At 46.6% G+C, this 494,336-nt stretch overlaps 1 protein-coding gene across 1 annotated transcript; it reads right to left on the bottom strand.

Moving 5' to 3' along the window:
- Positions 1–29,722: 29,722 nt before the first annotated feature.
- MPHOSPH8 (M-phase phosphoprotein 8) lies at positions 29,723–333,651 on the bottom strand. Its single transcript, XM_078657070.1, has 15 exons — positions 333,512–333,651; positions 271,522–271,822; positions 241,461–241,616; positions 200,630–201,451; positions 180,335–180,434; positions 139,906–140,160; positions 108,493–108,618; positions 108,320–108,408; positions 77,680–77,820; positions 66,279–66,365; positions 48,138–48,292; positions 45,000–45,154; positions 43,207–43,334; positions 40,527–40,610; positions 29,723–30,754 (listed from the first exon to the last, which is right to left on the bottom strand). Exons 2-15 carry the CDS (start codon positions 271,753–271,755, stop codon positions 30,713–30,715), a joined length of 2,574 nt encoding a protein of 857 aa, XP_078513196.1. The 5' UTR covers positions 271,756–271,822; positions 333,512–333,651; the 3' UTR covers positions 29,723–30,712.
- Between the last annotated feature and the right edge of the window lie 160,685 nt (positions 333,652–494,336).

Genomic DNA, 494,336 nt, shown 5'->3' with positions numbered 1-494,336 from the left:
CGTCTTTTGTTTTCACACGACTCTAGAGATACACTCTTGATTAGGGGAGAGCAAAGTTGTCATGTTCTATGGTTGTCAGAAACTAAATCCCTTCTTGTCTATCCAGGGAGGTTCAACTCCTCCTTGCCTATTCGAGAAAGTTTCTAGTGAACTCTGAGCTAGCTGGCAAACCCAAAACTTTAAGTCTAATATCGACAGTAGTAGACCTAGTTAACGTCTGGTCTAGGCCTATACTATTGAAGGTATTATTCCAATGCGCAGAGCCTATTGGGATAATAGGAACTACACTACATGGCGCCCAACGCGTTTGGAAGGGCGATAAAACTAACGTAAGACATTTAGAGTAACTCAGTCGTGCTTTTTCACTCAGACCCCTTTTCCCATAATACTCCAAAGACGTCTGGAGTGGGTAAAAGGTAATATCCGCCAGACCTCGCAGGAGGAAACTCCTATGTATGGTTCTTGGTTTAGTCAACGTTGAAGGATACACTGTTCCAAAATATTGTGCATCTAATCTTTGTTTCCATAAGAAACCTGATCTGCAAACAAACTAAATAACGTTCCTGTCGGTAAAATGGGAGACAGTGATGACGAAAGAGAGACAGTTAGGATAGCAACTGAACTCGCAGCTGCTGATAATGCACTGCTAGACACAGACCCGGATATAATACTCATCCCGGTCATCAAGAGGAAATCTATAACTTTAAAACTTATAGAAAATGGACTGACACCTAGAGGTGGCACAGTCATATTCGTGATTGAGGCACACGAATATCGGCAGACAGAGGTATATTATTCATGGATACACTTTCCAGCAGCAAATGCTGTAACAAAGTACTTCCACTATTACAAAACAGAGGACCCTCCTAATGAGTACACTCCTTTCGAGGAGGTGGAAGTACCACTTAAATTTCAAGAGCATCTGCTCTTATTTAATGGCGCCCTAAAACATAATAATCACATCACCAGGCTCGGTCCATTAGGTAGACCAGGAGCAACGTGGCCGGTCCTAGCCGGATACACACCACATCCAGACATCAATGGGATGTCTCAAGCAGAGCTTCTAACACAACTAAAACAATTAATAAAATTACATAGACAATTAGTCCAATATGTGATGCGGACTTCAACAATTCAACCAGCAATTAAAATTCCACAGCTGACCCCTCACCAGGGGAACACAAATAAAATTACACCACAGAACATACAATCCTGCCTAGGTAAAGTACCAGCTAAACGGGAACAAATACCATTCTGGTTAGCACAAAAAATCACCCAAATAGAGGCGGTGTTTCCAGACACCACCCCGTTAGAAAAACACAGGATTCTGACTATCTGTCTTCCAATGGGAATCGCACCACACGTGGAGGACTGTGACACTTGGGGTACAGTCTTTGCTTCCATTTACACAAAAACGCACGGTGTTCCATCCATTTCGGTAATACCAGATGTGCTAAAACAAATTCAAGACGAATACGGTCCAGAACCCGCTTTAACTCTTGGTATGAAATTACTAAAAGACTTCAAGCAGGTCTCGGCTATATTATTAGCCAACATAAAGGGAGAAGCAGCAAACGTGGCGATCCGCCAGAGGTTAAAGGAGACAGATATAGCAGACCAACCAGCTGAAATTGCCAGAATTATAGAAAAATCCTATGAGGAACTAGGTAGAGATAGTTTAGGTGGAATACCAGTAAAACCACAACTGATTGAAAGTCCTGAAAAAATATTTTTTAATAATAATTCAACATCACAAAAAAAGAGCTGGGATGGAAACAAACAATCCAATCCTAAAGAAAAGAAATTCCAGTCCAGAGGAAGGTCTCCTCGGCGGAGAGAAAAATCTCCGAACCAAAGACACAGGTCACCCCAAAGTGACCCCTCTGGGAAAAGATATAACCTTAGAAATAGGGATAATATAAAGAAGCCTGATAGATATCAAGACATTGATACACGTCCCTCTCAATCTTTTCAGACTTCCTCGCAGAAATCGGAAAGAAGAGGACGATCAGAACAAAGAGAAGAGCACGCCAAGTCCAAAGACAAGGAACCTGCTCATCTAAAAAATAAATTACAATTTCCAAAAAAGAAGGTAGCCAGTATCAAGGTAGTTAACAATGCCGAGAATACTGAGGACACAACTGAAAAACGGAGAATGGGCTCAGACAATGCTAGACAGCGCAGCAGAAGTGAGCATAGCTCGCAAAGTCCTTATGAATCATCTGGAGACAGTGGACACGAATGAATATCTTCAAGTGGAAACTGCAGACACCAGAGTTAGCAAACCTCACAAAATATATGAAATAACTTTACGTATAGAAGGGGATAAGACTAGAAAAATAAGGGGACTATTTTGGGAAAATCTCTCCAAGGGCTATGACATCCTTCTAGCTGAAAAAGACTGGCCACCAGAGTTTGTCAGGGAGTGCCCTCATGGCGAAGAAATAATTATGCCTGCCTTCTCAAACCATATCCCAATTCATAAAAAATACACACTTGCCAGAAAGTGGGCAGTAGCTCAAGCTCCTGCTTTATATAAAAATCATGTAGGATGGGATGAGGACTCCCCTCCTCACAAAATCCAGTTAAAATCACAACCTACTGCACAAAGACAGTACCCAATTAAGCAAGAAGCTAAAAAACAGGTAAAAGAAATCCTAGATCAATTAGAATACCAGGGGGTGATTGAAACTTGCACCTCACAAATGAACAACCCTTTGTTTCCGGTCTCCAAACCAGACAATTCATATCGTCTAGATTTGGATTACCGACACCTTAACTCATGTTGCTAAACTTTTGCAGTGCAAAACTCGCATAGTGCTGCACTAATGAATAACATAGTGCGCAAAAAATACAAAACAACATTAGACATCTCTAATGGATTCATTTGTCAAAACATAGCACCAGAGAGCAGATATTTGTCTGCATTCTCAATAAATGGCACTCAAAAACAATTCTGTCGGTTAGCCCAGGGGTACAAGAATAGCCCAGGGGTATTCTCAGCGAGAGTAACAGAATTACTACAAACATATGATGACGAAGCATTATCTTATGTCGACGACATATACTTAACAGATGATGACTTGGATACTCACTTGAAGAGAGTGAACACCATAATACTTGGGTTAGCAGCAGAGGGTTACAAATTCAACTTTAAAAAATCCAGAATTGCCCATCTAACAGTCCTGTTCTTAGGATACGAATTATCAAATGAAGGCAAAAGCCTGGCTGACAATTTCCTAGAGAAATGTGCCGTACTCCAAGCACCTAGAACACTAAAAAACCTACAGTCAATTCTAGGCTTCCTAAATTTCGGAAGAACATACATTGCAAATTACGCAGAAAGGGTCAAACCCCTTTATGATCTAATAAAACCAGATTTTAAAAGAACCAATTGGACTCAAATACTCACAGAAATTTTGAGATCCTTACAAACAGACATGTTAATTAAAACAAAATTAGAAACACATGATAACACACGCAATCTTGTGATTCGAGTCATCCCAGGAAGATGCGGATTCACATACCTGACCTCTAATGAGGGAGAAAAGGTACCGATTGCATTCAAATCACACTTGTACACTAAAGCTGAAATGAAATTTAGCCCAACGGAAAAAATTCTTACTGCAATACAGACAGCTATAGCAAAAAAACGAGCCCTGGCACAAGGTAAACGAATAATAATCGTGACACCAATACCAGCCCTAGAGGCTGTAACAAAAGCAAGCATTCCAAATGCTAAAGCGCTCCATCCGAGATGGATACAATGGGCTAATTCTCTTGCTGCAACAGACGTGGCATACGAATTTGATCCTAACTTAAAAACACAAGAATTTCTCCAATATGAATTTGAATGTCCTCCGCCGACCGAAATTCTGCCTCTAGAACATTACGGCTGTATAATATATACAGACGGATCAGCACAACCCGCAGTAGGGGGTAAACAAGCTTACAGTGCTGCGTGCGCGATTGTTAAAGGTCGCTGGCACGAAGGAAAATTCAAACCGGCTATCACTAAGACACAATCTCTAGGAGATTGTACAGCTCAGCGAGCTGAACTACTGGCGTTTAAGATGGCGCTTGAAAATACCGATCGAGAATTCCCCACACTCATAGTGTGCGATTCGTATTACTGCGTTCAGTCTTACAATGAATACTTGCAGATCTGGCTTCAGAATGGCTTTAAGGATGCAAAAGGAGGCACAATCAAGCATAAGATGCTCGGGGAACAAGTAGTTCTATTACAAAAAGAACTACCAAAGACTCACGTGATACATACGCTGAGTCATCAACGTGATGGCGTTCACGTTGAAGGGAATTCATTGGCTGATGAGGCCGCGAAGGCAGCTGTGCAAACGGCTTCCGTAGCTGCCATCACACGGTCAAAAACAAAAATAGACAGCGAAATATTACAGGCTGTCAGCGCTACAGAAAAGGATTCGATAGAAACACTCCCGAAAGGCTTTCCAGTAAAATACTCATACATAACTGATGCAAACAATGTTCCTTTTGCTCGAATCCCTGGAGTGGGGGATAGGGCAATTCCAAACATGGAACATAGGTTAGGACTGATAATAGCGGCACACGAAGGGCTTGCTTCTATACATGCTGGCGTCTCAGCCACAGTATCATTATTAAAACAGAGATACTGGTGGCCACAAATGAGAAGACAAACAAGGAACTATGTTTTAGAATGTGAAATATGTCAAAGAATGAAAGTATCAACGGTGAGACGTCCAGCGCAGACGCCCCTTCTAATCTCGGATAAACCATTAGCCTGTGTTTACCTAGACCACTGTGGTCCCTTACAAAGGGATGGTAACTATAAATACATCTTGGTTGCAGTGGACTCATGCACGAGATTCATATGGATGTGGCCCCAGCGAACGGCTGACGCCAGAACTGTTATAAAAGATTTGCGAGTCTTTATCGGCACATACGCAATTGGCATGCTGCATTCGGACCATGGTCCTGCTTTTAGCTCTAGGGCTTATAAGGAGGCCATGGTCAGCATGGGCGTAACATTGCGGTACTCTTGTCCATTTCACCCTGAGGGGAACGGAATTGTTGAAAGAAAAAACCGTGACATAAAGCAATCTATAACGGCAAAGGTATTAGGTTCGGGAGCTGGGTGGGTCAAACATCTAATAAGTGTCCAACGTAGTCTAAATAACTTGCCAAGAAATTCTCTGAAGGGATTCAGTCCGTACGAATTATTATTTGGAACTAGGATGTTAGTCTTAGATCTCGACAGTCAGACTTCAGTGGTGAAGGAAAAATGCTTTGATATCAAAGATCGTTTGGCTGTTTTGCAGGACTTAAACGAAACAAGAAAAGACCTGAGCAACATAAAGTTGAAACAGCAGCCAACAACCACTGAAGAACCACCACCTGTCCCAGCAAGACCTGTCTGGATTCCAAAAATCGGGGATCTAGTCAGAGAAAAGATCGCGGTAAAGAAGGAATTTGGGCCTTCTTACAGAAAAGCAGTTCCTGTCTTGTCTGTCAACGGGACAAGATCAGTTGTACTACCGCCGCTTGCTGGTAAAAAGGAGAACCGAGTTGTATCCATCGACCTGGTAAAACCACAACATGTGGCCGATAACAAATAGTAGGCCAAGTGGACTCCCGAGAAGTAGTAGAACACCAAGATTTGCTACTAACACAGAGGTTCAATCTAAGAGGCTAATCACATTCGAAACGCCTACAGAACTACAACAAGGACTATGCAACAATGCAATGGAACTTAGACCTCTGAAAACCCAAATAAAAACATTTAGCAGAGACACACCAATCTATAATGAAGTAACAAACGACTATGCAAGAAACAGTAATCCTGAAGCAATTGGAACAATTGACAGAACTGCATCCGGCTACTTCATAAACTTCGATGATTCCTCTGAAGGCTTCACTGAATCAAAAACACAGCCATCAACAAAAACCTTTAAAGATAAAGTTAAAGTACTTTTGAAACAACTGAAAGAAACATATCTAATTTCTCCATGGATTGAATTTTGGGTGGGTTTTGGTGCATTTATCCTCATACTTTGGCTCATCATGGTACTAACTTTGGGACGCTTCATTGAGGGAAAATATGCTAAAATGGACACAGCAAGTCAGAAAATCAACTTGATCCTCAAACCACACACATCTTCACACGTCGAGAAAAGAGAACTTTCTTCAGTCAACTTCACAGCCAATCCTATACCGGGTGGGGTAGCATGGGACAAAACTGACTACGAAATTTATGGTCCTGTTGAAATCCTGAAATATCCACACCAAATTAAGATCTCATTGAGTGACTTTGTAAAACCAAGCTCATTTGCTGATGATTGGGACTTTGAAAGTATAAATAATATGATGTCTGACTTAGTAATGTCTGCTAAATTTACCAAACATGATTATTTGCAGGGTTCGACAAATTATGATAGTATGTACTGTTATAACCACTATGGTAACCATTTTCTACATAGATCTGCACAACCTAGAAATGTTTTAAATTATAATCAATGGGAACATTGTGCAACCCCTCAAAAAGGAAGCTCAAGAACCGTTTATGACAAATATTCATACTTTTCAGGTTTTAACACAAGTAATGCCGAAACATTTTATTTCAAATTGTCAAATAAGACAGGGACAAAGACCATGATAACAAACACGAAATTGATATATTCAGACTCATTCTTTGAACAAATGAATACTTTTGGTTTTGAATATTGGGACAAAAATGTTGAAGTAAAAAGTGTTTGGGGTACAAAAGAATGGCAAGTACAGGGTATAGAATCCTTGTTTAGAGCCTGCATGATCCCAGAACAAATGATATTTTTAAATGACACTGTTCAACAAACTACCTGTCTTGGCTTAGCCAAAATCAAAGACTTAAATAAACCGTCTATTCCAAAACCAACAATGAACAGCTATAGCTCCACAGATGAAGAGATAGACGTAAATTATGTATTAAACCAAAACAGAACACATCCTGATTGGAAACAGTGGTTGATCTGGCCCACAGATACTAATAACTGTCAAAACAGATTCCTGAACAAAACACAGGGGTTCAAAATGACCAGGCCAGACCCTAGATATTCCCAAAGACAACACCCAGGAATAACAACCACCTACAGTGTGGGCAAATTATGCCTTCAATGGCTACAGACTTCCACACTGGCAGAAATTAAGCAACACCTAACTTTACTTACTGATGGTGCTGACTTGCGTGATTTCATTATGGGACCGCGCAAACAGCGTCAGAAACGTTTCATAGCAGCCTCTGTATATGCAGCATACAACGAGGCCTGGAAGGTGACTCAAATTGAGACAGCAGAAAGAATACGGGAAATTGACCGTATTAATTTGGAAAAATCACTTTCTGTAGTGGACAATGGGTTAATGACTCTGTCCTCCAGAATATTTTCTCTGGACAGCATTGTGTCTTCAGCAATCGACATAATATCGCAAGACTTACTGTTGTTACAACACGGTCAGTCTCAATTGCGTTCTATTGTACAGCTTGGCTGGACGTTACAAAACCTGCGTTCAGGCTATGTGCCTTGGCGTTTAATCAACACAACGTCACTATTCAATATCTTTAACCTTACTGATAAACAAATCAGTATGGCCCAGAAGGGTGCTGATTATACAATCCTAAGCATTGAGAAACTCGAGAGATTACCAGTGACAATGTCAGAACGACCTGTCAGTGAATGGATAATACATGGGATAATTAATATTCCAATATCAACCTTCAGGTTTCAATACTGCCAAAAATATATACAGGCTGGCATGTACGAAAAATTGGGAAAGGGGTACATTAAAACAACATGGAACTTGCCCTATTCACATGCATGTGTCAGTAATAAAGGCCAGAAAGTGTTTCTTAGTGGCAATAATTGTGCAATGTCACTGAGCGGTACACTTCTGTGTAATGGAATTAGTTTGCATGGAGCCTGTGAAGGGAACTCAAATAACCTTTCATGTCACCAGCTAGGCGCACCTGCAACAGAGATAGAACCATTCTTTCAAAGACTCTATAATGGGAGTTACATTCTAATTGTAGATCGCAGATGCTGTAGTCTTATGCCCGGGACTCCTTATCTCGTAACTACGACTGCGAAGGTCAAGTGCTGTGGACGCTTATTGTTCCCCAGCTCCCTTCCAGACAGGGAGGCAAGGGCATGGCCCAACTTGAAAATTACTTCTATTCGAATAGATACTTTAAGCAGAATGAAAACAGTGCTTCTTCAGACGCCGACCAGACTCACGTCATCAAAAGAAACGTATGATCTCCTAGTCGCAAGGACGACTGCAGAGATTCACTCCTTATTATCAACTAATTCCCCCATACATTTCGCAGAAATCCTGAATGAAATCTTAAATATTTCTGATACCAGTGGAGTCTCAAAAGTATTTAAGACAGTATTTTCGATGGCATTAACACCATTCAAAGCCATACTGGGTATTTTTCCAGATTTCGTCCATTCGATTTTTGGCGGACTTCCCCTCATTTTGGGACTAATTGCAGGAATCCTATTCTTAGTCCTTATATTTCGTTATGGCAAACCATGTCACAGACAAAACACCTGCGACAAGGGAAGAAACAATCCTAGCCATTGGATACCGGGACCGGATATCAAAAATCCTGGGACTATCCCGGCTTAGAGACCTGAACATGACTTGGTTTCTTTCATTTCGACCAATGTGGAATCGATGTGTTTTACCTGTATTAAGGTGCTTGCTATGCGGAGAAGAATGCGTGTTAGACACTTGTCTGACTCTACAATCAGATGCGCCAATGGATGCAGAAACATTGTTGAGTCCAATAAAGGCTCATGCTTTGTGCTGCCCTCAACGGCTACCAATCCTGATGACGGCATTCGTGGAAGCTTCACCACTACGATTAAGGGGTAGTGAAGTTCAAGATGAAAGCAGCATTGATCAGGTACGACCTTCTGTCAGCAATACTAATCAAAACGTCAATGGAGACAATCATGCGCACGAATGCATGGTTACATCTTTTTCCGAGTTAGTGGAACTCTCCCAGGAAGCTGTTGACAACTTTTTCGAGAGTCTAAATGATATGATGTTCTCACCAGAGCAGAAATAGAGACTTTTGAGCAAGCTCACACACGGCGTTCCCTGAATTTGGCCTTCAACTAGAATAGCATAATACCATGAACAATTTTCCCTCCAGTTCACGGACAGCAATTTTTTTTTCAGCAGCCCCAAAATATTTTTACGAATTTTTCGGGACACTTATTTTCTGCTTAAAGTAAGAACTATTCTTAGAGAACTAAGATTTCTATTTTTAGATACTTTATAGACATTAGCTGCCCGCTGGTATGTTCATAATTATTTTATTCTGTGATGGAATGGTCTCGAAACTTTTTTCTGTATTAAGAGCCATTTCATGTGTAAATTCTCATATACAAATTAGTGATAATGTATAGATATGCGTGATTACTTTAGCATTATTGTACAGCTTGAGTGCATATATTACTTGTGACTGTTTTTTCCGTATATATGATAATTTCAAAATGCATTTATGTATTTTGGGGTGGTAAGGTATACACGATACTCTACAGTATGTTTTACTATGCATAGATTCGTAAATATGTCCATAGTTAGCGTGGAGTGGGTGTGATGTATTCCTATAGGTTCTGTATCGATCCCCCTATTCCTGACCCTATTCTGGTTAACAAGTTAACTAGCAGCCATCCCATGAGGCAGAAAACCCCCATGATGCAGGAACTGTTATCTGATAAAGCCACACTACGGCACAGGAACGCGTTATCTGATTAGGTCATAACGCTTGCCATCTAATTAGACAAGCGATATTCCTCCAGCCCCTGATAAGGCATACAGAGTTCTCAAAACAAATCAAACCTATGACAGACCTGGGAAAAACCCTGCGGCCATTGTTTTGATTTCACCGAGAACTTCAGCAAAAGAATGTGCTAACGACCAGGTCGTATGACATCCTTATTGACGTATCTATGTCCATCCTTACGTCAATCTCGGCACCTTAAAGGTATAAATATTACCGATATTGCCCTATGCAAACACACGCGGTGGTGACGAGATCGGAGCAGCCAGACTTGCCGAAGCCCAGAGCAGACCCCGCTGGCGCAGCCCCGCCTTCCTGACGCGCTGAGAACGAGACGCTGCTTTCTCCTGCCGAGAAATCCAGCTCCGGCGCTTCCGGGTAGCCCTCGCAGGCAGCCTGGAATATCGAGACCAGAGACGAGAGATACCATCCCTCATTCATCCTAGATTCCAGGTACGGAACTGAATAACCCCTTGCAGAGAATTCTTTAGTCAGTCACTTGGCAAAACAAACTTAACTTAAACTGTAACTTTCTATTCCCGCCCACGTATTAGGCTTAGGTCAGGTACACGGGGTAGGCGTAGTTAGAAACACCAGTTGAGTACGATTAGTCAAATGTAAATGTGTATGTATTCATTTTATTCATTTTAAACCTTCATATGGCTTAGAAACCATATCAATGTTTTTACAGTATTATTTTATACTTCTGCTTTTATTGTATGCACTTTACTTAACCATAAGTATTGCAATAATATCGATCCATTTCTCTTGTATGAGAAGAGACTGATCAATAAATAACATATTTTATTGAACACGCCCGTCTCTTCCTTTTCTCTACAATCTGGTGAGACTAAGAATGCACGCACTGACTGAGTAAAATAAGTCGTCTTTTGTTTTCACACGACTCTAGAGATACACTCTTGATTAGGGGAGAGCAAAGTTGTCATGTTCTATGGTTGTCAGAAACTAAATCCCTTCTTGTCTATCCAGGGAGGTTCAACTCCTCCTTGCCTATTCGAGAAAGTTTCTAGTGAACTCTGAGCTAGCTGGCAAACCCAAAACTTTAAGTCTAATATCGACAGTAGTAGACCTAGTTAACGTCTGGTCTAGGCCTATACTATTGAAGGTATTATTCCAATGCGCAGAGCCTATTGGGATAATAGGAACTACACTACAACAACCGGTATGTGACAATAGTGGTAAAATCCCCTGGCATAATAGTTTCTCAGTAATACATCTTTTCAATGTCTCAATGTGGCTTCTTTCATCTGATGTGAGCCCGCAAAAGCTGACCTCAGTAGCTCCACAGTTTTTTTTATTTCCATTACATCGCTCAGTTTCTTGCCATATAGATTATTCTGATATTCGATTTTATTCATTTGATTGATTTGGGAAACAAGATGGAAATGTACCAACGGAGAACGAATCTCATATTTTCAGCCTGTTTCCGATTTTTTTTTAGGCTATTCAAGGAGTATTTTCTAAAATATATCTTGGTTTCATATTCCCAGGTGTGACAACACGTGTACAACGGGCACACGCAGAATTTCTCCCTAGTGGAAGAATTCTCTGCCAGAGTATAAATCGTGTAACTTCTCCTGTGCTTTTTTCCTCCATGGGGAAAACATTAGAAATTCCCTTTCCTTAATCTCGATCGAGCAGGTTGCATGGCAAGGGGGCGAATGTAGCCGCAAAGTATTTAACGCTAATGTCTTTGTCGTGCCAGAACCTGTAAAATTGACTCGATTATCATAGAGAGACGCGAGTCAGGAAATAAATGAGATGTTTGACTAGCTAATGGGGCACATAGGTTACCACTCAGATCTATAGGTGTATGCGCCTATATAGCTATATATACTCGGTGTAAGTCTCAGCCTCCCCTCTCTGTATGTCTGAATAATCCATACATATATTGAGATTTGAATACTTGCTGCAGAAGTTACATCCATGCCATGTCATTTCCAGTTGCACACAACGCGACAGACACAACATATCTGCAGATGGGCTGGCTGTCTTTGCGCCAACGGCATACTAAAGTTTCAAACTATTTCAAAGTTTATTCTCCCAGTACGTCCTGTCTGGTAGCTTAGATCTGCTACACAATTACAACGGCTTTGTTTGTTTTATTTATACAAAAGCAAACCGTTCTTGACTGGATAAAATGCGTACCACAACCGTCCGCGATAATAACGCTTGTCATTTACAGCGCTGTTGTGTTATAGAACTCGTCTGCAAGTAATTGCTGCCTGCTGAGCTCGTCCAGTAGGGTACCATAGGTCTCACATTTGCGAGAGATTAAGCTATTGCCAATGTAAGTGACAATGCCATTTATTTATCTGTATTCAAAACCAACACATAAATCAAAATTTTGTCATTTACAATGCCAATAGCTCTAACTTTTCAAGAGGCGAAACCGTTGCATTGTAAATGCTTGTTCTCAACAGCTGCTCTTCGCTCCCTCTCGGGCTGCCTCCTCCTCCCTCCTGCTTATTGGGCTCTTTTCCCCCCTGAAGCCTGTGTGGCGCTGCCAATTCCTCTACCCTTGTTTACAAGCGAACAATTACAGCTTCTAGTGTGTTAGTGGATGAATTGTTTCCATTTGCAAGCGCTTTTTTGTGTGCAGGATTTTTATAGCAGGAACTCAACCTGATGGTATTGGAATGCTTTAGAGGAGTACGATGTTGAGCCGAGGCTTGAACCTGGCTCCCAGCTCTAAAGTTGGCATCTCTGGCCATTACACCACATCCTCTGCTGCTTTCCCTTTTAATTTACAGAGCCCTAGAGCGACAGGGGTGAGCACTGTTTTGCAAGCACTTTCACTTTAAAATGTTCAGCCTGCGCAGCTGTCTGGGCATAATAAAGTCCATTTCAATCTGGTTCCGCCACAATATGAGGCTTGGTGAGCCCCTTTTGAGTTAGTGCACTGCAAGAGATAAGAAAGAGAGAGAGAAAGAAAAATACACTACAGAGAAGGGAACACACAGAGTCTCTTTTAGCGGCAATTATTCCCCAACTTTGCAGAGCTGAAAATAAATGTTATCTCTGCTTCATAAAATAAGAATGAAAGACTGGCTTCATCTTCGTCTGCCAGTGTCTGTTGTTCCTTGCAAGGAGGCGTGAAGGCCGGCAGTTCCAGGAGGGAATATTTGTACATTTATAGAAATAAAAGTGCCCCCTACCTTTCCGATAGACCAACCAGCCATGCTTCCTATGGAAAATGGCTCAGTGACCCCTCTGACTCCGGATGCATTTCTTTTCCAAAGTAGTCCTTGTCCACACACAGCACGAGTGACAGGGAAAGAAAAACATGCTTCAAAATTATCTCGCATGTTAGTTTCCAGATGCTTTCATTATATGTCATGCTCCCAAGTATGATTATGTAGCTAAGATGCTGGTTCTTCTTTTTCATTAGCAACATGTTTTCCTTACATTTCTGAGTGTAAATAAAATACAGATTCTGACTTATGGAGGACTGGCATTGTTCCCCCCCCCTCCCCTCCCTTGAATACTATGCCACTTCATCTCATGATTCATGGCTGCGTCTTCATGAGTGTCTTGTCGTGAAGAGATGTCACCAGAAGTCATCCAATCAGAGGGCGTACAAGATAACGTCATTTGGTGAAGGCTCGAGGGTCCCTGGTCAGCCTTATTAAATGTATTTTTAAGGATACATGTGTGAGAAAAAGAAATGCAACAGACACAGAAAACAACGTTTATTAAGTCAAACTGCTTACATTATAGATAGCATTCAGAAATTAGTTAATGCAATAAACATACCTCTTGTATTTGCAACAAGGGTAGCTAGGACACAGGACAAGGTGGAGCAGGCCTGCCCTTCAGTGTTTACTTAATGTCCAAAGCTCAGCAGCTTAATGGTAAGATATGTGAGAGGCCTACAGGTTCAAGTCCCCGTCTGAAATTGATGAAATGCATAACATTGAAGTGGGTCATCACAAGGCCCTGTATTTACAGTGCTATGAAGTGGCCAAAAAAGGTAGCAAGTGGTCTATAAAAATCAGGTTCCTGCAAACTTTAATTCTGCTGTAAGAATCTGAGTTACACACGGGCTCCAGTGTACATTGTGGTAGTTTTGTTGGTTAAAATATGGTATTCAAGGAAGCCGAAAGCCCTTTAAAGTATTTTAAACAACCAGGCATAAGTGTGCCGCGCTTTACGTTTGAGGTGCAGCTTCAGAGCTGCATCTCCCTGTGCTTTTCCATCACCAGCGACACATCACAGCAGTCTGCGAGCCCCACAGTAACCATGTTGTTCCTGCTTACAATTCACATGCTTTACTTGATCTGAAATACCCTATTAGTGTTTGCTTCTTCCAGGATGTTGTTACTTTTTCTTCCAGGCAGTATATTACACTTATCTCCCCTCCCTCATAACGTAATTTCCATTGACTCGTTCTCCAGCCCTGCAAGGTCCCACCAATGGCAATAGCGCTATGCAACTATGATCACTCCACCGCAAATAAAAAAAGTAGAAAACATTATTTTAAACGCCAACAGCTCTAATTTTAACAAATGCGAGACCTATTGCATTGCAAATGCTTGTATATACTTCTACCCTCCCAACTTAACCTGTGGGTCATAAGCTCATTAAAGAGTCGTTTCTTCACACCGGTTTTCTGCCTGAATCTATGGACACAACTTTTCGTAAGATTCTCCCTGCACACCGACTGATTGGGTTCTAGGGATGGAACATTTTTAAAGAGAATAACACTAGGCATAGCCCCAGGTGGATAATCTAAATTAACATGATGACTAGTGAAAGACTGCTTAACTTGAGGGGAATTTAATGAGTGGGTAGGTTTAGGCCCAGAAGTCAGATTGGTTCTAATAAGTTTGACACTCCTAGTGAGTCGCTCCCCACCTTCAACTAACACTAACATACCAATATTAGGCCCCTCCTAAGATACTGGTGGACAACCCCTGGCTAAAACAAACATTTGGGCAATAGAGTTAATGACCGTCTGATCGGACATCAAATATTTCTTGCATGATACAATCGGCGGCAAACGTTTCCTCCAAATGTAGTCTAGATAGCAATGAGTCCTGTGATCATTTCACACCCTTTAAGGCAGTCACTAGATAATTTATATCCAAGGCAGTTACTTTGACGGTTTTTAGAGATCTTTCTATAAGATCTAGGGCAGTGCTTCCCAAACTTTTGACTTCTCGCTACCCCCACTTAATCAGTACTGGAACCAGTTCTTATTGGAATCCGGGGGAGGGGGGGGGAAAGTGGGGCAGGTGGGGAACCCCCACATGTGTCATTACTGGAAGCCGGGGACCCCGGCCTTTGCACTGTCGAGGATTTGAACTGCAAAACAATACACATAAAATACTGAAAAAAGCATTCAAACAAATAGTGACACATTGTATTTAATTTGCAAACATATATAGTTTTGAGGCCACTCATCGTCCATACTATATCCTGTTTGATGCACCTGCACTGCTCCCATGATTCAATCTGATACTAATTTAATTGATAGCCTCCAATTTCAAATTACTTTATATTTAGTCATTTTTAAAATTTTGAATGTACATTTAGTTTCTTTATTTATATACACTCTATTAATCTGTTAATATTATGTAATTATCTAAGTAGTCGTTGACCCCTCCCCCCCACCCCCCGAGTAAGCTTTGTGGACCCCCAGGGGTCCCCGGACGACAGTTTGGGAACCAGTGATCTAGGGGGCTGTGGAGACTCCTCTCCCCCTGGTATATCAGATTTGTTGCTTAAAATGTTAGCCGTTGTTTTCCTCTTTTTCTTGGGTGGTGGGGATGTCTCAGGGGCAAGAGAAGAAAGAACATCAATTGATGGGACACATAAGGATTTAACCCCTTCGCCGCAGGGCTAATTACCCCGCGACACGGGGGAGGGGGGCCGCGCGCGCCGCCGCGGTGCTTGTGACAAGCTCAGCTCGTCACGCTGCACGGTGGCGCTGTGCTCATGACGAGCTAAGCTCGTCATGACCACGCCCATTTTCGTGGAACGTTCAGCACAGCAGGGGAATTATCCCCGCGTGGGCGTTACGCGGCGTACATGACGAGTTCAGCTCGTCATGAGCACAGCGCCACTGTGCCTCATGACGAGCTGAGCCCGTCATTAGCACTGAAGGTGTTAAGATGAAGTTTGCAGAGTTCCCCTTCTCTCTTCTGCGTAATTTTGCTGTTGAATTTGGGGAAAGACTAGATGCTCCTCTCATTAATTGTTGCACGAATGGCAGGCTTTCCTCTGCATTACAAGTTTCCTTTTCAATAGTGCCCATGGTCAGGGGAGTCTGCGGGGGGGGGGCAAGGAGGGGCGCTTGCCCCGCCCTCCCGGAGCGCCACTCCTTGCCCCACCTGCACAAGCCCATGTGCACAAATGCATCCCGGAGGGAGGCCTGACGCCGGGGCTCATCCTCAGGCAGGACATCATTCAACCGTCCGCCTTAATTTTAGGCATTGCAGGGAACAGAACTGTTCCCTGCAAAAGGCCTCAGCTACCTGATGGAGCCACCGCACACTCCCCTGTGCACAAGAGCAGCCCCACCCCGCCCATTATCATTCTGTGTGATACATCAAACACCCTTTTGGAGAGACCCCCCTAGTTTTTTCATCCCACTTAACGCTCTGGAAACAACACCATGTCAGTCGCCCCACGTCAAAGCACTGTGCATCAGGCATGCCCACTGACTCATGCCTTCCACTTTTTCAGACTGCCTATGTGCAGGGGCATAGTGAACCCTGCTCCACCCCACCCCTTGCTTTAGGAACTACAGCAAGGGTGGAGTTCTTGATAGGTCTCATAATTAATGTGAAAAGGTGAGTAAGTAAGTGAAGGGAGGGGTGGATGGATGGCTGGCTGGATAGATGAGTGAAATAATGGATGGATGAGTGGAAGAGTGGATGATGGGCGAGTGAATGGGTGGATGGAGGAGTGAAATGATTGATGGATTGATGAATTGATAAGTGAAAGGGTGGATAGATGAATTGATAAGTGAAAGGGTGGATGGACGGATGAGTGAAAGGGTGGATGGACGGATGAGTAAGTGACAGGGTGGGTAGATGGACAAGGATGCATCAATGAGTGAAGGAGTGAAAGGGTGGGATGGATGATTGAAAGGATGAATGATAGGTTCAATGGATGGATTCATGAGTGGATGAGTAGATGGATGGATGGAAGGCTAAGTGAAAGGGGAATTGAAAGAGGAAGAGGGATGGGTAAATGGATGACTGAACGGGTGAATGGCTGGATGGATGAGTTAATGGATGGATGGGTGGAAGAGTGAATAAATAAGTGTATGGATGAATAGGGTGAAAGGGTAGATGGATGGATGATGGATGAGTAAAAGGGTGGATTGAGGGATAGATAAGTGAAATGATGGATGGAAGGAAACGTGATGGATAGGTTTGTAAATGGATGAATATGGACATTGTTGGGCACACAGATGGAAGGACAGAATGAATGGAGAAAGACTGAATGATGGATGAAAATATGATTACACATTGTAACACACTCCAAAACTCTGCCCCACATACTTGGGATGAGTAGCACTATAGAAGAAATTAAATACACGAGAGAGGGTCTATTTGAAGATGAGGGGCGCCATTGGAGGTTGATATCAAGGCCATACTGGCCGGACCGGGCATCAGGTGTTTTCTCTGGGAGCTGGAAAGGTGGGGGAGGTTTTGGTACCACAAAAAGACCTGCACATTTGCTTAAAGCTGCGCGTATACTGAAGTATGAAGTGCAAAATTGTCTCAACCTATTATAAACTTATTTTCACTTGTACTTTAGTGGTTGTCTATTGACTTACATCAGAGAAGGTTGCCCAATAGTATGTCTGTAAACCTTACCTTTTGTCCTGAATTTTGGCCCGCTGTCCTGAATTTTTGTCACAAATTTTGACCCTCTGTCCTGAATTTTTACACTCGCTGTCCTGAATTTACACCCATGACAGTAGGGTTGTAAATCTGCCCCGTAGCGTTCAGTTTTTGGGATGCCAGTGGGGTAATTTTAGGGTTCAGGGTGGGTATGGGTTTTGGGGTGGCAGTGATCATTTTAGGGTTCAAGGTGGGTATAAGTTTTGGGGTGCCAGGGGTAATTTTAGGGTTCAGGGAAGGTATGGGTTTGGGGTGCCAGGGGAAATGTTAGGGTTCAGGGTAGATATGGGTTTGGGGTGCAAGGGGGCTAATTTTAGGGATCAGGGAATGTATGAGTTTTAAGGGGCCAGGAGGGTAATATTAGGGTTCATAAGTGTGCTCTAATTGTTGTCCAGTTTCAAATGCAGAATTCACCACTTTTTTTTCTCAGCTTGGCCTGAGCATTACCCAATCCTGATTGTCTGCCATTTTAGCCCCGCCCCTATTGATTAACATTAGCCACGCCCCTTCGTTTGCCAGGTTAGCCCCCCCCCCCCCTTTGGAAAAATGTCTTCGGATACCCATGCCGTTCGTAAAATAGGTAGTAATAGGGTTTGTTATTTTACCTGGGGTGCTGTCAGGATATGTGCTCAGCTTCCACTTCACCATTTTGAAAATAGAATGAGAATGTCACAATACCGGGACCAAGAAGGGTGTCCTAGTCTAGCCTCCTCCAGGGGCAGGCTCGATCGGTCTTCGCCCAGGCACATCCTGCAGACAGCTTTTTAAAAAACCCCGCTCAAAGTCGCTGGGTGTCCCTCCGCCTCCTGGCACGCAGGTTAGTATACTAGATGATGCCCTGGTCCCGTTGAGCCATCCAGAGAACAGTTAATAGATGGTACTTCCCATGATATCATTGTCTATGTCGCATTGGAAGCAAATTAAAGGGGTCTCGCACACTCCCCATTAGCTCCAGAACCGGCCCTGGCGATCCCACTTTCCAGTTCCATGAACACATGCATGACAAAGTGACACATTGGAGACAGGATGCTTTACACAAGCACAGCAGGTTTGCTTTGCTTCTTTTCTTTTGGGATTTTGCATTTCTGCATTCGGATCCGGTCTGCATGCCTGTTTTCAGCATCGCCTGACAGGAACTTCCATGCTGTTTGAGGGTGTAAAGGCTCGTTACCTGAACCCCGAGTTCCTTTTGAATAGTAGCATTGTGGGTTCAGACCTCGAAAATATATTTCACCACCATGGACCTTTCACCTTACAGACCACACACCAGACGCAGCACAGTTTAATATGTCTCCACCTACCAGAGGTGCTTCTTGTTCAAGCTGCAATCTTGGAAGTCTCTTGAGCAGTGTCGTAAAAAGAGGACAAGTGTCTCTTCTGTGACCTTCCAATGGATGCTCACAGCAATTCTGCACTGCAGAAACGAGTCAAACGGTGCGGCAGTCACATGCCATGCTATGGCATATTGTTCTCAACTATGAATGTTTAGCTAAAGAAATGTGAAATACAAGGCACTTCTGATATTTAGACTAGGATTAGATCATGGTGGAATGACCAGAAGGGCCACTTTAGCAACGTGGTCCAGCCTGTTCTCAGCGATAGTGTACACTCCTCACTCCCCTAGCTCTCCAACAAAGAGTCACCGGAACTGTGTGTTTATGCTCCACGACTGGGACATACACTCGGGCAGGTTTACCAACATTTGAAGCAGTGCAACACAGCAAGACAACTTGCTGAGCTGCGTCAAATGGGGAGGGCAGTAATGTGCTATATCTACTAAGATATGGCGCATTCCTTCACTCCCTCTGCGTGCATTAGTGATGGCCAATGCAGGCATCCTTGCATCATGGTGCCAGGGTAGGATTAGTTTTGTGCAGGGACACCTTCCTGCACAAAAACAATCCTCTAAGGCTTTGTCCTCTTTTAATGCTTGGTGCAGAATGTATCACACACAGAAAGAGGCAGTAAAGAAGAGGAAAAACATATTTTTGCTCATTAACGCCTCCCCTGGGAAGGTATAACATTTTGAGGCATTCCCAGGTTTACGAGTGTTAGTCTATCTGGGTATTGGCCAAAAACCATTCGTGGATGCGTGTGAACAACCACCATCCACCCATGCAACGCCTTCCCAGAGCAGAGTAACGCAAGGTAGCAACTTGTGCTGATTTAAATTACTCCAGAAATACTACACCACGCAGAGCCCCACAAGGGCAGCACACACCTTTGATAAATATGGCCCTCAGTACTCTTGACTCTCCTGCAGAAGACAACCATGCAAACATTTCCCAGATCTGCCACAGAAATAGCAGACACAAACAAACTCTGCTGGCCATACGTCTCTACAGATATTTTTTTCCATTCAAGGAGGTACATGCAGTCATGGTCACTGTGTGTCAGAGGACTGTAGTATAAGAATTCTCAGACGCTGCTTCATGTGTAGAAATTTGAGGCGACCCCACCTTCCCAAACACACTGAACATGAAAACAAAAACTAGCAGACACAGCAGCCGTATGCCAGAACTCACCCATGGTCACAGGATAGTGCCAGCAGGTATGCCAATCTCAGCAGTGATGCACCAAAACCAATACAGCCAGCCATTTACTAAAACATTTAGAAATAACAGGGAAGAGGACTAATCGTTGTTGAATATTGCTAACGTTGTGGCTTTCAACCTATAAAAATTCTCCTTTTTACTCTCAAATTACAAAAAGTAGCTTGAAGAGCTGTAAAAGTTGTAGGAAAAGCAGATGCAAAGTAGTGTTGAAGGAAGTAGGAGAGCGTTTAACCCATCCCATCCTTGAACATGGAGGATGTCAGTCAGCGTACAAAGAATGCATTTTACCACATGGGGCTAAAGGTGGACTGTGCTAACAATTCTGTAGGTAGGGATGCTATGTCCCACATTCCTCAGGCTACTTAGAAACTGTATAATGTTTTTTGTAAACAATCCAACATGTGCTTGGCTTGGCCATACAAAACATCCACTTCACAAAGTCTCAGTAGAGTACCATCATATGGATGGACGCCAATCAAATTACAGCTAGAACTGCATGCGGGGTGGAAGTGCGTGTTTACGAGAAAAGAACTCCTACAAATAGAGGGAATTTTTATATCACATATCAGGTCCTAGACATGTATTTACAGTTGTACAAGAAGAACCAAGTTAAACACCATTGACAAGTAGCAAACCCAGGTTATCAATCTCAAACATTTGTGGCTGATATTTCACAGATGGGGCTTGTTGACTTGTCCTGTCTCAGTAGAGTAAGTTACTTTGGCAGAGGTGCAACTGCTTATCAGAGGAACCTCCTCTCCTAGTTTCATGTTCTCTTCCAGGGGATCCTCATCAATAGTCATAAGCACCGAATATTCCCGCCCACGTGCGGGGCAACCGGAAATAATATAAAAATATATATGGAAATTACATATATCTAGCTCCACATATATGTATGTGCATATATCATCTTTTCTCACACCAATGCAACCCCAAAACTGAGGCTAAACAATGTAAATACTCATACATAGACTGTATTAGCAAGTATATAAAAAACACATTAGGTCAAATAGCACTTGAACTCTGTGTTTTAATGAGCAAAATACTCATAAATCCTGAAAATTGCTAATAAATAGACATTGTTAGCCCACAGGCTGCATTGTAAAGCAACAGCATAGAAAATAAAAGCATTTTCAACAAAAACTGGCACCGTGCCTTTAAGGCAGCCATGACCCCTGGCTTCCCATCATGCCTCATGGGTGACAGCTAGGTCAGTTGTTCTTTCCAGCTCCTTCAGTCAGGACCCTGGTTTAACAGCTCCGAACTTTTTTGACGTTTGGTCAAAAATACTTTGTAATTTTCCTCAATTTTCGCTTTCACTCGAAGTCTTTTAGGCTTAGAGTGTTAGTGCTGCCTTTTTTGACTTTAAAAAAGGAATATTTTTGTCAGAATGCCTTCTCTTTTTGACACCTGCCCTTACTGTGGGAAGAAGGTGGTCAGGACTGATACACATCCTGTGTGTATCCTCTGTCTCCCTGAGACACACTCTGCAGACACCTGTGAACACTGCAAGACTCTATCTAGGAAAACCCTCAAGGACAGAGAGAGGATAAGGATCTATGGCCTCTCTGAAAGAGGTAGGTCTCCTAAGAGACAGAAAAAATGAAGGACGCGATCGATGTCGAGAGAAGTCCCAACTTGTTCTCCTTCGGCGTCGAATCTTCCAATGGCGACGAAGCCTATGTCGAAGACGAGTCATCTTCCTTCAAAGGCGAAGACTTCAGCGTCGAGATCCAAGGTACCTCCGCGGGCGTCAACTAGACGATGCTCAGCGTCGAGGGAGAGGTCTCAGTTGACGCACAGGAGCTCAACGTTGAGACAGCCGTCGTCGACACCGCATTACCAGCTTTCGACGTCGAAGTCTCCTCCGGCGGCGCCTAATCAACAGCGTTCGGCGTCAAGGCACACTCCGTCGACGCCTCGTCAACGGCGTTCGACGTCGAGGCACACTCAGTCGACGCCTCATCACAGGCGCTCGACGTCGAGAAACACTCCGTCGACGCATCATCACCGGCGCTCGACTTCGAGGCACTCTCCGTCGATGCCGCACCGCAGACGTTCGACGTCAAAGCATCCTTTGTCGAAGTACCGACTCTCGACGTCAAAGCACCGACTCTCGACGTCGAAGCACAGACTCTCGACGGCGAGTCATATGTCGTCAGCTTCTCAACACCGAAGTCCGACGTCGAAACAGGTCTCTCCATCATAATCCCAGAGGCGTTCGTCGTCGAGCCATAGATCTCCGCAAGGGGAGGGTCACCTATCTTCGGCGCAGCTTCCATCATCGGTGTCGAGGCCGGTACTGCCCAGGTCCACGTCGATCCAGAAAACTACAACGCCGAGTTTGCCAACTCCGTCGATAGGTCGCAGGCCGCCGTCGCAACAGAGATTGCCACAGTCGGTGTCGGCTGCAGGGAGACGGTCTAGGTCTAGTGAACATTCTCCTGGGTGCAGGAGTCCTTCTGCTAAACGGAAGTGGGGTCCAGCGGATCAGACATTACGGAGTCGCTCCAGATCCCGCTCTAGGGGTCCTTCTAGAGAGAACACACCTCCACCTTGTCATCTTCTTCAGGCTCTCGCTCTTCTCACCGTAATAGGTCTCCGGATGTGGTGATCTATTCCTCCGACAGTGAAAGATCAAGGCACTCTCCTGCTCGTTCGCTGCATGAACAGAGGAGTTTACCTCCTCCAACACGTTCGCCTGCGAGGAGAGACACTCAGAAGTCACCTTCCGTCAGGTTGTCTCCAAGATGGTACAGGCCTCTTCATCACTGGGCGCCAAACAAGGAATCCGCGGCCAGGCTGGCAGCATATTGAGGCAGGCCAGCATCCAGGCCCAGGGAAAGATTGCCCACCCCGGTGTGCTCCAGCAGACGAGGTCCAGGTCTAGGAGCAGAAGACGGGAACGCAGATCTCCGACATCTTCCTCTTCCCCATCTCATAAGGATTATTCTCCGACCTTAACGGACAGTCCTTCATCGAGAATATCTCCAGTGGACGACATCTTTACTTTTCAAGACATCTTGGGCAGAGGGGCTCTTAAGCTGGAGCTCCCATGACAGCTCATCAGACCAAAACCTCAGTCATTTTCGAGACTTTGCATCACAGGTCTGCTCCCAAACCTCTACTACCCTTGGTTCCGGGGATTATAGAACCGGTTATGGAGGTCTTCCTCACGCCTGCGACAAAGGCCGCCCCAGCGAGGATTCTCAAGAAGTATCGCTCGCCAGAGGAGCATCCACTATTCCTCAGAGCCGATCTGCCACCAGATTCGGTCATCATCGCAGCGGCGAGAAAATCCCATGCTGTAGCTTCCTCCTCCGCCGTGCCTCCTGATAAGGAAAGCAAGTCGCAGGATTCATGGGGAAGAAGAGTCTGGAACACCTCAGCCTCACTTCTGAAGGTATCCAATGCGGAAGCGCTTTTGGGCTGCTATGATAGGTCCCTGTGGGATTCTCTGCAGCGGTTCATTGAAAAACTCCCGCAAGAGGATCGAAAAGACTTTGAGGAGATTCTCTTGGAGGGCAGCCAGGTCTCCAACCAGTTCATCCGCGCTGCAGTGGACGGAGTGACCCTTTCAGCGCATGGCTATGCTCACGGGTATGTGCAAGGAGGTCTTCCTGGTTATGTCTAACTGCCTTAAAACCAGAAGCTCAGTCCCAGATCTTGAACTTGCCTTTTATTTGGGGCAAGTACCGATGAAGAGATGCAGCGCATGAAGGCAGAATTAGACACTCTTAAAGCCGTGGGGCTTGAAAAAGAAGAAAGTTTTGAAAAAGGTTTCGCCCCTACAATAAGGGCTCTTCCAAGCAGAGGGTTCAAACCCCTCAGTGGCAGAAGGGCCAGGACCAGCAGGGGCAGCAGAAGTCTCAATAAAGAGGCAGGCCTAATTCCAGAGGCGATGGAAATCAGTGCCAGGGCAACAATTCCAACAAAGCCCAAGCCATGAGTTCTTCCTTCCCTCAGCGCCATTAACCACTCCAGTGGGGGAAACATCGTACATCATATGGAAGAGTGGCATACCATTACAAAAGATCGCTGGGTGTTAGCTACACTTTAGAATGGATACGGTCTTCGTTTCCAACATCTGCCTCCACCCGTTCCTCCAATGCCAACATCAAGTAATCAGGTGAACATTTCTGAAAAAAGAGGTAGCTATCCTTCTCGAAAAGTCAGCCACCGAGAGGGCGCCAAACTCTCAAAGGGGGAAAGGAGTGTATTTCACGATATTTTCTAGTCAGAAAAAAGGGCCAAAAGGCAGAATACAGACCCATTCTGGACTTGAGAACACTCAATCTGTATGTCAAGAAGGAAAGGTTTCGCATGTTGGCGCTTCATCAAATATATCCACATGTCAGGAAAGGAGATTTGATGTGTATGCTGGACCTTCAAGATGCATACTTTCATGTACCGATCACACACAATCACAGAAGATTCCTTTGGTTCCGGGTGGGGACCTCCCACTACCAGTTCAAAGTCCTCCCGCTCGGGTTGAAGTCAGCCCCCGGGTGTTCACGAAGTGTTTCGCAGTGGTATCGGCCGCTCTACGCTGCAGGGGTGTCTTTGTGTACCCATACCTTGACGACTGGCTGTTGAAAGGTTCTTCCCCAGACAGTGTAAGAAATCAATTCCTGAGCTGCATTAACTTCTGCCACCGGTTGGGACTGCATGTGAACTTCAACAAGTCAATCTCACAGCCTACGCAGAAGATACATTTCATAGGAGCGCTGCTAGACTCCGAGGTAAGAAAAGTGTTTCCTTCGGAGGAGAGACAGTGTTCCATAGCTCAAAAGTGTCAACTGGTGCTTCGCAACAAGGACCTAAAGGTGCGAAGGGTGGCCTCCCTGCTAGGGTCGATGGCATCCTGCATTTTCCTGGTTCCGTATGCCAGGCTACGAATGCGTCCTCTTCAGCAGGATCTGGAGGACAAGTAGGACCAACAGTCAGCTCGCTGGGACGACAGGATTGCACTGTCAGACGCAGCGCGAGCAACCATTCCTTGGTGGACAAAACAGAAAAATATGCAGGTCGGAGTTCTGTTCCATCAACCTTCTCCTGCCCAGACGTTAATCACAGATGCATCTCTACAAGGATGGGGAGCACACATGGGCATCTCCAGATGCAAGGTCTGTGGTCTTCCAAAGAGCGTACTTACCACATCAACATGTTGGAGTTGAGGGCAGTCCACCTAGCCCTCAAAGCATTCCTGCCCTCGATTCAGGAGTTGTCGTTGTTAGTACAAACGGACAACACTACCACAATGTACTACTTGAACAAGCAGGGAGGAACACTCTCACGGACTCTTTCGCTGGAAGCCCAACACATTCGGCATTGGCTCCTGGCTCGCAATTTGTCAGTCACAGCAGTCCACCTCCCAGGAGAACAGAATGTGAGGGTAGATGCTCTAAGCCGGCATTTCGAGGACAGAGAGGACTGGGTTCTCAACGACGAAGTAGTCGAAGGCATCTTCCAGTCTTGGGGTCGTCCCACCATAGATCTCTACGCGGACGACGAAAACACCAAATGCCGAGACTTCGCCTCAAGATTCTACCGACCAGGATCGAAAGGGAATGCCCTTTTGATAGATTGGTCAGGGGAATTTGTGTACGCCTTTCCACCCCTTCCACTGATCCCGAAGGTGGTGAGCAAGCTGACGAACTCGTGCATAATGATGATGCTCATTGCACCCGACTGGCCGAGACAATGGTGGTACACGGACCTTCTCCATCTGTCAGTGGCTCCGCACAGGAAGCTGCCGTGCAGGCCGGACCTGCTCTCCAAGATGAACGGGAGGATTCATCATCCCAACCTTCCATCACTGAACTTGGCAGCATGGCTCCTGAGGTCATACAATACGGACACCTAGGTCTGCCGCAGGACTGTATGTCCATTTTGAAAGAGGCGAGACAGCCTTCCACAAGGCATTCATATGCATGCAAGTGGAAACATTTCTACATGTGGTGTATACAGAACAATTGTCATCCAATTAAGGGTCAGGAGGAGGTCCTCCTCCCTTACCTTTTATATCTGGCTAAAGCAGGGTTGAAATATAATTCCATTAAGGTGCATTTGGCTGCTGTAACAGCTTATAGGCGCTCACCTTCATAACCTTCTTTTTTCCAGTTGCAAGCTGTGAAAGATTTTCTACAGGGTTTGAAGAAGGTCTACCCTTCTGTACGTCCTCCTTCACCCCCCTGGGAGTTGAACCTGGTGCTATCGAAATTGATGGGTCCTCCTTTTGAACCCATTCATAAAGCGACCTTGCAGCATATTTCCTGGAAGGCTACTTTTTTGGTAGCAATCACGTCAGCCCGCAGGGTGAGCGATATTCAAGCTCTCTGTTCCAAAGAGCCTTATACAGTGTTCCATCTGAATAGGGTGGTGTTGAGGACGCATCCCTCTTTTCTACCTAAGGTGGTGTCAGATTTCCATGTAAACCAGACCATCTCTCTACCCACTTTTTTTCCCCAATCCCTCCACTCCAGGTGAGAGGGCATTGCATTCTTTGGACCTGAAAAGGGTTTTAAAATTCTATCTGGATAGGTCCAAATCTATACGTAAGTCTGATCAACTGTTTGTCAACTATGGATCGATCAGACCAGGTTGTGCAGCCTCAAAACTTTCTATTTCAAGGTGGATAGTTTTGTGTATCAAGCTTACCTATCAATTGGCGCAGAAGACCCTAGGGTTTTCTCCCAAGGCACATTCCACCAGAGGGAAAGCGGCTACAACAGCTTTTCTTCATAATGTGCCCATGTCTGAGATTTGTAAGGCGTCAACCTGGAGGTCCGTCCATACATTTACCAGGCATTACTGTCTAGATTCAGCCACTAGAGCAGTACCCAGGTGGGCCAGGCCTCCTTGAGGAATCTGTTTAACGGTTGATTTTTCGGCTGTTACAATCTTTGGTTGGGTCATGTGTTTCTCATTTACCTGCAGGTGGTTGTTGGGCTTGCTATTCTATTCAGTGCTTATGACTATTGAAGAGGATCCCCTGGAAGAGAAGGATAAGTTACTTACCTGTAATCCTAGTTCTCTTCCAGGGGTATCCTAATCAAAGTCATAAGCAACCCACCCGCCTCCCTAGGTAAATGAGATATGGTCAATATGTCTACAGTTTATTGTTGAACTCTAACGTCAGGGGTGACAGTTAGGTCAGTTGTTCTTTGCATAACCCTGAGGCATGATGGGAAGCCAGGGGTTTTGGCTGCCTTAAAGGCACAGTGCCAGTTTTTGTTGAAAATGCTTTCATTTTCTATGCTGTTGCTTTACAATGCAGCCTGTGGGCTAACAATGTCTATTTATTTGCAATTTTCAGGATTTATGAGTGTTTTGCTCATTAAAACAGAGTTCAAGTGCTATTTCACCTAATGTGTTTTTATATACTTGCTAATACAGTCTATGTATGAGTATTTACATTGTCTAGCCTCAGTTTTGGGGCTGCATTGGTGTGAGAAACAATGATATATGTACATACATATATGTGGAGCTGGATATATGTAATTTCCATATATATTTTTATATTATTTCCGGGGTCCCCGCACGTGGGCGGGAATATTCAGTGCTTATGACTTTGATGGGGATACCCCTGGAAGAGAACTAGGATTACAGGTAAGTAACTTATCCTTAAACATCACACTTTTCGACATAGTGGGAAAATATGGTACCGCAAAGTGCGTGCCTGAGGTGGCCAATATTTCCAAATGGGGTGGGAAGAGAAACATTTTCAACTCCTTATTATGTTCTAGGCACATATGCAGTTCTATCAGAATCCCACGTGAAAGACCTTTGATAAGTAGCCAAACAAAGGTTTGCAAACCTCAATCTTCAATTTTCTGTGAGGAAAAATGGTGGCGGTGATGCACTGCTGTTTTTGTGGCACGGGATTGGTGGATACTTCCTGACACAGTGGAAGAAGTCCTTTTGGCAAATCTACAGTTGCTTTTCAGGAGCATAATGACTGAAAAGTCCCTTTTTGAAGCCCTATGTCAGTATTTGCAGACTAACCCAAGCCCAAATGAGGCTTGTGGGAAAACAACATAAGTTGCTTTAATTATTATGACTTAATAGAGATATGCTTTTTTGGGGGGTGCTTTGCACCGTTACATCATAAAGAACCCATACAAACACTATAAAAAGAAACAGCATACCACAGATGCACAAATAGTGCACAGCAAATTGGCCATTTTTGCTTTTTTTCTTTTTATTTCCAGTTGCTTTTGTGTTCCATCTATATATCTATCTATCTATCTATCTATCTATCTATCTATCTATCTATCTATCTATCTATCTATCTATCTATCTATCTGTGTGTGTGAGTGTGTGCTCACGATGTATGTGTATATATATATACAGAGAGAGAGAAAGAAAAACTCAACATAAGTAAATCCCCACTCTAAGAAGAACTTTGCTGCAGAAGCTTGTTAAAGGAAGCAAAGGAGACACTGCTAGAAATGATTACAATAGTGGCAAAAACATGTATGGACTGCAAAACATCGTGATATGCAGCATTGAAAAGAAAAACAAGATAAGAAGTAGTTGCCTGCGGTCTGCAAAAGGTGAATAGAAACTTTAGCTGCAATTAATAAAAAGCATAAAAAAACACAGAGTGCATCTTCCTCTTAAATACCTGCATGGATTTAAGCCAACTGCCCTAGTGAAATTTCTATAACTTCTTACGTTTCACAACCACAGTTTTATTCCCTGCAATCTATGTTGTGTCTATAGATCCTGCCTGATATGTCTTCTAATGTGAGCAGCTGTGTGCCACACAGACTATCAGTTTCTTCAAGGCTATTCCTTTATGTGCCTTTCTGAGACTGACATTTGAAACCAAAAGCTCATTTAAAGCTCCATTTGTAGTTAACTGACAACCATCGAAATTAGAAAAAAAGATTGTGAAAGAATGAAATAAAAACAATGTTTATATAGGGCCTACCTCTGTGTCGATCCTGATTGTAAGCTCTTGCAAAGTCTTTTGGGGTCCCTGATCCCCCAGTTTCATACCCCCTTTATACTCATGAGAAGACAGCCTGTTTTCCCCCTCCAAAATCTGTAACATTGTAGTGCAACAGACACTTTGGTAATCATTGTGCAGTGCATGTTGCCCCATATCTTAAAAGAGAACAATGTTTCCAATGTGGAAAAATCTATATTTTAACCGCTGCAGCAATTCCGCCATGGTGCGGCGGTTTAGAGCAGTGGGCGGGGCTGCGTCGGCCAACAGATGTGCGCAGCACTACGAAGGTAGTGCGCGCGACGGCGTTGGCCATCGCAAGCAGCGAAGGGGTTAAGGGCCAAAGTTTGAAACCTTCCACAACACCATGTGCCTTACAGTAATAGTAGATTTGATTCCATCATCGTCTTCTTAACATCTTCACGAGTCAACTTTCCATTTTCAAATTGGACCAAAAATGTGATAGAACTCAGTACTTCCTGAATCATTAGGCAACAAAAATGCAACATTTTGCTAATAAAAACTACACTCTTAAATATATTTCAACCTAGTACTCTTACAACAAAGAAGCATACAGAAGTGCTTATTACATATTCAGTCTAAAAATGTATTTACAAAAAATCTTTACAATGTATCACAGCTCTTAAAGAGCACACATGCCACCATTTTAATGGTGAACTCTCTATACAATATGTATTGAATTTACAAGTTCTGAGAGCACAGATACATAGCTTCCTTCAAATTAATCATAGTAAACAGGTTAATCAACATACATTACAGATCGTAACCTTATACATCACTGTTCAATTTATAAGGAAAAATGTTGGAATGGTATGATCCAAGTTTTAATTCACATTAGAGTCTTAGCATGCATCCCATTAACGAATGGCTGTCAACTGATGCACACTGTAAAAGTCAATGGTGATTCACGTTCAAGGCGCAGGAATGGAAATGTAATGAGAATTATCTCAGAATGTGAAACCTCATATACATTTCGTATTGTATTGTTTTACTGCTGTCAATTCTCTGTTTTCTTAGTTTGTCAGAAATGTTGTAATTATATTAAAATTATAAAGCAAATCTTTAAATTAAAAAAAAACTGAAGTCTGCTAAAATTGAATTTCGCTAGTTATCACTTCAAAACAAATACAACTTAGTATGGGCAACCCTCCCGAAATCAGCATTTGAGTGTGGTGAAGTCCACCAAGTAACAATTAACAAGCAACCTATATGTACATGAATCTGTAGTATGGTCTAACCAATATAAATATCACGTAGACAATCCCAACCAGCACCCCATTCCAGAGACAAACAACAAGCATGTACTGGTCTCCCAATGGATGAGTGATCATTGGACAAACCACATATAAATAAAAGGAATCTGAAAAGTTTCCTCATCGGATGAAAAGTCAAACATTTCTCCACTTGAAATAAAAAGAGACATAAGGTGGACATTCAAGGTATCTGATTAGATCATAAATAAGTGTCCTCTGGTCATTCACTGCAGCTGAATTCTGTAGGCACATATTAACAGCTTCACCTATTTAAAATAAAAAAAAGTTATTTCAATTATTTCAAACAAATGCTATCTTCATACAAGTAGATTAGATAACGTGAATTACAACTGATGAATTACTTCACATTCAGTCAAATACGATTCTCAAATGCCCTATGCTGCTTTTAAGGTTTCGCTTGCGCTGTGCTTGTGAAATCGCTAGTAATTATAAAAAAAAAATCTTAAAGCAGGCTTACAGTCCGATCGTACTTTCCATTTGTTTGTCTGCTTGCCACTCTGTCTTCCTTGCTTTCTGTTGGTTATAGCATGTTATTTCCTGTTGGGGTAGAATTTCTTTGTGCATGTTTAGCTGATCAGTGGCGCCTGGACCAAATACTCCTTCCTTTGAACAGTTCATCCACATTTTTTCTCTTGTGGATCTACTTTTCTCTTTGAGATCAAGCGTGCTTGGCCACGGCTTGTCATTTATGCAGCTGTGCTCACGATTTGGATTCTTTAGACCATCCAGCTTCGATGTTAATTAAAGCTGTGAACTTGAAGGTTTGTTGTTGCAAACACACTCCCAAATTTCCAGATTTAACGTTACTATTTCCCAGTCTCCAACTTTATCCGTTCCCACTCTTTGCTACTTGGGTAGAAAATGGAATACAGCCTAAAATGTGTGAACAGAGGAGCACAGCCGATTTATTTATTGTTTTATATGGGCAACTTCACCCAACCAGATTTCAGAGCGCGGTTTCTAAGGAGGGCATGAAAGCACCAGTGGTCTGTTCTGTTATTCTCGTCACTTTGTACTAATTTGCTGATCAAGCCTGTATCACTTATCCTGGACGGCTGATCCCTGCATTTACCATCCTTCAAGGAACAGATGGGGCTCTAATGTTTTCTTTCTTTATAAACTTTTTATTGGAATTTGTTAGAATGACATAAACAACACGACCATACATCACATTAGAGCATGAACAATTGATTACATTCCACCATGCAACCTCTTCGTGTAACCCCTCCCTCTCCCTCTCTCGTCTAAGGGACATCAATTAATTTGATGTTCCATTTGTTGTTCTTGTAGCGAAGGGGAAGTGCAGATATTACCTTAATGTACATTCCATTTCCCCATACCTTGTCCCACTTTTTGGGGCACCTCTATATACATAGACCGCTCGTTTAGCCAACATGCACCAGTCAACATCTCGTTCTCATTCAATTATGGTTGGTGGCTCGGAGAACCCCCATCTGCAGGCAATGTTATGCTTGGCCAGCATAAAGTCGGTGGCAGCCCGGAGCTGCTCCATGCGATTAAGATATGTGGCGTCCCATATATTCAGTAAGCATGTTTTGGAAGATAGTGCTGTTGCAGTCCCATATACTTCTCCAACCACGCCATTAACCACCTCTCAATACATCTGGATCAGGGGATACTCCCAAAGTATGTGATAAAACATGCCCGTCTCTCCACACTGCCACCGACAGTCCGTTGAGCCTCCCCGACCCATCTTAATGAGTGTGGTGCATGTGATATAGGATTAATGAAGCACTTTCAGTTGGACTAAGCGTAATCGGGACGGCCACTTCCCTAGGAGAGGCTAGTGCCTCCCGCCAGTCCTCCTCCTCTAACTCGTCAACAGATGGGGCTCTAATGTTAAACCCCCCTCAAACCCACGCCCTCCCGCTGCCAAGCACTCTTTAACAGCCCCTCTCGTTAGCAGTCCACTGTCCCTGAGGCAAGCACCCCTCTAGGAGTGTGACTGCCTTTTACACACTCCCCTTCGACCAAGGCACAGGACAGGAAACAACAACCTGGAATTTGGAACGCCAGTACTTTAAATAAAATATAGTTCAGTCTGTGTGTGTGTATTCCATGCAACCTTGGCAACGCTGGCTTGACTTGCAATGCCAATAAACTGCATGGTATCATATGGTACAGATGTTCTGGGTCCGTCTGGGGGTTGGGGAGATGGGGCGGATGAGGTAAAACTTTTCAGTACTAGTTAAAAAGTCTCAACCCTATGGAAAATAAACTATTTTTGCACAACGTTTGCAGGCATTTCATTCGTGAACCTCATGTATCTTTCTCTTTTTAGTAACGTCCTTTCTGTTGTTTGTAAGTTGTGAATCCGTTATTTGGACCACAGTGAATAACATGTTATTGGAGCAAGTTAATGTGCTTTTTAATGGACTTCGTTAGAATAAAAAGCTACGCTGGGTGCTCCAGTATTCAAAGCTATGTTACCTGTTTTATGAAAGCAAATCTCAGACGAAGGAATATTAGTTTGCTAAGCTACCATATGAAGATTTGCCACATGACTCCCAGTTTACACACAGATCGCAGCACTAGTGGCATTATCCCAGTGATCTACCTTACTCCAATGCAAGCATGTGACCTGCCGGTTACTCTTTTCTCTACAGCAGAAACCTTAAATCAATGTACTATATTCACAGATCTCCTTCAGGAGAGGATGCTACTCAGTTGCTCTCAATGCTGAGCGCAGCCCCTCTCTCCCCATTAGAAGGGAGCAAGCATTCACCGGTTCCCTACAGGGAACTGATAGAGTTGCCTCCTGCTCTAAAACAAGCATTGGCAACGCCAACAGGTTTTGCCTATGCAAAATCTATTGGATTTGTCAATGTTTTTTAACATGTTGCTCCACAGTTGAGGGTGTAACATTGCTTAAAGTTTAAAAAACAAAAAAAAACTATGATGCGGCCAGCATCGTCAGCGCCATAGCGCTTTTTTTTCTTTCCTTTTCAACTTTAAGTTTTGTTGCACAGCCGCTCAACCAGGGTAGGCTCCTCCTAAATAGCCATTTTATTTTGCCACCAGCTCGCGCTGTGTACTGAATCTTGCTATTCAGTACACAGCTGAATCCTGCTACTGCAGGATTGCTGCTGCCCCTTACAGTGCACATGTCGGGTAGGCCGGCAGGGCACCTACCTCCAGCCCAACAAGCGTACTGTACACCCAGCAATCCCATGGCTGTGAAACAGTCGGGGCATTGCTTGCACAGGCACCCACCCTCAAAATGAGCAATGGGTTAGCCTGCTCCCATCAATCCTGGAGCTGCTCTTAAGCTGAGGGCAGCTCCAGGATTAGTCATAAGTCAAGTTCCACTGGGAAGGATGGGAAGTCCTTCCCTGTTCTGCTCGTGGACATTACACCACAATCACCGGGAGTGCCACACCGGGCTAAACATCATATAGGTGAGTTTGGCGCATGGTGCCTCCCCATAGTTTTGCATTGCCAGCTACCACTGAGCTCAACTGCTGAGTACCATGATTTTGTTTTTTAACAAAGTCAATAGAATTTTCATGGGTGAAACCTATTGGCTTTGCCAATGCTTGCTTTTATCTCGTATTAATTTAGTGCAAACATGTTCTGGGTATCTAAGGCGTAAACACTCTCAGTTGCTTTGGGGCATCTCAGACACCTGTGGCGTGACCTCTAAAGGCCATACATGCCTCTGCTATTTTTGGTGTCTTTGGTTTCTACTGCTGCTGGACTCTATCATTGCTATTAGCAGGGATGATGACTGCCAACAGGGGAATGTAATATTTATTAGGCGTTATTGAATCACAGAGGACCCAATAAACAATGCTGGTTGTCCCCCTGCTACTTGGTTAGATGTTTAAGATCAAAGCTCTTCCAAACAATGCCAGGAGCAGCGGCATGCCACATGATACTTTATGTCTTCAGCTGGCTACCAAAAAAGTGGACCAATTTTCCTCAAAAGATAAATACACAGCCAAATAGCTGCTTTTTACAGTCAATATTCCAAATACATTTAACAAAGCAAAATATACATTCAATTCTGTACGTTCTTAATTATTGTATGCCACTTATTTTCACTTTGGAAAAACTCCTCTTTTACAAATTCAGTTATACCCTGATATCTACTGCAGGCAGATATCGAGACTAATTTACTAAGAAAGAGTCTACCTGACTAAGAATATATGTCTACGTCAATGGAAAGGACTCAAATGGCCCATTATACCTAGCACCTAGATGTACCAAGGTTTCTCAGGTACTGCAATTTGCTTCAATTGAGTTTTCTACCTTCTGTGGCCTAATCACAAGCGGCACATTGCAAACAATTTCTCACCACATCTTCAACTTTACTATCCATACAGTTGGTTACCAGTACAACAGTAATGCTTCATTTTCCTTTCTCAGGCTTCTACCCATGTGACATTCATGAGCTAGATTTATCATTTTTTTCCCCCAAGTATTTGAAGGAACAGCTTTTATTTCTCTCTACAATGTCTCTTCTACTTGGCAGAATCTCACAAAAGCCTATCCAATTTTTTTAATCTATCAGGCCATCCTTTGACTACAATTAAATTGTCTGTTTCCATTCTTCTCCGTCAACTGCTTCTTCATCCACACACATCATTGGCACATTGAAATCGTACCAGTTTCACCCTTTTCAACCGCTGGCAAATGCAATAACCCATCTTCAAGCTTATCTTCCAAGTCAGGCCAATATTTCATTTCAAAATTTAAATCACTCATATCTTCTAATTGCCCCAAAATCCTGGTTGTAGCCCTCTTGGAATAAGTACAGGAAAACAACAATTTTATGACTTTTGATCTATCCTTCTCTAATGTGGAATAGCCCTTTACAATAATGAAGTGTCATCACCCAATTTCTCTATCAATAACAGAATATTATTTTTCACTCAGCCACTTGCCACCACAAAACTGTGACCACAAATTCCGACCTCTTAATGCTTCCTTGAGTAACTTTCACTTTTATTCATCATGCTCCTCAAAGGATACACCATCTTGGTTAAATAGTTTATGAACTTGCAATAATATTCTGTAATCCCCAAAAAACGATTGAACCTCACCCATGTTTTGGACTTGATAATTTCCCTGAAATTACATGGTTTGGCATTTCTCCAAATCCACTCCAATGGACACGTATCTCTTAACCAAATCCTTAAATTTCAAGCTGTTTAGCAATTCCTCAAATGGTTCTACACATCCAAGCATAAGTTCCAACCACACACTTGCAGCATTTGGAGATTCTGGTGTAATAGTTGAAATTAGTTGAACTGCGTACCTTGCTTTCCTATATTTGTAGCATTGCACATTGTTTACACTAATTACTTTTTTTATTGTCCATCACAACTTTCTCTTTTTCGCTATTTTCTTATATCACTTTTAGATTTAACATGTTAAAACAGTACATACCCGTAAAGAACACACAAAACGAGAAAAAAAAGTAAAATTAACAAACTGTTGTCAATCGTCGCATTCTCAACACGGACTCCTTTGCTAATTACTGTTTTTTGAGTTACTGATGTCAAGTTCTGAATGTATTATTGATGTAAACTTTATGATTTTAGTGTCGGACAATGAATTGATTTTCAACCCGCTCCCTAATATTTATTTTAGTTTGCTACATTTCCAGATATGTTTAACCACATGTGCCTTCGTTTAGGTAACGCACATTATATTGCTTCACAATAGTTGTGCCCTGATCACATACAACATCCTTTCGAGTCAACAAGGATCCCAATGCACTTCTATTATCGAGGAACCAATGTTTCAATGTTTGTACTATAACACCAAATGTAATGGTCCCCAGTTTATAACATCATTCAGGGGGGCAGTGAGTGTTGGAAGCACTGCTGTCTATCCAGTGAAGTCCTGTATAATAATTTTCTTGTCTTTCTTATATAGCACGAACTAGACTCGAGACATCGGGTATCAGAGCGCTTTACATGAGCCCCAGTTTTGTTACAGAATATCACATTCATTTTTGTATGGCACTGGGAGATTAAGTGATTTGCCCAGAATCACAGGATGTTGAGTGTCGTTTGCAGAGACTCGAACCCGGTTACCAGGTCCAAGGTTGCCCGCTCTAGCCGCAAGGCAGAGCCTTTCATTTGTCCCTCTCCCGCTGCTGACCGGTCTAATAAAGCTTGGCCAATTTTAGATAAACACTTTTTTTCACTTCTACTCACGACACACATGCTCCCTCATAACATCTAGCTTCCCGAAGGCAACCAGAAAAGTACTCTGGCAAAGAGACCCCTGCTGGGTCAGTTGGGCATTGCAGCGCAAGCCCAACAAGGAGCTGCCCTATGATTAAGCATGACACCCCTTGGGGTGTGTGAGGGCCCTTGCTCCTTATTGGAGCACTCCCAGTGCTACTAGGCACTCTCTATCTAGCACCTGGACTTCAAACCCATCTCCTTTCCCTCCTTTTCCTTTCCTCCCTCTTAGGAACAGCTTACTCCTATGTTTTGCAATAAATGTCTTACGCTCCTCTGATAGGCCTATGGCTGCTCGACCACACTACCACTAGTAGAGCATCTTAGGTTTGCATCGAGCCCTGTACACTTTTGGGGAATCTCTGGACTCTATGCACGGTATACCCACCCATATACCGAGCCAGCTTCCTACAGATACTAATATCTACATGCCGGTTCCTCACCGATCCCACCCACCTCTTTTTTCTGAAGCATGGTCATAGATCAGAATAATTAATAAAGTTCTGACTTCGTTTGTTGCACTACACATTCAGATTGATGCTACCATGGTCTCTGCCTCTAAGGACTCCGAAATATGGTCAAGAAACTAACATCAGTGCGCTAAAGAGGTACTCTCTGGTTCCAGAGATGTCATACCTGCAACCCTTCCAGTGCTAAGATAGAGCCAACAATACCTACCAAAGGAAGAGATCTATGACACACGTTTCCAGGTCCATTAGATGCCTGGGAATGTTTAAATGACGTGGAATCAGCAGGTACACTGAGTATCCACCAGAACGCTCTTTATAGAATGTAAGTTACTTTATCATTTAAGCCAGGTGGTTTCCACAGGAATTTAGGATCACAAGAGGTGGGTGTGGGCGCTGAGCATTTCTTTTTCATCTGGAATTCATCCAATTCACCACCAGGAGTGGGCAAGAGCCATCAGCCTCAGCAGGGATAGCTAGACTGCAGATTCACCATCTTATCTTTGCTGGCTGCACGTTGATGCCATATCAAAGCTGGTGGGTGCTAGGGTATTGCTCTAAGCTTGCTTCACATCTCGAGCCAAGTTGTCTTTCAAACCAAAAATAGGAAATGGTTTTCCATCACTTGTCGTCTCTGACCAGGCATCTCTTAGTATCAGAGGATTGCTTTCGGGCTGCCATTTCAGCAATTTAGGGTATCAGTCATGAGGGTTTGCCAGAATGAATGTTTCCCATGTTAGCTGATCAGCCAAAACTATCACAGGCAAACATTTTCAACATCTGCACACTAAATGAATCAGGTAACAGACCTCTATTGGCCCGATTGGCTGATTTGGAGATTGTGCTGAAAACATTTAGACATACGTGCCCCCACACGATGTGTGCAGTTTGCGAAGGTCAACACAAATATTTTTTCCGTAGGTGAGCACCAGGTGCAAAAAGAAAGGGCTAAGGCTCCAGTTGCTCATAATTTGTAACCCTTCCTTAGATATAGTTCAACTTGAGGTTTTAGAGAAAAAAGGCAAATCCTATTTTGGATTCTACACTCCATAATATATTAGGTGATGGGTGGCCATGTTACTCTCAATTAACTGGTCAGATTACAACGCTAAAAAAGCAACTCCTGGGTTTATCTATGCAATTTCCATGAATCAGGAATTTCTGTCTAGACGTCTCATTTATAACAAGCATTTGCAATGCAATAGGTCTCGCATTTAAGCAAGTCCTTTTATTTTTGTTTTAAAAACATAAATAAAAGGCATCATCATTTACAATGCCAATAGCTTAAACTCGTGTAACTGCGAGACCGGTGGGTGCTGCCAGTCGCTCTCCCTGCAGGAGGGCAGGTGGGTGCTGCGGCTCACTCAGCCTGCAGGAGGGCAGGTGGGTGCTGCTGATCACACATCTCTGCAGGAGGGCAGGTGGGTGCTGCGGCTCACCCACCCTGCAGGAGGGCAGATGGGTGCTGCTACTCACACTCTCTGCAGGAGGACAGGTGGGTGTTGCGGCTCACCCACCCTGCAGGAGGGCAGGTGGGTGCTCCTGCTCACACTCTCTGCAAGAGGGCAGGTGGGTGCTGCCAGTCACTCTCCCTGCAGCATGCAGGTGGGTGCTGCGGCGGGGGCCCCTCCTCACCCCTACAATAGGCAGGTTAGGGTCTTCCACTGGGCTGCAGCTTATCACCGCCTCCCCAGCCGGCCTGCGCCGGGAGTCCGCCGCAGCCCTCTCTCCTCTCCGAGCCCAGGAGTGCGTCGGTTTCTGATCAATATCCGATTTAGGTGCTAATTCTTGGCTTTTCTATAGCTGTCACTGGGTGATGTATGAGGCTTCACCCGGGGATCGCCTGGAAAAAAAAAATCAAACAAGATACAACTTTTCAGTTAACAATAGGCTAGATTGAATATTATTTGTGGGTCCAAATTTCACAGGTTGCAGGGGGTGGGGGAGGGGCAGACAAAGTGCTGCTGTCCGAGAAGGGCGCGTGCATCAGCTCATTTAACTAACTAAACGGGGACGGGTTGATTGGGGGGGAGGGGGGCTTGCAGACACCCTGAATCTGTTCGATGGAGGATACGGTGACATATGTATCGGGTGGAATATTAAGACATTGGACAGAAGACTCCTGTCAGGCAACTCACTGTAGGAAAGGGGGGGGGCTTCTACAAATCTGAAGGGGGGCCGTGGATGGATGCTTCTAGAACACAACTTAATGGGGCAGAAAGAAGAAGGGAGTTGGGGGTCTCCAAGGGCGGAGGCTACAAATGCAGAAGGTGAGGTTATGGGGGTCAAAAGAGGGGGCTGTAGACAGAGCAGCGGGGTACCCGGGGGATTCTCAGAGAGCACATGCTAATAGTGAGGGAGTGAGGGGTTCGAAGGACGGTGGCTAGAGAAGGGAACGGTGGCGAGCATGGGTGAGTGGGTGGCCAAAGAGAAGCTTAAACAAGCGTGTATCTGCCTTGTATAGTTGCAGCGCGCAGTGAAACTAAAAGCTGAATCAAGCGCGCGGTGGGAGTGTGTGAGCGCGGTGTGAGCGTTTGAGGCAGAGTGTGCGCGCGCACATGGTTTGTCTCCCTTCACGCACCAAACCGACAACAATAGTCTCGCCAAGGCGAAGTAGCGCATGCACTGCATTCACTAGCCTAGACCTAAAAATGGTAAATGGATCGGTAGTAGAAGAGTGGTGCTTTGTGCGAGGTTAGGCAAATATGTTTTGTGCCAAGGTCTTCCGACTATGGGCACATAAGACAAGCATAAATGTACACTAGGGCTCACTGCCTTTAGCTCTAGATAATCTTTAAATGACCAAACCTGAAGCATTCTTTTGTACACTATGTAGGCCCTGTTGAAGGATTTTGCTGATCTTAAGGAGGCTATAATGATACCAAAAGGCAACAAGAAAAATCACAAATGCTGTACTTAGTCTTTACTCTATCTCCACCACAACTGATGTGGAATTGCTTTGACCAGAATTTTTCGAAAATAAATGCTCACTGTAAAAATGTTTCGACTTATCCCTGCAGGAACCCCCATGTTGTGCTCTCAACTGTACTTTAGTAATCGTTCCAACTCAGTTCAAAGAATTTTTTTCCAGACATGCAGGGTTCTAGGATAGCATATGGCCTGAAAGCACAGCTCAGCGGGCGTTATGAAGGAAGCACCTCAGTAATAATCAGAAGAAAAGATTCTTCTATTAAGTGTTCATAATAATAAAGAAATACTTTTTTGTAGGATTTTGTGAGATGAAAAGAAAATTGCTCATTTGGAACAGCACAGCATCATAATAGATACTCTGATTATTAAGCTGCTTTAGTATTAACCTGTATTAAGCTTACCTTTGCTTTAGGGGAGTCAGTCAATCGAATGAAAAGTTTATTCATGCCGATCACAGGGTTAAAAGAATAGACAAAGAGACTATCCTGAAACAAAGAAATAAGAAAAAATAAATTAATGCACATTTTTACTTTAATGATCTAAAATTGCTAATTTAATACTGAATAAACCAAAACAACCACAAACAAAACAGTGTCACTTATGTTCAAATGCTGAAGGAGCCGGGTTTCAGCCTACACACGGTTTTGTGCCGTCTTACCCCCATTGAGTCTTTTTCTATTCTGCACACGCGACCCCCTGAGGAAGCGCACTGCTGTGCGAAATGCATTGGGGACTTTAAACCATGTGATCTTTCAACATGTTGTTTATTGATGACTAATTTTGGAAAAAACTTCGTGATTATCCTATCATATGAGTGAAATATGAAGATAAATGAATAAATAATGGAAATCATTGCAAACATCATGGAGTAAAAAATGTTTATTGTTTTGCTTCAACTACCTTGGTACATAAATATTTAGCATATTGATGCACAAGAGTACTTCAGGTTATTCTTACTCCCCGTAAGATTTTCAGTACCAAATGCTGAAGTAATCATCATAGAAAAAAGCTTTTTAATGTTAGTTTAAAGAGTACCATACTTACTATTATCCAGATCATCTACTTTGGGGTCCTATCTGCCCCCTATCAGCAAAGCACGAACACCCCATCCTCGATGCCTCCATCCACTGAGCTATATTCCCAGGAACCTGGAAACATGCCATAGTAGCACCCTTGCTCAAGAAACCAACCACTGACCCAGCCACGCTCTTCAACTACAGGCCCATCATCTCCTTCTGGCCATACCAGATACGTTCTTGGAGAAACTAATCAACTGATGCCTCAGCAACCACCAGCTCTTCCACGCTACACAAACTGGATTCAGGCCCATTCACAGTACAGAAACAGAACACATTGCGCCATGGACGACATCTGCATGATCCTTGACAGAGAACACACAGAAGCCCTCACTCTCCTGAACCTCTCTGCGGCACCTGACATGGTCTCAGACCCCATCCTCATCAGGTACACCCACAGGATTGGCATCACAGTCCCTGCGTTCCACTGGATCTGCTCCTTCTTAAAGCAGAGAGCACAAGGTATCGGCTTACGCCTTACTTCTCGGAATCCGTCAAACTCATCTGAGGGGTGCCTGAAGGTTTATCTATCAGCCCCACCCTCTTCACTGCATACATGAGCCCTCTGGCCAGTGTCATTGGCGCACCCAACAAACATTCTCTCCTATGCGGATGACACGCAACTCATACTCTCCCTCTCTGGCAGCACCCCCAACGTAAGAAACAAGTTCACTACCAGCAGGACTGATGCCGCTAATTGGTTGACCGCCAATTGTCTCAAGGTCAACACTGACAAGAAATAAGTATTGATCTTTGGTAAGACCTTGCCATGGGACTCCAATTGGTGGCCAGCCGAACTTGGATCCACCACAACCTCCAAACACCCATGCCAGGAACATCAGAAACATCAACAGCAAACTGGACATGACCATACAAGACATGTTACCATTAAGTAGGGGTGCATGTACCTCCACCGGGGGTATTGTGCACTCAGCTAGATGGGGGCCTTACCTATACCTCAGGAAGTGGGTTGTAGGTATGCATGTCAACTCTTCACATTTTTCTGCACCAAAACACGTAGCCTGCAAGGGCAGTGTGTGTGCGTTAAGGCACAGGAAATTTAAGGGTGGCACAATATGTGCTGCAGTCCTTAGAGGCTTTCCCTGTAAAGTGCCTTTGGTACCCATGGCACCTTTTACAAGGGACTTGCATGTGGCCAGAGAGGTGCAAAATGGGAGTGCAAAGGTAACGTTTTTGGGAAAGAATACAGGTCCTGGTTAGCAGGAACCCAGGGCACACTTAGTCAAAGAGCATCAACATCAAGCAAAAAGTTGGGGGCAACCATGCAAAAAGGGGCACTTTCTGAATATATCACACTGTAAAGCCTCAGAAGTGGAGTTTACAGTACTAATGATCAAATTGGAACCAAGCCCCTACCTTCCTCCTAGAGTAAGTTTTAACAACTAAAATACAACTACATTTGGAGAATTAAATCCCAAGGAAATACTTGGCTAACCAATTTCAAGCAAACACTATCCAAGTGTGTGAATCAGAGGAGTAAACAGTACTACTTACTGGTATCATGCAATTGTGATAAATAGCACATGGAATGATGCAATAAAATAGCCTTTGGCCTGAAGAGAACATTCGAGTTGAAAGGGGGGAGGGTTCATGACTACCAGCTGTTGCAAGCATTGACAATTGGTTGGCTGAGGAGGGATGCCTGGAGCTCTGTCAGTAGTTATGTATGTTACTATTAACTACCTACTAGTGCTATGTATGTCAATTGACTGTAACCAGGATTATGAGACCTTGAGCATACCCTGCATTAAGATGTGTAGCTGGCGGTACTGCATACTATGATATGAAAACGCAATAAATTGAATTTACAAAAAAAAAAACTGTAATAAATTAATTTGACAATGCATGTTTGTGGTCTAAGTTAAACATCTGAAAACAAATCTAAGGTTTAACCTATTTGCAAGGTCAATCTTGAACACTAGATTCATGCAAATTAACAAGGCAGATAAATCACTGAATACAGCAATATAATTTTATTTTTTACCAGAAACACAGGGAGCTGAAATTTATCGTTTAAAACCACAGCTTGAACACTGCAAGGTCCACAGAGTCGAGCGACAACATCTTTTCCAAAAAAGTTTGCATGAAACACAAACAGAAGGATCCCAGATCCTAAAAATAAAACAATTTAGCAACGTAAGTACTTGTTAATACTCAATGATTAACAGAAAGATATAAAGGCATGCTTAGATTACTTTTGCAAGCACATTTTATTGGATTTTGAACAGGTTACAATATCATTTCCATTCCAATGACACTTTTAATGCATATATTTAGTTTAAAATCACAAAGACTGCCCAACATCAATTAGTTTATTTCTCAATTTTTCCTTTTTAGATTGTTGCCACAACTGGGTGGGATATACATGACAACATGTCTCAAGGTTATTTCTGCCCATTCTTTAATTTCCTTTAACATTATCACTTTGTTATAAACCCTCAGAAATCAACAAGTGCTTGCACAGATGGCCAATACTGTAGATTCTGTGTGAGGATGTAGCCCTTCACATGCTCCCAGCTTAGTCAGAATTCTTAATGCATGTTGAAGCTACTTGCATACTAGGCAAAAATGACTTAATTGTAATCATAGCTATCAAGCATGAGAATTCTCGCCTAGTTAACATGGAACATCTGTACCCCTGTGCAGAACCCCAAAACACTTATAAGGGTAAGTTTTTTGAATTTCTGGTTTGTTTCTTAAACTCAACAATCGCCATCAGAGTGTTGGTACTTTTTTTTTCTAACTTTTAGTTTTTCTTTAACCCCTTCCATACAATGGCCGACAGCAGCACTACCTGCCCAGTGCTGCCGTTGGCCAATGGCCGAGGCGGCCCGGCCCGTTTTGTGGAAGTGACGCACTTCCGCAAATTCACGGGCGCATGAAACGGGCTAAACAACCTTGCGATTAAAAAAAAAAACTCGCTGTTGTGAGCAGTTATACGGTGCCTTTGTAAGCAGGGAGAATGAAAGACACATCAGTAAATAGGCATTATAGCCTACAGACCTGTTAATGGTAAAATGCTGCATTGTGGCTTTATGGCTGCCCTAGCTACTCCAGAAGGCTCAACCTGGACACTCAAAACAGTTAAGACAGTTCATCTTCCATGCTATACTACTGTGAGAATCCCCAGACTCTAGACTCTCCCCTTCTTACCTTTCACAACAGAAAAACATTTCAAATAAAAACACCAAGATATGGCTCAATATGCACATTTAGAAACACATTGTACAGCATGAGCTGTCTGCCATTCAGATACTTCACTTGTCGTTGGAATCAAGAGCAGTCACAAATTATTGTCCATGTTGGACGGGCCAAGGTTCCCAGCTGGGGAAACAATGTGAGCTAAGTCAGCCAACCGGACAAGTCTCCAGACTGAATTATCTTACTTCTTCACTGAGGTAATGTTACACAATTCCCAGTGCTCTCAGGTGCTCTGTGACTCTGGTGGACACTCACAGGGAGCATCAAGCTCTGCTCTAGGGTAAAGGTAGCCACACTGAGACCCCTAGCCTCCTCGCTACTCTGTTTACCTGGCTTCCATCACCCCACTTATGGACTATTCGATGTAAAACTCACTGTATACATTGCTCTGCATCAAGGTTTGTCCTAATTCAAATACAAACATGCACCACTTTATTCATTTCACAGATACTTTCAATACGTTTTTTCTTTAACAAACATTTAATGCATATGCAAACCTGAATAGTAGAGGCGAGTTATGCAGATTATTATATAATGCATCACATAAACGCCATTTTAGGACAAAAAATGTATTACCTTCGGGTATCACATGTGGTGGCCTATAATTGAAATCCAGAGCAAAATCAGGCCCTTCACAGAGTCTGTAACAGGCTATTGGAAAAACTAATTCATGCAGGATGAGACGTGACTCAAAGTAATCTCTGATGGTTTCTTCTGCAACTCTCGAGACGCTGAAAAATATTAGGACACATTTACATTTCAAAAAATAAAATCTTTACTAAAAAAAGTGCTTAATAGATGTAAGCAATTAACTTTTGTACCAGTGTGCTAGACAACGAAGTACTTGCCAGTAATCAATGTTTTCCATCATGGGTATATTTTCATAACTGCTAATTTCGAAGATAAACAAAGGAGAACAATGTTCTCTGTGTTTTCTTGATTTTTTCTTCTTCAGTCAGCGGTAAAATAAAATACAATGCATTTTGTGGGTTAAAAAACAACAACATTTAATCCGGTCCTGTATACAAAATATCAGCAGTAGGGTGAGATTGGAAAAAGGCTTATTATAGGTGGAGCATCACAGAATACAGAGAAGTGGCAGAGTAATTTAATTTAAAGTTCTATTCTCTGTTTGTATAAACCAGGCTTCTCTTACGAGTAGCTCATGAGCTACTGGTAACTCTCCAGCTACTTGTCAGTAGTTCTCCCGTGTCCAGCCAAGCATATTAAATTAGATGGAGATTTGCTTGGCTGAATTAATATATGTAGACCAAAATCTAGAATGTGTATTCTAGACAAAATATGTATTCTCATAATCTGATGTTCAAAGGTTGATATGTGACTGATAAACAATGTGGTGTTTGGGAGACTTCTTAGTAATATTATAACATTGGTGTCAGGGGCTTTGCAACTATCTCGGTTATGCATTACCTATGCAGAGGCATTCCAAATTGACAAAACATGATTTACATTAATGCTGATAATTCTGCCTAATGCAATGTGGAGATCACAGCTTGCATATGGGAGCCACTATTGCAATCTTTTCTGATGTGGCCATTGTTAATATTTGTAGCATAGGATGATTTTCATTGAACAAAAGTAGCTCTTATTACAAAACAGGTTGGATACACATTTATAAACAGTAAAAGGTGCCAATCGTCCAGTGTGATTAATGCGTCCCCCTCCCACCATTGCAACAGACTTTCAGATCTAAGGTGGTTCTTCGTGATCAACTGCCAACCCCAACAAATAAACTGCCAACCAAAAGGAGCATAACAACTTTACTCAAGCAGTCTCTCAAACCACTCAATATCATGCCCTGACCAGCGACGGCTCCCCCACTGGAGCGTCACCCCACTTACGTGCCCCCCCAAAGCCCCAGAGATAAAAAAATAAAATGGTAATTGACTACCATTTTATTTTGTATTGTCCCGTCCTGAACCAAGCGCCAGGAAGGGGTGGGTCTACTGACTGAGCAGGGTGGAGTGGTGGACAGAAGGCTGCCTTTGTACTTGTTTAAAGTGCACATGTGTCTCTAGCCAGACGTTTTGAGAAGGCCAACCACACATGCGCTTTTTAAACCTCTTAAGACAGCTAGGTTGAGAGCAAGGGCAGGCATCAAGTGCCCTTGGGAGTGCAGAGAGAGGCCGCTCCCATCAATCAGGGCACTGCTCACATGCTGGTTAACAGCATGTGTGCAAGCCTGGATTGGTGGAGGGAGTTTGCTGGGGGCTGCATTGCAGTCACAGCAGACCAAGTTGGACTGAGGTGGAGGTTGTCAGAATCCGGCAAGTGCTTTTCTTTTTATCATGTTTAAAATACTAGATGCCAGCTGCCACTGGCCCTGAATTCTCTCCAGATCTGTTAAATCTATCCAGAAACCACTCCCTCCCATTCTTCGGTAAAGATATTAGGGCCACACACAATATTTCGAAGAATCAACCTTAAGGACTTTGCGGTACTTCAAGAACGTAATACCTTCCTCCCTACAATAAGCAGCAATATAACTTTTTGCAGGGACCAATTATGGTGCTTTCAGGGTCATGCCTCCATAATCCACACACTAAAACAGACCCATGTAACCAACCTCAGAGTTAGTTCATTTTGTCTAATGAACAAGAGATAATATCCCCATCAACATTCATAATATCCTCTCCAGGTTAGACTGGGGAGGGGTGTAGACTGTTTAGGAATATAATAACATAACTTTTGAATTATAATTACAGGTAAAAGTTTTTCCTTATCATTGTGAGTCTTTATTAATATTTTGAAAGAGAGAGAACACTTAGTTAATCCCAACATCAGAAATGGAGCAATTTAAAAGTGTATACATTTCGAACATGAGCTAACCTACATTTATCAAAACACTTCAAGATAACCAGTTCTATGGAGGTCTCTCCAATTTGGGTCTTTGAATGGCACGGAATCAATAAAGCCAGTATAAACAATCCGAGCTAAACGGAGTCAGAAATAAAGTCAAAATAAATTATGGAGTAATCGAAACAGAGTTGCAGAAAATCAAAACTTGTAGACTTGTAAGACACTTGTAGGGTGGTAAAGGGATATTCTGGGCAAAGTTAAAGCTGATTTAAAACCAGTCAACCTAGGGGCACTTTTTTTAGGTACGGTCATAATCAACTGACACAATTATTACTCTTGGAATCTTATTAGGTTATGCAGATTTGTAGAGTGCACTATTACCCGCTGAACAGCACCATCTCAGAAGATGAGGGGAAGGATGAGGAGGAACATTGGATAGCCAACATGAATATTGTTACCAAAGGTAGACTTTCTCTTACGAAGGATGCGTCTTCCCAAAAGATTTCTCAAAGTATGAATGAGGCCCACTGTGAGGCCAGCCTAATTAAGTAAATCACGTACTAAAGGCCTTGCATATTATTCATCTCTCTATGCCACAACTACTAGACTCTAATATTTGCAATACAAAACAATGGAGCCTAGACATATGAAAGCCACAATGATACCAATCAAATGGTTATTTATTCCACACAATAATCAAGAAAATCTTTCTTCATAAAAACACTGCTCAACAGCGCAGTGGATGTGAGTAAAAAACATGCCCAGTGTTCGTTCATCGGTACTACACACAAATGAAAATCTTGATCAAGTGCTAGACCTCAACAGATCGTTGCAGTATCAATCAGAATTGCATCCACAAGAAGAAAGGATGTCTAACAGCAACAAGTCACTTACGTTTCCAGGTGAGTTTTAAGAAGTTCATACACAAGTACATTATTGCTCAGTTTGGCAAAGTGCAGTGCACTATTCTGGTGTTTTGACAATGTGTTGCAGTCTGCTCCAGCTTCAATAATCAGTCGCACAACGTCAAAATTACCTCTCTTACAAGCCTAAATGATGAACAAAAAGTAGGATGAAATTAAAAGAAAGGAAACATTGCCATTCCTGCACAAAACCTAGAAAAAAGAAAATTTACACAATATGCATTTGTTGTTTAACTTGCCTTGATAACACTAACATTTAATAATTCTCAAAAAGTATATTTAACTACTATCCAATGGAAAAAATGAAATTAACTTCATGGTTATGTCAAATAGGTATTAAAACTGACCATTTCCCACCTGGTACTACTTATTAGAGAACAAACCTTCCACTTTTGACGGCATCATATGAAAACTAAATAGTTACTATTAGTTGCAGCAGAAATGTTAAGATTTTTCTGGATTCACATGCTGGGCATTATTCCACCATCTAGTGGTTGGGTCTGAAATGGTCTCTTATAGTACCATATCCCAACCCCCAGGTGGCGAGGACCATTTTGTCTTGTCCATCCCCATATGACATTGGGCGGGGACGGACGGACAGACAGACAGACAGACAGACAGACAGACAGACAGACAGACAAAATATTCCCTATGAATTCAAGTGCTGCTCCTTTCCTCCTTATCGAGTTAGCTCCTGGGTTTTGATCCCACTGCTACCCCCACTGTATAGTAACATGTCTGGACAATTTGGACTATCTGCCTTACAAAACTCCGTTTTGTTGTCTGTTGAATCCTTGCTTGCCAGTGCACAGGAGACTAAAAACTGGTTTATCTTCCTGATTTGTCTTGCTTCCTGCAAGAAATGCATAACTGCTCTTTTGACATTCAGAGCAAGAACAGCTCTGTCTGCTTGTGATCTTGGTATTTGGAAGAATCAGTATCTGTATAGGTGGTTAACTTGAAAATGTGCAACTGGAACCAAGCTGCACCCAACTGAAGAGGCCCAAACAAGATAAAATCAATTTTGTGTTGCTGGTCTTTCAGTTAAGAGAGGGCCTGCCTTCGGTGTTTGGGATGGACCACTCCTATATTGCAGGAGGACCAAAGCTGATTTACATATGGCTGGGTCAAGCATTCATTACTTTTTTAATACTTTATTGTGAAATTACATTTAGCAGAAATTGTGGGCTTGTTCTCATTACCACGCTATCCGAATGTGTCTTTAAGGAATGTTCTTTTGTCTTGTTTGCAACTCACTAACTCTTCGCAAAGGTGTCATGGCAATCAGAAAGGCTGCCTTGTGTTAAAAGCCTCAGTCCTGCCTTATGCATAGGCTTGAAAGGTAGCATAAGCAATAGGTTTAAGTTCCACAATGGGGTGGATATAGACCCTGTTTAAGCTATCCTCCCCTCTTCTACAAATCTCTTTTTCCCCAGCATGTAGAATGTTCTTCCCATATTGCCTCCAGTGTGAATCACCATGGCTGAGGTGTACCTTACGTCAGGCGTATGAAAGGCCCTTATCTAGAAGGTAAGTAAGACATGCAAAAAAAGTAGCGTCCTGTGTCCAACTGTCCTTAGGGTTTATTTAATTAAATGAAACAATGGCACCCCAAATAAACAATTTCATACATTTAGTATGAATACAGTGAACAGTGTTTAAAAATCTCGCACAAGAGTTAGATATACCTTTTTGTTGATATGGTATCACAAATGGATGGCTTTAATTGTTTTTATTGTAAATCAAGTTTTTTTGTGTATATTTTTATAGTCCCTGATTAAGTCCCATCGTGGGGACTAAACACAAAATGGGCCATCATTGCACACATTGACCTTTTAAAAGAAGGATGGAATAAAATCGTATGTTTTGGATACTAAAGAAGAATCTGGAATAAAGTGCTTGAAAAAAAGTTCCTTGATTTAGCTGCTCCTTTTCCATTGATGAACTGTGTGGGAATACACCTGACCATTCACCAAAAGATTTTTAGTGAAATTATTGGTTATTTGGGGTGCCATCCTTTCTTTTGATTAAATATTATTGTGTTGTATGGGATCTGGGGGCAGTCTGACCTCTAGAAGTGGGCACCCACTTTTGAATTAAGGGACAGACCTGTTTAGCTAAGTGAAGCCACAACTTCTGCCTTTTTCATTAAATGGCCCCAGGCTCTACCCTGTTGCAACAGGGTATAAACTAACCGTTTTGAGGTGTAGCATTTTTGCATGGTGGTCCATCTCCCTTAGGACTTCCATGGCTCTCATTGGAAGAAACATGTGTCCAAAGTCTAGGCCCTCAGGAACAATGCTGCTAGGCTAAGGATTGCTCGTTTCGGGTAATATTTATGGCCACCTAGGATTGTTAACACATCCTGATGTGTTGGTAGTCTCATTATTACTTGGTCTTGTGCCATTTTCACCAGATCTAATAACCAGGCTTGTCTGGAACAGTGACGTGTGGTCAAGATTTACAAATCATGGTTACTGCTCTGCACCCTCACCTGTCTAACACCAGTATAAAAGAGATTGTGGGAAAAGCATAAGCAAACATTTCTCTGACCATAAAAGTTACAAGGGATTCAACAACTGATGGTGCAAGTACCTCGATGCGAAGATTTGAGATTCTACCTTCTGCTGTGCTGCAGAGACATCTATCTATGGCTTGCACTATTTCGAGCAAGCATCTCTCCGCTAATTGCTGTTTTAGTTTCCACTCGTGTGAGGTGCTCGATTGCCTGCTTAGCCTCTACGCCACTGTATTTTGAACTCTTGGTAGGAGCACGGCTACTAGTGTAATTTGTTTCTTAATAGCTCACTTTCATATCACCTGAGGTAGCTGGGAAAGTGCGTGCAACTTTGTTCCCTCATTTGTTGAGAGAAAGTGAAGAAGTTGCTTACCTTCGGTAACGATATATAAGTAAGAGACATATATTAGTTATAGATTCCTTACCTTAGAATTACCCGCAGGCGTCAGACTGGATCCACAGATTTTTTCATTAGCAGTACCCCTGCATGTCGGTAGGTGGCGTTGGTCATCTCCACGTCGGTCGCTGGCATCGTGTTCGCCGGGATGATATCACGGTATCTACGCCACCCCTGCGCGCTGACGTCAGTTCTTTACACAACATTCCATGCCAGAAGTGCAGAGCCAAGCAATACACTGACCACTGGTGCATAAAACTAGAGCCCTGAAAGGGAGTCCCTTACACTAAAAGTCAGAACGAGGAGGATGGGTGGGGCGGTAAGGAATCTATAACTAATATATGTCTCTTACAGATATATCGTTACCAAAGGTAAGTAACTTGTTCATCTGGAAGAGACTATTAGTTATAGATTCCTTACCTTAGAATAGATACTCCTGCAATAACAAAGGAGGTGAGTCTTCGAACTAAGTTCACAGCATTAAGTCCTGGAGAACAGAACGGCCAAGAAGCCGTCCCTCCGGACTTGGCTGTCCAGGCAGTAGTGTTTTCTGAACGTGTGCAGGGATGCCCACGTGGCCGCCTAGCAGATATCATTTAGGGGGACTCCACGTCCCAAAGCAGTAGTAGCTGCCGTTGCCCTCGTGCAGTGGGCGCGCAGCCCACTGGAGGTTCCTTTTTCACCAAAGAATAGCATATTTTGATGCAAAGGGGGACTCATCGAAAGATGGTCCGTTCTTGCACGGCCCGACCTTTCTTGGCGCTCACATAGCCAACAAAGAGTTGATCATCCATCTGGAATGGTTTTGTGCGATCCAGGTCAAATGATAGCGCACGTTTTGGATCCAGACGGTGGAGTCTCTCCTCCTCCTTGGAAGGATGTGGGGGCGGGAAGAAGGTGGGCAAAGAGATGGTCTGTCCTATGTGGAAAGAGGTAACTATTTTGGGAAGAAAAGAAGGCCTATTTCTAAGGACACCTTTTATCCTGATGAACAGCCAGGAAGGGAGGTTTAGAAGGAAGAGCCTGCAGCTTACTGACCCTGCGAGCAAAGGTGATGGCAACCAGAAAAGCAGGCTTGAGAGCCAAGAGTCAGAGAGAACAATTATGTAATGGCTCAAAAGGAGCACACATAAGTTACGTTAGAACCAGATTCAAGTCCCACTGGGGCATTACGAAGGGAATAGGAGGAAAGAGGTGAGTGATGCCCCTAAGAAATCTATTTACAATAGGGGACTTGAAAAGAGAAGGCTGATCAGGAAGCCAAAGAAAGACTGAAATGACCAAAAGATAGCCTTTCAGGGTGTCCAGAGCAGAGCCCTACTGGGCTAAAGAAAGAACGAAGAGGAGAACCTCTGAAAGAGAGGCAGAAAGGGGATCCAGAGCCTTTGCTGTGCACCATGCCACAAATTTGTTCCATCTACAGGCGTATATTGTTTTAGTGGAGGTACGCCTGACTGCCCAATTTACATTACAGACTTCGGGAGAAAGGTCGAAAGCGGTCAACTGTTGCCGCTCAATCTCCACGCACGGAGGTGGAGGTTGGACACGTTCGGGTGGAGGACCGTCCCCTGCTGCGGAAACAGAAGATCCTCCAGAAGAGGCAGTCTGATCGGAGGATCGATGGCCATGTGCAATAGCTCGGGATACCAGACTCTTAGTGCCCAATCTGGAGCCACAAGTATGACTTGGGCCCGGTTGCGCTTGCTCTTCTTCAGCACTCTGGGCAGAAGTGGTACAGGCGGAAAGGCGTATAGAAGACCACAACTCTACTCACAACGAAAAGCGTCGCCAAGTGAGTGCCACCTTGGAAATTCCAACGTGCTGAGCTGCTGACATTGCACGTTCTCTTCGGTGGCAAACAGATCTAACCAAGGCTCTCCCCACTGCTGAAAGAGACCTTGCACTACCTCTGAGTAAAGACGGCATTTGGGATTCATCATGCACCTGCAGCTGAGTTCGTCCACCTTGGCGTTCAGGTAACCTGCCAGGTGTTGAACCACCAGACATGCCCTGATGTTCCAGCCATGTCCAAAGGCTTCTTGACATAGGGTCCACGACCCCACACCGCCCTGTTTGTTGCAGTACCACATGGCGGTGGTGTTGTCCGTGAACACCTGCACTACTCTTCGACAAACAAAGGGAAGGAATGCCTTCAGTGCAAGACGAATCGCCAGGAGCTCTAGAAGGTTGATGTGGAGCCTGGACTTCGCCAGAGACCAGAGGGCTCTGATCTCTGCCTCCCCCATGTGGCCGCCCCATCTCAGTAGTGATGCATCAGTCACCACCGTGAACTCTGGTTGGGGAAGGTAGAGGGATCTCCTGTTGACCCAATCCTGGTTCATTAGCCACCACTGCAATTGGTGTGCAGTGCCCTACGATATCTGGACACAATCGGAAAGATTCCTCTGATGCTGTGCCCACTGGAACTTCAGGTTCCCACTAAAGAGCCCGCATATGCCATCTAGCATAATCCACCAGCAGATGCAGGAGGCCATAAGGCCCAGCAGCCTCAAGGTCAGTCTGACCGAAACCCAGGATAGAGGCTGAAAGATCGAAATCATACCCCGAATATACCGGACTCGCTGCTCGGGAGGATAAGCCCGAAACTGCGCTGTATCCAGAACCGCCCGATGAAAAGGAGCTTCTGAGAGGGAATCAGGTGTGACTTCGGCACGTTGATAGTGAACCCCAGCGAATGCAGGTCTGCCGTAGTCTGGAGGTGGGAGACGACAGCCTTGGGCGAACTCGCCTTCAACAGCCAGTCGTCGAGATAGGGGAAGACTGCGACTGCAGCTGGTAAGGCCAAAGGGGAGCACGGTGGACTGAAAATGTTTGTGGCCTACTGTGAACCATAGGTAACGCCGGTGGGCAGGCAGGACGGGGATGTGAAAATAGGCGTCCTGCAAGTCCAACGCTACCATCCAGTCTCCAGGGTTGAGGGCAGACAGGACCTGAGCCAATGTCAGCATTTTTTACTTCTCCTTCCGGAGGAAGGTTGACGTCCCTGAGATCCAAGATAGGATGCAGGCCTTTGTCCTTCTTGGTTACCAGGAAGTAATGGGAATAACAGCCACAACCTACTTCTGGCACAGGAACATGCTTGATAGCTCCCTTGGCCAAGAGAGCCTTAACATCCTGACGGAGAAGGGCCAAATGATCCTCCCACATGCGATGGAATGTGGGTGGCATGGAGGGATGGGTAGTCTCAAAGGGGAGGGAGTTGCCCCTTCAGACTATCTGCAAAATCCACCTGTTTGATGTGATGCTACGCCAGTGGGGGAGGTAATACTAATCCTGCCAGCTACTGGTGGCCCTGAAACGTCGGACTAGTAAGGTTTGGAGGCTGCAGCAGAGGGAGTGCTGGTGGACTGGCTGGCCCGCCCGCTGGCCCCCAGACCCACGAGGCTGGGTCCCATGTCCCCAGTCGCACAGAGGCTGGGTAGCTTGCACAAGCCTGAGGCTCTGGGTGGAACGTGGTGGGGCACCCCTTCCGTAGCCACGAAAGGGGCGAAAAGCAGATTGCGCGGGGTGAGAGGTGGTAGTGAGGCCCAAGGATCTGGCTGTAGCCCTAGAATCCTTACAACGATCGAGCTAGTTGTCCGCTTTGTCGCCAAACAAGTGACGGACATCAAAAGGAATGTCCAAAAACATTGATTGGACATCACCCGAGATGCCAGTAGACCTCAGCCAGGCGTAGCGTCTCAGGGCTACTGACGTTGAAATCGTCCTGCCTAGCGAGTTGATGATGTCCAGCCCACTTCGTATGGCGAACTTCGCTGCATCTCTACCCTCAGCCACTGCACAGGAGAGAACGGCCCGGGCCTCCTCTGGGCACTGTGGCAGCACCTGCGCGACCATATCCCACACAGTGGGGTGTAACGGGCCAATAGACATGCAGTGTTCACTGACCGCAGTCCTACGCTGGCGGAAGAAAACATCATCTACCCAAGATGATCCAGCTTTTTGGATTCCCTATTTGATGGAGCAGTAGGGAATGCGCCTTTGGAAGTGGAGGCTTGGACCACCAATCTTTCGGGGGTAAGATGTTAAGAGGAAAATGGTGTCGCCCATGGCTGGGCGTTGGGCAATCATCCTATCCACAGGGGCCCCTGTGCTAGGCTTGAACCAAGTGGCCAGAAGGACGTCCGTGAGGGCCTCATTGAGCGTCAGAAGGGGGTCCGAAGAGGCTGCTGCCGGTTGAAGCACCTTGGTCAGGAGGTTAGTCCTGACCGCCACCGTAGGAAGCTCAAGGTTCAAGGCCCCAGCCGCCCTACACAACACCACTGCTTAAGAGGCTCCCTCCTCCGTAGCCACGGTGGGGGTAGAAAGCATGCCAAGGTCTGGAGAGGTGTCCAGACCACTGGCCTCACCCAATTCCTCTCTCCAGTCTGGTTCGTCCAACGGGTCTGCCAAAGAGTCAACAGACCTCTCCCAGTCCTCCTCACCCTCCTCTGGCTGCAACCTAGGGTGATCAGGAACAACAGGGTAGAACACTGGTACAAAAGTACCAGCTGGCGCCACACTGGTGTCCGTCGAAGCCGGTCCGGCTCAGTGTCCAAGTCGAGGAGGAGGCCGGGGTCGATGGCTGCTGGGGACACAATCGGCGCCGGAGGAGGTGTTGTAAGGTCGACCTGAGCCAATCCGGATCCAGGCCTGGATCCCTTAGGGCCCTGCAGCGCCGGGGCCGAAGCCGCCGCCATCGAAGGCATAGAACCCCCAGCCGAGTCTACTGGGCCTGAAGGCGCGTCGGCAGAGTTGGGCTGCCCAAAGATGGAATGCAGGGCTTCGTAAAAACTACAGAATTGGGCAGGGGTCGCTCTGGCTCCCGGGAAGAAACGGAAGGTCTGAGAAGGCCCAGTAGGCCTCGAGGATGGAGCCAATGAGCGACTACCTTCCGCATCCCGCGTCCCGCCGGCCGACAAACGGGGAGAACCCGAAGAGCGACGGTTCTTCTTAGCCCTCTTTTTGTGCTTCGACTTACCTAGAAAAGAAGCTGATCCGTACCCGCTGGCACGGACACCTACTCACGAAATATCTCAAAGAGAACATTATTCCCATTGGCCTACAGATAAAGATCGAACCAGCTATCTTTGTGGAGGTGCCCAAATTCAGGGAAGGGTTCAGCCATATATCCAACAACTGCTCCCGCCACTGGATGGTGCTTGGGGTAGAGACGGCTGCCCACCAAATCCAGCTACTGACCAGTGAGATCAAGTCGCTTAGAGCCGAAATCGCAGCAGATGCGAACCTGGCAGGCGCCAAAGAAACCCTCAATAATTTGGAAGCTACCTTAAAAGACTTCGACCTCACCACACAGAATAAGAAATTAGAGAAACTTGCGAGAGATATTAGACTCTATGATAAAAAGAAAACCTACCCATATCTTCAAGACGATTATTACAAGCAAGACCAACAGGGCAGATTTACCAACAGGGGCAGAGGAAACTTTCGTGGTAGGAGAAACTACACTACCTTCTCCGATTCCTCCTATAGCTCCGAAGGTGAGCAGGATTTTGCCGGCCCAAGTCGCCCATATAACTATCCGGATTACAGCTACGATCAGCAACAATACGCTCCTTTTTTAGGACCGCGCCCTACACGATGGCGCCCCCCGAGAGGGAGAGGGAACTATTTCAACAGAGGCCAAACACGTGGGCAGAACCAGAACACCACCAACTGGGACACCGGACGGGGCCAAACACCCAAACAGGTTCACTTCCAAGAGGAACAACACGGGGAACGAACCACCCGGAACAAGACCTACCGGTGGTAAGGGATTCAACCACCACCAACCCTATTGTAAATATCTCGCAGTATACCCTTAATGAAGATGAAATACGTGCTTTAAGTAAAGGGCTATCATATGTACCCACCAGCAAACCAGACCCTTTCACTGTACGGACGGAACTTTTCAAATTCTTTAGAAAAGTCAGACTCAAATATTTCTTCAGAAACACTGGACCCTATAGAAACCCTTCACTTACGGGGCTCAGGATTCCCTCCACCTTTGTGCCCCCTTCATGTACGATGACCAGCAAAATCCTAGCTTATGAAGCGGTTGTGTGGCGAGATGTCAACTCTACTCTGCTCAAACACACATATACTAAATACAATACTAGCAAAATTGAAAAAAACGCCCTTCAGTCATTGGCGAATAACACAGAGGTTGTGATTAAACCTGCCGATAAGGGCGGAGCAATCGTCATCCAAGACATCAAGAAATATGAGTCTGAAATCCAACGTCAATTAACAGATGGCATCAGCTATAAGAAATTGCGGTCCGACCCCACTCAAACAATAGCACGTGAGATTTTGGAAATAACCAAACTAGGACTTGACCAGGGTTTTCTCTCCAAAACTGAGTATGAATTTCTTAATCAACAGCACCCACGTCTGGCAACCATTTATACTCTGCCTAAAATACATAAAGACATGACAGATCCACCTGGACGTCCGATTGTGTCTGGGTGTGGTTCTATTCTAGAACCACTCGGACGTTATGTTGACTTTTTCCTAAAACCGTTGGCAGAGTCAACACAAACGTACTTGAGGGACACTCTACAAACTATTAACTTGGTTGAAAACTCACCTTTTGATCCGTCAACTCAACTGTTGGCCACCTGTGATGTGGTGTCTCTGTACACGTCCATCCCACAAGAAGAAGCAATAGCAGTCATTACTAGATATTTAGACTCACGCCCGATGCCCACGCAAGTTCCCACCGAATTTATCATAGCATTATTGCGCATTGCGATGACTATGAACTTTTTCACATTCAAGAATGAATTCTTCTTACAAATCAAAGGCGTGGCGATGGGGGCTCCCTTCGCCCCGGACGTAGCCATCCTGTATATGTCTGCCTTTGAAGATACTAATGTACTCAATATTCTCAACCCGTTTCGAGACCATCTGAACGTGTGGGTTCGGTATATAGACGACATCCTAATAATCTGGACCGGCGACCTGACCACATTCACTGAGTTTCACGCCTGGCTCAACCAACAATCACCCCATTTACAATTCACTGTTAAATCTGACAATCTAAATATTGACTTTCTTGACATTACCATCTACCACCAACAGGGTCTACTTCAAACAACTCTTTATCGTAAACCATCTGAGAGGAACTCCTTACTTCAATACAGCAGCCATCACCCCCGCGCACTGCGGGATAATTTGCCCTTTGGACAGTTCCTGCGCATCCGCAGGAACTGTTCAACCAAAGAACACTATTTCCAACAATCAGAAGAACTATCTGACCGCCTGAGAATACGTGGTTACCCCAAACGACTGGTGACCAAGGCTCGCAAGAGAGCGTGGTTCTACCCAAGAGAAGAACTTCTGAAAGGCAAAGACTCTATTACGGGCCCGTTGGACCACATTGTATGCGTCACCACGTTTACTACGAAAAGCAACCAAATCAAAAAGATTGTGAATCATCATTGGCAACTGGTCGCAGATGATATTGGCCAACCCACTAACCCTCTCCATGCGTTCAAAAAATCCAAAAGTGTTAGAGACTATGTGATACGTTCCCTCCTACCCACCAAGCCGGAACCCACCGTAAGAACACTCTGGAATCTTCAACCAGTGACAGGACACTTTAAATGTGGCCACTGCAAAGCCTGCGACAGCACGACGCAAACCAAGGAGTTTCAATACAAACAGAAGAAGATCCAACTCAAAACTCTTACAAACTGTAACACCGCTACGGTGATATATGCCATTGTGTGCCCATGCAACATGATCTATATTGGCCAAACCCAACAGAAGATCAAACAACGTATCTTACAACACATGAGCAGAATAAGATGCGAGGTGGCTGGTGCCCCGCTAGTAGATCACTTCAGATCAGCTGCACATCCACCTGAGAGTCTAAAATGGATTATAATTGAAAAAGCCACTCTAGGCCCCAGGGGTGGGAATATTGCAACTATATTAAACATCAGGGAACTAAAATGGATGTTCTTTTTTAATTCCATCCAGTCAGGTTTAAACGAACATGATAGCTCCTTCTCTCAACTTGCAACACTACCCTGAATATCATTGACTTTATGTTCTGAACCGTAACAGCAATTAATCATCCCCTCGGGACTGATATTGCTTTACCATCATGTGTGAGGTACGCATTGGCAAAAGTTTTGTGTGTTTACCTAGTAATTACCTTGCACCGGTACTATACATTGCAGTTAATTAACGCGTTGATACATGCATGTTTGTCGTTTTTCCACTGTGAGTAACATCGTGTTTCTAATGTAATTTTATTTAATTGTGATGTACACCTTGAGATGTTTTTCACAGTCACTGCCTTAACCATCATGTGATAGGTTCGCAGTACTACCACACTGACTGGATAAACTCACCACGTATACATTGTTTAATCCTTGACGACACCATAGGTGTCTAGGCGCCCAGAGCTCTCACCTCTGCTTGTTAATAATCGGTTGGCCACTCACTATGAACTGGATCCCTCATTATGGACTTATGACCCCGATTTCCTTTAATTGATTTATTGACTTATCTGGCTGTTTTATTCAGTTTTATTCAGTCTTGCCATTCAATTGATCATTTCTCCCGCAGGCGTCACTATGACTACTAGTGACGCCTCCAGTCTTTCTTCAAAGGCCACTAACACGTGACCTCCCCCCGTTGCCATGTCAACGATGACAACAGGAAGACCGGCGTTCTCCTCGAGGCAGCCGAGAGAGACGCCTTCATTACCGTCGTACCAGCAGACCGGTAAGCCTCCCTGCTCCCAAAATCGGCTCGCTTTACTTGTTGTAAACTTTCAATCCAGACAAAGCATGGGATTGACACCATCTCCTCCTGTCCCTCCCATTAGGAATCTGATCTGATTTAGTCGGATGGCTTCTTTTTACCTGAGACGGCGGGGACAGAGCACACAATTTACGCTAGTCGGTGAGTTGTACCGGTTACTGCTTTTGAGCAGTTCCATTGATACTGTTACCCGGGACATATCGATCTAATTACTGTTCCCTTTGATTAGATATACTGAGTGGCCCCCCCCGCCCACCATCCGGTTGCCAGCGATTGGATCACTTCGCCATACCCCATTGGGATATTGGGCTTTAATTCCCAAGTAAGTCGTTGACTTTTTTCGCTCAGCCTTTCAGGTACATGTATATATCAACCACCATCCTGATTGGCCTCATTTTGATTTTGTCCTTGTAGGATTGACTATCCACTATTAAACTCTTCATAAGTTATCAATGACGAGCACTGACCTAACCAGGTATGTGTTTTGTGACAATGCGAATATCCTACTATGCACTATGATTTAGCCTATTACAATTTAGATATACTTACTTTATTTATTTATTTAAATTCAGGTTGTCTGCCCCACCCCTGTTCTCGTCCTGATGAAGACCCACTAGCAAGGACTTTTAAATCATTCCTGCGCTTCCTGGGTCGAAACGTCGACTTCCTCACCCTGAAACACAGCCTTCTCCAACCCATAATTTATGCTCAGTATGGACATTGGGGCATGTGTACTATGAACTCTTTTGTTGATTTGTGGTTCTACTAATGTCTGTTTGACATTGAATTGATATTACTGTTTGAATTATACGTGTTTTTTAATATCACTATCCTTTCCACACTATCCCCACACTTGCACGTTCCCTCCTCACCCAACAGGGGCACCAATACAACTGTAATTTGTGCAATTGCTTTGCTCTTTTCCCTATAATGTGAATTAAACATTATAGATGTATTTACGTTTCAACTGTTTTATTTAATTTTGCTTAGACATCTACCTTACTGGGACCCCTTCTCTTTAATGCTAGATACCCAGGTCCCAGTGACTTGTTTGGGTTAACCCTTCTTTGTGTACATCGACTTACCCAAAGACAAAGACTTCAAAGAGGAGTATTGATGGTGACTCCGCAACCAGTCCCGCGACCTCCCTCTCGACCGGGACCTCGAGCGGTATGGAGCCGACTGCCGGGCCTCGAAAAGCTTTTGGGACTGCTCCCGCAAAGACTTCGGGTTCATGGCCCGACAGTCAGAGCACGACTTCAGGTCGTGGTCGCGCTCCAAGCACCACAGGCACACAAGGTGCGGCTCCGTAACTGACATCAATTTGTGACAAGAGTCACAAGGTTTGAAGTTGGTCCGCCGATGTGACATCCCTGTGCACCAAGAGTTGAACGAATCGAAAAAGAGGTCGACAAAAAGTTGAAAAATGACAGTCAAAAAGTGACAAGAAGTACCGCTCTTTCCGGATCTGCGCTGGCTGGCGCGGAAAAAGAAAGAACTGATGTCATTAAACAGGGGCGGCGTCTAAGTAGATACCGCGACATCATCACGACGCCAACGACAGACGCCACCTACCGACACGCAGAAGTACTGCTAAAGAAAAAAATATCCGGATCCAGTCTGACGCCTGGGGGTAATTCTAAGGTAAGGAATCTATAACTAATAGTCTCTTTCAGATATTGGGATTGTGTTGGCTGGCTGTATTTCATTCTTCCCAATTTGTGTCTGGAAAGCCTTTATGTCGAAGAAGACTGGTTCAATACCAACACTTATGTTTTGCTGCTTCTTCTGGGCTCCTTAGTCTCTTGATGATTAGTTTTTACGAATGCACCCACACCCTTTGTTTCATGAATCTGTTGTGATGGTTACAGAGAGAGATGGTTGTTTGTAAGATCTGCCTACTGTGATGTGTTTTGTATTTCATCACTATATGACTATTTGTAGCTTCTCTATGACAACAACTAGATCCTCCCCATTACCTGTAACCGATGACTGTGGCCTGGTGTAACCGGGCATTAGGGGTACACAAGATGCCATTATGCCCAATAGTTTCCCACTGTCAGAGGTTGCTCCTCCTGGCAAAGGCAAGTTTGCTCTATCAGTGGCAAGATTCTCTTGGAAACAAAGAATGCCTTCACTTTTTATTAGCCTTACTCCCAAAAACAAAAGCCAAATCTGTGGAGTGTCTACATATCAATATTTGTGCTCCTGGCATTGCGTTAATGAGTGTACTTTCCAAGCCTGGTGTCTAGGGTAGACATGGTTCCCCTGCCTCCTCAAATGTGCTGCAACAGCAGCAAGGCACGTTGTGAAAACCATTGGCACAAATTTATCGTAAAAAGGCAGGACCATGAACTGGTAATGTATTTTATCCACAACGAACATCAGGAACCTCTTGTATCCGGTGTTCATCGCCCTATTCAGGCAGGCTTACTTGAGCTCTTTGGTTGGCATGCAGTCTTCCTTTCAGCTTAGGTGGGATGGCCTCCTGCAGCAAGACCATTTTGGACTTTTGTGTCAGGATGTGCTCATTCAAAAAAATGGGGCCCGAGTGTCTTCACTGGCACCAGGAACTAAGACCCCATGATGCATCTCTTCCGTTGGGACCAACTCTAGTTATGTTTACTTAGATGGTCCCTGACCTCTTGCAGCAGATGCAAGTCTTTGGTTGTGGCCTGATGTCTGGAGGTGCTTTCAGAACAGTTCTATAAAATAATCATATAGAATCCTTTTTAGAGTTCATTTGTTGGAGGCAATTGTCCTCCATTCCTTAAGGAACCCTCCTATCCTGCCCTCTCCCTCTGCTGGAGCTGCGTTGAGGATTTGCACTAGTAGCAGGTCACTATCATTACTGTCCTGCCACCTCCGGCTCTTCCTCAAAAGGGTTACCTTGGAGTAATGAGATATTGCCACTGTAATGGTGCACTTTGGGAGCTGAATTGTGGTGTGCAGATGGCATGGGTAGGATGACCGTCTGCAATCCCCTCTTGTGGGTAACCTTTTTATTGGAGATGCTACTCTTCAAAATGGACCTCTGAACTGCAAAGTACTCATAGCCTTTTCTGCTTCACTGCCTTTTCTCATTCTTTTCCAGTGCTGGGCTGAAGAGATTCTTGACAGATAAAGGATATTCACTACAGTTGCTTGCACCTCCAGCTTGAACCCCAAAACCTAAGCATGCATGCCTTCTTAGGGTGTTGCCTCCAAACTGCTGTATGCTGGCTGCATCCACCACATTCAGTACAGATTTTAATGAAGTGTTGGAAATGGTCTTGCCCTTCTGAATGACCACATCTGCCTCCTTCATGTACAGCTCTAGGAGATGGTGCATTAACTCTTCCACCTCCTTATATTGTTAGTGCCTGTGCTTAATGAGCAGCTTATTACATTTGGCAATGCACCATTGGGCAGCAACCCCCTTCTCCATTTCACGCCCTATCATTTTCATTTTCTTGCTCTACTTGTCTGGTGAAGGCCCTGTGAGTGTGAGGCTGTTGGCTCTTTTGCATACCAACATGATGATGATGGAATCTGCCCCTACGTTGGCCTTGATGTAGATAGGGACCTGGGAAGAATGTCTATACTTCTTCTCCAACCTGGCTGTTAGGACCTTGGCTCAAGCTGGCTCCCTAAAGGCCTCTTGCCACTGGTCCAAGATGCTGGGGTGCATTGGAAAGAACAGTTTCGGCCTGTTCCTCCTTCAACTGCAGTGCACTGATTTCTACTGGCCTTTTACCAAGGGTATTGTACACAGTGTTGTAATCAGGGTGAAGATTTTGAGGTGTACGCATCTACCCCTTCTTCAGGAGGGTCTTTCTCTATGTCATGCCACCCCTCCTTTGCTGATGCCAGTGTGGGATTTATTGTACCCATGTACCCAGAGGGCACCTCAGAGGTGCCCCCTGAATCCCTACCAACCCAAGCCTGATCTCGGAACAGCTGTAGGCAGCCAGCCACCACCAGACATGTTTCTGGACCACTGGGGAAAGAACCACTGCTCTCTGGAACCGGAAACAATGCACATCCCGGGCAGAGGTGTCATGCCTCCCCTCTAGGATGGGCCAGTGCTTGAGGAGGGAAGCTTCAAAGACCTGCCGCCTTTGTAATGCAAGCCCCACACTCTGCTGCTAGCAGCAGTTGGCAGCCCCTGGTGTACACTCCCACCTTGGGCAGAAAAACCAGTGGGAAAATTAAAAAAGATAGGTGTGCCCACCTCTGCCAACCCCACCTCTAAGGAGGGCGAGAGAGAGGCGAAGGATACTTTTCAGCCCCCGCCATCTTGAGAATAGGAGGACCCCTCCAATCAGGACTATGTCTATACGCCCTCACACAGGAGGGTGGCATAATAGAGGGTGTAGCCACTCCATGTAAGGTGCCCACTGGCCCTACTTGCTACTCTCATACAACTCCTACTAAATTTAGTATTTAGGTGGCTTCCCTAGACCTGGCCCTCAGATCTGCGACGAACTAGGAAGCAAGACGACACCCTGCAGCAGACGCTAGAAGACGACAACCGCTTTGGGCCCAGCCCTACCGGCCTGTCTCCAGTTTCGACGAAACCTGTGACCTGTCTTGCAGCACAACCTCCAAAAGACCTGGGAGGGCGGTTGCCTTCAATTAAGACTCCAATCTCCGAAGTTCAGAAGAAACGGACTCTAAAGACCCTGTATCCACGACGCCAGCCCACCATGCACCCAACACCCACAGCCCACGTCTGAGTGGTTCACACGTGCAGTAAAATCTCCCTGGCGACTCTGACCTCGTGTTGAGCATTGGCTGACCTCTCCTGCCCTCCATGACAGCACCTGGTGTGTGAATCCAGAGGCTCCCCCCGGCCGTGACCAGCTCCGACTCCCAAAGACACCCCTGCACCAGACACCCACAGGCCTTGGTGAGCTGAACCGACAGTGCCCCTACTGCCCTCTACATCCCAACTTATCTCTGCTGTCATTGATCTTGCCTCTGCAATATCCGGTGTCACGCCTGCTGCCTCTTTGCCATCAGGAAAATCTTCATTGAAAAGAGCGCCAAACTTTAAATCTGCACCCTGCACCCGGCTGCCCTGTGCCTCTGGTGGTGTATGTTTGGTGCTGCTTTGTGCCCCCCGTGCTTATGCTGACCCTAAAGCTTAGCCCCTGCAACCAATTTACCTACCTGCAAGCATTGTGGTTCCAGACACCCTCTGTCTCCAATGGAAAGCATTGGGTCAAACTCAGATTTCGACCTTTTCACCCGGCCGCCCCTGTGCTGCTGGTGATGCTGTTTTGATACCTACCCGACGCCTGGCCCTTGCTGACTTTTTTTGGCTCCCAAGACTGAAATTGTTAGTTCGATACTCATCTGGTTAACAGCAATATTGTTTTCCTCATAGGATAACATTGGACAGTGTGAAAACTTTTTAAGTGTCATTTTTTAAAGTGAAAAGTATTTTTAATTAAAAACGTACTTACCTAATAACGGAAGACCTGGGTCTTAAAATAAGGTACAAACAAAGTATATTTTTATAAAATTGGTCTGGATCTCCTTCTTAACCCATTCGCTGTGACGCGAATTTCACCGCGGTGCGGGGGAGGGAGGAGGGGGCTCCTGGCTGTCATAATTCATGGTGGGCGTGTGCTCATGACGGCCGGGAGCAGTCGGAACTCCGCCCACTGATTACTTCTCCTGCCCAGGCAAGAAATTAACAGCACGTGGGAGGAGCGGCAACGTTCGGACAGCTCCCGCCCGTCATGCGCACACACCTACCGTGACTCATGACAGCCGGGAGCCGCCATGAGCAACGAAAAGTTTAAGTCGTGTGTCTTAAGGATCATGTGTGTGCAATAAAGGTCTTACACTCCTCTGTGTTAGGCCTAAGGCTGCTCACCCACACTACTACTAATAGAGCACTTTGGCTTTTGCATTGAGTCCTTTGTACATTTGGGGAACCCCTGGACTCTGGGCACGGTATTACGACCTAGTGATAATATCATATACAGAGCCAGGTTCCTACAAGATATAATTCCGAACTGATGCACAGGATGTCAATCAAGAAAAAATGTATACTGCAAAAATGGGCTCTCTTCTGTGTCAATGGCCAAACCTGATAGTCATCCCCATAAACAAACTACTCACTGAAAAATCACACCCATTGAAGAAGCATCAACTAATTTCATTTACACCCAGAGACATTTTTATTGGTTAAAATGACTGTAACACTATCACTTTTTTTAAAACTGAAGGATAACTTGAAGCCCTACTGGTAATGTAATTTCCAGTAATGAATTAAAACACATTAACATTTGTCCAGCAATCTACTTCTAGATTTCATAAAATAATTCAGCTGAGGAACATTAAAAAACATAAAATGTATTTGAATACATGTACTAAATATGTGCAAAAATTATTGAATGCATATTCAGTGGAGAGAAGGAATTTACCTTCATTAACGCAGTTTCTCCATTTGTCTGTTGGATGTTTACGTATGCACCAGCATCCAAAAGAATTGCCGCTGATGTCAGAAAATTCTAAGTAAAAAAAAAAGAAATGTTGGGAGAAACTTTAACCATAAGAAAGCATCACCTACTGAAACGTCCGTGAAGCAAAACTGGATGCAAGGGTAAGCTTGTGTCTGTGATGAAAAGCTCTTGGTGGTAAAGGAAAATGCAACTTACTCAGTATGCATCTGTTCTTGGCATGTAGAGCTGTAGATTCACACGCTTAGCATAAGTCTGCCATCATGTTTTGGGTCCGGATGTTTGCACTTTGGTTTTCTTCGAAGAAGTCTTTTCCAGTCACAAGGTAGTCGACTCCTCCTTTCGGTGATAGTGCACAAGGGCATGAACTCCATTGTTAGATTGTTAGATTGTTTTCCCGCACAATGTGAGAATGGAGTTAGTAAGTGTAGAATAGAGATGTCCATGTATATGTATCTAAGTAAGATATTGCTGCAACAGGTATAGGTGCCCGGAGAGGCAGGCGGGTGCATGCGAATCTACAGCTCTACATGCCAAGAACAGATGCATACTGAGTAAGTAGCATTTTCCATTCGAGGCATGCAAGCTGTAGCTCACATGCTTTGCATAGACTATACAGCAGTAATCTCCCAAAGCGGTGGCTAACCTGTAGCTGTTGCAGTGCTTTGAAAGAGTGTAAGAAGATCTGTCTGGCCTACATTAGCTTGTTGTCTTGCTAACACATCTACACAATAGTGTTTTTTGAATGTGTGAGGTGTAGACCATGTTTCAGCTTTATAGAGGTCAGCTATGGGAATATTTCCTAAGAAAGCCATAGAAACCCTCCCCAGTTTGTGAGTGGAATGCGCTCTCAGGGGAATTGTTAAAGTCCTTTTTGCTTTTGTATAGCATGTCTGAATACATTTGACTATCTACCGTGCAATACCAGATTTAGAAATCGGATTGCCTTCGCGAGGTGGAGCAAAAGCAACAAAGAGTTGTTTCGTTTTACGAAAAGGCATTGCCCTTTCTATGTAATAGGGTATTGCTCGTTTAACATCTAAGGTATGTAAAGCACTTTCTGCCACAGAATCTGGTTGAGGAAAGAACACAGGCGACTCAACAGATTGCTTGAAGTAGAAGGCAGAAATGGGTAGAAATGTAGGGTCAGTATGAAAAACCACTTTGTTATGGTGTACTTGTTAAAATGGTTCATCTATGGTTAGTGCCGGATGCTCACCCTCTCTCCCCAGTGATGTGTTAGCAATGAGGAATGCAACTTTCCAAGTGAAAAATTGCAGTTCACATTTATGCAGTGGCTCAAAGGGTGGACCCATTAGTCTGGTAAGAACAATATGAAGATTCCACACTGGGGCAGGTGGAAGTCTTGGGGGAATAACTCCTTTGAGTCCTTCCATAAAGGCGTTAATAACAGGCAATCTGAATAGAGACGGATGTTGTCTATTCTGAAAGTATGTGGCTATTGCTGCGAGATGTAAGCTTATAGATTTACACGCAAAATTCGACCGTTGTAAATGTAGTAAATAGCAAATGAAATTTTGAACTGAAGCATCAAGCGGGTTGTTATTGCAATAAATAACAAAACGCTTCCATTTTTGCTGCATAGCAAGCTCTTGTAGTAGGTCGTCTAGCTTCTTTAATAATGTTCATACAGTCTGGCGGAAGATTGAGATAGCCAAACTCTATGACTTCAGGTGCCCGGTCGCTAGGTTGAGATGTCTGGGATCTGGGGGTCTTATCTCTCCATGGCTCTGCGTGAGGAGAATGGATGCGAGATGCAGTTTCTGATGAGGAACTACTGATAGCTCCAACAGGGTGGTGAACCAAGATTGACGGGTGCATGTGGGAGCTACTGGGATTAGTGTGAGGGAAGTTTGTCTGAGCTTCTGAACCACTAGCGGAATGAGTGGGAGAGGCGGAAAAGCGTAGGCAAATATCCCTGACCAGTTCATCCATAGTGCATTGCCTTTGAACAATGGGTGTGGATATCTGGAGGCGAAGCTTGGGCATTTTGCGTTTCGGTGTCTGGCAAACAGATCTATGTCTGGGAAGCCCCACATCTGAAAGAACAGGAGGCGAACTTGAGGGTGGAGTTCCCACTCATGAATCTGTTGTCTCTGGCTGCTGAGCAGATCTGCGATCTGATGGTCTACTCTTGGAAGGTGATCTGCTAGGAGATAGATTTTGTGATGTATGGCCCACGTCCAAATGGCCTGTGTAAGGTGTGACAGTTGGAGAGAGTGTGTCCCTCCCCGTTTCTGTATATAATAAATGGCTGTCATGTTGTCTGTGCGTATCAGGACAGTTTTGCCTACAAGACGAGTTTGAAAGGCTTTGAGCACTAGAAATACTGCTAAGAGCTCTAGATTATTTATGTGAAGTTGCTTTTGCTGCGGACTCCACATGCCCTGAATTGTGCGAGTTTGGAGATGAGCTCCCCAACCAGTGAGCAATATGTCTGCTGTTACCACTGTCTGTGGATCTGGGTCGATGAAGGGCCACCCTTTGGAATGGTTTTGTGGATTGCACCACTGCAGAGAGCGATAAGTGCGGCCGTCCGCCAACACTAGATCTGATAACTGACCCCGACGTGCTAGGCATTCCTGAAGGTGACACATTTGAAGTCTTGGATAGGGGACTATTAAGATGCAAGACGCCATCATTCCTAGTAACTGCATGAATACCCGAGCTGGCAATGAGTGGTGGGGCTGGAACTGGGAAATTAGAGACTGAATGTTGCGGATTCTGGCTGGACAGGGACAGGCTAAAGCTTTTTGTTACAATTGGGGGTGGGGTCGCACACTACTCTCACACCAGCGGGATCGCCCCTAAGGACTGTGGTAAGTGTAGTTCGTGTTCCGCGATGCATCTTCTTTCGATTCTTTGATATCTTCGCTATTTTCGCTATCCCTGGACACGTGTTTCGGGGTATTTACCCCTCATCAGCAGGGATTAGGCCGTGTTCTGGGGTTGCCGGTGGCTGCCAAATATTGCCAGGTTTAGTACCACTCAGGCGCGGGGTCCCAGGCTCGTCAGCCAACTGCTCAAGGGAGCTTTAACATTACAATTGGGGGTGGGGTCGCACACTACTCACACACCAGCGGGATCGCCCCTAAGGACTGTGGTAAGTGTAGTTCGTGTTCTGCGATGCATCTTCTTTCGATTTTCTGCTATCTTCGCTATCTTTGCCATCCCTGGACACGTGTTTCGGGGTATTTACCCCTCATCAGCAGGGATTAGGCCGTGTTCTGGGGTTGCGAAGATTTGAAGATACGCGAGAATTCGAAAGAAGATGCATCGCAGAGAACGGTACTACAATTACCATGGTCCTTAGGGGCGATCCCGCTGGTGTATTAGCAGTGTGCAACCCCATTTTGGCTAAAGCTTTTTGTGTATCAAGAGTGGCTCCCAAGTACGTCTGCGTGCTGGAGGGTTGGAGATGGGACTTGGACAGATTCACTATGAATAAAGTGGACAGAAAGTCGCCTTGCTCAAGGAGTGGGAGCACTTGTTGAAGTGTTACAGTGTGAAAATGTTCCAATTGGATACACAGATTTAGGTCTCTGAGGTCTAGTATGGGCCTGAGAGAGCCATCCTTTTTGGGTATGAGAAAGTAAAGGTAGTATACGCCGGCCCCTTGATATTGTATTGGGACTGGCTCTATAGCTTCTTGTTCTAATAGAGAGAGAACTTCTTGTTTTAAAAGGTTTAGATGCTCTTGAGTTAATTTGTGTGATCTTGAAGGAATATTTGGGGGATTGTCTGTAAGCTCCAGGCAATAACCAGATCGGATAATTTGTAGAACCCATTTGTTTAAAGTTATTGTACTCCACAGGGGTAGAAATTGAGAAAAAACGTCCCCCGACAGGTGTGGAATGATGGGGGATGTGGGGGGGGGGGGGAGGGAGGTGGAGGAGGGAAGTCATTGTTTGTTGGCTGCAGGGGAAGTACGTGTTGAGTTACCTCTACCTCTCCCCCTTGCCATTGTTGCCTTGATATCCACCTCTAAAGTAGCCAGTCGATTGTTACCCCAGTAGAAGGTGGAGGCATTGTCTGAGGATATGTTTTTTGAGCCCCCCCGAAAAAGGAGCGGCGAAAGTATCCATGATTGAAGGGAGCTGCATAGCCCCTATGGATTTTGCAACCTCTGTATCCTTCTTCATTTTTTCTAAAGAAGTATCCACTATAGGTCCAAAGAGGTGTTCTTTATCAAAGGGTAGATTTAAAATAGAAGTATGGACTTCAGGTTGAAAGCCTGAAATTCTGAGCCAGACAAGTCTCCTTCAAAGAACGCTAGTGTTAAATGTGCGAGCTGCAGTGTCAGTGTCAGCTGCATCTAAAGCCCATCTAATGGCTGAATTTGAAATGAGCTGTCCTTCCTGAATGAAATCATTTGCTTTTTTTTATGTTCGTCTGGAAATAATTGGACCAATTTTTGCAGCTCTTCGTAATGTGCCCTGTCATAACCTGTTATAAGAGCCTGAGTGTTGTCAATATACCAGTGATTGGCTGCCTGAGAAGTAACTTTCTTGTCGGAGGCATCTAAAAGTTTGGATTCTTTATCAGGAGGAGGGGCCTCTCCTGTAATTTGAAAATGTGCTCTTTTGCGAGCTTTAGAGACCACTAAGGAGTCTAATGGAACTTGACCCTTGATATAGATTGGGTCTGTACGTGCTGGCTTATACTTCTTGTCTACTCTGGGTGTGACAATCTTCGCATGCAAAGGGTCTTTAAAAGGTTTGTCTGCATGTTTGATCATCCCTTTGAGCATGGGCAGTGTGAGTGTTGCTCTTAGAGAAGAACTTAAGGCCTCAAAGAGAAAATCCTAATCAAGGGCCTCTTTGTGAAGTTGGACCCCATGGTATTCTGCAGCCCTATTGAGTAACTCTATGTACCCTACGTTGTCATCTGGTGGAGAGGGTTTTAAAGGGTACAGATCTGAATCATTGTCTGTATTAGGATATGTATTTAAGTCAGTCCATGGATCAAAACTTATGTTCCCTGGTACCTCCCCATCCCCATACTCGTCATCTTGGTAGTCAGGTGACTGTGATTATGGTGAATTGACAACAGGATGTGGGAGCACACCGCTCGAAGGCTAGGTTCGCACCTGGCATTCTGGGAAATGCAGTCTCTTGTAGCTCGCTCTGATATTTTCGAGTATTTCGCCAAGGTTGAAGCAGATAGTGCTGATCTCTAGACACGTGCTTCTGGTTTATTAACCGTCATCAGTAGAGAATACAGTCTTGTATTTTGGGGTTTGCTCAGTAGGCTGCCAAACATTATATCGGGTCCGTAACGCTCACTGGCGCGCAGGTGCTTCATCCACGAGCTCATCAGCTCAATGACTCACAGGAGTACTTAAAATAGACAACAGGATGTGGGAGCACACGGCTGACCGCTCAGGCTAGGAGTAATTAACAAATTCGGGTCAAGTGGGGAAGAAGGTAAAAAAGGAGGAGGAGAAGGATTAGTACCAACATTTTTCTTTTTAAGTGGAATGTGGCAAGCTTCCCCCATCTCTGGTTTTCGTTTAAGTGGCAGTTTTACGTGAATATGGGCATTCTGGGAAATGCAGTCTCTTGTAGCTCGCTCTGATATTTTCGAGTATTTCGCCAAGGTTGACGCAGATAGTGCTGATCTCTAGACACGTGCTTCTGGTTTATTAACCGTCATCAGTAGAGAATACAGTCTTGTATTTTGGGGTTTGCTCAGTAGGCTGCCAAACATTATATCGGGTCCGTACCGCTAACTGGCGCGCAGGTGCTTCATCCACGAGCTCATCAGCTCAATGACTCACAGGAGTACTTTAAATAGACAACAGAATGTGGGAGCACACGGCTGACCTCTCAGGCTAGGAGTAATTAACAAATTCGGGTCAAGTGGGGAAGAAGGTAAAAAAGGAGAAGGATTAGTACCAACATTTTTCTTTTTAAGTGGAATGTGGCAAGCTTCCCCCATCTCTGGTTTTCGTTTAAGTGGCAGTTTTACGTGAATATGTCCAGTTTTTGGATTAATCACTTTTTGTTTTGGGTCCGTATTAGTAGGCGGAACGTCGAAAAGAGGCTCCTTGGATGGGGAGGATCAGTTTTGTCTTTCGTTGCCAGAATTTTCGGTGCAAAAGTTTTGGCTCCGAGTCTTACAGATCCGAAGATTTAGGTTTCGGTGTCTGAGTGATGGTCACAATGATATGCTTTGAATTCTGTGCCGAAGGTTTCGGTTTGGTGCCCGAATGAGGCCGACTCGATCCCGAGCGGGAAGGCTTTGATGTATGTTTCAGTGCAGAGCCTGAAGGCGGGGCGTTCAAATCCATATCTCGGTGACAACCTTATCCCGAAGGCAGAGGAAGGCCCGGAGCTGTTTTCTTTGGCATATTTTGGGGCAGAGGAGTATCAGTACTCACTGTACGCTGACCCATCGGAACGTCTTCTTCCATGTCGGAGTAGCCTTCGGACACGGAAATGTGTTCCTCTTCTTTCTCGGCTCCTTGTGCGTCAAAGACTTCATGGTTGGAATCTTCTCCAAAGATGTCCGATGCGGAGCCGCTTTGTTGGTGCATTCTGTGACGTCTAGCCTGGCAATCACGGAGCGTCTTCTTGGATCAAAAAGATCAGCACGCGTCGCAGTCCTGCTCGTTGTGTTCGGGCGATAAACACAAGTCTGCCCACTTCATGCAAGTCAGTGCTGGAAACATAGCGCGACACCCGGGACTGAATTTGGACGGAGTATGTTCCATTTACTGCGAGCTGACCTGACGCGGTTAGGCCGAACAGCCTTCCACGAATCTCCCAATCGAAGACTTTGAACCGATATGATACGCGGAGAATGGGAAACACGGTTGAGAAACAATACCGTCGAGGATAGTGGATTGCGAATCGAGGGGAACCCGAAAAACAGTGTCGAACCGGAGCACAGTAATTCACGTCCGAACCCGATGGCGTAAAGAAACAATCTAACAAGTAGATGCCCATGCGGACTATCACCGAAAGAAGGAGTCACCTACCTCGTGACTGGAAAAGACTTCTTTGAAGAAAAACAAAGTGCAAACATCCGGACCCAATACTAGATGGCAGACTTATGCAAAGCATGCGATCTACAGCTCACATGCCTCGAACATTAAATTCGGATTCATTGTTGCAATAATTACTAAATACACAAGCAATTACTGGTGTAAAAATATACCCACTTATGCTCTCCATTTTGTCATCTGTATTAATATTGAAAAATACTAGAATGTTGAAAACTATGAGAGATCATTGATCGGTTTTTATGAGACATTCCCATGAACTGAATTACAATTAAAACCCGCTTAAAAAGAAACTATGCACTTTAAGTCCCATTTAAATTCTTCTCCTAAAAAAGGAAAAAAGAATTGGAGTGCAACCCGTAACAGACTTTACTTAAAGTTTCTAACAGAGATTTTACAGAACCTTCAAAGTTGGACAGTTTGTGACTCAAAAGTGCACATGACTAAGGTCAATAGCTCTGTATTCAGAAAGGACATTTTTTGGCAATTAAGGGTTGAGATTGGTTTTTAATCCTGGGGGACATTCTGATGCATGCCTAGATGGACCAAGGAGATCTTCGAGGTTCACTTGGGGCCTTCTTTAAGCTTTGGGTCTGGCTAACAAGTAAGAAAGTGGTTGCTGAACATCTACAACAGCAGGTTCAAGGGATCCCCAAGTGTGAAACAGGGCTACTTCTTCCATCATCCACACCACGCATGGGGGTGCCTGGAATTTGCTTGATTCCATAGCAGAAGGATAGTAGGGAGCAGAGACAGCAAGGTTGGGGCTGGAGGGGTGGGTGCAGTAGGAATCTGCAATTTCGAAAATGTGCAGATATTGGCTCACGGGAAGAGTGCTAAGCAAACAATGCTGTCACTCTGCACCTGTAGTGTGATCTATAGAAGCTCTCTTCCAATTTCTGGGTAGGGCTAGAGAGGGCTTCAGAGCTCTGTGACTCAGAGGCAGACTCCTTAGACTGGAAGAGAGCTTCTACACAGAAAAGGCCAGCAGCATCACTAACTGGCTTAATTCGGTCTTTGAGTAAATGGGCAGGCTACTATTCACACTTAGAAAGGCACCAGGGCGGGGACAACACACTTCTATCAAGGTGAGAGTTGTCAAATAAGCTGGGGGAGCCTTCAGCTTACACTGCTATCTAATAGTTAATTCTTGACACCACCCAGGCAAGACCGGGTGGCCGTGAATCTGGCCAAGAAAAGCCTTGTTCTAGTAGCTGCTTGCAGCAACAGACAGGCGAATTCAAGGGAGGGCTTCACTGATGATACACTTGTGCATTTCCTCTGACCAAACCCCAGGAAAGAGTACGAGAAGGACAACCCTTGTAGTTTCTGTACTCCAAATCCATTCTTAACTTGGAGCTCTCCAATTTACACAAACAGATGCATGTGATCGACTAAAGGCAAACATCAAGAGAGGTGACCTGGAGGGAGGAGCCTAGCTCGCGACCGAGATGGCCGCGTTTTAGCTCGGCTCCGTTCAACCGCCTGTTTTCTTCGTTTATCCTGTATTTCTCCTGCCCCGGGAAGCCCTCCTTGCTGTGTTTCGGTATTGCAGACACTTTGCGGACACTTACCCGTTGCTCCGGTGATCCTGGGTGCTGTCGATCCTGTGCGTTGGTCCCGCTCGGAGCCTCCGGGGCGGACTGGCCTGGACCTCCTTGCTGCGCCGGGACGTGACGGAGCGCGATGGTCGGCCCTTGCTGGCGCTGTGGATCTGGTTGCGGAGGCTGATGTGCGAATAGGCCGGCTGTGCCCGTTGGCGGACCCGACTGGCCTGGGCCTTGGGTTGCGGACGCTGCCTCCTGCGGGAGAGCCTCCTCATTTATCCGGCTTGGTCCCCCCTTTGTTCCCCGGCCCGGCCATTTTGGATTTTCCGCCCGGGCTCGGAGAACGGGGCCGGCGGCACGAGGGGGCCGACGAACATCCTTCTTCTGGTGGGTCTCCTTCCTGCCTTGGGGCGCCCTCCCGCAGTTCGGCTGACCTCCTTTTGCTTTGGTGTTGCCCCGGCCGGGGCCCCCGACGACCGAGGGCTTGCTGGGCTCCTAAGATGGCGGCCGACCCTGGGAGTCTCTGCCGGGCCTGGGCGAGCACTGGGGGCCCGCCACACGGCCCGGATGTCGGATCTTGTGGAGGGTTTCCTGCACTTCAAGCTGTCCTGGATGCACTATACTCCTGGCGGACTTCCGTGGCTGCGCCTGTTTCCCCTGTGGAGGCGGACCCACTTTTCGAATTGTACGGGCCCCCGTCGTCGGATTTGGCTTCCTCGTTGCAGGGTACGGCTGGTGTGCTCCTGGTCTCTGTGCCTCCGGCGGAGACCGCATCCTTGGGTTGGAGACTCTCCGACGCCCTTCGTCGTCCTGCTTTGTTGCCTCGGCCGCTGGTCTGCGGTCCGTTTGCATCCTGTCCAGGCCTCGATGATCCTTTCTGTTTCTCATCGCGTCGGCTCCCCGGCCGGGGCGCCTGTGCCGACTCAGCTGGGCTTGCCTCGTTGGACCTGTCCTTAGAACTGTGCCTGCGGTGCGAAGATTGTACCGTAACTTTTTTGTATCCTCTGTATTTTCTTACACGTTTCTTCTCAGAACTGCCGCTGGATTTACTCCTGAACCCTGTGTCCCTCGTCGTTTGGACTTTGTTTGTTTGGATGATTACAACTTTGGACAAAAGCGGACAGGGCTGAAATGACTTATTATATGCGGTAGTCTCGTTTCTGATCTATGACCGACATGTGCTGTTGTGATGTTGCGTAACTTCATGGGACTCCTGACACTTATCCTAATATCGTTAACTTCCCGTGGGCTCTGCCTCTCCCCTTTTCACAGGTGGTTGGATGGTTGCAGATAATACTGTTTTTTCGCCCTCTCCCGTGTGTAATGTTCCCTCCTTTCCCTGGCCCTTCTCTTTTGCCTTTGTTTCTACCTTGTTTCTTTCTTCTATATTTCGGGTTCTATTTAGGGCGACAGGCACGCTGCTGGGGGGTTGGCCGTAGCCTTCTGCAGGGGTGTAGGGTGGGCTTGTGGGGTGGGTGGGGGGGTCTGTTGCTGTTTTTGGGGGGTCTTTTTCCTCCTTTTTTCTCCCTTTTTGGTTCTATGGCCCTTGTGTATCCCCTCTTTCGGGGCTCTGTCTCGTCGTCTGTCCCCCTGGTGTCTTTCTGGGGTATTTTTCCGGTATCACGATGATTGTGATTTGCTGGGTGTGTCTTCTTTATTTTTAATGTCTATTTTGTACCGGGTTTTTGTTTTCCTGTTTCGTCGCCCGGGGGCGGGTGTTTGGGTAGGAGTCCCTTCCTTTTCCTTCTTTCCCTTTCCCTTCCCCCCCCCCCCTTTTGTGGGGTTCTCTTCTTTTATTGGGGGTACGTCTCGTATTGTTTTTGTATTGGGGTTTTTTTTTTTCTGTGCTGTTCGGTGGGACGGGTGGTGGCTGCGGTGAGCGGGCATTGGACGATGTGTGCAGTGGCCTTTCCTCATGTCCGTTGTTTTGACCGGTGCTTATTGGTGTGCCTATTTCGTAATTGTTTCTCCTGTTTATTTACGATCGCTGTGTTGCTGCCCGCCGCGGCCCCACCCCTCTGGTTTGTCTCTCGGCCCGCCATACTCCTGAACTCCCTAACCCGTCCTTTAAAAAATAAGAAAACTACCTTTCTAATTCTTTTCTCCTGTGACTGCTCTAGGATGCTTGTTATTTCTCCTGTTTCTTTGCCTTTGTATACTGTGATACTCTGTGCATTGCTCCTGAAATTCTGCTCTGTGGTGGCCAGCCCGGTGGGTTGTAGGCCCGTATTTGTGAGCTCTCTCTGTACAATAAAGGTTTTCAAAAAAAAAAAAAAAAAAAAACAAAAAAAAAAAAAAAAGAGAGGTGACCTGGAGACTCATCATTCAAATGTTCACCATCTTTAAGGTGAACACAACCCATACATATAATAATCGCAAATATTAACTTTTATTTAACAAAACATACACATAATGGGAACCCTACCAACAGAGGTGACTAGACTTCACTTATACATGGCCCAGGAGGCTTCACCAGTGGTTACAGCTGCAGAACTTGAAAACTATGAATTATGCTGCCCTCAAGCATTACCTAAAGTAGAGGTTCAGTGTTGATACTTTCTTAAGATTATGGGGTGCGGAGACCAAGAGGCTTTCTTATCTCAGGAGTTTCGCACCAAGGGTGATGCGGAGGACAACTGTTTTTTTCAGTTTAGGATGGTGCCTTAGATTAGGGACCCTAACACAGATTCTAAAATGAAGCATAGTGAGGAATGTCAGCAGACAGAATATTTATTTTAACCTGCACCCAAAACAGAAAGTGTTAATTAATAAGATAAGTAGCGTTAGTTACTTTCTCAGCTGCATGTATCAGAGCAGTGGTTCCATTCTTCTGTCTACTGTTGACTTTTGCTCCTTTCTTAACAAGAAGTCGAAGGATGTCATCGTGACCTCCAGCTGCAGCAAACATGACTAAAGTCATTCCACTTGAGTCCTGCAGCGAAGGAATAGAATAGCAAGTTAAATACAATACCAGTTTTTATTTATATTTAAATAATTTTTTATTAAACAAAAAGAAAACAGCATTTCATGTTACAGAGGACAGATAATATCTCCGGTATACATATACATTATTGCAGTTGTTAAATCGAAACAACAGGGCCGGGAAATAGGAGCTCATGGGGTAAGGGGTTCCTCCAGAGGAGGGGGAGTGGGTGGAACACAAATATTTCCTCTGTACGCATTCCTTTTGTCCCAGATTGCGATCCACTTTTTGGGGCATCCTCGTGCAACATACACAGTTTTTTTACTAAGCATGCACCAGTCCATGTCTGCTTTCCAGGAAGACAGTGTGGGCGACTCTCCAGACCCACATAACTTGGCAGTATTCCTCGTGGCCATCATCAGGCCCAATGTGAGCCAGGCTTTCGCCCTAATGTTCAAATCCGTATGCTCCCAGACGTTTAACAGACATAGTTTGGCTTCAGGCTGGAGTTCCACCTCAAACACCTCATTTGTACATTTGTGTACTGTGAGAAAGTGCCATCTTTCTTGCCTTGGTATGCCCCCCACTTTTTTCTGAACTGCTGATGTACTTAGACTGAGTGTGCCCTGGGTCCCTGTCAATTAGGTACCCAGGGCCTGTGTTCCTTTCCTACAAAGAAAAGCTATGCTGAAACAAAATACCCAATTGGCATCTCTGGCCCCTGTCAGCCCCTAGTAAATGGTACCCTCAGTACCCAGGGCATGGTGACCAGAGAATACCCCTGAGGGCTGCAGCACTTATTGTGCCACCCTCAGGGGCCCTGTACCCTGGCTCCCACAGACTGCCTTTGCAGGCTGAGTGCCTAAGTACAGAACTAAAGCAAGAGTCGACATGGCACACATCCGTGTGTGCCATGCCCACAGAACCCACAGCCCTGGCATACTTCAGTCACCCCTCCAGCTGGGTGCCCTATGCCAGAGGTGAGGGCCCAGGTGCATGAGCCCTGTGCCCCCACAGTACCCAGGGCCATTCCTGGGCACTGTAAGTGCAGTGTTGCCATTTAAGAGTATATGGTGCTGGGACGTTGTCATTCACAAACTCCACAGCACCATAATGGCTTCACTGAAGACTGACAAGTTTGGTACCAAACTTCTCAGCACATTAAACCCGCACTGATGCCAGTGTGGGATTTAATGTAACATGCACGAGAGGGCATCTTAGAGATGCCCTCCAAAAACCCGAACCTACAATCCACGCCTGGGCTGAGTGGCTGCAGAGGCTGCCACCCAGCAGACATGTTGCTGGACCCCTGGGTGGAGAGCCCCTCGCTCCCATGGGTCTGCAACAAAGCACATCCTGGGCGAGGTGCTATGTCTCCTCCCCCAGGATGGACAGGGGGAAGCTTCAAAAGCATACCGCCTCTGAGTGCTTCCCCAGACCATTTGCTGTACCCAGCAACCAGCCCCCCACCAGTCCTACCCCCACTCTGGCGGGAAAAACTACATCAGGAAGGGGGGTGTGCCAACCTGTGCCAACTCCACCCCTCAGGTGGAGGAGGCGAGGTGAAGCACGACCCCGGGCTCCGGCCATCTTGTAGATGGGGAGTCCTGCCCAATCCCAGCTAGGCTCCTGCCCCCCTCCAACAGGAGAAGAGCAGGCTAGGGGGGGTACTCACCCCAGGACAGGTACCCATAGGTCCCTGCCCTTGCCCTACCGGTAATGCCCCTAAATTTAGTATTTAGGGGCTCCCTGAACTTTCCTTCCTCAGATTCCGATATCAAAAAAAAGAAAGAAGATCAAGAAGAAGATGACCCGCCGCGCAGCTGCTAACAACAGGACAACAACAACTGACTTGGCCCCAGCCCTACCGGCCTGTTGATCCTGGAACCTGCTCCTGCCTAAACCCGGCGACCTCTGCGGACAGCAACCTTGGGACACCCAGAGGAACTGCCTGCCTTGACCCTCTCGACGATTGTGACTCCCATCAGCAGAGGCTCTGCTGCAACAACCCACCTGGTGCCCACCAGGAAGCTCCGGACCAGCCCACTCTGCACCAGCCGAGCCCGGGCCGGGCCAACCCCAACCAAGACCACGAGGACGTCCCCCCGGCAACTGGGACCCGAAGTCCAATGCCCAAAGACCCTCCTCGACGAACCAGCCGACGCTTGCAGACTCAGAACCAGGGGCCACCCCAACCGCGACCAGCCGAAGGTAAGCTTTTCATACACCCAAAGACACCCCTGCACCCGGCGCCCTACAGCCCCCTGTGTCTCCCTTTGGGGTACCTACCAGTGCTCCAACATCCCAACGTACCTCTCGAAGTGCTGGTCGCCCCTGGAGAGTCACCGTCACCGAGCCTGCAGCCTTTGTTCCTTTTTCAAGATCCTCATTGGATAACATTGAGCGGCCGACGGCTCAAAAGCACCCTGCACCCAGCTGCCCGAGTGCCACTGGCTATGACCTCTTTGCCCTATCCTACTTCCCCCCCCTTGCCCAGAGCAAGTGACCAGGAGCCCAGCTCCCAGAGCCGCATGGCCTGCTAGCCAGCAGCCACCAACCGAAGGCCCCCTTTCCCTCATTAAATAACATTGGGCCTACCTACCTCTGCACCCGGCCACCCCTGCGCAGCTGGGACTGAACCAACTGTACTCACCTGACCCTGGGGGACCCCTGAGTCTATGCCCAGAGCCCTAACTTCACCAACCAAGTACTCACCTGGAAACCGGTAATCCACTTACCTGCCATTGGATAACATTGACCCATTTTTTACTCTAAAAATTTTTAAGTGTTACATTTTGAAAACTGAAAATATTCCTATAAAATCAGCCAAAGTCCGAATTCGAAAATACTCACCTGTGATCAGGAGAGAAACCAGTACTGTACCTTTCAGCCCAGTACTGAACCGCGTAAGTAATCCCTAGCGGGTTTACTAGTAACCTGTATTTTCTCCATAGGAACCCATTGTCTGCTTTTCTATGAAAATTCTTTTAAGTGTCTACTTTTGAAAACTGTATATATTCTTTAAAAATCGTATGAAATACTGAAACGCAATTACCTACCTGTTTTGAGTTAAGCCCCCAGTGCTGGCCCTAGGAGACTAGTGCTGGGTTACAAAAGTAACGCAATCGTACTTTACCTGTAACCTGAATTTCCTCCCATTGAATACCATTGTGAGAATCACCTCGAAAAGTTTCTAAGTGTGAACTTTTAAAACAGCTTTATATTCAGGAAAAATCATCACTGTGACTAAAACGTTTTTGCTAATCTGGTTTCAGCTTAGACCCCAGGACTGAATCCAAGATCTAGTCCTGGGACTACCAAAGTAATCTATAAAGTAATCAACTGTACTTTCAAATGAAAACCCATTGAGCTCAATGCTAGAGTGTGTTTTAGAACTGTATTGCTCATTAGCTAACCTGTGATTAATGTGTATAAAAACTTATTGCTCCTCTGCAAAGTATTTACATGAGAGTACTCGTAATGTGAAAAGTATATTTTTTTATAACTGTTGGTTCTAAAAATAAAACAACCATATCTCTGGATATACAAACAAATGGCCTGGAGTTCAGTCCTTGCGTGTGTGAAACCTTTTGCTGACTGAGTGTGTACATCAAATGCTTTACACTGTCCTCTGGTACTGCCTTACTGCTCGACCAAGCTACCACTTTGGAGAGTAAGGTCAGTTCTGACTTTAACCTCTGTTATAACTCTGGGGTTGGTGGACTCTATACACACTGTACTTCCTTCTAGTCCAGTATATATAGAGCCACTTTCTCACATTGGTGGAGCAGCGGTGGGATACAATCTTGCATTTGTTGGACTACTTGGTTACCTTCTGATCACACGACAGAACTCAAATTACCTTTAGAGTTCTGAAATTGGTCTTTTCCAAAAATACGCAACCTCTGGCAGGACCTTGCTTAAGTCCCATTAGAAGTTCTGAAAAATAAAAGTCACTACAAGCTAGGGTAGAGGGTTAGAACCATCAGGTTATAATGACTCAAAGGGCCCCAGCTGTTAGTGAAGATAACACAGACCTGGTGGAGGAGCTCGACCTCACACCTTACTTGCACTTGGACTTCAAGGAATTGAGGGCCCTATGCAAAGTTAAACAAATAACTGTAGGTCTGCATCCAACCAAACAAGGGCTCCAGGAGCTCCTGGCTGAGTATCCAAAAGAACACCCCTCTGAGCAGGGTGACACCCACACAGAGGAAGAAGTGAGGGAAGAGGGGAGGATAATGGTTCCCCTCCCCATCCTTAGGGAAGAAAGGGTCCCTGTACCCTTGATTCCAATAGTCAACCTTTGGGAGCCTGGGAACCACACAGGTGGACTGGGCCCCAAGGAACCCATTGGGGGAAACCCCAGTGCAGAGGACGACTTTCTAGCAAAGTTGGCCAAGAGATTAGACCTAGAGACCAGGCTCCTGGCTCTAGAAAAAGAAAGAAAAGAGATGGGCCGAACCCCCATCTCTGGTGGCAGCAATACCAATAACAAGGACACAGAGCAATCTTATGATCCTAAAATCCCCAAAGGGATTGCCCCTAAATTTGAGGAAGGTGATGACATCACCAAATGGTTCACAGCCTTTGAGTGGCCTTGTGATATCAGACAGCTAAAGAAACCTCTCTGGGGGGCACTCCTGTGGGAACTGTTCTCAGGTAACTGCAGAGATAGGCGTCTGACCCTCTCTGGGCCAGATGCAGGGTCCTATGACCTCATGAAGAAGACTCTGTTTGAGGGATTTGGACTCACTACTGAGAAGTACAGAATTAGGTTCAGTGGGGCTCACAAAACCTAGACCCAATCCTGGATAGATTTTGTAGACTTCTCAGTAACACACTGGATGGTTGGTTAACTGGACACAATGTGCATGACTTTACTGGATTGTATAATTTGTTTATGAAGGAACTAATTTTGAGTAATTGCACAAATGAAAAGTTACATCAGCATTTGGTAGACCTAGGTCTAATTTCTCCCCAAGAATTGGGAAAGAAGGCAGACCACTGGGTCAAGACTAGGGTGACAAGGACAGCCACTGGGGGTGACCAAAAGAAAGTGGTCACAAACCCCCCCCCTGGGGAAAGGTGGTGCGAATCCCCCAGATAAAAAGTCTGAGTCTTCCAAAGGGCCCCAAAAACCTGTACTCCCTATGTGCCTCAGCCCTATAGGGGAAGAAGCTTTGATCCTAACAAGGCCTATTGTGGAGTGGAGTGGCTCACTGGTTAGAGGCGGCAGACCCGGAAGCAGAGAACGGCCCGGGACCAGGGTTCAATTCCCGACGCGGCAGGGTCGTGGACCAGGGTCAGCGGACTCGACAATTCTCGCCTCGGTGCCTACTCTAACCAGGGATCACACTCGGCAACTCTGGGCATTAAGCTTGCCTCATCTCTACAACGGCCCCCCACAGACGCCGGGGATGCCTGGTTTCACCTAGGAGATACCCAGAAGGGACCATCTCACAGGGAAAGCCAGGACGGGTTCCCCAGCGGTCTTCAGCGCCGGGACGCTTACGGGAAGCTGTGTGCTTTACAAGTCCCACACATTTACATTTACATTTGTAACAACTGTAAGAAGTTGGGACATTTAACTGTAGACAAGAACTGCCCCTACAACAAAGCCCCTAAGGCACCCATTCCAGCTACTCCAGGGACAGTAAATCTACAGATGGGATCAGAGGAGTGCCCAGAGCAAATCTGGGAATACACTCAGGCTAGTCTAGTCTGCTTGGGGAATATGGAGGTTGCCAGTGTGGCTGGGTGGCCAACCAACTGTAACAAATATATGCAATAACCCTCCATAAACGGAAAAAGAGTAGAAGCCCTGAGGGATACAGGTGCCAGCATCACTATGGTAAGGGAAAAGCTGGTTTCTCCAGAGCAATACCTGGTTGGGAAAACTTACCCAGTCACCAATGCTGACAGCATTACCACCCAACGCCTCCTAGCTATGGTAACATTAGGATGGGGGGAGGTTTCTGGCCTGAAACTGGTAGTGGTCTCACCACAGTTGCCAGCTGACTGTCTGCTTGGAAATGACCTGGAGACCTCAGCCTGGGCTGAAGTTGAGCAAGTAACCCATGCAGCCATGCTGGGTATCCCTAGACTGGTGTGTGTCCAAACCAGAGCACAGAGCAAAAAGAAGGGTGAACAAGTGGGGTTGGAGCCTGAAAGTATGTCCCAACCAACCAAGAGAAAAAGCAAGGAGACTGGGGAACCAGCTTCTACATAGCCAGCCTCTCAGGACCCCTCTCCTCAGGGAGAGGACTTGGAAACCCTAGAGGGAACTGAGCCTTGGGAGCATGAGCCTTACCAGGCTGGCCCCACATGGGAAGAGCTGTGCCAGGGCCAGCGAGACTGCCCCACTCTTGAAAGCCTGAGGCAGCAAGTAGCTGCAGAAGCAAAGGGAGATGTCAGTGGTACCCACAGAGCTTAATGGGAAGAGGGATTATTGTATGCTGAGGCAAGAAACCCCAATCCTGGAGCCACCAGGAGAGTGGTAGTGCCACAGAAGTACAGGGAGTTCCTTCTAACTTTGGCTCATGACATCCCCCTAGCTGGACACCTGGGGCAAACCAAAACTTGGGAAAGGTTGGTTAGCTACTTTTACTGGCCCCAGATGAACCAAAAAGTGAAGGAGTTTGTGAGCTCCTGTGCTACCTGTCAGGCCAGTGGCAAGACAGGTGGCAAGCCAAAGGGCCCCCTGATACCACTGCTAGTGGTGGGGGTGCCCTTTGAAAGGTTAGGTGTGGACATTGTGGGTCCACTAGAACCTCCCACAGCCTCAGGGAACAAATCCATTCTAGTAGTAGTGGATCATGCTACTAGGTACCCTGAGGCAATTCCCCCTTAGGGTGACTACAGCTCCTGCTGTAGCCAAGGCCCTCCTAGGTGTCTTCACCAGGGTAGGGTTTCCTAAGGAGGTGGTTTCAGACAGAGGTACCAACCCCATGTCTGCTTACCTGAAACACATGTGGAAGGTGTGTGGGGTGCAGTAAAAGTTCACTACCCCATACCACCCACAAACCAATGGTCTTGTAGAAAGGTTCAACAAGACATTGAAAGGTATGATCATGGGGCTCCCTAAAAAACTCAAAAGGAGATGGGGTGTCCTGTTGCCATGCCTGCTCTTCGCTTATAGGGAAGTGCCACAGAAGGGAGTGGGGTTTTCACCCTTTGAACTTCTGTTTGGTCATCCTGTAAGGAGACCACTTCGTCTTGTGAAGGAGGGTTGGGAGAGGCCTCTCCAAGAACCCAAACAGGACATTGTGGACTATGTGCTTGGCCTAAGGTCCAGAATGGCTGAGTACATGGATAAGGCATCCAAAAATCTTGAGGCCAGCCAGGTGCTGCAGAAGCACTGGTATGACCAAAAAGCTGCCATGGTTGAATTTCAACCTGGGCAACAGGTGTGGGTTTTGGAGCCAGTGGCACCAAGGGCTCTCCAAGACAGATGGAGTGGCCCTTACCGTATCCTGGAGAAAAAGAGCGAGGTCACTTACTTAGTGGACCTGGGCGCCAGCAGGACACCCAAAAGGGTTATCCATGTGAACCGCCTAAAGCTCTACCATGACAGGGCTGACCTCACCATGCTGATGGTGACTGATGAGGAACAGGAAGCAGGGAGTGAACCTCTCCCTGATCTCCTCTCTACCAGCCCAAAAGATGGGTCAGTGGATGGAGTAGTCTTTTCAGACACCCTCACCCCCCCAACAGCAGGCTGACTGCAAGTAGGTCTTGCAGCAGTTTGCTAGCATCTTTTCTTTGAACCCTGGTCTGACCAGCTGGTGTACCCATGACGTGGACACTGGTGACAGTAACCCTGTCAAAAACAAAATCTATCGACAATCAGACCAAGTCAAGGAAAGCATCAAAGCTGAAGTCAGAAGGATGCTGGAGCTAGGGGTAATTGAGCCCTCTGAGAGCCCCTGGGCCAGCCCAGTGGTTCTAGTCCCCAAACCTCATCAACAGGGTGGAAAGAGAGAGATGAGGTTCTGTGTGGACTATAGAGGGCTCAACCCTGTCACCAAGACAGACGCTCACCCCATTCCAATAGCAGATGAGTTGATAGACAAACTAGGTGCAGCCAAATTACTAAGCACCTTTGACTTGACTGCAGGGTACTGGCAAAATGGCATGGCCCCAGGAGCCAAAGAGAAAACAGCATTCTCCACCCCTGATGGGCACTATCAGTTTACTGTGATGCCTTTTGGGTTAAAGAATGCCCCTGCCACCTTCCAGAGGGTGGCGAACCAAGTCCTGACTGGGTTGGAATCCTTCAGTGCAGCCTATCTTGATGATATTGCTGTCTTTAGCTCCATCTGGCAGGATCACCTGATCCACCTTGGGTAGGTTCTGCAAGCCCTGCAATATGCAGGACTGACTACCAAGGCAACCAAATGCGAGATAGGGCAGGGCACTGTGGTGTACTCGGGCCTCCTTGTTGGTGGAGGCCAGGTCCAACCCTTACAGGCCAAGATCCAGAGCATCCTGGACTGGGCAGCTCCAACCACCCAGACTCAAGTCAGGGCATTCCTTGGCTTGACTGGATATTACAGAAAGTTTGTGAAGGGATATGGGTCTATTGTGACTCCCCTCACAGAACTCACCTCCAATAAACTGCCCAAGAAAGTGAACTGGACTGTTTGCTTCTTTCAGGGTGTCAAAGGCCTTTTGGCAGCTATGTGCTCAGCACCCATTCTAAAAGCACCAGACTACTCCAAGCAGTTCATAGTGCAGACTGATGCCTCAGAGCTGGGGATAGGAGCAGTCCTCTCCCAAATCAATGAGGAAGGCCAAGACCAACCTGTTGCTTTTATAAGCAGGAGGCTACTCCCCAGAGAGCAGCGTTGGAGTGCCATAGAGAGGGAGGCCTTTGCTGTGGTTTGGTCCCTGAAGAAGTTGAGGCCCTACCTGTTTGGGACTCACTTCCTGGTTCAAATTGACCACAGACCTCTCTGGTGGCTAATGCAGATGAAAGGGGAAAATCTAAAACTACTGAGATGGTCCATCTCCCTACAGGGTATGGACTTTGAAGTGGAACACCGACCGGGGACTGCCCCTGCCAATGCAGATGGACTTTCCAGGTTCTTCCACTTAGACAATGAAGACTCCCCAGTCTCATCACCGTTCGGGGGGGGGGGGGGAGGGAGGTGGTAATAAAGTGCCATCTTTCTTGCCTTGGTATGCCCCCACTTTTTTCTGAACTGCTGATGTACTTTGACTGAGTGTGCCCTGGGTCCCTGCCAATCAAGTACCCAGGGCCTGTTTTCCTTCCCTACAGAGAAAAGCTATGATGAAACAAAATACCCAATTGGCATCTCTGGCCCATGTCAGCCCCTAGTAAATGGTATCCTAGGTACCCAGGGCAAGGTGACCAGAGAAGACCCCTGAGGGCTGCAGCACATATTGTGCCACCCTCAGGGGCCCTGCACCCTGGCTCCCACACACTGCCTTTGCAGGCTGAGTGCCTAAGTATAGAACTAAAGCAAGAGTCGACATGGCACACATCCCTGTGTGCCATGCCCACAGAACCCACTGACCTGGCATACTTCAGTCACCCCTATAGCTGGGTGCCCTATGCCAGAGGTGAGGGCCCAGGTGCATGAGCCCTGTGCCCCTACAGTACCCAGGGCCATTCCTGGGCACTGTAAGTGCAGTGTTGCCATTTAAGAGTATATGGTGCTGGGAGGTTGTCATTCACGAACTCCACAGCACCATAATGGCTTCACTGAATACTGACAAGTTTGGTATCAAACTTCTCAGCACATTAAACCCGCACCGATGTCAGTGTGGGATTTAATGTAACATGCACCAGAGGGCATCTTAGAGATGCCCTCCAAAAACACAAACCTACAATCCACGTCTGGGCTGAGTGGCTGCAGAGGCTGCCACCCAGCAGACATGTTGCTGGACCACTGGGTGGAGAGCCCCTCGCTCTCCTGGGTCAGCAACAAAGCACATCCTGGGCGAGGTGCTATGTCTCCTCCCCCAGGATGGACAGGGGGAAGCTTCAAAGGCATACCGCCTCTGAGAGCTTCCCCAGACCATTTGCTGTACCCAGCAACCAGCCCCCCACCAGTCCTACCCCCACTATGGCGGGAAGACTGGCGGAAAAAACTACGTCAGGAAGGGGGGGGGAGGTTGCCAACCTGTGCCAACTCCACCCCTCAGGTGGAGGCGAGGTGAAGCACGACCCTGGTCTCCGGCCATCTTGTAGATGGGGAGTCCTGCACAATCCAAGCTAGGCTCCTGCCCCCCTCCCACAGGAGAGGAGCAGGCTAGGGGTGTACTCACCACCAGGACAGAGACCCATTGGTCCCTGTCCTGGTGGTGTCCTGGTACCTTTAACGTCCCTGAATTTAGTATTTAGCGGCTCCCTGAACCTTCCTTTCTCAGATCCAGATATCAAAAAGAAGAAAGAAGATCAAGAAGAAGATGACCCGCCGCGCAGCTGCTAACAGGACAACAACAACTGACTTGGCCCCAGCCCTACCGGCCTGTTGATCCTGGAACCTGCTCCTGCCTAAACCAGGCGACCTCCGCGGACAGCAACCTTGGGACACTCAGAGGACCTGCCTCCCATCAGCAGAGGCTCTGCTGCAACAATCCATCTGGTGCCCAATAGGAAGCTCCGGACCAGCCCACTCTGCACCAACCGAGCCCGGGCAGGCCCAACCCGAACCAAGACCACGAGGACGTCCCCCCGGCGACTGTTACCCGAAGTTCAGTGCTCAAACACCCTCCTCGACGAACCAGCCGACGCCTGCAGACTCAGAACCAGGGGCCACCCCAACCGCGACCAGCCGAGGGTAAGCTTTTCCGACACCCAAAGACACTCCTGCACCAGGCGCCCTACAGCCCCCTGTGCCTCCCTTTGGGGTACCTACCTGTGCCCCAACATCCCAACTTACCTCTGGAAGTGCTGGTCGCCCCTGGAGAGTCACCGTCCCCGAGCCTGCAGCCTTTGATCCTTTTTCAAGATCCTCATTGGATAACATTGAGCGGCCGACGGCTCAAAAGCACCCAGCACCCAGCCGCCCGAGTGCCGCTGGCTGTGACCTCTTTGCCCTATCATACCCCCCCCCCCCGCCCAGAGCAAGTGACCAGGAGCCCAGCTCCCAGAGCCGCGTGGCCTGCTAGCCAGTAGCCACCAACCGAATGCCCCCTTTTCCTTATTGAGTAACATTGGGCCTGCCTACGTACCTCTGCACCCGGCCGCCCCTGCGCCGCTGGGACTGAACCAACTGTACTCACCTGACCCTGGGGGACCCCCCAGGTCTATTCCCAGAGCCCTAATTTCACCAACCAAGTACTCACCTGGAAACCGGTAATCCACTTACCTGCCATTGGATAACATTGACCCATTTTTTACTCTAAAATTTTCTAAGTGTGAAGTTTTGAAAACTGAAAATATTCCTATAAAATCAGCCAAAGTCCGAATTCGAAAATACTCACCTGTGATCAGGAGAGAAGCCAGTACTGTACCTTTCAGCCCAGTACTGAACCGCAAAAGTAATCCCTAGAGGGTTTACTAGTAACCTGTATTTTCTCCATCGGAACCCATTGTCTGCTTTTATATGACAAGCATTTGCAATGCAATAGGTCTCGCATTTCTGAGAGTTTAAGGTATTAGCATTGTAAATGACAATGCCTTTATTTATGTTTTAAAAACCAAAACATAAATAAAAGGCATTGTCATTTACAATGCCAATAGCTCACCCTCACGTAAATGCGAGACCTATTGCATTGTCAAAGCTTATTTTAAACTTGGTTTACCTTTCTCTCATGCTGGTGAGATTGGCCCGTGGGGAACGCAGCCTGTTGAGCTCGGACTACAACCTCCATGGCAGAGACGGGTGCCATACCACAGGGCTGGTTCAGCTGTTCATACCTCCAAGGAGGATACTTCAATTGTTACTACATTAAGCAATGGTGCCCGGTCTGAGAGGCGAGAAAGCATGCGCTCCGTAAAGCCCCACTGAAAGCCTATGATGTATTAAATGAGCGTCATCAGCTTCGTACGGACAGCTGTCATTGGTTTAGAATGCTTTTAACATTTCATCTGCAGCGCTAACACAGGAGATACGGAGGCATTAATAATGTGTAAAAGTCAACAACTATCCTGATGTGGCAGGAAAAAAAACAATGCCTACAGATAGATCGGCATATGTACAGCTGATAGATGAAAAGGAATGCAAGTGTACAACAGCTGGGACACACACTGTGTAAGAATATATTTATAAAAGACCTTTGCAAAACCAGGAGGAGGAGCAGATGCATACTAGTGATGACAAAATAAGCCACAATTTATACTCTATGATTAAATATTTGTGTTGTTTTGTTAGAAATACAATTAAGTACAGTTACAAGAGGAGCAAACAAAATAAAAACGCGGCCACACTGCCATAAAAGTTAAAGCAACCACGAATTGGAAACATGATCCTCCATAACCAACAGCACCCTGCGCACTGCTGCTCGCTCCTGCAAGGTGGATGCCTGGTGTGCACGAGCTGCTGAAAAGTGCAGACCGATTCCTAAAGGTCTTATGCATTTTGAGATGGGCAGCATGGTACACTGTTGGGAGTGTGTGGCTGGCAGTGGCGGCTGCCTCAGAAGTGGGATGGTGTGGGGGGATGGATTACAACAAAATAATAAGAAATAAATGAACTTATCTTTTCCTTCGCCGCCTCACTGCCGCACGTCTCTCCTCCATCCTCTTCCTCACGATCTGCAAGAACCACCAGAAGAACTCAGGCTTCCGTACTCTCCCAGCCAATCATGACGCTGCAGGAGCAGCGTTGTGATTGGTCTGAGTGTCCTATTTGGATGCTCAAGCAGTGCCTGGGGAGGCTGGGCATGTTCTACACTCGGCTGTGCAACACAGCCCAGTGGAGAACATGCCAAGATCACATGACCATTTGGCCGGCCCAAGAGGGCCGGCCAAACCGTCATGCTCAGTTAGAGGAGTGCACACCACTCCTCACTCTGCTGGGCATCACAGAACCCAGCTCTGCCCCTACCTGGCTACGAGCTCCGACTGAAAAATAAAACGATGATGTTATATTATTAGCATTTGCTTTTTCTTTTGTGCACTGCAGAATTTTAGCAGTGGGGCAACGCTCCATCGCCGAAGCGGAGGAGCCGCCACTGATGGCTGGCAGTATTACATTTGTTGTGATCTTGTGTGGAAAGATTTAGTGATGAGTGCGATTGACCAGCGAGGTGCTCCTATCTTCTCTTGGGGCACAGCACCTAGCAGTGTAATGAAGGAGGAAGTGTGAGAGAAAATTATAGTTGTGACTAAAACATATAATCACCTGACAGCCAGAGATGCAGCGGGTGCGGTGTGCCTGTACACCAAACAAAAGGGGGTCATCAGAGAAGGCCCAGTAATCAATGTTACTAGGGGTGGGCAAAATATTCCGTTCCACGAGCGGAATTGGCAGAATTTTGACAACCCAGAGGTATTCTTGTAAAGTGGAACTCCGGTCAAATTCTGCCAATTGCTGCATTGCAGTATTTTTTCTCACGTGCCACAACAGTAAGTTAGTGAGTGTGATTTGGTAGCCTCTAGCGCAATTTTTGGTCGCTGGGAGCCCATCCGGTAAGATTTTTCCAATGCGGGCTGGTGGTCACGACCTTTTATGGTCAGAAGGCTGCAGCTCGAGTAGAAAATCTACTTGAGTGGCAGCAAAATCATCTAAAGTAGCTGTGCCTCTGGTGCACAGCATGGTGCCGTTCACACAGATTTTCATGCATAGAACGTGTTCCCAGCGTTTATTCACAGCACGGGCACCACGACAGGCTTATTTCCCCCTGCTGACGGAACTCCGTGGAATCTTGTGGAGTGTTTTTGTTGGTCCGCAGAATTCTGCGGAGTCAAATTCCACGAGTTCAGCCCACCCCTACATGTGGTAAGGTAACATGTGCAAAGCAGAGACGATGATAAATGATTCAAATGGTGCCAATGGGCAAGTAAGGAAGTCAAGGGCAAGAGTAGTTGTGATGCACCTTCTATGAAGCCAGGAATATCGGCTCTTCCTGTAAAAATACATTCCATGAATGAGAAAAGAAGTGGAATCAAGCTTGGCAACATAATCAAACTACATAATCTTTATCAGCTCCTCCTGATAGGCCGAAGAGGCCAAAGTTTTGAGCAAGGTTTCATGCCTCAAGCCCTTCTCATGCTTACCAAGACGCCAGAACAGGAGGGGCACCAGTGCGGCAAGCCATAGTCAGCTCATGACTCTCACCCTAGCCAGCACTGCACCCTGCACACGCGAAGGTCACAGACGGAGTGCCTGGCCGGTCACTGGCCTAACAGGACAAGACAAATCATCCTGTCCCATGTTTACTTTCAAATCGGTCTTTACCCCTCCAGGTGAGTCCAAAACCTTTCCCAGCCTTTCAATTTTTACATGAGGCAAACTCCTGCCCTTCTACAATTTTTGCCCAGACAACTACCAGCTTCATTATTAGTAGGAAATTAAATTTCAGGGTAAAAAGAGACAAATGTGGTCAAGCTAGACTTACCCTACTTCCGCTGTTGTGTCTATTTGTGGTTTTATTGTTAGAGTAAATGAAACGTTTTTTCCGGCACTGAATTGCTCCTCTAAAATCGACCTGAGGGCTGCTCGGTGCCCGTGAATTCAGAATACATGATCGAGGCATAGTAGATACCGTTTATTTTGTATTTTTCTTTTGTAGTTTTTATATATCAGCAGGTATCGGAACGCTTTACATGGCCATCAGTTACATTACAAAAGGCACAGGGAGATTAAGTGATTTGCCCAGGATCACATGATATTCAGCCTACACCGAGACTCGAACACGGTTCCCTTTTTGTAAAGTCGGCATCTCTAGCTTTAACAACCTCATCCTGTCCACAAGGCAGCGAATGCACAAAAAACACACACGTGAAGCTATGGAGAAAAAAAAAGGAAGTCACCAGATCTAGAAGCCCTTATGCTGTCGCTCCTCCGGAGTGAATGGCAAACACGAGATCAGAGACCCCAGCCCAACAGACACTGAGGGGATTGATGGGGCGGAGGGGAAGCAGTGATGGACTGCTTTGAAATTGAAACGAGATGGCAGCGAGCCCTGTTTGCTTTTTGCTCATACATTTAGCACCTGCTGGTGTAAAACACTAATGAAATCAGGCCGAACAAGCAGTGTGTGTAGAATGACATTACCTCCACACCCCGGTCCAGTAATGATGGGACGGGACCCAGCTTCCAGTACATCCGCTGCGGTGAGCGTGGAGCAAGAGCCGAACAAAGCCCCGCCCACCCCCAGCTGCGTACATTACAACCCGCTATACCGCAAGGAATCGTAAAATGCATCCCATCTCTCAGTCAGGTATCTAAAAGCTGTTACTGTTCGCAAGTTGAGCTTAAATTAGGCCATTAATTCGCCCTGGAAGAGAGTGGTTGAGGAAGTGGGTTCGGGTGCGGAGGGAAATTTAGGCAGCAGGTGCCACCAGCTCCCCCCCTCCCCCCCCCTCCAAGCATTTATTTTGCAAATCGTTGTTATCATGTGTGAGCTTCATGGGAGCAAAACATGCTCACAAGTGCTGCAAGGCATTAGGTTGTCAAATGAGAATCAAAAACAGGAACTCTACTGTCCTGAGTGAGGCTAGGTACTAGTGAGAGCGCCCCCTGTCGGACGGCAGAAGCGTGAGCAGGAAGAGGGAGGCAGGCTACAGGTAAGCGGTCTGTGTTACCTAAACCACCATTTGTCTCCTCAATAGACAAGCCAGCAAAAAAGAAAAAAAAAAAAAAAAAAAGACAGCCTACCTGACGTCGCTCTGGAGCCTGCAGTGGAGCCCGTCGGTCTGGAGCGCGCCTCGGAAGGACGCCGGAGGGCGGGAGCGTGACGCCGTGAGCGTGCACGTTGGCGTTCACAGACCTGAGTTGGCTCGTGCTCAGGTCTGTAGCGGCTCGTGCACAGCTCTGACTCCCTTGGGGCCTAGCAAGGCGGCTATAAGTCTCGTTGGCTGCAACGCCAGCGAGACCTAAAAATTATTCTAAGTGTCTACTTTTGAAAACTGTACATATTCTTTAAAAATCGTACAAAATACTGAAACACAATTACCTACCTGTTTTGAGTTAAGAGCCCAGTGCTGGCCCTAGGAGACTAGTGCTGGGTTACAAAAGTAACACGATCATACTTTACCTGTAACCTGAATTTCCTCCCATTGAATAACATTGTGAGAATCACCTCGAAAAGTGTGAACTTTTAAAACAGCTTTATGTAAAGGAAAAATCATCACTGTGACTAAAACGTTTTTGCTAATCTGGTTTCAGCTTAGACCCCAGGACTGAATCCAAGATCTAGTCCTGGGACTACCAAAGTAATCTATAAAGTAATCAACTGTACTTTCCTATGAAAACCCATTGAGCTCAATACCAGTGCGTTTTAGAACTGTATTGCGTATTAGCTAACCTGTGATTAATGTGTATACAAACTTATTGCTCCTCTGGAAAGTATTTACGAGAATACTCATAATGTGAAAAGTATATTTTTATAACTGTTGGTTCTAAAAATAAAACAACCATATCTCTGGATATACAAACAATTGGCCTGGAGTTCAGTCCTTGAGTGTGTGAAACCTTTTGCTGACTGAGTGTGTACATCAAATTCTTTACACTGTCCTCTGGTATTGCCTTACTGCTCAACCAAGCTACCACTTTGGAGAGTAAGGTCAGTTCAGACTTTAACCTCTGTTATACCTCTGGGGTTGGTGGACTCTATACACACTGTACTTCCTTCTAGTCCAGTATATATAGAGCCACTTTCTCACATGTACTCCCTTCCAGTATCACTGGATAGTTGCGCAATTCCATATTATGTGCATAAAAGTACCCTCTTGGCCACATTCCCTCCTACACAACCCATCAGACTCTCTTCCCATGCTAACGAGCCTGGCTACCGAAACAAAGATCCTATGCAGAATTTTCAATTGAACCAGGCGGAGTCTGGAAGAGATAGCAACCTCTCTCTGTGATGCCATTGCCTCCTGCCATTCCTCCTTGTCAAGTTCTAATTGTCTCTCTCCCCCCGCCCCTTGGACTGAATGAGTGGATCGGGGGTGTTATTTATTAGTTTTTTGTATGTAAGGGAGATCGCTTTCGTGGGTATGTAGCCATCCAACAACCTGTCCTCCAGCGGCGACGACTCTGGGGGAGATTCCCCTTTGGGCAGGTTCGATAGTAGTGCATGCCACACCTGCAGATAACGGAAGTATTCTGAATTGGCTAATTCGTATTCTTTCTGCAGGGCGGCAAAGGACACCATCGTCCCCTTCTGCTACAAAGCTCCTATCCTTGAGATCCTGATCAGATCCCAATTTCCAAACCCCTTGGAGGTCCACAGAGTTCCTAGCTGTTTGGCGTCCCACAATGGTGTGGCCAGTGTGAGCCTCCGGCCCCATCCCAAACGTTTGTTCACCACCTTCCAGACGTGTACTGCATGTGGGTAGGCCCAGTGAATGGGAACTTTTTTAGAGGGCCCTATTAAAGTCACCCTCGAGAAGTTGCCATTTGTCCATCCTATACCCCGGGTCGTCGCACCGATACGTGCAATGATTAATTGCAGCCAGGTGAGCAGCCCAGTAATATTTTTTTATATCAAGGAGAGCAATCCCTCCATCATACCATGATCGCCCCAGCTTCTGTAAGGCTATACGAGGTCTGCCCTCCCAGAGCAACTCTCGCTGGAGGATTTCGATGTCTTCCAAGTAACATGCTGGGACTGGGTCCGGGTCCGGCTGGTTCTGTAGTGCATACAAGAAACTGGGCAGAGCCATCATTTTTAAAAATTCTGCACGTCCCAGCAGTGACAGCCGGAGCATCCTCCAGTGTGCGACGTCTCATTTCAATCGTTGGACAGGAGGCAGCAGATTCCTTTGGGTCTGCTGAAATGTAAACGCCCAGGTACCGGAAGCCGTCTCGTGCCACCTGAATCAGACAGTCTCTTGGGGGGGGGGGGGATCACAGTCGAGGACGTAGATTATTGACTTGGCCCAGTTTATCCTGTAACCAGAGTTCTTCCTGAAATTCGTAAATATGTTAAAGGCGTTGAGGAGCGAAACTCTCGGGGAGGCAAGATATAGCAGAATGTCGTCCGCATAGAGGGAGATACGATCTTCCCATGTGTCTGCCCACTTGAGGCCCCGGATTGTTGGGTCTCGACTGATACATGTCGCTAGTGGCTCGAGGGAGAGCGCAAATAATAATGGGGACAGCGGGCAACCCTGACGTGTCCTACGGCTCAGCTCAAACACTTCTGACTGTTTGTTGTCGACTACTACTTGAGCCAAGGGCTCTGTGTACATCAGCCACACCCACCCAATGAGTTTGGGTCAGAAACCTAGCTTTTTCAGGACCGCAAAGAGATAATCCCATTCGATGGTGTCAAATGCCATTGTGGCATCCAGAGACACCACCACCGCCGATTCTTGGATCGTGTTGATCCTGCCCAGCACCCCATGGAGCTGTCGCAAGTTCAGGGTTGTGTTGCGAAGGGGTATGAAGCCCGATTGATCAGGGTGTACCAGCTTACTAAGAACTGAGGTTAATTGGGTCGCCAACAGTTTGGCCAAGATCTTGGGATCTGCATTTAGTTAAGAGATAGGTCTATACGATGAGCACCTGACCCTTGGCTTACCTTTTTTATAGATGGTCACCAGGGTAGATACCCGCTGATCGTACGAATGTCCCCACTTATCACTGCTTTCCTCGAACATTGCACGCAGGTGGTGGGATATGGAGTCAGGTTTTAGTTTGTAAAGTTCTATTGGTTAACCATTTGGAACTAACGCCTTACCAGATTGCAGGTTTCTTATTGCCTAGGCAAGCTCATCATTCGTAAAAGTGCCGTCTAGTGATTCCCGCTCGTCGAACGACAAAGCAGGAAGTTGTATGTCCGTGAGCATTGTTTCAGAGTCCTCTTCCGGCAGTTCCGTGCTAGAACAGTATACTCGGTGGTAATGATTGACAAACTGATTTGCAATCACCTGTTCGTCTACAAGCTCAGGAACCAAGCGGTTCACCAGGTCTCTCCTATCAAGCCAGGCAAGATGCTTGCCGGCTTTGTCACCCAGAGAGTAGATACTGACCTCCTTTTCTCTCCCTAAAGTTTTGGCCATGTCTGTGGCGATGGCCCTCTATTCCTCCCTTTTGAGCTTGAGTTCGTGTTGCGTTTCTTCTGTGGCCTCTCTGTCCCACTCTTCCTCCAGCCGGATAATATCTGTTTCCACTTGGACCAGGTCCTTCGCCTTTTCTTTCCGGACACCTGCCATAAGTGAGTAAGCCTGACCTCTTAGCACCTTCTTAAAGGCCTCCCAGAGAGTCTGTTCCGATGTGACTACCCTATATTTTCAGAGTAGTAACAGTCTATGGCCCGAAGGAGAGCCCCTCGGACCATCGGATTTTACAGATACTAGTGGTTGATGGGCGCGACCTTGCCCACCCATTTTTCATTCAAGACCAATTCAACCTATGTGGGGGAGTGATCCGATGAACCCCTCGCTAATTGTCGCACCTCCCGAACACAGCTGATCTGGGGAGTCGGCACAAGACGGTAGTCGAGACAGGAGAGACTATTATGTAAAGTGTATTGGCGAGTGGTGGGGTGAAATGACCTCCATATATCCCCCAGGCGCATCACGCCAATAAAATCTGGGAGTCACATTTGCGAGGGACCAATGTCGCGAGGAGGATGGCAGTCTTCCATTCCTGATACAACTGCGTTGAAATCCCGCCCCCCCCCGTTATGAGGTGACCTTCTGGGAGTGACAAAAGTTTTGCCCCCAAGTCTTTATAGGTATGGGCTTGTAGGCCTGTAGGGACATATACTGTCATCAGTGTTAGTGTTTTGCCCTCCCACCGCCCGGAGGTCGATACATATCCGCCTAGGTCGTCCGTCCAAGTGCGCTGTATTGAAAGTCGAAAAGACTTCTTGAGCAGGATGCCTACCCCCCTGGAACCTGACGTGAACCCAGAGTGTACCATCAGTTTGTACCCCCACCTGTTCATGGCCTGGCAGGAAACGCCCACAAGATGTGACTCTTGGAGGAACACGATGTCCGGGGAGTGCCTTTTAATGTGTTGTAAGACAATACAGTGCTTCACTTTATCCCCCAGACCATTAACATTCCAGCTTAGGAGCCTAAGGCTCTTATCCCAGTGTGTGGGCGGTTGCATACTTGTGAATCAGTAGTTCTCTACCCTGTCTTCTCAAGTTCAATGCTGTCATCTTTGAACTCTAAAAAACCAACACCCCCACCCAAGAACCCCGCTTCCTGCTCCCCTGCACTCTGGGCCCTAAATCGCCCAGCAAAACAACTATTCAGAGTGGCTGTCGCCCATGCATTCAACTAAAAGATGTAAACTGTGGGGGTAAAGGCTCCGCCACCTCAATCCCCTTGTAATCAGTCATTCGTACTCTCCCAGTGAGGGAAGACGCAATAGAAACAGGACACGAACGGATAACATGTGTCTCAGCTAGAAGTCTGCATGGGAAAGAACTCCTCCCCACACACCCCCCAGCCATGATATACATACAGTTCAATCTGGCTTGGCTGTCAAGACACAGTCCTGGACATCGTTCAGCGGGCATTGTGTTCCTTCGCACCTCTCCAGCCCTCCAGCCAGTCCGCCGCCGCCTCAGGACATTAAAAAAACCACGCCTTACCCTCTGCCTCCACTCTCAAGCATGGCATACTTCACCCCTCTGTCGTGTAGTTCAAGTGTCACCTCACTGAATAACCTCCGTTGCTTTTGAACTCGCAGGGTGAAGTCCTGAAAGAGAGGGATCTCTGCATTCTGATAGGGGAGAGGAGGAGCCACTCTGGCAGTTTTAAGTATGATGTCTCGGTCTCTAAAGTTAAGCAATCTGGCCTGGATGTGGTGCAGTGGTGCACCTGGCCGCGGCCGATCGCCCGGCACTCTGTGCCCTTTCCACCGCAACAAATTTGGAGAGGCCCTTGGGTTGCATGTGGTTGAGAACAAAGTCCTCTACAAAGAGGTCTGCCGCTGGCCCTTCCGCCTTCTCGGGAACCCCAACTATGCAAATGTTATTCCTTCTGGTGCGGCCTTCGTAGTCATCGAGTTTGCCTTTGGACTATTTACGAAACTCATGGAGTCCCTTGACCTCCTGCTGCAGTTGCACAGTGTCCCCCTGGAGGCTAGAAGTGACCATCTCCATTTGCTTTACTTTCTTGCAGATTTTTGACATATCCGCTCTGATAAGTTACATCAGTGGAGATGGTGTCCATTCGTTGCTCAAGAGATGTACGGACTCCCGAGACAGCCTCCATTACATCCTGTAGGGTCAGTTCGGTGCGTTCAGTTTCAGGACCGTAGGCCACACCGCCTCTTGGGTGGGATTCAGTGCCCGCAGGTTTTGGCAGGGTGAATTTGTCCAATTGGGTCTGCTGGGTTACCCTCAAACCTTCAGGGCCCGACATGGTCGCAGTTCGTGGTGTCTGGCTTGTCCGCACACTGATTCACCGGTCTCTGGCAGCGGAGCCACAAGGCCAGGGCACCGCTCCCTGGGCCAGAGGGCACGACGCAGCAATTATCAGTTAAGTCCCAGGCACTCTCACCAACTCCAGCGGTGCCCCTGACAAACGTCACTCTCACCACACCCACCGCGGCCACCGCTCTCAGTTCTCCGGGTCTTCAGACCTCACCAGTAGTCCAGCAAAGCAGCAGCGTGGGCAGGTTGCTCGCTTAGGATATTGGGGTGCTAGGCAATAGCGGGCAAAATAGGTATCAGAGTTGCCGTCTACAGTTCTCGACTGGTCCTACCAGCTTGGTCCGGGGAGTCGCTAGGCACGGCTATGGTGTCCCCAACTCCGTCGTTGTTCCCAATCTCAACCAGCGCTTCGAGTCACAATAAGTGGTCAGGCCCCACTCCCAGTGCACCGATTTGGTCCGCCCGAGTAGTGCTGCACAGTCAGACCCAACAAACGGCAGGCAGACAAGACACGGTCCTGGCGGCCCTGCCAGATGGTGCCACAGGTGAGGACTTCTTGGGCAATCCCAGGGCAGGTCCCAAGGCTTTCACAGGATGTCCGGAGCAGATCCCTGGTATTCCCCACCGGTGAAGGCAGGACTCCGCCTCTCGCGCTGATGCACCAGTCGGGTCAGGTTCCCCCATGCGCCACTCCATTGGCACAGAGTCAGTGCACTAGCACAGGCCTCCAGCCGCGGTCTCGCGTCCGTCAGATGCAGTTGTCAGCGCGCCGCTGCACCGCCCCCTCCACTGCGGCAAGTCCTGGCCAGAGACACCTCACAGGCCCAGCGGCAAAGTAGATAGCGCTACGCCTTAGGGGGCCCCTCAACACCGGATCTTGAAGCCACTGGCTTGTTGAAGACCTCCAATGCCTTCTCCGCACATGGGAATCGGATAAGAGTGTCGGATTTACGGGGAAAATCAAGGATTTAGCGGAGCTCTTTCACTACGCGGCCATCATAAAGGGGAGTGGTAGAGTGCTAGGAACTCAATGTGTAGCGACACAGGTGGCTCTGTGTGTCTGATGTAGATTCTGCAATGAAGGTGAGAGCCAGGAGGGCAAAAAGTGTGGCAGAGCTTGGGAGTGCATAGCAAAGAGGAGGAATAAGTCTCATCAGGCTTTAAAAATGGGGTGCCTATTGAAGATGGTGATCATTACTAGTGTGACTAAAAGAGGACCGCAATGAAGGAGGCCAAAGAACTACAATCAAACAAAATCAGGGTCACAATCGAGTAATTACTGGTACAGAGAGTATAAGGATCCACTTGGAACCTGCAGTTACAGCATGGCAACATTGCCTGTTGGTGGATTTCTCGCTTGCTCCTGAGTTTGTCACCAGGCCTTTACCTTCGGCTTGCACCTTATCCGTTTTCTAGTGATGCTTTGTGTTACCTTTCTCTGCAATCAGTACGAGAGTACTGGTAGCTGAGTTTTGTTGTTTTTCTTATTGATTCCTTTATCTGGGAGTATCACAGTGGCTGCTATTATCTGTGTGTACCTCTTCCAGTTTCCTATGGGCAATCCTTCTTTAATATGGAAAAGGAAAGCGGCCAGGTCTTGAGAGTTAGAGATGGAGTCTCTCTTGCCTTACCCTGTGTCATTACCCCTTTCACTCGTGACTAGCCATTCAGGTACTTTAGTTAGACAGGCATGGAGTAACCCAGAACTCTAAGGAAGATTGGGAACTGTTGGGTGGGCTTGTATTTAGTCATGCTCAGGCACAAGGTGAGAGACCACATCTTTTCTGCTAAGGCAACAGATCTCTATGAAATGGAAGGCTAGAACTTGAAGATTAGAGAACCATAATAAACTGAGAAAAACGTTTGTCAACAAATTATGTAGCAGCCCAGTCTCTTTCTCAAATTGTGCAGCATCTTCGGTAAAAAAATGAGGTCAAGCAGCAGTGAAAACCTTGAAGGGAATGAGTGGATAGGATTTCCTCGCAGTGCCTTTAGTTTTCCTGGCTCGCCGTGCATTCCCAGAAGACAAAGTTCTCATTGTTGAGGTAATTCTTTTTTGAAGATCTTGTACTGATGAAAAAATAAATCTACCTCCAAGTTTCAAGGAGAGGAGTGGGATAGTTTACTGTTGGTTATCAATTAATCCACCCAATAATGGACAAATTGAATTACAAGTAACTTTTCCTTCTTCATCGATTGGTCTTTATTTATATTAAAAATCGCTCATTAGACCAGGAAGCTCATTATTTTCTTTAGTGAGACATGAAGATGTCAGATGCTGGAGTAGTAGGTGAACAAATCGATTAAAACTAAAATTCAGTCAAAAATAATATGGTAGACACAAGCTCTATTCTTTTTCTGAACAAGACAGATTTGTTTTCTGATAATAAAGAAAGAATGACAAGACATTCCTATAAGCTTTGATCTGTACTGATTTCACTAATGGGACAGTGCCAAAAGTAATAAATGACGGATTAAAATGTTCAGGTCATTATTGTTTGTTGATATAGCATTTCAGACCTCACTTTAAATGTAGGGTGTAGGGCGTGGCCAAGATGGCGGCGGAGTGAGATGTGTTTCTCGGTCCCTCCGTCGCCGCTTTCGTTAAAAGCTTTGATTTTAGCCCTGCAGAGTTCCCTGCCCAGGGCCCGCGGCCGCTGCCCGGTATCCAGACACTGCCCGGGAGGTCTCGGCGAAGCGAGCTGCCGTTTAGAGGTGGCGGAGCTGACTGGCCGGGCGCGGCCTCTCACCGATGTGTGACCAGGGAGTTGCGCCCTGTGCTGCCGGAGCCTGCTTCCGGCGCGCGGCTACGGGAGTCCCCGGCGCTGAAAGCCGGAATTGACGGGGCCCTCGTAGGGGGTCTGAGGACGCCGCGACGAGACAGTGAGGGCTGGCGGTCCACTGCCGGAGGGCCCGACGAAGCATTCGCAGCTGCCCGGACTGCGGGAGGTGAGACCAGGCGGTGCCGAGTGGACTCGCGCTGGTCGACAGCGACCGGGCCCAGAGGGGCCTGTGGCGGAGATCACCGCGCAGGGAGTGACGACGAGCCTACAAGAGCCAGCACTGCATGCCCACCGCCCCGTGAACTTGTCGGTGGAAGCTGCGTTCCAGCAGACGCATCTCCCCCGCGACGAGGAACGGCCCTGGAGCTCTGCTTTGAAAGCGCGTTTAGTGCCAATAGTGCCGGCGAGGCGGCCGGCGTGGTCGGCCCCACGGTGAGTGACTTTGCGGCCATAGTGCGCCTTGCCCTTGGCGGTCCCCCGGACAGTGGGCCAGCTCGGGCCCTGAATAAGCGGGAAGGCCCTGAGTCCGCGTTCGCCACGTCCTACAAGAGGAAGACCTCCGAGAGATTCAGTTGGACAGAGTTCATAGGGTCGGCCTCCCGCGTGGAGCCAGTGCACCTCCTCCTGATATCCTGGTATGCGTCCACGATTTTCAGCTTAAAGAACGGATTCTGAGGAAGGCTCGCGAGCACAATCCCCTCGTGTTTCGTGACCATCGCCCGGTGCTGTACCAGGACTTGGCGGCCTTCACTCTGGCCAAACGGAGAGACTTTCGGCCAATCACCACTTTCCTACGTGAGCAGGGGGTCCCCTATTCCTGGGGGCATCTTTTCAGACTGGTCTTCGGGTGGAAAGGCAAGTTGATCCAGGTGCGGTCCTTGGAGGCAGCTCGTGAACTGTTGGGGCTGGATGGACCCGATGCCCGGTCGGACGCCTTGCCCTCCCCATCGAGGCGACATCGTCGCTCCGCAGAGTGGCAAACAGTGGGAAAACCAACGAAACCTGCAGGTCCGGATTTATCCATTAGCCTAAAGGAGAGGGGGGGCGGCCGTGGCTTCTGTGGTGAAGGTGACGGAGACCCCGGAGGGATCCTGATTCCTGCCTTTGCAAGCTTGACCTCTGCAGGATGACGGCTGGCGTCGGAGGGACCTATCATCTGGACTCTGATGGGTAATGTACTGTCGTGCCCGCCAGGAGTGATGTCCTGCATCAGGACCTGGGTGGTTGGTGAGGTAAAGTCCATGCCCCCAGCCCTTTGGACTTTTGTGACAGACTATCGTTCCCTCCTTTTGCCTATTGCGCAGGGGTGTTCTGTCATGTTGTTGGGGGTTTTGTTTTTTGGGGGGGTGCCTTTGGGGGGGGATGGTGGGGAGTTGGGAGGAGGGGTTCGGGGGGAAGGGGGGGTCTTCGCATCAGCCGTTAATTGCCTCCATTTCAACGCTGCATGACTTACTGCCTATAGGTGGTGTGCCTTGCCCTAGTAGAGCTATCTGTGTTCTGCCTTTATGATGGGGAAAGATTTGAAAGTTGTTAGTCTGAATGTGCGGGGCCTTAACAGCCCGGTAAAGCGGGCGGCTATTCTGTCATTGTTGGAGGGGGCGGGGCGATATCTGCTTGCTGCAGGAGACGCACCTCCTCTCCAAGGACACTAAGAGAATGAGGGATATACGCTTCACCATTCAAATGTGGTCCTCTTGCGCTACGAAGAAACAGGGGGTAGCGATATTGATCAGTGCTAACGCGCATTGCAAAATATTGTCTCAGGGGGTTGACATCAAAGGCCGATTTCTAGCTGTCAGGATCCAATGGGGCGACACCCACCTTACAGTAGGCTCTCTCTATGCTCCTAATGTTCAGCAGGAACCCTTCCTGACCTCAGCGCTTGCGGACGCTCTGGCGTCTCCAGACCCCTGGGTACTGGTGGGGGGTGATCTGAATGTGGTTATGGACCCGTCCCTGGATAGGTCAGAAGCGCGCTCGCACCAAACTGGGGCCTTATCCAAAGGGGGGCTATTGTGGTTACAGGAAGGGGGACTCCACGATGTTTGGCATACACTGCACCCGCTAGAGCGCGATTACACCTATTACTCGGGGGCCCACAAAACCTACGCACGCCTAGACCACTTCCTTGCTTCTACCCCCCTCATGCCCCAGCTCTCCTCGGAGGAGATTGCCCCGCGCTCCCTATCCGATCATGCCCTCATCTCCGTGCGGGTGGCCGGGGGCGGGTGCACGCGATCGTCCGGGGGCTGGCGCCTACGCGACTCTCTCCTCAACTCTGCCTCGGTAGTGGAGCGCCTACATGACTCGATCACACATTACCTCGCGGCCAATGACGTGGACGACATGCCGCTGAGCTCAGAGTGGGAAGCGCTTAAGTTGGTGGTGAGAGGCGACTGCATAGCGGTCTCGGCGTCGCTGGCTAAATTGCGCAGGGAGAAACGGGAAGAGCTTCAGAGGGAGGTGCGGGGGCTAGAGGCGATCCATAAGCGAACCGGAGCGCAGCTGGTTTGGAGAGAACTGGAGACGAAGAGGCGCATGCTTAAACACCTAGATCTTGACCGCGCCGAATACGTACTCTTGCGCTTACGACACAAGTTCTATCTTAGCGGCGATAAAGGGGTCAGGATGCTGGCTCACCGCTTGAGGGCACGCACGCAACAGGCGACTATTCCGGTCATCCGTGACACGAACGCCGTAGAGCAGACGGCAGACGACCGCATGGCGGCGGCCTTTCAGCGCTTCTATCACACGCTGTACACATGTGAGCCACCCGAGCCCGCTCATGTCCAGGCCTACTTGGCGACCTGCGGGATACGCATTGAAGAGGTTATCTCCGCGATTGCACGCCTGAAGGCGGCCAAGTCCCCGGGGCCGGATGGCTTTTCGACCACCTTCTACAAGAAGTTCTGCAGGGAGTTGGCACCCTTCCTAACGCTCCTCTTTAACTCCTTCAGGGAGACGGGGGGGGGGGTTGTGACTCCGTCCATGGCCGAGGCAGTCATCACGGTTATCCCCAAGACAGGGAAGGATGCCAAGGAGTGCAGCTCGTACCGCCCCATCTCACTCCTCAATGTGGACATGAAACTATTCTCGGGTATCTTGGCTGCACGCCTGCTTCCCCGAAAGCGGCGGTGAGTCAATGGCTGTCGGTCGGAGCATTTTCCCCATCACGCACGGGACGTGACAGGGTTGCCCCCTTTCGCCCTTGATCTTCGCGCTCTACATGGAGCCATTCGCTCAACGCCTCCGAGACAATGCAGCCATACATGGAATTCGCTTTGGAGCCGGAGATCACAAGGTGAGTCTTTACGCCGATGATGTGATCCTTTCGCTCACTCAACCTCATTCTTCACTACGGCACCTCTCCCACGAGCTCCGGGAGTTCGGGTCGGTGGCTGGCTTCAAGGTCAACTTTCTTAAATCCCAAATCCTCAACGTCTCAGTGCCGGCGGAGGAAGTCCACGATCTTCAGAAGGACTTCGACTTCCAGTGGGCCCTTACGGACATCCCTTACCTCGGAATTCGTTTGGCGCCCACAATCCCTCAGACTGTTGCCCTTAATTACAGGCTTCTGATCGAACAGTCAGCCAAATCGGTCTCGGATTGGTCCCGGTTGCAGTTGGCCTGGTTCGGTCGACTGGCGGCGATAAAGATGACGATCCTCCCACGCATCCTCTACCTCTTTCAGATGTTGCCCTTGCGCCCCTCCCGCCGGGGGCACTGATGAAACTGCAGAGGCTGCTTACCACATTTCTGTGGAATCACAAGCGCCCACGGGTGGCGTTCGCCCGAGTTACGACTCCCCGTGCCGAGGGCGGTCTGGGCTTCCCTTGCATAGAGGCTTACTATCAAGCGACATGCCTGCGTTACATCCTTGAGTGGAACAGGCCGCTGTCCAGCAAGCATTGGCTCTTTATGGACCAGACGGTGGCAGGCCGCAATATTTGGCGCGAACTGTGGCTCCCGCGTAAACACAGGGCTTGGGGCTTGTACTCGTCGCCGGTCACCTCCCCAACAATGGACGCCTGGGATCGGCTGGCGCGCAGGCGGGGTTAGACCACCTTCCCGTCACCTTTGACGCCTATTGTGGACAATCCGGAGTTCCCTCCGGGATGCGCTTCGCCGGTGTTTCAACGCTGGAGAGTACAAGGCTGTAAGAGGGTGGGCCACCTCTTCAATTTGGAGGGGCTGATCCCGTTCTCTTCTCTCCGTCGAGAGTACTTTGATCTGCTCGAGTCGGATACCTTCCCTTATTCGCAGGTCGCTCACTGGGTCACGCTACCCTCTAACGTGGCTAATATGTCCCGCCCCATGACGAAGCTAGAGCGCTGGGTTGTCTGTAAGAAGGACGACCGCAGACTCATCTCTGAACTTTACGCATTGATTCTTGCGCGTCCACATACACAGCGCACTAAAGCGCAGGTTCGGTGGGAGACGGAGTTGGGCCGCCCGCTGACTCACAAGGAATGGGATAAGGTGCACTATCCGCTACCGCTACTAATGTGGCCGGAGCCGAATCGGCCTATAAAATGGTATCCTACTGGTATCACACCCCGGCCAGGATCCACGCGTGGGATCCCAAATGCCCGAGTCTCTGTTGGCAGGGCTGCGGTGCGACGGGCACCCTTACGCATCTGCTCTGGCACTGCCCCAAACGGGTGCGTTATTGGCAGGCGGTCCTAGATGACGTGGACAACGCATTCGGCATTACATTTCCCAGGGCCCCGGAGCATGTTCTGCTAGGCTTACCACACCCTAAAGCGTTCCCCTTGCGTTCCCTGCGAGGTAGGCAGATAGCCCTAGCTTTATTGGCCGCGCGCCTAGTCATCATTGCGCAGTGGCGTTCCCCTGATGCCCCTGACCCGAGAGATTGGATTAGACGCCTGTGGCTACTGCTGGGTATGGAGAGGCTTTCGCTTTGTGTGGATGGTAAGGGAGAGACCTATGCGGAGCTGTGGGAACCATTCTTACACTAGCTATCGCGAGATCTGCGAGCGGTAACATGCCCCAAGTTCTTGCAAATCCTGCAGCTTATTCCGCTGGAACCGGTGAGGGCGAGCTCCTAGGGAGAGTGGGATGGTTTTGTGTGGGCTGGGAAGCAGGTGTGGGCAGAGACGGAGGCACAGGCAAGGCTGATGCGGAGTGGGGTGGCGGGGGGTTTGTGGTGGTGGGGGTTGGAGGGGGTGGGTGGGCTTCTGTTTTCATGTTAGTGTTTGTTTTTTCTCTTCTATAAAATGCAGTTTCAGTATGAGACTTGGCCGCCCCATCGGGCCACTAGTTTATCCTCGCCGGGTCGCCCCCTGGGATGTAGACCCTATGGCTGTGTTTATGTGTTGTCGGATTATGCTCTGCCGGCCGATGGATGTAGGCAGCCCAGCTGTGTTGAATGCTATGTCACTGCTCAATAAAAAACGTTTGATTCTAAATGTAGGGTGTAAAAACATTTCTTTGCTGGCATGAACAGGATTGGCTACAAATATGGTCTGATTAAATGGATATCTAAAGTTACTTTGGTAAGGAAAGTTTTTTCAAATTTTTCTTTTATCTTTAATTATGTCTCTCAACAGAAAAGATTACAGATTCAAAATTAAAGTATATTTCCACCAATTAGCCACCTCAAGAGTGAAGACTGCATTTGTTCTTATAAACCTGCAGTTTGCATTATCAATATCCCTCCAATAGGATCCATGAGTGTAGGTGTAATCAGCAACATAATACCAAACAAAGGTCACTACTGTCTGCTTCCTTCTTGAGACAGGGAAAGTGGAGGTGTATAACAATGCAGGGGCTTCAAGGGTTGGAGGTCTCCAAAGTGAGTGAAGCATTACAAAGAAAATAGGACATCCTTTGTAGAAAAATAGGAGGATATAGTTTATGGGTTCAATTAAAAAATGGACATGTCAGAGAAAGTTGCAGGAGATCGAAGGCCAGTGGCTCTACGACTGATGAGAATTGTTAAGGCTCCCTTTGACAAGTTTGGAAAAGTGGGTATGGGAGGTGAAAGGGGAGAGGTAGAAAGGCAGTGAAATAACCACCAAATAGACTTCAGGTCTGCAAATTACCATGCAGAGAGAACAACGAACTATCTTCTACAGCGAGGAACACTGTGTGTTACCTTATCCTCTTGCAACTTTAAATGTTCCACTTCATCCTCTAAGCGATTGGCACTCTTGTCATATTCAACTGCCGGTAAAAATACATTCACTAAATCAGAACACAGGAGCACTTCTCACTCTCACCTCTTGTTCTAAGTCATATTGTTCCTTTGAGTTAAGTGCAAGTTTTACAGCCGTGTAGTCACCATTCCGGACTGCATCTCTCAGTTGTGCTGAAGGAGAAAAAAATGAGGAATTTTGAAAACCTTTTCATAAATACTGTCCCACACGTAACCTAAACAATCACCATCACTCACTGTTTGATATTGGCTGAGTTGCTGAAATGATCTCGTCCACGCCATCAAGGTGCTTTTGAAAGTCCTCCAGTGTCATCCATTCCAGCTGTAAATCCAGGCCCAAACTGAGAACTTGCTGCTTGGCTTCTAAGGTATATTTTGAGAAAGGACATCCAAATTAGGGGACTTTCTCAGATCCTGTTACGAGGCCAGTACAACACATCTGGCGTATCGAGACTTTTTGGGCAAATAGAAATGGTCACAAATCCTAACAATTGAACCACTTGGTAGGCAACCCAGAACATAATTCAAAAAGTTCAGTCTTATGAAAATGAATACAAAATTAAATATCCATACAACTTAAGAGTTATTGATTATTCAGCTGGACAGAATTTGATTCAAACAAATTTCCCAGATCAATACAAACAAATGCAAGCACCACAGAGCTTCAACAGTAGATTTTTTACTGTTTACTAAATCAACAAGTGAGAGCCTACCTTAACTTATCAAGCACCAAGGTCTCTATGTCCAACAGTATTATTTACATTCAGTATGGAAAACAACTTTTCCTCAGACATTGTTCAAAATCATGATTATCTGGTCTTGTGTTGGTGATCATAATAAACCGTTAACAGCTCAGAGGGAGCATACGTTAATTTTAAAAGTATTTTCCGGACCTTGTGCAAGAAGTAGCTCCTGGGCCTCAACCGTGGAGGGTTGAGTATTTGTGTTGCCTCTGATGCCTCAGGGTCCGTCCTACTATGTCTCTGCAAACTGAACCAAGGACCAAGCCCCTCAGTGCTTGACTCTCCGTGGCAGCGATGTCAAGAAATCACAGGGTTCTCAGGGAGGCATTGTAGGGGTGCTCAAGCTCAGGACTCAACAAGACACAGGAAGGAAATAACAGACCATAGATTTCTCCCCTTGTGAATGTTCTATAGGCATCAGACTGGATCTGGAAATCTTTCAGCAGTACCCCTACACATTGGTAGTGGCGCCATGAGGCTCCGAGTCGATGTCATCCTTCTCCCTTCTAGGACGTCAGTTGCTTTCTAGGCACCCAGACACAGAGCAATTCAGCAGATTGGTTTGACCAGTGTGCAGATCTCTAGACGAGGTACTTTTTAAAAACAAATTTGATGGAAAAGAGTCCAGATCACAGAGCAGGGAGGTGGGAAGGTTGGTGAGGAATCTGTGGTTAGACTGAATATCTACAATAAGGAGCGTTACCAAAGGTAAGGAACTTGTTCTTCTGAGGCAGACAACTGCAGAAACCGAACCTTGTGAATAGATACCAAAGCAATACTTCCCAGGTGGTAGGACTGTGAAACAAACGAGCTTCAAAAAGTACTGCAAGACCAAGCTGGCAAAAGTGGCCATCTCGATTGACCTTTTTGTCCAGAGAGCAGCACTTCGTGAACATATGACCTGATGCCGAAGTAGCAGCGTTATTTACAACAAGGGGTGGTGATGGACAGAGTCTCTGAATTAAGCAGAGTACTCTCACCCAGTCAAGAGATCAGGGCTAGATCCAACACCGTTTTTTAGCTCATTGCACCATCCCAGTTTCAGAACCTGGCTGTATGCAAATTAGTCTGTCCCTGGCCCAGTGCATCATGGGAACAGGGCAGACCAGACTACAAAAGCCAATTCTTACACTGGGAAGGAAACAAGCTTCCGGGGACCGGTTTCTGCCATTTCAGGCGTCTTCGGCCCGGCTTGCTTGAATACCGTTTTTTAGCTCATTGCACCATCCCAGTTTCAGAACCTGGCTGTATGCAAACTACTATGCGAAGTAGCAGCGTGGCAAAAGACTACGACACGCACTCCACATGCCAACGCAGAAGTAGCAGCCTTGTTTCTGGTGGAACAAGCTTGCAGGTCTCCAGAGGGCTGCTTCTTAGTCAGTGCAAAGCCGATTTTGATTCAGGGAATTATCCAATGGGAGATTGCCCTTTTCTGCACTGCCTTGCCCTTCTTCACCTCAGAGAATCCTTCAACAAGCTCATTGTCCACATGATGTTCCTCATTACAATCAATGTATAAACTTGCCAATGGAGTCTATCTTTTTCTAAGAAGGGTAAGGTGGGGCGAAGCATATCGGGAGGGTGATCATTTGTCTGATATGAAAAGGAGTGACCACTTTAGGAAGAAAATTAGCTTGCAGCCTTAACACCAGTTAGTCTGTAAAGAATTGTGTATGGTGGGTTGCCAGACAGGGATTGTAGCTCACTCACTCACTCACAGTGCCAATGTTATGGTGATGAGGAAAACAGTCTTGAGAGTGAAGAGCCACAATGGACAGCTGTGCAGCGACTTGAAAAGAGTACAGGAATGTGAGGACTTAATTGGAGTCCTAGTGAGGCCTGGTGAAAGGTGTAGGTGGGAACAAATGCTGCAAACCTTTAAAAAAAATCGTATCACAACAGGTGATTTAAATAAGGAAGGCTGATCTGATAACTGTAAAAAACAGCTGAAAGAGCAGATAACTAACCCTCAACAATGCCCAAAGCAAATCTTTGCTGTGCTAAGGACAATACAAAAATCTATCATTTGGTTATTTTCGCTTGCGGTGGGTCGATTTACTGAACCAAACCACAAACTGGCCCCATTGGCAGGTGTATAGTAATTTCGGGTCGGGACGCTTTGCAGCCATTATGACAGCATGAGGAGGATGGTTGAATGCAGTCTTCTGTTGCTGCTCAATCTCAAAACATGGAGGGAAGACTGCACAAGCCCTGGTGCAAGACTCTGCACTGCTGCGGTCACAGAAGATCCTCTCAAAGCAGCAGCCTAATCGGAGGACAGATGCTCATGCCCAGGAGTTCTGGATATCACACACACTTTGCCTAATCCACTACTACCAGGATGACTAAGGCACTGTTGCTCCTGATCTTCAGAACTCAGTGTAGGAGAGGTAGCAGCAGGAAGGAATAGAGGAGTCCAGAGTTCCTGCCAAGGCGAAATGTGTCTTAAAGGGAGAGCAGTCTTGAGACCACCTACAAGTAAAATTGCTGACATTGCACATGCCTGGAGGATGCGAAGCGAAATACTGAGTGTTCTCCTCATTCACAGATGAAGCCCTGTGTCCCCTCTGAGATTAAGTGCCATTTGTGATCCATTTGATTTGGCAACTCAGTTCTTTCTCCCAGGCGTTTAATGATTCTAACAGATGGTGAGCCACCAAGAAAATAACCTGGTGATCCACCAACTTTAAGAGGAGTAGCGCCTCCTGACACAGAGCCCACAACCCTACTCAACCTACTTGTTGGAGTACCACATAGGGTGGTGTTGCCCGTGAGTAGATTTGAATTTACGGAGACAGCATAAGTGAAGAAAGACGGACTGAATTCCTGTGAATAATCTATCCAGCAAATATAACCTTCTTAAACACAAGATAAGGGGGTTACCAAAGCATATTGGGAAATCATCAGTCTCTCTAAAAAATAGATGGAGTTAAAATACCCTCAAAAATAAGGAGGACATATAACGACCGCAATATATCATCAGACCGGATTGCAACTAAACCAAAGAATTTCCTTCACGTATAAGAATATACTAATTAGGGAACTACTCCCAAAACAGAATATCCGATTGATGACAGCGATCTGGACTATATAGTACTTCTTTGAATCAGAGACACTTCCATGTCTTAAGACGCATATAGACCCCCAGACCACTATACTGATGCAAAGCATTTTTCTCTTGGTCCTGAAGAAGGTGATATAAAACTGTTGTTTTCACCGAAACATGTGTAGACCAGTGATCACACACCTGGGAGTCCTACCTAAGAACCAAATTAAAGAAGAATCAACCAGAAATAAGTTTAATGGTTTTTTGAATGCCTAATCCTGATTTTGATAACTGTGACGGATAGGAACAGCGAGCAGGACTCCATCACAGATGTGTTTTTAATTGCCGTTTTGTTGTGTGGTATGATTGATGATATGTGGGATGAGAATGAAAGGTGAGAATGGAAGGATGATGGTGTTATTTGGGGGATACTATAACTTGTATCAAAACTGAGAGAACCTAACTCTGGTTTTTCTTTCAATTGAAATGTTGATATGAATTTGTCTTTTCTGCATATGATTCTAATATAATTTAAACAAAAGTATATAAAAATATAGAAATAAACGTTTTGATAAATAAATAAATAAAACTAGAAAGAAAGTAGTTTTTGTGCTGAGACTTTGTTTCATGGGGAAGTGTCCATTTTGAGTAATTACCACTTTTGAAACTAGATAGGTCAGATAAGAGGTTGTTCTTATTGTAGATGTCCTTGGGGTGACCACCTGTACCAGCCTCCTTGTAACTGTGGGCAGGAAGGCTACAACCCTGCCAAGTGCCACGCATCTCGTGTTAGACTAACCCAGATTAATAATGTCTCTGCGTCCCACGAAAGATTGTACATTATAACGCAAATGTATGGAACATGGCAGGGTTTCTGGAGGCTCAGCTGCAGCATTGGAATATAAAGCGGACTATCATCGGCCAGGCAGAAGTGCTGGTGAATGAAGGCGAGGCCCTTTTAGTTACAGCCTGATACCATGCAGGTCTCGATCCCTATCTGCTGTTTCTTGGAGACTGGGCTAGTTGCCCTCCTCTTCCTATGCAGCAGTGGTTCAGGTAACAGCCCATGTGTATGCATCTGCCTGCTCACTGCAGTACAGTGAGTGTCCTGAAGGAGCCCAGTTAACAGCTTTTCTGCCACCTATTAAGATTGTGGATCAACCATACCAAGTAAAGTCAAGCCACTGCCCAGGCAGACTAAAGAAAATCAACTGCAGATATTACATTCCCAGCATGGAAAATGAACTCCTCTTCCTCCGAGGGTCGGCACTACTCCAGCGGACATCCCAGCAGCAGCGCCAAGCACCTTCCGAGCAGACACTGAGGGCACTCAAGCCTTGGGTCAGGAGCTATTTTACTGCTGAGGCATAATGGTGGGTTGATCTTGGGGATAATGACGGGGGAAGGCTGCTAAAAGATTTTAATGAAAGTATTTCCTTAGAAGGCATTAATCGTAATAACCGCCTGGGGCAATACAACTGGGGTTTGTGATCCTGAGTTCTCACATTTCCTAGGTCCATGCATACGAAGTTTACTGAGTCCAGGTTTTTGATTTGCATTCTGGCACTTAAAGCCCCTTTGTAGACCTTTATAAAATCAGAACTACAAGTATCATAATGCAATTAAAAACCTGGACTGGATAACCTATACACACATGGATGTCGGGAACTTGAAAGATCACTTATGATCATAACTCCTAGGACCCTCAACACATATGTTATTTTAGTTTCAGAAGCTGCTAGAATGCACACCAGAGCGAATGATGAGACTACATACATTTTGAACAGACAGAAGTTGTACTGTTTAACACATTTGAACAACGCTCACTGATTTACAAAGCAAATAAAACAAGGCTATAAATTAATCGGACTAGTCTAATATTTAGAAGAGGGAAATAGAAATAAAAAACATTTCAAAACTTCCCAATCATTTTTTATCAGAATAGGAGTGGACATAACAGCAAGTGATTTAAGAATTTTTCACCCAAACTACTGCATTGCAAAACAATGAGTCAATTCAGAAATATGACTAGTTACATGCGGGTAACTGCTTTGTTCCACTTCCAGTGAAGTGCCACACGTAACCGATTAGAATGTCACATATAAAAAACGAAAAATATGAAATTGTTACACATAAACAAACGTAAAACTTGGCAGCTATGAGGCTATCAAAGTCAAGCGAATGGCCCGCACTCCAGCTGGTTGATTTGGAGATGGTCCTCTGCAAAAGACCAGATGCCTCTGATCTCTATTCCTACCAGATGGCCTTCGATTCCCAGAAGTGATGTATCTGTCACACACTATCGGGCTTTTGGACCCAATCGCAATCCAGAAGCTACAACTGCAAGTCTTTTGCACTCTCCTTCGACATGTAGACCTGATTGGAGACATCCCTGGTGCTACAACCACTGGGACTTCAGATCCTACTGCAGGGACCGCATATGCCATCTGGATGGGGTGGAGCCTCACAGACAGCAGAATAATGGACAAATAATGCATTTAGGATGTCATGTTGCCAGTATAGGGATTGCTGGCAGAGGAAGTTATTTTCAGTATGGGGCAGTAGCAAGCGTCTTGTGGTGTTAGCCAGGCGAGCGAGCATCCTGAATGGTCTCCCTCACAGTGCATTTTAGTAGTACAGGAGATGAGGTTGAGGCATCACAATCACTCCAGTAGTGTAGCGGGCTGCAAATTAGCATCTGCTAGGGCCTGTCTCTGGGGGCAGTTACGTTCAGCCTCCATCTCGTGACAACCTTGAAGGCGTCCCATTGGACTACCCTCGAGAAGGACGAGGCATGGTTTTCAGCAAGTATTGACGGACGTGAGAATCCTGAGAGGCGCAGAATGCTGGTTTCTCCAGGCGATCCTTAGGGAGGCGCAACATGGGTGTCGGGGGAAATGGGGTGTTCCACTGCACATCCAACATGTACTCATCGTGGTTAGAGACCCACCACCCAAGGTAACCAGTGCAGTGGACCAGGCCTAGTACTGAACTAGGTGGGAGGCAAGGACAATGACTGAGTATTCTACATTTGCGGCCAGTCTCAGTCATGAGTCACCTCCAGCCAACGGAGATGAGGGTTAGAGCAGATTGTCCTCCATCTCGAGGGGAAGAGACTGGGGATCTCTGGGACTGCTGACTGAATGTCGTCCGAGACGTCCAAGTGGTTAAGCTGTGTGGGGCCCCCCTCCCCATCCATCATGCTGTGGTCCTTCCCCGAGGGAATGCCGCTGCCTGGAGGGCATGGTGCCAGTCCTTAATGATCTGTTCCAGGTCTGGGGCCTTTGTGGGCAGAAAGGTCGGAGGAGGGACCCGTTTAAGACGGTGTCACTTCTTGCACCATGGCCAGAGTGCCCATGGGAGGGAGGGGGTGGTCTCCCCGCAGGCACAGCATGGATTTCCATTTGATAGATGCCAGCCCAATTCCAGGCATCCCTGAGGTCAGTAAAGAATAGTTCCATCCAGTATAAATTTGAGGGGGGCCAGAAATAACAGGAAGTATTAGACCCACAGCTTTCTGAGTAGCACCTTGACTTCCAGAAAGTAGGCTTGCTGTCACCGTATCACCTGTGAGTAGTCCGAAAAGAGCATGATGATATTATTTTTCAGTTTCAGGGGTCCTATCTCTCGAGCTGCCCTTAAGATGATGTACCGATCCTTAAAGTGGAGAAGTTCAGCCAGCATCAGCCACGGTGACGCCCCCAAGGGGCTCGGGGGGGGAGCATGGGCACCCAGTGCGCTCTTTTAGGTAGTAGAAGGGGTGAAATTCAATGGTTTAAGAAAGGAACAAAACCAGTTCTCCAAGAATGACAACGGATCACAGCCCTCAATCCCCTAAGGGAAGCCCAATATGTGGATGTTGCTCATCCGGGATCTTCCCTCTGCATCCGCCACCCTATCCTCTAGGATGCGGACGCGTTTCTACAGGTCAAGGATGTTGCGTTGGCTTTATTACAGCAATTTTTTTCTCCCCATCGGACACTATGGCAGACAGTTTGCGGTAGTCATCCTGCAAGAATTCCAGTTCAGCAACAAGGGAACCCAGCTTAGTCTCCAATGAGATTCGGGAACTCTGAATGGCTGCCAAAACTGCTTCTAGTTTGTCCACCAAGGTGGTGTGAGGGGCTGACGCACGGTCTCCAGCACTGTTGTGTCCGGTACTAAAGTAGGTGTAACAGCGTCCAATGACGCCTGTATAGGCGTGGTAGAGAGTAGCCTGCCCATGACTGCACACCCAAGGGCCACAGGTAACGGGTTAATCGCAATTGTATAGGCACCGGGTACTTGCCACATGGGAGGTAGGGGAGTCTACTTATCCATGCAGGTGGGTCCAAGAAGGTCTAGGCATTGCAGACCCCGCAATACTGCTCCTGGACCATGCAGCCTGTTGTCTCCGCCACCGAATCACAATGGGTAGTGAGGTGAGAGGGCAAGCCCCTCCCAACTCCTCCCAGCTCGGTCCTGGTGGCCCCTTGTTGTGGGGGAGTATTGCTGTGAGGCTGGGCATAAGAAAGCGCTAAGAGCGCAGGTCTTGATCGCCGCTGAGGCTGCATGGAGGCAGAAGGATGGTAGGCCCTTCTGGAGTCAGCAACCATCACTCTCAGGGCCCTCCAAAGTGCTGCAGGTGATCCAGCCCTTGTGGACCACCAGGCCAGTTGCAGCTCCCTCTGATCCCCCCTCGCCCCGAGGACCACCGGTCGCGTTGAGGCTCTCTCAGATGCACCAGCTTGGTGGGGGTGGTCGTCACATGGCTCTCCGGACCAGGCCCCAGTTGGCATTCTCCGTGCTCTGGGTTCGGCGGAATGGCCAGGCCAATTCAGAAAGGAACCACAATCATGCAACCCCCCGAGTCGGTCTCTTGAATCTGAGCCTTCCGGGTAGCTGGGGCAAGATCCATACAGTAAAGGGGCCGAAGAAGCAGAGCATTACATTCCAGTGGCCGCCATCGTGGCCTGCCAAGCCACACCCCAACCATTTTTAGGGCTCGCCTGTTATATCCCACAGGGATATAATAGGCGAGCCCTATTGGGGTGAAACGAAGAGCTAAACTAAGCTCTCAAAAGCAAAGCGGATTTCCAGAAGTGCACGTCCTCGTGCACAAGCGTGCCCAAGCCTTCCAGCAGCATTTCTCCTCCCCTTACCATTTGCTCCTGCCTCCGAGAGCTTCGAAGGTATCTGCTTCCCCGCCCACTGCTTCACACTTCACGGCCGCCAGGCCGTGACTCGCATTTCTCCTTCCTTCTTGCCCAGCCCCCCTCCCAGCCCTGCCTTGTTCTAAAGTCCATCTGTGGCTCCTCTTAATCTCGTCCATCTTCCCTTTTTATCCCTTGCCTTCGATCCCTTCATGCCCTCTCTCTTCTTCCCGCCACTTTGCCTCCCCTCTTCTCTCCTCTCTCCTCCTTTCTCGCCTCCTTTTACACCCCTGCCGTTCAGCTTGTTTGAAATTTTTTTCTATCCTGTGTTATTTTGGAGGCGTTGTGAATATGCTGTGGTTTGGTTAATTTGAGGGCAGCGCAGAAACAAATAGTCACTGTTTACCCAAAAGAAAACAAACAAACCGTGCCCTAGTGACCTTTACACGCAGGCCAAGCGAGAAACTCCGACTCCTTCCCACCAAGGTTTGGTCAATGTTGTTATAATCCTTCCAACTCGAAATACGTGTACCTGCATAGCGCCTTGAATGGCCCACTGAATCCAATAAGAAACAGTGCACAGAATTTACATTGCACGCAAGACAGTCTTTATAACTTGAGTTTTAGAATGGGCATCCCTTCCCCCACAAAATCCATTGTACCCTGGTTTCCTTCACAGAATGCTGGTTAAATTGAATGCGCGCGCAGATGTGGGCACACAGAAAGGCCTCTTTGTTGAGGCCACAGCGTTAGATGGCTGCCATGATACAGTTTCATTGCCTCAGGTGCTGGCCTTGTGCTGACAAAGTGTGACCACGGCTAAGGCTCACTGTGCCGTATGTTCGCCTCTCTAATTGGATTACTGGTGATGGTTTTAGCGAAGTACAGTCTGGATTATTCTGACGAAGCTTTTTCGCTCGCAATAGCTGCAGGTCAGGTGATCCACATTAGCCAACCGCGATTAGACATTGAAGGCCAATCAATAAACTACAAGTACCAGAATGCACAATATTTGACAAGAAGTTCAGACCTGTTGAACATGTCCAACATGTATTGTGCGCTCAGCAGCTTTGACCTCTTCTTTGAGTTGAGAAGGCGAAGCTGTGGTTAGCTAGCAGCGGGGCAACATGTACAGGCATAGCTTACCAGGGTAGGAGGGTACCCCAATTGCTGTTTTTTTAAGATCCATACAGGGGTGTGGCTGGGGCGTTTGCTCTGCTTGCGTTAGGGACCATGGCAGCCGTGCCACTCCACTGAGTAGAATGTAGTGATACCTAGAGCTGAATATGCTATTTCAGAGGGGGTATTAAAAATTGCCCAATTCAGAACCGATATATAAAGCATTGTTAGAAGGACTATATATAGCACATAATGCAAAGGAAACACATTCAATTTGTATGCCAGCAAAAGGACAGCCTCGATCTGACACACTCAAAAAAAGCTGCCAAATAAAAAACACACCAGGCGCCCCTCCCCCGCCCTCACTGGAAGAATAATAGCACCCAGCTTTCAAATCACCCGTGTGGTGTGTGACACCAACAACTGGTCCGGCATTGTCAGTTATTACAGCTCAGCTCTTTGTGATTTTTTAGTGCCCCTTTTAGTTTTGTAGTCTCCCGCAGATTCCAGCATGCAGCGTGTTTGCCTGAATATACCAACCTTGCATGGGGCCCACTGGCAACCTTGTTAGACCTTCAAGCATGCTACAGGCCCGCTTGAACGTTCGCTCTTCATTGTAAATTTGTATTTGTTCCTGTACATTCCTCACCCCTGCGTGCTGTGTTGGATTTTGTATATGTGTACCCTTCATTTTTAGTCTTTGTAATGTTCTATTGTGTACCACTTTTCTCTTGTAACGTAACTAGCTCTATTGTACAGCGCTCTGACACCTTCAGGTAATGTCCGACTTGCAGGTTTGTCTTAGGATGCAAAACATGTCTATCTCCTGTGGTACACACACACACAACAGATTACACCTACAAGCACACAATATATTACGAATACAGTATATTCAGACGTCTCTCCGATCGCACAACGTGTAGATCTTCTACGGAGATTACACTATGTGCAGCAGTCCCATGGGAGTACGCAATGTGCGGGCTTCTCCCAGGTATACACACAAAACTTATGAGGCGAAGGTATCCACAACATGATGCACGGCACACAATACACATTTCTTTATAGGGGCACACAATGAGCAGGTTTCTGAAGATACACAGCATAGGTGCAGAAGTTCGTTCTGCAAGAATAGGTCTCTCCCGGGGGCTCACCCTCACACCCACTCACCCTCACACCCCCTCACCCTCACACCACCATCTCACCCTCACACCCCCTCACCCTCACACCCCCTCCCTCACCCTCACACCCTCACCCCCTCACACCTTCACCCTCACCCCCCTCACACCTTCACCCTCACACCCCCTTACTCTCACACACTCACCCTCCTCACCCTCAAACACCCCTCACCCTAACACACCCTCACACCCTGTCACCCTCACACACCCTCACACCCCCTCACCCTCACACACCCTCACACCCCCTCACACCCTCAAACCCCCTCACGCTCACACACCCTCCCCCTTACACCCCCTCACCCTCACACACCCTCACCCTCACACACCCTCACCCTCCCTCAATCACCGTTTCTCACAAAAAAGCATAGGATAGCAAAACATAGCATAGCATAACAAAACAAAGCATAGGCAAGCCAAAACATAGCACAACAAAACAAAACATAGCATAGCATGACAAAACACAACAAAACATAGCATAGCAAAACATAGCATAGCATAACAAAACATAGCATAGCATAACAAAACAGCATAGCATAACAAAACATAGCATAGCATAAAAAATCAAAGCATAGGATAGCAAAACCTAGCATAGCATAACAAAACAAAACATAGGATGGCAAAACATAGCATAGCATACAGCATCACTCAGGGGCACCACAACATCACTATGTGCTACCACAGCATCACTGAACGCCACAGCATCACTCGTTCGCCATCACAACATCACTCAGCGCCACCACAGCATCAATCTGTGCAACCATTCAACAACAACTGGTTCAAATATGTTCTCTCAATGTTTCAAGCTTTATTACAAATGTAACAAAAATATGTTAATATTTCACTTCTGTTCTTGGATTTTCGTACCAATAAAATACACTGAACATAATCTTCACAAAAGTTATTTACAAAAGTTTAAGCTATTGCCATTATAAATTACAATAACTTTTTTAAAGTATTCATTATTAAAAAAAATGACAAAGCTATTACTTTTGTCATTTTCAAAAACAAAACATCAATACAAGATTTGTCATTTACAATACCAATAGCTCAAACTTTCCTAATGCGAGACCTATTGCATTGCAAATGCTTGTTTTTAATTATGTTCTGTTCTTAAAAATTAGAAGGAAAAAAGAACAAACTTGTATCTATTGCAATTGTTTATGTCAATGATTGTTCTTTTAAATAGCATTTTCCTTTTTAGGTCTCGCCTAGCGAACGCAGCGCACACGCTGCTTCGCCTTGGCGAGCCTCTATTTTTGTCGGTTTTTGTAGCGAAGGGAGACAAAACATGTGGGCGCCCGGACAGCCGATGTTCACGCTCACAGCCTTTGCATCAGCTTGGGCCCGGACAGCATATCGGCACGAGCACAGCGTGTCTTTCGGCTTGCAAACATGTGCGCGCCCGGACAGCCGTTGTGCAAGCTCACGGCGTCTGCATCAGCTTGTGCCCGGACAGCACATGGGCAAGCGCAGGGCGTGACTTTCAGCTTGCATCTGGACAGCCAATGTGCACGCTCGCACAATCACAGCGTCTCTTTCAGCTTGTTTCATCTTATAACAAGCAAAGTTTTTTTGCCGGCATCTTGCTGGTGTAGTATTGTGCTATTGTTCCTTCTGCGGCCTTCCATGTGGGATTTTGTGTCTGATTGCATTTAAATGGCTCCGTTATTTCTCTTCAAGCTGTCCATGTTTCTCGCCTCCATCCCCGTTCTCAGTTGCGGGAGGTGCAGTGGTCGGGTTGTGAATGAAGAGGCAACCACCTGGCAGCATGCAAAAGATGCCATTGTGCGGCTGCAGTTGTATTACTGCAAGGTCACTGGGAAAAGCCAGGGAGGGAGCAGTGAAACATGGAGGCGGGGACACTCGAGCCCCTTTGTTGGTGCCTAACGAGCATTACATGAGGGCAGCTGACAGCAGAAGCAGGTGGACAGAGCCTGCCAGTAATTACAGGCGACAACAAAGTCCACAAAACAAGCACTACCAAACTGAGAACACGCCGATTAGCATATTTCTGCTTTTAAGGCTCCTGTGATGTTGCCTCTGACGTGTGCTCGAATGCACATAAACGCATGAACCCACACATCTGCTATACGTCTGTCAGAAACCAAAAGACCTAATTATTGGCATCTCGGGGCGAGTAACTTTATTAGCACACAACAGGCGCTGGGCCTCGGTGTGCTCCTTGGAGGCAGTGTAGGCAACACAACTGAAAGAGTGACATTGTTCTCAAGCTATGGAGCGCGTGCGAGCCCTTGCAGGCTATAAATGTCATTGTCAGGGGACTGATACGTTCTTAAGGGAAGTGACGTTGGGGCTGATGTTACATACTTTAGCTGAATGTTAGTAAGTGCGCGCTTCGGCTCGTGTTTTTGGTTGTCTTATTCGGCTCGATCGGCATCAACAATCACCTGTAACGTAAATCTTTTGAAGGCTATGTTTTAAAGCATATGTGCAAAAGCACGGAGTGTAATGATCTGTTTATTACATCTGTTGAAAGTAGGAATGAAAATAGAACTACATGTAATAAGAGAAGCCTGAAGTGGTTCGCATTGCCTGCCTCCTCTCCTTCCTTCACAGGGATAATAAATGGCATATTACTCTTTATGGACCTGCAACTGTGGCTTTTGCTGTGCCATTTCTCATGTTTTGTAATTAGACAAGGCCGTTTTGGCTGAACTGATAAAGGGTGAAATCCGTGCAGCGAGATACAGTTGCACTGAAACTGTACATTAGCAGAGTTGTTTGCTCTGTAAAGTCATTGCAACATGCAATTTGCAGGCTAGTAATAACCTGGGGCCTTGAAATGATTGTACTCACTCTTGCGGGGCAGAGCACCGTCTACAGTACATACATTAACTTGGAATTTCTAGCTGGTGCGTGGGCTGATCACAGCACAGCTTGGAAACACTTCCTGGCAACCACAGGTCACTGCTTCCGAGCTGTGTTTAGCTCACACACTAACTTGGTGAAATCTAGACCGCGTAATCGCATAAGAGCAGGGACACAACTCAGTTGTGTAAAACTTGAGGGGGGAGGGAGGCTACAGGGACCCTCCGGACCCAGTCAGGAGCTCCTGAGGCCAGGGCCAGAGGGGAGCCTGGAGCTCAGGGCCGCCCGCACCGCGTGGGCTGTTACCCCACCGACTTGTTCATAGCAACGGCCCCTGAAGTTTGATCTTTGCTCTGTCGCAGTTTATCGCAATACTTGTTCCAATTAACATACTACAATGATGCCCCCTCATTTCCACTGGCATGGTATTAACATGCTTATTTCTGCAGTGTCCTTTCATTCACTAGAATCTCTTTGAGCGAGTTGTTCCCCTTTGTAGATTCACATGTATTGACATAGATTGGACATTATTTCCTCTGGTGTGCAGCAAGGTCTTTCCTCTTGCACCCCCCTTTTCACAAATTGTGCCCAGTCTTGCAATAGGAGGCCTTCCTGCACAGAATGTAAAACTAGCACTGTATGAGCCCTTTTCATTAGTTGCCGTTCTTCGCCTGCACCTCGTTTTTTTTTTACTGGGCTTGATTAGCTGTCCTTGATTTCTCTTCGGAAATGATTGGCATCTGGCGCTGATCCAATTAATAAGAAATGCGTTACTTACCTGTAATTGCAGTTATCCAGTATTGGTGTCTTTCATAGATTCACACGCCTGGATCATTCCCCGTCGTCGGGATGGGAGTCCCCGGTACATAAAGTGAGTTCCTACTCATCTCACCCCCGGCGAAAATTTCCACCACCCAAACCTGGCTCAATAACCTAACAGCACTCAATGTCCAACCTACCATCGTGGATTCGGCGAAATCCCTTGGCATCACACTCGACGCCAAGCTCAACATGCAGCAGCACGTAAGCAAAGCCACAAAAGGAGCTAATTTCCAAATCAATACACTGAGGAAACTTAAACCCTTCCTCCCTGCCAAAGACTTCCAAACTGCTGTACAAGCTTTAGTCATCCCTCGAATAGACTACGGAATTGTGGCCCTCAGCGGACTCCCGCTATCCACAACAGCACCCCTAAGAGCCTCCTTGAACGCTGCCGCGAGACTCATTACTGGCTCAAGAAAACATTCGCATATATCCCCAGACTTAAAGTCTCTAAAATGGCTGCCTTTTGAAGCCAGAATACAGCTAAAAATTGCAGTTATGACACACGCAGCCGTGCACCACAATGCACCCAACTACCTCGCTCAAAAGTTGTCTATATCAGGAGGTTCGAGATCCAATAGAAGTACAAAAAATCTACTCCTGAAACCCCGTAGATTCCGGAAAGAGAAAACATACAAGCGCTCCTTCTCGGGAATGGCACCCAGGATCTGGAATGCGCTCCCTCCTGAAACCAGGCTTATCTCCTCCACTGCACTCTTCAAGAAAGAGGTGAAAACCATCCTTCTGGCCAAGATCTCCTGAACTTTATAGGTGCTGGATCAGAGACTCTGCATAGCTTTGTATCACTGTTCACTTGTCCTTTGGCACTATACTCCTACTTGATGGTGACACTACTACGCTACTCTCTTACTACCGACCAATATATGATACACTTTGGTTGATTGAATCACCCTCCCGATGCCCCCACCCAGTGTTCTCTCTATCCTAAGAAATTGGTATAAGCCATCCACACATCCAAGGTTTACCTGAACCCTTCTGTAGTGGGATCAATGACTTGTGCCGTCTTATATTACTTGTTTACCTGATTGTATATTGATATGTTTTCTGTACGTTATTATCCTACTATGTTAGTGACTATTATATTGCTCCCATTATCTCTGTTCATTCCTGCTGCCCCTACCCCTGTCTCTGTGAAGCGCTCTGATATCTGTAAGGATCTTGTTCGCGCAATATAAAACTTTGAATAAATAAATAAATAAATAAATAAAGTAATGTCCTATAGACATATAGAGAATAGTAGGCCTAAAGGCCTCACATTAGTAACATATCCATGTCCTTTTGTAAAAAGGACCAAACTCTAGAAAAGAGCCAATCAGCTGTCACCTCCCTCTAGAACCCTCCTGGCAGGAGTCTCAGTCCCTCAGATTTTCGTACGCACTAAGCTAAGTAGGCGTGTTACTGAGAGAATTAGGTGAGTCGTTCCAGGGGAGGCGGGAGGGTTGCATGTGAATCTATGAAAGACACCAATACTGGATAATTGCAGTAACAGGTAAGTAACACATTTCTTATCCGGTATTATGGGTGTCTTTCATAGATTCACATGCCTGAATCAGAGTAGCAAGCACTGCAGAGAGCACATTTCGGATGGTACAGTATATACAAGTCATTAGATAACATATCAAGCGACTAGTAACAGCCAATAGACGCCAACCACAAGTATCAGTAAAGAAATGTGCATACAAGAGAAGGATGGAGGGATGAAAGAAGGCTCACCTCAGTGAAATAGATGGCGTAGTACTGCTTGTCCCACCGCTGCATCTTTCATAAGCTCCGTGTCCAGGAAGTAATGCCTAGTGAAGGTATGTGGCGACTTCCATGTTGCCGCTCTGCAAATGTCAATGACCGGCACCCCTGCAAAGAGTGCCATAGAAGTGGACATAGCTCTCGTGGAGTGAGCACCCACCTTAGAGCATAGTGGCTGTCCTGCTTGTTCATGACAGAAAGAGATGGCTGCAGAAATCCAGCGTGTGATGCTCTGTTTAGTAAGTGGGAGACCCTTCCTAGGTCTGCTGTAAGCTACAAATAGCTGATTTGATTTCCTAAACGCTTTTGTTTTGTCGATGTAAAATTTTAAGCATCGCTTGAGATCCAAGGAATGCAATGATCTCTCCGCTGCTGTACTGGGATTTGGGAAGAAGGAACGCAAAACCACAGGATCATTAAGGTGGAAATCCGACTGAACTTTTGGGATAAACTTCGGATTGGTCCTCAGGATCACCCTGTCATTTTTAAATTGCAGAAAAGGATCCTGAATTGAAAATGCCTGCAGTTCACTCACCCTTCTTGCAGAGGTGAGCGCAGTCTTCCAAGAGATGTATTTCAGGTCAGCTCTGTGCACTGGCTCGAATGGATGCTTCATGAGCTGATTAAGAACTACATTCAGATGCCAGGTAGAGGGCAACATCCTTACTGGAGGGAAAGACATGTGTAATCCCTTCAAAAATCGTTTGATCAATCTGTTTGACCAGAGGGATGGACCCGCTGAAGTTCTCTTATAACGGGATATTGCAGCCAAGTGGACTTTAATGGAAGAGTGGGCTAGACCCGACTTTGCCAGATGTAACAGGTAAGGTAAAACTTGTTCCGGTGAGGAAGAGAGAGGGTGTATCCCTTGATCTGTACACCAAACACAAAACCTCTTCCATTTCAGGGAATACGTTTTGGTGGTGCTACCCGCTCGTGCCCTGGCAAGGATGTATCTACAGTCCTGCGGAATATTCAAATTTCGAAACTCTCGGAACTCAGGAGCCAGGCAGCTAACTTGAAAGATTTCAGATCCGGATGTTGAACTTGCCGGTTGTTCATTGTGAGCAGAGATGGACACTGCTTCAGACGGATCGGCGCTTTCAGGGATAGACGGTAGAGTTCTGTGAACAAATGCTGTCTTGGCCAAGTTGGGGCTATTAGAATGAGAGAACAAGGCTCCACTTTCATCTTCCTGAGGACTCTGGGAAGCATCGGGAATGGCGGAAAGGCGTACGCAAAGACGTTGCACCATGCGATGGAAAATGCATTCCCTAGAGACCCTGACTGGGGATGCCAACTTGCGAAGTGTGGGCATTTGGCGTTGATCCTTGTAGCGAAGAGATCGATCTGTGGCGTGCCCCATCTGGAGAAGATTTGGTTGAGGATCTTCCGATCTAGCTCCCACTCGTGAGATGATGTTTTCTACCTGCTCAACGAGTCGGCCAGTACATTGTCCATGCCTGGGACATATTCCGCCCGTTGGGCTATATTGCTCGATATTAGCCAGTTTCAGATTTTCTGCAACTCGCGAGAGTGTGTCAGCGAGCGCGTCCCTCCCCGCTTGTTGAGGTAGTGCATCGTCGTAGTGTTGTCTGTCCTGACGAGCACCAGGGAGTTTTTGATTCTTGGTAGGAAAGACTGCAGGGCCAGGAAGACCGCTCTCAGCTCGAGCAGATTGATATGGAGTTTTTTCTCCAGCTGACCATTTTCCGCTTATCTGCAGCTCCTGTAGGAAGGCTCCCCAACCTTCTAAGGAGGCGTATGTTGTGATGACATGAGGAGCCGCTGGAAGCAGGAATGTCAATCCTTGAGACAGGTTTCGTGATGACATCCACCATCGCAAAGCTTTGACCATCTGAGAAGTCACCTTTATGCGGTCGTCGAATGACCCTGTGCATTGGACCCACTGCCTCGAAAGTGCCTCCTGCAGAGGACGCATCCGTAGACGGCAGTGAGGGATCAAAAGGATGCATAATGACATCATCCCCAAAAGGGATTTGAAGAGGCGGACCGTCAACACTCTTTTCGAGGCTACTCCAGACGATAGTGCTAAGAGTTTGTTTTTCCTCTCCTGAGATGGGAACGCTTTTGCAGAACGTGTGTCCAAGGTTGCACCCAGCAAGTCGATGGTTTGAGAAGGTCGTACGGTCGATTTCTCCTGGTTGAGCGTGAGACCCAGGCAATTGAAGAGACTTAGACAGGCGTTGGAAGACCTGGACACGTCTTCGAAGGATGGTGCCTTGATCAGCCAGTCGTCCAGATATGGAAAGACTTGATGACGGCGCTGTCTGAGATATGCCACCACTGGGGAAAGACATTTTGTGAAGATGCGGGGCGCCGACTTTGAGTCCAAAGGGCAGGACGCAGAACCGGAAATGCCTGCCCCCTACTGCAAATCTCAAGTACTTTTTGTGATTCTTGTGAATTGGTATATGGAAGTAAGCGTCCTGTAAGTCTAGTGACGCCATGAAATCCCCTTCTTCCAGAAGATGTAAGACCTCCTGGATCGTTACCATGCGAAACGACTGCTTCTTCAGGATTTTTTTGAGGGCCCGGAGGTCTAGGATTGGCCTCCATTTTCTTTCTTTTTTCTGGATCAAAAAGAAACAGGGATAAAATCCTTTTCCCCTTTGGGATGGTGGTACATTCTCTATTGCTCCTTTCTGCAGCATAACAGAGATTTCTCGTAGAAGCAGCCGTAGGTTTTTGTGATGCATTGAGCGAGGCGGAGTTTGTGGAGGGGCGCTTATGAATTCCATAGAATGGCTAAATTGTATTAATTGAAGGACCCAACGGTCCGTAGTTATTATCTTCCAATTTTGCAGAAAATGGCCAATTTTTCCTCCAATTTTCAATAAGTGAGATGAGGTCTGGACTGGCTGAATAAACAAGTCATTGTCTGCGTCCGTTGTTTCTCCTTTGTTCTCTACCCCGAAAGGACGACTTCCCATACGAGGATTGTTGGCCTTGTTGCTGCTGGTGTTGCTGGTACTGTGGCCTACTCTGGTTGGAAGAGTAAGAGGACCTGTATTGAAAACCACCTTTGTAGGAAGATTGACCTCTTCCTCCGTTTCCCCGAAAGGAATGATTTTTATATTGGAGTGTGCCCAAGGCTCTTGCAGTGTCTGTGTACTTTTTTATATTTTGTAGAGCCTCATCAATTTTGGGGCCAAATAATAGTGGGCCGTCATATGGCATATCCAAAATCTTTGTATGCACCTCAGGACGGAATGAGGTTGCTTTTAGCCATCCTTGGCGCCTCAAAACCGCTGCCCCGGCCAGTTGGCGGAATCCTGTCACAGCGACGTCCACTGCACAGTCTATACCTCCAGTAGTATTTTCTTTACCTCCTCTTTGGACGCGTCAGGTAATTCGGACAGGTATGGGGCTATATCTGCCCACAATTGCCTATTATAACGCCCAAGTAGCGCTAGGGCATTTGCTGACTTGACGGTCATTGCCGACATTGAGGAAAACCTTTTCCCAATGTTGTCCAACTTTCTTCCGTCTTTATCAGGCGAAGCCGATGAAGGATTTCTGGAGCTCTTTTGGGCCGCCTGCGTCACCACCGAATCCGGTTTAGGATGACCTGTCAGACAGGCCGGTGCCGTATTTGAAGCTTTGTACTTTTTGTCCAATCGAGGGATCACTGGCGAAACAGAGGTGGGATTCTGCATAACCTGAACCCCCTGTGTCCAAAGATATTCAATAATAGGAATTGACCGCGTTGATTTTTTGAGAGGTTCCTTGAAATCGTACAGGAAACAGTCCTGATCCTGGGAATCCATAGTAATTTGGAACCGCTTAGAGGCCCTTTCCACCACATTATGGAAACCGCCGATGTCAACCCGTGGAGAATCTGAGGTTCCGGGCACTGGAGATGCTGGCGAAGGTATGACGTAATCCTCCCAGTCCTCATGGACTGATTGATCGTCCTGCAATTCACCTTCTTCTTGCTGTTCCTCCTCTTCTTCTTCATCAGAAGATTGAGGACCTGGCAAATCCACCCGTTCCTTTTGAATGGTTAAGGGCTTGGTGATGGAGCTGCTGTGGAAGTTGGAGTAGCTGGAGATTCTGGGCACCTCTGCTTGTAATCTTGGATGAGGTATCGCAGATCTGTAACTAGGGTTGCTGGAAGACAGACCATAGGTGTAGGTGGTGGATGAACTACCTCTTCCTGAGCATCCTCCTCATCTGAGCTCTGGCATTTGACATGCAGTTCTGAGGGGCTAGTTGCCAACTGGAACATATCCCCGTCATCAGAATCCTCATCTTGAAGGAGACATGCTAGTGGCAATAGTTGCACACAGCTAGGAGAAGTTAACTCCGGCGTCAGCGTCTTTCTCGTGATCTTTAGACGCACAGAAGCTGTTTGGAAGCCAGAATCAATCACCGTCGACGGTGAGATCGTCGACGGAGTAGTGTTGACAGTTGCCATAGCCGGTGAAGCGGTCGTCGAAGGGGCCGTCGTCGCTGGTATAGATGTTCCTGTTGTCGGCGGTGCCTTCGTCGGCGGTGCCTTCGTCGGCGGTGCCTTCGTCGGCGGTGCCTTCGTCGATGGTGCCTTCGACGACGAGGCCTTTGTCGACGGGGCCTTCGTCGACGGTGATGATCTCGTTGTCGACGCTGTCGTCGGCGAGGCTATCGTCGACGGGATCTTAGGCGTCGACGATGATCTCTTGATTACTATTGTAGACGATAAAGCTTTACCCGCCGTCGACGATGGGGTCGCCGTCGTCTATGATGATAATGACGACGATGCCGCCATCGTCGAGACTGTCGTCGACGTAGACACATAAGCAGGAGACACTGCTTTCTTCGTCGCTGAAGATGTCGTCAACGATATTGTCATCGTCGACGGTGCAGGCTTCTTGAAGGTGTGAACCTCTTTCTCAGAAGCTGTTTTTGACATAGCCTCTGAAGACTTTTTTGATGTCTTCTTTTGAGGAGTGTCCAAGGGGCTAAGGGAAGCTACCCTTGGCCTTTTCAGAGATAATTTTGAGGAGACTGAAGAACCTCCTCAGAGGAATCCAAGTTATCTCTATCTTTAAGCCTTTGGAGCCAGATTAAAAGGCGTCCTTCTCGATCTTTGAGGGTCTTAGTTGAAAAGTTTCGACATACCTTGCAGTCCTTAGCAGATTGATCTGGGTATAGGCATTACAGACAGTCCTTATGTTGGTCATCCATGTGTAGCCTTTTCTTACCACAAGAGCCACAGGCTCTAAAGCAGAGGTCTTCAAACTTTTTGATGCCGAGACCCCCCTGTCAAAAAATATTAGGCATAAGGACCCCCTCCGACAAAAAATTCTAGAACTAGGTACTCATCATCATCCACAACCAAAAGCTGCCCCAATTACCACGGCAAATCATTTTACAGTGGGGAAAAAGTATTGAACAGTATTTAGCAAATCAAAGGTTTGGTGATGTCAGTGCCCCTAGAAGCACCCTTCTATGCAGGCCAGACATTCAGTACAGTGGGAGGCTTAGTGTCTGGAAGGAGAATGGCACCCATTGTGAACACGTGTTCCCATTCATTTGGTACAGGTGGAGGACAACATGTTGCACTGGCTAAACTGAGCCTTCGCCTTGGAAAGACCTTTGCAGGGTGAGGGTCAGAAAAGAGGCTGTGAAAGGTTGCAAAACACACTCGTCTAGAGATGGAAGCCAAAAGACACACGTTGTTTCTTTTTTGTGAGTGAAGTTCATTGTACCCAGAGACCGGTAATCGAAGGTAAACGAGATCATTCAAGATCACACAGGCAGTCGGCGAGGAGCTGAGTGGCCTCCAAATTAGCACACACAGCGATCCTGTGAGAGCCTGGCCTTGACATGAGACAGACAGCTGTTTACCGCACGCCATTGTCTCCTCCTTCTCCCCTCCCCGGTACCTGGGTGATTTATGACATTTTATTGCTGACAAACTTATAGACCAGTCATGGAAAATGATAGAACAGTTTTGGCACACATTGGTATTCAATACCACAATGGCAACAGCATATATGCGGAGGAGCCATTCAGCGTTGAGTCACATGTGCTTAGTTTAGGACACAAAATCTCATTGCAAACAAAATGGCGGGAAGTGTTCTATATGCACTGAAGACCCACAAATTATTCACTGCTGCAGCATGTCAAAGGTATTGTAATTGCATTTTATATAGCGCTAATTACCCCTGAAGATGTGTTGAAGCGCTTTTTCAGCAAGTAGCACGCTTCTCCAGAACCCATTAATAATTATTGGTGAATTAGTATAGTGAAAAAGGAAAGTAATTTGGAGTGGTGGATATGGTATATTATTTGGATTGAGAAGGATAGTGGAGAGATGTTTTGGAGCTCATAGCAGTAGTAGGAGGCTTGGGATGAGTAAAAAGGAGACGGAGGGGGAAGAGTCAGAGGGCAGGGTTTAGCAAGGCTTGTTTGGGTGGAGGGATCAGAATAGCAGAAGAGGTATGAAAAAGTTAAGAATTAACTAAATGGACATTTCGAGAGTTAGTGCTTGGCCACGTTTGCAGAGTAAGGCTTTGATTTTACTCACGAGAAGATACTTATGCATTGAAGCTGTAGTTGTATCTACATGGTTGACCAAATGTTCTGGCATATTCTTATGTTTTGCTGTATTACCACAAATATTACTTCGATTGCTTGTCATTTATAGAATCTTTATTAATACATTTGAAGTGCACAATTTAAATTACTCCATGTTTGGAATCTTGTTTCTTTGCAAAAAGTGTAATTACAAATGTCATAATTTTTCTAATGTGTGTAGCACCAATATCTTTAAAATACATTTATTTTCAGGACATAATGATCTGTTTCTAACCACAGCTGAAATTCAGAAGGCTATTTAGGTTTCCATGAGCCCATATGCACCAATCTAGTGATTAGCGCAGTTATAAACCACAACCAATGCCCTCCTTTTGGTGGAATCTATAAGTGAGTGGAACAGCCTATGAACATTCTGACTGCATCAGGTGTTAGATCAAAACCTAGACAGTTGGTCCTGTGTATACAAGAACCTGCTGCTAATAGATTAGAACTGGGAACGTACATAGAATGTGGATCCAGTCTACACAGCCTTGACATCAGGGACATGAATTTGTGATCTCCTGTTTACATTTATGAAGATATGCAAGGAAATTATAGATCAGTCATTGGCCGCAGGTTTCTGCAATTTGCATCATGCACTGTTTTAAGAGTGTGAACACAAGCTTCAATCCAAATTGCGGAGTTAATTTCAAGGACTGCTTCCTTTTCCTGTGCCTTTAGAATTCTCTCTTGTCACTGCAACATTTGCACTATTTCATTGCACATCCTATTGAATTTAATATACATTATTTTTCCTATTTAAAAAACACCGCTCCATGTAATAAAAAACACATGAGACGCTATTGTGGCTACCAGTCTCATATATTGCGATTTTGTGAATATTTTCTATCTAGAACTTTTTGACAAAAAATGATGTCCGCAGATGAACTCTCCCAGCCCCGTTCTAAATTATTCCACCACGTGATAACATTTTTTGTACTACATCAAGTAAGGTGCAATCATGGATGCTTTACACAAGAACAAATAACCATCACTTTTTCTGGGAAAGTGTGGCAAACTGTACTTTGCCAGAAGCATTATATTATTCTGCTGCTACAAGAATAAAAGCGGAAAGAACGCGGAAAATAACCATTTAAATGTCACAAAAATGAATATGTAACTGCAGCTACAAAAACAGAAAGTATACCAAAAATAAACACCATTCCACCGTTATAAAAATGAACCGGAGCCTTTTTCCTGTTCGTTCAATCAAGGAAACAGATAAGAATTAAGGGTGGGCGTAGTTCGCGAAGTAGCGCTACGCGAAGTGCACTTCGCGAACTTCACGTAGCACCACGCGAGCTGCGTAGTAGCATGTTCGCACTGTGCAAGATGCGTTTTCAATGATTGCACAGTGCGGACAAGCATCCGGCACTGTGCAAGCATTGAAAACGGCATCTTGCACAGTGCGAGCTGTAATTTTCTGCTGCTCGAGTAGATTATTACTCGAGCGGCAGCTTTCTCAACGCGAACAGGTAGTTTCTCATTGAGAGCGGTCGCGAGCATGCGCAACCACTCACAATGAGAAACCTAACCTCCTCGCGTTGACAATCTCGCCGGGATGTCATTTTGCTTGCTCGCGGTCGCGAACATGACGTTCAGGACCGCGAACAAGCAAAAAATGACCGCTGCACTACGCTACGCTGCACTACGCATGTTCGCACTGTGCTACGTGCCGCTCGCGTAGTGCGAAGTTGCGAAAACTTCGCAAACTCCGCGAGCGTAGCGTAGTGCTTCGCCCAGGGTTAATAAGAATCTGGGTGTGTGTTTTTGCGTGCATTCTAGATAGTTTCAGTGAATGTCTGCAGCTGAAAAGCCAGGGCATGGAGGATGAGAAGGGGGTTTCCTAATTATTCCTGGAAGCTTCGGGTTGCCATGAAAACCAGCCTGGACGGAGATCCTAATGCAGAGGCAGCAATGAGCCACGGAAATGAGTTGAAAAAAAGAACTCGAGGTGAAAGCAGCACCCGCCAAGAAAGACAACTGGATCCAGTGAAAGGCAGCAGTGACTTCGCAGAACTCCGTGGAAATCCAGCCTGCATTACGAAGGCGCTGGTCCATCTACAATGTTCGCGGGCATTTCCTGGTGTGCATGCTGTGCAGTCTCCCTGATTGGAGGACAGGCATTGATGATGTAGCCACAATATGATTGGCTTATTTTGCCCTGTCCTCCAATCTGAGAGGCTCCTGGGATGTAATTATTTCGAATCCAAAACGAAACGAAAACGTTTTGGATTCGAGGCAGCAGTGAGGCAGGTGAATGCGCGACCCCCTGCCAATGACTCTACACCCCTCCTGGGGTTCGTGCCCCATAGATTGAAGATCTATGCTCTAAAGAGACCCTTCTTTGGAGTATCAGCCATAGTGTATAGCTTTCGCTTGAGGAAAAACAGGAAAATATTCCAAAATACTGAAGAAAAAGAAAGCTGTGAAGAAACAAACCTGAGCAGAGCTGAGGGGAGACTCCCTTAGCACAATGTGCGTTAGAAAGTCTGAGGGACTGAGGCTCCTGCCAGGAGGGTTCTAGAGGGAGGTGAAAGCTGATTGGCTCTTTTCTAGAGTTTGGTCCTTTTTACAAAAGGACATGGATATGTTATTAATGTGAGGCCTTTAGGCCTACTATTCTCTATAGGTCTATAGGACATTACTTTATTTATGTACCGGGGACTCCCATCCCGACGACGGTGAATGATTCAGGCATGTGAATCTATGAAATACACCCATAATACTGGATAAAAGGATGCGCGTTCACAAGTCTAGCCCTCTGGAAGAAAGTTGCACAGAGCCCACGAGGGCACGGGGTTAACAAGCTGCGAGTGGCCCACGCCATCAGGCTCATCATTACCTCTTTCAAATGCTTAAAGACACTGAACTGACCCTAAACTTGCCGACACACAAGCGATATGGACCATAACCCCTTCTATTATAAATTAGTACAGTTAACTGTCCAATAAGTTGAAAAACACTACATTTGTTTTTTACGCAACGAGGGAGGTCCACAAAGACATTAATTTATTGCATGTTTAAAAGAGTTGTTGATCTTTGAACACTGGAGAAATGCTTGCACTGAAAAAATGCTCCGAAAATGTGTTACACTGTACATTTTTGGCAAGGTTTATTGGCAAAAAATGGCGTTTATGACCACCAAGATATGCGGCGGTGTCATTTCACCCAAATCAAAGGGGGGACCAGAGAAATGACACGAAACTCTGTGAAGTCCTGGTTGACATCAATGGAACTGAACTTTGACCTCTTGAAAAGAGTTGTTGGGGGGGGTCACAAAGTACTGGATAATTCTTTTGCTCCTTTGGGAGTCCACCCTAATCTAGATACAAAATCAATCCATTAATCGTACCTCACCAGAGCCATCCTAAAGAAAGAATGTTTCTATGTGGCAAATGTAACCAGCATTTGCAATACAATAGGTCTCGTGTTTATGTGAGTTTAAGCTATTGGTACTGTAAATAACAATAAGTTTTATTAATGTTTCAAAAACCAAAACATGAATAAAAGGCATTGTCGCACAAGTTACTACTTGTGTAACGATATATCTGTAAGAGACATTAGTTAGTGATAGATTCCTTAGCTTAGAATATCCCCAGGCGTCAGACTGGATCCGGAATTGTTTTGCGTAGCAATACCCCTGCGCGGTGGCAGGCGTCGTCCTTGCTCCGCTTCCGTCGTCCGCGTCGTTAGCGCCGGAATGATGTCGTCGGAGTACTTAGACGACGCCCATGCGCGCTGACGTCAGTTCTGATACACAGCTTTTCCGCGCCAGATACGCAGAGCCATGATAGAACCAACACTGGTGCCATGAAACTAGGGCCCTGAAAGGGGATGACCTTATCCCTAGATATTGGGTCGCAGAACGGGGAGGATGAGTGGGTCGGTAAGGAATCTATCACTGACTAATGTTTCTTACAGATATATCGTTACACAAGTAGTAACTTGTGCATCTGAAAGAGACATGTTAGCGATAGATTCCTTACCTTAGAATAGATACCCCAGCAATGCCAACCCCGGTGGTTGGTCTGCGAACCAATAATCACACCAGAAAGTCCTGGAGGACGGAACGGCCAAAGAAGCCATCCCTCTGCACTTGGCTGTCCAGGCAATAGTGCCTTGCAAACGTGTGCAGCGAAGCCCACGTAGCTGCCTGGCAAATGTCCTGCAAGGGCACTCCTCGGCCCAGGGCAGTGGTAGTCACCGTGGCCAGAGTGGAATGAGCCCTTAGTCCAACAGGGGGCTCCTTCTTAGGCAAGGAGTAACACACCTGGATACACAAGATGATCCACCACGAGATGGTCCGCTTGTGCACCGCCTTTCCCTTCTTAGCGCCTACGTAACCAACAAAGAGTTGGTCATCCACCCGGAACTGGCGTGTGCGATCTAGATAGTAAGAGAGCACACGTTTTGGGTCCATATGGGGGAGCCTCTCTTCCTCTTTCGAGGGATGCGGAGGCGGAAAGAAGGTGGGCAAGGTAATGGACTGCCCGATGTGGAAGGCCGTAACAACCTTGGGCAGGAAAGAGGGTCTCGTCCGCAACACAACCTTGTCCGGATGGACAGAGAGGAAAGGAGGTGTAGAAGAAAGCCTGGAGCTCACTCACTCTCCTGGCAGAGGTGATGGCAACCAGGAAAGCAGTCTTCAAAGTAAGAAGACAGAGGACAGTTATGGAGCGGCTCAAAGGGAGCACACATTAGGTAAGTAAGTACAAGAGTCAAGTCCCACTGGGGCATCACGAAAGTAACAAGAGGGAACATGTGTGTGATGCCCTTCAAAAACCTATTTACAATGGGGGACTTGAACAAGGAAGGCTGATCAGGTAGCCTTAAGAAGGCGGAAAGGGCAGAAAGGTACCCCTTGATAGTGCCCAGAGCAGAGCCCTGCTGGGCGAGAGAAAGAAGAAAGAGGAGAACCTCAGAAAGGGGTGCAGAGATTGGGTCCACAGCCTTTGCTGTGCCCCATGCCACAAATCTGTTCCACCTGCAGGCATATACCAACTTTGTGGAGGGACGCCTGGCTGCCAGAATGACATTACAGACTTCGGGAGGCAAGTCAAATGGCCTCAACTGTCGCCGCTCAATCTCCAAGCTTGTAGATGGAGACTGGACAGGTTCGGGTAGAGGATTGTCCCCTGCTGCTGCGACAGAAGGTCCTCCCGAAGAGGCAGACGAATCGGGAGATCGACTGGCATGCTGAGTAGCTCGGGATACCAGTATCTTCGTGCCGAGTCCGGAGCCACAAGGATAACCTGGGCCCGGTCGCGCCTGATCTTCTTCAGCACTCTGGGCAGAAGTGGTATAGGCGGAAAGGCGTACAATAGACCGCAACTCCACTCGCGACGAAAAGCGTCTCCGAGCGAGTGCCGCCTTGGAAACTCCAACGCGCAGAACTGATGACATTGCACGTTTTCTTCTGTGGCGAATAGATCTAATCAAGGCTCTCCCCACTGCTGAAAGAGACCTTGCGCGATGTCCGAGTGCAGACGCCATTCGTGATCCATCATGCACCGACGGCTGAGTTCGTCCACCCTGGCATTCAGAGAACCTGCCAGGTGTTGAACCACCAGGGTCACGCCCTGATGTTCCAGCCACTGCCAGAGGCACAGAGCCTCGTGGCATAGGGTCCACGACCCCACCCCGCCCTGTTTATTGCAGTACCACATGGCGGTGGTGTTGTCCGTGAACACCTGCACTACACTCCCCCGGACAGAGGGGAGGAATGCCTTCAGTGCAAGTCGGATCGCCCGCAGCTCCAGAAGGTTGATATGGAGCCGGGACTCCGCCGGAGACCAGAGGCCTCTGATCTCCGCCTCTCCCATGTGGCCTCCCCAACCCTGGAGGGACGAGTCTGTCACAACCACGTGCTCCGGGTGAGGTAGGGAGAGGGATCTGCCACTGACCCAATCGCGGTCCGTGAGCCACCACTGCAACTGTCTTGCAGTGCCCTCTGAGATCAAGACATATTCGGACAAGTTGCCCTGATGCTGGGCCCACAAACTTCAGGTCCCACTGCAAAGCCCGCATCCGCCACCGGGCGTGATGCACCAGAAGGATGCAGGAGGCCATCAGCCCCAGCGTCAACCTGACCGAGACTTGGGATAAAGGCTGAAAGATCTGAATCAGAGCCTGAATATCCCGAACCCGCTGTTCGGGAGGATAAACCGGAAACTGCGTCCAGAACCGCTCCAATGAAGAGGAGCTTCTGAGAGGGACACAGCTGCGACTTCGGCACGTTGATGGAGAACCCCAGCAAGTGCAGAAGGTCGGCCGTAGTCTGGAGGTGGCTGACGACTGTCTGGGGCGAGCCCGCCTTCAACAACCAGTCGTCGAGGTCGGGGAAGATGAGCTGCGACCACCGCCATCACCTTCGTGAACACCCGTGGGGCGCTGGTAAGGCCGAAGGGGAGCACGGTAAACTGAAAGTGCTCGTGGCCTACCGTGAACCGCAGGTAACGCCGGTGGGCCGGCAGGACGGGGATGTGAAAATAAGCGTCCTGCAAGTCCAAACCTACCATCCAGTCTCCAGGGTCCAGGTCAGCTAAGACCTGAGCCAAAGTCAGCATCTTGATCTTCTCCTTCCGGAGGAAGCCGTTGACGTTCTGTAGGTCCAAGATAGGGCGTAGGCCCCCTTTGCCCTTCTTGGGTACTAGAAAATAGTTGGAGTAACAACCACACCCTACTTCTGGCCCAGGAACGCGCTCGATGGCCCCCTTGGCCAAGAGGGCCGTGACTTCCTCTTGCAGAAGTTGCAAGTGATCCCCCGACACGCGGTGGAATAGCGGTGGCATGGCTGGAGGGGTCGCCTCGAAGGGGAGGGAGTAGCCCCTTCGGACGATTTGCAGCACCCACCTGTCCGACGAGACAGTGCACCAGAGGCGCCACGGGACCCGACTGAGAAGGGAGGGACCTCATGGCCATGAGATACCGCTCGACCTCCCCATGCGACGCGTCATGCCCAGGGACCCGAAGGTGTGGGGTAGGCGGCGACGCCTGCGACTCCGTCGGAGCCGCGTGGGTGGTGTCACCCGAACCCCCGGCCGCATCATGCGAGCGTCGGGGTGGGTCGGAGGAACGATGACGTCTCTCCGACCTCTCATGCCTCTTACCTGAGGACTTTGATCCTGACACCGATGTCCACTCCCGGAGCTGCGAGGACTCCGACCCCGCGACCGGTCCCTCGACCTCCTGTGGTACCGGGACCTGGAGCGGCGCGGGGCCGACTGCCAGAGCTCGAGTCACTTGCGGGACCGCTCCTGCCTAGCTTTCAACGTCAGGGCCCGGCAGTCGGAGCAGGTGCGGTCGTGGTGGTCGAGGATAAACACTTCAAGCACCGGCGATGGGGGTCGGTAACCGACATCAGTCGGTCGCACTTGGAACAGGGTTTGAACCCGGGCATCCCTACCAGCACCGTCGGAGTCGAAGACTCGAGTAGAGAAATGATCAAAAAGATCAAAAAGTTTAGTCAAAAAAGACTAAGGGGTAGAGTTTCTCCGGATCTGCGCTAGCTGGCGCGGAAAAAAGAAGAACTGACGTCAGCGCGCATGGGCGGCGTCTAAGTACTCCGACGACGTCATTCCGGCGCTAACTACGCCGACGACAAACACGGAGCTGCGGACGACGCCTGTCGGCGCGTAGGGGTATTGCTACGCAAAAAATTTCCGGATCCAGTCTGACGCCTGGGGATATTCTAAGGTAAGGAATCTATCACTAACATGTCTCTTTCAGATATTTATAATGCCAATAGCTCAAACTTGCGTAAATGCGAGACCTGTTGCATTGCAAATGCTTGTTTACCATATACCTGCTATCTCCAGACAATAGGAACAACAAGCAAGATCTTGAGACCACCGCATTGAGCCTCTTGCATGGGACTAGAGACTTCCAATATTTGTTTCTAGACTTGAGCTTACACATTTCATGTTTCCTTGATGTTTTTTAAATGGAAAGAAAACAGCCTAAAAAGTCTAGCTTTAATTCAATTATAAAATGTGCAGACCAAATGTATCAACTTCCGAAGCGGAGTGAAACTTTTGGATATCATACAAACAGATCAACTTATTCATGCCCAAAGAAAAGATCAAGCATTTACGTTTTAAAGTAGAAAAAAACATTCAAGATTTTATTTTGATTCATATGTAATAGAAAGAAAAACTACAAACCACTCTTTGCTTCTTTCAATAATGCATGCACAAAGTTCTAATTAATAAAAAAAGAGTCAAGGGAAATTCATGGCAATTAATGCACCCATTGGAGTGCGCAAGATCACATTTATATAAGGTAATGCTCACCATCTAATCGGCACAAGACAACAAACATATGACCATGTCCCAAGTATTGGTCTATTCTAAAAGCAACGTATGTTTCCTCAAAAAAGCATTAATGGTGCAGCACATAATAACAATTTAGTTACACGTAAACGTCTTACTTACCAGCATTCTCTTGTATGTGAGACACTGTGCCTGTTATCTCTTGCTCCCCTTCACCAGCAATGAAAGACCAGGTATCTGTTTCATCTCTAGTACTTCTCCTTTCATTCAAAGCTTGTCTATAGTCTCTTGCTTTGCCCTCATCTGTAGCCTTTTCAAATGAAATATCATCTTTTTTTCTGTAATTTTCATTGCATTCTGCTCGGTCTTCTGCAGTTACTTTAAACATATCAAGCGGGCTTTTCGTTTCCTTAAGATCTGAAATAATTTTAAACAGATTGCAAATGGAGTCAATGACCAAGGAAAGAATGGCTTTGCATATTTGTGAAAAAGTGTCATTAGGGCCTTGGTGATAGCGGTGCCCAGACTTTAAATAATCACCAAAAGGAAATGCACAGTCAATCAGTTATAAAAGTAGTGGAGTATTATAAGAACAAAAAGGTGAGAATTACGTTTGACAGGATCACGAACAGTAAAGTCCTTGTAGTTACTTAACAATGTTACACACATAGTATTTAGAGTACCATTCTTTTCAATCTTTCTTCAACAGTGGGGAGGAAGGACACCTGAAATTCTAGGAATGGATAACAGTGTACAAAATCCACATCTCACACATCTCCACATTAATTAGTAACAATAACCCCAGCCATGAGAAGGAAATTTTTACTTCACCAGCAGGCATATGTGTGTGGCATGTAGTGCTGTAGTGCTTAGTATACGCCCGCCATGTAGTGTTAGGCTCGGTAATGTGCAAGTTGTTCTTCTTTGAAGTCTTTTGAATCATGAGGTATAGTGACTCCTCCTCTTGCTTGCAATGCGCATGGTCCTCGACTCCACTGTTAGATTGTTTTCTGCTTGGCAGGCGAGTATGGAGTGCAAAGGATGATGTATCTTAGTGAGGTGACCAAGCAAAAATAGTGGACTTTGTACATAAATATACATGCAGTCCACATAGGTATCCGGAGAGGAAGGTGGGCGCATGTGAATCTATAGCACTACATGTGAGAAGTTGGCCTGGTATATGATGTTCACTTTTCTACTGAGCACCTTGCACCAATCCAAACAACCCTTATGGTGATGGTTGTAAAGTCAACCTTATAGACCAGCTATCCTAGGGGTAGCATGGACAAAAGCAGTCTTAGGCTAAACTCAAGAGGGCATGTGAAGCCAGCTGTTTTACCATATGAAATCCTTTTAATACCAAATGAAAGGATACCACACAGGTTATATATTCAAAATATATATATGTATTTATTTCTTAAATCAATCCCCTGAACTCTTTATGAGCACAGAGGCACAAGCGCATAACAAGTAACTCAATATAACATACAATAAGTTGTACAATATGGATAGGCCCTGGTGGCCCGCTAAACCATATACTAAAATAGTGGTATAAGAGCCACGTCACGAACAATGGAAAGGCCTAGGGCCTTGGGAATCGCTTGGAGTACACTGGACTAACAGTAGTTAGGAGGCAGGAGGCCCACGGGATGCGGGTGCAGTGTCTAAATGCACAAGCGTGCACACATAGAAGTCAATGGGTGCGTAAAGTTAGAGAGTTAAAGGTTTAGGAGTCTTCCGACTGGACTAGAAGCTAACCACTTGAAAATAGGACACTAGGAGAGTTAATCTTCACAGGAGCACCACAGGACTCGCATTACCTCACCCAGAGGAAGCGGGTGCATAGGTCCCAAAGTGTGTCGGGTTTCGTTGTTGAGTTCTATGGAGCCTTGGAGAAAAGATGCTGCAGGCGACCATGAGAGAAGAGTCCGGTCGGATCCAATGCCGGATCGAGGATGAAGAGTACCTAAAAGCAGAGGGGACAGAGTCTGGGTCACTAGCCAGTGACCAGGAAGGAACCAGGCGATGTCGGGGAGCAATCAGGTGATGTCGCGAAGCTTGTGTCTGCTGCCACGTGGACCAGGAGGTGTCGACGACGACCAGGAGCTGGGCACGGACTGTCCCACGAAGGCTCTCGCTGTCGGCGGTGTCGGCTTCCGGATTGGAGTCAACAAGCCTTGGCAAAGGCAACCCACGCAGAATTCGAAGAGGGCTTCTTACTCAGACCAGCAAGGACTGAAGGGCTTCTCCTTCGCAGGGAAGCAAGGGCCAGTCTGGAGCAACCAGACCAGCAGTGTAGATTTCACCGTCACAGAGGCCACTAGCCAACGGGCACGTGACCGGACAGACGCGTCGAGTAGGAAAATGCAAAAGGGCCCCACGCAGCACTCGGTGAGTGTGGAGAGGTGATCTTTGGTGCAGTGGATGATCGGGGCTGGGGCTTCTCAATCCCCAATGCACAACTTCGAGGGTGCCTCAGAAGCTGCACGGAAAGCGTTTTGCTGGCTTTCCAAGATGGCCGGTCCCACGTCGCCTCCACGGGTCTCAGCTTTGCTGTGGCTGTGGATCGGGCTGAAGGAAGTCTGGAAGTCCGGGTCTTGTCAGGCTCTGTGTTCGGGCTCCGGCGGGAGCAACGACAAAGCAAACCGTTGAGCGCTTGAAGGTGCCTGCTTGCACAGGGTAGTCACTCCTTGACCACAAGGGAGATTCTTCAGTCTTCTACGTCGAGTAGGATGTCGAAGTACCAGAGTTTCGTATCAGAGTTTCAGTCTGGATAAATCTAAAGTCTTGGGACTCAGCTCCTATCTATATACCAAATCTAGGGGCTGGATTACCTGCAAGGTCCCTCCTATGGGTGGGACCCAGGAAGGGGGTGGTTACACCCTTTCCCTTTGTCCATTTTCGCGCCAGAGCTGGGGCTGGAGTGCCCCAGCACCGGTTTGAACTGGCCTATGCATGGGACACCTTGTGTGCTCCAGGCAGTGTCTCATTTCATTCAGCCCTCCCTGCCCCAATACACTATAGCCTGTCTGGGGTGGTGCTAGCACCTCCCTGAGACAGGAAACCTATTGTCCAAGCCTCCCTCGCTGGAAGGCCTCCCAGCAGCAGGAGGTCAGACTTGTGTATGTGGCAGCAGCATCCATTTTGTGATGCTGAGGCTCTGGTTAACTTTAACCGGGATTAATGGAAGTAACATGTCGTCTCCCTCTAGAAGGGTGGAATGCTACCCCCGTCGCCAGAATTGGCAAGGGGGTAGTATTCCAAAGCGTATGACACCTTACACGACATGTTTTGATAAAGCCAAACCAAAGTTAGCATCTGACTGCGAGGTTCATTATGCACTTAAGAGTATATGGTATGGCAATATCCTAGAACAGCTATAAGGACATGGTCACGAAAGCTGTAGACAGGCTCAGCTCATGCAAGAGCACCATCTCACATAAAACCAAGCACTCTGCCTTCAGGATTGTTAAGGCCTGCCATAGGAGTGACTTATAGGTGTACATGTGTCTAGATAGAAGGTTAGACATAGGAATACTATATCTAAGCAAGGGGTGATTACACGACCTTGCACCAGCTGAGTGATCAGCCAGTTGTGTCAGTTTGGATGGCCAGCCAGGTGTGGCAAAAGATATGCTGCAGCCCCTGGTAGGCCTTGGGTGCACCTATGCCCTGGGTACCTATAGTACACTGTACAGGGACTCATAAAAGTGACCCAAATCCCAATTGGTGATGTACCTAAAGTACATGGTGTGAATTTAGAGAGAGAACAGCAGGGCTGTGGGTCTGATTAGCAGGCCCACAGCCACATTAAGTCTAAGACCAGTGAAGCAAAAAGCAAAAAATGGGGTGACCATAGGAAAGCAGACCCTACTCTCCTACACTACATGCCACAAACAGATGCTTACTAGGTAAATAACATTTTCCGTTTGTGGCATTTGGGGCTGTAGATATACACGCTTAGCACAGACTATAAAGCAGCTTTCCTCCATAAGAGGTGGTTAACCTGTGTGGGTTGTAGTTATTTGAAATAAAGTTCTTAGAACCGCCTGGCCCAATTTTGCTTGTTGATGGGCCACGACATCTACGCAGTAATGTTTTGTAAATGTGCGTAGCGTGGTCCATGTAGCTGCCATACATATGTCAGCCATGGGTATATTTCCTAAGAAGGCCCTAGAAGCTCCCTTCTTGGTAATAGAATGAGACTTTAGAGGGCTATGTACAGCTTGCTCAGCTTTAGCATAGCAGATTTGGATACATTTTACAATTCAACGTGAAATACCCGATTTAGAAATGACTCGTCCTTTATGTGGTTTCGAGAAGGAAACAAAAAGTTGTTGTGTTTTTCAAAATGATTGATTTCTGTCAATATAAGAGCTCCTTTTATATCTAGTGTGTGTAACGCTCTTTCCGCAACTGAATCAGGTTGGGGATAAAAAAAAAGGTAACTCAATAGATTGATTTAAATGGAATTGGGAGGCCACTTATGAAAGGAATGTAGGAATGGTACATAGTACCATTTTGTCTTCATAAAGTTTAAAGAATTGTTCGTCAAGAATTAATTCCTGAACCTCACTGACACGTCTGAGTGATGTGATTGCACAGTAACCAGGGTGGTACAGAAGCTTCATGGCTTTCCTGCTGTTCTTGACCCCAGACCGGTAATTTGGGAGCCGCTGAGAGTCGCGGGGAGAGCAATTACTGAGACCGCGGAAGACCTGTAGGGCGGGGCGCAGCAAGTGCAATCGCTGATCGCTGAACGCCGAATGCTGGCTTCTTAACGGTCGTCATGGATTACCTGACTTAAGCCTACGGACACAATCTTGGGGAGAATACACTGCGACAGCGCCTGCAGAAAAGACTGGGGAAAAGTTACCGGGTTTCCTGCGCCGTGCTATCTGGAGGTCGATGGAGCCGCCTGGATTTTTTTTTGGAACATGCAGTAAGGTTTGGAGGAGCACTTACAGCTCATAGCTTAAAGCTTAAACACGTAGTAACTTCCTGTAGCTTTAAATTTTGATTTTCATAGAACTGAACTGACCAGCGGGAGTGGCTGCTTTTAGTTAAAAGTAGTAGAGAGACGGACTATTAGTATTTTTCTGTTTGAGCTCTCTTGTGCATTTGTTTTTCTTTGACTGTTTGCTGGCGGCTGAGCTACCTTGCGAACATACTTGAATCCATCGAATATTGTACCACTGCGCTCCACCAATACACTGCTGCCAAATTGTGGACGCTACACTGCATGAGGGTTGCTCAACCAGCATTAACTTTTATTTTCCTTCACCTGGACAAACCGGCTCTTTAGCCTGTTTGCTGTTCCTGCTGCCGTTTCCCCCCGCCGCCGCTGCCACCAGAAATCAGGTGCGGCCGCCGAGAGGGGTTAACTGCAAACTACATCCCCCAGAGACCTTTGCATGCCCACAACGCGCCCTGAGGCGCTTAAAAAGAGGTAACATCTCCCGCTTCGCGGGACGTGCGCGGGACAAGCCGTGCTAAGCCCGGGCAAAGGGCGGGCCATCTGTGGCCATTCGGGGCCAGAGGAGGCCGGGTCGGGCCACCGCTATATCGTTTTTTGATCCCTGCACAGACCATATTTTCTGCGTGCTGCCCGGTGAGATCTTACGCGATTCCCAGGGAGACAAGGACTGTACGGTCATTGATTACAACTGACTTGGTTAACGGAAAGGTATTGTTTTGAGATCGTACCTGAGCTTCAGAATCAACCCTGCAACAAGTCTGATTAGTGAGACTTTTGATTTACTAACATAGTCCCTTTGATATTTTTTGACTGATTGTCAAGGTACGGGCAAGCGAAAATCGATGGAGGGGGGGAGGGGCGAATGAGCCCGCTAGACAACCAAAACAGAGTAAAAGAAAGAAAGTAAAAAGGGTATCTAAACATGCAGCCATGAATTGCGTTCTTGATAGGATTGATACTATTGCTGAAGATTGCTACGATATTTCAACTAATGATATTGGGATCCATAAGGTGGTGACTACTGCGCTTGTGATGGGTGGGGAGGTGGGAGTTGAAAATGAGCCTGTGGGTCCTCCATTTATTACCATCCCTGAAATGTTTCGAGCAAAGAAAAAACCTGTGGATGAAAGCCAAATGTGTCACGGGGAGAAAGGGTCTCCCCTATGTGGCAGTAGGGATGATACAATTAAAGATAAAGGCCCTGATCAAACTAGTGAAGCCCTTAGTCAAACTATAATTGATGACGATTCCATACCATGCTCCAATAGATATATGGTACTAGCGGACATACAGCATGAAGAGTTCAATGCCAATATAAACCAACATCCCAGTTGTGTAGCTATACCATTGCAAAGCCCTGAAGTTAGAAATGTCCCTGACCATAGAACTCGGGAAGATAGTGCTGTTCCAGAGACTGTTAACGACTTAGTCAAACTAGTGTCCCTATTGAGAGATGAGATTGAGGTTATGAAACATTTAATTCTCAATCTAACATCAACAGTAAAATCTATAACTGGTGGGGACTCCAGGGGTCAATCTGGGGCCTCTCAAAATAAAGCCATCTCTTATCCAATTAAAACAAATCAAGGCAATCAAGGAAAAGCCGTAGCTTTGGGGGAATGTAGCTCAACAGGTAACAAGGTGTCTGCTTCCCGTCCCGCAGAAGGTGGAGAAAAAAGGTGTTCAAATTACCCAAGTGCTACAACAACTAGGGCTCCACGCCCCCCGATGAAAAGTAGATTTGAGAAATTAAACAAGAACATTAAGCAGAGAACCCTGATGAGTCCTTCTGGGGGTAGTGGTCCATTGGGGCTGGTCCAACGAATGGTAACAAGACCAGACACAGACCCGGGAAGGGAGGGGATATCACAAAGTAGCTATTTTAATTTTTCCTAACAAGGGGAAATTAAAAAATATTATAGAACCTACCTGGGGGGATGTTCGCAACAATGGAGAACTTGCTACAAATAAAATGTATATGACTAATGTCCCGAAACAGGACAGGAGGAGTAACGGTAAAAGAGAGGGGGTGGACTCTCTAACGAACAAAGCCATACATTGGCTGCGCTACGTTAGAGGCTGTCGATCGGTCATAAGAGAAGACATCTTAAAAGCGGCAAGGTTGAGTTTCCCAGGGGAGAGCCATGATGCCATCAAACTCACGTTGTGCTCAGAGGTATTAGCTGAGAACTTATTCCAATTAGAGTTTAGATCAAGCCCGCCAGCCTATTCAAGCATACAGCTGAGGAAGGTGCCCCCTTTTTCTTTCTTGCATGCCTCCCCAATCCCTACACAAAGAAATAGGTCTAGTACGAGTGGCTCTGGGCTGGAGAGCTAAGATTGACTGCCAAAAACCGCAAAGGAAAAGGTGTACAATGTAATACTGGGGACTGGTGAAAGGGATGATAGTGATCCAGTTGCTGTCTACCAGGAGGGAGAGGGGACTGATAATGAGGAGTGGGCAGGGGCTTACTCTGCAAGTGGTCATGTATCCAGTGACATCATGGGAGTAGAATTTCATCTTCCAAAGGTAGATCCAAGCATGAGTAACAGATCTATAAGTCTGACTGGTCTAAGTACACCCACTGGAGCAACTTCTGGGCTTTTGAGGGGTTATAGTGGGGGGGGGGGGGGGTGGCGAGAGAGTTAATCTTGTGGAACATTGCTGGGTTGCGTACTAGAATCTAATCGCCAGAATGGCTTACCTTCATAAATGATTTTGACTTGTGTCTCTTTCAAGAGACTTGGGCATGTGAGCCCCAGTTCTCCCAGGGCTTTTTGAATTTCTTTGTGCCTGCTCTGAAAGGATCTAAAGGGTGCCCAAAAGGGGGGCTAACTATTTGGCTACGACAAGAACTCTTTGATAGAGTCAAAGAGCTACCTACCAACAATAGTGATATCCAGTTGATTAGAATAACTAGGGGCCCCATGGGTACCCTGGATATCTATAACCTGTATGCCAGAGGTTCAAGAGGAGGGAAATTGCAGGTTTTAGCGGCCCTGGACTCCCTAATTGGCCAGTACTCAAACGAGAATAACATAATAATTGCTGGTGACTTAAATATGACCTTTGAACCCCTTACAATAGGTGATTGGTATTCAGGGGAAGAAGAGGATTGTCAGTGAGGATACCGAAACTGGACCTCAAACCAATTAAAAGGTGGACAGATAGTATAATTCAGATCAATACGATATGTTGTGAAAGAGGGATTAGAGCATTGAATGGTAGAACCCAGAGTGATGGACATGGGGAAAATACTTTTGACAATGGCCGTTCTAAAAGCAGGATTGATTATGTTTTTTGCAATACGGCACTCTGGCATTATTTGGAGGATATGAAGGTAGTTGTCAGGCTGGAGAGTGACCACAACCCCCTGTGCATAGACCATCATTGGTGGTGGGGGGGGGGGGGGAGAGACAGTGGGGATAGAAAGGGCTGAGCAAGCTTTTTCCGAATTTGTTCTTTCAAATGACATGAGGCGGATCAAGTGGCCACAAGTCATGACGAACAAAAGGGTGTTGGATAATATCAATAAGGAGCTGGATAAAGCTACTTTTGATACAGGCACTATAGTTGGTGCAAAGAAAGAACTGGGGGAAGTTACCAAACTCCATGAGAATTTTTTTGTCAATATAAGGGGCTATTTTTTCAAGCCAGTAAAGAGGCCAAGGGGAGAAACAATACCCATGAATAGAGTGGAGTGGTACAATGATGCCTGTAGTTCTGCGAGAAAATCCCTAGGTACTGCCATCAAAAGAAGAGATCCTAAGGCTGTTAGAATAGCTAGACAGGATTATAAGAAAAGTATATATGTGGCAAAGAAATTTTGGGATGAACAACACTGGCAGGACCTCAAAACAGCTAGTACTGCCAAGGATTCAAGACTCTTTTGAAATATTGTCAAGTGGGGGAGAGGAGGTCAACCAGAACCCCCATCAAATTATGTGACCCAGAGTGGTTGGGCAGACCATTTTAGACCCCAATATGCATGCCGCCCTGATGATAAAATCAGGGAATCTCCAAATATTACATTGTGTATAGATCCACCCTTTAACATCAACGATGTAATAGTGGCCCTTAATTCTGTGACCAGGGGAAGAGCGCCGGGTCCGGATGGGGTGCCAGCTGATGTTTTTCTTCACGATAAAATGCGCTGGGGTCAGTATATCATGAAACTTGCAAATGCGGTGGCTCGGGGTGCTTCAGTACCGACGTCATGGAAAGGGGCAGTAATAATCCCCGTATATAAGAAGGGCGACAGAACGCAGCCTGGGAACTACAGACCAATCAGTTTGATTGATACTGTACAAAAGGTGATTGGGAAAATGACGTTGGGCAAAATATTAGATTGGGTAGAAGGTGAAAATATTTTGTCCTCTTTCCAGGCTGGTTTTCGTAAACTAACCAGCACCATTGACCAGATCTTCAGTTTTAACCTACTGCATTGGAAGACGGTTGTACTTGGTAAAGGCAGCATCTATGCTGCTTTTATCGATTTACGTGCCGCTTTTGATTTAGTACCACGTCTCCAGCTATGGGATGTGTTAAACAAGTTGGGTATGCCACCAGAAATCCTGGTGATGAGGCTGCACGAGTCGAATTATGCAAGAATCCAATGGGGTGGGTATGGAAAAGTAACCACAGAATTTCCGGTAGAACATGGTGTGCGCCAAGGCTGCGCCCCCACGCTCTTTTCAATATACATTAATGGTGTAGTAGAGCACATGGCCTTGGAAAGCGTAGATGCACCAATTTTGGCTGGTCTTAAAACCCCAATTTTATTGTTTGCGGACGACACGCTCATTTTATCTAAAACTCCTAGTGGCCTACAGCGAGCCTTAAAGATTTTCGAGGAGTTTTGTGTCGATCATGGGCTGGAAGTTAATGTAGCGAAAATGAAGCTCATGGCATTTAATCCGCATTCTAGTTTTAAAGGAAAGTTTTTTATGAATGGGCAATGTGTGGAAATGATGACGGATTTTATTTATTTAGGCATCCATGTGGCAAAAGACAATAAGTGGGGAAAACACATAGAAATGGCGGCCCTAAAACACCGCCAAAATGCATGAGCAATAAACTTAGAACATAAGAAATCACAGACAAAGCTGATAAAACCAGCTCTCCAAGTGTATGAGGCAAAAGCCCTGAGCTCAGCACTCTACGGTGCCGAGATATGGGGCTATGAAAAACTAACAGCATTAACGCTTGCAGAGAACAAGTTTCTGCGTAATCTTACTGGTCTTCCAAAGAGTACCCCGATGAAGCCATTGAGATATGACTTGGGCAGAAAAGCAATAGCAGATATGGCCAGATTGCGTCCTATTTTATATTGGCGCCGACTATGGGTAACCCCTGAGCTTGCTCATTATGCCCAAGGATTCTTGGATGTCATTAAAATTGATGAATTCCACAAGATAATGTGGTTAAAGGAACTCTCCAAGACTCTGGTGGGAATGGGTATGCGGGGGCTATGGGATAATCCAGGGGCAACTTCATTTCCAAACAAAGACACTTGAAAAGAAAAGTATTGGGAATTGGTTGCGCATCGCACCTGGAATAGCATTGATCCCTCTACCATGGAAGGTCGCTTCATGGAGGCTAAACCTACACCCAGTCTAGAGTTATATTGGGATGTCATTACAAAACCCGGGGACAGAAAACTCTATATTCAGCTCAGAACGCTGACCGGCAGGTGGGCTAGAGGTAATAGCAACATTTGTCCGGCATGTTCAACTGAAAAGGAGACCATTGCCCACTTTCTTTTTGTCTGTCCTACTTATACAATCCCTAGACGAGTCTGGCTAAAAGCTATGTGCATAACGCTAGGCACTAGAGATAGTGCGGTGGCATTACAATTAATTTGCGCCTAGCACTTTACCGGTTATCTCAGTAGTGGTTGCCAAATATCTGGGGTGGGCTTGGCCCATTAGGATTTTTTTTGCTGTGATTAATTGGTTTATCCTTGTTGCATATATGAAATTATAAATTGAAAGTGTATTTAGGTGTTGAGAAAGATAGAGATCCCACCGATGGGACTTTGCCAGCATTAACTGTGATAATATGAAATTGATGTCCGTCTTTCTAATTGTGCAACATTACCGATCGTCGCCTATTTCACTAAATTTTCGGTATAGTGCTGTCAAAATGCTTTTTTATCCGCTTTCTACTTTTTTTAAAAACTTTTATATGATGATAACTCATTTTTTAATTGTAACAGAAAGTGTTTTAGTCATTGTTAATGTTAATGTACTCATAATAATGGAACGCTCATTTTTTATTTTGCTTTTATGAGTTTTTGCTCGAATAAAGCTAATTTGACTGACTGACTGATGTGAGTGCATGAGTGTAGAGGCTCAAAAGGGAGACTCATCAACCTTAAGACAATGCTCAGATTCTACGCAGGGGTTGGAGGTACCCTATGAGGCCATCTAAAAAAGCTTTGATAGGAATTCTGAATATAGAGGTTTGTTCCCTATTTCGCAGAACTGTGGCGACTGCTGCTACGCTAGGTGTAGCCTTATAGAGGTAAAAGCTAACCCAGATGTATGTAAATGTAGTAGGTAACATACAATGTTTTGAGCATTTGCTGTTAGGGAGTCAATTACCTTTGAATTGCAATAGTGAACAAAACGTTTCCATTTTGCTGCATACCAGGCTATAATAGTAGGTCTTCTTGCCTCTTTAAGATTGTCCATACACTGTTAAGGAATGTAAGTATCCAAATTCTGTGATCTCAGGAGCCAGATAGCAAGATTGAGAGATCTGGGTTTTGGATGACTTACTGCTCCTTGGTGTTGGGTTAGAATGTCTTACGAGTTGGGAAGTACCTGGAGTTAGAGTACTTAGAGTTTCAGTAGCGTGATGAGCCACGGTTGTATTGCCTTTGTGGGAGCCACCGGGATGAAGGTCTGAAACTTCTGCCAGAGCTTGTGAATCACAAACTGAATTAGCAGAGCGGTGGAAAAGTGTAAGCAAATATTCCTGACCAACTCATTCGTAGGGCGTTGCCCTTGGACTGTGGGTGTGGGAACCGAGAGGCGAAGTTTGGGTATTTGGTGTGTTCTGCTGTGGCGAAGAGGTTTATGTATGATGACCCCACTGTTGGAAGAATGGGAGCAGAACATGTGGGATAAACTCCCACTCGTGGACTTGTTGGCACCTCCTGAGATGATTCGCAAAGTCATTATCCATTCCAAGTATGAACACCGCTAAGAGGTGAATGTTGGGCCGGAGAGTCCACATTCAGATGGTCTGGGCTAGAGGAGATAGCGGAGATGACCTGGTGCCCCCCTGTTTTTGCAGGTAATACATGGTAATCATGTTGTCATTCTGGATGAGGAATACCTTGCTTTCGAGGTGAGAAAGGAATGCTTTCAGCACTAGATGAACAGCTAGCAGGTCTAGGGGATTGATATGGAGAGGAGATTGACTGGGTATGTGGTTCCCAAAATCCGGACCCTGTGGTTTTCCCGATATCGAGGTCCAATACCCGTGTCACGAAACCTCAACGTACCGAGACGATTTTGGTGTCTACGAACCGATAATGATTAGGACATCATTCCTATGTATTTGCGTTACAATCGAGGGTTGCCAACACCCCTAAATCACAGTTTCCGTCCCATCCCTTAAACTCCATTTTGTGAACGGCATCCATCTTGCATCTTGCCCTCATGATAAGTCAATTAAAGGTCGAGCTTGATCCAAATAGACACGTCCACCTTTCGTGACTTTCCCCTGACCTGTCCCAACTGACTCCACTGTCTTCGGCCAAACCTGTTTAGGCAGCTCCTCGCCCAGTGGCCGAATACGATAGCATCTACACATAACATTCCACGAACCATTCACTGCATACAGCCCATGTTTCCTTCAAACACGCACCTGTCCCCGTATCTTGTTTATGGCCCTTTTATGGCTGGGTTGTACCTTCCTTTATTGGTGGTTCATCTATATCGGATGGGAGTTCCCGATCCAACTGGGTAATCTATCAGCAAACTGGACATCTAAAATATGGGCTTGCTTACATGACTTCGCTCTTTGTATTGTTGTAGAAATATGTGTGTTGCCATACCATAAACTCAAGAATTCTTGCTTGAAGCCATATATTTGATATATAAGGAGACGGCTGGTTCTGTAAAAACGAACAGTCTCCCAAGAACCTACTCTCTGTGTGGTGTACTTCTGGGACACGTGTTACTTGGTAGCTACCAATAAAACTTGATCTTTGACTGCGACTAGAAGACTACGTGTTTCTGTGGTCCGGAACAAGGGAACTCAGAGGTCTTCGGGTGTTATCCCCTGACACCAGCGGGTTCCTAAAAACCCGTTAACTCAGTTGGCGCCCAACTCGGGGCGATATCAAGCGGTGACGGTCCAAGCCAGATGTTCGTGAGGAGCTTCGTGTGAAAATTCCGGAGGACGGCCAGCCACTTCAGCGACCCCTGTATGTCGACGTGGTTCCGAAGGTCTTTGCTGCGAGGTTCCCCGCGTCCCGACGGCTACGAAGGACTGCTGCCCTGACTATCGCCTTGTTTTGGACCCAGTGATCCTTGGTAGAGCGAAACGATAGACGAGTCTTCTAGCGACGTCATCGATCTTCAAATACTTCAGTTAAGTATAAGTGGAGCGTCTCCTAGTCCTTAGTTTGTTCTTAGTTTTTGGTATCCTTGAGATACGACTTGATTTGGAACTTGCAAGCCCCAAAGCCGAAGGACTCGTGTATTCACGAGAAATATCGTAACAGATAATCCTTTGAAGTTTGAAGCTAGACCAGTGAGCGAAGATGCCTGGTTTTAGCAAACTTGGAAACTTGTTTTGTCTTGGTTGTAGTAAGGACTCCCAATTGGAAGATTCTTGTCCGGTTCCTCCAATTGGAACTCCAATGTATGAACTCTATGTGAAGCACGGCGTAGGTCCTATCACATATAACGAAGTATGGATAAAATACACCCGCAAGGATGGTGTTTTAAAATGGCCCCAATGTGGTAGTTTCGACCAAGAAATATTAGATAACTTAGAGGTCAAATTGTTCAAGAAGAAAGCCCGGCCGGCAATGTTTGACTCTTTCCGCTTATGGCGCAAGGAAGCCAAACAGAAAGAAATAAGATTAGCAAAAAAGAATAAAAGAGGTATGTCAATGGTGCAAGCTGCCGTTGCATACAGAGATAACGAGGAAGAGCAGGAGAGCGAACAGATGCTTAGGAGCAAGAAACTAGCGATAGATAAATGTTACCCAATCCATTGATGTCCCACCTATTAAATTCTCCGCCACCCTATGCACAAAATGCCACAGCACCTCCGCAACCTTTCGTTGCACCTTTGGTAGCTGTAATACAGGCTCCTTTACCGCACTCACCAGCTACTCTTCAGCTGGCTCCTGTTTCTTTGGCACAGCCTCCTCAAGGCTCACCGATCACATCTATTTCTCCTACCGTTCCTTCTAAAACTTCGCCTAGCGCACCTTCTAGTCTCTCTGATACTCGTTCTACGAACACTTCTGTTTCTGCTTTGCGTGACTCTGTTCTACTACCAGCTATTCCTCCACTTTCACCTTTCGTCTGGCATAAAACGGCCAGCATTGTTACTAACTTTCCTTCACCACTTTTTCGGTCGCCTAAAACGACCCCTAACACGGAACGAAGACAATTACGAAGCCAAATGCCTGATTATCAGGAAAGGGAAACATTGAATAAGTTAGCACGAAATTGGGCTATGGATACAGCGAGATATGATGTAGAGTCTGTCATGAACGTTTTCCGTCAATGGGATGAACCAACGCAAAGATACGTCTTTGAGCAGATGTGTGTTTTCCTGTGTGAGGATTTGGAAGATAATGGTCAGAAGAGCAACCTGCAGGAGTTGTGTAGGTTACGATTTAAATTTGGGGAGGGTATGATAGTTGGTCCCGACGTTGAAAGAGCAGTAGAGATATTATTATCACATCGAAGTACAGGTGGAACTCCTGGGTCATCCTCTGACAGTGGTACGTATAGTAGGAAAAGAGCGAGACAGTACCCTATGAGAGAGGTTCCTCCGGTTTGGAGGGAAGGTGATGCAAACGCAGTTCCACCGGTTCTGCCTCATTTCCAGCGTGTATGGGTACATGTCCCCTGGAAAAGATCCGAAGTTCTAGCACTCAAGCAGACACTACCCGATCCCCGTAAAAACCCGACTGGGTATTATAAGGAGTTGTCCCAAACTGCAAGCTCATGTATAATGAATTTAGCGGATATAGACATGTTGTTTGGGAACATTGTTCCACATTCTTTATGGAGTAAGATACGTCATACGGATCATGACCAAGAATTAGGTGACTCATGGGCAAACATTGCGACTACAGATGCTAGACAAATCGGTGGTTTCAAGCCTGAGCCGTTAATAGCTGAACTTCCTGGTAGAATTATCGCATACATGAAGACAATTATGCCTGAAGTACGTGTAAACTGGGACAAGCTATCCGCGTGCAAGCAGAAGAAAGACGAGAATGTGTCTGACTTCTTCACGAGATTTGAGGAAACCTTCACTGACCATAGTGGTCAGGATATGGCTACCGAGGGTGGCCAAAGACTGTTTGTAGAGAAGTTTGTACACAATTTGCTTCCTGAATTGTGTGCTAAACTAAAAGACTCAGAAAGTGCTTGGGCTGTCTCTACGTCAGCGCAGATTCTAGCAACAGCCCAGTACTATGAAAATAGGCGTAAAGACGAGTTAGACAAGGCAGACAAAAAGACGAAAGATTTGAAAACTAAAGTTCTTCTCCAACAGGCCTATCAGCCTCGTAGGGCTAGCCAGCCTAATTATCAACAGAATCAGCAGTACTCTAGAGACGCGCAAGGAAACGAGCTTTCCCATCAGCGTCCTACGTATGGCCCGAATCAATGTGCGTATTGCAAAGAAGAGGGCCATTTTAGGAATAATTGTCCGGCTCTTGCACGACGTTTAAACGGTGCACAAGGTGTAAGGGAAAGAGGTGTTCAGCATGCCTCTAGAGGTAGAGGCCGTGGAAATTTCACTCAGAATATAACTTCTTTTCCACCTCAGAAATCAATGAATAGCTTTGATCAACAGGGTAATTCATCGTCCAAGTCAGCTCAGTACTATGCTGACGACTATTACACCGAACACGACAATGAGGGTAACGATCGCTAGGACAGCCATGGACAAAGAGAGGGAGTTGTTTCAGTTCCAGTAGATCAGGATGGATCTTATGTCGAGGTAATTACCTCAGGAGTGTCAGAACCATTTCTGCTGGATACTGGTGCTACAAAGAGTTCTATCATGCACTCAAAACTTCCTGGCGCACCTTTGTCTGGCGAAATGAATATCTCAGTAGGCTTCTCTGGCGCCCCTGTTAGAAACCCGATCTCTAGTCCTGTTTCCGTTTCTGTTGGCCCCTGTGAATTAGAAGCACCCCTCATTCTTACAACAGGTTGCGGTGAAAATTTGTTAGGATTGGATTTGCTAAAGAGGTTGTACGCGACTTTGTACTGTTCTCCCTCGGGAGTACAGCTTACTTTAGGGAGAAAAGTCATTTCTCCAATGTACTTGTCAAAAGAAGGTATCCCAACAGAATTGTCATCACTTCCAGATATACTATGGGCTAATGGTTCCAACGATGTAGGTCGTTTAGAGATAGCACCGTATGTCATAACTTTGAAAGCAAACGTCAGATTGCCACGTATTCCCCAATACAAAATTTCTAACGACTGCGAACAGGCATTGTTAACGATCGTTTATGATTTGGTCGATAAAGATGTTATCGAGGAAACAACAGGAAACATTTGTAACAGTCCAGTTTTACCGGTCTTGAAACGTACTGATCCTTCACAGCCCCCTGTGTATAGGTTTGTGATTGACCTCCGAGAAGTAAACAAGGTAGTTATACCGCAGTTTTCAGTCGTCCCCGACATTACTGCTTTATTGACAATGGTTCCAGCTTCAGCAGCTTGGTTCTCGGTGATTGACCTGAAGAACGCTTTCTTCAGCATCCCGATCGCCGAAGAGAGTAGAGACCTTTTCGGCTTCAATTTAGGAGGACGAAGCTTCCGCTTCAAATGCGCTCCTCAAGGCTACTGCGAAAGTCCATCAATATTCAGTCAGGCTCTGAAAACACAACTAGACACAATTGTACTGCCAGATGGGTCAACATTGATTCAGTACGTAGACGATCTACTGATCGCTGCAGACACTGAAGAGATTTGCAAGGAAGCTACGTTGTCGCTATTACGTCACCTATGTGACATGAAGCACAAAGTCTCCCTTTCAAAACTGCAATTTTGTCGACAAGAAGTAACCTACCTAGGTCACATCTTATCGAAGGGGGGAAGGAGACTGACACCAGAAAGAATACAGGCAATCACAGAACTAAGTGCCCCAAGGACACTGAGAGGTGTCCGAGCTTTTTTGGGCATTACATCGTACTGTAGACAATGGATACCGAATTTCTCACTACTAGCCAAACCCTTACTGTCACTACTCCGCAAAGACACGCCTAAACCTATGCCTTGGTCTGAAGATTGTCAGACGAGTTTCCGCGAGTTGCGCGATGCATTGTGTTCGGCTCCTGTGTTGGGAAACCCCAACTACAGTAAGCCTTTTACATTGTATGTCCACGAAAAAGAAGGTTGTGCATCATCAGTCTTAATGCAACTCTTTGGGGACAAACAGCACCCATGCGCGTATTTTTCGGCAACTCTGGATCCAGTGGCTAAGGCACTGCCAAGTTGTCTAAGAGCAACAGCCGCAGCAGCTGTCTGCATTCGACAGTCTGCTGGATTAGTCATGAATAACACTCTGATCGTTATGGTTCCGCATGCAGTAGACATTTTACTAAATAGAACAAAGACACAACACCTTACTAGCGCTCGACTATCCAGTTACGAACTTACCCTGCTAGCAAGTCACATCCATATAAAGAGGTGTGATACACTCAATCCCGCTACGTTATTACCCATCCCGACAGAGACAGACAAGATTGACAAGCATGACTGCTGTTTCAGGACAGAGGAAGAGACAAAAGGGAGAGTAGACTTACAGGACACTCCCCTTCCCGAATGCAATGATACTCTATGGGTTGATGGTTCGTGTTTCAAGTTGCCGAATGGTGATACGACTACAGCATATGCCGTAACGACGTTACACACCATTGTAGAGACTGCACGCATTTCCCACAGTTCTGCACAAGCTGCAGAGTTGATAGCGCTTACTAGAGCATGTGTGCTGGCGAAAGGAAAGCGAGTGAATGTGTACACTGACAGCCAATATGCCTTTGGTGTGGCTCACAGTTTTGGGAGATTATGGCGTGAACGTGGGTTCCTTACGTCCCATGGTGCAAAGATACAACATGGCCAGCTAGTTAATGAGCTCCTTGAGTCACTCACCTTGCCCCTACAAGTCGCCATTATAAAATGTAGTGCACACAGAAAGATTCAGGATGATGTTGGCCGCGGAAATGCATTTGCAGATGAGGTTGCGAAAGGAACTGCAAGGAACACAATGAATCGGATGTATGTCATGGGTCCCGCTAGATGGATTGCTGATGTAGGAATGTGTGAGGACACCATTGAAAGCGTAAAATCAATACAAGCCGAGGCCACTGAGAACGAGATGAATGAATGGAGAGAAAGCACAGGTAGATTGGATGCGAATGGTTGTTGGGTCGAACTATCGGAACACCAGCGATGGTTACTACCTAATGCATACGTACTTGCAGTGGTAACGATGGCTCACGGAATGGCACACATCAATTCGAGGGGAATATGTAAACTATTGGCCCCAGTATGGCAGAATAGCAATATCCCAAAGTACGCAGAAAACGTGGTCAGAAAGTGTATGGTATGTTTGAAGTACAATCCCGGTAGGGGAACGCCAACTCCAGCTGGTCATTTTGCGCCTCCAACTTACCCGTTCGAGGTTTTGCAGCTAGATTTCATCCACATGGAGAGGTGCAACAACCTGAAATACGTTCTTGTTGTTGTTTGCGCCTTTTCAAGGTGGGTGGAAGCGTACCCCCTTAAGGACAACACCGCCTTATCGACTGCCAAAGCCCTTGTCAAAGAGTTCTTCCCTAGATTCGGTATGCCTAGAATTGTCTGGAGTGATAACGGAAGTGAATTCGTAGGATGCGTGATGAAGAGAGTGTGCGAGTGTCTAGGCATACACCAAAAATTCCACTCTGCGAATCACCCCCAATCGGCTGGATTAGTAGAATGCTACAATGGCACTCTGAAACTCAAACTAGCCAAAATCCAAGCCAGTACAGGTCTTAAATGGCCTGATGCCTTGCCTCTAGCACTTTTGTCAACCAGGACGACTGTCCACTCCAGGTTAGGACTTAGCCCCCATGAAATCGTGTTTGGCCGCCCAGCCAACGTCTGGGGCGTGCCAAGACCCAAGAAACTGAGCGAGATAGAGCACCCCGTACTGCTTGACTATTTGTGCGAATTGACAACTAAATTGCGTGTTTTACACCAACAGGTTCACAGTTCTTCTCCACCAGCCTCTGACGATCCAGGTCACCTCATCGAACCCGGTTCGTGGGTTTTGTTGCGGAATTTTCAGCGCACCAACAACGGACAACCGAGGTGGACCGGACCGCACCTGGTACTACTTTCAACAAGATCTGCTGTTCGGGTTGAAGGCAAGAAGAACTGGGTACATGGGACCCACTGCAAACGGGTCCCTCTACCCCTTCCATACGACCGGTGGGTCAACAAAGGACTTGCTGACTCTGAGACAGAATCCGTACCGCGCTTCATCCCTTTCAGCGATGCCCGTTTGAAAGAAACTAGCACCGAAAAGAAGAGTGATCGTATTTTGCAAGGACTTGTGTCACCATCCATGCAATTGGACACTACTGAACCTGAAACGCTGTTTGAAGATCACACCGTACCTGGGAAACGACGATACAACCTGCGGTCTAGACAAAAGAACTAATAAAAGCCTGATCTAATGTAATTTCCTTTTCTCCCCTAAGAACTATTTTTGAATTTTCCGCTCTCTCGTCCCAAGGGAACTAGCTCATTTTTGATTTTTCGAACCGCCATCCGGTTCTGCTGCTAGGGTCGCGGTTGAAGTCTGGGGAGTGCAACTGGGAAGTTCTAGGTCCACGGTTCTGATTGGTCCACGGGAGTTACCCCGGACTGAGCAGAGCGCGCTCCCTGGGAGAATCAATCAACCACCGCGGGCAGCAACTAGAGGATGGAGTTTCTAAGGGTAGAGAGACCTGTCAGACTCACGAACTTCGAAAAACAGTTATGCACGATACTGTCCAGAAGAAGATTCCTGATATTATGTGTTTTAATGTTATGTAGCATACTTGTGTTTTTTATTGGTTATACCTTGTTCGTATTTAAAGTTACCTTTTCGAATGACACCCAGACACCACCTCCTCCCACTATTTCTCCACACTACTTTCACCCTTTACCTGAACACGAGTCTGCCCGAAGACTCGAATTTGTAAACAACTCTTTCATCCAGCTTCTACACCAACACCAATCCATAATGAACACGTCAAACTGTTGGATATGCGGACTTATGCCACACACAACCGATAAGGGTATCCCATACTTCGTTTTGCCATTTAGCTACTATGGTTCTCTGTGGGCTTTCCAGACCATGTTCCTATTCGCCCTAGAACCATACCCGACCCGTTCCGCTGCGAGCGACTCCAGTAACAAGGCACTAATTGCAGGGATAAGGAACATGAGTAGGGATATCGACACCTATCTGACAATCCCCAAAGATGAACTGAGTCCCTACACCCGTTGGAACGTGACCAAACATGGGGTTTACCTGGTCAAGAGCCAGGCAGCACAGAAATCTCGCCCAGTTTGGATAGTTCCCCACCGAGGTCACTTATGCCTACAGGGTATTGGTAGGAACCCCACAGCACAGTTAGGAAAGAGCATTTGCACGGAAACATATGTATTTGCTTCCCGAACTTCCCCGATACTCTTGGTGGCTAAAGGCACGTATTTCGTTTGCCACGACCAAGCCTACACGTGGTTGCCCCCTGATTTCTCAGGTATATGTTTTATTTCATTTCTGCTGCCTCCTACCTACACGGCCCGAGCAGATTACCACCGGACAAGGACAGCTAGAGGTGTCGTGAGTAAAGACGACACCGCGGGTCAGGAATTCGCTGACTTCGCAAAGGGTTTTCTGCCATTTTGGGGGCCTATGGTGAACAGCAGGAATATTCGCCAGTTAGCGAGGATAGTTGAATCCGCCGTGACCACAACGGCCGGAGCACTTGGCAATTTGACAACAGAGCTTCAGTCGGATCGACTTATGACCCTTCAGAACCGAATTGCCTTAGACATTATACTCGCCGATCGTGGTGGTGTGTGTAGAGTCATCCAATCCAGTTGCTGCATTTTCATCCCTGATAACGCACCAACAGTATACCAGGCCATCTCCAAACTACACGAAATATCTGGTTCCCTTCACATTGAGAAAGGGGATTGGTCCCTGCTGGGGTGGTTCTGGGAACTGATCACTGCCTGGGGATGGAAAACTTTGATTTTCATCGGGATGATCTTGGCACTTCTGTTCATGTTTTGCTTGTGTATACAGTGTGCTCCTGCACTATGTGGCCTCTGTGCTACCTCGTGTGTACGGAAGCCTGTGTCACAGGACGAGCGGAGTAACAGAATGATGCTCCAGCAACATCTCCACGAATTTCTTCATATCGATTTGGACTCAGATTAGCATGAGTTATTGCCTTATATGAGGGCAAAAGGAGGGTCTGTGGTTCCCAAAATCCGGACCCTGTGGTTTTCCCGATATCGAGGTCCAATACCCGTGTCACGAAACCTCAACGTACCGAGACGATTTTGGTGTCTACGAACCGATAATGATTAGGACATCATTCCTATGTATTTGCGTTACAATCGAGGGTTGCCAACACCCCTAAATCACAGTTTCCGTCCCATCCCTTAAACTCCATTTTGTGAACGGCATCCATCTTGCATCTTGCCCTCATGATAAGTCAATTAAAGGTCGAGCTTGATCCAAATAGACACGTCCACCTTTCGAGACTTTCCCCTGACCTGTCCCAACTGACTCCACTGTCTTCGGCCAAACCTGTTTAGGCAGCTCCTCGCCCAGTGGCCGAATACGATAGCATCTACACATAACATACCACGAACCATTCACTACATACAGCCCATGTTTCCTTCAAACACGCACCTGTCCCCGTATCTTGTTTATGGCCCTTTTATGGCTGGGTTGTACCTTCCTTTATTGGTGGTTCATCTATATCTGATGGGAGTTCCCGATCCAACTGGGTAATCTATCAGCAAACTGGACATCTAAAATATGGGCTTGCTTACATGACTTCGCTCTTTGTATTGTTGTAGAAATATGTGTGTTGCCATACCATAAACTCAAGAATTCTTGCTTGAAGCCATATATTTGATATATAAGGAGACGGCTGGTTCTGTAAAAACGAACAGTCTCCCAAGAACCTACTCTCTGTGTGGTGTACTTCTGGGACACGTGTTACTTGGTAGCTACCAATAAAACTTGATCTTTGACTGCGACTAGAAGACTACGTGTTTCTGTGGTCCGGAACAAGGGAACTCAGAGGTCTTCGGGTGTTATCCCCTGACACCAGCGGGTTCCTAAAAACCCGTTACCTCAGGTATCCAGGGACCCTGCACAGTCAATTCCTGTGAGTGTGCTCCCCAAACCGTGAGTGAAGCGTCTGTGGTTATGGTTCTTTGCGGGAAAGTGTCTATGAAAGGCCGCCTGTGGGAAAGTGGGTTTCTGTTGCAGTATATATATATATTTTCTTTATTCGGAATTTCACAAGGAAAACCATAAAAGGAACATTAAAAATGCAGGTTACATAATTACACAAAAATGCAAATTATATATAGGTTCCAAAGAAATTCATACAAGAACAATATGTGATAAAAATAGAAGGAAATGTTAAAATACTGGAATTCATCATTATTGCATTCACGCGAAGGTGTTTTACAGATTTTTCCTGTGGTTCACAATACATTTTAGAAAATTAAGAGCTGCATAACAAACATCTTCGGATTCTAACAGTTGCAGTCGAAGGAATGCTGGTCGGTGTTGTCTAAGACCCCAGCACTTGAATGAGGGGAATAGCCAGATTTTTCTGTGTGGGTGATAAAATTTACAGAACATGATCACATGTATATTAGTCTGAGTAGATTTCCCATCACAGGGACAAAGGGGCAGAGTTGAATCCCAACCGTTGTTCAAAGGAAAAACAACCAGTCTAAAGAAGGTATCCAGTCTGAATCTAGTCAACAGCATTCTGTCGTATGTTGTAATCTGCAAAGTTAGATGCGGTTTAATACCATATGTTGCCTGCACCAGATTCGCATGGATAACTGATGGTTTTTGTGACTCAGATGCCAATCTCAATGCCTCTAAATGATGGAGGGCTTGTTGCTTTAGGGCCTTCCTTGACAGGTCAGCTATAGACTCTGGTTCGAAATAGTAGTTCTCGGCACCAAGGTCTTGAAAAAAATTCCTGATATAGCAGAGCCACTTTACTTTTGTTGCAGTACCCCCCCTTTTGCCTGGCTTTTGATGCAATTTTGATGATAGAATAATGAGTCCCTGCTGTTCAGGTTTCCAGTACAAGTGTTCTTTCCCTAAAACTGTACCACAATTGGCAGCTTATCTCCCTCTGTAAGTCCCTAGTAAATGGTACCCTGGTACCTAGGGCATGAGGACTGAAGAGGGTCCCTAGGGGACTGAAGAGGGTCCCCTAGGGACCCCTCACCAGGGCCTTGCTGACTGCCACTGCAGCCTGCATGCCTTAGTGCAGACAAAAACGACAAAAGTCGACATGGCAAACTACCTATGTGCCATGTCCAAGCAGCACTGCCCAAGGTATAGGTAAGTCACCCCTCTAGAAGCCTAACAAGCCCTAAGGTAGGGTCCTCTATACCTCATGTTTGGGCATATCTTCATGAGCAGATAAGCCCCTACAATATCTAAGTTTATTCTAAAATATTGAAAGTGTCAGTGAAGCTATAGAGTACATGGGTTGGAAACTCCACAACTCTAGTTCTGCAGCACCATGATGGCTCACTGAACACAGGAGTGTTTGGTCCCAAACAACTCCGCTCAACAAACCTAGTGTTGGATTTATTGAAACCTGTACCCAGCTGACACCTCAGAGGTGCCCCCTCAAAACCTACCAACCCCGGTGTGGTCTCTGACTGGCTTTAGGCAGCGTGGCACCACAAGACGTGTTTCTGGACCCCTGGGTCGAGAACCCCTGCTCTCAGAGGCCAGACACAAGGGACATCCTGTTTGGAGGTGTCGCCTCCTCCCCCAAGGTTAAGCACAGTGCTCGAGAGGGGAGCTTCAAAGTCCTAGCCACCTTTGTAATGCGACCCCAGCCTCTGCTGCTAGCAGCAGATGGCAGCCCACGGTTCAAACTCCCACCTTTGGTGGGAGAATCAGTGGGAAAGCCAAGACAGAAGAGGAGGTGTGCCCCCCTTCGCCAACTCAGGAGCTGGAGACAAAGTTAAACACACTTTTCAGAGCCCACCATCTTGAAGATGGTGGGCGTTATCCAATAAGGGCTAGGACTTAGCTCCCCTCCCACAGGAGGATGGCCTAATAGTGGGTGTAGACACCCCAGGTAGGGAACCCACTGGTCCATACCTGTTAATCCCCCGTAACACCCCTAAATCTAGTATTTAGGTGGCACCCCAGACTCCAAAATCAGAATCCTGATTACCTAAAAAGACCTGGAAATTACAGCATCACACCAGCAGAGAAGACTAAGACACCAAGGGTGGATTTGTGGATAATGTGATTCATTGGGCCCCTCGCTGCATCCATTTCACCTTCAAAACACCCAGCCTCCACAGAACCCAGCACCTGCTCCCACCCAGATATTGGACTAAAATCACAGATGAACAGCTCACCACCTCACTCGGCAACTCCACCCCACCATCGCGGACGACGACCCCAGCACCGCAGCCCGAACCTTGCACAGACGGATCTCCAACACATAGCCCCCTAAAGAAGAACAACAACACACACAACAGGAAAGCCAGCTGGTTCACAACCAAACGCACCGTCCAGACGCCGCCTTGAATAGGCCTGAAGGAACTCCAAATTTAAAGAAGCCCACAACAACTTCAAAGACGCCACCAACGCCCACCACCAACTCATCAGAAATACAAGAAAAGAAAGCGATCAAAGTCAGAATCTCTAAGCACGCACACAACAGCAAAGAACTTTTCAGCATCATCAAGGAGTTCGCCCAACCCATCAGCGAGTCCACATCCTTTCCTCAAAAAACCTCTGCGACAAACTCAGCACCTTCTTCCACCACAAAATCAAGAACATTTATGACAATTTCAACGAAGACAGCCAACACACAGAACCCCCACCAACTATCCCCAACACCTTGAAGCCAACGATCGACAGCTGGATAGCCCTCACCACCAAAGACACTCTGAAGACGATGAAGTCAATCAACTCCCGGGCCCCCACAGACACCTGCCCCACCACATCTTCACCAGAGATGCCGACACCATCGCCCCCAAGCTTTGCCACACCATCAACCGCTCCCTCACAAATGTCTCCTTCCCCTACGACTGGAAGCACGCTGAGATCGACCCCCCTCATGAAAAAACCCTCAGCGGACCCCTCCGACCTAAAAAACTATAGACCCATCTCCCTGCTTCTGTTCCCAGCGAAAGTCATTGTGAAAGCCATCAACAGCCAACTCGCCACCTTCATCGAAGAGCACAACATCCTTGACTCCTCCCAATCCGGCATCAGAAAGAACCACAGCAAGGAAACCGCCCTCCTCGCTGCAACAGACGACATCAGCTCCCTCCTGCACAGAGAAGAGACAGTAGCCCTCATCCTTCCCGACCTTTCAGCAGCCTTCGACACCCTAACACACAGACTTCACGACATAGGGATTCAGGACAAGGCCTTCAACTGGATCCACCCATTCCTCTCCGGCAGAACGCAGCGGGTCAGACTCCCTCCCTTCCTCTCGGACCCCACACGGACCACCTGCGGAGTTCCCCAAGGATCCTCCCTCAGCCCCACGTTGTTCAACATCTACATGGCTCTGCTTACCCCATCATCAGAGCCCAAGGACTCAACATTGTTTCATACGCAGAAGACACCCAACTCATCCTCTCCTTATCCAACGAACCAAACGCATCCAAACACAACTTTCAAGAAGGCATAGAAGCAGTCGCCAAATGGATGAAAAGCAGCTGTCTACAACTCAACACAGACAAAACAGAAGTACTCCTCGTGTACCCACACCCGATGCCTGGAACAACACCTGGTGGCCCACTGCTCTCGGAAGCCCGCCAACCCCCACAGACCACGCACGCAACCTCGGAATCATCCTGGACTCCGAATTCAAAGTGGACTCCGTCACATCCTCCTGCTTCCACATCCTCCGCCTCCTACGCAATACCTTCAAATGGATCCCCCCCCTCAACCACAGAAAGGTCGTCACACATGCCCTGGTCACCAGCAGACTTGACTACGGCAACGCACTCGACGCCAGAATCAATAAAACCCTCACCCGCAAACTTCAAAACATCCAGACTAATCCTCAACCTGCCACCACACTGCCACATCACCCAGCACCTGCGTACACTCCACTGGCTTCCCAGCGAGGCAAGAATCACCTTCAAGATTCTCACCCACGCACACAAAGCCCTCCACAACACCGGACCAGCATACCTAAATAGTCGACATTCCACGCACCCCAAAGGACCCTACGATCAGCCCATCTCTCCTATGTCGTGGTCCCTCGCACCACGAAGTCCAGGTCGGGAGGCCGCTCCTTCTCCTTCCTCGCGGCCAGAGCCTGGAACTCCCTCCCACTCCACCTCAGACAGACGACATCACTCCCCAACTTCACGAGGGACCGCAAAACATGGATCTTCGATAGATGGTGTGTACAACAGCAATATGCTACAGTATGTATGCCTGCTGAAGATTCATTACATGAGAGATGCAGTACAGCACATGCATAATGGAGGCAAGTGCTGGATGTATGTGTGCTTGTGTGAAGTATAATACATGAAGGACGAAATCCTGTGCAGCGCACACTTAGTGAGTGTGTGTGTGCAGGCAGAGAATGTTTGTAAATAGCACATCCTTGTACAAGATAGAAAAGCTTCAGTGATGAACAGAGCGTGCAGACTGAATCGGTTTGCTGAATGTATATGTACTTGCAATGGTACAATGCATGGAGATAACAGTGCTGGGAAATATGTGTGATGTGAATGTACACTGAGTAAGTGTGCCTGCATTGGTACGTTACATAGAGGACCAAGAGTTCCATTTTGGGAAACCCAGGCTCGCCCAGTGTAGACATGAGGGATAGAGGAATCCCCTCCAGACAGATGTGTGTATTGGTGCATTCCTGTGAGCAAGGTGGGACACGCTTCAAAAAGTTGCTCCTTGATTCAGTCATAGATCACAAGGAAGGGGTCTTTACACACTTCAGTAAGGGGAGTTGGGGCTGACAAGGAAATCGTAAAGACTCTAGACCATCCGCCATTCCAGCGCCAGACTCATCCTGGATCTCCCCCAAGTACCAACATTATTACCCACATAAGACATCTGCACTTGTTACAAGTCATCAAATGCTAGCAGTTCAAGCACCTCACAAACACATTAAGGCTCTGCAGAATACTCCTATCTCAACCACCGGCGCCACTTTCATTGACTCAGACTCCTTCACTCTGCCTCTCTCTAGCCCAAGTATCCCACATACACAGAAGAGCCGGAGGCCAATCCTTCTCGCACCTCACTGTAAAGTCCTGGAACAACCTCCTTCTCCACATCAGGACCTCCATGTTGATGATGGAGTCCCGAAAGAAACTGAAGACGTGGCTCTTCGAATAGCACTCTGTTCCCTCCACTGACCACAGATAGACTCAGTTATCACCTACCTAGCATCTGGATACCATCATGAGTAATAAACTGCACTCTAGAATTCCACTAACATAACATATGGTAGGGCTGGGACCCTGGGATTACCCTTTCGGTACACATACCACTGTGGCGGACAGTCAGGTGTGAACTCCCACTTTCAGAGTCTTGCCTATTGTGACACACCTCCTTTCATGAGGAAAGAAGAAAAAGAGAAGTATCCACTTCAAAAGATTCAGAACTCCAGCATAAAACTTCAAAGACTCTAAATTACATTTCAGTGTCTGAAATGGATAAAAGAAGGAGGGGTGAGACCCCATAACTTGGTCATCTTCCAGGCAGCTGTGTGAGAAAGGGAAGCAATGCAAGACTTCTGCCTATGACTAGGATTGGAAGCAAAGGCCTGCGAGTCTCCCAGATGGGTGAGGGGACATCACCCAGGAAACCAAGATCACCTGCCCTGGAGTCTGTATGTAACAGCGCCTGCCTGCTTGCCAAGACCAGAGTGGTTTGTGAGGAAGAATAGTGTTTTGGAGGGAGTGAGGGTCCAGTGGGGAGCCCGGATAAGAGTAATCGCTGAGCGAGGTATGAGGGAAAGGCTGTGAACCGATCGGCTCAGTGCCCATGTGCAAGTATCAGTTTGGAGACTCCCGTATGCCAGGAGAGGGCTGCCGTGGATTGAGCATGAGTTAAGTGCCGTGCAGGGCTGGACGAGCTTGTAACGCGTCTCTGCGGTGACCCCGTATGCCAGAGCGGGCCACTGGTAAAGTTGCTACGGTGAAGAGCACCAAGACTCACAACTATCTTGGTGAGGCGCTTGTACCAGAGGAGCTTGATCTTGTACTGACCAGTACTACTTCAACCACAGATGCCAAGAGGGGCAAGCTGGTACCAACGTTGCGGTGGGGCCATTCCGCGACCGGACCGGACGCAATTTATTCATTCCACCAAGTTGCCCTTGAGAAATGGCCACACAGGTATGGGTTACCTCTCAGCACGCCACAAGCAGCAGGTAGTCAGCGAGCTGCAATCCCTTTGCAGCCATACGCGTTTCGAGCTATGGAAATGCTCTTGTTCACTGGCAAATGACGAAGGAAGCAGGTGAGTGTTTGAACATCTACTTTATTTAGATAGAAGTCCCGCCCCAGTGGGCGTTACCACAAAGGCATTCTGGTCTTGTTAGTTCCTGGGTAAAAGACTCCGTAGTTCATGTACGCAAGTGCATTGCTGCCTTCATCATTGAATGTTCATCCCGATTGGGAAAAGGTGTTGTCAGCTTTGCTAGCCGCCTGCCAATATCTCCTCGTGGCTCAGGCCCTCCACCTTCCCACTAGTGTCCAAATAACGAACACCCAGGATCCGCACTTCCGCGGTGGGGCCATTCCGCGACCGGACGCAATTTATTCTTTCCACCAAGTTGATATATATATATCTATATATATATATAGGTATGTATATATATATCTATATATTACCTACTGGCGGTCGCCAGTAGGTATATATAGTTAGGATTTTTTCTCTATGGGTTTTTTGAAAATTCTATGTCTAATAACTTTGGCGTTTGTGGACGGAATCGGCTGAAATTTTCAGGAAAATGGCACATTTTGTTTCTGAGCAGCCCTTGAAAATTTGGGGGGGGTTCGTCCAGTGGGGGCCGAGAAAAAAGGGGGGTCCCAAAACGTGTTTTTAACATTGAGTTTTCCATAGGGCGGTTGGCCTCACTTTTAGCCCGAACGGCTGAATGGATTTGCACGAAACTTGGCAAAATTGTAGGGACTGGTAGCCCGATGTGCCTTTTGTAGGTCTCAATATATGTGCTCCAGTGGATTTTGAGAAATTAACGTTTAAAAAAAGATATATATCTGTAACAGCGGACCGGTTAGCACTCTGGTTCGCGGACTTTTCGCGCAACGGAGCTTTGTGAAGCGAAGCTGATTGGTTCTCCGGCGTCTGTCAACATTCCAAACAGTCCGTAGCGGCCGCCATCTTGTCTCTCGGTAGGATCGAGAGACAAGAGGAGGTCAAAACAAAGGGGGAAATAACTATAAGGGGGCATAGTAGATCCTCGCTGACCCCCTAGGTTTGATGTGGAGGTTTTAAAAGGGCCCCGCGGGGCAAAAAAAAAACAAAATAATAATAATCGAACGGCTGAATGGATTTGCACGAAACTTGGCAAAATATTAGGGACTGGTAGCCCGATGTGCCTTTGCTAGGTCTCAATATATGTGCTCCAGTGGATTTTGAGAAATTAACGTTGAAAAAAAGATATATATCTGTAACAGCGCTCCGCTTCGCGTACTTTTCGCGTTACGGAGCTTTGCGAAGCTGATTGGTTCGTCCCGGCGTCTGTCAACATTCCAAACATTCCGTAGCGGCCGCCATCTTGTCCCTCGGTAGGATTGAGAGACAAGAGGAGGCCAAAGCGAAGGGGGAAATGACCATAAGGGGGCATAGTAGATCCTTCCTGACCTCTTAGGTTTGATGTACCATTTTGCCAAGTTTGGTGTAATTCCGTTCAGCCATTCAGGCTGTAGACGTATGTAAATTTCCTATGGAAAATTGCATGGGGAAAACACATTTGAAAGTGTTGAAATTTAGAACCAATTAAAATGTTACTTTGGTTTTGTATTTGTGTGTGATGAAAGTTAATTGGTTATGTATATATGTCAAATGAGAGGAAACCACAGCCATTTTGTGATACTACTGTCTGAGGTACATTTGTGAGGAATTTTTGGTGGTGAATTTCTGGTGTTTGATTTACACAGTACTAACACTTCTGCTACTTTTAAAAAGGTGAGTTGTTAATTTGTATGGGGAACTATGTTGTACACTTGAAGATAATTTGAAAAATGTTTTCTGTTATTTATTTGCAGTCCTTCTGTTATACTAAATACTTGATAAAGTTAGTTTTATATTATGTATTACTAAAGACGATAAATGAAAGTGATTATTTTTTTCTGCAATTTACAGCAAGCAATTTCAAAATAAAATGGCTCACAATGAAGAGACCGTGGCAATTTCTTTTGAATTGTCCAACACATTGATTGAAATTGAGAGCACCAATAATGAAATATTGTCACAAGGAGGACATGACTTGTATGATTCCATTAGATTGATTGAAATGGACAGCACCAAGAATGAAATATTGTCACAAGGAGATGACTTGAATGATTCCACTACATTGATTGAAATTGAGAGCACCAATAATGAAATATTGTCACAAGGAGGAGATGGCTTGTATGATTCCATTAGATTGATTGAAATGGACAGCACCAATAATGAAATATTGTCACAAGGAGGAGATGACTTGAATGATTCCACTACATTGATTGAAATTGAGAGCACCAATAATGAAATATTGTCATGAGGAGATGACTTGAATGATTCCACTACATTGATTGAAATTGACAGCACCAATAATGAAATATTGTCAGAAGGAGGAGATGACTTGAATGATTTTTTTGATCAATCTCTTGATGGCGAATTTATCGAGTGTTTGGAGACCATAGAGTTACAAGAATCATCATTGCAGACTTTTAATGAGGAGATTCCAGATGAGATGATTGAAGAGGAAATTACTGATGAGGACATGTTACTAGTTCTTTCAAATTTAGAAAATTCTGAAGAATAAATTTATATTTAGAAATCAAAAATTGTTTGAGACATTATTCATTTTTATTTTTAATTTATGAGGTTGTAGCGAAGTGATTGTAGTATAAAATGAGACTTATAGTATAGAGTGCAACATTTTTATGTTACATGGTAAGTTTACTCATATTTACTTCCCTTCTGCCACTATATTATCTCCAATGTGTATTTGACATGTCTTCTTCATCTCCGGCCTCCTTTCTCTCACTGTGTGTCTCCGATGCATCTTATCGCTGGTATTTTGTGTAATTACAGAAGAGAGTAAAATAAAATAGTTCGGAACGTGAAAAGGGGGCAAAGTAGAGTACTCCTCACCCCCTAGGCCTTTTTAGGCGGTCCCAAAAGGATCAGTTTCTGCTTTCCTGAGAGATTATGGTATGAGTTCCATATACCACAATAACTTGCATTACAACATGCAAGATATCTATCTCCTATTACCAACTTTTGGAGATATTCGCGCTAAGCGCGAATATCTCCAAAAAGTAACACCTGCCCTGAGCAGTTCTTAGCCATGTTATCCAATGGGAGGTGGATAACATGGCTAAGAGTATTAGCTCGGTAATGCATGAATATCGCTGAGTTTTTAGCGATATTCATGCATTGCGGCCGTTTATTATCGCATTTGCGATAAACCTTGATAATAGTAAGGTTTATCTTCGATAATTTCTGACGATGCTTAGTGGTAAAAAATTGGTTGGTAAGCATCGTTAGCGATAAATATCGCTTAACTTTGGTAATATGCCCCAACGTCTGTTAACGTTCGATTCGAAGGAAATGAGGAAGTGTTGAAAAACATTGTCTGCGCCATCTTGCCTTTTTTGAAATGCCACACTTTTGTCGTGCACGGCAGCCATTTTAGATGTCTTGACCAGACCCACTCTCTGCACGCTGTCGATTCGTAGCATGGCTCCTCACCCTCGTAAGCATCTCCCCCAGGCACTGGTCACCACCGCTCTCTGTCTTATGCATGGGCAATAAACCTTCCCCCATCTGCGCTGCTCTTCCCTGAGAATCACACTCTGTGCCCGCCCGACACCTCCCTTTCGCCCTATTCACTACCGCACCCTCTGACACTCCTCTTCCTCTGTGTCCGAATGTCCAGGCCGGTCCTAGGCTATCAGCTAGCCCTGCAGATGTAGTTTATGGCCCCAGCTGTAAAGAATCACCCCTCTTCAAAGGAGTTATAGTAGATCAAGGCCCACACCCGATGTGATCCGTCACAGCACACGCGTTCCTACTATCTGAAAACCATCCTGTATTGTGATTGGGGAGGGGACCGAGCCTGAAGCGGAAGATTCCAGGAATGACTCTTTGTACATCAAAGTTTTTACAATTATGTGTCACATTAAAAATATATAGCACTCCAACAAAGTAGTAGGAATATAAAACTTTAATAACATATAAATATATACAACAAAACAAAAACAGTAAAAACATTTAAACAACGAAGAGACCGTGGCAATTTCTTTTTAATTATCCAATAGATTTATTGAAATTGACAGCACCAATAATGAAATATTCTTGTCAGTAGCGGTCTGTTGTGCGAATAGTTCCAAGGCAGCAGAACGCGCTGAAATCTAGATGGCACGAAAGTGATGTCTAGTAAGTTGCCGCCCAGCAAAAAACGGCGTGGGGCGCCGCGGGGGTGAGTGAGTCCAGTAGGCACCACAGCTATTCTTACCGGCATTGTTGAATTACTGCTGGGGACAATGCCTGTGCTGTAGCAGGGTCACAGCAGAAACAAAAAGGATTCTGTTGAAGATGTTGTTGGTTTTCAATTTGAAAACAGTTCTGGTGTCAACTGCTATGCTAATGTAGTGGTTAATGTTTTGTTTTCTCTAGAAAATGTAAAAGAGGGGGAGGCAGTCCAAAGTTCCGTTAAAAGGGCAAAGGAAAGGATCGGTGGTTTGAACTATCAGTCAAAAAGGGGAGGGGGTGCAATAATTTTTCCTACCGGGTCACACTGTGCTTTCACCGGAAGTGAGGTCTGCAGGATTGTAGTAATTCAAAGTGAGGCTGGCGCCAGCATGGGAGCGCCGACGTCCCGCGGATACAGTTTCGTCACTCCACGGGCGATCATGGCAGTCATTCCCCATCGGGGGTCGGAGACTCCCGCGGCTCCTCTAGAATCTTCAAGGTCGTGGAGGACTACGGTGGTGGAGTCAACCAGTGACCGGGCCATTTCTTTATGTTGGGCCCGCTCTTGCCAGGTCGACCGCCATTTTGAGAGTTCGGCAGCTACCGGCGATCGCGGGGTCACATGAGCGGACGGGCTCCACCCTGCCGGGCGAGACGTTGCAGCATGGCCACAGTGGAAGAACCGTTATCTAGGTCGTTCCGAAACTGTGCAGCACTGTAGTTGTTAGGATGCCACCGCCTGGAGCGCTGAGGGTGCAGCTGGGAAGCCTCCACCTGGGGAGGCGGGAGAGGCCTGTTCGCACCGTCTCTCCCTCCCAGTGCACCCCACGGCGTCTCGCTTGAGATTTGTTATGGCCGGACCAGGCGATGAGGACGAGGGGGGGGTCGGAGGCATGTGCAAGACATCCCCCTCCAGTGTTGTCGCAGCCATTATAAAAGAAAGAAGTGTCCCGTCCGTCTTCGGGCCGGGCTTCCGGTGGATGTCGGCCGGACGCCCCTGGCTGTGGCCCCATGAACGGGTTTCTTGGTTTATCGGCTGCAGCCGGATCCCGTCGGCCTCGGCCCCCCGACCGTTGGTGGTCGGACCGGAAGAGCATGTGGCGGGACTACCTGCAACTCTCAAGGGCCACCGCGGCCGGACTGGGAGAGAGAGGGGAGGGTCGAGGAGACATTCCCCCCCCCTGCAACTGTTCAGCGTTGTAAAGGCAATCCCCTGGCCGGGTCCCGCTGGTCTCGGCCTCTCCTCCGGCTACACCCTACGTTAGGATCTCCTGGCCGAGGCGTGGCAGCAGGACCTGCCTTATATGGGCTGCTCCCGGCTGGGCGTAGCCGGAACCCTGCCCCACCTTGGAAGTTTCCAGAGTGGGGGTGGATGTTCTACTGACTTGCATTTTCCCTAGTCTATCGATTTTTTTGGCGTGGCAGGCGGTGGGACAGCGAGGGGTGATTTGGTTTCTCTTACTGTTTTTCTGGTCTCTCACCACTGGCATATTTTAACGTTTTCTTGTTTCTAGGACATTAATAGGTTTTATCATTACGTTATGTTATCGTTTCTTTGTTCGTTGTTTAATAAAAGTTCATGTTCATCAGTGGCCTACTGATTTTCGTTTTCCTATTTTTTTCTTTCCAGGTTGTTTCATGGTAAAGTTTCTGTTAACAGGATACAGTGATCACTTCGTTATTATTGCATATGTCCTTTTCACTAGGGGTGCTCTCTGGTCGGGCCAGATGACGTATCTCTAGTAAATGGTCCGGGTGAAAAAGGTGCATCAATCAGTGGGGAGTAGATAGGCATGACAGATTACAACGGGGGAGAACGGTCCGCATTACGTACCCTTTCACTACTTGCAAAGATTTTCCTACGTTTATTTGCAAACAGGGAATACCTCCAAAAAGAACTAATTCCCAAACAGTCAATGTTCGGACAATCAATCAATCAATGAGGAATGAAATAGGTACAACGTGTTAAAGGCTTGCGTTACCTACCCTTCACTATCTGCAAAGGGAGATAGAATATTCCTATTCTTCCTCGTTTGCAGGTAGAGAAGATCGTTAAGAGAATTAACTTCGAACAATTCAATGCTCGATTGAAACAATCAACAAGGGGTACTGTGAACACAAATGAACGCCGCTTATATACATACGCATTGCTATTTTCAACAGGTTGTTCCTAATGTTTCTATTTTAGCGAGGTCAAAAGAGATCCCATTAGTGGCCTACTGATTTTGCTCGATTCCTTTTGTTTTTTTACACGATTTTTCGCTATCTGCAAAGACTAAACAGAGTATTGCGACTCTGTGCTTGTTTGTAAATAGAGAATGAACCAAAGAGAACAATCAATCAAATGGAGAGAGAAGCAGGCACGACGGATTACAAAGGGGGAAAGGGCTGCGTTAACTACCCTTCACTATCTGCAAAGAGAGAGTACTCCTAATAGAAATGAGGGGTGGGGGGCAGCAATCAAAGCAGATCAGTGTGCATAAACACGAAAAAAAAAATTCTTACCACGTACTTGACATTCGACAGCTTATGATATTTGCTATTAAAAAACCATTGAAATTCACTGAAAAAACCATAGGTTATAGACCATATATAGTTAGGAATTAGCATTTACAAAACCTTGAAAATTCACTGAAAAAACCATAGGTTATAGACCATATATAGTTAGGAATTAGCATTTAAAAAACCTTATTTTACTCACACAAAACCATTGAAATTCCATATATAGTTAGTTGCACTAACTATATATTGCGCACCCGCAATCCACTGCTGATGATGTCACATATTACATCATTCATGACATGGTCAGTGACATCACTGATGACATCACTGATGACATCTCAAATGACATCACTGATGACATCACTGATGACATCTCATTTGACATCAATGACCACATCACTGATGATATCATTCATGTGACAATACAATGCATCTCCTCACATTTTAATATAACCTCTGTTTCACCCAGTGTTAAAAACAGAGTATAATTTTTGAAACCATTGACACACCAATACTAGTTACTACATACGTACTCACTGATTCCTACGTCTACACACACATTCACTCATTCACCCATACAATCATTCATACATACAATCACTCATGTTTACAACACAATCATATGCACTCATACACCTATACAGACACTCACACTCTGCCACTCATCCATGGAGTTACTCACACACCTAGTCAGTCCTGTAAAGAATCAATCACACTTCCATTTTCTACTCTATACAGTTAAACATAGAGCACCTTACGTTTTCAACCATATACTAACACATACTTACTCTCTTATACAATCATTGATACAAGTACACATTGATCTGTACAGAGTCACACACCTCCCATCCAGCCACACACACACTCAGTCTCCCATGCAAATACTTGGGCAATCAATCAATAACCCATATAGTTACTCATATAGCTACTGATCAACACATGCAGCAGTTTACAGAACAACAGACATAATGATGCACAAATTAAGACAGTTTAGTCACTAACCCATGCACTCAGTGAGACACATTTAATCACTCACTCATACATTCAGTCATGCACCTACTAAATCCTTCGTCCAGACACTTATACATCCACTCATTCTTCAATATGTAAGACATATTTTAACTTTACAGAAACATAGTCACTGGATGTTGTCATCAGTGATGTCATCAGTGATGTCATTTGAGATGTCATCAGTGATGTCATCAGTGATGTCACTGACCATGTCATGAATGATGTAATATGTGACATCATCAGCAGTGGATTGCGGGTGCGCAATATATAGTTAGTGCAACTAACTATATATGGAATTTCAATGGTTTTGTGTGAGTAAAATAAGGTTTTGTAAATGCTAATTCCTAACTATATATGGTCTATAACCTATGGTTTTTTCAGTGAATTTTCAAGGTTTTGTAAATGCTAATTCCTAACTATATATGGTCTATAACCTATGGTTTTTTCAGTGAATATATATATATATAGATATATATATATCTATATATATAGATATATATATATAGATATATAGATATATATATCTATATATATATCTATATATATATATATATATATAGATCTATATATATAGATCTATATATATATATAGATCTATATATATATATATATATATATATATATATATATATATATATATATATATATATATATAGATCTATATATATATAGATACCCAAGAGGTTGCAGTAAGGTCAGCTTGCATCCATAACGCTGGTGGTGCACGTAAATGTGCTACCACTAGCGTGAACAAAATCCACCACTGACTTTCCCATTCAGAGAAAGAAATGGCACTCTGGGATGGAAGAATATCACCACAGTTTATTCCATCAAAACAATCCGGATAAGACTTTGACACCTAAAGAGCGCCATTTTCAACACACTATGTATACTTTTTTCATTCAGACATAAACAAAATACTATTCAGTTCACTGCATGCAACTCTATAACAATTATCGAACAATCTGGGTTAAACCCCAATTACATATGGAGCTGAAATAGCTAGATACTGCCATACGCATCACTTTTCATGTATATGTTGTCATTACTTTCAGCAGTTCAAGCATAACTTTCATAAACTCTCTTCATTTGATGTAAGCACATTTAGCCACAACAGTATATGCACACTGATAAAGCAGTTCTTTATAGTCCGCTAAAATTCAAGGTAAGGACAAGGAAGTCGGAATCTCAACAGTGATGGACATTACTATGATGGTAGATTCCTCCATAGCTTCCAATTCCTTAGGATACAAAGACATCCAATTCACACCTTCACAATACAGAGCCAAAGAGTATTAATTGTAATACTTGATTTTAAACTCTATATCTGACAGTTATTAGTGTGGAAACAAAAGAGAGGTCAAAGATTGATCCATCTGCTTACGATATAATAATGTGTAAGAAATTTACCCAATGGCAATGTACCCTGCACCCCTGAAGACTAGTACAAGTCTTGATTTCATCATCAAGATGAGACTGCAAGTGGCACACCTGCAAAAGACCGGTCTATTGAAGTGTAAAAGACTGCTCATTGTGTGAATGAAGGTGCACAAGAAACTAGTTAATGAGGAAGCCCAAGTCGTGGCAATCCCATCCAGACCGCGATCATGTTAGCAAGAGTTTCTTTAAGGACTGCACAAAGCAGAACTGAAATAGGGCTAATGGAGAACTTTATAGTCCTGTAACAGGAACCAATTATTGTGGCACCAACGTTACAACACTGCACAATAACTTAAAACATGAAGTTGGAATATACAGTTGAAAGATTAGAAAACGTAAAGCTAAATTCAAACATAAGATTGGTGGTTTGGTCAGCTCAGTGAGATGGAAAAGGCCTGTAGGAATCTAGTAAATATTTTATCAATAGAGAAGTGAATGAAGGTAATAAAGGCCTGTCCATAAAAACACAAAACGGAACTGAGAGTTCCTCTTAGAGATAATACAATTTGTGAGTCTTGTGAATTGCACATCGGTTCATAGAACATGAGGCCATTCGAGAGAGGACAAAATGCGAAAAGTGAGGCTGCCTTTCAAAAACTGACCACAATTGACTTAGCAAATGTTAGCTGCACCACAGTTTAGTAAGGAAAGTGATTGAGGAAACTGAGAAAGGCCCTTATCGGACAGAGGTACCAGTACTTTTTCTTCCCAATGGGGGAGACGGATGGGCATGAATAATAAAATTTAGATATTCACTCAGGTGAAAGCAGCTGAGCTTTGCTGTAGTGTGGTTATTACTCGAATTACTTATTGAAGGAGTTAACTGCATTGCCTCGCTAAGTTTAGCTTCATAAAAGAAATCACATTTTAGGATTTAGAGTTCTATACTTTGAGGGATAACAATCCTCTAACTGCAGTTTCATAATATAGCAAGTGAATAAGTGGTCACTAACCCTATAACAGTTCTATGTAAATGACAATAAAAAGCTTAAAAATGTTACTTTCACAGCATGACTTGGCCAGGCATCCTGAAGAACAACATGCCACCATAACACAGAAAGCTCACAGAAATAATTGCTGAAATAAGTCCATACTTTTGATTTCACCTTTAAATTTAATTTAAGATGAAAAGCATCCTTGTGGTCTTAAGGTAAGAAGTGATTGCAAACTCATACTTTATCTGAGGGAACCAGCTCTTGGACCCGTGGCAAAATCTAAAAGTAGTCTGGGGAGGAGAGGAGAGCCAAGCAAGATGGCCGTCTTTCAGGCTGTGGTCAGGGACATTGGCAAGCAGGCAGCAGTGGAGGTCTATTTCAAAGTCCCACCTGAGGGTGCTTTGCAGCACTAGTGATTGAAAGCAACAAGCATCAGACTTGTATGGAGGCAGGAAAGCTCCTCTAGCTCAATTAAGTATAAGATGGTGAGCGGACAGCTCACCTGGCACCAGCAATGAGAAGGAGCGTGCCGGACACCGTACACAATTGAAAGTTAAGTGGGAGCTCCAACAGAGGTATCGAGTCAGCGGCCAGATTGATGGAATCCTGATCTGTCAGGCTCCAGGGATGTGGATCAAGTATCCAGTAAGGGATCAGTTGTGAAAAACAAACCTAAATACCTTACCTGCAATACAAGAGTAAACAATGATTAACTCTTGTAAAAAATGCTTTCATAAACTGAGCAAATATGACATCTTCCAGGTAGAATCTGAAATATCAGAACACCTCAAAGATGTGTAACAAATAAAGAGTACTTTATGCCACTCATGAAACAAAAATGAGGTGTTGGGAGGACCTCTACAAAAACAAATTCTGAGCGGAGGATGGTCCACTGAGCACTACATTCAAAGAAAGCTAATCCTGCAAGTAAAGAATGCCAACGGTGAAGATGGAAGGTGACTGCGACTATTACAGTCTTCTGGTGCAAATGGGGAACCCGGGAATCGTACTGTAAAAGCTTTCATTCTTATAGGAAATCCGAAGGAAAAGTGTGCATCGAACTTTGAGAAGGACAGGGCATGACCCAACATGGTATCTGTTAAATGGAAAATAGCTGACAATACCCAGAACCTAGCATCTGAATGATTCGGTGCAATTAATCTAGTAATCCACATCTGTTGTATCCTGTATCTTGGGTGGGAAGCCCCACTGATTTCGGTGAGATCCAATTAAAAAACATCAAAGGTAAGTCCAAAACCTAAAGATAGAGTTTCTGCTACAACAGAGATTGGTACTCTCTTAAACTACAATTAGAAACAATGTCCAACATTTACATGGAGTAGGTAGAGCACAGTCAAAGAGCACAGACAAGTGAAGGGTAATTTACTCTGCCAATGGAGGTTATCAAAATATATACAAGAAAACGTGTTAAAACTTAGAACTTAAAATTTCAGACAATCTAGCTTGACCACAAAGTATTTTATTGCTTTTCATGTTCCAAATTGTTTGTAAACTTACTTTTGATTGCTTTGTGCTCTTTCCTTACATCTTTTTCTAGGTCATGTCTTTTCCTGGGTTTCTCTTTGATTGGTTCGATTTTCTTCGATTCCTTATCATGCTATGGAACAGAAAAATAGTCATGTTAAGATCAGCTTTTATGCAGTCTCCCAAAAAGAAAAAAAATAACGCACTATTTCGATAGTGATTCTACAAAGTTATGCTTACAAAACTTTCAATAGAAGAATACAAATTAGAACGATATGGAATTCTACTTTGTTACAGATTTTTGGCCAAAAATCTGCTTTTAAAGATTAAGGGCCCCATTAACAATGATTGTGCTGTCACTTAATCTCAGAATACTTCTGGAGTACTCCCGAATTCCAGGAGTAAGCCAAGAGGCCTTCTGATTTACTCTTGAAATTCAGTACTACAAGAGTAAATCACACCTATTCACAGCAAAACCGGTGTGAATCAGGCCCTACATTTTCTTCACAAGTCTTGTCATTTATGCATCACAAATTAAGTACATTCTGTTTTGATCGGCTCTGCACTGCAGCTCCAAAATTGTGCATCAGTCTTATGGTAAAAGTTGTAAGGGATGTGGTTTCAGCAGAGTGTATATCTGAACAGCTAGAAAGATTGAGCTTGGTTAGCCAGAGACAGCGAGAGCTGGAGGTAGAGGTAGATGGATAGCAAGAGAGAGAGAGGTAGCAAGACAGAGCTAGCAAGAGAAATCGGGGGACATAGACATCGGAATATAGAGAGAGATACATAGAGAAGGCTATAGAGAGATACAGAGCGAGACAGAGGATGGAGATAAATAGAGAAAGTGAGCCAAAGACATTAGAGAAGACAGAAACAGAGAGATAACAAGCATTTACAATGCAATGGTTTCGCCTTTGGAAAAGTTAGAGCTATTGGCATTGTAAATGACAAAATTTGTATTTATGTGTTGGTTTTGAAAACAGATAAATAAATGGCATTGTCATTTACATTGCCATTAGCTTAATCTCTCGCAAATGTGAGACCTATTGTACCCTACGGACGAGCTCAGCAGACAGCAATTACTACCACACACACACACCCAGAGCCAGCCACACACACACCCAGAGCCAGCCACACACACCCAGAGCCAGCCACACACACCCAGAGCCACACACACACACACACACCCAGAGCCACACACACACCCAGAGCCACACACACACACACACACACACACACCCCCCCCCCGAGCCACACACACACCCAGAGCCACACACACACCCAGAGCCATACACACACCCACCCAGAGCCACACACACCCACCCAGAGCCACACACACACGCAGGGGGCAGGGAAGCAAGCACAGCGAGGGGGCAGGGAAGCAAGCACAGCGAGGGGGCAGGGAAGCAAGCACAGCGAGGGAGCAGGGAAGCAAGCACAGCGAGGGGGCAGGGAAGCAAGCACAGCGAGGGGGCAGGGAAGCAAGCACAGCGAGGGGGCAGGGAAGCAAGCACAGCGAGGGGGCAGGGAAGCAAGCACAGCGAGGGGGCAGGGAAGCAAGCACAGCGAGGGGGCAGGGAAGCAAGCACAGCGAGGGGGTAGGGAAGCAAGCACAGCGAGGGGGCAGGGAAGCAAGCACAGCGAGGGGGCAGGGAAGCAAGCACAGCGAGGGGGCAGGGAAGCAAGCACAGCGAGGGGGCAGGGAAGCAAGCACAGCGAGGGGGCAGGGAAGCAAGCACAGCGAGGGGGCAGGGAAGCAAGCACAGCGAGGGGGCAGGGAAGCAAGCACAGCAAGGGGGCAGGGAAGCAAGCACAGCAAGGGGGCAGGGAAGCAAGCACAGCAAGGGGGCAGGGAAGCAAGCACAGCAAGGGGGCAGGGAAGAAAGCACAGCAAGGGGGCAGGGAAGCAAGCACAGCAAGGGTGCAGGGAAGCAAGCACAGCCAGGTGGCAGGGAAGCAAGCACAGCCAGGTGGCAGGGAAGCAAGCACAGCCAGGTGGCAGGGAAGCAAGCACAGCCAGGTGGCAGGGAAGCAAGCACAGCCAGGTGGCAGGGAAGCAAGCACAGCCAGGTTGCAGGGGAGCAAGCACAGCCAGGGGAAGGGGAACCAGGGGGCGGGGGAGCAAGCACAGCCAGGGGTCGGGGAGCAAGCACAGCCAGGGGTCGGGGAAGCAAGCACAGCCAGGGGTCGGGGAAGCAAGCACAGCCAGGGGCAGGGAAGCAAGCACAGCCAGGGGGCAGGGAAGCAAGCACAGCCAGGGGGCAGGGAAGCAAGCACAGCCAGGGGGCAGGGAAGCAAGCACAGCCAGGGGGCAGGGAAGCAAGCACAGCCAGGGGGCAGGGAAGCAAGCACAGCCAGGGGGCAGGGAAGCAAGCACAGCCAGGGGGCAGGGAAGCAAGCACAGCCAGGGGGCAGGGAAGCAAGCATAGCCATGTTTCCAGTGCTTGGCTATTCTGAACAAACCATTGGTATCCGGCCTGCCACTCAAACGAAAACAACTCCCAGAATACCTTAAATAGCTTAATGAAACCTCAGAAGTAGAAACATTATGACCTGACTACACGAGAAAGGCTGCAATTGTAACTGCGAGGGACAAATACCACCTGAACCACACAGCGCGGATCCCCTACAAAACGACAAAGTTAAATTGCCCCTGTCCAACTACCTTGCCAAGTAGCGATATTTGCTTAAAATGTTGAAAGTGACTTTGCATGTCAGTGTATTGCTAAATATCTAAATATAAAAACATACAAGCACACAGATGTAAGCACATAGACTCTGGGCAATAGCTCGCTTAATCTTCGTGATGGCGCCTTGACAGCGCAACAGACCTCCATGGCTACTACTTACACACAGGTACTACTCACAGGACACGTGGTCCCAGTACCTGTGCCTCACAGCGCAACAGCACATACACGGCGACTACTTACTCACGGGCACTACTCACAGGACACGTGGTCCCAGTACCTGTAGCTCACAGCACGGGCGCTCTCAGCTCTTACTCACGGTGCGTGCATTTGCACAACCACTGCAGAGAGCCGACAGCACCGGCCACAGTACGCGCTGCACCCACACAGACACTTCTTACAGCCCCGACACTGGCCTCAGCACGCAAGCACAGCTGCCGCTCCCAGCTAAAAAGTGCAGATACTCAGTACAGGTCCATTTAAAGCATTGGTTGTAGTCTTAGTTAAGTTTAATTGAATTGTACGAACACACCTGAACTGCTGCATAAGTAAACTGAAAACTTGGTAGGTATGAAAGCGGAGTTGAGCAAGAGTTAAAAAAAAAAGTCCCCTATGTCATATGCCCTATTCAGACTGCCCGGGCTTTATGTTGGTATTTTACAGCGCTCAAAATACAAGTCCCAGAATGCAAAATACTGATAACTTAAAGAACAGCGCAGTCGCTGACGGGGTCACACACGTCAATGGAGTGCATGCACGCATCATATATTCAAAAATAGTAAGTCAGTCAGTAAGTCAGAACAATGTATTCTAATTACACTTCTTCTAATAAAGGCGCATGCCGTAAATTAACACGGAACCTTTAGCCACTGCAACATTAACATCTAAATATTTTTTTTAAATCACACAGACCAAAATATGGCATTAAGCATTTGCACTTAATTTCCTTATTATGCCAAAGACTGCGCCGAGGCTGCCACCATGCTTCGAGCAGTAGTCTGTCTACTCACCTGCCGGCCGCTCCCTCCCCTGCTGCGGCTGTACAGCGGTACTCCGCAACTAGCCGTCAAGCATATCAGCGACAGCCCGACGGCTCCGCTTTCCTCCATTCTATCAATGGGTTCTCCTGCAAAACCTCGCTGCCATCTTGCAAACGCAGAGCTTGCCGGGAAGGGCGGGACGCCGTGTCTAAGCAACGCAGAGCAGCCAGCCGGGAGCGGCTCTGGGGCTGTTGGAACTCGAAGACAAATCCTCGAGACCGACCTCAAAATGAATTAAAACGTAACCAACTCCCACTCAGCCAGCCAGCTTTGTGCTACTGTACGCACTTAGCAGTATGCGGTATGCTTCCTAGCGTAGAGGTTGAAAATGAGGGTAATTAAGAAATATTTATTTTGTTGAGGAAATTGGACGGGAGGCCGCGTGGGTGGGTAGTAGGTGCGTGAGCTACAAAGGCAAAACGAGACACGCAAAGACGTAAAACAAACAGGGAGACGACATAAGACGGGGTACAGACACGCAAAGACGTTAAACAAACATGGAGACGACATAAGACGGGGTACACGTACAAACAGGGAGACGACATGAGACGGGGTAAACGTACAAAGGGAAAAGAAAATTATAAACAGAATGCTGCTTACCTGATCGCATCCTGGCAACTTAAATCTCGCAGCCCACTCCTGCAAAAGCCACTATGAAATGAACAAAACATGGCGTCCCCAAAAAAACCAAAAAAACATCCGCCCACCGCCGCATGACGTTATAAAAAGGGGCGGAGAGGGAAAAAAAAAATCGCCGGAACGCCCACGAATCGCCTCGCACAATGACGGACGCATCTCTCTTCCAATGGCTAGCCTCCATTTATGGAGCTAGCCAATGGAAGACAGAGGCGGAACAAAGCCACATACTATTCTCAAAAGATTTCGCCTGCGCGAACGCTGCTGCGCAGCGGATTGCCAGGCGAAACCTAAAAAGACAGACCGTGATGGACATACAGAGAATGTGGGATAGAGAAAGATGGGGAGATAAAGATCTGCTGGGATTTGGATGTAGAGGAAAGATGGGTATGGGTACCTGTAATAAATGTTTGTAACGGACAGTCAACCAGACTGCTTGGATCTGCACTAATCTATGGAAAAAAATATTGTCCCGTATTCAATAGGATTTACACAGCCAATTAGTTTTAGAAAATGTTATGCTTTTGCTCTTTGGATTAAAGTATAATTCATGGATTAATGGATCTAAATATACAGGAGTAAACATTATAAGGTCTGCTGTTTTGTAAAGTAAACAGCTTGGAAACTACTGAATGGATTTAAAGTCACTATATAAATGGTCTAGTTTATAGCTTCATACCAAGTTTCTGTTTATCAGTTGTTTACTGCAGTGGACAGCAAAAAATTCATATGGGACTTTAAATGGGAAATATACTTTAAGCTCACCCTATCACTTTGCACATTCTTTTTTTAATAAATATTTTTATTTTTCTGTCAATACAGGTATACAATACAATTCCAAACACCCGATACACAAGCACCGCTACATTAGCTTCCAAATGCATGTACATGTGGCACATTGATACATAGTTTGGTATTACATATTTCTCAGCTTTCTAGGCTCTCAGCCCCTCCTTTTTACTATCCTGCATTGTCCTGTTGTTCAAGTTGGGGCTCATCTGGCAAATTCTCCTCTAGGAGCCCATAGTATTGCATACATGGGTTTCAGATTTTCCCACTTTTTTGGGACATAATCAGGTTATATATGCGTTTTTCCCCCCTACATTTATAGGTCCATTCCCTTCTCCCATTCATCCAGTGTAGGTAGCTGCACTGCGCCCCACTTGCGTGCCAGGACTCGCTTGGCAACCAATAGGCCCAGATTGGTCAGTATTAACTTTTTTCTGGGGAGGTCTACATCTGTGGATATACCCTACAGCACAAATTTAGCGTCCATAGGTATATTATCCCCCTAATCTCTGTTAATTCTGCCGTTATGAGACCCCAAAATCCCTGTACCTTTTGACATTCCCTGATCGTGTGAATGAACATGCCGGTATCAAGGGTACCCTTGAGACAGTTACAAGTTTCAGCCCTTCCTATTTTGTGTGAGCAAAATCTATCATAATAGATCTTATGCAAGATTTTAAACTGAATGAGGCGGAATCGCGACTTTATAGCTACTTCGCGTGGGTGCATCAATGCAGCCTCCCAGTCTAGGTTGTCCATGGCTCCCAATTCTGATTCCCACCTTGCCTGTAGTTTCGGGAGTGTATCTTGCTTATTATTAATTACAGTTCGAAACGTCCAAGAAACTGCCTTCCCGTTGAATTCCCCCATGAGGAGTCTTCCCTCTAATGGGGCATATTCAGGCAGTGTTCCCATATCTATTTTCTGCCCCCTCCATGCATGTGCCAACTGCATGTATTTGTACTGTTGTGTCTGATGTAGTTCATATTCTTTTTGGAGATGCGAAAAGGTAGCCAGTTCCTTACGATTTAGTACGTCCTTTATTTTGGAGATGCCCAACAAATCCCATCTCTTAAAACCTTTTTATTTTGTTAATTCTCAGTCGACCCCCACCCACCCAGAGTGGGGTCTCCCTTGTGACTGGATTGCTCCTTTTCATATGCCTTTTTCCTCTTTTCCACGGATGTATCACTACCTGTGTGGCTGCTAATACATGTTTTACTCCCTTCCCTCCATAGAGATAGTGAGTGTGAGGACGCGTCTTGAATTGTGTTCGTTCTAATGCGTATGTGGGAGATATACCACCGTTGCATTGGTTTTGTTGCAGAGTGGCAAGCACAACTCTTTGGGTCTAGCCCTCCCAAAAAAATATCCGGAGCGCCTTGTCTATCTTGACGAAGACATCTTCTGGGAATGCAGAATATGTGTTCTGCAGTATGTACGGAAATTTGGGTAGTGTTATCATTTTGTATAGCGCCGCCTTCCCTAGAATTGTCTGGGGAAATGTTTTTGACCTTTCAATGTCTGTGTTAAATTCTGCAATGACTCTATAGAGGTTTTGGTTCAAAGCTTCGAGCTCATTTACTGAGACATATATACCTAGGTATTTTATCCTGTCCCTTTCTATTTTGAGCTGTCCCATGTTCTTCAGCGGTTCGAGGCCTTGGGTTGCTGGATATATGCAGGATTTCTCCCAGTTAATTTTATATCCTGCGTGCTTTCCGTACCATTCTAAAGCGTCCAGAACGTTTGGGAAGGTGACCCTGGGATTGGTAATATAAAGAAGGATATCATCCGCATATAGGTATATGCGTTCATCCGTGGTGCCGTTCTCATCCCCTCGAAAGCCAAACATATCTCCGTGTACCCTGACTATACACACGATGTCCTCTAGCACTAGGGTAAAGAGGAGTGGGGAAAGTGGGCACCCCAGTCTTGTACCACATCCTATTGTGAACTCCCTGGAAGTTGTTCCGTTGACTCTCACACAAGACAATGGCTTTTCATAGAGAATAGTTATCCAGTGTCTGAACTTGGCCAAATCCGAATTTTTTAAGGACCAGTATCAGAAATGGCCAGTGGACTGTGCCAAATGCTTTTTCTGCATCTAATGATAGTATTAAATGTGGGTCAGACCTGGTACTCGCGGTTTCAAGCCAATTATGGAGTTTTCACAGGTTTAGTCTAGTTGACCTTTTCGTCATGAAACCAGATTGATCTCGATGTATAAGGTTTGAGATGACTTGTGAGCCTACTAGTTAGTACAGGAGCTAAGATCTTTTTCTCGGTGTTTAGGAGTGAGATGGGTCAATAGGAGCTGCACCTCTCTGGTGGTCTGCCTTTCTTATATAGTACCACTATTGTGGCTGTCCGGAGGTCTTGTGGGAGAATGCCCACTTTTTGTGTTTCTAAAAACAGTTTCAGGTAGAGCTCTGATGGTAGTCCATTTGGCCCTTGGGCTTTCCCGGGCTTCAGGGAGCTAATGGCTTCTCTGACCTCCGTGAGTGTCAATTTGTCTTCTAGTGTTTGGGCTTCACTTTTCTCCAATATGGGGACATTAATTTCAGCCAGATACTGCTCTATTTGTGCTATGTCTGCCAGGGGGCGTTTCACATAGAAGGCTTTGTAATAATGAGCGAAAGCAGTCGCTATCTCTGTGGGTGTAGTACAGGTCCGACCATCTTTGGATTCTATCTTGCTTCTAGCTCCTTTTTGCTAAGCCATGCGAGCAGCCTACGGCCTTATTGCCGGCATCGTATCGGCTCTGGTGCATGGCTTGAATCCTGTTTTGCGCATCTCTCTGGGTTAGGGCCAAATATTTCTGGCGGAGAACTTATAGCCTCCTTATTAACTTGGGGTCCTCTTCGGCTAGTGCTTGGTTTTCTAATAGAAGAAGTTTTGATTAGATTTCGGCTATCTGTTCTATTTCTCTAGATTTTTTATGCGCTATGATACTTTGGGCTCTGTCTCTGAGGACCATTTTGTAGGCCTCCCAGAGTGTTGTGGTAGACTCCACAGAACCAACGTTTTCTTTAAAATAAAGCTCAGTATCTGTTTTAATTTTCTTAGCAACTTGGGGATCCTTTAATTCCCACGCATTGAGTTTCCACCCATTAGTAGTGCGTTGTCTATTTGTTCTCCCCACTGTGAGCCAGAGGCTGTGGGCGAGTGGTCCGAGAGGCCTCTTGCCAGATACTCTGCTTTCTGAATCTCTGCTACTTCTCCCGCCGGGGCAAAGATATAGTCTAATCTGGAAAAGACTTTATGGGTGCCTGAATAAAAGGAGACTGTCTTTTTATGCTGATGCAGTCTACGCCACAAGTCGGTCAGCGCCACTGTATTTATGAAGCGTTTGAGTAGGATTGGAAACTTTTGGACACAGTGCAGAAGCACTACAGAGCGCAGCACGCTCACAGGAGCTCGGAAAACGAAATTTTAAAAATTGTGGAATTTTATGTTTGTTTAATTGCGAATAGCTGCCGTTTTGCTGGCTTTTAACTACTACCCACTCACCTGCACTATAATCGTTATTCACCGCGTTTGGAGCGGGTCCTTCTCCCCGAAGCAGCACTGCGGCGGCCATCTTGGGTTGGGGGGGGCTGCTCAGAGAAGCTGCACACGGTCTAGTCGTCGCAAGGACGCTAGACCGGTATTTAAACGGGGCAAACTAGGTGGCCTGTGATTGGAAACTTTTGGACACAGTGCAGAAGCACTACAGAGCGCAGCACGCTCACAGGAGCTCGGAAAACGAAATTTTAAAAATTGTGGAATTTTATGTTTGTTTAATTGCGAATAGCTGCCGTTTTGCTGCCGTTTGCTGGCTTTTAACTACTATCCACTCACCTGCACTATAATCGTTATTCACCGCGTTTGGAGCGGGTCCTTCTCCCCGAAGCAGCACTGCGGCGGCCATCTTGGGTTGGGGGGGGCTGCTCAGAGAAGCTGCACACGGTCTAGTCGTCGCAAGAACGCTAGACCGGTATTTAAAACGGGCCATGTTGACGCGCAGCGGGCACGCGCTGCGGGCTCGCCGGAGCACCGCCGGAGTCACGCCAGAGTCCAGCCCGTCTGCGCCCGTCCGCGCACGAACGGGCGCAGGGGCTGGGACGGCTGGGCAACGTCGTACGTACCCCCCCCGAGGAGCTTAAATCCTTGAATAGAGGTGAGTCCATGGTGGACCAGGCGGTTTTAATGCTGCTTAAAAACCATGGTATATCCCGGAACGGTAGGTTTACACCTGCCGTGGGTAAACATCCCACCTTAAAAATAGCTAGTCTTAATACCCGCTCGCTTCATTGCCACCATCTGGAGGTATATAACATGCTTCAGGACAGTGAGATCGATGTCCTGACTCTCTCGGAGACCTGGACGGATGAGAACTCGCTGCCGGACATCATTGCCGCTGTTCCAAGCGGATATGATGTAATGTGGCACAACCGCCCAGGGGGCTCACGGGGGGGCGGGGTAGCTATCCTCTACAGGAAGACCATGACAGTGGAAAAGCTAGTAACAGAGACGATTGACCTAGCCGATTTGATCGGGGTAAAGGTCACTGTACACAATGTGTGTTGGGTGATTTTGTCTGTCTATCGCTCGCCCAAGGCAACCCCAACCTTCTTTGACCTATTTTGTCCTATTATATCTGACTTTAGGTCAAGATATACAAAAATCCTGGTAACAGGGGATTTTAATTTACACTGGGACAAGCCCAACTGGGACTCACCCACGCGTCAGTTAGACACTTTAATGTCTGCACTGGGTTTTAAACAGGTGGTGGGTGTTCCAACGCATGTGAAAGGCCACACTCTCGACCTCATGTGGACTACAGATGCTGCCCTAATATTCAGGGAGGCAGCGCCCTGTGTTTGGTCGGATCACTATTTGATCTCGTGTGAGGTCCCCCTTAACAGTGGGGTTGTTTGCAGCCGACATGGGTCTAGAAAATCGCGGAAATGGGCTGAAGTCAACCTGTTGTCTTTGACCAAGGCTCATCTGGCACCTCCCCAGGCCTCTGAGTCGGACTGTAACCTGGACCGAGAATACTCCGATTTAACGAGATGTATGACTCGGGCGATCGATCAGATAGCGCCAGTGAGAACACAGCAAGTAAAGGGATCAGGGAAAGCTCCCTGGTTTACACCACTCTTAAGGGAAACCAAAACAAAGCTAAGGAGACTAGAAAGGTTGTGGAGGAAATCTAAGCAGGACGTAGATAGGAATATCTATAAGGCCTCCCTCCACCAATATAAAAAACTTATGATCCAAGCTAAAGCGGACTACCTTGAGTCGCGCCTAAGCAAGGCCACTAACATCCAGAAAGAAACCTTTAAAGTATTGGCCGAGCTGAGTAAAAAGCCGGACAATGCTAAGGCCCCTTTTGACTGCAACACCTTCCAGACCTACTTCCTGGAGAAGGTGAAGATCATTGTCCAAGAGATAGAGAGTGTGGCGGCAACAGGGACTGCGATTAGCCTAACATCTAAAAATGCGAGTGACTGCTCTCTTGATGTGTTCCCAGAGATGGATGCACTAATTTTGGAACAGCTGATGGGCAAAATCAAATCTGGCTCCCCAGCTGATCCGTGTCCACCTGAGATATTTCGCATCGCGCGTCCCTTATTAGAGGAGTATATCATCTCTTTCCTCAACAGATCGCTAGACATGGGATATCTGCCGAGTGAACTTAAGGAGGCGCGGGTAAGACCCTTATTGAAAAAATTGGGGTCGGATCCTGCTGTGTTAAAGAACTACAGACCCATTTCCCAGCTCCCCTTTCTCTCAAAAATCCTTGAGCAGCATGTTCTTCAGTCCCTGTCCTGCTATCTGGAATCTCACCATCTACTCCATGATAGACAGGCAGGGTTTCGAGCCCACCACAGCACCGAGTTGGTGATGCTCTCGGTGCTGGACGATCTAAGAGGTAGAGCTGACTGTAAGAAAGCGAGCGCCCTGATATTATTAGATCTATCAGCGGCGTTCGACACTGTCAGCCATGCCTTGCTCTTGGATAGACTGAAGAACTTTGGGATTAAGGGCTTGGCTTTTCAGTGGTTGGAATCCTTCCTTATAGGAAGGACCCAAAAGATACAACTGGGGGATGAAACATCTGAGGTGGAGATCTTGGAGTGTGGGGTACCGCAGGGGTCTGCCCTGTCCCCGCTTCTATTTAACCTATACCTGCAACCACTGATTGCTTCGCTAGCTGCGATGGACTGTAAAGTCTTTAACTACGCTGATGATACGCAGCTGCTGCTAAGTATAAATGACACCACGGATGCGCAACTCCAATCCCAGAACATCTTGAGGCTCACGGTGCAATGGATGACGGATAACCTTTTAAAAGTCAATCCTGACAAAACTGAGATCTTGGTTATCCCATCCATTTCTTCACCTTGGAGTGACCTCTACTGGCCCATGGAGTTGGGCCCTGCCCCAAAACCAAGCCTGGCTGTGAAAAGCTTAGGGATTAAACTGGACGCCGACCTGTCGATGGCTCCTCAGATCTCATCGGTGGTAGGCAGCTGTATTAATATCATTCGGCAACTGCGGAAGCTATCCCCTATCCTCTCAGAGCCCATGATGCGATCAATAGTGGCTGCCACCATCATTTCCAGAATCGATTATGGAAATGCTCTCTATCTTGGCCTACCGAAAACCCTTACCAACAGGCTCCAGGTTTTGATGAACGATGCTGCCCGATTGATCTTTAGACTCCCCAGGAGGTCTAAAGCCACTCCCCTATTAGAAAGCCTACATTGGCTTCCAATTAAAGAGAGAGTGGAATTTAAGAGTCTGTGTACAGCTCATAAGGCAATTTACGGTAAGGCTCCGGCCTATATCAAGGAGCGCCTACAACTGTACTGTCCGGTGAGATCACTTCGGTCCTCGGACTCGCAGCTGTTGACCTGCTCTCGCTACAGGCTAGCGACGAAGGGAGGGAGAGCCTTCTCAGTACTGGTTCCCCAGTTGTGGAACAGTTTGCCTGGAGGGCTGCGCGAGGAAGGAAACCTCCTAAGATTTCGAAAGAGCTTAAAAACGCTATTGTTTAGGAGAAGCCTGAGCATAGCATAACCTAAATGCTGCTCTTTGCTCTGACTTTGTTATGTTGTTGTCCTGTACCATCTTTTCCTGGCGCTTAGAGACCTGCAGGTGATTAGGCGCGGTATAAAATTAAAATAACAAATAACAAATAACAAATAGTGTATCTTTGGGGCGGCTTGTGGGCGCTGTGGTATGATCTAGCTGGGAGTCTATAATGGTGTTGAAGTCTTCCCCTATCAGATGGGCCTGTGAGTTTTCCCAACGTTTGTTTCTGCAATCTCAGGGTGCGTAAACGCTTATCAGGGTGATATTATTTCTGTTCCATATTCCCTTTACCGCCATGTATGTCCCATTTGGGTCCACCCATGTATGTTTGATTCAAAAAGGTGGGGATTTTCTAGTTAGAATTGCCACTCCTCTCGCGCCACTGGAGAAACCTGCATGCGCTAACATCTAGTATGCCCCTCTGCCCAGGAAGCCACATTGTTTTTCCTTCAGATGCATCCCCTGGAAGAATACTATGTCATGCTTTAGCCTCTTAATGTATGCCAATACTAGGCCCCTCCACTTTGCACATTCTTAACCAATCTGCAAAAATTTAGAATGAAACCCGGAACTGAATGGGTAAAGTGGCTGTCTAATTAATAAAATGTTGCCAAAGTTATTAGTATTTCATCAAAGTCTCAGTACACACGCGTGCTCGAACACAGCAGCCCTCTAAGAGTATTGAACCCAATAATGCTGGTTTGGCACTCCCATCTAGACCCTATTAATTGGAAAGGGGGCTTGTTCTTTGACACTGGCTCATCGATGGTGCTGCAAGACTCTGGAAGAAATACCTTGCCATGAAAAGTGCGGCTTAACCAGGGCGTGCTAAACTTTCTGACAATCACCTGGAGGGTGACTGCCTGGTGGAGGGCGCCAGAGACCCCCTGCATTGGTGCGCCATAAGGCAGTACAAATTCCGCAACACATGGCTTTAAGGATTGAAGTGTATTGTCCAGAGGGCAGATACCTACTACTGGTAGTGAGTAATGTTTGGAGACGGTGTTGAGACTGGATGTGCTACAAACTGAGCTACAACTACAGTGCAATATGGGGGAGAAGAAAAACAGAGAAAACTGCTTTAATCTTAGACGCACTGCAAGTAAAATCAACACAACTCAGAACGCACACCTGGAGAACATGCCCAACCGCGCTCCACACCCATTTGGAGAAGATAACGAAGATCGCAACAGTTTGAGGCAGCTTTGGGTAGAGGCTGTTGGGTATAGGCTGTTGGCTACTGAGCAAGGCTTGGAGCTGGCTGAGAACAAGGTAAGAGCATGAAAGCTATATTAACTGAAATGAATGGCCCAGGGGATGTGGTGGCCACAGTCAAGACATGTGCAGTGGATAGCATATGCAAGCTGCATGCCTGCACACAATTCTTGGGTAACCATTGGGGCCGGGGGGTAGGGAGAGGTGGGGGTGGGTCGAGGGACAGCCCTCAGAGGTAGCAAAGGACTCTTTAGTGCATTAGATGGGGAGTCTTTGCTGGGCCTCCTGAAGCTACAGACAGCTGACAAGTACCTACTCTGTTTAAAGCAGGGAGGAAACAATAACGCAGAAGGGGCTGCAGATGGGGCACTGTGATGGTGGTTCTTTGTTCCTTGGAATGGAAGGAAAGGGCCCTGTGCATGGCTATTTGAAAGAAATCGGTAATGTTTGAGGATAACTTCATTATTTGCAGAACAGTCATATTTAAACTATTAAATGAAGCCTTGGATGATTTAGCAACAGCACTGACGAACACTGCAATTATTCTTAGCCTTCGTTTGTTTATTTACCTTTCTGAAGTTACCCATGCTCCTTTTACTTTGTCACAAGGTGGGATGGGATTAGAGGTCTTAACTGGCTCCACCCCACTCTGTGACAAAACTGGAAGCAGTGAGGGAAGGTGGTTGGGAGACCTGCACTCTTGGTGTCACTCACAAACTGATCTCTGTGACTGATTTCAGAGATATGCGTTAACAAGCTCACATCTCAGGATTGCATTAGGAGTGGTACAAAGGAAGACAAAATTGAAAGTAACAGTCCCCAGTAGCGTCACAATCCACCATACAGTCCAATATTTAAAGTAAACAAGGCAGGGACTCTTTATTCATGATAGTCTGTAAATGTTTGAGCTGTGGTAAGTTCAACAGAAAATCCATATTCACACCCTTTAATGACAACTGTCCAGAGGTACTGCAACGTGTTTCTGTTCATGTAGTAAGGATTTTGGGGTGTAGGGGGGGGGGGGGGGGGTTGTGAATGAAACCAAGTATAAGGCATTTTACTGCACATAAAGACTTCTGATGAAGCAAAACTTCTCTATATTTAGTCTTGGTCCCATTGCCTACAGTTGTGCCCTGCAGCAAACTGAGTTATCAATATTTTGCTTCTTGCATAACAAGGAATTAAACAACTTCATTTTGTTTCACCTTCCAACTATGTGGGAAACCTTTGAGGCAAATTAATATTATTAAATACATAGCTACAATAGAATAGAATCCTTTTACTCTATTTCCTTGAAACATGTGCCTATCCTCTCAGCACATATATTCTATTCTTAAATACAAACGGAGTTGGCTCTGTTTTTGACGTTGCGCAAATGTTAAGCTAAATGGCCCATAGTACTGTGCCAATTACATGTATTCACTGCTCTAACAGTGAGAGGAGTTGGCCTAACGGCTAGGGCGCTCGACCTCGGACCTGGGGATCTGGGTTCGAGTATCGGTAACGACGCCAAAAAAAAACCCTCCTGTGATTCTGGGCAAATTACTTAATCTCCCCGTGCCTAAAATGAATGTGTGTCCTCATGTAACGTAACTGGTGCTATGTAAAGCGCTCTGATACCTGATTCAGTTCGGGTCTAGTTTGCGCTATATAAAACTCTGCCAAAAAAACAACAAAAAAAAACACAGCCAGGAATACTGAATGTGCATGCACAGGAAAACGAATACTATAATACTCAGCCAATCATCTGTAGAAACTGCAGTAGCAATTCCAAGCATACCGAGTGTGTATGCAAAGTACAACTAGTCACTGTGTGCATAATAAAACAGTGGAGAGAGAGAGAGAATGAAGGCAAGAGAGAGCACGAAAAGAGACATTGCTCGACACTGGTAACTGGAAAAGGCTCCTTCCATAAGAGAAGGGATGTAAGGCAAAGGCTGTTGTGCAAAGGCTGAAGAGCATGTTTATAATTCTAGGGGGTATCGCAGAAAACTGCAAAGTATGGGGTCTAGCACCCGGGAGGAATGTTAAAAAAAAAAAATCGTATCTACTGTTGTCAAGCTCAAGGAATATTGACTATTCATCAAGAGTAGGTTGCGTGATTGCTATTTTCATCGAAAATCAATAAAAAGTATTATAAAATAAGAGAGTGCAAACGTACAAGCTGTTAAGAAAATCAAACCAAATACTCTTCACCCACACCCCTCATCACTATAACATTTACCACCCCCTAAACATCCTTGAAGCACAGGAATCTCTCATTAGAAATGCCTATATATGGATATAAATTTTTGCACAAAAAAAATGTTAAAGGTTACTTATGGTTCAGTGAATGCAAACCTAAAAAGCAACATAAATGTGGCAGTTATAATATGCAATGCACACTATAACAGTTGGGACAGGAATATCCCCCTGCACAATAAACACAGGTGTTCTCCTGCAACGAGTCCTGACTCGTTGCATAGCTGGTATCCCAACTCTTATTTGGTCCAGTGCATACCCCTCGGTGATCTTACATACTTATACCAGGATACCGAAGGGTGTGCAGGGCACTCCAGAACAGTGCATACCCCTCGGTACCCTCACATATTTATGTAAGGGCACCAAGGTGTGTGTAGTGCAGTACATACTCCTCAGTGCCCTTACATACTTAAGTTAGGGAACCGAGGAGTATCCATTCCAGTGCATACCCCTCGGTGCCCTCACATATTTATGTAAGGGCACCGAGGTGTATTTACTCCAGTGCATACCACTCAGTGCCATTACATACTTATGTAAGTGTAAAGACACAGAGGGGTATACACTGGTGTGGATACCCCTTGGTGCCCTTACATACAATGTAAGGGCAAAGAGGAGTTGCACCGCATTACAGTGCAGCGCATACCCCTCAGCGCCCTTACATAAGAATGTAATGACACAGAGTGGTATGCACTGGAATGGATACTCCTCGGTGCCCTAACTTAAGTATGTAAGGGCACTGAGGAGTATGTACTGCACTGCATACACCTTGCTGCCCTTACACAAGTATGTAAGGGCACCGAGGCATATGCACTGGAGTGGATAGGCCTACACAGGTATGTAAGAGCAACGAGGGGTATGCAGTGCTTACTATGCCCCTTCGAAATTCCACAAAATGTGAATGTAAATCTGCAGAGTTCCGTGGAAAGAAACTCCATCCACTCCTAGTTTTGAGACCATTTTATCTGACAGTCAGTCAGAGAATGCCCTACTGTCCTCTCATTTAAAGTTCTGCTGTTTTGTGCATACCCAGAAACTTGTGCTGACATCCTGTGTGCATGTTGAGTGTATGTAAGTGTGCGTGTGGAACATGTGCAGTAGTTGGACTCTGTCGATACATAATTTTGATTACTGAAGTCATTGGGATTCATTTCAGATGACCCTTGTTTAGCATAGCACAAGTAGGACGATGAAGGCAGCTTCCCCAGACAGTGGAAGTGTATTGCCTGTATTCCTGTCGCTGGATGATGGAGATCTAGAAACGGTGAAGTGAAGAAGATGGAGAAGTGTAGCCTTTAAAGAATCAAAGACTATGTTAGCAAGGGACTGCTTGAGTACAGCCATTTAGTTGCTAGTAAGGATGAAGGAGTGAAGGGTGGTACTGAAGTTCCCACTGCTTAAAGTAAGGTTTCTGGGTCAGATTTGCTCTTTTACGTATGCCAGATTACTGCTTTAGAGAAGCTGATCACAGCAGGTGCGTAAACCTCACACTTCATTGTGCCCACATTGTAGGTTCTCCGGTTTAGAGACAGCCCCAGTGATACTAGCTGTGAGAAGTATCACTTTACACAGAGGCTGTGTCTGGAGCACCTTGAGAAGGACACTTAAAGGAGAGCAAGCCCAAACTTTTAAGTTGGAGACAGAGGATTCACATCCCCAGTCTAGAAAGGTTTATAAAAGTGGGACCAAATCATCCCAATTTGTTCCAGTTCCAAACACTTTTGACAGCCTCCCAAAGGGAAGAGAACCTCACCTGAAGTCTGCACTTTATGAACGGGTAGCTGAGGGTCTGCATAGGAGCCTGTCTGGCTGCTGAGAAAGAGTAGTCTGTCTGACCCTGCAGGACAGACTGGTCAGGAGGAGAAGCCCAGCATATTCCTTATCTGACGAACACATAGATAAAGCGGACTGGAAGAGAGCGAAGCCAGGAGTGGCCCTGTACTGCAGAGGGTCTCCTGATCTCTCCATGGTTCCAGGCAAGAACAACAAAACAACTATGTTTTTTTCTGCAGTTTTATATAGAGCGAACCCAACCTGCAGGTATTGGAGCGATTTACATTAGCACCAGTAACATTCCACAAGACTGCAATAGTTTATTGAACACACAGGGAGATTAAGTGATTTGCCCAAAATCACAGGATGTTGAGGCGAGGCTGAGACTCAAACATGGTTCCCTAGTTCCAAAGTGGGCAGCTCTGGCCGTTACGCCACAGCCTCATTGGCACTTTAGCCCAGTGGGGGTCACAACTGCCTTGGTGACTGCAATGGTCCAGTCAGGGCTACAACTGCTTTGGTGATGACATGGGCCTTGTTTCGGCATATACCAGCATAGTTCATAGGTGCAGTCAGGGTTGCATTGGCTTTACTGGCCGGATGGGACCACAGCAACCAAACCTGCACGGTGGTTCTAGGGCTGACAATCTACACTGGTCCAGTCTGGGCAGACTCGTATGTAGAGACACACACACACTGTTTGTTGCCTTCTTGAATGCTTTCATCTGATTACCACATGCCTCAGCCTGCGCTGGAATCAAGTTATTGAACACTGGCTAGTCAAGTGTGACGGAAGGAGACTGGTTCCTACAACAGTTACTTGAATGTAGAGTTCTGAGCTGGTGCCTCCTGAACTACCTCCCGGAGATGCCTATGACTTCTTACCGTTGCTATCCTAAATGTAGCATCGCAGAAAAGGTCGTACTTGACCCAGTCTGGATGGACCCCAGGACATCAGTGACGAGCAACCTCAGCTACCAAGGTTGGAATTCAATAGCCCCTGTATGCCCTGTGGCCCCCTTGACAGGGTTTTGACAATAACATAATCCGCTTGCCATGTTTTTCTGTTGTTAGTAAGCTCCTTTTTCCTGCACCATTGGCAAAGTGGCATATCTAGCATAGTGGTTGTCATGAGTTATGTTGTGTGTTGCATTCCGTAACTGCCATTTTTCACAGATTTTCGGGGTTAGCATTAGCTGTACCAGCACTAACCTCTCGCTGCAGGAGTTGGCGAAATGACCTGGGCAGGCTCTGCGCCTAATCCACTGTGAGAGACAAACTCCTGCTGTACATGTCCTTCAGCTGTGCACTCAGGAGTTAGCCGCAGTGCCTGACTTTTCGCGAGCCCCGTAGCACCTGGCTGTGAATCTTACAAAAGTCTTTTCGCAAACATAGCTTATTTGCTTTGCACAAATTGAGATGTGTATGAAAGTCATAATTTCATTACATAATGGTGTTGTTTGTATACAATAATGTGATGATTTTACCACACTAAACATTCTTTTTACCAGTATTTGAACCATTTGTCCCCATTTCAAGCCTGACTGCCCTTTCGCCAAATTCAGCTCTGGATTGTTTTTCCACAGCACAAAAAAATCATGATTTTGTACAATAATGTGATTTTAAAGATGGCAATTCTTTTTTATCTAGTACCACAATGTTGACCCCAGTATATTTGGGGGTTATGGGGAATGAGAGAGAAGAGATGCCTAGCTATGTCTGCATTCTTCCAAAATGACAAATATCACACAAAACAAACATAGTGTTAAGGAACCCCGATATCGGAGTCCATATGTTCCTGATTTCTGGACTAAACCTGTATTTCTATTGTTACAGTACAGATGTTTCTTGTGTCAACCAACGCAGGACCATTAGAATGTTCTTAATTTGTACAGGATGACCTCACACACTCCACTGGGTGTAATGCTTCATCATCGGTCATCCCGTGTTTGCCAAAGAATACTCTTTTGGTGGGGGGCCCAAAGTTGTACTGAGGGTACACGCAGGGATATGGGGTGAAGGACCCAGACAAGGAATCAAATATAAAAATCCTAATCACATACTCAAAGATATTTCTCCAGCATCAGTCGACACAAGGGACATCTGTGTTGTAATAAGAATACAGGTTAAGTCCAGAAATCAGGACCATAAAGGCTCCAATATTGGGCCTCCATAATGCTACATCTGTTTTGTGTGGTAATCAAAAAAGATGATCTTTTTATCAACCAATCACATTTGTCAAGATAATTGAATGTGATTTTGAAAATCATAGTTTCAAAAGGTTTGCCATTTTGCAGCTAAAATGTAAGCACAGGTACTACCCAGAGTTCCTAGCTGTGATTTGTATAATTTATGGAGCACTCTAAATTTGTGTTTGTACTTATTTATATACAGACAATTTAAAAGACAATCAAAATGCAGATCATGTATTTCCAGAGTTTGATAACTGCTCTACATCTAAAAAAAATATAAAAGACATTAATAATTATTATAAATTGGTGTATACTATCAAAGTGGTCTGTCACATGAAATTCTATACTCTGAAAAAGTTTCTGGAGAGGAGTAAACAGAAAAGGCATACACCTGTATCTTCTGAATAAAGGACTGCAAGCATAAACTGAGATATGCTGCTACTGATGCTGACCAAGCAGTTAGTTATGTAGTGGTTTGTTGCACTGGAGAATAGTTTGTGCTTGAAGTGTCACAAAGCAGGTGTTTTCAAGGTAATATTAGTATCAAACACTAATAAAAAGATGTATACAAAAACAGCTAATCGTATATTATTATTTTCTTTCAGAAACCATTTGTGAACTGTCAATGCTAAGTTATTACTGGCTAAAAACTCAAAATATTTCTTAACTCACCTCTTGAACTGACTCTCCAGGCTTGTGAAACTTCTCTTCTGTGCTCGGTCTAGAATTTTTTTGTAGTACAGCAGAGGGTTTGTTCATCTCAGTAACTGCTTTTATCTTTTCCAGAATCCGTTGCTTTTTGTGAGCACTTTTCTTTTCAACATTTATCTCTTTTACTTCTATGGTTTTTGCTTCCTCTTTCTGCTTTTCCTGTTTTCTTATTTTTTCTTTCTTCTTCTTCTTTTTCGCTTTGACTTGAACTTCATCCTCATCCGAGATTACCATGCCATCTGGCTGCTCATCTTCAGGTTTTGTTGAAGTGGTTTCTTGTTCAGCACCGTCAGATTTTGATTTTGGTGCAACTTCTGGAGTATTACTAGGTTGTAGTTCCATGCTTTCAGTTTCATCTGTCTGCAAATCCTGGGCATTGGACTCAGTTTCCATGGGCTGTTCACTAGGTTTTTCTTTCTTCTGTTTTTTCAGATCCTTCGATTCTTCTTTCATTTTAACCTTCAAGTCTTTTGATTCTACTTTCTTTTTCTTTTGCTCCTTGGACTCGTCTTTTTTAGATTTTTTAACTTCACTGGAGTCTTCCTTTCCATCAGACTGCCTCTTTTTTGATCTTGAATCCAATAGTGAATCATCTGTGGTCTCATCCTCCGTTTTGTGTTTCTCTTTCGTTTTTCCAGATTTACCTTTTTTCTTTTTGCTCTCTTCTTGGGCTTCATCTTTGGTTTTTTTCTTTTTCTTCTTCTGAGAGACATCTTCCTTTGCATCACTCTGCCAATCGCTGTCAGATTCTGCTTCAAAAAGATCATCATGTAAAGGTAGCTTCTACAATTGTAATAAGAAAACGAAAGGTAATCAGTTTCAGAAATATTTTAAAAGATGATCAAGCCGTCCACTCCATTCCCTCCTAAATTATTACTCTACCTATCAATTTTGACAGTCTGCATAACTGAGAAGATAGTTGGGAGAGGTTTAGGTAGATATTCCGTTACTTTACCTGTAACTGACTATCTCAAATAAGTGTTCAATTTATGCCATTTCTTCACAGGCCATGTGTATAAATGGGAAGAGACTAGAAACATGTCAAGTTAAACCAGGTCTTGCCTGTATTAACATGTTACATCTAGTTAAAGTTAACAGCTACCTACTATTCCCACTAGGAAAAACAATAGTTCCTAAACAGCAACTACAAAATAATGGCCCAGACAATGCAGATTAAGTGTGTGGGACAGGACAATATAAAGATGTATAATTAATGTTCATTTCACTTTCCTGGTAACACCAGAAACTTAAGAATAACTTTTGCTTCCATGCCAAACTCACAAGTCAATCTCATGAAAAAGCCCTGTATGACTGGAAAGAAAGTAGCACATTCTCCCTGCATGTTAACCTACTCAGGACCACAACAATGTATTGTACTGCAGGCACAAGACATCTGAATATGGAACCCTAAGGTATGGCTGTAAACCATTAGCCCGCATTACATGTCAGAATATATATATATATATATATATATATATATATATATATATATATATATATATATATATATATATATATATATATATATATATATATATATATATATATATATATATATATATATATATATATATATATATATATCTATCACTCCTTCACACTACTCACCTGGATTGGCCGAGACTGTGCATTCTGGGAATTGCGGTCCCTTCATTCAAACCGGACTGCAGAGTATGACGACATCATAAGGGGGAGGAGATTCAGGTGTTGCCAAGCATTTTAGCAGGGAGGGTTTACCTGGTGAGGCCATGTCTCGGTGATTGGGCGCTGAGGAAGGCTTTGAGAGCCGAAATGCATTCGCCGCCACTGGGGTCCTAAGAAAATAAACGAGCTGGTTTCCTGAACTCCCTCTGGCCTCTGAGTTCTTTCTTTGGGAGGTAACTTGTACGTGATATCTATATATATCTATATATCTATATATCTATATATCTATATATCTATATATCTATATATCTATATATCTATATATATATATATATATATATATATATATATATAATGAACTTCAAAAGCAAACATGTATTTGAACTACTTCATACCAAACAGGATGATCTCAAATCCTTATACATTACAGACATTTTCTTATTTAGTTTGAGGATGATGCACAAGTTACTTACCTTTGGTAAGGCCTTATCTCGTAGCGACTATATCTAGCCACAGATTCTCCACCTGTGAATTCCCCCCAGGTGTCAGACTGGATGCGGAATTTTTTTCGTGAGCAGTACCCATGCACGCCGGTATGTGGCATTGATCGGCTCCGCGTCTGTCATCAGCCGTGCCAGAAGTTACATCATGGTACCTATATAGGCGGCATCAGGCATCCTGATGTCAGTTTCTTTTCACAACTTTCCACACCAGAAAAGGAGAGCCATGAAGAACACGGACCACTGGTGTGTCAAAACTAGGGCCCTGAAAACGGTCTGCCCTGTTCCTAGAAATCAGTTTGCATAGCAGGGAGGTTGGGTAGGCCGGTAAGGAATCTGCGGCTGGATATAGCCTCTACCAGATAAGGCGTTACTGAAGGTAACTGGTTCGTCAGATAGAGACATCGAGCTGCAGATTCCACTCCTGTGAACACATACCCGAGCAATACTGTAGGACAATGCTTTTTTTGGCATGGTCATGCCCACTTTTTGCCCTAGTACTGATGCTTTTCGACTGAAAGAGCACTGGGCTTCAGCTAACCAGGCCCCAGTGCCAGTCCTCTTTCCCTTAAAACAAAAACACATATCTAATTGTACCACAATTGGCAAGGGCTTTAGCACCCTTGTACATCCCTAGTAAATGGTATCCCTGGTGCTCAGGGCATGGGTACTCCATAGGGTCCCTAAGGATTTCAGCATGTATTATGCAACCATCAGGGAACCACACACAAATTGCATGCAGACCGCCACTGCAGGTTGCGTGAAAAGGCGCAAACACTTCTGAAAACACAACATGGCACACTCCCCGTTTGCCATGCCCATACACACTGCATATGAGTGGAGTGGTGTGGCTCACTGGTTAGAGGCGGCAGACCCGGGAGCAGAAGTAGGCCCGGGACCAGGGTTCAATTCCCGACGCGGCAGGGTCCTGGACCAGGGTCAGCAGACTCGACAATTCTCGCCTCGGTGCCTACTCTAACCTGGGGTCCCACTCAGCAACTCTGGGCATTAGCTTGCCTAATCTCCACAACGGCCCCATCAACGCCGGGGATGCCTGGCTTCACCTTGGGGATTCCCAGTAGGGACCATCCCACAGGGAAAGCCAGGACGGGTTCCCCAGCGGTATACAGCGCTGGGACGCCCCTTTGCTGGGGCAGCTGTGCGCTTTACAAGTGTACGACATTTAACATTTATTTTATATACTATATGTAAGTCACCCCTACAGTAGGCCTTAGAGTCCAAAGGCAGGGTGCATTATATTATATGTGAGAACATATCTGCATGAGCAGATATGCCCCTGTGATGTCTGGTTTCTTTGCCAAGACATTGCAAGTGTTCAGGAAGCCATCTTTAGTATATGTACTGGGGACTGGTCATTACGAGTTACCCAGCTACATAATGGCTTGACTGAAACTAATGGTGTTTGGCAACAAACACCTTGTCTTGAAAAATCCATTCTGATGCCAGTACTGGATTTGCCCTCTCATGCACAGAGAGGGTACTTTAGAGGTGCCCCCTGAATCCTACTAGGCTCTTAGTGTGCTTGGTGACTGGTATCATCCACCCTGCAGGTGAGAGATCATGCCCCCTTGAGGACAGAAACAATGTCTCTGAGGACAGAAACAATGCCTGCTCCGGAGGAAGGTGTTCATCACACCTCCTCCAGCAGGATGGCTAGTGTGTTAGTATATTAAGGCCAGAGGCTTCAAACCTTCTACTGCCTTTGATACGCAACCCCGGCTTCCCCCAGACCTGGGAGATGCCACCTCCTGTCCTGAGGCCCATTTGGCACCAGGACCAGTGAGAAAATGAGCTTGTCAGAAGGAGTGTTCACTCTCAGTCTAATCATACCCCTAAAGTGGGCTACCTGGAGTGAACAACAAAAGAAGGGTTCCACCATCTTGCTTTTAGTAGCACTATGAACTATGGGTCAGATTGATGGCCACTCTCCCCAGGAAGTCGTCATATAGGGGTGTAGACACCTCAGGGGTAGATAGTCCATTGGCTACTAACTTACATTCCCCTGAACACACCTAAATTCTGTATTTTAGTGCCCCCTGTCACCAGGAACTCTGATTCATCTACTGGGAACAGAAGAAGGACCAATAAGAGCCAAAAATGCAAGAACTGTCAACCAGCTCCAGATCAGGCGCAAAACCCTGCCAACCTGCTGTTGTCTCAACAAATGCAAATACCCGGCCAGATAAGCAGCTGTGCATCCTCCTAAAGCCTTGGAGAGCTCCCAGCACTTTGCCAACCAGTCAGCATCTCCCTTGAAGTGGAGGGGCAACTTCCCCACAGTCTGCAGCCACTGACCGCATCTGCCCGGTACACTATTCTGCTGACCACCCCGGGTCCAGCAAGGAAGCAGCACCCCAGGAGAAACGCTTTGTGGCTCCAAGAGGTCAGCCCCGTCTTCCCAGCGAGGTCCGAGTCCCTAGACCCTCGAGGAACACCCCCAGCACCAATACCCTTGGTACCAGAACCCTTGCAGTAGCCAGAGCTTGTTCAGTGTCCAGTCAGGACACAAACTCAGCCAAGACCGACCTACCGATGAGGGACGTGGGCACCACGGAGGCTAGCACAGAGAGTGGCCCTGTTGTTCTGTTTGCCCCCCCATCACCAGGTCAACCCCAAGAAGTGAGAGGCTCCAATGCAAGCAACCCGCCATAGGAAACACATATGCACCCGAGCCCCACAGCCACAGTCCGAGCCAACCAACAGTGCTCCCTTGCTTCAGAGACCCTAAAGAGCCAAGCCCCACTTTGGGTTCTGCTGGACTTGTACCCAAGTCCCCACTTGCAGCCTTTTCTGTTACAGGTTTCTCCATAGACTTTAACGGGTGGCGTTTGAAGCTACCATGGTGACCAGCAACTCTGCACCCGGACGCACCGGGGCAGGTAAATCCTAAATGCTGGTGATTCTTTGTACCTTGGCCACTAAACACCTCAAGTTTACAACAGTAACCCTGAAAATCGTTTGTAAGTGTGCCTATGTAGTGATTTTTTCTTCGAAAGGATAAAAATTACCGCGGGAGAGGCTCACGACTCAAATCTGACAGCTGTGATTCTCTACTGTCTTACCTGCAAAAATGTATCACGTCTAAAAGACTTACATCATTCTGATCTTGGTGTCTAAAATTATATGAAAATCTGCGTTATTTTTCCAAATTGGTCTAGAGTTTCTTCTTGATTGGGAGTCTCATTTATTGACTGAGTAAAACAAATGCTTAACACTACGCTCTGATAAGCTTAAACTGCTCGCCCACACTACCACTAACAGAGCACGTGGGATTATTAGTTTAAGCCCTCTAAAACAATAAGGGTTGTCTGGACTTTCTACATAGTGTACCTCATTTTGGTGCACTACATAAAAAGCCAGCTTCCTACAAATACCATCCCCGGAGGAGGGTCTGCAAACTAATTTCAAATAAGAAAAACCTGCAGGACCGAACGGGCACAGAGCCCATCCCTGCGGACCAGACTGTCCAGACAGTAGTGTTTGGTGAACGTGTGCAGGAAAGCCCACATTGTTGCCTGGTAGATATCCAGGAAGGGAACTTCAAGTGCTAACGCATTGCTCGCAGCTTTAACTCAGGTGGAATGAGCCCGCAAACCTTCAGGAAGTTGCTTCTTTGCCAGTGCATAGAATATTTGCATGCAGAGCACAACCCATCTGGAAATGGTTTGCTTCTGCACCGCGCAACCTTTCTTCGCACCAACATACCCCAAGAATAGTTGGTCGCCCACCCACCCAGAACTCTTGTGGGTGGTCAAGGTAGAATGACAATGTTCTTTTGGGGTCTAGACGGTGGGGTTGCGACTCTTTTTGAGGGACATGGAGGAGCATAAAAAGGTAGGCATGGTGATATATTTAGAACATTTTCTGAAAGATTCTTAATGTTCATTAAAGATATTCTTATTAATTCGAGAGTGTGTACTCTGATATTTTTATTTTATATGAATTCTTTGTCACTCAAAACATATTCGTTCGTATCAAATTCTAATGTAATTTTCATCATTACAATTAGCTTTGATACTTTAGTTTATACACATCTCAAAAAACATTTATTCGGCGATAGTTGTGAATGTTGGCCCAATGCATTTCGAGACGGGTGTCTCCTCTTCAGGGGCCTCTGTGAAAGGATAGGTGAACATATATAATTGATACATAATATTTACATTCATAATACATCAATAATCATTTGCCACTGTCTCACTTTTGAGTATGCCACCATTCTTAGGCTTATACTGTTTTACCTTCTATATACAATTTCAAACACCTAAGGGTGTATGCACGTTATGCTGAAGAAGCACTGTGTGAATACTCTTGACATTTTGTGGCATGCACCATGCATACTAGTGAATACAATCTCTGATCGATGCCTGGGTGTTCCTACTGTGATGCATGCAACTTATTTACACTTTAATATACCTCCAATAGAAATCAGTGATTGACCCTGTATTTAAAAATTGACGCGGGTGCTTATTTTAAAAGCCTATAGAGCATGCTGCTGGTGGTTTAAAACGGACTGCTAATGATAAAGACCGAGACACTCACATGTTACGGGTTTCCAGATTCTTCAAAGTTCACAACTGCTTTAATATTCGAACGCACACTAGGGAGTATAAATCGAGTGTACTATCAGAATAATCACTGAGTTTCTAAGTCGGGTTAGTCCCAGGATTTTTGATATCCGGTCCCGGTATCCAATGGCTCGGATTACTTCTTCCCTTGTCGCGGGTGTTTTGTCTGTGACATGGTTTGCCATAACGAAATATAAGGACTAAGAATAGGATTCCTGCAATTAGTCCCAAAATTAGGGGAACTCCTCCAAAAATCGAATGGATGAAGTCTGGCAAAATACCCAGTGGGACTTTGAAAGTATCAATGACATGATGTCTGACCTAGTGATGTCTGCTAAATTTACCAAACATGATTATTTGCAGGGTTCATCTAATTATGATAGTATGTACTGCTACAACCACTATGGTAACCATTTTTTACATAAATCAGCACAACCTAGAAATGTTTTAAATTATAATCAATGGGAACATTGTGCAACCCCTCCAAAAGGAAGCTCAAGAACCTTTTATGACAAATATTCATACTTTTCAGGGTTCAACACAAGTAATGCTGAAACATTTTATTTCATATTGTCAAATAAGACAGGAACAAAAACCATGCTTACAAACACGAAATTGATATATTCGGACTCATTTTTTTAACAAATGAATACATTTGGTTTTGATTATTGGGACAAAAATGTTGAAGTAAAAAGTGTTTGGGGTACAAAAGAATGGCAAGTACAAGGTATAGAATCTCCAATACGAATTCGAATGTCCACCGCCGACCGAAATTCTGCCTCTAGAACATTACGGCTGTATAATATATACAGACGGATCAGCACAACCCGCAGTAGGAGGTAAACAAGCTTACAGTGCTGCGTGTGCGATTGTAAAAGGTCGCTGGCACGATGGGAAATTCAAACCAGCGGTCACTAAAACACAATCTCTAGGAGATTGTACAGCTCAGCGAGCAGAACTACTAGCATTTAAGATGGCGCTTGAAAATACAGATCGGGAATTCCCCACACTCATAGTGTGTGATTCGTATTATTGCGTTCAGTCTTACAATGAATACTTACAGATCTGGCTTCAGAATGGTTTTAAGGATGCAAAAGGAGGCACAATCAAGCATAAAATGCTTTGGGAACAAGTAGTTCTTTTACAAAAGGAACTACCAAAGACTCACGTGATACATACACTGAGTCATCAGCGTGATGGCGTTCACGTTGCAGGGAATTCATTGGCTGAGACAGCCACAGCGGTAGCAACTAAATCGGCTTCCGTAGCTAGAAAAAAGCGTGCAGTAAAATACATTGACGGTGAAACAATGCTGGCGGTGAAAACGTCATCAAAAGGCGACTGCTCAGCGTTACCGATCAGTTACCCACTCAAATATACATACATAATCGATGCGAACTCCGTTCCTTTTGCTCGAATCCCTGGAGTGGGGGATAGAGTAATTCCAAACAAGGACAGGAGAACTTTGTTAATAGCAGACGCACATATGGGCGAGGGTCTCAGACACCTCAAACTAAAAGATTCTCTGGAAGAACTACAATCAGTGTACTGGTGGCCAGGCATGAGCCTGCATCATCACACCTTTGTAAAAAAATGCCCGGGCTGCAACAGAGATCGCAGCGGCGAGAGGAACGGGGTAATACCATGGCGTTTCACTCAATAAGGGCTAAACAATAATCAGTGAAACAAGTGTAAATAATGCGTCCCATTAACAAATAAAGACTAGTTTCCACTTATAAATGTAGACCCCAGCACTCGGCTGACGTCGGGACTGTTATACAAAGATTTGCGAGTCTAAATGGCATATACGCTAGGAGCATGCTACGTTTGACCAATGTTTTCACTTTAGCCCTCAAGCTTGTGGGAAAGCACGGCCAAATGAGCATAGCGAAGCGGGATTCTTCTCACTTCCTTCCTGAGGGATACGGGATGGTGTAAAGAAAAAACCGTGACATAAAGCAATCTATAACAGCAAAGGTATTAGGTTCGGGAGCTGGGTGGGTCAAACATCTAATAAGTGTTCAACGTAGTCTAAACAACTTGCCAAGAAATTCTCTGAGGGGATTCAGTCCGTACGAATTACTGTTTGGGACTAGGATGCTAGTCTTAGATCTTGACAGTCAGACTTCAGTGGTGAAAGAAAAAAGCTTTTATATCAAAGACGGTTTGACTATTTTACAGGACTTAAACGAAACAAGAAAAGACCTGAGCAACATAAAGTTGAAACAACAACCACTGAAGAACCACCACCTGTCCCAGCAAGACCTGTCTGGATTCCAAAAATCGGGGATCTAGTTAGAGAAAAGATCGCGGTAAAGAAGGAATTTGGGCCTTCTTACAGAAAAGCAGTTCCTGTCTTGTCCATCAACGGGACGAGATCAGTTGTACTACCGCCACTTGCTGGTAAAAAGGAGAACCGAGTTATATCCATCGACCTGGTAAAACCACAATCATGTGGCCGATAACAAACAGTAGGCCAAGTGGACTCCCGATAAGTAGTAGAACACCGAGGTTTGCTAAAAGTTCAGAGGTGCTAACTAAAAGGCTAATCACATTCGAAACGCCTACAGAACAACAACAAGGACTATGCAACAATGCAATGGAACTCACACCTCTGAAAACCCAAATAAAAACATTTAGTAGAGACACACCAACCTACAATGAAGTAACAAATGAATATGCTGAAGCTGCAAGAAACAGTAATCCTGAAGCAATTGGAACAATAGACAGAACGGCATCCGGCTACTTCATCAACTTTGATGATTCTTCTGAAGATCTAAGTGAATCAAAGACACAGCCATCAACAAAAACTTTTAAAGATAAAGCTAGGGAACTTTTGAAACCGCTGAAAGAAACCTATCTGATTTCTCCATGGATTGAATTTTGGGTGTCCTTTGGTGTATTTATCCTGATACTTTGGCTCATCATGATACTATGTTTGGGACGCTTCATTGAGGGAAAATATGCTAAAATGGACACAGCAAGCCAGAAAATCAACTTGATCCTCAAGCCACACACGTCTTCACACGTCAAGAAAAGAGAACTTTCTTCAGTCAATTTCACAGCCAATCCTATACCGGGTGGGGTAGCATGGGACAATACTGACTATGAAATTTATGGTCCGGTCGAAATCCTCAAATATCCGCACCAAATCAAGATCTCGTTGAGTGACTTTGTAAAACCAAACTCATTTGCTGATGATTGGGACTTTGAAAGTATCAATGACATGATGTCTGACCTAGTGATGTCTGCTAAATTTACCAAACATGATTATTTGCAGGGTTCATCTAATTATGATAGTATGTACTGCTACAACCACTATGGTAACCATTTTTTACATAAATCAGCACAACCTAGAAATGTTTTAAATTATAATCAATGGGAACATTGTGCAACCCCTCCAAAAGGAAGCTCAAGAACCTTTTATGACAAATATTCATACTTTTCAGGGTTCAACACAAGTAATGCTGAAACATTTTATTTCAAATTGTCAAACAAGACAGGAACAAAAACCATGCTTAAAAACACGAAATTGATATATTCGGACTCATTTTTTGAACAAATGAATACATTTGGTTTTGATTATTGGGACAAAAATGTTGAAGTAAAAAGTGTTTGGGGTACAAAAGAATGGCAAGTACAAGGTATAGAATCATTGTTTAGAGCCTGCATGATCCCAGAACAAATTATATTCTTGAATGAAACTATTCAACAAACTACCTGTCTTGGATTAGCCAAAATCAAAGACTTAAATAAACCGTCTATTCCAAAACCAACAATGAACAGCAATAACTCTGCAGATGAAGAGATAGACGTAAACTATGTATTAAACCAAAACAGAACAAATCCTGATTGGAAACAATGGTTAATCTGGCCCACAGATACTAATAACTGTTAAGACAGATTCCTGAACAAAACACAGGGGTTCAAATTGACCAGGCCAGACCCTAGATATTCCCAAAGACAACACCCAGGGATAATCACCACCTACAGTGTGGGCAAACTCTGCCTTCAATGGCTAAAAACTTCCACACTGACAGAAATTAAGCAACACCTAACTTTACTTACTGATGGTGCTGACTTGCGCGATTTCATTATGGGACCACGCAAACAGCGTCAAAAACGCTTCATAGCAGCCTCTATATATGCAGCTTACAACGAGGCCTGGAAGATAACTCAAATTGAGACAGCAGAAAGTATACGGGAAATTGACCGTATTAATTTGGAAAAATCGCTTTCTGTAGTGGACAATGGGTTAATGACTGTCCTCCAGAACCTTTTCATTGGACAGCATTGTGTCATCAGCAATCGACATAATATCGCAAGACTTACTGTTGTTACAACACGGTCAGTCTCAATTGCGTTCCATTGTACAGCTTGGCTGGACGTTACAAAACCTGCGTTCAGGCTATGTGCCTTGGCGTTTAATCAACACAACGTCACTATTCAATATCTTTAACCTTACTGATAAACAAATCAGTATGGCACAAAAGGGTGCTGATTATACAATCCTGAGCATTGAGAAACTCGAGAGATTACCATTGACAATGTCAGAACGACCTGTCATTGAATGGATAATACATGGGATAATTAATATTCCAATATCGACTTTCAGGTTTCAATACTGCCAAAAATATATACAGGCTGGCATGTACGAAAAATTGGGAAAAGGGTACATTAAGACAACATGGAACTTGCCCTATTCACATGCATGTGTCAGTAATAAAGGATAGAAAGTGTTTCTTAGTGGCAATAATTGTGCGATGTCACTAAGCGGTACACTTCTGTGTAATGGAATTAGTTTGCATGGAGCCTGTGAAGGGAACTCAAATAACCTTTCATGTCACCAGCTAGGCACACCTGCAACAGAGATAGAACCATTCTTTAAAAGACTCTATAACGGGAGTTACATTCTAATTGTGGATCGCAGATGTTGTAGTCTACTGCCCGGGGTTCCTTATCTCGTTAGTACGACTGCGAAGGTCATGTGCTGTGGACGCTTATTGTTCCCCAGCTCCTTTCCAGACAGGGAGGCAAGGGCATGGCCTAACTTGAAAATTACTTCTATTCGAGTTGATACTTTAAGCAGAATGAAAACAGTGCTTCTTCAGACGCCGACCAGGCTCACGTCATCAAAAGAAACGTATGATCTCCTAGTCGCAAGGACGACTGCAGAGATTCACTCATTGTTATCAACTAATTCCCCCATACATTTCGCAGAAATCCTGAATGAAATCTTAAATATTTCTGATACCAGTGGAGTCTCAAATGTATTTAAGACAGTATTTTCGATGGCATTAACACCATTCAAAGCCATACTGGGTATTTTGCCAGACTTCGTCAATTCGATTTTTGGAGGAGTTCCCCTCATTTTGGGACTAATTGCAGGAATCCTATTCTTAGTCCTTATATTTCGTTATGGCAAACCATGTCACAGACAAAACACCCGCGACAAGGGAAGAAACAATCCGAGCCATTGGATACCGGGACCGGATATCAAAAATCCTGGGACTAACCCGGCTTAGAGAACTGAACATGACTTGGTTTCTTTCATTTCGGCCGATATGGCAAAGATGTGTTTTACCTGTATTAAGGTGCATGCTGTGCGGAGAAGAATGCGTGTTGGACACCTGTCTGACGCTGCAATCGGATGCGCCAATGGATGCAGAAACATTGTTGGGTCCGGTAACGGCTCATGCATTGTGCTGCCCTCAACGGCTGCCAATCCTGATGACGGCATTCGTGGAAACTTCACCACTATGATTAAGGGGTAGTGAAGATCAAGATGAAAGCAGCATCGATCAGGTACGACCTTCTGTCAGCAATACTAATCAAAACGTCAATGGAGACAATCATGCACATGAATGCATGGTTACATCTTTTTCCGAGTTAGTGGAACTCTCACAGGAAGCTGTTGACAGCTTTTTCAGCAGTCTCAATGATATGATGTTCTCACCAGAGCAGAAATAATGACTCTTGAACAAGCTAGCACACGGCGTTCCCGACACCTTGAATTTGGCCTTCAACTTTAATAATAAAGTAGCAAGATCAACTTTTCCTCCAGTCCACGGACAGCAATTTTTTTAGCAGCCCCAAAATATATTTTTTTTAAAATTTTACGGGACACTTTTCTTCTGCTTAAAGTAGGAACTATTCTTAGAGAACTAATTTCTGTTTTTAGAAACTTCATAGACATTAGCTGCAGGCTGGTATGCTCATAAATATTTTTGAACTGTGATGAAGTGGTCTCGAACTTTTCTTCTGTATTAAGAGCCATTTCATGTGTAATTCTCATATTCGATTACTAATAATGTATACATGCGTGATTAATTTAGCATTAGTCTACTGCTTAAGTGCATATAGTACATATGGCTATTTTATTTTCCCGTACATTACACAATTTCGAAATGCATTATATGTATTTTGGGGTGGTAAGGTATACACGATACTCTACAGTATGTTTTACTATGCCTAGATTCGTAAATATGGCCATAGTTAGCGTGGAGTGGGTGTGATGTATTCCTATAGGTTCTGTATCGATCCCCCTATTCCTGACCCTGTTCTGGTTAACAAGTTAACTAGCAGCCATCCCATGATGCAGAAACCGTTATCTGATTACGCCAGACCACGGCACAGGAGCGCGTTATCTGATTAGGTCATAACGCTTGCCATCTAATTAGGCAAAGCAATATTCCTCCAGCCCCTGATAAGGCATACGGAGTTCTCAAAACAAATCAAACCTATGACAACCTGGGAAAAACCCTGCGGCCATTGTTTTGATTTCACCGAGAACTTTAGTAAAAGAATGTGCTAACGACCAGCTCGTATGACATCCTTAATGACTTATCTATGTCCATCCTTACGTTAATCTCGGCACCTTACAGGTATAAATATTACCGATATTGCCTTAAGCAAACACACGCGGTGGTGACGAGATCGGAGCAGCGAGACTTGCCGAAGCCCAGCAGAGAGCGAAGCCCACTGGCGCTGCCCCGCCTTCCTGACGCGCTGAGAACGAGACGCTGCCTTTCTCCTGCCGAGAAATCCAGCTCCGGCGCTTCCGAGCAGCCCTCGCAGGCAGCTTGGAATATCGAGACCTCAGACGAGAGATACCATCCCTCAACCATCCTAGATTCAAGGTACAGAACTGAATAACCCCTTGCAGAGAATTCTTGAGTCAGTCACTTGGCAAAACAAACTTAACTTAAACTGCTACTTTCTATCCCCGCCCACATATTAGGCTTAGGTCAGGTACACTGGGGTAGGCGTAGTTAGAAGCACCAGTTGAGTACTATTAGTCAAATGTATATGTGTATGTATATATTCTGTCCATTTTAAATAGCATATGGCTTAGAAACCATATCAATGTTTTTACAGTATTATTTTATAATTCTGCTTTTATTGTATGCACTTTACTTAACCATAAGTATTGCAATAATATCGATCCATTTCTCTTGTACGAGAAAAGAGACTGATCAATAAATAACATCTTTTATTGAACACGCCCGTCTCTTCCTTTTCTCTACAATCTGGTGAAACTAAGAATGCACGTACTGACTGAGTAAAATAAGTTGTCTTTTGTTTTCACACGACTCTAGAGATACACTCTTGATTAGGGGAGAGCAAAGTTGTCATGTTCTATGGTTGTCAGAAACTAAATCCCTTCTTGTCTATCCAGGGAGGTTCAACTCCTCCTTGCCTATTCGAGAAAGTTTCTAGTGAACTCTGAGCTAGCTGGCAAACCCAAAACTTTAAGTCTAATATCGACAGTAGAAGACCTAGTTAACGTCTGGTCTAGGTCTATACTATTGGAGGTATTATTCCAATGCGCAGAGCCTATTGGGATAATAGGAACTACACTACATGGCGCCCAATGTGGCGCATCCGATTGTAGCGTCAGACAGGTGTCCAACACGCATTCTTCTCCGCACAGCATGCACCTTAATACAGGTAAAACACATCTTTGCCATATCGGCCGAAATTAAAGAAACCAAGTCATGTTCAGGTCTCTAAGCCGGGTTAGTCCCAGGATTTTTGATATCCGGTCCCGGTATCCAATGGCTCGGATTGTTTCTTCCCTTGTCGCGGGTGTTTTGTCTGTGACATGGTTTGCCATAACGAAATATAAGGACTAAGAATAGGATTCCTGCAATTAGTCCCAAACTCCTCCAAAAATCGAATGGACGAAGTCTGGCAAAATACCCAGTATGGCTTTGAATGGTGTTAATGCCATCGAAAATACTGTCTTAAATACATTTGAGACTCCACTGGTATCAGAAAGATTTAAGATTTCATTCAGGATTTCTGCGAAATGTATGGGGGAATTAGTTGATAACAATGAGTGAATCTCTGCAGTCGTCCTTGCGACTAGGAGATCATACGTTTCTTTTGATGACGTGAGCCTGGTCGGCGTCTGAGGAAGCACTGTTTTCATTCTGCTTAAAGTATCAACTCGAATAGAAGTAATTTTCAAGTTAGGCCATGCCCTTGCCTCCCTGTCTGGAAAGGAGCTGGGGAACAATAAGCGTCCACAGCACATGACCTTCGCAGTCGTACTAACGAGATAAGGAACCCCGGGCAGTAGACTACAACATCTGCGATCCACAATTAGAATGTAACTCCCGTTATAGAGTCTTTTAAAGAATGGTTCTATCTCAGTTGCAGGTGTGCCTAGCTGGTGACATGAAAGGTTATTTGAGTTCCCTTCACAGGCTCCATGCAAACTAATTCCATTACACAGAAGTGTACCGCTTAGTGACATCGCACAATTATTGCCACTAAGAAACACTTTCTGTCCTTTATTGTGTGGTATTGTGGTATTGTGGTATACTTCTATAGCGCAAACCTGTCACCACCAAGGGCATCCTGGCGCTTCGACCCAAAATCCAGCAGATTCAGCAGCCTAGCCTGTTCTAGGGAAGAGGTGGGGTTTCAACGCCTTTCTAAAGGCTAAAAGATCCTCAAGGCTTCTCAGGGATAATGGAAGGGAGTTCCAGAGTTTGGCCGCCGCTACTCTAAACGATCGGCCACCCATCCTCACTCTCTGGAAACGTGGAACTACTAATAGCCTGGATGAAGAGGAGCGTAAGGCTCGCGATGGGAGGTACCAGGCAAACATTCTCTGCAAAGGGATTGGGCCCAAGCCGTGGATAGCCCTGAACACAATGCACGCTGCTTTATAGCAAACGCGTGAATGGACCGGCAACCAGTGGAGTTCCTGTAGCGCTGCCGTTGCAGAGCTGTAGTAAGGGCGGGAGAGGGCAAGTTTGGCAGCCATATTTTGCACCCTTTGGAGCTTGCCCAGAAGTGTTACCGGGGCCTCCAGAAGTAGTGCGTTACAGTAGTCGAGTCGACTTAGGATGGTACTTCGCACTACTTCGGGTCTGGCTTGCTCAGGGAGGAGGGGTAAGACCTTGCGCAGCATGCGGATCAACATCATGCACGTTGAGGTGGTTTTATTTACGTGCAGGTCCAACTGCAGGTTGGGCCCAAAAGTAACACCCAGATTACGGGCCGATCGTGCGGCTGACACCGACTCTGAGAATGACAGAGGCCAGAAGTCATCTGGGAGATCTCGGGGAACTCGGTCGTTGGAGCAGTACAGGACCTCTGTCTTAGTTCCATTGAACTGTAATGAGTTCAAACGGAGCCATTCCGCTGTCGCCTGCATGCACCGGTGGAAAGTCTCCAATGGGACTGCACCCTGTCCCTCCAGTGAAAAGACCAGCTGGGTATCATCCGCATAATTAAATGCGGAGATCCCAAAAGATTTAATGAGCTGGACTAGAGGGCGGAGGTAAACATTAAAGAGTATAGGGCTGATGGCTGAGCCCTGAGGTACTCCTTGTCCTACTCTCCGCTCCTCTGAACTGAAGGGGGGGAGCGAGACCCGTTGCTGACGGTTGTCCAGGTAGGAGATTAACCAGTCCCTGGCCTTATCTTTGACCCCGCACTCTTCCAGCCTCGAAATCAAGGTGGGGTGGCTGACCGTGTCGAACGCGGCCGACATGTCGAGCAGCACCAAAAAGGCTGCCCGACCACTGTCGACTCGCGCCCGCAGATTGTCTAACACAGTCACCAACGCGGATTCCGTCCCATGAGCTGGGCGAAAACCGAATTGCGTCTCGTCCAGCCAGGTGTTCCCTTCTAAGAAGCCGGACAGAGTGCGGGTAACCAATTTTTCCATGATTTTAACTGGAAAAGGAAGCAGGGAGATTGGTCGGTAGTTGGAAAGGCAAGCAGGGTCAAGCGTAGGTTTTTTTAGAAGCGGAGATACCACTGCCTTCTTCCAGCAGCCCAGTACCGTCCCTGTTTCAAACGACTGGCAACAGATGGAGTGCAAGGGCTGGAAGAGATCCTCCTGAAACACCTTCCAGAGTTTTGAAGGAAGAGGATCAAGAGGCGAGCCGGATGAGATTGTTAGGGCTAGGCTGCCAAACTCCTCCAAGGAGGGAAGGGGAAAGCTTCTCAGCTGGGGTCGACTGGCCACAATCGCCGGAGCTCCCAGGCTGAGGGCCGGATCCAAGGAGGGAGGGGAGAGGCTACTCAGCTGGGGTCGACTGGCCTCGATCGCCGGAGCTCCCAAGCTGGGGGCCGGGTCCAAGGAGGGAGGGGAGAAGCCACTCAGTTGGGGTCGACTGGCCTCAGGCGCCGGAGCTCCCAGACTGAGAGCCGGGTCCAAGGAGGGAGGGGAGAAGCCACTCAGCTGGGGTCGACTGGCCACAATCGCCGGAGCTCCCAGGCTGAGGGCCAGGCCCGAGGAGGGAAGGAAAAAGCTACTCAGCTGGGGTCGACTGGCCTCGATCGCCGGAGCTCCCAAGCTGGGGGCCGGGTCCAAGGAGGGAGGGGAGAAGCCACTCAGCTGGGGTCGACTGGCCTCAGACGCCGGAGCTCCCAGGCTGAGAGCCGGGTCCAAGGAGGGAGGGGAGAAGCCACTCAGCTGGGGTCGACTGGCCTCAATCGCCGGAGCTCCCAGACTGAGGGCCTGATCCTCTGGTCGGGGTCGACTGGAAGGCGTGGTCGGAGCTTCCAAACAGAGGTGAGCAGCCCTCTGCAGGGGTCGACTGTCCACCTCTTCCGCAGCTCCCAGACCAGTGGTGGACTTGACTGGGTCCTGCAAGCCCTCCAGGATTCTTTATTACTGACACATGCATGTGAATAGGGCAAGTTCCATGTTGTCTTAATGTACCCTTTTCCCAATTTTTCGTACATGCCAGCCTGTATATATTTTTGGCAGTATTGAAACCTGAAAGTCGATATTGGAATATTAATTATCCCATGTATAATCCATTCAATGACAGGTCGTTCTGACATTGTCAATGGTAATCTCTCGAGTTTCTCAATGCTCAGGATTGTATAATCAGCACCCTTTTGTGCCATACTGATTTGTTTATCAGTAAGGTTAAAGATATTGAATAGTGACGTCAATTTCCCGTATACTTTCTGCTGTCTCAATTTGAGTTATCTTCCAGGCCTCGTTGTAAGCTGCATATATAGAGGCTGCTATGAAGCGTTTTTGACGCTGTTTGCGTGGTCCCATAATGAAATCACGCAAGTCATCACCATCAGTAAGTAAAGTTAGGTGTTGCTTCATTTCTGTCAGTGCGGACGTTTTTAGCCATTGAAGGCAGAGTTTGCCCACACTGTAGGTGGTGATTATCCCTGGGTGTTGTCTTTGGGAATATCTAGGGTCTGGCCTGGTCAATTTGAACCCCTGTGTTTTGTTCAGGAATCTGTCTTGACAGTTATTAGTATCTGTGGGCCAGATTAACCATTGTTTCCAATCAGGATTTGTTCTGTTTTGGTTTAATACATAGTTTACGTCTATCTCTTCATCCGCAGAGTTATTGCTGTTCATTGTTGGTTTTGGAATAGACGGTTTATTTAAGTCTTTGATTTTGGCTAATCCAAGACAGGTAGTTTGTTGAATAGTTTCATTCAAGAATATAATTAGTTCTGGGATCATGCAGGCTCTAAACAATGATTCTATACCTTGTACTTGCCATTCTTTTGTACCCCAAACACTTTTTACTTCAACATTTTTGTCCCAATAATCAAAACCAAATGTATTCATTTGTTCAAAAAATGAGTCCGAATATATCAATTTCGTGTTTGTAAGCATGGTTTTTGTTCCTGTCTTATTTGACAATTTGAAATAAAATGTTTCAGCATTACTTGTGTTGAACCCTGAAAAGTATGAATATTTGTCATAAAAGGTTCTTGAGCTTCCTTTTGGAGGGGTTGCACAATGTTCCCATTGATTATAATTTAAAACATTTCTAGGTTGTGCTGATTTATGTAAAAAATGGTTAGCATAGTGGTTGTAGCAGTACATACTATCATAATTAGATGAACCCTGCAAATAATCATGTTTGGTAAATTTAGCAGACATCACTAGGTCAGACATCATGTCATTGATACTTTCAAAGTCCCAATCATCAGCAAATGAGTTTGGTTTTACAAAGTCACTCAACGAGATCTTGATTTGGTGTGGATATTTGAGGATTTCGACCGGACCATAAATTACATAGTCAGTATTGTCCCATGCTACCCCACCCGGTATAGGATTGGCTGTGAAATTGACTGAAGAAAGTTCTCTTTTCTTGACGTGTGAAGACGTGTGTGGCTTGAGGATCAAGTTGATTTTCTGGCTTGCTGTGTCCATTTTAGCATATTTTCCCTCAATGAAGCGTCCCAAACATAGTATCATGATGAGCCAAAGTATCAGGATAAATACACCAAAGGACACCCAAAATTCAATCCATGGAGAAATCAGATAGGTTTCTTTCAGCTGTTTCAAAAGTTCCCTAGCTTTATCTTTAAAGGTTTTTGTTGATGGCTGTGTCTTTGATTCACTTAGATCTTCAGAAGAATCATCAAAGTTGATGAAGTAGCCGGATGCCGTTCTGTCTATTGTTCCAATTGCTTCAGGATTACTGTTTCTTGCAGCTTCAGCATATTCATTTGTTACTTCATTGTAGGTTGGTGTGTCTCTACTAAATGTTTTTATTTGGGTTTTCAGAGGTGTTAGTTCCATTGCATTGTTGCATAGTCCTTGTTGTTGTTCTGTAGGCGTTTCAAATGTGATTAGCCTTTTAGTTAGCACCTCTGTACTTGTAGCAAACCTCGGTGTTCTACTACTTATCGGGAGTCCACTTGGCCTACTGTTTGTTATCGGCCATGATTGTGGTTTTACCAGGTCGATGGATACAACTCGGTTCTCCTTTTTACCAGCAAGTGGCGGTAGTACAACTGATCTCGTCCCGTTGATGGACAAGACAGGAACTGCTTTTCTGTAAGAAGGCCCAAATTCCTTCTTTACCGCGATCTTTTCTCTGACTAGATCCCCGATTTTTGGAATCCAGACAGGTCTTGCTGGGACAGGTGGTGGTTCTTCAGTGGTTGTTGGCTGCTGTTTCAACTTTATGTTGCTCAGGTCTTTTCTTGTTTCGTTTAAGTCCTGTAAAATAGCCAAACGATCTTTGATATCAAAGCTTTTTTCTTTCACCACTGAAGTCTGACTGTCAAGATCTAAGACTAGCATCCTAGTCCCAAACAGTAATTCGTACGGACTGAATCCCCTCAGAGAATTTCTTGGCAAGTTGTTTAGACTACGTTGGACACTTATTAGATGTTTGACCCACCCAGCTCCCGAACCTAATACCTTTGCTGTTATAGATTGCTTTATGCCTTGGTTTTTTCTTTACACCATCCCGTATCCCTCAGGAAGGAAGTGAGAAGAATCCCGCTTCGCTATGCTCATTTGGCCGTGCTTTCCCACAAGCTTGAGGGCTAAAGTGAAAACATTGGTCAAACATAGCATGCTCCTAGCGTATGTCTGGCTGGAACCCGAGCTGTCTCTGAAAACCCAAGCAACCAAAACAGCAGGCACCTGTTTTGGTCTCATGCGCTCCATCCGCAGGATCCTCCCAATACTTCCGCCCCTATCTAGGAAACTCTTGGTCCAAGGCCTGATCCTTGCGCGGCTAGACTACAGTAACACGGTCTATCTAGGAGCTCCTGAAGCCACTATGGCTAAACTTCAGCGTACGCAAAACGCAGCTGCCCGGCTCCTTATGAATCTCCCTTCCAGAGTCTCAGCCAGACCAGCGATCAAGGCCCTCCACTGGCTTCCAATACGACAAAGGGTAGAATTCAAGGCCCTGTGCACCGCACACAAACTTCTCAACGGTCTCGGCCCTGCTATCCTGAGAGACCAGGTTACCCCCTACAAGGCCCCCAGATCCCTACGCTCGAACAATGAGCGTCTGGCCAACGTCCCCAGATACAGGAAGGCACGCACCGGCGGTAGACGCTTTTCTGTAAAAGCATCCTCAGGATGGAACTCACTTCCTCGCCCCCTGAGGCAGGAACCCAGCCATCTCCTTTTCCGGAAAAAATTGAAAACGCTGCTGTTCCCAAAATAAAGTCCCCTCTCCCCTCTGGCCTCCACAAATGCTACAGCGCGGGGATGCCTCCGGGTCACCAGGCGCTCTATAAATCGCTAAATAAATAAATATGCCATTTAGACTCGCAAATCTTTGTATAACAGTCCCGACGTCAGCCGAGTGCTGGGGTCTACATTTATAAGTGGAAACTAGTCTTTATTTGTTAATGGGACGCATTATTTACACTTGTTTCACTGATTATTGTTTAGCCCTTATTGAGTGAAACGCCATGGTATTACCCTGTTCCTCTCGCCGCTGCGATCTCTGTTGCAGCCCGGGCATTTTTTTACAAAGGTGTGATGATGCAGGCTCATGCCTGGCCACCAGTACACTGATTGTAGTTCTTCCAGAGAATCTTTTAGTTTGAGGTGTCTGAGACCCTCGCCCATATGTGCGTCTGCTATTAACAATGTTCTCCTGTCCTTGTTTGGAATTACTCTATCCCCCACTCCAGGGATTAGAGCAAAAGGAACGGAGTTCGCATCGATTATGTATGTATATTTGAGTGGGTAACTGATCGGTAACGCTGAGCAGTCGCCTTTTGATGACGTTTTCACCGCCAGCATTGTTTCACCGTCAATGTATTTTACTGCACGCTTTTTTCTAGCTACGGAAGCCGATTTAGTTGCTACCGCTGTGGCTTTCTCAGCCAATGAATTCCCTGCAACGTGAACGCCATCACGCTGATGACTCTGTGAGTGTATCACGTGAGTCTTTGGTAGTTCTTTTTTTTAACAGAACTATTTGTTCCCAAAGCAGTTTTTGCTTTATTGTTGCACCTGTGTCATCTTTGTAACCGTTTTGAATCCATTTCTGTAAATCGCTGTTATATGATTTGACGCAGTAATACGAATCGGACACTATGAGTGTCGGGAATTCGCGATCTGCATTATCTAGCGCCATTTTCAATGCTATTATTTCAGTTTGTTGTTCTGAATTAGTTTCTACGTGTGTTTTTGTTAATAGAGGTCTTAGTATACCTCCGCGCCACACTTCTTTTGTAATCTCACATGTGGGGTTGTATGCTTGTTCCCCCCAAACAGATGGTTGAGCATGTCCGTCTATATAGATTACACAAGCGTACTGTCGCAATGGCAGAATGTCGATTGGCAGAGGGAATATTCTTTCATATTCTAGATATTTTAGTTCCTCTAGTTCTGGATCAAAGTAGTATTTTACTTTGTCCATTGTAATGGAATTCACCCATTGTATCCATTCCGGATTCAATGCTGTTGTTGGTAAATTACACGGGGTTGTTAATGCCTCAAAGGCTGATTCTGCTGTTCTGACTGTGATGTGTCTACCGTCAGCTTTATCTTTTTCTCTAGCTATTGCGGTTTGAACTGCATGAACAATGTTTTCTTTAATGCTGAATTTCTTTTCAGCTTCTGTGTACAAGTGTGATTTGAATGCAATTGGTACCTTTTCTCCCTCATTAGAGGTCAGGTATGTGAATCCGCATCTTCCTGGGATGACTCGAATCACAAGGTTGCGTGTGTTATCACGTGTTTCTAATTTTGTTTTAATTAACATATCTGTTTGTAAGGATCTCAGAATTTCTGTGTGTTTTTGAGTCCAATTTGTTTTTTTTAAATCTGTTTTTATTAGATCATAAAGGGGTTTGACCCTTTCTGCGTAATTTGCAATGTATGTTCTTCCGAAATTTAGGAAGCCTAGAATTGACTGTAGGTTTTTTAGTGTTCTAGGTGCTTGGAGTACGGCACATTTCTCTAGGAAATTGTCAGCCAGGCTTTTGCCTTCACTTGATAATTCATATCCTAAGAACAGGACTGTTAGATGGGCAATTCTAGATTTTTTAAAGTTGAATTTGTAACCCTCTGCCGCGAACCCAAGTATTATGGTGTTCACTCTCTTCAAGTGAGTATCCAAGTCATCGTCTGTTAGGTATATGTCGTCGACATACGATAATGCTTCGTCATCATATGTTTGTAGTAACTCTGTTACTCTCGCTGAGAATAATCCTGGGCTGTTCTTGTACCCCTGGGGTAACCGACAGAATTCTTTTTGAGCGCCATTTATTGAGAACGCTGATAAGTATCTGCTCTCTGGTGCTATATTTTGACAAAAGAATCCATTAGAGATGTCTAATGTTGTTTTATATTTTTTGCGCACTATGTTATTCATTAGTGCAGCACTATGCGAGTTTTGTACTGCAAAAGTTTTGCAACATGAGTTAAGGTGTCTGTAATCCAAAACTAGACGATATGAATTGTCTGGTTTGGAGACAGGAAACAAAGGGTTGTTCATTTGTGAGGTGCAAGTTTCAATCACCCCCTGGTATTCTAGTTGATCTAGAATGTCTTTTACCTGTTTTTTTGCTTCTTGCTTGATTGGATACTGCCTTTGTGCAGTAGGTTGTGATTTTAACTGGATTTTGTGAGGAGGAGAGTCCTCATCCCATCCTACATGATTTTTATATAAAGCAGGAGCTTGAGCTACTGCCCACTTTCTTGCAAGTGTATATTTTTTATGAATTGGAATATGATTTGAGAAGGCAGGCATAATTATTTCTTCGCCATGTGGGCACTCCCTGACGAACTCTGGTGGCCAATCTTTTCCAGCTAGAAGGATGTCATAGCCCTTGGAGAGATTATCCCAAAAAAGGCCCCTTATTTTCCTAGTCTTATCCCCTTCTATACGTAAAGTTATTTCATATATTTTGTGAGGTTTGCTAACTCTGGTGTCTGCAGTTTCCACCTGAATGTATTCATTCGTGTCCACTGTCTCCAGATGATTCATAAGGACTTTGCGTGCTATGCTCACTTCTGCTGCGCTGTCTAGCATTGTCTGAGCCCACTCTCCGTTTTTCAGCTGTGTCCTCAGTATTCTCGGCATTGTTGAATACTTTAATACTGGCTACCTTCTTCTTTGGAAACTGTAATTTTTTATTTGGATGAGCAGGTTCCTTGTCTTTGGACTTGACGTGCCCTTCCCTGGGTTCCGATCGTCCTCTTCTTTCCGATTTCCGCGAGGAAGTCTGAAAAGATTGAGAGGGACTTGTATCAAAATCTTGATATCTATCCGGTTTCTTTATGTTATCCCTATTTCTAAGGTTGTATTTTTTCACAGAGGGCTCCCTTTGGGGAGACTTGGGTCCTTGGTCCGGAGATCTTTCTCTCTGCCGAGGAGACCTTCCTCTGGACTGGAATCTCTTTTCTTTTGGATTGGATTGTTTGTTTCCATCCCAGTTCTTCTTTTGACTGTTTAGATAATTTTTAATAAATATTTTTCAGGACTTTCAATTAGTTGGGGCTTTACTGGTATTCCACCCAAACTATCTCTACCTAGTTCTTCATAGGATTTTTCTATAATTCTGGCAATTTCAGCTGGTTGGTCAGCTATATCTGTCTCTTTTAACCTCTGGCGGATCGCCACATTCGCTGCTTCTCCTTTTATGTTGGCTAGTAATATTGCCAAGACCTGCTTGAAGTCTTTTAGTAATTTCATACCGAGAGTTAAAGCGGGTTCTGGACCGTATTCGTCTTGAATTTGTTTTAGCACATCTGGTATTACCGACATGGATGGTACACCATGTGTTTTTGTGTAAATGGAAGCAAAGACTGTACCCCAAGTGTCACAGTCCTCCACGTGTGGTGCGATTCCCATTGGAAGACAGATAGTCAGAATCCTGTGTTTATCCACAGGGGTGGTGTCTGGAAACACCGCCTCTATTTGGGTGATTTTTTGTGCTAACCAGAATGGTATTTGTTCCCGTTTAGCTGGTACTTTACCTAGGCAGGACTGTATGTTCTGTGGTGTAATTTTATTTGTGTTCCCCGGATGTGGGGTCAGCTGTGGAATTTTAACTACAGGTTGGATGGTTGAAGTCCGCATTACATATTGGACTAGTTGTCTATATATTTTAATTAGTTGTTTTAGTTGTACTAAAACATCTGCTGCAGACATTCTTTCGATGTCTGGATGTGGTGTGTATCCGGCTAGGACCGGCCATGTTGCTCCTGGTCTACCTAGTGGACCGAGCCTGGTGATGTGATTATTATGTTTTAGGGCGCCATTAAACAAGAGCAGGTGCTCTTGGAATTTGAGTGGTACTTCCACTTCCTCGAAAGGAGTGTAGGTATCCGGTGGTTCCTCTATTTTATAATAGTGGAACTCCTTTGTTACAGCATTTGCTGCTGGAAAGTTTATCCATGAATAGAATACCTCTGTCTGCCGATATTCGTGTGCCTCAATTACGAATATGACTGTACCACCTCTTGGTGTCAGTCCATTGTCTATAAGTTTTAACGTTATAGATCTTCTTATGTTGACCGGGATGAGTTTTATATCCGGGTCCGCTTCTTGCATAGTATTATCAGCTTCTATTAGTTCAGCTGCTAATCTAGCTCTCTCTCTTTCATCATCACTTTCTGGCATTTTACTGTCAGGAAGGTTATTCTGTTTGTTTGCAGATCAGGTTTCTTATGGAAACCAAGATTAGATGCACAATATTTTGGAACAGTGTATCCTTCAACGTTGATTGAACCAAGAACCATACATAGGAGTTCCCTCCTGCGAGGTTTGGCGGATTTTACCTCTCACCCTCTCCAGACGTCTTTGGAGTATTATGGGGAAAAAGGGGTCTGAGTGAAAGAGCACGACTGAGTTACTCTAAAGTCTTGCGTTAGTTTTATCGCCTATCCAAACATGTTGGGCGCCATGTAGTGTAGTTCCTATTATCCCAATAGGCTCTGCGCATTGGAATAATACCTCCAATAGTATAGACCTAGACCAGACGTTAACTAGGTCTTCTACTGTCGATATTAGACTTAAAGTTTTGGGTTTGCCAGCTAGCTCAGAGTTCACTAGAAACTTTCTCGAATAGGCAAGGAGGAGTTGAACCTCCCTGGATAGACAAGAAGGGATTTAGTTTCTGACAACCATAGAACATGACAACTTTGCTCTCCCCTAATCAAGAGTGTATCTCTCGAGTCGTGTGAAAACAAAAGACAACTTATTTTACTCAGTCAGTACGTGCATTCTTAGTTTCACCAGATTGTAGAGAAAAGGAAGAGACGGGCGTGTTCAATAAAAGATGTTATTTATTGATCAGTCTCTTTTCTCGTACAAGAGAAATGGATCGATATTATTGCAATACTTATGGTTAAGTAAAGTGCATACAATAAAAGCAGAATTATAAAATAATACTGTAAAAACATTGATATGGTTTCTAAGCCATATGCTATTTAAAATGGATAGAATATATACATACACATATACATTTGACTAATAGTACTCAACTGGTGCTTCTAACTACGCCTACCCCAGTGTACCTGACCTAAGCCTAATACGTGGGCGGGGATAGAAGGTAGCAGTTTAAGTTAAGTTTGTTTTGCCAAGTGACTGACTCAAGAATTCTCTGCAAGGGGTTATTCAGTTCTGTACCTTGAATCTAGGATGGTATCTCTCGTCTGAGGTCTCGATATTCCAAGCTGCCTGCGAGGGCTGCTCGGAAGCGCCGGAGCTGGATTTCTCGGCAGGAGAAAGGCAGCGTCTCGTTCTCAGCGCGTCAGGAAGGCGGGGCAGCGCCAGTGGGCTTCGCTCTCTGCTGGGCTTCGGCAAGTCTCGCTGCTCCGATCTCGTCACCACCGCGTGTGTTTGCTTAAGGCAATATCGGTAATATTTATACCTGTAAGGTGCCGAGATTGACGTAAGGATGGACATAGATACGTCATTAAGGATGTCATACGAGCTGGTCGTTAGCACATTCTTTTACTGAAGTTCTCGGTGAAATCAAAACAATGGCCGCAGGGTTTTTCCCAGGTTGTCATAGGTTTGATTTGTTTTGAGAACTCCGTATGCCTTATCAGGGGCTGGAGGAATATTGCTTTGCCTAATTAGATGGCAAGCGTTATGACCTAATCAGATAACGCGCTCCTGTGCCGTGGTCTGGCGTAATCAGATAACGGTTTCTGCATCATGGGATGGCTGCTAGTTAACTTGTTAACCAGAACAGGGTCAGGAATAGGGGGATCGATACAGAACCTATAGGAATACATCACACCATAATAATAAACATCTCATCCACTCAATTGACTCACCAACAAATGAAAGTGTTAAACAGAGGAACATCGTTTGTTCCCACATATCATTCCAACCTGGCGGAAACAGAGATTGCAGTGTACAAATTCATCAGGAATATTAGATTGAAACATTTTTTTGCCAACATTGTGGTTGACACAAACCCAGCGGAACCCAAAGAGTATATGGAATTTAGACCCAAAAGCACATTCATCGCTCCTACATCCCATAAAACCATTGATCTTTTCGAAAAACTTGTACTTTTAGATCTACAAAAATTTGATTTTTCAAACGAAAAACAATCGAATTTTTCGAAACAAGAAAGGAAAATATTGCAACAACTAGCCAATAAGAAGGAGTTAACCTTTCAAAGAGCGGATTAAGGGGGAGCCCTGATCATAATGGACACTGATCATTACACCAAAAAGGTTAAAGAACACCTCGCAGACGAAACCACGTACATCCTTCTTGACAAAGATCCCACTCAAGAAATACTGAACACATTACAAGGCATTTTACAACATGCACGAACAATGGATTGGATATCCAGCAAAACAGAAGAATACCTAACAAAACAGAATCCTAAGCGACCACACATATACATGTTACCTAAGGTACATAAGAACGTCTATGATCCCCCTTTTAGACCAATAGTTTCAGGAATTGGATCATTGTTTGAGCCGTTAGGAAAATACATTGATTTGTTTTTGCAACAATTCGTTACAAAATGGAAAACTAATATCAAAGACACCACTGATTTTTTGAATCATATGAATAGTCTAGACTTGAATAACAGCAATCAATGGATAATGTGCACGATAGACGTGACTGCTTTGTATACGTCCATTCCATTAAAAGAAGGCATTGAAGCGACAGAATGGGCTCTGCTGCAGTTGGAGAATTTGGGAGCTAACAAAGTCCTATTATTAGAATTGTTGACATTTTGCTTGCAACATAGCTATTTCAGATTTGAGGAAGAGTTCTACTTACAAATCAGTGGAACAAGCATGGGTTTTGGAGGAGCCCCAACATACGCAAACATCTTTATGGCGCAATTCGAGGAGCAACACATTTTGTCCAACACCAAATGGCAGGAAAATCTCATCATGTTTCGTCGGTTTATCGACGATATCTTTTTGATATGGAAAGGCTCCAGTGAAGATTTGGAACAGAACATCAAGGAACTCAATGAAAAAAATTCTAGAATCAAATTCACACATGCAATAAGCAACGAAGAGATATCGTTCCTCGATGTAAGGATCACAAAAAAGGAATCCACAATGCAAACACAAACATTTGTGAAACCGACGGACCGGAATAACTCTCTATTATATCAAAGTTTCCACTCGCCAAAACTGATAGAAAATTTACCTTTCTCACAAATGCTGAGAAGCAAAAGGATTTGTTCCACAACTGAAACCCATGAAGAAGATCTGATGAGAATCAAAAAACGGTTCAGGGAAAGAGGCTATCCAGCAAAAAGCATAGACAAAGCTGAAGCACGGGTCAAAGACATTAATCGTGAAACACTACTAAAAAGCAAAATGAAACCTACCACAACCACACGAAGTGTATTTGTCTCTAAATTTTCTACCAGAGCTGTTAACATTAGGAAAATCATTTCAAGAAGATGGGAACTACTTCAAAATGATGAAGATTTCAACAACATCTTTCAAAATAAACCTATTTTTGCTTACACTAGAAGCCGCAACCTACAGGAATATCTAAAACAAACATCACCACAAGACCATGTTCAACACAAAGGAATGCAGAAATGCCAAAATTGCACTCACTGCAATAATGTAATGCAACAGAACTTTGTAACTCACCCCAGGACTGGTGACAAATATACTTTGAAATTCACAGCAGATTGCAACACCAACTTTGTTATTTACTGTATAAAATGTCCGTGCGGTCTTATGTATATAGGCAAAACAGAAAGGAAACTAAAAATTCGAATAGGAGAACACAAAAGCATGATCCGAAATTTGAACACCAAGTCGAATCTGGCCGCACACTGGATCAAACAAAAACACAACATCTCTCAAATGAGATTCATGGTGATTGAAAAAATAGAAATGAGAGAAGGGACAGATAATCGCAAGACCTTATCCCAAAGGGAAGTTTTGTTCATTAAGAAATTTCAAACAATGGAACCCCTAGGTCTAAATGATAAATTAGATTTAGGATGTTTTCTGTAAACCTCCGTCTTTGATGTTATTATGTGATCATGTTAAGCTTATTGAACAACAGAATGAACCATAACTGTATATATGTATAATCCAGTTGGTCATTGTACAGCTCAACACAGTGGCATTAGATACATATCAGGCAAACAATCAACTGCTATCTTTGAAATCAGTGCGTCTAAAAACACACTTAGGACATGACACCCCAACAGTTAGTTTCTAGAATATTCTTCACGCCTTACCAATTACGTCTACCCATTAGGATAATCCGCATAGTAGGCATTTCAGAGACATAAGCAGCCTCATTAAATATACTTTTAGAGCTTATCTCTATATATTCCTGTGTAGACAAATATAGCGTTCAGAGGTTCACACACTTTAACGTATCATGGTTTAATCTTGGGAACGCATTCGTTTAATCACCACTTAATAATGGCCGCTCAAACTAACAGCCAGTTCTAGCGTCGCGTTATCAGAAAAAACGGGCATTCGCACTATAAACTCGCGAGAGTTCAGAACCTCTTCTTAGAAACCCGGAAGACAGCTGACTAGCGAGGACAGAACTTTTACGCGCTACAGGTGAGCACCCAAGATAAATCATTTATTACAGTCAGACGCCTTAGGCACCCGGGTCTGCATCCAGTAATTTACAAAAGCATTCTATTATGTTTCAGGTCACGCTGAAACTGCACGTCAATCAGGTACTTCTTTGTTATGTACTGCACGCCTATCAGGCTAGTTACGTTAATTTACCGCTTTCACTAGTATCTTCGACCATTATTCTGATAGTACACTCGATTTATACTCCCTAGTGTGCGTTTGAATATTAAAGCAGTTGTGAACTTTGAAGAATCTGGAAACCCGTAACATGTGAGTGTCTCGGTCTTTATCATTAGCAGTCCGTTTTAAACCACCAGCAGCATGCTCTATAGGCTTTTAAAATAAGCACCCGCGTCAATTTTTAAATACAGGGTCAATCACTGATTTCTATTGGAGGTATATTAAAGTGTAAATAAGTTGCATGCATCACAGTAGGAACACCCAGGCATCGATCAGAGATTGTATTCACTAGTATGCATGGTGCATGCCACAAAATGTCAAGAGTATTCACACAGTGCTTCTTCAGCATAACGTGCATACACCCTTAGGTGTTTGAAATTGTATATAGAAGGTAAAACAGTATAAGCCAAAGAATGGTGGCATACTCAAAAGTGAGACAGTGGCAAATGATTATTGATGTATTATGAATGTAAATATTATGTATCAATTATATATGTTCACCTATCCTTTCACAGAGGCCCCTGAAGAGGAGACACCCGTCTCGAAATGCATTGGGCCAACATTCACAACTATCGCCGAATAAATGTTTTTGGAGATGTGTATAAACTAAAGTATCAAAGCTAATTGTAATGATGAAAATTACATTGGAATTTGATACGAACGAATATGTTTTGAGTGACAAAGAATTCATATAAAATAAAAATATCAGAGTACACACTCTCGAATTAATAAGAATATCTTTAATGAACATTAAGAATCTTTCAGAAATTTTTCTAAATTTAGAACAGGAAGTTAAACAGTATCAGCTGTGCCTCTTGTAAGGTCATGATATTTTATCATGTACCATTGACTCTAATGGTGATATATTTGCCTACATGAAGTGGCAGCTCAATCTCTTTACGGGCAGGTGTAATTGCCACAAGAAAGGCTGTTTTCAGTGTGAGAATAATGAGAGGACAATTGTGGATAGGTTCAAAAGGAGCACAGATTTAAAAAGTCAAACCTAAATTAAGGTCCCACTAAGGCATAATGAATGCTGAAGGAGTGAAGAAGAGATGAGTAAGACCTTTGAGAAACCTAAAGACCTTTGAGAAACCTATGTACAATAGGGGACATGAACAAAGAAGGTTGGTCAGGCAACCGCAAGAAAGCAGAAATGCCAGATAGATAGCCCTTAAGAGTGCCTAGAGCAGAGCCCTGCTGGACTAGGGAAAGAGTGAAGAGTAAGACTTCAGAAAGGGGATCAATAGTTTTTTCTGCACAACATGCCACAAATTCTTTCCAACAGCAGGCATATACCGTCTTGGTGGAGGGATACCTGGCTGTTAAAATGCAATTACAGACTTCAGGAGGAAGGTCGAAAGTTGTCAACTGACGCCGCTCAAACTCCATGCAAGAAGGAATAGAGTGGAAAGGTTCGGGTGAAGAAGCCTCCCCTGTTGCTGAAAAAGAAGATCTTCCAGAAGGGGCAGTCTGATCAGAGGATCGATGACCATGCTCAGTAGCTCAGGATACCAAACTCTCCGTGCCAGGTCCAGAGCCACTTGGGCCGATCCAACTGAGGATCCTACATAAATCCTACTATTCCAGGACGGTCCTCTTTAGGGACGGGAGAGCAGCATTGGCTGCGCAGGTGTGGTCAGGAAGCTACATTTTTCCATATTTTATCGGCATGCCCCCAGATTCAGACATATTGGGCACAGATCACTAAGGCAACTTTTTGCTGTGTTTCACTGGTTTTTCGACTTTAGTATGGCTGTGGCCCTGCTAATCAGGCCCAGAGCCTAGCTGTTCTCTCTCTAAATTGATACCATGTACTTTAGGTACATACAAGATTGGTTACTGGGTCACCCTTGTGAGCCCATGTATATGGTACCTTAGGTACCAAGGGCATAGGCCCCCCAGAGGTCTACCAGGGGCTGAAGCATGTATTGTGCCACCCCTGGTTAGCCTTCTAAATTGACACCACAGGTCTGTACTTACAGCCTGGGTAAGGTGGTGTAAGCACCCCTTACTTAGATATAGTATACCGATATCAACCTTATATAGACACATAGTAACCTATAAGTCACTCCTATGGCAGGCCTCGACAATCCTGAAGGTAGAGTGCTTGGTTTTGTGTGAGAGGGGGCTCTAGCATGAGCGCCTCTGCAGCTTTCGGAACCATCTCCTTAAAGCTGTTCTATGATATGAGGGCTGAGGATGGCTGAAATGCCAGAAACCGGTCCTCGGAAGCTTGTTTCCGGTCCAGGGAAGGCATGGCTTGGCAGTTCGGGCTGGACTGTTCCCATGAGGCACAGGGTCAGACTGATTTGCATATGGCCATGTCTGAACTGGGATGGCAGAGTGGGCTAAAGAACGGTGATGGATTAAGCCCAGATCTGTTGACTGGGTGTGAGTGTTAGATTGGTTCAGATGCTCCGTCCATCACCACCCCCTTTTGTACCACTATGATATAGCCATACCAAATAAAGTGCATTAAAATCCTCGCGGTTAATGCTAACTTTGGTTTGGATTTATCAAAACATGTTGTGTAAGGTGTCAAACACTTTGGAATACTACACCCCCCCCCCCCCCCGCCAGTTCTGGTGGAGGGGGTAGCATTCCACCCTTCTAGAGGGAGAAGACATGTACTTACTGGTAAATCCGGTTAAAGTTAAACAGAGCCCCAGCATCACAAAATGGATGCTGCTGCCACAGACATGAGTCTGCCCTCCTGCTGCTGGACGAAACTCCGGCAGGGGACGCCTGGACAATAGGTTTCCTGTCCAGGGAGGTGCTAGCACCTCCCCAGAAGGCTCTAGTGTATTGGGGCAGGGTGGGTTGCATTCAGTGAATGCTTTTCAGACACTGCCTGGGGCACACAAGGTGCTCCATGCATTTCCCAGTTCAAACCGGTTGCTGGGGCACTCAGCCCCAGCTCTAGCGCGAAACTGGACAAAGGGGAAGGGGTGTAACCACCCCATCCCCAGGTCCACCCATAGGAGGGACCTTAGAGTTAGTCCACCGCTAAACTTACTATAAGTATAGAACCCCAGTCCCTAGGACTTTAGATTACCCTGGACGAAACTCTGCAACATATATCTTGGACCTTCGACATTCCATATCGACTGGAAGACGGAAGAAATCTCCCTTGTGGTCAAGGAGTGACCACCCTGACCAAACAGGCACCAACTGCTTCTTTGCCGGTCTGCATTTTTGAGGCGCCCGCCGGATCCCGAAGAATCTGCGACACAGGACACGGACTTCCAGACATCTCTAAAGCTGACCCAAGCTCCCAGCAAAGCTGAGACCTGTAGCTGACACGAGAGACGTGGGACCGGAACTCCTGGACATCCTGCATTTTTGCAACTGCACCTACTTCACTAGGTATCGCGAAGTTGTGCATTGGGGTATTTGAAGCCCCTGCCCCGAGCTCCTTTTGTACCGAAGTACAGAGGCCAACACTCCACTGGAGACCCGTGAGTCCCCTTTCTTCACCGCAGCTCGAGGCGCACTTGCGGCTCCTAGTCCGTTGGCTAGCGAGCCCCCACGAAGGCCAATCCTTTATTTCCTGAGCTTTCCTGGTTGCTCCAGGCGTGCTCCCACTCATCTCCAAAGGAGGAGTACCTCAGACCTTCCTGGTCTGCACCAAAGCCAATCTTGTCATCTTGCGTGGGTTGCTGTTGTCAAGGCTGGTTGGGTCCAATCCGGATTGCGACACCGCAATCAGCTAGATCCTACGTGGGACAGCTCGAATCCAGCTCCTGGTGGTCGTCGACGCCTCCTGGTCCTCGTGGCTGAATAGTCAAGCTTCACCTCTTTCACCCGACATCGGCTGGCATCTTCTCCTCGCCATCCTGGTCACTGGCTAGTGACCCAGACTCTGTCCCCTCTGCTTTCAGGTTCTTCACATCTCCGATCCACCCTTGGATCCACCTGGACACTTCTCCTCTGGTTGCCTGCAGCAGTCGCCTGCAGCAGTTCTTCGCAGCTCTCCATAGGAATCGACGAAGAAACCTGACACCAAAAGCCCCCGATGCACCGGCTTCCCTGGGTGAGGTAACACGAGTACTCTGGTGCTCCCGTGGGTCTTCACTCTCGAAGTGTCCTAGTCTAAAAGGGTTCCATCGTAGTTCACCTCAAAGTGCCCTTAATCTTTAAAATTGTAACTTGTTCGTTCTCCATAGAAAGTCAATGATGATCCGCGGCTGCGTTTAGACACTGCACGCGTCCCCCTTTGGGCCTCCTGCATCCTTACCTTAGGTGGTTATAGGTAGCCCCAGCGGTTCCACAGGCCCTAGGCCTGCTTTCTAACTCTCACGTGGTTCTTATACCACTATTTTAGTATATGGTTTGTGAGGCCCCTAGGGCATAACGTATACTGTGCAACTTATTGTATGCTAATTAAGTTCCTTGTATTGTACTTTTACCTTTGACCTCATAAAGAGTCTAGAGGGGTTGTGTTTAAAATAAATACATATATATTTGATATATACCTTGTGTGGTGTGCTTTCATTTGATCATTCAAGAGATCATAATTGGTAAAACAACTAGCTTAACTCGCCTCTAAATCTTAGCCTGAAGGCTGCTCTCCACAGCTACCACTAGGATAGCTTTCTATAAAGGTTGACTTTAAACCTACCATCAATAAGGGTCGTTTGGACTGGTGCAAGGTTCCCACTAGATTAGTGGACATCATATGCCAGGCCAACTTCTCACACTAGATATCAAAACAACTGGGTGACACTAGCGGCCAGAGTGGCGAAGCGAAATATAGCCCGGGAATGGGGGAAAAGGGAGCCCCCGACTATGGGGGAGTGGATGCCTGATTTGGATTGGTGTCAGAGAGCCGGGCAGGTGGTGTATCAGGGTAGAGGCTGCCTGAAAATATGGGAAACAAATTGGGGGGTCTGGAGGAAGTTGAGGGGATTTTGAAGCTAGCCAGATATAGGGCTTGGAATGGGTTTACAACAATACATGTATCTGTGCTATTTGAATGATTGGTGCGAGAGGCAACTGATCTATCATAACGCACTGAGAAATGTTACACACATGATTGCCTTAAGAATATCGCAATGCTATGTACTGTATTCAAAATGCATTCCCTACCCGTATAATGCAAAAGTTAATAAAAAGATGGCTCAAAAGAAAAAAACAAGGATGATTTGGACCCAGTAATTACCGACCTTCTTGAGAACTATGGGCAGGAGTGGTATGAGCAGAAGGACGTATAGGAGGCCGGACCCCCACTCAAGACAAACCATCTCCGAGCAAGAGCCGCCTTGGCAACTACAGCATGCAAAACTGTTGACCTTGCGCGTTCTTGGTAGAGGTGAACAGATCTAACCAAGGCCCTTCCCACTGCCGAAAGAGATCAAGTGCCACCTGCAGATGGAGCCGTCATTCATGATCTATTAGACATCTTCAGCTGAGTTCATCAGCTCTGGTGTTCAGAGAGCCCACCAGGTGCTGAACCACCAGGCATATGCCCTGCTGTTCCAACCATGTCCAGAGGCGCAAGGCCTTTTGACCAAAGGTCCACGACCTCATCTTGCCCTATTTGTTGCAGTACCACATGGCAGTGGTGTCGCAGAGAACACCTGCACTAGCCTTCTCTTTATGGAGGGTAGAAAGCCTTTCAGTGCCAATCAGATCACAAGGAGCTCAAGGTTATTGTTGTGGAGTCGGGACTCCGCCGGAGACCAAAGTCCTCTGAACTCCACCTCTCCCAGAAAAGCGCCCCATCTCAGGAGTGACGCATCTGTCACCACTGTCAGATCTGGTTGGGGAAGGGAAAGCAGTCTGCTGCAGACCCAATTGTGGTACATTATCCACTACTGTAGATCTTATGCAGTTCCCTCCGAGATCTGGACCATGTCGCAGAGATTTCCCTGGCGCCAGACCCCTCTCCATGGGTCCCTTGACCAAGAGAGTCGTGACTTCCTCGTGCAGAAGGGACAGGTGATCCTCTGTCAGCCAGTTATGAGAAGGTGGCATGGGGAGAGGGGTTGCCACGAAGGGGAGGCAGTAGCCCTTTTCGAAAATCTGCAAAACCCACCTGTCAGATGTTATTGACTGCCAGTTGGGCAGGTGATGGCGAATCCTGCCACCAAGGAGGTTGTTGCAGTCGGGGTGGCGGACTGACCAGACCGCTGGCCACAAAATCCATGAGGTCTGTGTGTACTGTGCCCTAATTTCTGCAGAGGCTAGGGAGCATTTGCGCAGCTGGGACCCTTTCTGTAGCAGCAAAAGGCAGATTGGGGGGACAGGGGACAGCCACGAGGCCAAAGGACCTGGCTGTAGCCTGAAAGTCCTTGAAGCGTTCTAGCACCGAATCCGCCTTGTCCCTGATGACAGGTGCCATTAAAGGGCATATCAATAAAGGAAGCTTGAATATCCCCCAAAAACCAGTCGTCCTCAGCCAGGCGTGGGGACTAAGGCTCACTGTTGTGGAAACTGCTTTGCCTAGCGAGTCGGTCAGGTCAAGTCAGCATCAAATTGTGAACTTTCCTGTATCTCTCCCATCAATGACAGCTTGGGAGTACAGCTCAGGACTCCTCCGGGACCTGTGGAAGCACTTATGCAATCGTATCCCACAGAATGTCGAATAACGGCCCAAAAAGCATGCGGAATTCATGGACCACAATGCCATGCTGGTGGAAAAAGCATCTTCTTCCCAAATGAATCCATCATCTTGGATTGCTTATGAGGGGGAGCTGCAGGAAAACGCGGGACGTGGTAAGCAGCCCTCACCCTGAGCCCTATTAGGCCCCTGAGACCCCATCCTGCGGGGTAAAAATGTTAATAAAAGGGGAGGGAGGCCTGTAGAGCTATATGCACTCATATGTATTGGGATCATGTGATGACCTTCGACCAGCATTTTAAATGACTGTTTTAACTTACTCTATCTTGAATGTATGACATCTTTTTTGTGCAATTGCATTTTGACTTGCGATTTCATTTCTTGTCTGGGTACAACTTCAGAGTAGGAGTGTTTAGTTTCTCCTCAGCACAGAGCAAAACAGCCTTGTGTGGAGCAGAACGTGTGGGATGTGCGTTTGAAAGCATGAGAGAGAAATGTGTGGAATGTACTTCTATGTCTTAAAGTGTAGTGCTGTAGGGCAGCGGTGCACAAATGTGCATTATGTTATACATTGGGATATTATGTTTTAAGCATTGACTTTAACTTGCTCTAACTCCATCTTGAATTCGGACTCCGTCAGGCCTGGGTTCTGCACACACAAGCAGGCCCCCAGGTTACTCACGGTTATTCAGGTTATTTGAATTTAATTTTGTTTTCCTCTTTGAGAGTGTTTTCTGTACTTTTGAAGATGTTTTCTACTTTCTCCAGCTTCACCAATATAACGGGCTGGAACATGTAGTGTGGGACACGTGAGGAATTCTTAGAGGAGTCTGGCCAGCTCTGGTGAGTTTCCTTGACATAGAAGGTGTCTTCTCGAAACTTCTCACTCATTGTGAATATTATAAAAATTAGGGTTTCTTGGCTCCTAGACGGGATCTCCTGAGAGGTGGACGCATCTGCTCAGTGCTGCATTTCCCAGATTGAGAAGTCTCTTGACCCTAGGACTGTTATCTGGGACCCCAGTATTGGGAGGGTTATGATGAAGAAATTGCAGCCGTTGAGGTATTTTCTCTGATCATTGGTTTTGATATATATAGTTATCTTTATCTGTGTTTTGATCTGTGCACATCTATTTATTATTAGCATGCGTTCCATTATTATTATTACCTGCTTGCGTTTTATTCCCTTGCATTTGACTTGTGACGGTTCCAGTATTATTATTATTTGCTGGTGTTCTATTTTCTTGCATTTCACTTGTGAATGTTCCATTATTATTATCTGCTTAGGTTTTGCTCCCTTGCATTTCACTTGGGAATGTTTCTAATTTGTAAATGTTTATTATTTGCATGTGTTATACCACAATTATCTGCTTGGGTTTTATCCCATGTTTTTGATTATTTTGAGTGTGTTTCATTATTATTTGCCTGCACATACATATAAGTATATTTACAATTGCATGTTGTTTTACCGGATTCATTTGACATATGGGAAAGCCTTTCTGTTAGAGAGTGTTGCACAAATAAAACCGCACGCTTTAATCTGAAAACTGTCTTTTTATATTCCTCATTTCATGAGTGTGGAGCCACCTTTCCAGGTGCTTTCTTGCTTTACCGAGTGCCACTACTGAGGAGTGCTGAATTTCTTTCATTTGGGAGTGAAAAGGAAGATGGGGCTACATGGCCCCCCTCCTTCAGCCTTTATATTTCCTGGGGACACCATCCCCAGGCGGGCTCCATTACAGATGTGAGCCCTGTGACCTTCCACAGCTCCCATCGTGGTGGGGGAGCCCAAAGGCCCCGCAGCCCCAGACAGGTCACCGCATGGTGCGGGAGCCAGTACTGATCCCACATCAGAGGAAACAGCTGCTTTTTGCATGCATCCTCCAGGCAGGAGCGATAGGGGATTTGTTTTGCTGCCAGCATCAGGTGGGCAGGGAAACAGAACACAAGTCTGCTCCCAGTTGGCAGGAGCATTTTTAAATCTCCCACCGGCTGGGAGCAGGCTTAGTGTTTGCTTCGGTTTGGTGGGAGATATAAAAATGCTCCCACATGGCGAGAGCAAACACATTTCCATGGTTCTTTTTGTTTTTTTTATACATTTTGCAGAGAATTCTGCGAGATTTGCAGCAAACTTTAAAAAATAATGTTTAGCTAGATTCTATCTTTAGTTGTAATTCCAGTCAGAAAAATATGGCTTTCCTCATGAAAATGCCCTTTTCTACTGGTGGCTTGCCTACACTCAATTGTTATTCATGGGTTTGAGAGGAGCAGTATTAGGAGAAACAAAGGCCATGTACTAACATTTGTTCTCTTACAGTGCGCTATGCTTCATTCATGTTTTAGAAGAATGGCTTTACCATTTCAGGGAAAGAAATCAAAGCTTATCTACCCCAACGGTTCCTTTGTGGCTACTTGGGAGGCCCTCATTCCCTCAAAACGTCAATCTCCCAGTTGTTCAAAACCACTGATTTGTGAAACAGGACAAGACAGCTGCACAGATGCAATTAGACAGGTAGAGAGAGACTAAAAGTGTAGATAGGTATGGTAAAGAGAGACTAACAAAGTGCACATAGGTACAGGCACAAACTTACACATGCAATTGGCTTATTGTGTGGTCTTAAGCCAGCAAAATTCTGTAGTGATTGGAACCAGTACAAGAACACACAAGCCTCTAAAACCTAATAGATTGATACAAAATTAAAAAAAGATTCAAGTTCAGATGATGCAGTATATTCCACCCAAATGTCTGCATAATGTCCGTGTGTAGAAATAACCTGGGTTACCATCAACGTCCCCAGCACTACTAAAAACCCTGTCATCCACTAGCCCCTCAATTAGAAATTTTGGAGTCTAAATTAAAGGAACAATCACTTAATGATTGTTAAGAAGGCTTCAGTTTACCACAAACGTGCATTGCTAACCTCACTTGGGTGGACGTGGCCTTAATCCTTACAGATGAGCATCGTAGTGCACTTTTGGACAGAGACAGATCCTCTATTGCACTAGAAAAGCAATTGTATTCCAGGATTGTCGGTCTGTTAAAATGTTTGATGATAAAAATTCTTCTTTAGAATCTTAATGTTTGCAGGGTCTCAGATAACGAATGAAAGCAAACAATTTTAAGGGCAAGATAGATGTTGGACAGAGGCAGCTGTGGCGCAGGAAATGTGTGATTCCCAAGAAATAAAATAACTTGTTGTTTAAAATGTTTGCTGTAACAATATTAAAATCTGTATGGTGTATGCAGCTACATTCGAAAATCCAAGTGGAAATCTGGAACCTATGGAGCTGAGCATCAACTGGAAGTTCGACATATGTTTAATGAAAGTGGTTAGGCAAGTCAAAATGTTTCTCATGAACAAATTGTCATCTTAAACCTTTAACTACTAGAAGCCTACTTGCCTTTGCTTTTAATCAAACAGCAATGTATACCTCATCTGTATTGTATTATATGCGGTTCCCGATTGTATTTATAACTTGTGATAATCATGTACTGTAAAGCGCTCTGATACCCCCGTGGGTCATGTCTGCGCTATATACAACTTTATAAATAAATAAATGCCGGAGTCAAGAATTTCCTTCCAGTAACAGCTTCAAGGATGATATAACAAACCATCAAGGTTGTAAAGTTGCTCAGTGTTGCCATGCGCATTCACCTTTGTCCCCTGAACCACACAAGCATGGCATAATCTCATAGATTCAGCTGTTGTACAAATAGAAGTGAAATTTTAATAGCATCATTTAAGGCATACGCGTAATCCTAGTGGCAACATTTGGTCAAAGTGTTTAACTTCTTTATCAGTAAAGTAAGAAAACTCACCTCTATATTATATACAACTATACACACATTAACATCACTGAGCCCATCTCTAAAGAGGGGTCCCTAACACAAGTTAAGGAATGGCAAACAATAGGATTCTCAAAAGTAAATTTAACACTTGAAATACAGATCTCACAGTGACACAGTAATTGTTACCAAGTAACTTGAATGCAAGACTTACACAATAAGCATGTTTTAAAAAGCAGGATTGTATTTTTACCTGTACTTCTTTCTTTGCTGGCTTGGCTTTGGGTTCAATAAACTTTTTCCTAAATGCTAGCAGCACTTCCCTACAATCCTCAAGGTGAGATGCTGGTTCCCAGGTGTCATCATCAGAAGAGTAGCCTTTCCAGCGCACTCTGTATAAGACCTCCCCCTGGAACAACAAATTACATAAGAGGTAAAATATAATATAGCTAACACTCAACGATGCATGATACTTTATAATTTATACTCAAAATGCTTACATCAGAAAATAAGTCTATTTTTCTATGTATTGAGCTGTAAGAAAGTGCCCCTTTTGCTAAGGTTACCCACACTTTTTGCCTGATATCTGGTGCAATTTTGACTAAAAGTGTGTTTTCCCCAAATGGTACCATTGTTCCACAATTGGTAACCATCTAGGATCCATGCAGGCCGATAGTAAATGGTATCCCTGGTACCTAGTGCTTTGGACCTAAAGAAGGTCCCCAAGGGCTGCAGCATGAATTGTACCACCCAAGGGACCATTCACCATGCTCATGCAAACTGTCATTGCAGCTTGGTGCAGAGAAATCCGAAGAGACAGCATGACATACATCCCTGTGTTCCATACCTGCCAGCACCACATGTGGTGTAGGTAAATCACCCCAAAGGCAGGGTGCACTATACTCATGTGAGGGCTTACCTGCGAGAGTGGATATGGCCTGGTGATATCCAAGTTCACCCATAGCTATTACCAGTGCACAACGAATACAAGGGCTGGACACCCAACATTACGTATTCCCCAGCTACATGATGACCTCACTGTACCCCAAGGTGTTGGTTACCAAGCACCTCATCATAATAAACCACATTGATGCCAGTGCTGGATTTATTAATGAATGCGCACAGAGGGCACCTTAGAGGTGCCCCCTGAAAACATACTGACTACTAGTGTGTTGACTAACTGGTCACGACCAGGCAGCCACCATAAGACAGGTTTCTGACCTTCTGAGGTCAGGAACAAAGTCTGTTCTGGGTGCAGGGGTTCACATCTCCTCCAAGCAGAATGGGCATTCCAAGCAGGAAATGTCAAAGGCCTGCCGCCTTTGTTATGCGTCCCAGGCCTTTCCAAAGAGTAGAACTGCCACCCACCTGTCCTGACCCACTTTTTGGCAGCAAGGCAGACAGGAAAATATGTTAAATTTGGAGGTGTGACCAGAGTGAGCCAAGAACACCCGTAGGGCGGGCCAGCTGATATGGACCCTACTTTTCAGATTCCTCCATATTGTGTTGGGCGGAATTAGCAATCTAGGGTCAGGGTAATACCCACTTCCCACAGGAAGGTATCATATCAGGGGTGTAGACACCCTAAAGGTGGGTAGCCAATTGGCTACTACCGGTCACTCCCCATAATGCCCCTATCAGATCAACAGAAGGAAGATGAAGAAGAGTCACTGTCTGGCAAGAACTGCAGGAGAACTTTTTTTTTTTTTGTCCTCATTTGCCTTAACCCCACTGGAAAAAGAAAAGAAACCCTCCATCTTTCTTTTCGTATCCTGCTGAGAAGTGGAGAAGTGTGGCTCAATGGTTAGAGCGGCAGACCCTGATGCAGAGGTCTAGCCCGGGACCAGGGTTCAATTCCCCGCCTCGGCGGGACTTGGGCTCAAAATTCCACGGACCTGATAATTCTCGCCTCGGTGCCTATTCCAATCATGGAGTCCCACTCTGCAACTCTGGGCAATAGCTTGCTTAATCTCCACAACGGCCCCCACAACGCTAAGGATGCCTGGCCTCCACCTTGGGGGTGCCCAGGAGTGGACACCTCACAGGGAAAGCCAGGATGGGTTCCACAGCGGTATTCGCACAAGCGCCTTGAGACCCTTGTGGGTGAGTAGTGCGCTATACAAGTATCAATTTACATTTTTTTACATTTACATATCGTTATTTGCTACCGTCAGCCAAAGACACTTAATTACCGGAAGGAGGATCATGGGGAAGAGGTTTTTGCTCCACCTAGGTCTTTGCAAACCTGTCGGACCATGATACTGGGAGACCCTTTGCGAGGTCCGAGGAGCATCAAAGGCATAATCATAGGACCCGGGGGGAAAAAAAAAAAGAAAAAAACCCGGACTCCTACCTTCACTGCTTCAGTAGATCCCAAAATGCAAGTTTATTCTTGTTACAGGATCTGGCCAAATCAACCTTAGATACTTCATACAACAAGGTCAGCCATTCTGAGTGGGTCGGCGCCTTTGACTCTACCCAATACTTGCATATTTGCCTTCTTGCCAAAAGAATTGCATAGAAAAGAAGAGATCTTGAAGGGCCCACAATGTTGTCAGCGAGGCCAAAGATGATTAACGGTAAACTAATAGTCAATGAGACCTTCAGGATGGATATCATAGATTTTATAACGTAATCCCAGAAATGGCATATGAGGGGACAGTCCTTAAACATATGTACATCCGAAGCTTCTGACAAACCACATTTGTTACATACTTTCCCAGGCTGATATTTTGATAGCTTAAGCGGGGAAAGATACGCTCTATGGACTGTAAAAATACGATTGCGCCGAAGCCAAGCAGGTTTGACTATTCTATACAGAGTGTTAAATGAATCCATCCACATCGAATCACATTGTATATTCATCTGCTCTCCCCATAGTTCATCGGCAAGTTTAAATTCGCCATCTGCTTCCTCCCCAATGGCCCAATACCACAATGAGACCTCCTTTCTACCTCCAGGCTTTGCCACTAGCAGATCTTCTAGGTTACTCTCCCTCCCTAATAATACATCGCGCTTAGACTGTGACTGAACCCAGCTGTTCAATTGAAAATACTTAAACTTAGAGAGACCGGGCCCCACTTTCTCGCGAAGGTATTTCCAAGAAGGCAAAACAGCCCCTTCCAACAAGTCCCCCCACCTTAAGATCCCCGAATCTCTCAGTGGTATGCTCAAACTGTCCTGGAGGCATGCAGGTGTACCCGGAGAATCCCATAAAGGTGCACAATTTGAGAAATAGCCCAGCCCTACTCTCCTTCTTATTGCTGACCAACTTCGGGCTATCGACTGAAGAACTTTCAGTTTAAATGTTTTTTTTTTGATCTCCAAACTTAAACATAAAACCAACTTCCGACAAGTCTGCTCCCCTTAGCATGGCCCGGAACATCTCTCCCACAGTTGTGCTGGTGGGCATTTTCAGCAGCATTCTTGAATGAGATAACTGGAATGCCCACGCATAGTATTGCAAATCGGGCATTGCCAGTCCTCCTTTCTCCCTCTTCCGCCTAAGCTTCTTCCAAGCTAACCTGGTAGCTCTATACTTCCAAATGAATGAGTTTAGTATTAAATCTTTTTTATTCATTGCATAAATACCGACCCATGCTTGTGAAGGCACCGGCCACACAATAACAATGCAAAAGTAACGCCATAGCAGGCGCCAGTGCCATACAAATGAATGAGTTTAGTTCTCTTTGGCATTTCGCTATTTGCTTCATGTCGAACGCAAGTGGAATGGATTTAAAGAGAAAAGTTAGCTAGGGCAGGATAGACATTTTAACTAAATGTATCCTTCCCAAGATCGATATGGGAAGGTGCGCCCAAGATTTCAGCTGTTTTTGGCACTCTTTAAAAATACGGTCAAGATTGAATTAAGGGATCTTTCCAACTTCCTGGGTTATTCTAATACCTAAATATCGCATGGTGGAGGCAATATGGTGATGTGTATTTTCCATATTCCATGCCATCACCTCAGTCTTATTAGCGGTAATTTCATAACCTGATATTTTGCAAAACTCTTCCGCACGTGAGATAACCGTAGAAAAAGCTGTATCGAGGTCAGCTGTAAAGATCAGGCTATCGTCTGCATACAGGGCCACTCTCCTCTCCCACTCTCCAAATTTAAAAGAAACGATGTTATGGTCTTCTCTGAGTACCTGTGCAAAAGGTTCTATATACAGGTTAAACAGGAGAGGGGAGAGGGGGCAGCCTTGTCGTGTACCCCTAGTGATCGTAAAAGGGTCTGTCAATGACCCATTAACAAGTAATCTAGCTGCCGGGCCTTGTACAGCAGTTCTATAGCACAACAGAATGCTCTTCCTCGATTAAACTTCTTCAACACCTCAGAGAGGTATGCCCAATTAACCCTGTCAAAGGCTTTAGTTGCATCCAGCGTTAGGACCGCCAAAGGAAGGGTGAAGGTGGACGCAATATCAATAGCACCTACTAGATCATAAGTAAGGTCGGCTAATTGGCGCCATTTAATAAAACCCTTTTGATCGACATGAATGATGTTATCCACAACTCCCCCCAACCTTTTTGACAGGATGGCGGCAAAGAGTTTATGATCGTTGTTTAGGAGTGTGATTGGGCGATAGGAGCCACAGTCAGTCGGGACTTTGCCAGGTTTTAATATTAAGACGACTGTGGCTTCACTCAATGACCCAGGAGGGTCATCTCCCTTCAAGAGTATACCGCTGAAAAGTTTCACCAACACTGGAATGATAGACTCTTTAAGTAAGCGATATAACTCTCCTGGAAGACCATCTGGCCCTGTTGCCTTTCCAATTTTAGAGCTGTTAATCACCTTTCTGACTTCCTCTTCAGTAATTTCCATATCCAAACCAGATTGTTGTTCGGTCGTGAGACTGGGTAGGCAGATCATATCAAACCATGTTTTCGTTTCTTCAGCATCCTCAATAGTGTCCTTCTTATAGATAGATTGGAAAAACTCGCAAAAGGCCTTCCCTATGTCTGAATTAGATGACCGAGGTGATGGCCCGCCTTCCACCATGATCTGTTTAATATGGTTACGTGCCTGATCTGATTTCACTTTTAACGCGAGTAACTTACCGCCGCTTTCGCCAAATTCAAAATGTGAGATTTTACTCGCTTCCCATCTACGGGCAATTCTCTCCTGGAGAGTACACTCCAGCTGTTTTTTGAGTGAAACCAGATTGTCCAAATCTGCCGTCGGATCGATTCCTGATTGGGTGCTAAGTTGTAATTGTATTCTGTTCATATCGTCTTCCAAACCCTTAATATTGTTCCTGAATTTCTTTTTTCTATAAGAGGCTCTATTAGTAATGCAGCCTCTCCAATAGGCTTTCAAAGTATCCCACACTACTGAGATTTTAGCTGTATTTAAATTTGTCTCAAGAAACTGTTTAGTCTCAAGTGTAAGGAAATTTATCTCATCCTCCACTAATAAGATAGTACGGTCGAAAGACCACGATCTGGACTGTTGTTGTTGGGTACAAGCTAAGCTAAAAGCTAGTGCAGAGTGGTCTGACAAGTGGGATGGCAGGTAATCGATATGTTTGACCAAATCCCTTAAGGTATAACTAAACAATGCATAATCAATTCTAGATGTGTGATTGTATTTTAGGTTAATGAATGAAACCCCCATTTGGTCACCTGCACGATCCCTCCAAATATCTGAGAGACCGATCTGCCTCATTATAGTCAAAAGAGTCTGTTGTGATTTAGAAGGAACTACAGCTCTTGAATTTGGAGAGTTATCTAACCTGGGGTTTAGAACAATATTGAAATCTCCTACCCAAATAATAGGATCAGGGAAGTCAATCAGGTGGTTACAGATAGTATCCAGACCGGAGGGATCATCCTGATTAGGCCCATAGTAGGTCAACAAAGTAATAGGCATATCCCCTAATAGCGTTTTTAATATGAGCCATCTACCGCTAAGATCCTCCCTGCATTCCAAAACTTGCGCCTTAGCTTGTTTTTTAAAAAGAATCATCACCCCTCTAAGGTTTGCTGACTGATATGAACAAACAAAGACATCTACCCATTTCTGTTTTTTTAATATTTCTGTTGTCTCTGTCTTAAGAAGGTGCAATTCCTGGATGGCAATTACCTGCGCCGGAGAGTCTCTTAAATATTGTAAGATTCTAGCTCTTCTGATCTTCGTGCGCAGGCCATTGACATTCCAGGACAGAAACTGCAGCAGAGTCATGTTGGCTCTTTCATCGCCACCTTAGATGCCACCCCGCAGGCACAACCCCAGTCTGAGTCTAAGCGCTTTTTGTGCCTAGCAAACAACTGAACAAACAACAGAGATCCCTGGATTGAATCACAATGGAAGTTACGACATATAAAATGGTAATAGGGTGTCAGCAAATTAGGAAAATGTACTCTTTTATCCCCTGTGTCCCCCCCCCCCCCCCCTTGGGAAACCCATCCCTTATTGCTTTGGCCTGATGAATGGCCAAATTTGCGTCCTACTACTATTGCTAGTCCACCCCCGTCTCCACCTCTTAAACCATACTATTTTGTGCTAAATAAATGTTGAAACTGTGCTAACTCTACAAATAAGATTCCAGCCCACCACCCACTTTTTCAAAAAAAACTTTCGAACCGATTTTTTTTGTTTCTGCCATTTTTATTTTTAATTACATTTAACTTTAAAGAATAGAGTGCTTAAGATTCATATATAAAGTAGAGCTAAAGGGGGGGGGGGGAGAAAAAAAACAAAAAAAACCTAAGTTGGACTAATCCGCTACTGCACTAAATTGGATTCATTCTTTTTCACGAGATGCACTGCTTAGAGATTCCAATAACTCATCTGCCTCGTACGGAGTTCTAATATTATACATTTTATTGCTGTGCATAATCTTGAGAAAAGCAGGGAATCTCATCTGCACTGTGGTCCCCAATGACCTGAACTTGTCCATTCTCTGACCTAATTCCCACTGACGTACCAAGGTCACTTTAGATAGATCTGAACGCACCTCAAATAAAAAGTCTGGTCCCTTTAATGTTTTAGCCTTGAGTGCCAAGTTCAGAATCTTCTCCTTTACAGCGTAAGTGAGGAAATTAATGAGGATCTTCCTCGGTTTAGCCCTGCTAGGATTTAGTCGACCGTCTGAAGGGAGTGGGAGTAAGGGGGACCGCTCTTGCGTGGCTTGAAAGCTTTCTTGAAGGCAGACAACAAGGTGTCAAATTAGGCTCCCATAAATCTGTCTGCAGGAAGCTTACTAAAGGTGTGCCACAGGGCTCATGTTTGAGCCCCACGTTATTCAACGTATATGTGGCCCCTCTAGCTGAGATTATTAGATCCTATGGGTTCTCACCAATTTCCTACGCTGACAATACTCAGCTGCTGTTTCCCTTTCAAACCATCACACCTGCAGTCATGCAATCTTTTCAAAACGGCATGAGAGCGGTGGCTGGTTGGATGGCCCAGAACTTCCTCCAGTGCAATGTGACCAAAACGGAGGTCATGTTGTTTGGAGGGGCCACCTTGCTCTGGTCGCCGGATTGGTGGCCACTTGAGCTAGGACCTGTCCCATCGCCCAAACAGACCATAAAAAATCTGGGGGTACGCCTGGACCAAACTCTGATTATGAAAGATCATGTCAGCCAGGTCGCGGGAACGTGTTTCCGCACAATTGGTCTTCTACGGCGTATCTTCCCTTTCCTACCGAACATCCATAGGAAAACGCTGGTACAGGCTCTAATCCTTGGGCGGGTAGACTATTGTAATAGTCTACTTAGCTCTGCCAACCATGAACAACTACGCAGACTGCAGGTGGTGCAGAACACCGCGGCAAGACTCATCCTGAATGCTCCTCCCCGTACCCCCTCCCGCCCTCTCCTTTCCCACCTTCACTGGCTTCCAGTGCAACAGAGGGTGAGTTTTAAACTCTGCTGCATTATGCATAAGTGCATTTATGGGTCTGGTCCCAAATATCTAAAAGATATTTTTTTCCTCTACTCTCCCGGACGTGCTCTGCGATCTAGCAACACTATGTTGCTACACATACCGAAAGTAACCAGAGCAAGACAGGGAGGCCGAGCACCCTCCCTAAAAGGCCCCTTGTTGTGGAACTCCCTACCACCGCAGCTGAGACAAATCTCCAATCTTTTTTCCTTTAGGAAGAAATTAAAAACTTTCCTGTTCACATCTGGTTAACCTGACCTCTCTCTCTGTTATCCCCTCAATACAATTTGTCCTTCTCATTCAGGAGCCACGCACGGAGATATCCCTTCGGGGCCGATTCAGGCGCGTTATAAGAATATAAATAAATAAATAAATAAATGGGTCCCTATGAATCCTCTGAATATCTTTTTCTAAGAAACCCACTGACTATTCGAGGTTCAGAGAGTCCTTGAGTAATGCCACTATATAGGTTTTTAAGTCACTTCCTTCCTTCCCCTCCAGGATCTACAAGAGGCGTAAATTATTTCTGTGTGAGTTGTTCTCAAGTGACTCCACTCTCTCTCGCAGGGCCTCCCCATCTCTACGTAGTGCTTGAATTTTGTCCTCTGCCGACCCTAGATTGGCTTTAAGGTGCTCAACTGAGCCCTCCAAAGTCTCAGTCCTTCCATTCAAAAAGTCCACTTTCTTCTCCAGGGTGTCGCATACTGCTCTAATCTCGGACTGATTATCTTCAGAGACTGCGAAGCCCTGTTTTATATAATTTTTTAGTGACAAGAAGAGGGCCTCTATCGAATTTCCGACTACATCATCCCCTCCTCCCTTTTCACAAACCACCGATGAAACAGCCTCCGAAGGAGCTACACTAAGTAAGTCGGATCGTGTTAAATTCTCGGAGGTGGTTACCGTGCTTATAGGGGTTAAAGCTGAAGCCCCAAATAGTATCGTGGGGGTTGTAGCAGGTTTGGGCATGATAGGTACAGTCATGGTAGGGGTTATAGAGTTAGGCATCGTGCAAGGGGTAGAAGAGGGGCAGACAGGATTTTTCACAGGGACGGTAAAAGAATACAGCTCAGGAGATGACTTTTGACCCGTAACATTCAAAATCTGGGATTGAACTCTGAATAAGGAGCGTAAAGATGGGGTGACCGTGACAGAGGCAACCTTCGAGAGGGCCTTGGAAGAGCCCTTACTTCAGACTCCCCTAACACTCCTCCCCTTAACTTGGTAGCTCTGGAAGGCGGTATCGTGGCCCACCCGGGACTCTTCCTGCTGCTGTTCCCCCTTCAATCCTGATACTGATGTGTCTTTAGGGTTACCCTGAGCCCCTATATCCTCCACCGAACCACAAACAAGACCATCCGACACCTTCTTTTGTGAGCTCTTTTCGCGCTTTCCTTTCCTTTTACCCCCTCTCTTGTGTGTAGTCTGATTCAATATTGTTTCAGAGCGTTCATGGTCAGATTCACAAACAGAAGTAAATACGCGAGGGCTCCCCGTTAGTGGAGAAAACTCACTCTTACCGCCTTCACCTTCATTGACACCCTTGTCTCGGCTCCTGGTTTTAACCCATTGTTTGTAAGCAGAGCATTCAGCAATCTCAACAATCTCACCGACCTCTATCTTCCTGCTTCCTGCCCCCTCCCGTAGGAAGAAAGCTCCAATGCCGCTTGTTCTGACCCCGCCTGAGTTCCCCCGGAGGAGACCGCGAGCCACCGCTCTGCGACCACGTCTCAACTCCAGGGCGGCTCTATCCCAGCGCGGCAGGAGCGAAGGGCTCGAAAGACGTGGAGGGTTCTGCCCAGTTCCGGGACACATCTGAGGAGCCTCCGCCGCTTTACCGCTGCAATGGGGGTAAGCTCGTACCGTTAGCCCTACATTAGCACACTAGAAAACCCTTGACTGCAGAGAGGAGGGGAACGCAGAACTAGGACGCGCGCCGCCGCTCAACTAGCGGGCGGGGTTCACACCTCCTCCAAGCAGGCTGGGCATTCCAGGCGGGAAGCGTCAAAGGCCTGCCGCCTTTGTTATGCATCCCGGGCCTTTCCAGAGAGTAGAACTGCCACCCACCTGTCCTGACCCAATTTTGGCATCAAGGCAGACAGGAAAATATGTTAGATTTGGAGGTGTGCCCAGAGTGAGCCAACAACACCCCTAGGGCGGGCCAGCTGATATGGACCCTACTTATCAGATTCCTCCATATTGTGTTGGGCGGAATTAGCAATCTAGGGTCTGGGTAATGCCCACTTCCCACAGGAAGGGGTCATATAGACGGTGTAGACACCCTAAAGGTGGGTAGCCAATTGGCTACTACCTGTCACTCCCCATAATGCCCTTATCGGATCAACAGAAGGAAGATGAAGAAGAGTCACTGTCTGGCAAGAACTGCAGCAGAACTTTGGAATTTATCTCGAAACCCTGCCTTTCTCAGCCCTGTCTTGACAATCGTGACAGAGTGACTCATCCTGAGAGCTGGAGAACGACCAAAGTCTTGGGTTGCCTGCCAGCACTTCAACAAACACCGAAAGTCTCCCTTGGAGTAGAGGAGCTACTCCCCTGCAGTCAGCAGGTACCAACAAACAGAAGCCAGTCCACCGCCTTGCAGCTCCCTGGCCCTACCTACACCGCAGACGACCAGGAGATGGTTCTCATGCTCTGGAAGGTCGGATCAGTCTCCCCCAAAGAGTGTTAAGACACCAGGGCCAATTGGAGCCATGCGGTACCAACCACTGGGATACTGGACGCCCTGCAATACACACTGACCCTAAGTGTCCAGTCCAGATCCTCACTGCACTAGAACCAAGAAGCCGTCGAAGGACTCCGCATCGCTGAAACCCACTTCGGGAGTGGCCCAGCTGCAACGATTTTGTCCCTGCCAGCTGTTTATCCCTGACCACGAAGTGATCTTTGCGCACCCAGCCCAGCTGACCTAACCACTCTGCTCCCGAGCGTCCAGGCCTGGGTCACAAATGAACCAGCTGTGCACCCGTGCTCCAAGACCCCTTGCGACCTGAGCTCCCGTTTGGGAGTCCTTGGACTTGCCTGTAAGTCACACTGTACAGTCTCTTAACAGGTGCCCCTCCCCCCTTCTCCGTAGCGCTCCCCTCACTAGCACCATGCTGATCCTGAAGAACTGCTAGTAGTGCTTTGAACCTTGACCCACACTTACTCCGATCCCAGAAGGTGAACCCCTGAAACCGACTGTATCTACCTTTTTGACTTTTCCTCCCATAGGATTGTTTGTGCATTTATGCGCACATTTTTGAAACGTTTACTTATCTGTGTATATTTTTTTTATCAAAAACTGTACTTACATTGAAACGAAGTTTGAAATATATGTAAAATGAAGTGTTCTTTTTCTAAATTAGTCTCCGATTTATTCTTTGAGGGTGGGTCTCATTTATTGCCTCTGTGAGTACAACAAATTCTTAGCACTACTTTCTAGTAACCCTAACTGCTCGTCCACACAATCCCAAAAGATAATATTATTATTATCTACTTAAGCCTCTGTAAACCGATTGAGGACACACTGGACTCTCCACAGTGTACTTCTTTTTAGTACACTATATAGAGAGCCAGTCTCCTAAATGAGCGGTTTCACAAAGGTCAGTTGAGAGGCTATGATAGTATTTGAAAAGAGTTCTGCCATCCAGTGTAATTGCACAATAAAAGTTAGAGTCGAGTCCTCGAATGCAGGCACTTTGTCTTCAATCTTTAAATCTTTGGCAACCCACTGATCCTAGGACTGATGTTAGACCAATACACAACATGCACTCCATCTAGTTTTTTAAGTACCTATGTTAGTTTATGTTAGAGCTGGTGTAGGGGTTGGCTTAATATATGGTGCTCATTTATGTAAGTGTAGCATCCTGTACTAATCCAGACAACCCTTATTGTATTGTAATTGCATTTATATAGGGCTTTCTATCTCTGACGAGGCGTCAAAGTGCTTTTTCGGCAAGTAGCACACTATTCCGGAACTCAAAGGCTTAACAATGAATTAGTATAGTGAAATGTGAAATTAATTTGAGGGATGGACATGTTAGTCTGTTATTTGGATTAAAAAGAACTAATTGAGGGATAGAAGGAAGGGTCTAGATATTTTTATCTTATTTTTTGCAGTTCATAGCAGTAGGAGGGGATTTGGGATGAGTAAAGGGGAGGTGGAGAGGGAAGAGTCAGAGGGAGTGGGTTAGAAAGGCTTGTTTGGGAGATCTGAAAAAAAGAGGTATGAGATGATGCAAGGAGGGGTAGCGGAGGGAAGAGTCTAGAAAGGGTTATTTTGGGGATCATAGTAGTGGTATGGGTTTTGGGATGAATAGAGACAGTGGAGGTAGAGGTTTATTGATAGAGGTATAGTGTGAGAAATAGGGTAGTGCATTGAAAAGAGTAGAATGATAGAATTAAACTTCAAATGCAAGAAATGGGTGTACAATAACAAAAGAGAACTACTATACAACCAGGTTTCGCCAATCACCTACCTTGAGCCCAATCTCATTATCTCTCATGACTAAGAAGAAAACAAAAAACACACAGTCTCCAAACACCAACCGTATGCTGTTATATTGGTCTCGGCTCTTCATTTTATAATGCATCACCTTGACAAACGTAGCTAAGGATACTGAATCCAACATCCTGTTCTGTAGCATGTCACTAAATGTAGAGCTCTGCAGGTCTGTAAGGCTGTCAGTCACCACTGGGATATGCATGAAATGGAGAATGACTTGTACAATACAGTGATGCCTGCATTGCATCCGCACAACCTGGGCACACCGTACGCATGTGAAACCACATATAGCCAAGTAAAAATAAAAAAGGTGCATAACAAATGGAAAACAAATCTTAGTCATGAAAGCCAGTCTTGAACTACATTCCTTTGATCATAACACTCATTCAACTCCTTTAAACATCAATTATCACTGCTTTATCTCATTGCTCATCAAGGAACGTCCATGGTGAAGAAACCCTTGTAAACTTGTGCCATGGGTAAGATTAGGTACACAGAGTAATCAATTTCCCAAGAGGCTACTCACCTTTCAACAGGCTTTTTAGTCAATAGCTTGCTTATCCTTCACCGCAACTAGTTGCGCACCGACAAATGAACTAAAACATCACCGATAAGCACTCGAAAGATGCTAGAGTGAAATTGCCTTGCAAGTCACAAGACCTCTCCAAATTTGATGAGTGGGATTAAAACAATGATATAAAGCCAGAAAATGTACTGTTAAGTCCACATCTCAGAAACAAACAGCTAGACAAAAAGGGTTACAGGGACTACCACAAATTTTAGGGGAATACCTCCCAATGTGATTGGACCATAATCCAGACTTCTACACTCACACATTTAAACAGGCACGCTGAGCTAGTATTCAAAGAATCTTTGAGTCATGAGATGTGCTGTGACTACTTCCTTAGTGCATAGTGCGCATGGGCATCGTCTCCACCTTAGGTAGTTTTTTTTCTGCCTTTGGGTTCAGACGTGTTCAGCACCGGCTTAGAGATTGATAAGTTTCTCGCGGCTATTCTGGCCTAACTCCACTGTTTGAGACAGATGGCTCAGATGACAATCACTGTGCAAGTGACCTCCGTTCGAAGTTCCTCCCGATGAGAACTCAGTTTTTATTCCTATTGGTTGCGACTGCTTCGCTTTGGTGCACCACATGACAAGGTGGTGATGGGACACACACCCTTCTATCTTGTTCACGCTGGAACACACAGCATCTGGAGGTTGATCAGCAGTGCATTTGCAACCTTTCCTCAATCTCAACGAGACCTCCCTCGAGTCCGTTCTTGCTTTCTTTGGTTTAAAAAGACTTGGAGGCACCGAAGGGAAAGGTGTTAGCACACTTGAAAATGCAGTAGCAGTCATCCTCAAATCCCCAATATTTTGGAAGCAGAACCTGCTTAGCCTCTACGAGTCGTCCTGAGTGCCTTGGAGAAAGATGATCAAGACGGTCCTCCTTTGGCATCTACGCCAACAGCGCTTGCACCAAAAAGACACCCAGGGGCATGACTACCACTTCAAAACACATCCCTCTCACTCAAGCGCCCCATTTCTAAGGCAGAGCACCACTCCTGTGGGAGTGAGGCTTTGAGCCCGGTGCAGGGCAGCAAGAACGCCTCAGACTGAACGCTCTGCTCAGTTCTTTACTATGCTCCGTCTCATGCTGAAGCCAGTCCCTGATAACCTTCTTAGCACTGACAGGGTATTAGAAGTTATGAGATGAGTTGAGAAGAAGGTTAAGGGTTCTCCAAACAACCAGTGTTTAATTGGGAAATAAAATAAGTGCAAATGCCCAAAGATTTTCTGAAAAGCCCCCAGCTGGTGCAATTAAATGTCAGCGCACTGAATCCCAAGGTTGCCTAGTCCTAAATCCACCTCATGCCTCTTTTATCGAGTACCAGACACTCATTACGATACCAGCCTAGGTACTACAGTACCGAAATGACCCATGGGAGAAAATGATCTCTGGGCCAAACAGAATATCCCATTATCATTATTATTTTTTTTTTATAAAAGAAGGTCCAACAGGTCAAGCAGTCCACATTTCACTACATTTTGACCCCTTTATTTCCACAGTGCGAACCTCTTTGAATGCAGATTTCACAAACGGCTGAATGGCCAATTTTGGTGCAATTCCGTTTTGATGTTTTTTCTTTAACACTTACCAAAGTTTCCTATGGGAAATAAACATTTTGGGACCTCCCCTTTTATTGGCCCCTTCTGAATGGATCCCACTGAAACTTTCCAGTGTGGATGAACCTTTTTATGGAAAGTTTTGTGAAGATTCGTCAAACAAGGCCAAAGTTATTAGAGAAACAAAAAATGCTCATCTTGTGGGAGCTCTAACCTCACTTTAACCTTTTTAGTTTTTTTTTATATACACACACACGTGTATATCCTCCTGCAAACTCTACCATCGTCTTTACAGCTAGTAAGAGAACTTATGCTCCAACATTTACAGTTCTCACCAGATAAAGAGAATAGAAATGGTGGGAGGAAGAATGAGATCAGCTACCACAAAATGACAAATGTGCCCGGTTGAACAGGTATGGATGTCAGCAGTGGTAGGCGATGCATGAATTGATGTAACTCCTCCCATAACATTGCATTAAAAGGGCAAAGGCTCACTTCCAATAGGTTAAGAAGATGGCTGCACCCAAAGATGCTTTTGGTCAGATGTTGGCTGACACAACCCGCAGGCAGACATGGACCAGTATCGCCCTTAGGAGACGCATCTGGTTATAGGTATCTGAGTTTAAGCAAAAGGTACCGACATCCATAATTAACATGTCTTTCACTGGGGCTATTCCGAAAAGAGTAGCAGTGATTAATTCCCTCCAACAGGGGGGCCTGCCGTTAAGAAGATTCTAGTAGAGAAGAGGAGCTATTCTTAGGCTTCCTCCTTCCTGCTTTTTGTGGGCACCTTAGTTTTAATTGTCAGATTTTAGAAACCCAAAGTACTTTTTGGTTTCTACAGTGAAGCAACGACTAGAAATTAACACATTTGGGTGTTTAAGTATTGTCAAACTGAATCAGAATTTATCAACCTCTTTCCCATCAGAGACAAATCTTTATGCTTTTCCTCATTACCTCAAGAAACTCTAGGAGCAAAAGAGGTCACCCAGAAGCCCAATTGGAGTACATTAGTATTGTAACCCAGGGATACAGTACTAAAACACTACCCACACAGGATATTGCTCTGTAATCACAGTCTGTCCCAGGGCAAACAAAAAAGCCTCACATATATGGTAGCCTACATCTCCAACGGTTTACCCACTTTTGTTCATCATAAATGAATACTTTGAATACAAAGTTGGGAGTAACTTTACTTCTCAGTTTCATCTTTTGATTTAAATGATTGTTTATAAGGTCAATAGCATACATGACTAAAATGAAAAGTTGAAGTAGAGCTAATCTTTGAAAGCATTTGGGAAAATCTGTGTAAATATCAAATGCTGTTTGTTGATCCTTGGATCCCAACCAACATTAACGGACCATTTATGCACTACCTCAGCGCATTTTAAGATGCAAAGACTATATAAATGAGCAAAAATGGTATCAAGTTGACCTATCATTACCAGAATTGTGTGTGTTGGGAACTTCATATATGCCACAAACACTCAGAAATTACCAAATCCAGGTGCCAGAAATAGTGCAGTTGCTATGCGGCTGTTGTGAGGAGATAGTTCTCTATGTTCTCCATAATGGTGTCTTCCTACGTAGCCCCTTCCTTGGTCAAGAGGATGGCTTAGTATATGTTGCTCACTTGTGCAAGTGTAGCATCCTGCACTAATCCAGACAACCCTTAAGGTGATCTTAGACAACCTTAGAACGCTCTCTAAGTTTTAACTGTGGACAGCAGCCTTCAGGCTTAGTCCAGAAGGAGTGTAAAGCAGCTTGTTTTACCAGTACTAATCATATAGTGTAGGTTAAATAAAAATATGCATTTATCATAAATACTCACTGACACACTGTAATACCTCCTACCCAGAGATATAATCACAACACACACAATACTTTAGTAATAGAACATGTAAGTAGCACAAATACACAGTGGTCTCTGGGGGGGTGGGGCGAACAAATTAAGTGGAATGTGAACCACGACCTAAGTCGCAACTAGACCCAGATGGCGTAGAAGAGCCGGGGACCCAAGGAACACCCATGGTAAGTACCCAGGACGGAGGCCGTGTGCAGAGTGGGAACACGACGGCGTGCTCAATACAAGTCAATGGTTAAGTCGCGTTGCAGTTTTTAAGAAGGACCCTATCCAGAGGACCCTGAAGAAACCCGTGGAAGATTGAAGGGTGGAGAGTCACCCCGCGCGTGGATACCCCAGGAACCAGAATATCTACACCAGGGAAGCTGGGTGCAAAGGTGTGAAATGAAATCGGAAACCGCCTCAGACCACAATGGAGGACTTCAGTGAAGATGCCGATGGCAAAGAAGCTGAAAGAGTCCGGTGGAATCCAAAGGTGGATTCAAAATGAGAGGTACCAGCAAGTAGAGGGGACAGAGTCTATGCCACTCAGAAGTGACCAGGAGGCACGGAAGACGAATGCCCACGGATGTCAGAGATGCAGGAGAGTTGACGGTGACCTTGGCACTGCAGCTGTGCGGCCCAGACGATGCTGTGGCAGACCAGGAGCCGTTCATGAGCTATCCCACGTCGGATGTCAAGAGCCGGAGGGTCATTGTCCGGCGGGAGAATCAACAAGCCTTGGCAACGACAAACGTAGTAGACGAAAAAGATGCTGTGTCTGGACGAGCAAGGTCCAAATGACACACAACGAGCAGTTAAGTCAGAACAGGCCCCAAGCAAGTAGGGGAGCTCACTGGAGCCAATGAAGACCATCAAGAGGACCCACAGGTTGGAGGCACAGGACCCTGAGCAGCTCACCAAGGATGAAGGCCCACGGTGCAGTGGATGAAGATCTTGGTAGCATGAGATGCTTGAACTGGAGTATGTAAGGGGAGCATCAACTGTGCCCTTCAAAGCAACATAGTGGCGCTGGCAAGCGCCCCCACCCTGGCCCAATACCCTAAGTCCTGGCTGAGAGGTGGTCACACCTCCCTGTGACAGGAAACCTATTGTTCTGCCTTCCCCTGTTCGAGCATGGCTCAGCAGCAGGAGGGCAAAATTGTGTATCTGGTCAGCAGCAGCCATAGGTTGCTGTCCTGGTCTAGATGACTGGTATCGGGATCATTGAAGGCTTCCTGGAGGAGCTTTACAGTTCATGGAGGTATGATTCCAGCTTGTTTGATACCAAACACGCCAGGGATCGTTACAGCCAGTTTAGAGATAGCCATCGCTCAATGGCACATGACCACTCTATGTATCCTAATGACTGATGCACTTACAACCCAGGAAAATGGACTCCGTAAATTGTAGAGGTGTCCTGCTCATGCAGGGGCACCCTCACACACATAACCAAGCACCCTGCCTTCAGGATTGAAAGGCCTGCATTAGGGGTGACTTACAGGTTTTAAGTGTAGTGACCTCAGATATAAGAAAATGTATATCTGTCGTAAGTGGTGCTAGCACCAGCTTACACGGGCTGCAATGGCAGGCCTGTAGTCACAATTTGAGTGGTTTCCCATGGGTGGCGTAATACATGCTTCAGCCCATGGGGGACCCCTGGTGTACCTATGCCCTGGGTACCTTAGTACCATATACTAGGGATTTACAAGGGTACACCAGTAGCCAATCTGGGGGGTACCTAATTACTCACCATGGTCCAATTTGGGGAAGAAGCACAGAGACTGGGGTCCTGATGAGCACGATCCCAGTCAGACTAGTCAGAAAAACACAATGACACCAGCAAAAAGTGGGGGTAACCATGAAAGCAGATCCCATTTTCCTACACCTTGCATCTTTTGGCGTGGTTTCCCCAGACTTTTTGTTTTCTGATCTCCTATTCTGACTGCGTGCTGAACTTCCTTTTTGTTGGCTTTAAGACTCGGACTTTTTCACTGCTGACCAGTGCTAAAGTGTGTGTGCTCTGTTTCAAGAATGTAAGGGCATTTAGTTTCCCCATGATTGGCATAGTTGATTTGATGATATGTACCTAGTGTAGTGCAGTACATGTGCTCAGGACTAGTAAATCAAATGCTTCTAGTGGGTCTGCAGAACTGATTGTGTCACCCACATTAGTAGCCATTCAAATATGTCTCACGCCTGCCAAAGCACAGCCTGTGTAGGTAATTATAAACTGCCATTTTGACCTGACAAGTTCACCTACTTGTCAAATCTAAACCTTCCTTTTTTATGACACGTAGGTCACCCTCAAAGAAAGCCCTGGATACGCAGGGTGCATTGTACTTAAAAGGTAGGACATGTACCTGCCTTTCAATTTTGCATGTCCTGGTAGTGAAATACTCTTACATTTGTATTTCCCTACTGCAAGGACTATACCCCCCATAGGTTAGTATTGGAGCAGCCTTGTAACAATTTACAAGTGTAACTTCCAATTGGGAAAGATGGGAAGAATACGTTTGGGGTCTCTGGACTCACAATTTAAGAATACATCTTTTAGTGAAGTTGGTTTTTAAATTGCAGGTCGGAAAATGCCACTTTTAGAATGTTGGCATTTTCTTACTTTAACAATTCTGTGCCTTCTGCCCCTCTCTGAAATACACGTTTGGGTTGGGTGACAGCTGGGCTTTGTTCATTCCCTCTAGACAGTCACACACAAAGGGAGTTAAGGTGTGCCACTCACATCCTGATGGCACATCACCAAGCTGATGGGTCTTCCTGAGCTAGAGTGATAGGAGGAGCTAACACTTGCACCTGAATAGGGCTGTGTTTGTCCCCACACAAATGGTTGCATGCATCCCTGTAGTGAGTCTGGAGCCAGGGCAGAGTCTTGTGCACTACAATGACCTTTTGTTAAAGTCTCCCTACTTCAGAGGCTAAAATGGGTATAAGTACTGGACCTCTGATACCATATACTCGGAACACTTCTGGAACTGAGGACATTCTACCAGGAAGACTGTTTTCCTGTTTCTGAAGTTTCAGGGATATCAAAGACTTCGCCTGCCTCTTGCTACCAGCACCTGGCCTCCTCTGCTACGAGTCCTGCTCTGCCAGGTGGTGCCAAACCCATTGCTGGGCCCTTGGAAGTAAATATTTGATGCTGCAACTCAAAAAACCAACACATCGATGCCAATGCGTCACTCGGAACGAGCACCTTTCTCTGCGATAATTAATGCATCACCGCTGCCTGCACCAAAGCGGTGGACACCAGTCGGTGACTGTATGGCGCAGCGACCTCGACTTACAGCACAGCCCGACTTTGCCGCACCATCACTGCTGCACTAGTCTCAGACACCACCAACCGACACCTGCGACGCACCATCCCTGACTCCAATGCATTCTAAGCCCTGGCCAATGTCGTGCCAATGAATCACCTACAGCCCAGCGGTTTGACATCGACACATCGGTCCAACACACAGAGCTCTTGACATCGCTGCATCAATGATATAGCCTGACTTTGGAAAAGACGCATCGCCTTCGACTGCGTCACATTACTTCCTTTGTTCAACGCATCGTCCCGGAGCATCGATGCATCCAAGGTACTATCAGCAGGTCTGCGCGACTCCTGTGTTCGGCACTCACTCCATCGTGGTCAGACTGAACTTTTGGATTTGCCCCAATCAATCGTGACCAGATAGACCCAGTTGGAGCTATTAATTTCTTAGCACAGGTTTTTTTATTTAATCTTACAAAATGCACATCCTGACTTGTGTGTGATGGATTATTTTATCATTTTGGTCGATTTACTCAGATAAATATGGACTACTTTTCTAAACTGGTGTGGAGTACTTTTGTGGTGTTTTTCACTGTGTTACTGTGTGTGTGTTGCTGTGTGTGTAAAAAGTGAATACTTACAAATTGTCTCTTTAATTTAGCTTGATTGCTCTGAGCCAAGCTACCAGAGGGTGAGCACAGGTAAACTTTCAGCGTGCACTACACTTTCCCTGACAAGAATTGCGGTTCCTGCTTGGCCAAGGTGCATGCCTATACCATATATTCAACAAGGAGCATAGAGGGAAAAAAAACTCAGGTCGCCCTCCACTCAAAATTCATATATACACCAAGACCTGGTCTCTGAGCGCCTACCTTCCAATTACTACCTAGGAACGTATGCAAAATACTGTAGTTTTCTACTTTACATTTACTCCTCTCTTCTATTTTTATGAGGTAGCTGCAACATGTTTTCCGCCTCTCATTAAAAACATTTTCCAACTGACAGTCCATGTTTCTTTGCCACAATGATTTTTGGAGGAGACAACATGCTCCATGAGGCCCCGGGTGATTGACGTTACAATTGAATGGTCAATCCATGCTTGACTCCTGAGGCGCAGACACTTCCACTGAGTGTGTGCGGCAGGCAGGAGGAACAGGCCGTTGTGGCTTTGCTTTCGTCACATTCACACACCTCTGGGGCGAGCAGCAAGGCGGCAGACACCGTCAACAAGAGATGCAACTGCCGCTGTCCGTGCAGGTAACAGCAGTGAGGCCGGGTTAGGGGGCATTTCGAGGGACGATGCCGAGGGAAAATTAATTATTTAATTTTGGCTCTGCGTCGTCCCTCGGGACCACTGGAGATCGAATTAGCTACCACTTAGAGAGCTTTCTAAAGGTTGTCTAAGACCAATAAAATCACCTTAAGGGTTGTCTGAATTAGAGGAACGTGCTTCACTCAAATAAGTGTGCACCATATACTAAGCCAGCATCCTACACCTATGCATTTATACTGTATGGAGTATAACTAACTCAGTCTTGCTGTACTGAGAATTAGCTTTACGAGAAGGCAAAGAGTGCAATTAAAGTTCTATTTTTCAATAGAAGCACACAACTCCTGCCCAAGCAAATGCTGTACTCAAAAGTTACCAACATGTAGGCAGAACCCAAGCCCTTGCTCAGTAATTCTGAAAAGCTTTTTTTCTGTGGATCACATAAGGAATGGAGAAAGCTTTACTGTCAGGCCAAACTGAAAAAGGTGGTGTATTGCAGCTACAGGGCAGGGCCTTTAAATCATATGTTTGCACACTCACAATGACACCAATTAACATTTATGTATGCAGGACATACAGTAATGTACACTCAGTCAACCAACAGCCAGGGTAAGCAACCACCAGCTTTCTTCGACAAAGGGTTTCCCCATCCTGCCTAAGTCTACACATTCAAGGCACACAAAACAAAAACTGAAGGTTTTGGAGGCTCCCTTGACCAGACTTAAACACAAAACCTGTCATCACACCTACTCTCATACACAATGTCCCCATGCATCCACATCACTTCAGCACAACAAACTCTCACACGTACTCCTTTATCCACAATAAACACACACATCTCCACAAGGACAACAAACTGCACCATGCACATACAAACAGAAGTACAGCCCAGAGCTCCAACACGCCCCTCACCCAGTCACTCCACCTGGCCAAATAAACCTGGTCAAGTGGCAGGCTGAAAAAAGCACTCCATCTGCGCCCAATGCCACACACTTCTGGAAACTGCACCAAAAGAGTTGGGACATTTTCAAAACACAATGATGGCAGCCTCCACAAGACGCATACTGGAAAATTATTATAATAACCCAACAATTAAACACTAGAGGGGTCCAGCAACATAACTTTTGACATCAGACCACATCACTAGGTAAAAAAGTACTCACCTACAACACACTAGAGCTACTTCAAACACTGCCATTCAAACACAGCAATGACAGACTCCATTAGATGCTAACTGAATAAAACGCACTACAAATCAATCACAAATGTACTCGGCCTCCTGTACCACACACGTTAAATTTTGCTAGTTGTACATAAAGATCACCCAGGTGAAACTTGTAGACATCAGCCACGACACCATGGGGTACTACACTTCCCCACATTTTCACTCCACTGGGATCTTTCCCTGTAACATGTTACTTCCCTCCTCCCATCCCAACTTAGCACGCTATGAGTTCTTCTTAATACAACTTTTCACAATAGGGTACTACTCTTCCCCAACTTAACACACTAAAGGATACTTCCTCATCCAACTTTTCACAACAGGGTGCTATACTCCCTCAGCTTCGCATACCATGGGGAACTCCTTCATACAACCTCTAGCGAAAAAGTACGGCTCTTTTTCTAGTTCACACCAACATGCGCGCACACACACAAGTGTACTACACTTGTATTACTCGAGTCGGGGTACTACTCTTTTCAACATCTACACTTGGACAGATATATATATATATATATATATATATATATATATAGAGATATATATATCCAACAACAGACTTTCCCTTTCCCACACGAAGAAAAGCCACTGAAGACTGATTCCATGCAGTAAAGATACTTTATTGTATGAAATTCCTCGGTAGCCAGCAAACAATACACTGTCCCAACGCGTTTCAGCTCTGGCATTGAGCCTTGGTCACGGGAGAAATTAAAACTGCTTCCAGAAATGACCATGTTATTTAAAGGCACCTTAATTGAGTGATTCACGGAGCCTGAAAGTCATTTGCATCCGCCTGCGCAGTGAATTCAAATCGGCACTTGGTATTTGTGTGTGCAAAATTCGAAATCTTCCATACACAAACTTTGCTACAGTGTCATTAATAAAGGCCAATTCAGTGCGCACATTTCAAATGTCATGTCACACCTTGCTGGCACGCCTATCTTTCTTTGAACCGCAACAGCCTCTGAGGAAGTGGAATACGAAACGCGCCAGGCTGCGGTTTCCTGCTGTAATGGACTGCAAAGAGGGTTGCTCACACCAATAAATACGCTTTTACGGGGGAAAGCGGTTGTGTGCAGTGTGCTGCTTACTTTTGGTCACCCCACGGAGCGTATATTTAAGGCGGCTGTCCAGGCGCCGAGCGGGCACCACCTCGGATCTTTGGAGGGCCACGGAGCACTGATACACGGAGCTCACCTACGTGGAGCATGCATCCTAGGATTGAGAGCAATCTTCTTTCCAGGGGGCTCATCCAGAGCCTTTGAATGTGCAAAGTTAATTTAAGGAGCATCCATCTGTGGATTAAAAACAGACTACATCTCCCAGAAACCCTAACGCAACTCTTATACAGAGCAGCTGATACACAGCGTACAATGTATAATTAAGGAGATGTGGACACGCCTATGTTTCTTTGAACCGCAACAGCCTCTGAGGTAGTGGAATACGAAACGCGTCAGGCTGCGGTTTCCTGCTGTAATGGACTGCAAAGAGGGTTGCTCACACCAATAAAGATGCTTTTACGGGAAAAAGCGGTTGTGTGCAGTGTGCTGCTTACTTTTGGTCACCCCATGGAGCGTATATATTGTTTCAAGAAACTGGTGCACAAATTGTCCATATTGCTGCCACTCAAAATTTCTGTAAGCGCTGTGTCCGGAGCCTGCCAAGCAGGGAGTCATCTCCCTTGGCTCCCTTTCCCATCGTATACTGCAGAAATCACCCGGAAATCCTCAAAGCTTGCAGCAAGACGGGCGGGTCATGTCCCCCAATTAATATTGTTTCAAGAAGGTGCTGTCGTCGGGGACCCCCAACCCATGCAGGGCGGCTCTGACTGAGACGGGGACAGCGCTTCCCGCCATATACATATACAGCAAAACACAAATGGGTTCATTCTCTTCCCCAAACTGCTAATCAGACACCACCAAACATTTATGGTGTACTCTCAGAACAACCTACAGGTGGAGAATTAAACTTTCCAACTGGTCTAACAGCATAAAGCAATCAGCGCAAACATCAAGAACTGAAATCTGGAATACAGAGCTCTACCTCACAACATAACTTTCTAAATCCGACACATGCAACAAAAATATAATTTATATGGAGCATATCAAAACGTAACAACTATAAACAAACATGTTTTCACACCCTAGTGAACCTCCCTGTTAGTGGGAAACGTGGTACCTAACCCCCCTCTCCTTGAGCAGCAGCAATGTGCGTTTTTCGACACCTCCTTTGCCAGGCTAATGTCCTGAGGCTATAATGGGCTGGGGAGGAGCGAGTAAGAGAAGTTGTCTCTATGGCAGCGAGGTGTTGTGATCTCATCCCCAGTGTATATTATGGCTTGTTTGGGGAGGGGGGGGGGTGCATAAAACTGCACTATAGTCAGAGTTGCAGACCTGGAAACTAGGTTCAAGTCCCAGTCCACTTAACATCTTGTAATTCTGGGCCAATCACTTAATCTCTAAACCGAAAATTAATTTGATCTTCTGTAATGGAACTGGTGCTCATATATATTGCTCCAATAACTTTGGACCGAGTTCCCACTATACAAAACTATAACAAACAAGCATTGGAAATGCAATAGGTCTCGCACCATTAGAGTTAGTGCTTTTAGAATTGTTTATGGGTTTTTTTTGTAAATGTTTAGCATTTTTGTTTCCTGTAGCCAATGCTAAAGAATTACAAATAAAAAAAGCCATAAACATTTCTTAAAGCTGTAACTGAAATGGTCTGAGACCTATTGCACTGTGTGAGGGTGAGGGGTTGAGGGGTGAGTGAGGGTGAGGGGTTGAGGGTGAGTGAGGGTGAGTGAGGGTGAGGGGTTGAGTGTGAGTGAGGGTGAGGAGTTGAGGGTGAGTGAGGGTGAGGGAGGGTGAGGGTGAGTGAGGGTGAGGGTGAGTGAGGGTGAGGGTGAGTGAGGGTGAGGGTGAGGGAGGGTGAGGGTGAGGGTGGGTAAGGGTGGGTGAGGGTGAGTGAGGGTGAGTGGTTGAGGGTGAGTGGTTGAGGGTGAGTGGTTGAGGGTGAGTGGTTGAGGGTGAGTGGTTGAGGGTGAGTGGTTGAGGGTGAGTGGTTGAGGGTGAGTGGTTGAGGGTGAGTGGTTGAGGGTGAGTGGTTGAGGGTGAGTGGTTGAGGGTGAGTGGTTGAGTGGTTGAGGGTGAGTGAGGGTGAGGGTGAGTGAGGGTGAGGGTGAGTGAGGGTGAGGGGTTGAGGGTGAGTGAGGGTGAGTGAGGGTGAGGGGTTGAGGGTGAGTGAGGGTGAGTGAGGGTGAGGGGTTGAGGGTGAGTGAGGGTGAGGGGTTGAGGGTGAGTGAGGGTGAGGGGTTGAGGGTGAGTGAGGGTGAGGGGTTGAGGGTGAGTGAGGGTGAGGGAGGGTGAGGGTGAGTGAGGGTGAGGGTGAGTGAGGGTGAGGGTGAGTGAGGGTGAGTGAGGGTGAGGGGTTGAGGTTGAGGGTGAGGTGTTGAGGGTGAGTGAGGTGTTGAGGGTGAGTGAGGGTGAGGGAGAGTGAGGGTGAGGGGTTGAGGGTGAGTGAGGGTGGAGGGTGAGGGGGTGAGGGTGAGGGTGAGGGGGTGAGGGGTTGAGGGTGAGTGAGGGTGAGGGGTTGAGGGTGAGTGAGGATGAGTGAGGGGTTGAGGGTGAGGGGTTGAGGGTGAGTGAGGGTGAGTGAGGGTGAGGGTGAGGGATTGAGGGTGAGGGGTTGAGGGTGAGTGAGGGTGAGTGAGTGTGAGTGGTTGAGGGGGAGTGAGGGTGAGGGTGAGTGAGGATGAGGTGTTGAGGGTGAGTGAGGGTGAGTGAGGGTGAGGGGGTGAGGGGTTGAGGGTGGGTGAGGGTGAGTGAGGGTGAGTGAGGGTGAGGAGTTGAGGGTGAGTGAGGGTGAGTGAGGGTGAGGGTGAGTGAGGGTGAGGGTGAGGGATTGAGGGTGAGGGGTTGAGGGTGAGTGAGGGTGAGTGAGTGTGAGTGGTTGAGGGGGAGTGAGGGTGAGGGTGAGTGAGGATGAGGTGTTGAGGGTGAGTGAGGGTGAGTGAGGGTGAGGGGGTGAGGGGTTGAGGGTGGGTGAGGGTGAGTGAGGGTGAGTGAGGGTGAGGAGTTGAGGGTGAGTGAGGGTGAGTGAGGGTGAGGGTTTGAGGGTGAGTGAGGGTGAGGGGTTGAGGGTGGGTGAGGGTGAGTGAGGGTGAGGGGTTGAGGGTGAGTGAGGATGAGTGAGGGGTTGAGGGTGAGTGAGGGTGAGGGGTTTAAGGTGAGTGAGGGTGAGTGAGGGTGAGGGTGAGTGAGGGTGAGGGGTTTAAGGTGAGTGAGGGTGAGGGTGAGTGAGGGTGGGGGGTTGAGGGTGAGTGAGGGTGAGTGAGGGTGGGTGAGGGTGACTGAGGGTGAGGGTGAGTGAGGGTGAGGGGTTGAGGGTGAGTGGTTGATGGTGAGTGAGGGAGAGGGGTTGAGGGTGAGGGGTTGAGGGTGAGTGAGGGTGAGGGGTTGAGGGTGAGTGAGGGTGAGGGTGAGTGAGGGTGAGGGTGGGTGAGGGGTTGAGGGTGAGGGGTTGAGGGGTTGAGGGTGAGGGGTTGAGGGTGAGTGAGGGTGAGGGTGAGGGGTTGAGGGTGAGTGAGGGTGAGTGAGTGAGTGAGTGAGGGTGAGGGGGTGAGGGTGAGTGAGGGAGGGTGAGGGGTTGAGGGGGAGGGGTCGAGGGGGAGGGGTCGAGGGTGAGTGAGGGTGAGGGGTTGAGGGTGAGGGGTTGAGGGTGAGGGGTTGAGGGTGAGTGAGGGTGAGGGGTTGAGGGTGAGTGAGGGTGAGGGGTTGAGGGTGAGTGAGGATGAGTGAGAGTGAGGGTGAGTGAGGGGTTGAGGGTGAGGGGTTGAGGGTGAGTGAGGGTGAGGTGTTGAGGGTGAGTGAGGGTGAGGGTGAGTGAGGGTGAGGGGTTGAGGGTGTGTGTGTGTGACAGTAACTTGTGTGTGTGAGGGCAGTGTGTGTCAATGCAACGGGGCTCATGTTATCGACCTCAGAAGCATTAAAAGTGTGTCTTGGAACGTCTGAGGGCAGCTCGTGTTACAAGCTTGCTTTGAAGATGGTCATGCAGTGCTGGGAGTGGAGCAGATGGTCCTGTTTATGACCTGCAGAGCGCGTGTGAAGTGGGCGCGGATGAAGTGACTGGGGGGTGAGGGGTGTGCAGCCTGGTGTGCTGAAGCCTGGCAGCAGAGGCGGCGCGCGCCAGCAGAGGCGGCGCCTGCACACAAATTGGCTAAGTGGCTAAGTGGCTGGTGGCAAATGGACGCACATCAAAGGAGCCGCGAAAGTAGCATGCAAGCAGAGGAACCAGAGACTCATCTGATATCAATATTGTTCTCCTTCTGGGAGTGAGAAACTCCAGCTTTTAGAATGGTTTCATCACTCATCAAAAACACAATTCTATCTACAACCAGAGACACTATCATTTCCCATTCTGCGTACAGATCTTCCCATGTGTAGGAGTGGTCCCAGTCACCGGATAAGTCCCAGCTGCGGCATTTTTTGCATAGCCATCTTTTTATTTGCGTACCTAATAATGTTTGATCTATACACCAATGCTATCGGACTCCATTCTGCCCCGCTCTATCATGGGCCGATTGCAGGATGCCCGATAGCTTCTTGCGACCTTTGGCGCCCCTAGACCACCTTCGCTCAGTAGTAAATACAATTATTTATATTGGAATTGAGTAATGTCTTTTCTGACTTGCTTTTCATTTCATGCATCACAGCCTCCCTACAATGTAACTACGAAAGGTTGGTATGGCAGGAAAGCTGCCACTTTAACAAGTGTCTGCTTGCAAAATGTGATTACCGCAGCCAGGTCTAATAGTTTGAAGCACACACTTCCAGCAGAAACAAGGAGAAGGGGGACATACGGAAGGGCAATGCACCCCATAGGTCAGAAACAAATACCCCAAGCATGGCAGTACACACACCACAGGGCAGGAAGAAGGGGCACCGACAGGGCAACACACAGGGCAGGGAGCAGGGATCCCGACAGGACAGCGCACAACACAGGGCAGGGAGAATGGGCAGCGCACACTACAGGGCGGGAGAAAAGGGAACTGACAGATTAGCGCACACCACAAGGCAGGGAGAAGCGTTATTGATAGGGCAGGGAAAAGCGGTACTGACCATGCAGTGCATGCAATGGGGAATCGAAAAGTGGCACTGACAGGGAAGCGCACAGGACAGGGAAAAGCGCCACTGACAGGAAAGCACACACCACAGGCAGGGAGGAGCGCCACTGACAGGGAAGCACACACCACAGGCAGGGAGAAGCGCCACTGACTGGGAAGCACAGGGCAGAGGGAAACTGCGCTGGTAAAGTAGCACACAGACAGAAATGCGAGATGCGCGCAGTGAGAGGGCAGGGAGACCGGCGTGCACTGGCAGAAGCGAGGGAGGCCTATTGTGCGAGTGTAAGATGGAGAATGACCTGTGCTGGGAATGGACCGGAGGATGCGCTCAATCACAGGGAAAGGCAAACGCTGAAACTGAGGGTGAACGGATGCGCAAAGAAGCATGCAGAGCAGCAGCGCTAGAAAAGCGAGCCAGCAACAAAGGATGACTGCCCGGAGGTCGTGATCAGATGTGGGAACAGAGACAGAATATACAGCTTCAGAGTGAGACGACGAGTGTCGACGGGGGATTGGAAAGAAGAGCAGTCAAGGGAACGGATTCTGCCATGATATGGCCGTAGAAGCTGAAGAAAAAGATCCAGTCGATCAGGGAGACTGAACAAGAGACCAAGAACGCTGGGCGCAGTGAGCCCCAAGGCAGCGCTAGATCGCCTTGCGATTCCCATCCAGACCCACATCTACCTCGGGCCAAGTCCCATCAGGAAAAAAAGCAACAATTAAAGAGAGTCCTGGACAGCAGATGACAACCTTGCAGGGTGGGATCTACGTGCTACTCTTCAGAAGCGAGAAAGCTGTCAGTCCCGCTCGCCTCCTACACAGCCCCTGCTGTACCACAATCAGAAGGAACGTGACGAGCGCCGTCAGCCAGACGCCAAGCAGGAAGGCAGCGTTTAACAAGCATCAACAAGGCTAGCGGCAGGCAGGCAGGGGAGGAGAGGAGGAGGGGGGAGGAGAGTAGGGGAGGCACGGCCTAGCGGCCGTGCAATCAAGTAGTGAGGGGGCGGAGCTGGGGGAGGCTGTGGAAGAGAGTAGGCAAGGCGACACGGCGGGAGGGGGCGGAGCGGGTAAACAAAGACGGACATGCACGCGCCCGTGACTTTTAAGGTCAATGCGCATGCGCATAAGCTTAATGCGCATGCGCATTGACCTTAAAAGTCACGGGCACTGCAAGGAATCGCCACGATTCCTTGCAAGTTAGATAAAGTGTGGATGAGCCCCTATAGTCTCGCTTGCTCGATGCGCATGCGCATCGACAGGCGAGACCTAAAAATAACCGTCCAGATTCAAGTGAGACCAAACAGATGGGGATGATCAGGGAATGTGGGCTAATCTCTTGAGAGTGCCCGGTCCTAATTGTGATTCCAATCCGACCCTGACCTCCACTTACCCCATATGATGCTGGGTGACTGTTGTGGTTTCCAAAAGATGAGATGACAATACATGGTCAGGTGTCAGACTATTCATTTACTCCAATAACTCGTTCGTGGCACACACCACCTGGAAGAGGGTGCACCACTTGCAACTGCCACCCACAGCTTTCTATAGCTGCATCCCATGTAAGACATCTCCGGTAGATGACTGGACAGTAAGAGCAGCACACAAGACACAGGTCACCTGCACATCAAGTCAAACTAACACTCGCCCTTCTTGCGGAATTACAGACAACAGGCCACGCAAGCAGAAAGAACAAGACAAACTACAGTCAACAAAACTCAAAAGGGAAAGCAGAGAACACCTTTCAAAGAAACAACTCAAAAACATACTGAAAGACAGTGATCGTGAGCTCCAAAGCATGACTCTTTGCAAAAGCTGTGATCTATTTTTATAACATAACAATTAAGCAAGGATATTATGTTTACGATCGTTAAATACATATCATACACACACACTGCTCTGGTACACAGTAGGTACGTTTACATTTCAAATGCCATAACAGTAGAAAAGGAACATAACGCACATCAGTCCTCTTCCTGTGAATACGACAAAACGTAAAACTTCATGAACAATTAATCACAAAGTAAGGGGTTCCAGTCCCCAAAATCATACTCACGTCCTCGGTCTTGTAATCGATGATCTGCTCGACCTCGTACACGTCCTCCTCCTCGTCACTGTCTCCCGCCTCCCCCTCTGCCTCACTGGCGTCTCCTTTCGCCACCTCTTCCTTCGTCGGGGACACCGGCTCCTTGCCCGCCTCTTCCACCGCTGCAGAAGGGGCTGCTTTTGCCACCGCCGTTTCCTCACCAGGTCCCAAATCACCACTTGTTCCATCACCGGTCGCCGCCATCGTTGTAGTAAGCGCTACTGGAGGTAGCCAATCATTGAGCGATCATGGCCCGGAAGGCAGGGCGACCCTAGTGACGACAGAAACGTTCAGTGCCATTGGAAGAGAAATTACATGAACCAGAGTAAGAGGGGTTTTCCCTCAGTGACTCGCGCTGAAATGCGAACTGCTGCCGCATATTGCGGACCGACTGCGCGGCCATATTGGAACATAGCTTATGTGGAAGTAAGGACTGCACGGAGATGGTTCAAGGCGCCAGCTTCAGCCTAACGGCAAAAGGCTGACTTAGAATGACGAAAAAGAGGGCACCAAAAATAAATGTCTACTGCAGTGTGTTTTTGCATGCAGAGCTATACCTCAAGGCAGCGCATTCGAAAAACATTCAGTGTTCACTATACATATACCTGCGGCCAGATCTGAAATAAACAAGCATTTGCAATGCAACAGGTCTCGCATTTACGCGAGTTTGAGCTACTGGCATTGTAAATGGCAATGCTTTTTAGGCATTGTTAGATTTGGGGTCTCTAGTTGCCACAGGTAGGTACTTGTGACAAATTGGGACCCTTGCCTCTAGTCAGTATAAGGGGATTACACTCCTAAATAACACCTGCTCACACCCTTGGCACGAGCAGGCAGGCTTAGCTCAGAGACAGTTTGTAAATGTTATGTTATGTTAAAAGTGTTTGTAACGCGCGCGTACACCAATTGGTTTCATGGCGCTCAAGACAGGTCAGTGGGGGGAGGGCACTGGGGTGAGAGGCTAGTCATAGGCAAGGCGAAAAAGGTGGGTTTTCAGAAGTTTGCGGAAGGTGGTGTAGTCCGGGGCGAGGCGGATGGGGAGAGGGAAGGAGTTCCAAGTGGAAGGGGCAAGAAAAGAAAAACAGGCACCGCCGTGTTTCTTGCGTTTGAACCTGGGGGTGGTGAGGAGGTTTTGGGCAGATGACCTTAAGAGTTGTGACGGGACATGAGGGTGGAGGCAGAGGGAGATGAAAGCAGGAGCTAGAGTGGACAAAGTTTTGGAGACAGTGCAGCCCATTTTAAAAATGCAACGGTACGCTACCGGGAGCCAGTGAAGTTTTTCCAACAGAGGTGTAACATGTTGGTATTTCGGCTGTTGGAAGACTAGTCTGGCAGCCTGGTTTTGTACTAGTTGGAGCCGATGAAGGTGGTATGCAGGAATCCCCACGTACAGACAGTTGGCATAATCGATACGTGAGGTGACCAGGGCCATAATAACTAGAATGAGAGCCTCCGGGGAGAGATATCTTCGGATTTTCCCAATTCTCCGAAGATGGTAGAAACAGGCCGAGGTGACCGCGTTGATTTGGGGCCTCATTGAGAGGTCGCGGGAGATGATGACACCAAGACTTTTCACTGTATTAGCGGGACAAGGGGCGGGGCCAAGGGCCGAAGGCCAAAAATTGGAGCTCCAAGAATTCAGGGGTCCCTCGATCAATAGCAGCTCACTCTTGCTAGGGTTAAGTTTCAACTGGCTGAAATTCATCCACTCATAAATGGTAAGCATTATGGTTTGAAAATTGAAACAAGAAGAGAGGGAGGAATCGATGGGGAAAATGAGTTGTAGATCATCTGCATAGTTGAAAACAGTAACAGGGGAGTGACGGAGAGAGACAAGAAGAGGCTGCATATATAAGTTGAATAAGAGGGGGGACAGGGCAGACCCTGGGGGACACCGCAGGAAAGTGAAACAGAGGGGGCAGAGAAGGAGGACAGCTGGACTGATTGTGAGCGATGTTGGAGAAAAGATCCAATCCAGGACAGGACAAGCATTGTGACCACATACAGTAACCCAGTGACAGCACTACAAATGGACACCACACAATGTTTATATATCAAAAATAAGTATACTTTATATAGATTTACCACAAGACCATAAACGACAAAATGCACAATACTGTTAACTTTAAGATGGTAGATTTAGCTTAGTTCAGTTCTTAAGATGCGACACTTTGCGTCAATGTACCTTATAATGCGTTGCGCTTCCACAACAAGCAATTTTTATACAAGGACAAGGGAACCCAAAGGTAATTCGGTAGAGACCTTAGGTAGCATCATATTATAGAGAACAGTGGTCCCTATTCTAAAAAAAATAATAAACAAAGGGAGATAATCATACACTAGATAGAAAGTATGACTTTTGTCCAGCCGGAGAAGAATTTATTTTCATAATATATTTCAATAAGTAGCGTTTAAGAAACAATAACAAGTGGGCACAACCGTGACCCACAAAACACAAGACAGAACAACAGAAAGGGATTAGCCAAAAGGCAAGCCAAAATGGGTCTGTATACTTGTACTCAGTTTACACAGACATATATCAACTTTTAAACACCATTGCACACTCTAATACAGCTTAATCTTAGTGCATAAGGTGTCTCGGTGTCGACGACCTTTTGATGCCCCTATTAAATACCAGGCATCATCTTCAGGACAATAGAATTATACATTGTAGTCTTGACAGTTATATACTGCCCCTTTTTATGTTACTTTACATTCTATGGCAGGAGTTATGAACGAGTCTCACGTAATTCTGAGGCGCGCGGGCCTTCACAATTCAGTTAGTAAGGGTTGCTCGGCCAGCAGTCAGGGTATCAGTTCCACTTTTTTAATGTCAGAGCATCTCTGCGCAATCGCGTATGTTGGACGCCAGTCAGTGGGAAATGCACAATCGCATTATTATATAGGGACCACTGTCCACAACAAGCAATGTCGCAGCGAGGGAAATGCGGCAAAGTTCAGGTGCAAAGAAATAAAGACGTGAAGAACTTCCAGATGCGGCACGTTTCTCCGGGGATGCGAGAAGATCTCGGTTCGATGCGTGGACTGCAGCGGCGACACCCATGTTCAGAAGTGCGACGGCAACAGCTTCAGCTGCGGCACTCTTCTCCCACGATTGCGTGAAGCTTCCGCACATTGCGGCAACTACATCGGCAACATCCTTGTTCAGAAATGCGATGGCAGCAGCTCTGACGGCGGCGCGCTTCTCGGGGATGCAAATGTGTAAAAAGAAAAGTACCTGGTCTCGGATTTTGGGGCTACTTTTTAATTTAAGTAGACTGTTTACTTAATTTGTAGGCACTAAGTTAATTAGTACATTTCAACCTCGTTTCTGTTAATTTATGAATATTGCTACATATTCCAAGTTATGACACATCAAAACAATTCGATATTAATAAACCATTAACATTCAAAATAATGAGGCAGGTTAGGTGTGCACCATTCGGGTGTCAATTACACATTTTGATGACATCAATCAAACATAAAAAATAAACATCGCATTGTGACGACGGTACAACAGACTCATTTTGAAAATGTCTGGCTAACTGATCACTGTATATTGGGACTGTGCTCACAGACTCTGGTTTAAATGCTGAGAAATCAATATTTCAAGTTGTCAAAAGATTTTTTCTGTGAGAAGTGTAGCATCTAATGTTACAGAGATGGAAGCCGACGCGTTTCTAAACTCAGGAATTATTAGGCTGAGTTTTCATCAGGGCTGGACTGTGTCTCTGTGGGGGAGAGTGAATAAAAATAATTTGGGGGAATTACCTTCACATTTCTCTACTGTCTCGCTATATATATTTTATTAAAATAAATGAAGTTACCTCCGTTTGAACCACGCTTGTTTCTTATAGTCCTTATTGAACTGACTGTAAATAAAAAGGAGACAAACCATTGGTGGTGTCTCTTTCTAATTGTTTGTAGCTGGATTATTGGATTATAACGCCGATTCCACTTACTAATGTGCAGTGAATGAATGTTGTCCGAGCGTCCTCTTGTTTCTGTGCTTAGTAAGGGACACACTCTGCTGGGCTTAGAACTTGTCCTATTAAGTGAAAATTGTCATGTTAGGCACGATACGCCCATTTGTGTTTAAGTGAGAAATTCAATCAATACAAATGTAAAGTGGTATCTGAATGTCTATGTGACTTACTTGAAAGAAGCCCTGGTCATAAGACGAGTATTTCTGTGTTGTGAGCTTGGGCTTCTTCGCATCCGTACCTTTCTCTATATTTAGACAAAGCAATATATTGGCTGTTAGCTTCTGTTTTAGGGCGCGAATGGGAAGCAGGGTCTGTGAATTAGAGGCTCACCTTCAATTCTGTCAGCAAGACAATGGCGGTTCTGCCCTTGGATAGGAAACCGTTGACATTAGGCGTGCTCGTGTCTGTATAGATAAAATTATATTTCGATGTTTTGCCTGATTTGTTGACGAGCGCGTGTGATGCGCAAGAAATGGTTTAAAGGAGGGCTTACCTTGGATTCAATCACTCGGGGATGCAAGGCGCTTTCCTCAATGTGGTGCAATGCGACAGTTCCAGCGGCGACAACCTTGTTCAGAAGTGCGATGGCAGGCAACAGTGACGGCAACACGCTTCTTCCTCGTTGCAAGACTCTTCTCTCGATGCGGTGCAGTACAACAAATCCAGCGGCGACACCCTTGTTCAGAAGTGCGACGGCGACACGCTTCCTCTTTTTTACGATACGCTTCTCTCGATGCGGTGCAGTGCGACAACTCCAGCGGCGACACCCTTGTTCAGAAGTGCGACGGCAGCAGCAGCAACGGCGACAAGCTTCAATCTTGTTGCGTCGCGCTTCCAGCTCCTTGCGACACGCAGTTCCTCAGAAGGCCCAAAACAGCAGCAGGCACTTCCACAAGAACTCTGAGGAGCTGGGGGGTGACGTCTGTTGTCCCTGAGACTTCAGCAGGAGGCAAGCTCTTTTCCAAGCCCTTGGAGATCCTTCACAAGTTGAAAGCAAAGTACACAAAGTTCATTTCTCCTTACTTTGGCAAGAAGGCAACCACTGCAGGCCAATCCCCCAAGCAGCACTCCAGCTTGGGAATAGTCTCTCCTCAGTTTCTTCAAGTTCCTCTCCTCAGTAAAGGTTTCTTCTGTGAGAAGTTGGCCTGGTATATGATGTCCACTATTCTAGTGGGCACCTTGCACCAGTCCAAATTACCCTTATTGATGGGAGGTTGTAAAGTCAACCTTATAGAAAGCTATCCTAGTGGTAGCTGTGGAGAGCAGCCTTCAGGCTAAGACTTAGAGGAGAGTTAAGCTAGTTGTTTTACCAATTATAATCTCTTTAATGATCAAACGAAAACACACCACATAAGGTATATGTCGAATATGTATGTATTTATTCTAAACACCACCCCTCTGGACTCTTTGGGCCAGATGTAGGTAATTTTGATTTACCGACTCTTAAATACCGACCCATACCGAATCGATATTTAAGAGTCGGTAAATTTGAAGGAGGCAGATGTAGGTAAAAAATTACCGATTCTGTAAGAGTCGGTATTACTGATTCTGTAAATACCGAATCTGAATTTCACATTGATTCCTATGGGCCTTGAAGCCCATAGGAACCAATGGGAAATACAGAATCGGTATTTACAGAATCGGTAAATACCGAATTTTGCAAGGGTGCAGGGGGTGTCACTTTGACACCCTCTAGCACCCCAACTACAGGCTTGTGTGCCATGTGGCACACATACATGCCCTAAGGGCATGTCTGTGTGTCACATTGCACAGGTGTGCATGCACAGATGTGCATGCACACCTGAATTCGGTATTTTACCACCCAATAGGATTGGGTGGTAAAATAACGACTCTTAAGGGCCTGTGGCACTCTCAGGAGTGTCATCTACATATGGATTTACAGAATCGGTATGTTTACCGATTCGGTAAAATACCGAAGTGGTAAATTTACCGAATCGGTAAATATACCGATTCTGTAAATTCCGACCCACCTACATCTCAAAAGCCAAAAACCGGTCGGTAACGGCCGAAATCGGCCGTTACCGACCAGTATTTGGCTACCTACATCTGGCCCTGTACGAGGTCAGAGGTAAAAGTACAATACCGAATCTGTATTTCACATTGATTCCTATGGGCCTTGAAGCCCATAGGAACCAATGGGAAATACAGAATCGGTATTTACAGAATCGGTAAATACCGAATTTTGCAAGGGTGCAGGGGGTGTCACTTTGACACCCTCTAGCACCCCAACTACAGGCTTGTGTGCCATGTGGCACACATACATGCCCTAAGGGCATGTCTGTGTGTCACATTGCACAGGTGTGCATGCACAGATGTGCATGCACACCTGAATTCGGTATTTTACCACCCAATAGGATTGGGTGGTAAAATAACGACTCTTAAGGGCCTGTGGCACTCTCAGGAGTGCCATCTACATATGGATTTACAGAATCGGTATGTTTACCGATTCGGTAAAATACCGAAGTGGTAAATTTACCGAATCGGTAAATATACCGATTCTGTAAATTCCGACCCACCTACATCTCAAAAGCCAAATACCGGTCGGTAACGGCCGAAATCGGCCGTTACCGACCAGTATTTGGCTACCTACATCTGGCCCTGTACGAGGTCAGAGGTAAAAGTACAATACAAGGAACTTAATTAGCACACGATAAGTTGCACAGTATATGTTATGCCCTAGGGGCCTCACAAACCATATACTAAAATAGTGGTATAAGAACCACGTGAGAGTTAGAAAGCAGGCCTAGGGCCTGTAGAACCACTGGGACTACCTATAACCACCTAAGGTTAGAATGCAGGAGGCCCACAGGGGGATGCGTGCAGTGTCTAAACACAGCCGCTAGGACAAAGGTATGTTGTAGCGCTGCGCTGGCCCTAAATGACGCGTTGCCCAGCCTGATTATATCGCGCTAGTATGCGTTTTTAAAATCGTCATTTATTTTTAATAAATTGCAAACTGCCTGATATTATATTAACAAGCACACATAGCGCTTACCCGCATTCTAATCGGTATTCCTCACCGCTGTTTGGCGGGTCACTTACTTCCTCACACTCACGCCTCCAGCCATCTTGGTGGTAGGCAGGGACAAAACGCGGCGCCATTTTGGTGAGCGCCCTAGTCTTCTGCCCGGCTGACCTCGGCCCTATTTAAGACCGTAGTTTACGTCTGCTCGGCCTAGGACAAAGGTATGTTGTAGCGCTGCGCTGGCCCTACATGACGCGCTGCCCAGCCTGATTATATCGCGCTAGTATGCGTTTTTAAAATCGTCGTTTATTTTTAATAAATTGCAAACTGCCTGATATTATATTAACAAGCACACATAGCGCTTACCCGCATTCTAATCGGTATTCCTCACCGCTGTTTGGCGGGTCACTTACTTCCTCACACTCACGCCTCCAGCCATCCTGGTGGTAGGCAGGGACAAAACGCGGCGCCATTTTGGTGAGCGCCCTAGTCTTCTGCCCGGCTGACCTCGGCCCTATTTAAGACGGTAGTTTCCGTCTGCTCGCCTAGGACAAAGGTATGTTGTAGCGCTGCGCTGGCCCTACATGACGCGCTGCCCAGCCTGATTATATCGCGCTAGTATGCGTTTTTAAAATCATCGTTTATTTTTAATAAATTGCAAACTGCCTGATATTATATTAACAAGCACACATAGCGCTTACCCGCATTCTAATCGGTATTCCTCACCGCTGTTTGGCGGGTCACTTACTTCCTCACACTCACGCCTCCAGCCATCTTGGTGGTAGGCAGGGACAAAACGCGGCGCCATTTTGGTGAGCGCCCTAGTCTTCTGCCCGGCTGACCTCAGCCCTATTTAAACCCGCCTTGATGTCGCGCAGCGGGAACGCGCAGCGGGAACGCGCAGCGGGCACGCCAGACTCACGCCGGAGTCCAGCCAGAGTCCTGCCCGTCTGCGCTCGTCCGCGTCGAGGCTGCGGCGGAGGTAAAGGATGCCGTCCCTAGGTTTACACCTGTAGTTAATTCTAGGGAGTGGTTAGGTTCCTTTAATATTCATCTTCCCTCTTGTCACAATTTCTTGTCTCCAGATACATGGGATGATATAGCCTTATGCCAGCACTGTAAGACGAAATTCACTCCTGTATTGAGCCCCCATGTCAACTCTCACTCAACTGTACTCCGGGGGGAGGCTTCTCAACGCCAGGTCACTATGCAAAAATGCTCAGCATATTCATGACTTGATCACGGAAATGTGAGGTTCTGGGATTTTACGAACCCGGTGGTGCCAGGGGGTAGCACCCGAGGACCTCTGAGTTCTCCCTTGTTCCGGACCACAGAAACACGGAGTCTTCTAGTTACCGTCAAAGATCAAGTTTTATTGGTAGCTACCAAGTAACACGTGTCCCAGAAGTACACCGCACGGAGAGTAGGTTCTCGGGAGACTGTTCGTTTTTACAGAACCAGCCGTCTCCTTATATACAAAAATAATAGCTGCAAGCAAGAATTCCTGAGTTTATGATATGGCTATACACATATTTCTACAATAATACAAAGAGCAGAGTCATGTAAGCAAGCCCATATTTTAGATGTCCAGTTTGTTGATAGATTACCCAGTTAGGCCTGGAACTCCCATCAGATATCGATGAAACCTTAATAAAGGAAGGCACAACCCAGTCATAAAACTGGCCATAAACAAGGAATGTGGACAGGTGCATGTTTGCAGAAAGCATGGTCTGTATGTGTGAATGGTTGGTGGAATGTTATGTATTGATGCTATCGTATTCGGCCACTGGGCGAGGAGCTGCCCAAACAGGTTTGGCCTAAGGCCATGGAGTCAGTTGGGACAGGTCAGGGGGAAGTCACGAAAAGGTGGACGTGTCCTTTTTGATCAAGCTCGACCTTTAATTGACTTAACATGAGGGCAAGATGCAAGATGGATGCCGTTCACAAAATGGAGTTTAAGGGATGGGGACGGAAACTACGATTTTGGGGTGTTGGCAACCCTCGATTGTGACGCAAATACATAGGAATGATGTCCTAATTATTATCGGTTCATAGATACCAAAATCGTCTTGGTGCGTCGAGGTTTTGTGACACGGGTATTGGACCTCGATATCGGGAAAACACCAGGGTCCGGATTTTTGAGAACCACAGACCCTCCTTTTGCCCTCATATAAGGCAATAACTCATGCTAATCCGAGTCCAAATCGGTATGAAGAAATTCGTGGAGATGTTGCTGTAGCATCATTCTGTTACTCAGCTCGTCCCGTGACACAGGCTTCCGTACACACGAGGTAGCACAGAGGCCACATAGTGCAGGAGCACACTGTATACATAGGCAAAACATGAACAGAAGTGCCAATGTCATCCCAATGAAGATCAAAATTTTCCATCCCCAGGCAGTGATCAGGTCCCAGAACCACCCCAGCAGGGACCAATCCCCTTTCTCAACGTGAAGGGAACCAGATATTTCGTGTAGTTTGGAGATGGCCTGGTATACTGTCGGTGCGTTATCAGGGATGAATATGCAACAACTGGATTGGATGACTCTACATACACCACCACGATCGGCGAGTATGATGTCTAAGGCAATTCGGTTCTGAAGGGTCATAAGTCGATCCGACTGAAGCTCTGTTGTCAGATTGCCAAGTGCTCCGGCCGTCGTAGTCACGGCGGATTCAACTATCCTCGATAACTGGCGAATATTTCTGCTGTTCACCATAGGCCCCCAAAATGGCAGAAAACCCTTTGCGAAGTCAGCGAATTCCTGACCCGCGGTGTCGTCTTTACTCACGACACCCCTAGCTGTCCTTGTCCGATGGTAATCTGCTCTGGCCGTGTAGGTGGGAGGCAGCAGAAATGAGATAAAACATGTACTTGAGAAATCAGGGGGCAACCACGTGTAGGCTTGGTCATGGCAAACGAAATACGTGCCTTTGGCTGCCAAAAGTATAGGGGAAGTTCGGGAAGTAAATACGTATGTTTCCGTGCAAATGCTCTTTCCTAACTGTGCTGTGGGGTCCCTACCAATACCCTGTAAGCATAAGTGACCTCGGTGGGGCACTATCCAAACTGGGCGGGATTTCTTTGCTGCCTGGCTCTTGACCAGGTAAACCCCATGTTTGGTCACGTTCCAACGGGAGTAGGGACTGAGTTCATCTTTGGGCATTGTCAGATATGTGTCGATATCCCTACTCACATTCCTTATCCCTGCAATTAGTGCCTTGTTATTGGAATCGCTCGCAGTGGAACGGGTCGGGTATGGTTCTAGGGCGAATAGGAACATGGTCTGGAAAGCCCACAGAGAACCATAGTAGCTGAATGGCAAAATGAAGTATGGGATCCCCTTATCGGTTGTGTGTGGCATAAGTCCACATATCCAACAGTTTGATGCGTTCATTACGGACTGGTGTTGGTGTAGGAGCTGAATGAAAGAATTGTTTACAAATTCGAGTCTTCGGACAGACTCGTGTTCAGGTAGAGGGTGAAAGTAGTGTGGAGAAATAGTGGGAGGAGATGGTGGCTGGGTGTCATTCGAAAAGGTAACTTTAAATACGAATAGAGTATAACCAGTAAAAAACACAAGTATGCTACATAACATTAAAACACATAGTATCAGGAATCTTCTTTTGGACAGTATTGTGCATAACTGTTTTCCGAAGTTCGTGAGTCTGATAGGTCTCTCTACCCTTGGAAACTCCATCCTCTAGTTGCTGCCCGCGGTGGTTGATTGATTCTCCCAGGGAGCGCGCTCTGCTCAGTCCGGGGTAACTCCCGTGGACCAATCAGAACCGTGGACCTAGAACTTCCCAGTTGCACTCCCCAGACTTCAACCGCGACCCTAGCAGCAGAACCGGATGGCGGTTCGAAAAATCAAAAATGAGCTAGTTCCCTTGGGACGAGAGAGCTAAAAAAAATCAAAAATAGTTCTTAGGGGAAAAGGGAAATCACATTATGTCAATCGTTTATTAGTCTCTCTGTTTAGACCGCAGGTCGTACCGTCGTTTCCCAGGTATGGTGTGGTCTTCAAACAGCGTCTCAGGTTCGGTAGTGTCCCATTGCATAGACGGCGACACACGTCCTTGTAAAATATGATCACTCTCCTTTTCAGTACTAGTTTCTTTCAAACGTGCATCGCTGAAAGGGATGAAGCGAGGTACGGATTCGGTTTCGGAGTCGGCAAATCCTTTGTTGACCCACCGGTCGTATGGAAGGGGTAGAGGGACCCGTTTGCAGTGGGTCCCATGTACCCAGTTCTTCTTGCCTTCCACCCGAACAGCAGATCTCGTTGAAAGCAGTACTAGGTGCGGTCCGGTCCACCTCGGCTGTCCGTTGTTGGTGCGCTGGAAATTCCGCACCAAAATCCACGAGCCGGGCTCGATGAGGTGACCTGGATCGTCAGAGGCTGGTGGAGAGGAACTGTGAACCTGTTGGTGTAAAACACGCAATTTAGTTGTCAATTCGCACAAATAGTCAAGTAGTACGGGGTGTTCTATCTCACTTAGTTTCTTGGGTCTTGGCACGCCCCAGACGTTGGCTGGGCGGCCAAACACGATCTCATGGGGGCTAAGTCCTAATCTGGAGTGAACAGTCATTCTGGTTGACAAAAGCGCTAGAGGCAGTGCGTCAGGCCATTTAAGACCTGTACTGGCTTGGATCTTGGCCAGTTTGAGTTTTAGAGTGCCATTGTAGCATTCTACTGATCCAGCTGATTGGGGGTGATTTGCAGCGTGGAATTTTTGGTGGATGCCTAAACACTCACACACTCTCTTCATCACGCATCCTACGAATTCACTTCCGTTATCACTCCAGACAATTCTAGGCATACCGAACCTCGGAAAGAACTCTTTGACGAGTGCTTTGGCAGTTGATAAAGCGGTATTGTCCTTAAGGGGGTACGCTTCCACCCATCTTGAAAAGGCGCAGACAACAACGAGCACATACTTTAGGTTGTTGCACCTCTCCATGTGGATGAAGTCGAGCTGTAAAACCTCGAACGGGTACGTTGGAGGCGCAAAATGACCAGTTGGAGTTGGGGTTCCCCTCCCGGGATTGTACTTCAAACACACCATACACTTTTTAACCACATTCTTTGCATATGTTGGGATATTGCTATTCTGCCATACTGGGGCCAATAGTTTACATATTCCTTTCGAACTGATGTGCGCAATTCCGTGAGCCATCGTTACTACTGCAAATACGTATGCATTAGGTAATAGCCATCGCTGGTGTTCTGATAGTTCGACCCAACAACCATTCGCATCCAATCTACCTGTGCTTTCTCTCCATTCATTCACCTCGTTCTCAGTGGCCTCAGCTTGTATCGATTTTACGCTTTCAATGGTGTCCTCGCACATTCCCACATCAGCAGTCCATCTAGCGGGACCCATAACATACATCCGACTCATTGTGTTCCTTGCAGTTTCTTTCGCAACCTCATCTGCCAATGCATTTCCGCGGCCAACATCATCCTGAATCTTTTTGTGTGCACTGCATTTTATAATGGCGACTTGTAGGGGCAAGGTGAGTGACTCAAGGAGCTCATTAACTAGCTGGCCATGTTGTATCTTTGCACCATGGGACGTAAGGAACCCACGTTCACGCCACAATCTCCCAAAACTGTGAGCCACACCAAAGGCATATTGGCTGTCAGTGTACACATTCACTCGCTTTCCTTTCGCCAACACACATGCTCTAGTAAGCGCGATCAGCTCTGCAGCTTGTGCAGAGTTGTGGGAAATGCGTGCAGTCTCTACAATGGTGTATAATGTCGTTACGGCGTATGCGGTGGTCGTATCACCATTCGGCAACTTGAAACATGAACCATCAACCCACAAAGTATCATTGCATTCGGGAAGGGGAGTGTCCTGTAAGTCTACTCTCCCTTTTGTCTCTTCTTCTGTCCTGAAACAGCAGTCATGTTTGTCAATCTTGTCTGTCTCTGTCGGGATGGGTAATAACGTAGCGGGGTTGAGTGTATCACATCTTTTTATGTGGATGTGACTTGCTAGCAGGGTAAGTTCGTAACTGGATAGTCGAGCGCTAGTAAGATGTTGTGTCTTGGTCCTATTTAGCAAAATGTCAACTGCATGCGGAACCATAACGATCAGAGTGTTATTCATGACTAGTCCAGCAGACTGTCGAATGCAGACAGCTGCTGCGGCGGTTGCTCTTAGACAACTTGGCAGTGCCTTAGCCACTGGATCCAGAGTTGCCGAAAAATACGCGCATGGGCGCTGTTTGTCCCCAAAGTGTTGCGTTAAGACTGATAATGCACAACCTTCCTTTTCGTGGACATACAATGTAAAAGGCTTACTGTAGTTGGGGTTTCCCAACACAGGGGCCGACCACAATGCAACACGCAACTCGTGGAAACTCGTCTGACAATCTTCAGACCAAGGCATAGGATTAGGCGTGTCTTTGCGGAGTAGTGCCAGCAAGAGCTTGGCTAGTAGTGAGAAATTCGGTATCCATTGTCTACAGTACGATGTAATGCCCAAGAAGGCTCGAACCTCTCTCTGTGTCCTCGGGGCACTTAGTTCTGTAATTGCCTGTATTCTTTCTGGTATCAGTCTCCTTCCCTCCTTCGATAAGATGTGACCTAGGTAGGTTACTTCTTGTCGGCAAAATTGCAGCTTTGAAAGGGAGACTTTGTGCTTCATGTCACATAAGTGACGCAATAATAACAACGTGGCTTGTTTGCAAATCTCCTCAGTGTCTGCGGCGATCAGTAGATCGTCTACGTACTGGATCAAAGCTGACCCATCTGGCAGCACAATTGTGTCTAGTTGTGTTTTCAGTGCCTGACTGAATATAGATGGGCTTTCGCAGTAGCCTTGAGGAGCGCATTTGAAGCGGAAGCTTCGTCCTCCTAAATTGAAGCCGAAAAGGTCTCTACTCTCTTCGGCGATCGGGATGCTGAAGAAAGCGTTCTTCAGGTCAATCACCGAGAACCAGTCTGCTGAAGCTGGAACCATTGTCAATAAAGCAGTAATGTCGGGGACAGCTGGAAACTGTGGGATAACTACCTTATTTACCTCTCTGAGGTCAATCACAAACCTATACACAGGGGGCTGTGAAGGATCAGTACGTTTTAAGACCGGTAAAACTGGACTGTTACAAACGTTCCCTGTTGTTTCTTCAATAACATCTTTATCGATCAAGTCATAAATGATCGTTAACAACGCCTTCTCGCATTCGTTAGATATTTTGTATTGAGGAATACGTGGTAATCCGACGTTGGCTTTCAAAGTTATGACATACGGTGCTATCTCCAAACGACCTACGTCATTGGAACCATTAGCCCACAGTATATCAGGAAGTGATGATAATTCGGTTGGAATACCTTCTTTTGACAAATACATTGGAGAAATGATTTTTTTTCCTAAGGTAAGTTGTACTCCCGAGGGAGAACAGTACAAAGTCGCATACAACCTTTTTAGCAAATCCAATCCTAACAAATTTTAACCGCAACCTGTTGTAAGAATGAGGGGTGCTTCCAATTCATAGGGGCCAACAGAATGGGATATAGGACTAGAGATCGGGTTTCTAACAGGGGCGCCAGAGAAGCCTACTGAGACATTCATTTCGCCAGACAAAGGTGCGCCAGGAAGTTTTGAGTGCATAATAGAACTTTTTGTAGCACCAGTATCCAGCAGAAATGGCTCTGACACTCCTGAGGTAAGTACCTTGACATAAGGTCCATCTTGGTCTACTGGAACTGAAACAACTCCCTCTCTTTGTCCATGGCTGTCCTAGCAATCGTTACCCTCATTGTCGTGTTCGGTGTAATAGTCGTCAGCATAGTACTGAGCTGACCTAGACGATGCGTTATTCTGTTGGTCAAAGCTATTCATGGAATTCTGAGGCGGAAAAGAAGCTGTGTACTGGGAGAAATTTCCACGGCCCCTACCTCTGGGGGCCTGTTGAACACCTCTCCCTCTTACACCTGAAACACCGTTTAAGCGTCGCGCAAGAGCCGGACAATTGCTCCTAAAATGACCCTCTTCCTTGCAATACGCACATTGATTCGGGCCATACGGAACACGCTGGTGGGAAGACTCGTTTCCTTGCGCGTCTCTAGAATACTGCTTATTCTGTTGATAATTGGGCTGGCTAGCCATACGAGGCGGATAGGCCTGTTGGAGAAGAACTTTAGTTTTTAAATCTTTCGTCTTTTTGTCTGCCTTGTCTAGCTCGTCTTTGCGCCTGTTTTCGTAGTACTGAGCTGTTGCTGGAATCTGCGCTGACGTAGAGACAGCCCAAGCACTCTCTGAATCTTTTAGTTTAGCACACAGTTCGGGAAGCAGATTGTGTACAAATTTGTCTACAAACAATCTTTGGCCACCCTCGGTAGCCATATCCTGACCACTATGGTCAGTGAAAGTTTCCTCAAATCTAGTGAAAAAGTCAGACACATTCTCGTCTTTCTTCTGCTTGCACGCGGATAGCTTGTCCCAGTTTACGCGTACTTCAGGCATAAGTGTCTTCATGTACGCAATAATTCTACCAGGAAGTTCAGCTATTAACGGCTCAGGCTTGAAACCACCGACTTGTCTAGCATCTGTAGTCGCAATGTTCGCCCACGAGTCACCTAATTCTTGGTCATGATCTGCATGACGTATCTTACTCCATAAAGGATGTGGAACAACGTTCCCAAACAACATGTCTATATCCGCTAAATTCATTATACATGAGCTGGCAGTTTGGGACAACTCCTTATAATACCCAGTCGGGTTTTTACGGGGATCGGGTAGTGTCTGCTTGAGTGCTAAAACTTCGGATCTTTTCCAGGGGACATGTACCCATACACGCTGGAAATGAGGCAGAACCGGTGGAACTGCAGTTGCGTCACCTTCCCTCCAGACCGGAGGAACCTCTCTCATGGGGTACTGTCTCGCTCTTTTCCTGCTGGATGTACCACTGTCAGAGGATGACCCAGAATTACCACCCGTACTTCTATGTGATAATAATATCTCAACTGCTTTTTCAACGTCGGGACCTACAATCATACCCTCCCCAAATTTAAATCGTACACTACACAACTCTTGCTCGTTGGTCTTCTGACCATTATCTACCAAATCATCACACAGAAAAACACACATCTGCTCAAAGACGTATCTTTGCGTTGGTTCATCCCATTGACGGAAAACGTTCATGACAGACTCTACATCATATCTCGCTGTGTCCAAAGCCCAATTTCGTGCTAACTTATTCAAACATTCCCTTTCCTGATAATCGGGCATTTGGCTTCGTAATTGTCTTCGTTCCGTGTTAGGGGTCGTTTTAGGCGACCGAAAAAGTGGTGAAGGAAAGTTAGTAACAATGCTGGCCGTTTTATGCCAGACGAAAGGTGAAAGTGGGGGAATAACTGGAGGTAGAACAGAGTCACGCAAAGTAGAAACAGAAATGTTCGTAGAACGAGTATCAGAGAGACTAGAAAGTGTGCTAGGCGAAATTTTAGAAGGAACAGTAGGAGAAGTAGATGTGATCGGTGAGCCTTGAGGAGGCTGCGCCAGAGAAACAGGAGCCAGCTGAAGAGTAGCCGGTGAGTGCGGTAAAGGAGCCTGTATAACAGCTACCAGAGGTGCAACTAAAGGTTGCGGAGGTGCTGTGGCATTTTGTGCATAGGGTGGTGGCGAACTTAGCAAATGAGCCATTAATGGATCTTTTTCATGCTCTTTTACTGTCTCTCACTGAAGAGATGGCAAAACGGGGTAGCATTTATCTATTGGCATTTTACGTTGCCTGTGCAACTGCTCACTTATTTGATCCTCTTCGTTGTCTTTAAATTTTATCGCGGCTTGCATTACTGAAATACCTCTTTCCCTCTTATTCTTCTTTTCTAATTTAATTTCCTTCTGTTTGGCCTCTTTACGCCATAAGCGGAAAGAGTCAAACATCGCCGGTCGGGCTTTCTTCTTGAATAATTTGACTTCTAGGTTATCTAAAACTTCTGAGTCGAAACTACCGTATTGGGGCCATTTTAAAACACCATCCTTGCGGGTGTATTTTATCCATACTTCGTTATATGTTATAGGACCTACGCCGTGCTTTACATAGAGCTCATACGTTGGAGTTCCAATTGGAGGAACCGGACAAGATTCCTCCAATCGGGAGTCCTTACTACAACCAAGACAAAACAAGTTTCCAAGTCTGCTAAAACCAGGCATCTTCGCTCACTAGTCTAGCTTCAAACTTCAAAGGATTATCTGTTACGATATATCTCGTGAATACACGAGTCCTTCGGCTTTGGGGCTTGCAAGTACCAAATCAAAGCGTATCTCAAGGATACCAAAAACTAAGGACAAACTAAGGACTGGGAGACGCTCCACTTATACTTAACTGAAGTATTTGAAGATCTGTGACGTCGCTAGAAGACTCGTCTATCGTTTCGCTCTACCAAAGATCACTGGGTCCAAAGCAAGGCGATAGTCAGGGCAGCAGTCCTTCGTAGCCGTCGGGACGCGGGGAACCTCGCAGCAAAGACCTTCGGAACCACGTCGACATACAGGGGTCGCTGAAGTGGCTGGCCGTCCTCCGGAATTTTCACACGAAGCTCCTCACGAACATCTGGCTTGGACCGTCACCGCTTGATATCGCCCCGAGTTGGGCGCCAACTGAGGTTCCGGGTTTTTACGAACCCGGTGGTGCCAGGGGGTAGCACCCGAGGACCTCTGAGTTCTCCCTTGTTCCGGACCACAGAAACACGGAGTCTTCTAGTTACCGTCAAAGATCAAGTTTTATTGGTAGCTACCAAGTAACACGTGTCCCAGAAGTACACCGCACGGAGAGTAGGTTCTCGGGAGACTGTTCGTTTTTACAGAACCAGCCGTCTCCTTATATACCAAAATAATAGCTGCAAGCAAGAATTCCTGAGTTTATGATATGGCTATACACATATTTCTACAATAATACAAAGAGCAGAGTCATGTAAGCAAGCCCATATTTTAGATGTCCAGTTTGTTGATAGATTACCCAGTTAGGCCTGGAACTCCCATCAGATATCGATGAAACCTTAATAAAGGAAGGCACAACCCAGTCATAAAACTGGCCATAAACAAAGAATGTGGACAGGTGCATGTTTGCAGAAAGCATGGTCTGTATGTGGGAATGGTTGGTGGAATGTTATGTACTGATGCTATCGTATTCGGCCACTGGGCGAGGAGCTGCCCAAACAGGTTTGGCCTAAGGCCATGGAGTCAGTTGGGACAGGTCAGGGGGAAGTCACGAAAAGGTGGACGTGTCCTTTTTGATCAAGCTCGACCTTTAATTGACTTAACATGAGGGCAAGATGCAAGATGGATGCCGTTCACAAAATGGAGTTTAAGGGATGGGGACGGAAACTACGATTTTGGGGTGTTGGCAACCCTCGATTGTGACGCAAATACATAGGAATGATGTCCTAATTATTATCGGTTCATAGATACCAAAATCGTCTTGGTGCGTCGAGGTTTTGTGACACGGGTATTGGACCTCGATATCGGGAAAACACCAGGGTCCGGATTTTTGAGAACCACAAATGGACCTAGATTGGCTGTTTGTTACGGAAACTTGGCTCCGTCCATGGTGCAATCCTGACCTAGCCGTGGCTCTCCCACACGCCTTTTCAATCCAATGACTAGATAGACCACTGCAGAGGGGAGGTGGCCTGGCAATCATCTATCGTACCGCTATCAAATGTACAACCTTTGAGCTGCCTGACATTAAAGGAGCGGAAGCTATGGCCTTCTGTCTTACCATCCATGATTCCTTCTCCTTCTCCGGTGCTTTGATCTATCGTCCACCAGGCCCATCGACAGATTTTTTGGAAAGTTTTGGAGATGCTTTGAGCGAGCTTACTCTCAGGTTCGCACATTGCACAGTGATGGGAGATCTTAACCTCCATTTAGACTCCCCTAAGGAACCAGGCACTAGTGAGTTTATGGATATTATAAATACACTTGGCCTTACCCTGCTGACATTAGAACCTACCCATGCAGCAGGCCATGTTTTGGACTGTATTTGCTCTAATATGGATGGTTTGTCAGTTAAAACTCCATACACTTTCACTTGGTCAGACCACAAACTCATTCCATTTAATCTTTTGGTGAAACAGAAGGTTCCGGTGCCAAATGCAAACCTGAACTCTGTTAGTTGTAAGCCAGACTGGGCCGCTGCCCTAACACGACCTGAACTTTTGGAGAAGTTGAGTGCCAGTAAGCCTGTTTTAACAGGCTGCACTCTAACAGATTACCAGCAATATTGTGAATGGCTAGCAACATTTGGGTCGTCTCTGGCTGTGAGGAAGAAGCATAGAAACGCACGTGGCCCCACAAATAAAAAGAGTGCCCCATGGTTTACATTAGCTTTGAAAATCGAACTGAGTGCAGTAAGATCCTTGGAGCGTAGGTGGCGAAGAAATTATGAGCCAGCTGCCCGCGATTTTTATAAATCGGCACATAAGAACTATCATGCCGCAATTAAGCTGGCAAAAAAACGTACTATTTGGAGGTTATTTCTTCTTCGGACAAGGGAGAGAAGGAGAACTTCAAGATAGTTAAGAGTTGTACTAATCCCACCGCACTCTCCCAGGAGCTTCCGTCTTCTCTTTTGCTCTGTAATGACATAGCTAATTATTTTGAAAAGAAAATCCAGGATATTGTTAGGGATTTTCCATCGGTTCCCACTATCTTGGCAACTCCGGACAAAATGAGGACAGGCGCTATGACACCCAACACCCCTCGCTTGGATTCATTTACGCATATCCCTCTGGAGGACTCGCATCAGGCCATTTCGCCCATAAAATCTGGGTCCCCATTTGATCCTTGCCCGCCTATGGTCCTTCGAACTTTGGTTGCGGAGTTAAACCCAACTATCAATAGTATCATCAACTCCTCGTTGGCCACAGCAGTAATCCCAGGTGACTGGAAATGTGCAGCGGTTATGCCACTGCAGAAAAAAGCCATGCCAGACCCAACCATTCTGTCTAACCTGCGTCCCATTTCCCTACTCCCGGCGGTGTTTAAACTGACGGAGAAATTCGTCAACCATCAGCTTACGAGTTTCTTGGAGGAGAACAACATCCTGCACTCCAACCAATCAGGGTTTCGGTCCAAGCACTCGACTGAGTCCGTTCTCTTGTTCTCAGCCGAGACGTTACGAATGGCATTGGACCAAGGGAAGAAGGCCGTCTTGATTTTACTCGACCTATCGGCGGCCTTCGATACGGTCGCACATTCAATCTTGATTGACCGCTTGGAGAACGCAGGTATAGGGGGAATGGTGCTGGCATGGCTCACTAATTTCCTTTCTCAGAGACGTCAGGTAATAGTACTAGGTGACTATAAATCTGAGGAAAAGAGCATCAGCTCAGGGGTCCCACAGGGCGCTAGTTTGAGTCCTGTTCTTTTTAATCTTGATTGAGCTGATTGCGTCCTATCAGATTGAAGTCATATCGTACGCTGACGATACCCAGCTGATTTTAGTGCTGGATAGGGAGCTGCCTGGGGCGGAAGAAAATCTGATGAACTGTCTAAGGGCTACATTTGAGTGGATGACTAACAATCACCTCAAGTGTAACTCGGGGAAGACAGAAATAATATCTTTTGGACCTCAAAATCTGTTTTCCCCCTCACAATGGTGGCCCTAGGATGCAGAAGCTCCTCCTAATACTATTGCTTCTGCGCGAAATCTTGGGATAAATTCGACGACCAACTTTCATTTAAACAGCAAGCAGTGGGCGTAGCTGGCTCGTGTTTTCAGATCATCAAATCACTGAGGAAGTTTTTTGATCTTCATCCTCTGGCAGCCCGAAAGACTGTGGCAGTAGCCCTTATAACATCCAGATTGGACTACTGCAACAGTCTTTATGCAGGCACTAATAAAGCAGTGCTTCACAGGCTGCAGATGGTCCAACATGCTGCTGCTCGCCTGGTACTCCGCTGGCCGAGAAGGTCATCTGCTTCGGCGGCGCTTAAGGCCCTACACTGGCTGCTCATCCATAAGCGTGTATTATTTAAGATTCTTGTCATCACCTTTAGAGCCTTTCAGTTTCAAGGCCCCAGATATCTTCTGAATGGCTTTAAACGCTATGTGCCAACACGCTGCTTGAGGTCTGCCAATCAAAATCTCTTGGTGATCCCCAGATTTAGACTGGCCACCAAAGGGGGGAAATCTCTTTTTGTGCTAGGATCAAGAGCTTGGAATAAATTGCCAGCTCAGCTTCGCCGTATAGTCAAGGAGAGTGATTTTAGGAAATCCCTGAAGACATGGATCTTCTCACTCTCCGATGCGGCTTGCAGAACATTAGTGTAAAGCGTGTACTGTGTGATACTGCCTCTTGTCCACCAACTTATTCCAGCAGGGTTGGGTGCTGAGCGCCAAGATGCTCCTTGGAGCAATAGTAGCGCTATATAAATGTGTGCTTACATTACATTACATTACCATTGACTTTCTAGGGAGAACGAACAAGTTACAATTTTAAAGATTAAGGGCACTTCTAGGTGAACTACGATGGAACCCTTTTAGACTGGGACACTTCGAGAGTCAAGACCCACGGGAGCACTGGAGTACTTGTATTACCTCACCCAGGGAAGCCGGGTGCATTAACCATCTGAGCGGCCAGTGGTCTGTCTGAACCCGGAGTGTTGTGAATCTATCTAGGACCCTAACTAGATATCCCCGATTCATGCCCTTATGCGGTTATAAAAAAACATACCCTTATAAAGGCATAAGAATCATGTCCATATTCAGGCATAGCCCATGCAGTCCAAATACGGCAAGGCTACTCTCATAGACTCCTAGAAAGCACAACGTATTCTTTAAACAAACCAAGCCTCCAGCAGGCCATGAATTCCCCCTGCTTTTGTTTTGATTTGCACAAGAACTCCTGGAGTCCAGAAAGAACTGTTAGTTCTTAGTGACATCTTATGTCCAACCTTACGTCAAGCACGGCACCTCTCAGGTATAAATATACCAACGTTGCCTTAAGCAAACACACGGTGGTTTGGAGCAGAGCGGCTATCTACTTGCCCGACGCCCAGCTGATGCGAGAGCCGAAGGAAGCCGACCCTCCCTTGATGCACTGAGAGAGACACTGTCTTTTCTCTTGCCGAGAAATCCAGCTCCGGTGTTTCCAGTCACCCTTGCGGGTTGCTGGGAGATCGAGTCCTGAGACACGAGATACAAGACCTCCTTCATTCTAGAAACCAAGGTACGGAGCTGACTAAACCCTTAAGAGAATTCTTGATTCAGATTCTTGGCAAAAAACAACTTAACCTAAACTGCAACTTACTTAGTCCTTCCCACGTATTAGGCTTAGGTCAGGTACACATGGGTAGGCGTATCTTAGAAGCACCAGTTGAGTACGTTATTCAATGTTTTTATGTATGTATATATTTTATCCATTTTAAAATATCATATGGCTAAGAAACCATATCAATGCTTTTACAGTATTATTTCATAATACTCCTTTTACTGCACGCACTTTACTTCATGATAAGTATTGCAACTGTGGCAATTCATTTCTCTTGCATGAGAAAGAAGACTGCTCAATAAATAACACCTTTTATTGAAAACGCCCGTCTCTCTATTTCTCTGCACTCCGGTGAAACTAAGTATGCACCATTGACTGAGTAAAATAGTTGTCTATTGCTTTCACACGACTCTAGAGATACACTCTTTATTCTGAGGGAGCAAAGTTGTCATGTTTATGCGGTTGTCAGAAGCTAATCCCTTCTTGTCTATTCAGGGAAGTTAACACCTCCTTGTTTACTTGAGAAAGTTTCCAATGACCTCTGATCTAGCTGGCAAACCTAATTAAGTCTAACATAGTCAGTAGAGACCTAGATGACCTCAGTCCTACGTCTAAACTGCTGTTTATGTTATTCCAATGCGCAGAGCCTAGAGGGAAAATAGGAACTACACTACATGGCGCCCAACGTTTAGTAAGGCGATAATCTAACGCTAGATACGAGAGTAACTCAGTCGTGCTTTTTCACACAGACCCTTTTTTCCCGTAAATACTCCAAAAGATGTCTGGAGAGGGTAAAAGGTTAATATCCGCCGGAACTTAGTAGGAAGAGATTCCTATGTATTAGTTTTTGGTTTAGTCAACGTTGAAGGATACAGTGTTCCAAAATATTGTGCACCTAATCTTTGTTTCCCTTGAAACTTGATCTGCAACAAAAACATTCTGTCAGTAAAATGGGAGAAAGTGACGACGAAAGAGAGAGAGCTACAATAGCAGCTCAACTCCTAGCGGATGACACAAGTTTCCAAAATGATGACCCGAATGTTATACTCATTCCGGTAAACATAAGAAGAACTATAACTCTTAAACTTATAGAAAATGGACTATCACCAAGAGGTGGTACAGTCATATTTGTGGTAGAGGCCCATGAATATCGGCAGACAGAGGTATTCTATTCATGGATACATTTTCCAGCAGCACACGCTGTTTCCACTATTACAAAATAGAAGAACCTCCGGATGAACACGCTCCTTTCGAGGACGTTGAAATCCCACTAACACACCAAGAGCACCTGCTCTGGTTTAATGGCGCCCTAAAACATCAAAATCACATCACCAGGCTCGGTCCACTAGGTTGACCAGGAGCCACATGGCCGGTTCTAGCCAGCTACACACCACATCCCGACATTGAAAAGATGTCAAGTCAAGAACTTTTAGTTAAACTAAAAGAATTAACAAGGGCATATAGAAAATTAGTTTAATTGGCAATGGACGATATAACATATCCGCCAGAAATTGAAAGCAACAGATATAGCAGAACAACCTTTTGAACTTGCCAGAATCATAGAAAAATCCTATGAAGAACTAGGTAGAGATAGTTTGGGTGGGAAACCAGTAAAACCCCAACTACTTGAAAATCCTGAAAAAACATCTATTAAAAATAATCTCAACACTCCAAAAAAGAGTTGGGAGGGTAATAAACAATCCACTCCCTGAAAAAAACAATTCCAGTCCAGAGGAAGGTCGCCTCAACGGAGAAATAGATCTCCAGAACAAGGAGGCAAGTCTTCCCAGAGGGAGCCCTCTGAAAAAAGATACAACCTTAGAGATAGGGATAAATTAAGAAAACCTGACAGATATCAAGATATTGATACACGTCCCTCTCGATCTTTTCAGACTTCCTCACAGAAATCGGAAAGAAGAGGACGGTCAGAACACAAAGAAGAGCACGTCAAGTCCAAAGACAAGGAACCTGCTCATCAAAGTAAAAAAGTTACAATTTCCAAAGAAGAAGGTAGCTAGTATTAAAATAAAACATGCCAAGGATTCTGAGGACACAACTGAAAAACGCAGAATGGGCCCAGAAAAATGCTAGACAGCGCAGCAGAAGTGACCATAGCTCGCAAGATCCTGATGAATCTTCTGGAGACAGTGGAAACGAATGAATACATTCAAGTGGAAACTGCAGACACCAGAGTTAGCAAACCCCATAAATTATATGAAATAACATTACGTATAGAGGGGGACAAGACTAGGAAAGTAAGGGGTCTCTTTTGGGATAACCTTTTGAAAGGCTATGACATCCTGTTAGCTGAGAAAAACTGGCCACCAGAGTTTGTTAGGCAGTGCCCTCATGGCGAAGAAATGATTATGCCTGCCTTCTCAAATCATATTCCAATTCATAAAAAATACACATTTGCTAGAAAATGGGCAGTGGCCCAAGCTCCTGCATTATATAAAAATCATGTAGGATGGGATGAGGATTCTCCTCACCATAAAATCCAGTTAAAAAATCAACCAACTGCACAAAGGCAGTATCCTATAAAGCAAGAAGCTAAAAAACAAGTCAGGGAGATTTTAGATCAACTTGAATATCAGGGGGTGATTGAAATATGCACCTCACAAATGAACAATCCTTTGTTTCCTGTCTCCAAGCCAGACGATTCATATCGTCTAGTTTTGGACTACAGACACCTAAACTCCTGCTGCCAAACATTTGCAGTACAAAACTCACACAGTGCAGCACAAATGAATAACATTGTGCGCAAAAAATATAAAACGACATTAGATATCTCAAATGGCTTCTTTTGTCAAAATATTGCACCTGAAAGTAGGTACTTGACCACTTTCTCCTGCATGGGGTCGCAAAAACAATTCTGTCGACTCCCACAGTGATTCAAGAATAGCCCAGGATTATTCTCAGCAAGGGTAACAGAGTTACTACAAATGTATGATGATGAGGCATTATCTTATGTCGATGACATCTATCTTACAGACGACGACCTGGAGACACACTTGAAAAGAGTGAACACCATAATACTTGGGTCCGCAGCTGAAGGGTATAAATTCAACTTTAAGAAGTCACGAATTGCCCATCTAACTGTCCTGTTTTTAGGATATGAATTATCAAGTGAAGGCAAAAGCCTAGCAGACAATTTCTTAGAGAAATGTGCACTACTCCAAGCTCCAAAAACGCTGAAGAACTTACAATCAATACTAGGTTTCCAGAATTTCGGAAGAACATACATTCTAAATTATGCAGAGAGGGTTAAACCTCTCTATGAAATAATAAAACCTGATTCAAACCAATTAATTGGACTCAGAAACACACAGAAATTTTAAGATCATTACAAACAGACATGTTAACCAAATCAAAATTGCAAACACGCGAACACATACGCAACCTTGTAATCCGAGTCATCCCAGGAAGATGCGGATTCACGTACCTGACCTCTAATGAGGGAGAAACGGTACCAATAGCTTACAAATCACATTTGTACACACAAGCTGAAATGAAATTCAGTTCAACTGAAAAAATTCTAACTGCGGTTCAAACTGCTGTAGCAAAAGAAAGAGCCCTGACACAAGGTCAACGTATAATAATCGTTACACCAGTACCTGCTCTAGAAGCAGTAACAAGGGCATGCATTCCAAATGCTAAAGCTCTACATCCAAGATGGATACAATGGGTTAATTCTCTTGCTGCATCAGACATAGTATACAAATTCGATCCTAATTTAAAAACACAAGAATTTCTCAAATATGAATATGAATGTCCTCTGCCGACCGAAATCCTACCTCTAGAACATTACGGCTGTATAATATATACAGACGGATCAGCACAACCCGCAGTTGGGGGTAAACAAGCATATAGTGCTGCGTGCGCGATTGTTAAAGGTCGTTGGCACGAAGGAAAATTTAGACCACTGGTCACTAAAACTCAATCTCTAGGAGATTGTACAGCTCAGCATGCTGAACTACTAGCATTTAAGATGGTGCTTGAAAATACCAACCGCGAATTCCCCACACTAATAGTGTGCGATTCGTATTATTGCGTCCATTCTTACAATGGATACTTGCAGAACTGGGTTCAAAACGGCTTCAAAGATTCAAAAGGTGGCACAATCAAGCATAAAATGCTTTGGGAATAAGTAGTTCTTTTACAGAAAGAACTACGAAAGACTCACATGATACATACACTGAGTCATCAACGTGATGGCGTTCACGTTGAGGGGAATTCATTGGCTGATGAGGCCGCGAAGGCAGCTGTGCAAACGGCTTCCGTAGCTGGTATCACCCGGTCAAAAACAAAAATAGACAGCGATATAATGCAAGCTGTCAGTGCTTTAGTAAAAGATGATAGAAAAAAACTCCCGAAAGGCTTTCCAGTAAAGTACTCATACATAACTGATGCGAATAATGTTCCTTTTGCTCGAATCCCTGGAGTGGGGGATAGAGCAATTCCAAACATGGAACACAGGTTAGGACTAATTTTAGCGGCATATGAAGGGCTTGCTTCTGCACATGCTGGTGTTTCCGCCACGGTATCATTATTAAAACAGAGGTATTGGTGGCCACGCATGAGAAAACAAACTAGGAACTATGTTCTAGAATGTGAAATATGCCAAAGAATGAAAGTATCAACAGTGAGACGCCCAGCACAGACGCCCCTTCTAATCTCAGATAAACCATTAGCATGTGTTTACCTGGACCACTGTGGTCCCTTACAAAGGGATGGCAACTATAAATATATCATGGTCGCAGTGGATTCCTGCACGAGATTCATTTGGATGTGGCCCCAGCGCTCGGCTGACGCCAGAACTGTTATAAAAGATTTGCGAGTCTTTATCAGCACATACGCAATTGGCATGCTACATTCTGACCAGGGTCCTGCGTTTAGCTCTCGAGCTTACAAAGAGGCCATGACCAGCATGTGCATTGCATTGCGGTACTCTTCTCCCTTCCATCCTGAGGGAAATGCGGTAGTGGAAAGAAAAAACCGTGACATAAAGCAATCTATAACGGCGAGGGTATTAGGTTCGGGTGATGGGTGGGTCAAACATTTAACAAGTGTCCAACGTAGTCTTAACAATCTGCCAAGAAATTCTCTAAAAGGTATCACTCCATACGAACTATTGTTCGGTACTAGAATGCACATCCAGGACTTAGATTGTCAGACTTCAGTGGTAGAAGAAAAAGCCTTTGATATCAAAGATCGTTTGGCTGTTTTACAGGACTTAAATGAAACAAGAAGAAGTCTGAGTAATACAAAGTTAAAGCCAACAGCCACTGAAGAGAAATCACCTGTCCCAGCAACACCTGTCTGGATTCCAAAGATTGGGGATCTAGTCAGAGAAAAGATCGCGGTGAAGAAGGAATTTGGGCCTTCTTACAGAAAAGCAGTACCTGTCTTAGCTGTCAGCGGAACAAGATCAGTAGTACTACCCACCCTTGCTGGTAAAAAGAAGAACAGAGTTGTATCCATCGACCTGGTAAAACCACAATCATGTGGCCAATAATAAGTAGTAGGCCCAGTGGACTCCCAAGAAATAGCAGAAAACCAAATCCTGCTACAATCCAAGAGGTTCAAACTGAGAGACTAATCACATCTGATAAACCTGCAGTGAATAAAAAAGGACTATGCAACAAAGCCATGGAACTTGTGCCTCTTGAAACCCAAATTGCAACAGTTCATCAAGAAACACCTGTCTACAACGATGTAGCCTCAGACTATGCAAATGAAACAAAGAAAGATGCAAAGACTAATGAGAATCCGGAAGCAATTCCAACAATTGACAGAACTGCATCTGGCTACTTCATCAATTTCGATGCCTTTTCTGATGATCCAAGCGAGCATGAAGAAACCTCAGCAACAAAAACTTTCAAAGACAAAGTAACTGAACTTTTTCATCAACTAAAAGAAACTTATCTGATTTCACCATGGATTGAATTTTGGATTGTGTTAGGTGTACTTTTCCTCCTACTTTGGCTCATCATGGTTCTACGTTTGGGAAAATTCATTGATGGAAAATATAGTACAATGGACACAGCAAGTCAGAACATCAACTTGGTCCTAAAGCCTCACACATCCTCTCACATCAAGAAAAGAGAACTGTCACCAGTGAACATCACAGCCAATCCAATACCCGGTGGGGTAGCATGGGATAAAACGAATTATGAAATCTATGGCCCGATTGAGCTCTTGAAATATCCACATCAATTTAAGGTTTCCTTGAGTGACTTTGTGACACCAAGTACTTTCTCTGATGATTGGGACCTTGAAAATATTATTAATATGATGTCAGATTTAGTAATTTCAGCTAAATTTACAGAACATGATTATTTACAGGGTTCATCGAACTATGAAGAAATGTACTGTTTTAACCACTATGGTCATCATTATTTGCATAAAATCTGCTCAACCTAGAAATGTTTTAACTTATAATCAATGGGAACATTGTCCAACACCGCCAAAAGGCAGTTCAAAAACATTTTATGAGAAATTCACATACTTCTCAGGGTTTAACAACAGTGATCCAGAAACGTTTTATTTTAAAATGTTAAATAAGACAGGAATGAAAACAATGTTGACAAATACTAAATTGATTTATTCTGAAAAATGTTATGATAAAATGTCTACATTTGGTTTTGAATTTTGGAAAAACAACATTGAAACAAAAACCATCTGGGGTTCAAAAGACTGGCAGGTACAAGGTCTAGAAGCATTATTTAGAGCCTGCATGATCCCAGAACAGATAATATTCCTGAATGACACCATTCAACAGACAACCTGTCTTGGTTTAGCCAAGATAAAATATTTAAACAATCCGTCTATTCCAAAGCCCATACCTGATAGTAATAGCACTACAGATGCGGAGATAGACGTATCCCATATTTTACACCAAAACAGAACAAATCCTGATTGGAAAAAATGGTTGATCTGGCCCACAGACACTAATAACTGTCAAGATAGATTCCTGAACAAAACATAGGGGTTTAAACAGACCAGGCCAGACCTGAGATATTGCCAGAGACAACATCCAGGGATAGTTACAACATACTGTGTAGGGAAACTATGCCTCGAATGGCTACAGAAATCCACACTGGCTGAAATTAATCAAAACTTGATTTTACTTAAAGACGGTGCTGACTTGCGTGATTTCATACTGGGACCACGCAAACAGCGTCAAAAACATTTCATATACGCTGCTTACAACGAAGCTTGGAAAGTAACACAAATTGAAACAGCAGAAAAAATAGGAGAAATTGATCGTATAAATTTGGAAAAATCACTTTCTGTAGTGGACAATGGGTTAACGACTCTGTCCTCCAGAATATATTCACTGGACAGCATTGTATCATCTGCTATTGATATAATAGAGCAGGACTTACTAATGTTACAACATGGTCAGTCCCAATTACATTCTATTGTACAGCTAGGCTGGACGTTGCAAAACCTGCGTTCAGGCTACGTGCCATGGCGTCTAATCAACATAACGTCATTATTTTCTATCTTTAACCTTACTGATAAACAAATCAGTTTGGCACAAAAAGGAGCAGACTATACGATTCTGAGCATTGAAAAACTTGAGAGATTACCATTGACAATGTCAGAGAGACCTGTCATTGAATGGATAATACATGGAACAATTACAATCCCAATAACAACTTTCCAGTTTAAGTATTGCCAAAAATATATACCAGCAGGCCTGTATGAAAGGTTGGGTAAAGGATACATCAAGTCAACATGGAAATTACCTTATACACACAAATGTTATAGTGAAGGGAAAAAAGAGGTATTTCTTAGTGGTAACAATTGTAAAAAATCACTAAGCGGTACACTCCTGTGTCAAGGTATTAACTTGCATGGAGTCTGCGAAGGGTCTTCAAATAACCTTTCATGTCACCTGCACGGCACTCCTGCAACACAGATAGAGCCATTTTTCAGACAACTTTCCAACGGCAGTTATGTTCTAATAAGTGACCACAGCTGTTGTGGCATGGTGCCAGGAAAAGCCTATCTCGTGAGCGTTAGTTCCATGGTCACTTGCTGTATGCAAGTATTGTATCCGAACAGCAATCCAGACATGGAGGCGGCAATATGGCCTTCTTTGAATATCTCTTCTATTCGAATTGATACTTTAAGCAGAATAAAGTCCATTCTTTTACAGATAACTGTGCCTTTAACCTCGTCCAAAGAGACGTATGATCTACAAGTTGCAAGGACAGCGGCAGAGATACATTCCCTATTATCAACAAATTGCCCCGTGCATTTCGTAGAAATGTTAGGTCAAATCTTAAACATGTCTGACACCAGTGGCATCGCACATGTATTTAAGACAATTTTTTCGGGACTGTTAGCACCCTTTGAAACAGTTCTGGGCATTTTTTCCGAATTTTGTCCATTCCTTTTTCGGCGGCCTGCCTCTTCTTTTGGGACTCGTAGCAGGAATTTTATTTTTGATCGTTCTGCTCCGATATGGCAAGCCAAGCCACAGACAGAACTCCAGCTACAATGGAAGAAACGATCCTAGCAATACGCTACCGAGACCGCATCACTAAAGTGCTCGGATTGGCCCGGCTAAGAGCTCTTAGTGCAACCTGGTTTCTTTCATTCAGACCAATCTGGCAAGATTGCATCTTACCTGTGCTTCGATGTCTGCTATGCGGAGAAGAATGCGTGTTGGACATCTGTCTTACACTACCATCAGCAGTACCAATGGATATCGATACTTTGCTAGGTCCGGTAACGACTCATGCAACATGTTGTCCCCAGCGGCTACCTATTCTGATGACGGCATTCGTTGAGACTTCACCATTACGATTAGGTGGCGGTGAAGTACGAGAGGAAAGCAGCACCAAACAGGTACAACCTTCTGTGAGCATTGCTGATCCAGACATCGATGATGGCAATTATTCTCACATATGCACAATTTCAGCATTTTCGAACTTGGTCGAACTTTCACCTGATTTTGTAGACCAATTTTTCGCAAGCCTATCTGATATGATGTTCTCCCCTGAACAAAAAGAATAACTTTTAAAACAACGAGCACACAGCTTTCCCTGAACTCTGAATTCGGCCTTCAGTTTTGATAAACAGAACTACTGAAAAACATTTGGAACTATTTTTTCCCCTGAGAGCGAAATTATTTTTTCCAATTCCGAAATATTTACCTTTTTTTTGGCACATACTCTGCTTAAAGTAGAACTATTCTTAGAGAACAGAGCTTCTATTTTTAGAGATACTAGAGACAATATTTTACCTCAGCCTCTAGCATATGTACAGTATTGTATAAATATGTGATGAAATGGTCGCGACCATCTTTTCTGTATTTAGAGCCATTTCATGTGTAATTTTCGCAAATTCATTCAGCGGAGATATATATGCATTTAACTGAATGATATCACTGCTTGAAAGACGTACAGTACCAATACTCATTTTTCGTGTATAAACAATACACCATTTCAAATGCAATTTATGTATTTTGGGGTGGGTTGGAAAACACATGCATCGTTATATGTTTACTATTGCTTAGTATTTAGTAATGATTGACATAATACGTGGATGGGTGTTGTGCATCTATCTAGGACCCTAATTAGATATCCCCGATTCATGCCCTTATGCGGTTATAACAAAACATACCCTTATAAAGGCATAAGAATCATGTCCATATTCAGGCATAGCCCATGCAGACCAAATACGGCAAGGCTACTCCCATAGACTCCTAGAAAGCACAACGTGTTCTTTAAACAAACCAAGCCTCCAGCAGCCCGGGAATTCCCCCTGCTTTTGTTTTGATTTGCACAAGAACTCCTGGAGTCCTGAAAGAACTGTTAGTTCTTAGTGACGTCTTATGTCCAACCTTACGTCAAACACGGCTCCTCTCAGGTATAAATATACCAACGTTGCCTTAAGCAAATACACGGTGGTTTGGAGCAGAGCGGCTATCTACTTGCCCGACGCCCAGCTGATGCGAGAGCTGAAGGAAGCCGACCCTCCCTTGACGCACTGAGAGAGACGCTGTCTTTTCTCTTGTCGAGAAATACAGCTCCGGTGTTTCCAGTCACCCTTGCGGGTTGCTGGGAGATCGAGTCCTGAGACACGAGATACAATACCTCCTTCATTCTAGAAACCAAGGTACGGAGCTGACTAAACCCTTAAGAGAATTCTTGATTCAGATTCTTGGCAAAAACCAACTTAACTTAAACTGCAACTTACTTACTCCTTCCCACGTATTAGGCTTAGGTCAGGTACACAGGGGTAGGCGTATCTTAGAAGCACCAGTTGAGTACGTTAGTCAATGTTTTTATGTATGTATATATTTTATCCATTTTAAAGTATCATATGGCAAAGAAACCATATCAATGCTTTTACAGTATTATTTCATAATACTCCTTTTACTGTACGCACTTTACTTCATGATAAGTATTGCAACTGTGGCAATTCATTTCTCTTGCATGAGAAACAAGACTGCTCAGTAAATAACACCTTTTATTGAAAACGCCCGTCTCTCTATTTCTCTGCACTCCGGTGAAACTAAGTATGCACGATTGACTGAGTAAAATAGCTGTCTATTGTTTTCACGCGACTCTAGAGATACACTCTTTATTCTGAGGGAGCAAAGTTGTCATGTTTATGCGTGTTGTCAAAAGCTAATCCCTTCTTGTCTATTCAGGGAAGTTAACACCTCCTTGTTTACTTGAGAAAGTTTCTAGTGACCTCTGAGCTAGCTGGCAAACCTAATTAAGTCTAACATAGTCAGTAGAGACCTAGATGACCTCAGTCCTACGTCTAAACTGCTGTTTATGTTAGTCCAATGCGCAGAGCCTACAGGGAAAATAGGAACTACACTACAGGAGGTGAGTGCCAAACAGGTATGGTCTCAGCTTCTTCAGTGCCCAGACCACAGCAAATGCCTCACGCTCAATAGCACTCCACCTCTGTTCCCGTGGAAGTAATCTCCTACTAATGAAGGCTACAGGTTGATCTAGGCCCTCCTCATTCATCTGTGACAGAACAGCCCCCACACCATGCTCTGAAGCGTATATTTGAACGATAAACTCTCTTGAGAAAGTTGGGTGCCACGAGCACGGGCAACATGCACATGGCAGCTTGCAGAGACTCAAAAGCTTTCTGACAGGTGTCAGTCCAAATCACTTTCTTGGGCTGCTTCCTGGAAGTCAGCTCTGTCAAGGGTGTAACAATGTTGCCATACCGCTTGCCAAACCTCCTGTAATACCCTGTGAGTCCTAAAAAGGCCCTCACCTCTTTCTGGGTTTTGGGTGGCTCCCAAGCCAGGATGGTTTCAATCTTGGGTTGTAGGGGCGCCACCTGTCCCAAGTACACCACGGAACCCCAGCCCAATCTGGCACTTACTTACCTTGATTGTGAGGCCTGCCTTCCGCAGTGCCAACTACACTTCCCAGAGGTGGCACAGATGTTCCTCCCAAAAGGCACTGAACACTGCGATGTCATCCAGGTAGGCGGCACTGAACTCATCCAGTCCAACCAACACCTGGTTGACCAACCTCTGAAAGGTAGAAGGGGCATTCTTCATCCCAAAGGGCATAATACGGAACTGGAAATTGCCATCTGGTGTGGAGAATGCTGACCTCTCCTTTGCCCCAATAGTCAAGGTGATCTGCCAGTACCCAGACGTCCAGTCAAATGTGCTGAGGTACCGTGCAGCCCCTAGCCGATCAATGAGCTCATCAGCTCTGGGGATGGAGTGCACGTCAGTCTTTTCGTAACTGAATTGAGCCCTCTGTAGTCCACACAGAACCGGAGTTCGGGTGTGGCACCCGGCGCTGCAGCCTTTGGGACCAAGTCCACTGGGCTGGCCCAAGGACTGCTGGAGGACTCAATCACCCCTAGCGCAAGCATCTTTGAGACTTCCTCTTTGATGCAAGCCCTCACCCTGTCAGTTACCCTGTAAGACTTGTGCTTCACAGGTAAGCTGTCTCCTGTGTCCACATCATGTATGTACCAATCTGTGATACCAGGAACCAGAGAGAACAGATCAGAAAACTGTCCCAGCAACTGGCGGTAGTCATTCTGTTGCTTATGGGTCAGAGTGGAAGAGAGATTAACACCATCCACTGACCCATCTTGCTCTGTGGCTGACAGGAGGTCAGGAAGAGGCTCAGTCTCCTCCTCCATTCCACCATCTGTCACCAAGAGCATGCCCACTTCAGACCTCTCTAAGTGGGGCTTAAGGCGGTTGACATGTAGGACCTTCAAGGGGTTCCTAGGAGACCGCAAGTCCACCAAGTAGGTAACTCTTGCGCTCCACAATCTCAAATGGACCCCGGTCCACTTATCCTGAAGCGCGCAGGCTCCACTGGGGCCATGACGCACACTTTCTGGCCAAGTTGAGTGGCATTCTGGTCATACCAGCGCTTCATCTCCTCCTGGCTGGCTTCCAGATTTGCTTCAACGAGTTGCCTGAAACGCCTAGTCAGGTTCCTGAAGGCCAGCATGTAGCTATATACATCCTGGGGAGGTTTCCTGGGAGATTGCTCCCAGCCTTCTTTGACCAGACTCAGAGGTCCTTTAACCGGGCGTCCATAGAGAAGCTCAAAGGGACTGAACCCTAGAGATTTCTGTGGCACCTCCCGGTATGCCAAGAGTAGGCATGGTAAGAGGACGTCCCACTTACGCCTCATGGGTTCCTCAAGACCCATTATCATGCCCTTCAGGGTCCGGTTGAGCCTTTCAACCAACCAGTTTCCTTGGGGGTGGTAAGGAGTGGTAAACTTGTAAGTTACACCACACTCCTGTTACAGGGACTTCATATACTTAGAAATGAAGTTGGTTACCCGGTCAGACACTACCTTGCGAGGGAATCCCACTCGGGAGAAAATTCCCATTAGTGCTCGTCCCACCACGGGGGGCGTCACTGTCCTCTGAGGTATGGCTTCCGGGTACCGGATGGCATGGTCCACCAAGACCAGGATGAACCTGTTGCCCATTGCTGTCTTGGGGTCCAGTGGCCCCATAATGTCAATCCCCACCCGCTCAAAAGGGGTACTGACCACAGGGAATGGCTGGAGAGGAGCCTTGTGCTTCCTCCCACTCTTTCCACTTGCCTGGCAACTCTGACAAGTCCTGCAATGACTGTCTGAACTCTTGCACATTTGGGGGCAATGAAAGTGGGTGACAAACCTTTTTTAAACAGTCTTGTTCTGCCCCAAATGTCCTGCTAATGGCACATCATGAGCTAGCCCCAGTAGGAATGCTCTGAACGTCTGGGGTACCACCAGCACACGGGCTGACCCAGGTTCAGCAACCTTAGGCTCACTATACTGGAGACCATTCTCCCAGTAAATCCAATGTGATCCTGACTGATCACCTGCTGCCTGGCTTACAGTCTGTTGCCGCAAGCCCTCAAGAGAAGGGCATTCTCTCTGCTCCCGGCAGAATTCTTCCCTGGAGGGGTCTCCTTCTTGCTGCCAATGGGTCAGCTCAGGCAGGTCCCCCAGTTCAACTACTTGTTCCCCGGTAGGCTCCAGGGCATCCCCCTCAGGGTCTACCTCCTCCTGAGCTGTGGGAACTTCGGGCTGGTTTCTCGCGCCCCCCACCACTTCTCTCTAAGGCAGGTTCCTGGGCCTCCCTCTCAGGCTCCAGGTCCTCTTAAGCACCACTACTGGCTACCATTGCCCGGGTGGTCATGCACGCCCAGTCAGGCAGACCCACCATATTCAAGTGAGTACTCTTCTCCACCTTTTCCCAAGGGGAGCTCTCGAAATCATTCCCCAACAAACAGTCAACAGGCATGGCGGGCCTCACAGCTACCTGAAGAGTACCAGAGACCCCCCCACTCAAAGGGAACCGGAGCCATTTTTCAATGGCTCTCTGTGTTGTCGGCGGCAACAACTCGGCAAAATGCATGAGGGATAATCTGCTCTTGAGACACCAGGTGACACCTGACAGCTGTCACACTGGCTCCTGTATCTCTAAAAGCCTCCCCCTTTTGACCATTGATGGTCACCCACTGCCCATATTTCTTAGTGTTCCTTGGCAGCTGAGCTTCTGAGACCATCTCACAGTCTCCTAAAGAGACAAGGGTCATCTGTGCGGGACCCCACCCACCTTGGACAGCAATCTCCCCCAAGGCTACACTAGCCATCTGCCGGGGCAGAGCACCAGTGGGTGCAGGTTTTCTAAACAGGCGGCACCTGGTATCATTCGCCTTACTGGTATCATTCGCCTTATGACCCAGTTCGCCACACTTGTAACATTTCAGGGGTCCCTGTGGAACAGGACTACCTGTTGGGACCCCTTGCTTTCTCTCAGGGGGAGGCTGTGAACCTTTCCCTTGGTTCCCTTGGGGACTACTTTGGGGCCCTTTGCGGAACTCCTTTTGTTTACCCTTGTCCCCCCACTCTTCTGCTGGGGACCGAGCCCACCTTTGGCTGAGTCTCCCATGTGACCCTTGTGGACACAGGTGCTCACCCAGGGGTCCACCTCCTCAGCAAGCTTCCTAGGGTTAGTCAGCTTGCTATCTATCAGATGCTGGCACAGCTCTGGAAAATAATTATCAGACAAGTGCTTCCATGCAATCAAATCAAAAAGACCTTGAAAATCATTAACCTTGCTGCCCTTCACCCAACCATAAAAATACTCTGCAAACGAAAGTGGCATATTCAAAACAGGTACTGTTTTCTAACTTTTTGCATTTCCTGAACCTCTGCCTATAGAGTTCAGGGGTTAAACCATATCTAGACATTAATGCTTCTTTCATGTGGCTGTATGAATTGTGGACTTCCGAAGGCAAGTCTAACAGTGTGTCCCCCCTTCACTAAGGAACCTTCCCCACAACCCTGCTCCCCAATCTCTCTCAGGGACCCGGTGGGAAGACATGGCTACCTCATAGGCTCTGAACCACTGACCAATATCATCATTCTTATAAAACTCCTTCACCACATCTTTGGGAATATACACTCTACTTTCCATGGACACTGAAGGTACGCTGCCACCAGAGGGAGTAACCTCTTTTTGGTTTTATACTCCAACTCCCTCAAAACGTTTTCATGCTCAAACTGTATTTTCTTTTCCTATATATCTAATCTCCTATTTTCTTTTTCCAGTTGCCTATTCACCTAGAACTTGATCATTAGCGCTTGGACGCCCTCGGGCAGCAACTGCGCTCTACAAATCCCCAAGTTTACAAGTTTTACATCTCCATTTCATGCCTCCTTGATCTCTCTCTGTCCTCCATCTCCTCTGGAGACAGACTTTTGTTAGAAGCACTGCTACAAGCGGGGGGAGGTACTTTCCTTCCTCCTGAGCCCAATGGCTCTTACCGTTGTACATCTGCATTGTCACCCCCTTCCTCAATTTCAGGGGTTTTCCTTGCTTCTATCTAGGCCCTCAGCTCCTTGTAGAACTCTTCCTTCACTCTGTACCCAGAGGTGGAAACTTTGAACTTTTTGCAGAAGTACTTAAGCTGCCTTACTTTGTCGCTTTCTAGCTTCTCTTCTTCCCATTCACAATCAATAGAAGCTAGGGATTCTGTATCCTCCATTATAACTGAATCAGGCATCCTTCAAAAATAGAAAGTCCAAAAAGGAATCTACCAAAAAGTATGTGGTTGCGTTATGGTCTGCACTCACTAAGTAGTGTTCATCAATCACTGTACATGAGTCACAAATGCAAGTCCAGAATCCTCATCGCTGACCACCAATGTTAGATTTGGGGGTCTCTAGTTGGCACAGGTAGGTACTTGTGACAAATAGGGACCCTTGCCTCAAGTCAGGATAAGGGGATTACACTCCTAAATAACCCCTGCTCACCACCTTGGTAGCTTGGGTCGAGCAGACAGGCTTATCTCAGAGGCAGTGTGTAAACCATTTGTGACCACATACAGTAACTCAGTGACAGCACTACAAATGGACACCACACAAGGTTTATATATAAAAATAAGTATACTTTATATAGATTTACCACAAGACCATAAACGACAAAAATACACAATACTGTTACTTTAAGATGGTACATCTAGCTTAGTTCAGTTCAGTTCTTAAGATGCGACACTTTGCGTCAATGTACCTTATATTGCGTTGCGCTTCCACAACAAGCAATGTCGCAGCGAGGGAAATGCCCTGCAAAGTTCAGGTGCAAAGAAATAAAGACGTGAAGATCTTCCAGATGTGGCACGGTTCTCCGGGGATGTGAGAAGTTCTCGGTTCGATGTGTGGACCGCAGCAGCGACACCCTTGTTCAGAAGTGCGACGGCAACAGCTTCATCTGCGACACTCTTCTCCCACGATTGCGTGAAGCTTCAGCACGATGCGACAACTACAGCGGCGACATCCTTGTTCAGAAATGCGATGGCAGCTGACATTGATCCACATTCTGTCCATCACTGTTGTGTTTTCAATTGCAGCTTCGACGGTGGCACGCTTCTCGGGGATGCGAGGCGCTTTCCTCGATGCGGTGCAATGCGACAGTTCCAGTGCCGACACCCTTGTTCAGAAGTGCGACGGCAGGCAACAGTGACGGCAACACGCTTCTTCTTCATTGCGAGACTCTTCTCTCGATGCGGTGCAGTGCGACAACTCCAGCGGCAACACCCTTGTTCCTAAGTGCGACGGCAGGCAGCAGTGATGGCAACACGCTTTCTTTTCGTTGCGGCACCCTTCTCTTGATGCGGTGCAGTGCGACAACTCCAGCGGCGACGGAAGCAGCTTCCAGCTCCTTGCAACACGCAGTTCCTCAGAAGGCCCAAAACAGCAGCAGGCACTTCCACAAGAACTCTGGGGAGCTGGGGGGTGAAGTCTGTTGTCCCTGAGACTTCAGCAGGAGGTAAGCTCTTTTCCAAGCCCTTGGAGATCCTTCACAAGTTGAAAGAAAAGTACACAAAGTTCCTTGCTCCTTCCTTTGGCAGTAAGTCAACCACTGCAGGCCAATCCCCCAAGCAGCATTTCAGCTTGGGAATAGTCTCTCCTCAGTTTCTTCAGGTTCCTCTCCTCAGTAAAGGTTTCTTCATGTAGTCCAGAGTGATCTAATTTCATGGGATCAGGGTCCCAATATTTATACCCCAAAATCCTTTGTTCTCTGAGGGGAGAGGGGCATTTGCCCAGTCCAAACCAGTTCTGAAGCACTCTGTTTACCAGACTTCTCCTTTCCTTTCACAGTGCAGGGCAGAGTCATCAGACGCCCCACAGGAGGAGGTAAAGCCAGCATTGTGGAAGGCAAGTACAGCCCTGGAGCACTTTGTTGACAGGACTCCTTCTCTTCTTTCAGTGTGCAGGGCAGAGACATCAGCCGCTCCCCAGGAGGTGGAGCCAGCACTGTGGAAGGCAGGCACAGCCCTATTCAAGGTTCAGGTGCAACTCCTCCCTCCCATCTAGATGCAGATCTCTCTATTCACCCTGGGGCTGACTCATCCTGTCTCTAGGAATCCCCCAGCCCTGTCACTCACAAAACCAGACAAAGGAATACACAACCTAGCAGAGGCATGCTTGAAAGGCTATGTAAGCAAATACCTACTTTCTAAAAGTGGTATTTGCAAACACAGAATGTTAAAACCAACTGCACTAAAAGATGTATTTTATCATTCTGAGTTAAGGCATACTAAACTTGAGTTTCTACCATGTTCTCCGAGTCAGTTAGGATTATAAAATGTAATAATTCTAACAGCCCATTCTGGCCTATGGAGAACAGGTAGCCTTGCAATAGTGAAAAACGAAAATGGCTGTAATTCACTATTAGAACATGTCACACACACCAGGGCATGTCCTACCTTATACTTACAATGCACCCTGCCCTTTGGCCTACCATAGGGGTGACTGATATGAAAAAAAGGGAAGGTTTAGGGACTTGCCCAGTACAGTCTGACAAGTACACCAAACAGTCAATCATGGAATCACCAACTAATACATTCATTTACAATAAGGAGCACTTGCACTGTGGCACTGGACAGCAGTGGCACAGTGCCCAAAGCATCTAACACCAGTAAAAACACATGAGGCAACAGAAAAAAATGGAAGGAAGACCCACGCCAATGGTGCCAGGTCTAACACGTATGTCTTGGTTTTTGAAACATAAATAAAACACATTGTCATTTACAATGCCAATAGCTTAAACTCGCGTAAATGCGAGGCCTATTGCATTGCAAATACGTGGGGCAGATTTACAAGCCCCATGCGCCACTTTTGGGTCACTTTTCCCATGTTAAAAGTGACGCAAAAGGGGGGCATGGGGCTTGTAAATCTGCTCCTTGTTTTCTCTGTCTCTTATCCTTCCCATGTTCACATCTTTGACCCAGTCATCACCCTTCACACTCTTCCTCTTTCCCCATTCATCTATATCCTTTCTCAATCCACAGCTCCAGATGGGTGAGCTCATAAGCATTTGTCTGTGCTTGATAACAATGTTATCATCAAGTAATTATTGTTACATTTCCAATCATGAAAAGTGTGTAATTTATTTGATGTTGATCCAGCACGGCTTGCTAACAACCTTTAATACTCATTTCACTTAACCCAGGTGCAATTGTTACTTACTCATCGGTGGGGCCCATAACACCGCGAGTCACACACACACACATTACACCTGAATCAGTGACAAGATTGACGAGCTGCTGGTTAGCGGGGTACCTAGGATTTATGCCTTATACATTATATACATTTTCATTATTCTAAAATGCTAACATGTTACCTGAAAAACCCTACACCAAGGTACTCCACTATTTGGTCAATAGATCATCTAGTAGAAGTTAGTTGATGGAGACTAAGACCAGCTTAATCATAGTAATCCCTATAACTTTAAAGAAATAACAGAGTTGCCCAAGTCTCAATCTGCCTCTCTATTCTCCTCAACGCCTCATTTTCAGAATAAAATCTCCGCAATCGGTCATCTTCATTGCTCCAAAAATTAAAGTCCAAAAATATTTCAAAGTCACTAGCGCCATAAAATAGTTCAAACCGACAGCATGTCATGGTGCAAAATAAATCCAAGGAGCAAGCTTTTTTACCCTTTTTCGAATACAATCTTTTATACCCTTTTTCACTAACTATCTAACTAAAATTTAAACTTTTAGGGTCCACAGTTCATTCTGATTGGTCTGTTAGAGGGGTTGCTATGATCATCTCATCTTATCCTTGACAGAACCGGTTTTCCAAATTGCTCAGTCATTCTCGCATATTCCTATAGATGTCATCTCCGTTTATACTTTGTCATTCAAATTATGGTAACACGGTCTTCCGTTCCCACAGTCTCAGTCTCTTTTGGCATCCTTCTACGTCCTAGGCCAAGCTGACCTTGACATAACTTTGCACTGTGTTTCAGTCATTCCGCTGATTTGGCTCTTTTGTCTCAGCGCATCCGTAGAGGCTCTCTCTCGGGAAGCCGATGTCAACATTGCAGTCAGCAGCCATTTTACAGCACCCAGGCTATGTAGGCCACAATGAGAACTAGTGCGAAAACAAACACAACAAACGTTAGATTTAGAATGATAGTTGTTTCTGTTAACCTCCCACCATTCCAATATTCCCGATTAGTGGTACCCTAGCAAAAGCGTGACAAATAGCTTTGTTTACTTACCAAATTCATTTATTTCTTATTGCCACGATAAGGCATACACACTTTATAGAAGCAAAACAAACATGCTTATTTCTGTATTATAGCACTATTTTAGTATGCCTTATTCCCAATTGGTAATAGATTAATCTTTGCATATAGCAATTAGTTTTCCCACGTGTAATTTTAATGTCTAAGTGCGTTTTGTTGGTTAATTATTCATGCTTCAAATAATTACATTGATTATAGTTATGCGAGTGTAAATTGACAGGGAGTACACAACATTTTTTGTCTCACCCCTGCTCCATCAATGTTTACTGTGTGTAGATTGGGTTGAGATGACTACAGTCATGGTTGGGATGCCAGGACACTGTTCTTGTGGCATAGACAATTTAACGGGCAGTACGCGCGCACCGAGGGGCCGAGGACTGTAAACAACGCAGAGGGGCCGGGGCGCAGGACACGGGCTCCAGAGTACTGTGTCCACCCAGGATACTGAGGTCCGAGTACTGTACAGAAATTCCTCCTGAAGGAAGACCTAACGCTGACAAAGAAGCTCAAAACATACCAAAGCACGTGAAAAAAACACCGGTTGCCAAGATGAACTGAACAAGAGCATACCCACTAACTTTTATCGAGTTCATATTTGTAAACGGTTGGCTCATTTATTATACATTGCATTGAACACGCAGTCGTCAACTAAATAGTTCATGGGCTGGTGCACGGTATAAAGAATTCTATGTCAGAACCCACAGTTGAACCCATTGCTTGATTACATTCTTTTGCAGAATTGTAAGATGAGAAGTGCACATGCAACACCAATTAGTAAAATCAAAAAAGGATTTAAGAGCTGTTTCAGAATTCCGCCACCTATATATTTCCTAGCCATTCCTGTTGCTTAGAAAAACCTCTTCCAATAGACCCAAATACGGAACCTTTGCCTTCCCAGGCACCTGCTCTTCCAGTTCAATTAGTTCATGTATGATATACGTGATGTTAGTGACATAAATATTAAGCTGGTTATCTACTTTTGCGACATAGGCACAACATGAATGACCCTGCAGACTCCGCCTTCCTTAGCGAGAAGCAAATCTAATGCAGGATCATAGCTCTCATGGCAACCAGACAATGTTGCAGCTACTGGATCAAGATTCGCTGAAAAATACCCAATGGCATGCTTAGTCTGTCCATGGACCTTTGTTAACATGATAAAGCACACCCATCTCGCTCATGGCAAAAGACCACACATTCTTCAGTGTAGTCTGGCATTCCAAGAGCGGGTGTACTGCGCAGTTAATTTTTGCGCTCCTGGAAGACTTCCATGCTTTTATCATCCTTTGGTACTAGGCCATTGACATCATTGTGTATCAGCCTCAGTAAAGTCATTGCCACAAAGGAAAAGATTGGGATTCACTGTCGGCAGTTGCCAACCATGCCCAAGAACATTCGCACTTCTTTCTGTGTAGTCATTAACTTCATCTTAAGGAATGTTTCAATGCGTTCATGGGACGCTTGTCTAACTCCCTTCTCTATCTCAAGTACATGTCTTCCTCTTGACAATATTGTAATATTATTGGGGAAATAGAATGGAGTTGCTGTGTACTCTTGAGGAGCACAACATCACTCAAGAGACTTCTCTTTGAACAGGAACGTAAAGAGAAATTGTCTCTCTTGGTGTAGGGGAAGCAAGAAGAACACCTGGGAAAGGTCAATGACCATGAACCAGTCAGCTTCTGGGGGAATTTGGAAGAAAATCACAGCAGTGTTCGGTACCACAGAAAAGCATAGAATGACTATTTGAATTATTGTCCTAAAGTCCTGCACTGTCCTCTTTTTGGGGGGGCTTTTTGTACAGCCATGATCAGAGAGTTACATGAACTCCTGATGACTTCCTTTAGAATTCCTTGTTCTATCATGCTCACAATGACAGGAGTGATTCCTGCAATAGCCTCTGGGGTCATCTTGTAAGGATGCATTTTAGGAAAAACTGCATTTGGCCGAAGGGTGATATCTAGGAGTTTGGCACCTTTAATCAATTCAATCACTTTCCCTGTAAAACCCCAAACATCCTCTCTGACTGTCTCTTTCAGATCAATGGGTTGGTCCCCTTTGGTAATGGCCAGATACAACCGGACAACAGGTTATGGTGTCTGTAGCTTGAACTTTGCATCTGCTACTTGGGTCTCAGTCCCTACGTAATCCTGGGTACAGTAGATCAGCAGTTGAGTTTGCAAAGGCAACAAACTTATCAGGGCTCAAATCACATACCGCGAGCTGGTGTTGTTCTTTCATGTCTCCAATTTTCACTATGACAGGTGCAGTAATCTGATTGGTATGATGCTGATTTGTAATGCTTACAACTGGGACTTGTTTTCCTAAGAGGGGTAGGTTCGGGACCTCAACTGTTCTAACAGTGAAGCAAGTGGCTCTTGTGTCATCAAGAAAGATATGGGAATATTGTTAACCTCTCTATCTACAAACTTTCCATTCTGTTCCACTTTTAGGACTGTGCCAAGTACGCATTTCTTTCCCTCCTCAGGCACTATCATTGGGGCTGATCAAAATCTGTGGAACTCTCCAACATCATAGGAATAGGACCATTCTGGGGCACACATGGATTACGGGTAACCTTATTACTCTGTTGGAATGGGAATTTCCCCCTTCTATCTGCTTTGGGCCGAGTGAACTCCATGACATGCCAGGTTTTGGGATCTCTGCAGCTGGCACAGGGGGTCTGGGTATCGGGGGATGTTCTCCCTGCACTGTGAAATTCACAGCCTAAGCATCAATCAGGGCTCTATCAGGATTGTAGAAAAATTCCTGCTTCCAATGCCCAACCTTGTTACAGATGTGACAAGAGGTAACCTTCTTAGGGGCACTTATGATAGTTCCTGGTGTGCTACCAGTACCTCTTCCTGTTCCCTGGGCACTTGCACCACATTCCACAGAAACTCCCTGTATTATTATCCCAAAACTGGGGTCTATTTCAGGTCCTCAATGGGGTACTTTAAGTCCCTTCATACCTCTACTATGCACTAGTAGGGTCTGGGCAATCTTAAACTTTTCCTTGAGTCCCTTTCTTTTAGCTTCTAACATGGCACTGCAATATTTTACATACTGCATAATCTCTTCAGGGGGTATACTCTGCCAGCAAAGAGCACCTTGAACGATCTGTTTACTGATTTCAGATCGTGGTCCTTGCACAAAAGAGACGAGGAATCCTCTCATGTTATCTCCAAGAAGATCATTTAGTCCACTATGCTCCCTGTACACCTGGATCACCCTCTGAAAGTATGCATGTATAGACTCTTTGAGTTCTTCAGAGGTTTGGAAAATCTTGGGCCAATTTATTTCCCTCTGAACCATAGTTTTTTAGTGTTATTTTATAACCTTCTCGAATGTGGCCTTTAGCAAGAGTGAAGGTGCATTTATTCCTGCTACTCTAGGGGACTCCTGGGTCTGTCACTCCACTGCACTTTTGCATTCTGCTCTTAGGTCCTTTGGGATCGCCACTTCGAAGAACACACCCAAATCCTCCCAAAAGACCTATGAAAAGGTAACAAGCTGGTCCCTCTGTGTGTCCCACTTTTCGAGATTTTCCCTTAATTTAGGAAGAGGCTTTTTAAAGTAGAAGAGATCTGTCAAGGACCATAGGACATGTACAAATGATCCTCCCTGCACTTCACTGTAGGGTATACCCTTACTGCTTCTCCTGCAGCTTCTTCCTCATCTTCCTTGGCTACTTCGTTCTTCCATTTAACCATAACACTTTTCTTCCTGGAACACAGCTGTCTAAACCTCTTGGTCTTGCTCCAATGCCTAATGTTCTCAATAAACTCTCTCACATGTGTTTTCAACCCTCTCAACTTCAGTAGCTTCAAAAGCTTATTGCCCATGATCATCCGAATATTCTACTGCATTTTTTTTGTGTCTGTGTCAAATCGACACCGCATTTATCTGTCACCTTCTCCATTCTCGCATGTGCTTCTTCTGCTACCCTTGCAGCTTTCTTGCTCATGCAGAGCAATTCGCTCTCATTGTAATGTCCGAAGAAATCTATCCCTATGTTACCATTAACAATTTATTTAAAGTCAGCTTTTATCTGGGCAACATTAAGTCTCTGTGGAGTATGTCCAGAACTTGATGGGCTAACCGGTAGAGTTGCAATAATCATTTAACCTGGAACAGTTGTTGAACTTGTCGAAACCTTTCCTTGCGGATTGCCTAGTGCTATTATGATGGGCATTGGTGAGGGGCCGGACTTAGAGGAGTGCTAGCAACTGTCTGGGCAGGGAGAAGTGGTTGAACACCTGACAAAAGTGTGTGCTTGTTGAGGGCTGGGCAGAGGTTGAAATGGAGGTTTATAAATACCCAGGGGGTACGTGAACTTCTCCACGGATTTTGGGGTCTATGCTAGTATCAGTTATCATTGGAGCAGTACCGCTTGGTACAGCTGCCCCGCTATTTGGGGGTAGTCTTCTGCTGAAGAGCGCATCGATAAAGGTGTCCTCCTCACTCTCTGATGCTGACTCGTTTTTAGATTTCCCTTTCTCTCCTGGTTTCTCGTTTGCTGTTTCCTCAGTCTCTTTTCAATGGATAAGCTCCAATTGTCAAACTTACTTCCTCCCTTCATCTCTTCTGCCTCTCGTCTTCTAGCGCATTTATCCACAATTAAGCCATATTGTGGATTTTTAATTCAAACTTCTTCATTTTCTTGTCACTTGCCGGCGGCTCCCAAAGATTTAAAGCCTCAAAATACGTGGGTCTCAGCCGAGGTTTCAAATTGTATATCCTCTGTCTCAAATTTTCATTTCTGGGAATATGGAAAGTCCCACTCAGTGGAAATCATAATTCTCCATATTTGGATGTTTGTTTGCACCATTGGCTAAGCCACATGCACGTGTAACTCTTTCTGCCACCATTCCCTTAGCTGGTGTGCGCCTTCGGATGGAAATTTCTTTTCTTTATTCACGTCTTTCTCTTTTTTCAAGAAAGGATTTCTCATACTGACAAATTCTTAATTTCTCTCTCTCTCAATTCCACACACTCCCTGTAGTATTGTGTTCAAGTTTAGCACACCAATATCAGTGCATCTCTGTCCACCCTATTGCAGTACGGCTATGCCATTCACCAGCCAATCCCTGCGCATCACTAAAAGGCTGATAACTTGATTGGAATGGTCTTAAACGTGAAATAATTTTCTAATAAAGAAGTGACATTTTTCATATACTTTGGCTTCCTGGACTTTGTGAGTTGTGCACCCTCAATTTAGTATAAGCATCACTAAAATGACTCAACACCTGAATACTGGCAAGACTTCCTGATCCACTTTTCACTACAGTTCTTCGTCTGCCTCCTTCGTCTAACCAGAAATCTCCACAACAGCAAAAAGACTAACAACTCTCACACAACAGTAGACCCGCCGGAGTCCCTGTGCTTAGTGCGCTCACTCCTGTGCACTATTGAACCACCACTGAGTGCAATCAATACACTCGCACAATAGAAAAGGTTACATCCCTATCTTGGTTTGACTGATTTTTTTTTTTTTAAACAAATTTTATTGGGTTTTGTTTCACACAACATGCATCATTAATTACATTTTCCATATTGTTCAATTTCCTTTAAAATAATCCTTTACTAAGTGACCATAGGTAGTGGACCTAGGAATAAACAGGATCAGATATAGGAAGTCTCCATAAAGGGTATTCTTATCTTGTCTTGCCCAATTATTCAATAAATGCTAACAGTAAATCTCCCCCTCCCCAACTCCCACCATCGGCGTGCAATAAATATTACAGTCATATGGGTTAGTATGTGCAGGAGTCCACCATCAGTAGGTCGAGCAATGTACCTGTTGTGTCTGAAGGGGTGTGTTCCAGTTATAGTGTTAGTCCTCCGATTCGTGCCGTGTGTCGTAGTCGCGCAGTGCTTGTATAAATGCATCCCACGCTTGCGCCATTTCTAAAGCCATGCCGATTGAAATCTCAACATGCTTTCCCCACCAGCCCATTTAAGAAACTCGTTGAGCCACCTAGTGCCTGTGGGACCCGTCGCTGCCTTCCAGTGTCGTGTCATTTCGCGCTTCTCAAGGATAAGCCCCATGTCTATGAATTTGCTTGTAATTTTATTTTTAGGGGTGTGAGGGAACCAATGCAGAACCCCAGCGGCCATGTCAAACACCAAGCCTCGCTCCGTTATGTCGTTAAGAGTGTCCCCCACCGTCTTCCAGTAAGGAGTTAGCATAGGACATGTCCATAGCATGTGTTCTAATTCTACCCCAGCTGCCCTGCACCTGGGACATCCTGCGGAATCTGCAGCAAAATATCTTTTGATCTTCCCCGGTTAGATATGCCCGGTGAAGGAAATAGAAGTGCACCAGTTGAAATCGCGCATTGCGTGTGCTTTTCCAGGCCCTTCTCATCAGTTGCATCCACACTGTCTCTGGGATCTCTCTTCCTATGTCAGTTTCCCACTTGCCCTTCAGCGTCTCTAGAGGAGGCAATCCCTCAGTAGTCATTCTGGAGTAAAGGCACAAGACCGCTTTAACCGTTCCCGCTGCCATCATAGTAATATTGGCAAGCCATCGTTGTTCTCGGTTCTGTGAGCCCTTCTCTCCAATGCGCTTGTATTGCTCGTATGATTGCTGAATGCAGTAGGAAGTCCCCTCTAGGTAGGTCGTATCGGTCTAAAAGCACCGGAAACGGTAGCAACGTTCCGTTTTCGTAGTGGTCCCCCAGGACTTGGATCCCTGCCTCCTCCCATCTCTGTAACTGCGACCAATCCCCACTGTGTGGCAATGCTGTCAGCATTCCCAGCGGAATTTCTGGGGCGTAAGGGTGCAACACGCCCGCTTTACGCTGTGTCCGGTTCCAGCATAACCTGATCGTTCTTTCCTCTTGCGTGAGGTATCGAAGGGCTAACTTCTGCTGTAATGCTATAAAAGAGAGCACATGCCGAGGTATACCCAGGCCCTGCTTATCCTCCGGCCCTCTAAATTCGCGTGCTATTTCCTGGGTGTAGATCTGCAATTGAGCTGCTAAGTAGTATACTTCAAAGTCGGGAACAGCTAAGCCCCCGTCCTACTTAGGTCTCATTAACGTTGTTAAGGCAACTCTGCGTCGCCCCGTCCCCCAAAGGAAGGACACTATCCTAGATTTCAGGAGTCGGAAGGTGACAGGGGGGGATCCAAGTGGGTAGTGTCCTGAAGTAATATAGAAGTCGTGGGAGCACCACCATTTTGAGTAGCGCTATCCGACCCGCCACTGATAATGGGAGAGTAGCCCAAAAGGACATGCTGCCCTTCAACGCTCTAATACAGCGGGTGATATTTCGCTCTAATAAGTCGGCAGGGGTGTGGTAGATGTAAACCCCTAGATATTTCAGGCAGCTGGGTTCCCATCTGATCGCTCTGGCCGTGGAGGGCTGGGTCACCCCCTTGTGTACTGGGAATAAACATGTCTTGGACCAGTTTACTTTGAGGCCGGAAATTTCGCCAAAATTGGTTAAAAGAGTTTCGGCTCCCATTAAGGCTCCGTCACCATCTTCGAGAAAAAGTAGGAGGTCATCAGCGTACAGTGATATATACTGCTGTCCAGTTTTGCTCCGTAATCCCCTATAATGGGCTCCCGTACGGATTGACATTGCGAGGGGTTCCACTGCCAACGCAAATAGCAGCGGGGACAGTGAACATCCCTGCCTCGTGCCTCTTTCTACTGGGTATTGTGACGATATTAGTGCACCCGTTTTTACTCTAGCCGTCGCCGAGGTGTATAGCACAGCAGTCCACTTCAGGTAATCCTCTTCCACCCCGAAACGCGTAAGCACTTTGTACAGGTATTCCCACTCTAGACTGTCGAACGCCTTTTCCAAGTCTACCGATAATATCATCGGGTGGTGGGCCTCTGAGTGGTCCTCTTCTAGAAGCCGTACCAAGCGGCGTATGTTCATGGTGGTGTTGCTCTTTGGTATGAAACCAGCTTGGTCCTCGTGGAACAGTGTGGTCATGTGCTCTAATAGGCGGGATGCTAAGATGCTACTCAAAATTTTATAATCAGTAGTCAGCATCGATAGTGGCCTGTATGATGTTGTATCGCTACTCTCTCTGCCAGGTTTAGGTAGGGGGATTACCAGCGCTTCTCGCATGGAGTGTGGTAGATAGCCTAATTGTTTCGCCTCTCCATAGACCTCTAGCAGCCGTGGGGCCAGTAGGTCCATGTATTTCACGTAAAACTCAATAAGCAATCCGTCTAGGCCTGGGGTTTTGTTATGTGCCATCTGTTTTATTCACACCGGATTTCTCCTAGTTCAATGTCTTTGCCCAAGTCCTTTGCTTGTTCAGGGTCTAACACTGGGAAGGGGAGCCCCTCTAGAAAATTATCTGTTGTCGGGGTACCAACCATTAACTTGCTTTGATACAGGGTTTCATAATAATTTGCGAAGCTACGTAGGATCTCGGGCTGGGTGTACACCTCGTCGCCCCCGCCGTGCGTATGGACACTATAGGGGAGCTTCTCCTCGTAGGGTCGGCGAGCCAGGCCAGTAAGGCCCCTGATTTGTCGCCCTCTGCATGGGACCTGGCTGTGTATGCCTTGTAGTCGAAGCTGCGCAACCGCTCCGTTTCTACCGCCACTGCTTCCTTCGCCGCGCTAATCTGCTCCTGTAGTTCGGGGTGGCCAGGACGCAAGAGCTCCATTTCTCAGAGTTTCTTGTCTGCTCTATCGAGATCGTCCAAGAGCACCCTCCGTATACCTCTCTTTTTACCTATGCAAAACCCTCTAACGACCACCTTGAAGGCATCCCATTCCGTTGCTCTCGCTTTCGTTGTGCCAGCATTATCTGTGAAGTATTGAGTTATCCTCTTATCTAGTGCCTCATGAAAAAGTGGGTCTTCCAGCCTCTCCGGACATAGCCTCCAGGTGGGAACACAGGAGGTGCTAGGGAACCATTGCATAGCGAGCAATAGAGGATTATGATCTGATATCGTCCTCAACAGATATTCCGTTCTCATAATCATTGGTATTAGAGGTGGAGAACACAGCATCGCATCAAGCCTCACATGGAGCTCGTGCATTCCCGAGTAAAAGGAATAATCTCAGGTCTGTGGGTGTTGAGCGCGCCAAATATCGGTTAGGTCCCAGCGTGTCTGCCATTCCAGTCTGCCCTTGGCAGTACGGTGTGTTGGGGAGTCCGCCAACGGGGGATGTGATCTGTCGAGGGTCACATCTAGTACCGAATTAAAGTCATCTCCTATTAATAGTGGCCCTACTAGAAAGTGAGCAAGGGACCCCGATAGTGTCGTAAGGAAGGACAGCTGGTCCACATTGGGTGCATACACGCTACAGAGGTTAATGTCCCTACCGCCCAACTTTCCAGCTATGGCTACGAACCTCCCCTCAGGGTCTATGATCTGTCTGGTAACCTGAAATGGGACCCCAGCCCGGATCCAAATTAGAACACCCCTGGCGAACGCTGAATATGTGGTATTGTACACTTGGCCCCTCCATCTGCGCTGTAAGGCTATCCCCTCTGTCTTTGTTAAGTGTGTTTCTTGCAATAGCTCAATCTGAACTCCTCTTCGCACTAGATAGGCGTGTATTTTGTGGCGTCTCGTCATAGTGTGGAGTCCCCTGACGTTCCAGGTTATACATTTCAAATTTGGTAAGTCATCGATTGTCCCATAGTGCCCTGCTCCCACTCCCCCATCCAGTATGTAAGTGTTCCAAGTGTGATGTATTATCAGCGCCGATGGTATACCCTCCCTCCAACATTATAGAATTACCCCAACCTTTCCCTCTCCCCAGAACAGGACCTGAAGCTCGCAATCTAGCTCCCATCCAAACACTCCCAAAAGATACTGACAATTAACCCAACAGTAGTCACCGTGGGTATGCTTAAGGGCAATGAAGGGGGTGGGGTACCCGCGGGACGTCACCCCCAACTCAGGCTCCTTGTGAGTGATCGAGCCCAAAGTAACTATGTTCATCAATGCCTTTACTCGTTGCCCCTTTGTGGATAAGCCGCTCCCTTCCTCAATTCACATTAGACAGTACGCCATAGTTCGTGCCCGAACCTCAACAGCTCACCAGAGTTTCTCATTGTTCATCTAATATTCCTTCGGCTGTCGCTGGGGTAATCACAGGCAGCGGCACACTGTTAGTTTCTGAGCCCTCAGTGTCCGTACGGTCATCGCCCTTGCCGGACTCCGCCTCCTCCAGCGATGGGGCATCCTGTGATCCCGAAATGTTAGATATCACCTCCAGGACTCCCTGCCGCCCCGCCGCCCCGCCGCCGCCTCCGATGATGAAGGTCGTCCGGTCCCTCTGCATCAATTACGGATTCGCCGGGATTTCCATCGCGGCAATCCCTCAGATAAAGTTCCAGGTCGTGGACCAAATCCGTCTCTACCGGTTCTGTACAGTTCCAGCCAGGTGCAGACGTCTTCTGGCGTGTCAAAGAATTTGGTGGTGTCATCAACAATTATTCGGAGTCGAGCTGGGAATAGCAAGGAGTATTGGATGCCCTCACTTCTCAGTTCTCTTTTGACCGCTAGGAAGGAGGTGCCTCTGCGCTGCGTCTTGTAAGTATAATCCGGGAAGATGTTGACGTTACTGTTTTCCACCTGAAATGGGCCATTTAGCCGAGCATTGTGAAGCAGCAGGTCCCTGTCTCGGTAGTGTAATAGCCGTGCTACCACCGGGCGCGGAGGTCGGCCCTGCTGCAACGGCCTGGACGGAACTCTATGCACTCGTTCCAGCGTGTAAAAGGTGGACAGACCTTCCGGGGCTACCGTTGTCTGAAGCCAGCCTTCAAGATAGCAAACCATGTCCCCCCCCCCTCCACTTTCTCCAGCAGGCCTACGATTCAGATGTTGTTCCGGCGATTGCATCCTTCCGCTTCCTCAGCTCGTTTCTCCAGTGCATCTATGCGGTCCAGAACATCAGTCATAGTGGTTGAGAGGGCTTTTTGTGCCGGCGCCATGGTATGTATAGTATCTTCCGCCTCTTTGACCCTATCAGATAGCTTGGCGTGGTCTGCTCGGAGCAAACCGAGTCCCGTGGCCACTTGCGCTATATCTTGCTAAAGCGCTGCACGGGTGTCCGTTATCGCCGCCAGGATCTTGTCCAGCTGGAGCTGTAAGTGAGAATCTCGTGACTGACCAGAGTCCAGGTGGTCTCCCTTGTCCGGCATCTCTGCGTCTGATGTAGATTGCATGGCCCCTTTGATTCCTTTGGGTTTCCCCATGTCAGGAGTGTCGTCATGTTTCGCCGTTGATAGGCGAGGGGAAGCGGCCCAGGGACAGGGGGATCTCGGCAGAGCCTATCTCGATTGGTGTTTGCCCCAGTGGTCGTCTGGGATGTCTCCTAGGCGTGCGCTGCTCGGGCCCAAATATATAGCCTCGGGGATCCGGCGAACAGTTCTCATGGGCCCCGCTGCCAGCTGCAGCGGTTTGAGGTGGACCCAGTCGCGGTCTGCTGCACTATAGATCATCCAGGTCAGAGAGGTTACAGTGGGGAAAGTAGATGACCAAGGGTTCCCTTGCAGGACATCCGTCAAGCTAGTGCCAGCCCCAAGGCCCCCCCGGACTGTCTCAGCAAGAGTCTCTCCTAACCCCAGCAGATCAACAGCTGGGATATTCACGCGCCCTCAGCGGTAGTGCCACCTCTTCTTAGTTCAGAGGCGTTCCAGGGATGATTCCAGATCTAGCAGCTCGAGGATCGGCAATGGTGGAAGGCACGCGTGGGGCGTCCAGCGGCAGCTAATGGCAACTAGTGGGCGGTAGCCCAGCACTCTCCGGCCTCGTCGCCAGGCTTCTGTACAGGGTGCCGAGCTGGGCCACCGGTATGAGCCCCCAATTCCAGCAATCAGTCTGGGTTCCAGTGATCCAGGCAATTGTGTGGGTCGCACCCTCAGGAAACGGGCACTCAGCCCGCTGGGTGATCACTGGCAGGTACCCCCCAGTGTCCAACACTCGTCCCCAGCCTCCTCACAGCCAGCTCCTCAGCTTCGCAGCACGTGGTCTCCGGTGCTCGAGTAGCCCCCCCCGCATGCAGCTCCACCGCACTCAGCGCCGGGGTAGCGGGACATCCGGGGAGCCAGCGGCGGCGCCAGCAGCAGACCACCACGCAGGCCCCTCGCCCAAACCAGTGCCGATCGCGGACTCGCTCCCCCCACGCAGGCCGTCAAACCGTCCCGCTGCAGGCAGGGGGGTAGAGAGCCGCGTGCACTCTCCGCCTTCCCGCCGGTTCGGGAAATAATTGGGACTCTCTCCTAGAGTCGGGAGCTCCTCCGCCGCCGCCCCAGGCCTTTCCGCTGGTGAGGAAAGCAGAACCCCGCGGCGACAAGACTGCTGCATCAGCCGCCAGGCGGAAGCTCGTCACCAGTGCCGTAGGTTGTCAGCAGCAAGGTCGTCGGCCAGAAACTCTGGCGGCCAGCCGCGGCGCGCCCCAGCAGCCCCACGACCTGTTCCCGGGCCACAGCCCCTCAGCGGCAGCAGGTAGGCGCACCCGGCACCGCAGCGCCCTCCGCGATCTCCGTCTGTCAGTGGGCGCGATGCAAATCAGCAGCCGCCATTTTGCCTTCGCTCGGCCATGCACCCCGGGCAGTTTGGCAATGAACTCCGCATTAGCCAGGGGGACAATTAGGCTTCGTTCTGCTGGGTCTCGGTGGGGGAGACCCTTCTCCTAGCTGTTGGGATGCTTCGGGGGTGTCCAGAGGCAGTTTTAACAGGATAATCCAAGGCTCGATCACGGAGCCGAGCGGTTAGGCGACCTTCACCATCGGTGCCCAAGCCACACCCCTATCTTGGTTTGACTGATAGCGCCTCAAAGTACACCTCACCATAGCAGACAAGTTCAACAATTCAATAATCTTACTTGAGGTACAGCTCTACACTTTATGCTGTACATATAACAATTCACATGTTTTTCATCAGAAGTTCCTCTGCACATCGGAAGGTGGCATTGGTCAGCTCCGTGTCCGTCTTCAGCGTTCTGGTTGCCGGGATGACATCGCGGCAGCTACTTAGACGCCGCCCTCGCACGCTGTCATGCCCCGAGATCCCCGAGGTGCTGTTCCTTTAAGAAAAGACTCTATAAATGTATGCAGAGCCCTTGGAGCAACGCTTTACGTTCTGGCGTCAAGCTCCGTCATTGCAGTTCCGTCGTGTTCCCGTTTTGCCTGACTTCCTGCTGGTCCTTCCGAGACCGGGTTTTTCCTTCGTCCTAGGTTTCTGAAGTTTCTGGCTCTCTTTGCTGTTCCGTGGCTTACGCCTGTTTTACGGAACCTTCTTTCTTTTCCCCTGCTCCGCCCGACGGCCGGGCTTGCTCTCCGCCGTCCGGCCGGGCAGCTGTTCCCGCGACCACCATTGTTCACCTGCTCCGCCCGACGGCCGGGCTTGTGCTCCGCCGTCTGGCCGGGCATTAGTCCCAGCAATTCCCCATTGCTCACCTGCTCCGCCCGACGGCCGGGCTTTGCTCCGCCGTCCGGCCGGGTATTAATCCCTGCTGTTAGCCCTGACACTTACCTGCTTCCTCTGACGGCCGGGCTTGGTCTCCGCCGTTCAGCAGGGCACACTTTTAGGTATTTAGGTTTGTTACCTTACTCCCCCACCCGGCGGCCGGGCCTGGTCTCCGCCATCCGGTGGGTTCCCTTCCATATTTTGCCTGTTACTTACCGCTTGGCTGTAACCCGATCTATTCCTTCACTTCCTGTATTCCTGGTCATATACCTATTGTGTTTGGGGTTTTCTTGCGTGGACTCGTGTGAGGCGCAGATTTTCCTCTTCACTACACAGAATCACGGTAACAGCGCTATGCGCTACACTTATGTTTTCTTTGTCTTGTGCCTTGATTAATTTTACATTGTGTTTGAATAGACATTGTCTTGTATCATTGACTTTCAGATACACAGAGTTGTTATTATCAGAGTCCTGTCCAGTCCAAGGCATTATAGACGCTGGTTTAGGAGCCTTCTACAGGTTACTATGTAAGAGCTCTACAAATCGGACATATACAAGCTCTCAGATATATTGAATGGTTACTATTGTTTCTTGTTCTTCATATACTAGCTAGAGCTGAACCTTTTCAGGCATTACAGATCTACTCTACAACGTAGCTTACGACTTGTATGGTATGTAAAATATTATGTACAACAAATAGTGACGTTGTTGTGTGTGTGTTAACTGAGGTTAGAAAGTCTGTGTTTTCTTTCAGCCCTCACATCCAACAGAAGTCCTTGCAGTGTTTCTACCACTTACACACAGAGGATTACAGCCACAATCTTTGTCTTCCCCGCCTTTCCTTGTTTTGTCTGCCTGTTTTCCCCTGGCGAGCCTCTCGGTACTCTAGGGTTTGATAGAGTCGGAAGGCCGTAGGGGAAGGCTGTGGATTGTCTTTGGATTCCTGACGCTCCTGCGGAACCTGCCTGGAAACCATTACACACGCTGACGTCAGTTCTATACACACCTTTCCGCGTCAGAAACACAGAGCCATGCAAGACACTGACCATTGGTGCACAAAACTAGACCCTGAAAGGATGTCCTTAACCCTAGAAATCAGTTCGCAGAACAGAGAGGATGGGTGGGGCGGTAAGGAATCTATAACTAACTAATGTTTCTTACAGATATATCGTTACCGAAGGAACTTACATGGGTACACCAGTAGCCAATTGTGGAGGTACCAAAGTACTTACTATGACAAATTTAGGGAGCTTACACAGTGACTCGGTTCCTGATTAGCCAGACTAGTCAAAAAACACAGTGTCAGCAGCAAAAGTGGGGTTAACCATGAAAGCAGATGCTACTGTCCTACATCCACTATACTTTACTCTGCAACACTGCACTCTATGCCACTCCACACTATTGTACTTTGTCACTTTACTAGGCACCACTCTACTCTACACCCCTGAACTCTATAACACTGTACTGCACTCTCTGTCACTCAAATCAAGGCTACTCTACTCTGCACCACTTTACTCTATGCCACTGCACTCAACTGTGCACCATTCAATGCCACTCTACCGCACTCTACACCACTCTAATCTACTGTGCACAACTGCACCCTATGACACTGCACTCTACACCACTACAGTCTAGGCCACTCCACTCTGCACCACTGCCCACCACTTCACTTTGCAATACTGCACTCTACTGCCAATGCACTCTACCCCACTACTCTATATTACTCAACTCAACCCTGCACCACTCCACACGACTTCACTCTACTCTGAAACAATCTACTCCACACCACTGAACTCTTCGCCACTCCACTCTACGCCACTGCAATCAAAGCTATGTCACTCTACTTAACAACACTCTACTCTATGCCACTGGGCTCTACCCTGCGCCATTAAACTCTACCCTGCACCAGTCCACTCTGAAACAATTTACTCTACGCCACTGCACTCTTCACCACTCTACCCCGCTCTATGCCACTGCAGTCTACGCTATGCCACTGTACTCCATGCCAATGTACTCTACATGTCAGAGAACCTGCCAAGCAGTCAGTACTCCCGTAATCTTAAGATTTCACAAGAGCAAATTGATGCCTTTTTCCCAACCCGAGATTCCACTCAGACCCCCTAAGAATGGAGAGGGTCAAAGTGAACCTGGAGGGGGAAAGGGGATGGGGATAGAGAAGAGACTGCCTTAGGTTAGTTGAACTCTGGTTAACCACTACTCTCTTGCTCTGGTATTTCACATGTTGAAATAATGACTCTCTTTCTGATCTCTCAGGTGACCTGCAATTTAAATGATACACAACATTATGTTACAAACATGCTCCTGAATCTACCTTCCTAATCTATTCGGTATTGCTCTCCAATTTAATTCTTAACCTCTAAACTAAGTATTTTGCTGCTGTTCTAAGATTGGTCTTTCTCTTTTCTTTTTGAATAATATATATATATATATATATATATATATATATATATATATATATATATATGGGCTGGATTCTGTTCCATTGAGTGTCAGAGGTGGGGACCGGCAGAGACGGGTCCGTAGATTAGAGTCAAGATACATCATAGACCTATCTACCAAACATCCTAGGGGCTTAAATAGCGGGGAGGAGATGGCGGTTCATCTGGGGAAATGTTATAGAAATAGGAGAACTATTGGATATGCTGATTCATTTGCTGCAATTATGGTGTGATATGTATGTAAAGAATATTGGGAATCTGATCTAAATGTGAAGAAGCAATAAGAGATCAGGATGTGATGAACTAATAGATCAGGGAATGAATTCTCAGAGTGATTATTATTTGAGTGCCGTTTGATGAAGTTTATTGAAAGCAACGGGAACAGAACTGTGTGTGAATTTAACTTGGGTGTTCCATTGTATTTTATGTGATAATTTTAAGTGATCCTTTTTTGATCTTTTGGATAGTTTGAACCTTCTTTTGGCTCTGTTCTGAACAAATAGATTTTTAATAACTTGGGTAGAGTAACGAAGAACATTAGCCGATCCACGGCTCTATAAGTGAAATTTTTAAAACCACAACATTATATACCCTCTCACTACAAAAAAGTAACCCATTTGTAAGGTGAAAGATGACAGCATGCAGGCAATGTAATGAAATAATATATATTCTAAGATGGCGCCTATGTTGTTTTGGAGGGTTGAGTCCTTTGTTTATGTCCATGTATGTTAAGAAACTTTATTAACATGTCAATAGTGTAGTGTCAATGACACTGACGAAGGCAGAACGCCGAAACGCGTTTGTGTGGTCCCTGAATGAAATAAATCTGTGGATCTGATTTATCCCTCTGGAGTGCTGTGGTTTTTGCGAAAAAGCATAATCGGTGAGCAGTATATATATATATATATATATATGTATATATATATATATATATATATATTCACTGAAAAAAAACATAGGTTTCAGGGACGTTATAGTTAGTTGGACATTTCACTCATACAAAGCCATAGAAATCTTGCATGATAGTTAGTACTGCTAACTATAACTTGCACCCAAGCAATGCACTGCTGATGATGTCACATATTACATCATTCATGACATGGTCAGGTACATCACTGATGACATCACTGATGACATCATCCACGTGAAAATCTGATGCACCTCCTCACACTCTAATATAACCTTTGATACACCCACTGTAAAATGCAGACTACCATTTTCGAAACCATTGACACACCAATACCAATTACTACATACATACTCACTGATTCATATCTCTTCCTCTACATCGCTGGCCAATACTTTCACTTTCACGGCCGCGCGGCCCTTGCTTGTCTTGCTGTATAGAGTAAACCGAGCACTGTTTAACTGCGGCTTATCATAAAATCGGTAGTCAGTGAAACTGTCAAATAAAATCTCCTAGAGGTCTGAAAAGCACTTCTTTGTTTACGGTTGTTCTACGGAGACGAGATAAAGAGGACATGTCTCTCGCCGTAATCCGCCTGATGTTGTTGTACCTGTAAATACAGGCCCTCAATCACACGGGGTCCTCTGCCACCCTCTGCCCCCTCACAATCTCTGACGGCAGCACCCTCCTTCCATTCTTCTTACATACTAATGACGGCGGCCACTTAGCCACGGCCTTTGGTCTTGGGCGACTGGCAATGACCATGCAGTGTGGCGTGTGTACGTGTTGTTGGTTGAAACAGTGCGGCAAGCTGGGCCTCGCATGTCAATGCTGTAGTTGCGATCTCCGATGCTCCACCCGCGAGCCGGCTGTAGTTTGTTATTGTAACTGATTCTGTGGGCTGATAAGGCCCGCCATGTCTAGTTTGCAAGGGGCACAGAAGGCGAATGGGGGTGACTGGCAAAGTTCAGGCACATCCTTTAGGCAAGTTTACTGCACATAACCGACCAGTAAAAGAATCTTTAACTTTTTAATTTAAAGGACTGCTTCACCTAGTAAAAATATACAATCCTTACTGTGCCTAGAATCCAATTTTCCATACATTTACTTGCATTGACTGTGCAAATACGAGTGTGTTTGTGTCAAGCATACGGTGCAATGCGGCACTTGTAAATTGTCTACAGTGCGAATACAGCCTGCCGGATGTTGGCGGTTGAATTACGTAGTCTTCTGATAATTTTCTGTCACTTTGCCGTTGTGCCTCAAACAAACATTGGCGGGTGAAAGGATGGCCGTGACTTATAGTAGTAAAAGTATATAGCAAGCGCCTGAGTTTGCTGCCTCAGAACGGGACAGAAAACCTCACCGTCTTCTTTACTTCCGTACAAGAGGAATATCGTTCATTTTAATTAGACGTGCAAGGTTTAGCATATTCAGAATAGCAAAACAAGACTATTGGCCAATGACAACAGGATATAAAGTGCTGTCCAGTCATCAAGCCATTGCATTGCACATCTCAAAACATAAATATTTCAATGCGCTTTCTTTCTCTCACTACCACAGAAGGCCCATTTCCTGTTTATTTAAGGAAACACATACCACCAGGTCATTGTCTATCTTGTACTCTAAGGGCCAGATGTAGGTCATTCTATTTTACCAACTCCTAAATACCGAATTTTACCGATTCGGTATTTATGAATCAGTAAAATAGAAGGAGGGAGAATTAGGTAAAATCGGTAATTGAATTACCGAATCTGTAAAAATCGGTATTTACCGAATCGGTAAATACCGATTCGGTAATGCCCATTGATTCCTATGGGCATTGAAGCCCATAGGAATCAATGGGCATTACTGAATCGGTATTTACCGATTCGGTAAATACCGATTCCAGCAAGGGTGCAGGGGGTGTCACTTTAACACCCTCTAGCACCCCAAATACAGGCATGTGTGCCATGTGGCGCACAGACATGCCCTAAGGGCATGTCTGTCTGTCACATGGCATAGGTGTGCATGCACACATGTGCATGCACACCTGGATTCGGTATTTTACCACCCAATTGAATTGGGTGGTAAAATACCGAATCTGAAAGGCCTTTGGGACTCAGAAGAGTCCCACCTACATCCCGAAGTTACCGAATCGGTAAAAATACCGATTCGGTATTTTACCGATTCTGTAAATTTACCGATTCGGCAAATTTACCGAATCGGTAAAATTGGCCCCCTACATGCCAATTCTTAAATACCGGTCGGTAACGGCCAAAATCGTCCGTTACCGACCGGTATTTTGGCTCCTACATCTGGCCCTAAATCTCTTAGGGCCAGATGTAGGTAAATACTATTTACCTATTCTTAAATACTGAATCATACCGATTCGGTATTTAAGAATAGGTAAATTGTATGTAGGTAATTGTTCGGTAAATTTTACCGAATCTATAAAATTTGGCATTTACCGAATCGGTATTTACCAATTCGGTAACTGCTATTCATTCCTATGTGCCTGGAGGCCCATAGGAATGAATGTCAATTACCGAATCGGTAAATACCGATTCGGTAAAAGGTGGAATTCATTGAAGGGTGGCAGGGTGTCACTTTGACACCCTGTTGCACCCCTCAATTGTGTATGGGTGCACATGTTGCAGACATACGTGCCCTAAGGGCATGTATGTCTGCAACATGGCACTGTTGGAAAAGCACAAAAAAAGCTTTTTCCAAGGTTTTCATTATCTACCACCAACTTGTAGTTGGTGGTAAATTACGAATCATTAACTGAGGAATGCACTAACTTGAGTGCTCCCTACATCCTGGATTCGGTAATTTACCGAATCGGTATGTTAAGAATTCGGTATTTTACTGAATCCTTAAATTACCGATTCGGTAAAATACCGAATCCTACAAAAATGCCACCTACATCTAAAAAGCCCAATAACGGTCGGTAATGGCCGAAATTCGGTAATTTCGCTTGTTACCGACGGGTATTGGGCGACCTACATCTGGCCCTTAGTTCCCCCATCATTAAAAAGACGTTGTTGTGGCAGAAGATATTTTTTTGCTCTGCGGCTACATTATGGTTTCGTGCATCAATTTCAGTTTGAGTAATTGAGAACTGAACCTCTAAAAACAGGTTTGTGATGTCATTGTGATAATTAACACTGCGAGCGTTTGAACATCTTCACGCAGCAAGACTTTTAAACATAATCGTGGGCTAAATGACAGAAACAAAATTGTGGGCTAAATGACAGTGAATTAACTTTCTTCGCTGTTTGGTCTTAACATTTGCTGCCAGCCGTGTGATTTTACGTTTACATTTCAAGACATGCAATCTGATTAAGCGCGAGCATCTGTCATTGTTCCCGTGCTTCTTAATCATATGTAAACAAGCTTTGCGCGCGAGCAGCCTAACAGCCCTACATTACCTGTCATCTCTGATCTATTATCGTCTGGAACACGAGCCCAGCCTTTGATAACACACCAGCAGCGCGTCTACCTTCGCGTGCTCTCTCTCTCTCTGAATATAAACAAACTTGGAGCACGAGTCAGCACGTTATACTTCCTGGCCCACGAGCAAATCATTGAAAGCCTGTCAGCGCGTCATCTCTCTGTTTGTGCAATCAACCTTCAGAACCTGAAGAGCGTGTGCAACCAAGCTTGAAGAGACCTCGCGTCGTGTATTTAGCTTTATAATAAACTTACCGAGTGTCAAGAGTGTCTACAGTCAAGCTTAAAGGAAGCAATTACATGTATTTGGTTATCGCGCATTTGGTCACTGTGCAGCCAAGCTTGAAGGCAACAATCATCACACGCAGCCACATTTGAAAGAAGCATTATCGCGCATTTAAACATTATTACAATTTTTTACATAAAATAAACTTGTGGTTGTTTACTCACATAAAAAAAAAAAAAAAAAAAAAAAGGATTTCTTTCAGCATTGTGTGGGTCCTGTCTTGGATTGGTTCATACTCATTTCCTATGTGCATTTTGATTGGTTGTTATATTTTCTTGTATTTTTTCACAAGTTTATAGTAATTTGTTAGGAAAATGCAAAATGTAACAGCTGCACCTTTTTTTTATCTTCTCCTGGTGAACCTCCAATCAGATGGAAAAAATGGAAAGTAGTTTTTGAACGCTATGCTAAAGTTTGTGGGACTAATCTCAGTGCTGAGAGAAAATGCTCTTTATTACTTCATTGTTTGGGATCTGAAGGCCAGGACGTCTTTGATGATTTGCCTGACCTTCCTCCTTCAGAAGCAAATGGTTTAAATGAATATGAAATTAGTCAGCTCGCGACCGAGATGGCCGCGCTTTAGCTCGGCTCCGTTCGCCCGCCTGTGTTTTCACATTTATCCTGCTGTAATCCTGCCCCGGGAAGCCCTGTTTGCTGTGTGGTAGTGCTACGACGCCTTGCAGGCACTTACCTCTTGTTCCGGTTATCCTGGCTGCTGTGGATCCGGTGCAGTGCCCCCGATTGTATTGGGGTGTCGGAAGCGGACTGGCCTGGATCTTCTTGCCGGCTCCCGGGCCGGACGGATCCTGCGGATCTACCCTCCGGGGTGCGGAGGAGGTGGTCGGAAGGCCGTTGTTCGTGTGGGCCGGAGGTCCTTCCTGGCCGATTCCCGTGGGGAGGAGGCCTATGGTGGAGGCGCTGCCTTCCGTGGTCGGAGCTCCTCGTGTGTCTGGCTTGCTATCCCTTTGTTCTCCGGTCCGGCCATTTTGATTTTGCCGCCCGGACTCGGAGAACGGGACCGGCGGCATTGGGTGGCCGGCGAGTCCCTCTCTTCTGGTGGCCCCCCTTCCTGCCCGGGGTGCTCTGTTGCCGGTTGGCGGGACTTTGTTTGCCTTGCTGCCGCCTCGGCGGAGATTTACAGCCGCGCTGCCTTGTCGGACTCTCAAAATGGCGACTGACCCGGGTGTCTTGACCGGGCCTGGGCGAGCGCTGGAGGCCCGCCGCATGGCCCGGGTGCCGGATACTGTAAAGGTTTTCCTACACTTAAGGAGGTACTGGACACCCTGCTCTCCTGGCGGTTCTGTGTGACCGCGCCTGTCCTAGCTTCGGAGATGGTTCCTCACGGCGGGCCTCCGGAGCCCCCACGGCCGGATGTGATTGTGCCGCCGCGGGGTGCGGCTGGAATTATCCTGGCGGAATTGGCCCCGGCTCCGACCGCGTCTGCTGATGTACGGAATTTGATGGCGCCTCCTCCTCCTGCGCTACCTTCTTTTTCTCAGGCCCGGGAGCTGGATTTTGCTTGGCCTGACCTTCATGACTCTCCCGCTTCCTTTCGGTCGCTGCTGCCCGGCGATGTCTCCTGTGCTGGCCCAGATGGGTCGGTTTTTCTGGACATATCCTTGGACTTGTGCCTGCATCGTTTGCTACACTTCGTGACTTTCCTGGATCTTCCGTGTTCCACTTTACGTGCCTTTTCCGGACTGCCGTTGGATCTTCCTGCTGTCTGTCTCCTGTTCTTCGTAGCCTGGTCCTCGCTGGATCGGACCGTTTCCACTCTGGACAAACAGGGACAGGGCTGATGTATACTGGCATCTGTGTGCGGTAGTCTTGCACTGGTTTGGATGGTCAACCTGTCCCGGTATAGTTCTGTGTGACTGACTGGTGCCCCTGGACTTTAACCCGATGTTCTTTGGCTTCCCGGGGACTTGGCTCCTCGACTCAGGCGGGTGGCTGGGTGCGTTTACTCCTGTCTCCCGGCCCTCCCCCGTGTATGTCTGTGTGTGTTTCCCATCCCTCGTTTCCTTCTCTTCCCTTCCCATTTTTGTCTTTTGTTTCCGACTTAACTTTGCTCCGCTATATTTCGGGTTCTAATTAGGGCGACAGGCACGCTGCGGGGGGGTAGGCCGTAGCCTTCTGCAGGGGTGCAGGGTGGGCTTTAGGGGTGGGTTGGGGGGGTCTGTCCGTATTGGGGGGTCTTTTTCCTCCCTTATTTCCTCTTTTTCTGTTCTATGGCTCTTGTGTGTTTACTTTTTTCGGGACTCCGTCTCCTCCTGTATCCCCCTGGGGAGTTTCTGTGACTTTCGTATTCCGGTGTGTATCTGATTGTGGCTCGCTGGGTAATTCGGTATTGATTTTTGCTACGTCGCTTGCCGGACTCTATTATCCTGCTTTCACTCCTGGGGGTGCGTGGTTTGGTGGGAGTCCCTTCTATCGTTCCCTTTTTCCCTCTCCCCTTTTTCCTCCTTTATGGGGGTCCTTTTATTTTTGTTGGGGTGCGTATCGTATTGTTTTTTATTATGTGGGCCTTTGTGATCATGTCTCCTCAATTTGGGTGGGGGCGGCGACGGGTAGGTGCGGTTTGATTGATGCCATTGTCGTTTCTTTATATTCCGATTATGTTTATACTCTTTGATAGCTATGTCTGTATGGCCTCTTTTGTCATTCTGTGATCATAAGATGGCGGCTTGCCGCGGCCCCTGGTTGTTTTTTGCACGGCCCATGGTTCTTCTGTTTCCCCGCCCCGCATTAGAAAATTAACCTTTTATTGTCCTGTTCTTGCTGATTGCTCGATGCCTTTTGTTGTTTCTCCTGTGCTCCTGGTGACATATCCTGTTGAGAATTTGTTTTTCGTTTATTACGTAATCTACCATGTGGTGGCCAGCCCTCGTGGGTTGTAGGCCCGTATTTGTGAGCTTTCTTTGTACAATAAAGGTTTTCAAAAAAAAAAAAAAGAATATGAAATTAGTATTAGGAAATTGGACTTACACTTCTTACCCAAAGTTAGTACTATTCTTGAAAGGTACCAATTCACCAAATGCATGCAAAATGATGAAGAAACTATTGAATCTTATGTGACTCGTTTGAGAAAACTTGCATCTTCTTGCAAATTTGGGGCTTTGATTGATGAACGCATTCGTGATCAATTTATGTTTGGTTGTGGAATAGAAAAAGTTCGAGATGAGTTGTGGCTAAAAGATGAGCCTACACTTGATGAAGTTTTATCTGTTGCCAAGCGTATAGAGCATTCTCTAAAATGTGTGGCTATAATAAAAAAGAGTACTGAAAAAGAGAATAAAATTCAAATAGTAAGATCTAAAAGTGATAAATATGTTAAGGATCCTGCCAAGCCAGATACTAAAAAGAGTGGATATGAACTTAAATGTTTTAGATGTGGAAAACCTGGTCATCTAGCCAATGATAAAAAATGTCCTGCTCTCAAACAAACCTGTTCTAAATGCAAATTAAAAGGTCATGTCACTGCTTTATGCAAAACAAAAATTAGATCTAAAGTGAAAGAGGTAGAAATTTTTGAGAGGACTTCTTCAGGATCTGATTGTGATATTGAAGTGGTTCAAACCACTGGCGATGGTGGGGAAATCCCGCGTAAAAGACCTGATCCCATTGATGAAATATCAGTTGAGGGCAAAAAGACCAAAGTATTGTTTGACTCTGGTGCAAAAATCACAATTGTTTCTGATGAATTTTTCACTGAGAAATTGAAAGGTAAGGTGTCTCTTTTAAAACCTGACATCATTCCTTTAGGGTATGATAAGAAACCGATAAAGTTGCATGGTTATTTTATAGGCCTTATAGAGTACAAATCTAGACTAATGTCTGGAAAAGTATATGTCTCGAAGAAGGGAGACAGCATTATCAGCTGGATACATCAGGGTGACTTAGGAGTATTTTTAGACCCCAATGCTAGTCCTTGCATTCAATTGGGGGAGAATAATATTCTTAGTGTTTTAGATGGGAAAGAAAAATCAATCGAAAGAAAACCATTGGAAGACAAATTTTCTTGTGAACTAAAAATGAATTTTCCCAATGTGTTTAAAGAAACTCTAGGGTGTCTCAAAGGTTATCAACACAAGATATGAGTAAAGAATGATTCTATCCCAGTGAGTTGTAAAGTCCGGAGTGTACCTTTAGCAGTAAAAGAAGACATGAAAAAAGAAATTGAAAAACTCATTCAAAATGGTATAATTGAGGAAATAGAAGGTTGTGAATGGATGGCTCCAGTCGTCGCAGCGCGAAAACCTAATGGTGATTTGCGTTTATGCATTGACCTCAGGCAACTTAACAAGTGTGTAATTGTTGACAGATACCCTCTACCTAATATCGCTGAATTATTAGTATTGTTAGGAAAAGCCAAAGTTTTTAGTACAATAGATCTTACTTCTGCATATCACCAGATTGAACTAGAAGAATCTTGCAGAGATTTTACGTCTTTTATTACACCTTTTGGTACGTATAGATTCAAGAGGATGCCATTTGGATTAGTATCTGCTTCCTCTGTGTTTCAACGAGTGATGGAAAAAGTTTTAAAAGATATTCCTAGCGTTTGTATATATCAAGATGATGTATTAATTTTTGCAGAAAATGTATCTGATCATGACGTGACTCTGAATATGGTGTTGGAAAGATTCAGCAAACACAATCTCACAATAAAAGCAAACAAATGTAGATTCAGATCCGACTCTATAAACTACTTAGGGCATAATATTTCTGGTGAGGGTGTGAAACCAAAACCCGAATTGGTGGACACTGTAAACAAAATGGTGGCACCAGAGAATAAGACTGAACTCATGAAGCTTTTAGGCATGATTGAATATTATGCAAAATTTATAAAAGGTTTTGCTGAATTAACAGTAAACATGAGGTGTTTGTTGTGGAAAGGTGTGGAATTTCATTGGTCAGATCAGTGTGAGAATGAATTCAGCGAAATTAAGCAAAGGCTAAACAGTGCTCCTGCATTAAAAAGTTTCAACCCTAGGATTAAGTCCATATTAGTTACAGATGCAAGTGAAAAAGGGTTAGGTGCTGTATTGAAACAAAATGGTCCTGATGGCTTGCAAACCATAATGTTTTTATCTAGAAGTTTGAGAGACGCTGAAACTCGTTATTCTGTTGTAGAGAGGGAGGCTTTGGCTGTGTTTTGGGCGGTAAAAAAACTGAAAAAATGTCTTTGGGGTCTAATTTTTGATGTCCACACTGATCATAAACCCTTAGTAGAAATCTTTAGTAAGAAAGGTTTGGATCTGGTGTCTGGGAGAATATCAAAGTGGGTTATTGGCTTGCAAGAATATAGCTTTGGTGTTCAATACATTCCAGGTGTTGATAATGGGATAGCAGATGTTCTTTCACGTCTTGTTTCTAAGAGTGATTTGGATGATGATGATCATTTAGAGTTAGATGATGAATTGGTTTGTTCTGTTGATTACGAATTTCTATCGGAGAAGAAATGGTCTGAGGAATTAGAAAAAGATGGTACATTGTGTGAGGTTATGTCTTTGATAAAAAATGGTTGGGCTAATAGCAAGGATGGTTCTTCTTCAACTAAGCCTTTTTGGACGGTACGCAGTGAATTATCTGTAGATAGCAATTTGTTATTTCGAGGGACAAGATTAATTCCTCCAACTAGTCTTAGGAAAGATTTAATAGATTTAGTTCATGTTGCTCATTCAGGATTATCCAAAAGCAAAGAGAGGCTTCGCATGTCTTATTGGTGGCCAGGCATGGATAAAATGGTTGAAAGAGTAATTAGAGAATGTATGCACTGTAATGTTAGCGATAAGTCTTATAATACACACACACAACCCATGTTTTTAAGGAAAAGACCAAATGGTCCTTGGCAGGATATAGCTCTGGATTTGGTGGGTCCTATACAGCATAAGAATTCTCAGGTATTTATACTGGTGGTCATTGATATGTACTCAAGATGGCCAGAGATTTTTTTTTGTCAGGAATTGATTCAGGTAAGATTATTCAATGCTTGGGGGAGTTATTTTATAAGGAAGGTTTTCCTGCAACCATTTTGTCAGATAATGGGGTGCAATTTGTTTCCAAAGAAATGGCACATTATTTATCTTCTAAGGGCATTACGCATAAAACTTGTTCTCTTTACCACCCTGAGGCCAATGGTATGGTCGAGAGATTCAACAAAGTGATCAAAGAGGAGGAGCTTGGCGGGCATCCGAGATGGCCGCGTGAGCACAGCGCTCCCCGGACCCCCGCCGCTCCCGGCTTAATATCCTGATTTAATCCTGATTTTTGCGAGGATTCATATAGAGGACGTTGGGCTGATCTACCTGGACTTTTCATAAACGAATTTGGACATTGGGTGTCTGAATTATGTTCACTTGAACTTTTGGGCTCCGCCCTCGAAGTGCGCCCGGGACTGGGTGAGGTTCGGTGGCCGTCTTGGAGTTGAACAACAACGGCAGGGGGATTGGACGTGTGAGACCCCCTCTTAAGTTTCGGTTTCATTTCTGCCTCGGACTGGGACATTGGTGAGAGGGCTGGGCCAGAGCTGCGGCCGCTCTCCACGTAGGTTGTTTGGCCCTTGGCTGCACTGTTTCTGGAGTGGGCTGCATCTATCCTGGTGCTACATCTCTTGTGGTCCTTTGGTCCAGGGGCCTCCGTTTCTGGTGCTCGGCCTGTCGACCCTGGTGACATTGCTTGTGACGCATCTTCAAAATGGCGGGCAGAGGGGACCGAGAGACGCGCAAGACGAAGGCACCTCTGCGCGGGGGTCCGGTTCAATCTAATGTCATGGATCGTTATACCCACTCTAAGGGGTCCCCCGGAGCTGCCCTGCCCGGTCCCACTGCGTCGGACCAAGTACTAGATGCGTCGCTGGAGCCCTCCTTGCAAGACATTATGGGCGCCATTTCTGGCATGAGGGAATCCATAGGCCACCAGTATGAAACTTTGGCCCACAAACTGGACACTGTGGCGATTGAGGTCAATTTGATTCGAGCCGATCTCTCCAAGACGAACGAAAAGGTGAAATCGTTGGATATCAAATCTTCCAGCCTCACGACGGACGTCTCTGATATTCAGACGGAGATTGGCGATCTCCGCAGGGTGAACGATTTCATGACCCGGCGCTTGGAGGATTTTGAGAACAGGGCGCGTCGCTGTAATGTTCGCGTGGTTGGTGTGCCGGAGAATCCAGAACCTCACTCGGTTGATCTCCTGGTTGAAGATCTTATCCAGAATCACCTTTCACCGTCTGGCCTTAGTAAATTTTTCGCAGTGGAGCGCGCACATCGTGTTCCGGGGGGCCAGGGCAAGCCTGGCGCCCCGCCGAGACCTATTGTTGCCAAGCTTTTCCACTACAGAGATCGGGACGCTATCCTGCAGGCCTCGCGGGCGAAGGGCCCAGTAGCCTTTGAAAATGCCACGGTGAACTTTTATCCGGACTTTTCCCAACAGGTCCAGAAGCAGCGGATGGGATTTCGTGGAGCCAAGAAACGTCTTAGGGACTTGGGGATGCGTTACGCAATGCTCTTTCCAACCAGGCTGCGGGTGGAGCATGATGATCGAACTTTCTTTTTTGATCGGCCAGAGGCTGTGAATGACTGGCTGGACTCCCTGCCTAATCGACCTCCTGAGACTGAGTCCGAAACCCACCTGGGCGGTGCTGAAGGTGGTGTTGAGAGCTAAACGTTTCGTTTTTGACTTATGCCTTGTTTTGTATGACTTTTTCCAGGGATGTAAGCCTATGTTCCTCTACCTCATATGTGTTTTGATGTATGGTCTTATTCTCGTTCTTTATTGATCGGGGGGCGGGTGGGCCGGAGCCTTTCCTCCTCCGGGGTCTTCGTGTAGAATAGGGGTTCTTGGGCGACAGGCACACTGCAGGTTGGGGTGGCTTTTTAGCTTTTTGCAGGGGTGCAGGGTGGGGGGTGTTTTCCTGTTATTTGGGGGGTGGGTGGTTGGGAAGTTCATTGTTTGTATGTTCTGTGTTCAAGGCGACTTTATTCTGTATTTGAATTGCTTTTTGTGGTCGTGCTCATTGATGGGGGGTTTGGGCTTTGTCGGGTTGGATGGGGGGTAGCGGGTTGAGATTTGTTTCGTGGAACGTTAATGGTCTGGGTGATCGTATCAAACGCAGTGTGGTGTTGAAATGTATACGACGTTTATCTCCTGACGTTGTTTTCCTGCAGGAGACTCATTTGATAGGCAATGTCTGTCATGCAATGAACAGGTGGGGCTATCGCCTCGTAGCACATTCGGGGTTCACCTCGGGTTCCAGGGGTGTGGGTATCCTCATTCGGGCTTCCCTCCCCCTGGCTATTGATGGTGTTATACAGGATGACCGGGGGCGGTATGCTGTCCTTGTGGGTCGGTATGAAGGCCGTGCCCTTTCCTTATTAACTGTTTATGTGCCCCCCGGCTTGCAGACTTCCACCTTTTCAGATTTGGGCCGTGTCTTGTTGGACCTTCCTGATAGTACTCTCTTTCTGGCTGGTGACTTCAATTCGGTAGTCTCTGGCATTCATGATCGCCACCCTCCTAGGGATACCCCGGCGGCTCAGCAGTGGTTGGGTGGCTTTTTGGATACCTTCGGCCTAGTGGACTGCTGGAGGCTTTTGCATCCTACGCAGCTGCAGTACACCTTTCACTCCGGGGCCCATGGGAGTTTGTCTCGGCTGGATTATTTCCTGATGCCTGCGGCTCAGTCCCCGGCTGTGCGTGAGATTGTGCACTTGCCCAGGGGTATCTCTGACCACTCTCCGCTCTGGCTTCGTTTTGAGGTTGGGGTGGAAGCAGCGGGCAGGGTGGCTCCCATTAATCCGTGGTATCTTACCTCCCCTGAGACCCGCACCCTTTTACTTAAGTCCCTCGACTCGTATTTTCTGGATAACGAGGGGTCGGTTTCATCTGCTGTGTCCCTGTGGGAGGCCTTTAAGACTGTGATTCGTGGGCAGGCCCTCTCCCTTATTGCTGAGGCTAAGAGAGCGAGGAATAGAGAAGTGGTTGATCTTGAGGGGGAAATTTCTGTACTGGAGGAGGGCTTGGAATCTGGTGTCACGCCTGAGAAGCTCCATGCCCTGGGTCTGAAACAATTTGATTATAAGTCCTTGGTCACGGATGCCGCCAAAGTGATGTTTCGGGAGCAACAGGGACGTTTGTATGATGTGGGTGATAAAGCGGGTAAATTGCTGGCGTGGCTGGATAAGAAGGAGAGAGCTAATCGTGTGGTACCCGTGATTCAGTCTGCCTGTGGTGTGAGTGTCACGGACCCGATTGGGGTAGTTGACCGGTTTGCCGAGTACTTCCGTGTGGTGTATACCCCTGTGTCTGTGAGGGATGTGGTTGACTCTCGCCTTCTGTTGCGTGATATAGCCCTGCCCATTGTTTCTGATTCGGAGCGTTGGACTCCCCCTTTACGGTTGATGAGATAGCTACTGCCATCCGTTCCCTCCGTTCTGGCAAAGCATTGGGCCCGAACGGGTTGCCAATCGAATTGTACAAATTGCGTCCGGATAGACTTGCTCCGTATCTCCGCGCCATGTTTCTGGAGTCCCGGGAACGGGGTATTCTCCCTTATGATCAGAGACTAGCCACGATAGTTGTCATCCCCAAAGAGGGTAAACCACGTGATCTTTGTTCCTCCTATAGACCCATATCCCTACTAAATGTTGAACCCAAGGTGTTGGCGAAACTCCTGGCCACCCGTCTCTTGACGGTCATTAGTGACTTGGTCCATCCGGATCAATCTGGATTTATCCCACATCGCAATACGGCTCTGAACCTGCGTCGTCTTCATGGCGCGATCGCGAGGGCGGGGCTTCTGACGGAGCCGGCCATTTTGGCATCGTTGGATGCATCCATGGCCTTCGACACGGTGGAGTGGCCCTATCTTTGGGCGGCTCTTGAGAAATTTGGTTTTGGGCCTGATTTTATTGGTTGGGTCAAGTTGCTGTACGCGGCACCTCTGGCGCAAGTGGTGGTGAATGGTAGGGTCTCGGCTCCTTTCACCCTCGGCAGGGGTACCCGTCAGGGGTGCCCCTTGTCTCCATTACTGTTTGCTCTCGCCTTGGAACCGTTGGCTGCCTGGCTCCGGTGGGAACCATCTCTCAAGGGGATTCGCTGGTCTCCGGACTTTGAGGACCGCGTTTCGCTTTACGCGGACGATATCCTTTTATACCTCACCTCCCCGCGTAAATCTCTGTCTGTTCTGTTTGATGTTCTTGCTTCTTTTGGGGCCAACTCGGGCCTCGTTATTAATTGGGCCAAGTCCTGTGTATATGTTCTTTCGGGGGTTTTGCCCCCCTTGCCGAGTAGACTTCCCATTCAAGTGGTCCATTCGGGCTTCAAGTACTTAGGGATTTTTATTACGTTGGACCCGACGCTCCGCTTTGAGCATAATCTCCTCCCACCGTTGCTTAGACTGCGATTGGATGTGGCCCGTTGGCGCAAGCTTCCTCTATCACCGCTGGGCAGGGCGGCCCTGTTTAAAATGATGTCCTTGCCGCGATTCCTTTACGCGCTTCACAACTCTTATGACGCTATCCCTAAGACCTATTTCCAAGAGATTGAGAGTCTTCAACGGCAGTTGATATGGGATGGGCGACCCCGTATCGCACTCGCAAAGCTCACCATCCCCTGGTATGACGGGGGCATGGCGCTCCCCGATATCAAGCGATATTATTGGGCTTCCCAGTTGTCTGCCATTAATCATGTGATGTTTTCCCCGGGTCGTAATCCTGCATTCGAGATGGACAGACTCCAGCTTCCAGGTGGGGACTTTACTAGAGCGCTTTATTCCCGATCGGCCGGGCGCCATCTTGTGGGCCCATCCAGGATTGCAGTAACGGTGTGGCGGGCTGCGAGTGTGAGTTTGGGGTGGGAGGATCGATTGACGTTAGCGACACCGCTTTATGCATCCGAACATTTGGGCGGACTCTGGTCTACCAAGGGTTTCGACCGCTGGGATGTGATTGGGATCTGTAAGGTGGGCGACGTGTACTCGAAGGGTTGTGTGAAGTCGTTCCAGGCCCTCCAGGCGGAATATGGTTTGAGTGGTAGGGAATTTTTTCGCTACCTGCAGGTCCGACATGCCCTCGTCTCAGTCTTGGTTCCTGATGAGGCCTTGCCTGACTCTTCCCCCCTCGAGGACCGTGTCCTTGATGGGCATCTTCCCGATAGTACTATTTCTCTGATTTACAAGAAGTTGATTCATAATCGGGTGGACTTACTGATCCGACTTCGGGAGGCTTGGGTTCGCGATGGGTTGGAACTGGACGACGAGGATTGGCAATCGGCGCTCTCTTCTCCCAAGGAGGTGGCCATTCCTGCCCGTCTCCGTTTGGTTCAGCTTAAGATTCTTCATCGAGTCTATGTCACTGGTCCGCGTCTGGTTACGATGGGCTTTTCTTCGGATGGGCTATGCAAGCGTGGATGTGGCTTGAGTGCGACTTTTTTGCATATCCTTTGGGAGTGCCCGGTTGTAGCTGCTTATTGGACTGCTGTGCTTGAGGTGATGACTGCTGTTACGGAGGTGGCCCTGCGACCGGAGCCTCGCAGATGTCTGTTGAATGTATGGGAACCCACTGACTACTCTGTGGCCCAGACCAGATGGGCTACCCTTGGTTACATGATTGCGAAGCGGGATGTCGCGCAACTCTGGGGCGCTTCCAGGCCCCCTGAGGTCTCGAGGTGGGAGGACAATATGGACTGGTCCATGTTTCGTGAAAAGACGGTTTATGTGGCCAGGGGCAGACCCAGGGCGTGGACGAAGGTTTGGGGCCAGTGGAATGATTATCGTGGGGGTATTTGCACCCCTCCCCTTGAAAACACTGCTGAGATTGTCCTTTCTCCCTAGACTAGAGTTCCCGGAACCTTTCCGTAAGGGTTTTTTTATACTTCCGGTTCTCCCCGCTGCTCCCCTCCCCCCCCTCCCCGACTTGATTGGAGCCTTCGGGCTCTGGGTATGTTCTCCTGATCGTGGAACCGTCCCCTCCGCTCTTTGGGCTGACCTTAATTATCGTCCATTCGCCTTTAGTGTTTATGTTTTCTTTTTGTACAAATAAAAATGCAAATTGTTCTGTGATGTCTATAGAGTAACGCACTGTACTTGAGCTGTACCTATCCACGGGTGTATACTCTCTTACATGCATTTTGCCTTGTTCTTAGCGGCCAGCCCGTGAGGTTGTAGGCCCATTCTTGTACTTTTCTATGCTTACTCCAATAATGGTTTTGGTCAAAAAAAAAAAAAAAAAAAAACAAAGTGATCAAAGATACTATCAGTTTAGCAAAAAATTTGTCATCTGACTGGAAAAAATGTGTCATGGAAAAGATAGAAGAATACCGTTATACTCCTCATGCTACAACCGGAAAGACTCCATTTTTGTTGTTTCGTAGGAGGATTCCTAACACACAGGTGGAACCTTTTTGGGTTAATAAGTATGAAATCTTGATTGGTAAAGAATGTGTGTGCAACAAAGATGACATAGTTAAAAACGAGATGAATAAAGCTGAACGTAGAAAAGCATATTTTGATGTTAAAAATAGTTTTAAGAACACTTGTCTGTGTTGGTGATATGGTCATGGTCAGACGTCCTGGCATAGTGGGTAGCTCAGAAACAAGGTTTATGAAGCCTACTAAAGTGATCAAAATTTTTAACAATGCAGTGCAAACTCAAGATCATCGCATTTGGAATCTAAATAGAATCGTCGTTGTTAGAAGGAAATTGCAAAGTGGTGAAAGCTTGGATTCCAATGAAGAGAATTTGACTAATGGTAAAGCAATTAATTCTGAAAATATAAGGTCTTCCAGACGTGTGTCTAGGAAGCCTTCTTATCTTGCTGATTTTGTATAGTTTATGTATATATATTAATATCGTGTATATTATACAATTTATAATTTTGTTTTTGGAGGGAAGGAGATGTGTGATAATTAACACTGCAGCTTTTATTAACACTGCAGCTTTAATAGAATCTTAGGATGTCACTAGTTATGTCACTTCATATTAACATAGGAATGTTCTGATATGAGTCAGTTGATGTCTGCTGGCATTGTATGTGGATGGGATTTCTATTCCTGGATTAAACTTCATTTAATCTATCTTCCTGTATCCTGAATTTATTTACGAGAATACTTCAGTCATGTTGTAGAGGCTAGGCATTTTGTGCACAACCTACACAAGTACACGGCCAGACTTGCTTTTAAACAACCGAGTTACACAAATGTAGGACAAAGGATATAGAGCCACGCATATTTTAGGGCATACTGTGAATGTGGTTTACCCTTTGGCTTAGAAGAGCAGGGTGTGCCAAATTAAATGGGTCCACAAACCACCTTTTGAATACATCCAACCTGTGACCATCTTCAAGTATACGACAAAAGAAACAACGGATATTAAATTTCCCAATCTTAAATAAGTACCCCACCATATGGTGATGACCCAGTGAAGCCATGTTTCAAACATGATAGCATGAATTTTCTGCTCCCACTGATTTCTTCACAAATGTTTCTAGTTACATCATACCAATGTAAGTATCATTTCAGGCACATTTGCCTCATGGCGAATAAGTTCCGCAAAATGTTGTAAAACGTTGCTTCTAAATCATTTTGGGGCATACAATTCCTGCACTTATCATTACACCATTCAAAGGAGTTCACATCAGTCTATTTAATTGGTCCTAAGTAAGTTAGTATGTTTTACATTGGAAACTGGCATATGGATGTATTGTCTAAAGGGCTATCTGTGAAATAAATAAAAACAATTGCAGTTTTGAGTGTGTGTATAATGTACATATGTATCATATCAAATCATACAAATCTTTTATTTTAATAAGATGCTATTTTTGTGCAGTAATGCAGTCTGCATGACCTCATGCTCAACACTGCCGTTACGTCAACTAAAAGCACAAAACGTAGGTTGCTCTATGGTGGAATATAAAAAGGTCTGTTGTGATTCTATTTCTATTCTGCACGCTGTAGAAGCTCTGGCAGAGGCTCACTTGTGGAAAAGTTCTTGTGAATCTTTCATGCTTTGGCCCATTAGATTATTGGTATCAGTACCTTCTCCAGCACTGAATCTTCATGGGAAATTAAGCACACTTTAGGAAAAGAACAAAACTGTGCAAACTGGAGTGTCATTAGTTTGCATGAGAAATATCACATCAAAATTTGTTTCCAAAGTGATTGCCCAGGGGGCGTGGCTTCGCGGGCGACGATGGCGGTTGCAGCTTGCTAGAGCTCCCGCCGGCCCGTTATTAATCCGGCCGATTATCCTGGTCCCCGAACCCAAACTACACATCACTGGTGGGGCAGGTGTTGCTGAAGGTGTCGTGAGTCCTCCGGTGTAAAAGGCGTGGATCCTGGACTGTTTGATGCGGTTGGATCGCCGGGAGAGACGTGAGGCCTAGAGCGGGGCGGCGAAGCCGGGACCTCGATTTTGGCGCCTCCCGGCCGGAGGGCTTCTAAGAGGGCCGGCCGACCCGCCGATCTTCCTGGTCCTAGATTATCCTGGAGGCTGAGGGGTGATAGGCGTTCCCCCCGTTGCTTCACCGGTGGGGGCAGAGGTGCCTGGAGCAGAGAACGTGCCCAGAGAGACGCAGCGGCCTAAGAGAGCCAGTGCGGCCGGGGCCTCGAGTTTCGTGGTCCCCGCCCATCGAGATCGACGTCGGCTCTTGACCCCGGTCGGCGTCCGGCAGAGCCTGGAAGGCTGAGACCCCTGGGGTGCGGCCCGGACCGGGAGACTGGGCCCCCACTGCTGGACTCCTACGGGCGACGGACCGGAGTGTGGCCGAGCTGACCCGTTACCGACGCTGCCCTGCGGCGAACAACGAACTGTGAGTGCCCCCCCCCCCGGGACCTAGACGGTGGAATTATTGGTGGCGAGTTCAGGGGGTCGGGCTGCTGAAGCTACTAGGGCCCGCGGCACCCAGCGACGAGGGACAGATCGGTCAGAAGCGGGTGGTCTACGCGGCTGCGGGACCGCGGGGCCTGGGGCCTGATCTGGCAGCTACAAGTCCACAGCCTCGCCGGGGATCTACGCCAGTACTGGTGTGAGGGCGACTGTACCCCGTGGTGGAAGGAACGCTGGGTGAGGCTTATATTGGACATTACAGACGAAGTAACGAGCCTGCGTTGGTACCACTATCCTACTCGGCCCATCTGTGGTCTGCAGCCATGACCAGAGGAGGCGGGGTCCCTCCAAGCAGGGGACCATCGATACATTTACAGGGCCCAGTGGGGGTCCCAGGCCCTCGGGAGGAGGACATGGCGCGGGGCCGGATAATGCGGCGCTCATGGCAGCGATCACCCAGTCCAGGGACACGCTCGATGCTAAAATTGGTGCGGTGGGTGCAGATGTCACCTTGTTGCGTCAGGATTTACGAAACGCAGTAGCACGAATTACAGAGGCGGAATCTAGAATTTCGGTGGTGGAGGACGATGTCGGTTCCCTGAAAAAGAAAATGGCGGCAATGGAAAATATTCAGAGGGGCCTGGCACTCCGCGTGGAAGATGCGGAAGGGCGCGCACGCAGAAATAACCTCCGCTTTATTGGCTTTCCGGAGAGGTGTGAGAAGGGGAATATGGAACAGTTTCTCTCACAGTGGCTGGAGAGCTGGCTGCCCCCGGGGGTTCTCTCTGTTTTGTCATTGAGCGTGCTCACCGAGCCCTAACACAGAGGCCACCGGAGGGTGAGCGGCCAAGGGCAGTGATAGCTAGACTTTTCAATTATCATGATCGGGATGCCATTTTGAAAGAAGCGAGGACCAGGGATTCCATTTTGTTTGAAAATCAAAAGATCATGATTTTTCCAGATTATACTAGGCTTGTGCAGCAACAGCGCCATTCCTTCATTGCCGCCAAGGCAAAGCTGCGAGGATTGAAAATCCAGTATTCCCTGCTGTATCCGGCCCGCCTGCGGGTGGTTTTTCAATCGCGAACACTCTTCTTTGACACCCCGGAGGATGTGTTTAAATGGACGGACGAAACTGTGAGACTCAGGCCGAATGCCCAACCGGGACTCAACTCCGGCTCTTCCAGAGGTTCATCGCAGGAACGTGGTGATCAGCCAGCCAGGAGCAGAAGGAACCGGAGGTCCAGATCACGGAAGCGATCTGCTTCTGTCAATGGGACACAAGACAGTGGGACAGTGGACTCGGATCAATCTGGAAAGGGTCATTGAAGGCCTTGGGAGTACTCTGCTTCTCGGTTGCCGATACAAGCTCCTCTTAATGGGAGCTGCATGGCCGGGTCCTATAGTTTGGATGCATGACCAAGGCCTCTGTTGTTGATGGAGAATGACGTATTGTACATGTGTGGGATTGTAGGGGGGGTTCGGGTGGCCGCTTCTTAGGGGCTGCCATTCTCCTACTAGTGTGGGAGTTGTCTGGGGGGGGGGATGTTTCTACTGTTTCCCGGGGAGTTGGGATCCATTGGCATGGTTGGTCTTGGGTCCTCTGTTTTGGGCCCGAGGCTGCCCATGCCGCGACAGGTACTTCAGAGTTCTATGAGGTATAGGGGAGGGGGGTGTGGGGTGAAGATGGAGAAGGAAGGGGTGGTAGAGTTGGGGTTGGGGTGGGACAATGTGGGTGGGGGGTCTGTTGCTGTTGGGGGGACGTGGGGTAGGTGGGGGGGACAACACGTGAGTCTTTCTGATATGTTGATGTCGTTGCTAGGTGTGTGGGTGTGGCGTACAGGGCCTGATTGGGTGGTACCCCTTGATTATGGCTGAAGCGTCCTCAGGGCTCCCTAGTGAGTCCATGCGCGTAGTTACTTGGAATGTCAGGGGGGTGCTCGATAAGATCAAACGTGGAGCGATTTTGCGATGGGGGAAGAGGGAAGCTGTAGATGTGCTATTATTGCAAGAAACGCACATGATGGGGACGAAAGTGCTTAGTTTACAGCGGTTTGGCTACCAACAAGTGTATCATGCCGGATTTGCCAGGGGGTCTAGGGGGGTAGCCGTCTTGGTGCACCGCAGGTTGGCCTATGTACACGAGAAACAATGGGCGGATCCACAGGGTCGTTACATTTTTATAAAAGGTATGGTGGGCACTGAACCGGTGGTCTTTCGCAGTGTATACGCCCCTCCCCCTATGCAGTGGTCCTTGTCTGAGCGGCTGTTTACTGTGTGGGACGATATTCCAGAGTCCATGGCAGTGGTGGGAGGTGATTGGAACGAGGTGATGGATGTAAGCATGGATCGCCTGCGACTGCGAGAGACGATAGTGACTGCCCCCCCTTCCCGATTGACTGCGATGGTGGATGGGATGGGCTGGGTGGATGTGTGGCGCCATATGCATCCTAAGGTGCGAGAATACACGTATGTTTCCGCGGTACATGGCTCCTTCTCGAGGCTTGATTATGTGTTTGTGCCCGGAGTGTACCTGAACAGGGTGCGGGAGGCCGAAATTTTGCCGAGAGGGCTATCTGACCACTCCCCAGTGGGGGTCAGAGTTCATATGCTTAAAAAACGACAGCCTTTCAGGTGGAGGATGTCCTCGTGGCACCTCCAGCAGCAGGACTACGCCCAGCATCTACGTGGTGCGATTGCCCACTATTGGGAAGAAAACCTAGTGAATGACATAGACGCGGTGGTAGTTTGGGAGGCAATGAAGCCCACCCTACGGGGCATTGACATTGCGTGGTGTGCGGCAGCCCGCAGACGACACCGAGAAACCATTGCTGAGGCGGCCACGCTTGTGGGGTCCTTGGAACAGCGGTGCCAGGGAGGGGGTGATGAAATAGCGGTGAGATTGCTCCTGCAGGCACAACAGACTTATGCGTCGGTGCTGTTGGACGAGGCTCGACAGGCATGGCTAGCCACGCGGAGCAGAGTGTATCAATGGGGAGATAAGTCCTGCACGATGCTTCATAGGCTGTGTCAGCGTACCTTCCAGCCACTTGCACTGCCGGGCCTCACTGCTGAAGACGGGACGGCGATAACGGACCCGGGTGAGCTGGCGGCGAGCTTTGCTCACTATTTTGAGGTACAATATGCACCGCAGGATAGTCTGCCTGCGGAGGAGGTCGCCAAATTCATTGATGACTTACCGCCGAGGGCGGTCTCGGATGAGACCAAGGTAGCACTGGATCTTCCCCTTACGGCGGAGGAGCTGGGCGACGCGCTGGGGCAGCTCAACACTGGGAAGGCGCCTGGGCCAAGTGGCTTCCCGAGCGAATTTTATAAGAAATTCCACCTCCAACTAGGGTCCCATTTCCGAAATGAGTTGGAAGCGGCGCGCACACGAGGTAGGCTGCCCACTGACTGGCGTCATGCAGAAGTGGTGGTTTTTCAGAAACCAGGCAGGCCTCCGGACAGTCACGACTCCTATCGTCCGATCTCATTGCTCAACATAGAGGCCAAAATACTTGCCAAGGCGTTGGCGAACCGCCTGCTCCCATATGTGACGGATCTGGTGCACCCCGACCAGGCCGGCTTCATGCCACATAGGGCGACGCGGCATAATATCAGGCGGGCACAGGCGGCGGTTGATGCTATGGGTGCCACGGGTGACCGGGCAGCGTTGCTGCTGGCGGACATTGACAGAGCGTTCGACTCAGTTAGCTGGGCGTATTTATTTGCCCTTCTGCCCCGTCTTAACCTGGGCCCGGTGTTTGTTTCCTACGTCAAATTACTATATACAGATATCACTGCTTCAGTGCGGGTCTCTGGGGCAGTCTCGAAAGAATTTCCAATTGGCCGGGGGACCGGACAAGGGTGTCCACTCTCCCCATACCTCTTTGCTCTAGCTATGGAGCCTCTGGCCTCTTGGGTGCGCATTGACGCCCAGATGCGGGGCTTTGAGTGGGGTGGGAACCTTACTGATAGAATCGCGCTATACGCGGACGACGTCCTATTCTTTCTTACGGATCTCCCCAGGTCGGGACCCCGAGTCTTGGACATCATGCGTATTTTTGGGGAGGTATCGGGCCTTCATTTGAACCCACGCAAGTCTACTCTGTGGGTGTTGGGTGGTGGTGCTGCGGCAGGTCCCTGGGCGTCGGCATTGCAGGTGGCGGCCGGGGGGTTAAAATACCTAGGAGTGTTCCTCTCTGAATCAGTGGATATTGCATGGGAACGGAACATAGTGCCAGTATGGGAAAAGGTCCAGACGGATGTGAAAACATGGTCGCGGATGCCCCTAACCATTTTCGGTAGGTCGGCGATATTCAAGATGGTTGCGCTTCCGCGCCTCCTCTATCAGCTGCAAAGCTACCCACATCCAATTAACCCCCGGTGGTTTCGACAGGTCAACTCAGTTCTGGGCCGCTTCCTCTGGGCTGGAGGGGCGGCCAGGGTAGCGCTGCGAACATGCTTCCTGTCTACGTACTGTGGTGGTTTAGCCACGTCGGACCTCTTATCCTACTATCAGGCCTCCCAGCTGCTGGTACTTAATGACTGGTGGTATGGAGACAGGGGAGACCCGGCGTATGCCCTGGAGCATTTGCTGATGGGGAATAACACCCTCCATACGATCTTATACTCGGCTAGGCTAAGGCGGGCATTGCCGTGTGTTACGCGAGTTGTCTTTGAGGTGTGGCGACAGGCACTGCGTCGCATGGGCTGGTGGAGTCGATTAACGGCGGAGACTCCGTTATGGCACAATGGGCGACTGCCCGCACTGGCTACATTGACGGGCTTTGATGGCTGGGATGCAATCGGGATCTCGTCATTGGGCCACGTCATGACAGGGGTTACCCTCAAGTCGTTTCAGGAGCTCGGTGCAGAGTTCCACATGCCCAAGACCCAATTCTTCCGATACCTTCAATTCCGACATGCGCTGATGCCTAGCCTTACGAACCTGGAGTCACTCCCGGAATTCAGCCCACTCGAAGCGAAGGTATTCATGGGAGACCTTGGAGATAAGAAAGTGTCCCGAATTTATCAAACACTGGTTACTCACTGCTCAACCGACCTCCTCTCACTCAAGGAGGCCTGGGAGGATGATGTTGGTCTCCTGGATGACGATGATTGGAGGGAGGCCCTGGAGTCCCCGCGTGGGGCCGCCATCGCCATACAGCTTCGGCTCATTCAGTTCAAGTACTTACACAGGGCGTACTACACCCGAGAGAGGCTGTGGAAGGCGGGATTGATTGGGTCCCCAGAGTGTCTGCGCTGCGGAGCTGAGAAAGGTACGCTATTGCATACGGTATGGTCGTGTGCTGGATTGGTCAGGTTCTGGAGGGGCGTTTGGAGTTGCCTGTCAGAGGTATTAGGATGGGATCTTCCCCGCACTCCTAGATTAGGGCTGCTCCATGTATTGGAGGGAGTCGGTGGAAATATATATAAACGCCATTTATTGTTGTTGGGGCTGGTGGTTGCCAAATGGGACCTAGCGCGAGCATGGAAGGGAGAGCGAGCCCCCCCCCTGTGTGCGTGGAAGGCTGGATTAGATTACTTCATGGGACTGGAACGCCCGGTGTTTGAGGCGAGAGGGTACCCCCGGAAGCACTTTAAGATCTGGAAGCGATGGGCGGAGTATAGGGGATTGCTACTGGATCCTCCAAGGTAACAAGAAGCCGAAATACAGGTAGAGGATGCGGTACGGGCCTAGGCAGTGCGTCATGCCTATCACAAGGCGACCGAATACAGATTGTCTGGTATACTCACGTGTTAGGGGTTAGGGAGGGATAAGGGGTGGGTAGTAGGGGGGTTGGGTGGTTGGGGTTTGTGGGTGGAGGAGGGGGGGGTGTTCTGTTATTCGGCTTTTCTTGTGTAAAATATGCATTACAAAAAATGTGTCATGATGCTTGGTGGTGATCTCCAGACTGTGGGGAGCCACATATTTCCTTTTTACCTATCTGCTCAATAAATTTTGTTGTGAAAAAAAAAAAAGTGATTGCCCAGATTCGCGAATTGTTAGAAATGGGGGTCTCTAGTTGGCAGAGGTAGGTACCTTTGTCCCAACAGGGACCCTTGCGTCTAGTCAGGATAAGAGGGATACACACTTTAGGTAACCCCTGCTCACCCCCTTGGTAGCTTGGCACAGGCAAACAGGCCTATCCCAAAGGCAATGAGTAAATTATGTGCACTCAAAACAAACAGTAATACAGTGATAACACCACAAAGTTTACGCAACACCAGTTTAGAAAAATAAAATATCTTTTTCAAAACTCAACAAGCCCAAAACAACAGAAATCCAACATACATGTAATAAGAGTATGACTTTAAAAAGGTTTCAAGTAACTGGTTCCACAGAAAACTATGGATGCATGATTTCTCACAAAGTACCTGTAGATGTGTCAAATTTCACAAGGCCAAACAGCTGCAGAGATGGGAAGCGTCCAGAAACAAAGAGATGCGTTAGTTCATGAGACCTTGGGAGGCAATGCAACAGTTCTGCTGCATGCAGAAGATGTGATGTGTTATGTCCAGTCTGTAGGGGGAAGTGATGCGTCAACTCCAAGACGATTCTAGTGCCTGGGTGATGCGTCAGGAAGACTTGCCGCACAGTTACAATGCGTGGAAATCTTGGATAGGTGGGCGATCGATGCGGCGGCATTGAGCAGCACTGTGTCGATTTCTTCAGCCGTGATCTCTCGATGCGTCAGTTCTTGCAGCGTCAATCGGCGCTGCATCTGCTCCCAGCGGTGAGGCGTGGAGATTCTTCCCGCACAGCAGTGCTGCATTGGAAAAACAGCTGCAAGAAATGCAATGCGTCAATTTCTTCAGATCTTTAGGTGTCTTCCAGCTCTCAACAGCAGGAATAACCTGCAGAGGCCCAGAACTGGAACAGGCACCTCTTGGCAGGTCGGAACTCTCACCAGTAGAATTCAGGAGAGCTGGGGAGAAGCATGAAACATGAGTAAAATCTGCGCCTGGCTGCTGGGGTCAGCCTTTTTTCTGAAAACGTTTTAAAATGTTGCTCTCCTCTTTCGTAAGTAAATTGGGATGGAGAGCTACTACGCCGAAAGTCTTATGGTGTGGGGACTGGATTTTGTTTCTTGTGGCTTTTCTTTTTGTTGTTGTTTCATCCTATTTGCTTGCAAGCCTGCTTCTGGATGCAACACCCAGGCCTCTATTATTTTTTTTATATTATTTAAAAAAAACATTGTTTTTAGGCTTGTTGGGTGAATTGTATCAACTGACTCAGAACAATAATGGACTTCACCATTGAAAACATAAGCTCAGAACAATAACTCAGACTTACCCATGGTAAAACCAAGGTTAGCCGCTCGGATTTCTATCGCATTAGTTTATTCTTTTTGTTACAATGATAAAAGGGTCCAGAGGTGGTAGTTTCAAGAAAGTATTTATTGTAATATAAGTTTACAGAGGTATGATGTTGAAGCCAGGATGTAAAGTAAGGCAGTAAGTATCTCTGTAAATACGCCCCACCAGGAGCTGTCCTCCTGGCAGCTCAGCCTTCAGTCACCAACTGAATCAGTTCACCCATCCAACATTCTATGACATGTACAACATTCCACACAGACTGACCAGAGAGCAGGGGAAGTAAGAAGATAGAGAAATAACCATACAACATATCCCCCTTCTTTACACTTGAAACAAAAACAAAAGAAGAATCAACGAATGAATAAAACATGCTAAATGTAATGAACAGTATACAAATGAAAGCAGAGATGTAAACAGAATAGAATAGAAGAATGAGAAGAAAATCGAATGAAATAACTATGAAGCTTGAATATAAGAGAGCACACATCTTCTCCCTTTAATGGTAAAAGAACGAGTAAAACACTTACAAGAAATAGAGAAAAGTAGGAAATGAAGGAAAGTTAGTGAAGAGTTCTCGGACACAACAACAACACACCAGTTGGCCGGACCAGGGTGGAGAGTAACCAACGAACAAAAGCACTAAGAAGAGAAAAAATAAGAGAAGTACTCCCAACAGGAGAATTCAAGAGAAAACTCCATTACAAAGTGAGAAAAGAGAAGAGAATATGTACATTGAACAGGAGTACGACCAAGCAATACAAAAACATGAATTAAATTTGCCAGTAATAAGAAATCAAACGCATAAAGAATGAAAATCTGGCATCAACTTTAAATACAGGGTTCCGTGCACTGAACTACAGAGAATGAAAAACTCAGGAAATGTACAGGAAACTTTTGCGCAAAAGGAAGAGAATAATATCATTAGAGCTCTAAAATAACTATCATAAAACAGTACTGATTTCAAAGAATGACGTAAAAAAATATATATATATCATTTAAACCAGTAAACGTAGACAAATAATGTCCACTCATAAAGCATGCATAAATTTGAATAACTTAAATATCATTTATATCATTTTAAACCGTTAACCGTAGGCAAATAATGTCCACTCATAAAGCATGCATAAGTTTGAATTACTTAAATATCATTTATATCATTTTAAACCGGTAACCGTAGACAAATAATGTCCTCTCATAAAGCATGCATAAATTTGAATTACTTAAATCAACACTATCAATCATAACTGCATCATGCATCGTCAAAAGAAAATTGCACTAAGAATGTGTCATTAAAATTTAGCTAGCATAACATAAGAACTGGTACCATTTATCCCTAGAACACATAGTACTCATGTGGATAATCCTAAAAGGAAGTAATCAGCTCTGTATTATAAATGAAATTGTACTCAGATAATAATAATATTAATAATAATACCTGCTGCAATCTAAAATCACATTGCATTAAAATTGTAAAAGGCATACATGTAATGTACATCATCAACAATTATTATTATAAGCAATAATAAAACAACTAACTAAAATAAGTAAAGTAGTCACCGCTGTCAAATGTAGGAAAATAAAGAACTAAAATAAATAAAGTTGTCACCGTTGTCATTGCAATAAAAGGCAGAAACAGCCGGCTAACAATAATCCAGGACTTGCAGCAGGAATAACACGCCGTTACTGTAAAAAACTGTGACAAAATATGAAGATCTGGAATATCGAAGAATTTTAAGAAAATCCATGTTGTAGAAGAAAACGAAACTTCCATTCTTTAGAAGCTGAAATAAATGGGTACTAGAACGTCTTGATGCAACGTGAAAACTACGTTGAAATAACTTTATTGTCCCGCATAGTAAACAAACATGGTTGGCAAAAGCAGGACTGAATGAAACACGTCTAGAGAAAGCGATGCTCCAATATGGTGGCACGCACTGGTGACGCCGCGCCGGGTGGTTGAAGGCACGGAAATGCACCCAAAGCTACTGCGCAGCAATATTGACGTTGAGTAAGCGTCATTACATACGAAGACATGACAGGGAAACGTCCGGCTACTGAGAGGCTGCACGCGCTTAATGAACGCGCTGGCTGCATGCTCGAGCCGCAGAGTGTTTTACTCGTTCTTTTACCATTAAAGGGAGAAGATGTGTGCTCTCTTATATTCAAGCTTCATAGTTCTTTCATTCGATTTTCTTCTCATTCTTCTCTTCTATTCTATTCTGTTTACATTTCTGCTTTCATTTGTATACTGTTCATTACATTTAACATGTTTTATTTATTCTTTGATTCTTCTTTTGTTTTTGTTTCAAGTGTAAAGAAGGGGGATATGTTGTATGGTTATTCTCTATCTTTTTACTTCCCCTGCTCTCTGGGTGCATACACGCTACAGAGGTTAATGTCCCTACCGCCCAACTTTCCCGCTATGGCTACGAACCTCCCCTCAGGGTCTATGATCTGTCTGGTAACCTGAAATAGGACCCCAGCCCTGATCCAAATTAGAACACCCCTGGCGAACGCTGAATATGTGGTATTGTACACTTGGCCCCTCCATCTGCGCTGTAAGGCTATCCTCTCTGTCTTTGTTAAGTGTGATTCTTGCAATAGCGCAATCTGAACTCCTCTTATTTATTTATTTATTTATTTAAAACATTTATATAGCGCGGCTGTCACCTTGCAGGTATCCTGGCGCTGGAAGAAAATTACTCCTCAGGTGGAAAGTAGTGGGAGACTGAGAGCAGGAAGCCAGAGTAAGTAGATAAGGGAAAAGCCAGGTTTTGATACGCTTTCTAAAAGGAAGGAGTTGCGAAGTTTGGCGAATGTCAAGGGGCAGTCTATTCCATAGTTTTGCAGCTGCAACTCTGAAGGATCTTCCCCCAGTCCTGACCTTGTTGAATCTTGGTACTGTGCAAAAAATACAAAACCTCAAATATGGACCTATATTCCTTTTAACATTGAATAAATCTCTAAGATGTTTAGAAACGGATGCCAAAGAGAGAAACTTCACAGTGTTATGAAAACATATATATTTATTAATTTTTTTTAGAAAGTTATTTCTTTAAGAAAAACATTTATGCATCTGTACATATCATATCATTTTATCGTCAGTAAGAAATTCATAACTTTTACAAACATAATTTTTTTCCCACAAAAAATCTGTGAGATATAATGCTAAAAGTGTGCCCTCTAATAGCAACTATTCTTACCACTCATACATGCATACTTATATGTCAGTCATACCATTCCTATTTGTGAGAAAAGACAACCTATCAACATAAGCACAAGGACTAAATATAACAAAACATGAAACAAACATAAATGGCAGCTCTAAGGTGTACTTAGTGGGAAGCTCAGAGAGCCTGGATGATAAAGTTCTGCTGGTGTAGGTGGAATTAACCAGTTTGTATCCACAACAGGTAGATGTTAGGCCGACGTACGTTTCGGTGAATGTCACCTTCCTCAGGGCCAAAGACAACGTGTGCAAAGATATTACATAAATATTTATAGTATTTAAAAAAAGTTGGAGGGCATAATACAATTTTCTATGGTGTGGGTGCTACAAGTATGAGTTGAACTGAAGGGCAGATGTTGGTCGTTCCTCTAGGGTATGAACTCAGTTTCAAGGTTAGACAGGCCTTTGAAAATATTAGGTGCAGGTCCTATCGGGTGTGAGATTCAGGAGACTGCTGCGTATCAAGGGTGTTATCTGATCGTTAATGTTTTTGAGGCGTTATACACTATGATATTGTTGCTCTGCCAGCTTGATTATCTGTTTCAAATGTGCTGGTGCCGCGACAAGGGGTTCCGGAAATTCGGCCCAAAACGAAGATTCGTGAGAGCGATGCAGAATGTTTAAAAATTGCCTGATTCTCACTACGCTGTTTTCGCGACCGGGGGTTCTAGGGACGTGGCCCAAATGTGGTTCCGCATTTGGGCCACGTCCCTAGAACCCCCGGTCGCGAAAACAGCGTAGTGAGGCCTGTCTAACCTTGAAACTGAGTTCATACCCTAGAGGAACGACCAACATCTGCCCTTCAGTTCAACTCATACTTGTAGCACCCACACCATAGAAAATTGTATTATGCCCTCCAACTTTTTTTAAATACTATAAACATTTATGTAATATCTTTGCACACGTTGTCTTTGGCCCTGAGGAAGGTGACATTCACCGAAACGTATGTCGGCCTAACATCTACCTGTTGTGGATACAAACTGGTTAATTCCACCTACACCAGCAGAACTTTATCATCCAGGCTCTCTGAGCTTCCCACTAAGTACACCTTAGAGCTGCCATTTATGTTTGTTTCATGTTTTGTTATATTTAGTCCTTGTGCTTATGTTGATAGGTTGTCTTTTCTCACAAATAGGAATGGTATGACTGACATATAAGTATGCATGTATGAGTGGTAAGAATAGTTGCTATTAGAGGGCACACTTTTAGCATTATATCTCACAGATTTTTTGTGGGAAAAAAATTATGTTTGTAAAAGTTATGAATTTCTTACTGACGATAAAATGATATGATATGTACAGATGCATAAATGTTTTTCTTAAAGAAATAACTTTCTAAAAAAAATTAATAAATATATATGTTTTCATAACACTGTGAAGTTTCTCTCTTTGGCATCCGTTTCTAAACATCTTAGAGATTTATTCAATGTTAAAAGGAATATAGGTCCATATTTGAGGTTTTGTATTTTTTGCTTGGTTTGTTTCTCCCCCCTCTGGACCTCAAATCAACTGGGAGTACTCTCTCTTACTATGAATCTTGGTACTGTGACCAGGCAGGCTGAGGCTGAGCGGAGAGATCTGGTAGGGATGTACCAGGTGAACATAGCTTGCAAGGATCTGGGCCCGACTCCGTGCAGTGCTTTAAAAACAAGACAGAGTGCTTTGAAAGCCACTCGCTGCTTCAGAGGGAGCCAGTGCAGCTCGGCTAAGGCCGCTGTGGCTGAGGATCTCCTGGTCCAGCCAAGAGCTAATTTGGCGGCGGCCGTCTGAACCCTATGGAGTCGGTCTAACAGTACAGCTGGGGACTCGAGCAGCAGTGCGTTGCAATAGTCAAGGCGACTAAGAATAGTACACCTGACTATTAACGTTCGGGCCTGTGCGGGAAGGACTGGCATGATCTTGCGTAAAGAGCGCAGTAAGGCCGAGCAGGTAGACACTGTTTTCGCAACCTGAGTTTCCATGCTAAGCTTGTTGTCCATCATGACACCCAGGTTGCGGACAGTGGTGACCGGCTGTGGTTTTTCCGGGGCTTCCGGGGGCCAAAATTCGGTTGGGAACAGGCGAGGAATCCGGCTTCCAGCGCAAAACAGAACCTCGGTTTTGGAGGAGTTAAATTGCAGGGAGTTTTTATGCAGCCAACCAGCTGTGTCTCTAAGGCAGTCGTGAAACGATTCTAGAGGGATCGATTCTTCCCCCTCCCAAGAGAGGATGAGCTGGGTGTCATCCGCGTAGTTTATGGCTTTTAGCCTATGGGATTTTATTAACGTGACCAAAGGTTTAAGGTAAACGTTAAAAAGAATGGGGCTGATGGACGAGCCTTGGGGCACCCCATGGGGCACTGAGGAGAAGGCAGATTGAAATGGGGGAAGGGACACAGCCTGCTTCCTATCCCGCAGGTAGGACTGGAACCAGAGCAGGGCGGTGCCATCAACCCCAGCCTCCCTTAGTCTCTTCAGCAGAATCACATGATTGACCGTATCGAATGCGGCAGACAGGTCCAGTAAGATCAGAGCTACTGTCTGGCCCCTGTCTGCACGCATACGAAGATCCTCCATGGCCGTGAGGACAGCTGTTTCAGTGCCATGGGCTGGACGAAAGCCAAATTGAATGTCGTCCAGGATGTGATTCTGCTCCAGATGTTTAGAGAGACAAAAGCTCACCCAGCGCTCGGCAACTTTCGCCGGGAATGGTAAGAGAGAAATAGGCCGATAGTTCAGTAAACACTCGGGGTTCAAGGAGGGTTTCTTCAGCAGTGGGGTGATAAGAGCCTGCTTCCAAGGGGTTGGAACAAATCCGCAACGCACTAGATAGGCGTGTATTTTGTGGCATCTCATCATAGTGTGGAGTCCCCTGACGTTCCAGGTTATACATTTCAAATTTGGTAAGTCATCCATTGTCCCATAGTGCCCTGCTCCTACTTCCCCATCCAGTATGTAAGTGTTCCAAGTGTGATGTATTATCAGCGCCGATGGTATACCCTCCCTCCAACATTATAGAATTACCCCCACCTTTCCCTCTCCCCAGAACAGGACCTGAAGATCGCAATCTAGCTCCCATCCAAACACTCCCAAAAGAAACTGACAATTAACCCAACAGTAGTCACCGTGGGTATGCCTTAAGGGCAATGAAGGGGGTGGGGTACCAGCGGGACGTCACCCCCAACTCAGGCTCCTTGTGAGTGATCGAGCCCAAAGTAACTATGTTCATCAATGCCTTTACCCGTTGCCCCTTTGTGGATAAGCCGCTCCCTCACTCAATTCACATTAAACAGTACGCCATAGTTCGTGCCCGAACCTCAGCAGCTCACCAGAGTTTCTCATTGTTCATCTAATATTCCTTCGGCTGTCGCTGGGGTAAACACAGGCAGCGGCACACTGTCAGTTTCTGAGCCCGCAGTGTCCATATGGTCATCGCCCTTGCCGGACTCCGCCTCCTCCAGCGATGGGGCATCCTGTGATCCCAAAATGTTAGATATCACCTCCAGGACTCCCTGCCGCCCAGCCGCCGCCTCCGATGATGAAGGTCGTCCGGTCCCTCTGCGTCGATTACGGATTCGCCGGGATTTCCGTCGCGGCAATCCCTCAGATAAAGTTCCAGGTCGTGGACCAAATCCGTCTCTACCGGTTCTGTACAGTTCCAGCCAGGTGCAGACGTCTTCTGGCGTGTCAAAGAATTTGGTGGTGTCATCAACAATTATTCGGAGTCGAGATGGGAATAGCAAGAAGTATTGGATGCCCTCACTTCTCAGTTCTCTTTTGACCGCTAGGAAGGAGGTGCGTCTGCGCTGCGTCTCGTAAGTGTAATCCGGGAAGATGTTGACGTTACTGTTTTCCACCTGAAATGGGCCGTTTAGCCGAGCATTGTGAAGCAACAGGTCCCTGTCTCGGTAGTGTTATAGCCGTGCTACCACCGGGTGCGGAGGTCGGCCCTGCTGCAACGGCCTGGACGGAACTCTATGCGCTCGTTCCAGCGTGTAAAAGGTGGACAGACCTTCCGGGGCCACCGTTGTCTGAAGCCAGCTTTCAAGATAGCGAACCATGTCCCCCCCTCCACTTTCTCCGGCAGGCCTACGATTCAGATGTTGTTCCGGCGATTGCACCCTTCCGCTTCCTCAGCTCGTTTCTTCAGTGCATCTATGCGGTCCAGAACATCAGTCATAGTGGTTGAGAGGGCTTTTTGTGCTGGCGCCATAGTATGTATAGTATCTTCCGCCTCTCTGACCCTATCAGATAGCTTGGCGTGGTCTGCTCGGAGCAAACCAAGTCCCGTGGCCACTTGCGCTATATCTTGCTGAAGCGCTGCACGGGTATCCGTTATCGCCACCAGGATCTTGTCCAGCTGGAGCTGTAAGTGAGGATCTCGTGACTGACCAGAGTCCAGGTGATCTCCCTTGTCCGGCATCTCTGCGTCTGATGTAGATTGCCTGGCCCCTTTGATTCCTTTGGGTTTCTCCATGTCAGGAGTGTCGTCGTGTTTCGCCGTTGATAGGCGAGGGGAAGCGGCCCAGGGACAGGGGGATCTCGCCAGAGCCTATCTCGATTGGTGTTTGCCCCAGTGGTCGTCTGGGATGTCTCCTAGGCATGCGCTGCTCGGGCCCAAATATATAGCCTCGGGGATCCCGCGAACAGTTCTCAGGGGTCCAACTGCCAGCTGCAGCGGTTTGAGGTGGAGCCAGTCGCGGTCTGCTGCACTATAGATCATCCAGGTCAGAGAGGTTACAGTGGGGAAAAGTAGATGACCAAGGGTTCCCTTGCAGTATATCCGTCAAGCTAGCGCCAGCCCCAAGGCCCCCCCGGACTGTCTCAGCAAGAGTCTCTCCTAACCCCAGCAGATCAACAGCTGGGATATTCACGCGCCCTCAGCGGTAGTGCCACATCTTCTTAGTTCAGAGGCGTTCCAGGGATGATTCCAGATCTAGCAGCTCGAGGATCGGCAATGGTGAAAGGCACACGTGGGGCGTCCAGCGGCAGCTAATGGCAACTGGTGGGCGGTAGTCCAGCACTGCTCAACAGCACAAACTGAAAATTGCTCTCTGGAAAGCACTGCCCGCGAAGGCCGCCTCTCCGGCCTCGTCGCCAGGCTCCTGTACAGGGTGCCGTGCTGGGCCACCGGTGTGAGCCCCCAATTCCAGCAATCAGATTGGGTTCCGGTGATCCAGGCAATTGTGTGGGTCGCAACCTCAGGAAACGGGCACTCAGCCCGCCGGGCGATCACTGGCAGGTACCCCCCAGTGTCCAACACTCGGCTGCAGCCTCCTCACAGCCAGCTCCTCAGCCTCACAGCACGTGGTCTCCGGTGCTCGAGTAGGCCTCCCCGCATGCAGCTCCACCGCAATCAGCGCCGGGGTAGCGGGACATCCGGGGAGCCAGGGGCGGCGCCAGCAGCAGACCACCACGCAGGCCCCTCGCCCAAACCAGTGCAGATCGCGGACTCGCTCCCCCCACGCAGGCCGTCAAACCGTCCAGCTGCAGGCAGGTGGGGGAGAGGGCCGCGTGCACTCACCGCCTTCCCACCGGTTTGTGAAATAATTGGGACTCTCTCCTAGAGTCGAGAGCTCCTCCACCGCCACCCCAGGCCTTTCCGCTGGTGAGGAAAGCGGAACCCCGCGGCGATAAGACTGCCGCATTGGCCGCCGGGCGGAAGCTCGTCACCAGTGCCGTAGGTTGTCAGCAGCAAGGTCGTCGGCCAGAAACTCCGGCGGCCAGCTGCGGCGCGCCCCAGCAGCCCCACGACCTGTTCCCGGGCCACAGCCCCTCAGCGGCAGCAGGTAGGCGCTCCCGGCACCGCAGCGCACTCCGCGATCTCCGTCCGTCAGTGGGCGTGATGCAAATCAGCAGCCGCCATTTTACCTTCGCTCGGCCGTGCACCCCGGGCAGTTTGGCAAGGAACTCCGCATAAGCCAGGGGGACAATTAGGCTTCGTTCTGCTGGGTCTTGGTGGGGGAGACCCTTCTCCTAGCTGTTGGGATGCTCCGGGGGTGTCCAGAGGCAGTTTTAACAGGATAATCCAAGGCTCGATCACAGAGCCGAGCGGTTAGGCGACCTTCACCATCGGTGCCCAAGCCACGCCCCTATCTTGGTTTGACTGATAGCGCCTCAAAGTACACCTCACCATAGCAGACAAGTTCAACAATTCAATAATCTTACTTGAGGTACCGCTCTATACTTTATGCTATACATATAACAATTCACATGTTTTTCATCAGCAGTTCCTCTGCACATCGGAAGGTGGCATTGGTCAGCTCCGCGTCCGTCTTAAGCGTTCTGGTTGCCGGGATGACATCGTGGCAGCTACTTAGACGCTGCCCTCGCACGCTGACGTCAGTTCTATACACGACTTTCCGCGTCAGAAACACAGAGCCATGCAAGACACTGACCATTGGTGCACAAAACTAGACCCTGAAAGGATGTCCTTAACCCTAGAAATCAGTTCGCAGAACAGAGAGGATGGGTGGGGCGGTAAGGAATCTATAACTAACTAATGTTTCTTACAGATATATCGTTACCGAAGGAACTTACATGGGTACACCAGTAGCCAATTGTGGAGGTACCAAAGTACTTACTATGACAAATTTAGGGAGGTTACACAGTGACTCGGTTCCTGATTAGCCAGACTAGTCAAAAAACACACTGTCAGCAGCAAAAAGTGGGGTTAACCATGAAAGCAGATGCTACTGTCCTACATCCACTATACTTTACTCTGCAACACTGCACTCTATGCCACTCCACACTATTGTACTGTGTTACTTTACTAGGCACCACTCTACTCTACACCACTGAACTCTATAACACTGTACTGCACTATCTGCCACTCAAATCAAGGCTACTCTACTCTGCACCACTTTACTCTATGCCACTGCACTCAACTGTGCACCATTCAATGCCACTCTACCGCACTCTACACCACTCTAATCTACTGTGCACCACTGCACCCTATGACACTGCACTCTACACCACTACAGTCTAGGCCACTTCACTCTGCACCACTCCCCACCACTTCACTTTGCAATACTGCACTCTACTGACAATGCACTCTACCCCCCTACTCTATATTACTCAACTCAACCCTGCACCACTCCACACGACTTCACTCTACTCTGAACAATCTACTCCACGCCACTGAACTCTTCGCCACTCCACTCTACGCCACTGCAATCAAAGCTATGTCACTCTACTTTGCAACACTCTACTCTATGCCACTGGGCTCTACCCTGCGCCATTAAACTCTACCCTGCACCAGTCCACTCTGAAACAATTTACTCTACGCCACTGCACTCTTCTCCACTCTACCCCGCTCTATGCCACTGCAGTCTACGCTATGCCACTGTACTCTATGCCAATGTACTCTACATGTCAGAGAACCTGCCAAGCACTCAGTACTCCCGTAATCTTAAGATTTCACAAGAGCAAATTGATGCCTTTTTCCCAACCCGAGATTCCACTCAGACCCCCTAAGAATGGAGAGGGTCAAAGTGAACCTGGAGGGGGAAAGGGGATGGGGATAGAGAAGAGACTGCCTTAGGTTAGTTGATCTCTGGTTAACCACTACTCTCCTGCTCTGGTATTTCACATGTTGAATTAATGACTCTCTTTCTGATCTCTCAGGTGACCTGCAATTTAAATGATACACAGCATTATGTTACAAACATTCTCCTGAATCTACCTTCCTAATCTTTTCGGTATTGCTCTTCAATTTAATTCCTACCCTCTAAACTAAGTATTTTGCTGCTGTTCTAAGATTGGTCTTTCTCTTTTCCTTTTGAATATACTATATATATATATATATATATATATATATATATATATATATATATATATATATATATATATATATATATATATATATATATATATATATATATATATATATATATATATATATATATATATATATATATATATATATATATATATATATATATATATATATATATATATATATATATATATAGGCTGGATTCTGTTCCATTGAGTGTCAGAGGTGAGGTCCGGCAGAGACGGGTCCGTAGATTAGAGTCAAGATACATCATAGACCTATCTACCAAACATCCTAGGGGCTTAAATAGCGGGGAGGTGATGGCGGTTCATCTGGGGAAATGTTATAGAAATAGGAGAACAATTGGATATGCTGATTCATTTGCTGCAATTATGGTGTGATATGTATGTAAAGAATATTGGGAATCTGATCTAAATGTGAAGAAGCAATAAGAGATCAGGATGTGATGAACTAATAGATCAGGGAATGAATTCTCAGAGTGATTATTATTTGAGTGCCGTTTGATGAAGTTTATTGAAAGCAACGGGAACAGAACTGTGTGTGAATTTAACTTGGGTGTTTCGTTGTATTTTATGTGATAATTTTATGTGATCCTTTTTTGATCTTTTGGATCGTTTGAACCTTCTTTTGGCTCAGTTCTGAACAAATAGATTTTTAATAACTTGGGCAGAGTAACAAAGAATATTAGCCGATCCACGGCTCTATAAGTGACAACTTTAAAACCACAACATTATATACCCTCTCACTACAAAAAAGTAACCTATTTGTAAGGTGAAAGATGACAGCATGCAGCAATGTAATGAAATAATATATATTCTACGATGGCGCCTATGTTGTTTTGGAGGGTTGAGTCCTTTGTTTATGTCCATGTATGTTAAGAAACTTTATTAACATGTCAATAGTGTAGTGTCAATGACACTGACGAAGGCAGAACGCCGAAACGGGTTTGTGTGGTCCCAATGAAATAAATCTGTGGATCTGATTTATCCCTCTGGAGTGCTGTGGTTTTTGCGAAAAAGCAGAATCGGTGAGCAGTATATATATATATATATATATATATATATATATATATATATATATATATATATATATATTCACTGAAAAAAACATAGGTTTCAGGGACGTTATAGTTAGTTGGAAATTTCACTCATACAAAACCATAGAAATCTTGCATGATAGTTAGTTCTGCTAACTATAACTTGCGCCCAAGCAATGCACTGCTGATGATGTCACATATTACATCATTCATGACATGGTCAGTGTCATCACTGATGACATCACTGATGACATCATCCACGTGAAAATCTGATGCACCTCCTCACACTCTAATATAACCTTTGATACACCCACTGTAAAATGCAGACTACCATTTTCGAAACCATTGACACACCAAAACCAGTTACTACATACGTACTCACTGATTCATGTCTCTTCCTCTACATCGCTGGCCAATACTTTCACTTTCACGGCCGCGCGGCCCTTGCTTGTCTTGTTGTATAGAGTAAACCGAGCACTGTTTAACTGCGGCTTATCATAAAATCGGTAGTCAGTGAAACTGTCAAATAAAATCTCCTAGAGGTCTGAAAAGCACTTCTTTGTTTACGGTTGTTCTACGGAGACGAGATAAAGAGGACATGTCTCTCGCCGTAATCCGTCTGATGTTGTTGTACCTGTAAATACAGGCCCTCAATCACACGGGGCCCTCTGCCACCCTCTGCCCCCTTGCAATCTCTGACGGCAGCACACTCCTTCCATTCTTCTTACATACTAATGACGCGGCCACTTAGCCGCGGCCTTTGGTCTTGGGCGACTGGCAATGACCATGAAGTGTGGCGTGTGTACGTGTTGTTGGTTGAAACAGTGCGGCAGGCTGGGCCTCGCATGTCAATGCTGCAGTTGCGATCTCCGATGCTCCACGCGCGAGCCGGCTGTAGTTTGTTATTGTAACTGATTCTGTGGGCTGATAAGGACCGCCATGTCTAGTTTGCAAGGGGCACAGAAGGCGAATGGGGGTGACTGGCAAAGTTCAGGCACATCCTTTAGGCAAGTTTACTGCACATAACCAACCAGTAAAAGAATCTTTAACTTTTTAATTTAAAGGACTGCTTCACCTAGTAAAAATATACAATCCTTACTGTGCCTAGAATCCAATTTTCCATACATTTACTTGGTATTGACTGTGCAAATACGAGTGTGTTTGTGTCAAGCATACGGTGCAATGCAGCACTTGTAAATTGTCTACAGTGCGAATACAGCCTGCCGGATGTTGGCGGTTGAATTACGTAGTCTTCTGATAATTTTCTGTCACTTTGCCGTTGCGCCTCAAACAAACATTGGCGGGTGAAAGGATGGCCGTGACTTATAGTAGTAAAAGTATATAGCAAGCGCCTGAATTTGCTGCCTCAGAACGGGACATAAAACCTCACCGTCTTCTTTACTTCCGGCCAAGAGGAATATCGTTCATTTTAATTAGACGTGCAAGGTTTAGCATATTCAGAATAGCAAAACAAGACTATTGGCCAATGACAACAGGATATAAAGTGCTGTCCAGTCATCAAGCCATTGCATTGCACATCTCAAAACATAAATATTTCAATGCGCTTTTTTTCTCTCACTACCACAGAAGGCCCATTTCCTGTTTATTTAAGGAAACATATACCACCAGGTCATTGTCTATCTTGTACTCTAAGGGCCAGATGTAGGTAGCCAAATACCGGTCGGTAGCGGCCGATTTCGGCCGTTACCGACCGGTATTTGGCTTTTGAGATGTAGGTGGGTCGGAATTTACAGAATCGGTAAATTTACCACTTCGGTATTTTACCGAATCGGTAAACATACCGATTCTGTAAATCCATATGTAGATGACACTCCTGAGAGTGCCACAGCCCCTTAAGAGTCGGTATTTTACCACCCAATCCTATTGGGTGGTAAAATACCGAATTCAGGTGTGCATGCACATCTGTGCATGCACACCTGTGCAATGTGACACACAGACATGCCCTTAGGGCATGTATGTGTGCCACATGGCACACAAGCCTGTAGTAGGGGTGCTAGAGGGTGTCAAAGTGACACCCCCTGCACCCTTGCAGGATTCGGTATTTACCGATTCTGTAAATACCGAATCTGTATTTCCCATTGATTCCTATGGGCTTCAAGGCCCATAGGAATCAATGTGAAATACAGATTCGGTATTTACAGAATCGGTAAATACCGACTCTTACAGAATCGGTAATTTTTTACCTACATCTGCCTCCTTCAAATTTACTGACTCTTAAATACCGATTCGGTATGGGCCGGTATTTAAGAGTCGGTAAATCTAAATTACCTACATCTGGCCCTAAATCTCTTAGGACCAGATGTAGGTAAATAATAATAATAATAATAATAATAATAATAATCCACATTTGTAAAGCGCACAATCACCCGTTAGGGTCTCTAGGCGCTGGGGGCAGTCGGGAAGATTAAGCAAGCTATTGCCCAGAGTCACATGGTGCTGGGCTAACCTGCCGCCGGAGCCGGGGATCGAACCCTGATCCCCAGATTCCAGCGTCAGTCGCCCTGGCCGCGGCACCACACCTCTACTATTTACCTATTCTTAAATACCGAATCATACCGATTCGGTATTTAAGAATAGGTAAATTGTATGTAGGTAATTGTTCGGTAAATTTTACCGAATCTGTAAAATTTGGCATTTACCGAATCGGTATTTACCGATTCGGTAACTGCCATTCATTCCTATGGGCCTGGCGGCCCATTGGAATGAATGTCAATTACCGAATCGGTAAATACCGATTCGGTAAAAGGTGGAATACATTGAAGGGTGGCAGGGTGTCACTTTGACACCCTGTTGCACCCCTCAATTGTGTATGGGTGCACATGTTGCAGACATACGTGCCCTAAGGGCATGTATGTCTGCAACATGGCACTGTTGGAAAAGCAAAAAAAAAAGCTTTTTCAAGGGTTTTCATTATTTACCACCAACTTGTAGTTGGTGGTAAATAAAGAATCATTAACTGAGGAATGCACTAACTTGAGTGCTCCCTACATCCTGGATTCGGTAATTTACCGAATCGGTATGTTAAGAATTCGGTATTTTACTGAATCCTTAAATTACCGATTCGGTAAAATACCGAATCCTACAAAAATGCCACCTACATCTAAAAAGCCCAATACCGGTCGTTAACGGCCGAAATTCGGAAATTTCGCCCGTTACCGACGGGTATTGGGCGACCTACATCTGGCCCTTAGTTCCCCCATCATTAAAAAGACGTTGTTGTGGCAGAAGATATTTTTTTGCTCTGCGGCTACATTATGGTTTCGTGCATCAATTTCAGTTTGAGTAATTGAGAACTGAACCTCTAAAAACAGGTTTGTGATGTCATGTTGTAGAGGCTAGGCATTTTGTGCACAACCTACACAAGTACACGGCCAGACTTGCTTTTAAAGAATAGAGTTACACAAATGTAGGACAAAGGATATAGAGCCACGCATATTTTAGGGCATACTGTGAATGTGGTTTACCCTTTGGCTTAGAAGAGCAGGGTGTGCCATATTAAATGTGTCCACAAACCACCTTTTGAATACATCCAACCTGTGACTATCTTCAAGTATACGACAAAAGAAACAACGGATATTAAATTTCCCAATCTTAAATAAGTACCCCACCATATGGTGATGACCCAGTGAAGCTATGTTTCAAACATAATAGCATGAATTTTCTGCTCCCACTGATTTCTTCACAAATGTTTCTAGTTACATCATACCAATGTAAGTATCTTTTCAGGCACATTTGCCTCATGGCGAATAAGTTCCGCAAAATGTTGTAAAACGTTGCTTCTAAATCATTTTGGGGCATACAATTCCTGCACTTATCATTACACCATTCAGAGGAGTTCACATCAGTCTATTTAATTGGTCCTAAGTCAGTTAGTATGTTTTACATTGGAAACTGGCATATGGATGTATTGTCTAAAGGGCTATCTGTGAAATAAATAAAAACAATTGCAGTTTTGAGTGTGTATAATGTACATATGTATCATATCGAATCATACAAATCTTTTATTTTAATAAGATGCTATTTTTGTGCAGTAACGCAGTCTGCATGACCTCATGCTCAACACTGCCGTTACGTCAACTAAAAGCACAAAACGTAGGTTGCTCTATGGTGGAATATAAAAAGGTCTGTTGTGATTCTATTTCTATTCTGCACGCTGTAGAAGCTCTGACAGAGGCTCACTTGTGGAAAAGTTCTTGTGAATCTTTCCATGCTTTGGCCCATTAGATTATTGGCATCAGTACCTTCTCCAGCACTGAATCTTCATGGGAAATTAAGTACACTTTAGGAAAAGAACAAAACTGTGCAAACTGGAGTGTCATTAGTTTGCATGAGAAATATCACATCAAAATTTGTTTCCAAAGTGATTGCCCAGATTCGCGAATTGTTAGAAATGGGGGTCTCTAGTTGGCAGAGGTAGGTACCTTTGTCCCAACAGGGACCCTTGCGTCTAGTCAGGATAAGGGGGATACACACTTTAGGTAACCCCTGCTCACCCCCTTGGTATCTTGGCACAGGCAAACAGGCCTATCCCAAAGGCAATGAGTAAATTATGTGCACTCAAAACAAACAGTAATACAGTGATAACACCACAAAGTTTACGCAAAACCAGTTTAGAAAAATAAAATATCTTTATCAAAACTCAACAAGCCCAAAACAACAGAAATCCAACATACATGTAATAAGAGTATGACTTTAAAAAGGTTTCAAGTAACTGGTTCCATAGAAAACTATGGATGCATGATTTCTCACAAAGTACCTGTAGATGTGTCAAAATTCACAAGGCCAAACAGCTGCAGAGATGGGAAGCGTCCAGAAACAAAGAGATGCGTCAGTTCATGAGACCTTGGGAGGCAATGCAACAGTTCTGCTGCATGCAGAAGATGTGATGCGTTATGTCCAGTCTGTAGGGGGAAGTGATGCGTCAACTCCAAGACGATTCTAGTGCCTGGGTGCTGCGTCAGGAAGACTTGCCGCACAGTTACAATGCGTGGAAATCTTGGATAGGTGGGCGATCGATGCGGCGGCATTGAGCAGCACTGTGTCGATTTCTTCAGCCGTGATCTCTCGATGCGTCAGTTCTTGCAGCGTCAATCGGCGCTGCATCTGCTCCCAGCGGTGAGGCGTGGAGATTCTTCCCGCACAGCAGTGCTGCATTGGAAAAACAGCTGCAAGAAATGCAATGCGTCAATTTCTTCAGATCTTTAGGTGTCTTCCAGCTCTCAACAGCAGGAATAACCTGCAGAGGCCCAGAACTGGAACAGGCACCTCCTGGCAGGTCGGAACTCTCACCAGTCGAAATCAGGAGAGCTGGGGAGAAGCATGAAACATGAGTAAAATCTGCGCCTGGCTGCTGAGGTCAGACTTTTTTCTGAAAATGTTTTAAAATGTTGCTCTCCTCTTTTGTAAGTAAATTGGGATGGAGAGCTACTACGCCGAAAGTCTTATGGTGTGGGGACTGGATTTTGTTTCTTCTGGCTTTTCCCTTTGTTGTTGTTTCATCCTAATTGCTTGCAAGCCTGCTTCTGGATGCAACACTCAGGCCTCTATTATTTTTTTTATATTATTTAAAAAAAAACATTGTTTTTAGGCTTGTTGGGTCAATTGTATCAACTGACTCAGAACAATAATAGACTTCACCATTGCAAACATAAGCTCAGAACAATAACTCAGACTTACCCAAGGTTAGCCGCTCGGATTTCTATCGCATTAGTTTATTCTTTTTGTTACAATGATAAAAGGGTCCAGAGGTGGTAGTTTCAAGAAAGTATTTATTGTAATATAAGTTTACAGAGGTATGATGTTGAAGCCAGGATGTAAAGTAAGGCAGTAAGTATCTCTGTAAATACGCCCCACCAGGAGCTGTCCTCCTGGCAGCTCAGCCTTCAGTCACCAACTGAATCAGTTCACCCATCCAACATTCTATGACATGTACAACATTCCACACAGACTGACCAGAGAGCAGGGGAAGTTAGAAGATAGAGAAATAACCATAAAACATATCCCCCTTCTTTACACTTGAAACTAAAACAAAAGAAGAATCAAAGAATGAATAAAACATGCTAAATGTAATGAACAGTATACAAATGAAAGCAGAAATGTAAACAGAATAGAATAGAAGAATATCGAATGAAAGAACTATGAAGCTTGAATATAAGAGAGCACACATCTTCTCCCTTTAATGGTAAAAGAACGAGTAAAACACTCTGCGGCTCGAGCGTGCAGCCAGCGCGTTCATCAAGCGCGTGCAGCCTCTCAGTAGCCGGACGTTTCCCTGTCATGTCTTCGTATGTAATGACGCTTACTCAACGTCAATATTGCTGCGCAGTAGCTTTGGGTGCATTTCCGTGCCTTCAACCACACGGCGCGGCGTCACCAGTGCGTGCCACCATATTGGAGCATCGCTTTCTCTGGACGTGTTTCATTCAGTCCTGCTTTTGCCAACCACGTTTGTTTACTATGCGGGACAATAAAGTTATTTCAATGTAGTTTTCACGTTGCATCAAGACATTCTAGTACCCATACACGCTACAGAGGTTAATGTCCCTACCGCCCAACTTTCCCGCTATGGCTATGAACCTCCCCTCAGGGTCTATGATCTGTTTGGTAACCTGAAATGGGACCCCAGCCCTGATCCAAATTAGAACACCCCTGGCAAACGCTGAATATGTGGTATTGTACACTTGGCCCCTCCATCTGCGCTGTAAGGCTATCCCCTCTGTCTTTGTTAAGTGTGTTTCTTGCAATAGCGCCATCTGAACTCCTCTTTGCACTAGATAGGCATGTATTTTGTGGCGTCTCGTCATAGTGTGGAGTCCCCTGACGTTCCAGGTTATACATTTCAAATTTGGTAAGTCATCCATTGTCCCATAGTGCCCTGCTCCCACTTCCCCATCCAGTATGTAAGTGTTCCAAGTGTGAAGTATTATCAGCGCCGATGGTATACCCTCCCTCCAACATTATAGAATTACCCCAACCTTTCCCTCTCCCCAGAACAGGAGCTGAAGATCGCAATCTAGCTCCCATCCCAACACTCCCAAAAGAAACTGACAATTAACCCAACAGTAGTCACCGTGGGTATGCCTTAAGGGCAATAAAGGGGGTGGGGTACCAGCGGGACGTCACCCCCAACTCAGGCTCCTTGTGAGTGATCGAGCCCAAAGTAACTATGTTCATCAATGCCTTTACCCGTTGCCCCTTTGTGGATAAGCCGCTCCCTCCCTCAATTCACATTAGACAGTACGCCATAATTCGTCCCCGAACCTCAGCAGCTCACCAGAGTTTCTCATTGTTCATCTAATATTCCTTCGGCTGTCGCTGGGGTAATCACAGGCAGCAGCACACTGTCAGTTTCTGAGCCCTCAGTGTCCATACGTGTCATGCCTGCCTAGCTTTCCACGGAAGATACAGAGGAACTTCCAAGACCTAGACCATTCCAAGATGGCCGCGCGGCTATGCGCATGCGCGAGGGGTCCGAGCTGGAACTTAAGCTCGCTTCCCCAGGCGCACAGGGCTTCGCGCTCTTAGTTCTTCTGCTCCAAGTTGAGACTTCCGCTGGCCATTTCCTGTGTACTCGCCCTCGGCTCCTTCGGGGCGTTTCATCTTTGATTTGATGCTCGGCTTCCCTTTGCCGTGCACCTTGTTTATTTTGTTGCCTCATCCTGGCTCGAGGTTCCGGTGACTTTAACCATACCTCTTACCCCGGGAATACAAAAGGCAATTCTTGCGTATCGATGCCGCTTCCCTGATTCATTTGGTGAAAGCTCATTCTCCTTCCTGCCGACCACCTGCCGAGAGTCATCATCGTTAGCTTCTCCCAAGGGGTAACACGGAAGGAATCTTAGATATTCCCTGTAGTCCCAAGTGTCCATTACTTAACTTGGGTTCTATTCCTTATTTTTTGCCCCTCCTCGTTATGGGCTGGCTGTCTTAACCTCGGTGTCATTGTAGTGATCCTGGCCCTGTTTTTTTTGCGGACTCGTCATTCGGCCGGACTATGGTCCCGCCGAATGGCCGGTATTTGCAGGGACAGTGGTGAGGAGTGTTGCATGGCATTGTGGGCTTTGTGGTCCGTCTAGCGATATCCCTTCCTCCCATTTTGTTTATATGGTTTGTTTCGTTTACTGGACTTCCTGGATTCTGGCAGTCATCGCAGTACAGGGACACGAAGAACCGGTAAAGCGCTTGTAGCGCACTTTATTTATATTGTGTTCTTACTATAAGATCTATTAGTGTTCATGTATGTACTTCCAATCCTCCAGGCAACTACCTCTGTGATCATGATCTTTCTCCATTACAAGACTTATCGCCTACAGATATGTCTAGTTAGGTAAGGAAAGGAGTACACTCTGACCAGTATATTGGTAGATACCACAGTCATAACCAGGGATAATATCTCACGTCCCTCTAATCTAGGTCATATCAGATGTCCATAGTTCCATGGTCACATATGGTTTCCTAGTTGCAGTCATTGACACACTCTTATGCTCTCAGGTAAAGGGTGATTTATGTATTGATATTCGGGGGATTGTGGGGTGACTGTTGTTGTATTAATTCATTATTCCTTATAGCTTCACCTTTAGACGGAAGTAGAAGAGAGCTGTCCGAAGAGTCCAGTGTTTTGTCTCCCCCTACTTTCCTTGTTTTGTTCCCTCCTTTCCCTCCATATCACCCTTGTGTCCTAGAGTTTGATAGGCACAGGCGGTGTAGGGGGGAAAGGTTGGGGTTATCAACGGCTCCTGGCACTCCCGAGGAAACCACCTTCAGCGTCCTTACAATACGGTCATCGCCCTTGCCGGACTCCGCCTCCTCCAGCGATGGGGCATCCTGTGATCCCGAAATGTTAGATATCACCTCCAGGACTCCGTGCCGCCCCACCGCCGCCTCCGATGATGAAGGTCGTCCGGTCCCTCTGCGTCGATTACGGATTCGCCGGGATTTCCTCTCTCGCGGCAATCCCTGAGATAAAGTTCCAGGTCGTGGACCAAATCCGTCTCTACCGGTTCTGTACAGTTCCAGCCAGGTGCAGACGTCTTCTGGCATGTCAAAGAATTTGGTGGTGTCATCAACAATTATTCGGAGTCGAGCTGGGAATAGCAAGGAGTATTGGATGCCCTCACTTCTCAGTTCTCTTTTGACCTCTAGGAAGGAGGTGCGTCTGCGCTGCGTCTCGTAAGTGTAATCCGGGAAGATGTTGACGTTACTGTTTTCCACCTGAAATGGGCCGTTTAGCCGAGCATTGTGAAGCAGCAGGTCCCTGTCTCGGTAGTGTAATAGCCGTGCTACCACCGGGCGCAGAGGTCAGCCCTGCTGCAACGGACTGGACGGAACTCTATGCGCTCGTTCCAGCGTGTAAAAGGTGGACAGACCTTCCGGGGCCACCGTTGTCTGAAGCCAGCCTTCAAGATAGCGAACCATGCCCCCCCCCTCCACTTTCTCTGGCAGGCCTACGATTCAGATGTTATTCCGGCGATTGCACCCTTCCGCTTCCTCAGCTCGTTTCTCCAGTGCATCTATGCGGTCCAGAACATCAGTCATAGTGGTTGAGAGGGCTTTTTGTGCTGGCGCCATGGTATGTATAGTATCTTCCGCCTCTTTGACCCTATCAGATAGCTTGGCGTGGTCTGCTCGGAGCAAACCGAGTCCCGTGGCCACTTGCGCCATATCTTGCTGAAGCGCTGCACGGGTGTCCGTTATCGCCACCAGGATCTTGTCCAGCTGGAGCTGTAAGTGAGGATCTCGTGACTGATTAGAGTCCAGGTGATCGCCCTTGACCGGCATCTCTGTGTCTGATGTAGATTGCATGGCCCCTTTGATTCCTTTGGGTTTCCCCATGTCAGGAGTGTCGTCGTGTTTCGCCGTTGATAGGCGAGGGGAAGCGGCCCAGGGACAGGGGGATCTCGCCAGAGCCTATCTCGATTGGTGTTTGCCCCAGTGGTCGTCTGGGATGTCTCCTAGGCGTGCGCTGCTCGGGCCCAAATATATAGCCTCGGGGATCCGGCGAACAGTTCTCAGGGGCCCCGCTGCCAGCTGCAGCGGTTTGAGGTGGAGCCAGTCGCGGTCTGCTGCACTCTAGATCATCCAGGTCAGAGAGGTTGCAATGGGGAAAAGTAGATGACCAAGGGTTCCCTTGCAGTATATCCGTCAAGCTAGCGCCAGCCCCAAGGCCCCCCCGGACTGTCTCAGCAAGAGTCTCTCCTAACCCCAGCAGATCAACAGCTGGGATATTCACGCGCCCTCAGCGGTAGTGCCACCTCTTCTTAGTTCAGAGGCGTTCCAGGGATGATTCCAGATCTAGCAGCTCGAGGATCGGCAATGGTGGAAGGCACGCGTGGGGCGTCCAGCGGCAGCTAATGGCAACTGGTGGGCGGTAGTCCAGCACTGCTCGACAGCACAAACTGAAAATTGCTCTCTGGCCAGTACTGCCCGCGAAGGCCGCCTCTCCGGCCTCGTCGCCAGGCTCCTGTACAGGGTGCTGTGCTGGGCCACCGGTGTGAGCCCCCAATTCCAGCAATCAGATTGGGTTCCGGTGATCCAGGCAATTGTGTGGGTCGCACCCTCAGGAAACGGGCACTCAGCCCTCCGGGCGATCACTGGCAGGTACCCCCCAGTGTCCAACACTCGGCCGCAGCCTCCTCACAGCCAGCTCCTCAGCCTCGCAGCACGTGGTCTCCGGTGCTCGAGTAGGCCCCCCGCATGCAGCTCCACCGCAATCAGCGCCAAGGTAGCGGAACATCTGGGGAGCCAGGGGCGGCGCCAGCAGGAGACCACCACGCAGGCCCCTCGCCCAAACCAGTGCCGATCGCGGACTCGCTCCCTCCACGCAGGCCGTCAAACTGTCCAGCTGCAGGCAGGGGGGGGAGAGGGCCGCGTGCACTCACCGCCTTCCCGCCGGTTCGGGAATTAATTGGGACTCTCTCCTAGAGTCGGGAGCTCCTCCGCCGCCGCCCCAGGCCTTTCCGCTGGTGAGGAAAGCGGAACCCCGTGGCGACAAGACTGCCGCATCGGCCGCCGGGCGGAAGCTCGTCACCAGTGCCGTAGGTTGTCAGCAGCAAGGTCGTCGGCCAGAAACTCCGGCGGCCAGCCGCGGCGCGCCCCAGCAGCCCCACGACCTGTTCCCGGGCCACAGCCCCTCAGCGGCAGCAGGTAGGCGCTCCCGGCACCGCAGCGCCCTCCGTGATCTCCGTCCGTCGGCGGGCGCGATGCAAATCAGCAGCCGCCATTTTGCCTTCGCTCGGCCGTGCACCCCGGGCAGTTTGGCAATGAACTCCGCATAAGCCAGGGGGACAATTAGGCTTCGTTCTGCTGGGTCTCGGTGGGGGAGACCCTTCTCCTAGCTGTTGGGATGCTCCGGGGGTGTCCAGAGGCAGTTTTAACAGGATAATCCAAGGCTCGATCACGGAGCCGAGCGGTTAGCGGTTAGGCGACCTTCACCATCGGTGCCCAAGCCACGCCCCTATCTTGGTTTGACTGATAGCGCCTCAAAGTACACCTCACCATAGCAGACAAGTTCAACAATTCAATAATCTTACTTGAGGTACCGCTCTACACTTTATGCTGTACATATATAACAGTTCACATGTTTTTCGTCAGAAGTTCCTCTGCACATCGGAAGGTGGCATTGGTCAGTTCCGCGTCCGTCTTCAGCGTTCTGGTTGCCGGGATGACATCGCGGCAGCTACTTAGACGCCGCCCTCGCACGCTGACGTCAGTTCTATACACGACTTTCCGCGTCAGAAACACAGAGCCATGCAAGACACTGACCATTGGTGCAAAAAACTAGACCCTGAAAGGATGTCCTTAACCCTAGAAATCAGTTCGCAGAACAGAGAGGATGGGTGGGGCGGTAAGGAATCTATAACTAACTAATGTTTCTTACAGATATATTGTTACCAAAGGAACTTACATGGGTACACCAGTAGCCAATTGTGGAGGTACCAAAGTACTTACTATGACAAATTTAGGGAGGTTACACAGTGACTCGGTTCCTGATTAGCCAGACTAGTCAAAAAACACACTGTCAGCAGCAAAAAGTGGGGTTAACCATGAAAGCAGATGCTACTGTCCTACATCCACTATACTTTACTCTGCAACACTGTACTCTATGCCACTCCACACTATTGTACTGTGTCACTTTACTAGGCACCACTCTACTCTACACCCCTGAACTCTATAACACTGTACTGCACTCTCTGTCACTGAAATCAAGGCTACTCTACTCTGCACCACTTTACTCTATGCCACTGCACTCAACTGTGTACCATTCAATGCCACTCTACCGCACTCTACACCACTCTAATCTACCGTGCACCACTGCACCCTATGACACTGCACTCTACACCACTACAGTCTAGGCCACTCCACTCTGCACCACTCCCCACCACTTCACTTTGCAATACTGCACTCTACTGCCAATGCACTCTACCCCACTACTCTATATTACTCAACTCAACCCTGCACCACTCCACACGACTTCACTCTACTGTGAAACAATCTACTCCACGCCACGGAACTCTTCGCCACTCCACTCTACGCCACTGCAATCAAAGCTATGTCACTCTACTTTACAACACTCAACTCTATGCCACTGGGCTCTACCCTGCACCAGTCCACTCTGAAACATTTTACTCTACGCCACTGCACTCTTCACCACTCTACCCCGCTCTATGCCACTGCAGTCTACGCTATGCCACTGTACTCTATGCCAATGTACTCTACATGTCAGAGAACCTGCCAAGCACTCAGTACTCCCGTAATCTTAAGATTTCACAAGAGAAAATTGATGCCTTTTTCCCAACCCGAGATTCCACTCAGACCCCCTAAGAATGGAGAGAGTCAAAGTGAACCTGGAGGGGGAAAGGGGATGGGGATAGAGAAGAGACTGCCTTAGGTTAGTTGATCTATGGTTAACCACTATTCTCTTGCTCTGGTATTTCACATGTTGAATTAATGACTCTCTTTCTGATCTCTCTGGTGACCTGCAATTTAAATGATACACAACATTATGTTACAAACATTCTCCTGAATCTACCTTCCTAATCTATTCGGTATTGCTCTCCAATTTAATTCTTACCCTCTAAACTAAGTATTTTGCTGCTGTTCTAAGATTGGTCTTTCTCTTTTCCTTATACTATATATATATATATATATATATATATATATATATATATATATATATATATATATAGTATCATATATATATATATATATATGGGCTGGATTCTGTTCCATTGAGTGTCAGAGGTGGGGTCCGGCAGAGACGGTCGGTAGATTAGAGTCAAGATACATCATAGACCTATCTACCAAACATCCTAGGGGCTTAAATAGCGGGGAGGAGATGGCGGTTCATCTGGGGAAATGTTATAGAAATAGGAGAACAATTGGATATGCTGATTCATTTGCTGCAATTATGGTGTGATATGTATGTAAAGAATATTGGGAATCTGATCTAAATGTGAAGAAGCAATAAGAGATCAGGATGTGATGTACTAATAGATCAGGGAATGAATTCTCAGAGTGATTATTATTTGAGTGCCGTTTGATGAAGTTTATTGAAAGCAATGGGAACACAACTGTGTGTGAATTTAACTTGGGTGTTCCGTTGTATTTTATGTGATAATTTTATGTGATCCTTTTTTGATCTTTTGAATCGTTTGAACCTTCTTTTGGCTCTATTCTGAACGAATAGATTTTTAATAACTTGGGCAGAGTAACGAAGAACATTAGCCGATCCACGGCTCTATAAGTGACAACTTTAAAACCACAACATTATATACCCTCTCACTACAAAAAAGTAACCTATTTGTAAGGTGAAAGATGACAGCATGCAGGCAATGTAATGAAATAATATATATTCTAAGATGGCGCCTATGTTGTTTTGGAGGGTTGAGTCCTTTGTTTATGTCCATGTATGTTAAGAAACTTTATTAACATGTCAATAGTGTAGTGTCAATGACACTGACGAAGGCAGAACGCGGAAACGCGTTTGTGTGGTCCCTGAATGAAATAAATCTGTGGATCTGATTTATCCCTCTGGAGTGCTGTGGTTTTTGCAAAAAAGCAGAATTGGTGAGCAGTATATATATATATATATATATATTTCCCTCCAAATACCTCGAAAATTTACGAAGCACACCAGGACACACAGAGTTCGTTTGCAGATTTATTAGCAGGTGAAAAAGTGCGACGCGTTTCGCCGATAAGGCTTGCTCACGCGTGAGCAAGCCTTATCGGCGAAACGCGTCGCACTTTTTCACCTGCTAATAAATCTGCAAACGAACTCTGTGTGTCCTGGTGTGCTTCGTAAATTTTCGAGGTATTTGGAGGGAATTATTCGAGGCCTGTCGGTGGCCTGTCCAGGACCGCGCAACGACAGCCTGTGTGCACAAACCGGCATTGGAGGAGTGAATATATATATATATATATATATATATATATATATTCACTGAAAAAAACATAGGTTTCAGGGACGTTATAGTTAGTTGGACATTTCACTCATACAAAACCATAGAAATCTTGCATGATAGTTAGTTCTGCTAACTATAACTTGCGCCCAAGCAATGCACTGCTGATGATGTCACATATTACATCATTCATGACATGGTCAGTGACATCACTGATGACATCATCCACGTGAAAATCTGATGCACCTCCTCACACTCTAATATAACCTTTGATACACCCACTGTAAAATGCAGACTACCATTTTCGAAACCATTCACACACCAATACCAGTTACTACATACGTACTCACTGATTCATGTCTCTTCCTCTACATCGCTGGCCAATACTTTCACTTTCACGGCCGCGCGGCCCTTTCTTGTCTTGTTGCATAGAGTAAACCGAGCACTGTTTAACTGCGGCTTATCATAAAATCGGTAGTCAGTGAAACTGTCAAATAAAACCTCCTAGAGGTCTGTAAAGCACTTCTTTGTTTACGGTTGTTCTACGGAGACGAGATAAAGAGGACATGTCTCCGCCGTAATCCGTCTGATGTTTTTGTACCTGTAAATACAGGCCCTCAATCACACGGGGCCCTCTGCCACCCTCTGCCCCCTTTTAATCTCTGACGGCAGCACACTCCTTCCATTCTTCTTACATACTAATGACGCGGCCACTTAGCCGCGGCCTTTGGTCTTGGGCGACTGGCAATGACCATGAAGTGTGGCGTGTGTACGTGTTGTTGGTTGAAACAGTGCGGCAGGCTGGGCCTCGCATGTCAATGCTGCAGTTGCGATCTCCGGTGCTCCACGCGCGAGCCGGCTGTAGTTTGTTATTGTAACTGATTCTGTGGGCTAATACGGCCCGCCATGTCTAGTTTGCAAGGGGCACAGAAGGCGAATGGGGGTGACTGGCAAAGTTCAGGCACATCCTTTAGGCAAGTTTACTGCACATAACCTACCAGTAAAAGAATCTTTAACTTTTTAATTTAAAGGACTGCTTCACCTAGTAAAAATATACAATCCTTACTGTGCCTAGAATCCAATTTTCCATACATTTACTTGGCATTGACTGTGCAAATACGAGTGTGTTTGTGTCAAGCATATGGTGCAATGCGGCACTTGTAAATTGTCTACAGTGCGAATACAGCCTGCCGGCTGTTGGCGGTTGATTTACGTAGTCTTCTGATAATTTTCTGTCACTTTGCCGTTGCGCCTCAAACAAACATTGGCGGGTGAAAGGATGGCCGTGACTTATAGTAGTAAAAGTATATAGCAAGCGCCTGAGTTTGCTGCCTCAGAACGGGAAAGAAAACCTCACCGTCTTCTTTACTTACGTACAAGAGGAATATCGTTCATTTTAATTAGACGTGCAAGCTTTAGCATATTCAGAATAGCAAAACAAGACTATTGGCCAATGACAACAGGATATAAAGTGCTGTCCAGTCATCAAGCCATTGCATTGCACATCTCAAAACATAAATATTTCAATGCGCTTTCTTTCTCTCACTACCACAGAAGGCCCATTTCCTGTTTATTTAAGGAAACACATACCACCAGGTCATTGTCTATCGTGTACTCTAAATCTCTTAGGGCCAGATGTAGGTAAATACTATTTACCTATTCTTAAATACCGAATCATACCGATTCCGTATTTAAGAATAGGTAAATTGTAGGTAGGAAATTGTTCGGTAAATTTGACCAAATCTGTAAAATTTGGCATTTACCGAATCGGTTTTTACCGATTCGGTAACTGCCATTCATTCCTATGGGCCAGGCGGCCCATAGGAATGAATATCAATTACTAAATCGGTAAATACCGATTCTGTAAAAGGTGGAATACATTGAAGGGTGGCAGGGTGTCACTTTGACACCCTGTTGCACCCCTCAATTGTGTATGGGTGCACATGTTGCAGACATACGTGTCCTAAGGGCATGTATGTCTGCAACATGGCACTGTTGGAAAAGCAAAAAAAAGCTTTTTCAAAGGTTTTCATTATTTACCACCAACTTGGAGTTGGTGGTAAATAACGAATCATTAACTGAGGAATGCACTCTCCGAGCAGACCATAAAAAACTATCCAAGAGGACGACGGCGCTGGAGACCACGGTAACGGACCTGACGCCCAAAATATCCCAGATGGATAAGCACGTACAGAATCTCCTCAACAGGGTGGATTTCCTGGAGGATCGAGCGGAAGACGCGGAAGGGCGGGCAAGACGGAACAACATCTGCATCGTGGGTCTGCCGGAACGGTGGGAGCCCCGGGAGGCGCCGGAACACGTGGAGAGGTGGATCAGGGACATTCTCCCGGAGGGTACCCTCTCGCAACACTTTGTGATAGAGCGCGCTCACCGCGTGCCCTCTAACCCCCCCCCTGAGGGCTCCAATCCTCGGCCCATGCTCATCCGAGTGCTGAACTATAGAGATCGGGACACTGTCCTGCGGGAGGTCAGGAAGTTAGGGGAGGTCAGGGTGGACAACGCCACGATTATGTTCTTCCCGGACTATACAATTCAGGTACAGCGGCAGCGGCACTCTTTTCTGGACGTCAAGCAGCGACTCCGCTGCATGGCACTCAAATACTCCCTATTATTCCCTGCCCGCCTACGAGTTGTAGCACAGGATAAAACGTACTTCTTCAACACCCCGGAGGCTGCTGAGACCTGGCTGGACTCTGGAGTTGTCCCGGATCCGGGTGGCCCACCCATGAGATCCCGTCGTGGAGGAGATGTTCGACGTCGCAGGCGCAGACGACACTCGACGGCGCGCTCGGTGCATCCTGAGGCGAACATTGGCCCTACCCCTGAGCACCGCAACGAGGAGCAGCAGGAAGCTATCCGTAGAGTGGCGGAAATTAGCGGTTCGCAACCGGACGCCCTGGCCGAGGGTGCCAGTCCTAGTGCCGTGGGGAGTGATGATGAATATATATATGGCCTGCCGGACTCACAGGTATCAGTTGAACTCCAGGATGTCACACCACAGACAGCTGATTTACTGAATTAAGACTGTTACAGGCTCACTGACAGCTACAATGAGGAGTACGACGCTTTCCTGCGACTTAAGTGCCCCTGAAATTATTGTAGTCCGGAATGACTCTGATGTTGTCCTGATAGACACAGGGTAGAAGTCTGGCTTCGGACATACTGGCCCTGATTGCTGGGCAGACTGTTGGCCCATGAGTACTGGGGGCCTTGTTTCTTGAGGGTCTCAACGGGGGATGTGGCTGTGCTACCCCACGGTGGTACGTCTTCACATGTGACCTGTCTGCAGCGGCTGCGGGATCATTGCCGCCTTCTTGATGCCTGGACCAGTGCACCTCTACAGACGCTGGGCTGTGTGATATTGGACGCCTGTGGCATGGGTGGAGAGCCCATGACAGTACTGTATGTATCATAAGTGCATTTAAAATTCGTGCTTAGTGAACCCCCCTTCTTTCTTATACAACTCACGAACAGTTAGTGCTCATTAGAGCGTTTGGACGACGGCATGGTTTGCAGTCGACCTTTTGGCATTGTTATTATGTTTTTTGCTGTTACAGGTCTGGTGCAATGTTCCCCTCCCCCTAATGTGTGCAGGAGAGCTGATGCGATTTACTGGGCACAGTGTGTGATGTTCTGTGTCGATCTACAATGGTGGGTCATAGTTTGTGGTGCGGCGGGTGGGTGGGGGCGCTGGGTGGAGGGGAAGAAATGTAGTAATGGCTGTGGTTAAATTTTGCACTTGGAATGTACGCGGTATGCACACCCCCTCACGTCGCTATCAGGTGTACTCGTACCTCAAGCGGCACCAGGTGCAGATAGCGCTATTGCAAGAGACACACCTGACGGGACCGGAGACACATACACTGCGCCGACGCTGGAGGGGGCAAATATATGCTACAGGTTACTCGGCCTTCGCGCGTGGGGATCTCATATGGATTCGCCCGGGGGTCCCTTTTGCCATGAAACATAGCAACATTGATAAGGATGGCAGATATGTTTTCCTTCAGGGCAACCTAGACCGTCAACACATTGCCCTGGCATCTAGTTACGCTCCCAATGTCGACCACGGACGCTTCCTCACACACTTATCGGCGGCGATTGCGGCATGGCCAGGGGTACCGCTTCTACTGGGGGGCGACTATAATTGTGTCCTGGATGTTGGATTAGACAGATCTGCCCCTCCTTTGGCGCATGCGACCATACACGGTACGGCGCGCACGTTTGCTGACTGGGCGACACAATGGGACCTCACTGACGCTTGGCGCAGCCGCAACCCTAACACACGGACTTACTCGTACTACTCGGGCGCTCATGCGTTACATGTTAGGCTCGATAGGTTTATGCTGACCAGCGACCTCTTGCCCTTAGTCACTGACTCCCAATACCTGGGTCGCACTCATTCGGACCACAACCCACACACACTTGACTTTGCCTGGGTGCGCCCGCACCCACCGGTGCCCACGTGGCGCCTCCAGCCGGATATCTTGCTGGATGCTCCCTTTCGGGATCTGCTCTCGAATCGCGTCTTGCAGTACTTTGAAGACAACACTGACACCGTCTCCACCCCGCAGGTTGAATGGGATGCATTCAAGGTGGTGGTGAGGGGGCATTGCCTGGGAGCACAGGCCGGATTGCGACCGTCAGGTGGAAAGGGAACTGACGCATTTGGAGACGTCACTGCTCTCGGGTGAACGGGAGGCAGTGGGAGGGGACGACTCGAACTTGCTGGACGCTCGCGGTAAGCACAAGCAACTCCTTGAGAGACTGAAAAACTTGAATTATGCAGCACACTCTGCGCGCGTGCATCATGCTGGTGATAAAGCTGGCAAGCTTCTGTCCTGGCTGGTCAGGAGAGACGCCCAAGCGTTGCCGGTGATGTTGATCCGCACTACACAGGGCGAGGTAGTCTACACTCAGAGGGCCATCCACGAGGCATTCTCGAGTCACTACAGATCCTTGTATTGTACTCGCCTGAGGGTCACCGCAGTGGAGATTGCTGAGTATTTATCAGGCGTCCTATTGCCGACGGCCACTAATGCGCAGAGTGAGGAATTGGGTGCGCCGTTCACTGCAGAAGAAATCCGAGCTGTGATATACTCCCTTTCGAATGGTAAGTCCCCCGGGCCTGATGGTCTACCGGCGGAGTTTTATAAGGCGTATTCCACCATTCTCATTCCCGAACTGTTGCGTGTGTATGGGGCGGCGGTACGGGATGCAGTACTTCCTTCGTCCCTCAACGAAGCCAATGTGATCTCCCTCTTGAAACCAGGCAAGGATGTATTGCATATGGGGTCGTACAGGCCACTTGCCCTCCTTAACACGGACTATAAAATTCTGGCATCAGCGTTGGCCCAGAGGCTGGCACCACTGGTCCCGACCCTAGTGCACGCGGACCAAAACGGGTTTGTCCCTACCCGCAGCACGTCTTACAATATTAGACGGCTGTTTAGGGTACAGAATCTGGCGGTGACCCAGTGGCCCCATTCGGGGTGCGTGATCCTTGATCTCGAAAAGGCGTTCGATTCCGTGGAGTGGCCCTACCTAGCGCTAGTGCTGGAGAAATTTGGGCTGGGCGCAGCCTACCTCCGCCTGGTGGAACTCCTTTACTTTTCTCAGATCGGATTCGTGTCCGCAGGGGCACGAGACAGGGATGTCCCCTCTCCCCCCTGATTTTTGCGCTCATGATGGAGCCACTGGCGGCGCAATTGCGCACTTCTGGCGAGAATTGGGGGATCCCGTTGATGGATGGGATGCATTCGGTGTCGCTTTATGCCGATGATCTATTACTCTATGTCAGGGACCTGACCTGCTTCCCTCGAGCGCTCACGGACATTTTCAGCAGCTTTGGTGAAATGTCGGGGTTGCGCGTCAATTGGGCAAAGTCGGGGGTGTACTCTTTTGCAGCAGATGTACCGGAGTGCGACGTCATGGTAATGGGCGAGCGGCTCCTCTGGTACCCCACAGTGTTCCGTTATCTAGGAGTCCATGTGTACCGCAACCCCGCGGACCTCCTGGAAGGCAACCTTACGAGAGCGATTTCTTCGATTACGGCGCAGGTTTCCTTCTGGAATACTCTCCCGCTGAGTGTGTCCAGCCGTATTGCCCTGGCGAAAGCGGTTGTTTTGCCTCGGCTACTGTACTATTATGCGAACCTGCCGGTATATGTGCCGGTTCGCACCTTTCGCGAGCTAGAGACTATACACAGGCGACTGATTTGGAACAAAGGTCGCCCCAGGGTAGCTTTAATAACCCTATATGCCGCGGCAGATAGTGGTGGGCTGTCGGTTCCCAATCACGAGTTGTATTACCTGGCTGCACAGCTGCAATGGGTAGCCTACTGGCTGAGTGGACGTAACTTGTGTGATACGGCCACGATGACGACTATCCTGACGGTTCCGAAGGTGCATGCGTTGTTTCACCCTTTGGCTAAGCCGCCTGTTCAAACCCAACTCCACCTTGAGGTGGCGAGAAGATGCTTCTTAAGAAGCCTGAAACTCACTCCTGCGGTGACACCATACGCGCCTAACCTACCATTGCTGGGCACGCCTTGGGGATCTGGGATGCTTGCGGCGCCTCTGCTGGACAGCTGGGGAGCGGCAGACTTGGAGAGCTTGGGCGACCTGTTCGAGGAGGGTGCGTTGCTCCCTTTCGAGGCACTGACATCCAGCACTGGACTGCCGGCAGGACAGTTCCTGACATATGCGAAGCTGCTACACACGCTGACGAATGCCTGGGGACCGCTGACGGAGGAACCGCCAATACACCTACTCATTCAATACTTACACGTGATGGGACATGGCTCTCACCTTGTACATTGGATTGCCCAAGCGTTGCACACGCACACTCAATTCTCCCCTCAGCGCCTACGTGATAAATGGGCGGCTGATAGAGGACGGGACTGGACAGACAAGGAGTGGGCGGGGGTGCTAGCTGGAGCTCTATATGTCCCACGTAATGCGCGCTTCAAGATCATACAGTACTATGTGCTCCATCGAGCGTACCTGTCCCCGGATAAAATTAATCGCTACTTTGGACTCACTACGACAGGATGCCCTAAATGCGGGCTAGTGGACACACAGTTCCTACATGTCCTCTGGTCCTGCAATCTACTACAGCCCTATTGGACCGCAGTGTCGACTGTCTTGGCGGGGGCGACGGGAGGTACCTTACCACACACATGGGAAGCTTGTCTGTTGGGGCTATTTAAAAGGACGAAGCAGACAAGAGTCCAAGCGAGATTTTGGGATCTGGGCCTGATAACGGCGAAACGTCTCATTACCAGGCGTTGGAAACATGGTCTGCCCCCCCAAGCGGTGCAGTGGCGTCGCTCGCTGGATGCTTGGGCGAGAGCTGAGAGCGTGGCATTGCACCGGGAGGAGACGGCGGGTCTCCGGATGTACCCTATTGCGCTGGAGTGGGATGGTGTCCTGGTGGCCTACCACCGAGAGTGCCTGCGGAATGGTATTGAGTGAGTGTTTACGCCATATTTACCTGTGACGCATCCAATGGTCCTCTTGCTCCCAGCCTTCCCCCCCCTCCTCTTTCTCCCTCCTCCCTGCCCCCCCCTCTCCGCGGCGCTTCCCTCGCACCCCGCTGCACGGGTGCAGACTCCTACGAATATTACATTTCTGTTGTTATGACACATTTGAATGACACTCCTCTCCGCACCTCCAGCTCCACACACACACCCATGACTGATGACAGACACCACCTGGTTTATGGTTTCCTATATATCTGGAATTGTTTGGTATAGTTAATAGTTTTCTAATGCAAATTTTGAAATGTGTAATATGTTGCCAATGTCAATACTAGCTCTGTTTCTCCGGTCTTGGTATGCTTTGAGCGCTATACGAAATGAGTCTAAGGTATGCAGACACAATGCAGCAGTTCTTTTACTCCGCTACTGGGCACTGCCATTACTGAACGTAAATGTAATACACAACAGCTATTGCATTCCCACTTTGTTATGCGGTCTACCTGTGCACCGATATAGTTTGCTCCTTCCCGCCATGCTTCTGTGTGGGGGGGATGGTCTACAAACTCTGGGACTTCATGACTTAAGTAACAGCGTCTTTTACTTGCTATGCTTGCATATGTGTACTGTTGTATAATGACAAAATATAATAAACATATTCAAACAAAATTAACTGAGGAATGCACTAACTTGAGTGCTCCCTACATCATGGATTCGGTAATTTACCGAATCGGTATGTTAAGAATTCGGTATTTTACTGAATGCTTAAATTACCGATTCGGTAAAATACCGAATCCTACAAAAATGCCACCTACATCTAAAAAGCCCAATACCGGTCGGTAACGGCCGAAATTCGGTATTTTCGCCCGTTACCGACGGGTATTGGGCGACCTACATCTGGCCCTTAGTTTCCCCATCATTAAAAAGACGTTGTTGTGGCAGAAGATACTTTTTTGCTCTGCGGCTACATTATGGTTTCGTGCATCAATTTCAGTTTGAGTAATTGAGAACTGAACCTCTAAAAACAGGTTTGTGATGTCATGTTGTAGAGGCTAGGCATTTTGTGCACAATCCACACAAGTACACGGCCAGACTAACAGAGTTACACAAATGTAGGACAAAGGATATAGAGCCACGCATATTTTAGGGCATACTGTGAATGTGGTTTACCCTTTGGCTTAGAAGAGCAAGGTGTGCCAAATTAAATGTGTCCACAAACCACCTTTTGAATACATCCAACCTGTGACCATCTTCAAGTATACGACAAAAGAAACAACGGATATTAAATTTCCCAATCTTAAATAAGTACCCCACCATATGGTGATGACCCAGTGAAGCTATGTTTCAAACATAATAGCATGAATTTTCTGCTCCCACTGATTTCTTCACAAATGTTTCTAGTTACATCATACCAATGTAAGTATCATTTCAGGCACATTTGCCACATGGCGAATAAGTTCCGCAAAATGTTGTAAAACGTTGCTTCTAAATCATTTTGGGGCATACAATTCCTGCACTTATCATTACACCATTCAAAGGAGTTCACATCAGTCTATTTAATTGGTCCTAAGTCAGTTAGTATGTTTTACATTGGAAACTGGCATATGGATGTATTGTCTAAAGGGCTATCTGTGAAATAAATAAAAACAATTGCAGTTTTGAGTGTATGTATAATGTTCATATGTATCATATCGAATCATACAAATCTTTTATTTTAATAAGATGCTATTTTTGTGCAGTAACGCAGTCTGCATGACCTCATGCTCAACACTGCCGTTACGTCAACTAAAAGCAAAAAACGTAGGTTGCTCTATGGTGGAATATAAAAAGGTCTGTTGTGATTCTATTTCTATTCTGCACGCTGTAGAAGCTCTAGCAGAGGCTCACTTGTGGAAAAGTTCTTGTGAATCTTTCCATGCTTTGGCCCATTAGATTATTGGCATCAGTACCTTCTCCAGCACTGAATCTTCATGGGAAATTAAGTACACTTTAGGAAAAGAACAAAACTGTGCAAACTGGAGTGTCATTAGTTTGCATGAGAAATATCACATCAAAATTTGTTTCCAAAGTGATTGCCCAGATTCGCGAATTGTTAGAAATGGGGGTCTCTAGTTGGCAGAGGTAGGTACCTTTGTCCCAACAGGGACCCTTGCGGCTAGTCAGGATAAGGGGGGATACACACTTTAGGTAACCCCTGCTCACCCCCTTGGTATCTTGGCACAGGCAAACAGGCCTATCCCAAAGGCAATGAGTAAATTATGTGCACTCAAAACAAACAGTAATACAGTGATAACACCACAAAGTTTACGCAACACCAGTTTAGAAAAATAAAATATCTTTATCAAAACTCAACAAGCCCAAAACAACAGAAATCCAACATACATGTAATAAGAGTATGACTTTAAAAAGGTTTCAAGTAACTGGTTCCATAGAAAACTATGGATGCATGATTTCTCACAAAGTACCTGTAGATGTGTCAAAATTCACAAGGCCAAACAGCTGCAGAGATGGGAAGCGTCCAGAAACAAAGAGATGCGTCAGTTCATGAGACCTTGGGAGGCAATGCAACAGTTCTGCTGCATGCAGAAGATGTGATGCGTTATGTCCAGTCTGTAGGGGGAAGTGATGCGTCAACTCCAAGACGATTCTAGTGCCTGGGTGATGCGTCAGGAAGACTTGCCGCACAGTTACAATGCGTGGAAATCTTGGATAGGTGGGCGATCGATGCGGCGGCATTGAGCAGCACTGTGTCGATTTCTTCAGCCGTGATCTCTCGATGCGTCAGTTCTTGCAGCGTCAATCGGCGCTGCATCTGTTCCCAGCGGTGAGGCGTGGAGATTCTTCCCGCACAGCAGTGCTGCATTGGAAAAACAGCTGCAAGAAATGCAATGCGTCAATTTCTTCAGATCTTTAGGTGTCTTCCAGCTCTCAACAGCAGGAATAACCTGCAGAGGCCCAGAACTGGAACAGGCCCCTCCTGGCAGGTCGGAACTCTCACCAGTAGAATTCAGGAGAGCTGGGGAGAAGCATGAAACATGAGTAAAATCTGCGCCTGGCTGCTGGGGTCAGCCTTTTTTCTGAAAATGTTTTAAAATGTTGCTCTCCTCTTTCGTAAGTAAATTGGGATGGAGAGCTACTACGCCGAAAGTCTTATGGTGTGGGGACTGGATTTTGTTTCTTGTGGCTTTTCCCTTTGTTGTTGTTTCATCCTATTTGCTTGCACCCTGCTTCTGGTTGCAACACCCAGGCCTCTATTATTTTTTTTATATTATTTTAAAAAAACATTGTTTTTAGGCTTGTTGGGTGAATTGTATCAACTGACTCAGAACAATAATGGACTTCACCATTGCAAACATAAGCTCAGAACAATAACTCAGACTTACCCATGGTAAACCCAAGGTTAGCCGCTCGGATTTCTATCGCATTAGTTTATTCTTTTTGTTTCAATGATAAAAGGGTCCAGAGGTGGTAGTTTCAAGAAAGTATTTATTGTAATATAAGTTTACAGAGGTATGATGTTGAAGCCAGGATGTAAAGTAAGGCAGTAAGTATCTCTGTAAATACGCCCCACCAGGAGCTGTCCTCCTGGCAGCTCAGCCTTCAGTCACCAACTGAATCAGTTCACCCATCCAACATTCTATGACATGTACAACATTCCACACAGACTGACCAGAGAGCAGGGGAAGTAAGAAGATAGAGAAATAACCATACAACATATCCCCCTTCTTTACACTTGAAACAAAAACAAAAGAAGAATCAACGAATGAATAAAACATGCTAAATGTAATGAACAGTATACAAATGAAAGCAGAAATGTAAACAGAATAGAATAGAAGAATGAGAAGAAAATCGAATGAAAGAACTATGAAGCTTGAATATAAGAGAGCACACAACTTCTCCCTTTAATGGTAAAAGAACGAGTAAAACACTTACAAGAAATAGAGAAAAATAAGAAAGGAAGGAAAGTTAGTGAAGAGTTCTCGGACACAACAACACACACCAGTTGGCCGGACCAGGGTGGAGAGTAACCAATGAACAAAAGCACTAAGAAGAGAAAAAATAAGAGAAGTACTCCCAACAGGAGAATTCAAGAGAAAACTCCATTACAAAGTGAGAAAAGAGAAGAGAATATGTACATTGAACAGGAGTACGACCAAGCAATACAAAAACATGAATTAAATTTGCCAGTAATAAGAAATCAAACGCATAAAGAATGAAAATCTGGCATCAACTTTAAACACAGGATTCCGTGCACTGAACCACAGAGAATGAAAAACTCAGGAAATGTACAGGAAACTTTTGCGCAAAAGGAAGAGAATAATATCATTAGAGCTCTAAAATAACTATCATAAAACAGTACTGATTTCAAAGAATGACGTAAAAAAAAAATATATCATTTAAACCAGTAAACGTAGACAAATAATGTCCACTCAAAAAGAATGCATAAATTTGAATAACTTAAATATCATTTATATCATTTTAAACCGATAACCGTAGGCAAATAATGTCCACTCATAAAGCATGCATAAGTTTGAATTACTTAAATATAATTTATATCATTTTAAACCGGTAACCGTAGACAAATAATGTCCACTCATAAAGCATGCATACATTTGAATTACTTAAATAAACACTATCAATGATAACTGCATCATGCATCGTCAAAAGAAAATTGCACTAAGAATGTGTCATTAAAATTTAGCTAGCATAACATAAGAACTGGTACCATTTATCCCTAGAACACATAGTACTCCTGTGGATAATCCTAAAAGGAAGTAATCAGCGCTGTATTATAAATGAAATTGTACTCAGATAATAATAATATTAATAATAATACCTGCTGCAATCTAAAATCACATTGCATCAAAATTGTAAAAGGCATACATGTAATGTACATCATCAACAATTATTATTATTATAAGCAATAATAAAACAACTAACTAAAATAAGTAAAGTAGTCACCGCTGTCAAATGTAGGAAAATAAAGAACTAAAATAAATAAAGTTGTCACCGTTGTCATTGCAATAAAAGGCAGAAACAGCCGGCTAACAATAATCCAGGACTTGCAGCAGGAATAACACGCCGTTACTGTAAAAAACTGTGACAAAATATGAAGATCTGGAATATCGAAGCATTTTAAGAAAATCCATGTTGTAGAAGAAAACGAAACTTCCATTCTTTAGAAGCTGAAATAAATGGGTACTAGAACGTCTTGATGCAACGTGAAAACTACGTTGAAATAACTTTATTGTCCCACATAGTAAACAAACGTGGTTGGCAAAAGCAGGACTGAATAAAACACGTCCAGAGAAAGCGATGCTCCAATATGGTGGCACGCACTGGTGACGCCGCGCCGGGTGGTTGAAGGCACGGAAATGCACCCAAAGCTACTGCGCAGCAATATTGACGTTGAGTAAGCGTCATTACATACGAAGACATGACAGGGAAACGTCCGGCTACTGAGAGGCTGCACGCGCTTGATGAACGCGCTGGCTGCACGCTCGAGCTGCAGAGTGTGTTACTCGTTCTTTTACCATTAAAGGGAGAAGACGTGTGCTCTCTTATATTCAAGCTTCATAGTTCTTTCATTCGATTTTCTTCTCATTCTTCTCTTCTATTCTATTCTGTTTACATTTCTGCTTTCATTTATATACTGTTCATTACATTTAGTATGTTTTATTCATTCTTTGATTCTTCTTTTGTTTTTGTTTCAAGTGTAAAGAAGTGGGATATGTTGTATAGTTATTTCTCTATCTTTTTACTTCCCCTGCTCTCTGGTCAGTCTGTGTGGAATGTTGTACATGTCATAGAATGTTGAATGAGTGAACTGATTCAGTTGGTGACTGAAGGCTGAGCTGCCAGGAGGACAGCTCCTGGTGGGGCGTATTGACAGAGATACTTACGGTCCCAAAAGCGAGAGCTATTGGCTATGCCAATGCTTGTTCACTTTGTTTTACTGTTTTCTTGTGACTCGGTTCTAACGAGTGACAAGATGGCTGCCAACACTTCCTGGTTTGGAGTGTTGGCAGCCAATTACAGTGAAGCTTGTGCTTGGGAGGGTGCGCAAACCCACCGCTGCCCTAGATATTGAAACTTTTTCTTTTTCAAATTTCCCAGGAACTACTGAACGGATTTACACCATTTAACAAAAAGGAGAATTCTGCGAGGGGTTTTGAGTATTCAGAAATGTTTTGGCGCACAACAAGTAGCGGTAGGATAAAATAGAAATGACAATATTGGATGGTGCTTCTTGGTCAGAGTAACCCCAAAACCACTGAAAAAGAGTGGGGAAGAACCCGCCCTTTTAATTTAAACAGGCAGAGTCCAGAGCACACAAGAAATCTTTTTGTGAGGGTAATCACAGTATATAAAATACCAGGTAAGGAAGAGGGTCCAAGGGACATTTAGAGACCAGCACGGATAAATCCCCCATCACTACGTAATAACAACAAAAATCCGTGGGTCTAGAAAACTGGGAGTGTGTGTTTATCAAGGTTAGAAACAAGGAATGGATTACACCAGTGTCTTATAGTTACTGCTTATCTATATACTGTGTTAAGTTAGCATGAGCTTATTAAATGTTTAAACGCCATTTTTCCTTTTGCTGCTTCTGCACACGACACTTAATTGTTGATTTAGCTTTCAACCTAGAAGAGCGTTGTGATTTACATGAGAATAATATGTTATTGCTCTGATATCAGCTTTGCTTAGTAAACTATGTCTGTACAGAGAGTGCTGAAGCTTCAAGGATAACTCGACACAGAATTGTTGTGAGGTCTGATCTCTGCACCTTCATAGACATAACATAAGTGCAGCTCCTGCCAAATTCTGGCTGTAGGCTCGTTTTATATTGATTTGCTTAGAGCACACAAACACACTTGATGCGGTTCGCATGCAGAGAGCTGGTGGAAGTTGATGTGATCTCTTCATACTAGGATCTTGAGGTATGGGGCCGCCCTGCTAAAACCCAAAGAGACCTTCTTAGATATTAATATAATATGCTAGTTAGGGAGGGTGAGAATTAGGTGTTGTTAACCCTTATTCATTACAGTATTTTAGCATGCTGTCACCTTTTGCTTTCTATGGACTAGTAACTATGCTGATAACTTTGCTTCTGATAATATGTTTCCTTGTATTATCTAAGATACTGCGTTTGAGAAGACGGCATTAGTAAATAAATATTTCAAATGTGCACGTTTCCTCATTTACTCCACGTTCTGGTTTGAAATGATTGTATAACGAAAGAGTGCTCATGTGTTCCACGTGACCTGAGGTATCGTAAGTTCATGTTCTGGTTTGTCTAAACATTGGGAGTTTGTTATGACCAATGAGACACTGTAGCTAGCCTGGTAAGGGGATTTTGGGTACTGAGGTGAGTTTTGGGCCACCCTAATTCGCCGAAGTTCCAAATCTCTATGCACAGTTCTGTAGGAGAACGGAATTCCCGCTACATGGCGCCCATTCGTTGGTGGTCTTATATCATGACACTCGAGCAGTATATCATTCAAATCTTAACCCCTTCACTGTCGTTTCCGGAAAACGGTGGTGTCGGAAAAACCTACCTATTTTTTAAATAGGTCTTTTCAAGATTGAATCTTTCTAAAACGGTTTCCTTGAATTACTACCCAGTTGTGCTACAAAGTTTGCTTTGTTTTTCTATGCTCCTGTGCAGTCATGGCCCAGCCTGTGGACATTCCGCAGCATAGTCGCATTGCGGTGCGCAATCATTTGCAAACATATAATGTACCCGTTGATGGCTTGGCTGTGATTTTGGTGGTGAGTGCGGAAGCAGCTTACCCGTACGAACTCTTTTATTCGTGGGTGACATTTCCGGCTGTGGACGCTAATTCTGGTGTGTTCCACACTTACACTCCCTCACCTGTGCCGAATGAATATACTCCGTACAGGGCACTGGAAGTTCCCTATTGATCATTGGCAGCATCGCGTTTGGTTTGGTGGCACCCTACCCCATTCTTTAACCGCTCCGAGGTTAGGTCCTTTGTCCATTCCAGGCGCAAATTGGCCTGTTCTGGCTGGCTTTACTCCTCATCCTCAACACGGCAATTGTACCTTGGCGGAGGTTCGTAGACTACATGTGGTTTCTATTGCCGTGATTCATGCATTAGTGCAATACATAGGTCGTCATCTCCCGGGTGGGCCCCCGGGGGGTCCGGCTCTTCCAGCCGGACAGGGCAGTTTGAAGCTCAGTCCTGTGATGGTCAATGCTGTAATGTTATTTACAACAAGGGGTGGTGATGGACAGAGTCTCCGAATTAAGCAGAGTACTCTCACCCAGTCAAGAGATCAGGGCTAGATCCAACACCGTTTTTAGCTCATTGCACCATCCCAGTTTCAGAACCTGGCTGTATGCAAATTAGTCTGTCCCTGGCCCAGTGCATCATGGGAACAGGGCAGACCAGACTACAAAAGCCAATTCTTACACTGGGAAGGAAACAAGCTTCCGGGGACCGGTTTCTGGCATTACAGCCGTCTTCGGCCCGGCTTGCTTGAATCCTGATGGTGCAATGAGCAAGGGACTCACATCTGAGTATACCCTTCCACGCTTAGGGTGGACAAAATTATTTACAACAAGGGGTGGTGATGGACAGAGTCTCCGAATTAAGCAGAGTACTCTCACCCAGTCAAGAGATCAGGGCTAGATCCAACACCGTTTTTTAGCTCATTGCACCATCCCAGTTTCAGAACCTGGCTGTATGCAAATTAGTCTGTCCCTGGCCCAGTGCATCATGGGAACAGGGCAGACCAGACTACAAAAGCCAATTCTTACACTGGGAAGGAAACAAGCTTCCGGGGACCGGTTTCTGGCATTACAGCCGTCTTCGGCCCGGCTTGCTTGAATCCTGATGGTGCAATGAGCAAGGGACTCACATCTGAGTATACCCTTCCACGCTTAGGGTGGACAAAATTATTTACAACAAGGGGTGGTGATGGACAGAGTCTCCGAATTAAGCAGAGTACTCTCACCCAGTCAAGAGATCAGGGCTAGATCCAACACCGTTTTTTAGCTCATTGCACCATCCCAGTTTCAGAACCTGGCTGTATGCAAATTAGTCTGTCCCTGGCCCAGTGCATCATGGGAACAGGGCAGACCAGACTACAAAAGCCAATTCTTACACTGGGAAGGAAACAAGCTTCCGGGGACCGGTTTCTGGCATTACAGCCGTCTTCGGCCCGGCTTGCTTGAATCCTGATGGTGCAATGAGCAAGGGACTCACATCTGAGTATACCCTTCCACGCTTAGGGTGGACAAAATTATTTACAACAAGGGGTGGTGATGGACAGAGTCTCCGAATTAAGCAGAGTACTCTCACCCAGTCAAGAGATCAGGGCTAGATCCAACACCGTTTTTTAGCTCATTGCACCATCCCAGTTTCAGAACCTGGCTGTATGCAAATTAGTCTGTCCCTGGCCCAGTGCATCATGGGAACAGGGCAGACCAGACTACAAAAGCCAATTCTTACACTGGGAAGGAAACAAGCTTCCGGGGACCGGTTTCTGGCATTACAGCCGTCTTCGGCCCGGCTTGCTTGAATCCTGATGGTGCAATGAGCAAGGGACTCACATCTGAGTATACCCTTCCACGCTTAGGGTGGACAAAATTATTTACAACAAGGGGTGGTGATGGACAGAGTCTCCGAATTAAGCAGAGTACTCTCACCCAGTCAAGAGATCAGGGCTGGATCCAACACCGTTTTTTAGCTCATTGCACCATCCCAGTTTCAGAACCTGGCTGTTCATCACCACCCCCTTTTCTGAATCGTTTTTGGCCACTATAGGTGTGGCAGGGTATACTCAGACATGAGTCCCTTTCTCACTGCTCCATCAGGATTCAAGCAAGCCGGGCCGAAGAGGCTGAAATGCCAGAAACCGGTCCCCGGTAGCTTGTCTCCTTTCTGGTGAAGAATTGGCTTCGTAGTTTGGTCTGCCCTGTTCCCATGATGCACTGGGCCAGGGACAGACTAATTTGCATATAGCCAGGTTCTGAGCTGGGATGGGGCAGTGAGATAAATAACGGTGATGGATCAAGCCCTGATCTTTGGACTGGGTAAGAGTGGTCTGCTTAATTCAGACACTCTGTTCATCACCACCCCCTTTTCTGAATCAATGCTGTAATGGGCAAGCGTCCCCAGGAAAAGGATGATTTTCCTTTCTGGCTTGCCGAGAAATTTGACCAGCTGGAAGCAGTATTTCCTAATACAACTCCTGGAGATAAACATAGGATCTTAACGATTAGTTTACCGAAGGATTTGGCCCCCGAACTCGTTGACTGTGAGACCTGGGGAAAAACATTTGCGGCGGTCTATGCGAGTTGTTACGGCACTCCGTCTATGGCTGTCCTGCCTACGATCATTAAACGTGTTCAAGATGATCACGGACCGGAGGCAGCGGTTGAATTGGGTATGCGCCTGTGTGGCTCCTTTGATATAGTTTGCGATCTCATTCTTGCTAATGTCAAGGGGAATGCAGTGAACTTTCAGGTGGCTAATGCTTTGGAGGCGATTCCCGATGCCGATAAACCCAGGCAGTTTGCGAGGATTATTGTGGCTGCTTATAGAAAAGTGGGTCGCAATAGCAAGGGTCTAAAGCCTTTTTCTGTCAAGGAGAAAAAGCAACCCCAAGGGCAGACTTCAGAAACGGAAGTTCAGCCCAAGTCCAAAAAACAAAATTGGCCTAAAAAACAGAAACAGGGTAAGCAACAGCAACAACAGCAAACACAGGAATCTCGTCCTGCTTCTCCGATGCCTGCGCAAACAGAACGTGTTTATGACTTGCGCGATCGCGCGACGATTAAATCACCTGATCGATTTCAGGTTTCTGATCAACGCTCTCCTCGTTCCTTTCAGGACTCATCGGCCCCGAAGACCGGTGGTGGAAAAGGCGGAGCGGTCGGGGTGGTCAGCAAGGACGTGACCAGCCCCGCCAGACAGACGGTACAGGAAAGCAGGACGGCTCAACGCCGAAGAGACCGCAGTTTGCACATCGATATGCCACAGATAGTGAGAACGCGGCTTCGGAATCTGACATGGGCTCTGACTTTGCTGGACAGCGCGGCGGAGATTACCATTGTGAGAGAGGCCCTGCGTCCGCTACTGAAGGTGACAGCGACTGATATTTATGTTGTGATAGAAACAGCTGATACAAGAGTTGCTCCCCCTGATAGACTTTATGAAATTGTCCTGTTAATAGAAGGTGACATACAACGTACCATCAAAGGGGTATTTTGGGAAAATCTTTCATCTACATATGACATTTTGCTTTCGGAGGCTGACTGGCCCCCACCTTTTGTGCTTGCAGCGCCGCGACGGGAGTAGATAATCCTCCCGAGTTTCGCGAACACTGTCTCGAAGGAGCATGCGCAGCATTTTGCAGAAGAGTGGGCTAGGGCTCTAGCACCGGCTCTGTACCGCAACCAATGTGGTTGGGATAAATTGTCCCCATGCCACGAGATTCCTTTACGGTCTCAGCCTCAGCCACAACCTCAATATCCCATACGGCGTGAAGCCAAGGCTTCCGTCGCGGCAATCCTTGAACAATTGGAATATCAGGGAGTTATTGAAACATGTGTGTCACCGATGAATAACCCTCTTTTTACTGTGACCAAGCCAGACGGGTCATATCGTTTGGTATTGGATTACCGGCATTTAAACTCGCATTGCCGTAACTGTGCAGTACAGAATACTCACGGCTCTGCCCTAGTGGATAGTCTACTGCGTTAGCGTTTTAAGACCACGCTTGACATTTCCAACGGTTTTTATGCCCATAGATTGGATAGCTTTAGCTCCCAATGGACCAGCTTTACTTGCGCCGGGGTCCAAAAACAATGTTGGCGTCTCCCAATGGGCTATAAGAATAGTCCTGGTATATTTACCGCCCGCATAGTATCTCTTTTGAAGAGGGTCGACCCAGATAATTGCTCGTATGTGGATGACATATATCTCACGGACGACGAAATTTGGGAGCATCTGTGTCGAGTGAACTCCATAATTTGTACCTTTGCAGACATGGGTTACAAATTTAACTTTGCAAAATCGCACATTGCGGAGTACACAGTGTTGTTCCTGGGCTATGAGCTCAACAATGAAGGTTGAGGTTTGGCTCCTCACTTCTTGGAGAAATGCGCACAGTTGCGCTCTCCTACGACACTGAAAAAATTACAGTCTTTGCTGGGTTTCTTAAATTTCGGGAGGACATACATTCCGGAATATGCCCAGCGTATCAAGCCTTTGAATGCTTTGATACAACCAACTTTTTCCAAATCATGCTGGCTGCCTGAGCACTCAGCCATCTTGCAATCCTTGCAGGCTGATCTGCTCGCTTCTAAATTCTTACTGACTCGTGATAACCACACTAACCTGGTGATAAGAATCATTCCTGGGACGGTGGGTTTCACGTACCTCACTTTTAATGAAGGAGACACAGTACCTATTGCTTACAAGTCACACTTGTACACTTCTGCTGAAATGCGGTTTTCCACTGTGGAGAAGGTTTTAACGGCTGTGCAGATGGCGATTCTTAAGGAACGTGCTCTGTCACAGGGAAAACGCATGTTGGTTGTTACACCCTGTCCTCATTTGGAGGCAGTTACGAAAGCCAGTGTACCAAATTCTAAAGCTTTGCACCCTCGGTGGTTTCAATGGGCTCCTTCCTTGACGTCCACGGATGTCACGTTTATTTTTGATGCCTCATTACGGTCGCAGGAGTACTTGCAGTATGAATTCGTTCATCCTGCTCCTCCGGCTATGCGACCTTTGGAGGACTTCCATTGCATCATTTACACTGATGGTTCGGCGCAGGTTGCGCATGGCTCTAAGCATGCCTACGTTTCCGCATGCGCCATTGTGGTCGGTGCCATGGTGAATGATGAGTTCAAGTCCAGAGTAGTGCACACGCAGACTCTAGGGGACTGCACCGCACAATTGGCAGAGCTTCGTGCTCTCTTACTAGCGTTGGAGTACGCTGATCCTAGTGTGAGTACTCTTATTGTGAGTGATTCTTACTACTGTGTCCAGTCTTACAATGAAAACTTGTTCTTTTGGATTCAGTATGATTTTCGTGATTCCAAGGGTAGCACAATAAAACACAAGATGATCTGGGTTCGAGTGGCTGAGCTTAAGGCTCAGTTGACACTCGTTTTTGTGATTCATACTCTCGGCCATCAGCGTGTGGGAGTTCACGCTGTCGGTAACTCGCTTGCTGATGAAGCGGCGAAATCAGCGGTGTCTACATATTTAGTTGCAGCAGTTACACGGTCCAAAAGTAAGATTGATGATGACATCTTGGCGGCTGTTGCTGCCACTGAGGAGGGTGGTAAACATCCTACGGGGTTCCCTTCGAAGTACACATACCACTTAAGTCCCGAAAAGGTTCCTTTTGTGAAAATACCTGAAGTTGGTGAACGTTTGATTCCCAACTCGGATCGCAGGGCTAGCTTGATTACAGCGGCGCATGAAGGTGTGGCGTCTGCGCATGCGGGCGTCTCGGCCACTGTAGCTCAATTACAACAACGTTTCTGGTGGCGGGGACTGTACAAACAGACGCGAGATTATGTCCTTCTATGTGACATTTGCCAGCAGATTAAACCTTCGACTGCTGCGCGTCCGCCACAGACACAGTTGTACATATCTAATAAACCACTAGGTTGTGTTTATTTAGATCACTGCGGTCCTTTTTCCTCTGATACTGCGTATAAGTACATCTTAGTAGCAGTTGATTCATGCACACGCTTTGTGTGGGTATGGCCCCATCGCAGCGCTGATTCACGAACTGTCATAAGAGATTTGCGTGTCTTTGTAGGGATTTTTGCCTGTGGTACCTTCCATTCGGATCAGGGTCCGGCTTTCGCCTCTAAGGTGTATAAGGATGCCATGACTTCAATGGGGGTCCAAGTCAAGTTTTCGTCTCCCTACAGACCTGAGGGTAATAGTGTAGTGAAGCGAATGAACCGTGACTTAAAGCAATCATTGACAGCTCAAGTTATAGGCACTGGCTGACCCACCTCAATGGCGTGCAGCGTGCACTTAATAATCTCCTTAGAAGGTCTTTGGGTGGGCGGACCCCATACGAAATGCTCTTTGGCATCAAGATGTACGTCCCTGACCTTGATGGTCAAGATTGCGTGGCTCGCGCCACAACCTTTGACGTAGATGAACATTGCAATGTTTTACAGGATCTACAAAAGACCAGAGACAGTCTTGCAAAGGAACATTTGCCCTCCACATCGGATGATGCGCTGCAGATCCCGGTAGTTGGCTGGCTACCCCAAGTTGGAGAATTGGTTCGAGAGAAGATCGATAACAAGAAAGAATTTGGACCTTCCTCTCAAGCTCTGGTTCCAGTCCTTGGAGTGAAGGGCACAAGAACAGTCATTTTACCTCCGCTTCCAGGTCGTGAGGAAAACAGGTTTATCTCAATTGACAATGTCAAGATACACAGAGTGGCCGATTCTTCCTAGTATGACTCCGGCAGTTTCCTGTCCTTCCATTGTGAGAAATTCTATTTTGGCCACTGCTTCTAATCCTGAACCAGAAGTGGCCATCGAGTTGCCTGCAATTTCCAGTCCTTTATTAAGTACTTTGCCTGGTACAGACCATGATGAATTTGACTACACTTACCCAACTGACTTATCTATGCCAGATCTGCAGACACGTTTGGCCACAGAATCCAGATTTTCATTTGACTCTGTTTCCAATGCCTCGAAGAAACCCTCACGGTTTGCAGTTTATGCCAGTTTATTTAAAAAACATTTTTTGATTCCCCCTTGGACATATATTTGGCTGGTGCTTTTTTCAATTTATCTTTGTATGTCAATTGGTTTTGTGTTTTATTTTTTTCGAATTGTCAATGGACACTATGTCGAGGAAAGAACATGCATCCGACATCTCAATGGAACTTTGGCCCCCCTTTCCTCGTTGCATTCTGCACACAGATTGAAAAGAGACTTGACATTTGTTAACATTACTGCTTGGCCTGTCCTTGATGGAATTGTGTGGGATGCAGTTGTAGGAAGGTGGATATCTGACTATGGTTACCCCCAAATTTTTGCCAAGTGTTTTGCTGGTTTTTGACTTAGTTGGCCTGGGATCCTGCTATTCAGGACCCCAGGCTTCCTGCTCTCTGTTAAAATGGACTCCATGTACAGTAGGTACATATCTAATTGGATACTGGGTCACCTTATCAGTCCCTGTACAGTGTACCTTAGGTACCCAGGGCATAGGTGTACCCAGGGCCTATCAGGGGCTGCAGCATGTATTATGCCACCCCTGACTGGCCATCCAAAACTGACACAACTGGCTGCAAGACATCTGGGGCAAGGTGGTGTAATCACCCTTTGCTATAGATATAGTATACCTATATTTAACCCTAAAATGGACACATATATTCCTATCAGTCACTCCTATGGCAGGCCTTATCAATCCTGAAGGCAGAGTGCTTGGAATTATGTGAGATGGTGCTCTGGCATGAGCTGAGCCCATCTGCAGCTTGCGGAACCAAGTCCTAATAGCTGTTCCATGATAACGCTATACCATATACTCTTAAGTACATTATAATCCTCGCGGTTGAATGCTAACTCTGGTATAACATTATAAAAACATGTCGAGTAAGGTGTCATACGAATTGGAATACTACCCCCTCGCCAATTCTGGTGACGGGTGTAGCATTCCACCCTTCTAGAGGGACACGACATGTATGTAACTGTGAACCCCGGTTAAAGTTAACTCGAGCCTTGGCATCACAAAATGGATGCTGCCACCACAGACACAAGTCTGACTTCCTGCTGCTGGGAGTCCTTCCAGCGAGGGAGGCTTGGACAAAGGGTTTCCTGCCTTGGGAGGTGCTAGCACCACCCCAGACAGGATTTTGTGTATTGGGTAGGATAGGCCTGAAAGGAATGAGACATGCCTGGGGCACACAAGGTGTCCTGTGCATACACCGGTTCAAACCAGTTGCTGGGGCATCCCTGCCCCAGCTCTGGTGCGAAACCGGACAAAGGATAGGGGGTGTAACCACCCCCCTTACTGGTCCCACCCAGGGGAGGGACCTAGTCACCAGTACAGCCCCTTTAGCAAGATAAAGGTAGGAGCTGGTCCCATTCCAAATTAGATTAATCCTGAACTACTCTACAAGAAGAAACTCTGGACTTCGACGTTCTGCTCCACAGAAGACTGAAGAAATCTCCCTTGTGGGCAAGGAGTGTCCACCCTGCAACTGCAGGCACCATCAAGCGTCCAGCGGCTTCACTTTGTCGTCTTCCCTTGAGGATCCAGACTTCAGAGCCCGACGAGACCCGGATTCCCAGACCTCTCCGACCTCAACTCACATCTGCAACACAGCTGAGACCCGTGGGTGCGACGAGACACGTGGGACCGGCCATCTTGAAAGAAACTGCACTTCGCTTCCAGCACGACTCCCGAGGTAAACTCGACCAAGTGCTTTGGGGACTGAGAAGCCCCAGCCCCGAGCAGCTCCTGCACCGAAGATCAGCCCTCCAGCTTCCACGAGATCTGCGTGGAGCCCTTCTGCTTGTTTCCTGCTCGATGCGTTGTCTGGTCACCTGCCGGCTGGCTAGTGGCCTTCTAGACGACGAACCTTGAAATCTTCACTGCTGGTCTGGTTGCTCCAGACTGGCCCTGCTCCCTTCCAAAAGAGGGGCACCCCGGTCTTTCCTAGTCCGCACCAGACGCCTTTTCCACTCACCGCGTGGGTTGCCTTTGCCAAGGCCTGTTGACGCCGAATCCGGAATCAACACCGCCGACAGCGAGAGCCTGCGTGGGACAGCTCGTGCCTCCATCCTGGTCGTCGAAGACACCTCCTGGTCCACGTGCTGCAGAGTCAAGCGTCCACTCTTCACCTGATTGCGATGACGACATATGGTTCCTTCCTGGTTCCACTCCAGTCACTGGCTAGTGACTTTGAACATTGTCCCCTCTGCTTTCAGGTATTCAGCATCGCTGATCCACCCTTGGATCACACCGGACATCTTCCTCCTGGTCGCCTGCAGCATCTTTTCCTCCAGGCTCCATAGACTTCAACGCCGGAACCCGACACGACTTTGCACCTATGCACCCACAGCCCGTGGGTGAGGTAACAAGAGCATTTCGGTGCTCAAGGGTAGATTGACTCTCCTAGTGTCCAGTTCCACGGTCGTTTTAGTCCTAACTAGTCAGGATTGTCCGGACTTACCTTCTTCTTGAACTGTACTGTCCATAGACGTTGTTACGCATCTCGCGTGTGAGTTCACACTCTGCACACGCGTTCCGTGGGCCTCCTATTACTTACCTAAAGTTAGGATAGTGTAGTCCCAGCGATCCTACAGCCTCTGGACAGCTCCATACCTTCTATCGATTTCCTTATACCATTTACTTAGTATATGGTTTGCCGTGCCCCTAGGGCACCATTGTAATTTTGTGCAACTTATCGTATGTTTCCTAAGAGATTGTCGTGTGCTTAGCCCTCTGATCTCAAAAAGAGTTCAGAGGTGTTTGTTATTAATAAATATATTGTTTATCTTCATAACAACCTGTGTGGTGTCCGTTCATCTGGTATTCAAGGGGTTGTATTGTGGTAAAACAGCTGGCTTCACATGCCAAAAGAGTTTAGCCTAAGACTGCTTTGTCCATGCTACCATTAGGATAGCTGGTCTATAAGGTTGACTTACAACCAATCACCATAAGGGTTGTTTGGACTGATACAAGGTGATCACTAGAACTAGTGAGCATCATATATCAGGCCAACTTCTCACAGCAGTTAGATTTCAAATTCATGGCCCTACAGAGGTTGTTAATGTCCCTAATGTGCTTAGAGTTAACATGGGGGATGTAGTGAAACAAAACATACGTTTTGATGATTGGGATGTTCAGGCCGTAGAGACTTTGTTTTCTGATCTGAAATACTATGCTGCGCTTGATGCTGAAGATTTGTACTTAGAATCTGCTAATTATGGTGATTTGTTTTGTTTTCAACATTTTGGCAATCACTTCTTACATAAAACTACTTCCAGAAGGAATACTGTAAATTATACACAATGGGAGCATTGCCCACCTCCTAAACAAGGCAGTTCGAGTACTTTTCTGAAAAAGTACATTTATTTTACCGATTTCAATCAGTCTAATCCCGAGTCCTTTTATTTTAGAATGACACAGAAGCCAATGTCCAAGGTTAGACTTACCGATACTAAATTATTGCATTCGAAGTCCTTTCTTGATCAGCTGGCTGTTGGCGGCTATCAATTATGGAAGGAAATAATAGACCTTAAATCAGTTTGGGGTTCTAAAAGCTGGCAGGTGCAAGGCACTGAGGCTTTGCACCGAGCATGCCTCATCCCAAATCACATGTTATTTCTGAATTCTACTATTTCACAAACAACATGCTTTGGATTGGCTACTTCTAAAAAATTAAACACTCCTACCATCCCTGAGTTAGAAGAATATTCTGGCTTGAGTAATTTCACTGAGTTGTCGATTAGGGACTTGCAGACCCTTTTGTTGAATTCATCCTTTAACATATCCAGTATGGATCCAAAAGGTTGGCTGATGTGGCACAGAAGTGCTGATTTATGCCAGCACGTTTTTTTGGGTTTATCTGATGGCTTTAAGCAGGTCAGACCTGATCCACGTTTTGACACTGACCATTCTGTCACGACTTACTCAGTAGGCAAATTATGTCAAAATTGACTTAACCATTCTACCTTGGCTGCGGATAAACTGCATCTATCCAAGCTAAATGAAGATGTAGATTTAAATGATTTCATAAAAGGCCCGGCTAGTGGTAGATCAAAAAGATGGATATATGCTATTTACAATGAAATCTGGAAGACATCACAGATTGAGGCGGCGACACGCCTTAGAGAAATTGATCAAGCTAATCCAGAAAAAGTGCTTGCAGTAGTCGATAATAGTATTAACATGCTTTCTTCCCGCATTTACACGTTAGATAATATTGTGTCCTCTGTCGTGGATATTGTGCAGGATGAGGTATCTGTATTGTACCATGGTCAAAATCAATTGCGTTCGATCATGCAATTTGCGTGGACCCTGCAGACGTTGAAATCTGGCAAGGTGCCATGGACCTACATGAATGTCTCCTCTCTCTTTGCCCCTTTTAATTTAAATGACAAGCAGCGCTTGCTTTCCATGCGCGATGCGTCTTTTTCAATGTTACATATTGAAAGGTTGGAATCCTTGCCTTTCTCTGTGGCAGAAGCCACTGCTGCAACGTGGCTTATCCACGGTTTGATAACATTGCCAGTTGCTTTATATAAATTTACAAATTGTATGCAATATGTTGCTATAGGTCGATATGAACCATTAGGCAATGCATTTCTTCATGAAGTCTGGTCCCTTCCATTTACTTATAGATGTTTAAAAGACGGACAAGAAGTTTATCTGAATGGGGAGGAGTGTACAGAGACACCGGATCACTCCTTAATGTGTAGACACATTCAATTGCACGGTTCTTGTAATCAGGACCGGCCAAATTTAGCCTGTGTTTTGAAAGGCACACCAGTTCCCGCAATCATTCCCACTTTTACTTTACTGGCAAACGGTAGTTATTTGCTTTTAAATAATGAAGATTGTGGGTTAATTAGAGGTGTTGCTTATGTGGTAACTGTATCAGAGCGTGTGGTGTGTTGCAAAAATGTGCTTTACCCACCCCCGCATGGGAAAAGGGATGTTTCCATCTGGCCGCGCATCCCAACCTTGACAGCGGAGTTCAATGGCATGAGTAGAATAAGAGCTCTTTTGTCCCAAAAAGAAGTGGCCTTGAGTTCGGCTCGAGAAACATTTGTGCTTCACATAGCTAACACCCGCACAGAGGTTCAGGCCCTTTTAAATACTGATTTGCCGTTGCATTTCAGCGAACTGGTTCATTCAATCTTTAATGCGTCCTCCACGACTGGGCTGGCGCATTTTTTTAAAATAGTTAGCAGTGGTCTCGTGACTTCATTTGAGAAAATATTTGGGGTCATTCCTGCTTTCTTCCATTCTATTTTTTCAAGTCTGGTTGGTGGATTCCCGGTTTTACTGGCACTGGCGGCAGGCGTTCTGGTGATCTTTTGTTTCATTAAACATGGATGACCTTCCTGTGCAAGAAGCCGCGCAGCCCCTCCTGGCAGTGTTTCGCAACAGGATGCTTGAATATTATGGCACTTTGGCGCTTGCGACTTTAAGCACGGCATATGGATTATCGGTTCGATTTTCCTATTTTACATGTGTCCAGCCTGTGTTTCATTGCCTCAGCTGCGATTTCGACTGGGCCCTTGATTTGTATCTCTGCAAGACGGTTTCTCCTGACGTCGATTTTAATCAGCTAATGGGTCCCGTCGTTACTCACAAGTTGGTTTGTACTGACGAAAGGATTATGGCCTTGGCAGCGATGCATGGACTAATGGGTCATTGGAACATACTCGAAGCAGCGCAAGATTTCTTGGCACATAGCTTTCTTGAGAACCCACCGAGCTGTCCTCTGATGGTGATAGAGGCTCCGGTACTAGAAGAGCATGTATGTTCTTTCTCACTGTTAAATTGGATGGCTGAACTGTTTTCGGAAGAAGATAGTGATTTCATGTTGGAGGCTGTTGCTGCATATTTTGCATATTCGGTCTTGTCCTAAAAACTTTCCAAAGTTGCAGATCACGGCCCCTTGTTTTCTACTGACATTACTTTTTGCAAATTTTGCTTGAATTTTTCACCTCCCAGACCTATTGGCATGAGCAAAAATGAACAATGTATTGACATTTTGGATTTTTTTGAATTGATTCATGAAAAAAAAATTCCCATCGTTTTTTTAAATTATAAATATTGCTCATCGTTCTTGAACTCTGCTTTCATGAGGAGGCCCTTATCTTATCTTATCTTATCCGTGCTCGGATCATGGGGGGTGTCATATAGTTACTGCTTATCTATATACTGTGTTAAGTTAGCATGAGCTTATTAAATGTTTAAACGCCATTTTTCCTTTTGCTGCTTCTGCACACAACACTTAATTGTTGATTTAGCTTTCAACCTAGAAGAGCATTGTGATTTACATGAGAATAATATGTTATTGCTCTGATATCAGCTTTGCTTAGTAAACTATGTCTGTACAGAGAGTGCTGAAGCTTCAAGGATAACTCGACACAGAATTGTTGTGAGGTCTGATCTCCGCACCTTCATAGACATAACATAAGTGCAGCTCCTGCCAAATTCTGGCTTTAGGCGCGTTTTATATTGCTTTGCTTAGAGCACACAAACACACTTGATGCGGTTCGCATGCAGAGAGCTGGTGGAAGTTGATGTGATCTCTTCATACTAGGATCTTGAGGTATGGGGCCGCCCTGCTAAAACCCAAAGAGACCTTCTTAGATATTAATATAATATGCTAGTTAGGGAGGGTGAGAATTAGGTGTTGTTAACCCTTATTCATTACAGTATTTTAGCATGCTGTCACCTTTTGCTTTCTATGGACTAGTAAGTATGCTGATAACTTTGCTTCTGATAATATGTTTCCTTGTATTATCTAAGATACTGCGTTTGAGAAGACAGCATTAGTAAATAAATATCTCAAATGTGCACGTTTCCTCATTTACTCCACGTTCTGATTTGAAATGATTGTATAACGAAAGAGTGCTCATGTGTTCCACGTGACCTGAGGTATCGTAAGTTCATGTTCTGGTTTGTCTAAACATTGGGAGTTTGTTATGACCAATGAGACACTGTAGCTAGCCTGGTAAGGGGATTTTGGGTACTGAGGTGAGTTTTGGGCCACCCTAATTCGCCGAGGTTCCAAATCTCTATGCACAGTTCTGTAAGAGAACGGAATTCCTGCTACACCAGAAAGGAAGCAACACAAGAATAATGAGAATATCTCAAAGAAAAGTAGATTCCCATCAGTCGCCGAAGTGATATTTGTCATCTTTGGGAACCTCATCCGTACCTTCTAGTGGTGAAGAAGAAGGTACTCACAGATCTTGTGATACAGTCTGTGAAAAAAACATGATATAGTGCATGTGATGGTGCAGTGTGGTGATAAAAGTTTAAAATTTGATGTCCAAAAGGAAAATTGTGTTTATTAAGTATCCTTTGGTCTCAAAGATAAAAAAAGTGCATGAACGCCCTTAATAGATATGTGGGCGCACTGTTGCGGTCGACATGTTTCAGCCAGAATAAGGCTTTCTTCAGGACCAGATATTAAAGACTACTGCACGTGTAGTGAAAATAAGTTGAAATAAATACAACCTTAAACCTTTGTACAGCTATAGTTTGTCCTGTCCATCAAAGCCTGACAATAGCCACAACAATTGTAGCAATGCAAACTGTGAACATTCAGACTGATAGAGGGCACTACTGTCAGGACGCTGAATGTGGATTAGGGCAAATGATCACAGTCTAGACCCATCACCTCTGTGTGCCCAACATCCTGCCCCCAACTAAGAACGAAGAGGGCTCTAGCCTCAGTGCCATTTCCATTCAACAGGCATGCAGTACCAGGCGTTCATGCAGACACACTTCTGAGACTGACATCACCAGTCCCACAGCCGAATGTTTCTGACAAAGTAACCAACCCCAGGAGCAAAAAAAGTGAAGTACTATATACTCAGAGGAATGAGTCGCCTTTGTTTTGTTTGGCATTAGTATTTTTATTATTACTTATTTATTCGATCAATTACATGATCATACACAAGACAAAAAAACTCATACATGCATAGTAATTTCATCAATAAAAAATACATACAAAATGTTAAAAAATAAAACATCATTCAAACAGTCATATGTGACATCCAAAAGTAGGATTATGAATTTAGCACATGTTCATGAATTAAAAAGATTTGCATTTTTAAGAATATAATATAAATAAAAATATTTTTTTAAAAGGGGAGCTATAACATTTATCCTACATCATTCTTTGCACTCTGCCCTCAGACTGTGATTTCTCTATGGTCATCCACAACTCCTATAGCACAAGTTACTTACCTTCGGTAGCAATATATCTGTAAGAAACAGTAGTTAGTATTAAATTCCTTACCTTAGAATATCCACAGGCATCAGACTGGATCCGAAAAATTTTGCATAGCAGTACCCCTGGACGTCGGTAGGCGTTGTCTGCGGCTCTGCGTCCGTCGTCGGCGCCGGGATGACTTCGTCCGAGTACTTAGACGCCTCCCTCGCGCGCTGACGTCAGTTCTTATACATAGCTTTTCCGCGCCAGAAAACGCACAGCCATGATAAAAACCAACACTGGTGCCATAAAACTAGGGCCCTGAAAGGGATGACCTTAACCCTAGATATCGGTTCGCAGAACGGGGAGGATGGGTGGGGCGGGAAGGAATCTAATACTAACTACTGTTTCTTACAGATATATCGTTACCGAAGGTAAGTAACTTGTGCATCTGAAAGAAACAGGTTAGTATTAGATTCCTTACCTTAGAATAGATACCCTAGCAATACCAACTCCGGTGGTGGGTCTGCGAACCAATGATCACACCAGAAAGTCCTGGAGAACGGAACAGCCAAAAAAGCCATCTCTCCGGACTTGACTGTCCAGGCAGTAGTGTCTTGTGAACGTGTGCAGCGAGGCCCACGTAGCTGCCTGGCAGATGTCCTGCAAGGGGACTCCACGACCCAGGGCAGTGGTAGCCGCCGTGACCGAGTGGAATGAGCCCTCAGCCCAACAGGAGGCTCCTTCCTTGCTAAAGAGTAGCAAATCTTGATGCACAAGAGGACCCACCGAGAGATGGTTCGTTTGTGCACCGCCCGACCCTTCTTAGAGCCCAAGTAACCAACAAAGAGTTTGTCATCCACCCGGAACTGGCGTGTGCGATCCAGATAGAATGAGAGCGCACGTTTTGGATCCAGACGGTGGAGCCTCTCTTCCTCTTTAGAGGGATGCAGAGGCGGAAAGAAGGTGGGCAAGGTGATGGACTGCCCGATGTGGAAGGCTGTGACTACCTTGGGCAGGAAAGAGAGTCGCGTCCGCAACACAACTTTGTCCGGATGGACAGAAAGGAAAGGAGGTTTAGAAGAAAGAGCCTGGAGATCACTCACTCTCCTGGCAGAGGTGTTGGCAACCAGGAATGCAGTCTTAAGGGTAAGAAGACAAAGAGGACAGTTATGAAGTGGCTCGAAGGGACCGCAAATCAGATTAGTCAGAACAAGGTTCAAGTCCCACTGAGGCATCACGAAAGAAACAGGAGGGAACATATGAGTGATGCCCTTTAAGAACCTATTTACAACTGGGGACTTAAACAAAGAGGGCTGATCAGGTAGCCTTAAGAAGGCGGAAATGGCAGAGAGGTAGCCCTTGATAGTGCCCAGAGCAGAGCCCTGCTGGGCAAGAGAAAGAAGAAAGAGGAGAACTTCTGAAAGAGGGGCAGAGAGTGGATCCACAGCCTTTGCTGTGCACCATGTCACAAATCTGTTCAACCTGCAGGCGTATACCGATTTTGTGGAGGGACGCCTGGCTGCCAGAATAACATCACAGACTTCAGGAGGCAAGTCAAATGGCCTCAACTGTCGCCGCTCAATCTCCACACATGGAGGTGGAGGCTGGACAGGTTTGGGTGGAGGACCGTCCCCTGCTGCTGTGACAGAAGGATTCAGAAAAGGGGGTGGTGATGAACAGAGTGTCTGAATTAAGCAGACCACTCTTACCCAGTCCAAAGATCAGGGCTTGATCCATCACCGTTTTTTAGCTCACTGCACCATCCCAGCTCAGAACCTGGCTACATGCAAATTAGTCTGTTCCTGTCCCAGTGCATGATGGGAACAGGGCAAACCAAACTACCAAGCCAATTCTTATACTGGGAAGGAAACAAGCTTCCGGGGACCGGTTTCTGGCATTTCAGCCGTCGTCGGCCCGGCTTGCTTGAATCCTGACGGTGCAATGAGCAAAAGTAAAGTAAAGTCCACATTTGTAAAGCGCACAATCACCCGTAAGGGTCTCTAGGCGCTGGGGGCCGTCGGGAAGATTAAGCGAGCTATTGCCCAGAGTCACATGGTGCTGGGCTAACCTGCCGCCGGAGCCGGGGATCGAACCGTGGTCCCCAGATTCCAGCGTCAGTCGCCCTGGCCGCGGCGCCACACCTCTTCCACAAGGGACTCACATCTGAGTATACCCTTCCACACTTATGGTGGACAAAATGATTCAGAAAAGGGGGTGGTGATGAACAGAGTGTCGGAATTAAGCAGACCACTCTTACCCAGTCCAAAGATCGGGGCTTGATCCATCACCGTTTTTTAGCTCACTGCACCATCCCAGCTCAGAACCTGGCTACATGCAAATTAGTCTGTTCCTGTCCCAGTGCATGATGGGAACAGAGCAAACCAAACTACCAATCCAATTCTTATACTGGGAAGGAAACAAGCTTCCGGGGACCGGTTTCTGGCATTTCAGCCATCGTCGGCGCGGCTTGCTTGAATCCTGATGGTGCAATGAGCAAGGGACTCACATCTGAGTATACCCTTCCACGCTTATGGTGGACAAAATGATTCAGAAAAGGGGGTGGTGATGAACAGAGTGTCTGAATTAAGCAGACCACTCTTACCCAGTCCAAAGATCAGGGCTTGATCCATCACCGTTTTTTAGCTCACTGCACCATCCCAGCTCAGAACCTGGCTACATGCAAATTAGTCTGTTCCTGTCCCAGTGCATGATGGGAACAGGGCAAACCAAACTACCAAGCCAATTCTTATACTGGGAAGGAAACAAGCTTCCGGGGACCGGTTTCTGGCATTTCAGCCGTCGTCGGCCCGGCTTGCTTGAATCCTGATGGTGCAATGAGCAAGGGACTCACATCTGAGTATACCCTTCCACGCTTATCCATCACGCTTCCATCACCACCCCCTTTTCTGAATAGTTTTTGGCCACTATAGGTGTGGCAGGGTATACTCAGACATGAGTCCCTTGCTTACTGCTCCATCAGGATTCAAGCAAGCAGGGCCGACGACGGCTGTAATGCCAGAAACCGGTCCCCGGAAGCTTGTCTCCTTTCTGGTGAAGAATTGGCTTGGTAGTTTGGTTTGCCCTGTTCCCATGATGCACTGGGCCAGGGACAGACTAATTTGCATATAGCCAGGTTCTGAGCTGGGATGGGGCAGTGAGCTAAATAACGGTGATGGATCAAGCCCTGATCTTTGGACTGGGTAAGAGTGGTCTGCTTAATTCAGACACTCTGTTCATCACCACCCCCTTTTCTGAATCGTTTTTGGCCACTATAGGTGTGGCAGGGTATACTCAGACATGAGTCCCTTGCTCACTGCTCCATCAGGATTCAAGCAAGCCGGGCCGACGACGGCTGTAATGCCAGAAACCGGTCCCCGGAAGCTTGTCTCCTTTCTGGTGAAGAATTGGCTTGGTAGTTTGGTTTGCCCTGTTCCCATGATGCACTGGGCCAGGGACAGACTAATTTGCATATAGCCAGGTTCTGAGCTGGGATGGGGCAGTGAGCTAAATAACGGTGATGGATCAAGCCCTGATCTTTGGACTGGGTAAGAGTGGTCTGCTTAATTCAGACACTCTGTTCATCACCACCCCCTTTTCTGAATCGTTTTTGGCCACTATAGGTGTGGCAGGGTGTGAGAAGTTGGCCTGATGTGCAGTGCTCACTATTCTAGTGATCACTATATATCAGTCCAAACAACCCTTATTGATGATTGGTTGTAAGTCAACCTTATAGACCAGCTATCCTAGTAGCATGGATACGAGCAGTCTAAGGCTAAGACTCTAGAGGGCGTGTTAAGCCAGCTGTTTTACCATCACATTACCCCTTGAACACCCAGTGAAAGGACACCACACAAGTGTTATGAAAATAAACAGTGTATTTATTAGAATCACAACAACCCTGTACTCTTTATGAGGACAGGGTGCTAGGCACACAACAAAACTCTTACGAAAATACTTAAGTTAGCACGTTATACACAAATGCCCGAGGGGCAAGAAAAACCATATATTCTAAAAGTGGAATGCGAAATTACTAGCAGGTAAGTACAGTACTAATAGGCTTTGGAATCGCTAGGACTTGACTATAGAATCGTTAGATTACTTCTAGGAGACCTAGGGGACTCGGGTGCAGAGAGTGCACTCTCACGCGGGATGCGGGACAAAGTCTATGGAGGCTAGTAAAGGCAAAGTTAGTGTTCACGGGCGAACCCGACCTGGTGGGAAGAAAACGACAGTGGATCCTGACCCTAGGATAGTGAGGCTATGCTCGGACACCGAAGTGCCGAAGTTACCTAGCCCAGGGGCTGCAGCTGCATAGGTCTGAAAAGACGTCGGGGATCTCGTGCCGGACCAGGAGCCTGGAAGAAGGAAGTTGCTGGCAGGCGACCAGTGAAGAAAAGTTCGATGGATCCAAGCCTGGATCGAGGAAGAAGAAACCTGAAAGCAGAGGGGACCAAGTTCTTGAATCACTAGCCAGTGATTAAGTGGGCACCAGGATGGCACCGGGCGAAGTCACCGCAGTCAGGTGAGTGGGCGACGCTGGCTCTGCAGATCTCACGGACCAGGAGGCGTTGTCGGCGACCAGGATGGAGAGGCGAGCTGTCCCACGATGGATGAAGCTGTCGGCGTCGAAGTTACCCAGGATTGGGCAACAAGCCTTGGCTAATTCAAGCCCACGTGGTGGACTCAAAATGGCGTCTTGAGTGGACCAGGAGGGTCCGGGGTGCTCCTCTTTTGGAAGGGAGCAAGGGCCAGCCTGGAGCAACCAGACCAGCAGCAGAAATGTCGTCGGGCGTCGTTCAGAAGGCCACAAGCCAGCGGGCTAGTAGCCAAACAACGCGGTGAGCAGCAAAAAGCAGAAGGGCCCCACGCAGATCGTGGAGATGCTGGGAGGCTGCACTTCGGTGCTGGAGCTGCTCAGGGTCGGGGCTTCTCGGACCCCAAAGCACTCACCAGGAAATTACTCGGCGGGCTTGCTGGAAAGAAGTCGTGCAGTCTTGAAGATGGCCGGTCCCTCGAGGTCTCGTCACACCCACGAATCTCAGCGTGACTGATGATGCAGGTAGAGGTCAGAGGTGCCAGGGAAGCCGGTTCTCGTCGAGCTGGGCAGTCTTGATCCGGAGGAGAGACTTGCAGCAGACCGCAGTGTTCTTAAGATGGTGCCTGCGGATGCAGGGTGACTACTCCTTAGTCACAAGGGAGAAATCTTAGGAAGAAGTCTTGAGTTCCTTTCGTGGAAAGTAGTTTCAGGATTCAAAGATGATCTGATTTGGAAGGGGGCCAGTTCCTACCTTTATCCTGTAAAAAGGGGCTGGCACGCGACTAAGTCCTGCCCTATGGGTGGGACTAGGAGGGGGGTGGTTACACCCACTTCCTTGGCGGGCTTTTCCCCAGCACAGGGTCTGGAGTGACCCTGGAACTGGTTCCAGCCAGCCTATGCACAGTGAGCACCGGGGTGCCACGTGCAGTCACCTTCCTCTAAAGCCCTGCCTACCTACAATACACAAAACCCTGTCTGGGACGGTGCTGGCACCGCCCCTGGCAGGAAACCCTTTGTCCTTATCTCCTGCTCTGGGAGGACTCCCAGCAGCAGGAGGGCAGACTTGTGTCTCGGTGGCAGCATCCATTTTGTGGAGCTGAGGCTCTGTTTGACTTTAACCGGGGTTAGGGGTTACATACATGTCGTGTCCCTCTAGAAGGGTGGAATGCTAACCCCGTCGCCAGAATTGGCGAGGGGTTAGTATTCCAATTCGTATGACACCTTACTCGACATGTTTTGATAAAGCGATACCAGAGTTGGCATATAACCGCGAGGATTATAATGCACTTAAGAGTATATGGTATGCGATATCATGGAAACGGCTAAGGGATGGATCCCGAAAGCCGCAGACAGGCTCAGCTCATGCCAGAGCACCATCTCACACGATTCCAAGCACTCTGCCTTCAGGATTGTTAAGGCCTGCCATAGGAGTGACTGATAGGAGATCTGTGTGTCCATTTTTAGGGTTAGATATAGGTATACTATATCTAAAGCAAAGGGTGATTACACCACCTTGCCCCAGCTGTCAAGCAGCCAGTTGTGTCAGATTTGGATGGCCAGCCAGGGGTGGCATAATACATGCTGCAGCCCCTGGTAGGCCCTGGGTACACCTATGCCCTGGGTACCTAAGGTACACTGTACAGGGACTGATAAGGTGACTCAGTATCCAATTTAGATATGTACCTAAGGTACATGGAATCCATTTTACAGAGAGAGCAGTAGGCCTGGGGCCCTGAATAGCAGGGTCCCAGGTCAACTAAGTCAGAAAACCAGCAAAACACCAGGCAAAAAGTTGGGGGCAACCATAGTCAGGGATCTACCTTCCTACACAGGGTATACTCAGACATGAGTCCCTTGCTCACTGCTCCATCAGGATTCAAGCAAGCCGGGCCGACGACGGCTGTAATGCCAGAAACCGGTCCCCGGAAGCTTGTCTCCTTTCTGGTGAAGAATTGGCTTGGTAGTTTGGTTTGCCCTGTTCCCATGATGCACTGGGCCAGGGACAGACTAATTTGCATATAGCCAGGTTCTGAGCTGGGATGGGGCAGTGAGCTAAATAACGGTGATGGATCAAGCCCTGATCTTTGGACTGGGTAAGAGTGGTCTGCTTAATTCAGACACTCTGTTCATCACCACCCACTTTTCTGAATCGTTTTTGGCCACTATAGGTGTGGCAGGGTATACTCAGACATGAGTCCCTTGCTCACTGCTCCATCAGGATTCAAGCAAGCCGGGCCGACGACGGCTGTAATGCCAGAAACCGGTCCCCGGAAGCTTGTCTCCTTTCTGGTGAAGAATTGGCTTGGTAGTTTGGTTTGCCCTGTTCCCATGATGCACTGGGCCAGGGACAGACTAATTTGCATATAGCCAGGTTCTGAGCTGGGATGGGGCAGTGAGCTAAATAACGGTGATTGATCAAGCCCTGATCTTTGGACTGGGTAAGAGTGGTCTGCTTAATTCAGACACTCTGTTCATCACCACCCCCTTTTCTGAATTGCTGTGACAGAAGGTCCTCCTGAAGAGGGAGACGAATTGGGGGATCGATAGACATGCTGAGTAGCTCGGGATACCAGTATCTTCGTGCCCAGTCCGGAGCCACAAGGATGATTTGGGCTCGGTCGAGCCTGATCTTCTTCAGCACTCTGGGCAGAAGTGGTATAGGCGGAAAGGCGTACAACAGACCGCAACTCCAATCGCGACGAAAAGCATCACTGAGCGAGTGCCGCCTGGGAAATTCCAACGTGCAGAATTGATGACATTGCGTGTTCTCTTCTGTGACGAATAGATCTAACCAAGGCTCTCCCTGTGAGAAGTTAGCCTGGTATATTATGTTCACTATTCTAGTGAGCACCTTGCACCAGTCCAAACAACCCTTATGAGGATGGTTGAAAAGTCAACCTTATAGACCAGCTATCCTAGTGGTAGCATGGACAAAGCAGTCTTAGGCTAAACTCAAGAGAGCATGTGAAGCCAGCTGTTTTACCATGTGTAACCCCTTTAATACCAAGTGAAAGGACTCCACACAGGTTGTATATCAAAATATATATGTATTTATTTCTAACACAATCCTCTAAACTCTTTATGAGGTCGGAGGCACAAGCACATAACAAGATACTCAATTATCATACATTAAGGTGCACAAAATACAGTAGAGCCCTAGGGGCACGTAAAACCATATACTAAAATAGTGGTATAAGAACCACGTCACGAACAAAGGATAGGCCTAGGGCCTAGAGAATCGCTGGGGCTACACTGTACTACCAAAGGATAGGAAGTAGGAGACCCACGGGATGCGTGTGCAGTGTCTTTACACACACGCGAGTTACCATAGAGTTAGAATGGGAACGAAAGAATTGGAAACTAGTTCTTTTAGGTCACTTCCGGATGGACAAGGAAAAAGCTACTTGAAAGTTAGACACTAGGATAGTAAATACCCACAGAAGCACCGAAGTACTCGCGTTACCTCACCCACAGGAAGTGGGTGCATAGGTGCCAAAGTGTGTCGGGTTTCGTCGCTTAATCCTATGGAGCCTTGAAGAAAGATGCTGCAGATGACCAGGAGAGAAGTGTACGGTTGGATCCAAGGGTGGATCGAGGATGAAGAGTACCTGAAAGCAGAGGGGACAGAGTCTGGGTCACTAGCCATTGACCAGGAAGGAACCAGGCGAAGTCGTGAAGCAATCAGGTCATGTCGTGCAGCTTTTCTCTGCAGCCACGTGGACCAGGAGGTGTCGACGACGACCAGGAGCTGGATACGGACTGTCCCACGAAGGCTCCCGTTGTCGGCGGTGTCGACTTGGAGTCAACAAGCCTTCGCAAAGGCAACCCACGCAGGAATCGAAGATGGCTTCTGGATCAGACCAGCAAGGTCTGATGGGCTTCTCCTTTTCAGAGAAGCAGGGGCCAGTCTGGAGCAACCAGACCAGCATTGTAAATTCAAAGGTTCGTCGTCACAGAGGCCACTAGCCAACGGGCAGGTGAGCGGACAGACGCGTCGAGCAGGAAAATACAGAAGGGCCCCACGCAGAACTCGTGGAGTGTGGAGGGCTGATCTTCGGTGCAGTTGGTGCTCGGGGCTGGGGCTTCTCAATCCCCAATGCACAACTTTGAGGGTGCCTCAGAAGCTGCACGGAAAGCAATAAGCTGGCTTTCCAAGATGGCCGGTCCCACGTCTCTCGTCGCCTCCACGGTTCTCAGCTCTGCTGTGACTGTGGATCGGGCTGTTGGAAGTCTGGAAGTCTGGGTCTTGTCAGGCTCTGTGCTTGGGCTCCGGCGGGAGCATCGACAAAGCAAACTGTTGATCGCTTGATGGTGCCTGCTTGCACAGGGTGGTCACTCCTTGACCACAAGGGAGATTCTTCAGTCTTCTATCTTCAAGTAGAACGTCGAAAGTCCAGAGTTTCATTTCAAGTTTCAGTCAGGATAAATCTAAAGTCTTGGGACTCAGCTCCTACCTATATACCAAATTTAGGGGCTGGATTACCTGATAGGTCCCTCCTATGGGTGGGACCAGGGAAGGGGGTGGTTACACCCCTTTCCCTTTGTCCAGTTTCGCGCCAGAGCTGGGGCTGGAGTGCCCCAGCACCGGTTTGAACCGGACTATGCATGGGACATCTTGTGTGCCTCAGGCAGTGTCTCATTTCATTCAGCCCTCTCTGCCCCAATACACTATGGCCTGTCTGGGGTGGTGCTAGCACCTCCCAAGACAGGAAACCTATTGTCCAAGCCTCCCTCGCTGGAAGGACTCCCAGCAGCAGAAGGTCAGACTTGTGTCTGTGGCAGCAGCATCCATTTTGTGATGCTGAGGCTCTGGTTAACTTTAACCGGTATTCGTAGGAACAACATGTCTTCTCCCTGTAGAAGGGTGGAATGCTACCCCGTCACCAGAACTGGCGAGGGGGTAGTATTCCAAAGCGAATGACACCTTACACAACATGTTTTGACAAATCCAAACCAAAGTTAGCAATAACCACGAGGATTATAATGCATTTAAGAGTATATGGTATGGCTATATCATAGAACAGCTATAAGGACATGATTCCGAACGCTGCAGACAGGCTCAGCTCATGCTAGAGCACCATCTCACATAAAACCAAGCACTCTGCCTTCAGGATGGTTAAGGCCTGCCATAGAGTGACTTATAGGTGCATATGTGTCTATATATAATGGTAGGTATAGGAATACTATACCTAAGCAAGGGGTGATTACACGACCTTGCCCCAGCTGAGTGATCAGCCAGTTGTGTCAGTTTGGATGGCCAGCCAGGGGTGGCATAAGATATGCTGCAGCCCCTGGTAGGCCTTGGGTGCACCTATGCCCTGGGTACCTATGGTACACTGTACAGGGACTCACAAGAGTGACCCAATATCCAATTAGGTATGTACCTAAAGTACATGGAGTCCATTTTACTGAGAGAGCAGATGGCCGGGGGCCCTGATTAGCAGGATCCCAGGCCAACTAAGTCGAAAACCAGCTAAACACATGGCACAAAATCTGGGGTAATCATAGTCAGGTATCTACCTTCCTACACTCCCCACTGCTGAAAGAGACCTTGCGCCACATCCGAGTTCAGACGCCATTCGTGATCCATCATGCATCGATGGCTGAGTTTGTCCGCCCTGGCGTTCAGGGAACCTGCCAGGTGTTGAACCACCGGGGTCACGCCCTGATGTTCAAGCCACTGCCAGAGGCGCAGAGCCTCCTGGCATAGGGTCCATGACCCCACCCCGCCCTGTTTGTTGGATTACCATATGGCGGTGGTGTTGTCCGTGAACACCTGCACTACACTCCCCCGGACAGAGGGGAGGAATGCCTTCAGTGCAAGCTGGATCGCCTGCAGCTCCAGAAGGTTGATATGGAGCCGGGACTCCGCCAGAGACTAGAGTCCTCAGATCTCCGCCTCTCCCATGTGGCCCCCCCAGCCATGGAGGGACGTGTCTGTTACAACTACGTGCTCCAGTTGGGGTAGGGAGAGGGATCTGCCGCTGACCCAATCACGGTCCGTGAGCCACCACTGCAACTATCTTGCAGTGCTCTCTGAGATCAAGACGTGGTCAGACAAGTTGCCCTGATGCTGGGCCCACTGAAACTTCAAGTCCCACTGCAGAGCCCGCATCCGCCACCGGGCGTGATGAACCAGAAGGATGCAGGAGGCCATCAGCCCCAGAAGCCGCAGCGTCAACCTGACCGAGACTCGGGATAACGGCTGAAAGATCGGAATCAGAGCCTGAATATCCCGAACCCGCTGTTCGGGAGGACAAACCCGAAACTGCGCCGAGTCTAGAACTGCTCCGATGAAGAGGAGCTTCTGGGAGGGACACAGGTGCGACTTCGGCACATTGATGGAGAGCCCCAGCAGGTGCAGGAGGTCGGCCGTAGTCTGGAGGTGGCTGACGACTGTCTGTAGCGAGCCCGCCTTCAACAACCAGTCGTCGAGGTAGGGGAAGACTGAAACCCCTAACCTGCGCAGATGAGCTGCGAACACCGCCATCACTTTCGTGAACACCCGTGGGGCGCTGGTAAGGCCGAAGGGGAGCACGGTAAACTGAAAGTGCTTGTGGTCTACCATGAAGTGCAGATAACGCCGGTGGGCCGGCAAGAGGGGGATGTGAAAATATGCGTCCTGTAAGTCCAACGCTACCATCCAGTTTCCCGGGTCCAGGGCAGCTAAGACCTGAGCGAGAGTCAGCATCTTGAACTTCTCCTTCCGGAGGAAGCCGTTGACGTTCCACAGGTCCAAGATAGGGCATAGGCCCCCTTTGCCCTTCTTGGGAACCAGAAAGTAGTGGGAGTAACAACCACACCCTTCTTCTAGCCCAGGAACGCGCTGGATGGCCCCCTTGGCCAAGAGGGCTGCAACTCCCTCTTGCAGAAGTTTCAAGTGATCCCCGACACGCTGTGGTTCTGCGGTGGCATGGCTGGAGGGGTCCCCTCGAAGGGGAGGGAGTAGCCCCTTCGGACGATTTGCAGCACCCACCTGTCCGACGTGATGGAGCACCAGTGGAGGAGGTGATGGCGAACCCTGCCCCCCCACTGGCGTCAAATGGGCCTGAAAGCTCAGACTAGGAAGGTTTTGAGGCGGACGCGGACTGGCGGCGCCGTTGTCCCCTGTTACCCCCGCGACGGTAACCACGTCCGCTGACGCGCTGAACGGTAGACTGTGGCCCGTGGCTGGCAGGACGTGTGGGGGCGCCCCTTCCGTGGCCACGAAAGGAGCGCTGGGCAGAAGATTGCTGGCACGGGGCCCACAGGCCCAAGGACTTGGCCGTAGCCCTGGAGTCTTTAAAGCGTTCCAGCGCACTATCTGCCTTGCCATCGAACAGCATGTCCATAAGGGTGTTCTGGACATCGGCAGAAAAGTAGGCGGGCCTCAGCCAGGTGTGGCGGCGAACCGCCACAGACGTGGAAATCGCTCTTCCTAGCGAGTCTGTGCTATCCAGTCCACATCATATTGAATACCGCGCTGTGTCTCTTCCTTCAGTGAGGGCTTGAGCGAGTTTCACCCGGGCCCTCAGGCAGCACTTCCGCAACCGTATCCCACAGAGAGTGGGTGTAACGGCCTAAGAGGCACGCGGTGTTAACCGACCGCAATCCCAAACTAAGGGAGGAGAACATCTTCTTGCCGAATTGTTCATACCTCTTGGATTCCCGATCTGGTGGCGCAGTTGGGAATGCGGATTGGGAAGTAGAGGCCTGGATAACCAGGCTCTCGGGGTGGAGTGGGTGGACAAGAAACTAGGGTCGCCCGGAGCGGGGTGGTGGCGCCTAGCGACGTTCCTATCTACAGGGGGACCTGTAGTGGGCCTGGACCAGGTGCCCAACAGGACGTCCGTGAGAGCCTCATTAAATGGCAGTAGAGGCTCTGGGGAGCTTACCTGCAGTTTAAGGACCTCCGTGAGGATGTTAGACCTCACCGTTGCGACGGGGAGCTCAAGAGCCAAGCCCTTGGCTGCCCTCATCAGCACCACACTATAAGCAGCCCCCTCCTCCATAGCCACGGTTGGAGGGGAGACAAAACCAGTGTCTGGGGAGGTATCCAGGCCACTGTCTTCCCCTAGTTCCTGTGTCCAGTCCTGAAATGACTGGCACTCACGTGCCAGGGGGTCCTCAGACCCCCCCCAGTCACCCTCGTCGTCCATGTCCTGAAATTCAGGGATAAAGGAATGACCCAGATCCTCGAAGAATTCCTCTTCGGCCGGCGCCAAATGCGGCGTCGAGTGACGCCGTTCCGGCGCCAGATCCGGACTGAGGGTTGGACTAGGGACGGCGTCGTGCGGGGACGGCGCCGGGGGTGACACCCTAAGGGTCGACGCCGGCGGGGTCGTAAGGTCGACCAGCGGCGACCCGGATCCGGATGCAGTGGGTCCTTGCAGTGTCGGGACCGAAGTCGCCGACGGCGCCGGGGCCGAACCACCCGACGGCGCCGGGGGCCAAAGCCAGGGCCAAAGCACCCGGCCCGCTTGGGTTCCCAGTCGGGTCGCTTGGCCCAAAGGCGCCACAGAACCCGACGGAGGAGTGAGCAACCTCATGGCCATGAGGAAGGCCTCGATCTCCTCCGGCGTCGTGTTCTGCCCAGGGACCGGCGGGTATGAAGCAGGCCGCGATGCCTGTGGCTCCGGCGGAGCCCCATGGGCAGTGTCACCCAAACCCCTGGCCTCGTCGCGCGAGCGTCGGGGGGAGTCAGAAGAGCGATGTCGTCTCTTCGACTTCTTGTGCCTCTTCCCTAAGGACTTGAAGCCCGATGAGTGGTGTAGACTCGCCGAGCTGTGATGACTCCGGCCCCGCGACCGGTCCCTCAACCTCCTTCCGGACCGGGACCTTGAGCGGCGCGGGGCTGACTGCCGGAGCTCGAGGTGCTTTCTGGACCGCTCCCGCCTAGCCTTCGACGTCAAGGCCTGGCAGTCGGGGCACGACTTGTCATCGTTGTCGGGCCACAGGCAATGTAGGCACCGGCGATGGGGGTCGGTAACCGACATCAGTCGGTTGCAGTCGCCACATGGCTTGAACCCGGGCATCCCTACTGGCACCGATGGAGTCGTAGACTCGAAACGGATCCAAAAAGAATCGAAAAAGCTTAGTCAAAAAATGACTAAAGGGTACCACTTTCTCCGGACCTGCGCTTGCTGGCACGGAAAAAAGAAGAACTGACGTCAGCGCGCGAGGGCGGCGTCTAAGTACTCTGACGACGTCATCCCGGCGCCAACGATGCCGATGACAGGCGCGGACCCGCAGACGACGCCTATCGATGCGCAGGGGGACTGCTACGCAAAATTTTCTGGATCCAGTCTGAAGCCTGGGGATATTCTAAGGTAAGGAATGTAATACTAACCTGTTTCTTTCAGATGTGGAGCTTAAGTGGCCACTTAAGACCTTAGCCCCCAGGCATAGAGAAGGTATCTAGATATAGTAAAATCAAGCCATTTGGTTGTATCAGAGCTAAATACACAAAGGGCTTTTGAAGGACAAGAGAATGACAACAATCGACATGCATTAGTTACTTTGTTGTTAATTTTCTAACAATGTTACATAGACAAGGATGCAGTTTATCTTTGAGTGTAATTACATTGTTTCTACCTGAATAAAAGGTGGTGTCTCATTATGCACCAAGCATTACCATCATGTGTGATGTCTCATTATTTGATATTCTAATTTTTCTTACCTCAGAAATAGTTGTTGGTGATCTCTGTGTGTCATGCACATCTATCTGCTGCAAGTGTGGTCTCCTGCTGCACCTGTAGTGGTTTTAACTTATCAACAGAGTCGGAATCTGGCTCTATGGGGATGTCATGCAAACCCTTCCTCATTGCAATATTGTGCAGTATGGCCCAAGTGGCGATGATCTTGCAGCATGTATCCGGTCTGTTCAGTAGTGCCCGCCGGTCTTGTGGAGGCAGTGAAAGCGGGACTTCTGGATCCCAAAGGTCCTCTCAGTGATTGAGTGCGTTGTCCAAGGTGCCCTATTGTATTGCCTCAGGGAAAAACTAAGGGAGTCAGAGGGTTACTAGCTAGGCTCGCCCTCCAGTCATTAAAGTCTAAAAAAGGTTTCTGTTTCCAGATACCTGAGAGCCTTGCTAGAGGAAAGGACAGCCACTACTCAATGGGGTTGGCTGTTGGGATAGTGTATCATATGTAACAAAGGAAAAATTGTTCCTTTTTTAGGTGTCCCCTCACTCACCGGGGTTGCCCCACGGTGACATGCTTCATCATTGGGGCCATCCCAGTCCTCTACGGGCTGGGGCGTGCTACGACTTGCGGAGTTACGTAGGAGCACTTAAATGGACTATGTGTGGTGCATGTGTATTTGTGGGGAGTGGACTATGTGATGAGTTAAAAAATACCTGCCCAGTAGGTTACTAATAAACTTTATTCTGGCCTCTGGTGGTAGTATTAAAAACGGGGTAGGGAGATAGGCTATCCTAAACTTAATGTGTTCAGAAGTACCTATCAACTCCTAAGTCGACATGTTTCGTGCATACCCCAAGCACTTCTTCGGGACTACACAGGGACCAGCCCTGTGTTCGCCACTCCTTACTCTGTCACTGAGATATTTACAAAAAGGGTTTTAAGCTGCAGCAAACTCTGTTAAGTGCATGCATTTATACCTACGTATTTTGTTCCAAAAACACGTGGTTCCTGAAAGATAGAAAACAACTTTAAAATTCAAGGGGTGGTTGGCCCCATTAGTTATCACACACAGTTTTTTACAGAAGTGATGTACTCTGTGAATTCGGACCCGGACTCATTGGCCGTGCTTGTTTTCATGCACGAAGACGTGATTGATTTCGTGCATTTTTCGAACGTGATTTTTAACAAAACACCTATCGCAGTGTCACACCCATACATTCAACAGTCATACACACTCATACATACTTTCTTATGAGACCTAACTGGGCCCCATGGAGTCGGAGGGGTATCGGTATCCTCGCAACTCTGATGAGAAAGAAATGGAGTTGTTAAGTCACCCAGTACTGTTCGTTTTCTAGGCATTTTCTCCGTTTCAAAAATCGGCATTCCTTCGTGCCCTATTCCACTTACTTGTGCTCTGGTTACCTCCTGTATTCAGGCACCTACTCTTTCTCCCTCCGGTCCGGATGTTATCGGACTGGAGGTTCCGTGTTGTTTAAATGCTGATGCCATTCGCGGTATCACAGCGCTGTCGAGGGAACGCCCTTTGCGCACGCTAGAGCGTGTGTTTCTCTACCCGTGCCCCGTCTACGTGGCGGCCATCTTGGGGGTGTCGATCTTCGCTAATAGTCGGGATCAGGTGTCTAATGTGACTATTATCGCGTTACGACACCTCTAAATCAATTTAGGGTGATATACAAAGTACTTGCCATATTATCAGGGTTTTTACCCGCCGTGTTTGAAAAAAGTGGAAATAAGTTCAAAAATGAACCGATTGAACTGTCACCAATATCTCATGGTAGTTTATAGCTGGTAAAGTACAGTATTTTCAAGGGATCATAACCTTCAAGTGGTGGATTCAGCCACACAGGATAATATTTCATCAGTGATTGTACAGTTATTGCCAAAAGATGGTAAGAAATATATATACATGAGACTTCGTGAATTTCACATGTACCGGGTCTGGTTTTATAATGTTTACATGTGTCTTTTATGTAAACTGTCCCCAGGGAATGTCGTCATTCAATCCCACGATATGGGAGCGAAGTTTAAACACCCAGCGTTGCTCCTTTTCTAATAGTTTCTTTTCCATGTCAGCATGGGGTGGTTGGGTTTCCAGCACCACCCAGCGCATATCGTTGGGTGTGTGTGCTTTTTCCAAAAAGTGTGTTGTCATTTTGGTGTTCGAGTGTTTGCACCTAAAGTTGCTGCGATGTTCAACCATTCTGGTGTTAACCTTTCTGGTTGTCATTCCAATATAATGCAAATTGCACACACATGTGATCATGTAGACAACTCCTGATGTATTGCAGTTTGAAAACTGTCTTAACTCCCATTTGAGGCCTGTATTACAAATCACCTGTTTGGTGGTTTCAGTCAGGTGGCACACGCTGCAGTTGGAACATGGATGGTGTCCAGTTGGCAAGGGGTGCATACGTCGGACTGGGCCTTCCATAGATCTAGGGCGTGTGTGCACCATCAAGTCCTTCAGGTTTTTCCCTTTCCGATGACTGAACATTGGTTGGGTGATGTTAAGACCCCCGCTGTTCAGAGTTCTCCAATGTTTCTTCACGATCTTTGTCACCTGTTGTGAAGCTACTGTATACGTGGTGATGCAGATGGGCCTTCTTTCCAATGGATTTGATGGTGGTTCCTTAGGTTTGGGCTCCAACAATGCATCCCTGTGGTTATTGGATGCCCTTTTCTTAGCTTTCTGAACAATCTTTTTCGGGTATTGTCTCTGATATAGTTTGTCGCATAATTCCTTGGCCTGCATTTCATAGTCACATTTTTCTGAACAGTTCCTTCTTAGTCTCAGGAACTGTCCAAATGGCAGGTTTTCACGGAGTTGGCGTGGGTGGAAGCTCTCAAAGCTAAGTAGGCAATTTCTAGACGTTGGCTTAAAATGTGTCGTAGTTATTAGTGTCCCTTTTTCTGCCTTAATGTTTAGGTCTAGGAAGACTAGATGTTCACGGCTCATTGTGGAGGTGAACTTCAGGAAAGGGTCCTGGAGATTCAGCCAGTTTAGGAACACATCTGCCTCCTGCTCAGTTCCATTCCAGATGAGGATGACGTCATCGATGTAACGTCTCCACATCTGGATTTTGGTGGCATGGGGGTTGTCTGTATTCAGGATCTTTTTTGTCTCTAGCCAGTGCACATACAGTCCCGCCACGCTCGGCGCGAATGTGCTTCCCATGCTGGTTCCATGGGTCTGTTTGTATATAGTTTCCTGGAAGAGAAAGAAGTTCTCGGTTAGGGCAAGGCGGCAACATTCTAGCACTACATGCCTAGGTGTTTTGTAATCCCATTGGTTTTCGAATAGAATGTCCTCTAGGATCTGTAGGGTCTCTCTGTGAGGTAAGCTTGTATACAGGCTCTCTACGTCTAGACCTATTAGTATCTGTATGGAGGGGTCAAAAGGTAGGTCTTTTAGGAGGCACAGTACTGATTTTGTGTCCTGTAGGTATGTTACTGTCTTCTGTACCAAAGGTCTCAAGAAAGCGTCCGCAAACTTAGACAAAGGCTCAAGTATTGATCCTATGCCTGAGACGATTGGTCTTCCAGGTGGTTTTTCCAACCTTTTGTGGATTTTGGGGATAGTATAAAAATACGGGGTCCTAGGGTGTTTGTTTTCCAGGAAATCTGCCTCCTTTCTAGTTAGCCAGTCGTTGACCAGACATTCTTCCACCATCCCAGCTATCTCAATCCTTAGGCGTTCTGTTGGGTCTGCCCTCAGTACCTCATAATTTCTTTGGTCTGCCAGTAGTCTCATGCATTCCGTCTCATAGTCTTCTGAGTTTTGTATAACAATTGCCCCGCCTTTGTCGGCTGGTTTTATTGTTATTGTTGCATCGTTGGCTAGTTCAGCTATGGCTTCCTTTTCAGCTCTACTGGTATTATAAAATGTATTCAAAGCCCTGGTGTCCAGATCCATTACATCTTTCAAAATTGCCTTTTCGAAAGCCAGTACCTCAACTGGTAGGCTATTCGTGGGGGGGGTGAAAGATGATTTTTTCTTTAGTCCTGTGTCACTAGTAGTTCCTATAGGTTGTGGTTTGTCTTTGAAAAAAACTTGTAATTTTATGCTGCGTACAAATTCCTTCAGTTCACAGTACAGCTTGAATTTATCCAGGGTTGTGGTCGGAACAAAACCCAAACCTTTTTCTAAAACTCTCTCCTGAACTGGTGTCAAAATTTTGTCAGAGAGGTTTACCACTAGGCTTAGATGTTGCTGGTTGATGGTGTTGTTACCGGTCCTTGGCTCCTTGTGTGTGTTCTGTTGGTTTCCAGAGGTTGGGCCCATTGGACTTGCTGTCCTCTGGTTTTGCCTCGGCCTGGTTTTTTGCCCCTCCCTAAAAAAGGCTGTTGTGGTATTCCTGACATCTGGGCATTGTCCCAAAATGGGAAAGGTTGTTGTGGGTATGGTTGCTGAAAAGGAGGGGGTCCATAGAAGAACTGCGGTTGTGGTCCTTGGTAGGGTTGCCAGTTGTTTCCCCTGTTCATTCTTCTCCCCGCTCTGCCTCGTTTATTTCGCGGTTGGTTGCGATTGTAACTGTTATCAGAGGAGTCGGATCCTGTACTGTGAACTGAAGGAATTTGTACGCAGCATAAAATTACAAGTTTTTTTCAAAGACAAACCACAACCTATAGGAACTACTAGTGACACAGGACTAAAGAAAAAATCATCTTTCACCCCCCCCACAAATAGCCTACCAGTTGAGGTACTGGCTTTCGAAAAGGCAATTTTGAAAGATGTAATGGATCTGGACACCAGGGCTTTGAATACATTTTATAATACCAGTAGAGCTGAAAAGGAAGCCATAGCTGAACTAGCCAACGATGCAACAATAACAATAAAACCAGCCGACAAAGGCGGGGCAATTGTTATACAAAACTCAGAAGACTATGAGACGGAATGCATGAGACTACTGGCAGACCAAAGAAATTATGAGGTACTGAGGGCAGACCCAACAGAACGCCTAAGGATTGAGATAGCTGGGATGGTGGAAGAATGTCTGGTCAACGACTGGCTAACTAGAAAGGAGGCAGATTTCCTGGAAAACAAACACCCTAGGACCCCGTATTTTTATACTATCCCCAAAATCCACAAAAGGTTGGAAAAACCACCTGGAAGACCAATCGTCTCAGGCATAGGATCAATACTTGAGCCTTTGTCTAAGTTTGCGGACGCTTTCTTGAGACCTTTGGTACAGAAGACAGTAACATACCTACAGGACACAAAATCAGTACTGTGCCTCCTAAAAGACCTACCTTTTGACCCCTCCATACAGATACTAATAGGTCTCGACGTAGAGAGCCTGTATACAAGCTTACCTCACAGAGAGACCCTACAGATCCTAGAGGACATTCTATTCGAAAACCAATGGGATTACAAAACACCTAGGCATGTAGTGCTAGAATGTTGCCGCCTTGCCCTAACCGAGAACTTCTTTCTCTTCCAGGAAACTATATACAAACAGACCCATGGAACCAGCATGGGAAGCACATTCGCGCCGAGCGTGGCGGGACTGTATGTGCACTGGCTAGAGACAAAAAAGATCCTGAATACAGACAACCCCCATGCCACCAAAATCCAGATGTGGAGACGTTACATCGATGACGTCATCCTCATCTGGAATGGAACTGAGCAGGAGGCAGATGTGTTCCTAAACTGGCTGAATCTCCAGGACCCTTTCCTGAAGTTCACCTCCACAATGAGCCGTGAACATCTAGTCTTCCTAGACCTAAACATTAAGGCAGAAAAAGGGACACTAATAACTACGACACATTTTAAGCCAACGTCTAGAAATTGCCTACTTAGCTTTGAGAGCTTCCACCCACGCCAACTCCGTGAAAACCTGCCATTTGGACAGTTCCTGAGACTAAGAAGGAACTGTTCAGAAAAATGTGACTATGAAATGCAGGCCAAGGAATTATGCGACAAACTATATCAGAGACAATACCCGAAAAAGATTGTTCAGAAAGCTAAGAAAAGGGCATCCAATAACCACAGGGATGCATTGTTGGAGCCCAAACCTAAGGAACCACCATCAAATCCATTGGAAAGAAGGCCCATCTGCATCACCACGTATACAGTAGCTTCACAACAGGTGACAAAGATCGTGAAGAAACATTGGAGAACTCTGAACAGCGGGGGTCTTAACATCACCCAACCAATGTTCAGTCATCGGAAAGGGAAAAACCTGAAGGACTTGATGGTGCACACACGCCCTAGATCTATGGAAGGCCCAGTCCGACGTATGCACCCCTTGCCAACTGGACACCATCCATGTTCCAACTGCAGCGTGTGCCACCTGACTGAAACCACCAAACAGGTGATTTGTAATACAGGCCTCAAATGGGAGTTAAGACAGTTTTCAAACTGCAATACATCAGGAGTTGTCTACATGATCACATGTGTGTGCAATTTGCATTATATTGGAATGACAACCAGAAAGGTTAACACCAGAATGGTTGAACATCGCAGCAACTTTAGGTGCAAACACTCGAACACCAAAATGACAACACACTTTTTGGAAAAAGCACACACACCCAACGATATGCGCTGGGTGGTGCTGGAAACCCAACCACCCCATGCTGACATGGAAAAGAAACTATTAGAAAAGGAGCAACGCTGGGTGTTTAAACTTCGCTCCCATATCGTGGGATTGAATGACGACATTCCCTGGGGACAGTTTACATAAAAGACACATGTAAACATTATAAAACCAGACCCGGTACATGTGAAATTCACGAAGTCTCATGTATATATATTTCTTACCATCTTTTGGCAATAACTGTACAATCACTGATGAAATATTATCCTGTGTGGCTGAATCCACCACTTGAAGGTTATGATCCCTTGAAAATACTGTACTTTACCAGCTATAAACTACCATGAGATATTGGTGACAGTTCAATCGGTTCATTTTTGAACTTATTTCCACTTTTTTCAAACACGGCGGGTAAAAACCCTGATAATATGGCAAGTACTTTGTATATCACCCTAAATTGATTTAGAGGTGTCGTAACGCGATAATAGTCACATTAGACACCTGATCCCGACTATTAGCGAAGATCGACACCCCCAAGATGGCCGCCACGTAGACGGGGCACGGGTAGAGAAACACACGCTCTAGCGTGCGCAAAGGGCGTTCCCTCGACAGCGCTGTGATACCGCGAATGGCATCAGCATTTAAACAACACGGAACCTCCAGTCCGATAACATCCGGACCGGAGGGAGAAAGAGTAGGTGCCTGAATACAGGAGGTAACCAGAGCACAAGTAAGTGGAATAGGGCACGAAGGAATGCCGATTTTTGAAACGGAGAAAATGCCTAGAAAACGAACAGTACTGGGTGACTTAACAACTCCATTTCTTTCTCATCAGAGTTGCGAGGATACCGATACACCTCCGACTCCATGGGGCCCAGTTAGGTCTCATAAGAAAGTATGTATGAGTGTGTATGACTGTTGAATGTATGGGTGTGACACTGCGATAGGTGTTTTGTTAAAAATCACGTTCGAAAAATGCACGAAATCAATCACGTCTTCGTGCATGAAAACAAGCACGGCCAATGAGTCCGGGTCCGAATTCACAGAGTACATCACTTCTGTAAAAAACTGTGTGTGATAACTAATGGGGCCAACCACCCCTTGAATTTTAAAGTTGTTTTCTATCTTTCAGGAACCACGTGTTTTTGGAACAAAATACGTAGGTATAAATGCATGCACTTAACAGAGTTTGCTGCAGCTTAAAACCCCTTTTTGTAAATATCTCAGTGACAGAGTAAGGAGTGGCGAACACAGGGCTGGTCCCTGTGTAGTCCCGAAGAAGTGCTTGGGGTATGCACGAAACATGTCGACTTAGGAGTTGATAGGTACTTCTGAACACATTAAGTTTAGGATAGCCTATCTCCCTACCCCGTTTTTAATACTACCACCTAGAGGCCAGAATAAAGTTTATTAGTAACCTACTGGGCAGGTATTTTTTAACTCATCACATAGTCCACTCCCCACAAATACACATGCACCACACATAGTCCATTTAAGTGCTCCTACGTAACTCCGCAAGTCGTAGCACGCCCCAGCCCGTAGAGGACTGGGATGGCCCCAATGATGAAGCATGTCACCGTGGGGCAACCCCGGTGAGTGAGGGGACACCTAAAAAAGGAACAATTTTTCCTTTGTTACATATGATACACTATCCCAACAGCCAACCCCATTGAGTAGTGGCTGTCCTTTCCTCTAGCAAGGCTCTCAGGTATCTGGAAACAGAAACCTTTTTTTGACTTTAATGACTGGAGGGCGAGCCTAGCTAGTAACCCTCTGACTCCCTTAGTTTTTCCCTGACACGTTGCAGCGCACAGCTGCGGGAGTGTTTTTAGACACCTATATAGTGACACACACCCGCGTTCCAGTCTGACACAAGTACCTACTGAAAAAGTTCAAGATGGCAGAGATCACAGGGCTCTCCTTTACAGAAGATGAGGCAGATAGAATAATAGCCTCCATGCTCCCCCATTCAAGCACTACCTACAAGGATACTAGTGAATCCCAACAGAGTTGGGATGAAATAACAGAACTTAAACGCAATCTAGTCAAAACCATAATACATGGGGTAATGATGAGTGAGTATCATAGGGCCAACGCAGCACCGCGCGGCCTTATAGTGAATAACAAACCTTTCATATTTCAAGATGACCTCGTTTTTAAGAAAGATTGGTCACTGATAAGCTGTCATTGCACCAGGGACTGGCTAGTCCTCATTGTAAAGACCGCGGCACGCAGAGCTGAGGCGTTGAAGGTGCAGATCCAGGACCTGGAAGTTAAACTAAAAACATACCAATCACCGGCAGAACTTAAGAAAAGGCTGGACGAGCTAAACAAGTCAATGACTGAATTCGAGATATCCCTGAAAGACACTAAGTATACTAAATTTTACAAAGATAAAAAAACTTTTTCTCATGAAAAGGTGTACCCATACATTAAAGCCGAGTATGTACTTTCTGGGAGGAACCCAGGTTACAACAGTGACAGCGGAGCCTCAGACACAGGATCCGACTCCTCTGATAACAGTTACAATCGCAACCAACCGCGAAATAAACGAGGCAGAGCGGGGAGAAGAATGAACAGGGGAAACAACTGGCAACCCTACCAAGGACCACAACCGCAGTTCTTCTATGGACCCCCTCCTTTTCAGCAACCATACCCACAACAACCTTTCCCATTTTGGGACAATGCCCAGATGTCAGGAATACCACAACAGCCTTTTTTAGGGAGGGGCAAAAAACCAGGCCGAGGCAAAACCAGAGGACAGCAAGTCCAATGGGCCCAACCTCTGGAAACCAACAGAACACACACAAGGAGCCAAGGACCGGTAACAACACCATCAACCAGCAACATCTAAGCCTAGTGGTAAACCTCTCTGACAAAATTTTGACACCAGTTCAGGAGAGAGTTTTAGAAAAAGGTTTGGGTTTTGTTCCGACCACAACCCTGGATAAATTCAAGCTGTACTGTGAACTGAAGGAATTTGTACGCAGCATAAAATTACAAGTTTTTTTCAAAGACAAACCACAACCTATAGGAACTACTAGTGACACAGGACTAAAGAAAAAATCATCTTTCACCCCCCCCACGAATAGCCTACCAGTTGAGGTACTGGCTTTCGAAAAGGCAATTTTGAAAGATGTAATGGATCTGGACACCAGGGCTTTGAATACATTTTATAATACCAGTAGAGCTGAAAAGGAAGCCATAGCTGAACTAGCCAACGATGCAACAATAACAATAAAACCAGCCGACAAAGGCGGGGCAATTGTTATACAAAACTCAGAAGACTATGAGACGGAATGCATGAGACTACTGGCAGACCAAAGAAATTATGAGGTACTGAGGGCAGACCCAACAGAACGCCTAAGGATTGAGATAGCTGGGATGGTGGAAGAATGTCTGGTCAACGACTGGCTAACTAGAAAGGAGGCAGATTTCCTGGAAAACAAACACCCTAGGACCCCGTATTTTTATACTATCCCCAAAATCCACAAAAGGTTGGAAAAACCACCTGGAAGACCAATCGTCTCAGGCATAGGATCAATACTTGAGCCTTTGTCTAAGTTTGCGGACGCTTTCTTGAGACCTTTGGTACAGAAGACAGTAACATACCTACAAGACACAAAATCAGTACTGTGCCTCCTAAAAGACCTACCTTTTGACCCCTCCATACAGATACTAATAGGTCTCGACGTAGAGAGCCTGTATACAAGCTTACCTCACAGAGAGACCCTACAGATCCTAGAGGACATTCTATTCGAAAACCAATGGGATTACAAAACACCTAGGCATGTAGTGCTAGAATGTTGCCGCCTTGCCCTAACCGAGAACTTCTTTCTCTTCCAGGAAACTATATACAAACAGACCCATGGAACCAGCATGGGAAGCACATTCGCGCCGAGCGTGGCGGGACTGTATGTGCACTGGCTAGAGACAAAAAAGATCCTGAATACAGACAACCCCCATGCCACCAAAATCCAGATGTGGAGACGTTACATCGATGACGTCATCCTCATCTGGAATGGAACTGAGCAGGAGGCAGATGTGTTCCTAAACTGGCTGAATCTCCAGGACCCTTTCCTGAAGTTCACCTCCACAATGAGCCGTGAACATCTAGTCTTCCTAGACCTAAACATTAAGGCAGAAAAAGGGACACTAATAACTACGACACATTTTAAGCCAACGTCTAGAAATTGCCTACTTAGCTTTGAGAGCTTCCACCCACGCCAACTCCGTGAAAACCTGCCATTTGGACAGTTCCTGAGACTAAGAAGGAACTGTTCAGAAAAATGTGACTATGAAATGCAGGCCAAGGAATTATGCGACAAACTATATCAGAGACAATACCCGAAAAAGATTGTTCAGAAAGCTAAGAAAAGGGCATCCAATAACCACAGGGATGCATTGTTGGAGCCCAAACCTAAGGAACCACCATCAAATCCATTGGAAAGAAGGCCCATCTGCATCACCACGTATACAGTAGCTTCACAACAGGTGACAAAGATCGTGAAGAAACATTGGAGAACTCTGAACAGCGGGGGTCTTAACATCACCCAACCAATGTTCAGTCATCGGAAAGGGAAAAACCTGAAGGACTTGATGGTGCACACACGCCCTAGATCTATGGAAGGCCCAGTCCGACGTATGCACCCCTTGCCAACTGGACACCATCCATGTTCCAACTGCAGCGTGTGCCACCTGACTGAAACCACCAAACAGGTGATTTGTAATACAGGCCTCAAATGGGAGTTAAGACAGTTTTCAAACTGCAATACATCAGGAGTTGTCTACATGATCACATGTGTGTGCAATTTGCATTATATTGGAATGACAACCAGAAAGGTTAACACCAGAATGGTTGAACATCGCAGCAACTTTAGGTGCAAACACTCGAACACCAAAATGACAACACACTTTTTGGAAAAAGCACACACACCCAACGATATGCGCTGGGTGGTGCTGGAAACCCAACCACCCCATGCTGACATGGAAAAGAAACTATTAGAAAAGGAGCAACGCTGGGTGTTTAAACTTCGCTCCCATATCGTGGGATTGAATGACGACATTCCCTGGGGACAGTTTACATAAAAGACACATGTAAACATTATAAAACCAGACCCGGTACATGTGAAATTCACGAAGTCTCATGTATATATATTTCTTACCATCTTTTGGCAATAACTGTACAATCACTGATGAAATATTATCCTGTGTGGCTGAATCCACCACTTGAAGGTTATGATCCCTTGAAAATACTGTACTTTACCAGCTATAAACTACCATGAGATATTGGTGACAGTTCAATCGGTTCATTTTTGAACTTATTTCCACTTTTTTCAAACACGGCGGGTAAAAACCCTGATAATATGGCAAGTACTTTGTATATCACCCTAAATTGATTTAGAGGTGTCGTAACGCGATAATAGTCACATTAGACACCTGATCCCGACTATTAGCGAAGATCGACACCCCCAAGATGGCCGCCACGTAGACGGGGCACGGGTAGAGAAACACACGCTCTAGCGTGCGCAAAGGGCGTTCCCTCGACAGCGCTGTGATACCGCGAATGGCATCAGCATTTAAACAACACGGAACCTCCAGTCCGATAACATCCGGACCGGAGGGAGAAAGAGTAGGTGCCTGAATACAGGAGGTAACCAGAGCACAAGTAAGTGGAATAGGGCACGAAGGAATGCCGATTTTTGAAACGGAGAAAATGCCTAGAAAACGAACAGTACTGGGTGACTTAACAACTCCATTTCTTTCTCATCAGAGTTGCGAGGATACCGATACCCCTCCGACTCCATGGGGCCCAGTTAGGTCTCATAAGAAAGTATGTATGAGTGTGTATGACTGTTGAATGTATGGGTGTGACACTGCGATAGGTGTTTTGTTAAAAATCACGTTCGAAAAATGCACGAAATCAATCACGTCTTCGTGCATGAAAACAAGCACGGCCAATGAGTCCGGGTCCGAATTCACAGAGTACATCACTTCTGTAAAAAACTGTGTGTGATAACTAATGGGGCCAACCACCCCTTGAATTTTAAAGTTGTTTTCTATCTTTCAGGAACCACGTGTTTTTGGAACAAAATACGTAAGTATAAATGCATGCACTTAACAGAGTTTGCTGCAGCTTAAAACCCCTTTTTGTAAATATCTCAGTGACAGAGTAAGGAGTGGCGAACACAGGGCTGGTCCCTGTGTAGTCCCGAAGAAGTGCTTGGGGTATGCACGAAACATGTCGACTTAGGAGTTGATAGGTACTTCTGAACACATTAAGTTTAGGATAGCCTATCTCCCTACCCCGTTTTTAATACTACCACCTAGAGGCCAGAATAAAGTTTATTAGTAACCTACTGGGCAGGTATTTTTTAACTCATCACATAGTCCACTCCCCACAAATACACATGCACCACACATAGTCCATTTAAGTGCTCCTACGTAACTCCGCAAGTCGTAGCACGCCCCAGCCCGTAGAGGACTGGGATGGCCCCAATGATGAAGCATGTCACCGTGGGGCAACCCCGGTGAGTGAGGGGACACCTAAAAAAGGAACAATTTTTCCTTTGTTACATATGATACACTATCCCAACAGCCAACCCCATTGAGTAGTGGCTGTCCTTTCCTCTAGCAAGGCTCTCAGGTATCTGGAAACAGAAACCTTTTTTTGACTATTGTATTGCCTCTCACTTCTTGTCTTCAGAGTCAGGTACGGTGTGAGTAGCCAGGGGCACAAGGCATATTGAAGGAGGCTGGCTTAGTGTACGGTACACACTTGCACTAATCCAGACAACCCTTATGGTGATTGTAGTGCTCTTAGACAATCAGAGAAAGCTCTCGCAGTGGTCGCTGTGGAGATAAGCCTTCAGGCTTAGACCAGGAGTGTTAAGAGGCTTCTTTCACCAGAACTAATCAGATAGTGTAGGTTAAATGAAAAAGAACCACACAGTGAAGTTATAAAAATAAGTATATTTATTATACACACTCACTAAGACATTGGTATATCTCCTACACGGAAATAGCAACACCATACACACAATAGTTCAAATGTAAACAGGTAAGTAAGCACAAATTCCCAGTGGTCTCCAGGGGGATACAAAACCATATACTAAATAAGTGGAGTGTGAACTGCGACCGGGTTCAGGACTTGGATCAGAAGACTCAGAAGAGCTGGAGACACAAGGAACCACCCGAGGTAAGTACCCAGGAACCACACAGAGGCTGTGTGCAGAGTGGAAACACTCATACTCAATGCCAGTCAATGGGAAAGTCGCGGTTGCAGTTTCTAAGAAGAATGACCCTTCCCAGTGGGCCCTGAAGAAACCCTGTGGAAGACAAGGTTGTGAAGTGACATAGGAAACCGCGTAAACCACAGTGGAGGACTTCAGGAAAGATGCAGCTGGCAAGGAAGGTGGAAGAGTCTGGTGGAATCCAAGGAGATTCATGAAGCGAAGTACCTGCAAGCATAGGGGACGGAGTCTATGCCACTAGGAGGTGACCAGGAGGCATGGAAGACCAATGACCACCAATGACGGAAGATGCAGGAGTGATGGTGGAAAATTCAGGAGTCATTCATGAGCTGTCCCTCGTCGGAAATCAAGAACGAGGGTTTTGGTGTCCGGTGGGAGCACCAAGAAGCCTTGGCAGCAGCAACAGACGTGGTAAACAAAAAAGGTGCAGCGGTGGGACCAGCAAGGTCCAAGGGCCTTACCAATTGCAGGAGAGTCTGAGCAGGCCTGAGCAAGCAGGGTAGCCCACTGAACCCAAAGAGGACCCTCAAGAGGAACCAAAGGCTGAAGGCACAGGAGGCGCAAGAGGACCTCAAGCTGGTGAAGTGGTTTTGGATTTGAATCTTGTCCCACGACGAATCTGAAGAGCCACCCACAGGTAAGCCCTTAAGTACAGCAGGGAAAAGGTTGGGGCGATTCAAGGGCCCCTCACAGAGGAGGGGCTGGACAGAGGGGAGGATACTCCCATATCCTTTATCCAGTTGTGTGCCATGACCCTCTGGTAACTGCCCAATGCTAAGAGGTGTAGGCAACACAATACTTGCACATGTGGTGGTACTGCATTGCATCTGAGTGTTGGGGCCTGTAGCTGAGGAGGTAACTCAGATATTAGATCAAGTAATACCTGACTACTCAATCTGTACCTATCAATAATCTCCTCCTCTGTCTGTTCAAACAGGCTGAATCTCACCCTAAATATCATCTTCTGTCTCCTCCTCATTCTCTGCCCCACTGTCAAAATCTTCATCCTCCTTGCCAAAACATACATGGCTGACATTCTGAAAGAGCATGATGCATTTTTGGTGCCTTTTTAGTTTGCACCGGATTACCACCTGATCAGATTCAATGGTAATTGCATTTCCTAAATGGCCATTTTTCGACTAGTCACAACTAGGAAATGAGTTGTACATGAGATTTGCGATTCGCATTAAGGAAATAATTATTAGCAATTTCCTAATTTGCGATTTCCAAAATGCGGTTTCTACAAGGTAGAAATTGCATTTTGTGACGCCACATATGACTTTCGTACATACCGAAAGGTCATTTGCATTTCCTAAAGACACAAAATAGCGATTCGCACCATTAAGAAATGCAAAATGTGTTCGTACATATGGACATAGGGTCTGGCAACACAGGACAACCATCCAGGGAAAACTAACCGTCATAGTCATTCTTAGTATACCCTGGTTTGTCCCCCTCCTCCTATTCACATTCCGGTGGCTTTTCCTGCAATCTATTCACTTCTTCCCACATATCAGCAACTGTCAGCTAAAGGCTCACAGATGTGTCAAATGCAGATTAATTTGAAAAATATCAATTGAAGGTGCAAAACTCGAGCGAAAAATCTGTCTGTCAGCGCCCGTATTACCATAAAGGCGCACTTCCCCTATTTGTGCCATGGCACACAATAAAACATGTGCACTGGGTGAAAACGGGGAAAGTGTACCCTATTATAGTGAATGTGCTGCCCTGAGGGCAGCTGTGAAGACGCGCTGCCCTGAGGGCAGCTGTGAAGACACGCTGCCCTGGGGGAAGTACATTCATGTGCAATACGTAGCAGCTGCTACAAAGCGCTAAGTGGTACACAGTGCAGGCGGCAACTAGCCTACGCTTTCAAGAGGTATTAGAGACACCCTTGCAGATGGGTGTACTGAGTGACTGGACAAGCCTGCAATGGGATGTCGGGGGGTCCATAGGACTAATTTACATCTCCAAAGGAATGCCTTTAGGAGGTGCACTCTCAGTGCACCACCTTTTGGTTGCGCACTCTCCGTGCACCTCCTAAAGTTTGCCTTTGTGCCCTCATCCATAATATGGGGCGGGCACTGAGGCCAAGTGATTTCTTCATTTACATAGCCACATCCCCATGCAAATGAGGGAACACCCTCTCATAATAGAGTTGGCACTACATGTGCAACATGTGTACAACAGTAGTACAGAAGGGGCAGTACAAGCATCTGTGACACCTTCTATAATACCAAAGTGCCCTGGAAGTCTACAAAGTGGGCACACGTTGCCGTTGCACCCCCCAGGGCACTCTCTGCAATACGGCCCTTGATCTGCTTGGTGGTTGCCAGCTATCACAAATTAATCTCTGCTCCTGTGTGCTGCATACTTTACAACAGCCACTCAGCCGGCATCTGCGATGCATCAAGACGTTGCACAAAATAGTGCTAATTTCTAATAGGGAGCCAGACTAGTTAAGAATCTCGACTGTGCCCACAACTGCAATAATTTGTTTACCAAACCCATCTTGACTATTGGTATAGTTGGGGACTCTTAAATTGTCAGACACAGCATTCTCTAGTAAGAGCAACCAGTTCGACCACCTGTGCAGTGGTTACATTACACAAAAAGGATGAGTCCACTACACCCTCTGAGGTGCAAACTGCATAAGTTCTTTCAAAATTTCGTGTTCACCTCTTACACAAGAGCTGTTCACAAACAACACATAATCAGGCTCTTCTAAAGGGACATCTCGATTATCGGGTCTTGGCTTGGTGCACAATTCGGTAACATCCAGGCAGTTATAATCAACCTCATTGTCACCTTTATTCACAACAGGCAAAGGCAACAGTGTGGTATGCTTGAGACAGGAGCCCCTCTGCAAAGTAATGTTCTTTACAACAACAATAACCTGCTCATACTTGGTAAGTCAACTGTTGATCATTCTTTGAGTGTGAATCCGAGTCAGTAGGATCTCAACAGAATGGTGAACCATGACTGTTAGAGGGTAACCCATAATCATACCCTCAGATTGTTGAATGCTGACACCAACTGTAGCCACAGCCTTTAGGAAACGCAGCAGCACTGCGGCTAATAGATCAAGCGTGGCTGAAAAGTAAGCAATGAGGTGAATTTACATGAGTTTGGGACAAGAAACACCGTACCCTCGCAGAGCAATACAAAATGAAAAGATCTCAAACATTTTTTGAGTGTAAGCCTCAGTAGAGGCTTGGCCACTAGGAAAAAGTTCGGAATCCACTGTAGCCTACCATTCCCAAGACCAAACAGACTTTTCTCTGGTGTTTGGGAGGGTTCATTTGCAACATGGCAGATATTCTCTCTCGACACACTTTCCTTGATCCTTTCTCAGTGTTATCTCCTACATACAGAACGTATTTAGACAGTACTGCAATTTGGCTGAGAACACATTATATCCATTCTCAGCTATGTGATTCAACAGAGTACTGAGTTACATGGCAGCTTTAGGGTCTTCAGGTTATTTTTCAAGGTCAGGTTAAACACTAAGGGTCTCTCTGTATATTCACTTGTGCACCTAGTGTGTATAAGTGGGCTCAGCGTGTTTATAAGCGGAGCTCTTATGGGTGGAAGTGCAGGGAGTATAAGTGAGGTAAAAATGCCTCCAGATCCTCTATTGATGGGTTTTATTCTATAGGGTTTAGGGCAAGATTACAATATTATAAACAATCCCATGTCATTTGGATGCAGTGTTCCAGGACATCTATAAGGTTGACATGTTTCAGCTGTTACTGCACTGAGGATAGCTGCCTAATACATTACACCATGGTTAGATCATTTAATCTGGGTCTGGCAGAAGGGTACTCCCACAAAGCTCTTGCTAGACTACAGGTATTAGTGATAGATAGGAGACTAACAATTACTAACAATTACATAACATTACTAACAATTGAATTGTTTGCGTTTTTCACCAATCTAACAATGCTTATAACAATGATGTGTCTCATCTGTCTAATAATCACAGTTCATGTTTTACTTGAAAGTATAAACGTTTGAAAATGTATTATTGTCTCTTCTATTTGTAACACCTTGGGCATGCAAAAGAAGTGATAAATGAAAGGGTTAAATCTGTTTACACTAATTCCTTGGGAATAAGAGTGGTCTTGTTCAAAGTTGCCACCAGCATCCAGAACCCTGGAGGTTTCGGAGTTTAGGTGTGGTACAATGAGCTAGCCCAACCAACATTTACTGATGATATAAGAAGACTCCGTCTCTGTATTATGAAGTTTTATTGATCCAATACACAGACCAAATAAATGTGTTGAACCATATAACATTTTATAGATATTGCACAAGGAAATATTCTTCTCCACCAGCCACTCTCATGCGCAGGTGCTGAGAATTACTGTTTAAATCATGAAAAAGTTACATCAACAACCTTCACACAGACCTTAACAATAACAATACAGGTTTAAAGTATGCATTGAATACTTGGCTCCTGAATAAGAAAAGGATTACGCACAGCAGACAGAAATACAACACATTATTTAATATGGAGCCTTTCAAATCATGGCCTACCCCGACTATGGCTAACTTAACATGAACATCCTCTAACTATGGTTTACTGCTGGTGTAAAAGGCACACATTATGATTGATCTAAATGTGAAATTTCACATATATCTATGTAAGCAATCATTATACTTGTTATGCATAAGCATGTCATTACATGCAAATGAGAAATAGTGACACTGCATCACCACCCAATAAGCAGGATTTTTGTCGATTGTACTACTGAATATCGATGACAGAAGATTGAATAACAAATTAGTACAAGTTAAGTGCATATATGGAATTAGAGATTTACTATTTCCAACTCCACATCTACGAACCCTGAAGATATATGTACAGCATAGGTTCATATATGTGGCGCTAGTTTTTGAAAGCCTAGACTTATTTACCTGTCAGTACTGGTTTTCAATATTGTGACCTCAATATTGTGTCCCATCAATATTGTGGTTTCGATACTCAGAGTGCAGACTAACCCCTGCCACTAAAAAATCTCTTACATCCAATCAGAGACGTTTAATGTCAATAAGGAAGTCTGAAAGCACTGCAGGATGTTTATAGAGACAATTCTTATCATCTGAAACATTGTTCCTCATTGAGGTTAACCTATCCTGATGCTCAGAAAAATAATAGCCACCAATAACTATTTCTTATGGTTTAAGGTTTACAGACATGTTGAACATACACAGAACAGAGAAACAAGAAAAGTACTGTCATCAGAACTATTGTTCACTCACTAGAAATTCTGTGCCAGAGCTTCACTGAAAGGATAACACCAATCAGAATAATGTGCTAGTGGTACAATTACTCTCTGGATATAGCGACCAGATCGCGCATACAGTGTATTGAGCCACAACGTATAGTTATAGAACATTGCATGGTGCAATAACAATCTAAAGAGAGTTCGACTAAACAGAAATCTACAATGCTGAGTTCCACAACACTAAATCTATCCTTGTGCTGTGTGAAATTGTCTACAAAGCTAGCCTGGAAGCAGGATTGGAATATGTCATATGGACTATGTGTAGAACGTGGCAGGGAGCTGAACAGTGTTCATACCTTGTGTGTTGTTATGGGTAACACAATCTGTATTATTACGATTATTTTGCTCAATTGGCTAGAACCAATTTACAAAGCAAATAAAAGCATTGAATGTAAAGCACCTCCATATGAGCTGTGTACTCAGTCTTTATTTTTTAATAGGTAAACCTCGCAGGTGAAAGTGCACTTTACAAATGCACACACCATAACTATGGCCACCTCCAATGTGTCAATTGAGGACCATTATATGTCACCAAAGCATATTTTACCCAGTGGGCTCTTTGAGCATCTGCTAAACCTATTGGCTAGGTGTTTGTATTTCGTCTCCACCATACACCAGGTCGGTACGTGAAGTTTGTGGATCATTCAGATGATGCAGTCTTGGAAGCAGCCGACTTCTCCCCTTGGATTTTTTTAATCTATGTGTCATCAAAGTATATTTTTTTGGTCCCAAATATTAAGACACTTCAATGTGTTTTATGCACCAGCTAGTTCTTAATTCTGTAATCGGTTTTGTTCCTATCACCAGGATCCCCTTTTATATATGTTTAATAAATATAACAGTAATTATAATGAAGTAAGCGTATTCCATAATTTGTGACCCTTAATTTCATTAGGATTACAATTTGAAACACTTGGCAAAAATTAGAAATTTGTACTGCAGATATAAGTGCAATTCTGGAAGGGTTTGAGTTTGTGTTTGAAACTGCTTGTTGGGTGCCTCAAGACATTTCTGTAAAAACAAATGGAAACATTGAGGCATTTTTAAAGATTTCTTGATATATTGGTAAAATGCTGTGTCAAATGTGTTAATTTATGTGCAGTTATAATGAGCATATACATCAAAATGGCATCCTCATTAATGAAAGCCTACCTGAAAAGCTACGGGGCAGCTGCCCCACGCTTACTTGGAGTGGAGGTTGGTGTTACTTGATTGTATTATTGGTAGCTTGAAATGTTTCAGCAGTGCTCTCTAAGCAATATTCCTATAGAGAGAATATCAACACCAATAATATCTAGATACAAGAATATCAAGGACAGAATTTCAAGGGACAAATTATCGAAAGATACGTGCATATAGGCAAATATAGACTTCCTATTTCTAACTCCACATCTCCGTACCTTGACGATATATGTACTGCATAGGAACATATATGTGAGTTACGTACGATATAGAAAATCTAGACTTTCTTAATTATCTATTAACAGATTAAGCATACAGTTCACTGAGCTCCAAAGTATAACCTTGGAATATTGCATGGTGCAAGTAACTGCTAAAGAGTGTTCGACTAAAATTAAAAGAAGTGTTAAGATACTTGCAACGTAATACTCAATAGGTCATCTATTGCCTGAAAGCATTTATAGAAACCTGAAGATGGGTATAATACCTGTAATTTCTCCGATCTGCTATTATATATTTTGTATGTGTAGAGTACCATAAACCTCTGCTCTGGCTAATAACCAGATACAAACTGACGCAACAATCTACACTTCAGGGTATATTTACTACCATTTCACGCAATACAGGGCAGCAAGCAAAGTTACTGCGCTGCGTGAAATAGAGAGAGCAGAAATGAGCCATATCTACTTAGATATGGCGCACTATTGCTCCTTTCTTTCGCTGGCGCACTTGAGGCTGCCTAGCGCCAACGAAGGAACCCTTGTGTCTTGCTACCAGGGAGCCTGTGTTACGAACAGGAATGCTTTGTGCACAAAAACAATCTGTAAAGGCATTTTCCATTTTCTATGCGTTATACAAAATGAATTCCACGTAGAAAAAGATAGTAACGAGGAGAAATAAAGCTATTTCTCCTATTTACGCCTGGCTCTGGGAGCCGCACCATATTGACGCAATCCCAGTTTTACTGACCCTTGTAAATCTGGAGCTGCATCAAAATCCATGGGTGGATGCGTGAGAACACATGTGCTCCACCCATGGAATGCCACCCTGACACAAAGTAACATAAGGCATGGGATAGGGCTAGGAATTTAAGTATGAACCTGACCAAAGAAACTGATCATTCTCTACACAGTAAGACCTCAAGGGTGATATTTTATAAAAAGAATATACGTAACAAATGTAATGAAATGTACATATCATTTCTTAAAGGAAAAGGAATTAAATAAGTAATCATAACAATGACAAATAGCAAACAAAGTTGGACCTATGGGCAGTACTTCTGCAGGAGAGAACTATATGAACTTGGCACATAAAAATTATAAATTGCAAGTCCTCATGTAGTGTCACTATTGATGATCAATTATAAGTGTATCAGTATATGGTTTCTTTTGTTTTATTTGAGAGGCACGTTCACAAAATAGACAATACATCTTTTTCTGGGAACTGTAATACTTGGTGGAAAATGGAAAGTTAATAACAAGGTGATGAGGCAAAAACAGTTGTAGATAGCAATCATCCATCACTGGTTCAATACTGGGTATGAGACAGACTGGTCACGGTGCAGGGTTTAAGGTAGAAGAATAGCAGCAAGGTGAGCAATACAGCTGGATCAGTTGTTGTGAATTTGGTGCAGTTAAAGAATATATCAACTGGTACAGCTATATTTGATGTATAATACTATAATCTTGGATGAGATGGATCTGCGAGAGTGCTGTGCAGGGGCTGGAGGGTTGATAATTGGTACGCTACTCTTCCTATGGTTGTCGGGTAGTGTCAAACCAGATTCACATTTTTTCAACTTTAATTATTCTAAGATTGCAAAGTGAGAGTACGGAGGGACATAAAGATCACAGGCCTAGGTGACTGAAGTATATAAGGGTCTAGGTCTGAGGCAGAATCAACCCACAATAGCCGCTGCAGTTGAAAATAGAGGCCCTGATTTGAGTTGCTCAGTCAGTGGCTCGGCTCCTTAGGTGTGATGGTGCTGGAGAAGTGTTCTGCAGAGGCTCTTTACGCAGGGGGGTTGAGTAGTTTCATTTCCATATAGGTTGGAAATAGAATTGGGCCAGATTAATTGCATTTAATCTATAAATAGAATTGTGATGGCAGACAGATCAGAGGTCCAAAGACCACAACTGGATTGTATTGTATAAATGTCTAGGGCTGAGGCAGAAGAATCTCACAATGTTCTCAGCTTTCAAAAATGGAGGCCCTGATGTGGGTTGCGGAGTCAGTGGCTCCACTCCTTGGGTTTGATGCTGCTGGGAAAGGGTTATGTAGTAGCTGATAATGGAGGGAATAGGAGTTGAGCAGTCGCATTCTCCCATAGGCTGGAGGTAGTGTGGTTTCAGAATCCGGGTTTATAACTATAAATATGGGTTGTATAAGGGTAATGGGCAGAGGCAGATTTCTCTCACATTGGGCGCTACTCGTGGAGATGGAGGGCCTGGTTGGGTTGCCGTGTCAGTCATTCCGCTCCTGGTATGTGATGGTGCTGCAAGGTTCTACAGTGGCTGGTAATTTAGGTTTGAGTCATCCCATTATGCTATAGGTTGGAAGTATAATGGGCTAGGATCATGATTTATAATCTATAAATACACTGAGATTACACGTAATATCAGAGAGCCTGAAAAATCACAGTGCCAAATGCGACCAAAGTAGATGGAAGATCTAGCCGAGGATGTGTCCAACCCACAATGGTCACTTTACTTGGAGAGGGAGTGCATGATTTGGCTAGCTGGGTTGCTTTCTCCCCTCAATGTATGCAATGTTGCTGGGAGAGTGCTGTGCTGGTGCTGAAGATTTGACAGTCGGTTACTATCCACACAGCTGTGGTCACCAACTAAAGTGAGGTGTGGTACAGCGGCCAGTACAGCTGACTTCGGAGCACAGGGCTCACGGTTCGATCTCCGGCTCCGGTTCAGCTCAGCACCATGTGACTTTGGACAATAGCTCACTTAAGTTCCAGAACGGCCCCCAGCGCCTCGAGACCCATAAGGGTGAGTAGTTCACGCTTTACAAATGCGGATTTACATTTACATTTAGCATCAGTGTGTCTGCCTTAAATAAGTTTTGATTGCAGGCTATAGTTGTATTTTTGTATTTGTATTTTTGATTTGTAGAGCGCCTTATCACCCAGGGGTCTCTAAGTTGCTAGAAATGGATGGATCTCAGTTAATAATTAGCACCAAAGTGGGTTGAATGAGGTTCTAGGGCCGAGGCAGAATCATCTCATTATATCCGCATCTCTTGAAGATGGAGACTCTGATTTGCTTTGCTGAGTCATTGGCTTCGCTCCTTGGATATTATTGTCCAGTGGCTGGTAATGCAGGTGCCTGCACAGTCCAATTTTCCTATAGGTTGGAAGTTGAACGGGGCCAGGATCATGTTATATAATGTAATTACTGCAAAACCAACAGTTGATGGACAGAATGCAGAACAATGTCATACATTCACCCCAGTACAGAGATCTGGGCCTAAATCCATCGTTTTTTTGCACTCCACACCACCCCAGTTCAGACATGGCCATATGCAAATCAGCCTTGACCCTGTGCCCCATGGGAACAGTCCAGCCCGAACTGCCAAGCCATGTCTTTCCTGGACCGGAATCAAGCATCCTAGGACCGGTTTCTGGCTATCAGCCGTCTTCAGCCAGGATAGCTTGACTCCAGTGGTGTGGAGAGCATGGGACTCACGTCTGAGCATACCCATCCCACTCGGGGGGACAAATGCAAAACCAACAGTTGATGTAATTAGGCTGAGATTCCACTGTTATGGCAAATACCCAGAAAGATCAGTTTCAAAGGAAATACATGGATTGAATGAGGCTCTAGGAATTAGTCTGTGTCTAAAACACAATGGTCACTGTTATTAGGGGGACTGATTAATGCTTGCTGTGTTAGTTTCTCTTCCCTTGTATGCAATGGTGCTGGGCAAGTGCTGTGCAGGTGGATAGAGGTTTGGGATTGGGTACACTCACCCTGCTGTGGTTGTCAGGTAGTGTGAGAACAGAGTCTTTCGTTTTTTACCTAAAATATAGATTCCGAGATTCGGGGGAGGGGGCGCAGTGGGGGCTGAGAGGAACATTATAATCTCAGGCCCAGATAACTAAATATGAAGTGGGTCTAAGTCTGAGGCAGGATCACCTCACAATGACCACTGGTCTTGGAGATGGCGGGCCTCATTTGGGTTGCTGAATCGGAAGCTTAGTTTCTTGGGTGTGTTAGTACTGAAAGAGGGTTCTGAAGTGGCTGGTAATGCAGGGGGATTGGTAGATCAGAGTTCCCATTCTGGTTTAGGTTAGAGGTAGTGAGAGTCCAGGATTAGTTTTTACAGTCTATAAATGGTAGTTTGTATAAGGGTCTAAGGCTGAGGCACAATCATCTCATAATGGTCGCTCTTCATGGAGATAGAGGGCCCGAATTGGACTGCTGAGTCATTGGCTCCACCCCATGGATTTGATGGTGCTGAGATGACTCTGCAGTGGCTTGTTTATTTCAGGGTAGAGTAGTCCAGGTCAAGTATGGGTGGGCAGTTGATTTGGGCCAGGATCTTAGTTTGTAATCTATAAATAGTCTGAGTTGTCAGTGTGAGACCAGAATGATTTGATTGCAGAAATGGACAGATCTGAGTAAATAAATAGCACCAAAGTAGATTTTATGAGGATCCTATTCTTAGATTGCAAGGGGGGGGGGGGGCGGTGTTGAGAGAAACATAAAAATCACTGGCCTAGGACATTGAATTGTAAAAGGGTCTAGGTCTGAGGCAGAATCCGCCCAGAATATAAGCTGCTCTTGGAAATGGAGTCCCTGATCAGTGACTCCATTTCATGGGTGTGATGGTGCTGGAAGAAGTTTCTGCAGTGGCTGTTCACAAATGGGGTTTGAGTAGTTTCATTCTTCTATAGTGTGGAAGTAGAACTGGGCCAGGATAATTGTATATAATCTATAACTAGACGAATATTTCAAAGTGATGGCAGAGAGCCTGATAGATAAGCTATCCAAAGTCTGTAACGAACAAGTTACTTATCTTCGGTAACGCTTTTTCTGGTGGATACAGTATCTTCCTGTGGATTCCTCACCTTGTGAATATCCCCAGCGCAGCAGCCAATCAGAAACTTTTGTAGCTCTACACGCCGGTGAGGTCATGGACAACGTCACAGAGGATACGACTCCGCTCGCGACCACGCTGACGTCACTGGATCCATAATAGGTCCTTGTCAGCATGATGACGTCAGTTCCGCCATTTTTTCCGTGCCCCGAGGCACACGGACAGACCGACATAAATAGGCACAGTATACATAGTACACAGTATTCAGACCAACACACATAGTGTGAAATCAATGCAATAAACAAGAAAAATTAAACACTTCCATTGAAAATTACAAATATACATTTATCAGGTATAGAAGAGTGGACAATGGGGAGGCGGGTGGGCCAGTGAGGAATCCACAGGCAGATACTGTATCCACCAGAAAAAGCGTTACCGAAGGTAAGTAACTTGTTCTTCTGATGGATACACCTGCCAGTGGATTCCTCACCTTGTGAATAGATTCCCACAGCAGTCCCCACTCCTGGAGGAGGGTGTCCACTCCTTTATACCAGGAAATCCTGTAGGACAGAGCGCGCAAAGTGACCATCCCTCCTCACTTCGGAATCTAAGCAGTAATGCTTTGCGAAAGTGTGGAGGGAGGCCCAAGTTGCTGCTCTACAAATGTCCTCTACAGGTACACCCCTAGACAAAGCAGATGTAGAAGACTTTGCTCTAGTAGAGTGAGCTCTTATACCCTCCGGAGGTTCCTTACCAGCCAGGGCGTAGTAGATCTTAATGCACAGGATAATCCATCTTGATAGCGTGCGCTTGTGCATCGCCCTTCCCTTCTTGCACCCAGCAAATCCAACAAAGAGCTGGTCATCCACACGATAGTCTTTAGTCCTATCGAGATAAAAACTCACCGCCCTCTTAGGGTCCAGACGGTGAAGCCGCTCCTCCTCCTTGGAAGGGTGAGGGGGAGGATAGAAGGTAGGAAAGGTAATGGACTGCCCTAAATGGAAAGGAGTTACCACCTTAGGCAGAAAAGCAGCCCTGTTCCTGAGTACCATTCTTTCAGCATGAATGGTCAATAATGGGGGCTTTGAACTAAGAGCTTGAAGCTCACTTACCCTCCTTGCCGAGGTAATTGCCACAAGAAAAACAGTCTTAAAAGACAGAAGTCTCATGGGACACTTGTGTAAAGGTTCAAAAGGTGAACCCATCAAGTATGTTAAAACAAGATTCAAGTCCCATTGAGGCACAATAAATGGGGTAGGAGGGAATTTATTGGTAAGACCCTTTATAAAACGCAACACAATAGGTGACTTAAACAAAGATGGCTGGTCCAGCAAACAAAGGAATGCCGACATAGCCGATAAATAACCTTTTACAGTTGCAACAGCAAAGCCCTGCTGGGCCAAAGAAAGAGCAAACTGAAGAATGTTGGACAAATGAGCCCTTAAGGGGTCAATAGATTTCTCTCCACACCACAAAACAAATTTGGACCATCTATAAGAATAGATCGACTTGGTGGAAAGCCGCCTGGCAGAAAGAATAACATCCACCACGTCAGGCGGGAGAGAAAAATAATTCAGGTTGCCCCGTTCAATTTCCAGGCATGAAGGTGTAAGATCTGGAGGTGGGGTTGTAGAATCTGCCCCTTCATCTGAGAGAGGAGGTCTGCCCTGAGAGGGAGACGGAGTGGTGGGCATGAGGAGAGGTGGAGACGATCTGTGTACCACACCCTTCTGGGCCAATCCGGGGCGATCAATATAACTTGGGCCCGGTCTTGGCGTATCTTCCTCAGAACCCGAGGAATCAAGGGTATGGGAGGAAACGCGTAAAGGAGATTTGAGTCCCAACCCAACTGAAACGCGTCCCCCAAAGCTCCCTGCATCGGATACTGGAGACTGCAGAATGACGGGCAGTGAGCATTCTCGTGAGTGGCAAACAGGTCCACCCGAGGAGTTCCCCACGTCCGGAAGACGTGACGAACCACCTCGGGATAAAGCCTCCACTCATGGTCAGCTGAGAACTGCCGACTGAGACTGTCTGCACGCACATTCAGAATTCCGGCCAAATGATTTGCCATCAGACAAATCTGGTGGTCATGAACCCAGGACCAGAGACGTAGAGCATCTCTGCAGAGACACTGCGACACCACTCCTCCCTTCTTGTTGACATACCGCATCGCGGTCGTGTTGTCCGTTAGGACTTGAACCAACCGACCGTGAAGGGAAGGAAGGAAGGCCTTGAGCGGCAAACGAATCGCCCGCAATTCCAAAAGGTTGATGTGAAGCAACCTTTCCTCTGGAGACCAAAGACTCTTGACCTCTGGATCCCCCAGATGAGCACCCCACCCTAGGGAGGATGCATCCGTTATCACTGTGGCAAGCGATGGAGGCAGATGAAAGGGCTTTCCTTGAGACAGATTGCCCTCCACGCTCCACCAAGACAGATCCGCTGCAGTTTCTCTGGAGATCTTGACTGACTCCCTGAGATCTCCGTTGTGCTGATACCAATGCCTGCGGAGGCACCACTGGAGCGCCCTCATGTGCCAGCTTGCAAGGTTGATTAACAGAATGCAGGAAGCAAACAGACCGTGCAGGCGAAGGACCTTCAGGACTGGAATGACCGCTCCATTGTAAAACAAGGGAATCATTTCCTGAATGTTGAGAATCCTTTGAGGTGGAGGGAATGCTCGACAGACAGTAGTGTCCAGTACCGCCCCTATAAACAGGTTGCGCTGTGAGGGCACCAGGTGAGATTTGGGTACATTTATCGAAAACCCCACTTTGTACAACAGCTGGGTTGTCACCTGCAAATGAGGAAGCACCTTCTCTGGAGACTCTGCCTTGATCGGCCAGTCGTCCAGATAGGGGAAAACTGGAATCCCCGATCTTCTGAGATGGGCTGCCACCACTGCCATCACCTTTGTGAAGACTCGAGGTGCAGTAGTAAGACCAAACGGAAGGACCGCAAACTGATAATGTCGCTGCGACCCTACCGTGAAACGGAGATACTTCCTGTGCGACTTTAGAATGGGAATATGAAAATACACATCCTGCAAGTCGATCGACACCATACAATCTTCTTTCAGCAGCGCCTGAAGAACCTGCGCAAGGGTAAGCATCTTGAACTTCTCTTGTTTCAAATAAAGATTCAAGATCCTGAGATCCAGGATTGGACGTAACCTGCCATCCTTCTTAGGAATCAGGAAATACCGGGAGTAGCATCCCTGACCCCTTTCCTGCTCCGGAACCACCTCTATCGCACCTTTCTTTAACAAGGTCAGATCTTCCTCCTTGTAGGAGACGGAGATGTTCTTCTGAGCAAGCCCCTTGGCAAGGAGGGAAATTTGGAGGAAATTCCCGAAAGGGAAGAGCATACCCATTTTCTACAAGACTGAGAACCCATAGGTCTGTAGTGACAGATTCCCAATCCTGTAGAAAATGGGTAAGCCGAACCCCCACAGGACCAACATGATCTGGAATGGGGAATCTAGGGCTGCTTTGCTGCGGTGATAGGAGGGGAGGTAGAGGAAGAAGAGGAGGAGGGCTGACGGGCTCGTTGACGACCTCTAATCTGAAGGCCTACTGCTGAGGACAACTTTGTCCGGATGAACAGCCAGGAAAGGAGACTTAGAAGAAAGGGACTGTAGCTCACTCACCCTGTGAGCAGAGATGATGGCAACCGAAAGGCAGTTTTAAGGGTCAGGGGTCTGGGAGAAAAGGTATATAGCGGCTCGAAAGGAGCACACATAAGATAAGTAAGAACCAGGTTCAAGTCCCACTGGGGCATCACGCAAGGAGTTGGAGGAAACAAGTGAGTAATGTCGTTAAGGAAGCGATATACAATAGGGAACTTGAAAAGAGGAGGCTGGTCAGGCAGCCGAAGGAAGGCCGAAATGGCCGAAAGATAGCCTTTGAGAGTGCTCAGATCAGAGCCCTGTTGGGCCAAAGAAAGAATGAAGAGGAGAACCTATGGAAGGGGGGCAGAAAGGGGATCCACAGCCTTTGCTGTGCACCATGCCACAAACCTGTTCCTTCTACAGGCGTATTACTTCTGGGGCAGGAACGTGCTCAATGGCTCCTCTGACATACAATGGGTCTTAGGTGGCATGGATGGAGGGGTAGTCTCAAAGGGGAGGGAGTAGCTCCTTTGGACTATCTGCAAAACCCACCTGTCTGACGTGATGTTGAGCCAGTAGCGGAGGTGATTGCGAATCCTGGGGCCCACTGGCAAAAGGTGGCCCTGAAAGGTCAGACTAGGAAGGCTTGGAGGCTGCTGCAGAGGGAGCTCTGGTGGACTGGCCCACCCGCTGGCCCCCAGACCCACAAAGGTGGGGCCCACGTCCCCGGCTGCGCAGAGGCTAAACAGCTTGCGCAAGCCTGTGGCTCTGGGCGGAACGTGGTGGGGAACCCCTTCCTTAGCCACAAAAGGGGTGAAAGGCAGACTGCGCTGGGCGGGAGGTGGATGCGAGGCCCAAGGACCTGGCCGTATCCCTCAAGTCCTTAAAACGCTCAAGCGCGTTGGCCGCCTTGTCGCCAAACAAGTGACAGCCATCAAAGGGCATGTCCAAAAGCCTAGCTTGGACATCCCCCAAAAAGTCAGTAGACCTCAACCAGGCGTAGCATTTAAGGGCTACCGATGTGGAAATCGTACTGCCTAGTGAGACAGCGGTGTCCAGCCCACATCGGATGGCGAACTTCGCTGCGTCTTTCCCTTCGGCAACCTCACGGGAGAGCACAGCCCAGGCCTCCGCCGGGCACTGTGGCAGCACCTGCGAAACCGTGTCCCACACCGAGTGGGAGTAACGGCCCAAGAGACATGCAGTGTTTACCAACCGCAGTCCAGCTGGAGGAAGAAATCATCTTTTTCCCAAGGTGGTCCAGCTTCTTGGATTCCCTCTGAGGCGGTGCACTAGGGAATGAGCCCTTGGAAGTCGAGGCTTGGACTACCAAGCTCTCAGGGGTGGGGTGGTGCTGATCTGGATCCAGGTCTGGATCTTTGGGGGCCATGCGGCGCTGAAGCCGCCGGCATCGAAGGCCTAGAGCCCCCATTCGAGTCTGCCGGAACCACCAGTGGATTCGGGCTGCCCAAAGATGTAATGCAAGGCTTCGTAAAAGTTGCGAAGCTGGGCAGGGGTTGCTCGGGCTCCCCGAAAGGGAGGGAAGGCCTGAGTCGACCCAACAGGCTCTGCGGGCAGAGCCAGACGACTACCTTCTGCTTCCCGTGTCGGCTGACAGACGGAGAATGCAAAGAGCGACAATGCTTCTTCGCCTCCTTCTTGTGCTTCGACTTAACCGAAGACTTCGATGACGAATGGTGGTGGTGGCTCCGCGAAGGGTCCCGCGACCTCCCTCTCAACAGGGAACTCAAACGCCAAGGAGCGGGCTGCCGGGCCTCGAGAAGCTTCGGGACTGGTCTCGCAAAGTCTTTGGGTTCATGGCCCGGCAGTTGGAGCACGACTTGGGTTGTTGTAGCGCTTCAAGCACCAAAGGCACACAAGGTGCGGGTCTGTGACCAACATCAATGTGAAAGGAGTCGCAAGCCTTAAAGCCAGTCTGATATGACATCCTTCCGTGCACTAGGAGTCACACAACTCAAAAAAGATGTCGACCAAAGTCGCAAAAACAGAGTCAAAAAGTTACTCAAGGTACCGCTCTCTCCGGATCTGCGCTGGCTGATGCTGAAAAAGAAAGAACTGACATCAGTGCGCGAGGGCGGCGTCTAAGTAGATACTGTGACATCATTCCGATGACCACAACGCCAACGAAGAACATGGAGTCGACTGACGCTACCTATCGAATCCCAGGGGTAGTGCGGAGGAAAACATTCTCTGGATCCAGCCTGACGCCTTGGGGTAATTCTAAGGTGAGGAATCCATATCTAATTGTCTCTTTCAGATTAATTCCATAACAGCTGCTGCACTTGGAGCTGGAGAGCTTGATTTGGGATACTGAGTCAGTGCTCCTTGAATGCAATATTCTGCAAAAGTGCTGTGCCCGGGCTGGATTTCTGGAAATTGGTATTCTCACCTTCCTTTGGTTGTCAGGTAGTGTGAGGCCAGATCCAAAGGTTTTGAATTGTAATACTTCTTGATTGTAAGGTGGGAGTTGAGAGGGACACAAGGATAACAGGCATAGGTGATTGAATTATATAAAGGTTTCGGTATGAGACAGAATCATCCCACAACAGCCGCTGCTGTTGGAGATAATAGAACTGATTTGGGTTGCATTGTCAGTGGCTCCACTCCCTGGGGGTGATGGTGCTGGAAAAGGGCTCTGTAGTGACTAGCAATGCAGGGAGTTGGAAGTTGAGTAGACACATTCTGCTGCAGTTTGGAAGTAGTCTGGATCCAATATCAGTGTTTATAATCTATAAATAGGGTATTATATAAGGATCTAAGGCTGAATCATCTCAGATTGATCACAGTACTTGGAGATGGAGTGCCTCATTTGGGTTGCTGAATCAGTGGCTCAGCTCCTTGGATGTGATAGTCCTGGAAGAGGTTTCTGCATGGGCTGGTAACAGGGAAGAGGTTGGGCGGCACCGTTCAGCTACAGCTTGGAAGTAAAATGGGGAAAGGATCATGGTTTATAATTTATAAATAGGCTGAGATTCAAGTATGATGGCAAAGAGCCAGAAAGGTCAGAGGTCCATAGGCCACAAGTGAATTGCATCAGGCTCTAAAGGCAAGGTTGTTTGTAACCCACATAGGGTCAGTGTTCTAAATGAGGGGGCCTGATTAGGCTTGCTGATCTAGTTTCTCCTTCCTTCGATGTAGTGGTGAGAGCCTAGTGATGTCCTCGGGCTGGAGATTTGTGAGTTGGAAACTCTCACCCTGCTACAGTTGCCAGATTATGAGAGCCCAGAGCCAAGGGTTTTCAACGCTTATTATGCTCAAATTCTACGGTTGGAGTGGAGAAAGGCTTAAAGATCTCAGGCCAAGGATAGTAGATTGTATAATATTTTGGGCTGAAGCAGAATCAGTCAACAATAGCCTCTGCTCTTGGAGATGGACGCCTTGATTTGGGCTGCTGAGTAAGGGGCTCTGATACTTGGATGTTATGGTTCTGCGAGAGTGCTGTGCAGAGGTTGGATGTTTGGTAATTGGTACTCTCATCTTCCTAGGTTGTCACGTAGTGTGAGACCAGATTCAAAGGTTTTCAAACTTGATTATCCTTAGATTACAAGATATAAGTAGAGAAGAACATAAAGATCACGTGCCTAGGTGATTGAACTGTATACAGGAATAGGGCTGAGGCAGACTCATCTGACAATAGCCAATGCTCTTGGAAATCGAGGCCCTGATTTTGGGTTGATGAGCAAGCAGCACGCTTCTTGTGTGAGATGGTCCTGGAAGAGGATATGAATTAGCTATTAACACAAGGGGGCGAGTAGTTTCATTCTGCTATAGATTGGAAGTAGAATAGGATCATTGTATATCATCTATATATAGACTGAGATTCGAATGTGATGGCAGGGAGCCAGACAGGGCAGAGCTCCAAAGGCCACAAGTGAATTGTATGAGGCTCTAGGAAGGAGGCTGTGTCTAACCCACAACAGTCATTGTTCTTTGTGAGGTCTGATTTGGGCTTGCTGAATTGCTTCTTCCTGTACAAGGATAACAGCCTGAGACAGAATCATCCCACTACAGCTGCTATTCTTGGAGATGGATATGAATGTCAGCAGCCCTACATGCCAAGAACAGATGCATACTGGTAAGTAGCATTTGCCGTTCGAGGCATGTGGGCTGCTGAATTCATATCTTAGCATAGACTGTATAGCAGTTTCTCCTCTAGCGGTGACCGCCTGTATCAGCTGCAGTGGTTTGAAATAGAGTTTTAAGGACAGCCTGGCCTACAACAGCTTGTTGTTAGGCTTGCACGTCAACACAGTAGTGTTTTGTGAAAGTGTGTATGGTAGACCATGTAGCTGCCCTACATATGTCTTCTAAGGGAATATTTCCTAGGAAAGCCATGGATGCCCCTGTTTTATGCGTTGAGTGTGCTTTAGGGGGAACTGTTAAAGTGCGTTTAGCTTTTTGATAGCATATTTGAATGCATTTAACTATCCATCTGGCTATTCCTGCTTTGGAAATGGGATTGCCCTTATGTTGTGGTGAAAAAGCGACAAATAGTTGCTTTGTCTTCCTGAATGATTTTGTTCTGTCAACGTAATATAAGAGAGCTCTTCTAACGTCTAGTGTGTGTAGGGCTCTTTCAGCTACAGATTGCAGGTTTTGAAAGAAAACTGGCAATTCTCTGGACTGATTGATGTGGAAAGTGGATATAACTTTTGCCATACATTTAGGGTTTGTACGCAGCACTACTTTATTGTGGTGAATTTGCATGAAAGGTTCCTGAATGGTTTGTGCCTGTAGCTCACTCACTCGCCTGAGGGAGGTGATAGCAATTAAAAATGCCACTTTCCATGTTAAGAATTGTAGTTCACATGAATTAAGTGGTTCGAAGGGAGGTCCCATGAGTCTGTTAAGTACTATGTTTAAGTTCCAGACTGGAGAAGGTGGATGCTTTGGAGGAATAATTCTTTTAAGTCCTTCCATAAAAGCTTTGATAGGTGGGATTCTGAATAGGGACACGTGTTGTCTGTTTGAAGATAAGCTGCTATAGCAGCAAGGTGTAGCCTTATGGATGAGTGTGCTAGGTTACATCTCTGAAGGTGTAGCAAGTAACAGATTAAATTTTGGATGGAGGCATCCAATGGATTGATTTGATTATTATTACAGTAAATAACAAATCTTTTCCATTTAGCTGCATGACATGCTCTGGTAGTGGGACGCCTTGCTTCTTTTATAATGTTCATACAATCTGGTGGCAAGTTAAGATATCCGAATTCTAAGACTTCAGGAGCCAGATCGCTAGGTTCATCTGATTGGGATCTGGGTGCCTGATATCTCCATGGTTCTGCGTTAGCAGTTGTGGCGAGAGGCACAGTCTTTGGTGAGGAACTACTGAGAGTTCTAGGAGCGTTGTGTACCATGGCTGTCTTGCCCATGTGGGAGCAACCAGGATTATTGTGAGTGACTGTTGCGTTAGCTTGCGTGCCACTAATGGATCATTGGGGTTGGTGGAAAAGCGTACGCAAATCAGCCTGACCAGTTCATCCATATTGCATTGCCTTGTGACAACGGGTGTGAGAACCTGGCGGCGAAGGACGGGCATTTTGAGTTTTCGTTGGTGGCTCACAGATCTATGTCTGATGTCCCCACTCTTGGAAGAATGGTTGAGGATAAATCTCCCATTCGTGTACTTGCTGACTGTGTCGGCTTAGTAGGTCTGCTATCTGGTTGTCTATCCCTGGGAGGTGTTCTGCCAGGAGATAAATGTGTTGTGGAATTGCCCACTTCCATATGCTCTGTGCTAGGTGAGAGAGTTGCAGAGAGTGGGTGCCCCTGTTTCTGGATGTAGTACATGGCTGTCATGTTGTCCGTCCGGATCAACACAGTCTTGTTGCACAAGTATTTCTGAAAAGCTCTCATCGCTAGGAATATTGCCAGTAACTCTAAGTGGTTTATATGTAGAGTCTTTTGTTTGACTGTCCAGAGACCTTGTACTGTATATTGAAGGAGATGGGCTCCCCAGCCTGTCAGTGATGCATCCGCTGTTAATACTACCTGTGGATCTGGCTCTTGGAACAGTCGCCCCTTGGAAAGGTTTTGAGGGTTCCACCACTGCAGAGAGCGGTAAGTGCGACTCTCTACCAACACTAGGTCTTTTAGTTGTCCTTGAGCTTGGTTCCACTGGCGCGCTAGGCATTCCTGTAAGGGGCGCATCTGAAGCCGAGTATGAGGGACGATGAATATGCAGGAGGCCATCATGCTTATAAGTTGGTTGCATGAACACTCGAGCTGGTAGGGAGTGTTGTGGCTGAAATTTTTGGATGAGAGATTGTATGTTGGCTATCCTGGCTGGATTTGGATATGCCTTTGCTACGGAGGTGTCTATTGTTGCTCCCAGATATTGCTGTATGTGGGAGGGTTGCAGATGTGATTTTGGGTAATTTATTGAGAATCCTAGATTGTGCAGTAGCTGGATAGTCTGTGGGTATGGCTGACACACTGTACGTACGAATTGACTTTTATGAGCCAATCATCAAGGTAGAGGAACACATGGATGTGTTGCCTTCTGAGGTGTGCTGCCACTACTGCTAGGCATTTTGTAAACACCCTTGGTGCTGTGGTTACCCCGAAGGGGAGGACTTTGAATTGATAGTGCTGACCTTCTATTGTGAACCTGAGGTATTTCCTGTGAGCTGGATGTATGGGTATGTGAAAGTATGCATCCTTGAGGTCTAATGTTGCGAGGAAGTCGCCTTGCTGGAGTAGTGGGAGTACCTGTTGTAGAGTGATCATATGGAAATGATCCGAGTGAATGTATTGGTTCAAAGGTCTGAGGTCCAATATTGGTCTGAGGGAGCCGTCTTTTTTGGGAATGAGGAAGTATAGAGAGTATACCCCTGTCCCTTGATGTTGAAATGGAACTGGCTCTATGGCACCTTTTTCTAGTATGGATTTCACCTCCTGTTGTAACAGCGTGATGTGTTCTTTGGACATTGGATGGTGTTTGGGTGGCATGTTTGGTGGAGTAGATTTGAGTCCCAGGCAGTAATCATACTGGATAATTTGTCTCACCCACCTGTCTGTAGTAATGGCATTCCAGACTGGTAGGAATTGTGTTAATCTTCCTCCGACTCGTGTTAAGTGGTCTGGAGGGAGTGTGAGAAAGTCACTGTTTGGTGGCGGTGGAGGCTCGGGTGTTATTATTACCACGTCCTCGGCCCTTGTTATTGTTTCCTCTATAACCTCCTCTATTGGAGCCTTTATTAAAGGTGCCTTGTGTAGTACTTTTATATGATGAAGATGTTTGTGATGTGTTGCCTCTGCCTGAGGCTCGAAAGGAGGAGCGAAGAAAGTAGCTTCTAGACTGTTGAAACTGGAGTGCACCCATGGACTTAGCAGTGTCAGTGTCTTTTTTCATCTTTTCTAAGATGGTATCCACCGCAGGTCCAAATAAGAAATCCTGGTTAATAGGTTGATTGAGTATGGTAGATTGCACTTCATTTTTAAACCCTGAAATGAGAAGCCAGGCATGCTGGCGTAGCAATACACTAGTGTTGATAGACCTAGCGGCTGTATCAGCTACATCAAGGGCGCATTTTATGGATGCGTTAGTAATGAATTTCCTTTCTTGTATTAGGTCATTAGCTTTTGCCTTACAGGGTCTGGAAGGTGTTGTAGTAATCCCTCCCGTTCGTCATTGTGTGCTCTGTCATAGCGTGCTATGAGAGCTTGTGTATTGGCAATCCTCCAGGTATTTGCAGCCTGAGAGGCCACTCTTTTCCCTGATGCTTCTAGTATTTTTGACTCCTGGTCAGGAGGGGGAGCATCACCCGTTGTTTGTGAGTTAGCTCTTTTCCTAGCGTTAGACACAACTAGGGAGTCTAGTGGTAGTTAAAACTTGATATAAGATGGGTCTGTAGGGGCCGGTTTATATTTCTTTTCAATCCTTGGATTGAGTACACCCACCCTGGATGGGCCTTTAACCCCTTCTCTGCTGGGCACATTTCCCCGCTGTGCTCGGGGGTGGAGGGGCGCGCACAGCGCCCCCGTGCTAATGACGAGCTCAGCTCGTCATGCAGCACAGTGCTCGTGTGCTCATGACGAGCCGAGCTCGTCATGACCACACCCGTTTCTTTAGAACGTTCGCACAGCAGGGGAATTTGCCAAGCATTCTAAAGGTCATGACGAGCTCAGCTCGTCATGAGCACACGAGAACCGTGGCTCATGACGAGCTGAGCTCGCCATGAGCATGGAAGGGCTTAAAGATGTCTGGTGCGTGCTTTAGTACCCCTTTTAGCATTGGGAGTACAAGTACACTCTTTTCTGATGTTGGGAAGGTGTTAAATAGGAAATCCTCCTCTATAGGGTCAGTGTGCATGTGTACACCATGATACTGAGCTGCTCTGTCCACTAGTTGGTAAAAAGCGACATTGTCGTCAGTAGGAGATGGCTTTGTGAGGTATGTAGTGGGATGGAGTATGGGTTGTGTGTAATCTGTGTCATCGGGGTTATTATGGTCACTCCATGTGTCATCTGGGTTCCCTGGATCGTCAGGTGGTATAAAATCATCCTGAGGATCTTCCCCCATGTCTTCTTCCTGATCATAATCTACAAGTGAAAGAGAATATGGGACATAAGGCATGTTGGGAGTGTAGGAGGAGGTGTGTAAGGTCTTGAGGGGGATGTGCCAAAGTCCTTTTTCTTGGGAGGAAAGGAAAAGTGTCCAGTCTTCTTTTGTTTTTATTGTAGACTATATGTCCTGTTTCAGGGTCTATATACAGTCTTTGTTGTGGATCTGGGTGAAAGAGTTCTTCCTCCTCTGTCCGTGGCGCCGAAGATTTAGCTTTTTTCGGCTGTAAGGCTTTTTTCAGATCGAGTGTCTCTTTAGGCTAGACGTTTTTATGGTGTGAAGCCTTTTTAGGCTCAACGGGCTTTTTCGGTTCAACGCCTTTTTTCGGTTCGACGCCCTTTTCCGGGTCTACGACCTTTTTCTGTTCGGCCACCTTTTTCGGCTCGACAGCTTTCTTTTGCTCAACGGCTTTTTTCGGCTCGGCGACCTTCTTCGGCTCGACAGCCTTCTTCGGCTCATCGACCTTTTTCGGGTCGACAGCCTTTTTCGGCTCGGCGATCTTTTTAGGTTCGACTGCCTTGTTCGGTTCGACGACCTTCTTCGATTTGATGACCTTTTTCGGGTCAACAGCTTTTTTTGGCTCGACGACCTTTCTCTGTTCGAGGGGCTGTTCCGGCTCGAAGGCTTTCTTTGGCTCATAGGCCTTTTTTGGCTGGACGGACTTTTTCGGATCGACGACTTTACTGGTGTCAACGATCTTTTGGGGTGGAGTGGCTTTACTCGGTCCCGGGGTACCAAAAGGCTTGGGTGTGGTCTTCGGAGCCGTGCCGGAAGGTGGGGCTTCTGAAGCAGTGTTTCGGTCACAGCTAAGGCTTTTGTGCGATGCTTTGACCGGAGCCTTGTGTGGAGGTGGAGGCGGGGTAGGGGCTTTGGTACTCACGGTTTGCCCCGGCGTGATCTGGTCATCGATGTCCGACTGGTCCTCTAGGGTGACTATTTCGAGATCTTCCGAGCCCTCTGCCTCTGGGAGTTCATGTTCGTCTTCGAAAATGTTTTCCGGTTCTGGTGCCTGTCGCTGCATTTCTAGTCAAGCGGCTCTTCGGTTCCGGATAGTCTTTTTGTACCGGAACAGAGCACAAGCTGGACAGTTTTCTTGTGCTCCGGAGATAGGCACCTGTTGCATACTCTATGCTTGTCGCTGTGTGGAAATTTGGCTCCACAGTCTGGGCATTTTTTAAACAGGGTCCTTTCCATCAGCAGAAGTTCCACGTGGCGTTGAAAAGGCCCTACGGCCCGCGTTGACGACCAGAGAGAAATGGAAGTTTTGTCGAGTGGAGGGATACAGAGCGGAAACAATACCGTCGAAAGTATAACGTTTTAGCGGTCGAAAGTTGGAAAACTTCGGTCCCGAAGTTGGAGTTGTCGAAGTGCATCCGAACCCAATGGCGGAAAAAAAACAATCTGAAGATGGAGAAGATGCCCATGCGCACTGTAGTCCAGAGGAGGAGTCGCCTATCTCGTGATACTTCGAAGACTCTTCCAAGACAACAAGGTGCAAACATCCGTACCCAACACTAGGCGACGATCTATGCTAAGATTTGAATTCAGCAGCCCACATGCCTCGAACAGGAATTACCTATGTTGTTGCTATGGCAGGTCTCTTATAAATGGTGTGGCTTCTGTTTACTTTATCTGTACACTTAACTGGCTGACAACAGGCAGTGTCCAAGCACAAAAGCAGGTAAAACCTGTGAGAACGGGTGCAGAAACAATGATTCACAAATCATATTGCCCTAACGCATTGCATTGGTGAGTAAATATGTCCTCCTGAAGTTACCAATACCTGCACGGTCTACAGTTTCATGAGGTAAGCATGCATTTATTAGCCCCTTATAATTATCAGAAATTCCGATGATCGACTGATTTCAAGTTTGAGGGTTCATTTTGCCTTTAGTCAACGAGACTAGCATATCTCCATAGGGTTTAAGATTCTAATAATGCTTCAAGGCCATATAAGTAGTTGGAATGTGTTAGAGAACTGAATGTGATATCCTGGGCAACAAGGCAATAGTCTCTATTGAGAAATGGGAGGGAATAAGATGTTTCTTCATCTAACCAAGGAAATTAGCCAAATGTTTTCTGGTCAGAAATACAAAAGATTGCCCTACAATGGTCCAAATTCAGTAGTTTGTGAAAAGATCAGATGCATCATTCATCACAGTTGCTTGCACGACTATGTGCTTTCAAACTTCTGGAAAACAGCAGTGGCATGACAGAAAATGGGATGATAAATTGCACCTATGATTAATATTTTTCCCCACATCTCATGCCACTGCTTGCTGTCTCACAGCTGATACAACCATCATATATATATAATATATATATATATATATATATATATATATATATATATATATATTTTTTTTTTTTTTTTTTTATTTTGAAACCTTTATTAAAGGTCAAGTCATTTCATCCACAGCTTGGTGCCTACATCCCTGTGAGGGCCGGTATAACGATATGTTGTATGAACAGTTGTGCGATATTAGGAGGGGTTACACAGCAAGCTGCCTCCCACCCAATCGGGCTGGCCGCGTCTATAGGAACAGGGGGTTCTAAAGCGACATTACAGTTGTTTGTTAGTTATGACCTTAAATAATAACCAAGTAATAACAGAAAAAACATTTCCACTTTCGCATTATGTGTGCCTTGAGCATGCTTGTTTGTGTTGGTGCATTTCTATCCATCAGATCCGATGTGGTATTATGTGGTGACCCATCTACTCCTGGGTATAGCGTGTGTCGTACATGGTGGGAGTGTCTTCCGCTGTGATTTCCGTCACTCCATGGGGGTATGGCGGGGGTAGTCATGGAGGCTGTGTCAGAGGCGTGTTCCAATAAATAGGTGTGCAGGGGTGCCCATATATCCCGTGGTCGGGAGGAAGTGTGCAATTGTTCTTGGCAATAGACGAGGTCTTGGAGCGAACCTTTAAATTTTGGCGCTCTTCCTCTTCGCCACCTACAGGCGACCCTTCTTTACGCAAGGAGGAGCGCGAGGGATGTGTATTAGCAGATTTTGCTGTTTATAGATTCAGTGTATCCCAAGGAGGCAGTCAGAGGAATATCAGGAATATGCAATCCTGTCATGCGGTCCGAGGCCGTGAGCACCTCCGTCCAGAAGTGACAGACGGGCGGACAGTCCCAGGCGAATAGCTGGAAATCGGCACCCCCACTACCGCAGCGGTCACATCTATCGTTATCGCGAATGCGTAGGCGATGTATATATTTATAATTAGAAATCTGCTGTTTGCGGATATGTCTCCCGTCTGCCTGCAACAAAGGGACCACTGTTCGTCGGTTAAGGGTTGTCCCAACTCTTCCTCCCATCTGCCCCTAGCCAGGGGTTCCTCAAATTCCCTCTCCCTCTGTACCGTACGGTAAAGTAGCGATATCACATGGCTGGGAGTGGTTTGTTGTAGGAGGGCGTGTAAGGGGGACATGATGGGTGTTCCTGTGGGAAGCAGGGCGTTAGGGTTTTATTGTCTTGGCGTAGTCTGACATAGTAGATGCGTGTAGGAAGGTGGATATCTGACTAGTTACTGGGTAACCACACACCCTTCTGGTCCCCAAGTTGGTGGCCGGATGAATTGGGTGACTGCCCACTACTAGTGTCAGAGGTAAGAAATGTAGGGGTCATATTCGATCAAAGGCTGACCTTTAAATGTCAAATCAATAAACTCACTTCCACTTTTTGGGGAATCCTTAAAGTCATAAGAAAGGTCCGCCCATTTCTACCCATTGACTCGCTAAAAACAGTGGTAACAGCGTTAGCAATGTCCAGGCTGGACTATGGAAATGCGCTATACATGGGTCTGCAGAAGCAACTTTTATTGAGACTCCAGCGAATGCAGAATGCAGCTGCTAGCTTGATCCTGGACATCCCAAAATTTGAGCCAATAAAGGATCGCCTAAAGGAGCTCCATTGGCTGCCGGTACATAAGAGAATCATTTTTAAATCACAGTGTCTGGCCTGTAAGGCGTTGCAGGGGAAAGGACCCCTCTTTCTTAGAACTCACCTTAAGAAATACGTACCAGCTAGAAATTTAAGATCAGGACAATCCCACCTATTGGTAGTACCAAGGTACAAGCAGATGCGTTGGAGGGGACGGAGTTTCGTAGTGGGCACAGCTAAGATATGGAACTCCCTACCGTTACAGATCAAAACCAGCGACTCATTGATGAAATATAGAGGCCAACTCAAGACCTGGCTATTTATAAACTAACCACTCATTCGATAGGACATTAGTTGGCACGTGAGCCTTCCCAGACTAGGTTTTAGCGCCAAGACGCCTTAGGGCATACGTCGCGCTCTATAAAACGCAAAATCAAACCAAATCAAATATGGTTACCCCTAACTTTTTGCCTAGTGTTTAGCTGGTTTTCGACCTAGTTGGCCTGAGGCCCTGCTATTCAGGACCCCAGACTAATTGCTCTCTCTGTAAAATGGACTCCATGTACCTTAGGTACATACCTAATTGGATGCTGGGTCACTTTATCAGCCCCTGTACAGTGTACCTTAGGTACCCAGGGCATAGGTGTACCCAGGGTCTACCAGGGGCTGCAGCATGTATTATGCCACCCCTGGCTGGCCATCCAAAACTGACACAACTGGCTGCTAAGACAGCTGGGGCAAGGTGGTGTAATCACCCTTTGCTGTAGATATAGTATACCTATATCTAACCCTAAAATGGACACATATACTCCTATCAGTCACTCCTATGGCAGGCCTTATCAATCCTGAAGGCAGAGTGTTTGTAATTATGTGAGATGGTGCTCTAGCATGACCTGAGCCTGTCTGCAGCTTGCGGAACAAAGTCCTTATAGCTGTTCCATGAGAACGCTATACCATATACTCTTAAGTGCATTATAATCCTCGCGGTTGAATGCTAACTTTGGTATAGCATTTTCAGAACATGTCGAGTAAGGTGTCATACGAATTGGGATACTACCCCCTCGCCAGTTCTGGCGACGGGGGTAGCATTCCACCCTTCTAGAGGGACACGACATGTATGTAACAGTGAACCCCGGTTAAAGTTAAACGAAGCCTTAGCATCACAAAATGGATGCTGCCACCACAGACACAAGTCTGACCTCCTGCTGCTGGGAGTCCTTCCAGCGAGGGAGGCTTGGACAAAAGGTTTCCTGCCTTGGGAGGTGCTAGCACCACCCCAGACAGGATTTTGTGTATTAGGTAGGACAGGCCTGAAAGGAATGAGACATGCCTGGGGCACACAAGGTGCCCTGTGCATACACCGGTTCAAACCAGTTGCTGGGGCACTCCAGCCCCAGCGCGAAACCGGACAAAGGATAGGGGGTGTAACCACCCCCCTTCCTGGTCCCACCCATTGGGAGGGACCTAGTCACAGTACAGCCCCCTTTAGGAGAATAAAGGTAGGAGCTGGTCCCATTCCAAATTAGATTATCCTGAATTGAAACTCTACAAGAAGAAACTCTGGACTTCGACGTTCTGCTCCACAGAAGACTGAAGAATCTCCCTTGTGGACAAGGAGTGTCCACCCTGCAACTGCAGGCACCATCAAGCGTCCTAGCGGTTCACTTTGTCGTCTTTCCTGCCGGAACCAGACTTCAGAGCCCGACGAGATCCGGACTTCCAGACCTCTCCGACCTCAACCTACATCTGCAGCACAGCTGAAATCCGTGGGTGCGACGAGACACGTGGGACCGGCCATCTTGAAGAAACTGCACTTCGCTTCGAGCACGACTTTAGAGGCATCCTCGAGAAAGTGCTTTGGGGATTGAGAAGCCCCAGCCCCGAGCAGCTCCTGCACCGAAGACCAGCCCTCCAGCATCCACGAGATCTGCGTGGGGCCCTTTTGCTTGGTTGCTGCTCGACGCGTTGTCTGGTCACTTGCCGGCTGGCTAGTGGCCTCCTAGACGACGATCCTTGAAATCTACACTGCTGGCCTGGTTGCTCCAGACTGGCCCTTGCTCCCTTCCAAAAGAGGAGCACCCCGGACACTCCTGGTCCGCACCAGACGCCGTTTCCACTCACCACGTGGGTTGCCTTTGCCAAGGCCTGTTGACTCCAAATCCGGATCCGACACCGCCGACAGCGAGAGCCTGCGTGGGACAGCTCGTGCCTCCATCCTGGTCGTCGAAGACACCTCCTGGTCCACGTGGCTGCAGAGACAAGCGTCCACTCTTCACCTGATCGCAACGACAGCATCTGGTTCCTTCCTGGTTCCACACCTGTCACTGGCTAGTGACTTTGAACACTGTCCCATCTGCTTTCAGGTCCTCTTCTTCCTCGATCCACCCGTGGATCGCCCCGGACATCTTCCTCCTGGTCGCCTGCAGCATCTTTCTTCAAGGCTCCATAGACTTCGACGCAGAAACACGACACACTTTGACACCTATGCACCCACAGCCTGTGGGTGAGGTAACAAGAGCATTTCGGTGCTCAAGGGTAGATTAACTCTCCTAGTGTCCAGATTTCCAGTCGTTTTAGTCCTAGATAGTAAAGACTGTCCGTACTCAAATTTTTCGTAAACTGTACTGTCCATTGACTTTGTTCCGCATCTCGCGTGAGTTCACACTCTGCACACGCGTCCTGTGGGCCTCCTGTTACTTACCTAAGGTTAGGATAGTGTAGTCCCAGGGATCCTACAGCCTCTGGACAGCTCCATTCCTTCTATCGATTTCCTTATACCATTTACTTAGTATATGGTTTGTCGTGCTCCTAGGGCACCATTGTAATTTTGTGCAACATATCGTATTTTTCCTAAGAGATTGTCATGTGCTTAGCCCTCTGACCTCCTAAAGAGTTTAGAGGTGTTTGTTATTAATAAATATACTGTTTATTTTCATAACAACCTGTGTGGTGTCCTTTCATCTGGTATTCAAGGGGTTATATGTGGTAAAACAGCTGGCTTCACATGCCAAAAGAGTTTAGCCTAAGACTGCTTTGTCCATGCTACCATTAGGATAGCTGGTCTATAAGGTTGACTTACAACTAATCACCATAAGGGTTGTTTGGACGGATACAAGGTGATCACTAGAACTAGTGAGCATCATATATCAAGCCAACTTCTCACATTGGTGTGCAGCGGTTGGGATTTGAGCTTGCTGTTGTTTTTACCAAATATAATCTTGAAATATCATTTGAAAGTTCACATAAGGTACCACAGGTACATATAACAAGCTTAGAAATACTCTGAGTTCTACTGAACCAGCTGTTGTTGTAGAAAGGGCCTAGCACACCCTGACTACAACTCTTAGCAAGGGATCAGTAGGAGAACCCATAGTGTAGGTAAGTGCATCACTTACACCTCACTAGAAAGCACGTCTACCCATGGGGAGACCTCAGTGACTCCCCAAGTGGTTAGTGACCCTCCACAGGTCCTTTCCAGATATGCAGCACTCAGCTTCCAGGAGATGAGACAATTGTGTACCTCCAGGAAACTGAAACAGGGTTCTAACCCTACCACTCCCTTTCTGTTAGGTCTCTTAGAGACATATGATGCTAGAAGGGCTTCTAACACAGGCCCCTCTAATCCAGATGGGAGCATGCCCCCCTTAGAAGGTGATCCAGGTGATCCAGACTCTAACCTACCTGAAACAGAGAATGTAGATAGTAGGGAAGAAGGGGATGTATCTGAGGATGAGGCAGACAATGGCCAACCTTTAGTCAGCAGACTTACAAGGGCCAACTTAGACCTACATAGGGATGGAACTGGGGGACCCCCAGTGCCATCCACAAGCAGGCCTAACTTTGGGGTCAGAAGAGATAGATCTCATTCTAGGGACTCCAACAGATCTGTTCACTCTCATGCCTCTCATGCATCTGCTCAGAGGAGGATGACTTCCCCTCAGAGGAGAGAGCATGAGGCAAAGATGAAGGAAGTTAATCTGAGGATTCAAAGGGAAGAACTTGCCCTTGCCAAAGAGAAACTTGCTTTTGCTAGAGAGCAACAGTTGAGTGGGATAGTACCCACTGGTGGCAGCAATATCCCTAGGGATAAAGACAGGGGTTTTGATAATAGACACCTGAGTAAAATAGTGCCCTCCTATAAGACAGGAGATGATATCCACAAGTGGATAACTGCTCTGGAGAGAGCCTGCAAAGTACAGCAGGTACCCCAGAGTCAGTGGGAAGCTATATTGTGGCTCTCCTTTGAAGGTAAAGGCAGATATAAGCTCTCACTTTTAGAGATGAGGATGCTAATGACTACCAAGTCCTGAAAAATGCACTGGTTGATGGGTTTGGCTTAACAACTGAACAGTACAGGTTGATGTTCAGAGACACCCAGAAAACTCAGGCTCAGGATTGGACTGATTTTGTAGATTGTGCTACTAAGGCTCTGGAGGGCTGGTTATTGGGTAGTACAGTTACTGATTACACAGGATTGTACAAACTCATAATGAGAGAGAAAATCTTAAATAACTGTCAAAACCAGCTTTTGCACCAGCACCTGGTAGACTCTGATCTGACCTCTTCACAAGAATTGGGTAAGAGGGCAGACAAATGGGTCAGAACCAGGATAAGGCCTAAGAATCAGGGTCGTGACCAAAAGAAAGAGACTAACAAGCCTCAAGAGGAAGGTGGTGATAAATCTACAGAGAAGACTTCCCCAGGGCCCCAAAACTCCAAGAATGGGGGTGGGTCCCAAGACACTTCCTCTACCCATAAGAAACTTGATTGCCATGCCTGCAAACAGGTAAGCCATTGGAAGACTGACAGCAGTTGCCCAAAGGCCAACAATAAGGAGAACATACCCCCAAGTAATACTCCCAAGCATCCTGTTACTACTAGTAGTAATCCCCCAGGTGGTGGGAGTGCCCCCAAGAATTTGGGTGGTTTTACTTTGTGAGTTCCTGGGGACTCTGGCCTAACCAGGTCCCCTAACTTAGATACTCTTGTCTGTGAAAATGGCATGGGGTTTGCCAACTTCACTGCTTGTCCCAACACTTTGGACAAGTACAGACAGGAGCCCCTCATCAATGGTCAGAAAGTTGAGGCCTATAGAGACACAGGGGCTAGCATCACCATGGTGACTGAGAATCTAGTCCCCTCAAGGCAACTTTTACCTGGTGCCACATACCAGGTGACAAACATTGATGGAGTGCAGAAAAATCATCCCATGGCAGTGGTAAATCTCAGCTGGGGAGGTGTCACTGGCCCAAAGAGAGTGGCAGTGTCAGCAACCTTGCCTGTAGATTGTCTACTGGGGAACGATTTGGAAATCTCAGCCTGGGCTGAGGTGGAACAAGAAACCTATTCTAACATGGTAAATCTTCCTGAACAGGTTAGGAGGGCTGCGAGCCTGAAGAGGGCAAAGGCTGCACGACCGTATGCGCCGGAGATTCCTCTTGGGATGTTGACAGCGCTACCACATGGAGGCGAATGGTCTCCGTTGTCGGAATGGGAGGAGTTGGGTTTACAGATGGTGGGAGATTTATATGTTGACGGGATGCTGGCCCCCTTTAGGGTACTGCAGGACCAGTTTGGTCTCCCGGATGGGAGCTACCTCTTGCATGCTGCAGTAATCGCGGCAACACAAAAACACTGGAAGGGAGGACTGGTGGAACCGGACACGACCATGGCCTGCCAATATGTGGTGATGGCTGCGGGCACGTTCAAAGCGGTGACTTGCCTCCAATCGAGAATGTTAAATGAGGGACTAGAGCCGCTCACTGCACTGAAGGAGAAGTGGGAGGATAGCATAGGTAAACCCATACCAGACACGGTTTGGGGCCAGATCTTGAAACGGACGTGGAAGGGTAGCAGGAACACCCGCTTCCAACAGGTGCACTTCTTTATACTGCATAGGGCCTATCTGACCCCAGGGAAACTTCGACGGTACTTTCGGGTACAGGATGCAGCGTGCCCGAGATGCTTGGCACTTGAGGTTGAGCTGGATCATCTGCTGTGGTGCTGCCCGAAGTTGGGGACTTATTGGCCTGAGGTGGGTGAGCTTCTGAACGCAGTTACTGACAGGGAAGTGGAGTTCGACATGGCAGCGTGTCTACTGCTTTGGTTCCCTCACACGGCAAAGACAAAAGTTACGAGCAAATTTATTGACCTAGGACTCATGCTAGCCCAAAGAGAGATTACTTGGCGTTGGAAATCCAAGGAGGGCCCATCAGTTAGGCGATGGACGAATGAGTTGTTGAAATGGTCCAGATGTGAGAGTGTGATTAGAATGCGACAGGCTACCAGAACTGGTAATGAGAAGAGCTTGGAGATGGCAAGGGCCTGGGAGATGATTGTGCATGCTTTGAGCGACTACCTGACAGAGGACGAGGAGGAGGGACATTCGGAGACTGAGGTTCCATGAGGCTTAGAAGAACGAATGCATAACATCAATTAGTGGTGAGCTCTTCTGTCAGAACCCATACTTACAACCCACATCAGCAGTAGTTGGGAGGAGGGGGGTTGGAGGGGTGTTATTAGGGTACCGCAGTAATGGCGAGAGGGGTGCCTGCGATGGGGATCTATGGCTGGTAGCTACAGGAGAGGGATACTGGGCAGCGCACATGGGTTCACGTTGTGTGGATGATGCTAGGCCCTTACAGGCGGCCGACATAGGAGTGCACTAGCATAGACCTGATAATGCGGGCACTGATGGCACTGATGTTGCCAGCTCGGGGTGGCTGACTGTATCTGGCGGTGACTGAGGGGGGGGGGGAGTTTGGTGGGTGTAGGAGAGTAGGGTCTGCAATCCTATGATCACCCAGATTTTTGCTTTTTGCTGCACTGGTTTACGACTTTCCCTGGCTGTGGGCCTGCTAATCAGACCCACAGCCTAGCTGTTCTCTCTATCCAAATTGTACTCAGGTACTGAATTGGCACTGGGCCCTCTCCAAGTCCCTGTACCCAGGGCTGAGGTGTACCCAGAAGTCTCCCAGGGGCTGAAGCATGTATTATGCCACCCCTGGGCTGACTAACTAAAACTGACACAACTGGCTGCACGACAGCTGGGGCAAGGTGGTGTACTCACCCTTTGCTTTAGATATAGTATACCTATATCTAACCTTAAAAATGGACACACAGATCTCCTATCAGTCACTCCTATGGCAGGCCTTAACAATCCTGAAGGCAGAGTGCTTGGAATCGTGTGAGATGGTGCTCTGGCATGAGCTGAGCCTGTCTGCGGCTTTCGGGATCCATCCCTTAGCCGTTTCCATGATATCGCATACCATATACTCTTAAGTGCATTATAATCCTCGCGGTTATATGCCAACTCTGGTATCGCTTTATCAAAACATGTCGAGTAAGGTGTCATACGAATTGGAATACTAACCCCTCGCCAATTCTGGCGACGGGGTTAGCATTCCACCCTTCTAGAGGGACACGACATGTATGTAACCCCTAACCCCGGTTAAAGTCAAACAAAGCCTCAGCTCCACAAAATGGATGCTGCCACCGAGACACAAGTCTGCCCTCCTGCTGCTGGGAGTCCTCCCAGAGCAGGAGATAAGGACAAAGGGTTTCCTGCCAGGGGCGGTGCCAGCACCGTCCCAGACAGGGTTTTGTGTATTGTAGGTAGGCAGGGCTTTAGAGGAAGGTGACTGCACGTGGCACCCCGGTGCTCACTGTGCATAGGCTGGCTGGAACCAGTTCCAGGGTCACTCCAGACCCTGTGCTGGGGAAAAGCCCGCCAAGGAAGTGGGTGTAACCACCCCCCTCCTAGTCCCACCCCTAGGGCAGGACTTAGTCGCGTGCCAGACCCTTTTTACAGGATAAAGGTAGGAACTGGCCCCCTTCCAAATCAGATCATCTTTGAATCCTGAAACTACTTTCCACGAAAGGAACTCAAGACTTCTTCCTAAGATTTCTCCCTTGTGACTAAGGAGTAGTCACCCTGCATCCGCAGGCACCATCTTAAGAACACTGCGGTCTGCTGCAAGTCTCTCCTCCGGATCAAGACTGCCCAGCTCGACGAGAACCGGCTTCCCTGGCACCTCTGACCTCTACCTGCATCATCAGTCACGCTGAGATTCGTGGGTGTGACGAGACCTCGAGGGATCGGCCATCTTCAAGACTGCACGACTTCTTTCCAGCAAGCCCGCCGAGTAATTTCCTGGTGAGTGCTTTGGGGTCCGAGAAGCCCCGACCCTGAGCAGCTCCAGCACCGAAGTGCCGCCTCCCAGCATCTCCACGATCTGCGTGGGGCCCTTCTGCTTTTTGCTGCTCACCGCGTTGTTTGGCTACTAGCCCGCTGGCTTGTGGCCTTCTGAAAGACGCCCGACGACATTTCTGCTGCTGGTCTGGTCGCTCCAGGCTGGCCCTTGCTCCCTTCCAAAAGAGGAGCACCCCGGACCCTCCGGGTCCACTCAAGACGCCATTTTGAGTCCACCGCGTGGGCTTGAATTAGCCAAGGCTTGTTGCCCAATCCTGGGTAACTTCGACGCCGACAGCTTCATCCATCCTGGGACAGCTCGCCTCTCCATCCTGGTCGCCGACAACGCCTCCTGGTCCGTGAGATCTGCAGAGCCAGCGTCGCCCACTCACCTAGTCGAGGTGACTTCACCCGGTGCCATCCTGGTGCCCACTTAATCACTGGCTAGTGATTCAAGAACTTGGTCCCCTCTGCTTTCAGGTTTCTTCTTCCTCGATCCAGGCTTGGATCCAACGAACTTTCCTTCACTGGTCGCCTGCCAGCAACTTCCTTCTTCCAGGCTCCTGGTCCGGCAACGAGATCCCCGACGTCTTTTCAGACCTATGCAGCTGCAGCCCCTGGGCTAGGTAACTTCGGCACTTCGGTGTCCCAGCATAGCCTCACTATCCTAGGGTCAGGATCCACTGTCGTTTTCTTCCTACCAGGTCGGGTTCGCCCGTGAACACTAACTTTGCCTTTACTAGCTTCCATAGACTTTGTCCCGCATCCCGCGTGAGAGTGCACACTCTGCACCCGAGTCCCCTAGGCCTCCTAGAAGTAATCTAACGATTCTATAGTCAAGTCCTAGCGATTCCAAAGCCTATTAGTACTGTACTTACCCGCTAGTAATTTCGCATTCCACTTTTAGAATATATGGTTTTTCGTGCCCCTCGGGCATTTGTGTATAACGTGCTAACTTATGTATTTTCGTAAGAGTTTTGTTGTGTGCCTAGCACCCTGTCCTCATAAAGAGTACAGGGTTGTTGTGATTCTAATAAATACACTGTTTATTTTCATAACACTTGTGTGGTGTCCTTTCACTGGGTGTTCAAGGGGTAATGTGATGGTAAAACAGCTGGCTTAACACGCCCTCTAGAGTCTTAGCCTTAGACTGCTCGTATCCATGCTACTAGGATAGCTGGTCTATAAGGTTGACTTACAACCAATCATCAATAAGGGTTGTTTGGACTGATATATAGTGATCACTAGAATAGTGAGCACTGCACATCAGGCCAACTTCTCACATTGGTGGCAGCGGTGGGATTTGAGCTTGCTGTTTGTTTTACCACACATATCCTAAGAATATCTTGTGAAAGATCACATAAGTACTAAGGTACATATAACTTAGCTTAGAATACTCTGAGTTCTACTGAACCAGCTGTTGTAGCTCCTAGGGCCTAGCACACCCTAAACTACAACTCTAGCAAGGGATCAGTAGGCAAACATATAGTGTAGGTAAGTGCACCACTTACACCTCACTAGAAAAGCATGTCTACCCAGGGAGATTCTACTGAGACTCCCCTGGTCAGTGTTGACCCTCCACAGGTCACTTCAAGATATGCAGCTCTCAGTTTCCAGGAGATGAGACAAATCTGTGTCTCCAGAAAACTGAAGCAGGGGTCTAACCCCACCATTCCCTTTCTGATAGGTCTCTTAGAGACATATGATGCCAGAAAGCTTTCTCAGTTACATGAGAACATGCCAGCCTTAGAGGGAACCTCTGGGGATCCAGACCTCCCCAACACTGCTACTGCAGTTGAGGAGGAGGAGGATCAGGAGGAACTCTCTGGGGATGAGGTAGACAAAGGTCTTGAGGTAGTCAGAAGGCTAACCAGGACCAACTTAGACTTACTTGGGCTAGGATCTGGGGGACCCCCAGTACTGACCCGAAGTGGGCCTAACCTTGGAGTTAGGAGAGATAGATCTCTTTCTAGGGACTCCAATAGATCTCTGCACTCTAATGCCTCTTCTCAGGGGAGAAGGAATCCTCCACAGAGGAGATTTACTTCCCCTCAGAGAAAAGAGCATGAAGCTAGAATGAGACAAGCTGAACTGAGGATTGAAAGGGAAGAACTTGCCCTAGCCAAAGAGAAGCTTGCCTTTGCTAGAGAGCAGCAGATGAGTGGGCTAGCTCCCACTGGTGGCAGCAATCTCCCAAGAGATAGAGAGAAGGGTTTAGATACTAAACACCTGACTAAGATAGTGCCCCCCTTTAAGCAAGGGGATGATATCCAGAAATGGATGGCTGCTCTGGAAAGGGCCTGCACTGTGCAGTGCATTCCCCAGAGTCAGTGGGCAGCTATACTGTGGCTCTCCTTTGATGGTAAAGGTAGAGATAAGCTCCTCACTACAAGAGTGGAGGATGCTAACAATTACCAGGTCCTGAAGAATACACTGGTTGATGGGGTTGGTTTAACCACTGAGCAGTACAGGTTGCTGTTCAGAGACACCCAGAAAACTCAGTCTCAGGACTGGTCTGACTTTGTGGATTGTGCCACTAAGGCTTTGGGGGGCTGGTTGCTGGGTAGCAAGGTTACAGATTACACAGGATTGTATAATCTAATGATGAGAGAACAAATTTTAAACAATTGTCAGAACCAGTTGTTGCACCAGCACCTTGTTGATTCAGATCTGACCTCTCCCCAAGAATTGGGAAAGAAGGCAGACAAATGGGTCAGGACAAGGATCAAGCAGAACCAGAACCAGAACCAGGGTGGTCAGAAGAAAGCAGACCAGAAGGGTAATGTTAAGAATGAGCAAAATGACCAGAAGTCTTCACCAGGTCCCCAACAAACCAAAGAGGGTGGGGGTCAGGCTTCCCAGAAGAAGAAGACTCAAGAAGGCCAGTCAAAAAGGTGGTGCCAGTACTGTAAAAGTAAATCTCACTGGTTTAGTGAGTGCACCAAAAGAGGAGGACAAACTCCTGCCACTACAGCCCCTAAGGCAACTGCACCCCCTAGTACAGTCAGTAGTGGTAGTGTACCTCCCAAGGCATTAGTTGGGTTAACCTTGGGTACTGAGGGGTCTGACAACTTAGTTGGCACACTCACTCAGGCTGTCCTTGTCTGTACAGGGGATATGGATATGTCCCCTGAAATAAGTCCCAATACTTTGGGCAAATACAGGCAGACACCTTTGATAAATGGCAAAATGGCTCAGGCCTATAGGGACACTTGTGCCAGTGTCACCATGGTGACACCTAACTTTGTGGACCCTGGACAGATCATGCCAGGTACTGATTTCCTGGTGACCAATGCCAGCAATGTCACTACTAGTCATAGTGTGGCAATTGTGGCTTTCTCCTGGGGTGGAGTGAAGGGACAAAAGAAAGTTGTAGTCAGTTCAGACCTCCCAGTTGATTGTTTGTTGGGCAATGATTTGGAGTCATCACAATGGTCAGAAGTGGAGCAGAGGACTCACATGGAAATGTTAGGCTTGCCAGCACATGTGCTTGCTGTGACTAGGTCACAGGCCAGAAAATGCCCCACTGAACAGGTGCTGGATCCTGAAATGATGGACCAGACACCTTCCAAGAAGAAGAGCAGTAAGGGTAAGGCTTTGCCTTCCCCCTTACCCCAGGTTGAGGATCAAGTCTCTGAGGAGGCTGATCTGAGAGAACTGAGGGAAACTGAGCCTAAAGAGCTTGAACTTGATCAAGTTGAGTGTCTGGGCTCAGGAGGACCCTCCAGAGCAGACCTGGGGAAGGAACAGTTGAGCTGCCCTTCCCTTGAACCCCTCAGACAGCAGGCTGCTGCTGAGGCTGCAGGGAATGCCACAGGTGCCCACAGGGTATACTGGGAAGATGGACTCCTGTACTCTGAGTCAAGAGACCCCAAGCCTGGTGCAACCAGGAGGCTGGTCATCCCCTTGTCTCTGTGAGGTTTCCTTCTCACCTTGGCCCATGAGATTCCCCTTGCAGGTCACTTAGGTCAGACAAAGACTTGGGACAGGCTTGTCTCACACTTTCACTGGCCCCATATGAATGAGAATACCAAGGAGTTTTGTCGCTCCTGTGTCACTTGCCAAGCCAGTGGTAAGTCAGGTGGCACAACAAAGGCCCCCCTCATACCACTACCTGTGGTGGGGGTTCCCTTTGAAAGAGTGGGGATTGACATTGTTGGTCCAATGGAACCCCAGACAGCATCAGGGCACAAGTTTATACTGGTGGTAGTGGATCATGCCACCAGGTATCCTGAAGCTATTCCACTTAGGACCACTACAGCACCTGTAGTGGCAAGGGCCCTAGTTGGAGTGTTCTCCAGAGTGGGCTTCCCTAAGGAGGTTGTTTCTGACAGAGGTACAAACTTCATGTCAGGATATCTGACTGCAATGTGGAAGGAGTGTGGTGTGAACTACAAGTTCACCACACCCTACCACCCACAATGCAATGGGCTTGTTGAGAGATTCAACAGGACCCTCAAAGGGATGATTCATGGGCTACCTGAAACTCTTAGGAGAAAATGGGATGTCCTGATCCCCTGCCTCTTGTTTGCTTACAGAGAGGTCCCACAGAAGGGGGTTGGCTACAGCCCTTTTGAGCTTCTGTATGGGCATCCTGTAAGAGGACCCCTGTGTTTGGTGAAGGAAGGATGGGAGAGACCTCTCAAAAAGCCTGCAACCAACATAGTGGACTATGTACTTGGTCTCCGCTCCAGGATGGCTGAGTACATGGAAAAGGCATCTAAAAACCTTGAGGCCAGCCAGGAACTTCAAAAAGCTTGGCATGACCAAAAGGCTGTTCTGACTGTGTACCAGCCAGGGCAGAAGGTGTGGGTGCTGGAGCCAGTGGCCCCAGCAGCTCTGAAAGACAAATGGTCTGGGCCCCACACCATCATTGAGCAAAAGGGAGAGGTTACCTACTTGGTGGACCTTGGAACTCCCAGGAGCCCTCTCAGAGTGCTCCATGTTAACAGGCTCAAGGCATATGTTGACAGGAAGGACATGAGCTTGCTCATGGCCACAGATGAGGGACAGGAGGAAGAGAGTGACCCTCTCCCAGACCTGCTCACTCAGAATCCTGATGATGGATCAGTTGATGGTGTTGTCTTTTGTGGCAGCCTCACTGAACATCAGCAACGGGATTGCAGGCAAGTTCTGCAATCCTACAGACATATGTTCTCTCTGACACCCAGCCAAACTGATTGGTGTACCCATGATGTTGACACTGGAGACAGCCTGCCTGTCAAGAGTAAAATCTACAGACAGCCTGATCATGTTAGAGACTGCATCAAAACTGAAGTGCAGAAAATGTTGGAGCTGGGAGTCATTGAGCCCTCAGATAGCCCTTGGGCTAGCCCAGTAGTTCTAGTGCCAAAGCCTCACACCCAGGGTGGTAAAAAAAGAGATGAGGTTTTGCGTAGACTACAGAGGCCTCAATGCAGTCACTAAGACTGATGCCCACCCAATCCCAAGAGCAGATGAACTTATAGATAAATTGGCTTCTGCCAACTTCTTAAGTACATTTGATTTGACAGCTGGGTATTGGCAAATCAGGTTAGCTGAGGAGGCCAAACCCAAAACAGCATTTTCTACCCCTGGAGGGCATTATCAATTTGTGGTAATGCCCTTTGGACTGAAAAATGCACCTGCCACCTTCCAAAGGTTGGTGAATCAAGTCCTCACTGGGCTGGATGACTTCTGTGCAGCTTATCTTGACGATATTGCTGTCTTTAGCTCCACCTGGGAGGATCACCTGGTCCACCTGAGGAAAGTGTTAGAGGCCCTGCAAAAGGCAGGCCTCACTATCAAGGCCACAAAGTGCCAGATAGGGCAGACACAGGTTGTGTACCTGGGCCACCTTGTGGGTGGAGGCCAGGTTCAGCCACTGGAGAGTAAGATACAGGCCATCAAGGACTGGACTCCTCCAATCACCCAGACTCAGGTTCGAGCTTTCTTGGGCCTGACTGGGTACTATAGGAAGTTTGTCAGAAATTATGGGTCCATAGTGACCCCTCTTAATGACCTGACAAGCAAAAAGATGCCAAAGAAAGTTCAGTGGACAGCAAGCTGTCAGAAAGCATTCAATGACCTAAAGCAGGCCATGTGCACAGCACCTATCCTAAAGAGTCCAGATTACTCCAAGCCATTCATTGTCCAAACAGATGCTTCTGAGTTGGGTGTGGGGGCTGTTCTGTCTCAACTGAATTTTGATGGTAATGATCAGCCTATTGCTTTCATTAGTAGGAGGTTGACACCCAGAGAGAAAAATTGGTCAGCTATTGAGAGGGAGGCCTTTGCTGTGGTCTGGGCCCTGAAGAAGCTGAGGGCTTACTTGTTTGGCACTCACTTCACCATTCAGACAGACCATAAGCCCCTCTTGTGGCTAAATCAGATGAAGGGTGAAAACCCCAAACTGCTTAGGTGGTCCATTTCCCTACAGGGGATGGATTTTACAGTGGAGCATAGACCTGGTACTGATCACAGCAATGCTGATGGGCTCTCCAGGTATTTCCACTTAGAGCAAGAAGACTCACCTGGTCAAGGTTAGTTTATTGTCCCAAAGTTTGGGGGGGGGTCATGTAGGAGAGTAGGGTCTGCAATCCTATGATCACCCAGATTTTTGCTTTTTGCTGCACTGGTTTACGACTTTCCCTGGCTGTGGGCCTGCTAATCAGACCCACAGCCTAGCTGTTCTCTCTATCCAAATTGTACTCAGGTACTGAATTGGCACTGGGCCCTCTCCAAGTCCCTGTACCCAGGGCTGAGGTGTACCCAGAAGTCTCCCAGGGGCTGAAGCATGTATTATGCCACCCCTGGGCTGACTAACTAAAACTGACACAACTGGCTGCACGACAGCTGGGGCAAGGTGGTGTACTCACCCTTTGCTTTAGATATAGTATACCTATATCTAACCTTAAAAATGGACACACAGATCTCCTATCAGTCACTCCTATGGCAGGCCTTAACAATCCTGAAGGCAGAGTGCTTGGAATCGTGTGAGATGGTGCTCTGGCATGAGCTGAGCCTGTCTGCGGCTTTCGGGATCCATCCCTTAGCCGTTTCCATGATATCGCATACCATATACTCTTAAGTGCATTATAATCCTCGCGGTTATATGCCAACTCTGGTATCGCTTTATCAAAACATGTCGAGTAAGGTGTCATACGAATTGGAATACTAACCCCTCGCCAATTCTGGCGACGGGGTTAGCATTCCACCCTTCTAGAGGGACACGACATGTATGTAACCCCTAACCCCGGTTAAAGTCAAACAAAGCCTCAGCTCCACAAAATGGATGCTGCCACCGAGACACAAGTCTGCCCTCCTGCTGCTGGGAGTCCTCCCAGAGCAGGAGATAAGGACAAAGGGTTTCCTGCCAGGGGCGGTGCCAGCACCGTCCCAGACAGGGTTTTGTGTATTGTAGGTAGGCAGGGCTTTAGAGGAAGGTGACTGCACGTGGCACCCCGGTGCTCACTGTGCATAGGCTGGCTGGAACCAGTTCCAGGGTCACTCCAGACCCTGTGCTGGGGAAAAGCCCGCCAAGGAAGTGGGTGTAACCACCCCCCTCCTAGTCCCACCCCTAGGGCAGGACTTAGTCGCGTGCCAGCCCCTTTTTACAGGATAAAGGTAGGAACTGGCCCCCTTCCAAATCAGATCATCTTTGAATCTTGAAACTACTTTCCACGAAAGGAACTCAAGACTTCTTCCTAAGATTTCTCCCTTGTGACTAAGGAGTAGTCACCCTGCATCCGCAGGCACCATCTTAAGAACACTGCGGTCTGCTGCAAGTCTCTCCTCCGGATCAAGACTGCCCAGCTCGACGAGAACCGGCTTCCCTGGCACCTCTGACCTCTACCTGCATCATCAGTCACGCTGAGATTCGTGGGTGTGACGAGACCTCGAGGGATCGGCCATCTTCAAGACTGCACGACTTCTTTCCAGCAAGCCCGCCGAGTAATTTCCTGGTGAGTGCTTTGGGGTCCGAGAAGCCCCGACCCTGAGCAGCTCCAGCACCGAAGTGCCGCCTCCCAGCATCTCCACGATCTGCGTGGGGCCCTTCTGCTTTTTGCTGCTCACCGCGTTGTTTGGCTACTAGCCCGCTGGCTTGTGGCCTTCTGAACGACGCCCGACGACATTTCTGCTGCTGGTCTGGTCGCTCCAGGCTGGCCCTGGCTCCCTTCCAAAAGAGGAGCACCCCGGACCCTCCGGGTCCACTCAAGACGCCATTTTGAGTCCACCGCGTGGGCTTGAATTAGCCAAGGCTTGTTGCCCAATCCTGGGTAACTTCGACGCCGACAGCTTCATCCATCGTGGGACAGCTCGCCTCTCCATCCTGGTCGCCGACAACGCCTCCTGGTCCGTGAGATCTGCAGAGCCAGCGTCGCCCACTCACCTAGTCGAGGTGACTTCGCCCGGTGCCATCCTGGTGCCCACTTAATCACTGGCTAGTGATTCAAGAACTTGGTCCCCTCTGCTTTCAGGTTTCTTCTTCCTCGATCCAGGCTTGGATCCAACAAACTTTCCTTCACTGGTCGCCTGCCAGCAACTTCCTTCTTCCAGGCTCCTGGTCCGGCAACGAGATCCCCGACGTCTTTTCAGACCTATGCAGCTGCAGCCCCTGGGCTAGGTAACTTCGGCACTTCGGTGTCCCAGCATAGCCTCACTATCCTAGGGTCAGGATCCACTGTCGTTTTCTTCCTACCAGGTCGGGTTCGCCCGTGAACACTAACTTTGCCTTTACTAGCTTCCATAGACTTTGTCCCGCATCCCGCGTGAGAGTGCACACTCTGCACCCGAGTCCCCTAGGCCTCCTAGAAGTAATCTAACGATTCTATAGTCAAGTCCTAGCGATTCCAAAGCCTATTAGTACTGTACTTACCCGCTAGTAATTTCGCATTCCACTTTTAGAATATATGGTTTTTCGTGCCCCTCGGGCATTTGTGTATAACGTGCTAACTTAAGTATTTTCGTAAGAGTTTTGTTGTGTGCCTAGCACCCTGTCCTCATAAAGAGTACAGGGTTGTTGTGATTCTAATAAATACACTGTTTATTTTCATAACACTTGTGTGGTGTCCTTTCACTGGGTGTTCAAGGGGTAATGTGATGGTAAAACAGCTGGCTTAACACGCCCTCTAGAGTCTTAGCCTTAGACTGCTCGTATCCATGCTACTAGGATAGCTGGTCTATAAGGTTGACTTACAACCAACCATCAATAAGGGTTGTTTGGACTGATATATAGTGATCACTAGAATAGTGAGCACTGCACATCAGGCCAACTTCTCACAGTGGGTATAAAAGCAGACACTTAATTATGTTGTTGACCTGGTGTCCCTCTGAGGTGCTCATGGTGACCTTTTGTTGGAACCTGTTGGTACGCCGCCCGACCTCCGGGATGTGGGCTGAATGGCTGTGTGCAACTTTACTAACGCAAATGTGCCTTGACATATCAAGGGTATACCGGTTGACCTACATCGCTGTTTTGTTTATAACTCTGCAATAAAAACATATTTTAAAAAAAACCAGGTTAGGAGGGCTGTGCCAGTCTCAGCCCAATCTCAAACAGATTCCTTCCCTGAAAAGATTAGCAGGGCTGTGATGGTAACAGCCCATACCCAAACTGAGTCCCTTCCTGAAAAAGTTGGTGGGGCTATGATGGCCACAGCCCAAACTCAAACTGATTCCTGTGTTGTGAAGCCTGAAACTATGGATCACTCCACACAAACAGAGAGCATTGAGGAGGAAGAGAAATCTCCCTCCCACCAGACATTAGGAAAGGATCAGCCTCCTCAGGGAACTGATCTTACCCCTTGTGAAGAAACTGCCCCAGAGGTAGTCAGGCCTAGCCTGGCAGAGCCCCTGATGTCAGTGGACCCTTCCAAGGTGGGACCCAGTCTGGAGCAGGTAACCTGCCCCTCTCTACCCTGCCTCAGTCAGCCCAGGGCTACAGAGGTCAAGGAGGCCAGTGAGCCCCAGTATGGCAAACAGAGGGACACCGCCTCCAGCTTTAGGTAGCCAGAGGTTGACCCTGAGAGCTCAACACAACTCAGTAGTGGAAAGAAAGGCATATATGGTGGATGGTGATTGGAGGAAGTTGAGCCCAGCAGTAGTAGAGCCTCGCTTCAGTACTCCATCTCAGCACCAGCCTTTTACTTTGCCAAAACACACCACAGGTAGAGATTCCCTGTGGTGGAGACCCTCAGATACCCTTAGGGTGAGTGATTGCTTAGTGGACCATGAGATAGGGGGTAACCATGCCAGTGCTGGTACTTCCTTATATGGCCACTTAGGCAATAGAGGCTTACCTAGACAAGGATAGCCTTATCTCCTTTCGTTTGGGGGGGGGGGGGGGTTATGTAGGAAGGTGGATATCTGACTACACCCGCTCCGTCCACAGACACGCCGTCGAGCTCTGGAACCTGCTCGACACAACATCACCAGACGTCGCCTTCCTCACGGAAACCTGGATGAACGCCTCTTCAGCGCCCGACATAGCCATCGCCATCCCAGACGGCTACAAGATCATCAGGAGGGACCGCATCAACCACACCGGAGGAGGCATCGCCATCGTCCACAGGAACACCATCCGCATCACGACCAACACCGACGACACCCTCGCAACCGCCGAGCACCTGCACTTTCAGGTCCACATCAACCCCAAGACCACCCTCAGAGGCACCCTCATCTACAGACCCCCGGGACAACGCGCACAATTCAGCGAAGACATCGCCGACTTCATCAGCCCGCACGCCCTCTGCTCCACTGACTACATCCTCCTCGGGGACCTCAACTTCCACATGGAGAACAACAACGACCGCAACACCACCACCCTGCTGGACAACCTCGCCAACCTGGGACTCAAGCAACTGGTGACCACCCCCACCCACTACGCCGGACACACACTCGACCCGTCTTCTCATCCAGCAAGGACATCGCCTTCAGCCACGCCACCGGACTCCACTGGACAGACCACAGCTGCGTCCACTTCAACTTTGCAAGGACCACGATCCACCACCACCAGCAACAGGCTGCACGCAGGAGCTGGAACAAGATCACAGCCGACCAGCTCGCGTCCTCCCTGAGCATGAACCCTCCCACCAGCACAACGAACCCTAGCCAGGCGGCCACCAACCTCACGAAGTGGATCAGCGACTGCGCAGACGAGCTCGCCCCCCTGAGGACCCCGCCCAGCAGACCCAGTAGCAAGAAAGCCCCATGGTTCACCGACGAACTCAAGAGCTCCAAGAAGAACAGCCGAGCCCTCGAGAGAACCTGGCGCAGAGACCCAACACCGGACAACATGACTGCCCTCAAGCTCGCCACCCGAAAACACCACCAACTCATCCGCGCCACCAAGAAAACTGCATTCAAGGAACGACTGGACAACAACGCACACAACAGCAAAGAACTCTTCAACATCGTCAAAGAGCTCTCCAACCCCAACGCCGGAAACAACGACATCACCCCTTCGCAAGACCTCTGCAACTCCCTCGCCTCCTACTTCCACAACAAGATCGCGGACATACACAACAGCTTCAGCACTCAACCGACGAACACCACGACCGAACCACCGCCCCCCACCACCACCCTCCGCGCCTGGTCTCCGATCAGCACCGAAGACACCGTCCGCACGATGAACTCCATCCACTCCGGATCTCCGACCGACCCCTGCCCTCATCACGTCTTCAACAAGGCCGACGCTGTCATCGCACCCCACCTGCGGGACATCATCAACACATCCTTCGACACCGCTTCCTTCCCAGAGAGCTGGAAGCACGCCGAACTCAGCGCTCTACTCAAGAAGCCATCGGCTGACCCCACCGACCTCAAAAACTACCGCCCCATCTCGCTGCTCCCGTTTCCTGCAAAAGTCATCGAGAAGACCGTCAACAAGCAGCTGGCCGCCTTCCTCGAGACGAACGGATCCCTCGACCCCTCGCAGTCTGGCTTCCGGGCCAACCACAGCACCGAGACCGCCCTGATCGCAGTCACCGATGACATCCGAGCGCTGCTCGACAACGGAGAAACAGCGGCCCTCATCCTCCTCGACCTCTCCGCGGCCTTCGACACTGTCTGCCATCGTACCCTAGTACAACGCCTCAGCAACGTCGGAGTCCAGGAGAAGGCACTGGAGTGGATCATCTCCTTCCTCGCCGGAAGGACACAGAGAGTCCGCCTCCCTCCGTTCAGATCTGAAGCCACCGAAGTCATCTGCGGCGTCCCTCAAGGCTCCTCGCTCAGTCCAACCCTCTTCAACATCTACATGAGCCCCCTCGCAGACATCGCACGCCAGCACAACCTCAACATCATCTCCTACGCCGACGACACCCAGCTGATCCTCTCCCTTACCAACGACCCCGCCACCGCCAGAGCCAACCTGCACGAAGGGATGAAAGAGGTAGCTGAATGGATGAAGAACAGCCGCCTGAAACTGAACTCAGATAAGACGGAAGTCCTCATCTTGGGATCCTCACCCGCCGCTTGGGACGACTCCTGGTGGCCCCCCGCCCTAGGCAGCGCACCCAAACCAACAGACCACGCACGCAACCTGGGCTTCATCCTGGACTCCTCCCTCTCCATGACCAGACAAGTCAACGCCGCCTCCTCGTCGTGCTTCAACATCCTCCGCATGCTATGTAAGATCTTCCGGTGGATCCCCACCGAGACCAGGAAGACGGTCACCCAGGCCCTCGTCACCAGCCGTCTGGACTACGGCAACACCCTCTACGCCGGAACCACCGCCAAGCTCCAGAAGAGACTCCAGCGGATCCAGAACGCCTCAGCACGACTCATCCTGGACATCCCCCGCCGCAGCCACATCTCCGGACACCTGAGAGACCTGCACTGGCTCCCGGTCAACAAGAGAATCACCTTCCGTCTCCTCACCCACGCACACAAAGCCCTATACAGCCAAGGCCCAGGATACCTCAACAGCCGCCTCAACTTCTACGCTCCCAAACGCCAGCTTCGATCGACCAGCCACGCCCTCGCCGCCGTCCCCCGCATCCGTAGAGCCACCACAGGGGGACGGTCCTTCTCCTACCTCGCCGCCAAGACATGGAACTCCCTCCCCACCCACCTCCGCCTGACCCAGGACCACCTCGCCTTCAGGAAGCAACTCAAGACCTGGCTGTTCGAGCAGTAGCAGATCCCCCTCCCCCAGCGCCTTGAGACCCACTGGGTAAGTAGTGCGCTATATAAATGCGATGATTGATTGATTGATTGATTGACTATGGTTACCCCCAACTTTTTGCCTAGTGTTTAGCTGGTTTTCGACCTGGTTGGCCTGGCACCCTTCTATTCAGGACCCCAGACTAATTGCTCTCTCTGTAAAATGGACTCCATGTAACTTAGGTACATACCTAATTGGATGCTGGGTCACCTTATCAGCCCCTGTACAGTGTACCTTAGGTACCCAGGCATAGGTGTACTCAGGGCCTACCAGGGGCTGCAGCATGTATTATGCCACCCCTGGCTGGCCATCCAAAACTGACACAACTGGCTGCTAAGACAGCTGGGGCAAGGTGGTGTAATCACCCTTTGCTGTAGATATAGTATACCTATATCTAACCCTAAAATGGACACATATACTCCTATCAGTCACTCCTATGGCAGGCCTTATCAATCCTGAAGGCAGAGTGCTTGGAATTATGTGAGATGGTGCTCTAGCATGAGCTGAGCCTGTCTGCAGCGTGCGGAACCAAGTCCTTATAGCTGTTCCATGATAACGCTATACCATATACTCTTAAGTGCATTATAATCCTCGCGGTTGAATGCTAACGTTGGTATAGCATTATCAAAACATGTCGAGTAAGGTGTCATACGAATTGGGATACTACCCCCTCGCCAGTTCTGGCGACGGGGGTAGCATTCCACCCTTCTAGAGGGACACGACATGTATGTAACTGTGAACCCCAGTTAAAGTTAAACGAAGCCTTAGTATCACAAAATGGATGCTGCCACCACAGACACAAGTCTGACCTCCTGCTGCTGGGAGTCCTTCCAGCTAGGGAGGCTTGGACAAAGGGTTTCCTGCCTTGGGAGGTGCTAGCACCACCCCAGACAGGATTTTGTGTATTAGGTAGGACAGGCCTGAAAGGAATGAGACATGCCTGGGGCACACAAGGTGCCCTGTGCATACACCGGTTCAAACCAGTTGCTAGGGCACTCCAGCCCCAGCTCTGGCGCGAAACCGGACAAAGGATAGGGGGTGTAACCACCCCCTTCCTGGTCCCACCCATGGGAGGGACCTAGTCACAGTACAGCACCCTTTAGGAGAATAAAGGTAGGAGCTGGTCCCATTCCAAATTAGATTATCCTGAATTGAAACTCTACAAGAAGAAACTCTGGACTTCGACGTTCTGCTCCACAGAAGACTGAAGAATCTCCCTTGTGGACAAGGAGTGTCCACCCTGCAACTGCAGGCACCATCAAGCGTCCTAGCGGTTCACTTTGTCGTCCTTCCTGCCGGAACCAGACTTCAGAGCCCTACGAGATCCGGACTTCCAGACCTCTCCGACATCAACCTACATCTGCAGCACAGCTGAGATCCGTGGGTGAGACGAGACACGTGGGACCGGCCATCTTGAAGAAACTGCACTTCGCTTCCAGCACGACTTCAGAGGCTGCCTCGAGAAAGTGCTTTGGGGATTGAGAAGCCCCAGCCCCGAGCAGCTCCTGCACCGAAGACCAGCCCTCCAGCATCCACGAGATCTGCACGGGGCCCTTTTGCTTGGTTGCTGCTCGACGCGTTGTCTGGTCATTTGCCGGCTGGCTAGTGGCCTCCTAGACGACGATCCTTGAAATCTACACTGCTGGTCTGGTTGCTCCAGACTGGCCCTTGCTCCCTTTCAAAAGAGGAGCACCCCGGACCCTCCTGGTCCGCACCAGATGCCGATTCCACTCACCGCGTGGGTTGCCTTTGCCAAGGCCTGTTGACTCCAAATCCGGATCCGACACCGCCGACAACGAGAGCCTGCGTGGGACAGCTCGTGCCTCCATCCTGGTCGTCAAAGACACCTCCTGGTCCACGTGGCTGCAGAGACAAGCGTAGACTCTTCACCTGATTGCAACAACAGCATCTGGTTCCTTCCTGGTTCCACACCGGTCACTGGCTAGTGACTTTGAACACTGTCCCCTCTGCTTTCAGGTCCTCTTCTTCCTCGATCCACCCGTGGATTGCCCCGGACATCTTCTTCCTGGTCGCCTGCAGCATCTTTTTTCAAGGCTCCATAGACTTCGACACGGAAACCCGACACACTTTGACACCTATGCACCCGCAGCCCGTGGGTGAGGTAACAAGAGCATTTCGGTGCTCAAGGGTATATTAACTCTCCTAGTGTCCAGATTTCCAGTCGCTTTAGTCCTAGATAGTAAAGACTGTCCGTACTCACCTTTTTCGTAAACTGTACTGTCCATTGACTTTGTTCCGCATCTCGCGTGTGAGTTCACATTCTGCACACGCGTCCCGTGGGCCTCCTGTTACTTACCTAAGGTTAGGATAGTGTAGTCCCAGCAACCCTACAGCCTCTGGACAGCTCCATTCCTTCTATCGATTTCCTTATACCATTTACTTAGTATATGGTTTGTCGTGCCCCTAGGGCACCATTGTAATTTTGTTCAACGTATCGTATTTTTCCTAAGAGATTGTCATGTGCTTAGCCCTCTGACCTCATAAAGAGTTCAGAGGTGTTTGTTATTAATAAATATACTGTTTATTTTCATAACAACCTGTGTGGTGTCCTTTCATCTGGTATTCAAGGGGTTATATGTGGTAAAACAGCTGGCTTCACATGCCAAAAGAGTTTAGCCTAAGACTGCTTTGTCCATGCTACCATTAGGATAGCTGGGCTATAAGGTTGACTTACAACCAATCACCATAAGGGTTGTTTGGACTGATACAAGGTGATCACTAGAACCAGTGAGCATCATATATCAGGCCAACTTCTCACAATGCGCTCCAGGGGGGTGGGAACTATTGAGCCGAAGAACTCCTCGCTTTTTCGGAATTTACCCCCAGTGTAGAGTTGTCCCCAGGGTTGTTTTGATAATTTGCGGAGGAGTTTGCGACAACCGCCTTCTTTTGTAACTGGGATATCCGGTCTACTTAACAGGGGCAAAAAGGGGGAATACAACAGAGCGCACTGCGTGAGGTTCACTAGGTCCTGCCACGCACTGATGGTGCATTGTACAGTGGTGGAGGACAGACGCTGCGAGATCGCATGGCGTCTTAAATAGGCAGTGCAAGGGGTCGGGCCATATAGCAGTCTTCAATTGCGGCATGTAGGGAGGGGGGTTTATCCAATATGAGGCTAAATGGGCTTGTGCGCAGTTAAATATAACTCCAGGTCTGGCACCTCGAATCCGCTTCGGCGAAGGGACGTGTGAGAGTGGGCCAGCGAAGTCTGGCTATTTTTCCTCCCCAAGTGAGTTTTATAAGTTGGCTTTTAAGGGAGAAGAAGTGCCGGCTGGGAGCGTAGGGAATATTAATGAACAAGTATGATAATTTGGACAATATTACCATTTTTATAAGAGCGGTTCTGCCGGCCAAGGACAGGGGGAGCGTGGCCCATCACGCTATTTTTTCCGTGATTGAGTCTAAAGCACGACCATAATTGGCCCTGAGTTTCTCTCGTTTACGGGAGAGGACCATCACAAGGTAGGTTAGCGTGTCCTCGCACCATTTTAGGGGAAATTCTGGGTTGAAACTGGGAGTGGAGTCGGTGAAGGGATAGATTTGGGATTTGCTCCAACTGACATTGACTCCGGAGAGTCATCCAAAGAGGATAAAGAGTCTGAGAATGGGATCAGGCTTTTGTCCAGGCTACGTAAATATAGGGTGATATCGTCCGGGTATAGAGAAGCACAAGTTACTACTTGTGTAACGATATATCTGTAAGAGACATTAGTTAGTGATAGATTCCTTACCTTAGAATATCCCCAGGCGTCAGACTGGTTCCAGAAATTTTTGCGTAGCTGTACCCTTGCGCGTCGGTAGGCGTCGTCTGCGGCTCCGTCGTCGCCATGATGACGTCGTCGGAGTACTTAGACGCCGCCTCCGCGTGCTGATGTCAGTTCTAGACACAGCTTTTCCGCGCCAGAAGCGCTGAGCCATGTTAAAAACAAACACTGGTGCCATTGAAACTATGGCCCTGAAAGGGGATGACCTTAACCCTAGATATCGGTTCGCAGAACGGGGAGGATGGGTGGATCGGTAAGGAATCTATCACTAACTAATGTCTCTTACAGATATATCGTTACACAAGTAGTAACTTGTGCATCTGAAAGAGACACGTTAGTGATAGATTCCTTACCTTAGAATAGATACCCCAGCAATACCAACCCCGGTGGTGGGTCTGTGAACCAATAATCACCACAGAAACTCCTGGAGGACGAAACGGCCAAAGAAGCCATCCCTCCGGACTTGACTGTCCAGGCAGTAGTGTCTTGCAAACGTGTGCAGCGAGGCCCACGTAGCCGCCTGGCAAATGTCCTGCAAGGGCACTCCCCGGCCCAGGGCAGTTGTAGTCGCCGTGGCCCGGGTGTAATGAGCCCGCAATCCAACAGGGGGCTCCTTTTTAGCCAAGGAGTAACATGCCTGGATACACAAGATGATCCACCGAGGGATGGTCCGCTTGTGCACCGCTTTTCCCTTCTTAGCGCCCACGTAACCAACAAAGAGTTGGTCATTCACCCGGAACTGGCGTGTGCGATCCAAGTAGAATGAAAG

The sequence above is a fragment of the Lissotriton helveticus genome, chromosome 8 (assembly GCF_964261635.1).
Source record: "Lissotriton helveticus chromosome 8, aLisHel1.1, whole genome shotgun sequence".
NCBI classification, from domain to species: Eukaryota; Metazoa; Chordata; class Amphibia; order Caudata; family Salamandridae; genus Lissotriton; species Lissotriton helveticus.
This window is presented reverse-complemented; position numbering and strand designations above follow the sequence as displayed.

Bases quoted from the DNA above. Each gene is read 5' to 3' on its own strand.
- MPHOSPH8 (XM_078657070.1), bottom strand. From the start codon at position 271,755: ATGGCGGCGACCGGTGATGGAACAAGTGGTGATTTGGGACCTGGTGAG. The intron at 241,617-271,521 runs GTGAGTATGATT...TTGTTGTTCCAG, and splicing joins TCGATTACAAGACCGAGGAC to GGGGAGGTCTTATACAGAGT. The intron at 180,435-200,629 runs GTGAGTTAAGAA...TCTGTTCCATAG, and splicing joins CTGGAGAGTCAGTTCAAGAG to CATGATAAGGAATCGAAGAA.